Source organism: Tyto alba, unplaced genomic scaffold (genome assembly GCF_018691265.1).
Source record: "Tyto alba isolate M040663 unplaced genomic scaffold, T.alba_DEE_v4.0 Super-Scaffold_44, whole genome shotgun sequence".
NCBI classification, from domain to species: Eukaryota; Metazoa; Chordata; class Aves; order Strigiformes; family Tytonidae; genus Tyto; species Tyto alba.
Window position 1 is genome coordinate 4,356,822 of NW_024881320.1, and position 447,165 is coordinate 4,803,986.

At 49.6% G+C, this 447,165-nt stretch overlaps 2 protein-coding genes and 1 long non-coding RNA gene across 20 annotated transcripts; 1 reads left to right on the forward strand and 2 right to left on the reverse strand.

The window, feature by feature from the left end:
• Positions 1-40,079: 40,079 nt before the first annotated feature.
• On the reverse strand, positions 40,080-50,231 carry LOC116965363. Its single transcript, XR_004409311.1, has 3 exons — positions 50,027-50,231; positions 49,646-49,720; positions 40,080-40,145 (listed from the first exon to the last, which is right to left on the reverse strand). It is a non-coding gene; the product is annotated as an uncharacterized LOC116965363 (long non-coding RNA).
• Positions 50,232-115,765: 65,534 nt separating this feature from the next.
• LOC104355441 (refilin-A) lies at positions 115,766-135,350 on the forward strand. Its single transcript, XM_033008309.2, has 3 exons — positions 115,766-116,356; positions 127,554-127,663; positions 129,867-135,350. The coding sequence occupies exons 1-3, from the start codon at positions 116,147-116,149 to the stop codon at positions 130,198-130,200; spliced, it is 654 nt and encodes a 217-aa protein (XP_032864200.1). The 5' UTR covers positions 115,766-116,146; the 3' UTR covers positions 130,201-135,350.
• A 12,102-nt stretch (positions 135,351-147,452) lies between these two features.
• NCOR2 (nuclear receptor corepressor 2) lies at positions 147,453-403,651 on the reverse strand. 18 transcript variants are annotated; one of them, XM_042805509.1, is made up of 47 exons: positions 403,311-403,651; positions 327,534-327,742; positions 311,705-311,832; positions 301,648-301,828; positions 279,434-279,613; positions 272,929-273,042; positions 260,172-260,228; positions 254,521-254,573; positions 242,345-242,411; positions 236,866-237,038; positions 235,413-235,506; positions 232,812-232,990; positions 229,144-229,198; positions 226,864-226,962; positions 212,076-212,200; positions 211,034-211,206; positions 207,965-208,027; positions 198,494-198,636; positions 193,093-193,240; positions 190,029-190,587; positions 184,593-184,713; positions 183,371-183,608; positions 178,558-178,713; positions 177,836-177,975; positions 177,652-177,757; positions 176,861-176,965; positions 175,828-175,931; positions 173,241-173,391; positions 169,224-169,376; positions 168,755-168,841; positions 168,008-168,285; positions 166,834-167,197; positions 164,541-164,768; positions 164,158-164,403; positions 163,609-163,758; positions 163,052-163,186; positions 162,780-162,942; positions 161,796-162,229; positions 159,366-159,509; positions 159,043-159,191; positions 158,512-158,705; positions 156,608-156,757; positions 156,153-156,298; positions 154,875-154,928; positions 151,946-152,032; positions 149,932-150,111; positions 147,453-149,774 (listed from the first exon to the last, which is right to left on the reverse strand). In XM_042805509.1, the coding sequence occupies exons 2-47, from the start codon at positions 327,636-327,638 to the stop codon at positions 149,599-149,601; spliced, it is 7,335 nt and encodes a 2,444-aa protein (XP_042661443.1). In that variant the 5' UTR covers positions 327,639-327,742; positions 403,311-403,651; the 3' UTR covers positions 147,453-149,598. The 18 variants fall into 18 exon arrangements, with proteins under 18 accessions (XP_042661443.1, XP_042661440.1, XP_042661432.1 ...); XM_042805506.1 differs by having other exon boundaries at positions 151,805-152,032; positions 161,682-162,229; XM_042805498.1 differs by having other exon boundaries at positions 151,805-152,032; positions 161,682-162,229; positions 177,637-177,757.
• Between the last annotated feature and the right edge of the window lie 43,514 nt (positions 403,652-447,165).

The window sequence follows — 447,165 nt, forward strand, 5'->3', positions numbered from 1 at the left end:
GGATGCAATCATCTGCACAGATTGCCAGGACCTTGTTGCTAAGCAGAGTCCCAGGTTGGCCAGTCTGTCTCAGGACTGGCTGAAGAATTGCTCTGATCCCCTGCCACATAGCCCCGCATGCCCTCCGCAGGCTGGCCTGGCTGCATTGGAAATGTGCCACATTGCTTGCATAAAGCATCTCCAAAGTTTATATATAGAAATAACTCAAGTAGCTGCAAAGCCTGGGCAGACAGTGCAATGCCTGTGGAGGAAGGACGGCTCCCAGCAGCGCTGGCAGCAGCAGCAGCAGCAGCAGCAGCAGCAGCTTCCTGCCAGCTCTGGGCTCTTCTCCTTTCTGTGCTGCCTGGGGACAGAGAGAGGGTCGAGGTAAGAGGATGAGAGGAAATTGGTGTGTACTTGGTGGAGGGGCCATGCGTACTTCAAAAGGCCCATGCTAATTAGTTAACTGGAGATGAGAGCAGGTAGATATTAAGGAGAGGTTAGGGCAAGGGTGATCCTGTCCTGTGTCTGTCTCAGATGATCTGCCTCCTACCCTGTGCTTTCTGTGGTCTTGGGTTTGCTATTCAGGCTCTATAGGAGCAGGGAACGGAGATTTTCCAGGACATTAGAGGCAGTGCATCTTCCCACTCTTGCTGGCTCTTTGCTTTTAAGGTGCCAGCCTCTCTCCTTATTTTCTTTTGCTTGCATTGCTTTTCAGAGAGCACAGATTACAGGGACAGAAGAGCGCAGCAGGCTGCAGAGCTGGAAGCAGAAAAGTTTAATCACCTTCCTGTGTCACTGCACACAGATGTTGTTTCTCTTTGCTGTGCATCTGTAGTTATCAACATGCACAGCTGCCCAGGTTTTGTTTCCGGTAACGCACATCTAAATCCAGACACCCTCCGCCCTATAAAGCCAAAAGAGTTACTATTAATTAGATCAGTGTGTCTCAGATGAGAATCTGGGATTAGCTTCACATTCACCCCGTCGGGAAGGAGACTGTGCTGAAGTGGCTGTCACTTCTTGCAAGCAGGCAGCCTGCAGGTTGTTGCACAAGTCCTCTGCTCTTGACAACACTGTGCTGGGGCTAGCACAAGAGAAAGTTATTGTGCAGTGTCTTTCCCAGAGCTTGGCGCTGTGTGGGGAAAAACAGCCAGGATGAAATTCAACCAAAATGTTAAAATCTGAAGGGTGATGTGATCCCTCCCCGTTCCAAAAAGGAAGATTTTTAAAAATCGGAACCAAATGTATAAAAGTGTGTGTATATATGGAGAGACTTCTATAGTAATCCTTATTTAGTACCTTTGCTATCAGACACCATATTGGAGAAGCATCAGTTAAAATCCTGAAGGCCTAATTCTGCTCAGTGACACTGGCCAAGCCGGCATTCCTCCCACAGGGCTGTTCTTGAGTGCTGCCTTTGGACCCTTTGCTGCATCTTACCAACAGCCTCTAAGATAATTAGCAGTCATCAGATGAGATCTAATTTTTAACAAACTTCTCCCTGCATGGGAGAGGGAGTGGAAAGCTTAGTGGATGGCAGGAAAAGTCAGTGTCAGGGAGTGATGACAGGTCCTTTTATCGTTCTCTGAAAAACAGTGACATTACCAAGAATTTATTTACAGAAGCTGGGAGAAATAAGGGAGGTGCTGTCAGCTCCTTAAGGCAGAGACTGGTTTTAGTTATTGTTTTTCCTTTGTTTGCACAATATTTAGGCCAGCAGGGTTCCTGGTACAAGAGGAAGCCTCCTGCTGCAGAGCAAGTAACATCTGATGACAAGTGCTGAAACTGAGGCTCAGATGTCTACTGAGGAGCAGAACTGGAGAAAGCGGGTCAGGATCCAGGAGACGCCTCGTCCAGCCTGACATCCAGGGCTGGAGGAGCAGAAGGTGGGTGCAGGCTGCTGTGAGCTGCACATGCGTCTGTGTTTGGAGAGGGGCACAACACACAGATCCTTCTTGCAACTCTGCTGCAGTGTGGCTTGCGGCTAATGGAATGGTGCTGAGTAGAGTGTGGTCAGCTGTATCCCAAAGGTGACATGTTGGCCTCCACTGCCTCAGTGGTCATTTGCTTTATAGCAGGATGCTCAGGCACATCAGTGTTTGTTTTCAGTACAAGAGAGCATCATCTGCAAATTGAACTGCCAGGCCTGGAAGTGCATGCAGGCAGTTCCTTGCAGCAGCAGGCAGCCAGAAGGGTTTTGCATCCCTGATATCGTACATTGCTCAGAAAGCTCATTTAGTGCAAGCTGCCCTTATCTCATCCATTAAATGTGCAAGTGGATTGACCTACTCCCTGAACGTAAAACACTGCTACAATTGCTGTCTGGGAGAAGGCATCATCCCCTTACTCATCTCCCTTATCTCCACTTTACCAACCAGACTTAGAAAATCCATTATTTTTCAGCATTAATTCATGAGATGGCTCTTAGCCAGAATTCTGTGACTGTACAAACAAGGGCAAAAGCAGTTCCCACCTTTCAATTATATCATGGGCCTTTCCCAGGAACCTGGGGAGTAAGGGTTCCCATTTCAATCAGAAAGGGTGTGATTAAGGCCCAGAACAGCTTTCAAAAAGCTCTTGCAACTAGGCAGCTAAACTTAGACAATCAGTCTACAAAGGAAAAAGGACAAGTCGTGAATAGCCTAGAAATAAGAGGAGAAGAGCAAACATTTTTTCATAGGGCAAAAGAAGACCTGCGACATCTGCATTTTGTTTTTAAGGCTTTTATAAAAAAATAAAAATCTCATCTTAAGTATATAATCACTGACAGGTTTATATATGTATGCGCAGGCTCTGCCTACTGTATTCTATCAAAGATCATCAGGAAGAAGGCCAGTTACCTCAGTGTTCAGGGAGCAAAATACTCAGAGAACCTTGTCCGTTTTGTCAGACCTGCGAGATGTGCTGTAGCTATTACCAATTAGCTCTCGTCATATACATTTACACACAAGCCACGATTGCTTCCTTCCAGGTCAGTGATAAAACGGCTTTGGAGAAGCAGATTTGCAGTGAGAGATGTACCCTTGGGCCAAAGAATTGTTAAATTATCAGGATCAAGAAACTTACTGCAATGTGACTTGACAGTTGTACAGTACTAGGCTGAGGCTGTGTTTACTCTGGACTTTTTAAACCTGGCCTACATTGAATTTTTTTTTTTTCCTCTTAGTAATTTCCCATCATTGCTACCACATGGGTTCACTTCCATGGCAGACAGAGGAAAAGACAAGTCACCGCAGTTGTCAATAGCTGAAGCAGTACCATCTCAGCAAACTGATGCCTGCCTCCCCCAGCATTACAGGCAAACAGGCGGGCAATTCAAAATCCTGGCTGTACCTAAGAGAAAGTCAACCACATAAGAAAGTACTAGCCTAAATGATTGCAGAGGATCCAGAAAGTCCTCGACTAACCGCACTCTGTGCTTTATAATCCCGCTCAGGTGAGTCTGATCACTTTCCATGCAACTAGCCCTCTGCTGCCACAGTCCTCTGTTGCCTCCTAAAAATAAGCAGTGCCCGTGTGAAGAGTTTTAAGCCTTGTTGGATGTAGAATGGGAGAAATACGGGATTCCTTTTGCTGATGGGAGATTCAGGGCATGGAAATACTAAATAACCTGCCAGAGCACAGGCAGAAGCTGAGCTACATTGCCCAAGGCCCTGCCTCACATTTTGTAAGAGATGATACCTATTCCCACGGAACAGAAAATGCTTACTATTAGCTAGGGAATTACAGATGCCTATAATCTGGTTTGCAAAGAAAAGGGCTTTAAATGACCAGGAAACAGCACAAAGATCTGAGTTTGCTTTATGAACCTAAAACATATACTTGCCTGTAAGTGTAGCATTCCACCTCCATACCACTCAGCTGCTCCATGGTCTCTAGGTGAAGCAAAATGAAGGGATTTTATTTTATCTTCCCTGATGGTAACTGGTAATGGCCTGTGAATTGGTGTCATGTGTGGCTTTTTTTTTTGCAGGCTGTAAAACAATTAGGCCTGTTCCCCAGTTATAGTTTTGCTCCTTGCATCTGGGAGGGTTTTTGTGCTTGCTGCCGGGGAGCACTGTGTATCTGGGAGTTGTAAAGATGTCTGTGGTTTTATTGCTAGATTTTTACAAACCTCAGGTTTGTATTTTTATTATGATTGCCGCTGTGAAGACATTTTTAAAAATACTGTGTTTCTCTTTGAGATTATGTTTCACTCTGTTGATCTTTCTCTTGACATTTCATGGAGTTAGGGGATACTGGCAAAACATGCAGAGTAAGTACAGGAGATCCCCTTCACCCCAAATCCTATTTTTGCCAAGCTGGGGAGGCACAGGATGTTTTCATTTATTAAATTAACATAGGCTTGGGCTGGTGTGAAGCAGAGAGCAGGGCATGCTGTGCTGTTAACAGCCCAAGACAGTGCTATTTTCCCTCTCCTATCAGAGCTGCTGAATCTTTTCCCAGCCTTCCTTTTTGCTCATCCAAACCTTATATAAATTCCCTGTTCTTGGGCTCATGGACAAACTGCACAGGTGTTTAAGTGTCACTGTTTCAAACCTGTTTTCAGACTGACAGGATTATGTCTTAGATTAGTTAAGCAAATGATATGCAAAGATATCTCTCTGCTCTCTTACCTGAGGTAAATGGTAAAGTTGACATGTAGAGATGCGCTGGCATTTGGCTGCTGTAGAGCTGTAACACTTCTCTGTTGTTACTAGTCAGGGGAACTCTAAAACCTCATCATCTTGCCTTGAAGATACAGAATTGGTTTCCATTAGCTTGCTGAAAAGACCAAAAAAGGCACGTAGGAACCTGCAGACATAAAACTTGTGGTCAGTCTCGGCTCATATCTTTTTATTGTGTTCACTTTCAAAGGACTCCAAAGAACCTGGCAACTATTAAGGAGTTGGTGATAGAGCTGTAAATTACATGGCAGTGTCCTGAAAAGAGCAGATTGAGTATTTTGAAAGAAGAAAGTTAAAGTCAATTTACTGTATGAGCTGTTGCAAACACTCAGACCTTCTGATTGATAGGATGAGGATGGGAACAGCTTAGGACAGAATAATTTTAGATGTTGGGAGTTATCCTGTATTATTTATTATCAGAGATGGTTTGGTCCTGACACTGATAATGACAGTGCTGTAGTCACCGAGTCTCAGCCTTAAATAAAGTATTCATGGGTACCATTAAAATGCTGTTGCTCACATCCTCAGTGGATTTTGCAGGGATGAACTCTGAGATAACACTGAGATGAGAGGCTGCTTGACTAATTGACTGGAGCCTCTGGGGGGTTCAGGGTACTGGTTTTCCTTCTGGCCCAATCTGCTCTGTGACCTTTAGCAAGCCAGTTCCCTCCTCTCTGGCCAGGACTGTCTCTGGCTGTACCTGTCTGCAGCGTCTGGAACAACAGGACTGAGATGATGATGGAGGCTTCTTGGCAGCAAAGGGATGCCAGCAGCAGGTAAACACCAGCCTGAGTCATCGGGTTTGCATAAACACATAGCTTCTCCCTCAGATAGTCAGAAGACCACCTCTTCTCTGGGCCTTCCTGTGAAAATCCTGCTGACAGATGATCTGTCCCTAGTGCAGGTTCCTCTCTGGGCCTCCACACAGGCCTGGGGCATGAACAGAGCTAGGCTCCGGGGAACATTTCTGAATAAAACCAGAAGAGATATAAGGCTTTGTATTTTGTTTTGTGTTTTTTTCCATATGGGGTATGGTGGTTTGGCATCTGTCAAGCGAACAGATTAAGAACAGATGGGGAAAGATGTGAAACCCTATTGATCTCTGAGGGATTATTTCAGAAACACAGAGAACAAATGCACACTGGATTCTGGTCCCTGCTCTTACATCCTTTCTGCAGGCACTGCCCAAATGTGCTTTGTGCTGGTGAAGAGTTCCTCTGCTCCTGTGCCTTGGGCATCTCCAATCTCCTGCCTCTCTTGAGCAGCTGACCCCCTCCCAGCCTCCATCATCTCACACCTTATCTGGGCTGTACTGGGGACCCGCCTGGTGTTTCTCCCCTGCCAGCAATGGGCTGTGAGGGAAAAGGGCTGCACCCGCAGCCTGAAGGTACAGAGACTCTGACCCCCTTCCTTTGTCCACTCTGCGGGCAGCCAGCTTGTAGCTCCATTTCATGGTTGGTTTATCGTCCATCTTTAAAACAAAGTCAGGTCACAAACTCCACAGAACACATCCCTGCTCTGATGCTGTCCCTAGCCAGGGTACGACCACATGCATTTTTTGCTTGCAGCCAGCAGAGGACACTTGCTTTCTTTGCAAAGAGGTTGCCCTGCACTTGGATGCAACAAAGCAAAAGAGGAAAAGATTCAGGTCTTGGCCACACGTGGGCACTGGAATAGCAAGAGACGGGGCTGCTTTCTAGCCCCAGGGCTCTGGTGGTGCCTTTTTCCTTAGCCTTTCATGAGAAGTTTGAGATGTGCCTTGCAACACGCTGTAAACTGAGCAGGCTGGCTGTGCCGGGGTCCCTGGGACGTGTAAGCAGCTGTCCTCTCTGGGGTTTGTAACCCCCAGATGTGGTATTAACCAGGCTTTGCTTCCAAGCACATGACTCCATGGGTGGCAGGAGGACATGTGGGCTGACTTGGCATCGCGGGTGATGGTAGCAGCACAGATGTCAGTGCAAAATGCAAAACCTTGGCAAACATTAAGTTACTGAGCTTGAACTGAGCTCTCTGTTGCAAGGCTGTGCAAGCAAACGAGCTTCAGTCTGGATCAGATACTTAACTACAGACATGGTGCATTTGAGATTCAGATAGTGCTCGAGAGAGCGTATCGAAGCCAAGCCAGGACTAATCCCTGACCTCTGCAGCCCGTTTGGTTGCTCTGATGGCCTGGAAGAACATTAAAATTCCCCCAATCTTTGCCTGTGCGTTCCTGGGGGTGCTGAGCGATGCAGAACCAGCCAGGGTTGGAGCCCACAGCCCCACTGTTGCAAATACATAGGTTGCGAGCAGGTCTGTGGCAGCAGATGGCAGGGTGAGAGGCACCCTGGGCTATTGGGTGCCCAGTGCAGTTTAGCCCTCTTTGAGGGAGCCTCTCTGCCACACGCGGTCCACAGCCCTGTGCCAATCTTTATACTACAAGCCTTAAATGTGGGACAGCAAAATAAGGCCCTCATCCTGCAAATGGCTAAGCCTATAAACTGCCCCACTTCCTTTAGGGGCTGGACTTGCCTGTTCTGTTAAGCAAGGGCATGGACATTTGCAGGGCAAGATCTAATTTTGCTAGCTTTTGCACTGACCAGAGCATGTACTTGTAAATGTGCTGCTTCTGCTTTTCTTCTTCAGGCCAGCCCTGACAGTGTGTGCGGGGCATGCCTCTGGGCAGAAGGGCACTCGAAAAGGCTGGTTTTGTTTACACTAACATTTTTTAATCCTGGGTTACTTTTCCTTTAAGGGTTGCTACTGGCTTTCCCCATCTCATGTGGAACATCCACATGTTTTCCTTCCACATGTGATTTATGTGAAGGGAACCAATAAAAGGAGAAAGAATAAAAGTTAAACCTCTGTGGAGAGCCCAAGAAGTGTGCAGGTCACCTTTGAAAATGCTACACCCACTGTGCTATGTAAAATCATCACGGTTACATCTAACCAGTAAGAACTTACCTCTTTAAATCATCTTCTTTAGGGACTTGGGGACCCATACAGAGAAAATGGAGTCAGAATAGTTTAAAGCTATGTACACCATGTCTGTGCTTCAAGAAATAAATACATACCTCAGGTCCTGAATGATGAAGTGGGAGATACCCATGGTGCCTAGATGAGTCTGGGTTTTGGTCAGCTGTGCTATCCCTTCCCCTTCTGACTGTACTCTGTATTGGAGGGAAATATGGATTTTACTCCTGGCCCACAGAGGAAATCTTGGTCTTAAACAAACCATCGAGCACAATACCTGGAGCTGCAAAGGCAACACAAACAAGCGTGCAGAAAAACATACAGAAGTCGTGGAGAAAGTACTCCTGCCTTTCACCACAAATGGGCCTCAATATAGCTCTCCTGAGGAATACATGAAAAACGTGGAGCTTTCCGGGCATGGAAGCAGCACTTTGTAGGCTGTGTGGTGCTGGAGCTGAGCCTGAACATGGCCTGTGGACTCTGCACCTCACCTGGGGCTGCCTTGTCCACCCCAGTCCTTGCTAATGCAGGAATAACCAGAGCTACAAGCCACCAGGCTCCTTCACCACCCATTGATCCCAGGCTGCCTGTAACTGGGACCAGCTGTAGGAGAGGACCCAGGAGGTCTGACCTGGCTCTACAGTAAAAACTGTCTCCATCCCAGAATCAGCACAAGCCAAATCTCTGGCGCAACAGATTGAGGGATACATTCCCAGCACAGTGGAGCCAGTGCTTGTGGTAGCTGAAGTGCCCTGCTAATCAGCAGAAAGATGAGGTACAGCAGACATATAGGTAGACCTTGGGTCCATGACACAGGCCAGACCCTGCTCCGGCCATGAAAGTCCCATCTTAGTCTTTAAAGATTTGTTAGCTGGAATTAAGCAGCTTTCTGGTCCCTTTCTGGTCACATCAGCTAGATGTAACAATCCCTCCTAGCCCATTAACAAAAAGAACTGGAAAGCCTGAATTTGATGGCTGTCTAAACAATATGAAGAGGTGGTGATTTGGTGGTGATGTGTAAAAACAGGCAACAGATCAGCTGGCAACATGCACTGGACTGAAATTAAATTAAAGCAAAAAGCAGATGACTTTGAATGGGCTCCAAAGGTCACAGAGAAACAAGCAAAAACTGATAAAGTTCACAGGAAAACAGATCAAGCAGAAGGAGCACTGCATCTTCTTGGCACTGGGAGCTGTTGACATCTGACTTGCAACAAATATATTTCAGAGTTAAAAAAATAAATTTATCTGGAGGGAGTCTGGAGGTGTAAAAAAGAAAATTAACTGGTGCATATAAGCCTGCCTGTTATAGCACTGGGAGGAGTGTGGAGAAACCATGGTGCTGGGAAAGGCTGAGTTGCAGTGGAGCTTCCAATGCTGTGGGGCTGGTGACGCTGGAGGCAGGCTCCAATGGTGGCTGTCCCCTTTGGTGGGTGCAGTGGGTTACAGCTGCAGGACTGTAACCATGCCCCACCAGCACCATGCCCCACCAGCACTTCACGCTGTTCCAACTATTCATTAGTCACGGGAAAGGCCCTACCTCACACCATATAGCCTGCTCCAGAGGATAGCTATTGTGTAAGAGATTGATGCAGAAGAAACAGCTCCAGTGTTAGAACTCAGAGACCAATGGTCCCTTACATGGGGCAAGATATAACCACTAATAAGAAAGAAGCAAAAAAGAGCCTTTGCATTGAGGACACAAAATAGAGGTGCACCAAAGTCACTTGGAAAAATGCCCTCAGCCCAGTGCAAGGAACTCAGAAGCCATAAACAGCAGGGCAACCTACTCATGCTGGGGTGCCTAAGCAGAAGGAGCATGTAAGTGTAAATTGGTAATTTCCTAATGACGGGATCTGCTTAGCTATGTTAAGTTATGGTCCATGCAGTGTCATTGAAACACACAAGTTTTCATCTTTTGGCAGTTTGGTTGGTACAGCATTTAATTATCTCTGCAGCTTGCGGCTGGTGGCAAATGCTTTTCAGACACCTAACAGGGATAGAATGGACAGAAAAAGTGCAAGTATCCCCTTCTCTCTTGGCTTTTAGCAAGGGCAGAATCCAGCCCCCATAGCACCTCCTACGCATTTTCCTTAGTATTGCATTAGGAAGTAGCTGTTGTAGGCTTGGAGCAACCAAACCCAGAAAAATGGGAAACACATAAAGGAATGGTTTACACCAGTTCCTCCTAGTGCTGTGACATGAACAGTTCAAATCAGTGTATGGGTCACAAGCTCCCTTAGGGGTTTGAGCTCTTGTGGGCATCAAATCCCTGCAACCAGCAATCCTCAACCTGGACATCAGAAATACACCAACTCACGTGCCAAATGAAGAGCTTCTGATTGTCCCCAGCTAATGGCACTGGGCTGTGGGACCCATGGGAGAGACCTTCATGAAGATCGCTGCCCCATGCCTGTTAGAGATGACTTGCTTTTGTAATGCAAAAAAAAAAAAATCATCCAGCATCCTCCAAGCCCCTGCATGCCCCCTGCATGGGGTTGTGGGGGATACACAAGCTTCATGTGAGGGAGGGATTGTATCAGTGCTGTCTGGTTTGGGTGGAGGAGTGGGTGGCGGGTGATGCTACTTCCAATTCCTAGCAGGAATCTGGATGTGTCTGTGCTGGGAAATTGCAAAATAGTACATTGTGCTAATTAGTGTCAAACAGGAGGGCTTTGACTATACATCATCAGTATAATCTTTAGCAACCACTAGATGCCTTCCATCTATGAGTATCTCATAAAAAAAGCATTTATATTTATTACGTGGCAATGGAAATACATCTCAAGAGCAAACTTCCCAGTGCAACCATAATGCCGAGTTAGGATTAAATTGTCTAATGTGCACAGAATGAAACACCACTCCGTTCATTCATGCTCCGGGAGTGCTATTTTCACCACTGGCAGCTCCTGCTGCACTAACTAAAATACCTCTGATCCAGTCCAACAAGTTTTTTTCCAGGTTTGCTTCTCCACAGCAAAACCACAGACCGTGCTATATGGAAAGCTCTGAGCCTTGAAAAGTCTAGAGTTTCTGTAGGTTGCAGCGGTTGGATTTGATCCTAAAACAATGAAACCAAATGTGAAAAAGACACAGATGGCTGTCGCCTCTGTGCCATTTGGCGTGGTTTTTGGTTTCTAGCCAGTCAGCCCCATGCCACAGTTATGCAAATAAAGGCAGCAAAGTTTGATGCAGTGGTATACCCATCTCTAACAGACTGTGGCATGAGGGATAAAATAGCTGAGTGTTTTTGAAGAGGGCAAAAAGATCACCACACCATCTTGAAGGACAGAGGTTTTAAGGACACTGTGAAACACTGTTTTCACTTAATGACAAAGAGGTTTTGCTGTGGCTTTTGAGGCACCTGGATACCTGTGTGCTTGTGGGCATGTAGAAGCCTGAAGGGCTGACAAAGCCTGAAAGCCTTCCTCTGTGGTCCTTGGCCCAGAGGGAACTGGTTGCTTGTCAACTCCTTGGGATGCAGGCACTTTCGTGGAGTACAGCCCTGCGAGGTTAACAACTAACAGCAATGAGAGGCAGAAAAGGGAAGAGCCTGATGAGAAGAGGGATGAGAAGAAGCCATGGGAAAATAATTCAAATTGCCTTGACTAAGGGTGCATTGCCAAGGTCTACACCTTGAGTCCAGCGTGATGGAAGGGGATGTAAACAAAACTGCATCCTCTTACACCAGGGCTAGATTTAGCCCTGTGGTGAACTTCGAGAAGAAACAAATGGGTAAGACTGGGCTTCAGTCTTATGTTAAAAATGCTGTTCTCCAGTGAGACACCAGTAACAGAGCAGATTTTGATCTCTGATAATTAAACTCCTAATCAACCCTTTTTTAAAAATGGCCAATGGTTCACGTCGCAATCTCTTTTGAGGATGGGGAGGCTTAGAAATGTAATACAAATCTGTGGTTGAGTTAAATATCAGGCAGGTTTCAGACTATGTTTTACTAGAACCAGATGAATTTCTAAGCTCAAAATCCAGCATACAGAATGCTGATTAAGTTTGATCTGGTGACCATCTGTCCTTGTGTTTGTAGTATGAGTAGCTAAATGAAATTCTGGAAAAAAGGGTTATCTTAAATACACACAGGATAAAGCAAATTGAAGAAAGCCCCATTCACCATTGCTATGTGAATCTTCTCAGCAAGAGGGGAAGATTAGGTTTGTCTCTGAAGTAACCTGTTCCCAAGTTCACTTTTTTTGGCTCTTAGAAGCTGAAACATCAATCTGTAAGTTTTACTTTAATTGCATCTTGTGAATTTTCCTTTAACTGCACACTAAACCCAAGCAGAGAATATATTGAGTTTTAGTAGTGAGAAATGTTTCAATGTCAGGGGAAGTCAGTATCTTGGAAGGTGTAAATTGGTGCAGCTTGATACAATTTCCCATCCCTTCCAACTCAACTTGGGCCAGTAATCACCACAAATTGCAAACCCCCTTCATCTTTATATCTATCTATGTATCTATCCATCTGTTTTTTTTAGATAGAGAAAATGAAGACAATTAAATTATGAGTAATAGCTTGATAACCAACCAAAGGTCATCAAAGAGCAGAGGTGATGGCTGCCAGACTTTTTTCTAATCATAATGAAAATTTGCTAGAGGAAAGAACAGTATGAGAAGTGATGGCATAACCTAACGCCCTCCTTTGAAGAGAGCCAGATAAAGGGGCTGGGCCCCTTGGCAGACTGAATAGGGAAGAAGAGAAAGTATTAGGAAAGGCAGAAAAACAGCACTGTGGTGACCACAAATACAGAAACAGAGACAGTGCTTGTAAGGGTTGCTAACGGAAATGGTTTCTAACATGCAAAGGCACCAACTTCTGGTCCCCAAGCCCCATCTCATGCCACTGGCTTCTTTGTGTGAAGAACCACAGGGAGTGCAAAGCAAAACCAAATTCAGTCGGTGTCCTTTGCCAGTTTTCCCCAGCCGCCCGAGGGACTTTGCTCTTTGAAATGGAGGGTATCTGTTCTTTAAAAGGAGTTGTTCACATGTCATCAAGTCAGTCTGTGTACCAAAGGAAAGATGCTGAGGATGGCTGCAGGGCTTGGGCTGGGGTGCAGGACAGCTACACAGGAGGAGGCGGCTCAGCAATAGCCACAACAAAACCGACTGGCTGACATTTGGGGAGCGCCTTGGGTGTGGGAAGCTCTCTGCTACTAAGGGAGCTGCCTGTTCCAGGCTTTCCCGCTGCTTACCCTGAGCCTGACTGCTTGATCTCCTGGTAAAAGGGAAAAGTCTGCAACTGTGATGCTTTTCTAGGGGAAGAGAGAGTCACCAGAAGTCCCTTGGTGGGGCATGAAAGGAGTTTGGCATGAAGAGCCAACCAGATGTGTTTGAAACTCCATGTTTATTGGCTTGTCTGTCTTCAGTGACTCCCCGATTCCACAGGCACACACTCCTGCCTGCATTAATGCTCACATTAGGTGCTCATTTCCAATGGCTAGGAGGGAGGTCGTATAGACAGTACCTGTGCAAATGCATCTGGCTTTGATAAAATCCTGCCATTAGTGTTCAAAGTCTCCAACTGACACAAGGAAATCCAATCATTAGGCTTCTTTCTACCTCAAACAACCCTAGGAAAAGAGCACATTGTTTGGACATCACTGGGCTACATCTATGCTTTTTACGTGGCCTTCTTCTTTGCATTTTCTTTTTCTTTCTGAAGTTTAAAGAGACGCTTGTTTTTCTTGCTAATTCTTTCCTCCCGGGTGCTGATAGGGATCTCTGTAACATGAGGCCAGCTGGAAGAAATTCAAACTGCTTTCTAAATGCTGTTATGATAGAGTGTGGGGGATGTGTCTTTGAAGCTTCTGGGCTCAAGAGATGTCCCTGATTCAGGAGAAGCAAGAGGCAATTAAGCTCTTTTTCTGGAACAAGACTGGAGCCCTTACTTGTGAAAACACAAGCCGCTTGCTGGTGTCACCCCACACCAACCTCTAGGGAAAAGAAAACTTAGGTAGATGTTATTTAGCTGATATTTCTACACCCTGGGAGGACAAGGATCCTTGGGCAGAGACACTTCTTGGTAGAAGGGAGACTGCAGTCTGACTGATCTAAGCTAAAGAGTCTGGTTCAAGTAGAAGTGTGAAGGTGCCCTGATTTGTGCTTCACACCTCAAATTAAGTCCTCTTTTAAACCTGGAGAAGGAACAAGGGAGTCCTCTCTCTCTGCCTTCTTGCTTCAAAAAATGGCAAATATTTTACAGTCACTTGTTGAAAGCAGAATCTGCTGCTGGCAAATGTGTGAGGCAAGTCAAGGCAACAACTCTGTGGCAGGACACAGGAATTGAGAAGGTTTTCATGGGGGAGACATTTTTTAGTTCCTTTGCTTCTGTTTGTTTTCTTTTGCTGCACTGATCCTGCTGTACCTGAAGGAACAGCCCACGGAAACAGCCGTGGGATCAGCCTCCACGACACTGCTCGTGGTCAGTCAAACAGGGGCTGTCCCATGATTAACACAATTCCTGCGTGGGACAGAAAGGAGGTGATGGGCACCATGGTCTCCTACCTGGCATCTCTCCTATCCTGTCTGCTACTGCCCTGGTCCCTCTCTGATGGGTGCTTCTCAGTTGCCATCATTCAAAGTTGATTCAAAAGGGATTGTGGAAAGAGAACAGAGGCAAGTCCCACTCCCTGCTCACACAGGTAGTTCTCCTTACATTTGGTGAGCTGGTACATTTCAGACTCCCTGACTGGCTCAAAACCACACTTGTTTAAGGGGAAGTCAAAATCCTGCCCTCATGCCTATAAGGTTCAGGTGTTTAGGCACAAAGTAGGGGCTTGCACTGCCTAAATACAGCCCTGCCTGCTGGAAGATCTCTGATTGCTCCATCTCTTTCCGTGCCAGGGAAGGCTTATTTCTGACTCTCTCCTTCCCAGTCCTTTCTGCAGCCTGGGTTGAAGATCCCCATGGAATGGGGCTCCATCAGTCCTGTGCGAGATGGTTCCACAAGGCACATGTTCGTTATCAGCACCTTGGCAGAGATAAAGAAGGCAGACAAAGAGATAAGTCCTCCAGGGAAGAGATATTCAGCCTAATGTTTATGTTAGTGATTCAGTCCTAGTTCAACTCCAACGTGTAGGGGAAAAAAAAATAAAAAGAAAATAAAGGCTTTCCTCAGAGCCAGACTTTCAGAAAAGCCCTGTGGTTTATTGAGTGCTGGCCCCATTTGAAAATCTGGCTTCTGTCATGGCTACTGAGCTCTTACAGGCTTCTTTTTCAGAGGAGAAGAGACCTGATGGACTCTCTGACAAGCCCTCGTGAAAGACATTTGTAATGTGTGGGGCCTGGGGAGAAAAATGAAGAAACAGCCAACAGCCCCGAGGAACTGGAGAGGGAGAAGCTGCACATGGTCTCGAAGAATCCAGGTCTTTTGGGCTTCGCCTCCCTCCCCTGTCTTCCCTTTGTAGATATTTCCTGTGCAGACAGTTTCTATAGGCATTTCCTGGGAAGGCTTCACAGCCAAAGTTGCATTTTAAATTTTTTTTTTTTTTTTTAAACTGCACTTTGCAAAGTTAAAGGGTGTGTGTGTGTGTGGAGCACAGAAGTATAATATGGAGGCAACTTTATCTGCACAGACAAAGTGTAAGCAAGTTACCAGCCAACTCTAACAGACTCTACATCAAATCATACAATCTCTTAGAATATGCAGTGGCAAAAGCATCACGCTGCCTGACTGGAGCCAGCTCACTCAAGCTTTCCAGGGCTCTGCTCCCTCAGCTTCCTCATGTCCTGCTTTCCCCAGCGTGCGAAGTAAAACCCAGAGCAAAGAAAAGCAGGTGCCTCTGGCAAGCTCCTGGCCCTGGGTGCTGCTGCTCTCATTACCCTGTGCTTCCACGTCCATCCTCTCTCCATCCACCTCCTTACTCTTGCCTTTTCCATGATGCTAGGAGCATTTTGGAGCAGGAATGGTCTGTTTTACATGACTGTGTAGCAGTTTTTGTAAAGGGGCCCTGTTTCCTGGCTGAGGGCTCTGAGCACTCCTGTATCTACATCTGTGTTGGACATTACAATTCTCTGCCTTGAGACGAGATAGTGTGTGGCCATTTTCCCTCCTCTTAGGCTACGGGGAGACTAGGCAGCAGCCTCCAATGTGGATGTATTCACTTTGCTATGGGTGCACTGCCTGTGGAAAGCCCTGGGAAGGGCTCCCTTTGATGAATGATTTTAAGTAGATCTACAGTTCTGAAGAATGAGGAATCCCTGCTCCTGCCCCACGGGGTGGGGAGGCACTGGAACACCATCACCAGGAACATCTAATTGCTATAAATAATGGCAGCTGCCAGTAGAAAAATCAGACAAACAGGTTTGGTTCTGCCCTGTTTCTCCACAGAGAAACAGAAGTAGGGTGATTTTTGATAAATCTGGTGCCAAGGCAAGGCAGGCAGGTTTGTAAAAGAAAAAGACTCCTCTTGACCATCCAGTCTCCCATATGGATACTGGTTTACAAGGGTCAAGCACAGTGAAAGAGCTTCAGAGGATGTGAAGTCCATGAGGACCTCACATAAGAACTCATGCCAGGTTAGCCCAAAGGATGCAGTTGCGATCTGCCAGCGAATTATTTCATTATTTTAAAGAACTGACTCACCCAAGGATGATCCCACCCAGTTGTGGCACCTGTAATTGATACAAGGCACAGAACAGGGTGAATATCCCCAGATGAGATCCAGGGATGGCACTCGTGCTGCTCTCCCTGACTGAGCCTCTCGAGACAAGTAAAAACACAGAGCAGCAGCCCAGGTTGAGATGCCCATGGGTAAATCAGAGGGAGTGTCCAGGCAAGAACATTTGCAGATGAACATGTCCTAAGAACACCGAGGAACCACCGTGGACAGGAACCTCCCTGTCCCGAGCTATACTTAGCATCCATCTCCCCCGAAATCACAGCAGGCTGAGTGGTCCTCAGCCCCGTCCCAGAGCAAGCGAGTGCCCAGTGAGTCTCATTCCTCGTAACTCTGGCAAACCTCAGCAGCAGGGATGTGGAGCAGACTCCAGAGTTGCCACCCTCAAAACCCAAAGTACAGAATGTGTTTCAGAATAAAAGCAGTTCAAGTGGTGTCAGCTCTGCTTGTGTTTGTTTCTATGGAAAATTGTTACTTTAATGTGAGTCATGGGAGTAATTAAGGGATAAATAGCAGCACTGCAGTTCGTCAACACGCTGGTGCCATTGCAAAAGCAAAGGGAAGTGTATGCATTCCTACGGAGACACAAATCCAGCCAGGGTGCTGGCAAAATAACTGTTCCCATCCTTTGGGCTTTGGCAGTCTCCTCTGGTCTTAGTCAGGCTGGTGTTGATCTGGAATAGTCCTGCTGACGTGATTTACCAGCTAATCAGTGAGGTTGGTTCAATTTAAGTCAGGATGCAAAAGACAGAGGGCCCAGTGCAGGAACCCAACATCATAAAGTAGTGGAAGCTCAGATGGCTGTTGTTTGTTAAACTTGACAGTAAAGAAAAACATATTGCACCTTTGCTGGTTTTTCTTTTTTTCTTTTAGGATGTGCTGAACAAAAAGAAGACCTTGCAGATGTTCCCTGTAAAAGCACTGAGCTGAATGACAACTGTGACAGTATTGTTTTACCCCTGCATGATCACCAGGGCTGTGGTAGAGCAGGAAGAGACCACGCAGGAGTGGGGAGCTGAGCTGTGCTTGAGCAGGAGGTCTGCAGCCTGAGAGAGCTGAATCTGATGTGGAAGGCAAGAGCAAGAAGAGGAAGAAGGACTTACTCATTAGGGACCACTGATACTTCTGAGACAGGCTTTTATGCTTGAACCACTCTGCCAGGCCCTCACGTGATGTTTCTCTGAAGGCAAAGAAAACAACACAGTAAGGCAGGAAATGGAGCATTGAGATGAGAGGGGAACTAGACAGTGATGGCAGTTCTGTGTTGCTGCAAAACAGGCCATCATGGATGGAGTCTGGAGGTGGAATGGGCATTGGCACTTGCCAGGTGTAAGAGGGAGTCTCCATCCTGGCCATTTGGCTAAAACAGCAACTTTCCAGGCTTGCCCAAAGGCTGTAGCAAGTGGGTTCATGTGTTCCAAGTCAGACCTCCTGCCAATTAATCAACAGTTTGGAAAACATTTATTAGAACCCCCTTGGTGATTCTGCATACATCTCTGGCAAGAAGGAACACCATTTGGGCATGGCCATTTAACATGGCTCCAGACTGCTGGTGCTCAGCAGCCTGTACTGACCTGCAAGAGATGCCTGCAGCCTCCATTCCCTCTGCCCAGCAGACATGACACCACCAGTCCCTCAGGGCTGCTGGGAGGGCACTGGCAGCCGCTTTGGCGGGGGATCTGAGGAAAGACTTGAAGAGTAGTGCATGCCAGGAGTGCTCTGTATTTGCACCTGTCCATGTGGAAAGACTGTTTCTCAGCTGAAATCCATACTGTGGCCCCTTCCTTTATATTCCTTTCTCCTTAGTCTTTGCAGATGATTTCAAGCAATGCAGTTTTCCACTTTCTAATAAGCAATTTAAATGCTAACGGGCAGCTCCTCTGCTGAAGGCAACTGAAGCCAAGGGAGCTGTGACAGTTCATGCCAGCTGAAGTTTTGCCTTTAAGTAAATGTTTTAAACTTTCCACTAAGGAGACTAAAATAAGCCATAGCATGAAACATTAAGAGCAAAGAATGAACTCTGGAGACCAGAGGGATTTGGGAAATGAAATGAGATCCATCTTGCTGGCACATTTTTTCCCCTTGTCTATTTTTGGAATTCAAAAAATTCCCCCAGATTTGTCTTTTACAGACCAGCTTTTTGTTCAGCGACCAGCATTGAGTATCCTTCTGTTTCACACAGAGCAGGTGAGCTTTGGCAAGCCAACATGCAAAATACAGAGCTGGAAACTATTAATATCTTTTACTGCTGGAGTATGGCAGGGCTTGGCGCAGGTGTTATTTGTTTTCTTTAACAGGATTTTCAGCTATTCAGCTTGCAACCAAATACTAGACGAACAAGAAGATTTCCAGTTAGTGAGCAAGTTGTGATCAACCTGACTCTTCTCCAGAACACTGTGATGCCTGCCATGACCGAGCAGGTTTTACTTGGGAATTACAGCATGGGTTTGACCACGCAGCTGTGCTTGGTGTGTTTATCCAACTGAGCTGGAGGCAGCCTGGTTCTGCTCATTGGACTATAGACAGACTCAGGAAACTTGGGTTCTGATTCCTGGCTGTGGTATTAACTTTTGAGGGGACCTCAGCATGTCACTTAAAGCCCAATTCTCCAGTTGGCTTGCAATCTATATTTTCCACTGACTTTAAATGGAGCAGGGGACCTTTGTTGCCTATGAAAATTGAGCCTCCAAACACTTTGGTCTCCCCATATTTAAAACAAGGAGGAGAATATTTTGAGATCAAGGGATAAGAACACCTGGGAGCGCTAATACCTATGTACTGTGCCAAGATACTGGGAGATTAAGCAAATATTTTGAAGGGCTATAAGATCTCATGAGGCAGGTATGGGGGCTGTTTAGTATATCCAGGATATACTTTTCTCCCTCCTTCTATTTTTTTCCACAAATGGGAGAACTCAGGCAGAGAGAGGGACTAACACACATGCCCTTTTTTTTTTTTTTGGTTTCAGCCAAGCCGATTTGCTTTGTGAAAACTAAACCAAGAGCACCTGCACTACCCCTTACTGAGACTTAGTGGAGGGACTCTGAACTGAAGACAATGAGCATATCCAATGGTGCCCTAAGATTTGGCCTAAATATCACCAAAGAAGACATAGCTGAAAAAGTAAATAATTTTGGGAATGCTTTGTCTGGCTGCATAGGCTACAACTCCAAACAAGATGTCATGAAGTTGATAAGGGTTCAGAAGATATTTGCCCTGTAGTGGGAGACACCATCCACTCAGTTTGGGGTAGTACATTTTAAGGAAGTTAACAGACTAACTGGAGTGTATGTAAAGAGAATAAAATGAATGATAAAGAGGTTTTGAAAACATGACCTGTAAGGAAAGGTGGAAGGAAGTGAATTTGTTTAGTCTAGAAGAGAGAAGAATGAGGGGAACATGATAATGATTTTCCAATATTTGCAAAATGGATAGCAACTGTTCGTCAGAACCTTGGGAAGGGCAAGAAAAAATCAGCTTAGTTTATGGCAAGTAAGTTTTAGACAGGACTGTAGGAAAAGCCAAGTAAATAGAAAGCTCTGGGATGGGCTACCTAGGGAAATGTCCATCATGGGAAATTTTTTAAGAACAATCTGCATCAATTCAGATGCAAACTCAGGTACTTAAACAACAGTGTTTGCAGATGCAAAGATAGTAGACTGTGTTGAGTGTGGGCAGACAGTTGTTTACACAAAACTGTTTTGAATGTCACACAGGTATGACAGCACTGAATACTGGTTGATTCATTCCAAATTAAATAAATATAACTGGTGTGGGGGTAACAAACAGCATTTCTGTCTCCAAAATTGCTTTCAGACCTCATCTCTAAAGGATAATGCATTTCTTAAAAAGCACTAATGACAAAGGAAATGACAAGGAAGGTGACTATGATGCTGACCTCAACAGTAGAGTGCTACAGCACCTGGAAGGCATTCAAAGCTGGCAGATCACAGTATAAATAAAGTGTAAATAATCTAATACATTGTCTGACTCAGGTAATGCAGCCTTAAGAGGATGCACCTTCATCTCTGTCTATTCTTCCTCTCACCTTCTGTGCTTGAAGGGTAAAAATAGCAACTTTATTTATATTTTTACACTCTTAACCACTGGCTGAAGTCACTGTTATCACAGCCCTGTCTCCTTCCAGCATGGGAAACCGATCCTGCATGAAGGAGAAAGTTCAAGTGTGTCACCTCACGTCCCCATCCATTCCTCTGCAAGGCACAGCCTTCCCCCAGACTGAAAGAGGAAATGCTAGAATGGCAGAATTGCAGCATATAGATGGGTCATGGCCAGTGAATGTGTCTGCAGACATGCAGATAACGGAAGCTATTCACTTCAGAGCCCATGCAGAAATCTGCAGGCATCTCCTAACAAACACCCCAGTCCCAACTTCTCCTCTTACAACACCTGAGCTCTTACTAAATGCAAGACACCTTTGCCCAAAGAGCTGAGCCTTGAATCTTGCAAGTGCCGTTGGTGCAATTGTTTTGAAATGAGAAGAGGATTTGCTGGAAGTGCTGTTCTTTTTCTCTGATCCTGTCCAAAGGGAAGTTCCAGTCTCCTGATGGGAGGAAGGAGCAGCATATTGGCTGAGAGAAGACTGCAGGCTGCTGATAATATTTGGGTGAAAACCCACACCCAGTTACATTATTCCTCCCTCACTAGTCCTCCAAAATCTCATCCTCCAGGGTTGTTTTTTGAACAGCACCTGGAGAAATTCTGCTAGAGGATGGTAGCACAGGCCAAAGAATGAGTCAAAAACACCTACTCATTTTAAGGAATTAAGTAGTCCGAAAGCATTGGATGCTCTTAAGATAAGAGCTGGTTGTGTGGCACTGCTGCATAACAAACTTTTTGATACATCTAGATAAGAATGATAATATTTCCCATCTTGTAGACACAGCCTTGCTCTCTTCTTGAAGTAAGGTCATGGTCTGTGCAGAGCCAGCTTCTATGTGGGACCAGAGATCTATTCTATACCGACATGAATTAGGATATTCCCAGGATGGGATTCACAGTTGCATGATAGCAGTATGGGGCTGGGGGAATTTGATGCAAGCACCACCCTGCTTAATTCACTGGAGTTTGCCTGGCTGTTCTTGTCTGCTTGCTAGAAGGGCTCTCATGTCTGGGCCTCCCTGCAGAGATGCCCTGTGTTAGTTACTCTTCCATATTTAACTTTTTTTTTATTCTGCCTAGGAAACCTCCTGCGAGACAGAACTGAATGTCCTTGAAAGCACCAGTTATAACAAACAACCAGGGGCAGATCTCAGGCAAACGCTGCACGAGTCAGAGGTCACAGCTGGAAGTGGTTTTAGGGGAAATTCAAAATTACTGTCAAAAGCAGTTCTCTCTCATTTTAATTGTAATTGGTTAATCTCATTTTATTTGCCTTGTGGCTATGGCTGTGAAGCTTAGGAAACTCTTGGGGCCCCTGCTCTGCTCTCAGTTATCCTGGGAGCAATTCTGAAGACTACAGCAAAGTTGCTTTGGATTTATCCCTTGTTCCACCAAGACCAGAGGCCATTCCTTGGAGAAGCCCTCAGCAAGGGAGGGAATGAATGTGGCAGATGGCTGTTCCTTTTTCAGAAACAAAGACAGATAAATGGTGTTCACTGATTTAACCTTCCTTGTGGCCCCTCTGCTGAGTTGCCAATGGTCAGTGCAGGGAGTTAAGGGACAGGATGGTTTTGTGCATATTACTCCCTTCATCCTTTCTGGACCTGGAGGAGGAGAGGGATAGGCAGGGCTACAGCTAGTACAACAGTTCTGTGAAGGGGTGAATATGGTGCTGGGATGGCACCAGCTGAGGATATACTCCATTGTATTTGGGAAACAGGTCAGTGGGAGCAGCCTGCTCCTGTAAACATGTAACACACCATGCACAGAGCTACTGGCAGATTCTCCACTTGCAGGTTAAACCTACCTCTGCAGTATACCCGCAGCATGAGGGCAGTGTGTGTCCAGTGGTATCATCAAACCACAGAGTGCACAGTCAACAAACCACTCAGGATTAGCACATCAAGACACTGCTGCAAAACCGGGCGATGCGTTAACAAGCTGTGCTGTGCCTGGTAAAGAGTTTGGTGAAGACCTGATCGAACACGCCAAGCAGCTTGTCCATGGCCCCTGTCTCCCCAGCCTCTCCTCAGCACACGTGTGCAGTCACATGGAATTTGCTGCTTTGACTTGCAGGCAAGTCAAAAAGCTGTCGAACAGCGATCACATCTAACACCACTCATCATCACCATCAATTGTTCTCCAAATGAAACAGGCCACATCGCCAAGCAAAATGCTTGGGAAGATATTTTTCCACTGGACATGCATCCAAAATAAATACAGGAAAATCTACTTCTCCAAGCACTTCTCCTGATTGCTTTTCATTTGAATCATTAGTAAACCTGAGATACGCACACAATAGCACACGACTGATGAAAACCCACTTCAACATAGTGCCCCAGTTTTTTTTCAGAGATTAATCCTCTTTGTTACTCTCAGCCTACGAGAAAAACATCCCTCCAGCCTACCCAAAGCCAAAATGATGTGCACATCTTCACATATGCATCCCTTGCTAGCTGGATGCTTTTTGCAGCTGGTCATTTCAGTCTTGAAGAATGCTCTAATGGGAGCTTGCCATGGTTTGTATAATCCTGCATTTACTGTTAAGTCTCTGTCTGCCCTAACACGCCAGTTCTGATGAGACCCTGTTGCTGCAGCTTCAGGATTTTGCTTCAAGGTAACACCACGCTCCACCCTTGTGACTAAATCCCGTCCTGTACAGAAACCCGTTTGCTGCCTTGGTGTACAATAAGTAGAAGGAAATTATTCCCTCTCTGGGGGCTGGGAAATAGCTCCATATCTCCAAGGAGTGAGAATAATCCCACATCTCTGTGGATGACTACCTAGGCCTGTGAAGAGTTGAGATCTGCAACCAGGGCAGAGAAGTACAGGGAGAGTGAGAGCTCAGAACAACAGCCATGGCTTTCCCTCACTGGACAAGCCTGGGAGCTGCTTGTCCATCTCTTCAGTGTATTCTTCAGTGTGGCTGTAGGAAGGGTCTTCCAGGCTCACAGAGTAAGACGTGCTCTTCAAGGCCGGAGCTTAGTTTTGCCAAGATTTGAATCCAAACCACACATGGCCTGTTAGCTTCAGTGAGTCCCACCCAAATGGCCCAGGTTCACTCAAACCTCAACCCAAGACCCGGCCCAGGCTCTACAAACAAGAGCTTCTCTCTTTTTCTCTTTGCCCAAATCCTCTGCCTGCAGCGGATGTCCTGGAGAACCTGGCTTGCAGTTTGAGACCACAATGAAACTTACGAAACATTCACTCAACTCCAGTAACCCAGAGATGGCAAAGGCAAATTACAGGCCTCTAGTTCCGGGCTTTTGTGTGCTGGCATTGCTGTTGAATGTGCTAAACACTGTGGACAAGAAACGTTCTGGTTTGCAAGAAAGCAGGCTTCCAGCTGATTGCTTTTACTTGGTGGATTTTCTAATAAATCAGTACCCATCTCTTCACTTGTCCCCAGTTTCGGTGTGACAAGACAAATCACAAGAACTGGATGCACTGAGCTATGGTGCAAGCAGGTGGGACTCTAAGGATTTCACCAGGTTCCCTGCCAGACTGAGCATACCAGACACCAGGCTGGTTACTTAATCCTATGCAAAGTACTGGGCAGCCCAGGGCCCCTTCTGGAGGCAACTGCACTTAAATGGAAGCCTTCTCTTTCAGTCTACCCTGACCTGGGCATGCAGTAAAGCCTCGCTGCTTTTTGCAGTTAGGGTGGGAGTGTTTATGTGTGAAACATTTCAGAAGTTGAAGCTAGGATTGTACCACTGCTTAGAGAATCAGTATTTCCAGCATCTCCGGCCTTAATTCTTAATGTAATTCACTTTCTCTGGCCTTGGATTTCTTCCTTTGCAAGAACACTTGGCTTATTCCTAACAGTCCCTCTGTCTAGCTGTGAGAGCAGCTTATGGGTCAGGGTCACCCCCTCAGCTCTCTGCTATGCTCATCTCTGGGATGCTCTCTGCAAGTGGCTTGCAGCTGGTGGCCTGGCAGGCACGTGTGCTGCAGTGTCACGGCCCCGGCAGTGCCAGGGAGGTACCAAACCAGATCCCTGTGCCAAGGGGGCCGTGCTGTCCTGAGCTGCTCTGTATATGCTGGAAGTGCCTGGAGCACATGGGGCTCCATCCCCTGTGAATGCCGAGTCACAATTGCTGCCTGAAAAGAAAAGCCCTTCCTTCTGGCCATCTGGATGCCTGTCCTGATGAGCAGGCCCTCAGTAATGAGAAGCCTGGCAGAGCCCTGCTTCATGCAGAAAGTCTGGCTCAGGAGTGCACCAAGCCCGTGCCCCTGCTCACCCTGACCAGCAAAAGCTCTGGAAATCTCTGCCCTCACTTACTCCTCCTCTTTCTCTTCTCTCCCATGGTTATACAGTGTAAACTCTCCCCCTAGATGAAGGTCCACCTGTATGGGAGCCTCTGAGCCACCAGCATCATCCATCCCTGATTTTCCTTGACCACACCAGCAAGGTGGTGGTGCTCCCCAGAGCTACGGGTGACTACAGGCCTTCAGGGAAGACACTGTATCTGTCCCAGCTCTACCTGTCCTTCCTGCTCTGCTGGTACCAGCCTGCAGTACAAGCCGGTGCTCCCAGTCAGGCGATGCTGTGGCAGCCCCTTGGCCTGCCTGGCACTGCCTTGGATGAGTCATCCCCTGGTGGGAGGCCTTGGGGTCCATGGTACAATATGACAAGGACCTGGAGGAGAACTTTCAGAGAATGGCCACCCCTTGGCGAGCCTCTCAATCCCAAGACTTTCTTCTGTGCACATACCTGACATTTAGTAGCACAGCCTGAATTTTGGGCAAGGTTCCCCCCCGCCCTCTCTTCTTGCTCCACAGCTCACTGCTGACATTTTAAGAGCAGTGATCCTGATCTCACATGATAAGCTAAATCCAAACCTCCTGAGGCTGTAACCCAGAGAGCAAACAGCTCTGTCTTTCACCACTTGGAAACTGGGGCTCTGAAAGCAGCCTTCTGGGTGCACAAGAGCTGTGCTGAACTATGCAACAGCTACAGCACAACCAAGAGTCTTCCCATAACTAGCAGCCACCAGCCGGAATGAACACATTGTTCAGACTGCTGTCTCACAAGCAGGGCTTACAGTGATGGATTATGTTTCTGTAAAAAGCTGAGGGAGGAGGTAGGAACTGTGACAGTGACTGTGGTTGGTAGGAACCGGTCATAGCTGCAAAGCAGGAGATGGAGGGAGGAGGGGACTGGAGCTGCATTGTACTGCTTCGTTAGGGATGACACCCCTACAAACCAGAGCTTTGGAAGAAATGTGACTGTGTTTTCTCCCCCTTTCCACCCTCAACCCACTACAATTTTCACAGAAGAAAAATCCTATCTTTTGCCCAGCTTTATTGCTGGAGCACTAATCTTTTGGCTGTGGTGGCAGATTAAGTATCAGGCCCTGAGAAAGCTCTTCCAAGGCACAGTGAAGATTTTGTTTGTTGGGGTCTAACCCATGTGCAGCTCACAGCTGCCATGGTTGTGAAATTGTGCTTTTTCTTTTTTTTTTAAGCAGCCCATATGAAGCAAGGAAAGCAGGGCTGTTCCGAGAGACTATTCCTAATGGTCTGAAAATAAACCCAATATTTTTCTTGGCTTGTAGAGGAAAATGGTTACCTTGATTGAAACTTGGTTCTAACACACATTTCAGACGGTAATGAAGACTGCAGATATGAGACTTGTTTAGGCTCTGTTACACAAACCTTCACAGAGGATTTCTTTCCTTCTTTCTCTTCACTACCCAAAACTTTGCCTGGTATAGCTAAGGACCTCCAATAGCTTGTTGGGAAAAGGAGCTTTATCTCAGGTGCTAATGTTGTGAGCCACCTTTTATTCTTTGCCATACTGACAAAAGTTTAATGAAACAGAGCTGGCATTTCATCAAGGCCAGCACTGAAAATTAGGGACAGAGCTGCCATTAAAAATAACCAGATGCGTGTGCTTCTATCCCTGACACACCGGTCTTGAAATATCTCCCTCTCGGGCTGTACAGCTTCCAAGGAATAGCAGGAAATTGCAATTGTTACACTGGCCAGAGAATGGATTTAATTTGTACTGTTTTATCCTCCCCATTGGAAACTATCCTCTCTTTTCTTCCACGCCAGCTAAAAAGAAAAGAAAAAAAGAAAAAAACCCTACAAAACCAACACATTTCTCTATAAAGCCTTCCATGCAGTTGGATCACAGCCTACCCATAAAGCATGCATGCTTCCTCTATCAAAGGTATGGATTGCTTGCCTTCTGCAGGGTTTCTTGCAACACATCCACATAGGTCATTCTACATGCAAATTTACAGCAGTTTAATTGAAGTTAGTTTGAAAGCCACTGGTTGGTTAGTTCAACTGGTATACAAAGCTGATGCTAGGGGTGTAGATATATATTTGCTACAGAAAGGGCTGCTTCTTGGGATGAGAAAGAGCTGGTTAAGCTTTCTGGCCATGCTTTCTGGCCATGCCAGGGCAAAGTGAGATGATTACAGTTAAGCAGGCTGCAAGAGGAGAATTAAACTGACTTTTTGGATACAGAGGAGGAAAGAAGCTGCAGAACAAGTAACACGTCAAACTGCCCAGCAGTGATTGTCCAAGCAGAGGCTCAGGAGCTGGTTTAGATTAGTTCAGCAGGCATCAGTTTCTTACTAAGGCTATCACATTGCGTAAGTTAAGTGAAGGAGCTGGGGAAGTTATGAGCATGTACACAATGGTGATGTTGCTTCAGCTGAAGGGCAATTACTTGCTGAGCAACCATAATTCAATCGCATTTGGTCACATGTCTGTACAAGAGAGAGGTCTGCATTCATCTAAGTCACCTGTTTTCCTTAAGTAGGTACAACTTTGGGCTATGCAGGTGGATCCAGCCTTTGGAAAGACAGGTTGCTGGCCTGCATAGATGACAAAGAGCTGAAGCTTTATCAGGGCTGAGGAACAATAAGCAATTTTTTTTAAAGAGGAGTTTTGTACTCTTGTGACATCACAGTGGGAATATATTTGGCCCTGTTAATACTGGAAAGATGATTGGAGTGATTAAGTTACAGAGGCTTAATGAATTACTGCTCATCAGCTGAGCTGTGGTAGCTGACTGTGCCTGTTGGACACACAAAGTACAATGCATTAGCTCAAGGCTAATTTCAAGCCCAGTGAGGCATAATGTGGTTATCCAGAGCAGAAGCTGGCCTAAACCCATAGGCTAAAACCCCTTTGCCTTTAAAGAAGTACCTAGTTGTGTTAACTGGCTCTGGCAGGGTGGCTTTAACAGTTTATCTGGCTCCAGAACACAGTGATCCCCAAGCTCACATGAGGACTGAGGGTGGTTCCTAATTTAGAGACGTGCAGTCCTGTTCCAGCCAAGCTCTGAACCTGTTATCAACAGCACGGTCCCTAGATCTGCACCAGAAGCGGTTTATTACTGACTCAGGAGGGAAGAATCGTAAGAATGCATTGAATCGTTAACAGGACAAACCTGGGCGGTCTAAAGGAGGTCAGCGAGGAGGACAGCAGCTCTGCGATGAGGCCGTGGGAAAGCACTGGAGCTGCTCTTCTCCAGTGCTCCAACCCCGAGGTGATCTAACTGGAAGCAGATTAAAGAAGGCTGGTGAGCTGTGGTGAATTACTCCTGGTGGGAGCCGTTCCCCCTTTCAGCAGTGATTGTAGCCAAGAGCTGAAGTGACTCACAACAGCAGCATCGGCTGATGGTGTGAGACAGACAGAGGATGGCACAGACCTAATCAGTGCCTGTCATGGGGCCAGGCCACATCAGGTCCGATAGCACCCCCAGGGCAGGAGAACTGCAGGCAGCAGCATTCTTAATGAGGCTGCCACCGCCAATGCTGTCGGCTCATTACTTAAACAGTCTTTCTGGTTATCTCTCTCATGCCTCCTAAAGCTTTATATTCTCTTCCCTGGAGAAGAACAGGAGCTTTAAGAAAACCTGCCTCTCCGGCTGCCTTCAGCCTTACCCTGTCAATGCAGAGTGTTGAAAGAGGAAGGATGTGGAAGGGAGAGGGGAACAGAGAGCAGGAATGAGAAAGTGAAGCAAAGGAGGGAGCAGAACTTAGAGGGGAGAGAGCAATCTGGCAGGGGGGCAGGCTGCTGTGTTGGGATCTGCAGCACTGTCACTCAGAGCTGAAAATCAGGCGGTGATGCAGAAAGGAGTGAGAAGATGGGTGAGAATAGAGGAGAGCAGAAGTCCAGCAGAAGGGATGAGAAGGGAGATGGCTGTGGCTATGAGGCAATCAAGCCTGATTAAGCTGTGCCCAGAGCTCCCCTCCTCCTAGTGCCATGCACACAGGCTGTGGCTTACAGCTTAGAGGACCACCATGAGGAGATGCAAGCACAGATGGAGGCACTGGCTGCTATTTGTGTGATCTCTGCTGTGGGATCTCCTGGCTTGACACAGCCTGCAAAAATGCTCAGAAATCCTGGGCACCTTTATAATGGTCTGCACAAAATTTCCAGCAAGGAAAAAAGGCCCAGGAAAACCTGGTTGCAGGGTAGCTCCACACAAAGAACAGTTAATCCTGGGCTTTGCTACCTGTCATTACACTCCTCTGCAGCTGACCCCCACCGTGGAGCAGAGCCACTTTCCCCAGCAGCAGGACTGCGGTCGGCAGATCTGCGTTTGTGTTCAAGAGGACTCTTACCAAGACATCAGACAAGTGGGGAGCTCTGGGAGGTGGGGCAGAGAGTATGCAACTGTCAAACCCTTTTATAGCAGGTCCCACAGGAATTTGTTTTCCTCCTATTTTTAAGTTGAAAAGGATAGAGTTTCATGGCAGGAAATAGTTCTTCTCCTCCTCCCTCCCACCCACCTTTCTTTTTTCTACAGCACATTGGAAGAGCAGTCTGCTGTCTGCCTCAGGTTTCCAAGAATCAGGCAGTCAAATTGGAACCAAAGCGCTTGCAATCTTCAGCCAGGGAAGCAAAGGGAGAGAGACTGGAGAAGAGGTGCTTCTGTCTGCAAATGCTCAAACTTTAGGGTGTATGTATTGGTGAGATATAGCCTTCCTCATCCCTTTTGATGTGATTGGGGTCTCAAAAGAGATTTCTGTGAGGACCCTAGAGACAGGATACTCATATCCATGGAAGCTGCCCTGCCTTCTTCCCTAGCAGGGCAATGTCACAGAAAGATCTCAGGGAATGAGCACAATGACCTGCTCTCAAGAAATCTGTTCTGCGTTATATCACTTGCAGAGCTGGACACTGGCACCAGCACTCAAATACAGGCCTAACATTATGTTCCTGTTAGAAACAAACACATTCAATCAGAGCAATGCTCTTAAAATCTCCACATGCCCAGGCTGTGCTAACATCATGACACAGATTCCTGCACATCCATAAATCTGCTCCTTGTTGCAGATGGAAATGGACAGTCAGCAGCCATGCACTGGGGCTCTGGGGAAGGTGCACTTAAGCCATCAGACTTAAACCTGCAGTTCAATTCCCAGCCTATCACCTAGGATTTAGAGCAGGGGTCTGGCTAATGAACAGTCTGTTGGACACTTAGCTGCAGAACATTACCTTTTGACCCTCAGAATTCACAGCCCAGCGATTTCTCACTCCCTCCTTCCCTATTCTGCTGATACTGATCAGTTTGGTTTACCAGACACAAACCTGTCCTTCCTGCACTGGGCTTGAGGCAAGGCACAACTCATTTCTCCTGTTTCCCTTCCAGTGACAGTAGAGACAATGCCTCTTTTGTAGGTGCTTCTACATGCCTGGTGGAAAACCTATTGGAGACTAGTGCAGTTATATCAATAATCTCCTGTTTATTATTCCTCCTGGCATGGGATTTGCCATTACCCCTCTAGCAGAAGCAATGTTTTCCATTCATCTTTTTTTCAGCCAGGTGTTTGCTCATTTGCAGCAGGGGGCTTCAAAGAGACAAAGCTACAATTGATGAGAAACAGAAGGCCAGGCTGCTGCCAAAATGGGTTTTCCTCAGGGATGTTCATAGTCTTAGAAATGGTTATTACAATATCTTTCAACAGTGGTTCTACACACCTGTTAAAAAAGCCTTGCCTTTGCTTTCACTGGACCTGTCTTTCTGATGACCTTTTTTGGGCACCTGTTAGTCAAACACTTCTTAGGTTCACATCCTTCCAATGCAGCGAGTCTTGGGTAGATAGCTCCTTCCCACTCCACTGAGGCCAAAGGCACAGCAGGAGGGCTGTCACTGGAGTAGGACAACCCCTCAAATTTCATGGCCTGATACTGTGTTTCTGGCCTACAGAGTGACGCTAGTAGGGTTTCAAGTAGATTCAAGCATGGGGTTAAAGTGCAATAGCTCTTTCTTAGCAGCTCTGTGCACAAAGAGTTCCTTGTCTAGTAAGGGTTCCCAAAGGCAGAGACACCTACTTGGGAATGGCTTCACACAGATCAAAGCACATCTGTGCTCAGACACATCCATCAGCAGGTGATAGTGCTATTGAGCATATGGACTGAAGCAAGTGACTACTGATAAACCCACAACACAGGACTGCAGAGCAAAATCCAGACTCATCTGCAGAGATGTTTCAAGAAAATTTAAATAGATATTTGCTCTCATTATTTCTATTAGAAGAGCACAGAATAACTAAGTACATGCTTTTCCTAGGCATCACAGGTTTAAGGATTAAGTTAATTTATTGTAATCGACCTCAGATAACTTTCTGCACATCTGCATTATGCAATTAGAAAGACTGAATACCACAATTCAAATGATGAATTAATTTTGCTTGTGTCTGTGTCCTCTGTACATTGGCTTACCCTAGAAGGGTCCTACATTTCAGTCAGTGTAAGGAATCACACGCCTTTAGTTTCTAGGGGCTTTTATTATCCCCAGTCCCACTATATTCTGGCTCTGTGAGTTTGTAAGAATGGACCCAGAGTTAACATTTAATCAAAATATGAAAGGGCATATCAAATTAACCAAGTTCTTGGGTTTTTCTTTGGTGTATTGCTTCAGAAACACCCCTTCCTTTCATGTTACACACTGCCCTGGCAGATATGACCGTCTCCCTAGAGCTGGGTATGTTTCACGGACAAAAAACTTGAATGGGATTGAATCTTTCAGTTTTCATTAAGTCAAATCTCACAACGAGACTTGCAGCAGTAAAGTTGCCAATGTGGCCAGCCTTCTGCAAAATACTTTGGACTAGAAGACTTCTCGGGGCTGTCTGCTATTATTAGAGCCACCGTACTTCCCTTTCTCAGCTACAGGAGGGCAAATAGGATGCTCTGCTGTGAAGTTCATATGGTGGAAACTTGGAGTCCTGAAAACTGAGCAAGACACACAGGACAAACTAAGAAGATCGGATTTGAGTTTGCAAAACAAATCCAGCTGGTAGAGAGAAGATGTGGATTAGAGCAGACAAAGCGAGAGTACAGCTGAGGAACAGACCACAGCTATCTTGGAGGAAGAGAGAACTTTTCCAGCCCTCCCTTCCCAGAACTTTCACTGAAAAGCCTCACAGATTTTTGAACTAGAACTGCCTTCTTTCTCCTCCTCCACTCCCATGTGGACTGGCTGTCTGGGACATTATCTCAGCTTTGCTCAGGTCCCACTAGGTTCTCTCTGCCCACAGTTCCCAGGCTCTGGTAACAGATATCTCTGAGGCAGAAGATGAACCTACCACGTTGTGGTTGTTTCAGTTCCTTCCCTTTTGTCTGCCTTGAGAAGCCAGTAGGGACTCCGGGAAGCAGATCACCCAGCCTGGCTGGGGTCCTCATCAGGGAAAGACCAAAGTCATTGCTGTTCAGATGCTACATTCCTGGACTGTCATTAGTAGAACAACATTGCTGCCTTGATCACAGGGATTCATTCATGGCAAGATTCACATCCCATGAGCATGGTGACAGTTCTTTCCCCATTCCCTGTGCCCTCCAAAAATGCTGGGAAGGAGCTGCAGTCCAGCCATTTATATTTCACTTGGGTCACTATTTGCTCTGCCTTCCAAAGAAATGGGCACAGAACCTGGGCTGCCGGTACAGTGCAGCAAGCTAGGGGCTACCCACACTTCAGTGGGCCTGGAAAGCCATGCACTTCACCCTGGGAAGAAAGTGAAGAACTCTGCAAGTTAGAGAAGGGAAGGGAAATGCTGCTGCTGGCTAAATATCTTAACTCAGAAGTTATTACTTTGTAAATATAGCTCCTGCTCCTACTATATTTTTGCCCCTTGGCATCACAGAGGAATGATAAATATAGCTGCCGATTATGCCAAAATCTGGGGAAGGTGCTACAGCCTGCCTTAAAATGTGGGCTGGCACCCCTGACGTGCAGAACAAGCATGTGCTGTTCCTTTACACAGGACTTAACATTTCAAGCCTGTCTGGGAACAAATGCCCACAGACCATTTTATCATCAGGAGAGACTAGCAGGACCTCATCTACATGCCTACAGCCCCAGAATGTCTTTCCATGAACATTTCCAGCATGCAAACCGCAAAAGAACATTTTCATCCTTGGAACACCACCGCAGCAGGAGACTCTGTCCCAAGAAGGGACATCCAGGCTTGGCTCACAGCACTGTCCAACCCTGAGCACAGTTTGTTTTTCTTCTGGGTGCAGGAAGAGGTAAGCAGCAAGGGGCTAGATCCTCCAGTTCAACCTTCAGAGCATCTACACAGTTCAATGTTGCTTGAATCAAATGCTAGCCCTGCCAGGGGAATGGGGACCCCAAGAGATTTATACATTTGGAGCAATTCAGAAGTTTACCACTAGGCAGCTCATGGATAAGAACATACCTGTAAATACCATGGGCCAAAAACGGGCTTTTGTGTGCATGTATGTGTGCAGTAGGTTCATACTGATAATGCTGTCTGGATTTGCAACTGTCTAGACAATGGGAAAATTAGCATCATGAAACCGGATAGTTTTTTGAGATGCCCAGCCAAATATCTGGGAAATATTTTTGTAATGGTTCTCCTCAGAGGGAGATATGAGCCTGAGCCGTCCATTAGAGATGTAGCTCTTTTGTCTTGCATTCCGGTTAGGGATAGAGGGATTTTACTGAGCCCGCTGGGCCTCATCTGCCATGCTTTTCAGCCAGATGCCGAGTGCTACTGTGGAGGAAAATAAGCCCACAGCACAAGCATGGCAAATGAGCTTTCCGTAGGCTGGAGCTGCTGCTTTTCTGGCACAGAAAAGGAATTTCATCCTAAGAACTAGAGGCTAGGACTGCACGAACAGTGGTTTACCTCTGGAGACAAACAACTAGAGGCCAATGTCTCCCCAGCCTGTTTTACAGCCTACAGTGAAGTCCAAAGGATTTCTAGGCTGCAGGGTTTAACTACTGCTCTCTATGGGGTAAAAACTCAGAGAGAGCAAGCAGACTCATTCTGAGCCTCTTGCCTGGAGCCCCAGGAGCACAAGGCTTAGAGATGCACAGGAATCTTTCCTCCTCTCACCCAGGACAGGAAGATGCAGCAGCCAGGGTTGTGCTTATGGCTGAGGCTGGGAAGTGCTTTGTCTTCGTGGTCTCTGAGAAAGTCCCTCCTCAGAGCTGCCAGGCCAAGTTCTATCACAGTGGCACTTGCTCCCGCAACAACCCTAGAAGCACTGGCCCAGCTGAGCAGAGTTGCTGCCAGTGGGAAGACAGAGAGAGGCAGGACCTGCCTTCGCTCAGATGACAGGCAAATAAGGTTCCTGTAGCATCTCCATCCTGCAAGGAAATTGGAACATGCTCAGACTTCACTGGTCCTTGGGAGTCCCTACACAAAGGTAACAAGCCTGATGCAACCGAGCCCTTCTCAGAAAGGCACCAATGTCCACAAGGAGAAGGTGCCAGAATCAGACTCAGAGGTATGCTTCCCCTGACTGGGGTTTTGTTTCAGTTTTGCTGCCACCTTTTTTTTTTTTTTTTTTTACAAAAAACAACCAAACCCAACAACCTTCCCCCCAACAAACCTGCATGAACCAAGACATCAAAACCCACCCTTGTACTGCTGTTAGAGCTAATGACCAGCTACAAGGATTAAGTTGGGTCCAAATTCTAGTTTCGGCCCCAAAAAAGCTTTCTCTCTAGTTCTTCACCCCAGCAAACACAATGTTTGGAGGATGATGACATCAAAATACAAGATTGAAAGGAACAATATATAATTGATGGGAAAAAAAATAAAGCTCCAAAGCACATGCTCCATTAATGACTCAGGACAATACAACACCACCTTCTCTTGCTTCTCTGAAAAGCTTCAAAAAAGGCAGAGGACACCAGACAACAGGCATCTCATTTTTTTTAGAGTAATGATGTTATTCTCCCCTGGAAGAAAAGAGCTGTCAATTCATCTTAGGACAGCAGAGTTTAAGTAGCAGTTCAATATTATTGATGATTGTCAGCCAGGAAACCTTTGGTTTGGTTTAGCTTGTGGGAAGCTTTGAAAAACTGCTCTGAGCTTTCGGTGGATGTGTTAGAGAAATAAATATAATAATATTTGCAAGCCCTGCATAGATTCCAGAAAAATGTGGTCCTCAGACTGGGGGCTTCTCTCCATGAACAGCAGTGGAGGCTTTCTTTCACAGTGTCAAAAACAAACAAGGGTCTGGATGCAAAACACAGAAGGACTTTTAAGGGAGAAGTTGAAGTTGCCATGGGTCACTTTTACAGAGAACTTGCATTTTCTTCCATGAGGGACTGTGTGATGTTTCTGGATACTGTTCAGCAACAGTTGAAAGTGTCCTCTGGAACAAGACTGTTGTGGCATAGGGTTTTCAAAACAACAGACCTGGCTGATCCATGGAAGGAGATGTCCAGTGAGGGATAATTTGCTGTGGGAGGTGGTTCTGGTAACATAGCCAGAGACACTCTGATGCTAACAGGAAAGTGCCAGAAGAACTAGTGCTTGCTTGGTTATGGGCAGCCTGACTGGCTAGGGCTTGAAGCTGGTGCACTTTGGCAGAGCACTTGCAGGAGGAAACTGAAAAGCCCGAGCCGAGGATGGAGCTAGCAACCCATTCTGTGCTGAGAAGAGACCTGTGGCACGGGGACACCTCTGATTCACAGCTGAAACCTTCAAAACACAGCTCAGCATGCAGGAAACAACTGACACACATTGTGGTTTCAACCATGTCTCCATGCATACCCGATGGGTGTATGGTGAGAACCAGATGAGACACTGGGGATAGAAACAGGTCTCCCTCTCTGGCAGGGCACAGCTAAGGCATTCAAAACAGCTGGAAGAGGCAGGTCATGAGAAGCTTCTTTCACTGATCCCACCATGACTTCTGGCAGTCTGGAAGGTAGAAATCAATACCTGCTTAAGAGAGTTTATTACACTTATGCTGGCCTAGCTGAACTTGTTCTGCCTCTCAGAGATGGCAGAGGCATAGGATAGAGAACATTGGGTCCTTTGAACAGCTGTCATTAAAACTGTATTGCAGGTCACTCTTCTGAAGTCAGCAGAAAAAGACTGACTACAATGAAACGAGTCATCAAGGGGCTCAAAATGGGTGCACTGAGCTGGTCCATTTTAAGGACATTGTATTTGGTGTCTGTGCTTAAATGCCTCAAAATCAATAGACACTTTGGGGAAAAAGCTCTTAGCTCCTTGACTAGTCCTGATTTTTGATGGGGTGTCCCCAACAGACTGACACATGTGATGCAGAGCAGCACCGTAAGAAACACAACCTGGATGCAGAAGGTAGGCCAGAAGCAAAACAGGTAAATACAATCTAGTGCTGAACTGGTTTGCAATATTTGTGGTTGTCTCAGTGGTCTCAAAGTGCTATACTTTGCCAATATTGACCAAAGTGAAACATTTAATTTGTGTTTAGTTGACAGAAGAATTTAAAAAGTTGTTACAACAACAAAAAGTCCCAGGGAAAGGAGAGACAAAGATTAGCTCTGCATGCTTCGTATTTTAAACAGGAGGGCAATTTTGCTCTGGAGATGAGTCCAGAAGCAGTTCAGAGAAATAAAACCCTCTGTCCCACCATTTTATATTAGAGGAAGATAGTAATTAATACCCTTCAGATACTATTGAAAGAATTTCCTACCTATGACAAAAATAATGGTACCAGAAAATTAACATTTTGCTACTGCAGATTCTGTTGTTCTTTCACTTTTCTGAGCTATTTCCTTGCTCCCATCCATCACAACACTGACTTCTCTGACTTCCCCGCTCCCCCCTCCTCCAGTTTTTGTAGAACTAATCTTTTGAGTTTTGTGAAGTTGATCTTGGCTCATAGCACACACTCCACATCTGTTTTCCTAGGCCTTACCATTTGACTCAGAATGATTACATTTTAACTTCATCCCCCTACTGCTACTGTCAAGTTTAAAAACAAAACTAAACACTCCCACCACCACCAAGGCATACCTGATGTCTGGGAAGGCATATGTCCCCTCACCTCCTGGTACTGAATAGTGAAAGGTTACTGTAAGAATGTTGACTGCTTATTTATTATTCTTTAAGATGATATGTTGTGAACTGACAGCACAGGTTCAATACAATTATTCTGTATGAGTGGATTTTCAAAGCTCTCCTTTTGGTTCTTATCCAAGATCTTTTGCAAGCACATCGTTAAAGATAAGCACGCACACAGACCAGTGGGATGTGACATACTCTTAAACTGATCATATTGGTTTTGCTACCTTTTGAAATCAAGGCCTGAGAAACTTCCTGTCCCTGTTCTTGAGTAAACTGTCACACACTTCTAGGGCAGCCTGACTTTGGACTAAAGACCTCACTACTACACGTCCCAAAGTGACTAGTGACTCGGCAGAACAATCCCCAGACACTGCAAGAGACACCAAACTTTCAGGTGGAAGGTACTGAAAAGTTTGGTCTCAAGATTCAGGCTTTCCCAAGTTGAAACTTGTAAAACTATTAACACTCTTTGAAAACATAAGCTCTTAGTTTCTTAGCACCTTGCTGAATTTCAATTAGGATGACTTGAAGGGAAAAAGGGTGAGTTTAGCAAGAAACCATCTACATTATAGATAGGACACACTCAAGCAAGAGCACATCTATTGGGCATGTAGTCAGAAAAGCTCTGCTGGACCTCTGCAGATTCATGACCTTCAGTTAAATTTGGCTAGATATATCTGAGCTGGATATGCTTTCTACCATTCTGCATCTGGTAAGACAGTTAATAAATTCTTCCTTCAGCATCATTTTTCCTGTGGTATTTTGCTCATTCTAATTCTGCTACTAGGCAGAACTCAGAAATGCAGGAATGTGAAAGTTAGAGGGGAGGGTTTTATCCTGAGTGCAGAACACTAAATCTGGACTCCAGAACACATTTCCTTGGCTGTGGGATTCAAAGCCTAGACACCAACAGAAAAGAGGAAGGCCATGGGTTAAAGGCAATTCCATGCCAGGGTAACCGCCTTTCCCTGGCCCAACTCTGAGCACAGCAGAGTTCTGACCATCTCTGCTTGGTTAACCCAGGAGCAGTATGGCTACAGAGCTGAAATGGTGACACATATTAAAAAAGAAAATAAAAATAAAGGAAAAAAAGAAAAAAGAGGACATGAAGAGAAATTTTAAATGCTGCTAGTTGGTAATTACTCTGAAGAATGAACAATGAGGAAATAGCTTTTACAGGGACAAACCACTATGATTTGGAAAAAAGGTAAAGTTTTTAAACTTTTATACAGGGTAAGCTCTCTGGTTGCAATTAGGAAACGTTAGCTCAATCAGACATGGAGAGTGATTCCTTGCCAATGTCCAAGTCTTGTTTTGTCTCTGATAGTTCCACACCCTGGTTTTAAGAGACAGCTCATGTTTGATGTTAGTATGTCAATATATAAGGCTAAATGCTGTCCTTAGCATATTCTGACCCTTAAAAAAACCAAAACCAAAACAAACCAAAAAAAAAAAAAAAAAGAAAAAAGAGAAAAATAGAGCGGGGGGAATTATTGAAGATAATAACTCTTTGGTTTAGGCTGCACGCTTTAAGATGTGTGACTTCTGTCACCATACTTCACAGAGATGCACCTAGAATGCTACCCTGGAAACAAAGTTTGAAAGTTGGACTGACTAGGACCAAGGGTCCATCTTTCTTGCTTTTGTCCTTGCACTTTTCCTCTTGGCTGCTGGGCTTGCTCCGAGTACTCCAGTGCACTGCAAGGTGTAATGGTAGAGTAAGGAACTATATTAGTTCCTTATAGCTCCTCACTGTATAAGAAAGCCTGAGGTCAAGAACAAGCCATTCCTTAGAGTTAATCCTGCAAGGGGCTGTGTCAAAACAAGGAAAACTATCAGGCAGAACAGCTGCATTTGAACATCTCCCTCTAGATATGTTTTTGGCTGCAGCAAAGAAGAATTTGGAGAGATGGCTGCTGGACTGACATTTGGATGCATTTTAGTGCAGCATAACACATCAGGCCTCCTTGGAAGTAAGCTCTCCTCACTTCACTTGGTCCAGAGTTCCTTGTGTCTCCTTGCAGCAGGTGGCCCTTGAAGTCGTGAGAGCCCCAAGCCATACTGCTATCTGTATAGACTGTTCTGCTCCATCTTACTCATTCCCCTTGAACCTCTTAGTCACTGTTTCTTCCTGATCCCAAAATAAAGAACCTTGAGAAAGTAGGTGCATCTTGGAACAACTAAGAGATTCCGAAGCTCCAGACTTTGGAAAAATCAGGTGCAACGTGAGAGCAACACATTTACAGTGGTCACCTGAGTGTAGCACTACACAAAATACCAAAAGCAAGAGAGTTGAACATTGCTTTTTTAAACTACAGATGGGCTGCATTAACCACAAAGGAAACTCAAGAAGAGCTTGTGTCTGGAAGTAATAAAAAACATTTGCATAATATGCATGGTGCATGCAGCAATGCTAGCAGGAGGTACAGGATGAAGAGTCTAACAGGCTGGGGACTTCCTTTGTCAATGAGGATGCAAACCCAGAAACACTCTCCCAAAAGTGGCCTGGAAGTACTTCCTCAGAGAGGAATGCGAGTCAGTCTCCCAAGCACAGGTACCGTTTCACCTTTCAGAGTCAACCCAGTTTCCAGGTGACCCCTGCAATGCATGATAACCATTTTTGAGATACCAGAAGCAGATACACAGAGGAAATTCATATGATCCAAACAACTATGAAAAGTTTTACCTCATAAACATGTGCTGGAATTAGGGTACACAATTGTCCTAGGTGTTAGTACAACACCATAGCACAGAGCAATATCACACTGAAAGCTGCATAACTGCAGTGATAGAAATATGCTGGTGTAGGAAAACCAGTCCTGCTCTCTGCACTAGCACAGAGGTTGCCAGAACAGTTTCTCTCTACCACTGGACACCATCCCTCAGACCTGATGAGGTTGCACTGAGTCCCAACCATTCTCCACTGCAGGCACCACTGCTGATGACTACAGCCAAGAGAACTTAAACAAAGCCATCCCACAAATCATACTCATTTATCTTCTGTCTCACACTTATTTTTCTTCAGAGTGACACGACTAAGAATGGATACATCTGTGCAGTGACAGATAGGATCATCCAAAGCCACGTCCTCACACGCTGTTGCTACATCTAACATCAGGGTGCAAACCTTCTCCTTTGACATAAATAATGAGGGCCTGTGTTTTTTGAAGCAAGGGGAGTGTGGTCAAGATTCCTCCCTTGCTGACACACCACAGTGCTAAGCTGCTATGACAGGCACCAGAAGCAACAAATGTAAAGTCAAAAGCATTACAGTCTAATGAAGGGCTGGAGAAACCCAAACGGAGATGTCATAATAACATAGGCCAGAATTCATTACGCTTGTAACAAAAAAGAAACTATTGATATGCCAGTTTCCACCCATAAATAGCTATAGTTGAGGGTCTGAGTTTATAAAACTGTGAATGACTTACCATATGTTGCACTGGATGGTTTTGGTCGGAAGTCCACAAAGGATCAGTTAGACAGCAATTTCTCCTGTTGAGACAAAAACTAAGAGGTAAAAACTGCCTTGCCAAACCCAGAAGATAAGCACAAAGACACATTGTTTTAAATCACAGGGGAGCAGAGTATGCTGGAACACGTAAGGAACAAAGCAAATACAGACTCTTGGGCTGTTTAGACTACAGCCTGTCTGCCTTTTTCCAAGTTGGGTTGAATGAAAAAGCAATTTACAGTGAGTTCAGGATTATTGCAGACATGCCAGAGAGTCCCAGCTGCACAGCGAGTTGTTTAACCTGGGAAAGCCAGATCATTTACAGGTAAAGGTTCCAGGTGTTTACAAGGCAATGAGGAGATGTAGCTTGAACAGTGCAGTAGCGAGGAGTTGGCTCACAACAGCTAGCCCTTGTCCCCATTTCCCCCCCTGCCCCCATCTTGGCAAATGGGTCCCACTGAATTTTCTGCCTTTATCTGGGATAGGTCTATCCCTGAAGATGTGGTGGGGAAGGGCATGGTCAGCAGAAACCATCACAGGTTTTCTCTGGCCCTGTTTCTCTGCCAGGGATTTGCTTAGTTCCTGTTCCCCGAGCACCTCATTTACCACCAGAAATTTACCTTCTGCCTTCGCTTCTCTCCCCCTTTGCCTGCACAGACTGCAGGTTGTCTGGGGCATGGCTTATCTTTTGTCTTCTGCCCTTGCAGACAGGATTGCAACACTTACCCCATGGGTGCCAGTATCAGCCCGCACAGAAATAGGAGGAGACTCTCCCTTGTGGTAGTTATCCCCAATTTATCCCAGCAATAGATCACTCTGGGACATACTCTCAGTGTATTTGCCAAGTATGTTAAAACAAACATGAGGAAGCTCATTGAGGCAGGTCTCCCAGCTTCCCAGCTCTCAGACAGCTCTGCCTCACCAGCTCCTGAAGGTCTCAAGCCACTGGTTAAAAGGCAAGAGGGGAGCAAACAGCGTTCGCTTTGTGTGACATGGAGGGCTGAGAAAATTTGGAAGACAAATTATTCAAAATAAAAAGCAGTGCAAAAACAGATTAGGAAACTACTGTGCCGTGACTATTAATGAAGCGATAGAAAATATCAATCACTCCCCAGCCTCTGAAGCTTGCTGCGAGAGAAGAACTAGGAGATTTTATGTTCCAAGTACCAGGAAACCGCAGGGCCCTGGTGCCTAGTTCTCAAAAGAGCACTGTTTGAATCACAGGGAGAAAAGCAGAGGGCTGCAAAGAGAGCCAAAGGCAGAGTTTAAAAATAGCAGCTTTCAGTTTTGTTTCTTTCTTCGTCTTCTTAAGTACCTGGATATAGGATCATATCAGAGGGTGGATAAAGAGAGTAGACCAGGCCTGTGGAGAGAGAAGTCTTCCTGAATACAGCACTGCTGGTCAGAGGGTTGTGGGCTGTTCATTTTGCACTCCAGGCAGGCTCCCTGCCAAAGGAACTGGTCTCTCCTGATCCTACTGCCCCCCACAGCTCCAAAGAAGGGCACTGGGGGAGCAGGAACTGGGCAGCTTAACTACCCCATTAACACATAAAGAAGCCAGCACAAATGAGCAAAGACAAGGGCTGAACATGTGATGAGGCCTGAACCATCCCCTTCTGGACACACACAGGGGTAATTTACTGTAGCATTAAGGACACTTTTGAAACGCTGTGCAAGGAATGGAACTTACTGATATGTTTGTGCTAATAGTCTGGGTCTGTGTGCAAAGATAAATCACGTCTGGCTGCTGTACACTGCAAAATATGCTAAACCAAGAGAAAAGTTATCTGAGTTCTGATGCTGATCAAATTTCTCCAGCCCCTCAGACTCAGCACCACTTGAAAGACCACCAGGCCAGATTCACAGCATCTACAAAAGCAATCAAATGTAGAAGTTGGATGTTGGTACCTTAGACATGCAAAGGAAACAGAGCGTTATTTCCTGATACGGGCAGTAAAGCTTTAGGCCATGCTGTGGAGTGCCAGTGATGGTTTTAAGGCAGAAGTGGGGCAGAGTCTGTGGAAAGAAATGAGATTTTCTCATCCAAATAGATCAAAACCCAGATATGTCTTTAGGTAGCTGTTCTTAAAAGGAAAAGCTCCTTTCTTGCAGGAGGCAGGATGCTCCCTTGGGCCTTTGCTTTGTCTGTGGAAAGAGAAGAAAGGCACAGCTGATGCTCTGGATAAGGCTGGCTGCATCTGACTCCCCAGGGAAGTCTCATGTGTGTTATGACTCATTGCTCAGAGCATGTTCCCAAACCTAGAGAGGAATAATCCGTGTAATAAGGACAGCAAGTACAGGAAGCCACATAAAACACCTTTTCCTAATTAGCAAGCATACACACCAACCCTTTTCCCAGCCAGCTCAGGGACAAAACAGTCAACTTTTTCACTGTTATAAGCTATGATCCAAATGGAGGGCTGTGGGAAGAGAAGTACTGGCTCTGTTACTTGGTTAAAAGTACTACACACATCACTTAACCTGCTACGAATGCATTGTGAGATTGACTTGCTGCAATTTCAGTTTCTCTTGTCACTAGCAAGGGCTTCTGAGCTCTAGTGTAGAGAATGACCAACTAGCACACAAGTCACACAGCATTCACAAAAAATTAAATATGGTTTAAAAGCAAAAACCTAGTACTGATAACTATGCTGACCAAGTCCTAAAGGGACATTTTAACTTTACAAATATGCAGAAAAATCCTGAACATCTGGAATCTGAAGTATTTCCTTGTAAAGAAGTTTCCACTGGAATGTCATCTGTTCTTGCTGTTATTTGAGATAGGTAGCTAACACAACCAACTGGACTCCAGTGACCTGCGTGGCACAGAGCTTTTCATTCCTGTGGCTTATAAGATGGCCTAGGAACCCAGTAGTGCCATGGGCCAATGTAATTGCCTTGTCACATGCACAGACTGTTAAGCAGCAAACTTCAAAAAAGCTGCTTCTATGGAGTTAAAGAGCCCCACACATCCTAGAGATGCTCCAAGAGGGACCCAAAGTAATTTGCTCTTGCTGTCCTTCAAAAGGACCAAGCCAGAATGTACTAGGAGCAACCCTAGTGGTGCAGTGTCCTGCCCTTCAAGTAAACCTGAAAGCTGTATTATGTGAGAAAGCCTTTAAAGCACAACCTCAGTTCCATTTCATCCCAGTGCTTCCCTCCCTCCCGTTTAACCTAGCAGGTACAAAAAGTTCCTTCTGTCCAGCTGGCCTGGCATTTTCCCTTGCTCAGCTTTCAGTGGAGATTACTGTCACTGCTGACAAAAGCAGTGTTCAAATGCCTTATAATGCAACATAATGGTAGAAGAGCTCTCACCAAATTGCTACTCCGGGGATTTTCACATAGTTTCTGCACCTATAAAAGACATGAGCTGATTGGTACATGGCAAAACTGGCATCCCAATACAGGGAGGCAATTCAGAACATGATCTGGACTTCATACAATGTTCCCCTCTTTTAAATGTAAACATTGCATCAGATTGGAAAAACAGGTTGTTTTTTCTCTGAAAAGAATATATACCAAGCAGCATTAAAAAAAGCCAAGGCCAAGATGAATTAACCTGTCCAACTACAGTAAAGTTAGTATAAAGTTCAGGCAGCATGAAGCAGTGCATTTTTTCATTTGTGGCTGGGAAAACAACATTGCCATCAAGCTTCTTTTGGAGAACAGGAGAGAAGGGCTCAAAGCAACAGGCTGCTGCATGTTCATCTACTACTACCACCTCCTAACACACATCTCATGACTTTCTTGCACTTTTTAGCCCTCAGCAATTGTGAAGTACCAACAGATACACATACTCAAGCCTGAGAAGCTTTCTGTTTTTCAGCTGGAAGACTGAAAAAAGTTACACAAAGGCCAAAATGCAAAGGCATTTGGATGCTTCCTATGAAAAACCTTGTTTCCATTCTGCAGGAAGTGCTGATGCTTTGAAGACAATCAACCATACTCACTGAGAAGCAGCACAGGACATCTTCAAGTTTGTCTCTACCAGTGCTTTGACCTTGCCACAGTGACCAGCCAGAACTTGGTGAAAAGCTCTCGAAACTTGGTCAAATAGTGGCAACGTTCTACCATCTCGCATGCAAGGCAATACACGAACACACTGTACTTCTGGAACAATTCTGGCCCTGGCTGAATTTGGGGCTATAAATGCAGAGAGCAGTGGAGAGGGGCACATGAGAAGAGTAGAAGAAAGATGGCAGTAATGATGGATGCTATTTTTTCCAGACTCCAATGTAACTATTACAAGAAACAGACCATGCACAAGGAATGCTGCATCACGCTCACACTTCCCAGGTACACCTTGGATTGAAACCCTGATGGATTTTTGTACACCTTAGTGCTGGCTGCAGAGTAGGTTTTCTTGGAGTTTTAGAGACCAGTAACACAAAGCTACTTCTGAGAGAATGATGCTGTTAAGATGTACTGCAACACAGCAACAGAAAACAGAGTCTCTGGCACAACTAGAAACGTAAGTTTTCCAAGAACTATTTCACTTTATGGAAAAGATGCGGCTGTGAACATACATTTTGTTATGATTGCAAAAAGGAAAAAGCCAACACCATCTCCTAACACATCCAGTGCAAGCATCTGTGTAACCCAATAGTTTGTAAGCCCAGGGCAAGATGTTGTATGATCTCCTAAGGCAGAAAGGAAAAAGACCTTTCAAGGAAGCGGCACTTAAGTTTTGCAACTTCCCTGTCTATCTGAATTACAATCAAGGGCTAGACTGAAGTAGCCTTATATATTCTGATCAGGAATCCTCCATAAACAATCCTACTGGAGCTACCGATTTTCTTACGAGTTCAGGTTTGATCAGCCTCCTGCTGCCAAACTGCCAGCTTTCTAATATCTTCTGTGACAAATATGAGGCAATATGGAAGAACTACATATCTCAAATTTCCTTTCTCTGCATGAAGAACCTTACCTAGGACATTTAAAATACCCTTGTCAAAGACTAAAGCTCCAGTGGAGCCACGTTAAGAACAAATTTGCATCGAGGGCAAAGATATGGGTATCCAACAGAGAAAAGCAGTTCAGGTGTGTTTTGACACATGAGAGTTCACCCATCACAGCCTGGTCCCTGGATAACCAGTGGTAAAATCCTTTTCTGCCGTAGGCCCAGAGGTTTGGATCATTCTAATGCTGGCAGACACTTCACTTGGCTGTCTTGCCAGCTCCCAGGTTCATGCTTTCCTTCTTTGTTCATCAGATATCTGAAACAACAGTATCTCATCTGTTTTCAAGAAAAAAAATCCCCTTGAGAAGCCTTCTCTGTTCTCTTCCCACTTACACCTCCAGCTGTTTTTTGCCTTTGCATTACCAGTTCTGTGCAAATCCAGGTCAACTCTGAAAATAACTTCTTGGCATTTTTAAAAACGCTTCACACTCATTTTAGATGGAATTTTTAACCTTTCCAATTAAATGCTTCTGATTGGCCAGGGAGATCATACAAATCATCCTGTTTCTATCCCTGAATTGGATGAGAAATTATAGTATAATTTTGCCAGGTGATGTAAACTGTGTTTTCCACATATACATGCATTCAGATTAGTTCTCTGCTAACAGAAACTCACCAGCAGTAAAATTTGCTATAAAACTCCATCATCAGGTGCTTTGTGAGCCAAAACTCTGAAAGCTTATACAAGAGGATTGCCTATTTCCCAGGCCTACAGAACAAGACAAAACTACTGCAAGGAGCTCATTTCATTATCACTGCACTGAATGGGTTGGATCAAAATTAAGGCCCCAGCATCAGGCACTGTAAGGCAGTCCCTGTCCTCAGGAGTTTAAGATCTAAACCAGACAAAGCAGAGAATAACCCTGAATTGCCTTTTCTCACACTGGAATATTTTACATTAATAAAGCTGCAGGTTTTGGCATGCAGTAGCCAGCTCTGAACAATTTTCTCTGTATCCAGGCTGCTTAGAAGATACCAGGGTGAATTCATCCCATTGATTTTCATTTGGGAGGAATCCCAGGTCTCTGATTTAACTCCACTTTTCGATTACACATTATAACTGTGCCAAGCAAATATCCATCCAAGGCAACAGCATTTCCTCTAGCAGATCCTCTGGGAGTTTACATTAATGTTAGTGGAGTTCAAGCTCCTTCTGTCCTTGTTTCTCAAGAAACTCAGGACCATGGGGCCACCATAAGCTGAATGAGCCACAAAACTTTACATGCACTCAGGAACAAGCCTGAGTTACCACGGTTATGACATGACATCAGCATGGTCCACATCTGTACTCCTACCATGGTCTGGAGCACCGTGAGCCTACTCTGGGAACCCAAAGCAGTTGCTCATGTCTAATCTCTGCCTCAGTTTTAGTGGGGAATTTCCTCTCTGCACTTCAGGTGGAACATTAGTTTAAGCAAAGCTATTGCATCCTGATGACTGAAGAGGCAAATTAAGGGAAGGCATCCAGTAGCTGGAAATAAAGCTCCATTACATCATATTAAATATTAAACTCAGTGCAGTAAGCCAGACAATTGCATACTGAATAATGTTATTTATTCCATTTAGTGGAATATGGAGGACACTTAATCACCACAGTGTTTTAGATCGGAGCTGGCATCAACAGCTCAGCTCTAAGAGTATTTTATGGAAAACATAGAGGTGGATTGAGTAGCTGGAAGGGAAGACAGTGTGAATGTGTGAAATACAGATTTGGTAATAATAAAGTTATATGGCCTTAATTGTTCACTTGGATACTACTGCTCCAGCAATACTTTGTTTTAAGAAAGCAAGTCCACAAAGATAAGCTGGGGCTGGAGCTTGTGTAGGATCTGGAGGCACTGAACTTCTTTTCTTTTTGTAAAATATTTATTATTTTTAAAACAAAAAAAGTGTCTGCTCAACCCAAACAAGAAAATGTCATGGAGAATTCTGAAGCTTTTTTTTTTTTTTCCCGAAATGTAAATAAAATAATAAAAAGATCTGAAGAGGAAAAAAATGCTGATACAACTGTCTGAAAGCATTTTTTAAATTATTATTATTTTTTTTAAACCTAGAGTGGTGAACTATTTTTCCAGACTTCAACAGTGAAAATTAAAGACATTTTTGCAGGAAGTTTCAGCAGTAGGAACCCTACCTTTTGAAATACAGGGATTAAAATATTAAAGAGTTACAATAGGACACCCAATGTATCTCCCCTCTCATAATTCTTTCATTTTTCTACTTCATAAGTTTGGGCTCTCTGATTGCCATCTTTTATAGCCATATGAAGAAATGGCTCCCCAGGCATTGTGCAAGAATCAGCATTTTTCTCCATCACTCAGCAGGAACACCCTGTCACTACTTAGGTACATTTCTCAATCCTAATCACTTCCAATTGCTGTGGGTTCTAAAATTGAGTCTACTGGAGAAAGAAATAACTGATCTGCCATTTCCTGCAACTCTGATTTCTGTGCCTTTCACAGAGCAATTTCACTGACTTCACAGGAACCGATCTGGATTTACACCTGTGTAAAAATGAGGCAAGAAAACCTGACCCTTGGTGTGGAATATCAAGTTCATAAATGTGTTTTGTATCTCCAAGAATCTCCCCATCTACAAAAGGTGAACAGCTGTTGCTATAAATCAGACAGTCTTAACCAGCCATTAGAACTTCATCCAGATGATCCGTTAAAAATATACAAAGGCAACGTTTTGGAAATAAAAGTCTACTCTCATGTCCTCAGGGACACCTTCTGTTGGAGAAAAATCTCATAATTCAAAGCTAAAATTAGTTCACTTTAATGCTTTTTCAGGTGAGCCATGATACTCAAGAGTAACATCGCCTTGAAAGGCCTGTTAGATGACTTAAAGGATCCCAAACATCTGGCAGTTTGGTACTTACTACATTGGAGACATCTAGCGTCTTTTTCAACTTCTTTATGGGTGTAACTCTTCACTATTAGCTAGAATGGCTGTATCTGGTTCAGTTCCCATCAACCATTTTCTCTATTTGAGTAGGAAACACTTGCTAAAGTGTGGAAACAGCTGGCAGTGTTGGCTGTAGCTTGTATTAACAAAACACGCTCTTGTTTCTGACCACAGACTGCCCTTTAAGTTCCGATTGCAATTGCCAAGGCCTCTTCTTGGCTTTTCAGATGAGACCAAGTCACCCAAGATGTACAAGTTGGCTTTGCTAAGGGCTGGTTCTTAGAACATAATGCTCACTGTCAGGAGGAATAAAGCTTTGTGTAAGTAGAGGGGAGCAGGATGAGAAGCCCCATTTTATTAGCTGGGAAACTGAGACACAGGAAGATTGAATTATTGGTGTCCAGTCATTTCCCAGCAAGACAAAGAGATCCGCAAGTTCCTTTCCAATGGAAATGCCCCAATTAAGGCAGGCCAACATGCAAGTCGTAGCTACATACCACAGTGGAAGCTCAACCAGGACAGGGCTGCTGGCCTGAACCTCCTGCTGCTGGGGATGGTGATCATACAGATACCTGTGCTCCAGAGTCATTTTGGCGCCCAGCTTCCCTTGGACACGAGGAAGCCCATGTCATCTCCTGCTCATTAATAACTCCCAGCTCCTTGAGTACGTAGCACTCATCTTCTGCTCTCATTCATACCAAGAGCATAAAACTCAGCTCAAAGGGGCAAGAGGGTTATTTAGCCCTGCACTGACCACTGAATGATTACCTATTCCCAAAGTGGCAGTTTCCTCTACCTTTATCAAGGTCAGTTTTTAGTTCTGAAAGGTAAGGCCAAATAAGGTATCACTGTTCTGTTAGGCTTTGTCATTTGTCTTTCTAAGGCTACTGGACTGTCAGACATAACACAAGCATGGAAAAAACAGTGAAACACAGAGCTCTACCTTGAACCTGCAGACAGTCCCACAGAGCAACAAGCTCAGCTCCTTTCACTCAATCCTTATGTTCTTCTGAGACCATGAAAAGAAACTTTATGATATGATGGAAAGGATGAAGTATTAACTATCAAAAACTAGACTGAAGTAACCAAGAGCCGGGATTATTTTTTCTTTGATGTATGCTTATGTAAATTCAAATAAATATGTTTAAATGCAACCTTTCTTCAATTCCAGCAGACCTTATTAAATCTATTTAAGTGAGACAAGCTAGGCTCCATGTAACGCCAGGAACTCCCCTGACAGTTTGCCTTCCTACTTAACATGATACTCTACGATTACACATACCAGAGCCTTTCATTCAAGCATTTTAATTTACAAATACTTTCTACATTTTTTAACACCCCTGTGGGCAAGCATTAAGAGTCCACTTTATTCAAGAGTAATCAATCGAAGTGCAGAGAGGCAGCCTGTTTTGGTCCAGATCACGCGCTGAAATACTAGCAGTCTGGAAAACTCCTTCCTTGTCTCTCCTTGGTAGTCACTCAGAAACACAATTTCCATTAATAGCAGATACATTCTCTTAATGCTGGGCCAAATGCTCCGAGCAGAAATGCAGAGAGAAAACTCAGTAGCAAACAGGCCATAGAAAGCAAATAGAGATTAACCTTCACTGTTAATAGAGACTAACGGGCAACAATGAGAACACCCATCACTCTTTGTTTGCTAAATTCACTTACCAAGCAAGCACCGCTCTCTGTCATGCAAATCTGTCAGACATTTCCTCCATGTCTCTTCCCAAAGAAGAGTATATTCTAGGGGAGAAAAAAATCATTACTAAATGATATAATTGCAGTCTTACGTTTTTTCAGACAACACACAAACCTCACACTTGCATACAATCCTTCAGAAGGACCAGCAACCCATTGCTGAGGGTCATTTTTTAAATTGTTAGGTCTATTATTTCTGGAGTTTTAAATGCAGTTTAATAACATGATTTGCTCCTCTCACAGCACAGAGAGGGAATCTGGTTAAGTCCAGTCTTTAGGGCTGGTGGAGCTGAAAAAAGGCAGCCCCACCTAATTAGTACCAAGAAATACAGGTTTCAGTGGGACTCTTACCAGAGCCAGCCGTTGGGCATCTGCTCCTCTTCTGCTGGGCCTCCAGATAGTCTCTGTCACCCTCTAAACATTCAGAAGCACTCTGGCTATTAAACACAGGCCTTAAAAGCAATACCTAAGAAGAGACTCCCCTTCAAACCCAAGTTTTTAAACAAACAACACACAACCAAGTACCTTCCATGCAGGAACCCAGCTCCCACCGACACCTTTGCTTCACACCTGCAGGACATGAGCCCTCGGGGCGGGGGGAGCACAGCTGCTGCAGCAGGCAGGTAAAGCCTTGCTGGGATGCTGCCTGGGGGCTTCAGGTGACACAGGTTTGAAACCAAGGGTAAGCCAAAAGCTCTTTGTGGCAGAAACTGGAGACACCACCACACGTCCAAACCAAGTTGTATCTGTATTTCTTCATGTGCTCTTTGTAAGTGGAGTGTAATTATACACAATGAAGCCCCTGGCCTCCCTTGGTGTGGAGAGAATCTACAGCTTTGCACCAGAATTACCCAAGAGATTGTTCAAGAGGCCTCTCTGGAGAGGTCAAATTAGCTAAATGAGGCCCAGCTGTGCTGGTTTAGGGTCACAGAGCAGCAGCAGTTCCGAGGCAGTAGAAAAAAATCCACCTACCTTGTTTTTGCTCAGGTTTTATACTGAGACAGTGACCTGGCTGCAGCAAGGACAGAGGATAAAACTTAAGGTGTAGGTTGCATTTGTAGGAAGTGATCTAGGCTGCAGCAGTGAGAGCAACAGCCCCAGAGATGGCTCAGAGCAAACCTTGCACCAGCATTTATGTTTGCAGGCCGTTCCTGAAATGTTTTAGTGGGATAGACCTACCATCCTGCCATGTAATAAAGGGATTTGCGATAAAGCTAACAGATCCTGCTCTTAAGTAGTACCCAAGAATATGAAGTGACAATGAGGTGCCTAAGAAAAAAACTTTCCCACTGCCTGGGAAAAACCACTCCTAGGACAGTAACTTCACAGCTGTGATAGATACAGGCTTTGAAAGAAAACAGAGGCCTAAAAGACTCTGTATGATCTGAACAAGAAGAACAAAGACAACAAATAAAACTGAGGTATTTTTTAAAGGTCTCTGTCTTACCTTCAATTATCAGCTTAAAGAGAAATTGCTGGAATGGTTACGGCTAACCAGTTGCTCTGTGGGAATCTCATACACATGTGGCAAACACACAGAGCAGTAGACTGGCACTTGTAGCCTTTTGCCCACCCAGGGGATCATCCTGACAGGTCGGGTCCATCGTGCATTCCCACAAACTCTTCGGGTGCCACTCTCTGGCTGCCCTATCACTGCAAGAGGTGATTGGGACTTTTTTTTCACATGTCCCCACAGAGAATTTGTACAGTTGAACTGTGCCTAAAATGTTTCAGCAGAGAAACATGAGCCTGTGACCTCCCAAACCCCAGGGTTCCACAGGAGTTTTGCAGTTCATTTACATTGAGGCAGGATTTGCTGCCAGGTTTGAACCCCCAGTGCCTCCCACTGCCACACTCTTGGACACACAGCTTTCTCCTACCATTTCCCCCATTCTTTCCTGTGGGTTTGTGAGAACAAAGAAGCTCATGTTTGACAACTGCTCCATGCAGAATCATTAGGTGTGATTGTGGAGTGCCATGACAGAAACAATTTACCCAGTGGGTCAGTCCCGCTTTTCTGCAGAGGGCCCAGCCTGACAGCTTTCTCTGTTACTGACAGAGTCAAAGAGGCAAATGGTTGCTGCTTTTTAAGAGCTATGTTCTCACAAAACCACAGTTATGATGGACAGAGAACAAGCAACCTCAGTTTATGAAGAAATACACTGACCGCTCTTCCCCACCTCATGTCAATCCACTGCCTCCAGGGCAATTGCAACAGCACTGAAGGTGGATCCATCCACCTAGGGGAAAAAAGGCTTCCTTCAAATCCTCTTTTATTTACTCCAGTCAGCTGTGCTGAGTGTATCGATTCAGTCAGCTATTTCCTTAACCTTAAAACCAGATGTGCACCGTCACGGCCCATCTACAGGGACTGAATCCATGCCATTTAGAAAATGCAGAATAAAAATAAAAAATCCCAAGAAAGCTGAGATATGCTGATGTTTGGAGCTCTCAGAGTTTCCTAGGTAAATTGCTTTTCTTTTGAGTCCCATTTATTTTTGTTACCTCCAAAGAAATGCTGTTTTAGACACATTTCTTGGAAACAGTATTGAGATCTAATGGGTTGTTACTGATGTGAATTCTCAGGGGAGAGGCTGGAGAATAGAGGGAATGTAGTATTATCTTTACTTCTGGGCATCAGCAACTTCTGCAAGCAGTGTGGTGCAGTACATGTCATTCTTTGCTGAGGCAATTAACTACCTTGGTCCCTAATGAGAAGAACTGTTCAGCTTAAAAAAACTCTGCAGCCCTTTGGACTTAGGTTAGCTTCTGGGCATCTGGATAGATGTGTGAATTAGGGAGGCTATATTGCTCAATTTTCTTCTGTTCTCAGACCATGTTCTGTGGTTTTCCACTGTACTTCTTATGGACATTGCCACAGGAGGCAGGTCAGGGCACCAGTTCCTCTTTGCAAAGGGTCACCTAGGAAATGTCACCTGGTTTCATCTCAGCTTTGAGTATTGGCTACTAGATCTCCAGGTCACCTATTTCCGAAGTAAGCCTAAGGAGCAGAGGAAAGGATCTCCACAAAGGACTGTGATGAGTTCTCCATCTGCTGGGACTTTCCTCCACCACAAAGGATGCTGCAGGTGATGCAGATGGGGTCCACAGACCCACAGTCTAAACCTGCAGAACCTGCCTATGTGCTGCTCTTGCTGGGATGAAGACACAGGGTGAGCAAACATTTGCACTGTGGGAGACTATGCCCCATCTGAGCCTGCAGCTACAGAGAGGAGTCTTTGTACAGGAATGGGGTGAGATTTGCTGGCTGAAGGATGCTTTATACAACACGACTGTAACGTGCTACATGACAGATTGTAGACATTCCTGGGGCAGCTTTCCAGAATGAGAATAAACTTGGGATGTATGTATAAAACACCATAAAATATGGGCCCTGAGAGGCCTGGAGACTGCATGGCATTGCATTTATACACTTATAGCCTGAAGGGGTTTCTCTGAGCCCAGGTGTCCCCTTCAACTTCACATGTGCTGATCAATTCTTGCTCTGTACTGAAGAAATTATCTCATAATGTCATACCTCTCCAATGCACAAAGACTCATTTCCAATTGCCTTGTCCCTTGATTGCCACCACGAGATAATATAGCTGTGAAATAACACAAACATAATGAATAGGGAGGTAATGAGAACATGAGACTAGGCTCTGTTACTTAGGAAGGCTGGAGTAGGCCGCAGAGTCTCTGAGTTGGTCCATCCTGAGATCCCAATTGCAAGGGTAGAGTCACAAGTGATTCGCTTCATAGGGAGGTGTTATTTTATAAAATGAATGATTCAAATTCAGGAATTACTGAATGGCACTCAGGCAAGCCATATCCTAATGCCTGTATCTATCCAATGTACATATCAGCTCCATGTCCAGTCCCATGCTGTTTAACATTGCTTGGGAAAAAAAATAGAGGGGAAATAAGGCATCACAGACAACAAATACTCAAGAGAGACAAAGTGTAAACCCATCTCTAGCAGCTGAGTATTCTCAGTCTCTGGGGAAAGATCACTGCCATATAGATGTGGTTTCCTCTGCTGCAAGGTGATACTCTGGACCTCAAGAGTCAGTGGGGTTTTTTCTGTTGATACAATGATAATGCCTTCGTGCAATTGAGCACCACTAATTAAAACCAAAAGTAAGAGAATATTTTCCAAAGATGACTAGTGATTTTTCCTCCCTTAAGAGAGTTGTCTGACATCTGAAGACTGGAGCTCTGTGTGGGCACGGGCACACACATAAATTAGTCTAGAGGTAGCTTGTGCCCCTGTCATAACTGTCATAGTTGCAGAGAGAAATAAGTCAACAGGAACAACAAACTCTGGGAATACATACAGCCAAACATTGGGTTTAAAAGCAGAAAAACATCACATGTTGTGTTCTGCTCCTGACCTGTACTTTACACTGTACTATTTTGCATGTTGTTCTTTCTCTTTCCCAGAGCAGACAGAAACCAGATCTTAAAACATTCACAATGAATTTTCAAATCAATAACATGTGAGACTTTTTCTAAAAGGTAAGGTAAAGTTGTACAAATCAATGTCAGAGAGAATGCTTTGCCAATTCAATTATACTTGTTCCTCTCAAACTGAACAAAAAAAGAAAAAAGAAAAAAGATGTGGGCTTATTTCAAGACCAATAAATGTTCCTTGGACTAACATCCCAATTTTGTAAATATTCTTAGGGCTTCTTATGCCAGCTCCCATCAAGGGGTCATAATTAACTCTAAATAAGGTTACCTTGTTTCAGAATCAGTCTAATGTCAAGCAGTATTTCTGCCTGTGTCCACAATTTTGAAATAATGTTGTGTCCATTAGATGGCATGAAGGCGTCCCAGAAATGGGAACCATACGTCAAAATTTAAACACAAATAAGTGTGATTAGACACGGCAGCTGTCTAGAAAATGCTCAGTTATTTCACTGAGTTTGGGGCAAAATACGAATGATTGTACCTATTCCAGTAAGTGCAGAACCAGAAAGGCTCCCACATTACTCTCTGCTTCTTAAGGCAAGTTTCATTTTAAGATTGACCCCGAAGAAAAAGAAAACAGCAAGATAAAAGTATAAACAGCTGTGCTCCTGCTGGATTAGCTGGAGACTTCAAGGAGTTTGTGAATCACTCACTCAAAGACATGTAGTATACAGCACCCAGCCAAACTGCTGAATCCAGGCCACTGGGAGAAGGGCTGAATGGCACCGCAAAATCCTTGTACAGCTGTGGTATCACAAAGCTGCATGGCCCGTAAGATTTCCTCACTGGACATGATATCTCTCTCTCCCAGACTACCTGGTATGCACCAACCTCCATCACGCTGCACATGGAGTGAAAGGGGGTTTGGGGGGCAATAACAATCTTTTTGATCTGCATTTGTAGAGGATGGTTTTGAACTGTGATTCACATTGCTGGAAGCTGCTCCAATGCAGTAATGCAGACAGAAATCATAAGAGTTCCAGACTGATCTGGATTTGCATTTCTGGCCTTGGCATGGATATGTCACCTCTGTGCCTCCCAGCAGGGCTGATGCATGAGTCTTTCTGTGGTGTTGAGCCTGGAAATCCTTTAAGTGCAAAGGGGCAAGAGACCCAGACATAGCAGTAGATAACACTGACATACAGTAATGCACAATCTAATGTACAGTACATGCAGTTTAATTCCAGATGCTCCCTCTCTATCACAACCAAGACATGGGAACATCCCTGTATCCAGGTATAATGCTTGTCACTTCTCGGTCCTTGTCAATAAACTGTCAATAATCTTCCCATACCTGAAAGAAAATGACCAGGAAGCAAATACCAGCACCAGTGATTCAGATGAAAAGCCAAACTCTGAATGACCCTGTCTTCTCTCATGTGACAGAAATCTCTTATAAACATACACCAAATAGAAAATCAGTTACAGAAACACCCTGGAAATCTGTACTTGGTTATCTTGAAACTAAACTACGCCAGGAATTTGGGTAAGTTTTTGCTTAAAGACTATCATTATTGGCACTTGATCAGATACAGATAAGTTAGGTTTCCAGCTTGTAAAGAGAATAATGCAAAAGGAATTGGAATAGATTAATTTCACATGTTTCATTTCAGGACAGGTAGTTTTTTGAAGCACTAAAGAAACATTAGTATAAATTTGTCATAATAGCTCTGTAATTTATAAGAAAGCTTTAAAGCTTCCAGTTCATGAGTTTTTGCAATATTTAAAAGTTGGATGTCTTTTCAATATGGTATCAAGTAAGTAAGATTCAGAAGTTGTTGAGCATGCATTTATTACTGGTTCTACCAAATATGTGATTACATTTCTTGGTTTGTCCCTCAGCAGGAGAAGAATGGAGTTCACAGATGTATTTTGTGACTTTTTAAGACTCACATTTCTAATTATGTTTTCAATAAATGCTAGTGTAATACCAATCCCAAACACAACTGGGGCTTGTCTGTGCCTCTCCACAGAGTGCTTGCACTGAAGTGTTTACTGTCCCTAGAAACAAAAGGACTAAAGGCAGAAGTGCTCCTTGCATTTCACAAGGTGAAGTGTGACAGGCAAGTTCAATGCTTTATCCAATGTCCTGTGGGTACCTTTTGCAAAGGGTGGAATATAACCTTGGAAGCCCTTCAGCCTTGATCCACATCACTAAACATGTCATCTGTTGCACGAGAAAGATATAGATGGGTCTCCTTGGAGGAGGAGCGATTGTTCTCTGCAGATGTTCCTGACAGGACAGCAGCTATCCTATCTCTGTACGGTTCCATAGCTGTCTTGCAGGTAATGTATATACAGTATGAAGCTGCTAGTCATTTTCCTGATGTGGAAAAGGACAGCAGCTGTGAGCAAGAAGTAGAAATCAGGAAGTGGATAATTGCATATGACCATGAAAAACAGCAGTTGAACACAGTGGTTTCCAGAGGAGGGTACGAACAGCACAGGAGTGTATTTTGAAAGGATGTGGCTATTTGGAGTAATGTGATAGATTCTAAAGGAAAAACAGCTTTGCTTTTTGGAATAGATGTCAAAAACCAGCTCAGGCAGTAACAATTGTTACTGGCACAGCTATTCACTTAAGACTATGAATCTCTCCAGATCTTCAGCTCAGCTTAGACACCACAGAAAGAACATTAGGGCAAAGTTGAAGAATGAAACAACCTGCAAGGAAAGGTCAGATCTGTTAGGTGAGGGGCTTACCAAGATAAGAGATCGGGGAGAGGGTGGAGCAGAGGTGTACTACTGCTGTTGGTGTTTCATAGGGATGCATGCCAAATCTCCTAAAGTACAAGTGTATTGTAGAGGAGGTTGGGGGCATCCCTGCATGTCTACTGCCTGGGGAAAAAAGGTGAAAGATCCTGGAAAACAGAGTATGCTGCAGAAGAAAAATCCCAGCACCTAAGATGCTAGAACCAACCCATTTGTGATGGCTTCTTCCTGGAGGAATGACTTCAGGGAAATCTGTGGTTTTTTACAATTACTGATGCCTGGCAGACTGTGGGCAAATCAGCCTCCCTCCAGCACCTCATCTTCCCATGCTGAAACTACCACGTTAATACACTTCTCATTGGGATACTGAAGAAAGCTGATGTTGTTAGAAAACTTTGGAATTTGCAAAAGAACATTTCTAGGGAATGGAATTGTATCACCAGGATTTATGATGAAAACCTCAGTAGGCAGAGCACATTGCAGGACACAACCCTCAAAACATCCCCATTATTTTCTCCAAAGATCTCTTCTTATGCTGTAGAAGCAATAAAAATACTTTAAAAATACTGCATGGACAATAAATAAAGCCAGTCATCAAAGTACAGACCAACAGATCATCTGGAAACACTCCAAAAAAATATCACAGTGTTTTTAAGCTATTGTCTTTTCTATTAAAAAGGTATGATATCTGGTTCTTTACCTAAAACATTGCTAGACAAGAGGGAAAAGATATTAAAACCCCTCCAGACATTAAAGTATTAGAACACACTGCAGTTTTATTAGGGAAGAAGTGCGCAATGGGGAATGAATATCCTTGCAGTATCTTTTCACAAATTAACTGGCAGCCCTGAAAGCCATTTCCTTCCAAAAGCCTGGACTGATGTTACATCTGATCTCATGAAAACAGCCATAAAGTCTGACTTACCAAAATGACTCCACTGGCTTTAAGCCTCAAGGAATAACATAACCCTAAAAATAGTGTTAGAGTCTATAAAATCTAAACAAAGTTTGATGTAAATACAGTTTTGCAAGTAAAAACAAAAATATTGAGTTATCCATTAGGAAAACACATATACTAGACCAGCTTGGAAAAATCTGTTTGAACACCATGAACTTTGTGGATACCAGTATGGAAGGCAAGCTTTTTTAAGAATACAATCTCATTTTTTACTGATTGTCAGAAAACTGAAAAGATCCTTCCATAAGGTAACTGAAAAATCCTGTTGCGACTTGGCTGTGGATACTGGGATTGATTTGCTCTTGTGACTTGTTTTAACTGAGCTACTCCTGCACGGTGGTGATATTTCTCTCCTCAGATACGCCTGTGAGCTAGGCTGTGCTGCCATTTCTATGTTACAGATGGGGAACAAAGGCAGACAGGAGTAAAGGGCCAGATTTCTAACTGCACTTGTTTATGGAAATTAAAGGATTTGTTGAAACACAGCTCAAACATGCCTAGACAGGGCTTGATTTCCTTCCAGCCCACTCCAATGGGAGACTCCCAAATAGCATAAACTACTACACCTGAATGTTATGATGAAGGGTGAGAACCATCTGCTGCAGAATCTGATGGCTACTGTGATCCCAAATGGCTTTTCTGTGCTCATCCTCACTATGATTGTCTGGAGTCATCAGAAAACTGCATGGCATGGCTGCAATTTAGTCTGGACTTGAGACTGTGAATGATGCAGCTTGTAAAATGCAACAATAAGGACGCCATCGACATCTATTCCAGTCCATTCATATGTCAACAACCACACCACATGGGAAGGTGTCTTGAATGCCTAGAAAATGGTTTCTATGTAGCTTTGGGGAAGAATCTAGCTCTTCAGGTTAGTCCTGACTTAATATATTGATGACTTAATATATAAGATGACTTCATATATCAGTTTTGGGGAAGAATCTAGATTTCAGGTTAGTCCTCACTTAATATATCGATGACTTAATATATAAGATGACTTAATATATCAGGGACCTTCTCCCAAAGGAGCTCTGCATGAAGCTTGCTGAAACTTTTAGACATTCCCTTGATGACATTCTAAACTGCCTCTTTAAAAAAAAACCATCCCAAGACAGACCCAGTGTCACTCTCCTGGTGGTAACTGTGCTTAGAGCCCGTAAGAGAGATTGTCCAGAGGTGCAATTACTCACGGCAAATCTGGACTGTTTCTAAGTTGCACATTTCTCTCTTAATTTATGTTTGAACACAGACTTGGAATAAGTCCAAGACCTCCTTCAGTCATCCCATGCTGTAGTCTTAGATACAAACTTAAGAGGTGCAGAGCATCCACACGCTGGTTGTGTTCCTGCTCGGCAGATCCCTGAGTGAGACAGCAAGCTCCCAGCAGATGGGGGTTTGCGAGTGCAAATTCTGCCAAAAAAGTGACCAGCCTTTAAAAATACAGGCTTTCAAATATGATTAGAAGTCCAGGTAGTCTCTAAGCCAGAAGAGAATAATCTCTCTGTCTCTGTGAAGGCCCTTCCTTTCCAGCGGCTGTACTGGATGTTGTGGCCAACCCAGAATGAAAGATGCTTTGCATGACTTTCAGTATTTACTCTCACAGGAAGCACAGTATCCTGTCTGGATGTTGGTATGCTCACCACCTGACTCCAGAATGCTCCAAACAGCAAAGTTTTTTTACCCAACTGGAATGTGCTGCAGTTCAAATGCCGGGAATAAAACAAGCAAGAAGGGCCGCTCTATTAACTGAGAGGTCAGCGCACTATTTGCTTAAGGGTTAGCATTGAACTGGGCTCCTTCTGTTGCAGCTGGGCAGAGAGGCATGCCACTCTGTCTGCACCCTTAGTGACTAACACAATGAGGTCCTAGAGACTCCGTAGTACTGATGATCCTCCATGCTACAGCCTTCAGCCATTCGTGAAGGTGGCTGATACAGAAAGGAGTGTGGTCCAGATTGTGAAAAGGAGTTAAGATTTGCCTTACTCTGTAAGGAAACAGATGGTGAGCATGTCTCCAAAAATGGTCCTTCCAATCGACGTTTCTGTGATTCGGTGGTGTAACATTATCACTAACAAAAAGCGATTCCACCACCCTTGCATTTGGTACTGATGCATTTGGCAGTACACAGTGCCTGGGCCTGGGTCCACCATTCACTGTATGTTGTTAGACTGGAAAAGGTTCAGACAAGAGCCACGAGTTGAATTGAAAGGTTACAAAATAGCTTTCAAGCAGAAGCATCCAATACTGTAATTTATTCTTCTTGTTACGGAGCGATCTTGCGTTCTGTTGAAGCTGCAGTATGAGGAACAAAACTGACCATAGGCTTTTCATTCTGGCAGACAAAAGGTATAATGAAATTTGGTGGCTGGGGGTTGAAGTGAGAATTTAGAATAGCAGCAAAGTGAGAATTTCTAACAACTGAAACAATTTACTAAGGTAGCAATCAACTCTTTACTACTGGCAACCTCTGAAGCAAGACTGGACTCCTTTCTCAAACACATATTCAGTTCAAAAGACATTGATCTGGAATTGATTTTGATTACTATGGTCTGCATTATATGGAAGATCAGAACTGATGAACTCATGGGTTCCCTCTTTATGCTTCTAGAATACTATGAATCTTCCTAAAAATGTGGGAAACCTCTGACTTCCCTTTTTACAGATATTAATTGACTTTATGATGCATGTTATTAGCTCTGCCCAACTGACCTGAAACTTACTGCTTGATCACAAGTAATGCCTCCCAAAGAGGTGGCTCCTTGCTGAACCCATGCAATTTTTTCTTCATTAACTCAACTTGCATTTTTGGAGTTGAATAAACTTAGAGAAAGTTCACAAGGAACATGTGATCTGTAATTTCATACAATAGCTAGCTGTAAACCCTCTGTCTGTGTTGATTCAGAAACCAAGAAACCCCCAAGATACATTTCTTAAAAACCAATTAAAAATTCCTCCTAACAGCACACGAATGTACAATCTCAGGTTGCACATATCACAAAACCAACCCAGCATTTTACTTCCTAATAAGCATAGCAATGTAAACACAACTACAGACATTGTTTTCTAATTAGGAAACTGTACCATGGGATGTTTACAGACCCCTATGGAAATGTATGGACATTTGGTTGCCTAGCAAATGAAGGAAATGGAAAGCACTTCTCAGCTAGGACATTTATAATTAGGCTGGCAGAGGCAGAAATAAAAGCTCCAGGAGCAAATATAGGGAACAATCCTACCAATGACCCAGGAAAGGCCAAGACAGTGCTAAGGGGAGGTACATAGAGGTAGGCCTTACCAATTATTTGAATGCTAGCTTACCACAACTCTCTGTGTGTGAAGAGCTGAATTCGGACTGCCCGTAGGAAGGACTCAGTGGGAGTGCTCACACATGGAAGCTGCTGTGTGGCCTTGTCTCCATGGGACATGTTCTCAGGGTTTGATACTTGGCAGGGCCTAGGAACTTCTCTCCTTCAGGGCAGGATATTGCTGGGCAGACACTGCATTTATGAGAGACTAGAGTCCAGTCTGCTCCAGTGCGAGGCAGCAGCTCCTGTTTGTGCAAAAAATCAGCAAGAGAGGCTCATTTGACATGTGGGGGTAAGACCAAAGAGATATGCATGTGCCACAGCACCTACAAAATGTGTTTCTTGATGACTGAGTAGCAAAATGCTTTGGCCAGCTGGATTTACAAGGCTGCACCATTCGTGACTGTGGCCTGGGTATCTGAGCTGAGAACCTCCTGGGGTCTCAGGAGCAGCTGTGTCTAAGAACTAGTTCATACCAATCCTGCCTTTGCTGCAGCCATGAAAAGCAAGTTCCTACACTTTTGGCTTTTGTGTTTCAATAAATAAAAGAATCTAAACGGACAATTTAATTTTTACTGCCACTGGAGCTAGTTCCAAACTATAAACTTTCTAATTCTGATTTTGTTGGTGTCACAAGGAAACCATCCCCTTTTGCACACAGTAAGCAGTTCTGCTTCCAAATTCTCACACCTTCATGCTGATGTTGGCCTCATCCTCTTGGAAAGGCAAAATAATAAAGCCTGGTGCAAAGAAACAACATGTTGTCCTTTGGGTTAAATGGTCAAAAAGATGTGGGAACAGGTATCATGCACTTGCTTGTGAAAGAAACATTATTCTCAGGCATCATCCCCTATTGTGGTATTGGTTCCCACAGAACAAAAATTTTCTATCCCAAATACCACCCATAGTTACACCAGACAAAGCTACTGACAGACTGTGTTGTCTTCATACAACATTCCTTCTCCCTGGAAAAGCAAGAGGATACCTGCCTGTACAGCAAGAGTCAATCACACAGCACCACTGTAAGCATTTCCTGGCCTACTAGTTTCTCCTTCCATGCTCCTACAACTCAAGGGTTTCGACTCATAGTGCTTGGGTTTGGAAGGGGGAAGGAATGTAAGGTCGCTTTGATTTGTCTTAACCAAGTACCTGAATTCTGGATATAACATGCAGAGAATTTGTTTTTAATTTGAAATCTTGAATTTTGTGTATGGGCAAAAGCCAAGCATTTTCAGGTTGCTTTTTATGATGGGGTGGCAGGAAGATAGGTGTAATTAACTCCATAATAATCAACCAGCTCTTGTCTTGGCCAAACAATTTCTACAGCTAGTAAATGGTGTTTGCAGCACTTTTAATCCCTGTTTCAGAGATACTTCAGATCAGCAGTTTTCAACCCACCTGAAGTTTTTTTCCACTACAAACGCAAGGCTTTAAATTGGGAACTTTAATCTGCTGATACTATCTTTCTTACCCCGCATGGACCCTCAGCAGTAGTCCATCACCCTCTATGCTTCTACAGAGCACAGGGATACAGCCACTGCTCAGATAACTGGCTGTACTTGTGTCATTCAGCACGAGGATTTCTGCACAACTGGAAGTTTTGCCTGCCTTTAACATGCAGGAATACAAGGTGTGGTGGAGCGGGGGGAAGGGATGTTAGCAATGGCTCTAATCTGTAAAGATGGTTTCCAGCTGCATTTCACATATGATTTGGGGTTTGGATGAAGTTTTGACAGAATTTCTCCATGAATTATGCAAGAGGCTGCTGGAACGTTGCAAGGACACAGAGGCACAAAGAGACTTGTTCAGGCAGCCCTCAGACAACACACTGCCATCTGACACACGAATCAAATCAAACCTGACTCCAAAAGGCAGATAGTCTTACACTGGGGAGGGAAAGTGAGCAGTGGACCCCCAGTGCTGTGGGGTACCGAGCTGGGGACATGCAGGCTGCCTGCCGTGAGGTGCTGCAATTCAGCACTAGATGGTGCTGTATTTTAGAAATAACTTTGCCTCGTGGGTCCCTTTACATTGGATATGGGCTCAAAGATGTGGCAAACACACACAGATGCTTCTTTTAAGTAACGCTGCTCTCTCCAAGGAAAGTATGAATTTTCCTTTCTGTTTATAGCATAGGAGTTAATATGGATTATGACTTTGTAACTGGTGAGTTGCCAGTTAAACTCTCCAAGTGCTGCTGGTTTCCTTTGGGTGTGATGGGAACTTCAGGACCCTGTCAGAAGAGTGTCAGGAACAATGCCTTGTCTATGTTTACCCTTCTCTGACTTACAGTCTTCCTCCTGATTTCGGCTGGTGTCAGCCTCCAAAAGCCCAGCAGCAAAACTGTACTCCCTCAATAGAGGCTCAGAGCATCCAACATTGCCAGCAAAGCGCTCTGGCCTGCATGGGAACACTGTCACTCTGGGAAAGTGAGTGGCATTGGGCATGTGGCTGGTGCCAGGAAAGTCTTCAGTAGTGTTTTTAGAGCAGTATCCATCCTTGGATTGTCACACTGCCATAGGCTGCATAATGTGAGGTGGTGGGACCCCATACCTCCCTGCTGGAAGCAATATCACTTGCTGGGGGTAGGGCTGTTCAGAGGTGACAGGGGATGGAATATCACTAGCACCCAAGTGAAGGCAGAAACTTTTGAAATTAGTGTCCTAAAAAGTCAGGTGTGAAAGGAGATGGGCTGTCTCCAGGGTTTACTCCTACTGCTGTTTCTAATTGTGCTCGTGCTGGGTCTGTTTGGTGCATTTCTGAAGATGCTGGGCACAGATTCAAAGCTGGCCACTTACCCTCACTCTCAGCCACTCCAGCAGGCATAGCAGGTGCTCAGCAGTTGGCTGGATCCAGCCTAGCCTGAAATGGGCAGAGGCTTCTAGGAGCTCTCTCTGGGGTAGGAAGGGCTCAGAGACACCTGCTTATTCCAGTTGGCCATCCAAGGAAGCAGACGCCCTCTCTTCCCTCCTAACTCCAGAGCTTGCTTTTATTTCAGGCACAAGTGAGTTTGGTTTCCTGGCCACAAACATGGCAGTCCAAGCCAGGAAAGGGTAATTAATGTCAGAAAAGATCAGGGACGCAGCACAGCAGAGCTCACTTGGCAGGAACACAAAGGAGGGAGGGGGAGATGTCTTTTAGAGAGTCTGCAAGAGGCCAAACCAGCCAAATGAGCTCTACAGTGGGCTGGGTCAGGTTGCTTACCCAGTGTCTTCAAGGGGTCATTCAACTTTCTCTATAGGGCACAAGCAGTCCCGACATAGCTTTCTGGAAGGGAAGGATGGGGCAAACATGGGTTTGCCTCTTCTTATAGGGAGAGGGTGTGGATGAAAGGATGATGTAGTTCTAGAGAGGAAATATGAGCCTGTATGGAAGGCTGTGTAGGATGGAGGTTGGCATAACTAGTGTGTCTGCAGGGTTGCTCAATAGCTGAGTGAGAACAGGCCCATCTCTGGCTGTGTGCTGAGCAGCCTGTCCCATCATACAGAATGGCAGGGTTTAGCTTGGCAACAGAGGTGGCGTCTGGCTGCCAGAGCCTTGGAGGGGAATTGGGAGCCAAGGAAGCACCGTTCCAATAGGCTAAATGCATTCATGCTCAGGAGGCTGGCTTTGCTAAGAGTCGGCGCTTAAACGGAGAAGGAAGGTTTGTGGTCACATCTGCCTCATAGTCTGCACAAATTCACCATTTTCAGGGGGCCTAAAAGGATGGGGTCTCCCACCTCAGGTAGAACCCAGCTATCGGATGTGCTGTGCTCCACAGCCGAGGCAGGTTTGGTAGTTAAATGAAATTAAGCCAGTCCAGGATGTTCCTAGGAGCCCTCCAAGATGCATCCTAGTGCTGTGGGAATTCACACTCTCTAGCAGACTCCAGTGCTCTCAGCAAGAGTTGTCTCCTTTTGTTCCCAGGTCTCTGCGGTATCTCTAATATGACAAAGGATGCCAGTCTCAAGGGTTATGTATAAATTGAAGCAGGGATAAGCAGAAAGAAAGAGGAGACTGTCTGAAGCAGATAGCAGGGCAACAGGATATGTCATGTCATACCTGAGGATGCTATTTTGAGAGCTCAAGACAGGTTGAAGGAAGTAGAGGTATTCAGCTCACTGGGGAAAGGCATTGGAAGAGGCTGGCATCTCTCCCAGACTGGAGAGAGGTGTGCTGCAGACAGTCCAGGAAAACCAAAACATGCCTTCCCTTTTGTAAGGAAGAATAGCCAAACTGGGACTCAGCCTTGGCTCGGGGTCCACCTGCAAAGTATCTGCCACAGTGTGCTCTCACCACCATGGGTTGTGTGGGCAGGACACTGTCAGTCATACCTTATGGCAACAGGTCCAAGTTCTTAAAACCTCTCCCTATCCTGTTCACAACTAATCCTGACAGGTAATAGGAATCAGAGCCCTAAGGTCTCTGCCAGTCTTTGTCTTCCCCTTACTCATCTGTCAAACTGGTAAACCGAGGTACACTGTGCCACAGTTTCCCACTCCATCCCAGGCTCACACCATTCTGCCTCGTTCACCCAGCTCTCAGGATTTTGTCAGCTCCAGTTTTGTCTCCTTAGAGTTACTTTGTCTGTATAAGGCATAATATTTTCACATGGGATTCACTGAATTTCAGCACATTCTCTCCAGAAACGGCCTGACTGTCTTCTATCTCTAATTTTGATTTATTCTGTGGTAAGGAAAATAGATTCATAGAAATTCTCAATAGAAAATCTGTCATGGGGAGGCACTACAGGTCTCTCCCACTGAAGATTACCGTGGGGAAAAGATGTTTAAGTTTGCTACTACAAGCTTCAGTGCTGGAGGAAACAACTCCTGATGCTAAAATGCAATAGCCCACAACTGTGAGAGAGACTGACTGAGCATGGGTCTGCCACGCTGGAGTACCTCATGCCTTGCTTGATTATCCCCTTAGCAAGTCAAGCTAATACAGCGCACTGGCTGCCTGCAGAGTGACTTTTAGATCTCATAGCAGGTGAGCCTGATGGCCAGGGGATACTTCCAAGCAGAACAGAGAGGTAAAAATCCTGCTTCCAATTAATTGCATCACCAGGGAACTGGAGGGCAATTTGGATTAAACTATTAAGGCTTTTTCAATCAATTCCCAGGGGAAGATCTAGCAGGAGTGGAAGATTCAGCCAGAAATGGCAAATAGGGGAGCAAGAGAAACATGGGGAGGGTTATACTCCTGCCCTGAATAACATTTTGGTTTTACACTCATCTGGAGCCCATCACTGCCTGCAATGGGGGGATGCGGGGAGTCTGAGGCAGCTGACATGAAACCTGTTGCGTACAGATGAGAGGGTCATTGTAGAGTGATCTACTTCTTGCTGGGGCAGGGGCTTGTATGGCCCAGACTGACCTGCCTGGAGATCCCTCGGCAAAAGAAAGCAAGCAGTGCCCTGCTACCCTCACATACCCAGTTTGTGTGTGGCCCCGTTTCTGACTACTCATAAAGTAGCCTCTGTTTTAGAGGATCCAACCTCTCAGTCTCTCCGTGGCCAAAGCCAGGATTTTTTTGGGTTTGCGCCTGATTCTGTCTATGGGATCTGCCTTGCTGCTCCTTCTTGAATTAGAAAGTATGCACTACTGGCAGCTAGAAGCAGTCTCCTCTCCCCACATAATGCCAAAGACTCATTTATTCTCTTCAAGTTCAAATAAAGCTCTACTGTTTTGAAGTGTTAGAAAGGGCTGGTTTTTGTTCTATAACTACTGATTAGACGGGATTGCTTGAGCTGCCTCACAGCTCCAGGATATTAGGGCACCACTCAAGCTCCTCTGCACCATATGGCCAGACCATCTCGGAGGAAGCATCTCTCTCACTCCCACCTGTATGCCTACATAATCAGACCAAGTGATCCTCTGGACACCCTGTGCTAAATCAGCCAGAAATTGGGGGTGAGGTGAGTGCTTTTTCTCATTCCCAGCTTAAGTTCCCCTAGGTACAGCATACATACCTGGCTCTGGATGCGATACATCATCTTTTTCTGGCAGAAACATGGAGACCGGTGACTCAGAGGACAACTCTAGAAGTGTTTTCAGGCCTTAAAGCAGCCATCCTGTGCAGAGAAAACAAAGGCAGATGAACAGAGACCAAAAAAATGTATTTTATGAAACAAAGCTAATTTGTTAGTAGTATATAATTAAACAAGTGGCCCAGTCCAGACTATATCCAGACCTATGACTACAAGCAAGTAGAACAAATCTATCTGAGTTCAATTTACTAAAATAACATCCCCCCCAAAGTAGCTGGAAAGCCTCTGTATCTGCATTTTAGTTGTGTCATTTCCCTGCTTTTAAAAGGCAATGAATGCCAGACATCCCTGATTTTGCTTTCCAGCAAACAGGTATTTTGTCCAAACCATCCCTTTTAAATTAAGCACAATTTGCTGCAAATTTAATTTTGTCAAAGTGAGAAGGGGCACGGGAGAAGGGATAAGAAAACCCCAAGAACTGCCAGCATCTATCATGTGCAAAATGAGTCTGAAGGAAATGGGGGACATGCAGCTGTCATGGCAAACAGCAACAGATTGAGGCCATGGCATGAAGCAGCATGGAGCTCTAATGAGCAGGAAGAGCAAAGCCAGAGCCACAATTTTATCCTGTGTTGATATTCTACAAGAAAAATGATCACAGAGAACATTTATTGCCCCCCTAACAGGATCAAGCTTAATAACAAAGCTACACATGTTATTTACTACAATGTTTGCCTATTGCATAAGCAGAAGTGCCTGTTGCCCGGATCCTCGCTGCCTGCTGAGGTCCTTTCTCTCAGGGTGGCTGTGTACTAGGGAGGTCGGTCTGGAAGACCCCAGATCCATGTGCATGTGTGTGAGGAGGATACAGATGCTGGGGGACGGCACCCATACGCACAGTACACTGGGCACAAAATTACAGTATCTACAGACGTCTTAAACCCCAGTCCATCATGTTGCCACCTCCCTTTGCACACAGCCCCTGCACAGTTTATATGCCCTGTGAAACACAGGTCTGTAATTTGCATAAAGCAGCTTAACCCAAAGTGGTATGCCATGCCCAGCAGCCTCAGTTTTATATTGAAGCCACTGATTGTATGGCCTCTTGGACTCACCTAAGGATTAATGTCCTCAGGGCCTTTTGCATAGAAGCTGAATCCCATTCATGTAAACAGAAATCCTGGATAGAAGAATATATGCTTATAACGTAGTGAAAGAGAGGATACTGGGAAGAATGCAGAAAGATGTGAGATGCACAAAAAAATGGCAGAGGACAGGGAGTATCTGGGCTGGATAATAAGATTCCAGAACCGCAGGGAGTAGTAGTCAGAAGTTGTCAGCTCAGAAGAGACACACATAAAGGGCTAGTCACTGCTTCTATATTTAGAGGTTTTCTGCCCCGAGCACTTGAAGCAGCAGCACGTGCTCTTGTATTATGAGTTTCCCAGATGGCTCCACCCCAGCACAAGGACGCTCATGGGCGGCGGGCCCTCTTTAGCAGTCTTGCTGTAGAGAGCACTCTCAAATGGGCTGGTTGTTGCCTTCTTGCTCACACCTGTACCCTACGACACGTGGTCTGAACCACTTCAGCTTAGGCCCTGCTAGAACAAGTGTGCTGTGAGCCATTTCTCTCCCACCCTTCTTCCACGTTTATGAGCTTCTGTCAACTTTGGCCACCTCCCTGCTCCAAAGAGGAACAGCAGGGAAAAAGAAGATCCTAATATGTAATGTTTATAGACATATAGCTTCTGTTTTTATCATATCCATTAGAATATGCCTGGGGGTCCAGGTGGAGAAACTGGCCCTGACACAGCAAAAGCAGAAGTTCCAGAAAAATACCCAAAACATAGCACAATAGAGAAGAAAGACACATCTTTATCTTTCATGCACTGTTCTACAGTTACACGCTGTGGGTGCACAAGATTAATTGTCTGGGTATGTTTGCCACATGTGAAAGCATCCCAGGAGCAGTCAAACAGGAAGATGAAACTATTGTATTTTTATATTGGTATAATTTCCTCCCTTTCCTTTTCATCTCTGAAAGACATTAAAAACCTGCAAAGAAAGAGGGTGAAGGGTATCTGGGCAAACTGACAAAGGACACACATGGGCCAACTAACACATGAGGCCTCAGCAAACAGGAAAGTGAGAGACCCCAACAGATGCTGGCAGAAAGCAGGAATAAGAGGATGCCAAGGGACATGGCAGCCTCCTGAGGTGGCTTGGTGGGGAAGGCAATAGCTGATATTGCATCTACTCCTGAGGTAATACCAGCACATGCTCTCCTCTGGGGATGAGAAAGGAAGCAATGCTTGTGAGAAGCAGAATAGGAGAGTGTGGTTTGGAAAGATGAGGGGCTGAACTGTGCCCTCAGCACACAGCAGTGGACAACAGGCTTAGGGTTTTCTAGGAAATGTTGAACCCTTTCAGCACTGCTGAGATGCACAGAAAAGGGAGACAAAAACCAACCAAGTGTCTTACTCCACTCCATTGGCCCTGGCAGCAATCTCCACAGCCCTCCCTGCTCCTCCCTTGTGGCAAAAGCTCTCTGCTCCCTCTTACCTGGCTGGTGGCACTGGCTGAGCTGTGAGACTTGCAGTCTGTGGAGGGTTTGGGTCCAGATGCTGTCAGTGTACCAGGGTGCTGCAGGGTCCACCTCTAGCAGACAAGTCCACACTATGAAAATAAAGCCAAATTTCCCTGAGCCATTGATATGAGAAAAAAGCTGGAAGAAAGAGAATTCCTTCAGCTTAAAAACAAAGTGTCCAGGCAATTTCATCATGCTCTTTCAGGTCATGCTGCTGCCATGTGGCATCAGGGAACATGCCTTGCAACACTGCTGATGCAACGCAGAAGGAAACAGGAGGAAATGGATTTCTGATGTGCCAATTACCCACCAGAGGCTTGGAGCATCAAAGAGGCTGCCAGTGGCCATTTCACAGGGAGAAATGTTTGCATGGCCCTTGTATTCACTGAGGTCCTGAGCTTCTACTAAACCACACCGTTAATGTGTTTCCAGTGTTGGAGCTGCCAGGAAAAGGTGGATGGGTAATGCCACAGAAACCCAGCTAGCACTTGCCTGGCCATGTTATCAGTTGGCTCAGGTTTTGGTGTTAACTCTGTGCCTGAAGAAAGCTGTACACAATATAGTAGGGGTAACATCTGGCTGGGAGGTCTTTGGAACAAACTCATTTATCTCATCCTTCAATAGCCCTGTTGTACCATGAGGTCTAGCTGCTGTTGAGTTCAACAAGATAGATCCCCAGACCTGTCAGAGCCCTGAATTCAGTTCCTTTAATTCCAGTGTTCAAGCATGACTCTGGCATGCTGAGCCAGCTCAGGCATCATGTAATCCCCATCCAATAAACCCCACAGAATTTCAGAGTATACCTCCTGCTATCCCGTATGTATAGTGGTGACTTACATTTACAGATAAAACTGTTCTGTAGTGATGAAGTCTGTAAACCTTGTCGTACAGCACAGATCTACTGTTTCCCTTCTCTCAAACAATGGCTGGTAGAAATGCTTCAGTTCTCATCTCCTGTGACAGAGTTTATCAACTCACAGTGCACCTCAGCTTCCATAGAAAAAAAAAAAGATATTTCGGTCTCTGTAGCCACATCAGAACCTTCACCCACAGCATCCCTGTCCAGGCAGAAGATCCACAGGAAAAATACTGGCAACATGTGTTGCTGCTTGGTAGAAATAAAGTGGAACCACCCCCATTCCCAAGTTCAAAATGCAGAATCTCCCCACTGGCAGAGACTAAAGGGGCACAGTTGATTTTTCATGTAGAAGGAGTCCTCCTCCTCAACTTTCTTTCAGATCACCAGTACAAGGCAAAAGCAAATGAGACATGCTGGTTTCCTCCCCAAGAACTGAAAAACCAGGGAACAGGCATAACAGAACAAATCTGTTAAATACTACATTAAAGAGCGAGTTCTGCTCCTCACTGACCCGTGTGTAACTCTTCCAGCTAGCTGGGACACATGCATGAAAAGAAGGAAAGAATTTGGCATTTGGGCTTTGAAAAACATCTGAGAAACTCCACCCTACTAGCATTATCTTTTAAAAATCCATTGTGTTTTCCCTGGGGCAGTAAATTAGATTATCCTAATTTAACAGATAGAGGGATGGGAGCACTCAGAGCCCCAAGGTAGCCCCACTTCAGTGGTGGATCTGGAAGAGACCTGCATCCTCCACCATTCAGAAAAGTTTTCATTGCCAAACTATTTTGCTTCAGCCCAAGCTTGATGTCCCGAATGCTTTCTCTACTGTCCCTTTGCTCTTTTTACTTTCCAGCAAGCAGAACTGTGAGCGTACCAGCCACAGCATCTCCATTTCAAATGGTTTGGCTCTCCTTTCCACAACACTATTTCCTGACTTTTTCCAGTCTGCAACTTGCTGAGCAGAGGATTAAGATAAACTGAATCAGGCAGAAAAAAGGTTTTCTCCAGGCTGGCCTGCAAATACTACCTTTTCCCTCTAAGCTCAGGTACCCAGCAGCTCCCTGCTCCTGCCTTGTATTGGATACACAGAAACCTCCCTAAATTATGTGCATGTGCGCAAAGGGATTGTTTTGAAATCAAACCTTCTGAAGTGTGTCTTGAGCCCAGCTCAACTTTGGACACACTGTTGAAATTTGGATTTAATTAATACCACTTGAGTTTTGAAATGGTGCGATACATTTTTCAGAGGTTTTTTCCCCCCTATTTCCTGGATCAGAGCCTCAACCACATTCATGGAAACACTGAAGGGAAAAAAAATCCCTAGCAATAATTCACCAAGTGGGAACTGAAAACATTTGCTGAAGAAGAAGGAACCTCTTGGTCTTTGGATGCTGGGAATAATTCAACCTCTCCTCCCAATTCCCTGAGGCTCAAACGGCCCTTTTTCCGGCAGAGCTGTGGTTATTTGAGCAAGCTGCCCTGGGGACAAGTGCATGTTACTTGTAGGATTTGGGCTGGAAAGATCAAGCACATGGATTTGTAGGCAAGAAGGGTTTTGTGTTTTAATAACTGCCAACAGCCCCACAGAAGAGCCCAAGCTTGCAGGATGAAAAGTTCTCCTTGGCAGAATTCAAGTCAAATATCCTGGAAGCATGCAAGGAACTGCAGACATCCCTGTCAGGATCATCTCCTTCAACAGTACAACATCTTGCATGTAACAAATGTACCAATCCAGGATTCAACCTCCACTTTGCACTTCTTTCCCACACCACTGTTTTTGTGGAGATGTTTTCCAGTGTATCATGTGCTAATAAATAAAGTTAATACACTCAATAAGCAGTAAGCTGTCTGCCCTGTGTGGCATTTGCAGCTTGGCAAACAGTACTATGAAACATGGTATACTAGAGTACTGCTGCCTCCAGAGACACTGTAAGAGATTTCCAGGGCAGCGAGGTGCTTGACTTTTTGGGAAGAGGTGCCAAGATAAAATGCAAACAAGGGTGCTGCCATGGTGTCCCCCAAGCCTCCTACAGGTGCAGTGACTCTATAGGACCTACTTCGATTGCGATGAAAACCTCACGCTGGGACACTGGAGGGTTCTAGTGTTACCCTTCAACTTCTCTCTTCTCCTTAAAAAATGGTGTCAAGTTTCTGGAAATTAGTTTCTTCCTCTGCCTCCCAGAACAGAATCCCAGCTGCATCGCAGAGTCCTGGAAGAAGGCTGAAGAAGGCAGGAGGACAGGGAAATCATCGTACAAAATCGGTGTCATTCTGCACTTCTCTGCTCTCAGCAAGTTGAATCCTCTCAAAGCATCCAATGACCTATGACCATTGTGGATCAAGAGAAGTCTCTCTTCATTTAGCCCCAGCTGTAATATCCCATCTCTCTGTTGGGGCAATGGGGGTTCTCCTTATTCCCAGACAGAGCCCAGATACATTCTCTAGGGCTACAAGAGTAAGTGGTTCCACTTCCTGATGTCCAGCTATGCCAGTAACACACAATAACTATTGCCCAAATTCTCCCTGAGAAACACCAGAAACACTCAGAATCTGAACTTCCTGGACTATTCTCATGTTGTTGACCAAAAATCAAACCCCAACCCTATTTACAAACAGAGCAGGAGAGCTTGTATGTAGAAATGCGTCAGGAACTGGGTTTTGGTCAGCAATGAGCATGTTTGCAAATGGTCTGCAGGGTGAAAATGGGTGACCAAAACTAATCTGAACTAGGAGCTAGATTCTGAACACTAGCCTGACTACTAGGAAAGCAGATTTTGATTTAATAGCTCCCTTCTTGAAAAGCACTCAGAGCAGCAGAAAGTGTTAATGCCTGGTCATCACCCAGCCTCCATTATTTAAGCTGCTAGCAGGTAAAAGAGCTGCCAACCTGCATGGAAAAAAACATCCATTTCTCATCTGTCATGTTTTCTCAAATCCATTCCACATAAATCTAGAATACACGTGAGACAAAGTATATACCATTGGCCTCAATTCCTCTTCAAAAATATACAGCATGACCAAAGACAAACCACAATCCCACATCTAAGCGTATATTTCAGGACAGATGCACTATACAACTATGCTTTCCCTTACTGCTCAAAATAAATAATTTCACCAGTTTTGTACTCCTGTGTTTAGCAATAGCTAACTGGGTCTCACTCCAAGATTCTCAACACCTTTAATGACTGCTGACCCTAAAGCAAACCAGTAAATAAAGACTGGATTGGATCCAAATTTACCGGACTGCAGACCAATAGCGTTCAGTCTACAAACTATTGTGCCTGTAGATTTTAGTCCTTTAGCATTTGGTGATGCAGACAGGAGACAGCAGTGGAGTCTGACACCTCTCTTAAATGGCCACTGTCTCCCTCCAACCACTGCTCACCCAGGCATTGGGTAGTTGGGTAGTAGAGCTGTGGTCTTTCTTCCTCAGCAATTGAACCCAATAGTTTAAGATAAAGAACTGCCAGCTTTAATTTCTGTAAACTACAAGGGATGGGTAGAAAATTTAACAAAACATTCTGTCATCAGTAAATGCTTGTTTATCGACAGAGAAAATATCTAGGTAAAAGTTAGCACCTTGAAATGTAAGTGGAAGACAAACTACCTTCATTTTGATCAACTGGAAACAGAAATGATCCATTTTGGTTTGAAGTCAATTTAACTCAACAGTTAAAGTGGAAAAAAAAAATTAAAATGGAAAAAAGTTGAGGCTTTTACTTGAACTAAAATGCCTCTTTAACGTCTTGGCACGAACAATTAATTTCCCCAATCTCTTTACACTGTTTATTTCTAAATACCCAATGTCTGGTTTGCTCCGAGTGTGTGTGTGTGTGTAAAGTATTTGCCTGGCTTGTCTGCCCTAATGTCACAATCTTAGCACAGACTTCAGGAACTCCTGGCACAGGGAGAAAACATAGCAAGTAAACAAAGGGTAGGATAGAGAAGAGATTATGTTAGGAACTGCTTTTACAGCAGTATGGACTATGTTTCTCCTCCATAGCAATTTTGGGGAGTCTAAGTCACTTGCTGTGGTGGCGTCACCTGGCACATAGAGGCAGAAGGGGAACAGCATGGGGCATACAAATGAAGACTCAGTTTTGCTCCTTAGAGAAGACAGTGGTTTTGCATACACCCAGTTGGGTTTCTTCAGAAACTTCCTGTATTTCTGGGGAGAGTTTTGTAATTCAGCATAAAAGCTTACTTTCTGTGTGTGAGCCCTGTGGGACAAGACACTGACTTCTCACAAAGGGTTTGCCCAGCACACTCCCTAGCAGGGCAAGGCTTGTAATAGCTAACACTGTGTAGCCATGTGTGGCATCACGAGGCATGTTATTCCATCTTGGTCCTTCCAGCACCTTGACTGGAGAATCTATGCTAATTACCGGTAATCAATTCCAGACTTTGTTTACAAGCAACTAATCTTCAGCTTCATAGCAAAACCACTGCACTGAAGCTCAGCTAGAGAAAGATGCTGGTCATCTGCCATCAAAAAGGCAAGAGCTAGCTGGGCTGGGAACACCAAGCCTTTGTCTCCTTTCACATTTAAGAGAAAAGCAGTGTTCTTGCTGTTGGGCTGCTGCCAGAACTATTTCTATCAAGTGAACCTACCGCGGACAGCAGACCTGTGCAGTCAAGAATTTAACAAGACAAAGTGTCTCCCATGATATTTGGGCTACTAAAGACATACAGCCCAGCACAGTGGGTTTCCTCCAGCAGCTGAGCTGTCAGCCATGGATGCCCCTTGCTGTCTGTGCATGCAGGCTGGGAGCACAAAGGGCCATGCACGTTCTTGGACTTAAACCACAGAATGACCAAGCCAGCATGACAGCAGACACAAACAAGAATGTAATTAGAGGTGGATTATAAATCTGTGGCTAGGTACCTGGAAACACTTGCATTGTGAGAGAAAGCAACAGCCTTGCTGATGGCATTTGGGCTTAATTTAGGTCACGATTACAGACAGGGTGCTCTGAGCTGGCAGGGGTCAGATGGCAAATCAAAAACAGGCTCCTATTTGTCTTGACTCCTGCTGCTAACCTCACCTTTCCAGCCCTGCAGCCCAGACAGAAGCAAGTACTGTTCTCCCCTGGCCAGCTGGTGAGCAGCAAGTGTGGTGCAATTTATGCTTACTCTGCTTGCACTGTGTCTGTCCATGGAACAGAAGAAAAGACAACATAGTTGGCTTCTTTTGCTCTAAAGAGCATTTTAAAATCAAGAAAGCAGAAGACCTCTCCAAACCCATCAAGGGGAATATGCAGGTCAGTTGCTGCGTGGGGAATCTGAGTGAATACCCTTATGTTCAGAGAACCCAGAGACAGAGTTTTAAAAAGATCTCGGTGCAGCTCTGCACCTCCAGCTCACAGCCCAGAATGTTTCTTGTCAGACAGGATAACACTCAAGACCTTTACCGGCTCTCAGGCACATGGCAACAAGTAGGGACTAGCAGTGGAGCACTGTGAATTTAGAAACTCTCTGCCAGTCCCAGAACCACACCATGCCAGCTGTATCTACAACCCACAAGGGGCAGGCATGTGTGTCTGAGCAGTCTCCCAGCCTTGACAGAGAGGAAAGAGCCATGACTCACCCAAAATCGGAGAGCACATACCTAGCAGAGAGGGTGAGACTCCAGACCTCTACATCCCACTACTGGCTCCTGCTCTCTATCCAAAAGCATTTCAGGACCGTTCTTCATCCTTGCTTGCATAAAATTAGGAAGCCAGTGTCTGACCAATCCAGGAGGCAATCCTGTGAACAGAGTGTGGAAGAGACATTAACAGGAACATTAATAAATGAACTGACTTTTCAAAGGGCCGGATGGTGTTTGAAGTGTTAATGGCTGAAGGCTACTGTGTGATTTAAAAGCTAGCTGGTGTGGACACTGGCTAGCTTTGTTTGAGGTCGTTTGCATTTCAGGCCTGCCAGCTCTCATTCATCTCCAGAGAGGCATATTTAGCTGTCACTTGAACTGAACCCTGACTGACACTCCGTGCTGATTTTCTCAGGAGTTTGGTGGCTGGTCAGTCGGTCCTGGCAGGAAAGCAATACAAAAGTAGCTGCAAAGGTTGAGATCTGATCTAAAATTCCTCTGAGTCCCTGCAAAACATTCCTCTGGTATCAGTAGGCTTTGGATGGGGGCCATCACAAACAAGACGCGTGCTAGAGTGCATCACAGTTATTTCTATCCAGGAGAGCAAAACAGTTTTCTGAGGGAAAACTAGCAGCTGGAGAAGGAAGTGAGGGTCTGGTCACTGAGGTTTTAACCCTAGCAATAGCTTGTGCCCCAGTGAGTGCTTTCCTGGGGAACCCTGCCCACTCTGATGGCAGAAGGACCCTTAAAATAATTAGTTTTACTAGTAAAGCTTCACATAGACTTGTCCCAGCCCCTTTACTTGCTATCAAGCCACAGTGAAGCACTGCTACTCAGACCAAATACACACAATCATCTCGACTAGTCAGAGCTGCTCTGCCCCTGGCAGACATGACTTTGCTGCAGAGCCCTGTGGAGCCCATTTGATGTCTGCGAGTTCACAGTTCCCTAAATAAATCACTGGTTCCAGAGGGCACATCTGCTCTATATGTACTCACCAGCAGACAGGTGAATTTTGGTACTGTCTGAATAATCCAAAGACTTTTTTTTGCTTGCTTTTGGGGGTTTTCTTCCCATAGTTCCATTTTCTGTGCTTGCCCGAAAGATGTCAGGGCAGTGTGTGGCAGTGCAGAGCCTCTGAATGGGGTGGGGAAGAAAAAGACGACATTTGAAGTAAAGCACCAGGGAGAAAATAAGAGGAACAATCCACACTATGCTGTGGGGCGAGCCTCTGTGTGTGTGTGGTCATCCATTTGTTGTTTATTCTTTCACAAATTCAAAACAGCCCTGTTATCTTGCAGGTCAGCTGCCCCCACAAACAATTGTGTCTGTCCCTACCTCAAAGTATCCCTTCTTTCCATGTGGCTGTGTACTTTGCTGGAACCATGTTGGCCAAGGAAGGACAATGGTCCCAGCTTTGCTCTCTGAAGTTAAATCCTGGCTTCTTGGGCACACGTGGGGTTCTGCCAGTGTGCCTGGAGATTTTTAAGTGGATAGGGCAACGGGGCTCCAGTTTCTCCTCCCAGTTTTCAGATATCCTACCACCTGTAGCATTTTAGTCCTTAACACCAGACCATTCTGAATAGGGCTGTAAACTACAACAAGCAGCACATCAGAAAGCAGGTAGCCCAGGCTTTCCTCCAGCAAAACAAGGCAAAGAAAAGTTAATCAACTCTGATCGCTGAAGCTCAAGATAACTTCTCAAGAATAGGCAACTCAAAATACAAAAAGCTTCCATCAGAGCCCATACTTGCAACCCTTTGAAGACAAGCGACTTACTACAACTGAAGCTGTCCTGGGGCAGAGTGGGTCAAGCACAGCCATCTCGAAGCTCTTCCCCTCCCAGAGTATGGTGTCAGATGCTTAAGGAAGAGAAGATGACCTTGCTAGAGACATCTGTGTGTCCTTTCAGTAGTTAACAGTTGGGAATCAAAGCTCTTTGGGCACACATGCTGTTGGAGAGGATTTGTTTCTCAGTGCTATTCTCCACGGCTCCATTCCCCATGGCTCTATCCTCAGCCAACTTGAAAAAGATGCTTCCTAAACCCAGTTACACCACAACTCACGTGCCACAACCAATGATTTCTCTGTCAAGTGGTGCCTAATTACAGGCAGTCACTTATTTAGCGCACAAGCCTTCCAGTTTGGCAAGGTAGGAGGCACACCCTGCCTCAGTGCTTTCTATGCCCAAGAAATTTGGAGTGGCTGGGAGGGGTCACAGACAAGAGATTACACTCCAGTCACAAGGAGATTGTACAAATTGTCAGGCAGGAGCCCAGAACACAAACACATAATCCACCAAACATGGTCAATGGTGAGACCAACAGCATTTGTGAGCATACGCTTGAGTGTACTCTGGATTTCAAAGAAACCTGTTTTAATCTGGATGAGACCATGACAATGCTGAGGCTGCAATCCCATGTGCTATGCCAGATTAGATTTAAAATATCCCTCTTTTGTGCTATTTATTGCTGTCTCGGAAGATGTGGCAGAACAACTCCACAGGTAGGAACTTCACCTGGACAGTCCAATTTACACCTGCAGTTAGTTGACTTGAGGCTAACCAGGAACAGATTCCCCTCAGATCAGAATGGGTTAGGGAGCAACCATACAGGTCATACTGGTCAGGTCAGTAGGTGGGAGATAGCTGGGAATCTCCTCATTTCATTTAGCATGGATGACAACAGCCTGACTAGAGCCTTGGATCTTCTTAGAGAGAGAACCTTTATTTGTGAAAAATAGCCTCATGACAGTAAATACAAGATGGTTTTTGGAAGGATGACATACCTGGGAGAATGACCCCCTGATTAGTTATAAACAGAATATGACCATACACTCTTCCTGTCTGTAGCCACTCAGTCCCTGTGGCAGCAGATATGTTTTCAGGAAATGCAGCTTAAAGTATAATTTTAAGTTATTTAAAAGCTAACAAGTCTCAGGTTTTATCTGCCAGCAATTTTTGAATAACAAATTCAGGATAATCCTAAATTTTATTCACCCAATAATGATCAGTTTGCAGAACACTTACAAGCAATTACATTGGTTTGGGGTATTCAAGTCCCAGGTGTTTTGCTGTGGGCACGTAAAGGACATCAGTTAGGTTTCTGAGAACCTTTGTGCTGTGATGACTTTCAAACCCACTCTAAAATATACAGAAAAGTTATTATTTTAGCCAATCTAGAAACGCACTAAAAGTACACGAGTAATCCAGTTACAGGAAGGAACAGGGCACATGCCAAGCCTGTCAGGGGAACAGGAGGAAAGCAGAGATAAATGCAACTTATGTGCTTTAAAAATAAATCAATAAATACAATCCTTGTTTTACTGTTTTTCCTCCCAACCTGCTAAAATATGCAATTAGCTCATTTACAAATCAAGCACTGATGGCTTACAGGCAAATTGCTCCTTGTTTGCTTCCCTCCACTTCTGAAGGTTGAAGTTAATGGAAAAATTATGAAGAAGTTTCTATTTCGGTGTGTCTTCCAAAGTTATGTGAATTTCAGTAAAACCAAAATGTTTTCTGAGAAGTTTGCAATCCCCTCCAGCCCCTGTCAGCTCCCCACACCTTCCAAACAAATCTGTGAAAAAGGATATTCGTGGTAAAATTTCCATTTGGATAAAGAATGTTTCATTAAAGAACAGAATGAGACACTGAATAAAAAGTTCAGAGCAATTCTAGTTGAAACAATGGCTAGATATATCTTCACAAATCTCTTTTCTTCATATACTTTCTTATTATTTTTCTGCATTTTTTTAACAGAAAAAAGATATTCTGATAAAAAGGACTTGGAGGGTCCCAGTTTGAACCATACAGAGGTTTTACAGCTCCTGGGTGCTTAGCAGATTGGGTCTCAGTTTGTTTTAAATATGCACTATATTTATTCCAAATAAACTCCATAAATCAAGCTGTGTAATAGAAACCAGAAAAGTTTATGCAAAACAAATACAGAAAGTCATAAATACTGTGTTTAAGATGTCATTTTTGTGGCTGGTATATTTCTATGGTATGTTTTCACTGTTTGTGGGATAAATTTTTCAGAAACATTAAAATCTTTCCTCCCTCCATTCTCTATAGGTTTATCCCAAAGAAATAATGAGGCTAGATCTATAAACCAGCATTTATTAAATCCAAATGGGCACTTCATCTTACAGTAGCTTTCAATATAATCTATTTGATCTTTCAAAGTAGTTGGAAAATGATTTCAAGGGGAACTTTCACAGAACAAATTAACTTGAAAGAAGAGAACATTTTATACCCCAAAGAGGGAGGAAAGCAATTTCCTCAGTTTTTTGCTTTCTGGATTCCCCTTAGCCTGACTGCAGATACACATATTTGAAGAGGCACTCTCTATGGCTGCCATTGCATGATCTTAACAGCGATGCCAGAAGCTCATGGAAAGCAGGGTCACAGACTCAAGAGCCCATAAGGTTACAACCGTGACAAGTTCATCTTTAGTGAAACTCCAGATTGCAGAGGAGATGGGAAGGAGCAGACTCATGGAAACTAAAACTGTTTTGTTCAAGCTGAAATTAAAGATCTACCTCTTAAAAGTTACCCTTCTGTGTTTCTGAGGGACTTTTATTTCCTGACTGCTACAGCTCTTCAAACTGCTTGTTCAATAAGTAGATAAAAATAGCACCAGAGCCTAACCTAGTCAGCAGATCCAGGCACCCACCAATTTTAAGAATTCAAAGGTTAAGGTGTTAAAGGCACACGGTGAGAGGTTGAAGCCCTGGGGCAGATGGGGTGCCAGTTGTTGGGATGTTCCACCAAGTACCAAATCCATCAGTTGGGGAACATGATGTTCCCATTCTCTCTGCAACAGCCCACTGTTTCCCTTTGAATTCATTCAACTCCTGCATGCATTAAAAAGCCTTTCTGAGCAAGTTTCTCAAATAACCAGCAGGACATTAGGAATCTCCATCTACTCTGAAAGCTCTATATGAATCTTCTTCATCAGTCTAATTTATAAATGCTAACTTTCTGTCTCCATGCATGTGAAAGCTACAGGAACCAAGCAGAGAATGGAGTTGAGAAGCACTAGGTGTTTTGGGACATGGGGGTAAGAAAGAGCCAAAGGAAGAAAAGATGGAAGTTTTCTCTGAATGCCAGAGGATTCGGGAGGAACCTGGATGGAGCATTTCATCCAAGGCCTGGACTGCACCATTCCCTACAAGCACACTGAACTGAAGGTTTCCATCTCCAATGTCTGCTGTTCTACATTCCCTTGAAGGTTACCAAGTTTACTTAAAGAATGCTGGCTTCACCTTCCCAAGATGCATAAACTTCCAGGAGGAAACATTTAAGATTTTGAAAGGCTTTAGAAAAAGTGGATTTCCTTAATGTGTTCTTTCACAGACCAGATATTTTTGTTTCATCTTTTTGGTGAGGTTACAAATGGTATCTGCTTAAAGCTCTCCTGTAAGTTGTTTTCTTTTGTTGGGCTGAATTACTGTTAAAGGCATATAGTACTGGGAATTACAATGCACGAACTAAATCAGTGTCCACCAAGTTTTCTTCCATAGCTGTATGGTGTGGTAGGGGAGGGCTGAGGAACACCTTGCCCTTATTTTAGAGGTGAGGAACCTCACAATGTGAGGACACATACGTGATTTGGACAACATCAGAAAATAGCCAATGGCAGGTCCCAAAAGCCTCATTTTGGTACCCAAGCAATAAATACCTATTCCACTTTACTAGTGATAGTGGTTCCTTTGAGATCTCTGCCCTTTCAGTGCTTGATGAGGCTGTCTCTGCAGGCAAGCTGTTCTCTTCCCCGATGGAAGCTTTATACCCCACTTATCAATACAGAAACCCTTCTGGCAGATGCACATGCTGAAGACATTGCCAGCACCCAGGCACAATGTACGATCTGCCTAGAGCACGAACTTTATCACCTCTCACTGGACACTGACTTCCTCCAGCACCCAAAAACCTACCCTGAGCAACAATAACCAAACTCCAGACAGGGGCTACCCACTGGCTCAGGGCTGTGAGAAACCTTGGTTCACCTTTAACCACCTTTCTCAGCACAAGAAATCTTTGTCTGAGTTAAGAGCCATGGCCTGGCATTTCCCTCCGGGCCAGTTACAAAGCTTCCCTGTACTCTCTGTAACCTTCCAAGAGGGACAAAATAATTCGCTGTTCCATGTTTAACCCAGGCTGGTGGTTGTACCACATGCTGCTCAGTGAATGTTGTGTTCCACCCCAGAGATGGCTGGATTTCACTTGTGGGGGACAGAGACCATGGAAGGAAGCAATCCTTTTATGATGTGTTTCCTGAAGGGGTGTTGTGAAGCCTAACTCACAGTAGAGAGTCTCTTGGTCTCCTCTCACAATTAAAAAATAATTCCCCCCTTAATTGGAGATCTTTGACTAGCTTTTCCTGGGGGAAGCAGAAGGAGATAGCAGAGCTAACAAGAATATGAGAAGACCCATTCCAGGAGAGGGGACCCACTGAACAGGCTGCAAGCCACATTATTAAGTTATAAAACTAGATGGCTGGAGAAGGCATGGCTCTTCAGAACATCAGACATCCCTGCGCCAGTCAGGAGCTGCAGTCATGCTAGATCAGGTGCTCTGAGCATTTTCAAAAAGAGCTGTGTAGTGACAGGCTCCCAAAGCTTTTGCTACAGCCAACTTTTAGAAAGGCTGTTGACAAGGAAGAGAACTATAATAAATGGGTAACTCCCATGACAAGGCAGAAAACTATTTATAGCAACCTTGAACTCCAATGCTGGCTAAACCTACTGTGCTACTCTGCAGACAAAGAGAAGCAAAGACACCCCTCCTCTTCAGGTGGCTGGATAAATCAAGCAGAGCAGAAAGCATCCACAGGGAGCTTTACACTCCTGTATGTTGACCCAGGAAAGGGACAGTATAGCATCAAACCCAGTATAGCTTGGGGAACACCTCCCCTAAGAACATCTCTAAACGTTTGCCCTCTTCACTTGTTTTTCCTCATTGGAATGGAAAGAAAACCCATTTGGAGAGTCTTAGATGGATCAGAACTCCCTCAGAATGTCTGTATGTGGGGGCCAAGGTTTTGCAGAGAAGGCTGATGTTTTGAGATGGGAATGCAGAGGTAAGGGTATATGCAATACACTGGAGATACGGGGCCAAGGTAACTGGCCAGCAGGCTGGGTGTAGATGTGGAGCAGGCCTGCTGTGCTGTTCAGCGAGTTGCCATGGAAGCAGAATTGCCATATTACAGAGCACAGGCAAGATGTGTAGGAGCAGGGTCTCCCTCGTGTAGCCTTTGGCAAGCTGCTGGAGGGAGGAAGCATGCTCCTGCAGATGCAGAGGAGCTGTCAGGGGACAGAACACTCCTCCCAGTTCTGGCAGAGACGTTGTAGATGCTTTAGCCAAGTCACGTTTTAACAGCCCCATGCCTCAGTTTCCCCAGCTGTAAACTATTATAGGGATGTTTTGTGGCTGAATACAGCCCAATACCCACAAAGCGAGCAGAGCTCTTTGGACAGATAATCCCAAGGAGCATAAAGCATTTACTTGAGATTTTTTTCCTGTGCTTCTCTCTGATCTTTGATGCTGTCACCTAAATAATTTACAATGTGAAGAAGGAAAGAAAAGACCAGAAGCAATCACACCAAAGCATTCAGCCTCCTTCAGGCATGGCCCAGGAGCTTTGGGAAAGGAAAGAATGTGCTCCCACCCCACTCCCTCGTCAGACCTTCTGCATGATGACATGCAAGTGCTTGTTGATCAGTTTATGGATCTGGGGACTGACAGACTTTGAAGCTAGAGCTTGGCATCCCCAGTTATATGCTAGGACTTGAAAAGATCAAAGCTGCCAGCATTTTTTGAGGCCTCATGAATGAGCTGGGTTGGTAATGGGAGCTCAGAATTTGGGATTGGCTCCTAATCTCCCCAACAGCGTCATAAGCATGAGCATACATTCTGCAGGCAATCTGGTGGCCTTTCCTTGTCTGTTTAACATGCTGTGAGCTGCAGACGGAGGGCACGCTACAGCACTGTGACACATTGTGTTACTTATCTCTGTTTTCTAGCATGAAGGATATATTCTGCAAGCAATTCTAGTGCAGGATTTCCTATGCAAAATCCAGACCTTCAACAAAGAGGCACTAATGACAACAAAAATGTTAGTTCAGCTTTTAGATCCCAGCTGGAGCTTGCAGATGTGTCAGGCAGGGATAAATGCCCCCTGCTTTTTTCACTGGAGTGACTCTTGGATTTAGGGACTGCACTTTCTTCTTTTACAGGGTCAGATCCTGGACAAGGGCTGTTTGGTGTCCTAGTTCTTAAGTGAACAGATTTGGGCTGGTGGAGAGAAGGAAGAAGATACAGAGCAGCTCCCAGTTTGCAACTGCCTCTTGACAGGCTGAGGGTGACCCTCTTTCATGTGAGGCATCTGGGACACAGACATGAACTGCTTCCAGTCTGATGTGGCTGGAGGGGGCAGAGGGCAGAATCCGTGTGAGAAGTTTTACAACCTGTAGCCTGAGTGTCAATCTACCAGTCTATATGATCCATGTCTAGTGCACAGGTATAAATCAAACTCCTGAATATGAGTTTTCTTTGATTAACATGTCCAACAATTTCCTTGCATTCCTTGCAATGCTCTTTGAAATTGAACAAGCAAAGCTCTGTCCCAGCACCCCCATTAACTGCTGTACAAGCAAACTGCTTGGTGGAGAGAAGAGCAGCAGGAATGCAGGCTTGTCAAATAGCCTTTTGATAGACCAGACTTGTTCAGCTCAGAAATGTTAACTGAGTCTGAGTTCCAAAGATGAGCCCAGACTGCTCCAGCCTGCCCTTATCCTGAGGTCCCCTTTGGGAGGACTGCTCAATGTGACAGCAGATCAGACCCTGGCCCTTCAAGGTCCAGCCTTGCAGTTTTGTATACAGAGCCCCCAAGATCATACCATCATCCACCACCAGGAAGATACTCGTATGTCAAGAGCTTAATACTGCACCATTACAGTCCATGCTACCTTCATGACCAAGAGAGTCATGTGGCTTTTCTGGATTAACACATGTTAACCAACAGCCGTGAATTCTCAGACTCTCCAAGCACTGATAGAGCCTGTAGATGAACCAGGTGATATTCCCTGCATTGCAAGGGACCACCGAGACATTACCAAGAATGCCTTTGGAATTCACAGTACACCTCATGAGTATAGCTTATCAGTATCTGTCTTAACTAGGAAGCATTTATAGGCAGTAAAATTCACATCACATATCCTGTTACTGAGATATTGTTCTTGGCCCAGAGATTCAGTTCAAAGACACTCAAGTCTCATGCTTGAAATTCAAGACCACCTCTCTGTTTTCCCTCCACCCCATGGTGAGGGGATCAAATTCACCCTTTGCTGTGACTTACATTTTTTTGATTGGAAAACCATTAAAGACTGACATGCTGTTCACAGACATGTCACAGCTCTGAAATCAGTCTGGTCTTGTTGCAAAGAAGCCTAATACTTTACATTGCCTGACACAAGTCCAAAGTAGTCTGCTTGAGAAAGCTGATTATAGTAAGTCAGACAATATTAAAACCAGGAAGACTGTATTAGTTCAAATAAAAAAGCCTTCCGAGAGCACTCAAAGGTCACATTTAGTATGAAAGCAGAGCACATACCAGAATCAGAATCTGCTCTGTCAGTTACAGAGCTTAATACCTGGACACAGCAAATGGGAGAACGAGCCGCCTGTTTGAGAGGGCCCTCAGTTTGACCCCAATGATATGATTTGTGGATGAGTCTCCATCAGGTTGTTGTTACCCCACCATGCAACGTATCCAAAGGGGAACTCCAGTGCCTTCACAATTCCCCAGCTTCAGCCAAGTCTTCAATAGTAGTCAGACAAGGAATTGAGTTCCCACTGCATTTGCCTCATTTCTTCCCCATCTCAGCCCTCCTCTCACTTCTCCCTTTTACACAAAATACTCTGGTTTTACCACTCCAGAGTTCACATTTGCTTGGCCTTAAGCTTTCAGGGAAACACAAATTCCAGCAGCACCATCCCAGCCCATCTTGATAGCTTATTTTCTCTAAAACACCATTATCTTTAGATGGCTTTAAGGAACCCTTCAAAAGCTCTCTACAACTAGAACAGCATTAATGCTTACATTAAGAACCTTAACCTTCTCCATTTCACAATTTAGCCGCTTTGTGTACCTGTTCTTCTTCCTCATATTAAAAAACGAAATTACAAATTCTCTCAGTGAGAGTTCCCTCAGGAGCACAGTGACACACTCACCTAGAGCTCATTGTTGTTGCATCCCCAGATGTCTCAGGCCCATAGAAGCTGAGAGAAATTCCCACAGGTCCCAACGCACTCAGATCTAGACCCATCCCAGGTTTTGGCCAGCAAGTCTGCTGGTTTTTGAAATGGCATCAACTCCCACATTTTCACACTGCAGGCCCTCAGTTCAATGCCTGAAGCACCAATGGAAACACAGGTGCATACGTATATCTGGAGTTCACTCCGCCATGGACCTCCAGTGCTTCTCACTAGGGCACTGAGTGATAATTTTACACCTTTTAAGATTTCAGCAAGGTATCAATAATCGATAGTCACGTGCTCGTTTAGCACATACCCAGACATGGGGACACAAGAATTTACACTGATGTGCTACACAGCTCCTCTCCCTTTCTTCTTAGGGCTCCTTTAACTACACAGTTTGATTGGCAAAATCTTGAAGAATACCAGATTTTTTAGTCAGAATTGAAATCAGAACTGCTTTCATCAGGCACCATCAAATGAAAAGGTTATTCAGAAGTCTTGTGTGATTTAATAAATTATATATAATTTAACTGCTTGGGTTTCTTATTAGTGAACTTAATTGCTGTATTTTAGTTTACTTGCCATTTCTTAACTAAAAGCATTCTTGTTCTTTATGAGGCAGTCAGCAGGTGTACACATAACTATGTCAACATCTGATTACTACTTATTGCTCATTTAACTCGGCAAAAAATAAAAATTGGACCATGTCTCAAGAAAAATAAATAAAAGGAGAATGTTGTGGAGTTAGAGCAGAGAAGTTTTTTAAAAACCAAAACAGGAGAGGTTTTCTTGAATATTTTTTCCAAGTGCTGTTGTTATAGGTGTTTCCTGAGGAAGTGATGGACTTTTTCTCCCCCCCACCATGACTCGCACCCTCTGGTTCTTATTTTTTTTTTTTCCTTTAAGCACAGAGTCCAAGAGGTACAAGCAAACCAGCACAGTGGACAGTTATTTCACTTTGCTGCTTGAATAAACTGATAGGAAGAGAACCAGACTTTTTTTTTTTTTTTTTTTACTCCAATTCAATAAAGCAAAGCAGGCCATATAGGTAGTAGTGTGCTTAATTTTAGGCAGGTGCTTTGCTAAGCTATGGCCTCTACCAGCCACACAAAACCATCAGTGAAATTAAACACCAGCTAGTTATTTTAAGACTGTGCTTCATTGCAGTGCTCTTGCAACTAGAGGCCATCTGGCTGGGGATGGTTTTATGTTCCATGTTTTCACAGCTCCCTGCCCAGCAGGGTCAAGGCCTACTCCACAGTGAGGACACCTAGGACCTCTGCTCCTTTTTCACAGGAGCTGCTCCAGCAGCATGATCCCACCAGGGCACTGCCAAGGGCCTGGTTTCAGTCCTTCATTGCCATGAACAGCCAACACACCAGCCCTTTGGTGAGACCTCTGTGCATGAGGTGAAACGTGGGCCCTCAAGCTCCTACAACAGCCAGCAAATGTAAACTCTTTATAAATTGGCCACTGCCTATCGCCAGTAAAAGTCCTGAATCTTGCCTCCTCCACCCCAAGCTGGGGATCCCAACAACTTCACATCACCCTTAATAGGAGAAGGTGACACGTTCTGCACCTGACCCACAAATCCCCCAGTTCAATGTGGAGGGAACTGGATTCATACTGTTGCTTTAGCTCTTTTACAGAGAAGCAGCTTATAAAGGCAGAGCTTCAGGCATGTGGAAAGCTTTAGAGAAAGGCAGGTTCAGATCAGCAGTCAGCTCTAACCCATGTGTGCAGATATGTAGATTATCCTCTAAAATTAATACCTAGGATGGTGCTGGTAGAGATGTAAAAAAAGGAGGAGAGAAACCTTGTATAGCAGTGCTGATTCAGCTATTGGGGTTTAATCACTGAAAAAATAAGTTATTTGACCTCTCCTTGCATATATGGATTCAACTCTACAGTGCAGCACCTCCTCAGTGGAGCATGTCAGCTCAGAGACTCCACTGCATTTTACATGTTCAGCCAACAACAGCTTCTTTAGGAGTGCAGACTGATCCAGGGCACAAGCAAAACGCTCCCTTTAGGACTTTGTTGCTATGACATTCTCAGCAGTCATTGTAAATCTCTTGCTGTTTCCCCCTGCTTGTCCTCTTGCTCTTCAAAAAACAAGCGGGGCAAATTATCCCCCTGCCTTCACAAACACCTCTCCTAGCCATTTAAAGTGCAATATTTAGCAATGAGGAGTTGCTTCTCTGACCAACAAGTTTCCAAGCTGCTAAATGAGCATTGCTGCAGGAAGGCAATGTTTTTTCCCACTGGGTTAACACCCTTCCACTCAACTGTGCACAGAGGGGCTGAAGCCAAGTCTTGATTCTTGGATACCCTGAGTACTAAGAGCTCAGACAAAAGCTATTGCAAGGCCTGAACTTTGGTTTTCATGCACAGAAGATTCCAGTTAAGCTCAATGCAGAGTATGTCCAGGCTGGATCCTGCAGGATACAGGCCAGTGCCAGCTTTATGCATCCTTAGAGAGCAGCTGCCCATAGGAAAGTGCCAACAGTGCACAGAAGCACTAAGCTGTAAATCAGGGTAGAAAGCAAAACTCAGATCTTAATTGCTGTGCAGACACATAAGTGGCTAGCAAAATTGTCCTCTGGTTTTACATTGACACACCTGCTTTCAGTTCAGCATAGTGACTCTAGATTTGCAGCAGCACTGCTGGAAAAAAAAAAAAAAAAAATGAAGCCAGCAACCCCTGCCTCAGCTGAAGCTGCTAGTTAATCAGAACAGGGGCAGCACATTTTGGGCAACACGCTTCCATGGGCTTTTGCCATTGTTCCTTAGCCAGCATTGATCAGAGAACTGAAAAGGGTTGCCAAGTCCTCAAAAGATTTTAGTGTGAGCGATGCAGACCACATGTGGTGAATGGTAAACAGCTCTTGAGGATCAGAATAAAAAGGTTTTTATAGTCCGAGCAAACAAAAGTAAATGCCAGAATCTAAATGAAATAGAGCTTTCCAAAAGCCTGAGGCTACCAAGATTTCAGAGCTGAAAGTGTAGCCTTGTTTGTTTCTTAGAAAGTCCTAAAGAACGTCACATTATAAAGAGAGGTGACCCAGTCCTGTTCCCAGCAAAGCAGCTGTGTCCTTTGACTCTTCTCATTTCAAAGCATCCCGTCTGAGAAAAGTCAGTCCACATCAGATTGCTTGAGCCTCCTATTAAAGCTAAGTGTAGTTGATTACTTTGTAAGTGGGTAGCCAGCAGAGAGAGGAATATTGCCAATGAAGCAAATACCATTTATTACTGAACAGTTATATGGAATACAGCAATCCAGTCTAAGCCACACCACCAGAAAGACAGTCCTAACACAGAGAAAGCTTTGAAATACTTTGTTTTTCTCTTTCAAAGCCATGTATGCAAAAACAGAGCTGAGAGAAGGAGGGTTGTTACATTTGGGGACCACAAATCTGAAGACCAAGTAAAAGCACATGGGTTGGAAAGGACTCCAAGTTAGCCGCTATAAAAGGACTAGTGCTGCTGTGTCCATGCTGGGTATGTGGAATTGTTCTACAAAGATCCTTGGGCCAGCTTCAAGCAGCCTCAAAAGATCCCTTCATATCAGGGAGGCTTTGTGCAGAAGACTGCCTAGAATTTTAACCCAGTTGGGAACCAAGGGTTCCTGCAGGAATAAATCTGCAGGCAAAGGTCCCAGCTGGACCCAGGACACATTGCCTCTGTGAAGGCTGATGAATGCCTGCAGCTTTGAGGTTAGACAGATTTGGTTTGTTTAAAGTTTTGGCTGCTGCAGCATAAACCTACTACTGCTCATGCAGTCCTCCTAGGCTGTGCAGGGCTGCTTCCCCACTTCAGTACAACTGGTGTTGAGGCTGCCGGCAGCTGCTTCTCTGATTCCTCCAATTGCTTTTACTTTCTGCAGCTCTGCCGATGGCTCTACAGCACCACTGGCATGGAGGAGAATGAAACGCAGTCTTCTTGCCTCCTCTCAGCCCAAGTCCCTCCTCATCTGGCTCACTGCTTTCAGGCTTTCCCTATCTCAATTTTTTTCCCCAATACATTAACCAGCATTACCTCACTGATTTCAGTGATGCTGCTCCCAGTCTACCCCAGTATGAAAGCACATATCCAACCTGTGCAACAAGTCTCTACAGTCCTAGCAAAACAGGCCTCCAGCTGTAGCGTTGCTACCTTCATCTCTGGAGGAGCAAAGAAGTGACAATAAACTGGTGTAAAGGAGAACCAAAGGGCATCTGAATATCTCCACTTCTAGCTACCACAAGAGTCTGGTCAATAGCCAACATGTATGCCCTGAAGCCCTGGTTTCTGTTTTTCTTTAGATCATTCAGGAAATTCCCTGAGGAAGCACGTCTGGTCTCTACCAGAGAACTTGCTTTATGTGGGCAGAGACAACTCAAATCAGGTGCAGGACAGGGGCACAGAGCATGGAAGAATCCAATGTCACTAGAGAGGCTGGAAAAGACAAGATGCTTCTCACAAAGGGAGAGATTTTAGGTCCTCTATCAGGGCTGGGGAGATGCTTTGAGATTAGAGATGCTTTGACTCTTTGAAGCTCATCCCACCTTGTACAAACCACACTGGTACCATTTTGAGAATGCAAACAGAAGGCCCATCTCTGTCCCTGTCTCCCCAGATCCTTACCTAATATACAAACCAACTGTGGCAGAGTCTGCAAGTTCAGAAAGCTTGTAAAGCAGCACTAACCCTTTAGTTCTTTTATGGCCTTATGGGTGAACAGAAAAAGAAGTATGGTTCACCTTGGGCCTCTTTTTTCCAAAGAAATTCTTTCCAGCACCATTTTACAGGTTTGCACAGCCTTGCAATGAACAGAAACCCCATAGCAAAACAGGCATTTAAAAAACATGCTAAGCTACCGTGAAGTAAATTACTGACTTAACAGCCAGGCACCTACAGGTATAATTGGGTTTCATTTGAAGAACAAATTAAAGCAATGTGCATATAAGCCTCTGAGTCTGCAAGGGGCAGAAAAAGACAGAGTCTGGAAACTTTCCAAAATGCACAAGATTAAAGAAGCCCTGCCAAATAGCTCACAGGAGACAGCAATCACACCAAAGAAGAACCAGCTCCCAGGGAGAGCCAGACCCACACCTAGCTACATCTGCACACAGGCTTCCATCAGAAGGGCAGGATAAAGACTGCATTTGAACCATCAACTCCAAAGCAGGGGAGCAGATGGGTCAACTGGAACATCAATGGAGCCTGATGGGGTCACAAAAGGACAGGGCAGGGTGAGTGGTTAGATGGGCATAGCAATATCCATCTCAATGCTTCATACTCCACTGAAAGGTGAAGTTAAGTGCACTTTTCCTAAAGCCCAGAGGCAGCCATATGGACTTCCTACTTCCAGTATCAAGTCTAGCACTTCAGTATATCTTAGGGCTTTACTAGTACCTATATCTTCTGTCAAATCCCAGCTCATGTGCTACCGAAGGCTAAGGTGGGATAAGACCCCTGAAAAACTAAAAAGACACTCACCAAAAGTTTCTCCCAGAAAGGTACTCCACCACAGTGACAGCATGTCACAGGCCGTAGTTTCTTCAGATATACAGCACTTGCCATTGCAGGAGTGTTTGACTAGAGAAAGAGTCTCTCCAGGATGCCTCCACAAAGGGATGGGACCAGTTTCCTTACTGGCTCAGCCTCCTCTATCCACACCTTTTCTCCTGCTTGCCATCTTTTTGCTCCTGCCAAAGAGGAGAGCAAAGGATGAAAGCAACTGACCAGCTGAAAGGGAAAATAAATAACAGCCGCTGAGGGCTTCAAAGTTAAGCAAGGAAGTAATTAGTGGAACAGCTGAAAGAGGAAGGCATCAAGAAAAGGCAAAATGGTAAAAAAGTCAGATGAAAGAAGTAAGGAGAGATAATGAACAGTCTATTAGCAGCTTCAAGGCTGGTTTTGGATGTTATCCTCCAGTTATTTCTTCCCACCCTGTCCGTGGAGGAGTGGCTTTCCTTCAAAGCTGTTTAATTTCTGAACCCTGTGCTGCCATGGAAAGGGCTCAGATCTAACTTGCTTTTTCTCTTTTAACTGAGAAGGCCACTGAAAGTCTCAGCACTCGCCTTTTCCAGACAAAGCAGCTGTGCAACCCAGTCCTAGTTAGGCAGGCAGTGACTGCAAGGCAATGTTTTTCCTCTTAACAGCATTGTTCAGAGTCCTGCCCTGCAGAGTCAAAGGACTTGAATGACTGTGCTGAAGGAGGGCACAGTCAGACCTTTGGAGAAGGGGAACAACTTGACATGAAATCCTGCTAGAGCAGTGCAGAGGGGAGCCTTGGCTGGTGTCGATTCAGAATATGAGACTGTAATAATATTTGCCCACAGTTCAACCTCATATACTGCGTACAAAAGTCTCTGTTCGAATAAAGGAATGGCCAGGGAGACATGAACTGAGAAGGGCCAAGAAACTCAAAGCAAAGTCCCAATTCTCTTTGTCCGGAAATCTAACTGTTTTGGAAAGAAACAAAAACACACTGAAGGTAGACAAGGAAAGCGCAGGACAGATTTCTTGCTGAATTTTCTCAGTTTGCCTTGACATTATTTAAGAGTGAGAGAGCAAGAATATGTGTATTCCATAGAAGGGATTCAAAAATATGCAGGTTTTTTTTTTTTTTTTTTTTTGCTCACTCAGGGAACCAGTTTGTCTGTCAGAGCAGCCTTGGTTTCCTGGATAAATAAAATTGTAGTGTTTTTTCATAGCCTGCTGGATGGGAAGGAAAGAACTGGCAGTCAGACAATCGAGGCCTCACCATGCCCCAGTTTTGACCTAGAACAAGCCACTTGCTCGCATGGCTCAGGAACAGTCATGAGGGGACACATGCCACTGCTTTTGTAGTCACCCAAACCAGAATACCTTCAGTATCTCCCTGACCTACCTTTGCCACATAAGTTTTGAGGGTTACTATGCAGCACATTGAATGCCAGGGCCTTTAATGATACCTGATACTGGCACTCCAGAAAAAAAAAAAAAAAAAAAAAACAACATAAAAGCAGATTGTCAAGAGAATGGTAAGCCTGGTCCAAGGCCAGAAGGGTGTCAGGATATAATAAAGTATTTCTCCATCCCTCACCTAGACCATGTAACTTTCAGCACAGCATTCAGATACCTGGCTTGGCAGAAGTTGGTTTTGTAGCTGATGAGACAGACTGGTCCCTTGAGACACTTTTGAGCCTGTACACACCACTAAATATATCAGGCACTATGTTTGGTCATATGAATGCTGGTAAGCAAGCTTTCTGTGCAATAAACTGCAACAGTGCTGAGGCACTAATAGTTGGGATATTCCAGCTGACTCTGTTTTTCCAAACATGTTTGAGAAGGTCCAGGCAGGCTTACCTGCCCCAGACACTACCTCTTTCTCCTTGAGGTGTATTTAGCCAAATGGCAGGTGTTTTATATTTAGAAAAACATTCATTGAGTAGGAAAACATTTGTACAGGCAGGCTCACCTCAGAGGACTTATTTTCTTTCTCCCTCTTTTGTGGGAACATAGAGCCTTGCACCAGGCCCTGGAGCTACTCACTAGCTAACACTGTCTACATGTGAGACCACGTGGGGCGAGACCTGGGCTGTACAGCCCAGGTACGGATGGAGGACAGCTATACAGCCAGTGCCAGGGAGGCAGCGTGCTGGTGCACTTGGCATGGGTAGGCTGAGGCAGAAGGGTGAGATTGTGGATACCATGCCTAACAATCCAGATGGGACTTAGATATTGACACAAGAAGCAGCTCCATAATGTTGTAGCTGCTGGTATGGTTATTTTTTTTTATCTCTGAATGCTAAAAGATAGGTACTCATCCCTCTGGCCTCCTAATGGGCTAGGCAGGGCAGTTAGACAGGGCAGTTAAATCCAGGTCAAATTCAGCAGACTAACAAACTCGGCAGTGTATCACTAACAGTCCCATAAAGCACCAGCTCCGCCAGATTCCTCCAGACACCTGCTGCTCCATTCAGATAGCAGCAAGAAAGGGCCAGTTTTGAAACAGACAGAGCCTTAAGCTGATCTGGTCAGGAAGGCAAGTAAAGCCTGAGGGTGCTATGACCTAAAAGGCTGCAGTTATTCAAGATAGTTACCTTGCTAACAGGGCATCTTCTGTCTAAAGATCTATCATGGAGCATCCCAGGCCAGCGGCTCCCTCCATAACAGGGAACTGAACATCAAAGTGATAACAAAGCCAACAGTGCCATACCCTTGCCAACCAGCACCCTGCCCCACAATACCCGAGTGAAGACCTGGAGATGGCAGCCAACTTCAGCTGAATCCACATCATCAAGCAAGTCGATGCTGATGGGGCAGGTCTGAGGTCCAGCTGGGAAGGCAGGTCAGGGCCAGATACAATCCAGTCATCACCAAGCAAGTCCATAGTGATAAGGCACATCCAAGGTGAAGACAAGAAACAGGTCAAAGATCACATCAGCAAGGTCCATAGCCAGGCACTGGTAGAGCTTGTTGGAGGTACTAGCATACATTCCTATAACATGGCTCAAAGACAAAATAGGAGCTTGCATCTGAACTTAAATGGAGTCATGGGACCCACAGGCAGAGAGTGTGGGTGGGGGACCCAGGTGAGGCTGGTCAGGGCCATTAAGGCCTGTTGATGCACCAGGGCCAACCGACTGCCTGAAGCATGGCTGTGCTGGGTAGAAGCAGGGACAGCAGCTGTACAAGAGAAAAAATGCGTAAGGACAGATTTCAGTCCTCATGATTGCAGTTTATGCTATAAACTGAAGAGGATTTTCTTATGTGAGGAGCAGGCTGAAACTCAGTAACTTTTTTTGCCATAATATCTTAATAAAATGTAGTGCTAACAGCATCTTCTATTCCATCTGTCAGATACTGTGTTGTTCCCTAAAACCATAGATATAGATCTCAAATCTTTCTGAATCTCAGTCCTAGCTCTTAGTCACATCACTGTCCATGGGCACTTAAATTCCAGGCTAATCAACACTTGGAGAGACCTTGACTAATGAGAGTTCATTTACTTCCATTTAATGCCAGCTCCTGAGCAAAGCCTGGTTCCTACTGCCTGCAGCCTTTCCCTCTACTAGATGCTCATTTGGCAGTTACAAGGCGATTTGTTAGTGATAATCCAGAGACCTTCCATTCAACAGGCAATCTTTTCCATGGTTACCAGCCAATGTGTTAGAAAGCTCAATGGAAAAGTGTTTATCTTTCCTTCCAAGTTACAGACCACCCTGCAGGTGTAGCCTTTACTGACCCCGAAACCCAAGAGACAGCAGTGATAGAAAGATACCATGAACTTTCTCATCAAAGCATCATTTGCAAGTGAACTTGGATTTTGCTGTTCACTACCTGCACATACCACTACATATACAGAAAACACTGCAGTGTACCTTACTGCTGGGCACATGGATGAATTTCTGTGTCAGTGTCAGCAGGGGTTTAGACTAGATGATGATATAATGGTCTTTTCTGACCTTTTCTATGGATTGTTTAACAGACACTTCAGAAATTATGCATTTATGCAAAGAGAAGTGAACCTCTATCCAGATCAGTTTGATCTGGCAGTATGGGAATGTGCCTTTAAGAGTGGTCAGGGATTACTTTCTTACACAGCTACAGAAGTGCACGAGGATTTGCATTGTTTATGCAAGATAGCCAGGTGTTGTGATTAAGCCAGCTAATTACAGAGTGAAACAGATACTGTTTGAATACGCATGGGCTCAAAACAAGGCTTTCCCTTATGGAAGCATGTTATGGGCCTATCATACAGTTTTGCAGCTCTTTTCTTGGTAAGTCTTATTGGTGCCTGTCATTCCAGCAGATGTGCTTTTGTTCCATTATGCCATGCAACAGTTTATAACTTCTTGTATATGTCCCTGCAAATTACTGAGCAATTACATGCATCAGGTACAAAAACAAGCTTCATGTAACTTGTCCTTGCTTTGAAAAAGTGAATTATTTTTAAGGTTACTACCGAGTGTCCAGGATTGATTTATTGCTGCTGATGACAATGTTGCAAGTGAGATCTTAATTAATCTGTACTGACATTACTGTTTGGATCAAAAATCGCATTCTGGATCTACATGGGGCTGCGTCAGCAGTCAAAAGTAGTTAGCTCTGGTCTTGTTGTTCTTAGATGTGTGTTTACTGACTCGCTGGGCACTTCCTCATTCTGCTATAACACAGGAAGCGTAGAAGTCAAACGGTGCTACCACCTTGATCTCCAGCTTGTTTGAAGTGGCCCTGCTTGTGTGTCCCAGCACACCCTCTCGTATGAAGAGGAGGGCCAGGGAAAATTAGGATGCAGGTGCTCTATTGCATTTAGATAAGCCACCACAGATCTAAAGACTGACTCACCTAGTTTCAACTCTGGCAAGTTGTATCCATTCACTAACGAGAGAAAGTGAATTAATTCTGTTCATTGCTAAAGCGTGCTGCAAAGAGTAGTATGTCTTCTATTATACAACTGGAAAAAAAATGAGGCACAGAGAATTTCCAGTGACCCATCTGGTCCAGCCACCTGAGGGATCATGGTCTAGTGCTCTGCTACATCATGGTGCCTTTAATTTTATTTACACACTGCTCTCCTTTCTCATAAGACAAAATCTGGAACCTAAAATCCTCCCCTATGTTTGCTGGAGTTTGAACACTGGATGCAAGCCCTGTCACTGCAGACTGTTTCTAAATAGCCTACTCATTTGTCTTGTCTGTAGCTTTTTTCTTTTGATCTCCAGAGCTATTCACAGTTCAACTGCTTTCCAGAGATGACTTGTTACAGTTTGCTTTGGTTTGAACTGGGCTTTGAAACTAGTGACCAGTATGTACCACACTTCTGCACAAGATCTTGAGGAAACAGCAGGGTAATTTATGAGACAGGCTACTAGTCTTCAAAGGATAACATGTTTTCAGCAGAAGTCCTTTTTCTTCAAAGGAAAATTTGCCTTTGCCTTGTGAACTTGCATTTTTATATATATACATATAACAAATATTTATTTTACACCCACCATGTCTGTGTCTGTGTATAAAGGCCAAATTAAAGCAATTGCTCTAGAAGTGTTGGAAGAGATGTTGTATGAAGATGACTGCTCCCAACCCCTCTGAAATTTAAAGAGGGATTTTAACACGCTCTGTGGAAGCAACCAGCAAGGGCCTGCCTCCCACAGGCCAGTGTTTGAGCAGGAGCAGACAGCACGCCAGCACCTGACAGAGGAATGGAACCTGTGGGGATGACTCTGGCAGCAAGGAGTCTCCAGAGAAAACAAGCTCAAGCAGGTAATTAGAAAGGCAGGACTGTACTGCTGGCCTTCGAAAGTTGTGGCTCTACCCTGATGGCTGATGTTGGACAACTCATTTCATTGGCCCCTTTTGCAACTGGAGCTATCTGGAAAATACCAGAATGACCCTAATTCGCCCCCCACAAACCCTTCCAATGTTGTCCCCTGCTGTTAAACAGGGGGTTGAGGAATGGCCTTGGATACAGCCTCCAGGCTGATCTGTCTGCCTCCTTCCCATAGCAAGGCTTTCCAGGCAGCAAACTGCCTGCCTGAGCAGGCCAGAGGGTGCACAGGAGAGCCTGCTAACGTTGCATGGTCTGGGCTTGCTCGGGTATTGCAGTATGCTCAAGGGTAGCCTCCAGCTGTCCCACAGCTGTGCTTCTGGTTCACAGTCTTGATGGGCAACGAACCTGGTCTTGGAGGCAGCCAAGAGGTGTCTTATGAACAGTGGCTGATACTGTTCTGACCCAATGAACTCTAAACCCTGCCCCCACCAAATAAGAGGACACAACTCTCAGAGGATGGAGTAAATGGATGTGGCTGATGTGAGGCAAATGGTGCTTTCGCTACACCGGGTGATGATCAGGAATGCATCTGCCCTGACCTCGACATGCTAAAGGACACGAACAGCCTGGGAATGGCCTGGACGTGCATTGCAATGATCCCAGCCCCATATTTCCCTCCACATGTTCCCTGGAACAAGTCCCTCTTTTCCTAAGGAAAGCTGCATCCCTACACAAAGTGCCTTCTTCTGAGTGCTAGGACAATGAAAATGGATCACAGATCTTGCTGGAATTAGTCCTAAGATTGGGACTCAGCCATTCTGGAGCACAGATGGGGTCAGGTCAGGTTTTTCCCTACAAACAGGAGAAGCCATGTGGTTTTCGTATAATTTGGAACATTTTCCTACAGAATGAAGATTGATTAGATGCCTGGAGTTCCCCAGAAACAATGTTGATAGTGTTAGCAGCCTGCACACCACAAGAACCCATTCATAAAAAAAAAAAATCCTCATTTTAAATTTTTTTTTTTTTAACTTTATGTTCTTGGAAAAAGAAGCTTATTGGGTAACTATCAGAGTTCCTCTTTCATCACCTTGTCATAAATCCCACAGGCTCTGAATTCCTTTAACAATCTCTCAGTTAAATTGTGACCTGCCTATTCTAATAAATAAACCTTCCCCCCCCCGCCCCCCCCCCCCAAAGCTGGAAACAGCCAAGAAGTTGCTCCCTGTTGCCCTTGCTTTGAGTTCTGCTAATTGAGACATCAAAGCAGATGGAAAATCAAGGTTGTGCCTGTATAATCCCCAGGCATTAACCTCTCTCTCTAGACCATTTTCAAACAGGGCAATTAACTTTTGCCAACACAGATCCCCCTCTGAAGTGTCAGCTGTACGTTATATTCTTCTGTCACTATTTATGTGAGTGATGAAACAGCTGCTGTCTTTCACCCTGAGGTGGCTGTACCTTGGGGGCAGGCGATGTGTTCCTAGATGCAAATTCTGACAGTCAGGCAAACTGACATCCCAACCCAGTTCCAAACCAAAGCCATGCTGTCGCTATGAGTGAAACCCCCTCAGCCCCTTTGCACCCAGAGGCTTTTCCATCTTCATGAGAGCACTGACAGGTAAATCTGATACTGCAAGCTGTCAAAGACTCTCTAGAAGCAGGTTGGAGATGTTATTGCTATAAAGGGTAAATTAATGAAGAAACTGCTGAAAATTCATCAACCATGAGGGTGCACTTGAAAAACAACCCCTGGGCAGATAGGAAGCAGCATCTCCTTAACTACAGTAGATCAGTGCTTTGCTCCCTTACGGAGACCTGCAGGGTTAAACAATTGTGGGACTGCTTTATGCAAAGACACCAAGATAGCAGTCTAGGTCACCAACACAGCCCTCCAGGCTTTGTTACTTCTTCATATTAGCTGCTGGGATGCCAGGCCTCCACAGCTAATGTCCTCTGGGCTAGCTAAATCAGCTATGTAGCATGTAGCTAAACATGCTACGACCAGCATACTTGTCATCTACAGTGACAACATACCCTGAGGCATCCAGGCAAAAATGGTCACGACAGCAGCTGTTGTTGCTCTGACCAAAGTGAGACCGTTGTGTAGCTGATTACTGTTGGCTCAGAAAATGGGTGGGAAGAACTGCACCATAGGTTTAGCTGCCTTCCTCGCTTGGATCTGCAGTGGGGAGAAACAAGAGATCAAGTCCACAGGAGGTTTGGTTTAGGAGGTGGGAGAACTGTGCAGTATCATTAGGGAAAGAATATACAATATACAGAATGCCAGACTCAACAGGGAAACAATTACAAGGGTTTCCCTGCCCCAAAGGCAGAAAGAGATCTGCCATGGTGGAGAGGAGGAAGAAGGGACAAGGTCAATGATCTCCTTTCCTTTGTGCCGTCCGTTATGACTGGTGTGCTGTGGATTACATGCCAGGTAGCCATGGGAGCATCCCCTCCACATTATTCCCTCAATATGAATGATGCAGTTGCTCCCCAGACTTACCCAAATAATTTAAACATTGCAAAGAAATGCAGGAACATCTGCATGATGGCTGTTCTGTGCTCTGCATTTGCTCCATTCTAAACTGACCTAAATCAGAAAGCTCCACCATGGAGCAGTCTCTGATTCACGCTGAGACCCATGGATATAAATGTTTCACTTACATCCTGAGAGAAGCTAGTGCCAGGCCTCCCAGGGGCCACAAAAGGTCCGCAGAATTTTTGTAGCTGGTTGGACAGGGTAACATATGTGTACCCATGTTAGACAGAGCAAACAGGATGCATAAATTAATGTCGCCCTTGGGCAAGAACAGATCAGGTGGTGCTTGTTTTCTAATTTGCTGGCATAGTTGTTCTGCTGGTGAATAACCCTGGTGAAGCCCCCTGGCACATTTTCACTCATATTTACTTCAGGCCTCTGAACATTCAGGAGATAGACTGAAATGGGAACAGGCTTCAGTGAAAAGTTGGCCCCTAACACACACATTTAACTGCTCTATGCACTGAACACATGATTGTGCTTAGGACAATATGCTGCTTCCAAAAACGGTTTGCAGGTATCCTTGTAGAGGGGATGGTGGCAAACTGCCAGTGACAGACATGTCTCATAAGCCCCATTTCTCCACAGCTTCTTCCCCCCCCGTCAGATAGGACAGTCCCACTGAGGCAGATGCAAAATACAGCCTTAGAATAACTGCATGTAACCTGTCCCTGATTTAGAGGACCTGGGTTGAACACTGTAGGTTCAGGAAATACCAGTGGTAAAAGGCAGAGATCTGCAGCTTTCCATTTTGAGGTACCTGCAGGAGTTACTTCACATCCCTTGACAATGCAGAGTGGAGGTGTGACGTGCTGCCATCTCCGAGTGTGTCCGTGATGCCCTTCAGCAGTGGTAATTCACAGTAAGCCACAGGACAACTGAGCAGAAGTCCTGATTCAGCCAAGCACATTTGGCGTGTGCTTCAATTCTTCAGTGATAGGGTACAAGTGTGTGATGTTCCCTGCAATGCATGACAACATGAGCATCTGACACCCTGGCTCCTACTTTTAGAATGAACCTGTTTGTCTAGTGGATGATTAGAAGTGACCCTCGCTTCTGACAGGAGGAATCCCTCAAAAACATACACTGGCAGGACCCCATTTCTTCTCCTTCTCCACCCCAGGTGCTGTGGGGCTGGTTCACCTTCAACCTACATTGATCCCTCACCTACTGCTGAGACCCAGCAAAGTTTTCTGGGTGTCCAAGTCCTGGAGAAAGAGCCCAGCCATCATACTCCACTTGGGAGGCACAGACAAGCACCAGAGCTTCTCTCCAAAGCTTCCTGGCAGGCTCTAACTTGGAGGAGAGGGAGGGAAAGAAGAAATTTGAAAACACCCTTTCTCCTTTCAGAGAAGTGTGCTGGAAATAGGTCTGCCTGCCAGCTCTTGCGGTGAAGTTGCCAGGCAGTAGTACTGCTTTGCAGTCCAGGATCAACAAACTACACATTTGTATTCTCACCAGGGCCAGCATTATTACTGCCACAACTTAACACCCTTAAACAGAGACTGCTGCAACTGTGAGAGCTGTCTTGAGAACCAGGACAATCGCGGCAACCAGTTGATGATGGGCACACAGAAAAGAGTGGCTGCTATAAACCTCATGGATAAGGCAAACTCTTTCCTGTTGGGGATAGAAAATAAAATATCTGGTACTCGGATGGAAAAAGATGTGTAGGAAGGAAATGGAACAACCAGCTGAAGATGGAGCCCTTTGGGTGGACTGCCCAGTGGACCACAGCCAGCAACACTGCTCCAGCAGGATGCTGTCACTAGCACTGTGGGAATTAAGACTGGCATCCAGCACAGTCTGTTGGCATAAGCAAGTTCACTGCCACGTGACCCAGAACCTCTAACTTTCTCCGTCTCTCTTCATCACCTTGTCTGTCTTCCTCTGCCTTCATATCCTGACATGGTACAACCACCTAATCTTCACTGTATCCTCCCAGATCTCATATGCCAAGCACGCTTTCTCCATTGCAATTGCCTTTTTCAGAAGAGCAACCCCATAGAGACTTACTCACCCTGGGAAGGGTCCATAAAGCTAAAATCCCTGTAATTTTCTGCACACCCAGTTTACCAGTTGAGTCTAAGATGCACTAGACCATGAAAATCAGCATAAATTTGACTACTTCCACTACATCTAGAGTATTAAATATATATCGTGCAAATGAGAATTTTGTTAATTTTGAATATAAACAATGATGCAGAAAACGTGGCCACTCATACAACCTCAGCAAGAGCAAGTGACCAGTTACTTGTGTTCAACCAGTGATTCATCAGCCAGCTAGCAGTAACAGATACAATTAAACACTTGTGGCAGTAGAAATAAAATTGAGATGCTGGAAAAGCCTTGCTTTTTCTGCATATAGATCTGACTCAGGTCATTGCAGAGAGTTGGAGCAAGCTCCAGGTGAAAGGGTTTAGGCATGGTCATTACAGCATGAGATTCGCTGTCAGCATTTGCAGAGCAATCCCTTCACGGTGCATAGCAACAGGCAGGGTGAACGAGAGGATAATGATTCATTGTGACCAAGGGTTTTCTTCTCACTCTTGATTCCTGTGAACCTCTCAGAACATGGACAGGATACAAATAAGGAAAAGTGCAGATTTTGTGCTTTGACCAGTTCTTCTCCTCTTCTGGGACAGCACTTTTTGCTGGCCCCCGAAACTACTGTTGCAGACAAACTGCATCATGGATGGACCTCCCCATTGCTTAGGACTGAGGATGACAGTGTTACATATTACAGGAGCTAGTACTGCTGCAAAACTTCTTGAAGGGAAAACCAGATCATATCTTGAGATGACATCTTCCATCTGAACCTTCTGGGGTTGATGCATCATAGGGAAATTCTTCATCAAGAGCTCTTAACATTGAGCTTGTCGAATGCCATCTTCCCCTTTGTTTATTTCAACAAACAACTAAAGATACTCTGGCCATAAAGGTGGTCAAATCACCTCATCACTTTCTCTCTAACAAGCTCATACCTATGTACCATCATGGCTGCTGAAAAGCTGTGGATGGCTCCAAATCAGGATTTATTTTTAGGTTTCCAGACTGTGTATGCTCCTGCCAAAGGAGCCTGGTCCAAAGTTTATTCAAGTCCCCGATAAAAATGTCTAATGGCGTGAATGACCTTTGGATCAGCTCCAAAGACTGTGCACTGATATTAGCACTGGGGCTGGCTGGGGATTCCCTTTGGGAAGGCTGCCCAGTAAAGAGGCAGCTTGCACAAAATTGAAATTTTCAGGGAGAAAAACATCCTGATTTTGAACCCTCTTTCCTTTCAGAATAAAGAAATAAAAATACACTTTTTTTTTTTTTTTTTCCAATTAAGAAAAGTCAAGAAGCAGTATTTTCTTCAGGGCCAGTTGGAACAAAATCAGAAAACTGTGTTTTGGTTTAAATGTGTTCAATAAACCATTAAAACCTCATTTCCCTATAAGTACACTGCCTCACTGGGACTGTGGTTTAGATGTCTCATCTTTCCTGCAGGCTCTTTCCTAGAGGACTACATCTGCCGTGATGCAGAGTGGACTCTGAGGTCTGCGAGACATGATAGCAGCTACGCACTGTCCCATGAAAAATATGGGTATTAAGTTCCTGGATGAGAGCTGCCAGGAGGAAATACAATTCAAGGCTAATGTTCAGGGTAGAACAGAGTTAAAGCAAAGATTTTTGAGTTAATTGAACAAACTGAAGTGAAGCATGTCAATTTGGAGCATGCCAAAACATCTACTTTTGATCAAAAAATGTCAGAGTAAAACTCACTTCCCTCTGCAAACCAAGATGTTTTGAAATTTTATTCCATGAAAAATTTGGAAACATCAGTGTTTCTCCACAGCCAGAGAGAAACAAAAGTTTCAAGGGAGCAAACCTCCCTTTCACAGCACTGCAATTACTAAGAAAGCAAGAAAGGTGAGGAAGAAAGGAGAAGTGAGAAGCTTACTGCTCTGTAGCTGATAGGCCCTGCAGAAATGACCACCCTCTCTCAGCAGCTGTCTGCCTTGCATTTCCAGGATCCTTTCCCAGGATAACAGGCAATCCCCCAGGCTGGAGAGATTAAAGAATTGCCAGCTGATGAGAAATAGTATTGAGTAACCACTTCCCTTGATGCCCCAGCTCACCAGGGCAGGAACACATCTCTAAGGCTTTGCAGGATCTCTCAGATCTAATTTGACCTTCATTACACCATTGTCTTCCCTGGAGGTATTCACAGTTCAACTAAGGGAGGCCAGAATTCATTCCTGTCTCACATACTCGCCACCCGGTTGACAGGCAGTGTGAAAGTAAAGTGGCATGTGGAGCAAGCACTGGGAAAATCACCTTTTGATCTCATTGAAGGTGGTCCTCAAACCAGGTCATGCTTGAGAGAACTGGCAGGGAGAATGAGGAGAGGCTGGGCTGCAGCTGTCTGTGTTGGGGCGGTCTCCAGTTCAGAAGAGTATTTGCCTTTCTCTCGCTGCCAATTTTGGAGCCTTTATAAATACCACACTGAAATAAAATGGAATAAAATAAATGATCCTCTTCAGGCACCCCACACCCTTCCATCACCTTCCCCAAGAACATCTCAACATCCAAGGGCTGCAGGGAAGCATGAGGGAGGGAATTATTGTTAAAAATAACCAGTCTAGGGAGGAAAACAATTTATGCTGAGTCTGGAGCAAGGATGAGGCTCCATTTCCTTCTGAGAATCAAGTGAACAATGTCATCCCAGAGCCTGCTGTGCAGTCACCAGTGACTTCCACAGCACAGCCCGTAACCGGCAGCAGCACAGATGGAGTCAGGACACGGTGTGGGGGAGCAGCTAGCCCCTTCCCTGTCACTTAGTTCACAAGCATCCCATCCCATCTTACCCTCACCAGTAAGTCTGTCCATTGATGTGCAAGGTCCTGTTTTTCCATGGAGCACAGAACTTAATTTGATAGCTATATGGCAGGATGCCTTTGTTCTGTGAATGCTCCTGGGCCCCACCATGGATTGAGGGATATTCCTTGGGGATCTGATGCTCACAGACAGATATTACCTGCTGGGAATTGGTGAATAAGAGCTCTAGGCATTTAGCCACCTCTTCTGAAGAAGGTGCTTGATCAGAGATGAGACAGAAGGTAGATGCAGCACTAATTAGCTTGGAATCACATGTGTTCAAAACACAGCTTTTAGGAGAGAATAATATCGCTTACCTTCAAATTGGACCGTGTGATCTGTAAATGTCAACTCTGGAATATACACTACAGTGTGGTATTTACAGTGCCCTTTTATTATTGCTATTATTATTATTATTATTTTCCTTTTTTACCTGGGGACTGAATGTTTGGGGACTGTGGTAGGAGAGGTCTGTACATCTGGAAAGCGTCAGATTTAACGCCCAAAGTCATCAGCCCAGGTCAGCTAAAAGTACATGTTTGCTTCCAGCAGCAGCTGTGCAAACTCCTGTTGCCTCGGTTGTGCAGGGCTTATGTAAAGATTCCTCAAAGACAGTGCCCTCTTTGTGAGCCCATAGCTCTGCTGATCCCTGGCAATTCCAACCCCAGTTTCAAAAGAAATGGGCCTAAAATGGCACTCCCACCGCAAACAGATGTATTTCAGCCTCTGTCTAAGGCAGCATTCATTTCATCATGAAAAGGAAAACATCATAATTTAGGGTCACACGTCTCCTGCCTGTCAGTCAGGCACTGCCACCTATTTTTACAGCATCCCAGGGTGTTGTGGCAGTCTAGAGAACAAGTGACACACCTTTCCAAAAGCTGTTCAGAACGATACCACTCAGTGAGAAGCTCTGAGCTCCAAGCTGTGGTTTTGTCCCTGACTTTTTTTTTTTCTTTTTCTGCACAGGCTTGAAATAAAATATCTCTGTGTGTATTGCACATTTTTTTCTATTGTATATTGTTTTTCTTTACTTTCCATTGCTTTATGGACTTGCCCTGTCCACTGCAAAATCTGTATTGCAGGTTCAATGTTAGAACTTTTCTCATGGTGCCACAGCATGTGGGTGGACCAGATGTACCATGAGAACAAGCTCTCTCACACCAGCGGCCAACAGCTGAACAAAACTATACATATTGTAAGAGAAGCCAAATTTCACTCACTGACTTCAGTAGCTTTCAGTTGCTCTTGGTTTACATTGAGATTGAATCTGGCCAATTTATTAAACCTAATAAACAAAATTATAATTATAAAAAATCCAGTAAAACTACTGGGCATCTGAAGGAGGCACAGAGACTATACAGAAAACAATCCCAAGCATCCCTGCCTTGTAGCCAAATATTATATCTGCAGTGCAAAGAAAACACCTCCATATTTACAGTTTGGTGTGAGTTTTGATCATGTAATAGCTTTAGGGTTCAAACCACTGCTCATTAAATTCAACAAGAGTCTTTGCATTGACTTTAATGAGCTCTGAGTCAAGACGGGACATAGAGCATTTTACCAAGAATTCAAAGTGGAAAAAAACCAACTCTGGTAAAGCTCTTACCTTGGTCTGTCTGAAAGTTGAATGCCTGAAGGGACCATGCTCCTCTTGCTCTGCAGTTTTAGCCTCCATGGGTAAAAAGCCCTGCTGAGCCCCTCCTGACGGGGCCAGAGTTCCTCATGCTGAAAAGTCCACTAGCAGATTTCACTACAATAATTTTGTGACAGTTAACACTACATTGTAGAGAAAGTGGGCAAGAAAACACAAGGGAGCAAAATCCAGCTCATCAATCATCCTTTTCACTGACACTGTCTTTACATGGGTTGTTTTTACCGGAAACATATGCCTAATAATTGCCTATATTCCTTGTTTTTTCAACATCATTTATATGGCAAATGCCATTAGTTACTGTGCCATGGTGATTTAAAGCTGAAAACCTACTGTGACCTGAACCAAAAAATAGATTAACTTATCTGCTTTAACAAGGAGTTGCTTGAAGTCTTATAGGAAATACTGCATGAACTTACATTTCATATGGCCAGTAATTGCTTTTCCTGTTATTTTTCTATTAAAGAAATACAAAAGGAAATGGGAGCTGTGTGCATAATGGGGACTGGGTTGTAGTGCTTTAAATCTGCAGGTCATCAATTCAAGGCAATTTAGCTGATGACTCCAGTGGCCTCATCTCAGCTGTCAGGGGACAGGTGACCACACCTGGCTGTCCACTGATGTTCAGACCTTGATGGCAGGTCAGTAAATGCAGAGAGCTTTGACTGACCAGCCTAGCCCAAGCTTAAATGACATGCCTGGGAGTATTGTTTAAGACTGATCTGTTAAGCAGCTGGATACAGCACCATCAGACAATGATGGGAGGTACCTAGGTCAGTCCCTCTGAGCACCACATACAGAGAGGTCAGTCTCTCTCTGTCTTTGATTATTACAGAAATCAAAAAAGGCTGCGTAGATTCCTAGTGATACAGGGTTATTCTTGGATAGCCGTGGGGGAGTGCTTTGGGTGAGGGATCTGCTAAGAGCCTGCTGATAAGGATAAACAAAAAGGAAACTTTTCAGCAAAATGACCCCTAACAACGAATTTACTGAGTTCCAGCATCTATGGACTGATATCCTTCAAGAAGGCTCAATTCTCAGCTCCCATTCTTTCATTATGAGAGATGCTGAGATCACGAAGCAACTAGTTTTTAGTGGGATATTAACTTAGACATGGGAATCAAAGACTTTTAACTTGAAAGGGTCCATAGGACAGTGAGTTCTGACTTTTTTTTTTTTTTCCCCCATTTGTGGACTCTCAGCAGTGATGCAGCTCCTGTACAGTAAATTTAAGCTGGCTAAAATTGATTTTCTTGGTTTCCTTCCACATATGACAGGTTGACAGCTACTGCTCTTGGAAGAAGATGGCCTTCCAATCCTCAGGTCACCATATGGTGCACAAATAATTTCTTTAATGTCATACCTGATTTAGAGCTGTAGGAAATAGAGCTAAGAGACAGTAAAGCCATCTCCCTCATTGTCCATCACATGTTACTGTGTCATGCCCTGTTTTCAACATGCCACATCTCAACAGGCAATTTGAGAGCTGTGGTTGTCTTTCTAAGTTTTATAAATGTGGTAAATGGGGTGGATACCTGCAGAAGAAATGTGCCATTGACTGTTAGACATTAGAGGAGGCAATATGTGTCATAAATCAAAGAGGTACAACACTATCACAACAGGCTAGCCAAGAATATGAACTTTGAGAGTCCTTATGATGACACCTATTTGTTGAGCCAAGAATTTAATCTGTAAACTGCTCAGTGAGGTTTTATACCCTTCCTCTGGTCCTGCATTCTAAATGATCACTTAAAAAAAAAAAATCTGAAGAAAATGTTTAGCTTTTTTCTTGGGGAGAGTTATCCTCGCTGTTATCCACGATTCTTCCATTTTTTAAAAACTCCAGAAAACCTTAAACTGTGAAACACTTATTTTTTGGAAAGATTTTTTAATTCTTCAGAGTAGTTTTTGGTGTGATCCTGTTTGTCTTTAACCACGCTTAGAACAGAAGTGTCCTTCCCACTGTGATACTTTCCCTTGCTTGTCACAAAACTAATCAGGTTAGAAAAAAAGAAGTAGGAAACACAGTGTATGTCTAGAAATCAGGGAGAGTAAATGTACCAGCAGAGAGCCACCTTGTTTCCACTGTCAATGAAGAGTAACTGAAGGAAAGCATATTAGATATCATAGCAGATAGTATTCCTGCACGTGGTGTTTCTTCTGCTCCCATTGCATCTTCTTCAGGCTTTCATTCCTTCAACTCTGCTCCTTTGTAGGATTTCATCATCAGGCTTTATGAGTTATATTTTCTTATAGTAAGGGGTGATGCTTCCTTTGCATGGAAATTCTTCCATGAAGGAGGATTCGATTTTAATCTTTTTTTCTTCAGTCAAAAAAAAAAAAAAAGGCTCCTTCAGGCTCCACAACCTCAGGTAGCTTAACTGAGTTAACTAATCTGCTGTGTCTAACTCAATAAGGCAGTTCTAAACAAATGCAATTATTAGAAAGTGAGAACGCACCAGGCAGGGTTGTCACTAAATCCTCTACAGATCAGAAGTTACATCCCTCTAGTTTTCAAGCTCTTTGTGGTTCAAGTTACCTGTTACCACAGTGGCATCAGTGCTATGCACCCTTGGAAGCCTAACCACTAGACCTGCAGTGCTAAGCGAGCTGTAGCTGTCCACCAGTGATTCTGAACATGGTTAGATCTGAGCAAGTGAATTAATCTTTGAGCAGTAGTGACATTATTAGCTCTTCTACTCTGCCCTGTGGATGGAAATGGAGGCAGCTACAGTCAGACCTGACTCTGAGTAATTATTCAAATAGAACTTGTTAGTGTTAGCAGGAAACCATGCTATAAATGTTTGTTATTCCAGAGTTGCATTGAATAGGCAGAGTCCACTTCCAGTTGGGCTGTTTGGGGACAGCCATGAGCATGAGTCTGGAGCCTGTCTGGGACTCCCTTTTCTCAGTCTGAAGACACAACTACACAGAGACACTGTCTCTCCTTTCTTCCTAGTGTAGTGCTTAGTCCAAATGAACAAAGCAAGACAAGACACCATTTGGATCAGAGAGAGATCACCTACCCTCCAGGTGAGGTGTTAATCCAGCCCTGCATTCACTTTTTGGCAACAGACTTCACAATACCCTTACAGCCTTAAAAACCATGAGGTGCAAGTACAGATAATCTCTAAATGCTTTACTTGCACCATAAAACAAGGCACTGGTCTTATTCCTATTCTGCAGCTGGACCCAGAGACAAGGTGGACTTGCGCCAAGAGGGGTCTGGTTCTCTGGAACGTCCTGCCACTGCCTCCCAAACAGGCAGCCCACTTGGCCTCTGCTAGCACCGGGCAAAGCTTTAGTTCTTAGTTTTTGATGCCTTATTCAAATCCCGCCGCAGTCTCTCCACACGCCAGTTCAGTGTGAGAACAGGCCCATTGGGGTTGCAGAGCGTTCCCTGCAAGCAGGCAGAAGGGCCATGTAAAAATCAAATCCACATGACTGTATTTACAGGCAACCAAAGAGAGGGTTGCTTTTCCAAAAAAAACTTTTCCATGTAAAAGAATTCTTAATCTCCCCTTTGACTGTCATTGTTGAAATGATGGCTTCGCAGGCTTGAAATTTAAGACCCTATCGGCGTCTTTTCTGTTAGCTGTGATTTATGAATGGTTTCGCTGTTGATTATCCTCCAAGATTACAGCACAGCAGCCCTGACAGACAAGCAGAGAAAATTTCACAGGATAACGGGCAGGTCCTTCTCCCAGGCAGTAAAGCAAGGAGATGTGTTTTGACTCAAGTATGTAACAATATCAGCAAATGCTGACTGGACTCCACAGGTAATCGAATACTCTGCATGTAGTGCCCTACTCAAAGGCCAGCAGAGTCAGCAGAAATCTTTATGATGATTTCTCTGTGCTTCAGATCCTTTGCTCATTCTGTAATACAGCATTCAGTTATTTTGTTGCCTTGATTGTGGCACAAACTATACAAACTGCAGTCAAATATGAGAAGCAAAATTTGCATATAACCCTATGCATGTTCTTCAAAGATCATCCTTCTTTACTGCAGTTGCAAAGTCTATTGTCTTGTCTGGGAGATGCAGGCTTTATGTCAAGCCCAGGATATTCAAAGGAAATTTGCTTCCTTTGATTTATCTCCAAGAACAGGCACTCCTGACCCCAGAAAAGGAGATTTTGTGGCTTTCATTCCCATTTCCTGCTAGACAGTTTGTTCCGAGTCACTGCTAGAAGGGACTGTTTTTCTGGTGAGGGTAACAGGGCCAAGGCGGGTGCAGCCATGACTTGAGGGAGCTGCATAGCATTCCAGTTGTTTGCACAGTGGAGGACTGACACAGCACTAGCAGGAGACAGGAATAAGCTACTAGCCCTTGTAGTGACTTGGCAAAGCCACATCTGAGGATGCTGCAAGGAGACCAGGTATCTCCTGGGGGAAGCTCTCAGAAGCAACTACCTATGTTTGTTTCCTTCTGGGCTGTGGCGTTTGCTGGACCAGACAGCCAAGACACAGAGTCCAATTTCTGATGTAGAGGCTGCCTAAAAATAAATGACTAGACCTCTCAGGAGGTGATTTTATTTCTTGATAAATAGCCTCTGCTTTTCAGGAATAAAGGTTTCTTTGATTTGAACTCTGCCACGCTGCCCTGCAAAATGAATCATTGCTGGCATGTGGTTTCCAGGTCCAGCATTATGGATGTGCTTCCTGCTCTTTGTATTATCATCTGGACCTGTGCAGTGAGCAGTGGTTTGCCACCCTTGTGCTTTGGGTCATTTTGGACTGAGGTGAACAACTTCACAAGGTGCCAGGCAAGGGTGATCTGGGCCTCACATACCTGGGTCCTGCTCTGTGGTCATACTCCCCTCAATGATGCTGCTGCTTCAGTGCCTTTCAACACTATTGTCAGGAACACACTGCAGAGAGGAAAGGCTGCACCTCTTTGGAGGAAACCAAAGACCATAGTGACATGCAACCGTGGCCCAAGCCATTCGTACTGTCACTAGTTATGCTGTGGGTGTTCTGAAGGATCAGGTTCATCAGTGAACAAGAATGGACATTCCTAGCATTCTTCCCATTTTGCCACCCAGCCTGCTTCAGAAAAAGTCCTGATGTAGGTGTTTGTATCCTGTCTCTTTCTTCCCTCACTGTATTTGTCTTTCAAGCCTGGCAGCAGTGGAAAGAAACTTAACATGTGATGCTGACATTCTGCCACCATGTCTGTAGCACAGCAGATTCCTAAAGTCCTCAAATCTAGCTAGGAAAACAGGAGGCAGAGGACTCATCAAAGCATGGAGAGGTTTAAATCCCAATGGATTCAAGGAGGGATATTGGCTTTTATCCAGAAGCAGGGCTGCTCACACCAGGAAGGCTGTCTGAGTTCCTGTCCCCACGGCCCACGCAGTCCCTCTCCTGACTTCCCACCTGTGCTGCATCATTTTGTGCATTTTGATCTGATCATTGGTGATATATCTTACTAGTGGTATATTCATGGCTGGATGTTGTGGCATAGTCGCGCTGGATACAGGAGCCCAGCCAGAACCTGGACGTAGGGGAAGAGGGCAGAGAAAAGGTCAGAGTTGTAGAGAACTGCAAGGGGATCCCAGGAATACCACCAGTGAGAGAAGTGCCAGGTGTGAGTCCTATGGTACTTGTCAAGGCAGCCAGTAGCAGAAAGGAACAAACATCCAAGCATATGGACAAAGTCACAGCACTTAATGGAGGGATCTCTGAAGACCACTTAGCCCTCAGCAGATTTTGGTTTGTAAAGCCTTGTTTCACCTGGAAACCTCAGACACAACTGCATGGAGCTCAGTGAGCCAGGGTGCAGATCCCATCACATCCCTGATGCTCTGCTCGTTACCCGAGAAGAGCTGTCAGTGCCATGTGCAGTATCACCAGCCTGGCACAGAGCAGGTCTCTGCTCCTGAGCAGCACCAAGCCCCTGCAGCTCCCACCAAAGCACAGGGGTTTCATCACATGAATTTCTTTACCCATTTCAGGACTGGGCCTGGGGATTGCATTTTATAACAAAATAGACCAGTGAAAAAAAAAGTTGGAAAACCTCTGAGAAATGTGTGCTTCATAAAGCCCTCTTTAATCAATGTCAGAATTCCACCTCTGCCTGAGAGTGGATCTTAACAGATATGGTCCTGCTGGAATTTTCCCTAGTTTTCAGCTACTTGACTCCCCACTGCTTGTTTATTGTTGCTTTACACTCAAATTCCTAGCTTGGCAGGGTTATTCCTTCAGAGTTAGTGCTGCTATTGGAGACATTGTCCCACAGCCTATGCCTTCACACACTGCTGCCCTTGTACCACTGTGTTTGCACCTGTTTGACTACACTCAGCTGCTTCAGAAAACTTCCCTCCAGCCTTTTCCTTCCTCCCTGTCCCACCATACACACAAGAGCCCAGTTTCCCTATTCCCAAGCCAAGACACAGGAATGTACCAGTCCCTAGTGATTCCTTCCAGCAAATTAAGAATTGCTGAACTAAGGAGGGTTTCAGTAGATCAACATGGCCTGAACTGAAAATCTCACATTTGTTGTTTTCCTCCTTTAGTTGGGCACAGTGCAATATTTACGTCCTGTTTCAACTGGTCTAATTCTGCTACCCCATATATACATCTGTGCCTGCAGACTGTATCCTTCACTGAGTTTCCATTCAGGTAAATTTTCACTGGCCAAGAGCTTATGTTGTGGCTCCAGGAGGACTTCTGACCAAAGAACAAGTCATTTCTATCACAGTTGTCAGGACAGGAGCATTTCTTACCACGCTGTGCTTTCCACAAGAGCACTCCATCTTGGGTGAGCAACCGACTACTAATATTAAACAATAATAATAACAACAACAGCAACAATACCACCATAATATGTGGACATACATGCCCCGCAGAACAACAACAACAATAATAACAATACCACCACAATATTTGCACACACATGCCCTGCAGAACCCAGCAGTGGTTTTGCTAGTTAGTATTTCAACTGTTTAGAGCTCGGCAAACACTAAACCATGAACACCCACTTCTGTGCCAAACACATGTATTGTACTGAAAGATGTCTTTAAAGATATACGTTATTTAGCTCCAGGAAAAATTGGATTGTAGTTTCTCAAAACAAGAATCAGAAAAAACACTCTCCCCCAGCTGCTCCCCAAGGTAAAATATACCTCTCTAGGAGTAAAGGATAGCTTGCTCACTGCGGTCCAGTGTCTCTTGGCCCTGCTCCTTTTCTTTCCTTCGATTAAAGCAGCTCTGAAGACACTCCTTCCCCTTGCACATATGGTTTTGCCCATTCAGGAGTGGGGCAGGGGACCAGGGCTGCAGGGGAACTGCTGGACTGAATGCTTGAGTTCACAGTGTTAACTGGACAGAGAATCCTATTACGTGATAGGTAGCAAGCCAGGGCCTAATTTATGGAAATTTTGACCTTCAATCCCCTTTGACATTTTCAGATCAGCCACAGCCTGTGTGAGACATTAGAACCCCTACAGTAAGGGGCTCTAAATCAGCCTGTGAGGCTGCTGGAGCTGACGAGCGGGTCAGAGGTAAGAATTCACTGAGGTTCGTGTGTGGGCTGCTTGGTGCCTGTTTGACATTTATAAATCAGTGACATTCCTCTGCACAGCTCACTGCATACAGATCTCTTCAGTCACTCTGAGGAGGGCCCCTCATTTCAGTCAAGGGTGGATTTGGGCATCTTCGGCCTTTCCTTTTGACTTGAGCAAGAATGCATCTAAAGAAATCCAGCTTTATTAGCTGATGAGTTCAGCTACCACCATACAGTGTGACCTGCTCCCTCAGGAGGATGGAGCACGGGCTCTTTTAGGATCAACCCTACCTTCTTTGTGCTGTCTTCAGAGGACTTGTGCTATCTTCAGAGTTTGGGTGTGAAAGCCTTCATCACCAGGTGCAATACCAGACCCTTCACTTTTTCATCAACTGCCACAACAAACATGTTTGTCAGTTTTGTAGCACAAATAGCTGCAGTCCCATTTTGCTGGGTGCCAACAATTCGGACCAAGAGGAGGCAGCCAGCTGGATATCCAGTTTCACATGGACACTTACCTGCTGTGAATAAAACTCCACTGGGCTGAGCTGTATAAGTGGGCCTGCCCCAGATTTCTCAGAGTCTAGACTCTATGTAGAGAGAAAACATGATGAGAAAAACAAGGCTGTAGAGAGGGTAGCATTAACATCAGCCAGTTATTGTGCAATAAATATCCATATTGGATTTAGCAAGCCTGACCTGTTTAACCACTGTTTGCTTCTCCAAACCCTGAAGGTTGATGTGGACTCTCCTTTCCCCTCAGCACTGGCAATGCCTCTGCCACACACAGTTCCTCCCGGCTAGCGGCTGTGCTGGGATTTGGAATGTCCTCCCATTGCATGGTGGCCTCGAACACACCGTGGCCGGGATGGGGAGGTCATCTCCTCTGTGGTTGTGGACCAGCAGCTGTGGAGCCAAAGAGAGAGATTGTGTTTTGGGCTGCACTAAGCAGGGGGTGTAAGGATGGCCATGAGGGTATGGCTGGCACAGGGGCCATGACGGGCTTGTACACCCCAGTAACCAACACCACCACGGTCACCGGCTGCCTCGGGGAAGCCACCTGTAGCCACCTCAAAGCGAAGAGGGATAATGGCTCTTGAGCTTTTCCCTCATGCCCACACACCTTGACACTAAGGGGAAAAGCTGCTTTGGGGGGTGTGGGAGTGAAAGAGGGACGAAAATCATAACTGTGGGAAAAATCAGACAGACCTGAGGTAAAAATCAGGCAGAAGTGAGGGAAAACTCGGACAGAAGTGAGAGAAACCAGCGGAGGGAAGCCGCAGCAATGTGATGGCGGGTGGGGAGGCCCCTCTCCCGAGGGCCGGGGGGCACCGCCGTGTGCGGGGGTTGCCTCAGGTCTCCTCGGGGGGCGACGCCGGGGAGGGAGAGAGCGGGCGGGCGGCGCCGACCGCGCTCCCGGCCTGGGAAGTGCCTGAAAATGTGCGGCCGGGGCAGAGCTGGGGGGCCGGGGGAAGGGGGAGGGCGCTCCCCGGCTCCCCTCCCACCCTCTCCGGATAAATGGGCCGCCGGGAGGCGGCCGGGCGAGCGGATCGGCGGGAGCCTGCGGACGAGCCTGGCCCAGCCCAGCCCGTCGCCGTGCCCAGCGCTCCCTGCCGGCGGGGCCGCCGGGGGCTCAAGGGCCGCATCCCCCCGCGGGGCCGGGGCGGGAGGGATCGGGCCGTTGTTCCCTTCCCCGGGGGCCGCCTGACGGGCGGGCAGGGTGCGGGGGGCCGGGTGGCGGGAAGGCGGCCGGGGTAGCCCGGTCCGGCTGTTGCTGGCTCTCCGCCCCGCAGCAAGCTGAGCCCGGGCTCCGGCAGGCTGGTGGCGGCGATCGGGGCTCAGGGGGGGCCCTCCGGGCTCCCTTCCCTCCCTCCGCGGCGGGCAGCGCTGGAGGATTTTCTCCCGCTGCGGTCCCCTCGCTGCCCCCCAGACATGGTAGGTCACCTACAGCTGCAAGGGATGGACGAGAGCCTGAAGGAGAAGAGCCGGGAAGGCTTGCTGGACAGCCCGGACTCGGGGCTGCCCCCCAGTCCCAGCCCCCCTTTCTACTCCCTCTCGCCCGGTGAGGGCAGAGCTGGGGGCAGCGGTGGTGCGGACCCCCCAGCCCCGGGGCACCGGCGAGAGGCCAAGGACGGCAAAGTGGTAAGAGCCAAACCCTGAGCGCTGGGCTCTGTCCTCCCCGGGCCCCGGGGCGGGAGAAAGGCTGGCCGTGCCCTGGAGTTGGGGGGCAGCGAGGAAGGAGCCTGTGCCCACTGACTGGAGCACCCCAGCTGTGTCCCCCCCCTCAGTGCCCATCTGCCCGTGCTGGTGGACGAGGGCTCTCCTGGGCTGCTTGTGCCCCATCGTGGCTGCAGTCCGGTGTCAGCACCGTCACTGGTGTGCCCAGGCCGGGGGTTTTCTGATGCGCTCGCAGAAGTGTTGGCAGTTTGACTGGGTAGACTCTAATAACGGTGTGGGAGTGAAACCCAGGTCTGAAACAGGCTCCCCTTCCTACCTTAAGAGCAGAAAAGTGTAATTGCTTCTCAGTGACACTGTCCTGCCTGCTAGACACAGGTTGGGGCTGTATCCGTCTGGACCAAGGCAGGGGAGCCCGGCTCCCAGCCGTCCTTACGTGCTGGCATCCTACATTTATTTTGTCAGGAGCGTGGAGCCACGTTTGCTGGAGCCTCATCTGAAAGAAAGACAAAACTGTCCATTAACTTGGGGCAGGGTATGGATGTCTGTCCAGGGAGTTGGTATGGAGACACGGTCTGGGGAAGGTTGTGTGCTGCTGCCCTTTGCTGGAGTGGGGTTTTGTGGCATGAGTCTGCGTGAAAGGTTTGTGCGCTGCGTGGCCGAGCAGAGCAGGGTTAGTGGTTTGTAAGCTCAGACAGCTGGCAGTAACACTGTAGATTTTTGTTAGCCTGAAGCAGTGCCAGCGAAGCGGTTGACTGTGGAGTGGGATTTGGGTAGATTTATTATGACTATTATTCTGCTTTATTTTGTTTATTTCTATCCCTTAGCTATAAAAACTGTTTTTAAAACACAAAGTTCAGAGCATAAGCAATGGTGGTGGAGGTTTTTGAAGGATGATGAAAGTTCTTCCCCAGGGATCTTTCAGATTTTTTTTTAACATATATAAAAGACATTCGTAGGTGTATTCAACACCATTAATTGGCTTCTATATGGAATAAAAACTGCAGCACAAATCTTTCCATGGGAAAAATTTATCTACCTATGGATTAATGACAATTCAAAGATTTCTTCCTGGTAGAGACATTTTTCAATGACTTCGCACACCCTCATTTAATTTCTCAAGTTCTAAGGCTATTTTAGCATATTATTGAAAACTGCCTTTTACTCTTGAACATGCCAAAACCTTCCCCATGAACAATGACTCCTTCTCACCAGACTATGATGGGTAGGGTGTGAGGTGTTAATTATGAAAATCAAATCTCAAACCCGCTAACACTGCAGTTCCGAATATGGAGCCTTACCTGCAGATGCCTGGGCGTGTGTGCCATCTGGATGGGACTGTTTATGTACAAAGAGTTACCCACATGCCTCTGGTTTGGCAGGATCAGGCTGTTGCTATGTATTTGTAAAGTAAAATGTGGGAGGAAGATGAATGAAGGCTTGCTGGACCAGAAAACAGCTGGGGTGGAGGTGTCTGCAAAGCTCTGTAATGGGGATATGATAGCCTCCATTCCAGTAATATGACAGTTGGCCACTGCTCGTCCCAAGAAAGCCCCTAGATATTGAAGATGAAAGAGCATGAGAAAAACCTATTTCAGCTCTTGGGCTGTTAGGACTGAATTTTAGTGCTTGACTCCTACAGAGGAAAAGTTATTTCTGTGATCTGTGTAAGGCAGAATTAAGTTTTCCAGTAATTTTTAAAATTTTGATCATAAATGAACACTTTACACATTTCAGATGAACTTGCTCTGTAGATGTTTCCAAATCTTGTATCTCATTGCAACACCATGGGTAGCCCTGAGCTCTGGCTGCTAGAGTATGTGTTTCATACATAGTTACTATTTCCATGCTCTTAGTAGGTACAGAAGGTTGCAAAGATCCTAACACTGAAACCAATTTGACTGTATTATTTGGAGTGGTGCAGGACTGTGCTCTTTAACTCTGACTGTTTGGTACACTGCAACATAATGAAGTAAATAGGAACTTTCACTCTGTTTGACTACACACAGAATTTCACTTCTCATTTACACCCTGCAAATAGTGTACTTGCAGCTGTTATTAAGAAAGCAGGAAAAATACGGAGAGGATTGCTTCTTTCATACTTGAAAATTTCAGTGTCTAATTGGCTTCAATCTTGCCATTTAACAAGGACTTGCAGATCTATGAGCAATTACACAATCCATGAATGTGCTTCTGTTTAACTCTACTACTCTGCTGTTCATCAGAGCATGCAGAATTGGCAAATCAATAATTGCAGCTATTTGCACACCAAGGCATGCTTTTTTTATTCGCCTGTTATGTTAGTGTTTGTTTTGCTTATAAACGTGACAGAGCCAGGAATGCAGCCTGTGCTCTTTGTGTTATAATACTATAAAACCATATATAATTTCAGTCACTAATGGCCAAAATTCTAGTATGTACAGTTACAACAAATTGCTGTCAGGTGAAGAAAACAACATTCCAGATCTGTGGGAAGTATTTCATACTATTCCTTGTTACAGACCTATCAAAACCACCAGTCTGAATCCAGTTGCGTTCTTTTGCAATCAGCTATTTTGCTCCAACTTCACAAATATGTTGAAGAATTTTTCTGCTCTAGGACAGCTCTTATACAGACTAAAATGGGATTGCATGCCCTTATCGAAGACTCTCTTGTGTGTAAAATCTGTGTTCTCTCTGCTTTGTGTTACTAACTGTGACTGAAAAAGTAAACTCTCTACTCTTTAATAAGCACAACTTTGTTTCAAAGACAATGCACCATTTATTCACATTTAACCAGCCAATTTGGCCACAGCTTTGGGATCCAAGAAAATATGAAAGGCAATTTAGGGCCAGAGTCATAAATACCACAAGTTCAACACCATTTAGGGACTTTTTTTTTTTTTTTTTTTTTTTGCATTTTACTTGCAGTGCAGGAGAAATTGGCTTTTATTTGTTCACATAAAGTCCATGTAGGGAATTTGTCAATTGTTTTGTGCTTAAGTGCAAATATCCTAATGAAAATAGAAGATGACTTTTACCTAGTTCTGCCTTCTAAATCTTAAACATGATTAAATTGTTTAGGGTTACTGAATTCTCTAGGCTTTGCATGTAATGCTGGGACAAAAGGAACATAAATACAATGAAATAAATCTCTAATAATTTGCACAAAGAAGCTGTTGCTGGAAGGGTAGGGAGTTAAATGACATTGAAGTAGCCAGATCTGCTTAAAGTTTTCCCTGTTGTTGCCCTGAGATAAAATTTTAGGCTAGAAGAACTGCTTTTGGGCTGTGCTGAAATAAGTGCTTTACATTCAATAGAGTAACTCCTAATGGCTATCGGGGGAGAGCAGGGTCACATTCATCTGCAGAACTATCCATTGTGCCTTCTTGAAGCAGTAGACTTCTTGTCCCTTCCCAACACTGTTGCCACTGCAATGAGTTCCTTTTTATTTGAAAGATTTCAGTATTTGTGCATTTAACCTGCCTCACTGAGCACTGACTTCTGTAGGACTATATCCCAGTGGATCAGCTGTCAGTTGAATGCCCCCGTGTAGGGAATTTCTACTTACCTTCAGGAGCTGTGTTGGACAACAGTGCGGTGCCAGAATCAGTCTCGTGTGATAGGAGGAGATTCCAGCTTCATCTTGAGTGCAGAGGAGGAGGAGAGCTTGCCCCTTGGCACAGCCTGCGCAGGCACAGTCTCAACAACGGGGTCCAAGTCAGCATGTGTGTCAACCCTGTTGGATTTATGACTGATATTAAAAAAACACCCAAACCAAAACACCTCTTCCTGACATGCTGTATGTTGAAGAGCCCTTGGGCCACAGAGCCAGCATCTCATCCTACACTGAAAGTGCTCCAGGAAGGGGGTCTGTCTTGTGGGGGACTGGCTGGGGAACGTGGTCCTCAGAGGGTTTCCAGGCAATATGTAACTTCCAGAGCTGGCAACACCTATGGTGAAAGCATGTGTGAGAGAAAGGCCTAGCACCCCCAACCCAAGCCAGCTTGCAGCCCGCACATGAAGCAGGTGACATGACTCTTCAAGCCCACGGGGGTCCCAACAGATCTGGGGAGAGCCCCAGGCTTGTTTGGGGAGCAAGGCACAGCAGCAGGGCTTGCCACAAGGCTTGGAGTTTGCAGCCTGGCATTCTGACCTGCTCCCACGGGGTGGGATCCTGCAGGAATTTCCCCAGTGGGGCTTGGCGGTGGTTTTAGTTTCACACCTGCATCCCTTGCCTGGCAAAGGCTAACCCCACCTGGTTGTCCCCTGTTCCTCAGCCCCGTCCAGTTCTGAACACGCACCCACTCTTCCTCCTTGGTTCAACACCAGCAGCGAAGGAGAGGGAATGGCTCTGGGCCTCACCTCGTTTGCAAACTGTGACAAATGACACTTCTGGGCAGATCAGGGAAACAGTCATAGGGGTCTCATCATCTAATCTGAAAAATGTGGCTTTGTCTAGGGTGGTGTCTTCTAGCTGTTTAATTTCAATTGCATCCCTACGTAACACTATGGACAATAAGCAAAGCAGCACACATTTCCCACTTGAAATAGAAGAGGGAGATAGGCAGAAAGGATGTAATTCTTTGAAATAATAAAGCCCGGCTTTCTACCTGAGGTCTGCATTTACTGTTATCACCTCCAAATATAATCTCATCCGGCTCTAGTATAATTTACTCGTAATGTGCAATACATGAAGACATTGGGAAAATAAACGGTCTGTTAAACAAATACTGCTTATCAGCTAGAGTGGAGAATGTAGATGGGTGTCAAATAGCTCAGCCAGATCTTTCATTATAGCTGTAAATAACAGCTGAGTAAAGTGACATTTTCATGGACCTGACATGTTACCATAGTGGGAAATGTGGTGAGAGATTTGCTTATGCCCTAGCTCAGATGGGTACTGGGAATTTGGGAAGCTGTATCCCGTTTGTTGCCCTGAGGCTTGGAAAACTGTTTCCCCCTCACAGTCCCTAGAGACCTAATGTCACAACTTGGTGCCTTCCACAAAATGACCATAGCAAAAGGAGTCAGTTAGTTCTGGTCCTTCTTGCTCTCTGGGGAAAGGTTTTTGGGGGTTTATTTATTTCAAGTCGCATTAATTTCCTTTCCTTTTTCTTGCTTTGCTGCCTGGAATTTGGAAGCTAAAGAACAGTCAGCACATTTCAGGCCGGTTTCGTGGCACTGTTTTCCTCATCTTTGTTTTCTATTTGATAACTCTGCTTCCATTCTTGTAAGTTACTCCAAATGAAAAGTATCTTAACAGAGCCCACTGACTCTATATAATTATTAGGGGTAAAATAGCATTATTCTGCCCACTATATTATTTTTGCTGTTATTCAGAACTCTGTGATCTAACACCCCCAGCAACCAGTCGGTGAGATGACACTTGTGGCAGGTACAAAGCAATGACATGGAGCTGAAGGATGTGCGTCTGTCCTAAAGCAAGAGCCCCCCGTAATACTTATGCCACCATAAAGGAAGTGCTGTTGGTTAGCTGTAGATTGAATTCTGTTCAGCAACCAATTTTATCTGTGTTTATCTATGTGCTATTTGAAAAAGCAGAGTTTAGCTGCCCAGGCTGTTACATGCCTGAAAGGCATCAGAGTTAAGACAGAGGGAAAAATGCAGCCAAACAAGAAAGCACTTCAACTTTTTAATAACACTGTAACTCTTTGCTAGTTGAAACAAATTATGTACCGGAAAGGAAATAAAACAGATAGCATGTTTACTGCTTAATTTTCACCTTGGCTCTGTTTTGAGGGCATAATGTGTACGCGTGGGGCTCACTTTCTGATCTCTCCAATATCTTCCCTTTCACCTCCTCAACCTTTGTGAACTACCAGACTACTCCTCTCCCTGCATGAAGATTACAGGGTGGTGGCTTTTGCAGAGCTGCGTCTGCTAAGTAGCAGCACAGCTCCAATTACTGGGGACAGATTGATCAGGTCCCAGCCATAGCCTTCCAGCACAACCCCAGGGTTTGTTCTCTGGATAGACAGACCTCAGCTGTGGATCACTTGTGGACAGCCTGGTCTAAAGACATGGGGGTTTCTTGTCTTCACCATCAGTGACCCCCAGTAGTGTGCAACAAGATCTGCTCCTTGCCAACTCATTTGTAGGGCAGGGCAATAAAGAAACTTGTCTTACTTCTGAAGTATCTGGAGATCACTGAGTGATTGCTAGAAATGAGCCAAGGATCATAATTTTCTCAGGGGAGCTCAGCAATCCAGCATTCCTCTTCTTTCAGCCATTCCTATACAGAAGAAAAAATAATTGAGTCAGTATTTTTTTTTTTTTTTGACGGTCAGAACATATTTTTTTGTTTGTTTTTACCTTAAAACAGATTGTAAGGAGCTGGTGTCAAACTCTTGCCAAAAAGACAGCTTTTGACATGTGCCAAGCATATAACATTTCAGCTCCAAAGACAAATCTTTTGGAAAGCTCATATCCCCTGTTCCTTGCTTCCCAACTCCAGGTGAGATGAAGAACCAGACATTTCAGAACATCACTGGAAGTGAAACAAAATGTCACCTGAAGCACTGTTCAGTTGCTGCTATGTAAAATCTGTGCTTACTGTTTAGTGACCCTTTCACTCTGTGCAAGCAATTCACTTGCTTGTCTGGTGAACAGACTGCAGGGTCTTACAGATGATCTCTATTTTTAGATTGTGCTTTGTAAGTAATTTACATATTCCATGTGCAGACTTCCAGGTGACTTCAAGGTTTCTGACCTGCAGCAGCTCGTGGCACTACTTGTGGTAGATAAGTGTGAATTTGTAATGGTCTCTGATGGGTGGTACAAGTTGCTGGCTTTGGCTTGCCAATATCTGTGATTGTTCCAGATTTCTAAATTAATCAAGCCAAGCCTGCAGGTCTGAAGCTGATGCTTGTTTACAGCATACGAAATGCATTATGAAATGCCTTTTGTCACCCTTCCCTGCTCAAAGGTAAACTGTAATCCACAGTGGAAATAGTCTCATCACCACTCCATCCAGAATTAACCTGGAGAAGACTTAATCCTGCTCTTACCAAATTCCGTGCGTGGCAACTTTCTGCCTCTGATTGATTGCAGTCATGCCTGACAGACCCTCTGTTTCTCCATGCACACTGGTATTGTTTCTGCCGCGTGTTCTTGTTTCCTGTTCCCTGCTGTGAGACTTGTGATTTCAACAGACAGTGTTTGCCTCTGTGCTCACGCTCTGACTGAGCAGCACCCCAGGCACACAGCGGGCTGTGAAGCCTGTTCCTGTACAAATGCTGGGGGCCAGATGCCCCAGCAATGTTCCTGCTAAGCCACAGGAAGGACCTCGCCTCCTGCATCCTTGTCTCTAGGGATGTTTAGAGCACTCTTAGTGTCAGCATATGTTAGCAAGAAGTGTGAAGGTTTGGTTGCCTGGAAGCACTGAAATGGCTTCTTTAGAACTGCTTCTTTAAAACTGCACTTTACAGATGCCCTTTGTTGAACTGTTAAGAGATCTGAATTTCTCCTGTGTTAATCTAGCAAAGAAGCTCATGGTTACCATCCATGCAGGTTTGTTATTTGGCATTCTAGCAAGCTAGTCTGGATCTGAAAAGCAGCTTAATTCACAACTGTTCCATTTTACCTGATCTTCATTTGTCCCTGGCCAGTGGAAGAAGATACTCCCATAGGCTAAATGCACAGTGAGACAACATTGGGGTGCTTGTGCAGCTCAGATCAGTGCTTCCCAGCCCTTTTTCTGGTTATCTAAGTCTGCAGTCAGTTTTGGAAGCATGACCTGAAAACATCTGTTGTTTAGAAGCTGGGACAGAAGAGCTTTCCCAATTCTGTTCTGCCTCTCCACTTTTTGGGTGGTTACCAGTGTGAATCTGTCTGTGGTGGCTGTGACTTATTTTACCTGTTACGAGGGAACAGCAAGCCACCAACTTGCTGATTACACTCAAAGAGAACTATTGCCCCTCCCCAGCCAAGGTGATCATCTCAAAGGCTCCCCAAAGGCAGTGCATGGAAGAGATCAGCTTGTGCAGAGAACACCAGATGCACTTTCTTAGGCTGTCGGGTCACATGAAGGAGAGTGGAGCTGGGCATGGGCTTGGGTGGATGCCCTCTGGAAAAAATCTGGTGGTGCTGGATGAGGCAGTGGTAGTTCAAGGGCAGGGGCTTTCCCTTCAGAGCCTGTTGCAGACCTGCACCCTGGTCAGCAGCGTTATCTTCAGGATGAGATATAAAAGTCCGAACCACTTATAAGTCAGCATTATTTTGTGCTGAGAGTCATGGTTCATGGTAAAAAAAGGACATTAAAATCTTTTCCATACCTTTAGGTGTACTCTTCATGTTACAGGACAAGGCCCACCTTTCTGCCCTGAGCAAATTCGATGTTTCATCTGGGAAGTTGGAAGCACCTTTTCCTGAGCTGAGCTTTTCAAAGGGAGGATCAGAGGTGATAACTTTCTCACCTCATCTGCAAGCAGAGATCAGTTTGGGACCTTTTGGACAAGGCTTCTCCTTAAGTTGGCACAGTGTAAAAAGAGGTCAGGTTCTCAGCTGGAGTTTTGCCAATGTCAGGTCTGGCCACACGAGTATAAAGAGAAAGAGAACAGGCTCCTGAAGGAGGGACACGTATCCTTGACCTTCCTTCCTTCACCAGTTAAAGCAATCTGCATCTCTTTGCAGGTGAACCCCCAAAAGGCCAGCTTGCCTGCTGTTCATATGAATGCATATGCACATGATGTTTGACTTCTGCACCCAAATGAGCCTCTCCTCATGTACAAAATGTCTTCAGAAAGAGCTCTGGCCATGTGCAGACTGTTAAAAGCTGGAGATCTGCACCCTTATGAACTAAGGCTTGTCTGATCTAAACAATTCACATTTCAGAAGCAAAGAGCTTTATTTATGACCAGAAAGGCTGCCCTTGCCCTCCCTTGTTGATAGTGTTGAAAGCAATCCAGGAATGAACTTTGCCTTTTGGCCAGTGCTTGGTAGTGAGGGTGAACATATCTTTTTTCTCTTTTCTTTTTTTTCCTCCTCTCCATATCTATGCAAATCCTGCCCTTTTTTTGATAATGGAACAGAATACTCAGTCTAAAAGAGGGGTTGGCCATTTTACTTTACAGTTTAACACAGTAGTAAAGTGCAGGGATATTTCAATATGAAATGAGTAAACAGCTTTGTGGCTTTGGGACACAGAATTGAAGGGCTTGGCGAATTCAGATGAAGCAATGACATTTTTTGCCTTAGGCTAAGGCAGAAAGCTCAAGCCACTAGAGGAAACCAGACCTCAGCTGGTGGGAGCTGATGCTGTTGAGTGGACTCAACACAGCTTTGCCAGTTAACACCAACTTGAGGGATAACATGGTGAGCATCAGGGGACCTGCATGTTGTACAGAGTAGGGCAGAGGCTGCAATACTTCCTACCCAGTGCTGCCAATAGGAACCAGGTCACAGCCCCACTGTTCCCTTCTGTACCACCCAACCAGAAGATGCTGGGGAAGGTGGGAAGGAGTAGCATGGGAAGAGCAAGCCAATACAAGAGCTGGATCCTCAGCTACTGTCAGTGGATTCTTTGAGCCCTGAGATGATCTGACTGCCTTACACTGATGAAATATGGCTGTGATTCTAGCACATACAGCCTGTGCCTGGTGGAAAGTGGAAAAACTCCGTGAGCTTTTCAGCCATCTAGAGACCTTTCAACTCCGCACAGAGTCTGCCAGCCATCTCCTTTAAAGAGAACCTGTGTCCCTGTGTGTCATAAATTGCTGCTGACAAAAAAGTGGTGGCAGGGACAAAAACCTGTAGTGACATTTTTCCAGGAGGGCAGGATTAGGCTTAATTAGCTGCTGGGCATAGTCCAAACACCAGACACAGGATCCCTGTATGTGGGAACTGATGTTTAAGAGCCCTCCAGTATAGCGAAGCGGGATTACTCATTTTTGTGATGGGCAGAGGAGCCAAGGTTGGACTGTGACAATTTGTTAGAGTAAGTAACTTCAGGGTGTAATTAATCTTAAAAATCCAGTTTCTGGTGTCATGAATTAGAGCAGCTCCATTCATTAAAAAGTCCTGGCTTGAAACCATTTTCCTTCATTTCAGAGGCCACAAGGTGCCCCAGTGTCTCACCCCACATTCAGTTGTGCATGGTTAACTAGAACGTCCCTTGGATCATGACAGGCATTTTTGGCACAGAAACTTCAGCAAGTCTACCACTTCCCCCACTGGATTGTTTCAAGGGATACATTATTTTCAGCTTATATACATATATATAAATATATATATATATGCACATCTCACTTAAGTAGACCTACATCCTTCAAGTCAGCAGACTTAGGCCCTATCTCTGTGTTGCATCAGACTTGGAGCACTTCTCCATGCTGGTGTCCTTTGAGTCTTACAGAGACTTGTTAACTCATAACAGTGAAAGCAACATCAGGGCTAAAGAAACCCCCCAAACAATTGCAATTCCTGTAAGAAACAAGAAAGGAAGAAGGAAAGGAAGGGCTGAATTCCAACAAACAGATACTGCAGCATGCCAGAGATCTCAGCGGTCACTTACCTGGGCGATGTGCTGGGCAGAGGGAGGTGAGAGGGTATTGGTGAGTGGAGGGCAGCCTGCTGCGTTTCATCAGCCCTGGGAGCTGAAAGTCAGTCTGTAAATTCATACAACCAGAGGTGTATCAAAAAGTCAAGATCAGAAAGTGAAGGCATCATAAATGCAAGGCCTGTATGAGTCTTGTCTGTGTGAGGATGAGGGTTAGTAGTCCCATTCTCTGCCAGCCACCATAAGACTGTTTTTTGGCAACATGACAGTGGTCCTCCCCTTTGAGCTTTCTGCATGGAGAAGAGTACCCTCCTCAGTGTGATGAACTAGCCTGGAACCCTGCTACAAACCTGGAAAAGATGGGGACTGCGAGGGGGAGCTGAATGATGCTGAGAGCGCAAGCAAGGCGAGCCTAGCTTGCAAGAAACAAAGTTGATCCTGATGCTGCCGCAGTCACTTGTTCTCATTGCCAAAGAGTCTGTCATCTGCAGTGTCTCCCACGGGACTCTGAGGAGATGGAGTTCGGCAAGGTTGGAGGCACTGGTGTCTCCTGCCAGTGCTGAACGTGCTGCTGCTGCTGTCTGCTCAGCTTCCAGCCACAGCACATTATGAACCGCGCCAGCTTCACCTGTTGTGTCCCAACACTTGCTGTGCTCTTCTTCCCTGCAGATGCCCTACCTGCTCCTGAATCCGTCCATGCCAGAGATGAGGCCTCGAATGTACCCTGTGTTTTTTGGAGAAAGCATTGAGGTCAGCCCTGAGCCCATGCAGGAAATCAGGTACAGATGGGATTGGGTGGGTGGGCGAGGATTTCTGTCTTTTTCCTGGTGATTCTCCTGCAAAAAATTGAAATGTTTTTACAAATGGGAGTCGTGGTTATTTTGATGGGAAGGGAGGGACAGGTGGGAGAGTAATGCCTGAAGTAAAGACACTGGCAGCAGCAGGGGCGGAGGGGAGGAGGCAAGACCTGGAGGGACGTTGTAGGAGAAAGATTTCCTTCCGAGGCCACCTCAAATCCAAGGCTGTGAGAGAAAACCATTACCATCTGTAGGCTTGATGGCCTCCACTAAGTAACCTGATGGTCTTCATCCTGTTCCCTGCTGACTTGTGTCCTCACAAGAAGCAACACCCTTATAATTGGCTCCTGTTTTTGTTAGCCCTTGCAGCTGAGAAACCAACATTAGACCAGCCCACAGAGACGGAATGAGCTCCTCCTCATGAGGAGATGGCCCCTCAAGCCAGTGGTGGAGGTGTTCTGACCTCCTGTGGGTCTGGTGCTGCGGCCGATGGCTAAACGTTGGTTTCTGCTCTTCTTTCACTCTTTTGCTGGTATGGAATGTACTCTGCAAACAGCATGGAGCAGTTACACGCAGCTTGGGGCAGCGACGGTGGGAGAACTGTAAACCCAGTTCCCACCCCCCTCAACCTATGCAAACGTCTCTCTGGAAATGTACCCCAGTAAATCTCAGAGGAACTGCCAGCGGGCATGTTTTTACGGTGATTACATCGGAGTCTTGTTTTATGTGTGCTGAATGACTTGCTTACACCCTAGCTGTGCAAAATACATTACAGCAGCTCAGATTACATGCAGTGCACAATCAGTCAGCCCCCCTGCGGGTGGAGGTAATGACAAGCACACACCCAGCTTTTAATCTTTTTTACGTGGAGCTGCACATTCCTTGGCTGCTGATTGCTGGAGGAGCACTTGGGGAGTGGGGAAAACAAGTGAAAGTCCTGCTGCTCCCCATGACTGGGGATTCTAGGAAAAGTCCCTTACGTGGCCTGGTGTCCATACATCTCTTCTGGATGCCTGCAGAAAACGGGCAGGGCAGTGACATCCCATGTTTTGTGGGTTCTTCATCTCATGGCTGTTAACATGGCCACTTCCTTTGAGACAAATGGCTTGGATATTGGACAGCCATAGCCCACAGCATCTCTTTGCTTTACCTGCTATTTGACCATTGCTTGGATTTTTTCTGTAGGCCCTAACAAGCAACCTCACCCCTCATCCCCCAGCACCCTGATTTTAGCTAGCTTAGGCCTCTGTGCTCTGATGGCAAGGCAATATAAAGAAAAAAAATACAAACACACAGTCTTAACAGCTCAACAAGTGTCCATTGCACCATGCTTCTGCCATCTATGAAAACCTCACTTACAGCATTATTTTTCTGCCAAGCCAGGGCTTGCATGGACAATAGGGCCTGTGAAAGCAACACTAGTCATGCTGTGTTGAGAAGTAGGTTCTCCCTGACCCCAGTGTGACATCCCGTGTCCCTGGCCCACCACCAGCATCTATTCAGCCTGGTCACTGGGGCAGTGACACCTCCCGAGGCTCGCACTAGCAATAGGGAGTGTGGTGAGACCTACTGTGGAGTCAGTGATCAGAGGGGACCTTTGTTTTGCAGGGGTCCTCAGCATTTCAAGTTGATGCTGCATGGCTGTGATTGTTAAAAATGCTCAGGAAAAGGCTGGCTCAAGAATTTTCCTGGGATTTCAAGCTTTTCCTGCACAGTCCATGGATGAATGTCCATCCTCAGCCTCTGACCTACCTCAGTTGAGGGGTTTCACCACCTCTTGATGTTCTTTTCTAACTGGGTGTTTGCCTCCAGTGTAGCTCTCAGGACTGAGCTGAGGCCCCAGTAGGGCCCATGGAGGAAACCAGAACAAGCAGCGGATTGCTTGGAGCCTGTGCAACAAGGTCTCTTCTGCCCTGGCATGTCCAGGCAGGCTTGGTCCTCTGTGCAGCTGCACTGCAGAAATGCTGAGGTAGATTCACAGCAACATGGGGTTCCACCAAGATTCACTAGCAGGAAGGAGTCCTCTTGGCCCTCTGCTTTGGGTTGTAGGCTTGGCAGCTGCCCCTGTGTCTGTGCAGTGAGAGATCGTAAACATTGCCAGCTCCAGAGGTTTAGAGAAGAGTCCTCCCTATCTTCTCTCCTTTGCTACTGGGCTGTGCTCCTGACACCTTGCTTTCCTCTGTAGGTGCAATTCCGAGGTGAAGTATGACTCCGAGAAGCATTATCGGGATGACATCTTCTACGGCCCCATCCCCACCGTCACCACCTACAGCGAGACAGTCATTGCTGCTCCCAATTGCACCTGGCGGAACTACAAGTCCCAGCTGATCTTTGAGCCCCGCCAGAAGCCACTGAGGTTTCAGAGCACGACCATCATTTTTCCTAAGCATGCCAAGAACATTTACCGGACCACCCTCAACTACAGCTTGGGTTGTGCCAAGCGTTGGTTTGCTTCCAGCGTGCAGCTGGAACTCTGTGAGGAAACCAGCCCGTGCGTCATCTACAGTGAGACCCTCTGATCCGCCCTGTCGCTGGCAACCTTGTGACCTCAAGGAGGCTGTGGCCTTTGCTGGGTCTCTGGCTGGGCCTTCATTGATGGCGACTGAATATTAATGGCTGGAAAACACGTCGTCTTGGGTGAGGCTGAACTGGCTGGGAGGAGGCTTGCAGGGCACGGGATGGTTTTGATCAGTGAGAGGCTGGCTTGTATTTTGCAACGTTCCTGACATTCATGATCTGGATTTTATTTTTGTTTTTTTTCCAAGCATATCTATTTTTGACTTGTGTTTAGATGAAATCAAGATGACAAAGGACCCTATTACCCATAGCAGAGTGCTGCGTTGTGAGCTCTGTAGGTCTCGTCTAGCACGTAGGTGAGACTCGCTGTAACCTTCAGAGCTGTTTTGGTCTCTGTAAAGGGAAGACCAGCTGCAGAATCAGCGTCCAGCCTGACCAGCATATACCTAGCCAGGTCTCTTAGAGTTTAAGTGCAGAGGAGGCAGTTACTTGTATCAACACATCACAGCTTGCTCCAACAGCTCATCTGGGAGATAGCTGCAGTATTACACCACTGCAGTAACCTCAGGCCTCTCACTGGGAGGAGTGGGGACTGTGACCAAGAAAAAGAGGAAGAAAACAGGCGTATGGTGCTCTTGCTAGCAGCTAGATGTTTATGTACTGTAGCAGGGCACAGCACGACCAGGAGATGGGAGAAAGGCCTACCCTGACACACGGCCACCTCTTCTGTGAGCCCAGCCAGGAGTATGCAGGGGAGATTGAGGAAACTGAAGGGCTATTTTCTAAAAGTGTCCTTTCTTCCAGTGCCCTTTCTTCAAAAGTACTGTCAGACCAAGTGTGCCATGCTGTTCATTGTCTTGAACACCCAATTTACAGGGATCTTTACACCCTTGCAACCCTTTTGAGTTTCAGGGAATGGCTGTATTGCAGAGAGCAGTGTAGTACAGGAAGATGCTAGCTAGCTTCAAAGAAGCCAGTGCAGGGTTAACTCACGAGCAAGGTTCCTCACCCTCTCAGTAGTTTCCATACCTGTGGCATGGACAGCTTCACTGACTGTGGAGGAGCAGCCAAACTTTCTCAGTGTACAGCCTGAGGTATTGAAGAGCTCAAATTCATCCAGATTTCCTTAATCAGTAGCAGTTCAATGGATACTTTGCAAACAGCTGAGCTGTCTCTGCAAAAGGATCAAGAAACACTGAGGGAGCAGGAGTGACTACAGCCATCCTAAGGTAAACCACTCCCCACTCATGAATCATATCTCCCATTATCACTTCACTTTGGTAGCTCACTGAAAAGCTGCAAGAGCCTGGATTCACACAAACATATAACCTTTGAAAATGGCATGGAATTGTCTCCAAAAATCTTACCAAGAATTTTTGCATGCTGCTTAGAAGAGCCCAGACTTAGAAAATAACCACACAGCTCCAGAAATTAATTGCCAGTTTTCCCTCTTCTAAACTTTCCATTTTGTTCCTGACTTGCGAGTCTGATCGAGTTATTTCGGAACACAACTGAGCAGCCAAGTCAGAAAACCTATTAACAATGTCAACAAGACGTAGCTGATTGCCCAGAACAGCTGACGCACAAACCCAGAGAGATTAAAAAAAAATACATCTGAAAAACTTAAAAAAATAATAAAATTAAGTAGTGACTTATAAAGATACTTTTTCCATCAGTTTCAAAAGGCAATTGGTAAATGTGACCAGAACTGTGACCTTTATGAAACAGAGTTCTCTTGTTTAAAATGAAGAACCGTTTTTCCACCAGAGGTACATATAAGGTCTTTATATACAAACTTAAATCCTGACAGCTGAAGCATCATTAGTACTGAAAGATGTGTGCTATGGCAGTGGCGAACTCCATCTCTCTGTTTGGGAGTTAGGACTTGCTAGGTGGAAACCTCTCAAAGGATTTCCAAGACTTCCACCTACTGCTGAATTCTTTTCAGCAACACAGAAACAAGGATTGTACTTATTACTGGCCAAATTTTGCTGTCACTGACTGTCAGCATCAAAGCCTGGAAGAGCAACATCTGCTTCCAAAGGGATTATTATATGCCTGAAGCAACCCTTCTCCCCAGGGCTCCAGCACACGTGAGTGCTGTGGGGTTAGCGCAGGCAGCAGGGCAGTTGAAGCTGAGATGAATGTGGGCCCAGCGCAATGCAAGTTGGTGAAGCACTTACTTGCTAGCTCACCTCGAGGTCCCTCCCGTTTATCCAAGTGCTGGGGAGCGAGCCTTGTGAGCCGTGGAAATACTCATCTGCCTTCCTGGGTCCACTGTGGAGGCTCTGGAGGGCTCTTTCCGTGTACCCATGAGAGTCTGTAGCAAAGGGGGTGGGTTTCCAAGCTGAGCAACAGCGTAATCCGGGTTCAAAAGCAGGGCTGATACTCATGCCCAGGAGATCCCTGCATGGTGACAGATCAGATTGCAGACACCTCTACTGAGCAAGCATGGAGACAGGCTGACTCCAAGCCAAAGGGATGCCAGAGACCCCCTATTTTGACCATACATCAGGCTTTTCTCCTGTTAACAGCTGGATTATTCCCTTGCTGCAAGCACAAAGCTGCAGTTTTTGATCACACTGGTCTTTGAGCAGGTCAGGTTTTCCCTGGGAAATCATTTTATCATGGCCAGCTGCAGGCTTCTACCCACTTTGCCTGCTGTTAGTTCTGCTTCCTAAACGCTGGCTGCAACAGAAAATTAGAATTTGAAGAAAGCCAAAAAAACAGTGTGCAAATAGAAATCCAGTGAAGAGACCTGAACCACAGCCTGGTCTTTCACTATGCAAGGATGGAGGCTGCTAAGGCAAAGTCTCACAGGTGGATGTGACCCCCAGGAGGGTGCAATTGGGGGCTGTGTCTGTGGCACTGGAGGGTCCCCACATGTCCAGGCCAGGCCTCTTTGAAACTTCATGCTTTGTTTTCTCTGCAAATAGACTAGAAATGACCTATCATACTCCTACTCCTTTGAGCTTAAGCAGCTTTTCTGGTTTTGCCATTTTGCCATGTCAGGACAAAAAAAGACAGCAGCTTGGGTTTCTTGGCTGCTGAACATACTTTGAGCTGTGTAGCCATGGACAGGCCATGGTGGGCTGCCACCCTGGACCACATCCAAGCTGTGACATTGCCAAGTGCCTGAGCTCTGTAGAAATTTTGAAAATTACCTTCTTATCTGGTGTCTCCCATGGGCCCATCACAAGCTGCTTTTCTTCTCAGTGAACGCTGGCATTGGGAAGGGACTTTGTTTTTCCTGAGGACAAGAAAACCAGAGAGGGTCAGCTCTTCATCCTTGCCTGGGCACAGATCCCCCCCTGCCCACCCACCCCCCGTCCCTATTGCTCCTATCCCTGTGGCTGGGTTGGATGGTGGTAGAAGAGCCGAAGTTTGTCTTGCCCATGACTGAGAAAAGTGATGATTTTTTTTTTGTTTTGCTTAAACACCAGAAACTGAATTTTGTGTGTGTGTTGCCAATTAAGAATCACTCCGAGCAGCCAAAAAACACCTTACCTGTATTACTTTTGTACATCTAAAAGGAACAATTAGTCCCACTAAAAAGGTGGGTTTCTTTTAAATGGAGCATTATTAATCTCAACCAACAGATCTTTGTTCACGTATATTGTCTCAAAGATATAAATGATAAATTCAGGCCATGGAAATGCTGCTTGGAAAGGTGAGTTTCCTTGAGCAGTTGGGACCGTGGTTACACAACTTCTCCCCAGGATCCTAACATGCCTCTTGCCCACAGTTCTGTAAGCCTGGTGGGTAAAGTCAGACACTGCCTTTAGGAATTATTTTCTGTCAATAGTTATTTTTGAGATCAGAAACTTTGCCAGAAGGCATCTGTTTCTTTGGGGGTGAAGGTTGTTTTTTTCAATATGGAAAGTCACTGTCTGAAAGGTGTGGGGTTTGCCCTTCATCCCCATCATTCCTGTGTTCGTTTTGCCCCTGAATGCAACAGAACGTGCTTCTGTCTGGTCTGCCTGCATTGCTGTCATTGAATTTGGGGCCAAAAAGAAGGAACCCTGAATAATATTGAACTTTCAGAATCTGCGGAATACTTTGCACAAACTGCAGAGAACAACTTTGACCAAAACAGTTTACTGCTTCTTTTGTCTCTATTTTTTTTTTTTTTTCTTAGCCAGCTCTGCTTTTCTCAATGTGAAATACAGACAGATTCGCACCCTAGGTGCGTACTTTCTGGGAATGAGGAAATGAGGTTTGGGTGTTGATAGCAGTGTTTGAGTGAGCTGCTGGTCAGAGAAGTGAATGCTATTTACTATTTATGTTGAGTGTGTCTTAAAAATAAAGGGAAAGGTCACTAGAAGGTTAATGAGCAAAAGACTTTGTAGATCAAACTGAAGACTAAAGGCTGTGTGAATCTGATCTAGAGGTGAATGGTTCTGTGTGTGAACACTGTGTGCTAGGATATTTAGCCATTATAGTTTTAAGCTGCCTTTTTTTCCTGTAGGGAAGGGCATCCTTGCCTTCATTAGACCTGAAACAAAAATCAGATCCATCCTCTGTCACAGTCATTTAGTCCCACTGAAGTCTGTGAGCATCAGCATTCCCCAGGCTCGCTGGGGACTGTGTGTATCAAGCACACATGCACAGAGCTGTGCCTCTGTGGAGATGGGGGAACACTTCATAGGGAATGATGGATCTTGTTGTGGGATACTACAATTTCCACTGGCAGTTAAACTGTGCTCCCTGAGGATCACCCCATCACTCACAAATTGATCTGTTCTGAGCATCTCCACTAAAGCTCTCCTATAACCATTGTATTTGATAAGTCTTGGGAGGCACTAATACTTTTTCAGATACTGTGATGGCCATCAGAATGAGCAAAGTATCCTACCATGTGAATCGTGACCTGAAGATGGGGTTGAAAGGTGTTTGAAGGTTAGAGGGGGAAGAAGAGAACATATAACTGGTGGAAATGCATAAGGATGTGTCATATTTTTATTTTTGTAAGTCTGATTCTCTAAGTGCTTGTAAAGTACTTTACTGTTGTATATGTGGTGATGCCGTAGTTCACAATATCCTTTTATTTTTGTATATTCCCCCCTCCACAATAATCCCTTTCTGTTCAACTCATAGAGAGTAATTTAAGAAGACAAAATTTATATATCATAATAAAATGCTCAAACTGTCATGCTGATGTATCTGGAGTTTCTTTCCTCTTCCTTATCCATTTACTTGGTGCTTAATGCCCCTTTACTGTCCCATACTGAGGGAATGTTTCTGGTGTGTCCTTCCCTTGCCCGTGGATTTCAGCCCAGCTCCCCATGGTCGGGAGGCTGCGGTCTCAGCCAGCCAGTGCTGTGATGTGTAAAACCTGCTCTGTCACCCAGGCCCAGGGAAAGTTGAAATAGCAGAGGGCACAAAACTCATGGTTCCTGCAGAGGCAGTTCTACCTTTCAGGATTTCACTGGTTGACAGTTTTACCATTCCTTCACTCTAAATTTCCCTCTCACTGCTCAACCTTTTTCTACCCAGCTATGAAGCCCTGGTGTTCAATCTAGATAATTCCTCTCGTAGGTATTCCATGGCTTTCAAGGGCAGGAAGAACTGATATAATGCTTATTTCATGTCCAGGTATCCACATCCTAGTACAGTATTGGGACCCCTGCTACATCCTGGCTCTCCGATCATGAAGGCAGATGGGTTGCATCAGGGCTAAAACCCTGCCTAGCCATGAGGTGCACTTTAAAGCCATTGCTGTAAATGCCTCAGGCTTGCCAGCCAGCTATTAGTAGAGTGTTCAGCTGTCTTCCAAGACCTAAGATGTCTGCAGGGAGAATCTGACACTAATCCTTATGGAAAAATCATATTGGATTTATGGGGATGAAGTCAATAGGCTTGGATGAAAACAGCTGTTAAACTCTAAGGAATGGAAAGGAGAGCCCTGTTACGCAAGAGGCTTGCTTCAGGTGCACGGGAAGTACCCGTGTCCTCATCCCAAGCTTTTTGACATAGATCATGGCTGAACTACTCCTAGGATGAAGGATGGGAGGCACACTCATGCTCAAGCACCTGAGGAAACACAACGTGAAGTCAGGGGATGTACAGACTGGGCAAGTTCAATGGTTGAAACCCAAATACCAGATGAAGGACATGTGCATCCACTCCTGTTATTTAAATAAAACCATAAAATATGAATGCCGTCCAATGAAGATTCCTGAGGTGGCAGCTAAATCCTCAGCAGAAAAAGCAGTATTAGATGCAGGATATGTGTTTTGGCAAGTGCGCTCAGATGAGCTAACCCCTAAGCTAGTGGCTTTTACTGTGCCATTTGGATGTTGTAAATTTAAGCAGATGATGCTTGGTATTAGATTTGCTCCTGGGATATTTCAGAGAGTAATTGCACATATCTCTCAAGGATTACAAGGTGCTGAAGTTATAATGGATGGACTTTGAATTTAGACTAGATGCCTTTATGAACAGAAGGAAAGGTTTAGGCTGGTTTTACAGACAGCAAAAATGCTGTGTGTAAAATGCCAAAAGCCTTACCTAAAAGAAGTTGCTGATAATGGGCAGCTACAAATTAAATAATAATAAAACCCCACATGCTGGGATCCCCATTCCACTCAGCAAAGCAAAGCTGTAAGGGAACAACAGATGCCTTTACCAAATTTCATTCCACAACTATGTACAGTCAACAAACAACAGAGGGATTTACCAGAGAAAGAACCTTACCTGATACTGGCGCTGTAAAAACTTCCCCCTGCTGCCAAGCCATCAGATTGAAACTACCACGCGTGAGACCTTGGGCTTGATCTCTGCTCCTTATGCTCAGCAGATGGCAATGTCACAGCCTGGACCTGCAGAAGTGGCTTCGGAAGACCTAGGCAATGCCAAGCAGCAGGGAAGTTGTAGTGTCCTCAAAAATGTCACGAATCTGTGCCCATGTGAGGGAACTACCAGCAGCATGCCTGGACTGATGCGCATCATGGCCATCTGCAGGAACTGCATCTCCTCTGGCGCAGGACACTGAGCTGCCACTTCGCCCACCTCTGTGCAGAGCAGACATGGGTTGGGAGGCTGTCACAGCAGACATGCCTCAAGGTGCCTCTGTCTCCAGAGCAGCTGACCCTGTGTCTCCACAACCACCTCCTGGAGCGACCAACCCAGGATGACCGACCCCACCTGAGATGCTCTAGGTGCAGCTCTGCGACCTCCTCTTGCCCGGTGATGCAGGTTTGGTGCCCTCAGGAGGCACCTTGGCTTCAGCAGTTGAGACCCCAGGGTGGCTGCAGGGACCTGTGCATGCTTGGGCTGGTGGTGGGATGGTGGCTTCCCTGGCTGGCACTTCCAACTGCCCTCTGCAGTACCTGCTCAGCCATGCTAAGGAGTGTATCTAGGGCTGATTTTCAGCCCATTGCTTGGGGGGAGGGATTCCTACTGCAGACGTAGCTTTTGTGGTTACCCTGTGGCCTGGCAGGAACGTGGCTTGGCCATGTGGGTTTGCTGCCACGTTAACCATCCCCAGTTCTCCTACCTGTTTCTGAATCCCCTGGTCTGGTCACACAGGAGAGGAGAAAGGACCTGTCCCGGGGCTGCACAGCTTCTGCTGAAGCTTCGAGTCCCCTTCACCTGGTGATGTGACCGGCCACACTGGGAAATTAATGCAGGAATGGCTTGTTCACGAGTAGGATAAAGGGTCCTGGAATTGCTTTTTTGGGGCGTAAGAAGGGAGTTTTATGAGCCTTATTATCTGCTTCTAATAATGATATTGGATCTAAACAGTTCCACGCCTCAGAGTCCAAGACAGACGGGGAGTTCACATCAACGAAGATGCAACTGCTCATCCTGCCAAGCCTTTGATTCTCATCGTATCCTTCCTACCCTGCAAACAGGCGGATAGCACATTTCTAGCATAAAAATATCCTCCTCTTCAGCTAACCACCTCCAGATTCCCTTCCTGAGCCTGTTCTGAGCCCGCTGATTAGATATTTCTATATACATAAACATTCAAATCATCTCCCAGGGGCTCTTCCTGTCTCACAAGCAAATCCTGAGACCAGCGGCTATTTGAAGCTCCTTGAAATACAAATGGGGTCGAGGCTCCTTCCAAGCTGACTGCTGCAGTCAGGGCCCTCTATGTACCTCTCCAGAGCACCTGCCTTGGCACCCTGGCCATGCAGCCTCCCATCACGAGCTACCAAGACGCCCATCACCTCCTGCGTTGGAGAGCAAACTGCTCCAAACACCCCGTGTGTGGCTGCGGGTGATGTTGCCAAGGGGCTCCATGGACCAGGAAACCTGCATCAGCACCGGGCTGTGCCGTGGGGGTGCGTGGGGATATGCCCACTCGCAGTGGGAGGGTGCAAATACACGCCAAGTGCAAAGCAGTGGAGCAGTGAGCCACACACACACACGATGCAAACTGTATTCTCTTTGATGGAGTATTGTAGAAACATTACCTTCCCCTGGGGCTTTGCAGTGAAATAACCTGATTATTCATAAACCAGCTAGAACCATCACTCCCTCATTTATCATTTTCAACATAAGTAACAAGGGCAAGAGAGGAACATGCCAGCAATAAACTAGTTATAGATGTACTGTTGAAATCTGCCCATTTCCTTTAAATATGCCCCACTTACTGATAACAAACAGTGATCCAGGCGATTCCTAGTGAGTCCTCAGGTGTTGGATCACAAAGGACAAGCCAACACCCTGCGTTTTGCTAGTGAAAGTCCATTTGGTGCTTACGTGGGAGGCCAGCTAGGAAAACGCAAATATGTTAAAAAACCACATTTGTCTTGCTGACAAATGCCTCAGGAAATGAAAGCCTTTGTCTTCTTCTTTGACCACTTCCACTCGCAGATGGGTTTTTGCTGTGCTTCCGGCAGGGTGGTGTTTTTTTTTAGTGCCTGCACTTCCAGGGCACTCATTTTGGCTGCTGAAGAGCACGGCTCGGCCGCCCAACACAGGGGATGGGTTCAAGCACGGGCATCCCCAGTGCCTGTGACTGCTGGTGCACATCAGGTTATGGACCTACCAACCTGTTGTGGCCAAGTAGGGTGGCCTTGGAGGTGCAGAGCTGGAGTTTCAGCTTCAGGTCCAGCTTCTAGTGAGGCATTATGGGATGGCAGCATCTTAGAGCCTCCTTGGCTGGTTGAGCGCGGGCTTTTCCCTGGAATATAGATTGAACCAGAGGAGATAGCACCCAGAGCCACGCAGATCCCTAAGTAGGATCCAGGAGAGGAGTTGAGCATTCTTACAGCTCCAGCCTGAGCCTGTTATCAAAGTGAAGTGAAGGTGGAGTGGAGCAGGGAACAGCGGAGCAGGGCTTGAGGCTTGGGGTACCTTGCTAAGCACGGCACTGCTCTGCCTCCGGGTCTGCCCTTGAACTTTGCAGCTTGGGCCCTTTCCGAGTCCTCTGGGACCCGTAAACATTTTGGCAGCTCCAGCCCTCTGTGCGAGCCCCAGCTGTAGCTGAAGCGCACTCTTAACGAGCCACGTGTTTCAAAAGCCTCCAGGCTTGGCACCAGATTGCGGGGACCCGTTGGAACCCAGCTCCATTAGCCAGCCGTGCTGCGCTGTGCCGCGGCCCAGCAGAACCAGCTGCAAAGTGCCCAGCTCAGAACTTTCTGGAAAAGCTTTATTTGCAGAGGAGCAGCTGATCTGGGGGAAAGTCCTGTTGCCCTCCCCCACCCAGCCCCTCCCCTGCTGCTCACCCCTCCAAAGGTCTCTCCTCTATATGCACTCAGAAAGGGGGAATTAAAAAAAAAAAAAAAAAAAAAAATCACATATATTTTTAAACAATGCCTAATGGTGAAAAATAACATCTGGAGAGCAGCCTTGCCCCTTACACAGAGTCCTCCATCTCCACATCTCAATACAAAACCCAACAGGAAAATGGTCCAGAAGGGGCCCGTCAGCTCCGTGATGGGAATGACTCTCCCTGCAGGTGCCATCAGCCTGGGGACAGCAGCCACTCACCAGGGGACAGCAGGTACCCAAGAGCCCTGGAAAAGCAGGTGGTTGGCTGGCTAAAACCATATTCACTGTTGGGAGATTTCTGGAGAACGAAGGGAAGAGGTGACCCCTCGCCTGTGTCTGTGCCTCCCATGCTGGCCCATCTCCCCCGGACTCCAGGAAATAGGGGCGCAGGAGAAACTCTGCTTCCTTCGAGCCTGTTTCCAGAGAGGCTCTTCCAGCCAACATTAACACACTTTGCTTTACTTCCCAGCACGGCCCGGGGCAGAAAGCAACATCTGGACCTAATAAAAAGGCTGCCCTCCTCCACAAAGAGACCCAAGAGCAACCTTCTGCTGTTTGGTTTCCAACCTCTGCTGTTTGGTTTCTCCTCCACCAGTGGACGGAGCAGGCAGCTCCAGCTCAGGGGTGGTTGTTGGTCTGAAGGGGAGCAGGAGGCTCCGGCAGCCCACAGGGACTGGTAGCTTAAAAACGGGCCCAGTGGGGTGAAGATAGATGTGTTTCACTGGTAAGAGCCAGCAATGCTTGAACTGGTTATGACTTCTCATCAGGGTATAGAGTTGGGGTATAAGGATTTGTTCTTCCCTTGAACAGAATGGAGCTATTTTTTGGTTCCAAAAACATGCAAGCTGAAGATGGCTCTAAGCCAAGGCCCAGGATTAACATCCCCATGGGGAAAAGCTTTGCTTCAGTCCAACTGGAATGCAGATCCAGACCTGGCACCCATCTTCAGGCACGCACCGACCAGGCTCCTTGTGTCTGACCTCTGGCAGCTGCTTCACTTTCTGGAAGGGGCTCCGGACAAAACAGCAGTAGAAAATACTCCTGGATCTTGGGCAGACCTGGATCAGGATTGCATAAGTTAAAGTCTGGCCTTTTGCAAACAAACACCCAAGTCAGCGGAGTCCAAACCACTTCAGAGACCACATCTCATGGGAGCTGGTCCAGGGCCCACCACGCCACACTTGCTGATAGCTGCTCTGAGCAGAGTTTGAGGAACGTGTTGAATGAGGAAGGAATGTCTTTGAGAGCAATCTTCTGGACTGTGCCACTCTGCTTTTTGCTCTTCATGAAACTTTCTCTTCCCCCTATGCCAGGGGAGGCAGGAGAGGATCCCGCAGCAGCCCACGGAGGTGCCCCTCTCTTGCAGGCGCAGCGTTTCCTGAAAATACTGACCTGCAACGTGCGGAGCAATTGATTTTGGCTGGCTCGACCAGCGCTGCGTGCCCGTGAGTGAGACCTCAGACCAACCCCCCCGTCCCCCTGGCTTCTGCTTCCTCTGTGGGTTTCCTCAGCCTCTGCTTGGAAGCACTGGGGGCTGCGGTGACAATTAATAATGACAACTCAAAATACACAGCCGGACCTTGCAGCTAGCGTGACTGGTGTTTCCTATCCCCCAGCATTGCCTCAGCAAATACTGCAACAGAGTTTTCTCAGAGCTGAACATGCATCTAGTCATCAAAGAGATTGCAAATGGCTAATAAATATGAAAAGAAGTCGGGGGGCAGCAAAAATTTCTGGACTAAGATCAATCTTCACTGACAACTGCTGCTTTTTCTAAGAGAAAGTACCCTGCAGAGTTTAAAACAGCGTCTGACTTCAAAGCAGAGAGCTCTCCAGATGGACTTTACCACCGTTGCTAACACCCTGTGCTTCGTCAGGTTACATGCATTTACAGAGAGAGACGTTCGGATTATTCCCCAAGAAGGAAAACACACTGGCCTCTTCAAAAACACAGACTTGAAACGACGTGTGACCGATGTTCTCTCCACGATGTAGGTGGCAAAATTGATCTCCCGGCCGGCCCCCCGAGCGCCGCGGGCAGTTATTTCTGCCTGTTCTCCTTTTACAAGGGTCAGCAAGAGGAAAGCCTCACCTGTCAGTGGTTACACTGGGGTTGCTATGTCTGCAGCCGAGATAAATGTTGTCCCTCCTCGGGTGGGATCCGGACACCCGTCCCTGGCCCCCGGCACAGCATCACTGCCGTGGCAGCAGGAGCGAGCCCAGGAGGCCAGCAAGGCTGGGAGAGCAGGTGAAGCCTGATTTGCACTAAAGCACTGCTCTGGAGAGGAAGACCCAGAAAACATCATGTTTGCAGCACAAGGATTTTGCCTTTCAACCCAGCTGCTGCAGGTTTTCTGTCCAGGGCACCCAAAACACCCTCCCTGCTCTGCGTTTCACAGGGTTGATTTTGGACACGTTGGTCCCACCATGGGAAGGGACCTGCAGCCCCGCAGGGTCTGGCAGCATCCCACACGCTGGGGGCAGCCGAGACTTTCCCTGCCCCAAGCCCCACTGCATCCCTGTTAGGTGGTTCCTCCTCACAACCGCTGAGAAAACTGCAGCTCCAAGCTGGAGAACTGTGAGTCCAGGGATTTTATTTCAGGGCATTTCTGCAAAGCTGTTTTTTTGTTTTTTTTTGTTTTTTTTTTTTTTTGTTTGCTTGTTTGTGCACTGGCCCACCAGCTCCCCTGAGAGCACTTGCACTTCACTAAAGCTGACACCAATCTCAGCTTGCTCCAGACACAACCACTCCAAACTCCTGTTGGTGGCAAGTGATTTATTACCACTCTGCTGCCTGGAGTCCTGACAAATACTCATTTCGGTAATTACAGGAGGCCAAAAATGAGAGAATAAATAAACCTGACAATTAATTCAGCCGTTAATCCACACACACACAGTGACACTCATTCCCAAGTTTCTTATGGACCCCGCTCTTCCCAAATGGGCACGCAAGCCAGGAAGAGCTCAGCCAGCCAAAACATCCCTGCCCAACGCCCTTCAGTGTCCCAATGCTGATAAGAGCCAGGCATCCCATCAAAAGCTGCTCTATTTTCCTTCCAAGTTACTTGCCAGCCTAGAACGTCTCATCTCCTGCCAAGATCAGCTCTTTAGCCCTCTGCATCATTATCAGAGAGCATATATAATTTCACGGCAAATCACAAGAACTGATGAATGACTATTTGGATTGCAATTGTCAGGAGAGTATAAAATGCTTCCTGCTGTAAGTAGCCCAGGAACGGTTACTGGATCTCCTGGCCAAAGGCACGTCTGACCCGTTCAGCTGCTCAGCTGAAGAGCCCAGCTTTGCTGGGGGCTGGTGTGTAGCTGCCTTTCTGGGCAGGGCACAGGCCTGGGTGCTACCAGCACACGGCTTTTGCATTCTGGTGTGTTTTAGCACCTATTTTTTTTTTTTTTTTTTTATATCCTACCCTGCTTATCGCTGGGTACCACAGAGCCATCCCTCTTCCCTCCCTGTCACCCGCAGGGCACATGCAGCAAGGACAAACCTGGTCTTGTGCCCATTCCTCCTTGTTCTTATAACTCAGCCTAGACTAGCTAAAAAATCTTCCTCTCTAACTAAACACCAATTCATCACCAGGAGAAGGTTGCAATGCCCCTGAGCCTTCCCAGCCTCTCTCCAGGGTAAAAGCGTCTGGGACCATCTTTTATCATCCCTTTCTCCTTCAAAACCCCCTGCTTGCCACCCACTCAAAATATGAGTAAATCTGGACTTCTGGTGTTTTTTTTTTTTTATTGATGGTTTTTGAAGCCATCTGCTTTTGTCCCATTTCTCTTTCATCTTTTTATGTAAGAGCTTTTCAAGTAGACCTAAAGTTTTCCATCATTATATCGTAAGTGTTGGCCTTGCATTTAGAGTTTTCCCACCTTCTGTTTCTTCAGCATCAGTGTGAATTATTGACCAGAGCTACCGCTGTCAGCCCTCATCAGCAGTTAAACCCTGATGCGAGAGGCTGAACAGCTTGGCTTCTGTTTGTACTATTTATTAACTTATTCTAATTGCCTTCATAGAGGCAAAAGCCTTTCCAAGGATTTCAACAAAATCACTGGTCTCAGCAATATTTAGACTGATTTTTTAAGAGCTAGCCGGTGAATCACCATGGGACCTGGTTGCTGGAGGAGCGTGCAGAGACCGGAGGAGGTTTGGTTGGTGTGGGTACATACCTGGAGGGATTTCAGATGGTGTCTGGGTGATACCAAGGACCCGGGGTGATCCTTTACCAGCACGGAGACAGGAGCCTTTTGGACATCCCTTGGACAGACGAACAAGTCATGTAGCACTGGGGAGCCTTCCTCCAGGACTTGCAGCAGCTCGGCTCGGGGTGACCGCCTGAAACGCCGAGCTGGCAGAAGGTAGGGGTACGCCCTGGCAGAAATGCTCATTGCTGCTCTCAGGAAAACGTCTGGTGTGTAAAATCAATTTCTGAGCCCCAGGAAAGGCAGCAGAAGGCCCCCAAGTGGAAAACCAACTAACAGCCCTTCAATGGATTAAATGCCATAGTGTCATCCAAGTTGTCCTTACGCAGAGCCATACCACTCAGGTCGCTGTCCCCCCATTCATCACTGTCCCCCAGCCCCTGACCCCCATGGCACCAGCCCTGTAGGTGCAGACATGGGAGGGGAACTTGGGGACCAATGGCCCCAGACAAAGTCAACTGCACCCCATGGGACAGATGTCTCAGATAAAGCAATTTAGACCTGTGAACAGATACCAAGGCTTCTGTTTCAGTTCTTATTTGGGTGGTGGCTAATTAGCCTCCCCAATACTTTCCTACAAGTCTTATGAGGTATTACCTGTTGCCAGAATATATATATATATAAATGAAATCCAATTTAAATTCAATTTTTAAATTCAATCAGAGCTGAACAATGTTTTCCTTGGCTGCTGGTCCAAGGTGCCCTCCAGCATTACCCCTGTGCGATGCTGGCAGAGATGCAGGTAGTGCGTTTAGGGGCATTTAGCTGAGGGGTGCACGGTCCCACAGCTGTCCTTGGATGCCACTAGCATCCCTCGGTGAGCACAGTCAATAAAAACACTGTGCTTAAGCAGCTCTTGGCCATTGGTTGGTTAAAAAGCAGCGCAGGGGTGTGAGCCCTGCCTGCAGAGGGGGAAACTGAGACAAGGAAGGAGGCTGCACCTTGGCCAGAGCACCGACCCTCCGAGCTTTAGGGTGCGATGTCCCGATGCGCTTCAGCCAGCAAACCCATCCCGTGCCAAGGTGCCCCCAAGCAGCCCCGTCCCCATTGCCTGCGGTGCCACGGGGGGGTCACGGTGCAGCCAGTGGGCTCGCAGGCTTGGACCAGCCCGGCAACGATGCCGGGGACCGTATCGGCCACCCCTGATATAGGCGAGCCGCACGCCTCGGGCCACCGCTGCCACCCACCCTTTTCCCCTCTTTCTCAGCCCATTTTGCCAGAGACACCCCCCACCAGTGCCCCACCAGCTGGGGGGTCCCCAATCCGCCCCACGCTCCCCTCACCATCCCACTCCCGATTCAGCTGCCCAGCAAGCAGCCCGTCCTGCCTGGACTCACGCACACAAGCAGGCAAGAGCGCGCTGTATTTTGCTGCCAAATAAGCTTTTTTGTTTGGGTTGGTTTGTTTGGTTTTTTATTTGACCAGTAAGGCAGTGTTTGGACACTGCTACCCACACCGCTTGCTGGTGGGCACGCCGAGCAAAATAACAGTGAACAAACCCCTTCACCTTTATTAGAAGAACCCCACCGCTCTAGAGCAAGCTGCGGAAATATTTACACCTGGTGGTTTCTCTGTATAGCCCCGGCTATCATACAACTCACTTCAAAACAGCTATGCACAGGTTGTACAAAAGATAGATATTTCCCTCTGGTACAGTTCAAGCGATAAATTGTCCAATAGTTTTTTTGCCTATTTGTACAATTTACAAAGTTGGCGAACATTAACTTTTTTTTTTTTTTTTTAATAGTTTAATGTGACTTTCTCCTGGGTTGCACAACCACAGCCGGCAGCACAAAGAGGTGCCAGTAGGACCCTGCTGCAAGGTTTTGGGGTGCTCAGAGATGCCTCAGTCCTCAGCAGGATGGGGAGGAGCATCATGACCTGCAGGAGCAGCAGCTCCCCCTTTCCCCAAAACATGCTCCCCCCCCCCCCCCCCCGACGTGTGAGCAGGGGAACTGGGGGGGAGCCACCCTGCACCAGACCCTGGGCGCATCCCGCCCTGAGCAGCTGTGGGCCTCCCGCCCGGCACACTGCCAACTCACTGATTTCACCCAAATTAATCAATCTGCGGCAGGAGGATGCTCCCTGCTCCGGCAAAGGCGGCTCAGAGCTCCCCGAGGGGAGCTGCCGCTGCCCCGCGTGTCCCCCTGTGCCCTGTCCCTGCTGGGGTGCGCGGGGACCCCGGATGATGGAGACGCAGCAAGACAGAAAGTGCCCAGCCCCAGCTGTGCCGCGGCCAGCCGCGGGGCTGGGCTCTCTGCAGGGGTGGGGAGGGTTCCCCAGGAGTAGGATCCTGCCGGAGCAAAACCCACGCGTGTCCCTGCCACGGCCGCCCTCGCGCACCGCTGCGGGTCCCAGCCCAGGGCAGGCTGTCCTGGCGTGACGGGGACACGTGGCACAGCCAGGGCCCAAGCTCTCGCACAGAGCTGGACACATCAGAGATGTGTCCTGCTCCCCTCTCTCGAAATGATCCCAAAGGATCCCACTGAGCTGCTGGAGCCCCACAGCACCTGGGGGGTCACTGGCCTCTCCCCGGCACCTTCACATCCCCCCAGCCCCGCAGCAAACATCGCCCTGCCCAGAAAACGGTGGCTAACATCTGCCCGACCACCCACCCACCAGCACGGAGCCACAAACCCTGAAAGGACTAAAACAACTTCAACAAACACCTGAAACCTCTTTTGACACCCTCGCAGCACAGCCCTGGTGCACCAGCCGAGCTTCAGGGCTCCTGCCCAGCCCCAACCCCTTGCCCTGCACACACGAAAGACACGGCAGAAATGAGAGGAAAAGAGAAACAACAGCTACGGGGTTAGCACTGAAGGGTGGGATGAGCTCTTCATCCTCCATCTCTTCACCCTCCATCTCTTGACCTTCCATCCCTTTACCTCCATCTCTTTACCTGCCATCTCTTGACCTCCATCTCTTCACCCTCCACCCCACACCGTGGGTGAATGCTGCCCGGGGTTCCTGGGGGGCACAACCCAGCCCCGCTCGGGCCGGGGTGGCGAGAAGGCGGCTCAGCAGCTCCCGGCTGGAGTCCGTGGCTGTTCCCGATGTCTCGGCCACCCCCGGGGTGAGGAACCCAAACCAGCCCCGGCACGCTGCGGCTACCGCCGGGGAGCCAAGGCTCCGTGCGGCCGCCCCGGGGGGGCAGGAGCTCAGCTCAGCTCGGGCGCTTCTCTCGCCCCCCGTCGCCACATCCCAACCCACGCTGGGCCTCGGGTCTGCGGCGCCGGCCAGCAGCCGCCTTCCACCAGCAACCAGCACCTTCCCGGACTTGTGGAGACACCAAAGCAGCACACAGTATTGCTACTGTGCCAAGTGGGAACTTTATTCTTCGTTGTGGGGATTTTTTTTTGATAATTTTTCCGAATAGATTAAGGAGGTGGCTTTGAAGATGGGTTGGATTTGGATTATTATTTTTTTTTTTTTTTCTTCCCAGCAAATTCTGCAACAGTGTAATAGAGTTATGCCCAGACATCAGCTCTGTTGGTTTTTACATCTCAGAGCCATGGAGACACCAGCAGCAATAACCTGGGAACGGAAAGACTTCCACATCGCTTGTGCATTGTCTCTGATTTTTTTTCTTTTTAAAAAAAAAAAAAAAAAGCACAACAGAAAAGACACAAACATTGATGAACATTAAAAACCTGTACATTGTAAAAAAACAAACAAAAAAAAACCCAACCAAAAAAACCAAAACAAAACAAAAACAAACCCCAAACAAACAACAAACACCATCATTCTCTTCCTTTGAAATCAGAATCAACCTGGGAACGTCGCAGGGGGAAAAGAAAGATCCATCGGGAAGGTGACGGCGCCTCGGCCGCGGGGGCCGGCTGCCCACCCAGCAGCCGGAGAGGCAGAAAGTCTGTGCCGTGCTCTGGGTTCCTCTAGCGTATAGAATGAAAAGCATTTAATACATTTTATTTTTTTTTTTTTTTTGCCATTTTTTTTCCCCCCAGAGCGAGAAAGCAGAAGTGAATGAAAAAAAGTCTAATATTTTGTTCTTTAACCATGTAACTGCAGATATGAGCCAACATCATGGAATGAAAAAAATAATGTAAAGTAGAGCATTCATGTGTATCACAAAAATACAATAAAAACTTTTTTTTTCCTTTTTTCTTCTTTTTTTTTTTTTTTTTTTTTTTTTTAAAGTTTCCTGTGTACTCCCTGCCACGCCGGCCTCCTGCCCGCTCTGCCCCTGCACCCGGCCAGCTCGGAGGGCTCTGGAGAATCAACGTCTACAACCAGCAAATGATTTCTGCTGAGTCAGCAAAGGTGTGTGTAACGGGGGGCCCTGCAACCACGGCAAGATTTTGTTGGTTTGTTTGGTTTTTTTTTTTTTTTTTTTTTTTTTTTAAACTAAGTTCATACATTCTCCTGACTTACAGATAACTTTGATGGATCATTGTTACCTCCTTTTTTTTTTTTTTTTAAACCCTTCCATACAATGGACAAACGCATCAAAGCCTGCATGTAAGAACAGAACCTCTTTTACAGCATGTAATACTGTGTTTTGTTTAAGTCCTTCCTTGCGTAAAATATTGACATAATTCACTGAAGGTATCAAAAATATACCCTGTAGACCAATACAATTTACAATTGCCTTTTCTCACCATTCAGAAAACAATGCACTTAAAGCAACCGAGCCCCTACATGGGCAGCGCGCGAGCCAGCCCGGGGACAACCCTGCCCGCTCCGATTTAAGCCCGGGATCGCTTCCACCGAAGGGACCAGGATTTTTTATTTTTATTTTTTTTTTTTTTTTTTAAGAAATATCTCTTCACTCCCTCCCCTGCCCGCTCATCCCAGCCACGTTTGAGACCGCTGTGGGGCTGATACATCTTGTGACACAGGTATGACAGGCAACCTGCCCTCAGATCAGCTGGGGGGAACCAAACTGGGGCGTTCCATCCTATTTCACTTCTTAAATCTTTTTTTTTTTTTTTTTTTCTTCTTTAACCCGCTCAAGGTTTAGCATTTCTGTGGCACAGCCCCCTCACTCGACTTTGTGGGAGCGTGCCAGCAGAGCGTCCGAGCGCTCGCGGCCGCTCACAGTCCCTCTCGAGCGCAGGGGTCACCGCCCAGCAAGGCTGCCAAGATCGAAGATGGGTTCCTTGGGTTTTGTCTTGTTAAGGCTTTTTTCTTTTCTTTTTTTTTTTTTTTTATCAAACCGAAGAGGATGCAGAAATTTCCAGATGTTGAGAAAGGAAAAAAACAAAACAAAACAAAAATTAAAAAACAAAACAAAACAAAACAAAAAACCACATTCCCCCAAATTGGCTTGCTGGGAGGGAAAGGAGAAAAAAACAAGGAAAAAATAAAACAGCTCTGCTCCTGCATCTTCGCTCGTGAGAGCCGGGGGGGCCGGGGCGGTGGGCGCTCGCCCCGGGTGTCCCACTCGCTCCCCGGGCCCCGGGGTTTGGTCGCCGTCTCCTTGCCCCTGGCTCGCTTCATTCACTGTCCGAGAGGGTTTCGTACTGGGAGCAGAGCAGGGGCTTGGGCTCCTCGTCCCAGGCGTGGTGCTGGCTGCCGGGGGTCCCCTGCGGCAGGGGGGCGGCGGGGGCGGCCGTCACCACCCCGCTGGGGAGCCGCATGGTGAGCGGGTTGTAGGGGAACGGCGTCGAACCTGCGCGGGGAGGAGGGAGAAGCAAAGAGTCAACGGCGGGGTGTGGGCAGGGAGAAAGGGGGGGGGGGGGGGTTGGCTTCCCCCCCCCCCCCCCCCACAGCCCCCCACTGCGAGGGCGGCACCCCCGCTTTGGGGACACGTCCCCCCCGAGCCCTACCTGCGGACGACGGCCTGTCCTCCCAGACGCGGTTGGTGAGGGGCGTCCTCCGGTTGCAGTCCCCCTCCGAGTGCACCGAGGAGACGGAGGGCGGCCGCTCGCCCGAGGACAGACCCGGCGCCGGGGACTTGGCCTTGCGGCTGTTGGGTCTGGCAGCGATCTTTGGCTTCCCCCCTCCTCCTGCGAAGAAAAGCGCCCGCTCGTCACCCGGATCAGCGCCACGGGCTTCGGGGGCGGCTTGGGGAAGGGGTGCGGGTAACCCAGCGCTTCCCTTTTAGGAGCTTGCAAAAACAACTCATGGCAGGAGAAAAGCTTCACCCCCGGGGGGGTCGCTGGCAGCGGGGTGGGGAAGGGCGATGGGGATGGGGCGAGCTCTCTGCAGCGGGGTGGGCCGGCGGCCGCGGCGGCTCCAGGAGGTTTCCGTCCCCTCCTGCGCCGCGCTCCGCTTTTGGGGGGGGGGGGGGGGTTGATGCTATGAACCGTCCCGTGGAGCGGATCTGGGTCGGGAGCAGCTCCGTGGCTTTGGCCGGGCTGTTTCTTTGCGGGACCCGCTCCCGAGCCGGATCACGGCTCAGCCCACAAACATGGATCGTGGCACAGGAGCAACACGTGCTGCTGTGCTTGGCAGGGAACCCCCCGGGAGCTACGTGGGTGCTGGGGCCCCCGAGCACGTTCCCCATTCCCACAGTCTACGTGGCCAAGATGGTCTTTAATCTGTTCCTACAGCACGATCTCTGGTGACGTTCAGCCAGTTTTTAAAAGCTTTAAAGCCCAAACGGCCTCTGCCAGGTAGGTCAGCCCTACTAAACCAGGGGGGAGCTCCCAAAAGGGGAGGGATGGAGATGGGCTCTGCATCCCACCCTTTCTGCCTGGGCAGCCTCTGCCAGGCATGGGGAAGCACGGCTGGAAGAAGCTGCTGGTTTCATGCAGGAGCCAGAAAAGCTTTTCTGCAACAAGGTGAAGAGCGCCTGGTCCGAGCTGACCCAGGGGAAGGTGCCTGTGTGCCCCCAGGATCCCCCTCCTCAGCTTCGGGGCACCGGCTGCCGTGCTCTGAGCAGGGCGCTGGGGTCAAATACTCTCCCCCATCCATCCCTGGTCCCCCTCCTCCCTTCCCTAGCTGGGGATCTGCAGAACAATCCCCCCCCCGCTCTGCTCAAGCCTCCCCTGAAGCTGGGCAGACCCTGCCACGGCACCCAGCTGGCTTTGCAAGCCCCGCCGGGGCAGCTCCCCCCTGCCCTACTCTCTGGAGTCATCCCCCATCCACCACTTCAGCTCCCTTAAGCTCTCACTCTCGCTCTGGGCACCCCCAGGTCCCATCCAACCCTCTGTCCCAGGCCGGAGGCTGCCCTGACACCCCCCGAGCCTGGGGTGGGGAGGGAAAGGTCACCCTGCCCCATGTCCCCCCCGCACTGGCCCCTCTCAGCTCCTTCCCCTACTTGGGAGCAGCGATCCCACCCGGGGTTTACAGACAGTTTGGGGTGGCTATTTAAGTTTCTGGCTTTGGTGTTTTAAGTTTATGGTCTTTTGGTGTGGGTTTTTTTTTTCCCCCATAAACCTTTCCATTGTGTAAAGAAAAAAAAAAAACAAACAAAAAGGAAAAGAAGATATTAAAAACCAACAAACAGGGAAAGGAGCACAGTCAGTGGTTTAGAGAAAGCAACAGCACCTTCTGAGACTATTAAATTAACATCAAACAAGACCAGGATTAATCAGCGGATTCACAAAGCTCGAAGCTGGGGGAGGGAGGGGAGAAAAGAAAACTAAAATGAACAAAAATGGGGGCAGGGGAGGAATAAATCCACCCACAAAAGGGGAAATATAAAGGCTGAGAATTAATAACACAGAGAGAGCGAAGGTGGAGAGGGCTGCAGACCTGGCAAGGAGCGCACGTCCTCGTTTCGTCCATCAGCAGGAGTTATGGGCATAGCAGCGGGCAGGCTTGCACTGGCATTCAGAGAGTTAAAAGCATTGGCACTGAGAGGTGAGCGCTCTTCCCACTGCTCGTCATATTTACCCATTAGGGCTTTCCTAATTATTGCCTCCAACCCCATGTTGGTACTGGAATTCTCTTGGACCGACTGGCTCCTACAACTGATTAGCCCTGGGAGATACGGGAGAGGGAGGAGAGAGGGGACGGGAGATGGGGGGGAGCCAAATGAGAAGAAAGATGGGGGGGACGGGGAAAAGGGGAGAAAGGAGACAAGGGAGAAGGGAAGAAACAAACAGTCAGCACATTCTCGCAAAGCAACAAACTTTGTCATCTTGTTCTTTAAAGCGCTGCGATGCACCCGTCCTCCTCCTCCCCACTCCATCCCGCCCCAGGGCTTGGCAGGGGCTGGTGGTGGGATGGGATGGGACTTCCTCTGGGATCTGGGTTTCTGGGGCGCTGCAGGCAGGCAGGGTTCCCTGGGGTTCCCTGGGGCCAAGGGCTTGGAGGATGACGGTGGGGGGGGGGTAAGGGTGTGACTGCAAGAAGTGGGGGGAGCTGCGCTCCCAGCCCAGCCAGGCTCGGCATGGGGGCAGGAGTCACCTGGCCGTGGGGTCCATACGGATGCGCACACAGATCGGAAGGTGGTGTGCCAGGAATTTGGAGGCTGGGGCAGTTTCCCAGGGAGGAAAAGTGCGGGAAGGAAGATGGGGCACCCCACCAAAACGCTTGATTGGAAAGAGATCCCCGGATCTGGCCCTGGGGTGAGGAGTGGCAAATGCAGGCAGCCCCCGGCCGAGGGCAGGCAGGCTGCGGGGCTGCCTGCGCGGGGTTGGGCTACGCTGGGGAGAGGGGAGAGTCCTTTTGTCCCTCCTCGCGCTCTTTGCAAGCCCCCTGCCCACTGCCCCAGCCCCGCTCCCCTCCTCCCCGCGGGGCCGGGTGCCCGCTGCGGGCCAGGGCCCCCTCCCGGGCTGAGCCAGGGCGACGGGACAGGATGCAGAGGCGAAGTGGTGTGTCCGCGTGGTTGTGAGTCTCAAGCCATGCAGTTATGGTGCAGCACCGCACAGGGACCAGAGGGCACTAGGCTCAGCCACGCCACCGTCATTCCCAGTGTGGCGGTTACAGGGAACAAGCAAGGGCAAAATACAGAGACAAAAACAGCAGGCTGGCGAGGGAAGCCCCACTGGCAGCACTCCCCCCCCCCCCGTTATCCCCAGCTCACCCCATCCCCTGGGGTGTTCGTGCTGGCATCGCTGCCCCTCTGCTCAGAAAGGGACAGCTCCTGGGTCTGCTTGTCTTCCTCTGAACGGGCAGGGTCTCTCCCGGTCCCTTCCCTACGCTCTGCCTTTACACCTCCCTCCAGCACAGCAGGAGCAGCTTTAATCAGGGGATGCTCTCAGGAGGTTGGGCCTCACCCCCCCCCCCCCCTATTTTGTCTGCTGTGGACCTGCAGGTTCCACCTGGCTGCACCCTCTCATCCCAGCTGCCAGCATGAGCCGGATCCTTCTCCCAAACACATTTGCACCGGTGAGCAGTCTTACACCACTGACTACTGTGCTTGGCCCTCCTACCCCACAACCTTGCCTACAGCACCTCCTGCCCTTGGTTGTGGGAAAGCTGCCTTTCCTCCTACTTAAAACTAACAACCTGAAGGCATTCCTGCTGTAGGACAGAATTAATACTTAATCAATTAAGTAACCATTAATACTCCTCAATGGGGATTTGTTTAATTAATTTGAGAGCCCACCTGGGCATTGCTGCAGCAGGCGGCAACAGCTCCACAGCCTTCACGCCATCTTTCTCCCTCGGGCTGGTCTCTGCCCTACACTGGGGAAGCCCGTGTTGGCCACCAAACTCCATGGAGCCACTTTCCACCCTTCTTTGCCCAAATCCCTTCCTTAAGCTGTTCCCTTCCCCTCTTTTCCCAGCTGGGCTGAAAGCTGAGGGCCCAGCAGAGCTGCGGAGGGCGCAGTGCCCCCCGGGGAAGCTCCTAAACCACCATTTCAGCTCCTGTGTGGTGGTCCTCAGGCTCAGCACGGCAAGTATATCTCCATGGGTGTCTGGGGGACCATCCCCGAGCCCTTCCAGGCACCTTTTGTCCCTGAGAGCAGGGGGGCTCTTTGGGGGCCGGGGTGCAGTCCCAGGTGTTAGCCAGCGAACCCCCGGTTAGGCAGGCCGGCGGGTTAATGCTGGTTAGGGCTGGGGACTCGCTAAAGCCCACCGTGGCTGCCTGCGGCCGCGCTCAGATGCCACCACCACCAAAAAAACCCCTGCTCCTCCAGAACCAGGCGATCAGCCTGAACCCCGCCACGCGCCGCCGAGGCCCAAGCGGTCCTGCCCGCAAAGCCCTTCTCCGTGGCACCAGCGGCACCACCACAGCCAGACCAGCCACCACCTGAACGTTGCCTCCCAGCTCCTGAGAAACCGGAGTCAACCCCCACTTTAAGCACGCTGCCGGCACCCCTGTGCCCGAGCACGCCTCCATCTCCCCGCTAACACCTCCTCTCGGTGCTCAGCCGTCGCCAGGTTGCCCAGCGCTCTCCGTTCAAGGCACTGGGGTGCTGCTCTCACCCCAGTTTGCTTTTGCAACCGGCTCCTGCTGGTGCCCGGCCGGCGGTGGCACACAGCCTGCTTCCCACCCTCACGTTCCCTTTCGCCGCTGCCCTCCTACCCCTCCACAGGTGAGCACAAGGTCCCACCAAGAGCAGGGTGCTCTCTCCCCAGCGTGAGGTCCACCTTACTATGGTTTAACCCTCTGTTGGCATCAGATGACCAACCCTTGCTTGACTTTTAACCTCTCCTTGAATTCTGCCAGGCTTTCCGAGGAATTACACTGCACTGTATCCAACTCAACAGCAGGGAGTTACGGTGAGTCCCGAGGCTTCAGCCTCCCAGCCACTGTTACACTTGGTCTTATGGTAAAAGGAAAAATGCTTAAATCTACCGAGTCTCCTGCTCTCCACGGCTGTGAGCCCTGGAGGGAATGAGGTATGGTACAGGTATGTGGGAGAGTTACCTGCTCCTGTAATCGCCGGCATATTGAAAATCTCTGTCCCAGGCTGCCCAACATCTGGAGAAAAACAAAGAAGCTCTTCAGTAGGGAGAGCAGCATGTGAAGGTTGGGAGGGACCTGCTGTGCCAGCCACGACAAGATCCCGGTGTCCCTGTCAGGGCACTCAGCCTGACAGCAGCCCACCTCCCCCAGGCACGGGGGTGCTGGCGGGGACCAGGAATAATTGCCTCTGGGACATCCACAGCGGGCGCACCTCGCCAGCTGGGAAAGGGCAGAAAAGCGGAGCTCAGAGAGCCAGCGAGATGCCTTCGTGCTCACCTCCCTCCCTCCAGCCCTTCGGGTTTCAAGCTCCGTGAAGTCAAACCCTCTTCTCCTGCCTACGGGATTTCCAAAGGCTCAACCCCCCACACCCAGGGAGCAGGTCTGGGCAGCGGGGAGGGTGAGGAGGAGGAGGAGAAATGTTAAATCAATATTTTCCCTCTTAGCTGAGCTGTTTGACTTGGATATCGCTTTCCTTAGAATAACATAAATTCTCATGAAATAAGAGGCGTTTCCTATTTCTATATATTTTTTCTTGATAAGGGAAAGTGTGGAAGGTCACGGGGTTCAGCCACATGTCCCCAAAGGGGTACAACAATACTGTTGGCTCATGGTAACACCATCCAGAAGGCGAGACAGCTCGGTCCCTCTTATCTGATGCAGCTGTTGTAAGATGGATTCAAATTGAATTAGTACTGACTGTATAATGCTGGGCTAAATTAAATTATGATCCCATCTACTCTATTAGCGGTTAATGAATGAATGGGCTGAATTTCTAATATAAGCTAGCCTGGTTAGTTTTACAGAGCTATACCAATATTGATGTAGGGCTTAAAGTAACACTGGGGGGAGATGCATCTCAAGGAGGAAGGATTCAGCTTGGCTGGCCATTCATTAAAATATCAATTGCTCATCAAGCCTCCTCCATGCTCAGCTCATTATTCCCTTCCTATCGAGGTTATCTGGCGCGGGTGGGATTGACAGCCCCAGAGCAAGGAGACGCGGGGCTGGGAAGCCTCCCATCGCCTCCCCAGACGCACACAGCCACGGCTGGCACCAGCGCAGCTCATCCCAGGAAGCGTGGGGACCTTGCACTTCCCAACAGAGCACGGCACGACGCAGAGAGAGCTGGCTGGGAGCTCCCAGCCCTTAACACAGCAGCACCCATTCCCACATCTCCCTTGTGTTCCCAAGGCTTTTTTCCACCCGGTGCCCCACATTCGCCTCCCCACATGTCCTTACTGTACTCCGTTTCATTTTTATTGGTCGTGCTGAGCTTCTTGATGATCTCCTGTTTCTTGGACTTCACCATGGCAGAGTTGCTTTCAGTCAGCTTGCTGAAGAAAGCTGGAGGCTGAGTGTTGTTTCCTGGGGACTTGGACCCCATCCTGCAAAGCAAAAGACTGTCAGAAACCTCTGCAGTGTCCCATTCGCAAAGTCCTACCTAGAGAGACTCTTCCCTTAGTGTAACTTCTCAGAATCAACCCCCGTGCTCCTGAGATATTCAGGATCTCCAACCTTTCTCCCTTTTCCTACCATAAACGTACCACGTGGTGTCGAAAAGCCCCTACAAACGGACATCAACCTGGGATGTGACATTGTTTTTGGCTGCCAGAAAAGCAGCCTGGGCCAGGGCGAGCGTGGGGACGGGCGGAACATCCCCACGCCGTCTCCACCGTGCCCTCCCTTGGCGTTACCTCTGGTCTATCTGCTCGCCCTCGCGGTACAGGAGCGGGTATGTGGCGCTTTTGGCGTGCTCCGATTCTCCCACGCCGTCTGGTGGAGACACCGGCTCGATACAGTTGTCCGACCCGCTCCCGGCCGAGGCTTTGCTCTGCTCCGGGGACCTGGGGAGAGTGATGGGGAGATGCAATCGATTTATTGCAACATCCTCTGCCTCTGTGCAGCAGCTCGGGGCTCGGGGGGGGGGGAGAAGGACTAAAATAGCTTTCCTACAGCAGGGAAAAAAGCCAAACCTTCCACACCCCTGTGGACTTACGGCGCCTTTTAACGCAAGCTGGAGGAAGAGTGCAGTTTGGGCATTTTTCTGCACCGCAGGCGTGCAGAGCAGGACCGAGCTGAGACGTGGCCCAGATTTCCAGGCAGTGGGCCAGCCGGCAGCCGCCCCAGATACAGCTGCCCAGGAGGGATGGTGGGACCAGTCCTGGGACTTACTGGCTCAGCCCAAGCATCCCTGGCTGGCAGGGACACAGTCCCTGCGGAGGGCTGTGACGTTAACCCTTCGGGGACATGTCTTTTGCTTCTCCATCATATTTGTGGACACAGTGGAGAGCAGCACCCGGCACCTCCCATCCAGCTTGTGTGGGGCCACGCAGGGGCTCACTGGCTGGTGGGCAATGAGTCCGGCGCTGGGGTAGCCCGGGGGGGACTGACGCAGCCCCCCATGCCTGCCTGTGGCCAGTGCCTGGGAGACAGCCAGGCTCGAGTCTGTGAAGAATCCCTCACGGCAAGTTCTGGGAATTTATGGCTTTGTTCTTTCTGTGGTTTCTCTTCCCCCCACTCCCCTCCAGTTTTTTTTCATTGCTGGGTGGCCAGGGCTGAGCTCTCTCCCCTAATGTTATAAAGCCCAGGCAGAGCTGGGAAGAATAATCACATTTACTGACAAGGAACCATCAGTTTGGAGACACAACTCTTCCCTGGATGCATCTGGGTTTCTGTCAGTGTTTTCGTGGGAGGACAGAGCTTGTTCTCACACTTCCCATTTTTTAATTCCAAACAACAGCAATCAGACCTGCCTTGTGCTGGTATCAGCACAAGGATTTGAAAGTGACTTTAAAAGAAATACAAGGGGTGCCTGAAATGGATAGTTGCAGCTGACGTGTCTAGCAAGCTTCTGATTCACTGAGAAAGATGAAGATAAAATCACCTTTGAACCAATGGAAAACGTGTTGTTTTGGGTTTTTTGGACCCATCTGTGGTCTGAAAGGTCACTGTGTCATGACCTGCCAGGGACTGAGGACCCTGGCAGGACAAAATGCAACAGGCACAAACCAGATCACATGAAAATCCATCTCAACGAACGAAAACACTGTTTTACTGTGAGGGTGCTTGAACGCTGGTACAGGTTGGCCAGAGAAGTGTTGCAGTCTCCATCAGTGGAGACACTCAAAACCCAACTGGCCATGACCCAGGACAACCTGCTCCAGCTGATCCTGCTTGAGAGCAGGGCTATGGGCTGGATGATCTCAAGAGGTCCCTTCCCACCTAAACTATTCTGTGACACCAGCCAGATCGGGAAGGGGATCATGGAAGGACTCTAAGGGGGTCTGGAGAGCATCTCTAGGACAACAGGGATGGCAAGAGGCACTACCACAGGGGAAAAACGCTCAGATCAAAAAGCAGTTTTACACTCTGGGCTGTATAAGCAAGTAATTCACACAAGCACCAAGCTGGGGAGCATAAATCCAGCGATGTCAAATGCCAGCCTGCCCTATGCACCCCCTTAGCAGGGTGCTGAGGAGCCAAGGGCACCCGCCCAGCTCCTCACCCTGGGTAGCTCTTGTACGTCTGTACCCAGACTGGCTCAGCGGGTGGGCAGAAACCCACCCGTGCCAGCTTTGGTTGGACTTTCTGACCTCACCTTTTGCCTCCTTCATTCTGCGGGGAGATCCTGGAGGCTGCCACATGCTCCTGCTGCTGCAGATACGCGTCGCTGGGGGTTCGGCGCAGGTCCAGCACGGGGCACGTGGCCCCAGGGAAGGAGTACACCGGGGTCTGGATGTGGGAGTTGAGCTGCTGTGGGTGATGGCGTGTGTAGTCCTGTGTGATGACCTCCTAGAAGAGGAAACCCCTGAGTCAGAAAGAGAGTTGGTTTCTACTTCTTGCTTTGCTGGGCTCAACTAAGACAGGGCAAGCAGGAGGGAACTAGGCTGGTTTGTCCCTGTGGGGATGTAACTGCTGCCTCCTGCCTGGAGCAGTTCTCATGATGGGCTTGTTGGGGATGCAAACACCCAGGCTGAATACGCCTGATGCACCCTGCTCTCTCCAACCCCCAACCAGAGGTGCTGGGGTCTCCAGCATCGCTCCCAGCCCTTCCCCACCACACGTGTTGCGTATCAGCTCTTCCCTCCTCCCTGGAGCCCCATCAGGAAGGCGAGATGAGGTTAATTACACTGATGTGCTGGGCCAGCGTGACCACCCGTTGGTTCATGCCCTTGATGCTCTGGCTGGACTGCAGGGGCTGGCACTGGGGCTGGGAGCCGTCGGGCTGCCGGAGGTGCTGCAGGTGGGCTGCTTCGGGAGCTGAGGCCTTCAGCGAGCCTTGAGGGCAGGGCAAAAAGAAGAGAGCAGGCGTGAGATGATGTCTGTGTCCCCTCTTCCTTGAATGCCAGCCCGGCACAGCACTGGGCCACAGCAAGCAAGAGCTGGCTGACAAATCTCCCCTGTACCAATGAATCTCAAGTGCCGGCTGGCACTGCCAGCCCCTGCCCTCACCTTGCTGTTTCTGCCTCAGGTCATGCTCCCCGTGCCCCTTCTCTGCATCCTGCAGCAGCTTGGCCCCCTTCTCATGGGACAGGCTGGGCGAGCTCACGGGACTCACTGCTTCCATCCGCTCAGGGCTGTAGCCTCCGTGAAAGCCTGGGGAAACGGGAGAAGGGAGTTAAAACCAGGAGCTCGCCTGACTTTTCCCTAGTGCTGGGGCAACCACTGCTTGTGGGTAGTCACACGTTCGGCAAAGAGGGGAAAAAAGAGATGAGGGAAAGCCTGGCAGGTCACATTGCAGGGACCCCCAGAGCCACCTCTGATGTCCAGTTGGGGTGATGGCTGTAGTAGAGGTGATGTCTCATTTCTGCAGAGCTGGACACGCAGCAGCTTGTGGTGACAGCACAAGAGTCAGGAACCAAATTCAACCCCTGCGGCTTCACAACTTGTTCCCTCCCTTTTCCCCACCTACTGAAACAGAAAAATAAAAAAAACACTATGCCAGGAGAGAAAGCAATGCCCTGCAGGAGTGGAGGTGGCTGAACAAGAGGTCTCCAAGTGCTTTACAAAGAAAAGCCCTAAGCCCAGCATGGCCCAGAGCAGGAACTTGAAAATTGGGCACAAGGCCCTGCAGACTCCAGATGCTGCTCTGGAGAGAGCAGACTCACACACCGCAGGGGCAAAAAGGCTTCTTGACCTTCTCTGCCTCTTAAGGTCTTTGCATGAACTCGAGCTGCATCAAAGCAGGCAGAGCTGGAATGAGGGACCACCACCACCTTTCAACAGAGAGGGGAAACTGAGGCATGGATGGGTTGTGCTTCCGCAGGCCAGGGGCAGAGGACGGTGGAGTCCTGGAGGAGGCACACGCTGCCTCTTGCCAGCTAAGCACGTTTGGTAACACTCACGACTTTTGCCTCCACAGACCTTTACCCTACTAATGCTCAATTCCTAGAAACTGCAGGCAAATCTGGCAGGTGGCCCACAGCGCTGCTGGAGGGTCCCCGGTGCCCAGGCATGGACACTCTGACCTTGCATATACATGGGGCACGGGGAGGGGAGCACCCCCATAGAGAACCCCCCTGCACCAGGGCAGGGATGCAGCACCCCGTCACCCCACACATGCCAGCACTGAAGGGACCGCGCTTTGGCTCCACCCAAGATGAAGTATCCTGCTCTGGAAAGATTCCTAAGCAACAGTTAAGTCCTGAGGAACACCAGCTCCCTACTGTAAGCTCACGGCCATAGAAAAGCAGCTCCTCTGCTCAGCACGACAACACTCAGCTGGAGGAAACACTGGTGCCAGGGAAAAAGGCAGAGGAAAAGCTCAGCCAGGCAGCACACCACAGCCAGAGGCGCGTTCTTGGCCCCAGAGCACGCTGCTAGAAGGGACTGGGACCAGACATGACCAAGTGGTGGGATGGGTGGGTCGGGATGTGCAGGTGAGAGCAGCTCTCCTCCCCGGCCACGCTGCCGTGTCCTTTCCACCCTTGGGTTACCCTGGGGAAGGGGAGCTGGGCAGCAACTCCCAGTGCTGACGGCCAAGGCAGAGGCTTCAACTTAAAGATGGGTCCCATCAAATCCCCATGGGCTGCCTGTTGCTTCTGCTTGCTGGTGGGATGAATGCTCTGGGTGAAGGTTGGTCCAGTCAAGAATGCCCCAGACCTTGAATCCAGCCCCTTCCCTCTACTTCCTTCTGGAGAAACTTATCCCAGTGCTTTTGTGTCCTAACAAGATTGCTGTCAGGTGGTTCCTGTGATCTGCTCTGTCCATGTTGACCTCTTGTGCAGCATCCAGCACCGGGACCCCGAGTGAGGTCACCCTAAGTGAAGGGACCCCGTCCAAGCTGCATTATGCAGCAGCCCACGAAGCCCTCTGAGATCCAGCACGCACAGTGGTACAACCATGAGTGGGGAGGTACATGTCTGATGGCCAGCCGCCCTGTCCCGCTCACACTCCTGGTTCTCCGCTTCACTCGTTTGATTTATTACCCACAACTGTTCCTTACAGACTGCCTGGGAATTTCTAATGATGGGGAAATCAGAATTAGCAAATTGCTATTGTCTGTAAAAAGTAATACCAGGAACTGAACAACGTTTGCAAAACAGGACTTGGCAATGGAAAAAACTAAAAGAGGGTGGGAGAAGGGAAGATCCTTAAAACACACACAAGAAAGTCTGGAATAATGTAACAACCAAGAAGCAGCGGGATGAGCATACTCGGGGGGGCTGATGAAGCCAACAGCCAAAACGTGCAACTAAAAATAAGAAATATTGAAGTAAAATGGGTTTCAGGCCACAGCTTTCTCACCTCTCCCCTCCAATTTCTTACCATCACTAGTGGAGTTGTTACTTAGTGAGCCTCTTTCTCGCTGCCCCTTATCACAAGACATTTGGCGCATGACAATCACATCTATGAAGTTGGCCGCTGTTGTGGTGGTCTTACCGAGTGCTCGGAGCTCCTGTTCCTGCATTGAAAAGGGTTTACTTTGACTCTTTTCTCTACTGTGCTGCTCGGGGCCCGAGGCTGCATGCTGCTGGTCCAGAGGGTGATGGTGCTGCTGGCTTTTCCCCTGCCCTCTGCTATAGTGATGAGAAGAACCAGGTCCGGGGGCGGGTAAAGGTCTCGACTCCATGGCTTTAATGGGTGAAGGCGACTGTTCGAGGTTGGCCCCACTGGGCAGCTTTGAGGTGAAGACGCTGTTGTCAGTCTGGGGTCGTTCTGCCTTGGCTTCCCGTGCCCTCGAGGCCTCTTTCTGCAGGACGGCAGGGTCCATCGGGGCCACGTAGCTGTCCGCCGCGCTCATGGAGGAGCGCAGGGTGGAGGCCGAGGGGAAGGCGGCAGAGCGGATCGGTGACGTGGTAGTGGTGGAGGAGGATCTGGAAGGCAAACGAAGACAAGGTGAAGATGAGAAGCACGTGGAGAAAGGGGAGTGCTGTTGCCAGAGCCCCAGCGTTCCACTCTGGCCAAGATCCCTCCAGGCCTCCTGAGCGTGGGGTTGGCCTGTGCTGGAGCAGGTGAGGAGGGCTCAGATGGAGCCTCCGCCACAGTAACCTGCCACAGGGTATTGAGTGCACTGATTGGAGAGAATAAACCCCATGGGCAGGTCTCAGAGACCTTCCTAACTTCACTACCAGGCAACTTTCAGCAAGAGGAGTGATACCTGTATTTGGGCACAGGGATGCTCCTGCTTTCTTTCCTGGTAGTAGTAAACCCACCAGGAAAAGCAAAGGAATTGGGCACCAGAATCTGCTTCTCCCCATCACAACTTCCCTGTAAGCCCTGATCCTGCTCCTGCTGAGCCTGAAGGCCAAAATAACCCTCGCTCCGTCTCAGAGGTGCCCTGGGTGATGCTCATCAATTAACTGCCACGGCTGCCCCGGTGCAGGGGTCCGGGTAAGCAGCAGGAACCACGGCAGGGGTACGTACCGCAGGACGGAAGGGGTGGGGGTCTCCGAGGAGATGATCTTCATGCTCGTGTTGTGAAGCACGCTGGGGCGCTGCTGGATGGTCTCGTGGGTGCGGGGCGAGACGGGAGAGTGCTGGTGGCTGTGAGAGTGCGAGGATGAACGGCTGCTGGACTGCTCCGTACCTGGGGGAAAATACAAAGAAAGGCTTCTTTAGCTCTGTTTTATAGCCCCAACCCTATCTCCACCCAGCATGGGCCCCAAGATGTGGTGCCAGGCTCCTCCTCAGCCTACCTGGTCTCCAGATGGGTGCATGCTCCACCGTAGTGGATGCTAGGATGGATTTTTCACGCTCCCTCTCCCGTTCCCGCTCCCGTTCCCGCTCAGACACCGACGATCCTGACTGTTTGGTCATGTGCGTGGGGCCTCCTGAAACCCAACCGAAAGGCAGTGAGAGGGTTGCAGACAGAGCAATTTCCCCCAGGGAACACTGCCTGCTCTTCACATCGCTGTGTCTGCAGAGCAGATAGGGAACAGCTCCATCCAAGGTCACCTGGAGCAGGACAGATGGGGGTAACCAGGCAAATCACACAACGGCTGTCCTGGCACCGTCTCCAGAGTATGACCTTCCACAAAGCTGTCTGGCAGCAGCCACTTTGGGGAAGAAGAGGGAAAAGCAAGGAAGCCCTCAACAAGCAGGATCAGAGGAGCTGGTCTGAGGGAGCCAGCGGGCTGGTCCCTGAGTGAGAATGAATTTGTTAGGGGTGTTCTGCCCCCTGTCCATCCCCTGAATTGGTTAGGGGTGTCCTGCCCAACCGCTTTCCCATGGGAAAAGCAACCTGCAGCATTACCTGGGGAGAGCGGGGAGCTGCTGTGCCGGCTGCCGAAGGTCTGGGGGGGCCCGGGGATGTAGGTGATACGGTCCATGGTGGTGGCAGAGGTGCCGGGGGTAGGGGGCACAAGGACGGGCAAGTGTGGCACTTGGGACAGGTCGATGATGCCTGGAAAAAGAAGCGGAAGAACTGTCAGGATGACACTGGGCTGTTGCAGTTTGGCCATGCTGGAGCGGTGCTGGGGAGGGTTAACCCATCCCTGCTGCAGCACAGGAGGTGCCAGCACACACATGGCCCCCCGGCACTGGCAGGCAGGGGAAGGGACCCTTCTGTGGGTGAATACAGCATGTCCTGCTGCTGGAAATAACGGGGAGGAAAACGCTGAGATCTATCCCCACTGAATGAGGGGGCTGCAGGTAGCATCAGCCACACTGAGCAGCCAAATTCCCACACTGCTAGGTGACACCGTGCTGCTGGCTTGGCCCTGGGCCCCAGCGCTGGAGGTGGCAGTGCCAGCTTGACACCCAGATGTCCCCAAACCCCTGAATGGTGCCAGGCTGGGAGGACCTGCTGCATAGTTGAGGGCGAGGGAGGGCTCCCGGGGCGACAAGCCGCGCAGCATGTCCGCCCGCTGCGCCATGGCGGTGGCTGCGGCGTTGTGGTGCATCTGCTGGGACGTGATGTAGTCGTTGATGATGGTCTGTCGGTTCTCCATGGCGGCCGTGTCCGGGTAGCCCCGGATGAGGTACGGGGGGTAGAGGTGGGGGTACGTGGGGCTCGGAGCCAGATGCCTCGGCAGGTAGTAAGCAGCAGCTGGGAGAAAAGGGTGCAGACATGAAGTGGCTTTCCCCAGAGACCTCAGGCTTTCAGAGCATACAAGGGAAACATGACATGGGAAGCATAACAGGGAAAAACCAATCCCAAACAGATCGTGCCCCTGCTGAAGGTACCTGCTTCCAGTTGGATGCCCCTCGGGATGGCAGCGGGGTCGAAAGCCAGCGGGATGTGTCCTCGGTACAGGTCGACCCCGCTCACGCCGCGGAGCAGGTGCTCGTACGGGGAGATGGGGTGGTGGTGGTCAGCCACGGGGGCGTGCGGAGACTTGGAGTTGGTGAGCTCTCTCGATGTGGGGGTGATCTTTCTGTCCTGGGCCACCGGCTTCCCGGCAGTGATGCTCCCTGCAGAGCGCAGAAGGAAGTGAGTCAGAGACTGAGCGCCGCTGCCAAGCTGCGTCCCCAAGGGATGCCTGCAGCCAAGCGTGTCCCCCGGGGATGCTTGCAGCTACCCTGAACTCGAGGGACCTTTCCCTCCCCCCCGCGCTGCTGTGCCCTGTTATGCCACCAAGGCCAAGGCGGGCCAAATCCTTGTTGCACCCAGGAGGATAAGCCTGTCCCAAACCATCCCTTCACCCCAGCGCATCCACACCGGGTGGTCTGTGAGTTCCTCCTGGCCTGCACAAGTAGCTGGTGGTGGAGCCTTGTTGCCATGCTCCTCAGCACGAGGAAGTCACCGCTGCTGGGCAGAGCAAGGGACCCCAAAACTCCTGGCAATGGTGATGAAACACAGTTCAGAGCGTTTGAGCATCTGTCACCCTCTGGAGCCCCAAGCTCTTTTCCAGCACAGGGAGGGGAGGCTTGGATCATGTCAGTGACTTCTCTCTGCTCTCCCAACCTGAGCTGGGTATTGGTGGCACTTCTCGCCCAACCAGGGATGAGTGTCATCAGCTCCTGTGTCCGTAACAGCAGGCTGGGGACAGTGACTGACACGGAGCCACCCCAAGTAGCGTGACCAAATGCCACGCACCAGACTGTACACCAAACACTGCCCAGCCCTGGCTTGGGGAGCAAGGAAGAGCCTTCTCACCTGCAGGCAGAAGGATACAAGCCCCATCACTGATGACTTTAAAACAACCTGGGCTGCAACACGGGCCACGTGAAGTGCTGCTCCCGCTCTTTTCATGAGGCTTGGCATCTCAGCGCAACTGCTAATAAATCAAATCTACTGCTGGGGCAGAAGGAAAGCTCAGGCAACTCAGGGAAAAGTGACTTCCAACTCCAAGCCACGCCGCAGGGACTCCTCCTGCAGACCCTTTGCACCCCAAAACCTTGTGAACTCCAGGCATGCAGAAATCCCCCTTCCCACTGGAGTCTTGCAGGAATGTTGATTTTTTTGCCTTGGGATCCCTCCCCACTGCCCAGGTGCTGCCCTGCGCTGTGCTCACTGTATATGCCAATCTCAAAGAGCCGTCGACACCTGAAGGCTTCCCCCAGAATGACTGGCTTAACTGGGAAGACAGCAGAGGCTGTGGCAACGGGACACATCAGCCCTGGAGAGCTGGAGCTGGCCCAGCTGGCAGCGAGCGATGCGGGAGGCTTTTTGGAGGAGCTCTGCATTGCACAGCCCCATCTCCCACTCCTCGCCGGGGAGGTGTGTCCTGGCCTCGGTTTTCAGCAGACTGCGATGTCTTGTGCTGCACACCCCCAGATCACAAGACTTTTGGGTTAGGACAAGGATTTGCAGGCGGGAGATGCAAAAGGCCCTGAAGCAGTTACCTGTACCCAGCAGGCTTGGTGGGACAAGGTGTCTTAGGAATTGGCTTCAGCACTAATCCTGCCCACAAACATGCCATGAATCAAGAGGGTTTTTTGTGCTCTGGATCTGAGTGTGTCTCACCAGATCACTAAGCCCAGCCTAGACATACGACTGTCCCCGAGGAGCCCCAGGTCTGGCTCTGAAGGGATTAGATGTTCCTGGGGGTGAGGCACTTGAATGCCCAGGTGACAGACGAGGCATAAACACACGAGGAAGGCAAACACACACCAGATGGGTGAAAATTGTTAAGATCGCCCCAGCTGGTACACTAAGCACTGCTTACCTGCCCACCTGCAGAAACAGGGGTGCCCTGGGGCAATGCTAGGACAGGGAAGACACTTTCAAAACACCACTAGTTTCACCAGCCACAGTCCAATCTCCCTTTGGTTACCCCGGTGGGGTGCCCTTGCTGTAACCCTGTGAGCACCCCCAAGAAGGGAGCTGAGCCCCAGCCGTCCCTGGCAGTCTCCCCAGGGACATGAGTCAGCAGTGGCTGTGGGCAAGAGTGGGTGTGGGGTGCTGGGGAGGACAGGTTCCACGGGCACCTGCTGGGAACGGCTCGGGCAGGTGGGGTCAGCAGCCACCTCCTGCACACCTTACCCGCTTGGCTTGCTAGAAGTCTTAGTGTCAAATAAAAGGTTTGCCAAGTACCTTCATGCTGCCGTGGTGTGGACTCCCGTGTGGAGACCGGAGACCCTCTGTGTAAGTGGCTGCCAAACGCCGTGCTGTGCCCTGCCTGGTGGTCCTCGTAGGCGAGGGCACTTTGGTGGGGCTTGCCTGGCTCGGGTACAATCACAGGAGCCCCTCTGGCGATGGAGCCACCCGAGTTTGTCACCGGGCTTGGCCTGTTTTTCAGGCTCTCTTCGTAAGCTCTCTCCAGATTCCTCGGGTCTTGGATGACATCCAGTGAGTGCACAGAGTGAAAAGTCCTGCCGGGACTGCCAATGATGGACCTCACGTCATGCTTTTTGGTACTCGAGGAGGAAGAACCGCTGTCATACTTCAGTGGAGTACCCTGGGGACAGAAGGCAGAGGGGACATCAAAGGGGCATAGAGCAGAAGGGGATGCAGTGACTGCATCCCACCAAGTTTCAATGGAACTTGTGCTATCTTGTTCCGTGGGTCAGCCCACCAGTTTACTTGGTCAAACAGCAACAGCCATCGGCAAAGCAGAGATAAAAGCTCCACACGGTGCAGGGCAGGGTGGAGTGCCCATCTTGCATGTCTTGTTGTGCTCCAACAAGATGATGATGAGTCACTGCTGAAGGCTGGCTGTGCCCATCACGCCTCTCTCCTACACACACTGTGAAATGAGGTAGGACTACGAGGTGCCATGGGAACCCTCCAAATATTTGGAGCCCAACAGGAGACGGCATGCCACGTTTCATCCTAACTACTGGCCTTGCTGGGTTGACACTTGCCCACAAAGGGAGGAGACCAAGATTATGTGCACCCAGAGTCACAGCTGCTGAGGGCACCGAGATGACTCTGGCCTTGAACAAGAGCCAAATACGTCCCCTTCCATGTCCACATGTGGATGGAGCATCGCTTTCTTAATGTGTCAGGGGCTGCTGAGCTCCCTTCCCTGGGTTTTGTATGTATGTGCTGGGAAGGATCATAGAACCATTTCAGTTGGGAGGGACCCCTTCAAAGCACAGGGAAGGGCAATGTGTACCCAAGCAGAGCTTCAATTCTGACCAGTGGCTATATTTGCAACTCAAAGCCCTCTCTGCTCTCCTTTTACCTTGGGAATGGTCCCGGGGGTCTGTGCAAGGACAGCAGCCTGAACAGAACCCATCTTATCCACTGTTCGCCCCATACTCACCTGCGTGATGGAGCCTTCCTTCAGAGGTCTCGTCAGAGAGATGTCTGGTGTCCGCCTCAGCTCCTCCCGGGGAATCTCATGGATTGATCTTCCTGCTTCTTTCACCGTGGCCACCAGGCCTTCATGGGCTGGTTTCATTTTCAGAGGAGTAAGGCCCTCATGAGACCTGACCTTGTAGGCATCAGGTAAGTCCCTCGGTGGAGTGTTTTCCCTCTTGAGCTGTTTGGCTTCTCTTCTGAGGTAGTCCTCATGGGCCTCCACGTAGGACCGAGGTATTCCTGCAACCCCCAAGAAAGATGGATGGAGAGGGTGATTCCCCAGCCAGACACTGGACTCCCAGTCCCCGTGCAGATGCTCAGTTCCATGGGGTCTCCAGTTAATGCATGTAACTCAGGGACTGGTACCCAACTGAGCACACAGAGCAGCTGTATCACTAATGCAGCTGGGCCACCTCACATCTACCACCACTTTCTGGACCCATTTTGCACTAGTTTCAACCTGCCTTCATGCATGTCACTGAGAATTTTACCCCTGACTTTGGTGAGAGCATAGGCTGGTAGAAGCTGAGCAGGACTGAAAATCTCTCTGAGCACCTAGCCAAGGCTGCAGAGATCTGCAGCTGGACATTGATGTGTCCACCTTTGTTTCCTCCTGTTCTAGCCTGGCAACAGGAACAAGGGCCCATGTGCATGAGATACTTCCCCACGTTACCTCTGGCTGTGGCCATCTTCTGCTTGCAAGCTTTACCTTGTGTAATTGAGCCCCGCATGTGATGCTGCTCCTTTAGGTTATGGGGACTGTGTCGGTCTGGAGGGATCGCTCGACCCATGAGTCCTAGAACAGATCCAAGGGGGAAAGTTAGGTTGTTACACAGGAGTTCATTTACAATGAATACACAACAGTGTTATCAGAGACTCCTGGGACAACAAGCGAAAACATCAACAATTTCTAAATTACTTGATTTCTCTTCTCTTAAAAAGCGCTTCCTTTTTTTGTAGTCCTGAAACTGGTCTACCAGGACAGAAACCAAAGGCCACTCTGTGTCCCTTGCTTTCCCATGCTGGTCAGATATTGTCTGCTGGGATGTGCTGTGGGGTACCAGCTAACCACTGATGAAACATGGGCACGGGAAGGTGCATGATGTAGACAAGAGACAAGATGGGGTCTCTGCGGGTCACTACTAACAGCATGGGTGAAAGATTTCACCCAGACCCACCTTCAATGCTGGCAGATAAGGTATCACGGGCTGATAAGCCCCGGTTGATCCTCCCCTCCATCATATCGTAAGTCCGCTTGGTTCCTGTCGTCTCATGTGAAGCTCCTGAGCTCCTGCTGTCTTCTTTGGGACACTGAGAAGCAGCAACTCCACCTGGGGAAGGGAACACCGAGAAGCACCCTCAGGAGCACGGAAAGACAGCACTGACCAAGGGAGGGTGTTTACTGCTGTTTGCGACGCGTTGCTGGAAGGTCAGATCCCTTCCCAGCATCAGCCACCGCTCAGCAACGCCAGACACACTGCACGAGGTTGGCTTCCAAGAAATTCAGCTGGTGTTTTCTCCCCTCCCTGCCTGCTTCAGACTCAAGATCTGTGCCTCCCGCTCGGGTAGGAGCATCCGCCCTGTTGTGTCCCTCCCTCCCCAGTGGGGGCCATGGTGCAGGCAGCGGGACAGCCCGGAGCCAGCACGGCGCTGCTGTGAGCAGCTGCGATTCCACTGAACTTGGCCCTGTGGGTCTGGGATTTTTATTTTTTTTTTTTAGCCTGTTTGTTTTGATTTTTGCTAGACACCTACTGTTTGGGATCTTGGCCAGCTTTAACATTTGCCGAGACACTCCCTGGGTGAGAAAATCAGGGAAAAGCGGGGAGAGGCAAAGCTGAGAATGATTCGTTTGAAACAGCGGTGAGTGCGCACAAGAACTGGGAGAGACAGCGAAAAGTCCCACGCAGGACTGATGAAGCAAGCACTAGCGTGATGGGAGACCACCAACTACCTCCTCGCCTCAACCTGGAGCAGATTCTTCTGCAAACTAACAGTGGAAAACTGTCCTGAGCTACAGACAAGCACATCCCTGTCTGTGCCAGGCAGCATCACGCCCACCCTGGGCGATGGGCATCCATCATGTGCGGCGAGCTGTGAATTTAGCAGGCAGCTTCTGATCCAGCCGAATGCCTTGGTGTTTATATAACGAGCACCAAGCCGGGATGTTGGCTTGGAGAGATAAACGCCTCTGCCCATCATCTCTGGCCTGGCCGTCCCTGCCAAGGACTGCCAGTGCCCTGATCTTCCTCTTCATGGGAAGACAAGGTGGTTATACAATTAGTGAAAACACAGGAGAAGTTAAAAACATTAATTCCATCACGGACAATCGGGAACAAAAGTCTTCCTCGGCAAAACCAGTAATTAATAAAACAGGATTATTACAACTTCACACCCACTATTGGTTTTCGCAATCAGCACCCACTCAATCCAGAAAGTGTTTGGGGCTGCGTGTGGGGAAACAAGAGGGGGATCTGTCCCTGAGCCTTCACTTCAGATTCATTCGACAGGAGAAATCTGGGGGTGACATTCAGAATCAGCCCAGCACCTTGCAGCAGATGCAGGGAGATGTGTCTGCACCCTGTCATCAAGGCACATCTGTTGCCAACAGCCCTTCTGCAGAAGGGGACACGGTCCCGGGCACCCTTTGTAACGCTGGGAAGCAGGGGGAGGGCGTGAGGGAGAAGAGAGACTAAACAGAAAGAAAATCATTCCAAACCCACGTCCCTTGCCTTGCAGAAGCCATCAGCAATCATATGCAGAATGAGAATAACCAATCTAGCACAATTCAGCTCGCACATGCTACAGGATCTCGTCTCATTACAGCTCTTTTATTTTAAGCACCCTCATGACACTAAAGAATTTGCAATTTTTTTTCTGCTTGCCAAAATTCATAATCACCAACAATTTCAGTTTTCTTATTTAATTTTTTTTTTTTTAACTCTTCCACTCCAGGCTGCAAAGCCCCACCAGGCTGTACAGAGGGAAGGAGAGAGGCAGCAGGGCTGGCTAGCCTGCAGAAGCAGGCAAGATTACTCAGGATGTGATAAACGCTATCAAGCATATAAAAGGCTGCCGTGGAGAGGGAGGAATTCCTCATCCATGTCCGTGGGGAATAGGACAAGAGGCAGTGGGCTCAGGCTGCAACTGGGGAGATGGGCTGACACTGATGAGTGTGTGCGATGGGAAGAGTCTGGTCTGCACATCAACTCTGCTGCCTGGAGCGGGATCCCAGCAATGGGCATGGGCAGCCCTCACTGACGGGAGCCTTCCCCGTCTCTTCCCTGGTGGCACTGGTTTTCAGATCAACCTCATTCGACTCCAAGCCCGGGAAAAGGAGATTAAAATAGCTTCTTGCACAAACAAGTCCTGAAACGCTTCCTGCGTCCTCCCTGGTCCAAGCCCTGCCAACTGTCCCAAAGGGTGCCCAGATACAAGTCTCCCGTGGTGACATTTTTATCTGGGCTAGAGTTGACAGCAAATGCAGGCAGGCATGGGACAAGCTGGTTTCCACAGGGTGGGTGAGAGGCCCGGCGCAGATCCCTGTCCTGAAAGCTCCCTGCAGTCCCAGGGCACGCACAGAGGTGGCATCAGCTGAAGGATGCGAGTTGTCCCATGGCGTGACCTGAACCCTCTACCTCCAGGCCCAGATGAAACAACCAGCCTGCAACAGAACAAGCTGCCTGCACTTGTGAGCAAGAGGAAAGGGACTTGTGTTGGACACTCTCTGCCTGCAGGACTGACCCCGGGCTGCCAGGCAGGCTAAAAGGGATGCTCTGCCACGGGGATCGACGCAGCCACCCTGGGGAGGGAAGGAGAGGGTTCGGGCAGCACAGCAGCCGACCAGAGATACTTGATGAGGCGGGTGAGTGCGGCTGAGGGTGAGATCTGCTCCTTACTTATCTCCAAACACAACTGAGAACAGAGGTGACACATGAGGACAGCCGTCCCCGTGCACGGCAGAGCACACGCCAGTATTTTACTCCAAGAGGACGCGGGGCTGCGGTGTCTGTAAGTCAGCTCTTCCCGACCCCGGCTGCAGGCGAGGAGCATGGCTGCACGCCAGTGATGCCCGGCCCAACACATGGCACAAGGCAAGCATGGAGGAGCCTGCTTCCAGCTTCCCCGGAGAGGAACATCTGCTCATCTCTAACAGGAGCCACTGGGACTCGTGGAGCAGCTTTGATGGCCGGTGCCGCGATCGGACGAGCAGGCGCAGAGGAGGCAGGAGCAGCTGGTGACTGCCTGCTGATGCCACGAACGCAGCGAGGCACCGTCGGCATTTACCGAGGCAGCACGTTACCGTGCAGTGGGGGTGCAAGCTCCAACATGGCTTTTGGGTCTCTCCAGAGCCCCCTCGGGAGCAGCCCGGCTGCTCGCCCGGCGTTGCTTTGCCGTACTCTGTTGGCACTGCTCCCCAGCCAGGCAGGGTCAGCCCGGTTACCAAGTGACACCGTCTGTGCCGGGGGCACCTTCTCACCCCAGATGGGGCTCAGGGCAGGTTCCTCAGCACCTCTGGGTGATAGCAGCTGGCAACAGGCCAATGCACCCCCCCTAGACAGGCTGCCTGTGGGATGCAGGAAGGGTTTCACCCCCTCCGATACCTACAGATGCTGTAGCAAAGCTCAGGTGATGCTGAGGCACGGTGCTGCTGGGCCCAGGATTCCTGCAGGGCAGCCCCATGCTGGGAAAGCTGCATGCTGCCCAAGACACTGCAGGTGGGAATCTGATGTCCAAATAAACCTTTATGCCAAACTACCTGACTTGCCTCTATCTTCCAGGTTCCTGAGTGCCACCTCGGGCCCAAGAGCCTGGGGATGCTCTTGTGACGTTTTTGGACAGTCCTCTCCTGCACAGCGTGATAGGGATGAAGGCAATACCTTCCCATTCGGTCCTCTCCTCTCTCCTGCTCCCCAAAACCAACCAAAACCAGAGACCCTGTCCATGTCCACAGTCCCACTGTGCCCCTGCCTGCTGGCAAAGCCACCTCCAAGGCGAGATAACCACACGGGACAGAGGGAAACCCAGGCAGGCTGTAGGCAGGCAGGATGGGAAGGGAGAGAAATGACGCTGGAAGCAAAGACGCGAGGCTGGCCCGTTGCACTTCGTCAGCCTTTCCTCAAATAGCTCCCGACTCCCAGCCACGGCAGCACAAACCCCTGGTGCCTGCCCTAAAAAGGCAGAGGATTACGACTTACCCTCATAGGACAGCACGTGGCCTTTCTTCCCTTCGTAGATGACATGTCCTTTGGGCATGGCATCCTCTCTCGCCTTCTCTGCTCTGCTGGGGCTGTCTTCTCCGATTATCCTGGTAATGGTTCCTTTGTACAGCACTTCTGCCGGGGTGCCCTTGGAAAGCCACCAAGATCCATATTTAACAGTGTCACAAGCAATTAAGCAAGCGCGTGCACGGGGACAGGCTGTTCCCCGCAGGAGGCTGAGCGGAGGGAGAGCGCGCCCGGCCTCCGCTTCCTGGCGCAGCCAACAGCGGGGGACTTGCAGCTTAATTATTGATGAGGACGATAATGAGGAGCGGTAAAAAGGTACGTGATCTGTGTGAGGCTGCTGGGAAGAGGCAGGGGGCGAGGACAGTGTGGTCCTCCAAAACAGCAACTCCCGCCCTGTGTGTTTTGGAGTAAGCTACCTGGCTTGCTTCCACCCCACAGATTTAGGAGGACGGGGTGGTGCCTCCCTGGGGACACCCCAGTGACAGCAGGGACTGCTCGAGCGTTAAGGTTTTTTCCCTGCAGCCTGTTTCCCCAAGCCTGGTACAGGAGCCATGGAGATGTCCTGCCCACCTGGGGCACACCTGTGGGCAGCGAGTGTGACCTTGAGGGATCTGCCTGGGCGCAGGAGCTGGCGGCTGGCAGCACGCCTGGTGAGACACCAGGCGTCACCCAGACCGGTCCTGGAGCAGGTCGGGGAGCGAAAGCTGCCGGTTGGATCTCCAACAGAAACAGCATCAGGCTCTGTACACAAACTGGTGTGAACCGAAACCTCTCTTTCCCCAGAGGCACACACAGACACAGCTCACTGTCACCCGCCCTGCTCCGAATCCCCTTCAAAACACTCAGAGCTGGGTGCCCTTGAAGACGTTCCTGGTGATTAACACCCCTCTGCCATCACGGCCTGTCGGTGCCAACCGAGAACAGCCACCATGGGGTGATGGTCCCCCACCCCACCGCAGGGAGGGCACAGCACTGCTGTCAAAGCGAAGCTCTTGATTGACATCTGCCTGCTCTGCTCATTTAACCCCACCAACCCCCAGGACTGATGCTCGTGGGAAGTGATGCCCCAGCCAGCTTTGCCCCTGCTTCCACATTGTGCCAGGGCAAGCTATTTCCCCACCTCAGCATGGTGATGCCCCTAATCTGTACCAAGCCCTCTGAGCACCAGTGGTCCCCAAACCCCCACCACAGCTGCCAGGACATGCCAGCACGCAGGTTCAACGCTCTGATCGTTTGCCCTCGCTGTACACCCAGTAGTGGCTTTCCCAGCCGACCGTGCCAGCCCCAGGTAAGTCATCTTCCTTCCGCAGACGTGCTCAGAGGGGATTTGAAAGCAAGTGATGACAGATGGCTTCAGAGCAGAGAGCGTATATTCAAGATTTGCCTTCTGTGAACTGGATGACTAATCTGAGATCAAATATCAGCTCTGGTACCCGGAGATGCTGCCGGAACGAGGGGCTCCTTCCCCACAACAGGAGCAGAGGGATGCAGGCTGGTGAGCCAGCAGGAGAGGCAGGTAATGCCTTGGGTTTGGGCTTGGTACCTTATTCTCAAGCCAAAGAAAACAGTCTAGATGGATGTAAAATAATGTCTAGGCAAATTCGGCTCATCTGATCTCTGGCACGTGGTGCTCAAGACTTTTCATACCTACCCATTGCTGCCCGTAGCTGCTGCAGGAGCACGCGAGGGGATGGAGCCTGCATTTGCTCTGATGGGTTATTTACAGCCCCCGAGCACCCGCTCCTGGCAGCTGTTGGATGCAGGGCACCAGGCAAGTTAAGCCTTTGCTCTGGGCCAGGATTCAGGTTCAGGACTCCACGGCCAAAGGGAACAACGGTCATACTCCTTGAAGGAGGCAGGCAAAAATCTGAGCATGAGTGGCTTTAAATATTTGAATGATGGCCAGATATTTTTTTTTTTTTTTAATGCTCTCCGCTGTGTTACCAGATGAGCAATAACTCACACTGCAAAAAACTATCTCCCGCTTGCCAGCTGCTCTTCTGAAGATGGATGGTGGAGATTAAGGCCAAAGTATCTTCCTGCTCAAGAGAGCCTTTGGGCAGGACCCCCCCAGTGCAGCACGCTCAGCCCTGGCAGGAGACCTCGCTACCTTACGTGCACCTTGCAGCCTCCCCCTCTCCTCCGCCTGGCCTGGGCCCTCCGCCCATCTCCTCTTCCTCTCCACTCCAATTTCTTGCTCTGGCAAGATTATTTTCCCAGAGTCATTTAAAGCTGCGTTCGCCTCTGTTCCTCACAGCTATGAAAAGCAAAGAGGGGTTGAGATGTGCTGTAAAGCTCTGCATTGCTGCTGGTCGAGCTCTGCTCTCCTGCAGGCTCAGGTCATGGGACAGGGGTGGTGACAGCCCGAGTGGAGGCTGTTTGCAGAGGCTCTGGCTGCAGACCTCTCCGAGGAGATCCCTGGGGTGGGAGCATTGCAGATCCACACTGCTCAGCCCCGTGCCGCACACTCAGTGCGCCCCACAAATCCCCCAGTCCCCACATCCAGCACTGCAAGAGGCACCCAGGAACCAAAACCCGCCAGAGATGAGGAACTTACGTGTGTGATGGACCCTCGGTAGGTGATGGGCGACTCCGGAGGGGGTCTGGATGTGGGTGTTCCCTTGGTGATGCTCCCTCCCGAGGCAGAGCTGAGGGAAGTACCTGTAGGACAAAAAAACAGTGAGCTGGGGGCTGGATTTGCCCTTCAGCATAAAACCTGTGGGGCTGAGACTACTGACTAAGCACAGGATTTGACCCAATCTCTAGCAAGCTGAGGTACTGGAGAGGAAGCCCTCCAAGAGATGTCAGTGTTAAATCTGATGCTTTGCAGAGCCCTTCCCAACCTGCTCCCCTGCAAGCCTGGGGCTAGGAGATGGTAAAAAAATGGGTGTTTTGAAGCTGTAAGCTCCCTGCTGCCTTCATGGAGGGGCTGGGCAGATTTATGGGCCTGGGAGAAAGCACAGGCTGTCTCAGCCTCTCCTGATGCGATCAGAGCAGATCTCTGGTGAGATGAAGCTCGGGGTGGTTTGAGTTCATTTGCTTGTTATCTGTGCCGGGTTGGAGCCAGCCCACTGCACTCGTGCATCCGACTGCCTTAGTTGGGGGGTTTCACAAACCAGAATTTGCACTTAAAAGCAACACCTTTGCATTTATTTTCTTCTGCCTAGCTAATGGGGAAAGAAACATGGGAGGGCTAGATTGAAGTGAAATGTGGTCCCTGCCCAGCTGTAGCAACAACAGTGAAGAACCTGAAACCCAATTAATGGCATTTAAACAGGTCTTGCTTTTTCTTAACCAACAGATTTTGCGGTGCCCCTGGAACACAAAGCCTCTACCAGGATCAGTGCACAAGACCCTGATTTGGGGAGACAGCTAGAAACATTGAGACGTTGTATAGACCTAACTTCCACCCCGCTGGCAACGTCGGACAAAGGGGGCAAAAGAGACCCTTTTGGCTGGGCATGACCCCAGAAATCAAACCCCAAATCACCGAGCAGCCGCAGCCAGCGCGGCGTTTGCCAGGCTTGGCAGTGCCAGCATCCCTCCCCTCCCGCAGCCGGGCCCCGCACCTCCCACCCCCGGCTCCTCACCCCGCAGGATGGAGCCCTCCTGGGACGGCTGCAGAACCAGACTTTCTGGCTGGCTGGCCTGGCTTCTAGGAGAAAGTTGTTCCTGCTTTACTCCAGGAAAAGGCACTGGAAAACATTAACCACGTATCAGCGTAGGTGCAGGCCTTGGCTGCTCGAGGCTTTCATCTCTGCCAGCCCCGGGTTGGCACCTCCTCGGCGCCTTCACCGTCCCCACTGCTTCGGGATGGCCTTCACCAGGGCTGCAGCGGTCGGCAAGCAAAGCCAGATCCTTGTTCTCACCCTGGCGAAGGCACTGCCGGGTGCTGCCTGCACCAGGAGTGGAGCTGGCATTGAAAACCAAGTGCTGGTTTATAATGGGACCTGTGCACACCAGGAAATAAGGCCTAGATCCCCCTCCCCAGACTCAGTCCTGCTCTAACTCCTCCTGCTGTTAAGAAATGCTTCCAAAACTGCAGACTAAACACTTTCTTTGTTCACTTCAGGCTGTTTACTCTTTATCCTACCAGCCTGGGGAGAGGCAATATATTTCCTTCTTTCAATCACAGTATTAGCTAGAGGGTATTTACAGGCTGAGATGCCTCCCTGACTGAGCTGCTGCTTTCCTATACTGCAGAAATTCAGCTCCCTGTGTCTCTGCTCTCATGATGAACTAATATCTTTCATCCTCTTAGCAGGTCTGTCTGTGCTCCCTTGCTGTGTCCTGTGCCCCTCCTTTCCCCTACACTGCCAGCAAGCTCGCTCCCCGCTGCTCTCGGAGCACATGAGAAATCACTCACCTCCCAGTTTCTTACCCAGTTTCTTGGGATCCATGGTCAGCGGCAGGCCCATGGTGATGGAGCCGACGGGGACCTTGGCGTGCTCGGAGCTGTAGGGCGTGTGGAGCTGGATGGGCATGCCCTGCGGTGCGAGAGGAGAGGTCAGGGGCGGCTGCCGGTCCCTGCAAGGCGTCTCCACCGCTCATACCCAATACCCTACCTGGGAAATGGATCCGACGGGTCTCTCCAGCACGGAGGGGTGCTTGGTGGAGGAGATGAGGGGAGGAGGGTTGGAGATGCTCGCTAGCCTCTGCAGCCCCGAGCGAGAGCTCTCATGCAGGTTTAGCGGGATGGGATGTCCTGTGTGGAAAACACGAGCGTTAGGAAGTCCGAGGGGAGGCAGAGTGGCAGCGGCTATCGGAGAGAACCGGGGCAAGGGAAGGTGCAGGGGCTGGATGCGGTGAACTGGCCGTCTGTGAGCCTGCACTAGGATCCAAGTAACACAATTGTTTTGGAAGGGATTGGAAAATGACTGCCCCGTCCCCTCTTCAGCCCAAGGATGTTCTATACTCGACTCGTCTGCCCTCCAGCTGGAGAGGGACAGCACAGCGAGGGGTAAAACCTGCCCGACCTCACACTGAGGGCGGCGTAGGGAGCATCCACACTGTTCTGTGACAAACCATCTCCCTAAACCTGCCCTGGCCAGAGCTGGGAGATCTGCCTGGCCACCCTCAGACTGCTGCATTAGCAGTGAGGGAGCTCCACGCCAGGCCAAAGCAAGGTGTTAGCAGCTTTCTGCTGAGCTCTCTTCTCTCACCCCCTCCCAAAAGCTGCATTGACTTAAGAGTGTGACCTGTGACACTGGCTGCAACCACGGCCTCCGTGCTCCAGCCTGGCTCGGGATGGAGGGCACGTGCCACGCAGCCGGTGGCTTTTACTTGCCTGGTGGGTTATACTGAAACAAGTGCGGTTCCACCTGGGGAGAGGTTTTTATCACATCCCGGGAGTAGGACAGGACAGGGGGCCAGCACGAGGCGGCCGTCGGCTCCGCGCTCAGCTTCTGAGCCTCTGCGATGGATGAGAAATGCACGGACTTTTCTGCAAGGGAAACAGAAAGCAACCAGCTTGCTCAGCGGCCCCCACGGGCAGCGTGGGAAGTGGCTTCAGTTCAGTCCGACCTGGCCATGAGATGAGGGCTGAATTCCCCAACCAAACGAAAAAGCAAAAGCCTCAGTGTCACTGCCTGGATTTGACAGTGTTCATTTTACTCAGATGCTTAAAGCGCAGCCAGGAGGACAGATGTCCGTGTTGGTGACTCTGCTGGTGCTCACTGCCAGCCAGGACCTCCGCAGACATCCCACCCCACCCAGTCAGTGTGCAGCCGGTCACTGGGATGAGCACAATGTCCAGCTCCTCTCCAGGGCCTGGCCACGTGCAAACCACTCCCGGGCAGCTCCCGGCTGTGCCCACAGCTCCGCATCAGCCACCACGGCAGGGCTGGGGGAATTAATGATGATCCTGCCAAACCCTCCACTGAAGTTAAAGCCAAGAGGCACCGACACTGGCATCCCTCTGGCATGTGGGAGACACCCAGAAGGCACTGGCTTGCTGGTGATGACAGGGTCTGCGGTGTGCAGCTGGACATGGGGTGCCTGGGGAGCCCCAGGCCACGGCCAGGGACCACCACACACCAGCACTCTGGGAACAAGCTCATCCCCACACCACATCACGATGCGAAAGCTCAGCCGCTCTTAAAGGATGGCTGCTGGCCATGAACCATTTGTAGGCTGGGGGAAGTGGCCAGAAATAACGGCATCAGCTTCTCTGGCAGCAAGGGAATAATGTGCAGATGTTCTCCAAACACCTGGGACAACCACACTGTACGAGACTGTGAAAGGCAAATGAAGATCAAGACGGGCTCTGCGGGATGACCAGATGCCTCTGCGGGGAGTGAGGTGACTTGCTGGTCCTCTGCAAGGCACCTGGGCTGGGGGCAGGAAACTTCCTGCAATTATCTAGCTCAGGGTACACTGGATGCCAGGCTGGGTTCACCCTGGCTATGAAATGGCTGATTGGAGGCCAAGAAGTGCTTAATGATGGAGGAGCTGTGCTGTGGGTGCCCAAACCCTGCCATGCTCTGCAGGGTGCTGGGGAAAAGAGGGGCTTCATCTGCACCAGCTCCATCCCAAGTGCATCCTCACACTTTGCTGAGCAGACAGATGAGACAGCCTTTTCTGGATGGATTAGAGGCAGGTTTGGTAGGATTTACTTGTAATTGATAAACACCTGGTTTTGCACTGCCCTTCTTCCCCAGACCCACCTACATAACATCCACATTGACCAGGAATTAGCAACTGGTCAGTAAATAGCAATCACAAATTAACCCTGCCTTCAACCATCAATTTTTGATAAAAATAGATGCCTGAAATCCTGCTAAGCCTAATAACAGGGCAAGTAGATTATCAGAGGCCCAATTTAATGAGGCATTACTGCATTATCGCTATTAATGCTCAGTGTACTCAGAAGCTGGGGGATTATTCTTGTCCCCTTCAGTGAGAGAAGAAATCCATTATCGGCACACAGAGGTGTCTGGGCACTCACACCTCTGCAGCCCGGTGGGGCCGGGCCTCAGCTGCAGCCTCTTCTCTCCCCACGCTGGATCCTAGAGAGGATCCCGTTGTCCTGCCAGTGTGGGGGAAACCAGGCATATCCTCCAGACCAACAGTGAGTCCCTGGCACATCCACATTCCCCGATTTTCTCCCCTTCAGCTCAGCCCTGCTTGGCTCTGCTCATGCGGGGGCGAACGGCACTGGGATGTCCCAGCTGAAGGTGTTCTCCACCGCCAAGGCTCGGTCAGCCAAGGCTACATGCACCCTGGATGGCTCTTGGAGAGCCTCATCCTCCTCCCCTCCCCATGGGAGCCATCCCCTCCCCTATGTGCCTCTCCAGCCTGTGAAATGCAGCCAATTCCTAATTGCCCCTGCATTAGAGGGCGGCTATAACTCAGCCAGCTTTTGATAAAATAGCACTTACGCGGGGAAGAGAGAGTTCCTATTACCGTTTATCAAGCCCCTGGAATGGGAGTGAAGGAGTCAGAGTTTATATGATCCGTCATCCAAATTAATGGTCTTGGCTCCCCATCGCCTACAAAGGCCAAATGAAACACAACTAAATCAACACAAAACATACCGCTGGCTTTCAAACCGCCGAGCGATAACCAAAGATATGCCCGACGGCGACTCGGCAATGGAAAAAGGGATCTGTCTGCCTGTCGGTGAGATCCAGGCAGGGCTGCCTGCTTCTGCCTGGCCCCGCGATTAGCAGCTCGTCTTGGAAGGCAGGGGAGGGCAGCGCTCAGGAAGGTACGGCTCGGCTGGCCGCCCTCCAAACCGATACGGCCCCAGCCAGCGGCTGCGAGGCAGCCAACGCCTCGGCCAGGATGTGTGCAAGACTTGGCTTTGAAGCGGATCCAGAGCGGTGTGAAGGATGTTGATCTCTGGAGCGGTTGCAAGAGTTCAAGCTCTCTTATCGAGCAGGGGGAGGAACGGAAGTACCTGCTCCGGCGGAGCTGGCCCCGTGCGCGGAGGTGGCACGGGGCCGCTCTCCCGAAGGCTTCGCAGGCTGTGGTGGACTCTCTCGTTTTAACGTGAGGCCCATGTAGAGGCGGTGGGGCAGCACGATGGCTGCAGTCTGGACGCTTGCCACTTCACTGGGACGCCTCGGAGAGCGGGGAAGGGAAGGGACGTTCACAGATTTGCCAGGACTATTTGGCTATCTCCCCTCTAACCCCTGATCCACAGCTGGGATGTGCTCCAAGAGGCAGAGACAGCACTGAGCCGCCGCTTGAATCCATATCCATACTGAAATCAGGGCTTTGGAGGACTTGATTTCTCCTCTTCGGGTGACTCATCAGAAACCTGGTAGTTTTCAAATGGGAGATGCCTTCCCACCATGAACAGAGAAGACCAGGCTATGATTCCCTCAGGTCCCTGTGCAACCCAGACCCACACTGGTAGGCAGCACGCGTGCACAGCTACACAGGGCTTAGAGATCACACAGCAGGAGCCCAAGACCTGCCGAGATGTTTGCAGGGGTACAGGGAAGGGTAATTGGTTTCATTAACACAGAGGATTCAGAGCAAGACAGAGGTGTGAAAGGAGAGATTAAAGTGCTTCGTAGCATTAGTGCTTTGTAGATAACAAAGTCATAAAAAAATCCACCTGGCTATCAGACAAATCCACCTGGTTACCAGACCTTTGCATTTAATAATGGTGTCAACAGGTCACAGAATGGCATGGTTAATCTCCAACCCTGAGAGCCTGCCTTGTACCTAACACACACAAATCTGCCTCATCTCCTCATCCTCCTGCGGCCAGGAGGGAGCTGGAGCGGCAGCACTGGGACACGGGCGATGCAGAGGAAGCTGAGCTGTGCAAGACCAGATCCACACAGGATTACAGCGCAGAAGGAGATCAAACCTGATTAGCTGCTGCTGGGGGGGGAAGAGCTGGAGGGGAACTGCTCCACCTGGGCAGCAAACATGGGCACAGCTGGATGAGATCAGCTGGAAATGGGACTTCATGGCTGGCAACACCACGACTCGGGGGGAACTCCCTTTCTTTCAAGGTGAGAAGTCACCTTCCTTGCTTATATGCAAAACATTCTGGAGGTGTGATGCACACATGGCGCTATTTATTGTTTAAAGAAAATTTGGCTGAGCGTCTGCAACCAACTCTTCTTGCAAGCACATCGTTCTGTCCAGGGGGACATGACAGCTTGAGGAATAAATACCTGGGCCTGGACAGTGCAGGGCAAGCTACTAAGATCCTGGCTGCCAGAAGGTGAACTAGTTTAGTGATTTTCCAGCAAAGATCACAGCCTAGGTCCAGTGCAGATCTACCTCATCAGTGTAGTCTTACCCACCTACCATCTCCATGCATAAGCAGGGAATTTCTGCAGCTGCACCCATCCTCATGCGGGATCCAGCGCCGGGGAACATCACACCCACCCAGCCCGACTTTCCTGCTCCTCTGATCGCGCCACTGGTGACAGCATCTCATCTTCACACCCAACTGAACCGCAGGCTGGCTATGAGGGGCAGGAACACTAACTCTGAACTAGAACAGACTCTGACACTCAGATTAAAAACACATTTAGAGGATGGTCTCATCAGGACTTCCCGTCTCTCCTTAACCTTGATCCCCAGGTGCTCAAGCTAATAATGCTTCAGATGCTCTACGGTGGGAAACTCTGAATTGCTCATTAGGCAGCCAAACCACATCAGAGCTATTCCGGGGAGAAAGCACCGGGAATCTTTACAGGAACCTTTGGACTCCGAGTCACAGTATTAGCATTGATTTTAAATGAAATAATGGTCCCTGCTGAGCATTAAAAGCATTCTTTATAGAAAGCCAGCAAGGTAGAAAAGAGCCATTGTACCCGGAGCCCTGGCATGCCTCCAGGCCCCTTTGCTCTCAAGTGAATGGCAGAGACACTAATAAAGGCAATCTTCACCTCCTCAGTGCTCAACACTGGCCCGGTGTTTGCTGTAGGCTCAATGAGACATGATGTACCGTCTAATGAACATGGGAAACTAGCCATGCTTCTCTCGTCCTGCTTCAAGATGCTATTAAAGAGCTTTCAAGGGTTGAAGCAAGCTTTCACCTAAGAGGGGGAAAGCTGCCGGCTGCGTACAGCTGCACACACTGGGCATTTCTGTGAAGATAAACACGCTCCAACACATGCAACCCCTACCTTCCTTGTCACCAACAGCGGGGCTCCTGCTCTTTCCCCTGGGACTGCTGCTTGGCTGCTGCTGCTCCTTCTCAGCTTGCTGCTGCTGGGACTGCGATAGCTTGCTCGGGGGCATGTCCTCGCGGGCAGACTCGTGGGCTTTTGTGATCTGCTGCTGGTAGAGGGCCAAGGCATGGGGAGGCACCTGAGGCTTCACACTTCCACTCTGCAACAGCCCTTCTGAGAAACCTTCGGAAATCTGCAAAGCAATAAGAATTGGTGACACCTGTCATGTGCAGCTGACATCCACAACAGTCTTGGAGACATCAAGGTGCTACGAGAAGCACGGCCCCACGCTATCACTGCAAGACTTACTGGCCCAAACAGGGCTCCACAGCTCACCAGCCACAGGAGATTAAAAAAGGCCACAACAAAGAGTATCAGCTCTGTGCTGGTGACACTATAGGACAGCCTCAGACTTCCCATGTTTAAAACCTCTAATCTACAGTTCAGTGCTTGTAGCTTTTGCCAGAAGTTACATTACAGCAGCCGTATCTTAAGCTGTAACATGGGAAACTGGAAGAGCATCAGGAATGGTTCCTCCCTGCGTACTCAAAACCCCAAAGCAGGGATTTCCTCTCGGCCCACCCTGTGCTGCTGCTCCTCTGGTGTTGACCCTGGAGATATCAGGGCGCTTTTTGTCACAGCCCAAGCCACCGCACCAGAAGAAACCATCAATTTTGGAGAATACACGTTCTTTTGGCTCTGGGTAGCCAAAAAGGGGGACCAGAGCTTCTGGATGAGGTAGAGCATAAATATTTCTTATGTGGTATACCCTTCAAGAACATGAGATGAAGAGAAGCACAGGGCTGGGAAGGTGCACACTCGCTTTTTAAAGCAACGGGAGGCAGCAGTCATGTGGCAACAAGAAGCTTTTTCTGTCCAGACCTCCCACGACTTTCTGATAAAAGAGCTCAAGGGACATCCAAGCGTTGCTGGAGGAGCTGCTCCCACAGCTGGGAACATGCTCTGCACGGAGAGCCCCTCGCCTGCCGGGGGCTTGCACTGCCCAGGCACAGCTCTCTGCAGACCAGGAGCTCGGCCACCCGTGGCGATGAGCACATCCTTGCAACCCCTGACCCGTTGCCACACGCAGGGGATGCAGCCCGAATGGAAGAGCATGGACGAGGCACACGCGGCCATCGTGGTCCCAGTCCCGGCCCTCTCTGGTGGGGTTACTCACGATGGGAGGGATGGCAGCAGCACGCTGCTTCAGCTGTTTCAGGTCCAGCGGCTTCTGCGGCGAGGAGTTCAGCCTGGCATCGCTGGCGGTGTTGAGCAGGCTGGGCCGGGGGGACAGCAACCTGGACACAAAACACTCATGTCAATCCGGCAATGCCATGTTCAAGCTCCGCGTGCCATCGCTGCCCCCATGCCCTGAACCCCTCTGTTTTACACTGCCGAGTCTAGAGGACATCCTCTGCATCGGAGAGGAACGTGCTGGACCGCTGCTCGCTGCTGAGAATTGGGGCTCTTGAACACATCATGCACTTGGGCTTCCAGCCCTGCAAGCTGCTGCCCTGGCCCCAAACCTGTTTAGATGGCAACTACCGCTCCAAAGATCTCAGCATCCACCATGAGGACGCCTGTCCAACAGGAGGTTGCTCAACAGGAAAACCTGCCCCAAGCACAGGAGACCCACAGCTGCTGGGGAGGTGTCTCAACTTCAACCTTGGTGGGCTGCAGGTGTCCCAGGGCCATTTTGGTCTACGAGGGCAGGCACAGAGGAGAACACAACCTGGCCCAGCAGTGCCCAGCTAGCAACCGGGACAGCTTTGCCACAAGATGACGAGGCCAAGGGGAGCTGGAGAATGGGATGGGATTCAAATCCTGCTTTCCAAAGGCAACTCCTGCAGGGCTCCATGCTCAAATGAGACCAGCATCTGCGGCTCATCAGGCTCTCTAGCCCTCTTTCACTCATCCCCTACACTAATTCTCATAAATCTGCTGTTGTCCAGAATAAACCCGAGGGAGAACTGGAGCCTGGAGTTACAGAGCAGGGTGACCAGTTCGCACTGAATTTCGGCATCACGCCATTCTCCGGAACTCACACATGGTGCTCACCCAGAGCTTCGGATCAGCCTCATGTTCCTCTTCCTCATGCTTCTGCGTCTTTTATCAAGCTGCTAAAGCCTGGGCAAGCCACCACATGCACGTGGCTGGGGTGCTCGGATCACATGAAAGATGAGAGGCTGGGTTTGGATGGGATTTGGTGTTCAGCCCGGCGGCTGTGCAGCCCAGCACCCTTGCCACTTGCTCTTCCCCTTGGCTGTTTGAGCTGTCTGGTAGACACTCAGCTGGCTGTGCTGAGACCCTGTGCAAACAGTGCAAGGTGGGCATCTCCATGGTGCCACCAAAATGGGGTGGGGATGGAGGAGTGTGATGCCCATGGGTCAAACCCTCGGTGTGTCCAGCTCCTGAGCTTCTGTCGAGACCCGGGGGACCACATCTCTCCAGGCCATCTCTGCTTTCTCTCCCTCCTGACTCCAATTTGCTGAAGCCAGTTCATAGTTTTCAAGCTTTACAGCTTGATTTGTTTATTTTAGCTGTTATTTCACTGCTCTCTTCAGCCTATAAATTTCAAGGTCATTCCATGCTCACCCTTGGATGAATAAACAAGCGTGGCGGGGCCATGTGCGGGGAATAAACTCACCACGGTGCTGGGACTGCCCCAGCCCTGGCTCTGCGCAGTGCCCTGCGTCTGAGGGAAGGGGACCCACCTCCAGATTGGGCCCAGGGTGCTCTGGTTAGGCATCCAGGGGAGACCAGGCAAGGGGCAGCAAATCTGAGCTGCTCCCCAAATAACTGCAATGATGTCTGCCCATGGAGCCACAGGGGTGCTGTGAAGCCACGCCGTGGGGGTACACAGGCTTCCTGGCAGGGTGCAATGCCCCAAAATCTGCTGAGACGCATGGCTGGGTTCAAGGACACCCAGCACTTGCTCCTGAGACCTTCACGCCACGCTGAGCCGCTGCATTGCTCTTCTGGGGCTGCCGAGCTGGGGAGGGCCCGTGTTCACAGCATGCTCTGCAGCCCTGGCCCCACTCCCTCGGCACTCTGGGCTCTGATTTTGCCCAAAAGAAGCCAATCTCTTTTTAAATAGGGCCATTTTTTTTCTGGGCAAGCCTCATCTGGGAGGCAAGGCAGCCAGTGCAGGCTGCCAGCCGGCTCAGCTCCCGGTGCCAGCATAAAGCTCCTCTCCTGCCACTTCCCCCCCCCGACGCCAGCGCTGCCAGGCCGGTAACGTGTCACCCCCGGGCTGAGACAGGTCCTGGTGCTCACCAAGAGGTGACCGACCCAGCAGTGCTGGCCCAGCTCCATGTCACAGTCACCGCTCGTGGCACGGGGCAGATCTCGGCAGCCGGGGTTGTGCTCAGCACCGCTCTCCTCCCCTGCAGCGATTCCCGCGGGACACGTAGCTAAACAGCCTGAATTTCCAGAGACTGGCAAGCTTGATCTGCAAGCAAGGTCCTGGCAGCCCCCAGCAGAGCAACCGCCCCAGCAGCCACCTCGTGCACTCGTGGCATTTGCAGAGACGTATTTAAGCACCCTTTAAGCACGCTTAAGATCCTCAGGTTTCCTAAAGCCCTCCAAGATCCCGACTCTTAGGAAGCCAGAGTCAGTATTAAATTAATCAATATGCAAATTACATAATTTATTATGACCCTCCCAGCAGATCTTGTACCACACGCAGGGCTGTCTGTTGGGTGCTTCGCTCTGGAAGTCACTGCGTGAACAACCCTCAGCATCTCCTATCCACCTGCTGCCAGCCCAGGGCCTCCCAAACCCAATGACCAGTCCCTAAAACATGGGTGGTGGTGTTGGGAGGGATGGGGAAAGGGTGTGAGAGCAGGGAGGGGTCGGCACACACACGGCTGAGCCTTGGCTGTGTGGGAATGTCCCATTCCAGGCACAAAGCTTTGGGGGTGACCAGGACACCGTGTTTCCCCAACTCCTTCACCTTCTGCCACGGAGATGGGGACCAGTCTCATTGCCAGATGAGCCAACGCACTGACACGGGACGCAGCCAAACGCAATTCCTTGCCCACGCGGTGGTTGCGCACGGATGATGGCTACCAGACTTCCCCGACAGGCTCCCCCTCAAGCCAGGGCCACGGCACCGAGGCGGTGCTGGCCCGGCACGGCCCTGGCACCTACGGCCGAGCCAGCGACCGGGACGCGCAGCGCAGGGGTGGGTTTGGTGCGATGCTTACGGGCAGGCGTCTCCTCTCTGCGCTGCGGGTCTGCAGCGGGTGACTGTGCACGGCCTCCCTCACACGTCCCCATCCGGCGTGACCTCCCGCTGAACCGCAGTACTGGCAGCAGCCCCCTCGCAGCACACGCTGCATGGAACCACGGACAACCGGCTGCCTTCTTCAGCTTTGACGAGTTAAGGCTGCGCCTCCTTATCCCGGACTTGTCTTTGCTAGTGTGAACTGCAGGAGGACCCAAAAAAGGCTGCCCCTCCGCCTCACGCCGACCCCGCACCCCTTCCCTCTCAGCGCGGGGACACCCCAGCCACCCTCCGTCCCCTTCTGGGAGACGCCGCGGGCAGCTTGATGCTTTTACAAGCGCGGGGAAGAGCACCCACGCCCCGCCGGTGCTGGGTAGGCGGGCGAGCATCGGGTGATGCGGTGACGGGGCGGCTCACGCGGCATCTCGGCAGCCTCGTCCTGCTCATCGCGAGTCACGCTGCGGCAGCGGGGCTGCGGTAACCGCCTGCGAGCGAGCAGCCCTCGGCCGGTGGGAAACGCAAGGGAGCGAAACTACGCCGGGGAAGGGCACAGAGTCCCCGTCGGGAGCACGACGGTGCCGAAACCTCCGAGCTGGCTGTGGACCGACCCCGTGGGTGCTCCTGGGGCTCCCGGGCTGGGCAGCGCCAGGCGCCGGTGTCGGCTGCAGCTTTCCTGTGCCGGCAGGCTCTGCTATCGCCCACACTCCATCGCCACACCGGATAAGAGGAGTGGCCCGGGAGTTGCGGGACGCCTGTTTAATGTTTAATATTTAATATTCCTGGAAGCTGGTAACTGTTTGACAAGCGAGATAGGCGCTGACTCAGCGAGGAGCTGGGGATGAAAAAGTCGTTCCCAAGACGACTTGCTCCTTTGCTGCTGGGAAGTCAGCACAAGCCGTTGCTGTCCTGTTTTCGGTTGGGTTAATGTTAAATTTGAGGAGTGCAGCCCCACTGGCCTCACTCTTCCTTGATGGGAGGTTTTCTCCCGTCTGGGAAGGAGGAGAGGGTGGGGAGGGGTGGTGCTGGACTCTGTCCACTGCTGGAGAGGAGCACCGCAGCCAAGAGGCCTCAGCCCTGCCATGGGGCCGGGGCCAGCAGCATCTACACCACCCCTCGGCATTCTCAGCGCTGCTTCCAGCTGCTCGGCAGCGAGAGGGGCTGCTCCCCCGGGGCGGCTGGGCGGCACGGAGGATGCTCCTGCACGAGCAGCGCTCACCCACTGGCTCCTGCATCCATCACAGGGAAAGTGCGGAGGCCGTCAGGAGCGGTGGAGATGTGCGACAGCTCCCTACCGCCTCGTCCTGCTGCTTTGCTGGGTTTGTTTTTTTAAATAGCCCCATCCACAGCGCTGCGTGCAGTCCGCCTGACCTGGCAGCACCCAGCCCGCTGCCAAACTGGCCCCTGCAAGCCCACGGGAGGGATGTAGGATGCCAGCCTCCGGCTCCAGCCCAGTTCTGAGGCGGGGAGGGACTGTTGTCCCTACATGCAATGGCAGGGTGGACTCAGGATTCCCACTTGGCCCAGGAGCCAGTGTGGATGGACGCAGGAGCCGTTAGAAAAATCATCACTAGAAAGATGCACGTATTCATATATATTCTTTAAAAAAACCCAGGAAACCCTCTCCCCATTTGTGAGGTTCTTGGATGGGGAGGGCTCTGTGGGAAAAGCCAGGAGGGGAGCAGGACATTTCTCCAAGGAGGAGGCAAGTGTTGCCCCTCCGTGTCCCAAAAGCCATCCATGACGGGTCAGAAGCACCCTCAGCTGCCAGCCCCAGGGGTGGGTGCTCAGGACCACCGTGGTGAAGACCTGGTGGCATGGCCCCAGGGCAGATCGCACAGCCCACACCCTTCTCCCTTTGTGGCCAGGATGGATAATTCACCCCTGCAGATCCAAGCAGCATCTCTGCCAAGGGAGCAACTCGTCCCCTCTCCGCACTGGGAACATGTCCCTGACGTGACTCCTGCCAGCGCCGACTCAGACAGAAACCGTTCCCAACCCCGGATGCTGGCAAACCAGCCTGTGCCTCTGCACAGCTCCGCTGTCCCCGAGGGCAAGTCCCGCTCCATTGCGTCACCCAGATGAGCTGCCACCAGCAGACGCAGCAGCTCTGGACCCAAAACCTGCCCGCGACCGTTGCCCGGCAGCACCCCTACGTTGGGACATCGCACTGCCCGTTGCGTCACGGCCCCCTTTGCATGTGATGAGCAAAGGGTCACAGCCACATGGGGACACAGCCGGGCACGTCCCTGCGCCGGGGGGAGGGCCTGAGCCGTGACATTCCCAAGGAGGAGCTCATGAAAGCGCACGTGGGCACCGCGGCACGCAGCGGAGATACTCGCCTGGCCCGCAGGCCGTTCACGTGCCCACCTCTCTCCCCGCTCCTACCTGCTCTTGTCCACAGCATCCTGATCGTCCATCTCATCCGCGCTGCAGGTCGCGCTGGAGTCGCTGTCGGGGTTCACCCCGGGGCCTTTACTGCCTTTATGGCTTTCCTTCTTCTCGGCCTTGGGCGTCCCCTCCGTCCCCGCTGTCCCTCCACCGTTGACGCCGCTTTCTGCCTTCTTGTCATTCCCCTTGTCCTTCTCCTGGCTGTCCTCGCTCTCCTCCTTCTTCACCTCGCTCTTGCAGGGCTCTTCGTTCGCCTTCTCCTCCGGCTCCTCCGTTTTCACCACGTCCACCACCAGGTCCTCCTGCACCTTCTCCTCGCTGCTGGGCGGCTCGGGAGCTGCCTCCGGTGGCGGAGGGCTGGCGGCAGGAGCGGGGTTGGTGGGGGGCGTGGGGGGAGCGTCGGGGGGTGTTGGAGCCTCTTCCAACTTGACTGCCGGTTCTGCGGCAGAGTCACCTCCTGGCCCGGGTGGTGCCTTGGCCCCGTTTTCGCCTCCTTCTTTGGCTTCGGGCCTCGGCGAGGGAATGCTCTCGGTGTCGGAGCTGTTATTTACTGCAGCTGAGAAAAGAGAAGAAATAAAAATAAGGATCAGCCTGAGATTCTCGCTTCCCATATCGCTGCCTCCACCCCCTCCCTTGGGAGGAGAACGCCCTCATTCCTCCGAGGGGGAGATGATCCCGGGGCTGGGAGAGCTGAGCCGGGATCCCCGGATCCAGAGCCTACTAAGCAAAGGGATGCTCTGGGGGCCTCTCTGCTTGCCCAGCATGACTGTTGTTAACCCCCACCCAAACCCAAAACCACACGCCCAAAAGCCTGGAGAGACCGAGTGACTGGGAAGCTGGATTTTAAGGGAAAATCCTGGCTGCTGGCTGGATGTGCAGGACAGGACCAGCTCCCTCCTCACTCTCTCACCCATGGCTCTGGATCAGCTCTGCTCCCCTGGGACCAGGCACCTTGCTGGCACCCTGCTTGCTGACTTACGTCGCCCGTGTCCCTGGCTCTGCCACCCCGGGGCAGCTGAGGACCATCCCAAAACAACGTGCGTGTTTGTTGTTATTTAAGTTGCCAGTGGCAGAAGAAAGGAGGTCAGGGTCAGTTAAAGCAAAGTGCTGGCAGAGCTGTGGGACAGGTTAATTATTAGATGGAAAGGATCACTCTCAAATCTGCCACCAGTGGCTTGGAGTGAGCTGGAAGCACAAGTGTGGGTGCAAGGCTGTAGATGGAAGTGCTGCTGAGAGATTGTTTCTGCGGCTGGGGAGAAGATTGTTCCCTCCAAGCCTTTGCTGGACAAACATGGCCAGGAGCACCAGGAGCCTTCCATGGTCCCACCTCAGCACATCCCCACCAGGCAGGGCTCTCACGCTTGTGCCCAAAGGCTTCCCCATGTGCATCTCTTGACTTTCTCTCCGTAACAGCACAGACAGCTTTCCAGCGGCAGCGAGATGAGTGGCACAGAGGCGCTGTGCCCCAGGAGCTGTATGCCAGAGCACATCCATCCTTCCTTGGCAGGAAAACGCGCCATACTCACCAGGAATCTCAGCCTTCTCCAACCTTTACTCACTTGCAATCTAGGAATGAGGTGTCCCGTCACCCACCCAGGGATGAGGTTTACAGCACGTTTGGCCAAACTCTCCCCAGCTGCCACTCGATCCTACTCTGAATGCCACACCGAGACATCCAGCGGTGGCTCGTCCCAGGCTCAACCAAGCTTTAGGCTCCAGTGCCCTCCCTTCAGATGCTGAACCTGTGGTCTACACCATAACGCCCATGCCAAACCCTTCCCCCCGTCCCTGGCTGGCCACACAGCCCCCCCGACTCCAAGCTATTGCCTGAGCACCCCTAAATGCCACCCTGGACCCAGCGGCCACCTCGTGCATAACATCACCCTGGCACTTCTGTGCCCGTGGCATTTCATCCCACCCTGCTCACCCCTTTCTTCAGCTCCATAACCCACCCCAGCAGCAGAACAAGAGACGAGGCTTGGAGCGAGGCTTGGAGCGTAAGGCTCAGGAACATGTCAAGAGATCCGTCTCTAATCTCAAAAATGCATTGTTTCCTCTCAGGCACTCTTACAAAGAGCAATAACTACCTTTTACTTTACGCCTCTGAGTCACGTATCACCTCGCACAAAGATTTACCTGGAATCTGCCTCGTAATGAGTCACTTGCAATGATGATTTGAAAAGATTTCCCATTTCGAGTCCCATTAGCCTGGGTGCTAAGGCCAGGAACCAGCGTGGTGCCAGCAGTACTGGTTAAGTTATTAAATTACTTTGACAGAAGTCAAATGGGGCTATTGTTGGAAAATTATGCACATTTTCTCCAAACTCACTGCCTCGCTTTCTAAGCGATAAATAGCTGAAAATTGTCACTTTCAAGTTGTTTCCTTTCTTTGGTATGGCTGGGAGGGAGGAAAATGCTGCCTTAAAAGGGAAAGGAGGGGGAAAAAACCCGCCAAGATACATCAGCCTTGCCGGTGAGAGACCATGGCTTCCCTTGGCTTTGCTGGCAGTGCTGGCCTCCGGGAGCTCTGCTGCCTGGGGCAGCAGCAGCAGTGATGCCCTGGAGGGATGGTGATGGGCACACACAATCCCTGGTGGGTTTTCCCTCTTTGAGCCTGTGATAAGCTCCTTGGGAGCCCACGGTGGCGGCTATCTAACCCTGCTGAGCACGCAGGGCCCCTCCTTTGGAGGAAAATACCATGAAATGTGATTTACAGGAGCACACAAGCGTGCCAGTCCCTGCTAAGCTGGGTGCTCTTGGAGAGCACGCTGATGGAAATCAGAAACCAAAGGGCTCCCAAAAATAACCATCTGTCCAGACAGACACGGGAGGGAGGGCAGTGATCCAGGGCACTCCTTGCAAGCGTGGAATCCAGAGGCATCCAAAATGCCACCAGCGCCTCGTGCAGCGGGATGCTGTCACCTCGGTGTGGCTTTGGGGTGACAGATGTGACCACCCGCGAGCGCTGACATTTGCAGCCCCGGAGAGGCCGCACACGGTGCTGTGCGGCAAAGCCGGGAGGGCTGAGCACATCCCCCCCACCGCAGCCCCCCCGCCTCACCTTCCGCCTCCTCGGCCATCTCCTCCTCGTTGCCGCTCGTCCCCGACACCTCCATCTCCTCATCCTCAGCTGCGGGAGGGAAGGCGGCTTCTTCGTTTTGAACCGTGGCGCCTTTTTTCTTCTTCCTCTTGGCGTTCCTTTCTTTCTCCTGAGGAAGAAGCGGAGGATGGTGAGAAGGAAAGCCCACGGGGAGCTGCATGGGAGCAGAGAGCTCCGGTCCTGCCCACAGGGCCAGGAGGGTTGCTAACACAGCCACGGCCCCCCCAGCTGAACCCTCTGAATATCAGTCAGGGATGGCACGGATGGGCGGGCAAGGGACGTGCCCCAGCGCAGGGCTGGCCAGAGCCCCACGGCCCCACGTACGCGGCGTGCTCGTCCTGCGCATTTCCAGGCACTATCTCCGGCGACACAAACGCGGGCGGCCGCGGCCTGACGCTCATCTGCAGATAACGAAGCTGACGCCCCACATAAGGCCCAGCCAACATTTTCATGCACCAGCTTTCACGCCAATGGACTTTGACACCCGTGCCGGGGAGGCCGCTGCCGGTGGGGACGCTCCGTGAGGCACAGCATCCCAACGGCGAGCTGCCTGGTGCCCCGTCCCCGCTCGCCGGGGCACGTGCCTCAGCCACGAGGGCACGGACAGCTGCTCCCTCCTGCTGACCTAAAGGAAAAGTCTCGGCTTTGCTATTGTTTCCTGCTCTTGTTGCTTGAGTAAATATTACCAGTAGGAACAGGCCCATCATCTCCGGCTCTCCCTGCAAACCCCACACGAATGACGTGTGTAGGACGTTTATTTACATGGATGAAAAGATAAAGCCGTGGTGGAAACGTTAACTTTGCTGCTGGATCTCGGTGCTGGGAAGAGCTGGTCCTCCTCCTCCCCCCACCCCCAACTTTTCAATCCTTTAAAAAACTTCCAGATAAAACAAACAAATACAACTGCTTTTTGCTTGGAAACGCAGCTTGCTCAAAATCTATTTTTATCAAACTGGGCAGGAGAGAGGGGAAAAAAGGCACTTGAGAAAGGGCCGTGTGAAGGCACGGAGAGGCGGTGGGAGGAAGGCCGGGCTCCGCGGTGCCCTCGCCCCGTCGCGGCAGCGATGCTCCGGCTCTGCCAGCATTCGCGCCTCTGCCACGGCAGCGATTCAGCAACTGCGAGTTTCTGTCTGAAGCAGCACTTCCCCATCACGCTAATGCGGTGACAAAGCGCCGACGTTACTATGGCAAAGACTTCTCTGCCTCTTACTCACGGGTCCGTGACTCAGCCGCGGGCAGGAGCAGGCTCCTCGCTGGGGAATTAGCTGGGAACCAGCCTCTGCCTCAGCACCCTACTTGGCCAGAGCCCGGCGGCCGCCAGCAAAGCGGAGCCACGAGCTGCCCCGGGGCCACCGTGGGTCCCTCTCCTGGCAGATCCCACTGCTGCTATTTAGGGAAAATGATGTGAAACCCAGGCAGCAGATCCTGGCTACATCTAGAGATATGTTCAGGCCACCATCTTGCCTCTTTATAATGCCGGCAGCTCTGGCCCCCTCCAGCAGTCTTGCTCCCAGAACCCTGCCCAGGAAAGGGGTCCCTTTCTGCTCTGCCTCTGTAAACAGCCACAGGGCCCCCGTGGCTGACACAGGACTCTAACCAAGACTGCGGCAGACATGGGAAGGTCCCTGATGAGCCATGTGTGCGACCAGGCCTCTCCCATCGTCACAATGTACTCTTAATCCAAGCGATTACCAACGAGGCCACAGGAAGGTGCCAGGACTGTTTGCTATCTGCACTTTGGTGCTCACTTTGTGCTATACCAGCCCACGGGGTCTCTGCTCTCTACCTGCCACCAGTTATTTCTGCAGAAGTATCCAGGACTTGGTGCTACTCGAGCAGTCTGCCTTGCCAAGACCACTGAGGAGACGCTCTGTGCGAGGACAACGAACCCTGCATGAGGGGTCACTCCATGCCTGCTCCTCCACACTGTCCTCCCAGGCACCTGGTCCCCAGCCAGCTCCATCACGCTGACTCCCAGCCTGGCTCTTCCCCCATCTCCCCTCCTGCCATCTCAGGCACCAGGGCACTGCCTCCCACTGCTCAAGTTCACCTGCACCATCTGTCCTGGAAGAGGAGATAGAGATGCCACCAGCCCCTGGGCGAGACATCCCTCTGGCCTTCTACCTCACAGGCAGAGCAGCCATCCCAACAAATTTTGCCTCTCCTGGCGTGGCAGCAACAGCTAAACCAGCTTCCAAACACCGCTACCGACACGAAGCCATCATAACAGGTACCTCCCATCGGTGCCAGCCTGTCCTAAGAGCAGGATTAAGCAGTCCCAGACTGGCGTGACATAATGATGTGCATTTGAGACCACACCAGGACTGGGTCTAACCACAGAGAGACTCCTGTGCGCTGCTGCGGAAGCAGCCAGCAGCGATGGGAAGAGTTTCCCATTTCGAGACCAAAGCAAGGCAGACTTGTTCAGCCTCCAGAAGAAGAGACTACCAGGCTGTCCTCCTGAAGCAGCTTTGCTGTGCAAAGCCAGCACCATCCAAAAAAAGCAAGGAATTGTAGAAATGTTGCTCAGAGGGGCCCAAAGGACTGGTCCTCCAAGCAGGACTAGCATCAGACCACCCAGGGGATAACTCGCCCACCTTCGCTGCACAAGCGCAAACAAGCCCCAGCAGTCACTAGACCAAAATGACAATCACACCACAAAGAAGTCCTGGTAAAGACAGTGCCTACTCTCCAACTGCTAACAAAACGAGCAGCTCTGAGGCCACCATGTATCCCAATGCCCTGCTTTCCTTAAATGCTGAGATTAGAGAGCGCAGCATGCAGAAGGTCAAGGCTATGTGACGCTGATGCCTGGGATGCATCCGAGTTGCTCGGCTGCGAAACCTAGCCAAAACACACAGCAGGGCAGATAAAGCGAAGCCTCGAGGTGGCCTGGCCCTGCCCCAGCAGTAATGGGCCACCTGTCCCACGGTGCAGCCGGCTGGCAGGGACGCCCTGATCCATGGGGGTGCTTGCAGAGGGAGGAGGTTGAGGATCTGCAGCATCCAGCCCCATTGAGCCAGGACTGAAGTGGGGTTCCCCTCCCCAAACAGGCTGGAAAAGGGTCTCATGAGTGCTGAGCAGCTCAGGGGAGAGGGGAAATGGGGCTCCACGTGCTGACACAGCCCGTGCACAGCTCCCCGGGCTCTATGTGCTCTCTCCCTGGGGGGAAAACCCCTCCAGTAAAAGGATGAGTCTTCAAATGAAAACCCCAAACATGGCATGTGGAAGCCTAAGGACTGTGCGAGCCCTGGGGAGGTGGAAAAGGAGCATCACCACGCCAGACATCTTTGCCTGATGCAACCCAAACCCTTCTTCCTCATGCTGGATGCTCGCTGGATGCTCAGAGGGTGGGTTCCCCCATTCCCAGAGCTCCTCGGGCTCTCATCAGCCAGGGTTCAGCGCGCAAGGGGACAAGGGGCTGCCAAAACACCCGGTCCCAATCCCCCCCAGCATTGTCCCAGCATGGGGAATGGGGCCATCCTGCTCCGCACTGTGCTGTGCCACGCTTTGGGGACAGAGGGACCTTGCCAGTCTCTGCGTCCCATCCCACACTGGTCACTGCTGCCTGCCCATCCCCACAGCTCCTCTGAGTCGCCTGCACACTGCTGAAACTCAGTGTTACACCTACCTGGAAGAGGAGGCTACCATATTAGTGAGCCTCATTTTGGAAATGAATGAAATCTGCTAATTAAGTTTACTCTAATTAAGCAAGAGGAAGAAAAGCAGAGCCCCTGTGTTTCCCCACACACGATCAGCAGTAGCTGTTGGTGGTGAGGTGAGGGAATAATCTGGAGATGTCAGGGCAAAACTAGGCGATGCCACGCCGCCTCGCCACATGCTTCCTGCACAGAGGTCAGGGCTGGCTACTGGGTACAGGATGAGATTTGGAGGCTCAGTTTGCTTGGAAATATATTTAGGAGTCAGGAAGGAAGGTCTATGGCAATTTAATCTCAGTTGTTCTTTTATTTTCTTCAGCTTTCTGGCATCTGCTGTTGCCACAAAACAATAGAGCACAATAAATAACAGCTGAACATTCATTGTTCTTCTTCACAACCGAATCCCATAGCCTCCAATGCTCAAAAAATAAAATGATGATGCTGATATAAACTGCAAGTGAGAGTGAGCAATTAGACTAGAGGAGTCTAGTGGCTGCCTTGGAGGGATGGATGCAAGGAAAAATGTGGTTCTGCAGAAAAACACTTCCGTGATATAATTTCTGCAACATTAGGAAGCAGAGTAAATTAATACACACCGGCTCCACCTCCAGCTAAGCTGTATGATCTTATTTCAGATTCTCCCCAGTAATGAACAATGATATCTTTCTAATGTAACGTTTTATATTCAGAGGGCTTGATGCACATTTCATTCCAGTCTTATATCGGTTTTGGGGTCTTTTATATAGTTTGTTTGCTTTGTTTCTAAAAACAATTCAGTGAAACATGGGAACACAGAAGTGTCTCTGTGCATAGAGAATTAATAAAAAAGAATCGCCGATGTCTTCTCTTTCTCTCATTCCTATAGACTGACTAGGATATTAAATTCCTGCATGAGTCATTGAATGTTTTCCTGTCTTTCTTTTTACTCTTGCTGTAATAGCTTGCTTGGAGAGATTCCTGCATTGAACATTGTCCTTTGCATTTTCAAAGCACCCCTTGGGGGTTTAGCCATGTGAATTCTATTAGCCAGAAACTGGGAACCCCAGGATACTCTACAAATGAAATAATTACAATCCTTAGTTGCTCTTAGTAGTCCATCCTATCTCCAGAACACCAAACAAACCCCACCTCATTCACACCCTGCACCGCATGCCAGAAAAGACACAGCGTTAGCCCCTTCTGACGGGGAAACCGAGGCACGGAGAGATGTGCGCACCTGCTCGCAGCCCCAAAGACAACCGGCATCCGTGCCAGCACCAGCCTTTCCTCACGTTGTCCTAAACACCTGAATTTCTTTGGGGCAAATCGGCAGTTTACCAGGTAACCGTGGTACCTGCGGGGCCCAGTCGGGCTCGCCACTCGCCGGGCTGGAACAGCACAACCTTGCTGGAATTAAAGTATTTGTGCGGCCAGGACTGAGCTCGCGTCCCAGCCATCACACCGCAGCCCCACTCCTCCTTCTGCTCCTCATCTCCTTGTGTACCAGCCACGCTCCAGACGCCCAGGCATCTCCCACGCAGCAGCTCTCCCTCCTCCAGATCTCCTGGGGACAGACGGGTGGACGACCCTTTCTTGCCCCGCTTCCCGTTCCCCAGAGCTTTCACTCTGAGATGACAGAGACCCCCCCTTCGCTGCGGGAAGCATGCAAGCACTTGCTAGGAAGTATCTACAGTGCCTGGTGTGGGCTGAGACAGGGCTCTCACCATTTTCAGTTTGTGCTGCTGTAGGATCTCATCCAGGTTCTGCCTCTTCTTGTAGTTGAAGTAGAAGTTTTTGCACTGTGACACAGTCTTGGAGCCCACCATCCTGGCAATGGCTGACCAGTTCCGCCCATGCTCAAGGAGACCTGTGGTCAGAGGAGGGAGAAAAGCGAAGGGTTTAACATCAGATACGTTCACACAAGGGCAGCATTATCCACACTGCATGGGAAACACCCTCTGCGCAAGCCAGACTTCACAGGAACAATATGGTCACTAGCACCCGTCTGAATGGCTTCCTAGGCCAGGGGATGACCTACGAGAGCCTGTTTTTCTTTCCAAGGGGAAAAAAGGCTTTAATTTGACTGCCTCCGGAACAAAATACGTCCCATAGCCAGATCTCAGCCAGCCACCGGGCAGTCAGGAGGGTGAGTGGTGCTCCTTTCCCCTTTGGGACGGCTGCAGGACGTGTTGCCATGCCCAGGAGAACTTGGGACAGCAGCTTTCAGGCCCTACCATGAAGCAAAGGCTCTTCCATCCTCCTGTGCCCCAGTGATTTCAACTGGGGTGATGAGGCAGTTCAGGGGGCTGGGGCACAGCATCCTGTTATGGATGGGAAGGAAGAACGCGGGCAGGGAAGTGGCGGCACGCAGACGGGGAAGCCCAGGTGATGTCCCGGGCTGAGAAGAGGCGCGCTGTGCCGGGGGATTAGCGCTGAGCGCCGGCTCAGGAGCAAAAGCAGCTTCCCTGGTCAGGCATCACGCCAAGGGCTGGCAATCCTGGCTAGACAGTGCCACCCAAGCACGGGGCTCCTGCCAGCACCGCAGGCAACCCAGCAGGGTGGAGGAGGAAGAGGAGGGCAAAGGAGCGAGTGAGCACCTTGTGGTCTCTGCAGGGGTGTCTGGGCACCCCCTGGTCCTGCAGCTGGAGGAGGGAGTCACAGCTGCAGCCCAGGGATGGGTGCAGTGGCACCCTGGTCCCTCCATCCCAGGCTCCTGGAGGTGACATGGGCAAGGACCCCATCCAGGCTGTCTGGGAAATAAAGCCTCGCTGCCTGCAACCCTTCCCGGTGCAGTGGCTGGTCCCTCCTGGGGTGCCTGGTGGGGCCAGAGCTGCCACCAACCTGCAGGATGCTGTGGGATCAGCTGGGCCATGCTGGTCCAGCTGGCTCCTGGCTGTCCCCGTGATGCCAACAGCTCCCCTCGTCCTCCGCTGCACCTCATGTAGGGCGCAGGACAGAAAGACAATGAGCCCAGGTGCACAGTACACAAAAGGTGGCTTTAAGATGAAAACCAGCAGGGAATGACCCTACTAAGGGCATCTTCCTCTTTTGTTAGGGGTCATTCTGCCCAGAAGCCACCAACCACAGAGCCTGGGCTCTGTCATCCATCCCCAAACCCCTGCCTGGCTGCTCTGACACCACGGGGCTCAGGACCGCAGCGAGTCCCACGTCAGGGCTCCTGTGTGTGGCTCTGCTTGTGCCCAGGAGCCGCGGCAGCTACGCCCCAGCCCCGCTGCCAGCCCTCAGCCAAGCTGCTGCCATGTGTCACCTCCGAGCCCCAGCCCGGATCCAAGTGCCAGCCCAACCTCTGCTTCAGCCCAACAACAAACCATCCCGGGACAGACCGATCTCACAAGCGATCAAGGCCCCAGGGATGCACCTCCAGCCAGTATCCGTGTGCCCATGCAAGGGGAGGGCACAGCACGGGGGCTGTGGGTATGTCTGCATTGAATAGACGGCGCCACGTACCCCCCCCAGCAGAGATTATACCCCTCTCCCTGCTTCCCAGATCTTGAAGAAAACCAGCAGCAGCCAGCACAGTAGGAGTTAACAACCAGCCAGTGCCTGTATCCTGCCCCCATCCCAGCACCAGGGCTTATCAAATTGCATGTAAGAGGTAGGCATCACATGGCGCTGAGCACCACAAAAGGCCACGGCAAGCCAAGAAACAAGTTTGAGCTTTAACTCTGCAACTCCCAGCCTTGCCTCAGCCAAACCCACAACCTCTGTCACCCTGCTGGCAGGCTAGGACTTCTTTAAAATAATATTAAAAAAAAAAAAAAAAAAAGGACATCCGGCCACCAACCGCGAGAGATAACAAGCTGGGGTGAGAGTCCTCCCCCTGCAGTCGCTGAAGGCTGCAGGGGAAAACAGGACAGTCCCCTGTGTCACAACCCATCCCCTGTGTCACAACCCGTCGCTGCCTTCCAAAGCCAACAAGCGGCTCGGCCCCCTTTGCTCATCGCCACGCCGGCGGCCCCGCACCAAGCGTGTGACAGCCGGGGCTGAAGCCGTTACGCTGCGCCCCGGGCGAAGCCCCGACACGCAAACGCTGGCAGCGGCGTGCCGGGAGCTCCGGTGCTGCGGCGGGCGAGATGCCGTGCCGGGCGGCGGGGAGAAGCGGGACCTGGCCCGGCGGAGTCCAGGGCTTGGGGCGGGGTGACGGATGCCAGCGTGAGCGGTCCCCAGCACGGTGTGACCTCCGCCAGCCGCGGGCGGTGCCAGCTCCCGGCTGCCCCTTCCCCTGCCCACCGCAGGGCTGGGGGACGGGGACGCTGCCGGAGGAGCTTGCCGGTGACGGCGGCCGTGCCGGGCTCACGAGGAGGAAGCTGCCTGCAGCCCCTGCCTGCGGGACCCAGCAGGGAGCCCAGCTGCTCTTCTCTTTACATTAAAACCAGCAACACCTGCTTCCCCACGCTGTAATTATCTGCAGGCTCGGGGAGGGACCAGCCAACACACCCCTGGACGTACCAGGAAGCCCCTGGCTCGCCGGGCACCCCGACTCGATGCGCTCTGGCAGTGCAGCAGCCCCCAGCCCCTGCATCCCCCCCAGCCTCCGCCCTGCGCTCCCCGGCACCGCGGGGCCCTTCGTCCTGCAGCGCAACTGAAACTATGACTGAGTTATCCGATCTTAAGGAAGGCTTTGCTCCTTGGCTCGGGGCGGGGGCTCTGGACGCGGGGGTCTGCCCAAAGGCACACGGCTACGCGCAACCCTGCCGGTTAACCCCATCCTCCGGATCCCAAAGCCGGACTTACGTGCTCCGGGTCCGGCTCCGACGGGCAGGGAGCGCGCCCGGAGCGTGCAGCAGGCGAGCTGGGAAGGACGCGGGCGTCGGGGCACTTCTTCAAAGCCCCCCTGGGCACGGCAGCCTGCTGCGAAGCGCTGCGAGTGCTCCGCTCACACCCTCCCCACGCATTTTGCTTTCGCTCCCTCGCAGCAGCCGGAGACAGAGAAGAAAGCAAAGACGGTTCTTTAAATCCTGGGGGCGAGAGGATTTCAGAGCCATGGGCGGCCGAGAGCGGCGAGCAAGCAGACACTGAGGCTGGAAACCAGGTCACAGGCGGGAGACTCCTGACCCCAATGCCAGAAGTTGGTGGGAACACATGCTCCGGCCCCAGTGCTCTTCCCTCCGGCGGGGCTGGTGAGCGAACGGCGTCCTCCGCGCTCCTCCCGCTCGCTCGCCGGAGCTTTCCAGCCGGCTGCAGCCACGGTTGTTAAGGTGGATGGAAGCGCCTCCGGTATTTTCCCCCCTACCTCACCTCCTCGCTCAGCAGCTCGGAGGTACGGGGAGGCTGTGCAGTTTCAGGAGATGCCCGATGTTGCCAAGAAAAAATAATCGTGTTTTTTTTTTTTTTTTAAAAAAAAAAAAAAAAAAAAGGCAGGAGAAAGGCAAAGGGGAGGGAGCAGCCGACCGCGCGCCGCAGCTCCGCTCCTGCCAGCCCAGGGACAGGGAGCCGGTGCCGTCGGTATGTGGCGGAGCAGCAAGCGAGCTCTAATCTGTTCCTCTGGCTGACCCGGGGCTCGTTGCATCTGAATGTGACCTCTAGACAGAGCATTAATAACGAACGTGGCGCTGACCCAAGCTGACAAGGGGTGCGGCCGCTTGGCACCCGCTCCCGCCCTCCCTCTCTCACTTTCTGTCTCCCTCGCTCTCGTCTGAATGTCAGCGGCAGGGGGAGGGATCCAGGAAAACAAAGCTTGGCTAATAGTTTCCTCTGCTCTCAAGTGAATCAAAGGCGCTTTTCTTTGGGGATATGTGCGCCGGCGAGCCCAACGCCACACCAGTGGGATGCCGCGGCACCCCGGCACACCTCAGCTCTGCGGCCACTGCCCCGGCGGAGGAGGGATGGGAAGAGGTTTGGAATCGGTCTCACCATGGGCGGACCGGGGCCTCTGCTCCGGTACCGGCGAGTGAGGGCTGGAAGGAAAAGGAGCTTGGAGAGCATGGTAGTGCACACTCGGCGTCTCGGAGCACAGAGGAGAAACCCGGAGGGCTGTCAGCTCGCGTCCCCTCGGCTCTCTGCAGCGGTGGGTTTTGACCGGAGCCGTTGCAAGGCTCTCTGGTGCGGCCGCCCTGCTCCACCCAGGGCTCGGTGGGAGCAGAGGGAACCCGTAAAAAGGTCCCTTAACGCGGGCTTATGTGGATTGACAGATCAAGGTTACAGGGGAAAAACTAAGTGATCTCATTCCCCTACACTCAACGGTACCTGGGGCGATCCTCCAGCCCTTCTCGCACCCACACACCCTCTTGGGCGTGGGGATGGAGGCAGTTCTGGCTATGGCGCAGCCAAAATGTGCCGTAACCCCAATCCCGGAGAAAGCCCGGCACCGTGGAGTCAGCGACACTACCCAAGGCACCCCGCAAGCGTGGTCGGCATTGCTGAGCTGAATTAGCGCATCGCGGCGCTGCTTTCCCCCGCCGATCTCGGGGCGGTTTGCAGCGCGTGGGAGAGCCGAGGCACAAGGAAGGTGAGTAACTTCTCCAGGGCCGCGGAGGCAGTGGGAGGCAGAGCCGGGCGAGCGCCGGGCTCCTGACGCTGCGCCAAGGGATGCAGCAGGGACGGGGTGGGGGTAGGGAGTCGGGCCCCCCCGGCCAGCTCAGCTCTAGTGCCATCTCCCTGCTCCGCTAGCCCTGGCTGGGGACCCTCAGCTCCCAGCTCGCCCCTTTGGAGAAGCCGGTTGCTGGACCGTCGTATCAACCCGCTGCAAAAATATCCAGCCCTGTGTCCTGACCACGGACCTGCCCGGCTCTCCCTCTCCTACCACAACCCCACAACCCCCCTTCCGCACTGTCCCCCCATCCTTTGACCCTGGAGGGGGACAGGAAGGCCCCTGGGACACCAGCTCCCCGAGAGGTGCCATCCCCTCCGGTCCAGCCAGGGAAACTCGAGTCTCCAGCACAAGGCAGCGAGTCCACATGCAGCAGCCCCTCCCAGTGGACCCAGCTCTCTCCCTTCACCTGGTTCGGATATTATTCCTGCTCCCTTATTGTTGAAAAAATAACGCTCAAAATTAAAATGTAGGCTGTAAATTATAGTAATTACCCAGCAGTTTCCCCCTGACAGGCCTTTTGTGTTTCATTCACTGACACTCACTAAGCAAAGCCTCACAGTTTGCTCCTACACGCTGGAGAAACGTTCAGCCAGCAGTGGCAGAAAGCGCAGCTCCGGGGGCACGGCGGGCAGTGGCACCACCCCGGGGGGTCACACCTTGGCTGACGAGCAGCAAAGCCCCAGCCTGGGATGGCAAGGCTGGAATCACAGCCGACCACGGCCTCTTCCAGGGCCAGCGTGGCTGATTCACGCCTCGGACTCAGTTTTGCCCTCGTGGCATCCAATCCGCCCCATCCCGATAATTTCCACCGTGTCACTTCATGCGAATTTTGTGGCAGACGTGGCTTGCTCGGCGCGGGCAGCTACCGGTGCTCTGGCTGCGGCGGCGGGTGTGGGGACGGGCAGGCTGAGGTGTCCTCGCTCTGAGCTCCCCTTGCACCCAAACCTGGAGGGAGCGCACCCAGGCAGGGCACCCCGCCACATCCCACCCCAGGGCCAGCGAGGGACAACACGCAGCGACCGGCACAGGCTGCAAACCAGCCTCTCCAGCCCACGTTTGTTACCATCAGCAGGTTTTTACAGCAATAAATATCTTTGACCAAGATAGGGGAAGACTCCAGCGTGAGCACGGCGCAGACAAAGGGGGTAAGTTACGGAGCTGCTGGCTCCCCAGCATCACCCGCGCTGCAGCCAACAACTTTTAAGAGCAACAGCTGCCCTGCCAGGAAGAAGCAAGGGAGGAAAATGCCCCCACACACCTACCTCTCCCCACCCTTCAGCCAGCGGCTTGTCAGAAGTAACAGTGCAAACCCAAATTAGGGCTGCACACCAGCGTGGGCTCCAGAAGGGTCCCGTGCAGCGAGACGGCGCACTGACAGGCAGCTGCGTTCAAAAGGCAACAGGAGATGGCTGGCTTCTGCCGTGGGCTTTTGTGTCAGTGGGTTTGGCTGTCTGTTAATTTGAAGAAATCATTATTTTTTTAAAAGTTCTACTTTATTTTAGTTTTGTGAACAGAATGGCACTGGGGAAAAAAAAAAAAAAAAGGTTCAGGTCAATCCAAAACTCATCTTACTTTCTGAGTTGGTTGTTGGCAGAACTGAAAATCAGCCCTTGAAAGAATACCTTCTGTATCCAAGGCAATATTTCACATCTACCCAAAATTAACTATTCAAGAATCTTCATGGGTTATTTAACTCTCTGTCATCAGCTTTTTACATTCGTTCCCAACCCTTGTCTGCCTCATCACGCCAACTCCATCCTGTGGCCGCTCTGGCTCCTCGGCCTGGGAAAAGGCGCACAGAGCCCAAGGTTGGCTCTGCCCGAGAGCAAGGAGCAAAGAGCCGCGGCGAGGTGCGGGACGACCTCAGGTGAGCAAGAAACTGCTATTTCCACACCGCCTCTTTCCAAAGAACAAAAGCACTTGTTAAACACCAGGGGGGAAAACCCAGAGCCAGGTGAGAACAGATACCAGACTTTAAAGACTAACAAAGGTCATGCCGAAACCTCCCGGTTCATCAAGTTCAGCTCCAGCGCTATCGCGGCTGCTCTGCAATGCCGGGCGCTAGCGGCGAAATTCGGCAGAGGGGCTGGGAGAGGGGAATAAACCCATCTGGCTGCTCCAGGTCGGTGCTTGGCTGCTGCTTGCAAACTCCCTTCCAGCCTACCTTTAACTCCTGCCTGCATGGGCTCCCGCCAGTGGGTCCCCCAAAGGCAGGAGCTGCTAAACATTGCCTTTTAAGGAGCAGCCCCGTCCCGCTGAAAGCCTCCGCACCCTGCCCGGAGGCAAAGCCAGGCAGAGCAGCGGGTGCTGCCCGCTCCCTGGCTTGGGAAGGGAAAGGAAGGGAAGCGGGGAAATCCTGAAGCAACTCTGGTTAATCAAAACCTCTTGCTTTTAGGATCACAGCCGCGCTGCAAGGAGGCAGTATCAGGAAAACATGCTCCCCCGCCATTATACCAATCTGTGCATTTTGACAGACTAGTGAATCAAAGTTTATTGCGTAATGAAAGTGTCATTAAGCAAGAACTTTCCTCGCTAGGTTTTCGTTCCCCTAGTTAGCTTTAATAACACGGTACTCCCCTTTATTATCTCTCCTGGCAGACACAGTCCTGCCTTCTCCTGCTTGGAAGCTCTCTGCGCAGCTCTGCGACTCTGGAACAGAACAGACTTTGGCGTCTGGCTGTCCCAGGGCTGTTTTCTCCTACCTCCCCGAGCAGAAACGACACGAAGTTTCATGCCACGCACAGAAAAGCCGGGGGTGGACGGCAAGGCCAGGCTGATCTCCTGGCTGGCGGGTGCTGGGAGCAGAGGTCACCATCCCCATCTGCCCAAGCACCCCGGGGTGTTAGGGCTGACTTTCTGTAGGACTCACATCCTGCTTAACTCCCCCAACCAGCCGGCTGTGGGCTCAGACTGGTACCAGTACTGGGGAAGTGTGTGGCTGGCGGGGCTGAGACCTTACAGCGAGGAGGACGGTGCCCGTGTCTCTGAGCCCACCCCGAGCCGGGTGCCCACCGCCTGCTCCGCCCCTGCCCAGCCCCTGCCCAGCCGTGCCGGGCTCGGCCGCCGCCTCCGCCAGCCTCTGAGGTTACCTCCGGAGTTTCACAGTTGCTGAGAGTCGGAAACCCCCACCGTGTCTGTCCCTGGAAATGCCAAACAGAGCCAGTTTGAAGCATTAAAGCAGCTGCTTCCTGGCAAAGGGGAATTTGGCTTCTCTGTAGAAGTCTGGTGTTGCAATCTCAGTTTCTCAGGTTGTAATGGAGGGGAAAACGTCAGCAATTGGGCTTTACACCAGCAAATCTCCCTGCCTCGTCCTGGCCCCTGGGCTGGAACACAATGCTACGTGCTCCCATGCTTCATCCTTCCTCCACGCAGGCTTTGGCAGCTGGTTTCAAGACTCCTTAAGCGCACCTCCAGCATCCAGCATAAAACAGCAAGAGGCACTTTTTAACAACCAGATGCGATCTCCAAAACAAAGCAGAGCTCGGAAAAGATCCCTCCAACGACCCTCCCCTGCTCAGCACCTGCTTGCCCCATTACCTGGCCCCGGGCCAGTTTGCTTGATTAAAGTCTATCTATTAAGTTTTGCGTCTATAGAGAGCCCCGCTCAGCAACGCACAGGATTGGCACTGGGTTGTAAAGAGGGTTGGAACAGCTTAGAGGCGAGCGAGCCAAACACTTTGGGATATTCACAGGCAAAGTAATCCAAGTCCACAGCTCCCATCGGCACCTGGGCAGCCGGCGCTCCAGAACATGTAATCACCATCCCGGCAGCAGGTGCATTTTCCAAGCAGAGTCGAACCCGCTAACACGTCTGTTTGCGTTTGCCATCCCCAAACGGTACTCATTTCCATTTTAATTTCCCATTTACAATCCTCACCGGGCCAGGAGAGTCAGCAGCAATGCAAGCGGGATGCACGGGCTGGGGATGTGAGCTCGACAGCCCATCAACAGGACGTGACTTTGGCAGAAAATTAAAGCAGCGAAAGAGCTGGTGCAGGAGTGGCACGAGGAGGGGAAGTGGCAAGAAGGGCTGTGCTACACTCAGCACTTTTTAAAAATGGTCTCAGCAGAGGCTCTGAATCGGCTCCAGGATATAAACTCACACCACGTCGCCCGCAGCCCCGGCTCTTGTGAGCTCCCTGACACGTGGCTGCAGAGCACTGGGGTTCACCATCCTCTCCCTAAATCCCAGAGCTGTGAATGCAGGCAGGTGCTCTCGGCCTGTCTGGAACAGATCGTGCCGATAGCACGAACCTCCAGAGAGCAGGGTGAAGCTGCACCTCATGCTCCAGGCACCAGAAGCTGCAAAAAGCAAAAGGCAGAGTGCCTTCCCCTGCTCCTACGGCCAGCTCCTGCCTTGTGGGACATGTCTGGGCTCTGGCTGCAGCCCAGACATCCCTGGTGCTGGCACAGCTCCCGGGGCTGGAGGGGCTGAGCATGCCCCCCCTTGCCACTGCCTACCTCCCCTAAAACCCCAGCCAGGATTTGCTGGGAACAAACTAGCAGCGGGATGGGCAGAACCTGGCCCTAGAGCTCAGGGCCCACCACCCTACGCTGAACTCCAGCAGTGAGATGCCGTCCATCCTCGACTGCTGGGTTAACTCCAGCAGAGCTGGCAGGAGGAAGAAAACGAGCGGCTCACCTTTTTTAGCCGTCTCCATCTCCTCTTCGGTCCAGCGAGAGCTTTCATTCATCTCCAGAGAAGCTGAGGAAGGGGAAGGAAAGGAGAGCAGTCAGCTGCAAGTGGGACACAGCAAACCCGGCAAGCTTAGAGGAGATGCCCAAAAGCCCAAACCCCGTCCTGCGCCCTGTTCCCCAGAGGCAAGACAAAATGCCGTGCACTGCAAAAATGCTTCTGCAGGGAGGGCTGTGGCAGTGTGGGCTCTCAAGGCTTTTCCACACCACCGTAACCCGTGCCCAGCATCACCCCCGGGATGCTCCTCGGTGATGCAAAACCTCTACTTTGGGACTGGAAGCGAAGGCAGATGGCTTGAGGGTGGCAGCAGATTTCCTGCTGATTTGGTGCCACGCACTCTGGCCCGCCAACAACAGGTACCTAAGATGGAGCCGACGTTGGCTGTGTGCTTTGGAGGTGGCAGACACAGGGTGGGACCGTCACCCGCGGCGGAGACGGAGAAACAGCGTCACCTTGGCGGTGACTTTGGCCAACTGCATTCGTCAAGGGAGTTGGCCGGGCTTGGCTGCGGGCTCCCTCGGTGCCATCATCGGGCTCTCAGACATCTCAGAGCTACTTCCAGCAATGTCAGGGCTCACTTGGAGCAGCACCCATCACAGGGGGATGTGCTGCTCCAGCCAGGAGAGACAGAGAGGAGTGTCAGCACCTGATGCTCACCCTCTCCTCCACTCTGGCCACGGTACCAGGGACACCGGGGTCCTGCATAAAGCCTTCACTATGCAACAGTCCTACTGGCAGCCTGGCACTAGAGCAAACCCTACAATAACAAACCAGGGTGTGAGTCAGAGGCAAAAAACAACTCGCTAAGGAAACAGATTTCCGGCTCAGGCTGCCAAGGGGTTATTACTCTGAACAACAGGCAAAGCATTATTTCAACAGTGATGAGAGATGTTTTGACAGTGTCCTTTCAAAATGGAAAACAGGCTGATAGGTTCAGGATAAAGGATACGGGCGAGGAGAGAAGGAAGCATCTTCCAAGAGGCTCTACAAGAAGCTGAGACCCCGTGGGAGGACAACGCGGGCTCCGATGCCCACGGCATCGGGCAGGGGAATCTCCTTTGCAGCCAGCTGAGCACGACTGCAGGTGCCACCTCCTGGAAGTCAGCGCAGGTCACTGCCTCCCCCAGAAACGCCGTCCCCCCCCCCGGGATGCTGGCCAAGAGGGAGGGAAATCGATACCTCGCCACTTCCCCTGGCTACGGGCAGAGCCAGGGCCACCACGCTCCTTTACGTAAGAGCGAGTCTCCCTGACCACTGTGCAAGGCCCTTCACTCAGCTTGAGGATGACTGTTATTGTATGGTAAAGAAATGTCAAAGAAACGGCCCATTTGCTTTGATTAATGGTATTTACTGAGGTTGTGCAGTTATGAAACAGATGCCTATGGGGAGCTCCGGCACGCTGCAGTTAAACCACAATACGGTTTTGTGTTGTTTTTTAATGTTCAATTGGTATTTAAAATGCAATAACTTTCTTAGCCAACCTAAATTAAAGCACTATTGGAGAGACATAAAGTGAAACCAATTGCTCAGATATGTCACTGGAATCGATCCATTCCTTTTTCCCAATTTAACATGGGCTAAAGCCTTTTCTCTGTGTTCGCTGTGAAATTTATCAAGGACTCAGATGCTGGGATAAAAAAAAAAAAAATCCCACTTAAGTTACTGCCATTATCTGCTGCTTCTTTGCAGTACTGTTTAACAAGTTTGAGAGGGAGAGCAGGGCTCCGTTGTAGCAGGAACTATTTATATCGCTTATACGAAAACAGACTGCTTGCAATCAAGGCTTCAGCCAGTTGTCAGCAGAGGAACAGGGAGGCAAAACACCTCTGGGTGATTTAAAGCATGTGGAACAGCACAAGCAAGAAACTGCAGAGCAAGGAAACCGAGAGGAGTCACCCTGCTTTTTTTTTTACCCGCCCTAGGTAGCACAGTAATAATTTTGTACTTGATAGAGTAGAAAATAGAGGAAAAACCAGCCAAATTCCTTGAGGCATTGGCTTGTTTAAGGCAACACCCGAGCAGTTTCCCAGGGTGGCCAGTACTGATGCTGCGGGTGCGAGAGGCAGATGCGCCCGACGCGGGGCTGTGGACGCTGCCGTGAATTCCCGTCCAGCCCGAGACAGGTGAATCGGCATCGCGCGGCCCCGGCCGGCGCCGCGCCTGGGTGCCCTGTTACGGGCAGCACGCTTTGCCTCGGCCACCTCGCTCCGAAGCTGCTCCCAGCCTCTTCCCGCTGCAGCCTTGTGCAGGCAGGACGGGAAGGAAAATACTGACCACTGCGCCTGGCCGGCTCCCGAGGGGGGAGAGGAGCAAGGGTGCTGGAGACCAGCATGGGAAATGCTGCTTTTTGGGCAAAACAACCCTGATCTGGGGTGCACAGCCAAGACTGCAGCCAGGGTGGAAGGTCCCGAGCAGCTGTAAGCTGCTGCCTCCTTGCCACGTCCTTCAGCTGCAGCGATAAGGAAGGGACCAGCCTGATTCCCGGAGGCCAAGGGGGTCACAGACCCCGTGGGCTGCAGCTGCTTGGGCTCCAGGCAATTCTGAAAACAGCGAGGGCAGGAGAACTGGCAGAGATCCAGGCAAGCCCAGGAGGGCAGAGCAGGCTCCCGTGCAGAGGTCAAGGGTACTTGAAGCCCGAGCTGCCGCAGAGGGAAACACACCTCCGGGTGCAGGAGGGACACGAGCCCTTCACGAACCCAGCCAACATGCTGCTGAAAATGACAGCTTCCCTTTTTGTCTTTTGCAATACTTTCCCTCCGAGGCTGTAAAACAACACTAACACTCAGCCAGGGCAGCCCAGGCTCGCAAATACCTCCACTTTGTATCTGGGTGAACGGTGCTGGGGAATTTGTGGGCAGGAGAAACCTCACTGCTGCCCCTTGAAAACGAGGATTTCATGAAAGAAACCCCTCCTCTGTGAGCGGGGAGTGGCGCAGGGTGATGGCCCATCCCATCAGAGCAGACACCCCAAAGTCCTGCCAAGGCCCCCCCGGCCCCGTGCGCGCTGCTACCCACCCAGCTCCGCGCTCTGCTGCGGGGCGGCCGCCTCCTCGTTGTTGGCTTCGTTCGCCATGGAGCGGGTGATGCGGCCTTTGCGCCTGCCCTGGCTGTTGGCAGTTTTGCGACCTTTGGAGGTGACAGTTTCTTTCTCATCGTTGTCTTCTCCAGACGTGTCGTCGTTCTTGTCTCTGCAAAAAACAGGGAGGGAAATAAAAACATTGTTGGGTTGGTCTGATTTTTAGGTCAAGCAATTATTCCTCTGCACGTGTTTGGGGATGCTGGTTTTCTCTTTGTTGGCCTTTCGGGGGGGCAGGTCTGCATTTTTTTTTGCACACGCAGGCTCTTTTCCTGGCTGGGAGTGGGCTGGATTGGCAGTGGGGTGATTTGCAGCGGGGTTTTCTTTCTGCAGCTGGCTGCAGCTCCAGCACCAAGTGCACGCAGAGACCTGACGGAGACAGGTTTAATGCCAGACCATTCAAATTCATCCCTGCCTCCTCCTCATTTATCTTCCTGAAAGGGACCTGCTGGTAAATGTCTTCGCAGCCTAGATATAATGAAGCCAGATGTTCTTTTAAACCAAGTATTAAGCCCATTACAGATAGCTAACGGTCTGCGTGCCAACCTTTCCCCGCCACGGCTCTGATGCTCCCCGTTCGGTGTGAGGGAGGCAGAGCTGGCTGAAGCCCTTCATCTGGGAGTGCTCACGTTGACATCAATAACACTAAAGGTGAAGTGCCGTGCTTGGCTGCACCCGGATTGCTGCTCCAACCCCCAGAGGCTCTCACAACAACAAAACAAGCTGGCGGATCAGAGGGGCTTTGCGGGTCAATTGGGTTTATATATATAAAAAAAAGCACGTATCAGAGTTGCTTTCCCAGTTTGGCAGCAGCACGGGGGAGGAATGAAGAGGAGAGCAAGCTCTGCCCTTCCTTCCCCGTGGAGGAGGTGAAGTGGGTGCACATGGTCCTGCATGGGGCCAGGCAGCCCTGCATCATGCCGTACCCCACCGCCGCATCCCCGGCCTGATGCCCATCCAGGCAGGGAGGGTTGTCCTTACTTTGTCAGTTCTTCTTTGTCGTTTTCTGTTTCCTGCTTGTCTTCCTCCTTCTCTCCCTCCTTCTCCTTTTCTTTCTCTTTTTCATCTTTCTCTTCTTGGCTGCTCCGGGGCATTTGCTGCTGCTGCTGCAAAACAAGGGACGTAAAACAAAACAATCCCTCAGTGCTGAGGCGGATACATCGCAGCACCTGGGCCAACCTAAACAAATGCAGCCAAACAATGCTGGGGGGCGAGCGGCCAAGAGGAAAAAGTGCTGCAAGGCAGAGGGTACAGGCAGGGCGCTTACAGAGGCTGGGGAGCTGAAAGCTTTCCGGGGAGAGCAGAGGTGGTTTAGGATCAGGCACAGCAGCCGCGCTCCAGCTCCCGTTCCAGGCAGCGGGACGGCCCCGATAGCTCCCCCCGGGGTCAGGCCATGCTGCAGGCAGCAGGGGACCCAAGGCGGGGGGAAGGCAGGGAGGTGACAACCACCCCCCTGCTCCCTGCAGATGACGGCGTAGCAACATCGATTTGCAGCCCGTGGGATGCATTTTGCTGGAGCAGGAATGAGACGGGGGCACCAGACATGCCTCGAGGCTCCGCGAAACCAATGCTATGATCTTTTTTCCTAAGCATCCGTCATGGCCCTCGGGCAAAGTTTATGGGCCCCCGATCACTGAGAAGGGAAGATGCCCGGCTCCCTGCCCGCTCTGAACCGCCTGGCACCCAACCGCCCCAACCGCTGCTCGGACCGAAGGCGCCGGCGGTACCCGAGGGAGGGTCACAGCGATTATAATGGTTCTGGATTTTGTTTCAACAGCTGCAGGAAGGAGGATGCTGGGGAGGCCTGGTTCCCCTGACCTCCCTTCCCTCTGGCGACCGGCAAACGAGAGGCTTTTCATAGAGAAATAGAAATTAGAGACGGAAATGACTTATTAAACCATCCTGCTCCTGGCTAATGCAAAGCTGCTTGCTCCAGGAAACCCACCCGGGCTCGCCCGGCCCCTGCCCAAGCTGCAGGGCTTCCACCACCCCTCGGGAAAGGGTTCAGTGATGTAACGGAGGGAAATTGCCTTAAAGTGGATTTATCAGCATAAAGTATGATCCTAGGTGGCCTGACCTGGCTGGCATGCGGCCATCTAGCAAGCGTGGTTGAGTTGTCCCCGCATCCCTCAAGTCAGTGGGACTGGCCCGTCCCTGATCTGCAGCAACTGGGAAGCTGCCTCCAACACAGGTGTCCCCGCAGCAGCGGCGCTGGGTGCGAGCTAAACCCTCTGCCCCCGCGGGCTGGTGCTAAAATGGGAAGCGTGGAGCTGTCGAAACGGGCTTTGGAGCAGTTTAACAAGAAAGCTGCTGATTCTTTCAGGCCCCGGTTCAACACAGGCCCTTAAAACACAGGCACTGCTACCACTGAAACCCCGCAGACTTTCAGTTCCTCCTTGCGTGGGGGGAGGCAGCTGTGCCCCCAGGACCCCCGCTCGGCACTGCCATGCCAGCACACGTGCCCAACACACCCATAACACATCAGCTCACACCCCCCTCGCACCCCCAGGAACGGCTCTGTGGGACGCAAGGCTGGGAAGATCCAGGAAACAGCTGGGATGAATACTCGGTCGCTTAAGATTTTCCAAAGTCCATAAATCTCTAAGGCTTGGGGAACGGGCCGTCTCCTGCAGCAACTGGCCACAGAACAGCTCTGTGCCCAGAGTGCCAGGCAGCGTCCTCGCTGGCCCCCAAGCCCCGGGAGAAGGAGGGGGGCAGCCAGCAAGGCTGCTGGGACCAGGAGGCAGGTAAGCCCGTGCTGGTGACAGAAGAGCAAGGGGCATCTGTCATGCACGTTTCCCCAGCGCTGCCCTGAACTCTCTGACTCCCTGAGTCACACCGCGGTGAATCCTGAGCGTGGGTTCAGCCCCAGCAAATACCCACGAGGTGCAGGCTGTGACCTTCGAGGGCCGGGCAGGAAGCAGGGCAGGCTGCCAGCCCTGGTCATCACCACCCACCCGTGCTCCCTTCATGAAGTGTTTCGGGAAGGGAAGGGAGTCCAGTTGAGTTTTGCAGTATTTCTACCACCCCGTCGTGAATATTTTCTTTTGAGGGATGGGGAGATCCCAGCTCCCCGGGCTGCAAACCCAGTTCTCCTCCAGCCATAAACCAAATGAGTCCCTGCCCCAACATCAGGCTGCCGTGGGCTCCCAAGGGAAGCTTCAGCATCCCCTCATCTTATCTTCACGCTCATTTGAACCAGGGGGCTGTCACCCCAAGGAGCTAACGCAGCTCTTCCCCACAGGCTGGGATGGCGGCGATGCCAACGAGCTCCCTGTGCCAGCCTGCAAAAGCAGGGGTGGAAAGGCAGGGAGGGGTGCGAGCGGCCGCAGAGGCTCACGCTGAAACGCAGGTGCTGCCCTGGAAAAGTGTTTGCTGAACTCCGGCGTGACAAGGACGCGCAAACCCCGCTGGCCTGGCTTCAGTGGGCCACTGTGCAGCCCTCTCCTCCCCGAGGTTTCAAGCTCAGCTTAGTAAAGCATCAAATTAGGGCTTCTCCCACCACAGAGGAGCATCTTGATCCAACGATGCCCTCTAGTGATTGCCCTGCTCTGGTCACAGCCCAGTGCCCGATGCCAGGAGCGAGAGGGAGGTGGGTGCAGCACCCTGTGCACAGCAGGACGGGGCAGGATGGCTGTCACCTGCCAGCCCTCTCCTGCTGGGCTGAAAGACATAAATTGGGTAGCATCGTCACCATGAGGCCATGGGGGCGAAAAACTGTCCCCAGCTCCACCTGTGGCTGCGTTCATGTCTTCATCTGAAGGTGGTCCCTGGCCAAATGCTGCTTTGAACCCTGGCAAGCATGGGGCGATGGCCTATTTCCTGTGCTAAGGCTCAGCTGAACGGTGGGGCAGCCCCAAACACCCCGGGAAGCACCTCGGGGGATGGCCACGCTCACGAATGCCACCTTACATCCCACCCGGGGGTAGGTGCTGGGCTGGAGGCTGCGGGGCTGATCAAAGCACCCAGAGCCCTGGCTCCCAAACGAAACCATGTGAGAGCTCAGCTAGAAATGGCACGTGGAGAAAGGAGGTGGGACGCCCTCCTGGGCACCAGCCACGGCAGCCGCCCCAGCCCATCCACGCTCCGCGCTCTAGCCCAAACCTCAGCCCAGTAGACACTGGAGCTGGCGTGGCACAGCACTGGGAAGCCACGAGCCAGCCGGCCCCCCACTCCCGGCACACAGCTGCCCCCGCGGTGCACGGGGAGGCTATTCTTAGCACTGGACACAGACCAGCTCTGGATGATTCAAGGGACGGGACGCCATCCCAAAGCGTGACAGGCCAGGAAATGCTTCCCCAATTACCAGCCGATGTTTCCCTCTGATTCACGCTGCCCCGGTTAGAGGTGGACTGGCAGGTGGGTCTGCTCTTAGTGGACAAGCCAAAGGCCAGTGCCAAAATTGCTCTGCTCCCGCGCAAGCTTAAACCTCTCTCCACCTACTTCCCTGTCCCCTTGGGGATGAGGCACCCTACCTCCCAGAGGCAAAGCAGGTACGTGCTCCCCACCTTGCACAAGAAGGCGAAGGGACATGCCTGAGGCCGGGGAAGATGCCTGTGGCAGAGGGCAGGGCTGTCCCTCCTGTCCCTCCCTCCCAGGTCAGACGCTCTAACCGCCGGACCGCCCTTCCTCCTCAGCATCGCTGCTGCTTGTTTTTGCTGCCGACACATCCTGTTTATTTAAAAAGGCCACAAGACAAAAATCGCATGCGGGACGCGCGAGCGAGAGAGGCCGATCCTGCTCCGAGTCCACGGGGACGGGCAGCCTCCTTCCCCGCGCCCTCCCCATGCTCCGGCGTGAGCTGCTTCATAATTACAAACATCTGCTCACCTCTACCCTAATTTCCCACTGGCCCTGGAGCAGCTGGAGAGGAGCAGAGTGCTGCCAGCCCTCCCAGGATCGCCGCCTGTGCCGCCAGCCACCCCCTCACCAGGGCTCGCGGGCCAGCACGCGTGCTTGCCCCCGCGCCCGGCTCCCCTCCGGAGCGACACGGCTCACCCTGCCCAGCCAGCGCCATCGGGCCGGCACGTCACGGGGATTTCACATGCTCCGAGTGTGCTTTTGGAGGACGCTGGCTTCCAGGTAGGTCCCGGCCACCAAAACACTGGCTCTGCTGAGAACCAACCAACTCGCCGCACATCCCGGCAGCGGGTCTGACTGGGAGAAAGCCCCGGCAAGGAAGAGGTGCAGCTCCTCCCACTCTGTTTACTTCCTCCGCTGAGGCACTGCCTGCTTCTGGAAGCAGGACGAGAGGGCAGGAGGAGGTGGGGGAAGCAGCTCCCCACCTTCACCCTCCCCAGCCCCGCCGGAGACGCCTGCCGCCTTGGCACAGAGACGGTGAAACCAGCCAGAAACCTCTTCCCGACCAGCGGCGCGTCCCTTGCCTCCGAAGCACCCTTCTCGCATGCTCACCGCGAGCTCCGGACCCTCATCTCCCCCCAAATCACTCACCTCCCCGCTCCCCGGCTCCCGCGAGCGACCGGTCCCCGACAGCCCCATCGCCGGCTCCCGGCCCCTGCTCACCGCCCAGCCATCCGGGCGCGCTGTGCCTTACATTCTCCAGCTCTGAAGGCTTCCTGACGATTTGCATAGTTAAGCCGTAAACTAACCACAACATTCCTCTTATGATTTTGCAATCTGCTGGAATAACGTGGTCGCTCTAAGTCGATGAATCATCATCTATAAACCACAGCTCTCGTCACCGGGGCTCTCAGTGCTGGCTGCAGCCAGTGTGATTAATCCGCCAGGATGCCAAGCTTAACCTGCGGCGCAGGGCTATTTATTTTCCAAACTTGCAAACCTCCAGAATACGACTGCTCCTGCCTTCCCCAAGATGTGCTGGGCTGTGGCAGAGGACCAGAGACCACACCAGAGCCCTGTGCTGAAACCTCCCTCGCTGCCCACAGAGCATCCCAGCATTAACCGCTGGACCATGCACCTTGCAACTGAGGCACCCGCGCCCTCTCCCAGTCCTTTCTCACTCCCTGCTTCACAGCACCCCCAAAATATCCACCAAAACACTGCTGTTGCCAGCATGGCTTTGGTCCCCAGTCCTGGTCCTGCTAGGGCCAGGCACGGCCACCATTTCACAGCAACCCTCCCCATGATGTTTAGCTGAGCTTATCTCTGGGAGTCCCGTTCCTGCCCTGGGACCACCAGCTCCTGCCACCCCCGGCCATGCCGCTTGCTGGTGGATGTGCTGGCAGGGAACCAGCTTGGCTCACGGTGATGCCACCATCCCCGAGCCCAAGAGTCGGCTGGGGGTGACATCTCCTCTCTCTCACGGCAGGTTTTGAGGGTGGATTGGCTGCATGGGTGATGCCATTTGGCTGCCAGCAGGCACATCACCTCCCCTGCCGCCGTTACAGTGCCCTGGGCTCTTACAGAAGACAAACACGCCACAGAAACCACTGACTCCTGTCTTCTCCTTAAATCCAGAGGGAGCAATCCACAACCCTCTACGCCCTCGTGCAGAGGGAGTCCTGCGGGCCAGGCTGAGCTGCGAGGCAACTCATTCCGGTGCTGCTCAAGCCCATCCCCTGGCACTGCAGGCAGCGAGCTCCGGGGTTTTCGCTCAGCTGTGGCTTTGCAGCCCCTGCCCCAGGCTCGCCGCAGCAGCGCGGTGACGCGTGCCAACCCTCTCCCCACCACATCACAGCGCAGTCTGCCTCGACAGGGACTTTGGAAGGGAGCTGCGCCCCATCGGCACGAGCCCCGGCCCCTCCAGCAGCGCCCGCTCGGCCGTGCCGCCTCTCCTGCGCTCAGGGCGCTGGCTCCTCGCTTCTCCCGCGGGTGACTTCAGATCAATGGCATTTATGATGTTCTCCAGGGGCATTCGGCTGTGGAGCAGGCTCAGGCCGAGGTCATTGCACGCAATCAGGGAGTTACAAATTAAAACCAGCTCGAGATAAGCCGAAGACAAAAGGCCTACGCTACGCTGGCCGGGAATGCTTAGCATTTGCTTTGCTGCTTCTCCGGGAGCCCCAACACGCCTGCAACGGCCGTGTGTGTGCGTGGGTGCTTGCTGGCATCACCCCGAATTCCCCATGGGGTCCAGTGCTGGCACCCTGGGGCAGGATGCACTGTGCTCTTTGCAGCACAGCCGGAAGGGATTCGGCCCACAGCTCCCACCCCTCTCCCCAGCCGCGTGGGACACTGCGCAGAGTTTCTCTGCCGGGAGCAGGGCTGGCCCCACGCAGCCGTGGCTCAGGAGCATCCTCTCCCCTCCACCACCCACATCCACCTTTCTACTTGCTTTCAAACTCTCCCTTCGGCAGGTCACACCAACAGAAGTCAGGGCAGGGATCGCGCCACCGAGCACCCATCGTGCCAGCCTCCTCTTTCACCACCACGCTGCCCAGGCACCCAAGGTCTCCCCTGGAGCATCCTTCCCCGTTTGCCAATGCCACAGCACAGGTCGAGGCACCCGCTGCTGAGGTCTGACGCTGTATGGCCGCTGCAAACAGCGCTCCCTGCACACCCCTACCCATCCCTCAGCACCAGCCTGGATATGGACTGCAGGGAGGATGGCTTAGGAATACACATATGTATCATGTAGTGGACCCCCAGGGCTCAGAGCCTCTAATCCGATGGTCTGGAATGTCTCAGCCCTTGCTGCCACCCACCACCACACAGCCTGGCTTCTCACGACCACGCACAGCACCCTCCGCTCATGGGAGAAACCACAAAGCAAAACAAGCTGCTGCCAAAACAACAAGGAGAGGAAGAGGACTGTCTGCCGGCGACTCGGCTTTGATCACTCGTGTCCCGGGGCTGGGTTTGATGCTGTTGGCTGCGGAAGCAAGGCAAAAAAATCAAAAGGCCAGGCTTGGATTTGATAAGGGGAACGACAGTGAGCATGGGGCTTGCTTGGTTCAGCTCCGAACGCGACGGCCTGGAGCTGTGCTGCTCCTCTGTCAGTAAACAACAAACTCTGCAAGACAGCAATCATTACATGGCAGAGATGGAAAATGCCGGGGCTGTGCCTGGCATCCCAGGAGGCACTGAACAGGCCCCATGCACGCTCGCCAGCGCAATTCTCCGGCACCGCAGGCCACAAAACACGGCCGGTGCCAGCAGCGAAGCGCCAGCAGCCGCAGTTGGGCTGCCCTGCCGTGCTGCGGGAAAGCCCAGTGCCATCTCCCCAGTTGCTGGTCCGGGGGGCAAGCAGCAGGCTGGGGACGAGGAGAGGGGCTGGCTGGGGGAACTGCAGAGATGCTGGATCCTGCAGCATCACTCGTCAGACCGCAGCACGACTGCGGCCGGTGCCCGCACCCGAGCATGGGCTCGCACTGGGCGGCACTGGGGGCCTGCTGGGCACAAGAACCTTTCGGGCAGTGGCCCCAGCGGGCACGGACGCCTTCCCACTACTCGCTCCTCGACCTCAGTGAAGCACAAACATGATTTTTACAGGATCCTGCTCACTCGGATCCCTCCTTAAATACACCGAGGGCTTTTCCGTAAGAGGAAATGTTTCTTTTTTGGGTCGCTGCTGAGTTTTTTAAAAAGTGATTTGATTGCTCATGAAGGGAAAATGACCTGAGGGGAAGAGAGCGTAAAGTTTGGAAGCAGTGGAGATGAGCCCCTGCTCTGTCCCAGGCGGAAAACACGTGTTTTCTCTTCCCTGTGGTTTGCTGTACCCTGCTCCCTCCTGCTCGCAGCCCCTGGCTGCATGCCAACCCCCCTCTGAGCCCTGCCAACAGAGGAAGGTGCCGGGTCGGCAGCTCATGGGATGCAGAGCAGCATCCATGCACGCCGCAGGCTCACCGGGGGCAAAGCAAGCCCCATATACTTGCAGAAGCAGCTTTCTCCAGGATTTTCAGCTGTGCCTGCTTTAGAAAGCAACTCAGCAATGACGCGACCTATTTCCCATCTGTTCCCAGTCAAACTTGGATCGCAACAGATGAAACAACTCATCCCAAAATCCAACCACTTCTATCACTCCCTGTCCTGTCAGGAAGATGCTGCAGGTCCCCTGTTGGGATGGGTAATGCCCAGCCTGGATCCCAAAGCCCCGTCCTGAGGAGTACTCACGTGGGTGCAGGCGTGGTGGAGCGCTTGCCGGGAGGATGCATCAACCTGCTGCTGGAGAAACACGAGTCTAAACTCGGGGGCCAACCGGAATGGAGGGGGAGTTCACATCGCTTTGAAGTGCGTATTTTATTATCGCTAAAACACGATCAAGCTGCACAGAAGAGCCCAGCTGTGGTGGCCAAAGGGTCTGTCAGCACACGGTCCATCAGCAGCCCGTGCTGGTGCTACCCCAGAGGGAAGTGGCTACGTGTCCCTGCCTGCCGGTGGCCGTCCCCGCTCTGAGCCTGCAGGTCCCCCGGCCGTCCCTGTGCTGCCAGCAGCCGCGAGGCTGCGGTGGGACCCGGGCAGTGAGCAGACATCCTCCTGTGGCAACGCATCCTTCGATTCTTTTCCCAAATATGGCCACATCGTTCTCATTTAATCACCCCCAAAACTGCAGCTGGGATTTTTAGGAATGTGAGTTTCCATTGTGTTTGCCCGATTACGCTGCCTGGAGGGGTGGCAGGGCTGCAGGAAAGCTGCAACTCCATCGGAATGGGGGAACGGGCATGATGCACCTTACAAGGCATACCTGGGGGCCAGGGCTTGGGAGGGACGGGAGCCCAGATTGAAAGAGCAAGTGCCAGTGGAGGGTTACAGGATCAATAAGGGCTCAAACATTGCCATGTCTCACACCTCACCCATCTCCTCTCTGTTCAGGCATCAAAATGCTCAACCTCACCCATGACAGAGCAGTGGCAGCCCCTGGGTGACAGCCCTTTACCAACCCCGACTGCTTGCTCAGTGCCTGGCAATCAGCACCCCAAAGAGGGCAGGCGGATATTCCCGTTTCAAAGCACGGAGGCAAACATAGGCCCTGGCAGAGAGCATTTAGTGAAGCACAAGACAGGCTGCAAACCCCGAGCACTCACCCGTAATCCCCCCAGCACCGCTGTCAGGCTGCCCAGTGAGCCAAGAAGTGCCTGAGCTACACAGAGCTGTAGGAAAAACACTGGAGACAGGTGTTTTTCCCAGAATCAACCACTTTTCCTGATGGAAAATAGTTACTTTGCAACCTGTATGCTGCCAGATGCTGAGCAGGACCTGCTGCACCCTAACACACTCCACCACGACCCTCCGTGCCCACGGGAAGCCCACTGCTCTCCACGAGGATGGTTTTGGACCACTTTTGAGGATTCTGGGGGTTACCTGGTTTTGTCTGGATTTTTTTTTTTGGCTATGAGGAGCTGTAGATTTAAAGAGAGCTTGTGCTAAGCAGCGCACACATGAGCACCCAAGGGATAAATGCTCTGCAAGACGTTTCTCCCTATGAGGCCACACTCAAGTAGGATGAGGATCATGGGGTCTGCTCAAGTTTAACTTCTTCTCATGAGTCCTGTAGCCTCAGCCTGGCTGGGCAGGTTTCCCCAGCCACCAGCAGTGCTGTCACACTGCAGACCCGTCCACGAAATGAGCCAAATTCAATCCCTTTTGTGTTCCATTCGTGAGCTGACCCGGCCCAAGCTGCAAATGATGGCAGGACAGGGCAGAGCCAAGGGACAAGACAGCAGCCGGGGGACAAGACAGTGATTAGGGCCACCTCAGAGTAACATCCCAGCAGCAGATGAACCCGCACCCCAACGCTGACATCCCGGGCAACATTTCCAACCAGGCAAACTGCTCCATTACAAACCGCTCCTGCCCGCTTCCCAGATAATTTCAGTACTCTTTAAAATACAGTGCTCAAATCAGCACAGGCTTAAATGCCTGCAGAATAATTTATTGGTATTTGTGGCAGGAAAGTTTACTGGCCACATCCAGGGCTGTTTCTGGATGATGTGTTGCATTATTAAACTGGGATTTTATGACAAGTATCTGCCCGCGTCTGAAAGAGAAGCTGTCAAACCCTTTGTCACTAATGAGGAGCCACTCCCTGGATTGATGATAATTGAATGCTTCCCAGAAATAAAGATCATTCACCTCGCTAGCCATTGTGCTTAACGGAGCTGGGGCACACGCACAATGTGCGGTGTAAGAGGCAGTTTGCTGAGCTCCGGGACCTGATCCTCACGGAGGCAGGAGAGGTGATGGCAAGGCAAAGCTGGACCGTGGCGGGGGCCCTGCTCCTGCACCAGGAATGGGATGCACGGAGACCCGGAGCCGCGGGCTGGCAGCGCCCGTCTGGCAGCCCGAGCCCTGCCAGCCCCTGCCGGCTGGGACGGCGCTTCCGCGAAAAAAAAGTAAATGGGTTGTTTATGAAAATCCTGGCTGGGGCTGTTTATCCCTGTCGGTGAGGGGAATGGTTTGTGTTTGGGGAGGGCGGGACAGCCGGCGGGACGGATAATTCGATTTGGGTTTTGGCAGGGGGCAGGGAAGAGGGTGGGCCTGGGAAAGGCCGTCGGCCCTGGCAGGGGATCGCGCCGGCTGCCCGGGCAGGTCACGCCTCGGCCTCCGCCCCGCCGGCACGGCTCCCCCGCTGAGGAAGGGGGGGCCTGGGCGGCTCCGGTCCCCCCGGGGTGCCACGGAGCGAGTCCTCGAAAGCGTCAGCACTAACACACAGGGCCCTCTGGCCAGGGAATACGTGAGCGCCGTCTGACAGCAGCACCGAGGGGGACCGGCATGACGGCACGTCCCGAGGGCCGCGTCCGTCCGTCCTGGCCGCATGACTTCATCCACCTCTGAGTCATCCCCAGGGTGGGCAGGCGGCTCCGCCGGCCGCCCATCGCCAGCAAGAACGGCAGCGGCTTGGCCTGGCGGGACAGTCACCCACCTCCCCACCCCGGCACCGCGTGGGAGCCCCACGGCTTCTCCCCCCCCCGGGGAATTCACCCGCACCGCCGCCGGAAGCATAACCACGGCCACGCTGGCAACGCCACTCCAAAAATCAAAGCGAATCTATTCTGGAACCAAAACCCCGCACTCCGCACGGAATAATTATGTCGAAATAGAGTCACTTTTCTTCCAGCACGGTTTCAGCCCAACACTTGCGCTACCACAGCCCGGCTGAACAGCTTGCCCAAAGAGCGAAGCACATGGCGCTAATTGCCTAGTTTCAATTTTGGTGCCCCTCGCTACAGAATTAGGGGCGTTCGCAGAGAGATGCTCTTTGAAATACCCTGAAGAGCGACTGCGACAGCCCCCCAGGCAACACATCCGTGCAAGGGCCTTTCATTACAAGCTCATGCAAATTTATGCTTATTACTGTACATTGAATATTGGATCAAATCGTTTTACCATGACTCAAACTTTTTTCTTTTTTTCAATGAGAAATTACACACTTGGAAGTTATTCTTCTTCCCATTGATTCCCCCCTTTCAGGGTTAAATGGCATTTACCATACCCGTACACAGAGGATTATTTTAGAAAGGATCTTCATCTCAGGAGCCTGAATATTATGCATAATGATCCATCAGATGCGTGCGCCTTTCATTCATCGGCAGTGGGGAGGGCGGCGTGCCGGGAGCATGCGCCCTGCCTCCGAGCGGGCGGCTGCTCGGTTTTCTGACAAACTGGAAGCAGAATCATGTGAAGTCCCCGCTCTTGGCAGGAGATTTTTAGCAATAAGTAGCAGCTTTATGAGGAATATCCTTTGCCAGGGGACCATCAGCCAGAGAGCAGTGGGATTCTTATTTTTTAATGGACTTTTAATAAGTAGGCCACAATGATAATCTTGACACCAGAGCCAGCTTTATTTCTATGTGTAATTATCTCCACTTCATTCTCAAGCTCCCTGCAGCCTCCAAGAGCAAATAAGACCCCCAACCTCTCCGTGAGAAAAAGAGCAAGAAAACAGCGTAGGGCCACTTGAAACGCTATTTGTATCAGACCTCATCCGCTCCTCTTGTCCAATATAAAAGCTAACATCTTCTCTAAATCAATTGAATCTCACTTTTGGTGTTTAGCTGCTTGAACCCTTACCAGCAGGAAAATCCATGCTCGGAGCACAGGCAGTGCTGGGAATGTGGCGCCGTGTCTCCCGATGCTGCAGGAGGACCGTTCGCAGCCCTGTCTCCTCCCTGCACGCTGCCCGTCCCCGTGCTGTCCCACTCTCTGTCCTGTCCTTCAACCCGTCACCGTCTCCAGTGGCTGAGACTGGGCAGGTGAAGGCAGAGCCCCTGGCACTGGGACAGCCCAACGATGCCCCTCCCCGGTCACAGGATGAGGGACCTACACGGGGTTCAAAATAATCTGGGACCCCCTGGGAACAAGCAGGGAGGACGCACAGCCAAGGTGCTGGCTGAGCCTCTGGGATGGGTTATTCCCAAATGAGCACATCTTCTGCAGACACAGGCAGAATTTGACCTGCTTCTGAAGAGACTCACTAAGCAAAAATCCGATCAGGAGCATCCCTCCAGATCTCCCAGTATCTAACCCCCTCTGTGCTGCTCTGTGCAGCTGCATGCTGACCCAGACTGGCCTGGGAAAGCAGGTCCCACCAGCACCACTCTCAGAGGAGACCCTGGCTCCCCCAAAGTGGGGTTCTGGGGTGCAAGGCAGATGCTTCACCCCTCCCACCGGCTCCTGGCAGGACCTGTACAGAACATTCCTCCCTTTGGTACCTGAAAATCTCACCCTAAGCTGACTCCCTCCCCAGCACAGCCTCCCTCTCTGGCACGGACCCAGCCAGCCTCCGCTGCTCCCCTGCACAGCAGCGTGCCCCTCCCAAACCTGCACGCAGCCTCACATGAAAACAGATGCAAGCAACGTATGGAAATACCAGGGGCTATCACAGCACAAAATGTGCATCCCAGGATCCCCTACAATCTCTGGGGGAGAGCTGCTCCAGGCTGGATCGTATGCAGCAACTCTTGTTCTGCAGCTCTCTCCTACTGCTATTCGTGCAGCCAGCCTTTGGCTTTAAAGCTTGGCTTTCAACACCCTGCCTTCCACCTGAGCATTAAACAGTCTCGGGAAATATTCACTGCTTCACTTTCTCCCAGAATCACGGATCTGATTCTTCTTTCAAAATCAATAACGTTCAGGTTGAGCTCTGCTCCAGTGGAGGTGCAATCCGCTCCCTTCCGTGCCCAGGAGCCTCCCTGTTACTGATTTACAAATATTGCTGTCCCCTTCTTCCAAAAACAGTCCTGCCTTTTACTACGGTCGATGCAGCAAGTCCCTGTGTCCAACGGCTGGCACTGAACAAGGCTCCAAACGGCAGCACATGATCTCCACTGCCCAGGCTGGACCAGACTCATCAGTAAGGGAATGCATCCTGGGAAGTGTTGCAGCTCACAATGTTTTGGATACTTTTAAAAACCAAAATACAAATAGTACCTCCTGGGTGCAGGACCAGCAGGTCTGTGGCTGCAGGGGTAGGTAGACAGATGCAGAGCAGAGCGTTAGATTGCCTCTCTCCCTCCACACTTGTTACTTGTTCAACTGAGCACTGAAACCAGAATGAGCTGTGCTAAATCTCTCCACTGCTAACAAGAAACAAATGTGGCCTCATGTTCTAGTTGCTGTGATCTAACAAAACAGACCATGGTAAACACTATAAAAATGTACTGGAGGGAACCACCCTGTGTTTGCTGGGAGAAGGACTGGATAATCTAATAGGGCTTTATCCATCTCTAATGTCTCTGAAAAAAAGAAGGGAAAATTGGGCCCTGTCCATGACATTCGTCATGTGCTAGCTATTCTGATGTCTTAATGCTGCAGAAATCAAATTGGAGCGAGGCTACCTATCTGCCTCCCAATCAGGATCTAGACCCAAGTGCTGCTTTTTATGGCCATGCAGCGTGAAGAGCTGCTGATGTCAGTGGTGGCACAGGCCAGGCCAGTTTTTCCATCCCTATCCCCATGCTATCTGGAGAGATACTCCCTTTGTGGTCATCTCACTCTCCTCATGACGTGGATAATTGCTCACTTTACAGACCTGGAGATCCACCAGCGGGACCTTCCTCTGGCTGAAAGCATTTGCAGGAACAAGGTACCTGCCCAAGAGGTTAGCACTTATCTGGGTACCCGGGTACTGCGGTACCAGCAGCAACACTGCATGGTCATGTCTAGATTTGTATCTTGGCCATGGCAACGGCAAGGGCTGATTCAGTCACATACCCCCAGGCATCTCGTGGTGCCCTAGGTACCTGCCCAGCCCTTAACCAAAGGGTTAAGGGTGTCCTCTAGCTTCAGCACCAAATCTGCCAGCCCACACGGGGATCTCGGACACGCTCTGGCACTTCAGATGGATTTATATGCCTCTGCTCAGGCAGCAACTAGAAGTCACTCCCACCCAAGTCACTCTCCTCCCATACCTTTACCTTTGCCCGTAGGAAGAACCTCCGGCAAGCTCTGCAAGGCAGGAGCACCCCAACCCAGCCCCCAGGAGGCCCATTCCCCCACACCAGCTGCCATCTCCAGAGGGGAGAAACAGGCCGTGCTCGGTTCTCACACAGAGCCACAGGCTGCATGGGCAACCCTGTGCTACTCCTGACGCCTGGCCAGGTTTTCTGCATTCAATCCATCCCCTTTTTCAAGCATCCTGGGTTTGTTGTTTGCTTTTTTAAAGCTACCGTGACCTTGGCACGGAGATGGACAAACATCAACTGCCAGAAAACGGCACGTTCTGAAAAGCTACACAGAGCAAAACCACAGCCCCATTGCAGTCTGCAAGCAAGATCTCCATCTGGGAGGGGAGAAAAGCGGCATTTGGGGCGCTCAGAGAAAGTACTGCTGAAAAGCTGCAAGTGCAAAGCGCTGCAGCTCCTTGCTCAGGCTGAGGGACGATGTTTCCACGCGCTCCTCCAGCTCTTACCTGGCTCTTCCCGCGCCGCCGGTAATTCCGTCTCACAAGGTTCTTGTAATTCTCATTCTTCTTGGTCAGGTAGTAATACAGGACGCAGTCTGCCACTGTCTGCAACGACACGGGCGAGTCAGGGAGCAGCAGGTCCCATCCCCTCGCGCTGGCGGGGCGCAGACTCACAGGAGCAGCGTTCAGGCCCCGCCATCGCCAGGTCTCCTGCTGCTTCTGAAGATCCGCAGCCCAAACAGGCTTCCCGGCACCTCCCTCCCACAGCCCTTCGGTGGAGCTGGAAGAGGGGAGCAATGCATGCCGTCCTAGTAAAAAGGGACAGACAGGGGCTGTCCTGCAGGCATGCCGAGATGGAGATGGGGGTGCAGAGCAGAGAGCACCCCGCGTCGGAAGCAAAGCAAGGGGAAGGGCTGGCCCCAGATGACTGTGGCAACTAAAGGCAGAAGAAGGAGAGCCGCCTGTCACCCTCTGTTGTGGTTATGCGAGGAACAACCTGCCACACAACTGTCAGCTACTGTTATTTCTAGCCACTAAGCCCTCTGGCTTGAGCGCGCACGACCTTCTCGTGGGCAGACTGAGATCCCGGTGCTCAAGAGCTGCCATCCCAACTCCAACTCCAGCGCTTGGCTCTGCAAATGCCGGCCCAGATCGGACAAGTTTGGAAAACGAGGAGCCGTGGTCAGAACTATTCTGCTCCTTAACAGCACAGAGCATGCCATGCTGGAAAAAGTCCTTCGCTGAACTGGGTGAGCACCTGAACACCGGTCTTGGGGTACACCTTCATATCCAGGATGACAGCAGTTGCATGAACAGAAATAATCCCCACAGACCCACCACGCCTGCAAGTGCCCGGGAGCAGGGTGCTGCTGCATGCTCCCAGGGGGGCACGGGGGCTGCGCTCTCCCCATCCCCGTGCAAGGAGTGGAACCATTTGCAAAAACAGATTGCAAGTTTTAAAGTGTTAATTGGATCTCTTTCTAATCTAGCCCTGATTATACACACACACGCGAACACAAAAACTTACAGTCATCTGTTCCAAGGGCTAAGATCACTATTTTTTATAATGCAATTTAAAAATCTATTAATTCATTACATTGAGCCATACTTTGCGTCTCTCTCCAACAGGATAATGGATGTGTTCTGTATCATAATTACACCCTGATTTACAAACGAGTACAAATAAAATTAGAAGACATTTTACAGCTTGGAACACAGACTGGATTGTGAGCATCATCCAAGTCCCACCGCTTTCGGCTTTAACAAGTGGGAAAGGCTGAAAAGAGCTTGGGATCTTACAGTGACAACAGTAGCACGAGGTTGCTGCTGGCCTTTGCTTGTTTGCTGCTTTAGAAAGGAAAGTGAAGGTCTTATAAATTATTTCCCCAGCCTGAGTCATGCAGAATTAGAGAATAATTTAGGCTGGAAGGGACATCTGCAGGCCACCCTGCTGAAAGCAGAGGGGTTTCCCCGGAGCAAGTGGACACTGCATAGATGAAACACTGCATGAGATGGGCAGAGGATGCAACTAACTACAAGGTCCAGAGAAGAAGCAGCTCTCAAGTGTTTCTTGCTCAGGAGAGCACCTGGTCCATCGCTGTCCTTCCAGGCCAGGTATGTCTGGGATCTGCCCATACGGCCTCTCCCATAGGTGATACCTGGCTTGCTTAGAATAGTACCAGAGACTCGCTCTTCCTTCAGATCTCCTTTTCAAACCTCTCCTCCATCAGCCCAAGTAACAGCAAAAAGGAAAAGTCCAAAAAACACAACACAGAGCCTTGGGAAAGGTCAGGCCCTCCTGCTAGCCAACTATTCCTAAACAAGGGTGTGTGTGTGTGTGCCTACCTGACACCAACCCGAACTGCTGGACAAACCGGGACTCAGCCTTCCCTCAAGATCCCCTCCCTGAGCGAAAAGGGACCCCTCTGCTTTGTGTTGGGCAGCTGAATGCCCGCATCCCCCGTGCGACAGCCTGGCTGGTGCAAAATGCCTCCAGGAGATGCTGGAAAGCAGCTCCCCCAGGCAGATCACGGGGTGGGCTGCAACGCCTACGCGCCAGGCTGGATGCGTTCGCACATCTCGCGGCGCTGAGCTCCTTGTCTCTCTGCGGCTGAGTCAGTCCCTGGTCTCTGCAGGGAGCCAGGAGGTGCCTGGACCGTGCCCGGGGCTCTGAGCCACCAGCACCCACAGGTGCCCAGCACCCACTGGCTGCTCCAGCACCGAAGTGAGCTACGGGATGGAGAAAAGACGGTGCGAGGCAGGTTAAAGCCAGGCAGGGAGGCTTACCTTCCTGTCCAGAAAGGATGCGATCAGGCCAAAGTTCTTTGGATGCTGCATGAACCTGTGGGAGCGAGAGGGAGAGGATTAGGGAGGGTGCCAGCTCCGACCCCCCTCACTGCTGGGCTGCCTGGCCATGTGTGCCCAGAGCAGCGAGGCCAGCTCCCCAAGGGGCTTAGGAGTTTGAGAAAATCTTTGTCTACTGTTCAGCTTCCCAGAAAAACAGGAACTTTAAGTTTAGCCCAGTGGAGCCAGCTTGGTTGGGAATTTCGATGTGCAGATGTTCATCGCGGGGTGGGAGAGGACAGGGGGGCTGGCAGTGCCCAACAGCTGCCCATCACCCCGCTCCATCGCACGGCCACCCAAGCCCGCACCAACGGCAGGACGGGCACCAAGGACAGCTGCACACCAGGCCGAGGCCTCAGGATTTGACAAGGAAAAGGCGAGGAAATATCATCAATGGCTGAGCACAAGCACCCCGCAGCACAGCCGGGGGTGCCCCTGCCGCTGAGCAGGACCCCGGGCCCGGCTGGGCTTTTGGGAGCTGCTGCAAAGGACGGGAAAGGAAACCCAAACCCCGGGAGGAAGCATAGAGCTGCCACGTTACTGAATTGCTCAAGAGATCCCCAGTGGCACGGTGGCTCTGAGGAATGCTGCCTCCTGCCCAGGAAAAAGAGGAGCTGTCAGCAGGCTCGCCTGTGGCTCCGGCAGCCCAGGAGGGAGCATTGCCCACCGCGGGGAAACTGTCCCGGGCCACAAAGGCATCTCCTCCAACAAATCCCTTGGCCCAGCTGGTGGGGAAGCGCTGAAGGCCAGCAAGCCCTTGGCACGAGGTGCTCCTGCTGGCAGGAGGACAGTTACCCGGTGCAAAGCGCGGGGAGCCCGGTGAGCAGGGTCTCTTGTGCCAGGGCTGGAGCTCAGCGCTGGCCCCCACGGAGAGGCTGCCACCGGCACGGGCTCTGCCCCGGGGAGCGGAGTGGCCAGGGCCAGCCCCGTGCAGCTCTGCCAGCTCCCAGGAGCTGAGGGCTCTGTGGCCTGGGGAAATGGATCAGAGGCAAAAGGCGGGTGAGCTGCGGCGTGGGTGTAACACGGGCGGGAGGTGGTGAGTAGCTCAGGGCCTCCAGCCCTGCTGGTGATTCCCCCTGGGGCTGCTGGCTGAGCTCCCTCCTCCGGCCTTCGGTGCTCAGCCCCGCCGCCACGCTCACTGTCAGGGCACTGAGCTGAGCTCAGCGAGGGCCTGACCGACTCCAGCCACGGCGGCAGGACGTGGGTGCTGTCACCCACGCGCCGATGCCCTCCTTGATGCAGGACCCCCATCTGGTTTGGGTGGCGCTGCAAGAGCCCTGTCACTGTAACCCGCCACCAGGGCAAGGGGACCTCATCTCTGCTGCTGCCAGCACGAGGCTTTTGTGGGTGACAATGTGGGATGGGGGGAACATGGACAGCAATATGAGCGTGATGCTTGGGTGCTTAACGGGGTCCTCAATCTCCATCCCATGGGCAGCAACAGCCTTTCTACCATCAAGTGTCTTGAAGGGTAAAACTTAGCCCCCAGATATAACACAGATACCAGGGGAGATCCCCCAAGACACAATAATAAATAAGAAAAAAGAAACCAGAAATGCTAGGGGAAGGGGGGGGGAAAAAAAAAAAAAAAAAAAAAAAAAAAGAAAAATGAAAGAAAAGCAGCTAGGCTGCTCATACAGATTCGGATCACAGCATGGAGCTGGAGCTGGCTTGCCACGCAGTGCAAACCAAGGGCTGACCAAGGGATGTTTTCAAGTCCGTGTTATCAATGATGCTAATGCAGCGTTGGGGGCGAAGTAGATGACAATCCACTATTTTTCACAGGCCAAGCCATGTCCCCATGACGAGAGATGGATGCTGTGTTCTCACAGTGCCCACCACGACAGGGCCTCAATGCCTGAGCAGGATCAAGAGGTACCACAGCCACTCCTGCTCCTTCACTGGCAAACCCTGGCCCCACTGGGAGGGGCCAGGCTAGTGATGGGCTCTCAATGAAGAGACCTGAAATCCTGCCCAGAAGCAGATGAAATCAGACTCTTCCTCGTGGTTAAATTTTAATGGCTAAAATGACTTCAGAGCTGGAGCTTGTTGGCCTTGCAGTGCCTGGCTGTTTTCTCCGAGAGTCCCTGCCATCGGGGCTGAACAAAAGGTTGCACCAGGTTTTCACGGTCTCAGGAAGAGGCTGGCTCTGGGTCACGATCGTGGATGACACAACTGGTTCACCTTAAATACCCAGGACAGAAGCCACAGCACACAAGGGAGGTCATCTACCCACACACCAGGACTGGGCCAAGAGCTGGGGCAGGACTCCCCTGGGCCTCCTCTTACAGCTCCTAAGTACCAATCTCTTAAAATGAGCTTTGTGAGAGCCCTGAAATTCTTTCTGTATTTATGCCTTGAGCTCTGCATCACCCACGGTGATGACACAGAAACCACCGTGCATAGCAGGATGCAAGAGCTGGGTGTGGATTCTTCCAGCCCCATTAGCCAGGCACAGCCCCGCCATTAAAGACCAAGTAATTAGCCTTTGCGTCATTTGCGGGCAAGCCTTGATGTTTGCAGTGTCACATTTTAAGGCTAATTAGCAATGAGGATTCTCCTCTACCAAAGGCTTGGAGCCAGTTTGCTTGTTTTGTTCTTTTTCGGTCCGTCTTGGCAATTAGTTATTTCAGCTGCAAACAGGAGCCGTCACGAGCAGGGACAGGAGGAGGGATCCCGGACGCGGACAGGCTTCCAGCATGGCTGGCTGTGGGCCTGCTGGTAATCCACGGAGCCGTCCCACAATCGTCTGGAGGTCAGACTAAGGCGGTGCTGCCCCAAGGGACGAGGTGGACCTGGTGCACCCACATACCTCCATGTCTCTCACGTCCAGAGCAGCGAGCCCTGGCAGAGCTCATCCTGCTGGAAGCTGAACTCCAGCTCTGTTTTTACAGACACACACGGCACATTGGGGGGCACCAAGAATGCTCCAGTCCCCTGTGCAAACACACCTGGGTCCCCACTGGGCTATGAGAATCTGGACGTGAGACCGAGCTGGGACCCACAGTTCGCACGGTGGTACCCAGGGAAGGGATTAGCAATCCCCCAAATGATCGCAGTCGATAAAGCAAAGCTGTTCTCAAGAACTGCTTGCGAACAGGAGAAAGCACTGCGGCCAGAGTCTGCACGTCTCTGAGGCGGGAATGTGTCCATGGGAACAGCAGCTGGTGGCAAATCCTGCAGAGAGCAGGATGGAGCGCTGGGGGACGGGCACCGGCTGGATGCTGCAGTCTGAGGGGTTCTGCATGGGGGGGGTTGGATGTCGACAGCCCTGAGAATCCCTCTGGACACACGGTACCCGAAAGACAAGCATGTAAATCCAGAAATCTAAGTGTACGGAGCACTGAGCTTCACTGGTTTTATCCTTAAACTGGCTGATACAACAGGGGATGCAGAAGCAGAAAAACTTCTAGTTCTCACCCTGCCGCCAGCAGTGGCTGCCCACACCTCTGCACGCGGGCACGAACACACCAACCACAGAGAAAAGCCTGAGGTTTCTGTGCAGGTGCATCACCCCATGCCCAGGTCGATGGCGACGCAGTGACCACAGCACGGGTCCTGCCTACACTTCCCAAGGGCGACGCAAAGAGAGGTGTGTGGGCTGCACTCACTTTTCCCGGAAGGTCTCCTTCTCCTGTTCGCTCCACATGTTCATCACCTGCCGGTCCTTGTAGACCTTCATGGGGTCATCCATGAGGCCGTTCATGTTGATGAATTTAATGCGCTGCTGGTCAGCATCGTAGAGCATGGGCGGGATGACGGCGAGCTGGCGCATCTGCTTCTCCAGGTTCTTTGGGGAAAGCAGAGAGAACAGTTGGTCAGCACCACAGGCCCGCGGGGACCGCAGGGGACAGATGTTCGAGAGGAAAGGACAGGCGGAGGAACAGGAGAAATCAAAAGCAAGCACTAGACAGCTTTATTGCTGGAGTAATTGTAAATTAAACGCTGAAAGAGGCTATCGCTGTCAGCCAGGAAACAATTAATCTTTCATTTTGAAATAAAAGGCTTTAAGATACCATGCGGAAATGTCTGACTTAAGCAAAACAGCTCCTGACTGTGACAAGAGACAAGTCAAAGCGGCGGTGGCACAGGGAGTGCACGCCCCTTCCCAGCCATCAAACCCACAGGCACGTGGAGGTTCAGTCCCCCCCCCCCCAAGTCGCGAGGGAAGGAGGTCAGCTCTGCAAGGCTTTCTGAAAGGGTGGGCAGAGGGAGGCGTCGTGTTTCCCTTCCACAGAAAACCTAATATTGTTCCAGGAGGTTTCAAATGTCACCATAACGGGGCCGTCATTCCTTTCTTTCCTCTTACAGCAACACCCTGGGACATAATCTGATGTATTTACTCCATCCTGTTCCAAGTTCATCCAGAGTCCCAGCTGCACACCAGGACAGGACAGACTGGGCATATTGGTTTCCTTAAGTATTTGCAACGGAGTGGCCAATGGGATGTCTCACTTGTGCTGTCCCCTGCCCAAACGCCGGGACTGTCCCTTCAGCTGAGCTGCTGGTGCCTCCCCAGCACAGTCTGCCCTGTGGGGACGAAGGGATGCTCTGGCCACTCTTGTCTGCTAGCAGCACCGTCACCCTGAGCCCTCCCTGTCACCTGGGATGTCACTGGTCAGACATAAATCCCAACCTTGATCCAGGAAGACCAGGTCTCCAATGCTGTTATTTTAATTTACAGCTAGATGCTGGCTCCTGGGAGAACAGTAATGTCCAATCCTTCCAGTGAGTTGCTGACCCAGGCCTGCCCAGCACCCCTCTGCTTCTCTGCTGTGACTGATCAGACCCAACCTCCTCTTCCTAAAACACAGCCCTCTGCACAGACACAGACGTTTCAACTCATTTCATCACATTCCTTGCCCTCGCTTGGAAGCCTCCCATTTAGCAGCTGGCTGCTTCAGATGCCCTGGGGGTGTCAGCTCATCACTGGAGGTCAGGGACAGCTTGAAGCCAGAGCGTTCATCCTGAACAACCGCAGACTGCCCCCGCCGAAAGGAGAAAGCCCCCGTGCAGAGCTTGGTGGGCAGAGAGGCAGCTGCCCGGGCCTCTCCCTTCACCTGGCAGGCTCTCGGGGTGCCGAGCGCTGTGGATACACCTCGCTGGCGGGCAGCCAGCCCTCTCTCCTCTCCAGCAACGTGCCGGGGCGGAGAGCTGGCCCCTGCTGCCAGCAGCGCTCCCCGGCTCTCACCTCCCTGCTCCTTCCAACCCTGCGGAAGGGCTGGGAGCTCTCCTCTGAGACAAGTGAAGCGTTGCCTTGGGGCTCAGCAGAAGGCTATCGAGGTGGAGTTTAGCAGCACACTGTGCAGGAGGTCGGAGGTAATCGTCTAACGCTCCCCTTGGCCACCACCTCTGCAGAGCTGTGAAATTTCCCTCTGCTTCCGAGATCTGCCTCCTCCGGGTCGTCGCCTGAACTGGCTAACAGCAAACTGCCCGGGACACAGGGCAGGGAGCAAACCGCGGTGCACAGGCAGCAAACATCTCAGCTATTGCTGGGCAATGGCTGCTCTCCCCTCCCAAACGCGATCCATTCACTGCAGCTCGCCAGCGTGCCAAGAGAGTGGAACCCTTGTGAAACCAGATCCAAACGAAGCCAAGGTCATGGGGATGTTTCAAGATGAATGGAGCACTCCCAGAAGATGTGGGCCAACTGGCTCACGTACAAACCATTCATTCCATAGGATTCCCCTGTGTCAAGCTGCACAGCCCATTCAAAACAAAATGAAACAGAAAAACCCCTCCGCCCGGCAGCCAGGGCGCCGGCTCCCTTCCCTCCCCACCTCTGCTTCCAGTTTAAACCAACAGCCAGAAGGTGTTTGTGGGGTGCTACCCAGGATCAGCAGCATGCTGGTGTTTCGGGTCCCTAAGAGACAGTCAAAGGCTGACAAACCCTACCCACTGCCCACCAGCTCCTGGGGAGCTTTGCTCCGTGTTTCGCTCCTGCAGAACCCCTGCACAGCTCTGTTGCATCTCTCAGGTGGCTGGAAAGATGCTGCTGGGTATTAAACGAACACCCCACTTTGGATCCGGCCCAGAGAGCTTATTAAGCATCACGGCAGCCTCCCCATCCTCAGCGTGGCCTGAAATTAATGGGATTCGGTACCAGATTTCACCGTGGAACCCGGCATGGAACCTGGTGGTACCTTCCTGGCTTCCTCAGAGAACAGTGAAGTGAGGGGTGAAGAGAAGGAAAAAGGACAACCCAGTCTCACCTCTTGTTCTGAGAGCCCGTCGATGATTTCTGACACCTCGTGCTCGCTGCGTGCAGCCGACATGGAGAGCCCGCCGCTGCCCCTCTGTCCTACCCTGCTGGGAAAGGGCAGGGCAACACTCAGACACTGATGCTCCATCTTGTAAACCACATTCATGACAACTCACTAGCCCTGTTGTCCTCCTTTGTTGACCTCCATAACAGCCCTATCCCACCACCCCACCCAGGCCACCCCAGCCCACAGTGTGGGAACAGCACCCACTGCAGTTCCCCAGCACTTACTCCCACCTGGAGACCACTGTCCCCCGTGTCCACAGGGTTTAGGGCTCACAGCCTCAAACAACCTTCCTTACCTGTGCCAACAGCCACCTCCTGGATCACAACAGAAGGATACTTCATACCCAACCACACTCTCCCCTCATTATTTTCTCCTGTTTGCAGCACTGGCATAAAGGCATCACGGTTAGCACCGAGCCGTGAGCACCGCGCCACTGCATCTGGTTTGCAAATGCTGTAGGAACTTTTAAATCAAAACCATCCACTGACATCTTTCCCCCCCCCCCAGTAACACCCAACATAACAGCCATGCATCCCGAGGAATTAAAACTTCTCTTATTAAGCATGTAAAAGTTTAAAACATTTCTCAGTACCATTTCTCCCCTTCTCTTTAAGATAAAATAAAGCCACTGATTAGGAAGTTTGGACCCATCCAGCTGTTTGTGGGGCATCAAGATGGGATGCTGACACAAGGGTTTGGGTTCTGCACACATCAGGTGTCCCTGGGCAAGATCCCGGGGCTGAAATGGGAAGCATAGGATATTTTCATCAAGATAGGTGGAATTCATGAAATTGTGTCTCCTCTTGGCCAGAAACAATATGACCATAGTAGTGCTTCCAATGAGGGGGCAAAAAATGGACAGGGGATGAGACAGACAGGGGACATCCCTTTCAGTGAGACAGTTTGCTCCTTCCATAACATCTGTGCTCATTTCTATAACCTCTGCAGACCTTTCTTCTCCCCGCCCATGCTCTGATCAAAGCATGTGAATGTATTAAATCACCGGTGTGACCAAATCCATCTGCAAGTCTTGTACATCTCCATTTAGGCCCACCAGTAAGGCAGTAATTAGCACCATCCAGGCCAGGTTGGCCAGCACAAGGGAGCTGCCCCCTGCTCTGACGTGTCCAGCCGGGGAGATCAACAGCAGAAGGGAGATGGGCAACCACATTCCTGACATTCTTCCTTCTCTCTTGGCTCCGTGCTGAGCCACCCTGGGGAAAAAGCAGCAAAGCTGCTTCTCTGCTGGTTTCTGCCTTCGACTAGAAGGGGAGAAAAGGGACCAAGAGGCATCCCAGCCTGCTCCTCTCATGAACAAATCCCACCCCCATCCCCAAAGAAAAGAGAAAGGCTGTCTGATACCAGCTCAGCCCCTTCCTACCGCTTCTCCTCTAACCTCTGCATGCGCTCTTGCAGTTCCCGCTGCTTCCGGATCTCTGGGAATTGCTTCTCATAGTATTCCCGCACTTTGCTCTCTTTGGCACGGCGCCGGGGGTTATTTTCAATGCGCTCCACTTTTTTTTCCCAGGCCTCCATCAGCTGGTCATAGCGCTGGCAAAACTTCTGTTCCTGAAAGGGCAGAGGGAGAGAGGTTGCTCAGGAGACGTGCCTGGGAAGGGCAGCTCCTCCAGGCCTGTCCCTTGATGGCTGCTCAGGCTGAGCATGAGTCATGTTGCTTAAAGCAATATGGTTTATTAGGACATGGACACGCTCCAGGGTCTGGCACCAACCCAAGGGTAAATTCTCAAAACAGGCCATCAGGTACCCTCACGCTTTTCCCTTCCAGACCCAACATCTTTGCTGAAACCAAGGACTCTCGCCCAGTGTGGCTTTGCCCACCCACCACACCTTCTGCCCGAGCATCCTCCAGCACTTTGGGTGCTTGATTCAGCAACCAAAGCACCAGTGCTGGGGACAGAGCCCCTGCTCCGACACGGCTGGCCATGCACGGGGAGAGGACAAGGCGCCTGCCTGGGGCCACCAAGCAAGGAGGGATAGAAACACGGCCTTGGGAGGGGACACGGGAGGGCAGGAGAGCCAGTCCCCGCCGCACAGGGCTGGGTAATTTCAGAACCACCACCTTCCCTGACCAGAGCCACCAGCTCGCTGTGCTGGGGAGAGGCTGGCCGCCGCACAGCTTGCCGAGGTGCTCGCGGCCAGGCACCCCTTTCTTCCCACCACACACACCAGCCCCGGCGCTCACGGCTCAGCACCGGCAATGCCAGCGGGACTGGGGCCACAGGGCACCTCCGAAAACAAGAGCCGGGCACCCGGCCCCTGTCTGAGAACAAGTGTTGTGGTGGCCCTGCCATGCCGTGATGCCACCAGCTCCTCCACCATCCTGGAAAGTAAAAGCATTTTGCTGGCTGCTGCTCCTTTTTGGCCCAGGAGCAGGATGAGCACATCCCCACTGAGGGTAAACCCAGGCTCTGCTGAAACACGGTGCAGCAAGGGGTTTCCATGACTTGTCCCCCTGGGCGACACCCTCACTGCACACCCACCTGGCCACCCACACAGGTCCAGCACCATGCTCCTCCCTGGTATCGATGGGATCAGCCCAGTGACCATAACATTAAAATATCATTTGCAACACAAAGGAGCCTAACACCACCCCCCGAATCGCTCTACCCTCCCCTGGACACCCTCTTGCTGGAGGAAGATGCCCAGGGACAAGTGAGAAGATGCCCGGCCACAGTCCCGGATGGCTGCAGCAGTGACAGGAGTGATGGCACCCAGCCTCACGTGAAAGCAGCTGGGCGACCAGAAGGGGTTTGAAGGTTTCATTCTGAGTGAAGCAAAAGCCTTCTGTGCCCCAAATCAGGAAGCGAAAGCAGATGTCATTTTGCAAAATAATCAATAGCAAACCCCAGATCACCTCCCGCCCCCCATCCTGCTTTCCAGAACGGCTGGCTCGGCACCAGCACACTCAGCACTGCGCTCAGAGCTGCAGCAGAGACAGGGGGAATGCAGATTTCCAAGACTCGTCTCTTGCCATCACCACCCCATGACTGGAGGGATGTCCAAAGCTGTAGGATTTCCCAGATGCGCTCTGCTCTCGTCCTGCTCACTCTCAGCCACACAATAAAGGGGAGAGGTAAAAAACCCCCAAATTGGGTAACGCCCAATTGCAGGGCAGGAGGCAGCTGGGTTACCCCAAGCCAAGGGCGTCAGTCGTGCCGTGGACCCCGAGCGCCGGCAGCTCCGTGGCCCCGTCCCTGGTGCCAGGCACCCGCAGCAATCCACGGCCAGCGTCACACCGATCCCGGCACGTGAGTTTGGTCCAGCCATCCTGGACCTTGCAACAGCCCAAGCGCAGCAACACGTCCTGTGATCCCCGTGACCTTTTGGATGCACCTCAACAGCAGTGTGGGGTGGACAAAACCCCTCAAACCCCACAGCTGATGCAGTCTAACGCTCCCTCCCTGCAGAGAAACTAATTCCCATTTGCACAGCCAGAGCCAGAGACTTTCCTGCCCTGCACGGATGTACAGAAGATGCTTGGGTTTCAGCAGGAGCTAAAGGAAATGGCTGTGCAATGAAAGAGAGGGATGAGAACAAAAATAAAAATGCCCTAAAAGCCACCAATCTCATGCTGCGGGCAAGGAGCTATAGGTAATGCCAACAAACCGTGGCAGCTCGGAAAAATCACAGCTGCTGCATTTTTACCCCTCCTGAAGCGATGCTATCGGCCCCTTGAAAATGAGAGCTCCCACCCTGCCAGCAAATCTGCTACATCCTCCTGCTTTCAGAGCATCGCATTTGGGAAGAGGCTAAAAATACCCCGCAAAGTTTATCAAGCCTCAGCGCCGGGAGGCAGCCAGTGCCCTGTGCTGTGTGCCAGCCCGTGGCGCGGCCGGGGAGCAGCCCAGCATGAGGGCTCGGTCTGGTGAAAAGCTTTGAGGCTTTGAAAGGTTTTTCATTCCCCGTGGGAACGAACCAGCGCTGAGTCCCGCATCGCCACCGCCCCGGCAGAGCCGCCTGGCACGGCTGCCGGGCTGTTTCACAGCCAGCGGGGCGGCTCTTTTTCTTCCTTTTCCTCCACTCTTTGGGACAATTTGATGAAAGCTTTATCCAGAATTCCTCTTTTAAGGAAGTGGTATTTGCAGACGGAAAAGAAGCAACATCAACGTCACACCGCTGATTTCCCCAGCAGCTCACACACTGGCAGCAGGGCGGGCAGTACCAAAGCTCCCCGCTCACCCGACTCAGCCCTCCCAAGCACAGCTCTGTTATGGACCAGCCAAACACTTCTGACTTGCATCTGCTTTCTTGAAGCCCCTTCCCACCATGGAGCAAAGAGATTCTTCCTGCCACGCAAGCTTCAAACCCTGCCACAAGTGGGGCTGGTCTGCAGCATCCCTCTCTAACGCTTTTTGGTCCAGCTGGGATACATGCTCCCTGCAATCTTTTGCCATCCTTCAGAAGCCAAGATTACAGGCACCTGATAGCACTGCGCATTCCCCAGATCTTCACAGCTCCCTCACCAGGAGAAGCCCCCAGTCAGGCACTTCAGGAGCAGAAGCATCTATTCCTTCTTCAAGCATCCTCTGAGCAGCCTTAAGCAAGCATGTCCATTCCTGAGCAACTGCCTGTGCCAGCTTTTAGCATCGGTGCTTCCTCTGCTCCCCTTCCCAGCTGGGCGCACCAGCCCATCAGCCTCCCAATCACACAAGCAAGTGATGGCGAGCCAAATCGGACTTGACATGCGTATCTAAAAATGGATGAATAGTAACGCCGCCGTAGCAGCTGAAGGCAGTTTGTAGGCTGTGCCAAGCCCGAGCCCTCCCGCAGCCCACGCTCGCGCAGCTCCAGGGAACAGAGCAGCTCTTCGGAGAGGAGGGGAAGAGCGAAGGTGACAGGAGGAACCAGTCCAATTCTTATGCAAGCCCCACAGTTTTCTCTCCCTGGCTGATGGAGACAAATCTCTCACAGCCAGCACAGCTCCCTTTATCCTTCTCTCTGTGCAGCATCACCCCTCTGATGGCAATCAAACGTCTCCTGCTGTTCCGATGTTGGTGGAGGCAGGAGGAAGCCCCGCAGATCCTCTGGTGGGGCTCTCAGGGCTCTGACCCTGCTCCAGCCAGCCCTGGGCAGCGACCATACCCCAGAAAGTAAAAGAGCCAGAAAGAAACGCTGGCACGTAGATGGGCTTTGCTAAAAATAGGGTCTGCTACAAAATAGGCAGAAAAATAGCTAAGCGTACCCATTTTGCAAACAGAATCAGCAAATGTATTCACTTTGCAAATTCAGCAACCGTATGTTGCCTATTTTGTAGAATAGGCAAAATGCTTCCCTAAACTGAAAAATCCCCTTTCAAGGACACTGAATAAACCGGCTGGCAGAAATTCACCTATTTTGCATGACAGGCGACTTCACTGCAAGCCGTATTTTAGGAACCGCGCTCTTGCAGCCTAATTAAACCTTTTCCCCCAGCTCCTCGATATTCACAATAGAGCGACTCACTCTAGATTTTGTGCAGTAACCGGCCATTTCCATCAGAAAGCAGCTCCTGGGCACTTCCCTTCTGGTTCCAATAAAACCACAGGAAGCTTTGCAATCCCTGTTTTGAGGAAGGGAATATTGATCCGCTTCCCACAACTGCAGAAGTGCTCAGCTGCGGCAGGCGAGGTGCCCTGGGCAGCACTGGCTGCCACGCCGCGTCGTGTGGAAGGTATAAGCCCTGCAGCCCCTTGCTAGAAACCTGGAAGAGTTTTATCATGGAGAAGACTGAATAAACACGTATTCGGACACGAACGGGAGACACAATCATCCCTTTGGAGTGCAAGATCTGTGGCTTTTGGAAGATGGCTACAAAATGGGGAGAAAATAAGAAGATAACTTGATTGCTGGCTTAGAAATGCCTGTGTAAACAGCCTTACTGGAATTTGCTTTTAAAGGCAGAGCCTTCCAACCACTTCCCAGCGCTGATTATTTTGAATTTTTCCAACAATTCCTCCCAGCTGGAGCACTTCTGTCCAAAACCACCACCGAAGACACTGAGAAAACCTGCACCATTGGCAACTTAAGACACGAACGCCAGCACCAGAGCCTGCCCCAGAGCAGAGACACCAAGTCAGGAACTGGTATTTACATCTTCCACGTAAAATGTGAAGCCCTGCGTCATGAGCTGAATCACCCTTCATGGAAAGACACTGCAAAATCCACCTTCCCAGTGGGGGCTATTGGTTCCCCTTCTGTGCTGGTTTTGCCTCCCAGCTCCTGCTGGGGACTACAACAGGCAACCATCTGTGCCAAAAATGTATAAATTCTGTAAATCCCACCTGAACTTTCCCCTCTATTTACTAGGGACTTGCAACAAACACCTCTGAAGTCTCGTAATAAAGCCCACTTTCCTCCTTACCTAACCAAGAACCATTTCCTTGAAGGATATTGGAACAATCCTGCAGGCAAAGACGCCTAGAAATGAACTGGCGCAGAGCTTGATTTTTGTTTTAAGCCACAAATTCCTAGAACATCGCTCTGTGGTCAGCTGGAAAGTCAGACCAGTCTTCAGAACATTTATAGGAAGCAGAGTCAGCTTGTTTCACACCTCTCTTAAGGTTCAATTACTCACAAAATAGACATTTACGCTGTGAATAGGCTCTCTGAGATCAATGAAGGGCTCTGCTGTGATTAAGCGAACCTGATGTGTTTGCTCTGCAGGGGATCCTTGCAGAGGGAGGTGCTGCCTGCAGCAGGATGGGGGACCTCTCCTTTACATCCAAGTTATTTTTAGCATAGGAGATGCCACAGCAATGCAACAGGCAAAGTACTGAGCACCAGCATCTCTCTGCTGGAAAACATCCTTTTTTTTTCTCACATAATAAATTACGCTGCTTTATAAATATAAAGTACGGTATAGGGGAACGACTTACCCACTGTTTGCGAGCATGATTTCTCCTCTTAAAGTACAAAATTAACTTTTTCCGCATTGCCTGGTTTCTGTGGAGAAAAAAATAGATGAGATCCGATTAACAAAGCCGCTAAAATCCAAAATCTGGCTCTCCTCACTCCCAAAGGAGTTCGTAGCACAGTTTCCACCTTAACTCAGACTTGCATCAACTTCAGAGCAGCAAATGCAGTTATCTAGGGACTTCGTTCCAGCTTACTGAAAGACCAACAAACGCTCCAACACAAGGAACTTCAGCCACATCTATTGGTAAAACCAGGACTAAGGTTGAGAACTAAATTCATAAACTCTCAGTTCTGCAAACCTTTGCTGTGTGCTCAGCGCTGAACACGGGCAGACGTTCAGCTCTGCATTTACCAACAGGCCAGGCTGGTTTTTGATTACATCTTGACCTGCAAAAACCCGATGGGCCCCCATGATCTGGGGGGCTCGGGCCAAGCTCTGCATGGCAGGAGATGGCTCCCCCCAGCACCCTGAGCCACCCCGCTCCCCAAGGCCAGCAGCGAGGGAGCTGTCAGCGCACACACACGCTTGAAAGGGGTTATTCACCCCTGGGCTCCGACGGGCTGATAAGGAGGCAGGATTGCAGCAGGGCTTGCAGCACATATCTCCTAACCTCTTGCTTTTTTGGAGCCATGCCTAACAAAGCTGCAAACAAACCAGCCAGGAAAGTTCAGCCACTTGCAGAATTGGGACCTCAAGAGAGAAACTAGCCGCTGCAACCACAACTAACCCGGCATCTGCCCAGACACTACCCTGGTTTCTTCTTCTTTCTACTTTCTAAAGCCGGCATAAAATACTTGCTCAAAGAGAAGCAGCGCCAAAGCAGTAAGGAGCTGGAGAGGCTGCAAGAGCTCCCAGAGTCTGCACGAACCCAAGAGCTGAGCTCCTGCAGTTGTTCCTGTTACTAATATTCACAGCCATAAAATCTCCAGGTAAAAGGTAGAGACCAGGGGCAGAGGAGTTTCCTTAAGTCTTTTATCCCGATTAAAGGCAGAGCTGCAGTGTGTAATTACTGATCAGGAGCTTAACAGTCTCATGTAGGCATGTTCTGCAGGATTTAGCAGAATGAAGACACCCTCGCTGCTTCCTCATTCCCCTCCCCCTGTCTCATCCCCCTGGCTAGTGGGGAAGGAAAAAAACACCTTCCTCCCCCCAGAAATCTCTAAAGCTAATCAGCAGCAAAAGGCACTGGGGAGGATCAGAGGATCCAGCTCACTTAGAGGAAGGATTGGGGACAGTCCTGTCTTAGTCTGGGGATGGAGAGCATCCCAGAAAGTATCTAAAATTTTCACTTCTCAAGCTTCCTTCTCACTACATCACTAAAACCGTGTGTGGGCCCATACGGGGAGTGACAGCAGTCCCACAGCAAGCGCTGCCCTGGGGAGCCCAGGTCCCTCCAGCCCAGGCTGTACCTCTGCTCCAGCAGCGTGCCGGGGGACCCCAGCCTGCTGGGACACGGTGCAGGGCCTGGGGGCACCACTGGAATACTGTCACCCAATAATTAGCAAGTTTATTTACAATAGAAATTCCTTGGGTGTGGGGTTTTCAACCACCACTACCTCCAAGACCACATACGGCTGATAGAGGAAAGGCAGCAGAATTTGGGTCAGGGATCATTTCTTATCCAGCACCCCACAGGCACACTCAGCTTTGTGGCTTCTTTTTAGTTTACCAAGGAGGAAACACATCAGGCTTCGTTCTCAGTCCTAACAGTACCATTTGGATTTTGTAACCTTCTGTTTTCCTGTCTCAATTAGTAACTAGAGGTACAAGATACACGCGTAGTCCCTGAACACCACCTGAGCTGCACTACATCTTCATTCCCCTTGGCTTTGCCTTGAACACTCTGGTACAAAAATAGACCTTGGTTTCCAAGGCAGTGCTAGCAAGGGGCACTCGTAACTCCCCCTGTAAATGGAAAACACCAGTTACCAGCTGGGAACAGACTCCAGTATCCCCAGCTCGAGCCACTGGTGGGTAGAGACACACAGGCCCCACCAGCTCCCAATTCCGGGCCACATCAGCAGAAGGCACAGCCAAGCAACAGGGCTGAAGGCTCCTGCTGAGCAGACACTTGGATCCACAAAGGCTTTCTGAGAGAGGGCTTGAATATCAAGCCAGGTCCTTTGATTCTGTTTCAGAAATCAAAGTGGCATTGATCACTGGGGGGACACAAAAATCTAATCAACCCATGCATGGGAAAATTTCTGCCTTTGCTCCTTTTTGACAGCGTGTTTACAAAGCACCCGCCGTTGTTCTGGGCTGCACTGCAAAGACCAAAGGCCACCTCGTTAGGTACATTAATAAACATTGCTGCTGAAGGCTTCTCCCTGATGGATCACACACCACCACTGTCTTTTGTTTCTGTCTGTGCGGTGCATCCACTGAGGAGCTGCAGAGAGGATTGAAGGCAACTGGCTCAGCTAAGCCTCACCGCTCACCTGTGCAAACATCACTCACTTGCCTTTAAAAATGAGGGAAACCGAGGCACGGAGCTGCAGCGACATCTGCCTGTTTGTGCAGGGAGGGAGGCACGAGAAACGAGGAGTGGGGCCGTGCTGTGCCCAGCGCTCCAGAGCATCCACCTCCCGGACCCGCAGGCGAGGTCGGTCCGGCCGCGTCCAGCACCCGTTTGCCCGCCCCGCACACCGGGCGCTCCTCCCGTGCTCCCTTCCACACCCCTCAGCATCACACACGGCGAGCTTTCAGCACCGTGTGCTGCCGCAGCCGGCAGCAAATCCTTCTGCAGAGACCCCCCGGCACGGATTTCCTTCCAAGGCTTCAGCTCTGCACGAACAGGCTCCAACAGGAGGCTGTGCCCAAAAGACACATTCCCATTCTTTGTTTGTTTATCCCAATTCTGATGGAAACTCTAGTATCACCCCAGCAGATTCCCAGCGTTAACGATGATCATGTGTGCGACCGGCCCCAGCAAGGGGTCATGGATTGTCCCTTGGGGCCAGCACAGCTAAACCAACCCCTGCCCTCCACACCAGCCTGGGCGACATCCAGGAGCAATGCGGGACTTTGACACGCTGCTGCTAAATCTGCCACACGAGTTATCAGGAAACAGGAGAGTAAATGAAGAAAATTAGCAGCTCTTATGCAGCTGATGGGTTGCCTTGAGTTTTGCATCATGGCTGACCTTGAAAGTGCTAATACAGGCAAAGATTTAATGGCTCCGCAGCTGCAAAAATTAGGAATGCCTTGAAAGCTGATGTATGTTTACCACTGCCAAGGCTGAAGTAATCAAAGAATGAAAGGATTAAAAACAACAACAAAACCCCCTCATGCCCTAAATGTTTTTGCCACTCTTTTTTTTTTTTTTTTTTTTTGGCATAAGGTCAACCTTTCAAAGGTTAATACAATCCCAGTAAATATAAATAGGCTTCACAGTTTATCTTGCTACATGTACTGCTGTTACTTAGAAACCATTTGCAGAGAGGTTAATTCGGGCCACACGCCTCCGAAGCACACGCTGTGCTCCCTGGGCAAATCAAAGAGCCAAGCACAACTGCTGCAGCACAGGCGGGGAAGGTAAGGGCTGTCTGCTGGGAGCCTTGCACAGAAATAACCAGTGTGGAACAGCACATGGGAAAGGTCACTCTTGCAACACGCCAACCCTCCTTCATCATCCTCCTCGGCAGCCTGAATCCTTGCAGCTCCCTGCCTGAGGGTGGCTGGGGCACAAGGAAAGTGTCAGGGATGGAGACCTGAATGGCACAGCCGCCACAGGGTGAGGAAATCAGGCAGCTCACAGGCAGAAGGGCTGGAGGCTGCTTAGATAAAGCAACAGTGACTCTTGTGGACAGTTTTAAGTATTGCTGGGCTGGCACATCACACACCAGCCCGGGCTGGGAGGGCAGGCAAGTTCCCTGCCCCGTCCGCAGCAGTGCCCCACGCAGGGCAGGGGCAGGCTGCGATGGACCCAGCGAGGCACGGAGCCTGCCCAGCTTCTGGTGAGCTGGTGCCTGGGGGCTGCCAGATGGCACATCCCCATCCCTGCGGTCAACAATTCGTCTAATTATCGCTGGAGCCCACTTGCACTTCTGCCCTTCCCGTGGCCGTGGGCTCCACAGCTCCCTGGTGTACCTGGGGGGAAAGCCCTTCTTTCTGGTGGGCTCTCAGCCTCACGTAGCATCCCCCAGCACCGGCTGCAATAACACAGGCCATACACATTCCCCACTCGCCTACTTCAGCGCAGCCCCAGTCTAACACTTCCCTCTGAGGGCAGCTCTTCTCCAAGGTGAGGGTACCACGAACCGTTACCTTCTCCATGCCAAAAGCTATTTCAGCCCTTTGGTCACCAGAGGAGATTTTCCTGCACATTCTCTGTGCCTCTCCAGGGAGGGGGGAAACCAGTCAGTGCGGGTCACACAACCAACACAACCTTCTCCAGACAGACACTGACCTTGTGAACTTCTGCAGACTCCCAGGCATGGAGTTGCCTCCAGACAGTCCCCAAAATGGGGGCTCTTGGCCACACTCGGGGAGATGCACCCTCATGCTGGGAGCCCAGAGCTTCTGCCCCTCTCAACTGCTCTGCAAACTCCTCGAGGATTTCTGTCCCTGTTGCTGGTGAACTAACCCAGCGATCTCCTTCCATCAGCCCTGTGGGACGAAGGTAAGCCGAGCCTGCCACTGAAGCTGTGTGAAATTCAAGGTTTTTCCCACATCAGAGGCCCATTTGTTTCCAGTCCCGTGTGACAGAGGCTCTCAGGAGCAGCCTGGACGTGTGTAGCAAGAGCCCCAGTACCAGGCACCAGCCTGAAATGGGGCACAACCCAGGTGGGGAGCCTGGGGCAGCCCCACCAGTGCCCAGCACTTCCCCACAAGCATGGGCATGCAGAAGCAGGGAACAGAGATCAAATAAGACAAACCAAACTCAAAACTTGATGCTTGATTGTCACCTGCCACCAACACAGGAAGCAGGATTCAAATACAACCTATAATTTTCGGTGTGATTCCGCAAGAGCTTTTTGTTCTTGAATAACTCATCCTCATCTCACCGTCCCACTGACCTAACTGGTGAGCCCCACACCTGAGTGTGGTTCTCAGAGCCAGCCTCCAAACCACCGAGGGAAATATATCTTCCACTTCAAGCAAAACAAAAGGAGCCCTGTGGGAGCAGCCGCTTCCACCTTAACTGGCTTTGACGCAAGGTTGTTTTTGTTTTTTTGGCTTTCACAATGGAGCCAGTCAAGGAGAGAACCTGTAACTCTGACTTTTGAGTTACTTGGCTCAGGATGACATGAATGACTTGGCTACGATCCTTCCGGAGGCTGTGATCTTAAAAGGATGTGCACGCACGCATGCGCGTCGGTGCTGGTACGTACACACGTGTGGACACTGCCAAAGCCCTGGGATAAGACTCCCGAGGATACAAAGAGTCGATGCACTGCAGCACACCTGGCCGAGCCTGCCCGCAGAGACCTTCAGCTGGTGTAAGATGAGATGAAAGGAAGTTTGCTATTTGATCAAAACTAATCAGGAGTATTTAATTACACAGGAACGTCTTTCATCAAACAGCCAGTGCAAACAAAGTAGGGATCAAGCCTGGAAAGAGCGATGGGAAGGAGGCAGCGAGCAGCTGGCAAAGCCATTGTACAGCGAGATTGATCACGCAGGCGAGGGTCGGAAACGGAGCAGCCTCCTGGCAACTCCAGCCAAACAAAGTGCTGCCAGGGAGACTGGAGATCCGCAACCCAGGGGACCCGAGCAGCACAGCAAGAACACTCCAAGGTGAAGCCAGCCGAGAGGCAACGGAGAGCGAACAGAAACGGTTGTGTCTGCCCAGGTCTGCCCGCTCCTGCGCATCACTGCGGCCGGGATGCCAAGCTGCAGCTCAGGGCAGTCGCCGATTCCCTACTTCTGTAGCTGCAAGGCGCCCTGCAGACAGGGCAGGGAGCAGGTCATGCTGTTCGTGGGTCATCGCACTCATTCATTTCCTTGCCCTGAAACGGCCCAGCACACAGCTCCAGCTGGTAATACACCGTCACCTATTAACCCCAGAGCAGGGAACGCTCCTGGAAAGCCAGCTGTTCGGAGCAGTTTCCTTGTGATATTCAGAAACGCTTTCTGGGGAAGAAAAGCGAAGCAAATCTTCAGTTAATGTACCCCAGAGCCCTTGAGCATTGGGATGGACTAAACCCCCAGCACTGTTAGTGCCTCTGAGAAGAGTGGCAGAGGTTCATCACTCTGGATGTGCAGTCGGGCAGGCTGTGTTTGTGTCCAGAAACAACACCCAAGAGAAAGCAGCCATCCAGAGGTCTCCCAGCTTCTCAAATCACATCCTCTGCAGGTCCAGAATGTGTTCAGCTTCGGAGGTCCAAAGGCGTGTCTATACTTAATGACAAAGTTTGCGCTGTTAATCCACCTGGTGGTTCAGGTGCTGAGGCCAGTGAGATGCTTGTGCTCCAAGGAGGAGATGTCTTGGCAAACATGGGTGCCTTGTTATCAGAACCTGCCCTGGCCAGACCCCCAGCACAGCCTGTCCAGGTCCCCATGGTGCCATCTCCTCGTGAAGATGTTCCCACTGAGACACTCAAGTGACTCCCTTGGGCAGCAGTTATACCCACAACCAACAGTTCTTGACATCAGATGGGAAATTCATGCCCATCCCCTTTAGCACCTACAAGCTTAGGACCAAAATGAGACAAGTCCAAGTGCAGAAGCACTTCTGGCCATCAGTCAGGTACCAGCCCTAAGCCTTTGCCTTTCCTTGAAAGCCAGGCTGACATCACAAGCCCAAGTGTTGCAAGATAGTCCACCCAAAATCAGTACTTGGCTTTTCACTGGCAAGAGAAAGAAGCAGAAGGTTGCAGTGTGTGTCTCCATCATTTAGTAATTCATCACGAGATAGTACTTCTGCCCTAGTGCATGCCAATAGAGAATAAAAGAGATGAGAAACCTTGAATGGGATGAGCAGAGAGCTGCTAGGTGAATTTCTAATGAGGAAAATGTCTACAAGCACTAATAAAAAGACCTGAAAGAGAATGCATTAGTAATGACAGGGTTTGGAAGAGCATTTGTGTTACCTGTCAGGCTTCGACTATGAATTTAGAGGCAATCCAGTGCTACTAAAACCCCTAAACAGCCAGTAATGAAAAGATGACTTAAATTTTCCAAAGTGACAAGTGATTTGGAAAGCTGTAGTTGTTACATTTTCAGAAGAAAGCTGTTCTCCTCTTTTGGGAGAAAGAGGTGTGTGGGGGGAGCGGGGGGGGAACTCATTTCAAAAAGAAAGATATTCAGAAGCCCCTAAACCTCTCTGAAAATCCTGACTTCAGATTTTGATTGTGCAGAGGCAAATTTTCTCCCCCCAGAAAAGCTATCAGCTGCAGACAGCAACCCAGATGTGCAAATATTAACAATATATACAGCTTTGCTGCTGCTGGATCTGGACACACAAAAAACAAGAGTCACACCAAGCTCTTGACTCTGTTTTAACAGTACACTCAGACCCTGGTTGGTTCTCCAACACCTCTCCAAGCATCCCAAGGGGATGTAGCCTGGTTTTACCCCGACATTTCTGAATTTCAGTGGAAAAGCAAGGAGAAGCCCTTGAAGGGAAGGGTTTAAAGCAAACCCTGTGAACGGCACCTTGTACATACTTACCCTGGGCTTTTCAGTTTTCCTTTTGTGTGCTTTTGAGGCTCAGAAGCTCACATTCTGTTTTCAAACACAAATCCCACAGACCACGATTTCAAGATGACTGCCTTGGGGAAGGGGGGAGGAGAGTCCTACCGTGCTGTTTTTCACAGCTGACCGAGCAGGAATCTCCTGCCGTAGAGATGAAGGCCCCCTCAGAGAATATTTCTCCAGGTAGACAGCGGGTAATTGATCCTGCTCATGTGAACAACATCTTGTCATTTTTCAAACACTTAGAGGAAAGCAGGTTAATATCTTTGGTGCCAGGAGTCTGGAGAATATGCAAAATCACAGTAGGATGAGCAGCTCCCATCCTTGCACATCCAGCTGGCAAAACACTGAAATAAGAGGCCTAGACCAGATGCCCTGGTGCTTAACTGGTGCATGAGTCCTCTCCATTTGTTGCTGCATTTCAGCAAAATCTAAAAAAAAGGGGTCTTTGCCACCTCCTTGACCAATGCAGAAACGTTCAAGTGACCACCAGTTGTGTTCGGGGCTGCAACGCATCTTGAAGGAACCCGTCAGTCCACTGTAAAGCCAAAACATTCACACCTTGAAAAACAGCAAGGGCCAAACTAGCTGCAGAGGTAAAGCTCACCATCCCTATGAAAATGAGGGCACCAAATGTCTTGCTCCCTTCTTTCTTGATGACAGAGTGGCAGAGCCCTTCCCACCGACAAAGCAGGTATGTCAAACAGAAAGGACACGGTCCCATCAAAGGCAGGTCAAGTCTTTGGCACAAACCACTCAACGGTGCCTTCGATCACGCGGCAGCTGTAGCATACAAAATTAACCACGTGTGCTCGAAGCCTGCACTCGCAGGTGAACCAAAGGGACCCAAGCAGACGGGTAACAGAGCACAGCAAGGCAGCTAAATAGGACTTAAAAGCTTTTGAAGCTGCAAACACTGGAATGAACTGGGGCATGAAATTAATTTTAACTGTACTGAATAGGAGACAGGCCATAAAACTCCATGAAAATAAGAGACCGGTAGCATTTTAGTAAGAGTAGAAATTCTCCCCGTAACTCCCCAGCCAGCTCTATTAGCATAAGTGACTCATCCCAACTGAAAAGCAAAGCAAACAAGCAGGAAGAATTAAACTAGTGTTGCAAGGCGGAAAGTATCACTGTAGAGAAATCGAGGAATCCTGGCATTGTGATATTCAAATGCCTTCCCACTGATACTTGCAAACATTCAACTGAGAAAAAAACAATCCATTGCAAGAAATGTTTAAAAAAAAGGTATTTGCGAATAGTAACAGCCTGGCCATCCTCCTGTGCCCAGGTATGAGGCTCCAAATCAGCTTAATGTGGGAGCAGTTTCTATTTAGCACAACAGAGCCAGCATGCAGTGAGGTTTTGTGGACAGAATCACAACCTAGATGATCTTCCAGCAACCTGCCAAAAGTCTTTTTCATCATGGCTAAATCTGCGTAGGGTAAAGTTGTTTAGAAGAATCTACATCCAATTACACCTTGGCAAATTATAACCTGTGGTGTCCTGGCAGTTGTCCTTCTGGTGCTCTAATGCATCTGGCTGATGTCTCCCAACACCCTGAGGATTTACTCCACCTCCTACTGAAACAGCCACCTCCAGGCTACGGAGCAGAAGCTGCTCTATTAAGAACAAGGAAAGAACAAAAAATATCTTCAAATGCAGCCTGCAGAGAAGTTGTAAGTAGGATTTGAACATCCAAGCATGACTTGTTCAAAACAGAGAAGTTTAATACCCTTTCCTCTTGGTCAAAGGACCTTGAATTATTTGCTTGGAAGAATCACTGCAATCTTGATTTTGTATCTGCCACTCGAGCATTCAAATGTCCCCTAATGTGCAGCAGGGACACAAGAGATGGCAGAAGAGGACACACCGATTTCTCTGCATGTCCATCAACAAGTAGCAAAGTGCAATTTGGACCCCAGGACCCCCAAGACAGGCCCACGGTCAAAAGCAGCAAACATCTGGAGCCCAGATCACTGAAGAGCCTTTTGCTGACCTAGATCCGTAAATGCGCTTTGCTGGCATCAATAACCAGCTGAAGGCAGCTAATTGCGAGGTTTCTGGAAGGAGGAGACGGAGGCTTTTCATTAAAACATGTGGTTTCCTTCCCATGTTTTTGCAGCATTAATCACAGTGAACATTAACCCCAAGCCTGCCTGTTCCAACCTCTCCTTGGTCTATCACTGCCACCACTGCGGGCGCACGGGAGGGCTGCCCAGGGCTGGGATTACCCTGCGGATGCCTACAAAGGAAGGGATGAAGAGAAGCGCCTGCTCTCCCGGCACGGGAAGCTGGTTTGATGGGGCTTCACGTCTCATTACCAATTTCACTCCTGACCTGCACAGTCAGTTCCCTCTCGTTTGCACCCGTCTTTCAGGCAGCAACCAAGGACAGGAAATCATTTAAATCACAGGAAAACATGATCACAAACCCACAAACATTGGCAGGGGAATGCAGAGTGGGTGAAGTATCTGGATCTACTTTTAACTCATTCTTTCAAGGACAAAACTAGTGATCAGCTTGAAATTGCCACCTTCAACGCCTGGCTTGCGATGGCTGTGGAGCCCTTCGAGGGAAGAGGGAGACTGGGGGACCCCAAGAAACAGTGACTGCCACACGCCGCCAGTGCCAGGGGCGAGTTGTAACCAGCAACACCGTGAGCACGTCCTTGGGGCAGCACCTGATGCCATACAAGGTGGTTTATCAGCTGTCAAACTCCTGAACTAACAGCAAAACAGGCTTCCAAAAGCGGGGGGGCTGCAAGAGAACAGACCCTCTGCCAGGCATCATCGCCTCTCCCAGAATATTAGTCACCTACTTCATGAGTCCTGCGTTGAACCAGTGAACTGGAGGGGGTGGCTCTGGTTTTGTTTGCTTTTTTTTTTTTTTGCATCTTTGCAGCTAGAAAAGCACACCTGAGAGGTGTGGGCTGGGGGAGGCAGCCAGTGTCGAGGGCACATGTCTGCCCGCTGCTCAGAGCTGCCTTCTCAGGCAGCGTGTCCACCAAAGACAACGGCCAGAGAGCTGATATGACAGGAGACCCAGGCCAAAGCACACGTGCGTGAAAATCCTGCGGGGTCCTTGCCCAAGACTTGCCGCAACGCCTGCCAAGCTCAAACAGCCAGGGGTAAACGCATCACCAACACAAGGCACAAGGGAAACACCTGGAAGCAAAAAGCTACTGGGATTCCTCAGCTGCAGGAAAAGCAATCATTTCCCACTGACTGCTCCATCTGCTTGTCCTCCCCACCCAGCCCCAGGAGATGATGTTCCCCTGCCCCAGAGACACAGGGCACAGCAGCACCGCGGGTTTATTCTCAGCACCCAGGCCAACGCCGAGTACCCGAACACGACCCTTGCACTCAGGGTGCCAGTGCCCAGCGCCGGAAGCGAGGCTGCCTGGGGACCCGCTGAGCCCCGTGGGACCCCAAAGGCTCGGGGCGACTCTGGGGTTTGGATGTTTTACAGCGAGTGCACAGCCCGGATGACACAGGAAGCCTTGGGTGGAGCAGGAACTGAGCGGGGCCGGGCAGTGGGGTCACGTCACCAAACCCCTCTCCTCCCCACAGCCCTTGGGGACAGAGAGCACCTAAACACCACCAGCACCCACCACGCTCCCCCGCAGCAGAGCAGAACAGCAGAGGTACGTTAACTCTTTCTCTATGACCCCCCTGGCATTAATTAACATACCGCTGAAAAGCAAAAGATTATCAACTTTTGTTAATAGATTATTAAAGATGATTATCGCCAACTGACCGAGCCCGTACCAAAACAGACACGCTGCAGGCAGCTCAGTGCAATCATTGGTTCATTCAAGGCAGATAAAAGTTTCAGATCTGGTTTGACTATTTAAATTTCCAACAATAATCACAATTATCACTACTCTCATTATCTGTTATATTTCTTTTATGTTCAGGAAGTCACTGTGGTTATTAAATGCAGGTTGATGATTAAATCGTGTATTGAAGTGATAAGTCAAATTAGATGATTGCTAAGTCTCGGTGAGTATCTTTGAAATAACCAGTTGTTATCAGACATTCAAGAGGTGCTTCATGAAAATCTAATTGTAATTGCAACTTTTCATTTTACCTCATCTTCCCCGCATGCAAACACACACACATGCACGCTGGCAGCTGATTTTGTACTTCAATATGAAACACAGAAGGCGGCACCCAAGGTGAGTGCTCTCTGGGAAAACGCCAAGACACTGGCCAGGACCTGTGACCACCTCCCCCCCCGCCCCCCGAGAAAAATCAAACAGCACCTTCAGCATCCATCTGAAGCTACAGCTCCTAACTGCTGGGCTCCTGGAGCTGCTCCTAGAGCTGGTTTGTGCTTCAGGCACCCGGAGAAGCGAAACACCAGCTCTAAAAGGATGCTCGCAATTGTCTGGCAGCTTTAATCAGGATCTGGGAGCAAGCCAGCATCCCTCCCGCTCCAGCCTAATGCCCAACCTGACATTTAGAATAGCCTTTATTGCAACATACTTACATTTTAATGTTTTCATGGTATTGCCTGGTGTCTGAAGGCTGGTTGTATAATGGCTGAAATAAATAAGAAAAATGAAGACATAAATGGTACAGTCTGACATTTAGAAACTTAAACCCATCAGAAGCGCTGCCGCCTCCGTGCAGGTTCCCGTCTCCTCGAGCTGTGCCAGCCCCGGTGCCTGTCCCTGCGCCCCCCAGCCCGCCCCGTTGCCCCCAGTCCCGCTCCCTGGCCGTACTGGAGGGTGCTGGCTCCCGGTGCATTCCAGCTCAGCCCGTGGGAGGGCAGGCAGCGCTCGAGCGAGCTGGCTCAGAACAAGCAATTTGCGACGTAATCCACATAAACACGGCACGGCGGAGTACGTGGTTGTTATTCACTGATTGAAAAACGCAGTGCGCTTTGGAACATATGACACGGGGGAGGCGAGGGGAAAGGGGGGCTTGGGGAGCGGGAAGAGACAGTCTGTGTGCTGCAAATTGTTATGTCTACGCAGCGAAAGCCTGCCTGAGCTCTCCCAGGGAGCCAAGCGCAGGCAACTGCAGGCAGGACAAGTCTTCCTCCCCGTGGTTTCCAGCGAAGGCGGGGTGGGCTGGGCACGTTACCACCGTCCCCCAGCACCCATGAGTAGAACGATGTTCTTGTCCATCCCTCAGGAGGGACACTAGGACAAGTGTTTTGCCCAGGGTTGCCCTTTGGAGAGCTCAGTGACCGCGGGTATCTCCAGCACCAGATATGAGCACCCATCATGGAGCTGTTGTGCCCCCCACACCCTCAGCGGGGACGTGCTGGGACCCTCCACGAGGAATCAGGGGAGCTGGATCCATCCCTGGCCACCTTCAGCCGGTCACTGCCTTCGCTACCTCTCCCTTCCCAGTCGCAGGGTGATGTACCCTCAGGGAACCTGCCACAACACAGGGTCCCACCTCTGGGAGAGGTGCCACAGGGACCACACTGGATCCCACCCGTTGCGATTAACAGCTCAAGTGGTGCTCCAGGAGCTGACACCAGTTGTGTCCAGGTAAGCAGGCAGACAGGGTGCTCAGGTTCAATGCTTTTCTAATCATCAGCTAAGCTGGTGTGAACACATCCAAGACTGTGTGCTAGTCAAAAGCTTGCCATGGCCCAGCCATCATCAGCAACCGGGCGCTTAATGAGCGCAGCTCCTGTCCCACCACAGAAACATCACCCAAGTTTTCAAGCGGTTCATCCACAAACTTTCACCAAATCAGCTGTGAGTGATCTAAAATCTGTGGCCAAAGACAGGCAGGGGGACACATGATCTCTGGGTGCTGGTTGGAGGCAGCATCCTCGCCATGGCTACGTACAAACCAGCTGATCTTCCTGCTGTGGTCACACAGCTGAGGCTACACTCTGGGTATGCTCAACTTCATCTCAGATTTAACACAGGAAAAGAGTGAAACATCTGCTGAATGTCTGCTCAACCAGGTGAGCAGCACTGGACAGGACAGGACCTGCAAACACAGGTGGATCCCTTTCTCCTGCAGGTTGAAGAAGGTGTTATTCTCACCTCCTCCATGGCATCGCCCCATCGCTATCACAGGTGCTTGGCACAGAACCTCGTTTTTCACACAGCCAGCCTGTCTCTACTGTCCCATAAAAAGCAGATACTGCCTCACCTCTGAGACTGCCACATCAATCTGCACAGAGAGGAGACTGAGTGTAGCTCTCCCTACTCTCTGCAGCCCATCACTGCTGCCTCTTGGCACCAGAAGGTCATCAGCTTCTTTTTCCGGCTGCCCTTGGACACGTCCCTCTTCACTGGGAAAGCACATGCAATCCCCACGTGGAAGAGGCACTCTGAGCAGCCCAGGCAGACAGATGTGATGAGATGAACCGCCGCGTCCCAGGAGGGCTGCAGGGCTGCCCATCTGTGCGAGGGGACAGCGGGCTGCAAGTCTGCCACGGGACACCCGCGAGGAGATACCCGGCCACCCCGTGCTGGCAGCGCCAGGGCAGATGAGGGGGACAAGCAGGTCCCCCAAAAGGAGACAAGTTCTCAGTAACGTCCCTTCCCCAGGGGTATTTCTATCGCTCATCCTCTCAGATCTGTTGGTCCAGCTCCAGGCTGAGAGCTGGCTGTGCACTTCACGCTTGGAAAGCTCGGAAGAACACAGACATCCGTCTCATCACGTAGCTTGAGAGAGGCAGGTCTGCACCACAGAGAGAAGAAATCAAGCCGCAGCTCTGGAGCATCATGTCCACAGCCAAACCGGAAAGGTTTGACTGGAAGAACCACGGGGCAGCCTTGACCAGTGACTACTGCCTCTGGGGAGAGATCTGCAGGAACGGGAAATACTGATAAAAGTCCCTCTCTCCCATCCGTGCTCATAAAAATCAAAGCAAATAAGCCGGCATGTGGCAAGCCACAGACCTTCCTTCTGGGAGAAGGAAATGGAGTAAAAGTTTTGGTTTGCACCTGTGTCAGAAGACGCTCATGTGTACATGGACACCATGGATGCCCTGATGCCACTCAGCTCACCCAAGGCTGCTGATGCTTTTCCACTATTACTTAACTACGATATAAGCAGCCACTTAAATTCTTAGTTAGCAAACCTAAGTGTTAACAGACAAGCACTGGAACACATCACTTTAAAATAAATACCCAAACATTCAGAAATAAGAAACTCTGGGACCCAAACCCAAGATCCACATGACACCAGCATCTCAAAGAGTTTTCTCTGCACAAGAGCCTCAGCACTGTAACTCAGCCCATGCAGTGAAGCAAGCCCAGGAGACGAGTTCTACCTACCCTACAGAGAACACATCCTCACAGACTAAATAGTTAAAGAAACTATTCTCAACTGAGAAACAGCATCTTCCCTCGGAGCCATCCGCAACCTGCACAGAATCACAGCTTTCTCAATGAATAAGCAGAAGTAAAGCTGACAGGTCAGATGGGTAAGGTGACATGTTCAAAACATTCACCGTGTTTCTCCAGGCTAAGGGACACATAATGCATTTCTCCGGGGGATGACATTTAACGAAAACGTAATAGCAATGCAAAGCTATTACTGGAAAAACCTTGGATTTACTGAAAGCTCTTTAAAAATAAAACAGAATGAAAGGTCTCAATTGCTTTCTGGCCACTGCAGTGTTCAGACTACACATCTCAATGACATTTCTCCCTGGGGAAAACAAGGGGTCATTTTTAAAACGGTATCGCTACGTTGCAGGGATAAAATGAGCAGAGTCCTGATTTACTGAGTCACAACCTCCTCCTAACCTAGAGGCGAGCGCCAGCTTCCCGGGACCTGAACTGGATCCCTGCTTCCCGGGGATCCCTGGGCAGGGGGGCTGATTTCCATCGTGGGGACAGGGAGACGAGCCCCAGCCAAGTGCTCTGCATCAGCTGGGGCTGAGGTGAGGGCCAGGGAAGAGGTGCAGGGCCACTCAAAACCCCAGCAGACAGGTTGGAGAGGCACCAGCAAGGACTAACGGGTAAAGGGATTCGGGGACAATTCCATATGGTTAAAACCCCAGCATCACAAAAAGGAGGATCCTCCGAAGAGGATGCAACATGAATGACACCTCTAAGATCAAAAGTGACCTTGTAAGGTCAAAGCAGTGAGAAGCCAGGAACCAGCAACAAACACCTGCTGCTTCCTTGAGATGTACAACCCAAGGAAAACAGTTTCAGTGAAGAGCTTGTAAGCCCAAAAGCTCAGAGGGAGCTGTTTAAAAGACTACAGTCAGGAATTAGAGTTTCCTATCAGAGCTGGGCCATCTCCCAGCAGCTTCCAACTTGATGGGAAACCCGTGACACAGACCCAAAACTTCTGGGTAAATCCCTACTTATGCTATACCGGATCACTCCCAAAACCCCTCCTTCCAGCTAACACGACAGGCAGCGATGTGCTCAGGCAGTAATTCTTTGCTCAAATACAAACCCCATGGAGCAACCTGTTGCCAGCAGGACAGAAGGTAGAACTGTCGCCATCGTTGTGGCAAATACAATAACCAGAGCTCTCTGAACAACCAAAAGCAAGGCGTCAGCAGCCTGAGCGGAGCCGACAGCAATCCAAGACCTTGCATTTGGGTGACAGCCGCCGCCACTCCTCGCAGAGGTTTTGCACAGGATTAGCATCAGGCTGCTCAACCTCCCTGCAAGAGACTTCGGGGTTGTGGCAGCTCCAGGGCTGGTGCACATGGCGTGCAACACATCAGGCAGAGCATGCAAAGATGCTCTCCTTCCTGGAGCTGCTTCCTTTCCAACTCAGAAGAAGATCTGACTATTCATCTTGTCTCTCAGAGGCCGTTGGCAGGTCCTGGGTGCTGTTTTGCCTGACTCTGTGTGCCCAGAGCGAGACGCTTCCTATGGCCCAGCCCCCACACAGAGGAGACAGTCTGCAAAACGCACGCAGAGCCCAACCAGGGTTTTGCAGGGTTTTTTCAGCAGAGGTTTCCCCTGACCTCCGAGGAATAAGTCAGGGCGACAGAGGAAAGGTTTGCACTGGGCTCTGCTACAGCTCCCCTGTACCCACCAGCACCCAAAGGGCAAAGCAACAACAAACTAAGAAAAGGTAAAAAAGGAGAGAGAGAAAAAAAAAAAAAAAAAAAAGCAGGGGAAGGAAGGAAAGGAAATGCAGTATCTTTCGGTTAAGGAAGTACCAACCTCAGCACTGCCAATCTTTAGAGCAGAAAGAGAGCAAAGGGTTTGACCCTGGTGACTCAAAGGAAAAATAATAAGCGCTACCTCCGCAAACAAGGAAGTGGGCTTCAACACGTAGCAGTGAGCGCTAATTCCCTTGTGACCTCTCCCTTACACACCCAGGGAAGACGGCGATTAGTACCAACTCCACAAGGCAAGTCCAAATTACAGCTGCCGAGAACCATGAGCTGCCCACCCCCACCTCACAGGAATGGCTCCCTCCACTGCACCCCATGGCCAGTGCAAAGCAAGAAACGCTCTGTCAGACTACGACTGTCCCCGCTCCGATCCTTCCAGCAACATCGCTGCAGGTGCACCCTTTCCCAGCACCCTTCTCCAGGACTCAGCCTCTCAGGGGTTGTTTTCAGCCACCCCTCCAGCAATCAATCACTTGACTTGCAGCTGGATTTTGTTGGATGATGGGGCAGCCCAAAACTGACAATTTATTCAAAGTTGTTTTTCTCAACTTCCCTGTGAGACAATAATAGGATGTGTGTGAGTCCCCATACCTGCAGGCCATTGCAGCTGTGAGTGGGCCGTGCTTACAGAGCACCCTCCAGCACCGGTCTCCATTTTCAGCAGGGTGGGTCAGAGGAGAGCCCAGCACCCACCCCTCCCACGCAGCACCACGAGGCTGGCTGGCCAGGCAGCAGCCCCGTGGCTGCCATCAGCAGATGAAGCCATCAGCACCCCGAGCGGAGGCAGAGTGTGCTGGAGCCCCTTCCTCTGCTGCAGCTTGTGAGGAAGAAGCCTAAGGGTTAAGGCTCTCTGAAAAGGGCTCTGTGTGTGTGTGTCTGCCTGTGTTTCAGTACTCATCTCAGCCACTTCGCTTCCTGCCTTGGTGCTGTGCCAGCGAGAGGTCCAGGCCAGCAGCACGCTTCCTCCTGACAGCTTAGACACAGACACAGGGTGCCATGCTCGCCGCCCAGGGACCTCTCCAAACCTGGCCCGGCTCCCACTCCCCGCAGCAAGAGGTAACACTCACCAGCTCCACCTGGGGACCCAGTCCTTCTAGGATCCGGTGGGCAGCCTCTGCCTTCTTCTGCAGGGGAGAAAGGGGAGAGGGAGAAGAAAAGTTATTTCTGTCATCAATTAAAGTCCCAGCCCTCTGCTCCAGCTCTCCCTCTGTGCTCAAACCCCTTCCCAAACCTCCGCAGAGCTGCCAGAAATCCCACCCTTGACTGGAAGTGGGTGGAAAGGTTCAGCTCAGCCTCTGGACCTGCAGGAAAGCCCCACAGGCGAAGGGTTCCAGCACCTGAGTTATCACAACTTTAATGCATCCGAGCTCTGCCCGGGAAGCGACCCGAATCCCCTACCCCTGCAGGTGCCAGGTGGGGGGAGCACACCCATTACCTCTGCACGGCCGCCGTGCGAGGAGGAGGGTGGGAGAGCCGGCACGCACGCAGAGATGCCCTTTCTAGGATTCATCGCTTCACGAGCATGTGATTGTTAGATTTGAGCTGCCCTTGGCTCCTCATCTTGCTCTCGCTTCCCTCCCCGCCGCAGAGGAGCCCTTCTCTGCCCCCTCCCGTCCCTGGCCAAGATACCTAGTGCTTATTAGAGAAAAAAAAAAACCACCCAGGAACACATGTCAGGGGCTGTGCGGTGGTTACTAATTAAACAGGCCTGAAAAAAAAGACATGGGTTGGCTGTAGCAGAAGTCTAAATAAAAGATGACGTTTTCAGTAAACAGCACTTCCTTGCAAAGCCAGGCTTTTCAGTGGGGGTTACTGACAGTCCAATAAATCCATAACGCTGCATGCTGCCAATGAGCCACGGGGATGAGACAATAAAACCAAATACCTGGCAGTGAGGGGGGCAAGAAGATAGATTTTTGGAGGCGTTTGTTCAATAAAATAGGTAGTTTTAACTATTTTGGGGTGGGGAGAGAAAATCCACAGCTGCCTAAAATAGGGGTGAAGGATCAGTGGGCAGAGCTGAGCTTCCCCGGGATTTAAAAGGGAGGGGGGGAACCCATTTTTGGAGGACATTCAACATTTTAACCCAATAAGCACTAGAGCCCAGCTGGAGCTGCTGGTGAGAGCTGAGCCCCAGGGTTGGGGAGCTGGGGAGGGCTCTGGGCTCCCTGGCAGAGCCAGAGGGGCTTTGGCAAACCTTGGTTGAAGACACCCCCACTCCACTACTACCCCCCCACCCAGGCATGAAAGGGTTTTCAGTCCTGGGGTCTGGCTCTCGCTGCTCTCTAGCAGCAGGCACCTCACCTTCACGCCGAGTTTCCCAGGGTCTCAGCACGGGGGATGTCTCACCAAAAGCTGGCACAGCGTCCTGCCGGCTTTCCCCCACATCCACCCATCTGGGTGGGTTTCCAAAAGCCTCACCTATCCCTTCCCCTGCCGCCGGCCGGTCCCCAGAAGCGCTGATGCGGCTGGTAGGTGTGCAAGTTCCTTGCCGGGGCTTTGCACACCCACACAGTCTGATCTGCCAGCGTGCACTTTTGCAGAGTTGGCCCCGGGAGCAGCTGCATGAGTCACCCTGCCTGCAGCCGAGCTCAGCACCTCACCGAAACAGCCCCGGCCCGGCTGCAAAGCCCACGCCAGGTGCCTCACCGCAACACGGCGACCAGGACACATTTCTAACTCCTCTATTTACCACACGCTCAGGAGGACACAAAGCTTTTTTTTCCTTTTTTTTTTTTTTTTGCTATTTAGAAGTGACTTCAAGGATGCTTCACAGGAGATGGAACCACGAAGCGTGGCTGCTCTGGGACCGTCCCCACATGTACGCACGACGCGCGCAGCAGCCCCGCTCTCAATGCATCCCTGCCCCTTCATCCGCAGCGCTCCCGCTCAGCAGACCTTGGGGTTCACAGATGCCACGATCGCCGCCTGCACCTCACAGGCAAGGACACACACATGCAGAGAAGCAAAGCAGTTAGGGCTGCTGTGGCAGAGCCCAAAAGGCAGCTGGAGCTCGTCCCGGCGAGCTGCTCTGCCCCTCTGACCTCTCCCAAGTTCCTGCTCCATCCTAGGAGGACCGATGGGTGCAGAGGTATCCCCAGCACCCAGCTCACCCCGCAGCCCCCGGGGATGTGCAGCCAGGGCAGCCACCCAGCAGCTTGCTCCCGCATTGCCAGCGTGCTGTTCAGTGTACACCATGCTTCTGTCTGGTGCTAAACCGTCTGTGAGATGCCTGTAGGGACCACGGGGAAAGCACAGCCAAGCCAAGGATGGAGATGGGTTTTTGGAAAGCAAGTGCATCCCAGAATGGAGTCTGGGAGATGCTGGGAAAGAGCTGCACCAAAAGGAAGCGCCTGCCCTCGCTTGGGGCTCAGGCTCCAGGGAAAGCAGCCATGTGTTTACACACAGCAATTATATTTTCCACACTGCTCCCAACTCTTCTCCTGTACCAGACTGCTGCTGAAGTGAAGGTGCCACATGCTCCTCAGCGAGGACAGGGATTGTCACCATGAGATCTCATGTTCTCATTAGTATCCAGCAAATCATCCCACTAGCAGCTCAGGAGGCAACAGCTGTAGAAGACCACATGGCCAGCAAACCTTCACCGAAAACCAGCTTTATGTTAAAGTACCACATTAAGTGTCCTTCATGGTTACTTTGACGCGTAAGGGAAAGAAGGGACTGTCCCCACCTGACTCATGGGGGAAGCAAAGTGATCTTCAGCACCAGGACCTACCTTCAAACCACAGCACTCACAAAGCTTCAGATTGATGTAGCCTGAAGAATAGCAGACACTTACCTACCCTGCTCATAAAATACCACATCTTCTACAGAGTGCGTGCCTATTCCGCGCGAGATCCCTTCCCTGAAAGAGGATTACCCACCAGGTTCATGAAGACAGGGAGCCCCAGCTAATACAGCACCCAGCTCTGCCATCCTCAGGGATGCTCCAGCAGATAACAGGGAAACCAAACCCCAGCAGAGGCAGCCCAGGTGAGAAATTGAAGAGCTGCAGAGCCCAGCCTGACTCCCCCCAAAGCATTAGACAATTCCTCTGCTATGCACCTGACTCCATCAAAGGGAACAAGCCAAGTCTGCCCCTTGGAAATATTCATCACAGAGTGGAGAACTCCCAGTCAGAGCTTAATGTTTTGGTCTCCATGAGCTGTAAGATCTGCTGACCTTGGAGCACATCAGCACCATGGCATTTAGAAGTCTTAAACAATTAAAATCAGGAGACAAGATTTTCAGAGGAGGTGTGTGTCATTAAAACTGCTATAAAATATTCTGCATCTGCTGACAGGAGGGTGATTTGGCCAACCACCCTCCTGTCTGCCACTGCTTGCTGGTGAGCAGGAAGCATCAGCGCACCTGAATTTTTTGTGATGTATACTCAGGACAAAAACCAGCAAACCAATTAATTGCAGGCAGCATAATTGCAGGTAGAAGATTGCAGCCCCAGCTCGAGGCAGCCGGTCCCACCAAAGGCCTGTTCTCCTGGGCACCAGTGCTGGTGAAAGATGCCCTGGCAGCGGCGGGTGGCACTGCTAGGAACCGATGATACTGCAGGCCCGTGTGTACAATACGATTAACTTCGAGAAAAAGCTGAGTATGTTCAGCTGCGGCATTTGCCATGTTTAGACAACTTAATGAGACAACCCAGAGGCAAATCACCATAGGCAGAACATGTGGCGAATCAAGAAGAATGACATAATTTGTCTTGCATTAACCGACTGTAATATACACGTCTCTAGAACGAAGGATCAGGAGGGGAAGCTATTCTGAGCACGTCATATCTTTGTACGTACACAAAGAAATGCCTCTATCTTGAAAGCTGCCCAATTAACACTTGACACCACTGTAATTGCTGATGCTCCTTGCTGCATTTATCAGATCATAGCAGAACTGTAATGAGCTGTCTGAAAGGCCACACAGACTGAGGTGAGAGCTGGCAGCGGAATTGGAAAGGACATATTACACCCAGAAGAACGTTCCCACCACACTGGGTCTCGTCCTGAAGGACACATGGACACAGGGAGACATGCTCCTGCCGGTGGACCCCGCTAGCCAGAAGCCTGGCTGGAGAACTTAGGCAAACCTCAAACTGTTCAAGTGCAAGGGCAGCCCCCAACTCCTCCCCCCAGCTGCAGGATCTTTGCTGAAGGCCACCAGCAGCCCTGTTAAATCTTTTCCTTGCCAAGTCCTCCACCGAGGACTTAGTTCCAGTATTGATTTTGTTAGGAGTACATTTAGTGATTGACCCTGCAGAAGGAAACCAGAGGGTTCATCCTACATCTACTGAATAACCCCACCTGTGCCTGCAATCCCTGTTATTTAACAGAAATAAATGTATTAGGAAGCACTGGAGCAGCAGTGTTTGCAGCGGGACTGAAGCCCCAGGGCTGAATTTTACTCCCATTTACCATCAGAGTTGTGTTTCTCTGGCAGAGCCGCTCTGGGTTTCACACCAGCAGAGGCACGAGTGAACCGTGGGCACTTCCAAGGGCAGGGGCACCTCCTCTGGAGCACATTTAGGCACAACTCAGATGGCAAGGTGAAGCCCATCACATACTAGTCCTCCACACGCATTTTCAGAGGGATCAAGGTGTCTCAAGAAAGGCGGCTGAGCCACAAACACTGATCTGTGTCACTGCGGGGCCCACGGATACAGAAGGGGACCCGCAGACGTGGCAAGCGGCATCTGCCCCCAAAAAACCTCCCTCCCCACAAGCAGACAGACTGTGGCTGGGGAGGTCACGCTCTTACCCCATCTCACGCTCCTCCAACAGGCCTGGAGCTAAAGATATCTTTGTCAACAACAAAAACCTCCCTGCAGACTATGAAAGTCTCCATTCTTGCCTAAAAATCACTTGGCTTCCAAAGCAAACTCCAGCCCCTTGTTTCTCCTTTGAAGAAACTTAAAATAGGCGTGGGAGGGGGAAGCGGGCAGGAGAGCAACTTCCCGGCCATGTGAGCTCCCACGGGGATGACAAGCCGACCCCACGAGGCAGCGGAGCATCCGAAACCAGAGGAGGGAGAGTCTGGGATTTCGTGTGGGCTCTTCTTAAAGGCAAGTTTAAAAATGGAAGAGAAGGAAACACAAGAGTTATTTTGAGAAAGCGGATCTGAAATTAGGAGGCGGCATTTTCTTGGACTGACTCCAGCCATGGCTCCATGCAGCACAAAGCTGCTGCAGCTGAACCGTGCTCCCGGGGTTATTTATAGCAGCCCGTAGGCAGCAGCGCTGGGGAATGGAAGGGTTTCTATTTGGGACCAGGCGTGTCCTGGATGGAGATAAGCAAAGCCCTTTGAGAGGCAGGAGAGCTGCACGCAGGGCGGCGCTGGGAAAAATTCCTGTCCCGGCAGCACAGCATCGCTGGGGCAGGCGGAGCTGGAGGAGTGGCATGGCAAGGAAGCAGGCTGGAGTTGGACTTTGTTTAAAACAAAATTTGGGAGAAGTGTGGCTGAAATCAGCAGAAATCATGGAAACCCTCAGGCGAGACACCTTTCTACATGAAGCAGAAAAGCAAACAGTCTGGAGGGATTTAAAGGCCCTACCTCTGTCCCAGGATCTGCTGGGACCAAACCACAACCTGGCAGCATTGCTTTCACGGTGAAAGGTTTTCATTTCTATGACCAGGAGGACTAAATTTTTTCCCCTTTAAGCCTCAACATCATCTCTCCAAGAGCCAAACCACCCCAGCAATGTGCTGCCCTCCCTACAAAGCAGGTGGGATGAGCCCCGGCGCCACGGGAAGGGAGAGCAATGCTCTTCCCTCCTCGGCTCCCGCAGCTGGCAGGGACGGCCACCACCAGCGCTCCCAACCCAACTGCGGGAGCTCAAGGATGCGTGCCCTCCCCCAGGCTGTCCTTGACCCCAAATGTCCCCGAGGATCAGGGGACATCAGTCAGCCTTGGTGGTACGTGCCAGGCTCCTCTCACCCCGCACAGGGGCTGATGCTCTCCAGGGATGCCCTGCGCTTCGCTGGAGCCGTCTCCCCACGATGGAGCCCCAACCCCGAGGCTCTGGCCAGCAGATCCATGTAGCAGTGGTTACAAGTGACTACAAATAGTAATAAAACCGAGGAAACGGGTCACACTGGAACTGTGTGTTAATACCAGTGCCTGCCTATTGTGTGCAGAGCGTGACAAGCCAACTCATTCAGCTGCTCGCCCATCTCCAGCTTTGTCTAGTAAATGCCAGCCAGTTTCTGTGGTCAACTCGCCCGTACTCCACCCACAGCCAAGGGGGTGAAGCCCCCGTCATAGCTGGGTTTCCACTCACACAAAGACCTCGCATCACACTCTGTTGTCTGCAAGGGTACGGTGCTGTTCAAACACATTTTAATTTTAAAGCAAGGTGCTAACGAGGCTTTGCCATCGCAAACCATTGTTGAATGTTTCGCCATTGCAAAACTGTTGAAACTGTCACCATTGCACAGAAGGCTTTTAGAAATCAAAGTCTCAGCATTGGAGCAGTTACAGGAAAGCTCTGGTCACTCAGCCCAAGGAGCCGGAGCCGTGCCGCAGGGTCTGCGCTCCTCCCTCCAACACATTTGGGTTCTCTGCACTTCTTGTCCTTATTTCCAGGATGCAGGACATGGCATTATCCAGTCTGGGTTAGTCATGGACAAAGTTTCTAAGTCAATGCACCTACTGGGAACTCCAGATCCTGAAGCAGACATTAAAAATAGGCATCAGGACCATCAAAACCAACAATAACAAAATTTCCTTAAAATCCAAGAAAAAAAAATGAAAGTCTTGTCAATGACTCCAAGCTAAAATATTTCCATTTTGTCTTTTTGAAAATCTTGCTATCATGCAGAAGTGTTAATAGTATCCAGCCTGTGATCTTTCCGCTTTTCCTCCAGACTATCTGAAAGCCCATTGTGCATCACTGAGCCAAGATGAGGCAAACCTAGAATAAAAGTTACCACAGACAAAAGCAAAACAAACACAACCCTTTCAGCAGCCAAATAAAAAATGCCCCTACCCCAACTACATCAACTAGAATTTGGGAAAAAACCCTGCAGATTTAATGCTTGAAAGCAGTTTCACTGATAAGGTTTTATTTACTGCACCAGCTCCGTGCTGACGATGCAGGCCTGATTCTTCCCTTTCTAATGTAAATGAGGAGTTCATAGAAAATCAGAGTTATACAGACATAAAATCCCCGTGGGATCTGAGTCACACTCAGTGCCTTTGAGTAGTTAACGGCTAGATGATACTTTGCAATGCTAAAAGTGTTCATTTATTTATTTTCTTATTTATGGATGGGGCATTAATGCTTTATGAAGGTATTTGACGAGGGTAAACGGATAGCTGGGAACACGCTCTGCACAGACACGACAGCAGCAGGGGGTGGAAAAAGTTCAAAACAATCCTTTGAATTCCAATTTTACAGCATAATGCTGAATTTATAGATAGATAGCTGTGCCCTTTTGAAGGAACAAGCACCGAGACAGAAAACGAATTAAAATTTAATCTTATTGATTTCCACCAACTCAATCCCAAGAGCGAGACAGATGCTGCTGCCTGCTTCCACTGCCTGCATTGCATCAAACCCAGTTTTTCGGAGGGCTGACAGCAGAGCAGGGGTGGGCTGGCACGGCCACACGCCGTCAGCACCCACAGCGTGCAGGGGTGACGCGGGGGGACTCGCCCCAGGCCTCGCCACGCCGCGGTGGGTCACAGCACTGACACGGCGGTGGAGGGCGAAGTCACGCCGTGTCCCGACACGACCTCTCCCTCTCCGATAAACGAGCTCAGTGTTTTAGAGGAAAGCTGACATGTGCTTGTTTGCAGGGACAGGTCTGACACAAGGACGGAGGCTGCTTTTTATCTGCTGGTCTCTGAGCAGGAATCCTGCCCGGCTCTGATGTGCAGTGGGTCTGCAGAGAGCCTTCAACCACCTGGGTCTGGCTTGCAGAGAGCTGGAGACGGGGACATGCAGGCTCCACGTTGTCACAGCGGTCAGAGAGATGGCATGAGCACATCTGCATGCACGTGGGCATGGTAGCTGATGGGCACTTGGGGCACGCAGAGGACTTGGGAGGAGAATTCACCCAGCCTAGTCAAGGTGGGCTGCTGGCACGGCCAGGGCTGCCGCAGTGCAGCTTCCTCCAGGACACACTGACAAGGAGAGCTCAGCCAGCCCAGCGGCCCAGGAAAGGCACAGAGAGCAATTTGGAGCAATGGCAACGCCACCCTCCTCCCCGTGCTTAGCAAGGAACCTGAAAATTTCCATTTAAAGCACAAAAACATCTTCAAACCCAGGTGCGCTCAATCAATTTCAAGGGAAGACAGATGCAAGGAATCCCGTGAGCAGCCCAGTGGAATAAAGCCACAGCTAAAAATATACACAGATGATCTGCCCTGGTTATGGGGATTTGAGGTGGAAGAAAGAGAAATTCTCTTGATACAATAACATGTCCCAGAAGGGCGAATTAAAGCCTGCAAGGAGGCTGTGTCACACAGCTCCCACCTCAGAGGTGCCAGACCCAGCGGAGATCAACTTCCCCCCGCAGAGGAGACACTAAAGGTCGCTCACACAGTTTAATTTAGGAGATCCCCAATGCCTGCATCGCTGACAGTCTCCAGCAGCAACCAAGACACCCATCACAACCCAGTTTCCCCAGGTAGCTCTGTATCACCCTGCCAGCACCCAGCTCCTGGGGAGGGGTGATGGGGGGCTGGCAAACGCACCCCATCCCGCAGCCGAAATGGTCCTCTGAGCTCCCCACTGCATTTTCTGAACGATCTCGGCGATTTTAGCACCCATCGCTGTTTCCAAACATCATTCTGTCTCTGCAAGGACTAAAAGCACTTTTGAAAATAGGACTTCTGAAAATGTTACCCGCTGCTTATTCTCAGTTTAGTCTACGGATAGTACCAAAAACGTTAACTTCCATTCTCATACATCCTTTTAGAAGTGGTACAGTTTGCACTCACAGTTGAAATTTTGGCTTGGATACATGCATGTGTGTTTTGCCGTGTTAGACTGCAAACACTTCCCAAAAGTTACCTTTCCGGGTGGGACTTCACAGCTTATCTTTGGAGACAAGATAAAGTGGCTCCAGTCAGCACACACCCAGGGCAGGAGGCATCTAGATCTTTAATATCAACAGTCTCTCTATAATCCAAGTCTCATAAAGCCTTCCCAAGTGCAACCACAACCTCACAGCACAGGATTTCAGTGCAGACAAGAGCAGCTTCTTTCTACTCTTCCCCAGGAGAATCTGTACCGTCAACTTTTTTTTCTGGAAATCAATTACTTGTCCAGCAGAGTGTAGCAAGAGGGGACTACAGGTCATGTTTCCCACAATTATCCTCTCCAACGTCGAGGAACTTTTCAAACTGTATGCATTAAGTAGGTCACGAGAGGGAAAAGCACCATGATGGGTGTTTATCATCAGTGAACCTGAATTCTGAGAAATTCTGGTACAGGCCAACACCAACCTGCATCCCAACCCCTTATCCATACCCAGTGCAGCGGTGAGAAAAATATATAGACTTCCCTGATGAACCATAAGCTAAAATTAGAAACCATTCACCCCTGCAAAGCCACAGCTATCACCAAAAGGAAAGTAGGTCACAGAATGGCTGGCTAACTTGATTTTCCGGCGTTTCTAGCTGCTCTGTCCTCATGTAACCTCTTCTCTCCCATGGACCATTTTTGGCATCTCCTTTGTTCGGGGTATAACTGCACGCAGTGTGCACCTCCGGCACAGCCTGGCAGGAGCGGTGGGAATGGGCACGGTGGCACCCGCCTGCTCGGTGAAGCACAGACCCGTGGTTCATGAAAAATGAAACCAGAGCCAGGCGACAGCCCCTCCACGAAGCGCGCTGCCTCCCACCTGCTCTGGGATCAGCACAAGCGCTGGCTTTCTGCCCCTTCCATAACATTGTTGTTTAAAAATCATTTTGGACTTTGCCAGCTCTTCTGGGGTGCTTTGCTCTCTCGCCTCCTCCTGAGGCCTGAATAACCTCTTTTTATTTGCATTTCTTACCATGTGTTGCCCGCCTCAAGCAAGCCACAAGCTGAGCGATGCAAGTAAATCAGGCTTTTTCCTCCCTTTGTGCACAGGCTAGAACCCTGGCTCAGCCGTTACAGCCTCTTTCCCTGCGAGCAGACCTCAAGGCATCCGACTTCACTGCTTTTCCACAGCACGGAAGAGGCAAAAAGGCTTTAAATTTGGCTCAGTGACCTTCCCCACTCTAGATCAATATGTCTCTCTCTGGCTCATGGCCCTTTGCTCCTATCAACTCACCTTGCAATGAAGTGTTAAGTTGCAGCAAAGCTGCAGGTTAGCGCAAGCGTGCCTGGGGCGCTGCCCACGTCTGACAGACAGCTGGGTGCACCCAGAGGGTCTGCTGCCACCAAACCCACCCAAAGCAACCTGACATCTGGCCACCAGCCACTCTTTTCCACTCCTGATCCTAACTGATGCTCCCACATCCTTTCCACTTCCAGCTTTCCTCCTCCTGGCCTCAAGGGGAAGAGCAGTCATCACCAAAAGGCATCCCAAATGTGTCCAAGAGAGGCAAGGGGCTGAAAGCTGAGCCTGGGGATGCCCTTTAGAAGGACAGTTGCATCCTGAATCCCACCTTTGTTACTGGAGCCACGACAAAGGCAGTGCTGTTGGCAAGGCTCAGCACACCCTTCCCCTTGCAGCCTGCAGCTCAGCATCTCTGTGTGATGGTACTGGAAAGGGTCCTTTCATCATCCAGCCTTGGCCATTACAATCGGCCAGCAAGTCTCTGTCAACCCTCCATTATTCGTGAATAGATCGTATCTTCTTCAAAGGAGGAACTGCCCTCCAGCCTGCTATGGTTTCTACCAAGCAAAATGGGAAGGGTTGTTTGGTTTGAGTCTCCTACCCACAGGCAGGCTTGCTTACACGTTACTCACAAGGGGACTTTACAAGAACAGCGGAAGAATCATCATTTACCCATCACAGGGATCACACAGACACAAACATGGAGCCAGATTTGAAATTATGCAGACATTTGGTGTCAGACGTGACCTTCGGTGGCTGAGCACCCACCTGGAACGAGAGCACCCTGTCGCGAAGGTTAAGAGCAAAACACTCCCGGTAGCAGCCTGGCTTCAAGGAGCAGCCTAACTTAGAATAAAGTCGGGCATGCTGACAAACGGATGGCACCAGCTCTGAGCACAGTATGCGACAGCAAACCAGGTATTATGGCCATGCATATTCAAGAAAAAATACAGAACTCCACGCTTGCTCTCCGCACTCTTTGCCACCACCCATGGGACAGGGCAGCAACCCCAAGGGACTGCTCTGAGCTGTGGCAGAGGCTTCGAGAGCAGATCGTGTCTGCTGTGGAGGAGGCGATGGGGGCCTCAGGGAGATGAGAGGGAAAGGGTGACCCTGCTGCTGGCATGGGCAGGGACAAGAGGAGACAAAGCGGGACAAGGGTCTGGCAGGACACTCAGCCCTGACCCAGGTCCAGCTAACGGGGACTACTACGATGCAGGCTGCTGGGGATGCAATGGCTGAAGATCATCTTTTCTCCCTGCCTCAGCACCATCACCCAACTTCTTCCCCTCGTAATATGGTCCAGGTACATGAGTGTCCAAGGAGGATGGGGCTCAAGGGAACAGGAATAAAAATGTTTGAGATCTTTCCTTGACCCTAACCCCTTGCACAGGAGGCACAAGCCATCTAGCCCAAGACCCCCAGAGAGGACATTTGGTGGTGCCACGGGGACAATGGCTTTGAGGAACACTCGGCACCTGCCCCCAGCACCCCGTGTCTGTAAAGCTATCACCAGCCGGCGCCTGCTGAAGCGTCAAACACATCGACCTCAGTCTTCACCCACTTGCACAACAGACCATGCCAGCGTTCAGCTTCTTATTGCTCAGGGAGAGAAGCAGATGGAAAAAGGGAAACCAGGAAAATTGCACTGCCTGGGAGCGCAGGGTATGTGATTTTTTTTTTTTTTTTTTTTTTTTTTTTCTTTTTAGGAGTCAGGCACCTGGATTTCTGCAGCTCCTAGTGAAATCGCAGGCCTCGCAATTCAAAATAATTAGTGACTGGTAGTTTTCCTTTTATGCAAAATCATCCTTTTTATCCAACACCTAAATGAAAATGAATATGCTTGATTATCTACCAAGGGCTCAATTTCCTAGCATCGTTCCGAAGCGCACAGCAAAATTCGTGTCTCCTCAGGCTGCTATTACAGGCAACAGCAGAGTGCAACAAATGAGTGGTCAAGGCAGAGATCCAGAGCCAGGGATACCAGCCTGACCTTTGCTAATGCTATTTACAGCATTAAATACCCACAAATCCAGCCATGGCTGCATCCACGTCCTTTCTGCTCCAGCCTGAGGGGGCTCAGGGGCAGCCAGGTGAGCTCATAGCTGGCCTGCCAGGATTGGAGCATCACAGATGTCCCCCTCCATCCACGCAGGCCACCCCACCATGCTGAAGCCCATTCTTTGAGGCAGCTTTCAACCAGGTTCACTCCCAGGGGAGAGGATGAAACAAGCTAATTAACAGACAGGGCTCTGAAGCATCTTCTGAACGATTCAAATCTAAGGCTGATCGCAGGAAACCCCCCCCCAGGCAGGTTCTTCAGAAGACATTTGTGCTCAATCCACACAGCAGAGCGAGCTCCTCACAGCTCGGCCCTCTGTCGTCACTGTCCCCGTCGGGGCTCCATCTATCCACCTCCCACGGCCTCCACCCCAGGGGTCTCACCCAGGGGAATCCCCCACCTACCCCGCACCAACCTCCCCATCCCCGGCCAGGGTGACACGGCACGATCGCACATTTGTACTTTCATCGTTTCCAGACTCACCCTGTTCTCGTCGTAGATGATCTGCACCAAGCTGCGATGTTTGGACTCGATAGGAGGCGGGGAGATGGGTTTTTCAGGCTCTGGTGGTTTGGCTGCTTCTTCCTCCAACTGTTGCTGTGGAAAGGAGAGGGGGGAGGAGGAGGGTGAGTCACAGCGAGAAACGCAGCCGTCCCCGTCCACACGAGACTCTCTGTGGTGCTGCGACCGAGGCAAAAACCGCCATGGCAGAAGGCTTCCTGCGAGACATGGGCAGGCTCAGGCTGCGGAGGGATGGGGAGAGGGAGGAGAGCTGCGTAACGGCCCCTGCCACGCAAGCGCAGCGCTGTCCTGCCCCAGGCACCCGGCCCCGTGCTGGTGGGTTGGTGCTTTTTAGGCATGGAGGATGAGGACCTGCCTCGAAGAGCCTCCTGGAGAGGGCTCAAGGCTAGAAATAATGATTTTACTGGAAATCCTTAAAGGAAACTGCAGCTCCAGCCTGGCTCCCTGCCTCTGGAGCTGCCGTCACACTGCAGGGAGCGGTGGAGGAGCGAGGGGTGAGCAGCAAGGCTGCTCTCCACCTTCGGCTGTATCTTCTGATGCTGTGGTTGGAGGAGATGCCTCGGGATGACTGTTCGTGGTGAAATGACTTGTGCACCGGCCGCCCCTGCACCGTGCAGCCAGATGAGTCAGTAAGTACAGCAGAGCAGGCAGTAACACTGTGAATCCTGACATTTCTGGTCGGAGTCAGCCCGAAGGGACATGTGGCAGCCTTCCCGGCCAAGGTGAAAGGTGCAAAGTGCTCAAGAGGGCAAGCAACAGCTCCAGGACTCCCTGCAGAAGACAGCACGGTGCTCAGACATAGGCCATCAAGGTATCTTTTGGTGAACTTTCATAGAGAACCCAAGTGCTCCGGTTGCAAATGCCTGCAGCGTGAACATGCCACGCGGCTCCGGCTGTCCCAGTGGGCACAGGCAGAGCTGCTGAGGGCACCGGCACAGCATGAGCCACCTTCCAGCCATCAGCCATCGCCTGGGAAAGCAGCTTTGAGACTCATTTCTCTCCTCCCTTCGCACAGGATAAGCTGTCATGAGCAGAAAACACCAAGTAAGTCCAGGCTCCCACTAGAGAAAGCCCAGTAGGAGTGGACAGCCATCACCCAGATGTCCTGCCCTCAGAGACAACAGTGCCAAGAAGCTCGCTTTGCTGGCTCTCCTGAGTTCTTATTGTCTTCACTGCATTGCTGCAGCTCTACATTTCACGGTATCTAGGCTTTGAGGTGCAGCTGTTGAGTGCAAAAATACACGACACTGTCCCCTCCATCTCCATGTGTCTGCCTGTGCTGGGACACACACAACCCAAGGTGTGTGTCTCATCCCAAGCTTCACTCCCACTCACAAGAGAAACATCCAGGAGCCCAAGAGCTGCTCCACGAGCACATCCACCACATCCCCATCACACATGTAGTAAAATGCACGCAGCCCCAAAGCTGGCTCAAAATGCCAACTACCCCCTTGGGAGATGGAAAGCAGAGGGGAGCACATTCATGTACGCACCTTTAGAGATCATTAATCTTTTAACATCTTCCTACCCACCTGCAAGCCACTCAGGCCATGGTGAACAGTAATTATAAACTAGGGGATTTAAGAGAGTGCTTTTGAATATCACTGTGGTCAACAGATACGTCTGACATACGACCTGCACCTCTGGCTCTCTTGAGGGGTGCGAGGCAGGAGGAGACATCTGAACCCTTCCAGTAAGTTTAAGGAACTGCTCAGCCAAAAGAGGAAATAACAGATTCCTCTGGGCTCCTCCTGGGGCCACCAGCTCCCTGCGAGGAGGGAGAGCACACGCCACGTATGGCAGCTGTGGGGCAGCACAGGCATGAGAGATGGAGTGGTTGTCAAAAAATGCCTATGATTTTTCCACTGCTTGGCTCTGAATCTCCAAATCTTTGTATTTTTTCCCTGCAGCTAAAGCATCCCCTGTTGAAGCAAGGGGGAATTCGAGCGAGTCTCACAGTAGGAAGAAAATGCACCTGGGACTGACAGCAATCAGCTTGCACTAGAGGTGAGTGCACGTCTTCCCAGAGACAGCAGTGTCTGGTGGGCTGAGAAGGTGGGCACCTATTCCTCCTTCCTATCACCTCTGCTCCTGTTGACAACACCTTTGGCAACACGAGGGCAGTAGGATACAGTCCAAGAAAACACTTAAGCACCCTGATGGGTCTGCTGGCTTGGCTGAGAAAACTCACGCTCCTTAAATGAAATATGTTTCAATGGATGAATCAACGCCATGCTGTGGACTCCACTCATGCTCCATCTCCCCACAGGTGGACACCTCTTCCCATACAGGGAAGAGCAACAGCATAGAGAACACTAACATATAGCCAAAAAAACAAAGGCGCCGTTGCCAGTGAGGTGGCAGAGCACTGTCCTGGCTGGGGAGCAGGCTCTGGCAGGGGCAGGACAGCCTTGGCTCTGCTCTGCATGTTGGCATCAGCATGCCCACCCTGGGGTCATAACCTGGGGGCTACTCCAGCCACATGTGAAGACAGCCTGGAAACAACCAGCTCGGACCATCTGCACCCTGGAAGGGGATGAACCTTCCACAGCACCGCGCGGATCCATCCCTTCCTGCCCACAGAGCCGCACCGCTGCAGCACGCCGAGGGCTCCAACCACGCATCAGACAACCCCAAAGCTCCCTTCTCTTCTCAATCATGGCTGTTTCTCAGGTGGCCCAAATCATAGCGCTATGCAAAGGTGACAAGAGCTCTTCAGGAAGCCATGGCTGAAACCACAGGCTGCAAAGCTGTTCTCAGCAGCAGCCCCGGCACAGCAGCAGAGCTTCCACACACCTGCCCGCTCCTGCTCGGTGTCCTAAGGCACCACATCACACACCTTCGCTCCCATGTGATAAACTCCAAAGAGCCATCAAAAGGGATCGGCCAAATCCTCTACTACTCTTGGGGAAAATATTTGGATAAAAAAAAAAAGTCAGAAACTTGGCTACATTGTTCTGGAAATCCACAAAAATTCTGCAAAGTGGTCGGGTGTGTTGTAAGTGATTTCAGACAAGAGGATTTGATGGTGTATCAGGAAATGAAAGTTTGCCAGTAAGTGGAGACTCATTAAAAGCAGCTCGTTAAAAGAAGAATACAAATCTAATTATAGCTGAAATACAGTAGAGAATTAAACTCTACTCTCTGTGTTGTAACACTGTATGGTTATTAAAGGGCCAGATGCTGGAGGTAAGGACGTGGGCAGGGTCTGCAGGCAGCACACCTGATCTCACAGGTTCAGCCCATGACAGCTACCCCTGGGAGCTGTGGGAAATGGCAAAGCAAAATAGGTCAGGGTTCCCAGACATGGACGAAATGATTTCTTAAAGGTCTGCCACAAAAGCTAGGCTAGGACTGTGACCTTTACAGGGAGAGAAGCGGGATGAGAGATGAGTCTTGACAGCTCCACACTCTCTCTCTCCCCTCCCCAGTCCCAGCAGTGGCTGCTTGAAAGCCCCTTGCTCTCCCCAGCGAAAGGCAGTGCAGCAATGTTGAAGGGATGCGAGATGCCATCATTAGCCACAGCCCTGGCTCCTACAGCATCCACAGGCCAACGCATTTCCAAGTGAACGAGGTTCTCCCTCCCAGTAAGAGTCTCTTTGGCAGGACCACACGCTACGGAGGGGCCACCGGAGCCTGCAGCACTGGCAGGACGGTGGGTGACATTTCAGGAAGACCCCAAGCCCGCACATACCAGCCCCTGTGCTGAAGGGACCTGCCTGATGAAGCCAAGGTCATTACACACACATCCAGCTGCCACAGTGCCTTGTGTTATCAGCTATCACCTGGGTACCAGGATGCTTCACCTGCCCAGGGGAGAGGAGAAGGCTTGCAGCCCAGGGGATCTCCGAAAACCACTTTCAGAGCTCGGGGGAGAACAGAGGAAACTCAGCCAGGAGATAGATGGAAGGGGAAACCCTGGAGCTCTTCCACCCAGCCAGCTCCACCTCCATCACCAGGTGGGAGTGTTGTACTCCCGGAGAGCCCTTCGCCGAGCTCAGCGCCCAGGGAGGCTCAGGCACCACTGCGGAGAACAGCCCAGCAGTTTATTTCTCCTTCAGATCCCTGGTACCGCTGCCAGGAATAAATGCATAAGGATTATCCTTCCCTGTCAGGAAGAGGGGGAGAGAGGACTCAGCGAAAGATTTAAGCACATATGGTACATGAATGAGCGGGGGATGGCTGATGGAGGTGGCCTTCTGCCAGGGGTACGCAGGGTTTGGGGAAGGTTTCTCAGCTTGCTGAAGACATTTGCTTCTTGCAAAGCCCAGGCAGAGCCTTCCTTGCCATTTCTGGAAAAACCAAAAAAAGAGAGATGGTGGATTGGGGTCGGTTGGGGTTTTTCTTGCACAGCCTTTCCATATAAATGTATTTAATTACCCTGAGAAGGCCTCCCAAAGACAGAGGGGAAAAACATTAGGGTATTCCGGCTGCGTACAATTTCTCCCCTGCTCTGCTGCCTGTTCCTGCAGGAGAGGTATCTGTTTCAGGCTGATTGCTTTCCCTCGCTCATCTTTCTCCTGCGCTGACAGCTCAGATGCACAGATGGACAAAACCTTCCCAGAACATCTTAGAGAGGACACCTCCCACCCCCAAAAATGCTTCCTCCCAGATGTGCCAGCTCTGCCAGAGGACCGGCCTGGGGAAGGAACCTGCCAGTGGGGAAAGGAGGCCAGGCTGGGGGGGGGTGGGATTTGCTACCAAATGACTTTGCCACCATGTGCCCAAAAAAATAAACAGATTTAAAAAAAAGGAGGGGAGGGGATGCTTTTACTGCCAAAAGCCACTTTCACCTTCTTCCCCACTCAGCAGAGCATTTTTGTGGGGAGCAAGGATCATAAAATTCATTCAGAGGGAAGAAATAAAGCAACCAAGCAGCCAACAATAAAAAACCCATTTCCTTACGGAAGGACAGCTTGATTTTAATGGCAAGGAGCATATGCTGCTTCCGTCAGCTTCAACAGCAGCTTCTCAGCATCCCCCAAAAAAGTCAGGCAGTGGATCGGCAGAGTTGTCAGTCCCCCTGGATGCCATAAGAGGGGCCTTCACTGCCGTGCCAGGCACACATCCCATGCTGGAAGCCCTTCTCCAGACTGGGAAATGACCATGGTTTGCACCTCCTTCCTTAAATATGAGTTACAAACATGGACCGGCAGCCAGACTGCCAGGCGAGAGAGGACACCAATACTCCGAGCTTCCTAGGAGGGGGAGGGGAAGGGGTGGCTTCACCCAGCTCCCACCAAACCCAGCAAGAGGAACCTCTGTGGTTTCCATCACTCCAGATGTTCCTTTGGCCCCTGTGAGCTGGCACACAGGGCTGCTTCCCCAGCACAGCTGCTTCTGCCCACTCTTGACTCACTTTCCCTAAGCGCTTCGATACCTCTGCAGATAAAAAGCAACACAAAAATAAAGGTCCTTCACACTGAAAACAAAACCAAAACATCCTGCTTTGTCTTGCAGGAAAGAAAGGGACAGTATCTGGTATGGGAAAATATAGATCTGAGGGGGAGGAAGAGGTCAACTGCACGCTCAACCTCGAGGAACACTTGCCCCATTCAACAGCCCAAGCAGAGGTTTTGCTCCGTTCCCTAATTCCTGCTGAACACCCCTCGGGAGAGGTCATTCCCCTCAGGCAGTCTGGGATTAGCAGCCCTAGGAGTTTAAAAACTGGCCTCAAGCAAAGGAAATAAAACAACTGGTAAGAGAGAGAAGCGATTTGCTTTAGGAAGCGAAAGCCTTTAAGTCTGTGGGTTTTTTCACAGACATCCCCCAAGGTTTTGTCATATTAATCTCTTAATGGGTTTATGGTAATTGTATACATGGCAACATCAAGCAGGCGATCCTTCTGCTGAGGAATGCTCTTGTGCAGGGGTAAAGCACTAACCCAGAAGATCAGATTCAAGTCCCTGGCTCAGGCACAGCCCTCACTGGAGTTGGACCAGATGCTGCTCATGGATGCAGAGCTGCACAGCCCCAGAGAAGGGGACTGGATGGACAGAAAGGGCCATCAAGACATTTCAGCAGTGTTTTAAACAGCTCCGTACTACAACAGCGGCAGCAACAGCACTGGGGAGAAACAACTACTGGAAAGGAAAAAAAAGACCTTGTACTAATGCTCAGCTGTACAGACAACTCTAGCAACCCAGGCTGAGTTTTCAGCTCTGCCACTGCTTGCACGACTATGGGCAAGTCACAGAGGACAGATTTTTCTCCCTTTAAGGTACTCTGACATGCAAATGAGCCCACAAACTGGGCTTCCAAAGCTCCCTTGTCTTGCAACTACTACCTCCAGACTGCTGGCACAGCAGCAACCGCCTCATGTCATGACAGGGAGCATGGACACAGACCATCCTGGTGGCACTGGCACTGCCACTTCCCCTCTGTGGACATGCCTGGGCAATGACGGGGTGTAAGGCAGCACGCAGAGATGAGGACGTGTGCTCCCCTCCAGACCACAGCCTCTTACCTGCTTCTTCTTCAGCTTGGAGATCTGCTGCTCCACCATGGTGATCTCGCGGTCCACACGGTCCATGTTCTGAATGAGCTCCTCCTTCGACAGACGGGCCGGCAGCAGGTCCAGCTCGGCGTCGGGGTGAGCCGGGCTCACAGGCGACACGGGCTCCAGTTTGCCAGGCAGGCCACGATCCTGGGGAGCATAAAACAACCAGGTCAGCTCTTTTCTAGGAGGCTTTGGATCCTTCTTTCATCCTCCTACACCAGCTGCCACAGCTCCCTGGCCCATTCCCAGCCCTCTGAGGTACACGCACCCCTCCAGAAACCTGCTACACTAAGTACTACCAGCTGCCAGATCACATCACCGCAGTGCTCCGTATCCTCCAGCATCTCCAGAGAGCACCAGGTTAGTCCCCCAGGGACACGACAGCAGCTCTTCTTCCTGCCAAAGCCTCAGGGGCTCCCACCACCTTCAGTGCTACCCACATTCCTACAGGATCAATACACCCATCCATATTCAGGAGCTCCCAGCAGCACTGTCCCTTCACATCTCAGCAGTCACCTCAAGGCTACACCTTCTCCCCAAAAATAAGGCAGCCACAGAAATGTCCTCCTCCGACACAGCCACAGCCATGCTGGAGGGAAGAGTGGCGTTAACTGTGCTGAATGAGAAGGGCCTATGAGGGCAACCCCCAGGAAGAAAGAGGACTCCCATCTCCTTCATGGAGGTCCTCCTGCATCTCTTGTTCCATTCTGGGGGAGCTCCAAGTGTTGAATGTTAAATGCATGCATCCAGAAATGGGTAGAAAAGGGATAGGTGAAGTCAGCAGAGACAAAAATAGGCTGAACTGATGAAAATCAGCTTTTTGCAAATTCCAGGTAAAGAGGCTCTCAGCAAAACAGGACCCTTCAAGTCAGAGACAAGACGTATCGGCATAACCTCTGTGGCCATCACAGGGAGCAGCTCAAACGACCACAAGCTGGGGGCAGAGGGAAAACACATCAAAACATTCCGCTTCACCTCCAGCAATGCAACAGCTTTGCTGAGCCCAGCCAGCTGATATCCCAGGAGCATCCCCGAGCCACGCCACCCTTCACCTCTCCAGCTCCAAACGACGGAGCTCATCTCCTGCAAACACAAGTCGCATGCCTGGATGAGTCTGCCCATCACTGACGAACACATCTGGGATGAAGCAGCTGTTTAATAGCCACCAGCCACACAGATGGGGATCACAGCACACCAACAGCCACCCTGACCTGGGACACTCCTCTGGCAGCTACCCAACACCTTAATTAAAAGTTTATCTATTCATTTGCTTAGCGAGTGGATGGATTTCTTTTCCTGGAGGGGGCAGGAAGAGGAGCTGCGTGGCTTGTAACCATAAACCGCTGCTGAGCCAGGCAGCCAGCACACTGGAGCTGCTGGGGAGGGGGAAAGGCGAGCAAGTGAAGTTCACTCAACTTTGCTACCTTCATTACAGCAGCCCTGCGCCCGCGGACAAAGCCAACATTGTTCTGCACCAACTGGTGCTGAGCGTCCTCCCCTCCACACTGACTCACAGCCACCAGCCAGGGCCACCCATTGACCCTTTTCCCGTGGTGGTCCTTCTGTGGGGACAAGGGTGACACGATGGAGCTCGGTGGCACTGGGAGAGCGTGGGCCCCTCTGTGCTCCTCCACCTAGCAAGGCACGGGGACGATGGCCCTGGGTGGTTCACCGGCCGTGTTGCACCTCTCTCGAAACGTGGCAAGCGTGCAGATGCCACCTTGGCACCGCTCAGCATCTCAATCGCATCTGCTTATGGGGGAGCAGAACCACGCAGGGTGGCCTCCACCCTGCTGCTGGTGGGGATGAAGCACGGGGAGGTCCCTCCTGGGGAAGCTGCGCCCACAGTCCAGCACAGCCGCAGGGGACCTGGCTGCGAAGGCTGTCCCTGCCTGGTAGGGCTGTGCTGAGATGAATTCTGCCCTGTTCCGCTCCCTAAGGGATGAGCAACGTCATCCACAGCAAAGCTGGAACAAGGGGAGGCAAGGCAGGATGCTTCCCAACAATGTGGCCACATCCCAGGACACCAGCATCCTTCACTGGCACCTTCTTCCTCCTCTTCCCTGCTCAACCCTGTTCTAGCTGAAGGAGACATCAAAGCCAGCCAGGGAGGAACAACTGCTGGGTGCAGTCTGGAGGCATCAACACCCTTCCCACCGCTGCCATCATGGGACAGAAAGCAAAGGAGCAACCTGAAACCCCTTCCTCCCTGTCCTGCATGGGGCTCATCTAGCCCTAAGAGCACAAATGCACCAGAAAGCTAAGCTGGTTGTTTCCAACATCTGTTCAGAAGAGAAACTAGAAGAACATCAAAGGTTTCTGGAGAATCCCAAAGAACAAATCCTGTTTTGCTTCACTTCCCCAGCATTAGACACCAAAAAATGGTCAGTCTGCTGCAGCGGGAAGGCTTCGTGTTCTCCACAACTATTTTGGGGGGGGGCAAGCTGGTGGGTGTTGTTGGTTGGTTTGGCATTTTTTTTGTGGGTTTGGGTTTTTTTCAAGCCAAGAGGAGCGGGACAACCACAAGAAGCAACAGATAAATTATGTGTTCATAAAATCTCACTCAGATTAAGGCATGGGAAGGGGAAGTGGCAGTGGCTTGTAGGTGGGATAGTTATTCTAAAGGAAAGCAAGCTACCTGATAAAAACGCAGGAGACAGACTTCTCCCTGTGCATGTGAAACAAAAGATACTATTTCACATCTGCCAATATGCAAGACAGAGGGCATCTTTAAACTCCTACTTGGCACAAAACCATTTGGAAACCTGGTTTCTGACACATTTTTATCTTTTTACCTTTCAGAATCTGAAGTCAAATAGCAGCAAAGCTGAGTAAGGGGAACAGCTGCAAGTCACAGCACAAAAACCATCATCATCTGGTACTAGGTGATGATTATAGCAGTAGAGAGAGGCAGTGTCCCTGGACCCCAAATAATTGGTCACTGTTATTTCACAGGCTCCTCTCTAAATGAAGGAAATGACAAGCAGCAAGAGGAAGGAAAAAAACAAAACTGAAGGCAAAAAAAAATATCTTGTCCATGCAAAGGTGAAGTCCAAAAAGCAGAGCTCCCGGATTTACACAAGGCATGAAGAAGCCCTTCTTGTAAATCCCAAAAGAGGTCTGCAAAGACCAGAGTCCACCTGGAGCCTGGGGTGGACTCTAATGGATAGAGATATTTTAACTAGAGCTACGTTTCCTAGCACTCTCAAGAAGCTGCTCAAAATATATTCCTCCGTTTCAGATAGTATCATACCCAGGCTCTGAACAAGTGCAATGTGAAACGTGAAATTCTTCTTATTAACGTGAAGTCACAGACTTTGAAACCAGCATGAGTCGGGAGAGCTGGAATAAATCTGCTGGAGGGAAGAAAACAATTACTGCATTACTCAAGTTGATATTTTCTCAGTAATTATACTGTTTCCATGTGATTTGTTTTTATACACGGTTAACAGCTACTGTAGTTCCTGTTTATCCCTAGCCTTATTATTATGTGATTTATATGATAACAAGGGTGGGCGAGCAGGGGGCAGAGGCTGCATAAACCTTCCTGCAACAAGAAGAGATGCTGGCACTGAAGAAAACAATTATCACTGAGGAGTCTATCAGAGAACAAGGCCAGGCTTTGTGGGTGGGTTTCTTCTACACGCCTTTATTCCTGACATAGATAATATTAATGGAGCAAGGCTGCTACAGGCTAGTAGGCAAAGGCTTTAAAATAAATCGGAGAAAGAGGGGAAAGGAAAAGGACAAGCCAACTGCCTGTCGATGCCCTGAAGAGCAAGTAAGCCTCCGGGAAAATTCGATGTCCCTGCCTTCAAACATACCAGCAACCAGGCCCACAAAAGAAAAAGAACCCCAAACCCTGGTCCCAGGACATGGTGGAACCTGCACCAGACCTTCTCCTCCTCCTTCTTTTGCATTACCAACCCACCTCACAATGCTCCCAGGGAGCTCATAGGAGTTGGTGGGATGAAGAAGGGCGTCGGTGCCATGTGTCAGCCCAGCACCTATGGGTAGATGCAGCCCAGACTCCATGAAGGGTAATTTTTCTCGGCTGCTTCCCACTTTCAGGAGACAGCAAAGCAGTAGCACCACTCCATCTGCACCTAACTCTCACTGAAAAATGCGTTTTGACCTTTCTGATCCCTTGACCACACTGGCTGCCTCTTCAAAACTACACGGGTGGAGCTCCAAAGCCTCCACAGCCCCAGTCAGGGCCTGCACAGCACGGGCACGTACCAAGTGAACAGAGCCCCTGGCTTGGGACGACCCTCAGCATCTCTAGCACAGCACCGCGGTGTTTGCCCTACATAGCGTCTTCGGTAAGCCCCGGTCTCTCTCTGACTTTCTAAACCAGATCATTAGTGATGTTCCCCGAAGCCCAGGACAGAGATTCAGGGATGCCCAAGTCACCTCTCCCACAGTCTGTTCACTTTCTAATTATCAGCCAGCAGCAGTGTTTTCTGCTGGAGCACTGGGAGGGATTAAGAGGTGTTATCTCCAATTCCTTCCTACTCGCACATCTCACATCTGCACGGGCTGGTGAAGATTGCCAAAGCAGGCAGGATGGGCCAAGGGCTGCTCAAATTAACTTCCCCCTCAAAGAAAAAAACAAAACAAAACAAAACAAAACAAAACATGAACGAAGGGTGGGCTTGTGATGAGGGTGGCTTGCCTGTGAGGATGCCTACATCACCTGAGCCAGTGAAAATCGCCGAGATGACAGCTCGTCCTCCCCATCTAGGCACCCACAGCTGGGCAGCACCGCACAGCCCAGCCGACACAGAGCGCCGGGACTCTCCCACACACCCTGGGATGAAAACTGATTAGAAAAGCCAACATCTCACACCTCCATCACTCAGCTTTTAAGGTAGAAACACACACATAGAACTCTTAAATGGGCCAAATGCAGACCAAAGGAATTTTTTTTTTTTAAATTGGAAAAGTATCCAACACATTGTGGCATATCAGCAGCCCCAAGATGACAGCACTGATGGCGGGGAGGGGGGGGGAAAGTCAAAGGGGCTGAAAACTAATGTCTCCTTTCCCCAGGGAGACGCACAAGTACAAAGTCAGGGAGCCTGAGCAGCGAAAAGTACATCGAGTTATCGCAGCTCTTTTGTTCGTGACCATCTGCTGCGCTAATGGCTCTTTCAGCAGCCCAACCCTTCAAACGGGGTTTTAATTCTTAAATGCTGCCGGGCTCTCAGCCGGGCTGCGTCCCGGCGGTCGCTCGGAGGGCTGCCGAAGCGGGAGGCAGATGCGCAGGTTGGTGCGGGCAGTGTGACTGCAGCGAGCACTGACAGTGCTGTTCACCAGCCGTGAGCGCACGGGCACCCCCGTGCAAGGCTAGCCAGCGCGCCCGAGGGATGTCACGCGTGGGACCAAGGCATCACCCACCTCCTCCCTCTGTCCCCACACTCCACGGCACGTGGAGGCGCCCAAAACAGGGATCGCTTTCACTGGACGCAGCCCAGTACGTGCTCTCATGGGAAATTCATGAATCTGGAGACTAAGGAGCTGTCTGAAGACAAAGCTGATTTATTTAGTATTTTTTTAAATAAATCTGTGACTTTATGAGAAGGCCTACAAAATTCCTTTCCCCTGTAATCCAGCTGAATTCCACGCGGCCAGGGCAGAAAACATCCCAACAATTTCTAAGCTTGCACGAAAGTAGGTCAAAAAACTTCCCCAATGTTTCAACAGCTTGAAGCAATTTAATTGCAAAACCAGTACCAAATGCTGACCCTCCCTCCCCACCCCCACCAGATTTACGAGGGTGGTAAAACCTCGCCAGCGAGTGTTACAGTTAAATGCACTAACCAAAGCCTAGTATCTGGCCTTGCAAAACTTGCTTGTGCTCAGAAAAGCCATTCCACAGTGTTATACTAACAGATGCTGCCTCTGGACCTCAGGATCACAGGATATTACAGAAGCAGCAGCAAACAGAGCTTATGGACTCAGAGGCAGCCTAGAGTAATGGGTCAAATCCAGAAAACCTTACTGAGACAAACTCCCACCAAAGCCCAAGGCATTACACCGACAAATGGATGTTGTGCCTTTCATTACCTTCTTGCATTTCCCCATTAGTGGATAATAATTGCATTGAACACGTACGTTCCCTACTGACTTCGCAGGAGTGATGAATTCTCACCTACCCATCTACTCATTACAGAGAGGAGCTAATCGCTCCCTCTCATTAAGAATTGCCCAACATTGCCTATTCTGCATCACTGGATTTTCATTTGACCCTAAGTTTGTTATAACAACATTAACTGTCTGGATTGAAATTTTCCATGATGAATATTTGCTTCAGAAAAACAACTCTGCCACTTCCAAGAACAAGTTTACAGGAAAATATGCCTTTCTGCAACGTTCAGAAAGATTCTGGGAACCTTTTCTTTGAGCATCCTTGGCACAGCTGATACATCTGGCAAGACTGCTTTCTGACAGTGATTTGCCTTTTGATAACTCTGAAAAAGGGTCCAAGTCAAAAAAAAAAAAAAATAAAAATCATCTAATTTTGATGCTTGCCTAGGGGAATGACTTTGAACCAAGCAAGTGGAGTGGGGTCCTGGGGAGCTCGAGGCCTGGTATCGTACTCTGCACACACTCCTGCAAGGGAAAGGAAAGGGCTGAGCTGGAAGGGCCTTACTGGCATGTGGGGAGCGCTCTGGGCCAACAGCAACAAGTGCCCTAAAAGAGCCGTGAATAACTGCAGGAGTTGTGGTTTGGACAGCAGGTAGAGCCTGAGACCACCCACCACGTGATAAGGCTGAAGTAAAGCAGCCAGAGACCTGCTTGGCATGAGATGGAATTTGTCCCGGACACTGAATGGACGGCGTTCTGATGCTTTCAGCAAATAAGGGGGAAGACAAATAAACTGGATTACAAGGGAAAGGAATTTCACAGGCCTTCTCATAAAGTCACACATGTATTTTTTAAAAAATTAAATAAAAAAAATTAGCTTTGTCTTGAGCAAGTAAGGTTCCCAGGGCAGCAAGCTCGTCCAATCCTCCATCTGCAACTTTAATGTTCTTTTAATACTTTGGGCAGCCAGCAGCCACCCACCGCATCATTTCGTCCATGCTGACGTCGCCGCAAACGATGTGCTGCCGAGAGCGTCATCGTCCCCGCAGCACACCACCTCAGCCCTAAACCCCCATCTCCCCTTCGCAAACTCGTTTGTTCAAGCAAGCAGTGCCTGCCAGGCACGGCCTGCCCGCGGCAGGGACCCGGCTCACCCGACGGCTGGAGCCAGGAGGAAAACATCGGTGTCTCGACTGGAGGAGCGAAACCGCTTCTTTGAGGAGAGGTGCTGGCTTAAGGGGATGGAAAACAACCATGAAATTATGGCACTAGGGAGGTAAAGATGTGCAGGAAAAAGGCACCAGGCACGTAACCCATCAGCTTAAGAGCACAGCAAAATCCTGCACCAGGATATTCGAAACCACAACCCTAGTGACCACGACATCCCTCCGGTTTACAGAGCCCAAAAGAAGTGGGCTGCTCCGAGCTCACTGAAACGCTCGGGAGGCATACGAACAAAATACGAGGGAGGCGAGCGCTTGTTTGATGTCTCTTAAAAAGGGGCCAACTGTGAAAACCGCCTCTGATTACATTAAGCGTAAAGGCAGGGAGGTAAATTTTTAATTGCCCAATTTGGCACTCGGCCAGGGCTGCGGGGTTAGCACCTCCCGCCTTCACAGAGACAGATTTTAAAGGTAATGGGGGAGCTCGTTGCAGAGCCAGCCACCGCTCCTCCCAAGCAAAGCAGCCAGTTGCTGGGGCTCCAACCACTCTCGCCTTCCCTGGAACTGGCCAATTTCAGGCAGCTTTCACAGGAACCTCTGAATAATCGCCACGGACTTCCACGGAAACGTGGGATGTGGTGACGTGGCCTCATGCGACTGTTGCCCTCTCCTGTTTTTCATTTCTCCCTGTGCCTGCTGCTCAGAGAGTTTCTTTAGGGAGACCCCCAGGGAGGTAAGAGGGGTCCCCTGCCTGGGGGTGCAGGCAGAGCACAACACCCAAACCTCCCCCAGCAGCCTGGGAAGCACCCTGTCACCAAACCCAGCAAACCCCAGCAGAATGTAACACTCCATGACTTGGAAAGTTTTAATCTCCAACCATTTTATTTATTTTTTGCAACACCACCCATCCTCTTTCAACTGCCACACGCAGTAAAGGAAGGTCCCAGTTTTTCCAGCACACCAACCATGCAGGGACAAAGCATTAAGGTCCACATTAATCCCAACAGGCATATTCCCTCTGATTTGAGGATGCTGGAATAGTCTCTACGGAATCCCAGCTGTCCTCAAGAAGGTAGAAACGCTCAAGCCTTAGATGCCACATGACAAGCATGAAGGATTTGCCTTTTTTACAAAAGGCCTCTGCAGAAAAAAACCTCCTACTTTTATACTAGTACAATACTCAAGTGACCAGCACGAATGCCATCGCACAAATGCAACAGCGCCTGCATCAGCACACGTTAGTGCTGCAGAAGCTGCAGGCAGGCAACTGCGACCACTTCCATCTGTCCTCCACCAAGTATCGCATTCAAAAAAAATAATTTCAACCTAACTGGCCTAGCTACACCAGACAAAAGCAGGTGAGCAACAAGTCAACATGATTAAAGACACTACAGCGTCCTGTATTGCAAACACGGTGCCAGATCCTGAGCCAGGCTCAGCACCACCCACTGCTCTCCACGGGTGCTGGGACACGCAAGTCCCTGCCTGGGATAGCCGGGAAGAGCAGCGCAGTGCTCTGAGGCTTGGATGTGCCCAGTAAACCACCTCCTCCTCCGCTTGCAAGAGCCTTCGCCAGGCGATGGAAAGGGGGCTCTCAGGTTGGTGTCCTCCGGGAGGGCAGCAGGAGCCCCCTGCCCAGCCGAGCCCCCCAGCCGGGGAGCGGGTCCTGCCCTGCACCCCAGGACGCTCCAGCTCATTCACTGGGTGACTCCAGGTGCATCCTCCAGCACATGGACAAACACGGGGGAGGGAAAATCCACCACAGTAGCTTCTAAAAAACCTCACTTATTTAAAAATAAAAAATTGAGGGGAAATGAAAAGACAAAAGCCCTTCTCAGCCTGGTGTTATCAAGCAGAGGAAATGAGACTTCTAAAGCTCCCATTCAGAGGAGTGGGGGGGAGAGAAATCCCACTCCAGACGCACTTGAGCGAACAGCTTTTGAAATGGAAATGTTGCTCTTCAGAAACATTTAAATTTCCTTCTATTGCCAAGGAGGAGGAAGGAGGCAGGGGAGCGAGCAGGGACTCCTCAGCCATGCAAATCCAAAGAGGGGTCCATTCCAGGCAGCACCAGGGCAGCCTTGTCGGGGGGGATTTGTCAGGGAGTTAATCAGGACCAGCACACAGTATTAATATTGGCAAGTCGGCTTGAAGGGGCATCAGATTTAGAGGGGAGGGAAGGGAATGAAAGAAGACAGCTCTATTTAACCACCGCCACAAGGAAGATATACCTAAAGGCTGCTCACGCTCCCTCCCTCCGTTCTCCCTGAACAACCATCAACCAAATTATTTTTTCCCCAAATACTGGAGGTTGAGCTGGCTGCTAAGAAGGAGCTTGACTGATAGAGAAAGGAGATGCAAGCAAGACCTAAAATGGTTTGAGCAGTGGCTGAGGTGCGTTGTAGGACCAGCTCAAACCTCCTTTTACGTGCAAGAGCCACTGCACCAAGCCAGGATCACCAACAACTCCCCTGGGGACTCCCAGAACACGGGGCATGGGCTGGCGGGTCCCAGCACCAAACTCCTGCTCACTCCCAGCAGCTCCTTTTCCAACTTTGTCAGCTCAAAAACAGAAGTTACTGCTCCTACAGAAATCCACCAAGCTTCCCTTGCCAACTGCATGCCACCACTTCATTGCTCTAATGTCTTTAGGGCCACTTAATATGTGTAGGTTCATTCCAGCTGTGCTCTCGGATATATAAAGCAGAACATCAAATAACTCTCACCTGCAAAAACCAGAAATTCTAAGACTGCAAGAAAACCAGACTTAATGGCAACACTCCAAAGACTTCCCCTGCCCCCCCCAAAATCTAGTAAGATCCCAGAAGTTCAATTTTTATCAGTAAAGTCTCTTTATTTCTATCAGAACATCTCGGTATGAACGCACACATGTCTTGTGAGACTCAAACACGCACATGAGATCTGAACGGAGTGGTCTGCAGGCAGAGAGGGGTCACTGGTGAATCTGACCTGTGAACTTCCCTGGCTGAGATGAAAAAACCAAGGAGTTTTTTCATCAGGAATCCAAGCTGATCCGACTTCCATTTCGAGGTGGCTGCACTGGAAAACTTGTTCAAGTGTAAAACAAGGCTCACAGCTTCTTAGATAATTTTGAAAAAAATTTTAATCCATGCAAAAAACAGGCTTGGAGGCAAAAAAAAAAAAAAAAAAGCCTTTCCCTTAAAATAGCTTGTCTTGGCTTTTAAATGAAGCTTTTAGTGGCCTCATCTGTCCCTGACACACCTCTGACGCCTGTTTAACACCCCCTTCATTTTGGCATCTCCCCTTTAAGCGGGTGCTGGTCCTGCACGCTGCAAAGCGCCATCCCCAACTCGTGCAGGGGACACAGTGGGGACAATGCCTCCATCCACCGGCAGCCTGGCGGCCCCCCCAGACACACAAAACATACACACCAGCCACGATCCCAAGCACCCCACAAGCAGGGGTGCTACGCCAGCACCCCGGGACACAGGCAGGGATACGGGGCATGGCCCTGGCTGCTTGCAGGCATCTCTGTGCAGTGCAAGAGGTGGGTGTAGCTCCGAGCAAGGCACGCTGCCGTGCAGGATCTGTGCTGACAGGGGAGCACGGGTGGTGCAAAGCAACCGTCAGCTGCACCATCAATCAGAGCCCGCCGCCGGCTGCGTTCAATGGTTTATTGTTCTAATAATTGTGCAGACACGTGGAAGGGGGTGCCTCGACATTCCCCGCTTGTTTGAGTAGCCATTTCCTTTGCTGCTCTGCCTGCTCTTCCGTCAGGAGGCCGCATCCTGAGCCCCGGGGGCGGCAGCAGCGGGGCAGCAGTGCCGGCCATCCCCCTGCTATACCCACGGCCGGGGGGGCAGGAAGGTGGGAGGAAATAACATCCCTCAGCAGCAGGAAACGCAGGCGGGTGCTTGTCCAGACGCAAGCCATCAGCCCAGCCCTCTGCCTTGACAAGCCCAGGAAAACATGCAAAACAAACCTTCCACGAGAGTTTTGGATTTCTTTAGAGGTATTTTTGCCGTAATGGTTTTTGCACCCCATTGAGCAGGTAGAGAAGGTCTCGGGGTGTAGGAACCGTCACAGCATCTCAAGCGTGACAGTCCTTGCGCATCGCTCAGCTCCGCGATCGGAACAAGACTGACCAAGGAAAGACCAAATACCAACAAGAGAGCAGAATAAAACAGCTCCCGAAGGCTCAGGGCAGAAGCACTATTTCTCATTGCAAATGGCTATGGGAGTCACTCAAACTGTAAAACTCTGCCTAGGCTCTTCCTGCATAAAAGCATAAAGTACCCCTGCCTCTCCAGGCCAGGGTGTTACAGAAAAAAGCCCCGAACATCTCAGCTCCCATAGCAAGAATAAGCCCACAGTGAATTTGTTATTATCTGTTAGCAGAGCAGCAGCTTCCCACCAAGGCTGGAATTTCCATCTTGGTTTGGCAGGCACGGGGCTGTGAAATGATTACTGTGTTTACTTTTCCTTTGCTAACTATAAAATCCCATTCCACTGCCCTGCCAACAATGACTGAAGCTAATAAAATTCAGGCATTTGGAAGAAAGCAATAATAAACCTCCCTTTTGGGGCCTTTATGATGAAATTTCCCCACTCTGATCAGCGATTATGCTGTATTCATGAACACTACTGATGTCTCCAAGTGCACCCAGATTGACTCAAATCAATATTTAGCTTTGCTCGAGACTGTAAGCCTTTCTCTGTGTGGCTGCTGAAGGAAGGATCACTGAACTGCACAACTAGAAGCTTTTGGAAAAACAGCTTACAAGCATATGACGCAGCATATATATAGGTGTGTGTATATATATATAAAAGAAGTAGGCTTTTCAATTACTTAAAAACCTGTGAAAAAGTATCTACACATGCAACATTCATGGATGCATGAATTTACAAATCCCGCTCCAAATATATTGAAAGCCATTAATATAATGCACACTATATATTTACAGACACATACTTGCCTATTCTTTAGTAGCTTTTTAGTGTTTTAAAGACCATAACGTTCCTGTGTTTACATCTGCCACTCTGCCTGCTGCTGGTGCAGAAACACATTAGCTGCTGGGGGCAATCTGCTCTACGTCATATCTGTGATGGCTGGCACAAGATAAAATAACGCAGACCTGAAAAACAGCCTGAAATAAAAGGCTGCGCTTGGTTTGGTCACACAACCACGTGGGACAGCTTGATTTGCACTAGGAGACGGTTCTTTCTTAAGCAGCCATGGGAACGAGGGCATCCAAAGCAGAGATCAGAAGGCAGAAATGATCACTGCTGTTCCTCAGGGAGCAGCATGAGGAGGAGAGAAAGCAGTCGTGCCCCTTGTCAGGGCAGCGATCAGAGCGGGTCGTTCAAAGGGAAGCCTAGGAAGTGTTACTGAGCAGGCAGAGGAGATGATAAAGCGTAAAGGCAGAGCAGAAACCGACTGCTGGCGAGCGCTGGAGCAGGGTGCTGCGGGCTCTGCAGCCCGGAGGAATCCCTCGGGCTGCAGCAGAGGCACTGCTGCCCATCTCCTCCTCTGCTGCTCAGCACAGCCGGGACAGTGCTCTGCTCTTCCCCTGCGTCCCGCAGGAAAAGGGACCGGGTGCAGGATTAAAGGGGCTGCCAGTCCTTGGCCGGGATGAAGGCGAGCAGAATCTGGGCTGAACACTGCCACATGCAGAAGATGCTCAGTCAGAGCACTAAGATAACCAAAGAGTAACTAGATCTAGGTCAGGACTGCGAGGAGGTGGTTCAGGTCATTTCATCCTGTGCTGCTTCTCCCTCACTAATTTCTGCTTTCGATTGACCAAACCGGGAGTGGGACAGAGCACATCGCTCCCGCCCTGAGCCAGCTCTGCCACTGAATAAAAGCTCATTTCCAAGGGCAGAGGGAGCAGGCTCCACTGCGCTCTCACTCCTTATCCTCCTGGAAAAAGATGCCAAGAATTAGAATTACATTTTTCGAGAGCAGCAGAACAAGCCAAGGGCCTGTCAGCTTGTCCTAAAACAACCCCTCTCTGCTCGCCGAGCACACAGCCAGAATTCCTGACGCACACCAGTGTCCATCGCCCCTCAGACCCCCCATGCAGAGCATTTCATGGTGGAGGAAGCCAGAAAACCCTCTGAATGTTCTCTGTCTAAAACACAGCCAAAGAGGTTTTATGCTTAAAAAGCAGGTTTGGGCCCAAAAAGAAAGGTTTTCTGCAAGCGATAACTAGGCCCTTTGGCATTCAACAGCTCCTCTCTTGTTATCGATGCTAAGGGTGCTGTTAAGAAATGAGGCTGCACGAAGCACGGACGTGAAGTCACAGAGCTTTAGCAAGGGCTGTTGCCATGTTCAATATGTTATTACAACTCCATCACCACAGGCAGCAAGAGCAGCAGCTCGTCTCTGCCAAATCCATCTCTGAAATCACTCCCCCACTCCATCCCCTCCAGCAGCAGCAGGCAAACACCATCGATTGCTGTTGCATCTCCTCCACGGCTTTCCACCCAGCACTGGGAAGGAAGGCTTCAGCATGAAATACCCTCCTCCTCAAAACACAGCTCGCAAAATTAATCTGATCAGTGTCACAACTCACTGGCTTTCCTTGAGTGAGCCAGAGCTGTGGACGGGCTGCATTTCATACCCATGGAAAAGTACAGCACCGAAAATGTGCTCGGTGCTGTACATTCATGGAGAAGGCACCTGAGTTGCTCCCACCAAACCCGTCGCCCACCCCAGGAAGATACTTAGTGAGGAGGGGCGTGCAGGGATGATGAACAAGGAGGGAGGCCAAGTTCACTGTGCTTGTGAATTGGTAACAATCTCCTGCTGCTTTGTCATCTGCACTAACCTGCCAGATCACATGGAAGCGGGAAGAATCACATACCCCATCCCAGAGCGGCGCGCCTGGATTCAGCGGGAGCTGCAGCAATGCTCTGTGCCCAGCAGCCCCCACACCCTGATCCCAGAAGATAAGGGGAAAAAAGAAGCCCAGGTCAGGCTGAAACTGGAGGGGGGAGAAGAAAATAGCCAGGATATCGCTTTTAATACCACAACTGAATTCTTCCCTGGAAATTTATTCCAGGTAGGGGTTTCTTTTTTACCACAAATGTGCAAAAATGGATTGACCACGGGCAAAAAGCAGCGGCGGCCGGCACAGCCCTCCTCGCCCTGCGCCGTTCCCGTGCTTCGGAGCAATGCACAGGAGGCTGGTGCCAGTTCCTGCCACACCAACCCCATTTCCTAAAGTCCCACCCGACGACTGCTGAAGTGAAGTAGCAAGCTAGCTTTACTCATCTGTATTTCCAAGACATAATAGGGCACGGAAGACTCCTTGCTATTAATGAAAAAATAGATGCATATAACATCTACGAACACGTCAAAGACGGAGAAGAAAAATCTCCATGAATCCACACAGCACACCCTGCTCAGAACAGTGCCCTGTTGCAAACAGAAAAAGCTGGTAATATTTCTTCCAATTACAGGGGTGAAGCACACAAAGCCAAGGGACTTTCTTTCCCTCAAGCAGATCAGGTAAAAGATGTCGCACTGCACAAGCCTTGTAATATTGACTGAATGGAACAGAAAAGTCCAATTATGTAAATGATGAAGCAAGCTCCTGAGAAGCAGCCAGGCTTATCACGCTGCCCTCCTCCACCGCTACGGCTTGAAAGACAATTTAAAAGGTTGTTTTGGATGTCGATCACCACAAATGAGCCGAAGAAGTGCGAAACAACAACCTGCGCTTGAGGCACTGTCAGTTCACTGTCGGTTTTCCAGCTTACTGAGCCTCAGCCCTGCTCTCCGTGGCTCGGGGACTGCTGCAGGCTGGAGCAGCCGGGGCAGGGGAGAGCTGGGCTGCAGGCAGGTCAGGCAAGGTCAACCTCAGTTTTTACATTCTGCCTCCAGAGTGTTTATGCGGCTCATGAGGGCTTTCCCTGCCATGCCAGAGTCTCTCAGACCATAGCTCAGTTTTTCAGCCATAGGAACTTCAGCTGAAAAACAGAATAAAATCAGTTGTCTTCTATATCACGGTGGTGCTTCTCTTTATCCCCCTGCCCCAGGGCCGGCCAGAGGAGCCAAACATCTCACAAGGACTACGTAATATCTAACAGCGTCTGGTTTATAAATGAAACCAGCATGACTCCGTGCATGGGACAGCGCATCCCATTCCAGATACCACGCTCCTCTGGCTGGCTGTTCCCCTGGCTTCCCGTCCCGAGCTGGTGCATGGCATGAGCCAGTCCTGGCACAGGCGATGCGGCAAACTCTGAGGCATGGCACAAGAGCCAGACTGCTTGCACGAGGCAGACACATGCTCCCAAAGGTGTGTGTGAGCAGGGTTCAAAACGCTCATACTCATCCCCCTGTGAGTTGGAAATGGTCTTCAGAGCAGGGAGGAAAGCAGGAGAAGGGAGAAATCCAGCCAGAAGTGTTTGCGTTGTGACAACATGAACAATGCAAATATTTCAGCTTTTAAATATGCTTGGAATGACAGAGAATGCCAACATCTCCCTCATCTTCCCAGAAATAGCTTTGAATCATTGTTGCCCTAACGCAAAATCCCCCCTCCCCCCACTTCCCCACCCCAACGAATCGTTTTTGCAATCAGATTTTTATCAGGCACAAGTTGACAGTGTGAGCAACGGCACAGCAGATGGGTGGATGTTCAACATGTTGCAGGAGGATCCTCCTACAGCTGCTGAACTTGAAAACCCCACGACACTCACTCCTGATGGGCGTCCAGCCGCAGCACCAGCCTTGGCATCACGGGGAAAGCCCAGCCTGCTTCCTGACCAAGGAGGCTCTAAGGAGAGTTAATGAGAAATGCTGTTCTCCGCAGGAGGAGGGCAAATGCAGGAAAGACATAGGTATGTCTGTACCCACTAAAATGGTTTCATTTCATTGCTCAGACCTGAGGTTAGAGCCACTTCCACGGAAGTTCACTCCTCCAAAAAGCGGCTGGGAAGCCACACAGCACGTGCAGGCTTTGCATCGAGCACCCTGCAGTCCTTAGGGAAAGGATTATTCTTCTTGTCGTGGCAGGTCGTTTGAGGCACTCCACCTTTCACAGGGCTGATCAAGCCACGGACTGGCACTGAACTCTGCATCTCACTTGGGTTTTGGATAACCTGCAGCGCACCGCAGGGTGCTGGCAGCATCGGCGTGTCCCCTCTCCATCAGTGCTACTGTGGAAAGCCTCTGCCTGGGTGTCCCACTGGCAGCCATCCCCTCTCCACCAGAAGTGGGCACAGCCACAGCTGGCCAAGGAAACAGCTCCCTCTCCTCTGGCAGAGGTGCACAGCCAAGGACAGCCTTGCACTGCTGCTGGGTGCCCGCTTGCAGACATTCACCAAAACCCCCACTAATGAGCCCAGAGCTCCTTTTCCCCAAGTGAAAAACAACCTCCGGTGGGGAAGGGAGAGCCCAGCATGATCCACGCCGCAGACTCAGAGGCTACAGGAGGGCACGTGCCCGGGGACACCCGACGCTCACAGCTTCGTTTCATTCTCCAGCCCCTCTGCACTATTGTTCCGCAGCAATAAATCACGGGGAGGCGCTGGAATTCCGGGCTGGTTTCTACAAGAGGGAGCCCGGGGTGCAGGAACTGATATGCTGCCTCGCTTTTGCTTGCTGATTCCCTCGGCGGCTGCCATGCTCAGCGCCTTTCCGAGCGCTCCACTCCCACGCATCCCGTCAGAGCGCCGCGGCTCTCCCAGTTCAAAGCACTGCTGCGTTTCCACCCCCTCCACCCCCTTCCCCCAGCTCTGGATTACTCAATTAGAGATTATGCCTTTGCCAGTTACCTCCAAGCCAACTGGGGTCTCTGCCAAGGTCAACACAAGTTCCAGCCAGTTTCATTAATAACTGTGAGACCAACCCACTGGAAACTCTGAGAGGTTAATCCCAGCAACAGATCAATGTTCCCATAACAAAGCCATGGAACAGAAACGCCACTGGTGATTTACCAGCTGGACGGCCCAGATATCCGCACCGGGAGCTGCGGTGCTGCCTCTCTGAGCATCCACCCCTGTGCCGGGGCAAACCCTGATGCAGGAGTCCTCAACCTCCTGCCCCTCTCCCCAGCGTATTTGGGAAGGGACGGAGCAGGTACCAGGGGACGGCACTGCCAAGGCACCGGCCAGCGTGGCAAGGAGGAAGCAGGGCTCCTGAAAAGGTCTTTCAGTTGCCCTCGGTGCTCTGCCAGTCTGTGGCCAGGGCAGGAGCTCGTGAGCTAGCCAAGAGCCTTCCCATCCCACAGCCAGTTTTCCAGGAGTTTATTGTGAATTGGGCCCTGGAACGGGCAGCCAGTGTGAGATTTGGCATATGTACTGCTGGCTTCAATGCATCATTAAAAAGGCATTTTAAATGTGTTAATTCCTCCTTTTTCAATTAATTGCTTTTAAAACTACATTAACGTGCATCAAAGTGAAATACCCTTTGCCCTAATTTCTGCTTTGCCATACATATTTCCTGGCTTTGGTGCTGCTTTTTCCAAGGCTCCCCCCTTCCCTTTTCTTATTTCAGGTTTTAGACCATAGCACAACAAAAAGACTCACGCAGAAAGGGAAGGAATTAAAACCCTTCAACAATGTAAAGCAGAGTCCAAGTCCTAACAACACATGGCTTCTTAATAGCCTTTTCCATCAATAGTTCTTAATTATTTTACAAAAGAGGGAAGTGGCATTGTCCCTTATACAGATGGGAAAATCTGAGATACAGAAAGGGGAAGAGACTTACCCAGTGACCAGCGGCCTGCCAGGGCAGATGGCAGCAAGGTTCAGGTTTCCTAAGCCTCCACCCAGCCCCATACCCGGGGGACTACATGGCTCCCTGTGAGCATATTCCTGCTGGAGCAATAGGCTATGCGTAAGGGCAAGCAGCCAGCCCTTGCATGGGGACTAAATGCAGATCACTACTGACTCACATCCTATAGGAAGGAGCTGCAAACCACGTACGTGGTGGAAAAGCAGCCTCAGAAATGGGAAGAACAAGTGGAAGCATAAAGGGAGTAAGAGGTGGAAGGGGAGAGGCAGGACTAACCTCCAGCTCCGGAGAGGGGAGAGCAGACGTGCCACGCTCACCGTCCCTACGGGCTAGGATCGCACACAGCGCCAGCTGCGCACGTATGCAGAGACAAGGGATCGGGCAGATGCGTTACTGGCCTGCTCTGGAGCCGTCTGGTTTACTCCTATCTGCTGTTGCAGGATGGAGGTCCGTGACTTTCTCTATCGGAAAGAAAGCAGAAGCCACTGAGGGTCCTGGGAACCAGCTCCAGCATCTCTGCCAAGAGCACGCCCGGCAGATCTGCATCACGGCAGCTCTTCCAGCGAATCTCACATCCAGGCTTGCAGTGATTGAAGAAACAGTCCTGCTTTGGTTTTGCCTGGTTATTCTCAGCCAGCTCAAGGGAGCACCTTGGAGTCAGCGTCAGCCCACGCTGGCACAGAGGGCACACGGAGATTTCATTCCTCCCCCAGCAGACTGAGCTCACTGGAGCCCTCCTGGCCACCTCCAGCAGCAGGAGCCCAGGACTACAGCACTGCAGCAGTGTGACAGCAATCCCTCCTGCAGGCAAAAATATGCTGAAGCCGGGGAAAGCAAGCAAACAACCTTCTGCTACCCGGCTTTAAGAGAAACACCAATATTTGAGCATATGAGCAATGTGCGGTTCGTAAGGAAAGGTAATATCTTTTACTAGACCAACTGAGATTTAGCTGTAAAACTGCTGCTTTTGAAAGGCACGCTGCCCAAAAGCATGCCTGTTTTCTCCAGCCAGAACATGCTGATCTAACAGAAGACCTTACCTTCCCCTTAAAAATTAAGCCTTGCTTGGAGTGAGGCTGCACTGATCCTGAAAGAGGTAAAGGGGGACAGCTCACCCCACCTCTGGGAGAAGTGGATGAAGAATAAAAGACATAAGAGATCCACTTCTCTTCAGGATAAAACTCTGAAACCTGTTACCAGCATCTGCCACATCAGTTACTTAATCTGTGTTAAAAGCACAGATATGGCCCAAAACAAAGGCCTTGAAAATGTGCAGGAATGGTGTTAACTTCTCTCCCCTGGCCTGAAGGTTGGTAAATCTAAGGGTAACCAGTAATCATTAGGGACATGCAGAACTCACACTCCACCACAGACCTGATTCTGCATCTCAGCTCCAGCATTGCTCTGAAACCAGAGACCAACAGGTACCCACTGCCTGAGAGCGAGATCCATTGCTGCTGCATTACAGTTACATCCCTTGTGACAGCCAGGCTGGCACCCCAAGCGTATAAGCAAACCCCTGTCCTTTTTATGGAGGGGTTTGTGAAGCTCTTTACTGTGCAAAAAAATAGCTCAATCTGCAAAATCACCACGAAAAGCAGTCCTAGCGCTATTATGCAGATGACTAAATTGAGCTCCTCCCCACGCAGTGACTGCAACAGCGTGGAATGGGGTAAGGGGTAAGCGAACAACTCCTAGGATACTGCCTAAACAACCGCGAGCGTGTTTAATAATACCAGGCTCACGTGGTGCAGGAAAAGCAGGAAAGACGTGGTGCTGCCAGAAGTGAAGCACGGGCCGGTCTCCGCAGGGATGGAGCGGAGTGGGAATTAGGTGTCAGGACGGGCTGCGTCGCAGCGTGCTGGTTTAGGGGGTCACATCAGCCAGGGAGAGGAGCTGACAGCAGCCATGGAGCTCAGCACAGAGCCTCTCGGGAAGGTCTTGATTAGCTTTTCTAGATGGTGATTTACACCGTGAGAGCCCAGTGCCGAATTCAACTGTTGCTGGCTTAGCAGGGATGCAAAAAGTAATTTTACATGCGTAAATAGCCCAGATATGCACATGTCCTGAGCGTGTGGCCAAAGACCGGTCTCAGCTCTTCGTACTTCCCCTGGTCCAGCCCACTGGGAACAGCTCCCCTAACATACTGAGGCTCAGGGTGATCCACAGCTCAGCTGCAGGTGCTTTATTTACCACAACCTTAGTGTCCACAAGCAGTTTACAGTCTAGTCTGAGGATGACTGCTCAAGAATAAAGCCAAAAAACTGCTACTAATCCAATTTCCCAAGCTACAAAGGCAGATATACCTTCAGAATGGTGGTCCTACACCCAGATTTGCCTTCTGCTCCCAAGCACTTGCACAGCACTGAGATCATTCCAGTCTTGAAGTGACCTCCATCAAACCCATTCTGGATACAGCCCCCACTAGTTCTAAGCAACTAATCCCAGCTCCTCTTAGGCTCTCACCAGTCACGGACACCACATTTTTCTTCCTTCCAGACTCTTGAAGTTACAAATGGCTCCACTAAAAGCATAATCTTGTCTTGCTGAATTGTATCTCACAGCTTTCTCTCTCTCTCTCTTACATTAACAAATGTTTTAAGCCCCATAAAATGCATGTAATTCTTGGAAATGTGTCACAGATCAAGAAGCAAATGCAGCCCCTGAACTCACCAACTAATGCCTCAAGAGTGGCTTTGCCTACCAGAAACAAATAGCTGAGACAATACGTGGTTTTCCAGTGAGATGCAGAACGGAACTGCTGATGGAAATAATGAGCAGACAGAAAAGCTGTCCTGGTTTCCTCACGACTTTGGAGAGAGATATTTTTTGTTTCATGGCCAACAGTTTATTTTCCCCATCAGCCACCCAATTCAGCATCCCCTGAGTACACTCCATACTTCAGAGCCACCACAACACATCCCGGTGGCACGGAGAACAGACTCCTGGCTGGTCACAGCATCACCTTGGTAAGATGCATCTCAGAGGGAGCAGCAAAGACGGGACATAGAAGGGCCATAGCACCTCAGAGGCATCTTTTCCAAGGCAACACACTATCAAGAGCTAAAGGAGAGCAAGCTGACGTGTCTGGTGCGTTTCTCATGGTCCCTGAGTCGAAACATGGCTCCTAAAGAGCTGCTCCACCCCTTCCAGCATCAGCTCACCATTCCTAATCGGCAATCCCTGCAGCCCTCTCCTCCAGGAGATCCAGCCATGCCTCCCTTGACATCTGAAGTACCCCAAAGTTAAATGCCCTTCTCACTCAAGACAGGGCAGAGGGATCTCATGTAAGGCCCACCAGTACTGTACAGCTAAGCCATGCCTGAATATCCCAGCATTCCCAAGCAAGAGCTTTCTTCCCTGTACGTTACTTCAATCAGCTCTCACAGCGATACAGCAAACCATCCCCACCACCCTGGGTAAGGATGCGACCTCCTTTTCATTTCACCAAGAGCTCAGACATCTCTGAAGCCCAGCCTACAGTGGCATTAACCCTCAGCGCTCAGAGTGCTGGAGCTCGCATCGGCAGCACAAGCCAGCTGCCCCCAGCACGTTCACCCTGCAACTTTCCTGCCAAACAGGAATATGTCCAAGCTCAAGGTAAAAATCAAGCACAGTTTACCCCAAAAGAGCATGAAAATAAATCCAAATAGGCACACAAACAAGGGATTTCTCCTTGCAACATTTATTACAGGTGCAGAAGGGACAACTGCAAGTAAACAATTTGCTTTGTTAAATGAGACTAAGACAGGAGAGGTTTTCCTGGGGAAGGTTTTATTAAAGAACCACCAGCAATGGATTCAAACCCTTCAAAAACCAATATTAAATAAAGAGATGTGATAAATAAGAAAGGTCAAGTAAAAATCAAATCAGGGCATAATATCCAGAAAAGACCATCCCTAATTCAGCCAATAAGAGCTTTCGAATTGTTCTGGTGCATCTAACAGCCCAGTAAATGCAAGCCTGTGACTGTAACAGTTATGGGGAAAGCTAATATGCTTCTGTTTCACCAGAGTGCTCATCCCTTCTCAGCGAGTATCATCCAACACAACCAAGCACCGCCTGATCCGTCAGGAACCATCATCTACACTGATTTCGGTAGCAGCTCAACGCCTCAAAGGTAGCTCTGCACAACCCAAGGGGATCCCAAAACACAGACCCCCACACCCAGTTAGCATGTCAGACCACTGTCCCCTTACCTTTGAGAGATCCTCCGTCCCTCCCTGCTGGCTCTGGTTCAGGAGAGGCGAGTGCCTCATCAGGGGGTCCTGCAGCAGATCCAGGCGCGGCCTCTTGGTTTCAATGAACTCCAAGTCCGATGGCTTGGTCAGGTCAGAGAGATAGGAATGCGCCTCTGTTCTCAGGTGCAGCTCCTGAGATCTGGGGACAAAAAGACAGGAGCCTTTAGAAAGCAAACCACCTCTGCTCTCCCCTGCTGTATGGCTGCAAGCCACCTAAGGAGGACAGAGGGCTCAACTTCTGCCCGTTTCTCAGACGGATGCATGAAGGGAGGTCAGGTGGCCCTGGAAAAAAACATCAAACATCTCAGGTCTCTGCAGACCCAGGATGCACAGATCTGTAGCTCGGTGGCTGGGCACAGTGCAGCTCCTGGAGTGCTCGCTGCACCCAGGCAGAAGCAGGCATCATGCAAGGGAGCAGGACACAGGGTCCAGCATCACCGCCATCCTCCAAGACCAACAGGCCACCCTGCCATCCCCCTCCTCAGCACCGCCACCGTGTCACCTGGAAAGCCCCACTGCCATCTCCTGTCCCACCACACACAGTGGGTGGCTGTCCCTACACCAGGGCAAAGTGAAGAAGGCTGTACATTTATGCCTTCCCTGTCATGCCACGTGGATCGGGCTGGCCAAAAAAAGCCAAAGCTCAGAAAAGTCCCCAAATCTGGACCTTAAATCCCCTTGCAGCCCCTAAGATAAGGCAGAGGTCCCTCCTGTCATGTTTGGCTTATTTAGTCAAAGATACCTGCATATGCACTGTTCATATTTAGCATCTTCTATAGGAGTACCACAGATTATATGCTGGGGAAAAAATGCATACTCCTCCGTGGCTAGACAGTAGGGATTTATTTTTCCAGGATGGGGGAGTAAAAAACCCAGCCACATGTAGTTGCATGTCTCCAACACAGATCTGGCAAGCTGTAAAGGCACATTATCCAGTGATAGCAACAGCACCAACGAGTCACTTCGTGCTCAAATATCTTTCACCTGTTAAATATGATGCAGTTGGTAATACCTGGAAATTGGGCTTGGTTTTGCTTTTCTTAAACAAATGTAAAACTTTTTTTGTAGCTCTATTTTTCCTAGCAGGATTCTCTTGTGGGAATTGTAAAGGGATCCTACAAAAATACATTAAACCTTTTACTATGCCCAAGGATCAGCTTTGCTGCAGCAGCTCCAAGGGTGTGTTTTTAACACTTCAGGCAGAAGTGTCTCTTAAAAAAAATAAAAATCAAATGAAGCACAGGAGATTCAAAGCTTGGGAAAAAGCACGTTTTGGGTTGTTTTTGGTTTTGTTTTTTTTTTCTTTTCCCCTTAAACAAGATTGTTCAAGTTCTCCTGAGCTGCGTGGTGAAGTATCCTCCCCAGTTACCAAACACTGAGAAACTAAACAGCCTTTGAAGCTACTCGAAGGGGAGGAAGGGAGAGGATGAGTTTTGCCAAGAGCAAGCACAGAAGACAAGGGGTCTTGTGCATCATTTGGCCATCACCCACAAACTGCAACTGCTGATGTTAATTTTTACCTAGCTAATTAAATCTCTCAGAAAAGATGACACAAAGGGAAGGACCCAGAGTCCTCTGAAGCCAGCAACAGTCCTTCCAGCGGCTGTAACCGCTCTGGACTGCAGCCAGAGTGAGGAGGAACCCTGACAAAAGCCACCTTCTCTGGGGGCAGCACCTTGAGCAAAGCCCTCTGCTGCAGGGGAGGGCAGTGTGGCAAACTCCAGGGAAGCAAGACAAAGTTGAGGGGTTTTGGTTTGGTTTTTTTTTTGTTTGTTTCTTTGTTTTTTTTTTTTTTTTCCTTCTTTTTTTTTTTTTTTTTATATATTTAAACATCAACAGCAGGCACAAAGCATGTGCACTTCAAACTCTGCTGCTGTGGGTTTGGCACAGGTGGCCAGCGCTGGGATTTGGGCAGCAGCTTTGCTGCTGACACACAGAAACAGAATCTGGCTCGTCTTCCTCCTCCTCCTCCCCAGCAAAAAGGGGACGGGAGAGCGGGGAGGCTCTGGCACTGCCTTTGCCACTCCAATCTCCAACCTATGAGAGCACGAATGCACAGCTCGCACAGCAAACTTTTCAGAGCAGAACAGCTCTCAAATTTGGCATTGAAGCACAGCTCGCTTCACCTGCAAACACTTTCACACTGAATGATCCTCAACTTTTCTCAGCAAGCCCAGAAATATCTCCTGGCACCTCTCAAGTTTCCTGCTGGTTTGTCCCAACCCCTCGTGCAAACCCTGCCCGCCTGCAGCTGCACGCCGACATTTCGGGCTCTGCTGTAAAACCCAGGAACAATAAGCAACTGTTAAACTGGGCAGGTGCTAAAATATTCCAACACCCAAGGCTCTGCTGTACCAAGGCAATTAAAAATCAGATGTATTTATTTTCACTTCTTCCCTCTCTTTAAGGCTGTATTACCAAGAAGCTGCTAATTGACACGGGATGGCTCCGAGACCTCTGCAGTTGTCAGGAACTCAACACAACCACTACACTCAGAAAAAAAACATGTATTTTTAAGATAAGAGCAACACTCAGCTTTACAAAGGCAGTTACAGCGAGGCAGGGGCCACGCCAGGGAAAGCAGCTGCAATGTTATAGGGTGCTATTTTATTTCCATTTCCACATTCATTGGAACTGCTATTAACTTTATCCACTGGAATTTCCAGCCACTCCCGAGATCGCTTTGCCCAACACAACCCGCTCAACCCGTCCTGGCTGCAAATACAAATGCTCTTGCTTGAAGCCTTCACACCTTTCACTCTTTACATCCACACCTGCAGCAAGCTCTTTACAACAGACTTTTATACAGTGATGACGTTGCTGTCAGCATAAAAATAGCCCTGCCTGAAAATCCCTCCCGTTACACCAAGTTTGGGGTGTTGCTGCATTTTCCAAATAGTTCCCACCTAGCTGGTTTATTCCAGAAATTCCTACTTTGCTGAAGGGAAAGAGTGCTTTTAACTGCATGTGAGTTATGCATGATTAAATGAAACAAACCAAATGCCAGTGTTAATTATGAAGTTGGGCAGGTTAGTCTTCCCTTCGCCACAAGCACTAAACTACTTGAAAGAAGCGGAGTGGCATGAGATCTGCTGACGCACCAAGGCTGGGTGCCCAGGGTTTGCCCCAATGTCCAGCCATCAGCACACACTTCTGCTTCGGGCAGGTCCGAGTCCAGAAGACCAAGATAAACCAAGATTAGACCGTTGGCTTATTACTAATCCAACAGGCTAATCACCAGCTGCAGAGCCATGTTACTCATTCACTGGGACCACTTCCTCAGCAGACTCGCGTGGGGTGTTAGGAAGGTATAAGCAGATAAAATCCTACAGCAAGTGTGAGGCACCTGTGGCTCACTCCAGCACATGTGGGTAACTGAGACCTAGGAAAACATCTGCTACATTATACCCACACCAGAACCAGCTGAGCAAGAGATGGGCTGAAAAAAAGGGGGTGACTGCTAGCTGGGTATAGAGGAAGCTGAGAGCATCTCTCGCCTGGGATACAGCATCAAAGGAGACATCCTGAGCTGCCCTTGGGGCTTGTTAGAGCAGCCCTGATGAGTTCTAAATGGATTTTACCTTTGTCTTCTTTACTTTGGTGAAGCCATATCACAGGGAAATGGGCAAGTGCAAACTTTTCAGGAGGTCAAACAGGACTCTCCTGCCCCAGGAGCACACTGCCCAGCTCTTGAGAGCAGCACAACCCTGCCCTGCTCTTTGATTCTTCCCATTTCTCCATCACTGAGCAGCAGAAGGTGACAGTAGGAGGAATGACTGCTGTTCCGCAACATCAAACAAACCCAGCGTGACTTCATGAAGACGTGCCTCCTGCACCAAGGGCTCGAAACACCATCAGCAACTCTGAGATGGTTCCCACCAACTTCCCAGCAAGGGCACATTTTAAGTTTTGCTCCCATCAGCTAATATTGTTCCCTACATCATAGGGCCAAACAACATAACCAGGCTGGAAAACTGGCTCTCGCCGTCTCTTGGAACCAGAACCAAGACAAACGATCGCTTTGTTGCAGCTGTTTATTTCCTCTGGCTGAGATGGTTTGGTGGGAAATCATCTCCAAAAATAAGTTTTAAAAAAAGTCTCCAGCCCCTACAGGTACAGACAAACAATAAAATGCTTTTGAGAGCAAGCAATATAGAAAACCACTAGTGTCGAAGTGAATTATTTATAATCGACGCTAAGATTTGTCAGAGGCTTCAGCAACCTTTTTACTGCTAATGACAGCCAGAGTGGGAGACTGGGCAAATTGAGACCTGTTAAAGAGAGAGACTGGAGGATTCTGAGGAGCAAACTTGCTTCCAGGCAGCTACAAAAAACATGTACAGGGCCAGCTGATATATTCCCTCTGTCATATAGGTGGAGAGGGAGAAAAACCATCACAACTTATCAAGGCCATGGGAAGAACAGCCTGTCTGCGTGGGGAAGGTGGAGCTCCCACCACCTCAGCAATGTCTGCCAGCAGCAGGATTGAGTCTTCACAAGCCAAAGGTGTGGGACGGCCTCGAGCAGGATGCTCAGCTCACCACGTGGTCCAGCTCAAGGGCTCCCAGGTCCTCGCGAGGTCCGACTGAGCGCCTGTGACCAGGCGGCCCCCCGTGCATCCTCGTGATGCCCCGGCTGGGCATTCCCACGCGAGGGCAGGTAGCTGTGCCTCAGCCGCCCCACGCAAACCCCTCAGCCAACTTCTTCCAAGTCAACTGCAATTTAGATGAGAGCAGATGCTTTATTTAAAACTTGCATATTGAAGATCCCCATACACAGAGCCTGAATTATTCATGGACAGGACCAGAAGCTTCAATGCTATGCCACACAATGGCACTGCATCACTCAGGAGGAGAAGGAATATTTGGGTCTCTCCACACACTCCCCCACATGATTTCTCCAGGCATCCAAAACCTGGAGCCCCACAGGAAAGTCCTGTTGGCAGTCCTGGGTGGCTGGAGCACTCACTGAACTTCAGGGACAACCCACATTTCACCAGTCCTGCTGCGTACTTTGCAAGATCACCCTTCCTCCCCCAAAACAAATCTGGTTCAAGATGATGCACAGGAAAGTTGCTTCCTGAACTTTTACCGCTCCATCCCAGCCAAAGCAAAGCCCAGGTTTCCCCTCACACTTCCCTGCCAGGGCACACTGGCCCATTCCATGGACCCTAGTGTCTCCACATCTCTGCAGATCCTTGGTCACCACCCTCTGTGCCCACCCATGGACATGCCCTCAGCCCACACCAAAGCAGAGGGTATTTGCAAGACCAGGCTTGTCACATAGTGTCTACACATCAGCATCTGCCCTTGCCAGCCATTCTTTTCCCACGTTCGTTTATGGGGAAGAAAAATATGCAGCTCCCAGAATAACCATTTCAAGTGTGAAAAGACACAGAGATGTATGGTTGCAGGGATTTTAGCTGCACCACTGCTCACTCCTGAGAAAAGGGTCACCTTTAAAAATGGAAACTTAATTAAAGACCATAAATAAAATCAGATTGGTTGTGCTGTTAACTCGGGAGCAGTTGGTGCCATTTGGCCCAGCACAGATGAAGACCGAGAGCTGCACGTGATTTCCAGCGGCCTCTCACACCGCCCCAGCTTCCCACCGCTCCCTGGGCTCCTCAGCCAGCAGGATTAATCACATTCACTAAGCACAGTAATTAGGCCTGCTCTCATGTTATATTGCATATGGTTATCTGCAATGGCTGCAGAAACACAGCAGCTGCTTAACGTATCCTAAATGTCATACTTCAGATCAACACTGGGCAAACTCTTCCAACTCTTCGTGACTGCTAAGCAGGAAGGCTCCCGAAAAGGAGCATGGTCTCTTGAACCGGGAAAATAATCTCCTATGAAAATAGTGACTCATCTTATTCTGGATAAAAGCAAAATATACTGTGTTAACATGCATACCACTTACTTATAGCCACGCTTTCTGCCAGGGAAGCCATTATCCACCCCAGCATTCCTGTGTTAATACGAAATCTTGCTCTAAAATCCTAACACATATGAAAAGTCAGAAAAACCCAGTTCCTTGATTTTTCAGACCCCTCACCCCACTGGCACCTGTCATTTAACACTCAACCCAGATTTTCTCACTTCTTTTGTGGACCAAAATATATATAGAAGAGGCAAAAAAAAAACCCTAATCCTTGTCACCTTGCCAGGACATTCCTCTGCAAGTATTCATGGTACGACTTGTACCAACAGCAGATCCTGAAATACTTCTCTTCGCTCCGGCAGTCCAGTTGGCACAGTCAACCGAACAAGCTAAGGGGAAGTCTGTGGATCCTTCCAAGAAAAAGCCTGCTACCAAAAAAACCATCAAGGAAAGCAGCACATCCCTGCAAAGACAGACAGAGCCAACTTTCCCTATAGCAACAGATTCAGATTGGTTCAAGTTTTCCTTCCTTCTTGCAAGCCAGAATTGTTGCACGGGGAGTTCAAGTCTCTACCCATCCACCAAAGGGTGGTGAGGACTCTCAAGGGTGATGTAGTTGGAGAAGGGCAGTCTGGAACTCCCCAGCATCTCCTCCAGAACTGGGCTGCCTGGGGTGGGATGCAGGAGAAGCGGGAGGCACATCACCCCTAGGGGAGAAGAGCCCATGATGGTGTGACACTTCGGGAACTGGTTTGTCCCCATCCTGCCTGACCCACCAGGCTCAGCTGTGGGGACGTCCAGCTGCCTGAGCCTGACATTCAATGAGCTTCTTCCTCAGGGAGCCCCAAAACATGGGACCATCTCAGCACCCCATTCCCTCCAGCAAGTTACCACTCAACAGCTTTTTGCCACCAACACCTGAGTCACACTTAAAACACTGTGCCCATAGTGAAATACTTCGCCACTTGTTCCCTTTTCACTGGACCACTACTAACCACCGCCCTGGTGGCTAGAGCAAAACTGCAGCTAGGAGAGACAGAAAACCTGCAACGCTGTAGGAAGATTATCTAAAGCAAGCCCAAATGATTTCTGCAGGATTTAAAGTATCCATGGGGTCAAGTCTCAAATACCACGTGCAAAAACAGCCTGCAGAGGCTTTACAGATCTGCCCAAGGTGAAGACAAAGCCAAACTGGAGGTCAACCCCAAAAACCAAGCAGAGAATAAAGTGAATCCCTGCGATTTCCAGTAGAGGAGGGTGAACAGCAGCCGCCCATGGGGCAGGTGGTCTCAGAGGAACCAAGACGGAGTGGCCCGAGAGCTGAACCACGCTCTCTGGCTGCAGACACTGCTCTGGATCAGTGTGAGACACGGCAACGGCAGGGCAGGGATGTCCATCTGGGAACACGCACAGGGCTCGATCTCCAGCGCTGTCACATTCTGTCAGTCTGTCACATTCCACTTGCACCAGCCTGACAAATTAATTTCTTTAAGGAGGGGGGTGATCCTCGATGAGCATCAGCCACCACAGCCAACAGCAGACAGGCTGCTTCCTCTGAACACCCAAAGCAAGGGGGGGATTAGAAGGGCTGCCCTCCACCGACACGTGCTTCAGCGGGAGGATTGTCTCGCACCCACCAACACTGCATGCTGGGTGGGGTACCAGGCAGAAAACGAAGGTGAGGGTCTTCCTTTCAGACACAGCACACCGCTGTGCTTCCCTCTACTTACCCCTTGTGCCCGCATTGTGGATGTTACTCATTTGCCTCTGGTCTCTCCCTCCTCTGCAGCCCCTCACGCTGAGAGCCAGCTGCCTCTGCTCAAAACCATCAATCCCAGCCCAGGAACAAAGCCAAAGTGCTTACAGATGCGCCCAGCATGAACCTGCCAAGGGACTCAGCTGCAGAGATGGCTGCTTTCACCTCCCTCCCTTGTCCAGGCTTTGCTCTACACCAGGCAGAGCCAGAGCTGGTTTTTGGGGTGGGCAATGACCAACCCAACCTGCTCCAGAACGTCAGTCTTGGCCCTTGAGCACCCGAGGAACCCTCAGGTGAGCAACCAAGCACCCAAAAGTCTCCTTTTACAATATATCAGGTGCTATTTTAGAGCGGATCCTCACACCACAGAGATGAAAAAGCAAAGACCCCACAGCATAGATTTTTAAGTGTAGTACTTAAAGATGCAGAGAAACAGGCTTTGCAAACTGGACTAACACCTCCCCAACCCCAATGACACCCATTTTGAATGACTTCAATAATTACACAGGATTTGAAAAATTCTGCAGACCCCCCATCCTGCATCCCCAGATGCCCCCAAATTTTTTTTTGTAATGAGTCTATATCCCAGCATTCTAGCACATGATGCCAACTGAGCTGAACTTAAGTGGTATTTTTAGCTTTATTACCCAGTATAATTTTTGCAGAAGTTCAATTTTACAGATGTTACAGGAAAAAGGGATGAAATGTAAATTGGGTCTGCTGCAAAAAAATGATTCCTTTTATAGCGTGCCAAAACTTCACCATTCAGGTTGAAAGTGAAGTAACCACGATAAGTATTTGGATGTGTACCTAGACCTGACAACATCAATTAACATTTACCCACATTCATGTGATTGTCAACACAAAAATAAGCTTGGAGAGTTTGAGACATTTGTAGGCCAAAGCAAGATGCTTGGATGACCACACCAGATGAGGCCTGCGGTACAGCAGACACCAAGGCTTGCAGTTGGGGTTTTTTAGTTATGTGGAAGAACCAAGATACATTTTTTTAAATAGCATATTCAGACCTTGAAACCTTCATTTTACTGGAGAGCAGAACTGGTTCTCCATTTTGCAAACCGTAAGCAGTGTGAAAAACAAAACCAGGCAGGAGCACGTTGCTGTGTTCTCTTTACCCATCTCCCCCAAATTTAGATGAATCTGGCCCACTTCCAACTTAACCGTGTTACCCTGCGCTAAGAAATCAAAGCACTGAAAAATCAAAGCAAGCCAAGGCAGTGTAACACACTGCAATAAATTACTAGTCATCAGAAGGGACATCACCCTCTGTACAGGCAGGTGCCACAGGCACAATCCAGAAGGGCAGATGCAAATCTAACTTTGAAGGCTGCTTTTTACCTCCAGATTCTCATGGGCATGTTTCCACTGAGCACCAAACTGAGCCCATGCCACTAGAAAAAGAGTCCTGTCTGCATCTACACCCTTAAGCATCCAGCACCCCGAGGTCTTTCTCCTTTCCCCTAACAATTATGATTTTAGAGAACCAGGTTCATCTCTCACTCTGCATTGGTTTTATTCTTAGCCCAACTAAGGTGTAAGCATAAAAAAAAATGCTTTGCATAAATCTACTGTAACAAGAATCTTATTTCACTTCCAGGCCAGTATTTTCCAAAACCACTAAAGCATCAAATGCAGAAGAGAAACTGTGAGAGAGCAGCATTTTGAGACAAAACAGAGAGTGAGAGTGGTGGCCTTCAGAACAGATCAGCTCCTGTGGTTAAAGCATCTACAGCATTTCCAGTCACACAGCGCTTCCCTGAGCAGCACCCAAAAACACTGCCAGACTCCCACGGGAGGCTACAAAAGAAAAGGGGCCAAAGGGAGAGCCATGAGTGGAGCAGACACAAAAAAAGCAGCTCAGAGAAAGTTGCGAGGAGAACACAGAAAGAGAAACAAAAACAATGAAAGCGGGGAGGAAGAGCAGCAGAAGAGGAAGTGGAGATGCGCAGTGGAAGCGAGCTCTTCTCACTCCTCCCTTCAGCCTTGGGAGCCACAGACCAAGCCCGACCACACAGCTTTATTTTCCATATTGAAGAAAGCCAGCGCAACCAGTCACAGCGATGTGTAGCTTCACAGAAGTGAGAGGGGTGGGATTTTTTGGTTGTGTGGTGTTTTTAAGGTATCTTTAAAATGCACAACAGTCCAAAGGAAGAAACCAGCAGGCAAAAGGTGTCACTTGCGTTAGCACAACAAAACTGAACTGGCACAGAGAATGAGCACAGTCAGTACCAATACACAACATAACACTGCCCAGGCCTCGCACAACCCTCCTCCACACCACAGCGCCGTGCAAACCACTGGCTAAGGCAGTCGGGACATGCCCATGGCCGGGGGAAAGCGGGGAGCCGATACCTTTCATTGCCCGGCTGGAACTCGGAGAGCAGGGATGGCCGCCGCCGCTGCGGCTGCATGATAGACCCCGGCGGGAGGTGGGAAGCAAAATCCCTGGAATGATGCTGGTACTCCAACAGTGCCACGTCCTGCAGAAACAAACACAGAAGAGCTCGTTAGGCTGGTGGCAACTTTCAAGCAAGCATTGAACCATGACAACTCGGAAGAAACTATATAGATTCTCCTCCTTTGAAGCACTGGGTGCTGGACCACAAAGCTCAGTGCTTTTCCCCGCCCCACAGAAGGGTTCCCAGTAATTCCCAGTGCCACAACGCACTGGGATGGCAGCTCAGCCCCTGGCCCCATCTGCCTCCAGCCTTTCACTGGGGCCGCTTGCAGGCTGGCTCCTGGGATGGCATCCCAGTAAGCTCAACCCAGCCACTGAGCATGCACACAGGGATTTTTGGTATCCAAGCAGTCCTGATGACAACTTCAAATCCACAAGGAAGAGCAGGTAAGAAGGAAATTAAAAGTCACAGGATATGTTCATCTTCAATAATCCACGCAGCAGTATGGAGAAAGAAAAAAAGAAAGAAAGAAAGAAGAAAAATCACAAATGTTATCTTGAGAGTGTCCCTTTAAACACAGCTCCCCTGGGCTGAGCTCAAGGGGTTTGAAAGGACAGTTTGCTACTTATTATGTGTACGTCCCTTTTGTTCCTTGACCCTTGGAGAGTACAGTACAGTATGTTCCTGATTTTAATTAAATAAGAAGCCCTCCTGCTCTGTGCCACAGACTGATTCCAGCAACAGTATTTTAGCTGCTATATTCAACTGCTATTTTTTATTTGTGGATAGATACTTGACCAGAAGACTAATCATCTAATTAAGTAAGACCTTCAGCAATGGCATAGAAAGCCCTGTCACAGAATATCCCTGGTAACACTGACACATATTTACATTAGAACAACCGATCCCACCTGGGTGTCTATTTTGAACAGTTCTCAACTGGAACAAAAAAGCTCCAACTGCTTCAGACAAAAAAAAAAAATATCAGAGTCTAAAAAAAAAAAAAAACCACAATAAATAAAATACCACGTGCATGCAGTTGGGACTGTGGGTAGGGGACTCAGCCCTAACAGCTGCAACAGAAATTATTTGATCAGACATAGTGAAGACTGACATGCCCCAGCCCCAGAGAAGCTGGAGAAGTGCCCCAGCAAGGTGCGTGACAGGCAAGGAAAGTATTTGGGAGCTTAAATAGCAACAACCTGGACCTGGACACCCCCTCTCCCAAGCTGTAAGTGAAGAAAGCTGCCCAGCACTGGATTCCATGCCCTCCTCCAGACAGCTGCAGGCTAAAAGGGAATATCAAAACCCAATGCCTTTGGCCACCAGAGGGTAAAACAAGATATTTGCATAGTAGCTTTCTGTGAAGCCAGAAAGAAAAACAGAAATTGTAAGCACTCGGTCCAGGGAAGTCAAAAAACTCAGATTCCCTACCCCACATTCAGGCTCTCTCACACAAAAGCTGAAAAGGCCAAATATCAAACAGAGGAGGAAAGGGAATAGTGGTATCTGATAGCCACCACTTCTCCTTGTGCCCAGAAAGGTGCACCAGGTTTTGGAATTAGGTTCGTTTCCCCCCAGCATCAGGCAATAGTGTGGTGCTGCTCCTTTTCTTATCTTGGGAAACACAAGGAACCAGTGGCCTCTGCCAACCCCAAACTCCTGGTCTCCACCTCCAACCTGGCCATTTCAGACCTCAGCCTCTGGGCCAGGACAGGTTCTTGCCACATAAGGAGGAGGGCATTACTGGGACAGCATCTACTCATTCTCACAGGGATCTTCCACTCCTGCTGTAAATCCAGGCATTAAGGGAAGATGCTACCCTGTGATGCTGCTTCTCCTTCAGCTCTAGCGTCCATCCACGCAGAATGCCATGGGGGGCTGAAGGACAGAGTATGCCATCGGTCCAACCACGGATAGGACAAACAGACAGATGGAGTGAAGGAGACCATTAGCTCTTACAGTCCCAGCCAAAGCAGAATTGCTGCATACAATGAGCTTCCCGATGTTTGCACTCATCCTGGTTTTAAATAAATAAAAAAAAAAAGTGTGATGCAGCTCCTGACATCCACCTACAAAATAAACATATCATGTCTGGGAAGACACACCAATAGGCCCACAACCAGGACTGTCACCTTCTGTGGGTGTATAAACAGGAATTACTCGTCTGGGAGGCTTGAAGGCTGTGCCCTTGAGAAAAAAAAAAGGCTCTTGCATGTCCCGAGAACCATCTGTTTTTCCTTTTCCCCCTGCCCACACTCAGATGAGCTTTGCCTTTTCCTCCTTTAACCCATGTCAGAAAATTGCTGGTAGAGCTCAGAGCCTGCTGGCATGGCCTGAAGTGATGGGGATGCTCATTATGCCGGGCCATTAGCTCAGGGCCCGGATGGCAGACGTGCCTCTCCAGCTTCCCCACAAAGGTCAAGGCTGGTGAGCACCAGCTCCTGCTTCTCCAGACGTCACCCAACTCACTCTGACCTGCTCTGCTTTGCTCATATCAGCATTTGGTTTTACCAGAAGAAAACATAACCTAAAAATTAGCGAGGAGGATTAAAATTGACAAATTTCTTTGCCCTGTGATGAACTGTCAAAGGATCCACGGGAGACCTGGCAGGATATAGGTGGATTAATTGCTCAGAAAGTTAATACAGTAAATTGCACTGTGAGCTATGACTGTTTTTCAAACGCAAATGCCGGAAAGGTTTACGAGCTGCCTTCAGAAGAGACTTCAATTTTGTTTAGCAGTGTTTTAAAGATGTATGCTGGGAGGCACCTTGCTGCCAGCGCTGCTGCACCTTCTACACGTGGGCAGACAAGGGAGCAGCGTCCAGTGGGTGCCACCTGAATTCCCCACAGCCGAAGCACACAGCACAAATGTGATTTAGTCCTCATCCTGACCTAAAATTTCCAGTGCAGCCTTGGCACCTGCTCAAGGGTACCTGTAAGACACCTGAAATAAAACAGCTAAAAACCCCTGCAGCCAAGTTACACACTGCTCCTTCTCCTCTTCATTGATTTGCTGGTTTTCACTCAATTCTACTTCTAGCTCATCCTCTCCCTCTTCCTCTCTTTGCATCTCTTCCTACCCCCTGCAAACCCTCCTCCTACCCATCCAAACCTGTTGATCTTTCAGAGCACCTTCTCCAGGGCTCTCAATTCTCCCACTGTCTCTGGTTGTGACTTTGTTTCTTTTACACCAACCTTCCTGTTGTTCCTTATGGTTCCGGTGCTCCCACTCAGAGGTACTTTGTAGAAGTTTTGTAGAATTTCGTAAATTCAGTAAATGTCATGAAATAAAAATTAAAGAAGCAGAAAGACCATGGGTAGTCAGGTGCTCTGTCACATCAACAGATTTGAGGGAGGAGGAGGAAGGTTTGCAGAGGACAGGAAGAGATGCAAACGGAAGCTAAGTACCTTTTCCACTCCTGTTGATGGAAATTAAGCTTATTTACTCAGGCAAAGGAGGGGGAATGTTTCCAAAATAAAATCAAAGTGAAAGCAACCAAAATCACTTGGGAAGTCTCAATGCCAAGACCTTATTCTCCTGATGAAACAGCAGCTTCCCAAAATATAACTCCAGGTGAAAGGAACTGTGTCCCCCCTAACCATGCAGGCAGAGTATAAACAGGTCAGAGTTTCCTCTCTCTAGACTGCACCATCTAGAGCCGTAGACAGTTCGAGAACCGTCCCGGTGGTGCCGAGGCTGGGCTGGCAGGGTCAGGGTTACCCCCTCCTGTCCCACACACACCCCTCTGGCAGCAGCTCTCCACCGGCCATGACAGCAGTGGAGCACTGGCAGGAGGATCCCACCCTTCAGCACGGACATCTGTCCCCCCAGCATCCCCCCAGCACAACCGTGCTACACGCACCCTTGCTCTGGTGCCTGCTCCTGCGCCAACCCACACACCGGTGCCTCGCCAACCCACACTTGCCCAGGGGCAGCAGCAGACCCAGGAAAACCATGGAAGTCACCCAGCCAGGAGAGGAATGTTGGATCCCTGTCAGCAGGAACAGCTTGACATCCAAGTGCAGTGAAGAGGCTGGGTCATCTCTGTCTTCTGATCCCAGAAATGTATTGTTGTTTGTCCTTCACAAGCCACCTGGAACTACACCATGCTGGACAGCTAGTTCCGGGGAACTACAGGTCTGTCAGTCTGACCTTGGCGACGGGGAAGGTTATAGAGCCGATCATCATGAGTGCCATCACCCAGCATACACAGGACAACCAGTTGATCAGGCCCAGTCAGCATGGGTTTATGGAAGGCAGGTCCTGCTTCACTAACCTGATCTTCTATGACAAGGCGACCCACTTAGTGGATGAGGGAAAGGCTGTGCATGTTGTCTACTTAGACTTCAGCAAAGCCTCTGACACCATTTCCCACAGCATTCTCCTGGAGAAACTGGCTGCTCACGGCTTGGATGGGTGTGCTCTTCGCTGGGTAGAAAAATGCCTGGATGGCCAAGCCCAAAGGGTTGTGGCGAATGGAGTTAAATCCAGCTGGTGGCTGGTCACAAGTGGTATTCCTCAGCGCTCAGTATTGGGGCCAGTTCCCTTTAATACCTTTATCAATGATCTGGATGAGAGGATTGAGTGCACCCTCAGTAAGTTTGCAGATGTCCCCAAGTTGGGCAGGTGTGTTGACCTGCTTGAGGGCAGGAAGGCTCTACAGAGGGATCTGGACAGGCTGGATCGATGGGCTGAGCCCAACTGTATGAAGCTCAACAAGGCTCAGTGCTGGGTCCTGCACTTGGGTCACAACTCCATGCTCCACTACAGGCTTGGGGAAGAGTGGCTGGAAAGCTGCTTGGCAGAAAAGGACCTGGGGGTGTCGGTCGACAGCTGGCTGAATACAAGCCAGCGGTGTGCCCAGGTGGCCAAGGCCAGTAGCATCCTGGCTTGTAGCAGCAATAGTGTAGCCAGCAGGACTAGGGAAGTAATTGTCCCCCTGTACTCAGCACTGGTGAGGCTGCACCTTGAATTCTGTGTTCAGTTTTGGGGTCCTCACTACAAGAAAGACATTGAGGTGCTGGAGCGTGTCCAAAAAAGAGCAACAAAGCTGGTGAAGGGTCTGAAGACCACCACCTTTGAGGAGCAGCTGAGGGAACTGGGGTTGTTTAGCCTGGAGAAAGGAAGGGTCTGGGAAGACATTACTGCTCTCTACAACTACCTGAAAGGAGGTTGTATCAAGGTAGGGGTTGGTCTCTTCTCCCAAGTAACAAGCGATAGGACAAGAGGAAACGGCCTCAAGTTGCACCAGGGGAGGTTTGGATTGGATCTTCTGAAAGATTTCTTCACTGAAGGGGTTGTCAAGCACTGGAACAGGCTGCCCAAGGAAGTGGTTAAATCACCATCCCTGGAGGTATTTAAAAGACATGCAGATGTGGCACTTAGGGACACGGTTTAGTGGTGGACCTGGCAATGATAGGTTAACAGTTGGGCTCTATCTTTGAGGTCTTTTCCAACCTAAACAATTCTATGAATCTATAGCTGCCCTGGCCCAAACCATCAGCCTTGCATGCAAGAAACAGACACTTCAAAACCAACAAGCCACATCTTCAAAGCTTGGGGTAAAGCCAGCTAACTAAAATTAGAGAATCAACAAGGAAAATCTACATTATCCCATTTCAAACTATGCACCTGTGCTAGCTCCTGAGCATATCACCTGAATGAAATTAAATTGGGGATCAAGCTCTTCAGGGCTGAGGCACATAGCACTGCCCCAGCTCCAGGTGACCCACCAAGACGGCGCTGCATGCTGCCATAAGCAGAAGGGACACGTAGCAGCGACGTGGGGCTGTGCAGCTGCTGCTTCAGAGGCAGGTGATGGGAAGCACAAACAGCAGCTGGTACCATCACCAGAACTGCAGCTCCTCGTAGCACAAGATTTCAGGTGCTCACAGCACAGCATACACTGCAATTCAGCAGTCAACTGGAGCCACAGGTACTCTGGGGCAGACTTCAGCATCCCATGTGAACGCTGCAAACCCCTGGCCTTTACACAGGGGTCCAACTCCCTCTCCCTTTCACCAAACCCATTTCAGTCGAAGCCTCACATTGGTGATGCTGAAAACAACAGACCTCACGACCACTGCCTGCTGCGGCGAGTGGTGAGGAAGGGTCTTGTGGGGAAAACAACTGAAATGCAGCCACTTTCCACCTAAATACAGCCAGAAACCTGCCCTGATGAGAACTGGCTCTGGTGGGTCCTTCTGAGCAGCTCTCGGCCCCACACCACAAAACGGTGCTGGCTGGGCTGAGCCAGCACTAGAAGCATCGCTGAAGACAGACAGACACCGAGAGTGCCTACAGTGCCATAAATCACCCCAGCAGAGCACTGCAGCACAAGGCCAACATTTAGATAAATAAAATGCTAAAGAGCCAAAAAAACAGCCTCATTAAGATACACTTCTTCATGCAGCAGACTGAAGAGGTACTTGGGCCCAGCCAGAGGTGCCGAAAGCATCCTTTGCTGCCAGCAAGGAAGGCTGGACACGTCTGCACTGCCCCTGCCTGGGGTGCTGGGAGGGGGAGCCAGTGAAAGCACTCCCAGTTTCAAGGTCTTTTTGTGTTATTACTGGACTCGGAAGCGCCGAGAGCGCCGTCTCCCTCCCCTTCCTGGTAAATCGTCTGACCCTAAATAACCTGAGTCTATCATGCTCATTTAGATATGCTAATCAAACTGTCTGAAGCCAGAAGACTGAATCCAGTATTACAGAAAAGCCCTTGGCAACACAGAGACAGCTCCACTGAAGGAAAATAAAAAAGCTTCCCCCCTCCCTCCCCTTTTTAAAATTTTTTAAAACTTTCAGCCTGCTGCCTTACCTACCATAATGTCTGCAGCAAAATCTTCTGTCCTGTCCTGACCTCAGGATAACCCCCACACTAAACTAGTAACTGCGTGCAGCCGTGCAGCCTTTCTGCCTCTCTCGCTTTCTGTTTTGAACGCGTGCACTTGATGGTGTGCTTCGTTTCTCCTTCCCCTGCTTGCAGCTGCCCGGGTCCAGGTCGCCTGACCTCCAACAAGGAGGAAGAAAGGGAGGTTTGAAGTGATGCTGGAAGCACCCTCAGGCGCTGACCCGCAGCACATAGAGTCAAGCTACGCCACGGCCAACAGCAGCTCTGACCCTGCTCTCCCAGCTCCAGCACAGAGCACATCCATACAGACAAAGCATCTACCGACTGCTCCATCCAGATGGCATTCCCCATGGCTGCGAGAATTAGCCCCCGAGGAGAAGACCCCAGAGACACGAGGCCTGCAGAAAGGAAGCCTGGAGCTGGTCTTGCAACAGAAAGGCGAACCGCTCCTCCTCTCTTCCTCCCACCAGCAGAAAAACAAGTGCAAACGCCCAGTGCTTCTGGCTTCCTTGGAAAACAGCTCTAGAGCAAACCCATGGAGACCTAGAGCACAGCCAGACGAGCACCTGCAGCACAGCTCGAGCAGCCTGAAGCATTAGATCCGTCCCCCGTCGCTTACCGCGTCTTCAGCTGAGAAAGCAACCAGGAGCTCCCTGCCGAGTTTCGGTGCAAAGACAGCTTCGCTTAAAAACCACCAGCTCTTGTTTTGCAGTGACGCCGAGGAGGAGCCGTCCCGGGGTCAGTCACCACATCCGCCAGCTGAGCCGGCTCCCCGGCGGAGGGTGGCACCAGCACCCGCCGCTAATCACAGCGTCGGGCATGGGCAGCACCTCACCTGCGGAGCTCCCCGGGCACCCGAGCCCTCGCCCAGCTACGAGCTGCTGCTCCACGCTGTCCTCATCACCTTCCACAGGCAGGCAAACAGGCCAGGGCGCTGCACACGCTCATCAAGGAACAAATCCCAGCTCCTCGCCACCTCCACCAAGGATTAGGTTGTGGGCTGCTTGTTACGAGCTCACCCAGCGTTGTGTTGCAGCTAATTTTTATTTCTTAACAACGCGCTATTTCTGCTGAAGCACTCCCAAGCGTTTAGGCTAAACGAGGCCAATTAATAATGGCATGGTCAGAATAGTGAGTAAAAAACAACGTCAAAGCATCCCTATTTATTTCACTATTTATAAATTGTCCCTTACCTAATTTCAGAAGAGGATGCCTGGCCCATTCCTGCTGCTTTTGAGCAGCACACATGCTCTTCTGGGAACTCCTTTTAACCACAGGGGAATTGATGAGTGAGGACAGTGGGGCCAGTGCCCCTGCAAACCACGGACCTGGCATGTCCCACACTCCTCTCATCCTCCCAACATCATCTCACTGGCTCGGGGGGATCTAGGGACCTTGCTCCACACCTCACCTTCCTGCGTGTCCTGGTTTCCACTAGTATTTCCCGAGAGCAGAGGACAGGTGAGTGGCTATAGACAGCACTGACCGGAGCAGCAGCCACACCAGCCACATGCTCCATCACTCTCCCCCTCCTGCTTTTCTGCTGGTGTTTCCCCAAATCAGAGAACACCCTGCCCCTCTGATGCCCAGAGCTATTCCCTACACAACAAGGAGAGCCAGAGGGGGACGCACAAGTGAGACTGGCCCAACGTGGTGGCCCAGACTTGACTGCACAGCCTTGGACTTCAAAGCCACCCCGTCCTCCAGGGAAGCACATGGTGGTTGAGCTTCCCACACCCCCAGGAGCACGCCTCCAGCACCGAGTGGCATATCCCAACCTGAAACCTGTAAGGGCCTCTGACTGTCCAGCAATTAATTTGTGCAGTAACCTGCTGCTTGAGCCCCTTGGCTCAACCCTGGCTGCAACAGGAGGCTGGGCTAGCAATCGCTGCCACCTACAAGCCAGGCAGACCAGCTCTCCAGTCCAAGGTGGGGCGGCCAAAGCGGCACAGCCACCACTCCAGCAGCTTTGCCAGAGACAGGGGATGCCCCCCACTCCTCTTCTGCACACCCTGAACTTTGAAATAAGAAGTTGCTTTAAATCTTTTTCTGCCAGCAGCAAGCGTGACCTATTTTAGCAATAAAAGGAAAAGCTCTCTGGTGCCTGGATACCCCTTGGCACTGGCAGCACAGTGTTGCTCATCAGACCGAGAAATGCACTTTTTAGCCTTTGCCTGGAGAAAATAATTTTTCCCAAAGCTGAATCAAGTAAGAGGAAGGGGGAATGTCTGGGAGGAACTGGGGTGGTAGCAGAGCCATCACTGAACGAGGTCCAGACACAGCATAGGCTGCAAGGGGACCAGAGTGGCAGACAGCCCATCGCCCTCAGCCTCCCCAGCAAAGAGGAACCATCTGCTGCTACTGAAAATCTCCACTGAAGTGCAAAGGAGGTGGTTATTGATCAAAACAGGTTGTCCACAAGTGCACTGCTGTCTGCCCAACTTCCTCCCCAAAACCCTGGGAGCAGCTCACTGCAGATTTAAGGGAAAAAAAGAAAAACACAACATAAACCAAACAACTCCTCCACAATCAGCTCTACCATTGAAGATAAGGTCAGTAATAAAAACCTGACTGAATACATGCATTTTTATCTTGCCTACGGGGATGCAACATGTGCTGAAAAGACAAATGCCCTTATTGTTCCAACACAGTCTCATTGCCATCCATCTCTCAGAAGCTGCTGACTTGGCCTTTTGTTTTAGGAGGTGACCACACTGTGCGTGGCCCCTTCTTGGAAGGCATTGATTTCTGCTGCCATCCCTGCACTGAGGCCACGTCCGCTGCCAGCACCATTAGCGTCCGTACCAGCTGCACAGTAATGCATCCTTCCCAACACCCTCTCCCCCGCCTCTCCGGCAACCCTGGGCTGTCAGCAGCGTTAGCTGTCCTGTCTGAATATGCCATTCATGGAGAAAAAGTCACGTCTCGGTGGGGGCAGCTCTCAGCTGTTGTGGCTTCCCAGTCATCTGACCAGTGCCGGGTGCTGGAGCCAGCCGCCAGCCCTCTCCCTGGCAGCCAGAGGTGCCCACAGAGCACCAGCACATCCATTACAGTGCTGCTTTTGAGTCTCTCTCCATCACAAGACTTTTGTCCCAGTCACATCCAGGCGCCTTTGAGCTGGGAATGACCCGTCTGCCCTTCCTCCATTCCCCACGCCTGGTGCTCTGCTTCCTGAAACCACTTGTGGTCACGAACACCCATGCAGGGTGAGCAGCTCTCTTCACGTAATATATCCGAAACTTCCAGCTTAAAAGCACCAGGTCATTTTTCCCATCACCATGTCTCTTCCACAGCATAGCCCCTCCACCATCTCTCACCACACATCACCCATAACCTATCCGCAGGTCCATGCAGGACCTTTTCATCTTTCCACATCCCCCACTCAGCTCTCTCATACACTTCTTTACACCTCCACAACAAATCCTTCAGGTCAAAGAACCTGAACTGCTCAGTATTTTGAATAAATGTGACAGTGACAACCAGTAAAAATCCCCAGTCCTGCAGAAGACATCTCCAGGGGCTGGTGGGGCAATGCGGGGAGAGTCAGGCTAGGAGTGCAGGCAAAGGCTTTAAGTCTCCAAAAATGGCTTCAGTGGGTCTCCACCTTTGCCAAACCACATACGCAGCAAAAGTTCATTCTTCCCCTGAGGATTTACAATCTTGAGATCAACCAAAAACAAAGCATCAAATCATGTCCAAAAAGCAGATTAGGGAACAGCCATAAAAGTTTACAGTAGCTTGAAAATAACTGTTTTGGATAAACGCTGTATCTTAGGGAAAATGAACTTTAAATACAAACTCCTTCCTGGCAATGGGAGAAAGACCCCAGAGCAGGGAATCAGATGTCCTGTTCCTTTACCTCCATGCTCTCCCAGTCCCACAGCAGGAAGCCAATTTTCCCAAATCCACCGCTGAGCTGATCAGAGCTCATGCAAACTCTTCACTGGAAAGGTACTCACGAGAGATCGCGCCAAGTTCTCGTGACAGATCTGATCAAAGTCAGTATTTTCAAGGTATGTTTCTGATTTTCAAGTCATTCCTTAAAACATGAGCTGGAGCCCAGCATGCAGAATTCAGGATTCGAATCTCTGGCACAAACCGCCCCCGGCTCAGCTGCGCAGCTGGTAGCAGGAGGCTTTTCTTTGCACTCGGAGGTGGTTGGAGAAGGCTCTTCACAGCCTGGGGGATTTTAGCATTTGGCACCGTAAACTCTTCCGTTCTGCAAGTTCCTGGAGCACCGACACAAACTGGCATTTTGCTTCCAGCAGATAAAAGTGTGAATAACTACTCCAAGGAAAACCAACACAGCAGCAAAGGCGCCTTGCACTTGTAATGCAAAATACACTGCCTCTCTGCAGGCTTACCTGGCATCGCCTTGCCACGCTGATCATGTCACTGCAGAGTGGAGCTAGCTCCTGCCATCTCGGGAGCTTGCATCTCCTCACAGCACCTTCCATGGCAGGACGATGGGTTTAACTCACCCTGCTCAAACTGCTGGGAGGAGGAGTCTGGGCAGGGAAGGCACCTGATTTCCCCCCCCAGGCCACCATTTGGCTAGGACACCAAATCAACACACAAGTTTGCACCAACCTCTTGTGTCTCTGGTTCAGACAAGGAAGTTATTTATCACGGGCCAAAAAAAACTGAGCGATCGGCCGGGACGCTCCTGCACAAGTGCTGTTTTGCAAATGGAGAGTTTAATGAAGGAGCTACAGAGCTGCTTGGAGATAGGAGAGGTGGCACAGAAGAAAGCACGAAGGTCTCAAAGCTCAAGCAGAGGAGTTAAGGAGGGGTTAAGCTTACCTCCTCATCTCAGCTGAAGCAGTGTGCAGGGAATGGGGGCAAACAGCACGCAGGAGGCATGCCAAGGGCCTCTTGATTTGCAGGGAGGGAATACTGCTCACCAATGGGGATTCAAGTGACAACAGAGCACCTATTTCATATGCGTGTGCACACACCCCAATACTACCAATCCCCAAACCTGTTTAGTATCTCTAGTAGGTAAAACCACTAAAAGCACCCTAAAAGCAGAAGCTGTTTTGGCACAGAGGCTGCTTCACGAGGACACCTTGTGCGCATTGACCCCCGGCATCTCCTGCAGCTGATACCACCCTCCCAGAAAGCCCAACCTGCATCCGAACCCAAGCTGCATCATTCCCATGGTTCCAAAATGTCAGGGCACTAATGGGAGAAGGATAACTGGTAAGGAGGGCACAGCAAGAAACTGGGCCCACACAGGAGGAAGAGAAGGGAATCCTTCTGTCCCCAGGGAATATTCATCACAAATGAGGCTTTAAAAGGAAAGGGGGGACATGTGCTATGCAGGGAAATCGATCTGTTTACAGAAAATATCTGCAGGTTGCCTGAAAATGAATATCCTTCATGTGAAAGTTTCCTTTGAGAGAGCATGAACTTCGGACACACTAGAAGGTTAGGAGCGTAAGTAATGTGTTTTTTCACCTTTAGCTAAAGGTCACAGAGCATTCAAACAATTCCTCTGTTCCCAAGCTGAACATGACAGAACTCAACTAAGCACCCCAACATTACAGCTAATTAATATGGAAAACAAAAATGTTTCCCCTACAATTTGGCCAAGAACCACTCAGTGCTCTTAAGAAGAAACTGTTGATTATTGGTGATTTTAGTTTTTCCTAAAGAAAGTCAAACAAACCAGATCCTTTTCACCAAGCTTCCTTCTTTCCTTTAAAAAACCATGCACACTTGTCAAAGTTTTTTTTTTTTTTTTACAAGTAATTTTTTTTTACTGAGATGGAATTAAATCTGGGGTCATTATAAAATATCACACCATTTTCACATCCAGCCTCCCTGACAGCTGCTGGGACCAGACGTCTCTCAGTGAGGAGGAAGAGTACACCCTGATATGGTTGGGGACCAACCTACCCTGCAGAAGAGCTTGTTCGCTGCACATCACCCGTCAGAACTCAGTCTGGACCAGACCCACAGATTCACAGCCCTGCCCAAAACTGGCACCTAAGAGTGAAACCAGCCAACAAACATCCTCACTCAACCAGTACCAGATCTTCTCTGCCAGCTCCAAACTCAGCAATAACTCCTGGAATGTGCTGCTGGGAGATTGTGCCCGTATGTACAAAGCATATTTCTGTTTATACACTTGAAATGGATCTTCTTCCCCATTTTGTTGGATATTCCTTGGGTTTTATACGATGGGAGAATAAAAGTGCCCAAGCCTGTTTCCACTGCCTTCTGCCCCTTCACAACATCCCCTCTCACTTGCCTCATCTGTGAAATCAAACAGCTGCAATCCTTTAAATCACTTTTCATAAAGTGTTTTCAAGCCTAAAATAATGTCACGGCTCATTTCTGAGCTCAGTATTCCTGCCACGCCGCATTTCCCTGGGTGCGACTGTCACAGTTGGACTGTGATTATTTATTTATATTATAATAGCATTTGCAGCCCTGCTGTGCTCAGCCCTGCGCACGCACCCAGGAGGTGACCCTGGGCGTTTCTACCGACAGGATAAAGATCCCCAGGCTGAAAAATTCCCAGTTCTCGGGAAAGGATGTCATGGAATGCAGCAAACCAGAATCAAAATCTATTTAGATGCAAGACACACTAGTGTCGGGTTGGTTTTGGCCTCTCTTGCGTTCTTCCAAACAAGCTCTCACTGTGCAAACACACCCCATGACAAAACTGACCTGGCCAAGACATGCAAGCAAATACTGCTGACTTTTAATATTAAACAGCACAGCAACTTCAAAGCAATTGGGCTCTCCTCTCCCAAACAATCCCACCAGAGACCAGCTCCAGCCCCAGAGCCATGGCCAGGTTCCAGCTCACGGCACCACTGAGCAAGAGACACGTGTTTGCAAACAGCTGAGCGTGGCAGGGCAGATCATGCGGGGACACGCTTCAAGAAACGCTCTGCCTACCCTCCCAAGGAGAGGCAAGGTGCGTTTGGTTTGCGTGGGGCTGGCACATTTCTGTCGAGAGGAGCCTTTCGGCTTTCCATCCAAAAAAATCTCAGCTCAGACCTCTCCTGCATCCAGACACCTACGAGGTATCACATAACTTCAGAAGATTACATGCGGCTGTAAAAATAGCTTCTAGAAGCAAATGCCAGCAACTTCTTCCAACATTAATATGATAGAATAAAAACAGTATTCACTCTAGCCAGAGAGCAGGTCAGGTTGGAGAAAACCAGTGCTCCGTCTGACTTGCAAACTACTGCCCTGCTTGGTTCACTCTGCTGTTGCAAGAGTAAGGGGAAGCAACTGGGGTTTGCAGGAAACAAGTTCTCAACACCCCAAGGCTAGGAGCCTTTCGCACTCTTTCTAAAATCTGTCTCCACATTGGGTATTGAGGTTTCCTTGGTTTGTTTTTAAATCATGGTTTTGCAACAGCCGCAGATCTTGCTCACCTGGTCACATCCTTCTCCTGCTTGGGTTTCTGATAAAAAGAGAACTGGGATTTTCTTTGAGATAAACGCTCTTGTTACATCCCACCTCCCTGATAAACACGCTCCCACCGATGGAAGCAAAACTCCCATAAATCGAACCAGGTCAGCATGTCTCACAGCCTGGATGAAAAGCTTCTTTGTGCAGAAGCACGCAGGCCCCGGGTGATCTAGATGAGCCAGCTAACGCAGCCAAAAGCTCGTCCTGTGCCCTCCTTAATGTTTCTATTTCAAAGCCTTTCCAAACGCCAGCTCTGCTCCCTGTGCCATTCTGTTGAAGCCCAGCAAAGAGGGCAGATGAGGGAATTTCATCCCTTCATTGACATTTCATGCGTTTCCAGGCTTTCAAGTCAAACCTCAAAATCATCACAGCATGAATTTTACCATTCAATAGCCATCACTGTCAGAAACATAACCCCGAGACAAGGTCTCCTTGCTATCTTGTGTTACAAGCACCTTCCTGGCTGTATCCACCTTGCTGTAACCCACCAAGAAGCAGCTCCAAAGAGCAGCCTTGCAAGCATGTGCCACACTCCAGTACCTAATAAGATTCATGTAAGCAGCTTGAGCTGCCTAAAGCTGTTCCACTAAAGAGAGGTTTTTTTCCGTTAAGGGCTTAAACCTAAGACATTCAACCATCCAGGATGAGCAAGCACAGACGTGAGTGACATGGCACAGAAAGGAGAGGCTGGATCCAGGTGATCTAACCTGTGCAAGCTCCGGTGCATTCAACAAAACACAGCCAACAAAAAAAGCACCACCAGCTTATGCCTTGATACAAGAGGAGACAAGACTACAGGTCAAAAGTAAGAGGGGGAAAAAGAAGAGGATAAAATGGAAATCAATCAGCAGCTCAGTTTTCTTCTTGCTCCCCACAAGTGCCACCACCAGCTGGGAATGACACGTAGAAAGGGTCAGGTCTCTTGACTGAAGGGCAGACAGCAGGTTCGCCCCTGGCAGTCTGCCTGGAAATCAGGAGACCACTCTCCTAGGTGTGAGGAGCAAGAACTGGGCTCACTGGGAAGTGGCAAGCCCACGTGCAGGAGAGGATGCTCGTTCCCTCGTGATTTAGCACCAAGGAAAGGCCACACTGAAAAGGGCTGGAGGCCATGTGCTCCTGCTTCACATGGATGGTCAACCTTCCCCTCTCCCGCCTAAGCTGGTTGCTGCATCCAGCCAAAGGTGCTCTTACGAGGACGACAGGCTCGAGTGCTCAGAAATTACGAGCCAGATCCCAACAAACCCCATGGCAAGCGCTGGGAAGAGGCTGGAAAGGGAGAGAAAAGCTGAAAGCACCGTATAGAGAAACAAAAGAGGATCCCACGAGAGAGGAACGATGAAATCTTGTACCACAGGCACGGAAACTGTCTGATTTCTCTGTAACAGCCACATTTGAGACCAGCGTAGCTGAACCACTGTCCCAGCGATGGGGACACGCCACGTAGGTCCTACCCTGACAGCGGGTAGGGAAGGAAAGTCTCTTGCCTTACCGCATGTGGTCGAGCAATCTGAACCGGATAGGACATGGCGTGCGGGGGGTAACGTGGCTCGGCAGCGCGCCAGCTCTGCGTCACGGGCTGCGTAGATCCCGACATGTCGAAAGAGTAGGCACGGCTGCTGCTTCCAAATCACCGACAAAGGATTAGGAGAGCCGAGAGCTCCTCTTCATCATGTGTGTGCTTTCCACGTCGCGCAACAACTGGAAGGAAGCAGGAAAGCAGTAGGTTACAATTCAGTCAACCACAGTCTCATGAGACAACCGAACATCAAGCCTTCTGTGATCACCAAAACCTGACCGCCCTCGCAATTCTCCAACAGCCCCATTTTCCACTTGGCAAACATCACTGCCAAGTGTTTGCATGGATTACTCCTATCACAGGGAAGTCCAAATATAAGATTATCCCAAATCCATCCCACCTGATTGCCCTGGAAAGCCTTCTCCCAGCACCAGCAGGATCAGGCCTGCAAACTGCCAACAATTTATTTGGGCCCTGTTGACCTATGTCTCTAAATCTCCTGGAGAGAGGTAATTTTTGGGGGGTATGACTTAGTTCCGGAAAATATAAGCTGGAGTTTTGATGCTTCAACACGAGTTCCAAAGGCACAAGATCCCTCTGCCATCCACGCTCTCACACATCCACACACATTTTTTTCAGTACCCTCCTTTCCGAGCTGTGGCCATTTTTGCAGCCACCTGAGGTAAGCCCTGATCTATGCCAGGACGGACTGAGCTCCCCAGCAGCCATCTCCATCCACGGGGCTGCACTAAAACCCAGGACTACAGCATGTCATACACCTCCAGTGCCGCATCAGTATTACATCAGCCTTTCTGATCACGGCCAAGAGCCACAGAAGACACCATGGCTCAGGGGGTGTTTTTACCAACACCCCTGACACCCACACCTTCGCTGCTTTACCACTTGCAATTCCTTTCACAGCTGTAACAAAATGAGGAAAAACAACAAAGTGGGAGGACTCCCCTTGGCCCCAGGGGGAGATTTACAAGTTACTGATTTTTATAGACACTTCACATAGTTTGCTTGGTGAGGATTTTAAGTTTCCTGCTTTTTGTCTAGATTTCAACAAAAAAGCAACAAACGTCTAAATGCTGCCCTTCAGCACTGACAGTTTAAGGTGCATTAACTACTGTTCTCATATTAATGGTTAGTTATACAAAGCATAAATTCCCACTGCTGCCTGGGCTTGGGGGATGCTGCCAGGACTGATCCTGCGCAGGGAGAGTCCCAGCTCTCTGGGTCTCCATCCCCAGAACCCGCCCTCCCCCCCACGCAGCGTCGAGCACACTCGCACGCCTCCTCCCGAATGGAGGTACGCGTTACGTATACATTTGTGCAAAGTTTTTGGCAGTATCAAAACCTTTCATCAGCACACGGGGAGCAGCAGAGAAAGTTTCCAGCACCGTGAGCTCCCTGGTGGCATCTCCCCACGCTCTCGTGGTCTCTGCTGCAAGGGGAGCACAGCCAGCCTGAGCCAACGCAATTTCAACTGAAACAGCAGTTGACAGGTACAAAAACCAAAAAAGGGGAGGGAAAGGGGGGATAAAAAAAAAAAGAAGAGGAAGTTTTTCTTTTTTTTTTTTCCCCCCCTCTCCTATGAGACCACAGATCAGCCCCTGCTGATAAACCACTTGCTATCTGCTGCAGGCAGGCACAGGACTGCCTCACTGGTTTGCCGGCATCCACGCACTGCTTACCAGCCAGAAATAAAATCAAACCGAGGCAACGGTCCCCGGCAGGCTTGGCACGACAAGCAGGGCAACAAGAGCAGGAGGAAAGCAGCCTAAGGAGGCCCCTGTACAAAGAGGTCAAGTTTTACAAAGATGATATTTTTCAGCAAGTTCCCATTAAGGCCTAAGGATGACAGACACGCAGAGACATCTCCATGCTCCTGCCGAGGGTCAGCCCAGCCCCTTCAGCAAAAGGTATTTTGCCAAGTTACATATGGGAAAACACACAGCAAGGTTTGGCTCTCAGGGCAGGGAGAGGAGGGACAATCAGGCCCCCTCCTGCTTTCAGCTCATTCCCTGCACAGGAGCTGGAATTTCCCCCCTGCACCCCCTCTTCCCCACGGAGTCCTGGGGCACCTTACCTGATACCCCGGTCCCAGGAAGCACTGGTGGCCTGGGAACAGCCTGACCCTCATCCTAGACGAGGACAGCCTCCCCACGAAGGAGCTTGGTGTGCTCTGTGCAAGCCACCCCCAGGGCAGGAAAGCCCCTGCGCACGCGGGGGGAATTCAGAGGCACCCAGAAGGCAGCCAGCGCATATTTATACTTCTAGTATGACTACCCCACTTCCCCTCACGCTTCCGACTGGATGGGATTTTAGTTGCCGATTCCACCAAAAGCTGGGGGCCGTGCCGGGAGCACGCGGTTCAACATCTGCTCTGCTCACCCTCCGAGGACACACCACCACCCGCCCAGCTCTCCTGCAGCCCACATGTGCTTCTACAGGGACAAACCCTCCCTGCAGCTCCCAAAGACACGTGCACGATGCTCTCAAGGGCTCCAAAAGCTCTCTGGGATCTGCAGAAGTTTAAGGTACTTTCCTAATAACGGATTCAAACTTGGACATCTTGGCTTGCAGCCACCTGAGAGTTAATTGGCACATGTAAATATATGTATATATACACACATGTATATATACACACACTCCAAGGTGGGGGTGGGGCCAGAGCCCTTGGCAGCTTTCAGCAAGCCAACTGCTTCCCTGGAAGCTCAGCAGGTAGACCAGACCATGCTGTGGCATCTGTCTACAGTAAAAGAAATAGGATTATTTTTCTTTTTTTAAACTCTTCAGATCAGAAGTTCAGCTTTAAAACTCAGCACCAAGTGCAAAGCCACATGGTGTCAAGCTCTAAAACAGTTTGAAAGCTTTTCTGCTTCTATCTGTGCAAGCAGAAGAAGTAGTTAACTCTCTACTAGAGGGATACACACACGGGGTCAAACTACAGGGGCCAACAAGACTGTCCTGCACCAAGGCACGCTGCCTGCGAGCCGTGCTGTGCTGGTGGTGCGCACTCACCGCACGCTAGCGGAACCACAGATGTTTTTTGACTTATCAAGGGCAGCAAATTACCTCTGCCTCAATGAAAAGCCCTGGAAAGCCAAGAGTAAAAAAAAATCATGCACTTGCAAAGAAGCGACGCGCTGCCCATGCACTGCAAACAACCGAGCAGCAGGTCACCAGCAAGATCTCAGCACAAGTTGAAGGCCCTGAATGTTCTCCACTGCAGCTGGACTGTGGGCTGGAGACAACTAAGGTCACCAAAGCACAGGGGCAGCTCTACAGCTGCCATCGCCTTAGATCCCATTTTTATGCTCCGTATGTGAAGAAAGGGGCTGCTGCAGCATGCCCAGCCCAGCACTGCTCTGAGGAGCAGGAGGGTCCACGGCCAGCCAGCATCAGGACTGTGGGTGCTCCCACTGGGGAGCAAAGTGGGAGCAGAGCATCTTGCTGGGGAGGTGCGGGTGCTGCTTCAGGGCTGGGCGCAGCGGGGACCCGGCTTGGCCACCTATCCCCAGCAGAAGATATTGGGGTGTCTCCTCATCCGCAACCCTTTATCAATTATTTTTAAGAGAGAAACACAAACAATAGGAGCAGGTTAATAGACATAAAAGAGAAATAGTGCAGCCAGGCTCTTTAAATCTTAAAGATCGAACTGTTTGGTTCCTACTTTTCTCAACTGATTTTGATGAGGAACAGACATTGTCTCACAGGAAAAGTATTTTCCCCCCTGGTTGGAGTCTCCATCAGAGACTGTTTTATCCGCAGACCTGCATTAGCCATTACAGCACTAGGTACAAGATTTACAGTCTCTGATTAGGAACAGGAGAAAGCTGGAGGTTACCAGCAAACCCAGCACCAGGGCTACAACGTGAACCTGTGGAAGAGGCGAGAGCCCACTGAGACTCCTGTACCCATTTATTTCTACCTGTTTGGGAGACTCCCAGGATCCTGCTCCACTGCTAAAGCCTTCCAAAACTCCACCCTCCTCCCCCCTGCCAACTCCACGCAGCAAGCCGCCACCACCCTGCTCTTCTGTTTCTCCTCTTCATGTGCCATTTACTGTCTAAAATAATCTCCCCATCACCTGTCCTCCCTAATTTACACCCTGAAAGCAGTCTACAAGCCACTGCAAGTTGCTGCAGGCTCGCCTGCATACAGAGCAGCTCTGCCCGCGCGCCCGGCTGTCCGAGCGCCTGACAGTTCCCAGCAGCACACACCAGTTCAGGCACAGCCCCTGCTAATGGTTTGTACGGCATCGGGCCAAGCACACTCGTGTCCAGCCCAAAAGATGAGCACAGACAAGCTCATGACACCCTGCAGTCATCTACAGGTTCACAGTCAACACCACTTAGACACAGAGCTGTACAGTTCCATGCCAGTCCTTCAGGCCAGCTCCTGACCGCAGCAAAAGCATACACTGATACAGTCAGGACCATGCAAAAACCCTAGAGGTCTAAAGTAAGGCTTTGCAATTAAATTGAGTTGCAAAAAAAAATTATTAGCATTCAACACACTTGTTGATCTCCAAAGTTAGAGCCAAACCTCCCAACAGGCTCTGTGCTCCTCAGGGAAAGCAGGATTACCAGGTGAGGTCCCTCTCTTGCCCCTGACATGATAGAAATGTGGGTGAGTTGCCATAATTACCTGATGCCTTAGTTCATCTGTCTGAAAGGTGAGAACAAGACACTCCCAACTCACTGAAAATACCACTTCATCCACCTTCAGAAGAGTTTTAAAGAGCCCAATGAAAACACACTGCTCCAGTTCAAAATAAACTTTTTTTTTTTAAGCAAGGACACGCTGAAATAAGATTAACAGACTGTTTTGTTTCTCAAGTCCAGAGTAATGTTACTCAACTTGTGGTCTACAAACCATGAATGGTGTACAAAAGACGTTAGGAGGCAGCCCACAAAATGACTGCAAAAGACCTTATTAAAAGGCAACTACTAGTACCACCATACTATATAGACAGGGCAAATATGCAAAAATGCTGCTAGCACCACCAGAGCACATTTAATTCAAGAGTATTGACAACAAAGCTAATGTTTAATTACATTAAATTATGCAAGCTTTTGGAAAAAACAACCAAGTCATCTTTACTCAAATGCCAAACACATGACAATTTTCCTCCTCAACCAAGAAAGAAAAGGTATGCATCATCTTCCAGTCAACTCATGTATTCTGAAATAAAAGTTAAGGGGACCTTTGTTTATAACACTTAATTAATACTGAGCTGTAACATTCACCTCCAAGAGACCAACCAACCCACCATACTTAAAAAACCCCAGCACACACTTGTGTGCAGCACAGCAGAAAAGGATATTGGCTGTCGGCAGCCATCCCATGGCCTGTAAGGGCATTGGCATGCCATGCAGTGCTAGATCAAAACCAGACCTGAAAAGCAGTGAAGAGATTTACCCACACTTGCTTTAAAGGACTAGTGGAAGCAAAAATAATTAAGATGTGATGAAAATGAGTGGAGAGACATTCCTAAGGAATGTTACACCACAATGTAACAGTAATGGATTTGTCTAATCAATATGTGCATGAAATTTTCTTGGAAGACAGTTGACATTATACACAAATATTTGTATGTACTGTATCTATTAAGTCCTTTCAATAGGAAAGCAGGCCGTCTGCCATAAATTTAGGGCTCTATTCAGAATAACAAAGACAACCATGTCAGTGTCTGCAGCCTGGGAATCCACAGTAGCGTTCAATCACAGCAGGGTACAGAGGTTTTAAATTAAAATAGCAGCACAGGGTCAACAGGAAAGATCAGGCACATCCTGAGCTCTGCTGCATGGAAGAGAGGTTATTTCAACCCCAGGGGTCAAGGCTTGTACCTGCATGTGATCTTAAAGCATTTTTATTGCTTTGGAAGAATAAAAAAGCAGAGCTGGGCTGGCAGCACCCTGCACATCACGGCCAGACCCTGGGGTTCCACAGGTGTTCCTCAAACAGTGGTACCCAAAGCAGTCCTTGCCCTGTTCCCCAGCTCACCCCTTCACAGCAGCCCTCCTCCCTCTTCTCTTCTGGCCAGATGACTTCCCAGCCTGACTGGCAGGGTGGATGCACAAGTAATTACAGCAGCAGATCTGGGGCAAGAAAGGGCATTGCAGCACCATGACAGAGCTGCCCAGGGCACGATGTTACCCTTGTAAGAAGGTACAACCACTCCCTAAGGCCATGGAGGGGACGGCAGAGCTGAAGTCTCTAATCCTGGTTTGCTGCCTCTTTGCTGGAAACCTTTAGGCTGCATCAGCTCTCCCACCACAGCACGGCTCCACGCAGACCTGGTTCTGATCCCTGATGAAAAGTGACTTCTCTGCCCTCCTCCTATCACTGCCCAAAGCAGCACAACAGGATTTGCAACTTGTGTTTCTCCTTTTCAAACTTTCCAAGCTATTTTGGGCACGGGACCCATGTTTAGCTCTGCCCCGAGATAACCTTTGCCAGCATTTGTGTACAGATCTTGGCACCGCAGCTGCAAGGAGCAAGGTCAGAGGGTTGGATTTTGCCAGCCCCACTCCTGGTTGTGTTTCAAAAGGCAGGTTTACCAGACAGGCTGCTCTCGGCAGTGACACGACTGATGCTTCTGCAGAGGAAAGTGCATGCAAACTGTGAGATGCAACTCCTGCTGCTAACCCCGACCTGCAGTAGAATAATCTGGTTTCTTGGGAGCAGACATCTGCACCACCTGCCCCACCACGGACACCCCTTGTCGGATGAGCACTTGCAATGGGTCTCACACAGTTTACAAACCTCCCAGCCCTTGGCAAAGAGGCTGCAAGTGACCTTGTGACAGCTCCCAGAGGAGTACGTATGTGCTTAAGTGAACAAGACTGACCCATTTCTCTCTGCAGGAGTGCTGGGCTTGGACACCACTTCATTAAAATGCAAAAGCCACACACCAAGTACCAGGCTGGCCACAGCTCCAGCCTCAGGTCAGCAGCAGTGCAGCTGGTCTGAGCCTTTGCTTTTCAAATCCTGCCATAACATGCCGCTCCCTTTGGTTTCCCCACTCCCATTGTTGGATTTTGCCCTTCTAATTAAATTTAAAAAAACAAAACAAAACAAAAAACAACCTTAAGCATCTCCTGGTTTTTGCAGTTCAGACTGCAAAAGCACGCAGATGACCCGTGGATAGTTTGGACGGTGAGCTTGTCAGCAGGGAGGTGATAGCAGAGCTGCCCCCTTGCCAGGGCACCCACGGCCCCGCAAACCCACTCCCACGCTGCTCCACCGGGAAGCAGAGAGAGCCAGCACACACACGGCCACACGCAACCCACTGCTACCGACTGGCAGCTGCAGTCTCAATGCCCAAAAGGGACACTTCAAGTAATTAAAGGTACTGACTGGGAACAGCAAAAAAGAAACCCACACTAAAAAAAAAAAAAAAATAAAGGGGAGGTGGGGTTTGGATCCATGCACAGGCCATTCATGGAACAAATGAGTTATTTTAAGTCTAGGCTGGAAATAGAAAACAAATTAGACTATGCAAGGCCTTTGTTGAAGATGATCTACAAAGACAAATGGAAATGCCTGGAGAGGAAATCAAAAAAAAAAAAAAAAGCTAAACATGAAACCACCCAGGCCCTGGAACTGCAAAGGGAAGCAGGGCAGGGGACTAGACAAGGAAAGGAAGACAGTGATGGTCAAATCTAATGCCAGAGCACAGATTAGGCCACCAAAAAGGAGACAGGTAAGAAAATCAGTACAAGACAGCAAAAGTGAACCAAAGGAATTGACTAGTAAAATCCCAGTGATGGAAAAACTGCTGAAAATACCCCATTTTCTGATGGAAGCCCAGCCCAAAGCTCCAAATACAGAAACGCACAAGTTGAAACTAAAGAACAGATCTGCTGGGGCAAGATGTGCAAAGGCACAAACCAAACCCTCTTCCTGTTCTATCCAAACCCCTTGTCTGGCAGCCTGAAATGCTGCAACACTTGTCCCGTGCTGGCACACCCACCCTGAATCCAAGGCAATTTGGGGGCAAATGCAGACAGCCTGTTCCAGGGCAGAGCTGCTTCTCTCCCCCATCGCTCCCCAGGCCCCTTCCTGCACACGCTGTACAACATCTCTTTTATTTCAGCTGCCTCCTCCTCTTACATTAAACATAGGCTTAAGTATTCTAACTGTTATGCAGTACTAATCTCAGTTTAATAAACACACACAAGCAAATTTAAAATCAAGAAAAAAAAAAAAAAAACAAAACAAACCACAATTCCTTGCCAACATGCAATAATGATATAGTAACCATACGACTATTTCAGCCATGCTCCCAAGTACATTAAACAGCACATTAACAACCATCACTGTAACAACACACCGTCCCTACACCCATTCGCAGCTCCCAGGAGCTAACCTAAACACCAGACTATCCAGATAAACAAGGCTTTTAAAATGCAAGGGAGATTATACAAAGCACCTGCGAGATTTATTTATATATTTTGCACAGAGTATGTTTCTCATTTCATTTTCAAACCCTTCAGTTCATATTGCTAAAGAGACAGGTCCTCTGATGTCTTGGGCACGTTCATGAAAGCTAAGGGAGTCATCTCCTCGAGATCCTTTTGTTGAACAAATTACTCAGCTCAGGAGTGACATTTTCGATTATTTACATCCTGAATAAAGAAGGAAAATTCATTTTCTTGAGTTCCTAAGATAAGTTCTTTGAGGCGGATTGTACTGCTAAACATTTTCTCCTTTCGCACGTTCCCAATTTCAAAGACGACAAAACATCTTTGCCTCCTAAATTATTCCTTTTCTTTCATGATCTTCTAATGATTCAGAAGTCTAAACTTCACACAAGGATCTTTGAAGAGCACCAACTGCCAGCATAAAAGCTGAACTATTGTGACAAACTGCAGAATTTAATGCCTCCATAGGAAGACATACGCAAAAGAACAAAATACCCTAGGGAACCGAAACAAAGCCTGCAAATAAATTAAATGACCTGTAAACTAAGGTACTCAAAAATATATGAGATGCTATGCAGCTGTGCCATAAAATATCACTAAAAGAGAGTCATTTGGGAGCAGGGCTGTTTCAGACTAACCCATTTTACTCCAGGTTTGCATTGCAGTCGCTATACTTACCCAGCACATTGCTGCTCCTCAGATGCAGGATGGGAACTTAAGCAATGCTAACTCAATTGCTTGTGATCGTCTGTCAAATACCAGCTCTGAACCCTCCACTAGGCCTTTCTCCTAACATCCCTTGGGTAATTACTAGCAGATAGAGTCAATTTTCAGCCCAGGTTAATAACTGAATTCCAGCCATTTGTTCCTGCACATTGCTGCTGCTTTCATTTCTCCCCAGGAAAACTGATGAGAAGTTCAAGCTCACTGGTGGCCCAGCAAAAGGAGCTGCTCATTAGTTCATAGCAGATCAGCCAGAGAGACAGGTCTAAGCAGTAGGAGCCATTAATTGGGTATGTTCTGCTTTCCTTGTCTAGGTAATTAATAGCTTCTAGACAGAAAGTCAAAGCCTCTCTAGAGGCACCAAAAAAATTTTAACATTTGCATACAACATGTAGCACCTCACAGAACACGGGACAACTTGCAGCAAGGGAAGGAGGACAGGAGAACATCACCTCCATCTCCATCCCCTTCTCAAATAGCCCTGTACACAAAGCAACATTTCAGCAAGAGCTCTGGCACGCAGCAAGCACAATGCATACGGCATTGCCCCTTCTGAATCCACGAGAATCTTACCCTAAAAAAAGAGGGGGCTTGCACATCTCCAGCTCTCTCCAACTTCACTCAAAGGCAAATGGCACTTTGCAGGAGCCAGGCTTTGGGTTATGTTTCTACAGACAGGCTTACAAAGCAGATGGGGATTCCTGATGTGTTTAATAACTCAACCCACACAAGTGGGCAAACGGGATTTCAGCGCTTCCCTGCCAAACTCAGTCCTGCTGACAACACGTTGTCCAAAGCCATCAGTCAGTCCCCAGCAGATGATGAGTCCTGGCTTTCTGATCAGGACACTTCTACAACTGCAGCCTGGTCATACCCTTTATAATTTGCCTTTCCTGAGCTTGAAGCAATGTTTTCAGCCTGTCGTTTACAGGCTTTTGGGAGCCTGTGGACTAGTTTGAAAGAGTCACTGAAAGGTGTCTGGAATTCATGCTACACAGATGTGACACATCTCAAAGGGTCCACTCTTCCACTGGTAAGCAGTAAGCACCAGCAAGATGGGTCAGAAGTCTCCAGCCTCCCTACACTCTCGTACCAGAGGAAAGGGAGAGTTTTGCCTTGTTTCCCAGGAAAATGCCCAGTCCCTGGGCTATCAGTCCACCTGGTTTTGCAATTGCTATTTATTAACAATAATTATTACTACTTAAAAAAAAAAAAAAAAAAACACACACAACAAAAAACAAGCACCAAAACAAAACAAACCTCAGCTGCCAAAATCAAGCTATTCCTAAGATGACTCACTGGCCCAATTCACTGCTGCCACTCTGCAGGCACAAGCAGGTACCTCCTGTCACCCTGCTCCTACTTGCCCTGGGGCTGAGGTTTCAGGTGGTTCCTCACCCTCCAACCAAGTAGCAGAAACAAAGAAAAACCACAAGGGAAATGCCTGACAAAGCAACCCTCATGAGCTGGGAAGCACCTCTCCTGAGCAAACAGAAGGTCTAACACCGAGGCATTTCATTTAGACAAAACTGGTCTGGACAAAAGCACAGGGGAAGCTAGAAGAGGAAACAGCATAGTCATAGTCCCAAGGTCAAATACGTCTTCTGGGGAGCTACAGAAACAAATTACAGCATAATAATCTTTCCAGAGTCCATCTGGATGCTACTTAAGGCTGCTTCCCAGCACGTTCATGCATTGAGTTTATAACCTTGATGATGGTCTCAGATTTAAATTAAGATGAACCCTGGTTAGTCATAGCAAGGGAAGACATGGCATCTGAAATGGTCTCTGCTAAGGCAGTGAGTTTCCCTTGGTATCAAGTTGACACAGAACCGCTTACACAGGAGTAACCAGGAGGATTTCCATCACTTCTGCTTGGGCAGCTGAGCTGCTCATGGAACAACTGCAGCTAGCAGCCCTGGTATCTCAATGGGAGTAGCCAATGATGCTGGATTTCACTTAAAATAGCTGCGGTGCCCATGAGGACTCTATACCGAAGCAGAGACAGACACAGCCCTTCCTCCTGCCCCATGGGAGCCCTACAAACACCCTCAGACCCCACACAGGGAACACAAATCCGAACAAGCCACCTTCCCCTGCTCTTCACACCCCGCCCCAACCTCTACCACTGGGCACAGGTTGTCAACAGTGGTCCCATGCTGCAGGGAAGGTCTCCCAAACCGTCACACAAACATGACTCCACTCAGATGCCCTGACTTTGCAGACCCTCCTTCTGAAGGCAGCCAGAGCCCCCTGCTAAGCACAGACCCTGTCCTTGCAGAGAAACTTGCTGTAGGAAAGGTACTGGAAAATGCACTTCTCTCCAGGAGAAGTTGACACACAGAAGAGTTCGGGGGGGGAGGGGGAGGAATATATATATATATATATAGCCTAGTGCTTTTTAAGCAGCCAAGAGGCAGTAACAGCACTCCAGGTGTAAAGCAGTCACAGCAGGGTTTATTCCTCCATGCAGCTGGTTAGCATGTGCATGTTCCTGAGGTTTGGTTGGGATGGGGGATTCCTTATTTGTTCATATTTTGAGCTGCAATTCCAGAAGGGTTCACACCAGTGAGTACCGATTACAGCTCAGTAGGAACAAACATGCCACTGCAAACTGGAAACACTGCAAGTTTCTGTACTTTCCTTGAAAATCCTACAGTAGATTAAGGGGTGAAGGCGCTTTTGAACACATTAATGTGTCCACTGGAATTAATGTCCTTTCTGTGGACATTAATATAAAAGTACAATGTACTTTACAAACTTACAAGGAATGTTTAAACAAGGAAACCCTGAGAAAAGGGTAACTCATTTTTAAGTTGTAGAAGAGTTTTTATGGATGAACGTAACTGCCTCCACTCTCCCCCCCAAGGAAGTTCTGTTGCACACTTTACCCAGGAAATTTAGTCTGCTTTAATACAGAACACTTGACCACATTTCAACCGATGCAAGAACTGCCCGCCCTGCAAAAGGAGCAGTGTCATCCTCCCAACAGTTGGGAAATAGAGGGTTTCCTACGCAATCACTGCCAGACTCTCCCAGCACTTCCAGAGTCTCCCAGCAGCAGCTCCACACAGCTCATGGGTGCTGCCTTGCGGGACAGAGACGACCCCAGCAGAAAGTTGCTAACTTTGGCAGGCAGGATAGGGAGCTCCTAGTCCTCCCTCCCACAACTCTGGTTTAAGGGGTGTGGACTGGCTTAATTATGCCCCTCAAGGCAGGAAGAAGTCACTTCTCTTTAAATACTCAGACTTTTATTGAGTTATCATGTTTTAACAAGGTCAAGGCTTGAACAGTAAACTCTTACCCAAAAGGGAATTTGCTGCTTCCCCCCTCAGTTTATTTCTAAGCCTTGGGTTAGAGTTATAAATTTTCCAGACAAAGAAAAATCAAGGGGAAAAAAAAAAAAAAAAGTATTTAAGCAGTCAGGAAGGGTAAGCTTTCATTGTCATCACCCTATCACAGTGTCCCAGAGAAGCAGCTGGCACTCACACACAGCACCCACAGACGTCCCCTTGGAGGAGGGTGCTGCAGGCAGGGTGGCAGGGAACCAGAACAGTGGGGTGGCTTCACCTCCCATCACCTCCTGCCCAGTGCAAGGGTGAGCTCTGGGAACCCCCCCATACCTTAAATCCCTGAGGTCTCGCAGTGAAAAGAGCTGCGGAATAGCTGGCTGAGAAACAAACAATGGGGCACTGGCCACGGGAGCCAACCCCTTCTCCCCATGTCTCCTGTGGCATGGCTGGTTACCAGTTAGCAGGAAATCTCCAGGAAGAAACAAATAAATATTGCAAACACATGCTAAAGGTAAGCAAATGAATGCCAAATTGTTTGACAACATGGAAAGAGGAATAGAAATTGCAGCCTCCCCCTAAATCACCTCCCTTGCTCCCCCCTGCCTGAAAAAGGCTTCCAAGTTTTGTTTTTACATCAGCCACTAACAGGGCAGGATCATTCCCACATCCCATGAATCCTGACACGCTCTTTTACATTGTCAGCTTTGCCACAACATCACCAAGTCTTACAAGCTCAGACTCCTACAGAAAAGCACACCATCACCTCTTTGAACATATGCCATTCACCAAGGCAGATCGTTTAACCACGTGCAGCAGAAAGTCACTTGCTAGGCAGGAGCAGGGACAGATTAAAAGTTACCACAATAAACCAACAGCCCTCCCTTGCCAAACTTCACCTGCTTCCTACAGTTTGATGAGAAAGGCAGAGAGAGCATCAGGACATATGTCGCTCAACCTGCAGTTGAGTGGTTTTACTTGTTGTCCATTTGAGCATCTCTCAGCAGTAGATACTGAAGTGAGAAAAAGTGACATCAAATGGGGCATAAAGCAGTTTTAATTTCTCCATGCAGGAGTTTGTACTGGTTTGACTGGATTTGCTTTTAAATCAGGTCTGCTTAAACTGGAGCAGGTTTCCTGCTGAAATTCAGATATCCCATTACACAGCTCATCCCAGCAGCCAGCTCTCTACAGCTCAAGCAAATGGAAAGTTGAGCAGTTCATGGAAAAAATGCTTCTATACACAGACAAAGAAGGCAGATTAAAAAAAAAGTCCCCTATAATTTTATATGCAGAATTTACCTTTAGATTTTGGTATCTGGTTACAAAGGAGTAAAACCCAGGAAGCCAACAGACTTCTAAACAAAACGCAGGATACAGTGCTTGGCCTGCACCTCTTCTCTCTCAGGGCAGCCTTCCCCCTCTCCCCACCTCCACCCCAGCCTCTTCAACTAAATTCAAATTTGGCACCACGTGCCTCCAAGCAAACCATCCTCCTCTCTTTACAATTTTTAGTTCTCTCAGCACAGACCAGGCAGAGCCCCAGAAGAAAGTACAGAACCCCACCTGCTCTAGCAAGAAGCCAAGTCAGCGGGGATCGGTGTTAACAGACACTGGCATTACCAGGGCTCTGCTCTGTATCAGCAAAAAGCTCTGTCAAAGCTTCTCCCGAGGATAGCATCTGCAGACACCAGGTAGAAGCAAGAGCATCTCTTGCTGGTTCCCAGATCTGGGCTCTGCTCTCAGGCCAGCACAGGACAGACTCATTCCTCATCAAGAGAGGGGAGAGATCATTTAAGCAGGGTGCTCGATGCCGGTACCGGGTGATGACAGATTACACAGACCAGTAATGCCAAAGCAAACAGCGTCTGTCCCAGCACACAGGAGACCCGCACAGTGAACACACCACTGCCAGATCAGCCCTGCGCCTCGCTTCGAGGGAGCAGACTGTACTTCTGTGCCTTAAAAAGCACCAAGAATAATCTGTAACAAGGTACTTAAAACTTCAACACATGAAAGGCCTAAAATATAATTTCTGTCAACCTAATAGGTGTTACAGGTCCACAGTGTATTTTATTACCTAGATGCTAATAGAGCTACATCAGGTCACATTTTAGAAGTTACAAATAGTTTATAAAGGCTTAATCAATCATTAAATAGGTGTTTTAATAAATGGTTAAATCAATCATTATAAGCCATAACTCTCAGTAAGCTGTTGGACTTTATAATAATATGCAATATCTCCAGGTGAGGTTCTCATATCTACCTATAAGACATCATCATGTTACAGACCTGAAGAACAGAACACATCATCATTTCTTAACTATTCGTACATAGACTTCAATGTAAATATAGGCCATACATGGTCACATTTCATGTAGGTGATGTTAAAAATACAGATAAAACATTGCGAAGCACTAAAAAGTGGTCCTTTGGGATGGCACTAGAGAATATTTAATAAAGTCAAAAGCTGCAGGCTAATTTCCCCTGAGAGTTCCCATTTAGAGACTGTCGCAGTGAGAATCCATCACAGACAGCACTGATTCACCCACACCAGAGAGAAAAAACACCTCTTCCTTCCCCGCTGCCAACCACCAGGATATCACCTTCAGTAAATGAAGGAAGCATCTCTTCCAGAGAGCTGCCTACAGCCTAACACTTCCCAGCTGCTGCAAGCATGGCTGGTGAACCTCACTCACTTGCTCCACTGGCTGCAAACTGGAGCATTAGCAGCGGCTTCCAGGGGCTGCAAACATCCCACCATAGGTGAGCATTCGGAGCAGAGAGAGGTTATCTGTCTGCTCAGATGCTTGCTCAGCTTGGAGGAAGCTCCTGAGAGCCTGAGGCTTGGAGCGGTCAGGACTTCAGGAACTGCATGTTCCAGGTCTGACCCATGATGGGAAGCTGAGTTTGCTCCACTGACCCAAAAAGGAGCCGATGCTTGGGAGCAGCAATTCCCATCCTTGCTCTTTGGTTGCACATACGAGCAACCTGTGCTCTCTCCTCCAACTGGGGGGCTCTGAACGCAGACAGGCAAGGTGACAGAATGAGCCTCTCATCTTCAGATGGAGCTCATAACACTAAGATACTTAACACAGAATTTCTATGGGGATGAGGGTTAAAAAAAAAAAAAAGCTATCAAGCACACTCTCACCATCATCCCCAGCAAGGAGAGACCAGGTGTCTCACCTAAGCTCAACCTGGGGCTGCTACGTGTCTGGGAGGAATGGGAGGAGAAAGGGCCAACTGAGCAGAAAGGGAAATATCTCTTCAACTCCAACAAGACAACGTCCCTGCCAAGAAACCCTCTGCCAGGTCCTCATTTGCTTTACTGAGAGAAGTTAAAAACAATAAGCAGAGGCACACACAGCTGGAGCAGATGTTTTTAATTCTTCACGGCTCACAAGCAGCAGCTCTTCCCCTCCTGCTCCCCCATCTACCCTCCCTGCTGGCATGTGGCGGTGGGAGTGGGATGGAGCAGAGCCCTTCCCCAGTGCTAGAGCCATCCCTCCAAGCTCCCACCCCAGCCTCTCTCAAACTGCCCTGGGGTGGGTTGTGATCAAGCTCTTCCACTTGCTTCTCCTTGTCCTTCGTGCCAGGTAACCTTTGTAAATACTCCTTAGCCATCCCCAAAAGCAAGTCAGGCTGCAAGAGATGCAGGAAAGTCTGTTTAACATGTAGACTGATGTGTTAAAATAACCTACTTCCAGTGGCACCGCTGTTCTCTTCGGCCTCCAACCTAAAGGTTAGTTATCAGGAGGTATTCAGATTTCAAAGTAAAACCGCTGAACTTTAAACCATTTAAAAAGTCTGTATTGCACCCATGTGTGAGAAGGGGAGAAGGGAAAGACATCCTGTCCACTGGTTTCAAACAATGATTTCAGGTCACTGTCCCTTATGCAACAAGTGCTAATCAACTAGGATAAGATCATCCACTAATCAGGATTACAAAATCGTCTTCCCTCGACAGTGTGATCTTCCACTAATATTGTATCACAGAAAATAATATAGAAAATATTTCAAGAATTGCACTTTGAGTTACAGCAAAACATGAAATACACAAGCAAAAGGCAAAATCTTTCCTTTTAACTGCAAGGGTGACACAAACCACCAAGGGGGAGCACAGAAAACAAAACATCACAGCTCTGGTGTCAACAGCAGCATAGGAAAACCCAGGCAGTGCTGAGACGCCGCAAATCAAACCAGTGGGGCTCAGTTCGGAGGGAAGATGCGAAGCATCACCAGCTGACTCACCCCGAGAAGCCGGGATTTGATGTGCTCTGCCTCCAACGGTACTTCTCTGTAGCTAGAACTTATATCTGGGCAGCACCTTCCTGCCCAAGGATATGGATAAAATGGATACGGACACAGTCTAAGACATCCAACCCCTTCAGAGGATTAAGGGCAGTTTTTTCATTCCTGCTCCCAGCCCCAGGCACACGCTCCCTCTACTTGGCATTGAGCAGTGGCAGCTCCAGGAGCTAAACTGGCAGACAACTACCCTACAAAACTTTAAACCAACACGAAATTTGCAAATAAACATTTAGAGATCACAACTGAAATGCACAAGCCTCTATACCTAGACCCAAATCTAGTGATTCTGAGCGTGGATCAGAAGTATTTTCAAAATTGTGCCAGAAATTAAAACTTATATATGCAAGTAACACCATTTAGGGATGAAGACTTCCCAGGTTCCCATCACCATTTGCACAAGGACTTCTATCTCATCCCACTAATCTCTGCACCAGGCAACAGTAGACTACTCCATCAATGACGTCATGGGCAGATTTGATTACAGTGTTGCTTACATCATCACCCACGAGAGATTATGCAGCTTTCCAAATGGCACCAACAGCTTCTAAATAGCTTAGGTAGAGGAAGCCACGAAGAATTTATATTTAAGAAGTCTCACACTGTTAATTTAATGGAAGAACTTTTAACAGTATCTTTTGGAAACATCAGTACATGGACAAAGTATTTTCACATGCGGTTGCTAATGTTAGTGAGCCAGCACATGCTTCTGAGAATATTCCTGGAAAAGTCACACACACACACACACACAGCGAGCGAAGGACTCTGCAATAAGGCAGCCAAGACTGAGTCTTTGCATGAGTGTAACCAAGAACGTCACTGCTGGTTGCAGGGGAACGGGCGGCCCAAGATTTGCCAAGTACACTATAAGGAATGTATGCACTGAACCATCTCTCTCCAGGATGGGAAGAATACTTAGAAAAGCCTATTTCAATGACTCTCAGCAGAAGGTAACGAAGTTAATAACAGGAACTCAACTGAGAACCAAACACCCATTACAGAATCTGGCACCATGCGGCTGGAAACATGAGAAGGACAGTGTTTTGCTGTCCCCATGCCACACACCAGCGTTAGATCTGTCACGGGTAGCTGCTTCTTGCTCAGCCTTCCCTCCTCTGTGTGGACTATTTGCAGCAATAGCATTAGAGCAACCATCAAGCAGATGCTTAAAAAATGCAGAATGACGTTCAAATGACATCTATCCATAAATCAGCCCAAACCACAAACATCTGAAGAAGATTTTCACTTAATCCAATTTACTGTAATCTCTCTCTTTAGTTAAAATGACAGAAATGTCAAAATGGGACTTTACTCCTCTGTCAAAGCATCTCATGGTGAAAAGGAAAATAAGCAGGCTCTCACACGCAGCACCACTTATTAGGTTAGAAATGTCAAAACTGTACTTTGATTCTCACTGTTAGCAGTCTTATCCACATGATGTGCCCTTCTGTTTCACTTAATTTCCCCCAAAAGAGAGCACAAAGCATATGTCTGATGCCAAGCACCATCTAGGCAAAACCACAGGTTACCCATTTTTTGTTTGAGATGACGCTGCACTCACCTCTGTTCAAGGGCACACAGATCCTCCTAGGGTCTCTCTTATATCACATATAAGCAGTCTTATTTATCATCAAAGCTCTCAGGAAGACTGCGTTCTGCTGCTTTTTATAAAATAAAACAATGATCCAAGCCTTCTCAACAGACCAACCATAAATTGCTTTCCCCCCATCTCTCCACGTTAATTAACAAACAGGGTAACCGACTCTCCGCCTGGGAGTCAAGCACATGTGCATCCACATATATATTTCCATGTGCAAGTGTGTGTGTCTTTTTCCACAATGGTCACAAAAATTAAGCCATTAACCAAGAGTCCAGGAAAGTGAAAGAAAAATACCTACTGTCAGGAGCAGGGTCTTCATGCATTATTTAACGAGAACTCTGTTGGCAAAACTGGTGTTGTTTTTATATAAAAGCTAATAGAAATTGTACCTCCAGGTGTCAAAACACTGATGGTAATTCCTGCTGCCTCAGACATCTTGATGTTTCAATTTTAGCAGTATGAGGAGCCTGCAGGGAATCCAAGAGGGTAAAGTGCTTGTACTCAAAGAGAAGCAGAGAGAAGGAGAGCCTTTTTATTTCTTTATAAAGGGCTCAGGGGAACAGTTCTACTCACTGGAATTATCAGATCTGGTTCCCCTGCTCCTTCCCTTCCTTGAAAGAGGAAAGAGCAAGATAGGCTAACAAGGAGTGATTGTATCATGTCGACAGCAGAGGGAAAAAAAAAAAAAAAAAAATCAACGAGGCTGAGAAGCATAAAGACAAAGAAGTGAACAGAAGATATCATTGGGGAGCAGCAGCACAAGAGCAGCTGCAATTAATGGGATGCTTAAACGATTTCCACAGAACGGACAAGCTGCAATGGAACAGGAGTTTTGAAGTTGGGTTTTTTTTAAGTTTGTGCCTGAAAGCACAATGGCATGTTGGACACCTCCCCAAGTCCCCTGCCTTACTAACTTCCAACTGCACTTCTTCATTTCCACCCGTGGTGCTAGGGAAGATCAGAGCCTGTATCTACCTGCACAAGACCAAAGCCAATACAGGGAAGCTTTAGGCTGCTGACACTGCTGCACCTAGGGCCCTCAGGTACTCATTTATATACAGAACAGCTACCTGCTGGCTTTCAGCTTAAAAAAGGATTTTAGTTCCCCACATCAGCAAATGGAAGCATCTCCCAGACCCTCCTCCTGGATCTTTACTGTCCTTGCAGAGCACTGCAGATGCTGGCCAATTCGCCAGTCTTGGTGTTTATTCACTGCTCAGGTACCTCCAAGGTCACAGACAACATCTCAACTACCTCCTCCCATCCTCTTCCCAATTCTTAACCTTTTCATAGCTTTTTCCTAGGATCACATTGTATAAGGCACAGTGGAAGCAGCTGCCCACCTCTGAAAGCCACTGCTGACAGGTGAGGGATGGCTGCGTACAGCACCCCATAGCGCAAATACACAGGGGCAATGAACCTGTAAAAGCAAACCCAAATCTCTCTATCCAGTGCAGTGCTTGCTGCCAAGAGCTTTTCAAAAGTATTAAAATAAAGTGACTGTTGACTGTTGATCTCTTGCTTTCCCTCCCCACTATCTGCACACCACCTGCCACCCCACAACTCCTCTTTTTCTGATGCAGAAAAGATTTGATTTCTGAACTACATGACAAATCCACTGACAGTCTGCACCCCTTTGGGCCAACTCTGAGGATGGGATCATGCAGAACGGACTCAGCCCACTGCACCTCCCCAGAGCAGTGATGGGGCTGTGAGACAGTAAGAGCTAAAGATGCATAAAGCGTCCTCTTCCTAACCACCCCAAGAAGGTACAGCAAATTTTAGCAAAAATCAGAGCCACAGCAAAGGCACGGGGCAGTAATAAGCCCTGATAAAATTTAAATAAATTATTATAGCACCTATGAAATAGTTGTGGGGCAAAAACCTTAAAACCATAGACAGTCCAGGCCACCATCCTCAAGCACTGCAGCAGAGGCTGCAAGGCAGAGGGTAGATCCTCACAGCCCTCAAAATCTGCACTCCGGGGCTGCAGCTTCTAGGAAAGCCCCAAGGACCACCTCATGGTCCAGGCACTCCTGTTCCCATATTGCTTCAACCACAGAGGAAAGCAAAATCAGGATGGCAGGGGGGACAGGCAAGGAGAAGACAATAGCTCAGGAATCCACAAACAGATCAGCATTGCATTCAAGGGAAAAAAACCCAACTTCTCCAGGCAGTCACTCAGACAGGGACACAAAGGTCTTGGAGAGATCCTCCACTGGGTCATGAACTTTTCCAATCCTGTTGCAAAAACAGTGCTGAGGAAATTCCCAAGGAAAAGTAAATGGATGCAAGAGCGAGCTCAGCCAAGGAGTACCAGAACTGCTGTCGATCACATTTCACCTAAGCACATGCCCAGCCTTTCACTCACACGCTCCTTCCACCCGGCAGCCCACCGAGCAGCACCACCACTCCCCGGACCTGCACCCAAAGCATCCCAGGTCCTGCCTCACATCCAGAGCATCCCAGGGACCAGGGCACTCCTCTCCCACCCGGATCTGCATCCTGCAAGCTTTCCCCTAACAGCTGTACCAGGCCCCCTCCCCACTCACAAGTCCTACTCAGGCATCACTTCCAGCTCACTAATATTTCAGGGACTGACGGTCATTACTCCCAACTGCCCCAAGAGAGACATTTGTTGCCTTCTTGCTCCTCCAGCCATGTCTCCCAGTGCACGGTATAAACTTTAAGAGGCAATGACCTCATCCGAGCTGGGAAGAGGGAGGCAGGGGAATTGGCTATTTGCCACCTTCTCATATTTCACATAAAAAAAAAATAATTTATGAGAGAAAGCCCATTTTATCCATCTAAAAAAGAAAAAAAAAAATCCCAAAATCCCATTAGAAGCAGCAGGCCTGCCCTGGAGTGCATCACTTGTACAGCAGCTCCTGGAGCAGCACCTACCTGGGGTGGTACAGAATGGGACCCACAGCACCCTTCGAACCTCTGCTCCAGGGCATAGCCCCCCAGCACCCCTGCACACCCCACTGCTCCACCGACTACTCAGGAAACATGAGGCTATGGTACAAGCATCTCCTCTTGTCTTAGTTAAGGCTGACTCCCCATGTAAGCACAGGGAGTGACTTCCAACTCTAATTTGTAACTGCTCCAAAAGGGCAATTAAATAGGCAAACCATAGCTGGCAACTGGGATTTCAGTTCAGCTCTCTGGGATCAGGCCATCAGACAGGGCTCTGCAATGAGCAGTAACTGCAAGGCATGTCATTAATTTTGCCCAGACATGTATCGCACCCTATTTCTGAATACGCATATAGCATGTGTGCGGCACACTGTAGATGCAGGATACACGAATCCTGCATACTCACACATTTTATATACTCGTATTACTTATGTTATAGATTCACACATACATTACTCATAGCTCTTAAGAACAGAACATACAGTTCATCTTGGCACAAATCCCAGAGGAAGCAAAAAAAAAAAAACCAAAAAAAAAAACCCTTGCAGTAACAAATCTAACTCGCATTGAGTCCAACAGCAGCATCTGTGGTAGGAGTTAGAGCACTATTATGGATCATTAAATTATTGAATTATTTTGTATAACACACCCATGTGTCTGATAATGCCAGGCAGGCCTGCTGTTTCAAGGAACATTTCCTGACTCAAAGCATGCCACCACTTTCCTAAGTTTTTGCCCATAGCTGTGGAAAACTGTGGAAAAAGTAGTTTATTTCTTCAGTGTGCATTCAGCTACCTCTCACGTACTTCAGTTGCATGAAGGCACCCCTATATTTCAAGTTAGGGCCCAAGCACGTTCATATGGAACTGTAATTGTCCCTAAAAAGTGCAGTATCTCTGAAGTTAAGCATGCTAGCTAACACTGGACTCCACTCTCTAGAGCAGACTGGCACAGCAGTAGGGATATCTAGTCCGTACACACCATACACAATGGCAAAAAGTCAGATTACCATGGACTGAGAATGTGACACCCTAGGAGGACACTGTGCAATGAAGGAAAAGTGTAAAAAATAAATAAATAAATAAATAAAAAAAAAAAATCACAGCACATGGAAACTTCCGTACGCCTTTGTAACCTCCGCAGCAAGTTTGCAGTGTATCAAAGCATTCTTTCCCCTAGCTTCTCCAGACACAGGCTTCCTCCACTCTTAGAAGGTCTACACCCACTGTCAGCAAGATTTAAAAAGTCAGAGCCATAACATACTCATTTTCTGAAGGAGAAACGAGCACAATGAGGCGAGGCAGAGCTCTTCTCAGCTCAGGAGGCACCGACACTGCCCCGATCCTGCCCTCGTGTCCCACCCACAGCATCCCCCTCCTCATCAGCGCCTCTCCAGCAGCAGCAAAAGCGCGATCCCATCCGGGCAGGGGATTCCCACAGCACCAGAAACATCCTCCCCAGGCTACAGGACCACGACCCTCAAAACCAGCAAAACCACCCGACTCAAAGTTTTGCGAGCAGAGTTTACCAGCAGTAACTCCCTTTATGTGACAGCCAGCACAAAAACAGCAGCTGCAAACTCCCACTGGCTTGACCGAAGTCAAAACACCGCACACTGCTTTTCAGGCAAACCCAAATTACAGCATCATCTGCTAACTGTTCTCGGGATGAACAAACCCACATTAATTACAGGCTAAACTTTGCAATTCACCTCTCAAAAACATCAAACATCAGAAAAACTGCTTTGATCACATTGACAAATCCCTCTCCAGACACCTGAAAGATGCATGAGACCACGTTAAGCAAAAAAAAAAAAAAAAAACAAAAAAAAAAAACACAACAAAACAAAACCAAAACTTTTTCTCTCCTTTTTCCTTCTTGCTACCCCTCTCCCCCAAAAATACACGTTCCACACCAAGGAGGACTGGAGGGATAAAATCACCTCAGAGAGCAGCAGGGGCTCGCAAAACCTCACACTTCACCCCCGTCAGCAAACGGCTGGCCACCTCCGGGCAACCGCAAAAGTGTATTCTCAGCCTCCAGCACTAAACACTGTTTCTGTGTCGCCGGGCCAAGTCCCAGTTTTTCAAAGCAACTTCTTTCTGCTGTGGCCTAGTTTAGCTCTCCAGACAAAACGCCACCAAAACAAAAGCAGCCCAGCCAGCCCAGGAAAGGAAGGAGGGGGGTACTTACCTAGCAGCATCCCCACATCACCTCCACGACCTCCTGCATCTTTAGCAGCCACCCTCTCAACTTCAAAATAAATAAATAAAGAGAGGCCACACAGCCTTAAAACCAAGCTGGAAATGAAATGGAAAGCCTGTAATTATTTCTCAATGCTCCTGCCAGTCTCAGCCTATAAACACAGTGGATTACATAAGTCCACCCCTCCTGTTTTGAAGCCAAAAGTATGAGCTTTTCCTCCAGCTCTGGCAGCAAGTAATAATTCCTCGTCGGCATGGCAACGCTGGCTGGCTTCCAGCAGACAATGGGCAAGTTGAAATACTGCTACGGCCTTTTTATAGCTTAGCTCTGAAAAACCTCTAAAATATTAGCTATCTGATGGCTAACCCAACTCGACAACCTCTCCTCCTTTAACCATTTCCTTCCTGCACCGCCGCCCAGCGTCACCCAGATGTACAGGTGGTGCTGCAGGGGATGCTGCTCTTCCCAGGGACAGCACACAGGGACCATTTCCCATTTAATGGATTTGTTGACTTCTCACCAGCGCAGCATCTACAGTAACTGCCACAGACTCAGCACGATGTTTGTTTTTTTCTGTTTTTATTTCAGTCTGTTACTCAGCAGGTACGTTTGCTCTGCTGCATTTGCTCCAGCAAGCTGTGCACAAGGTTCTCCTCTCAGCTAGCCTAGCTTGAGAAAAAACAGACAGCAAAATAACATTTGTGCATGCAATTTTATCATTGCCCTCCCGTGCGAGCAGTGATGAGGCTTGTGGGGCTCCATCCATGATTTGCAGAGCTGTAGGGAAGCAAGACACTTTACAAATCCTCTCTCAGCAAGTTCTGGGAAAACTCATCTGTCCTTTCAGGACAGCATTGCAGGGACATCCTGCAGAACCAACTGCACTCAAGATGCCCTGTGCCCCTCTGGCAGTGTAGGGCAACCTGTCCATAAACGGTTCGGGCTTATTCTGCAGCTGAATGAGTTAAAAGCATTAACACACCCCAGTGTGACTGAGGGCCAGCAGGAAAACTCAGAGAAGACACTCAAGACATCATTCAAGTCAGTGGTATAGTGAAGACTGCTGAAGTTAAGGAGTCTCATAATTGAGTTTCAACTAAATCCTACCAAAATGAGCAGCTAAGCCAAACGTGCAGCAGCTCCCAAGATCATGTGAAGTTAATATTTACCCTTAATACACAGACAAAGCTGCCCAGAATGACCCTGCTATTTCCACACCTTGGCACAGACCCTGACCACCTGAAGTCCAGCAAGTCCATCACACCAGCCTCATTTACACCTCCAAGCAGGAGCTCAGCGAGTGCCACTGCCATGCGCTGGCTCACTGCAGCTCTGAGTAAAACTCACCCCGAGGGCTGGGAGATCCTCCACAATTTGCTGAATTTTGCAAGTTAGCAAATAAGCAAAGAAAACAATAGAAATTAAAGAGACAATTAAAAAATAGCAGAGCCAGGGCCACCACAAAAATACAGTTAGCTCCCTTCTCAACGCTCAAAATAGTGTTGCCAGCATTCACAATCCAGCTCCAAGTCTGGCAACAGCTCTGGGAAACCCGAAGGCTCCTGCTCTGCGTTGGTGGCTGGTGACTCTCCACGGCCAGCCCTCTGCACACTGGCATCTCGCTGCCCCCTGATCTCAAGACAAGGCTTGAATGCATAACCCATGGGAGTCTTCAACACTCAAAAACCAGAAGGCAAACAAAAAAAGAACATTTCTTTCTAAATCTCATTAAGTCAGAGAGCATGATTATGATTTTTTTAATGTGCAAAGGTGGTAACATTGCTTGGAGCTCTAGTTCAATTAATTATTTTATGGGGACAAACATACTAGGAGATGCTAAATGCAAACCATAAAGGTTCCTTGGTTCCGGTCAGGCTTGCAGCTGCTCAGCCTTTGAGGCTGCCCTTCCTAATGCCACAGAAGAGCCTAATTCTCACAGTAACTATCCGCAAAAGAGTCAAGCTACAGTCTTAGCACAAACCAAGACGCAGCAAATCCTGGCAGATGATGGTTCTTATAGCAAAGTGTCTCAGACAGCCAAAAGTAACAGTTGTTGCCGCCGATAATTAAATGCACGTTGTGCTACCACAGAGTTTTACACAGGGGAGAAAACCAGAACTGGCACAGAGCATCCACCTGAGTCCTGTGTGCTGAGAATGGGCTGAAGTTAGGAGATGTCACCTTAAATCTCTCAATGCTGTTTTTTTCAAAGGAGAACTCAGGGCCAAATGCCTGGAACACTTGAATTTTCTAGGGGAGAATAATAGTTTCTTTTTTATTTTTAATGGCCAAGTTTCTGGGTTCCACCCCAGTAAGAAGTGAACAAGCCAGAGAACTGAAACCTAGGAACTTGTGTAGGGCTGGGATCTGGCCCTGCCCTGCTGAACATTGCACAAACACAGCGGCATTTTCTACTCCGCTACTCCTGTGAAACCTCAGTGGGTCTTGGGGACACCTTCCTGAGCAGACCTCATTTCATCCCAGTCTCCTGTCCCATGCCTCACAACCTCCTTCACAACTTGATATTACCAAGATGACATCTAAGAACATGGCTACAAAATACCCTACATCCAATCTGAAAAGGAAAAAAAAAAAAAACAAAACACAACACTATTTGGGAAAAAAAAAGTTGATGTTTCCTCCTGGGTGTAATGCACCATGTGTACACACCTGCAAAGATGCGGCACCTTCAAAGCAGGCATCAGGAGCCACAGGAAAGAGAAAATAATAAAGTCAGAGCTAAAGCATCTAAAGAAACCTTGGTACCCTCACACAGACCAACCTCCCTTCTCCGGGCAAGGAACATCCCCATCATGACCCCAGACGTGAAGATGTGTGATCCAAAATGGGGAATAACAAGTTACAACTACAAAGCCCCGCTGAAACTTTTAAAAATGGCATCACACTACACATGCTCTTCCAGCTTAAACCCTTAATTAAAGAGACTATTCTTTACAGCACTGGAGCCACTCCAACTCCCATTGTTAAATTTAAAATAAAACCCTGCAACCCCACAGCATCTGTAAGACATTAAAACATTCAATACTGACTTTTTTATTCAGCTTTAAGACATCATTTAATAATTTTTCCTCTCAAACCCCAAATCTAAGGATTTAAAGAAAATAACCAACATCACCTCTTACAGGATGCTTTAAATTAGCCTTCTGCAATAATATCCTTGACCTTTAACAATTCAAAACCGATTAAATGTACACTTGATCATGTACAGCCTCTGGACAGACTGCAAGACCAGGATGCATTCAACGCTGAGTGCCAGGACGAAGCAGACTCTGTAGCATGGAAGCCAGCTCCAAATACAGTCCATTCATGCACAGGGACAAAACAAGAAAGAGGGCAGATTTGACCACAGAAAATCACCATAGGCACAGAAAAAATACATCAGAAAGCAAATTTTAGTCATTGCTAATACAGCTGGAACCACAAGCCAGAACCTTGTTGTTATAACCTCCCTTATTCCAAGGTAGGTCTTCACTTCTGCTCTCTCTGGAGAAAGGGCTGCTTGCAGCCACATACAGCTCCTCTGACACCATTCAGGTAGTTCCCATGGTGTAGAAAACACATGTTCAGCCATGGCAAGGGATCCAGACATAATAATTTTCCTGACAGGACCAGGAGAAAAATACAAGCTTAACACCAGCATCCACAAATTCAAGGGGAGCCTCCATTCACTGCATGGGGAGCAGGATTTCAGACCCAGTCTCTGGGAATATTACCCATTAGCAGCCCATGAACACATGCTGGCAGACCACGACAAACCTCCACACATTGCCATAAAGCCCATATAACTAATGACAATGCTGGTATTTCTCCCGTAGGCAGTTTCACAGCCACAGAAACATTGTGGGATGGCAAGTAGAAGAGGAAAAGACTCACAGATTACCAAATTAGAGTGCCCGTCATGAAGCAATGGATGTGTAAGGTCACCCCTGCAACAGAGGCATGCAAGAAGGTGACCTGGATGAAAGAGGAAGGTCCATAAGGTTTGTGGACACCCCCAATGAACACAAGCTCAAGCACATGACTGGATTCTGCTCTGCCCAAGGTGCACCTTGTCCCCACGAGAAGCCTACCCAGGGAGGGGTACCAGATCTGGGACCGGTTCCCGCCAGCAAGGAGCCAGCCTACACACCAGTCAACTGCACAGGCACCTTCATCTCTGTTTGGGTGATAACATCTTATCCAGGCCACGTTCACAGGCACTCCTGCCTGTTTGCTCACCAGCAACTCTGCTGCACCGAAAACATGAAAAGGGCAGTGAGGCTTGCAGAAAATCCCAGTAAGTTATCTCCAGCAGTTCCCACAGCTAATTAAAGCGTTCAGTCATGTATGCTTTAAAGTTCACAAAATTAAAAAAAAAAAAAAAAAAAAATCACAAAAACAAATACAAAAGCCTGACAATTAGTGGAAGCAGGTTTGTTTGATCAACTCTCTCCCACCTGCCAAGTAATTCTGTGGCCACAGTAGCAAAACTTTCAGGCAACTGAGTTCTGTGCACTGATCCCAGCATAGAGCTCCCAGTCTCCTACACCCACAGCTGCAAGGCCAGGGCTAACCCACCCTCTTGCTCCACAAGCCACAGCCTTCAAAGACACACCCAGCCCCAGGTAAAATTACACACTGGTGATACCTGCCTCTACTAGTGGAGCCTGCAGCAGAGAAAAACCTTCACATGGGCCAAGCCGCGTCACAGGCTCCAACATCAAAAAATGCCACTAACACAGACAAAACAAGGAAGCATGTGGCACGTACGTAGGAACCAAAGGATGCTGGGTGAAGAACACAAAGGGAGATTGCAGAAAAAGATGACTCATTCAAGGATCTGTGCAAAAACTGGCATTACCAGCCAGCACCCCTCCAACTGGATCAAGAAGTCCAGCAGCAGAGTGTATCCCATGGACTTAACAAGCCCACGTCAGCAAAGCAGAACTGAGGTTACACACACCCACGACTGGCACATGGTAAGTAGCTGTGAAAGGAGAAAATCTGCACTAGTAAGATGATAGCTTAAAAGGGGGAAAAAAGCAACCCAAAGAAGAGCGGGAGAAGTATTTCATCACATCTTTTAGAGAAACAAATTAGAATAAAAACAAAATCAAGATTCTGATGCCAAGCATGCTATACCAGTAAGAGTCTTCCTTAATTGCTTCAGTGAGTTCTGGACAACGTCCTTGGCAAAGGCACTGCCTAGGCTATTTTAAAAAATTCTAAAAGCATCAAAAACTAGTCCTCTGAAAGGCAAACCACTACGGTGCACAGAATCCTAAGCACCTTCCTAAGACTTGGGAGAGAGTTGCAGAAAACATAAGAGGCCACGTGGACAAACAGACCCTGCAAGCAAAGCAAGAACATGGTTAGGATATTCAATAGCTAAGCTACAAAACATATCAAATCCCAGAAAGACCAAAAATACCAGCTAGCTCAGGCTAGATGTGGAAACAGGAGGCGAGTGAGATCAGCAGAAATACAAATCACTCTTGTACAAGCCAAAAAGCTAGGTACAGATCTGAGGACAGGTGTCCAGCCACTGACTGGAAGAAGCGGTAGTCACAGTGATTCTGAAACAATGCTGAAATCCAGCAAAAGTTTCCAATCTGTTTTTTAATTCAGGAAAAGGTAAATCCATAGCCAACCAACCACCACACCAGTCCTCTTTCAGAGGATTTGACATTCCCTTATTTGCAATCTGAAACAGAATTATCCTGTCAAGAGGGAAGAAAAAAAAAAAAAAAGAAAAACAAACAAAAAAGTAAAACAAGAAGAGGGCTGTACCCTGGTCATGCAATTAAGATGCCTCCCAAACACACACCACTGTTTTCTGTTTATTTTCATCTGGAGCTTCCCCTCCACATCCACCTCCTCCCTCCTTCCACTTACAGACTGATACGCCATTTAAGATCTCTTATCTGCTGGCTCTGCCCACTGTATCCTCAGTGTTTAAAATAAGTAAGCTATGACAAACACTGGGTAAATCCAGTCACTATGAATACTGCAAAAGCAGAGCGGCTGAGGGGTACTGCAGACTAGTCATATGCTTCAATATTTTGTCCCCAAGAGCTCGGCCAATCCATTTAGCAATGGAGCAGGACTCTAATAATAGACACAAGGATACACAGGAGATAAATGTATACAAGACAAAAATAAACCCCAGCCTTGTTATAATTTTAATACAGGAGCTAAACTGGGAAATGATAAATGAAGACCATTTCCACAGTTGAGTCAAGAGGAAAATTTAACTCTCAACAGCCCAAGAGCAAACACATACATTCAAAACTGGATGGGGGACTTTCAGAAAGCTAAAGGGTTGGATAAGCATTACTTATTTAAATAAATTTTTCATTATTTAAATTACACCAAAAACCCAAATGCTTCACTATTTTCCAGGGCAACCAGAAGCATATTTTAAGCAACTGTGAATGTTCTCAGACATCAAGGGGTTGCAGTTGTGGGGCCAACATCCACCTCAAGAAGTTGCTTTCAGCTCCCTGAAAGCTGTGTAGCTTCACAGCAGCTCATTTTGATCTCAGTCACTGATCTCAAATTAAAGTTTTAATACACTCATGCACTGCTATAAACTCCTACATACATTTTTCCTTTATGAGTTTTAGCCTGTCTCCAGTCTACATGGTTAACCACGCTCCCCCACAGCCCCCGCCTTTGCTTTAGAAAATAACCTCTGGTGTTTAATGACATTAACTGTTTCCCCACGGAAGTTATCCGAGGGATAACCCTTACCTTCCCACAGGAATACCCAGAGGACCCTCAGATTTCATAACCTTAAGCCCTGCATCATCACAAGTTATACTTTTGCATACACAAATATCTTCTGCATGATCAAGCGAGGATGCAGACACAGGGGCTGTGGGCGAAAGGAGAGCTACGATCCTCTGACCTGACCTCTGACCAGATGTCTCCAGCCCAAGGTTTTACCCAGAAGCTCTCAGATGCTCCCCAAGCCTCCAGGCATGGGAACCACCATGTTCCTCAGCAATCTGCCACAGCATTCATCACCCTACCTGTCCACCCAGCCTGTCCTACGTGTGACCCTGTACACAACCAGGTGCTCCTCTAAAGGAGCTCCAACTTTGCACGTAACTGGCTTTGCAACTGGCCATGGTGGTGCCTCTCAAAGGGCAGCAGCTACCAGCAGCCAGGGTCCTGCCATGTACAGCATGAAGCAGAAGTAGTCACACCTTGGTTTCTGCAGGTCCCTTGACAAATTCTCTGCTCTCTAGTCATGGATCTAGGATCCTGGGACACCACCAGATCAGCTCCCTCACATCCCTGGACACCTGAAGGGGGACTCCAAGCAGCCTGGTATTTTTATCATCTGTTTCTTTCGAGCTCTGGCTTTAACTCAGCAGGCACAGCATCGTTATTCAAGAGTGGTGTGAAATGGGCCAGAGTAGATCTTTAACCACATTCAAGCACTTCCTCTGCTGAATGACTGCTTTACTCTCTCTCCTCCTCCCTTAGAAGCCAGTCCTCTCCATGGCTTCAAAGCTCATTAAAAAGTCTATCTGGGGGCTAACAACCACAGGAGCATCCTTCTTCAGGTGACTCTCGAATTGGAAGGAAGTCCACGCTGGCAGATCATTATTAAAAGGATGAAGGCATACAAAACTCAGAAACCCTGTCCCTATCACTAACTCAAGAACAGGTAAGACACTTCTAGATAGCACCTAGACTCAGTCTTCTTTCAGTGAAATAAGACTGGACCAGGCTAAATTTCATTGCATGTTTATCTCTGCTCAAACCATCCTACTAAAAAGGAGAAAACAGTCATGTTCCAGATGGGAGAGACTTTTTATAGCAAGCCATGGATATCTGGCACGCTTTGCTGAAGGTCTTTCATCATGCACACAAGGTACAATGCTATCTAGTAATCTGAGGAAACATCCACGGGTTTTTCAACCTCCTCTAGAAATTGAGATTCAACAGGAAACCACAAATATACCAGGCAATTAATTTTTCTTTACCAAATGTTTCCAGTCATGTCGCAATTTTAACAGTAAGCAAACTATCTGGGTTATTTCCAATTCTTGTGCAACAATGTTCCTCATTTTTCATTTTATTTTTTAAATAATCTGGCTGAGATTTTTTAAAAATAGTTTAAAACAAGTTAGGAAGTCAGTGTGAACACAGCATACTCTCCCCGCTAAATATTTACCCCCGCCCCGAGGTTTCCGTATCACATAGCAGAGGTTTTGTACAAACAACCGAGTAAAGACTTTTCCCAGCTAAAAATACAACTAACAGCCTAAGAAATAAGAGCAGAACAACATATCTACCGACACAGGCAACGCCAAGCTATCTGAACCACATAAATAAAAGTCTCATTCAAACATTCCCCCCCCCCCCTCCCAGCACCATTCCAGGAGAACAAAGAAACATTAAGTCTTACTTTCCTGGTGTATATTTGATCAGACCTTCTGTTAACACAATATGACAACAGCAATGAAGGGAAGAATATCACAGCTAAACAACCGTCTACCATTCCCCTTCCTTCTGCCGAGTCCTTGCTGACGCAAGGATGGAGCAGCTGCTGTCTGTTTTTAAACAGCTCCATATTTCATAAGAAGCTGCTGATTTCTGAAAGGACAGAAAACCCAGCCAATGGCTTACAAAATAAGAACCAAATGAAAGCAATTCAGGACACACTATTTAAACATCTTGTCCATTTGCTCAGCTTCCTTCCAACATACCGCCACAGCTGAAATTCTTAAGACGAGTTCATCCTCTGTCTCAGCCTATTCCATTATCACCACGAGCACAACTTTTAAGTATTCATTTAAAACAGAGCAGAGAACTGAAAAATCCATCCCATGTCTCCAGATAAGAAATCTTGAAATATGGGAGAAAACAAACCCATGTGTCCAGCTTGATACACTCACAGAAACTACTTCTGCACCAAATTAACATCACCCTCCTCTAGCTGTGTTTTCGGCTGCTGAGGGACCCTGTATCAACATTAAATGGCCATCTGGGATGGAAAGACTCTCCCCTGAAGCACCTAGCCATACATCTTGAACTTTAGAAAACTTACTAGCAAAAGATATATAGATATTGATATCCATTTGGTTTTAATCAGGGCTGTATCAGATATCTGGGAAGCCCCTTATCACTACTGAAATTCTACACTTAAGGTCTTCTTAAAAATCTATACCATAGGGTACAGGTCACTGCATATTACGACCTCAAAAGAAAGGAGCTTAAACCTTTTCTGTTCTGACTCTGCAGCTCTCACTTTGGCTGATAAAAGCAATGGGTTATACCAGGCAAGTCCCTCCTGAGGGGCTCCAGACTCCTGCTGTCTCCCTTCTAGTTAATAGCTGCTATGAGAATACTGCTTTTTTGGCTGTTTGTGTCATGTTGATTAGCTTAGATAAGGACTTGGGGAAAGAACAGGGAGAAGTGAACATGCAGGGGGAGGAGGATTTAAAAAGAAAAAGGGAAAAAAAAAAAAAAAAAGCTTTCATCTGCTCTAATAATTAGCAGGTCATGCTGAAAATGATCAGCATCTCTTTAAAGCGACTGTGCATGAAATGTGCAAAGCCCTGCTCAGGTCACTGCACCCATGCAAGTCACTTAGTTATGTCAGTCACTAAGACCCTGCGGTTTTCTAAACTCCTCTGGCTTCATAAGGGCCCGATGCTTCTATTTCCACATTTCCACTCCAGGAGATGGGGGAGTAAGCAAGGCTCACAAATCATGCCTCTCAGGCACAAGGGCAGTGGGCACGAAGGTGCCAAGACCAATCAAGGACTAATTTAAAGGTTTGCAAAGGACCTTCAGATTCTCTGACAAAGCAGCACAGGGAAACTTACTGCAAAACATTTGCTGTTCCTGGAGACCATCAAAGAAGAATCAGACTCTGCCCCAAATATGACAAAGGTCTTCCATAATTCATCACCGTAGCTGCGGTCTCAGGTGTGTCTCTGCAAGGCACTTATTGATTCATGCCGAACAGTCTCCCCGCCCAAAATGCACTGCCAGCTGTGGGCCCCCAAGAGCCTTGCCCCTGTATCAGATGAGCTTGAATACTACACTGAATATACACTGTCTGGGACTTAATACATAAGCCTTGGTGCAAAAATGAATGGACGGGAGAATGGGGGGGATTAACAAACCAGAAACAACACTCTGGTCATTTGGGCTCCCTCTCTTCCACACATCTACTCTTGCCTTCAGAAAAGCCAGCATTCATCTCCTAGAGGGGCAGGAACAGTTTCACTGGAGCACAGGTCCTTTAATAGACCTGTCCTCCTCAAAAGGAGGTGAAAAGATGGTTATGACAATGATAATTCTTCCTTTGATGTACTCACATCCTTCTATTAAGGACACATTACCTCAAAGGTCAGTAATTGCCAGCCAGAACAAGCTCTGCCTTGACGACCCATCTTCAAAATACACTAAGTGCCTGACTGTGCTGAGGACAGCAAGAGAGACTGCCCTCAACGTGCTGTCTGGAGAGAGGAGAATTTCCTTTGGCGGCTGTGATGGCTGTATCTTCTCAAGTGCCTTTGATTTTGAAGTGAGAGAAAGGCGCAGAAATTATTCTTCTGCCTCAGCTTAACGCTTATCCCTAAACTGACGCACACCTTCAAAGCACTGCTGTTTGAAAGAAGCCTGGAAAGATGGAGATTACTTTCAAATAAAGTGATGGGTTAAATTATTGTGTCCAGAGTTACCAGATGTGCCATCAAGTCCCAATGCTTTACAAAGGCAGGAGCAACTCCCCAGGCACACAAAGGGATGGGAAGGACAGGGGCCAGTCCCTAGGAGATCAGAGTGGCACAGGGACAGAGGAAAAAGCACCAGGGCTTGTCTTGGAGGGCAGGAGCAAAGCAGAAACCCTTTGTAGAAAGGGAAAAAAAACAAACATCATATAAGAGCAGCCTGAAATCACCCAAACTCCCTCCATACATTTCAGTAAAATAGAGAACAGCAACATTGCAATGGTCACAAGAGCATCAGCAAGGAGCCAAAGCAAGCTGAAGTGTAAAATGCATCATCCCTCTGTGGTACCAACATATTAATCTGAGACCCGGGAAACTTCCCTTGAAGAGGGCAGCATGGAGTACCTCAATGACAAACCTACAGCAATTATTAGAAAGGCATCATCCATACATAATTTTGAATTTTATTTAATTAGGCACCCTGCTAACTTCATTACTTATTTAACTGGACTGTTCATTCAATTTACGTTACTACTGTTTCAGATAACTGCTCTGGGCCCCACCTCAGTGGGAAACGCACTGGAAGATGCATTTGGGAATGCTGCAGCCCCAAGCCCATGCTTCCCTGACAATCAGCACCTCCCCTGGGATGGAGGCACTTACCATGTCTTGAGTTTTATGCCAACATTTTTCTACCTGCATGCAGAGCAGTCCAGAGGAGCTCGAGGAAGAAAAAAGGACCAAAACACAACTACCCAAAACCTCCCAGATTTATCATTGCTAATGCTTGTGCACACCAGTCAAAGCAGCAGCCTCCTACACAGTTGCCAGATACTTCTTTTTCACCCAAGAAATACCCCAAAACAATATTCAATGGGGTTTTGAGGATCTGTATCAGAGCACTTCACTCATCAACCAAGAATGTCCTTATAAAACCATTGTTTCCAGTGCATGACATATCTGATTAGGACAGAAATCAAAAAAGGTCTCATGAAAACAACTGCTCTTGCAACACTTTCGGGGCCAGGGAGGTCAGCAGCCTGAAGCTGAACCTTTCACACTAAATCAAACCCAGAAACAGAGAATCCAGCTCCCCAAAGCCTCACTGGCCAGCGCACACATCCTCCTTCCTACCACATCAGCCAGTCACATTCCTCCCAGTCTGCCAGCTCTGCCTGCCCTCTTCAGCTGCTCAGACACAGCAACATTTACCCAGTCAACTTCAGAGTCTCCTCAGGGGACTGAATCAGAAGTCTCAATTCCCTGCCTGATCAGAAGGGCTGCAGCACCATGGCTGAAAAAATGGAAAAGAGGAAAAAGCACCTCAGACAGATCCCTGAAGTAGCCTGCAGCAGGTAGGAAGATACTTCAGCCTTAAACAGCAAGGTCTGTCTCAGAAAATTCATATATATATATATATATATATATATGAAGAGAGAGACACCTGACTGACAGGAGTAAGAGCGTGAAGTGTTATAGACACTAGCCTGAAATTCAGTAATCCTCTGTTGTGCTTTGTTTTTAATCCCTTCAATTCAACATTTATTCTTTAAATCAAACTGCTCTGAGTATTTTGAGCATCCCTTTAAAAAACAGCAAGCTGGACAATGGCACAAAACCCAAACACCCCAGGACACCCTTCCATCCCTTGTGCAACAGCCCTGCTAGCGCAGAGGTGGTTCTCACCACCGTGTGCGCGAGGTGTTTGCACACCCTGGAACAAACGTCATCGCCTCGTGCAGTATCTTGGAGACAGTGTCATGACATCCCATTTTTCACACTCCAGATTAACTCCAGATCCCAAAATAATTTAAGCGCCCAGCAGTTCAATGTAATTTGCTCCAGCCAACACACAGGGATTGTCTGAAGTATCAGAAGTTTAGCTGTGAACAGACCATTCCCCACTTGGCACGTTGGAATCTGCTACGTTAATGGAAAAGATACAGATCCACTGGTAATGTCTTTTATTTTGGGGTTACCTGGTAATCAAAATGACTGAAATCACTGCCATAAAGATTAACAATTCTGTCATGAATCCAACATGTACTCAACAGCATTAATAGCCACAGTCACTACGAAGCCCTCAAGGAAAATCAGCTTCAGCAGAAGATATGAGTTTTCCAACTAGCTCTCATAAAAAGAAAACTGTGTCTAGCTCACAACCCCATGCTGATCATGTGTTCAAGATGCTCAAAATTAAACCTCACACCAAGGAAAAGAAAATCTAATTTTTGGTTTCATTAGCATGCAACCTCTCCCACGTGCAATATGAACCATTTGCCTGCTCCTTGTGAATAAAAGTTGCAAAGTGATTTGCACAGCGTTAGGGGAAACGTAAGTGCTCGTAGAGTTCCCGTCAATAGGGAAGGGGACTCAGTCTCACAGCAAAGCCATCACTGCTGTCCTGTCTTCATAGAGCACAGTGACAGGCTAATTTTTGCATCAGAAGAAGGTCCAGGCTTTGCTATCTGGTCAGGGGTGGGGCTGAAGTGCCAATACCACGATTATTCCATCCTTCACAAGGTAAAGGGATCACGTAGACTCCATAGAAATAGAGGATCTTGGCAATTCTCATTTCCTACAGTAAACAGTTCTCAGGGGCCTCTTCCAAACTCCTCCAGCAGGAAGAGGGGAACTTCTAACACCTAATCGCTGACATTTAAGAATGTGAAGCTCCAGCCATCAAGTTGACACCGCAGCAGGGATTGCAGCTAACAGGTATACAGTTGCATGCTCCCCAGAGTACAGATTTCAAGTTACAGTTTTAAAAAGAAGAGAGGAAACTAGCCTACAAAACCAATCAATTTCATCTGGGATGTATTTACCCACACATACTATGTGGCCACACCATAATGTAAACACGTGTGTGGATTATGCATTTCTCCTCCACCAGCAGTGTTTAAGGCATGCTCACATCTGGAACTCTGCATGTTTTAAATGCTACTTCTGCCTTCTCCTTGGTGCCAGAATGCCTTGAGGAAGCAGCACGTGCATGGGGGAGGAAAGGAGCAGGAGAACAGTCAGTAAGGTACAATTCAGATGTCAATGGGATGAACACAGTATACAACTTGAGAAGCAGACATCCACTGGTGTGCACTGTAGGTAGCAAATGAAGGAGATGCCAGTTTCTAAGGTCACACTAGGTGGAAGTTACTGTTCTCCTGTGGCTTACAATAAAAAGCAAATTCACATTACTCCTAAGTAAACCCAATGTTTGTTATTTCTGTTTCTTTGCTATGTGGAGCTCCAAAGCCAAGCAGCATTTCCTGGCCAGCTAATGTTATTCACTTACAGCTTACAAATCTAGGCTTGCCTCTGGATTTTTCTGTGTTTCAAGAGTTGCAGTGAATTTCACAGACGGCCTCTGAAACATGCAGCACTCCACAACACAAAGCACCAAAAACTGGCATATGAGTTCCCTCCAACGCTGCCATAGCTAGGCTGCTGATCAAGGTCCTTTTAAAGCAAGAACTTCATAATCCGTCTCTAGATGCTCAGGGAGACAGCATTAAAACACAAAGGCACACAGCTCTCATGCTAATGTCTCCATCTGCTCAGAAGCTGCTTTTATTTAAGGACAAAGTAAAACCAAGTGTGCTTCGCTGACCCTGTGCACATCCACTTGGGTGCCTCAATCCTTTTAGGCACCCCCAGAGATTTTCAAAGCGCCCTGAGGACATGCACATAAACAAACATTTAAAGGGAGATGCATGTCAAGAGGCCCATCAGCAGCTCTGTAGAGATGTTTGGCAAAAGAAGCTCAAGACAGAGGGCTATGTAAAATCCCTCTGCCTTCAATCATATCTGGGCTGACCTTCCCAACAGGCTGGGCTCACACAGCTTGCCCCTTGTCTTTGCTCCAGTTACCCCAGCAAAGACTGGAGTGACCCCGGCTAGCTTTTTGGCTCTTTGCTTTCAATGCCTAGACTTCAAAGAAACCTGACCAAAAGTCCAGTGAGGTTAATGGACAGGCATATGTTGACATCAGCGAGGTCCCTGGATCACCATAGTGTTTGCCTTATTCTTGGAATCAGCACTGCCTGGAAGCCAAGGAACAAAGTTAAGACTGACTGGAGGTTTGCTGTCTTGGTCTTTCCAAGAACCAGCTTGTCTTCTGCATGCACCCCTGGCAGGGCTCAGGCAAGAGGGGACTGATATTAGAAGGCTTTTTCAGTATCATCCATATTAGATTTCTCCACACCAAGCAACCGGCAAGCCCAGGCTTGGAGGTCAAACCCTGGAGGTAAGACAAAGTTGTGGGGAGACCTGCGTACCAAGTGTTGACAGATGTTGACATGCGTTTTCTCTTGTGTGCTGAAGTGTCAAAATTCCCAGTCTCTAAAACTTTTCAGACTTGGGTTCCTCAGAGGTTCAAGAGTTACTCCCAGCATCTGTCCACTGGTAACAGCAGACATGACCTTGTTTGAACGTAGCACATAACACTGGGACTGACAGAGTCCCAAATATTTGCCTCCTAAGGCCGGAGGTTCACAGAGCAGCTGAGTTATTTACTTTCAGAGTTTAATTCTATCCAAGGCAATTTTTGGGCTGTGCTCCAGAGACATGTACCTCTTGCACCAGCCTACACCCTGCCACAGACACTAGGAACCCAGTTATACACCATTCCCCCTAGAAGAAAAAAAATAGAAGTTATATCATTACTAAACCCAGGTCTTTGATAGAAACTCCCTGAAGATCCTCACATGACATAAGAGACAGAAGCTCTGAGAGACAAGTACTCATCCGCTCCCATGCCAGAACACCTGTTTATTTGGATGCCAAATATCAATGGCTCAAAAAAAAAAGTATGAGCCATCTTTCTCCCCCGCTTCTTTTGAAGATGATGGATGCATTTGGTTGAGAAGCTGAGCAGCAGCACACAAAAAGGCCTTTTTAACACCCCCATAGCCCACAAGCAAGACAGGCAAATCAGTCACTAACAAAGATCGTCCTCATTAGACCTGAAATATGAATGGATCATACAGAACAGCATTTTTGAGTATATGTGTATTAAAGCTACTTTTCTACAGCAACAAAAAAAACAAAACAAAACAAAAAAAAAAAAAAAAAAAAAAAAAAAAGAGCCTAAGGCAGTCCCAGGCAGGACAGGCAAGCTCAGTAAAAGTGTTCATGCTTAAAGGGAAAGAAATAGTGAACCACCCTCCTCCGTGGTAAATAAAACGTGCTTTCAGTGTGCAACTCAACATAGAGACTCTGCAGAGGCTGGAGACCCTCAGCATTGCATAATGTGCCCCTGGCTGTTGTCTGAAAACGGATGATGGTTTAGAGGGTGTTAGCACAGCTTAACAGAGTTGCTTCCAGGTGTAACGCTTCTATACACCCATTTTTGCAAAGCCTTTACACAAATCAAACAGCACAACTAGAACAGCCTGCAGTCTCAGATCAGGCTGTATGCATATCACCCACCAGCAACTTGCAGGCCAGCAATAGTCAAAAGTTTCAGGTACCTAGCAAGGTGGTGCGTTCTGAGAAGAGCAGCAATATGGGCCACTCCAGCAGTCTTAATCAGAGTTTTAAACAAGTCACAGCATCAGTAGGGGTCCATCACTGCCTCAAAACCAGAAGAACACGAGGAGGCAATCACTGAACACATACCAGTAACTATGACACTAATTCAAACACCAATAAAGACAAAAGGAGATTTGCATGGTCTTCAACCAGCCCTCAAGTCTACCTGTAAGAGCCCTGAAAGAACAGAGCATGGTTATTTCAGCAATAACTTCCCCACCTAAGGCCAATGGCTCCTAGAACAGAGCCTTAGGAACAGAACTATATGTTACCAAGCCACAAAACTCAACTTTATGGTGTACACAGCAAACCAACTGAGCAAGCTTTTACCTGCGGATGCTGCCAAGCTCTGCCCCACTCCAGTGCTGTACGAGCTTCACAGCGGTGACAGCATCCAGCAGCAAAGCCCATCACAGCCCAACCAGGAGAAGATCACCAAGGGGAAGAAGGGAGGGAGCTCTGGAGAAAATGTATGGCATTGTTGGGAAAACAGCAGGAATGTGGCACAAAGGTAACTGCTACAGCCTGGGGCTGCCAGATGAAAGCAGGATCAATACTCCACTATGTTGTTTAACCCGTTTACTGGGGGGGAGGGGGAGGAAGGTGGAGATAAATGAGTATTTGAGTTGCCAGAGGGTACACTTTCACCCCAATCTGAGTCAGCCAGAGCTGAGTTCCTGCTCAGCAACACCATCCCAGCCAAATGATTTCAGCCTTACAGTTCACTTAACCACAGAATACAGAGAGCCAGTAACCCAGCAGTCAATAATGGAATAAACTATAGGTCAGTGACCAGGGGAAAACACACCATTTAAATTTATTCCAATATTGACATGCACAGGAAACAGGCCTGTATTTTTATTTATTTATTTTAACCAGCCTATCTGCTCAGAAGCAACACTGAGCCAGCTGCTAAAATTACAAGGTTAGATTCTCACAGTCTGTGGGTAAACTGCATAATGCCAGCACACACTTACATCCATAAAAGCACAGCACTCACGAGCAGGGTTGAGCACGCACGTGATCAGCCACAACACGGCCAGCACACACTTGCATATCAGCACATCAGCGGCCGAGGGTTAGGGGGTACCTGAGCGCCCAGCACAGCTCTGCCAAGCTGCCTTTGAAAGCCTGGCCTGTAGCCAAAAGGGAGAGCACAAACTTGCTCAAAACACTCAGCGAGAAGCCCAGCCAGGCTCATTTATAGCTCCATTTCCTCTCAAGGCTGTTTTTCCTGGGGAAAATGCTGCAGTGACAATTTGCACCTTAAGATTAAAGATTGCTAAGGTGCTCTAGCAACTGAAAATACCCAGAAAAGCCCCTTTCCCCTCCCAAGTCCAAGGAGCATTTGTTCCCTTGAGCATGAGCAAAGTGAGGACAAGGTGACACCAGCCATCACACAGGCACCAAGCAGAGAACATTTCAGCTGAAGTTCACACAGTACCACAAAGAAACCCTATTTCCTCAGAATAAAACAAGACAACATGAATTTGGCAGGGCAGTTCAGACAAGCAGTAGGCACCAACCTCTCAGCTCCATCGAGTAAAGCAAAACCAGCTGCATCATGTGCACCAGAGTTTCCAGCCTTTAGGATTAACAGAAGTATTCGGTACGATCCGATGCTAACACCCCACCGCACAATTAAAGTTAGAATTTAACGCATTCAGACAGCAGGATCTCAATGCCAATTCATCCTACTTGCAGAGCTGGCTGCTGCAGTCTTCTGGCCAAGCTCCCCGTGCTGAACACCATCCAGAGCGCTGCTCACCCGTGCTGGCACCCGTCGCAGCCGTGGCTCCCGTGTGTTAGCCGACCTGCCCGGGCTGATGTGGGCAGCACCAGGAGCTGGGCACTCAAGCACTGTTTCTCAACCACAGCAAAGGGAATGCAAAGCAGAGATTGACGACTTTTCCAGGAGAGGACTGAGGAAATAAATGATGCCGTTCCCAAAATTCGTTTTTCCTCAAAAATACCTGCTTACCAGAGGGAAAAGCCTTCATGGCTGAATTTAGTGCTCAATAAAAAGACCAGATTAAGAGCCCTGGAGACCACTTGCACTGTTTCTCCTCTAGCAGAAGTGAAATAGAACAGCAAAGATCAGCCAGGCAGATCTCCTGCGTACCACTGCAGGGCAAGTGACCAACACGAAGGGCTGTGATGATGTTCAGCTCCCACCCCAGCATCTCTCTCGTCACTGCCAGCAACCCCACTGCAATTCCCACCAGCAGGAGAGACACCTGCCCGTTAACAACTGGACTTGTGCCACCAACTCACCGAACGTGTGCCACCCCGTGTGAGGAGACAGCTCTGGCCGCCTGCCGCCAGCCCGGACCCGAGCCTGGCAGCTCCCAGTCTTGAGAGGGAGGAGAAAGTACAGCCTTTATTCAGTGTCTGTCCCTGCCTCTCATTTGCTTGGAAAATAACCAGCAGGTAAACAACACCCAGCCAGCAATTTGCTTACCAACACAGAAAGAACTCTCTACTTTCAACTTTTTTCTTTACTTTTTTTTTTTTTTTTTTCCGTTTTTAATTTCACTGAGTAACAAAGCCTTAATCCAGGCTCAATAAAGCACTGCAGAGCCTGGCTCAGCTCACTTTGGCTACAAGCAAATCAATAGCTTTCTTATATCTCTCTGCTCTGCTTGGGAGGGAAAAGGGGCCACTTCTTTCCCAGCCAAGACATCTGCACAAGGCATCTATGTGCTGTGAGCCAGGACCCCTCACGGGGAGAGCTGAAAAGAGATGAAAGAGTGCTTTGGCACAGCAGAGCTGTCTCCTCTCACCCTCATCTCTGCTGGCACTGCCAGTGTGTTTCATGTGGGAAAGTTTTCAACCCCAGTTTGGCCTCCCAACCACCATCGGTTCTGCACTGGTTAGTTATTCACAGTGGGGTGGGGTGGAAGGAGGAGGGTAAAAGCCACTCAAAGCAGAGGTTCAGATACTGTACGTAGGACTGCACAGGCCTCCTTCTCTGCCCAGGCAGCTACTGACAGAGCTGCTTATTCTGTACACCCACAAGCCTAAAAAAATGAGGCTCAGAGGCACTGAGGAAGAAGCATACAGGAAAGGCAGCCCTGGATTCAGGAACACCTCAGTGCAAATCAACCAGTCCCTCTCTGCCTCCCTACCAGAAAAGGGTCTAGAAGTCAGTACAGAAATGACAAAGTACGACCCAACCTGATGCACCCAAACATTACAGTCCCAGAAACACTTCAAGCAGATCAGTGGACACAACCCAGCACACAACAGGGACGCCGCAGCGCCTCAGCCTCCGAGCTCCTCCGCGGGCAGAGCCACACCAGGAGCCAGGGCCAACCTGTCCCAGGTCACAGGAGGGCTGCGGCAGGGCAGGCACACGGGGTCACAGGCAGAGCCTTCCCCACAGCAGGGAGAGTAACCGCCGAGCCCCTGGTCCACAGCAAACTGCCGTGAGCATCACACACCTCCCCTGTGTCATGGGCGCCACGCGGCACAGCTCTGAAGAGACACAGGTGGGTATAAACCACAGACCTAACTGCTAACTGCCTCGCCAAAGAAAAGCCTCCAAGAGGCGGCCCGTGCACAGGTTAGCACTGGTTCACTTCCAGCCCTGGTGAACTGAAGCCTCCCTGAAGGTCATGAGTGGCTGCAGTTCTTTGGGAACAGTGACACATCCAAAAAAGCACCTGTGCAAACATGCCTGGGAAGCGTTGTTTTTTCCAAGGGTGAGCCTGGACCAACCTTTTGTCTCCAGCCCTGGGCCACCTCCCTGTCAGCCCAGGGAAAACCCAGCTCCACGCAGCATGCTCAGTCCTGCAGAACGGAGCTGACTCCAGTCCAGTCACCAGCTACCCCAGCAGTGTATCATAAAACCCACAACTTTAAAATAAAGAGTTCACACAAACCCATATTACAAACATCAACAGAGCTGTGTCAATTAGATTAGGCTCTGCCTGTTTATCCATCATGTTTACAGTAGATGTGAATGCTTTCTACAGAGCAGATGCTTTTCAAGTTTAATAATTCAACCGTTTAGAATTGAGCAGTGAAAGACCCTGCACACAAAGAAATAAATGCACGTACAACAGAAGGCTTTTTGTTGATTTTCAACTTTTTTTTTCCTTTAAATATAAACTACCAAGAATGCCAGAAATTTTTGCTTCTGAAGGAATGACAGAAAAAGAGGATGTCTAATAGATGGAAAGCATTTGGAGAAGGAAAAACAAAAACAAGAAGACCCTCAAACATATTCTTGTGGGACAACTTCTGAAAACCACATGAATAAGTAATACAGGCTTCCCTTGAAACAACAACAGCAAAAGCTTCAATGGACGACGTCATCAGGACTTGATCTCTGCTGCAGATCAAATGCCATGCAAGCAGGAAACAGCTGACACACAGCTCAGTCCAATTACATACAGTGCCCTTGACATAATGGGCCTCCTCCTCTTTACTGCAAGCAAACTCTCATCTTCAGCTCTGCTTTCTTCACTGGCAAGCAGCCTCTTTTGCCCCTTGAAGTAAAAAGGCAAAACTGGCATTTGTGCACTCTGCCATCCAGCCCAAAGAAACACAGAACCAGCAAGTCTCAGGGTGTCTAACCTACACTCTCTCTGCAAGGATTTTCAGCAGCACAAGCACGAGATGGAAAGCCACAAAACACCTGATGGCTAATCCTGGCTCTGATAACATCTTCCTGGAATATGTCACTTAAGGTCTCCAAACCTCAATTTCTCCATCTGTGAAAAAAAAAACCAACAGTGAACAGAACTTTGCCACTGCAAGAGCTAAACGGAAAACACCTGTAAGAAAGATTTTTCCAAGTGTGACATGCACTCTTTGCACTCACTGTTATCAGGGCTTGGACCATGAATTGTTCAGAGCATGAATTAATTGCATTATATGTTGAAAACAGTACAGCCTGTTGTTAGCGCTCAATGCACAGTATCTTCTACACATCACCTCAGTCATTTCTACCATAACTAGTTCTTTTACATTTACTCACACATAGCCACATAAGTTTGTCATTTACTGCATTATCACTACAGAGAAATTACTGTAGGGGACAAAATAATTACCTATGCAAAGCAGGCTAAGAATAGTCAGCAACATACTGTACCTCTGAAACACCAGACAAAGCCTCAAACAGAACTTCCCTCATGTGGAGGATTACAGGCTCTACCCACAAAGGACTCAAGTGTCTTGCCTTATCTTTATTCCATTTAAAAGGAAACAGACCTTCCTGAAAACGCGACAGAAACATGCCTTTACAGAACAAATGCAAACGGATTAATGCACTTATCAGCAGTAGGCTTGAGGGGAGGCAAAGACATATTCCTCCTGCTGCCTAGATATTCTAAGAGACTTTTAATTAAATTATAGAACACCATTAGCTAATGAAATATTTGGGCCCATCGTTATAGAAGCCTTCTCCTCCTGCTGCCTCACAGACCCCCACGGTCTATGAATCCACACAAGGATTTCAAAGGCAAGACATGGGGACTACAGAGGGATTTGCAAAAGAAAAACCTCACTGCTCTTCCTTCCTCTTAAAGCCAGCCATGCCTTAACCATCTTCGGTTCTGTGAAACAGAGCTACCCTTATGTAGGGGAACACTGAAAAGGAAACTTGACCATGTTGGCAGCCTCATTAGATTCCTTTTATACACAGACCTGAGCAGCACAACTGTCTGAGCCCAAAGGGCAAGGGCTCAGCCACACTTCTTTCCTGCTCCTGAGGATGCACTCAAGTACACACACCCCCCGCTCAGCCCTTGCAGGCAGCGTCTGACCCCCAAGGGAAGCAGAGACCCCCAGATCTCACTAGTCCATTAAGTGTCTGTGCAGGCAGAAGGTATCATAAATTGTTTGGTTTTAAATGCCTTGCACTGGCTGAGGGGTTTAATGAGTATATACCAAAACACTACCTTGTCAAGTTCTGGATCATTGGCATTAAATCCTGGGAGCAGCCAAGTAAGAAAGGGACCTGGAGACAGACAAATATGTCTCAGCATTTTTCCCCTGCCTCGCCCTCTCCGTTAACCAGTGCATGTTTGCTTTTGCTTCTAAACTTTGCTTCTTTGTGCAAATAGTCTGCTATGAAAGGTATTTGCTCAGTCCACAAGTTTCCTGCATTTTTTGTCCAGCCCTAAGGCCTGATAGTCAGGCATTTCCAGCTCAGAGACCCAGGCTATGAAAATGACTTCAGCCCAGCAGAAGTGATGCATCACTGGGCACGAGAAGCCGAGACACTTCTGCCCACTCTTACCTGGGAGTCAGAGCCGATGTCAGGGATGCTGCAGAGGACTCCAGGGTGTCAGAGCCAAGGGGGAGCCTGCTCTCTTCAACCAGGAACACAGACACCCAAAGCACCACATCTTTGAAGTCATGGTTTAAAAGCATCAAGCAGCTGAAAAGCCACGGCACAGCCTTCTCAAAGCTCTCCTGTCCGCCTACTTACTGCTAGAGACTCTGCCCCTGGTCATGCTTTGTAGGCAGGCCAGCTCTGAAACTCAGCCCATTTAAAGTCAGCTTTTATATAATCATCTTTACTCTACATGAGAGTTTTACACCACACCCGTCACCACGTTACCTGGATTTACGTGCTCAGCCTATGGAAACAGTCATTTTCCTTTTTCCCAAGGCCTCTGACACTCATGTCTTCCAAATATTTGCTGCACCTCTGCACCACACCGATCCTCAAAGAGGTCTAATGCATTGACCAGCTTTGACTTGGAGCAGCACCAAGCACAACAGGTCCTCAGCAGGCTCTGGATGCAACAATAATACAAGGAATGCTCCAGTTCAACAGAAACCCAGGGGACACAAACAGTTGAGCAGGATTTGGTGGATGGAGGTTATTAGTGCATTACAAATAGAACAGAAATTCAGGAAGCAGTTATCTCCAGAAAAGAAAGATTCATTTCCTTATGATGCTTGCAAATCACACTGCTAACTTCAGATCGGAAGAACTGGTGCTCAGTAGAATGAAATTAAGCATGTTGGATCACAGAGGACACCTGAGTGGATAATAGCAGAAAATTAATGGAAGCATATGTGCCTCAGGCAGAGGACTGGAAGACCAGCAAGAGAGCTGTGCTCAACTAAATTTCGTCATGATAAATGAAACCCATGGAACATACTGCAAACGCAGAAATACGGTGATTAGCTGTACACCGGAGGTTCAATGTCTTAAACACTAATTTGTTTTCTCCAAGAGTATCTCTCCCAGCCAACATAAGCACACTATAGTCTCCTTCAGAGACAAAAAGGGTACAGGGAAAAACAATCATGAACTTTTGGAACTCGTTGGCCTCACACAAGGATTTTATCCCTGGATCACCTCCAAAGCAAGCCCTTCAAAACAGCAAATTAAATGGGACTGCAGAGATGAAGCAACCTGCCGCTTAACTCCTGTGCTGATGATCAACAGTCTGGTACTTGGGCAGGCTGGTGACCCTCAGGCATCGCAGAGCTCACCTTTCCTCATCAAGCCGAAACACTGAGACAGATCTTCCCACCTCAGCACCATCTGATTTGGATTCATAATGGAAAGTACAAGGCATTAACACAGGACACTGACTTTAGTCACCGTTCAATTAACGTTGAAGGAAGCCCATGCCCTTGTACCACCTATCTGACTGTTCCCACCACCCCTGCCGTGCCACCTTCTCTCCTCCACCAGAGCATCAATTACTTTGCTTGCACATTTCCAGCAATCTGTTGTTTTCACCAATGCCAACTCCCTCCTTGAAAACCTGAATCTTGGAGTCTCCCTATGACTTGCCTTCACAAGAATGCTAATTAGGTCTTTACTACCCCCAGGCTTTCAGAAAGAAGAGAGGCATCTGCCATGTGCACTCCCACTCCAGATCAACAACAAGTGTGTTACTCGGTCAGTGACATGCAGAGGACAGCCAGCTTTGTAAGAAACCTGGGAAAAGAGTTACATCACCCACCACGTCTCACACTCCCAAACACCACAAGGAACATCCTTCCTCCCAGAGGAGATCGTGCACCTTGTGAGAGGCTGCAACACCTGGCTCACCGTGTGCTGGGTCCTTGCTCCAAGGGTGCTGGGTTTCCTCAGCATTTCTCTGAGGAACAGGCTGCTACCATACCCCTCTTCCCACACACAGGCTTTCCGACCTACATCGTAACCCTCCCAAGACATCCTGGTATTTTTAGCACAAGGTACACAGAGCGAAAGGCAATCTGTTTCCATCAGCTGGTCACACTGATTACGTCCACCCAGAACTGTTCTTCTTCAGCATAGCCCACACCCAGGGACACCCAGGTTTTCCAGCCGGAGAGCTTATATAAGAACAGCTGCCAAACCCCACTTGTTCATGTTGGCTCTTCTCTCCTTCCTAAAAATGGGACATTTTCCCAAGACCAGGAGGCCCCCCAGCTCTCACATACATATGAACAGCCACAGAACAACACAAGCAGGGGACTGCTGCAAGAGTGCAAGAGATTTGTCTTCTGCACAACTCTGAGATGACAGAAACGCCCTGCAAATGTCAAGCCCTGCAAGGTCCCACCTTCTGCCTCAATTACAAGAGAATACAGCACTCCCAGGCAGACTTAGGAAAGGTGTCATCATACTTGTACAGAGGAGCAAAACTACCCTTACACTGAAGGGTCTGTTGTCAACAGTCTTTGATGGAGGAACAGGTACCCAAACGCACTGACACAGATAACAAGGCAAGCCAGAACGAATTAGGAGAACACCACAGGTCTCCCAGCTTCCAAGGAGATAAGACAACTTGACGCTTCTTCTCAGATTCCCAATTCAGAAGATGGCTCACAGTCACCACTGCCCACCTCCAAAAGGATGGGAAGCTCTCCACAGCTAATCTGTATTGTACTTGGAAAGCAGAGAGCTGAAAGGTAAGGGAATATACTTCATAGTTAAGAACGTGGCACAAGTGGCTTTGGGGGAAGAATTTCAGGGCTTGAGAGATTCTTTAAATGCAGCATTTTACAAGCAGGATAAATCCTAGACCATGTGGCGACACAACTGAGCTGCATGCAGCTGCTGAGCCAGCTATCTCTTTCTAGGGGCAAGACTAGTTCCCTACACAAATGGTCCTTTAAATTTTTTAATGCCAACTGCATTAATAGGACTTTTATGGATTCCTACAGTGACGCACAAAGACATCCTCAATATTTCAGAGCTGCTCAGTAAGCCCACACACTAGCTGCCTTCACTAGATAGTTCAGACCCCATACTAAGAACAAAACTCTCTTCCAAGAAGCTTGTCTCACTGGGGATGTTCTGGTGTCTCCAAGAAGTCAGGGTTTCTGGTAAAGTTTGGTTAAGCCCAAATAGACCAGACTTTGCAGCTCCAGTTCCTAGAGGCTGCACCAGACGCTGCTCCACCACCGTCCTCCTCAGACCACTGCATAGGGTTTCTTTGTCCACACAGTGTGCCTCCAAACAGAGGCACAAAAGAAACTGAGATAAGCGTGTAATCAATAGGCCTCACCCTTGCTGCTCTCCTGCTGTCGCCGCTATTTTTCAAAGGGAACTTTTCCTTCCTCCCTCCCCTTCTGCATCATCTCCTCTGGCAGCTAAACCGACAGCTGCGACCATGCTAAGCCGGATCTGGCAGACTGCTCTGCGGAGCCGACCGTGTCATGCTTTGGGACAGCAGCTTGCCAGAGCTAGGACATCTCCAAAAGCTGCTTTTGCTGCTGCGACCAGGGCTTTTCCGCTGCAGCTGTAAAGCTGCCTTGAAGGCACTCTCCCACCCCGATGGACCTGATCCAGAAGCTTGACCGTAAAATACTGTCCCTGCCCTCTAAGCAGCAGCTCAAGCCCTCACGGGAAAGGCTGTAACCTCAGGAACACCACCATGTGTACTCCCCACAACTGTACAAACTCTTCTCCTCTGCCTTGAGAAGAGATACACAGCTTCAAGGAATGAAGGATAATCATTCCTGCTCCTCTCACAACAGCCAGGGCACCAAAAACACCCTGCAATGGATTTCCACAATTATCTCTAAGGAATGCCTCCGCCCTCATGTTGCAGTACAAGAGGTTTACAGCCTGGTTCTCTTAAAACTCGGTGATGCAGCCCAGTATGTCCATGAGCAGCCAGCACTCACGCTGTGGCATGTACTGCTGTTTCCAGCTGTGCTGCTTCTGCAGAGCAAGACAGGGGAGCCTGTGGTCTTTCCTGGACGCTTAGGAGGCTTGATACTCAAATAGCACCTGAGACAGGTCCACTACAGGGAAGCACAGAAGAACCAGACTTATGTGAAGGCTGAAGAATCCCAACTCTCCTGCTGAAATTGCTCAAAGGATGGACACAAAGAGCACAACAACAGAGATAAAAAGGTATATTCTCAAACACGCCAGTGTAGCTGTGAGCAACAGAGAACAATCTGTACTGTGTTTTCAGGAAATCCTCTCCCTTTTCTATATTCATACCGTTCCAAAAACTCCTACATGACATCCCCTCTAGATCAGTGCAAGCTATTACAGAACTGGGAAAATGCAGACAAAACCTTGAAGACACTCTCACAGCATATCCAATGAGGCTGATGGTTTCTCCATCTGACTTTAATCTCCCCCACTTGTTGACTTTAATCTCCCCCACTTGTCTTCAGCAGCTCCCAATAACACACAGACACCTCCCAGCACTTTTTCTACATGCAGTTCCCAGTGTCTTTCACTGCAATACCAAGCTCTCAGAACTGAAACTCAAATATTAGGGCATCGAAATGCATAAGATGCCAAAAGAAGCAGCCAACATCGGGCACAACCCTTCCATTTCTGTACCTGACAACCGCATCTGAAGTAGTTGTGCAGGGACAACCAACTGAGCCTGACCACATACATGGGGAAACCCCATGGCTGCAGCAGGACAGCCCCCCAACTCACCCCACAGACACACCTCCAGCTTGCTGCAGTCCCGCCAGCAATGAGCACAACCCATAGCTGCCAGGCTAGCGCGCAGAAACCTGGCGGAGCATGCAAGAAATGAAGAAAATCGATACTAGTTGGGTTGTTTGCAAATCTATTTCCCCCCTCACCTCGCCGAGGACAGCTCATTAGGTGCCTGGAGAGCTGCCCAAAACCAGATGGGCCCGAGCAAGTGATACTGCAGTCCTGTCGGAGCAATGCCTCACTGCCGAGACCCACAAACCAGATAACTTGCCCCGCCGCAGCCTGCTCTAGCCCTTCCACCAACCCCCTTCCCTGAGACAGCAGGTGAAAGTGGTGCACGCAAGAGATAAAAAGGGTAAATATAATTCAGCCCAACATGCACCTGTCCTCCACACAAAGCCTACTCCCGGAAGCCAGGCTGTGCCTCTCAGCGCACAAAGACGGGTCTAAATCTGTCTGTAATAGAGCTTTTCAGGCTGACTGAACAGTAATGTTCACAAGCTGCTCCCCTCGAGGGAATACTGTATCTTCCTCACTGCATTACCCCAATCAGAAAGATCAGTGAGCAGCTCAAAGGCAGCGGTGGAAGAGGCACCGCTGATGCGATTCCATTTGGAATCCATCAGAATATTTTATTCTTCCCTTTGAAAGCGACAGATTAGGTATTTCCACATCTCTTTGAAGTCTGGCAGAACAATTCACACCAGTGGACCAAACACCCCTTGCTCCTCATTCCTCTTGCTGCGCCAGGTACTGCAGATGGGAGAAAAGCCTCTTTGAAAGCCCCCCAGAGTCACTCGAGGCAAAGCTACCTCTGCAATCAAAGGCTAAACTTCCAGCCAACGGGTAGCGATTTCTCTTCATCACAGCAAGCTTTATTTCCATTCCAGCTTCTTTATTTTCAGAAAGTCTCCTGGAAAATTAAGTGTGGTGCACCTCTATTCCAAAAATCTTTCCTTGGCAAGTGCTGGGTTCCCCCTTTCTGGCAGACGCTGAAATAAAATGCAGCCTCCCTGTTTATTTCCTTCTTGCTGTGGATATGCACATCCTTGCTGAGCTCTGGAAGCAATTTGTTAGTTGGGAAAAATAAAGATTTCTAGCTCCTACATAAACAATGGCTGGTGACAAGAGGGGAAAGACAAGGGTTGGAGAATTTGTGTCTCAGCGCAGCAGATCAGACAAAAAGAACAAACCCAAAGAAAGAAATTGAAACAGCTGAGTATCAAATGAGTACTGGGGAGATTGGCTGAGGCACCTTTCCATGCCCAGGACCAGAACTCTTGCCAGCCAACTTCATCATGGACTTTGCTGTTCCATGGTACAGATACCTCTGAGCAAAAAGGTGCTCAGCACAGCCCGATATTGGAAAAGCAGAGTCCAGGCTGCCGTACCTGCCAAACATACCTCCTCTGGTCTCAAGGCTGAGTGCTAGGAGGCAGGATGGAGGAAAAAAAAAAAAAAAAAAAAAAAAAAAATCTTCCCTCATTTCATGCGCAAAAGGGGAAAATAAGCAACTCAGTGCTTCCTCCAGTCCAAAGCACAAATTGATAGGATCTAATCCAGAGGGCATTCCCCTGCAGATTATAACAGTCTCAAAGTAGGTCATGCTTGGGCTTGAGTTTCTCAGTAAGCCCAACTCTGACATTTCTGGAGCATGTGTAGGTACATGTGTATTTCTCCCCTTCCCTGTAGTAGCTTGCTGTGCAACACTCATAACCAGAAACCCGAATTAGTTCACAGAAGGGAATGAAGACCAAGGGCTGAATGTCTGTTTGAAACAGCAAGAGCCAGAGTTCTTCCAGCACAGTGACCCTCCTCTCAGCGCGCTGGCCGGAGCTGGCAGCTGTTAACAGCCAAGGGCATTCCTCCTGGCCAGGGTTTCCAGGGGATTAGGGCTGGAATACTGACCAGCCAACTCACTGCCTGCACGGGGGAGAAGCAAGCACGGATGTTAACAGGGCCAGCACCGCACTGGCCAGGAGCTCAGCTCACCAGGAGAGCAGGGGTGTTCAAACCACATCTGAAGCAACATGCATGGAGATTTTAGCATCCACACAAGGTCCCGTTCCTCCCTCACACGCTCCATTTCCGCACTGGCTTCAGCATACGGAGCTCATGTGGCCATGGCTGTCACTTGTCCCTGCTTTGGGGATAACACTGGGCAAGGCTGCTTCTCCAAGCTGTAGCTGGCTCCAGGCTCACCCTTCACCCAGCCAACCTGCTGCACATTTCAGGCTGGAACAAACAAGAAAAAAACGGGAGACCTTCACGAACCTGCATTTTGCACAACTACAATCAGAACTCCAGGTCCCTTTATTTCTTTACCTCAGCACCTCCTCACCTCTCCCCTTATCACCTGAACCCAGGAGCCACATACAAGGCATCACAATCCACGTTTGCAACCAGATCCCTACAAAGCAAGGGGTAAGCACAGCAATAGCTTTGATTTGTCAGGACACGAGAAGAGCACATCCCTATTCTCCCTTCAACTGCGACAGCTACAAAACAAAACACTCGGCCATACAGAATTGCTTTCACACCCATGCACTCAGAGCCCTTCCCGTAACTTCAATTTCAGATCCTCCCAGCTGTCACAGTGCTTGCCTCATCCTCCAAGGACTACAAATGCAGGCTTTCTTCAGGGTCCTGGACAGTTTATGTGCAGAGCGAGGAAGAGAATTGCATTTGCTGAGGCTATGAATGATTTATCATCGCACTGAATACAAGAGGAGCGGGGTCCCTGGGCTCGCTGCACGACCGGAATCTCACAGGCGGGCTGCATCTGCAGAGATGTTTGTGTGTGCTCTTCAAATCATCATTAACCATCAGGACCCTCAAGAGGAGCATTTATTTCCTTGGGAATGTAAGGGATATGGCTGCTGAGAAAACAGCTGGGCAGGATTTAGCCCCATTATATCCATCCGTCTTGTTCTACTCTCCCACCCCTCCACCTCCCAGTTTAATTGGGTACAAAAATAGAGATAATAATGAAAATTAAAAAAAAAAAAAAAAAAAAGAGAGGGGGAAGTGCAGTACATACCACAGGCCAACTGTGGGTCACAGCTCTGGTTGGTGGAAGCACACACAGCTGCACAGGGCAGGTTTTATATTTCCAAATACTTCCCCCCACCCCCGACTACCCTCATGCAGGTTTTAGGTACTCATCCCATTCTCCAGATCATGTGTGCAGGTCTGTAAGTGCAGGTGTTATAAATAAAAAAAGAATATGCCCACAATAGCATGCAGCTTTCAGCTAGGAAAACGGCATCAAGTATTCATAATGAAATGGTTTTGCATTTCCCAGCAGTTCTACGTTCTCTGGAGACAGACTGATTAAACAAATACACAAAGCAAGAGCCCTGCCTTGACTTCATCTACAAGAGTTTTGCCACAGACTGAAATGAGGCAGGAATGCCATCCCATGGACGTCCCCCAGCCAGCTACACAGACCATAACCTAATATTATGCCTCCTGTTAAGGGTGTGATACCAAGAGACAATCATATTTACTACAGCACATTGTGTCTAGGGATAAAGCAGGATGGAGTCAACCATCAATCACTCTGTTTCTCTTTCCTTGTAGGATTACACAGGCCAACCCCACTGCTAGGAAGTATTTATAAAGTATTATTTTAGTTCTAGATACTGCAAACTTTTTATAGTTACTATATTCCTGTATTTTCCGAGTACTATATTTCCACACACATAATCCTCAACTCAAACCCACTCAAAAAAAAGTACTGCTCCCTTGAAAAACAGTCCTCAGATTACCCACTACTCACCCTCTCTTTCCTTCCCAACAGCTATGCATCCCACCAGTTATCCATGCAAAGGCTCCCCATAACCAGGGAGAAGGAAACCTGACCACAGAAGAAAGAGGACCAGGCAGGGGATGAGCAGCCCTGGAGTAAACCTCCCCTTTTTACTACACCCCCTGCACTGCACTTGAATCATTTCCTCCTCCTTCCCCAGGCAATCTGTGGATTAGATGCCTGAAAGTACAGCAATTACGCTCTTCAATTACCCTAAAGACTCAGGAAGAATAAACTGTTTGCAATGGAGAGCCTTCTTGCCCACTCCCCGAAGCAAAGCCAAACCCTTCTTCCATCTACAGGTAACCTACCAAAATCTGTATGCTTTGCAGACCAAGACCATCACTAGGCAGTCAGCTTTCATTTCCTTGGAGCCTTCCAAATGCAGCATCGTGGATCATAGGCAGTTATCCTCCACTGCCTTTGGAGGCTTCGTTTCTTCTCTCCTGCTCCCCAACACACAGCCCACGCATCACAAAATGCAAGCAGGAATAGAGGGGAACAGTGAAACTTCTCTCCAAAACCATCTCTTCATTTCAGGCTTGTAGATGTGGTATAGCACCAGCCCGGAAAAGACATCCTCGCTCCCTGCAGCCCACCACACTTCCCAGGGCTCTTTGGAGAAACAGCACCAGACATCAGCTGACACTAGCAATTACATCCAAATAGCAGATACAAGGTCTGTTATCGATCTGTTCCTAGAGGGAAGGACAAGCTATCCAGTAAAAAGGGGTGTCACATTATTAAATTCTGAAAGGATAATAACCCAACACAGAGGGCACAGCTGTTACTGGTACACTTCAGGCTTCGTTTCTGAGCCTGACAGGGAGCAAAGATCATCAGCGCGCTTCAACGTTCAGAGACAGGCCTAGAAATTGCAGGAATAAATTAACATATCCATATCCAAATTATTGGGCTAAGGGGGTTGCAGTTGTGCTGGCAGAAACTGGCCTCATGCTGCTGCCAGTCACTCCCAGCAGTTGCTTTAACCTCTTGTTAGCTGGTACCACAGTACTACAGCAAAAAAGAAAAACACTTCAACCTCTCCAAGTTCAGCTCTGCAGCTGCGTCCCAGAGCAGGAGGTTTAACAGCCCAAAGACTTGCAACAGCCTGTGGAAAAGGCATAAGGGTGGACAATTCTCTCCTGCAGTAACCTGAGCCTGACATCCTGGTGAAGAACAGCCACAGACAGCTCTGTGCAAAACCCTGGATCAATCCTGCTGTAAAAAGAAAACATGGCTCAGGTAAGTGAACAAGCCACGGCCTCTCAACAGCAGCAGCTCAAAAGAATGGAGAGTTTAACCAAGCTGTGCTGGGAAAAAAAAAAAAATAACCAAGAAGAGTTATTGATTTTTATGAGCTTGAAGTCAAGAGAGCCATAAATTATTCACAAGGCAACAGAGATGGCAGATTTCTTGGACATTTCAACACCACACCACACAGAATTACGAGCTCAGATCATCTGGCCAGCCTGTCCTACAATCGAGCCTTTATAAACAGCAGTAGTGATCTCTGAAATGGGTGCCTGAACAGGCTATAGGCCACCACCCTGTTAACAGCTTTGCAAGGCATGCCAGGGTTACATGCAGAGCCAGAGAGAACCGCAACGGACAAATGGTTTCACAGCATACTTTTTCACCCCACTGCAGACAGCAGATCTCCATTAGGGTCTCCATGCAGGTCTGCGATAACAACATCACAAACATAACACCAAGAATTAGAAATTAAATGCACCTGCATCCCTACCCAAACAGACTTGGCTGAGGAATCCACGTCCCTCCAATCATCCTGAAAGGCAGTTAGAAATCAAGGTTAGAAGAGCCCTACAGATACCAGTTTTCATCTCAGATGTAAGTCCGGGCAGGGAACTTGAACTTAGAGCTCTGCAAGGTACTCCCAGCTTCATCACAAGCCTCAGGTGCAGCCTCTGGCAACTCATCTCTCCAGGCCCCTTTGTAAAATGGAAAGCAACAATTTTCCTGCCCTTGTGAGGGAAATGCATTGATGCACCCACATGCAAGAGCAGCAGAGGCCAGGCAGCACCTCAGATCATGAGCTCACCTGCACAGATCCACACACTGCAGTCAACCTCCAACACCAAATGAAAGTGGCCCCTTAGATTTGCAGCACTCAAAGCACATGGGGACTCCTGCCATTATCCCATCATGTGGGCAGAAAAAACATGGACCAAAGAAATGCCACTGAGCATGCCTGACTGGGCTGAGCCTTCCACTGGCTCCAGGAACACCAGCCTCTGGTCCTGGCTAAGAACTGGGGAGTCTCTGCTCGAACCCCTGCGCCAGGTGTGAATCCAGAGCACATCTGAGACCTCAGCACTGGAAAGGCTCTTGTTTAAAAAGCAGCGTATTGGAAACTTCACACCAAGATAAGTTTTTACGAAATCTAGCAGAAGATCAATATTTTCTTTTGTTAAGTAAATCTGGCCACTGTGAAAACACTGGAGCAGCAGCTTAGAAGACAGATTTTCTGTTTATCCACAGCACCAGAAGCAAGAACAAAGGCAGCTGCCCTTACCCACCACTCCGACACAAACCTTGTCCAGGATCTTGAGCCTTTAAATCACAGAAAGGAAAGCATAAATCTCCCTGTGCTTGTGCAGAAAGAGCTGGAGGTTTTAAGAAGTAATGTAGGGGAAATTAGACATTTCTCTTTACCCTTCCCAAATCCCAGGGACTCGGGTGCCTGACCAGTTGCCTGTAACAGCACCTAACCCCAACGCAGTGTTGCAGCACTAAAGACACCCCAAACCCTGCAGGTCTCTGCAGAGCCAAGCACAAACCCCACATATTCTGCAGCAAATACGGCAAGTGCCCGTTATCAGAGTCATGGGGGGCGGGGGGGGGGGGGAAGGTTTTCGTGCTGAGCCGTCTCACACTAATGGCCCCACAGCAGGATCTGGCAGGCAAAGGCAGCCCCCAGATTTAGCCAACACTGCTTGAGTTTCAGATGGTGCAGAACAGCACATTGATCCATTTATCGTCTGTAGGTTGCCATGGAGACCACAAGTCATTCCCCACCATCGCCAACCCCCCCCGTGGGCCCCCCCCACTGCTTTTCAATTGATAGCTGGGCACTGGGGAAGCATTTGCAGCACTGTGGAAATTAAATCCACACTAGAGGAGCGGGGTATTCAGAGCCGACACGGCCAAGGGACCTCAGCTTGAAGCAGTCTGTCCCGCTCTTCCCCACTGAGCAAGTCCAAGCAACGAGTCACTCCGAGCCTCTCAGGGAATAAGTATTACTGGAAATTAACAATAATAAAGTGGGATTTTAATGCCCCTCCATGGTTTCCCTTCTGAGAGTAAGTGCTCACAAGGTAGCAGGGAGGGAAGGCTTCCCGCTCTGAAAACACATGTGCCAAAACAGGCTTTGGATCATCCCAGAGTGTAACCCCACCAGGGCCAAGCACCAGGGAGCTCCCGCCGCCCATGAGCAGGGTTGCACCCAGGAGGACAGCAGTTTTCTGCTCTTCATATAGCAGATCTGCTAGGGAGGGAATCCCAGCTGATCCTTCACTGAAGGCAGCACAGCACCAAGCAAACACAACTGCACACTACAAGCAGCAAGATGAGAGTGGGTAGATCAAGCAGTTGAACCAACTCGGGCAACTGAACCTGAGCTCAGCCTCCAGTCAGCTGCTGCTGGGAAAGTCACTCCTTGGTCTACAGAAGACACGAGCCACCAACTCTGAGGGCAGCGGAGCAAGGCCAGACCTGAGCACATCCCATAATCCCACCCTTCAGATATACACTCCCCAATCTCTCTCCCAGGAAGCAGAGAAAATACCTGACCTTCCTTTGGGGCAAACATCCCAATGCGGTGCACCACACTGTCTCCTCACACCTACACAGTCAGGCTCTACCACCACAAAGTATTTCAGGCGCCGCTGTTTAGCACTGTCATTTACCAGAACAAGGTATTATCGCATTTCCTTTCTCCCACCCCATATGGGATGGAGAAACACCATCAAGACAACCTGAGGAAAATTTTCAAATCTTAGGGCTTAGGTTTTGGCTTTTAACTCCACACACAGCCATCCGAGCAAATCACCTGCTTAGACAGAAGAGCTGATCCCATGTAATTCCCTTGCATTTAAAGGAGGAGCTGCCATGCAGGTGCTGCACTCCTTAACGGCTGATTTCCCTCACATGTAAGTGCAAAAACTCGGTGCTGGCTTTACCCAAGGCTCCAAAAGCACCTCGTTCAGGAGGCCAAAGGAAATGACCTTTGTGCCATGCACAGAGGAAGAGCTGGTGTCAACAGCCCCCTCCAGCACAGTGGGCTGCTGCCAGAAGAGCCCAGCAGCCAGTACCAACCTCAGGCACTGGAGCATGAGGACACAGGGCAGGTGGCAGAGCACAGAAAGGCAGCTGCAGGCTGAGAGCCTTCAGGGAAACTCAAGAAGCATGGTGTAAATACTGTATGTGCCGGGAGCCAGAAAGCTCAGTGAGGGCTGTGTGTGGCATTTCCTGAAGGTTACCTCTAATAAGTGCTGTCAGCCTGCCAGGCTTCGAATGTCTGCTGAGTCCTTCTGTGGGAAGCACAGCGCTGCCTGGACCTCTGTGGCATTGTCACAGTCTGTGACAGTGAGAGCTTAAAAAATAAAATTCCTCCCACACAACACAGACAAGGCAAGTGTAAGACACCAGGGCAACCAAACCCACCGAAATCCAGCAGGGTAGAAAGGCTCCTCTCTTCTTCCCAGCTCCCGGTCACATTGCTGTTTGCTGAGCATCACGTATCTCCCTCTCCAAAGCACAGGACAGGGGCCTGTGCACCAGGGGAGGTGAGCAGGCCTGTCCTGCTCAGCAGCCCTGCTGCGCACACAGCTGCTCAGCCTGTCCCCACGCAGGCATATGCAGCACAGGGGGGGTCAGGAGAGACCACGGCTGTGCCACAATGTCCAAGCTGGTCTCCTCTGGCAGTGACAGTCAGGGTGTTTCACCACTTCCCTCACCCATGCAGAGGCACAGACCCTGTGTTCCCCCCTGTACCAGAGCCATCGGTCAGTGGAGCCAGAGTACAGCAGCAAATATTTGTCTGCATTTACTTACTAGCTGCCACCAAAGAGATTACCCCAGCCCTCCCCACTCATTTGCTTTTTCTGATTCACTGGGAACAGACTGAGCATCTTTGCCTATTCCCAGGCCTTTTCTGGTTCTCAGGGTCAAGTTTACTCACAACTTTTTGAGACTGTCACTGGTGAAGTGGGTCTGCTCTCTGCTGTTTTTCAAATGACCTGCCAAGCTCAGTATAATGCAGAAGCTTGCAACCAAGCTGTGATCCAGCGCCAGTCTCTCCAGTTCAGACCCCAAGCTTTCCAGCAAAAGCAGCAAATTCCCAGCCTCTCCTGCTAAGCCTCTGCAGCCCTCCCTCTCCACCCCTTTCTTTTTCTTTTCTTGGGGAACCGCTCCAAACACAGCACTGGAAATAAATGATTGCCAGCAGTACCAGGGCAGTACATGCCAGATAGCAGAAACACTGCAATTGTGAGCAGAGAAGAATTCAGAAGATCTGTCACTCCAGCGGGGGGGGGGGAAGCCATGTTCAAGGCCTCTTCAGTTACGTAAACTTCATTTCCATGTCTTTTATCACCGATAAGATAAGCCATTGCTCAAGTTCAAGTTCTGTATCAAGTAAACCATGATAATCCTCTTAGGAATTCCCCATGCCCCAGCTTGAACAGACCTGCAGAAAAGAGCTTAAGGGGTTGCCTTCAGCTTATTAAAAAAAAAAAAAAACCACACACAAGCACACAGCCACATACTTATTTATAACATAGGCAAATTTGGGGCTTGGTATAGAGTACTGAAGGCTTATACAGGTCTGCTTGAATAAAGGGATCTGCTTCTGCCCTAGTTCATAAATGCTACAAGCTACTATTTGGTCATGCACAGCTGAACACCAGCCCAAAGACAAGTGCCCTTCTGCATAGGATTTCTTGCAGCAATAAGGATCTGGAGGATCAGACCCCCAAAAGCAATTAAACTGATTCACAACCAGTCCCACACACTTTGTGCTGGATTACAGCAACAAGAATTTTCCAGGCAGCTGTATTTTTTTTTGTTTTATTACAGCACAAGATAATTTTACACCCTTCAATGCTCACAGCAGAATTACAGTGATTTCAAGCAATTATTACCCTGCTTCTGGTATAAGATTTAAAACTCACTAAGACCACCTCCTCCTGTACTGTACTGTCAGGACATCCAGATGTGAACCATCACCATCTATATTTGTTAAGACAGTGATGTGATTCAATCTAGCAACTGGATATATTTGCTAACCACTTAAATATGCACTCACACACACTGTGCTGTAACACAAAAGGCCATTTCATAAAATCCTGATTGCAAGACAGATGACAGCAATAAGCAGACCCACAAACTCTTGCCCTCCTCTCTGCTGCTTGTCATCAGGATGCAAATTACCTGGGCCAGCAATTTTATCACAGCATCTTCCAGAGAAGCGACTTAGCCTAAAGGCAACGAAGACCAACATTTGAAGCTTAATACTTTACTTCGCAGGGCTGTGTCTGGCCACCCCCTTGCAGTTCAGCAATGTGCAGCCAGACGCTGGAAGGGCACAGCCTCAAGCCCTTCTAAGTCTCCGGCAGACAGAAGATCAAGGCACAAGGCAGTAAGTAACATCAGAAATTGGTGCTTAAAATGTAAACTTTCTTCAGATCTATCTACTTCCTCAGGCAGCCCAAGGGGCTCTGACACCTACAACTGCTTCTTACTCATTTCCAGCTACCAAGACTTTCATCCCTCTGATAGCCTCACTCCTCACTCCATTAGGGTCTTTTTCACACGTCTGAGTATTTTATGACGCTCGAACTAAAAGACGCAGCATATCAAACAAAACACATCGCTCTCCTCCCCACCAGCAACTTCAAGATCCTTTAGCATTGACTGACAACCCACAATATTGTGGGAAAGGTTATTTTCAGATCAGCTGCTGGAAAAGCTCTTCCAATGTAGCAGCTGAATTCAAATCACACACCAATTAGCTCAGGGGGATTTGTATGTTTTTTCTTTCAGGAAACCTATTTGAAATCAAAACAAACAGAAAAAAAAAATGGTTTAAATCTCATTAGAAGATCTCAAACTGTGTCACAAACATGCCACATTTTCCCCTGAGGAAAACAGCAGCAAATCTAACTAGCTTTACCTCATCAGGAGGGGTTTTGTCCTTTAAACCCTCTTCCTGTGTTCACCCACCTCCCAAGGAAGAGCAAGACAGCACAGAGGTCCAGAGCAGCTACAGACCTGGTCAGTGCCACACGGCAAGCAAACCGCTGTGCCAAACTGCCTGGGTCCATCCTGTATCTTTCCCACAAGATGAGGTTTTCCACACTGTTCTCCTTAGATTTTTTTGCCTCTCACCTCAAGGCCACATGCAGATGACCGTTCTTTTTCTGAAGCCGGTGCCAATGAGGCCACTGCATTCGTTATCCAGCAGGATAATGACAGAGTGCAATTCAGTCAACAGCAAATCCTCCCCAGGGAGATGCCCTCTGACCTTCCCTGAGCTGGGGGATGAACATAGACAGCCAGATCTCAGACAGGCGGCAGAGCTGAGTGAATAATTCCTAATGAATCCTTTCATCTCTTCTTTTGTTTTGGGGAAGGAGGGGTGTGGGGTGTGTGTGTGTGTATGTGGAGGGAAATAGTTTGGAACTATCCACCAGCAGAAAATTATTTTCTAAAGCTACTCCAAATTACTGTCATCCAAACGACATTTTTTGTGGTTTCTGCTCAGTACACAGCGAGCATGAAACTCTCACAGCGCTCCGCAGAGATGCCCCTCGTGCAGGCAGCCGGTCTGGGAGGGGAGAATAGACCAGCCAAAGCCACAGCAGGGGCAGGGATGCTCCTGGAAACTTAGCTTAAAATCATTCTTCAGAAAGCAATTGAGAGTGAATCTATGATAGCTGTTCAAACCACATTTTTGCCAACAAAATTCAATTCCACTGACACATCAGCAAACACATGAAGGACAAGTTCATGAAATAAGGCCCACAGAAAGCCAGGACCTTACCTCTCTCCACATGCCTGTCAGCCCTCACTATCAATTTTATCCCATTTTCCAAGCCACAAGTTGCGAGGATCATGAGCATTTGATACAAGCAGATTGATTTTTTTTTTCCCAACAAAAAGAAACAATTGTCATTTCTCCTGTGTCAATCGAGCTGCAGAATTCAGTTCTGCAGCATCTCCTGAATGCTCAGTGTCACCCAGAAATATTACAGCAAATATGGGTAGAAAACCAGCTTATAACCGTGATACCTCAGAGCTGCTCACAAACTTTCAGTCACCCATGCAGCACCCAGGTCTGTGGGCACTAGTCTCCACCAGTATGACAGTACCAGTTTTAGCCACACAATTTTTATCCCCGTCTCTCAATCATGCCTGAAATCAGCCATGTCTGCAGCAGTCACTGGCATCCAGCTGCACCAGCATTTACAGGGATTTACCCTCAGCAAGCCCCACATCATCATCTATGGTTTATATTGGGATTATACGGAAGGACCACAGTCTTGGGATGTTCCCTACCCTATTCCCAGGCAAACGAACTGACGTGAACTTACACACTTACATAGAGCTCAGCTCATGTATTTATATAGATGCCAAATCCCAGGGATATCGATGACAATCTCTTCCCCAGTAAAACCTGATTACAGCACTGGACACTCTAAAGCCCCCCTGCTATCTCTCCCATGTCACCCAGGACATCACTGGGAGCAGACAGTGAACCCCTCCAGGTGCCCAGCACAGTGGGGGTTGCAATGCCAATGATTAAGCAGATCTTCAAAGGAAGAAAAACAAGAGTCCTAGTCAATGACTGACCAGCGTAATGGCTCAGGCTGCTCTCATGTGCTCCTCTCACAGCACATTTGTTTGCTGGGCTGCCCAAGAGGTTTCTAAGGGTCAAACACGAGGTCATCAACTGCATGGTGATTTCAGCTTTGCTGAAAAATATAAAAAGCTGGAATCGCAAGCAAGGAAGGTCCCAGTACTTACAATTAAAGCTAAAAAGACATGAAAATGCAAATATTTAAGTTCAAACATACCAGAGGCAGCATTAAAAAAAAAAAAAAAAAAAAAGATCTCATGATTTTTGAAGATCAGAGGTTAGCAATATTTAGTAATCCACCTAAAATTCTGACCGGCCCCAAGGACCAAGAGCGGCTGCAAAAGCAAATCCTTGCTTTCAGGCTATTTTGAGAAGCACTCATAAGGTTTATCCCAGAAACTGCTTTCTGCCTACTCAGATTTCTCAACTGAACCAATCACATGGTATTTAGATGGACTGCTGGAGACACTTGAGAACAGTGCTGCCTGCCACTATCTGCCTGACACAGGATGGTTTTTAATTGAGGCTGAACTCTTAAGTCCCTGCTGCAGTCTGCAGCTCCAATCACTGAAATAATAATTAAACCCAGGAGAAACAGTGCAAAGTAGCAATGCCTTTAACTAGTACATTAAGATGAGGAAACCCAAAGACATGCACAGACATCTCCAGGATGTGCTGTTTTCTTTCAGGCCTGAGGATCTGACCAGATTTTAAACAGCAAAAGTCAGGGTGGCAGAGATCCTGCAGTACAGTCAGAAACAGAAGAGATGCAGAGAAGTATTCACTTTCACCTCACCTGGTCCAAGGAGGAAATCAGAGCGAGTTTTTCCCACCCGAGTTTGGGACCTTTCTCCCATGGGAATCTGAGAAATCATAAAACAAGGGGGGAATGCAGAGCAAGAGAAGCACCCAAGACAGTCTGGTTCAGAGCCATCCATCCCAGCTCAGAGAGAGCAAGAATCTGCTAGAGAAACCACCCTGAAAAAGTCAGCGCTGGCTGCGGAGGCTGCTGGTGGATCAGACAACACAAGTTCTGCTCTGAAATCCGAGGGGAGAGACTCAGCCTGGAAACGACTCTCCATTAGGTTAATTAGTCAAGTTTGATGTATCGAAGTCAGTTACCATGGTCACAGGAACTGAAGAGTAATGCTTTACATAGATTTCCCTATGTGGGACTGGGAATGGGGGAGCTGCGTCCAGCTCCTCCAGTCCCCCCAGCAGGACAGGGAGGACTGACCCCACCACCCCGGGACACCCCCGGCTCTGCACAACCCACCCCCCCGCCCCAAGTCCAGGCTGGGCTGCTTACAAACACTTATCAAGAGAGCTCCGTGTCCGTAGATCATAAGGCTGCTAAAAATAGCACCAGAGAGCAACCAGGTTAATGACACATCAAGAAGATGCATTCACACACGGAAATAAACAGAATGCATGTGAGATTTGCCTTCCACCTGGTTTTTGTTTGCTTTTGAGCGGGAGAAGAAACAAAAAGATGCTCTGTTTTCTCTTCAAAATTCAAAACCCATCTGTCAAGGAAGTGACAGAAAGCTGTCCATCTCTCCAAACACCATGTCAAATACAGCTGAACCTTGTTTATCCCTAGTGCCTGGGAAGAGACCACTGTGTGGTACAGCATTTCCCCAAACAAGCAAATATTTTAGGTGTCATTGGCTACATTATGATCTACGTCACATCACTTACAACTCTACACTGCAGCACACATTCATCCATGCACTAGAGCACATGAGTAAAAACTACTGCCACTTCTAGAACAGCAGCAGATTTAGAAAAGAAGTGGGAGAGAAATAGCAATTTGCAATTCAGCAAAGCTCCTATAGAAGAGTGGTTTTAAACTCTCTTGGGAAAAGGACCCTCCTCTCTCTCTGTTCATCAGGTGTCTATCTAACTGAGCCATGACTGATGCTTGCAGAAGCTGCCACAGAGCACAGAGGATGGCATCTGACCAACTTTCCTCTTCATCAGCTCTCCCCTGGGGGTGCAGGGCTAAAGGCACAAAAACACGAACCACTTGAGTCTGCCAGGGAGCTCAAGCAAGGTTCAAGAACAAAGGTACTGTAGCTAACACAAAGCAGTAACGGGTACATGGAGGGTGATGTGAAAAGCCCAAACCCTGCCACAGAGGAGCACTCCCAGACACGTTTCTGAACCAGGCAGTGGATCTCCAGCCCACGGAAAAGGAACAAATACCATGGACCTTCCCAGATCACGGCAGGAAAGGACCTAACTTCTACCAATACTGCCTGAGCACAACTCCAGGCTGAAATCACTGCTGCTGCCAGAATGCAAATAAAACCCTACATGAGGGTCTGTATCACCTGTAGCCAAACTGGTTTGTCCCCTACTAAAGGGAGACACATCAGAGATAAGCACAGGTCTGTGCAGAGTAGGATTGAGAGAAAAATCTATTTAGAGGAGAATTTTACAGCCACTATTCCCTAATTTCAGGCTGTCTGTCCCTTGGCACCCTGTCCCTCTCTGCAGTACCCATACTACCCCCAAATAAGTGCCCACTCAACCAAAAGCACGATCACTTGGTGAAGACATTCATTCAACTACTGAGGTCAAAAATAACAGAAGGGAGAAACACTGGGATAGGAACATGGTGAGGGGCAGTGAGGTAGCAAACTCCTTTAGCCAGCACTACAACCAAAGCCCTCATATCCCAAAAATACAGCTTAAAAGAAGTCAGCTAGATGCTCTGAAAAAAAGCAGAATAAATCACCCTTGTTTGACAGACTGAAACCCATTAAGAGATAAAATTCAGCTCCACCTTTCTTAGCAGGTTAATGTTAAGCTGCTCCTTTTTTTTTTTTTTTCCTCCCCTTCTTCTGCAGGTGCCTTAATTGGTTGCTTAATACAGATTTCACTGTTATGCTTATCACAACACTCGGAGCTGGCCGTTTGACGGGAGCACAGAACACAGAGAAGACCCATTTGTCTCCATAACTAATTGTTCTGCCTCCTCAACATACACACTAAATTGACTTGGCAAGACTGCAAGGTGAAGCTGCTGTATTTATTTAGACGTTTCTTCTGCCACTTGAGTGGCTCCGTACAGCAGACTGTGAGGGGCCAAGAAAGCACAGGCACCTTTATTGAGTTTATGCAAAACTGGAATGAGTGAAGAAAGGATCAGGCCCCAGGTTAGCAGCATTCCTAGCCATGTCCTTTACAGTAGGTATTTTAGCCCCAGTTACCTAAGAATTAATTGGCAAAACACTGAAGAAGTTCATAAAGGCAAGTGTGAACACTCACTTATTTCTGGCTACAGCCTTCTTTACCCTAGGGATCAGCCTCCATAAAACAAAAATAAGTACGTGTAGACTGCCTGATCAAAACGCAGGGGAGTGTCTGAGTTAGCCAAACACGTCTAATGCCTCAAGCAGCAACCGGGTAACTCAAGGCTGAAGAGTCATGCACTGACACGTTCTTCCTGGAACTGCCCCACGCCTGCAGCCACGGGTCTGACTCTGCACCCGTCTTCCAGCTCAGCCAAAGGTTCAAGGTGTTTCCGCATAAAACGAGGAACTAGAGCAAGACAAACACAATAATACATTGTGTGGGGAATAAAGCCTCCTGCTGAGAAGAAATTCACACACATTCAAAAAGGAAAAAAAAAAAATAAGAAGCCACAGATGGAGCTTAAAGTTCTGGTCCCATTGAAATAGACACTAAAACTCACACTATCCTTGGGAGGGGAAGCAGGAGCAACCAGGGAGCTTGCCTGTGGTGCACGGCTCCACTGCTGGGCAAACCAAACTTCCCATTTCTCAGCTGTCACCTGCTGTGAGCAGAGGTTAAGGACATTCACTGAAGTGCTCTAGGTATCATGAGCACCAAAGTCAGTGGAGAAGATGCAAACCTTAGCTTTCCACAGCAAGAGAGTTAGAACAAAAGCACAACCCTTAAGGTATGCACAGGCATCTCTCTCTACTTTTGCTTCATAATGCTGGAGAAAACTCAAAATCCTGCAGTGTTTCTCAGTCCATCACCACACAGCCCTCAAGAACGCTGCTGGCAACTGACTGGGTTCTGGACCAAAATCGCAGCAGCTCTTTACATGCATCTCTAATCATGGCATCTTAAGACACACAGACATGAAAAATCAAAAAACAACAAAATTTTTTTAGCAGCTACCCTGTCAAGAGAGCAAAGCAAAGCCAAGACTAAAACCTACAAATGAAGAAAAAAAAAAATAGGAAGAAGAAAAAAGGGCTGGCTGACACCTCCTATACGTGCTGTCAGCAGGATCATTTGCTCCAAAAATAAAGATGCTCAACGCATCTAAGTGATGACATGACAACTGCTTCACGGTCCCAACACTGGAGTTGCATAAAAACCTCTGAACATCCATTGCCTCACAGCTCAGGAAAAAACAGGCACTTGTACTCACTCAGAGCAAGCAACAGACACTGTGTGCCGCTCCCCAGTAGGATTTTCAGCTCTTCACATCCACTCGGGCTGCAGAGAAGCCTTTGACCCCTCTACCCTTTGCCAGCATGCTCAGCATCTCCAGCCACAAGCCCGCAGCCAAGCTAGCTGCCCAGGTGCCTGTGCCTCATCATGCAAAAACACCTCAACAGCAGCTCAGGATCCCAAACAACTCTGCAGAGCAAGCACAGAAAGGCAGCGCTACCCACCCCATGCCCCTGCACGCAGCCAGCAGCATCCCACCTCCTGCATAGCCTGGATACGCCCAGGCTGCCTCAGCAGCACCTCGCAAGTAAGTGACTTTTTTATTTAATTTTTTATTTATTTAAGACTAGAAAGCCCTAAATAAGAATACTGAAGGCTTTTTCCACTGTCTGTTCAGAGATTTTTTTCCCAAAACACTGAACACACAGATTCCTATAACGCAGACTTTGCTGCACTTTATTTCTTTGACAGTTTTTAATCACCTCTGGTCTAGCATTTGGAAATTATTATTCACACACACATACAACAGGAACAAGGCTGCAGGGAAACATGAATTTCACTGGCCTGCCTGGTTTTGTCTGTGGACACCACCTCACATATTACCAAATCAAAACAAGCCGGCCAACTTCAGCGTGAGGGGGGAAATGAAAGGGCAGACTGGTGACCTAGAAATGAAGCTGAGACTCTGGCATGAGCTTGAAACTCTGCAGCAAAGGAGGAAAGAAAAAAAAAAAGTTGTAACTGCTTTCAAGATGGAGCTTGAAAAGTTTATTAATGGAATTGTATGACATGGTGCCTGCAGAAAAACAAGGGCTTGATCAAGAAAGTCTTTCCAACAGGAAAGAGTCATCCCCCTTGCCAAACAGAAGGAAGTTTTGTGCCAGAAGAGGGGACACTTATCTAAAGTCCTGATGCAGGAAAAACATCCCCAGGCAAATGACTGGAGAAACTTCCCCAGCACACAGTTTGGATGCCAAACACCACCGCTCTGTTACACACCCAAGATCTACATACCACATGATATCATGAATCGCATGACGGTAACGGCAAGGGCTTGACGAGTCAGTTGACAAAGCTTTAGGGCTTCAAGAGGTGGATCGGGAATGCTGCAGTCACACGTCTCAGTGCTGATCCAACACAAACTCACCCTGCCAGGTGTAATTGGTTCAAGGAGGGTGTTAACAAGTTACCTTTGTTGCAGCAAGTTTCAGGCTTGATCAGGTAACATCCACACCACCAGCATAAAACTGACACAGGATCTGCATCACCCTCCAGCAAGGTTGTCCGGAGAGGTCAGCACATGCCACCGTCCAGCCTGGACTGTGCATGTACCACTGGGTAAATCCAGTGTAAATCACTGAGGACTCACAGACTTTGCAAAACCAGCTCCTTGCACCATCAGGCCAAAGAAATCACGAGGCCTCAGCAGTAAACACTTATGCAGAGTTGCAAAGTGTTTCTGCTGTATGAGCCAGGTGCAGCCACCGATAAACTATGTGCTAACCAGTGTTTCTGCAGCACTGGGGGTTGCGTGTTCGAGTAGCTTTCAGAGGCCAATGACTGAGCTATTTACGAAGTGATCAAGTACCACACAGCTGAGACCTGGTCCTATAAAAATGTAGCTGTTGGAGTAATTTTATAAGGTTTTAAAATATTTTCAGAAGAAAGCCAACTTTCCATTGTTTGCCACAGCTTGTTAGAAGCCCACACATCCCGCAGCGTGGAGGAAAAGGCAGCCTCTACCCTCTCCAGCCAGCACTGCACAGCTGGAGGTACCGGCAGATTTTCAGAAAGCTTGACTTCTCCTGCCATCCTACTCACCCATCCAACTCTCCCACCGCATCCCACTGAAATCCAAGGCCAGGTTTCAGTCCTTCACTGTAGTGTGCTACAATAATCAGGCCCCAGCTCTTTACACAACCACCTAAACTTCCAGCCCTTGCAATTACACACTCCCTGAGGAGTACAAAACCTGCCCACCTGGAAGACAGCAAGTGCTCAAGGACTGATCACAGACAATTGTATGATCCACACCAGGAACGTTCCCAAATCCTGTCATCCTCCACCCACAGGCTGACACATTTCTTTCCTTCTGCCGTGTTCAATGTAGAGACACAGAAGAGCACAATACAAACCACTCTCTTGCCCTAACATGCACAGGACAAATCTTAACTGCGTTGCTTAGGAAGCTGGTGAGAAGCATTCAGGTACTAGCACAAAGGACCAGGCCGGAGCCTGCAGAAAATAGGGTTTAGAAGACGCAGAGGTCCCAAAAACTACACGATAGATGGCCCCACCACTGGAATATTTCTTCAGTTTACAGCCCATTCTCTGCACAGGCAGGGAGCACACCCAGACAGCAAGGGTTAACTTCCCACATACTTGGGCCAAAACTGCATTTCTGGGCACCGCCACTCTGTCCAGTATTACGCCAAAGAAACAATGCTAAAGATTACACCGAGTGGTATTATGTAAATAATTCTCTTCCACAATGAAAGGATAAACCTAGACTGCTTGGTTAGTTATTAACCCGGGAGCCAGCACCACAGAGAGGAAATCCTGCCGGCTCTCCCTCCCTTGACACATGCAGCACCAGGAGAGCAGCAGCCAGGGCTGCAGCTACCAGACACAATACCCGCACCATCCCCTGTCTCCCCGGGTGCTGGCACTCTCCCTCAGACCACTTCCCACAGGAGGAAACCATTAGGGCCCCGCCACATTGTCTCCTCCCAGGGCAGCCCTGCTCCTCCTGGCCTCACCACCACTGCTGAGGCTGGACTTGGCCCCCTTCCTCCTCCTCATTCTCCTCCTCCCACTACCAGTGTGGGACAAGGAGGGCTCCCTGCCCTTTGATGGGAACACGCTCCTCACCACATCCCTCCTCTTGAAGACCTTCCCTTCCCCTTGTAGGCAGAACCCACTGGAGCCTGCCTCTGACCGTATATCTCCTCCTGACCAGAATAACTTACTTGACCTTTCTGCCTCCACCTCCCCCTGCAACCTTGCTCCCGCCTTGGCCTCACATCTGAATGCTTTATGTTTGTCATACGATTTTAAATCCATCAGCAATTCATCCATCTGCCACCTCCTGGGTTTTTAACGCCGTGAAACCGTTCTGGGATACAGCCTTGCATAAAGCTCTCTGTGGAAAATGAAGCTGTATCTCATTCAGAAACCAAACCGGCTTTGAGATCATTTCTTTCCAAGGTGCTGGGCTGTTTCAGAGACTGGCTTCTTCCCTACAGCTAGCAGAAAAGCCATGATGCTATCTGGTCTAAAATAAACATTATGGGAGCGGCGATAAGGGGAAATATTTCAGCTGACTAAGAGTAATGTGGGTTCAAATCCAAGCGTAAGCTGATATTGCTTGTAATTTGTTCCTGAGCCAAAAACACAAACTGGGAGTGAAAGAATGGAAGGCATTAAACAACAAGCAGTGTACTCAGCGACTCTGGAAAACTTCAGCATTTTCATTTATGTTATTATTTTTTTAAATAACCTTCAGCTTCACGGATCATAAAGTTAATTTGGAGTTAACTTCCCTTCTCTGTAACTAGACAAAGCTACTATCCTTTACATTCGTTAATGTTTGTTCAGTGCTCCGCAGCTATAAAGTGCTTGAGAGCACTAACCATTATCAGCATCCTCCGTGCCACCCAGCAGGGACATAACCACGACGGCTGCTTTGCTCTCCCTCTTCACCCCACCATGCCCCAGCTCTCCTGCAGCCCCAGCACTGTGATAGATGGCCACAGCCATATAACTCAGCCTTTACCTCTTTTCCCCCAGCACCAGTCACCTCTCTGCTGCCAGCAGGGCTCCTTCTCTGGACACCTCCAAACCAAATTCGCGCCAGCGGCCAAGCACGCACCGTTAGCAGCAGGGTCCACAGCAATCAGCGACTCTTCTTGCCTGTCCAACCACAACCACGGGCCATCTCGCTGAGCTTCCCACCATGAAGAACTCAGGGGCAGCAGCACCGTGTGAGCACCGGCCTGCTCACCAGAAACATGCCCTCCTCGGGCACTCTCCTCGCCTTTAACAAGGGACAGCCCACACCCCAGTTGAGAGAGCCTCCAGTTGCCAAAGGCAGGTTGGCGGGAAGGGAGAACTGGTGGCCTTGAGAAGGGAAGTGATAAGTGGGGTGGGCAGCAGGACTAGGGGTGCAACCCTGATTTCTCAATTCCCAGTACAGTCCCGCTGCTGCCTCGTGCGCAGGTCAGGGTTCACTTCCCAAAAGTGCCAAATCACTCATTTCCTTCTGCTCTTCTGTCCTCCTCCCCTTCCTACCAGATCCCTCCCTCAGTCAGACCAGGCTTTTGCAGGCATTTTCGTGCCCTTTGTTCTGGAGCTCCAGCTCCCCTCTTCAGTCCTTTTTTAGGCAGTATCTCTGCTCTAGCCATGCTCATTAAGCGATACACATTTCCGTTTTCTGCTGGGATGCCAAGATCTATCCCTTCAACATTACAGGGCAAATCAGAGACCCTGACACCTGTGTGCCAGCACAAGTCCAGCCATAAACAGCAATTCTCCACCACTTTCCTATGTCAATACACAGAAAGGACCCTTCAAAGCATGTAAGAGCCTATGCCACAGCATCCTAGATGAGTATCCATGACCTCACGATGCCCAAATCCTTAAGTGGCTGCAAAAGCCTCTGTCACTAATCAGAGGTGACTGCGTGCTACTATACCTCATTTCTAGCTCCATTAGAGCTAACCCTGCCCTCCGCTGAATCTCTCAGCAAAGATCAAAGCAAGCCACAGTCCACACAAATGCAGCTGCACAAAGGTAACAGTCTTTTTAAGGACACATTACACTGGATTTCCATCCTCAAGCACCCCTGCATCTAGTCCCCAGTCTGTATTTGGGGGATCACTGCTCGCAGGCACAAAACCCAGGAAGGAACCAGCACTTAGCTACTGGGAGTATCAAGCCCTTGCAGTGAACGGGCAAATTGCTCCTGGGGAAAGAGATTCCTCTTCACCAGCACTCGCTCTGACACACTGAACTTCACGTAACCCCCCCAGCCTCAGTTTTCAGACATGTCTAGAGATCGGGTCAGAATGAGACATCAGGTCAGGGATGGGTAGTATTGCACCCCAAACACAGGCCGTCTCAAACCCACGCCCCTTTGCGACTGCTGAAATCAGCCACCCAAAACCCACTTCCAAAAGTTTAACCGATTTAATCCTCCTTTCCTACCTGCTCATCCAGAAATTGGAGAGATCGTAACTTTCCTCTTCCCCAAAGAGCCACGAAGATGACAATATCTCAAACATGCAAATTATAGTTGACTTCAAGCAGGTTTCTCCCATGATGATCTGACCACAAACAGGACTGTATTACAGCAGAGGCCATAAACAACCAGAACCAGCAGCAGGAAGAACACCAGGAGCCATTAAGGGGACAAATAATTTACAGCCATGTCACAAAAGATGAAGCTATCTCCTATGACCCAATTCCAGCCAGCGCAGCCTGGAGCTGCCGTGATGAGACAGGTAGCTCTCTTAACACACATAGCTATCGGCACAGCTGTATGCACGCCTTCATTGCCAATCATAACAAAACTGCCTTTACCAGACTGGATCTCCTAATTACAAGACATGAACACAGCCTGAACCAAACCCTCTTTGGATTTATCGCAGAATGGCTCCAGGGACTGGTACAACCTCCACTCAAGGCAACTTGGTTCAAATCCAACCACAGCCATTAGCAAGTGAAAGGTATTGCCAAGCAGCAGCTGTTCAGTGGCTTGCGTGAAACAAGTTTATGGTTTCAGTCCAGATCCCGTCGTGAAAAAATGCCAGTCACCTCCCTGGCGCTCAAAGGTGTGAAGCCAGAAGCATCCACCCACTTCTCCAGCGCTGGAGATGCCGGCGTGGGAGGCGTTCCCATACGGGCCCGGTAACAGCTCCGCAGAGCTGGCCCTGACCTCCGCAGGGTTTTCAGAACCAGGTATGTTCTGCAACTTGGCAGAAACACACAGCTAAATAACAGAAACCACCACCCACATGAAGCCAGAAGAACAAAGTACCAGTGTTTTCCCGCCCCAGACATGTGCGTGCCCCATCTCCTCTCTCACACCAAAAATAGCTTCTACTTTTTCCCTTTTGGCAACAACAAACTGAGGTTTGAGTGCATTTGTTTTCAATAAACTAAACACATTTTGCAAGAATCTCTCTCATCCTGAAACTTACTCAACTGATGTTATAAAATATTGTCACACACACAACTTCCCTCCCATGGTATCTTGGGACTCTGCCTCAAAACACTTTGCGAGCCTTGCTTACCATATTCCCCACCCAGGGCATGGCTTCTGCTCAGAGCTGGCAGACCCAGGCACATGGGAGCTTGAGCGAGGTCCCAAAGTCATCCACCAAGTCAGCAGTGAAACTCAGAGAATTCAGTATGACTTCACTAAAGCCATCCAGGAACGCAGGGCTTCACTAAAGCCCTCCAGTTTTGTCACCACTTTCAGAAGAGACGCAAATACTCACCCAGTTGTCACAACTCAGATTCCTTCCTTTTATGAATTAGTAGTAGCATCAAACCTTTATCTGTAAAGCACATGGCAAACTAAAACTTAACCTTGCTGATAAAAACCTCTACGCTAAATGGAAAAACTCTCAACCCCATGTGGCCAAGGAATACCAGCGGAACAGCATCACATCCACCAAAGCCAGATTAAAAACACTAGATTCAGCAAAACCCTGACATTTCCAGGCATTCAGAGCGCCAACCTTTGCTTCGTGCGAATAGTGAGGGAGAGGTCGCAGAAAGAGTTCAAACCATAAACGCGTTAGGAAATACCCACCACACAGATCACCTCCAGCAGCACTGTCCTCTCAGGCAAATTCTTTAGCTGACCCAAAACACAAAGTTCAGGGAGCAGACCCAGCCTCCAGCGCAGGCAGAAGCGCTTGCAGGCATGCCGGGCTGCACAGGCAGGGACATCCACAGGGTTCAAAGCGGTGAAGGAGAGATGGGTTTATAGGGTCAACAGCCCCTCGCCCCGAGCAGCGGGAGCCCCAGGAGGGCCGGAGCCCTGGAGGTTTTGCTGCTTCAGTGGCTTTGGCAGCAGCCCACATGGCAGGCAGCTGCCTGCACCCACTGCAGCCTGCTCTTTGTGCATTGTCAGGGCAAGGGAGCAGGAGGAAGGGCCGAAGGAGAAGAGAGAACAGGAAATTATAAGAATCGACAGAAAAAAAAAAAAAAGAGGCAATCACTCCAGAGACTGCAGCTGGGGTTTAGAGAAACGTACACTTGTTGCCTGCAGACACCGGCCCTGTTTACCCACCATAAATATTGACACACCAGCCGCTAAACGCCACATCGACAGATAAGTGAGCCCTGTCCCTCTAGCCGCCGCGGGCCGGGGCCAGGTCCCCGACACCCCAATGACACACGGCGGGGGCACCGGGGCGAGCCCGGCACCGAGCAACGCCTCGGATGCGGATGAATGTCCCCGGGCTGCCGTGTCAGCCTGGAACCACCGGCTTCAAATAGGTATGGGGGGCAGGAGCCGGAAAATACAGCAGAGTTGAGAAAAGGGGGCCGGGGGGGGACGACAACAAACAGAACAAAAAACAAAAAACAAAAAAAAAAAAGAGGGGGCTTGTAAAGAAAAGGCCCTTGGGGTGCCCCCCACCCCGCAGACAGAGTGTCCCCGCTAGTTTGCAAAGTGCGGGGCACCCCCCCGAGCACCCCCAAACCCCGCAGCTCCCTGGGCAGCGCTTTCCCTGGAGGGCAAAAAAAAGAAAACAAACAACCAAACAAACAAAAAAGCCACAAAAAAAAACCCAACCAACCAAAAAAAAAAAAAAAGTTTCTCCCCCCAGCGAGCAGCTCCCGCGGCACATTTTCATTTTTACGTAACGGCGGCCGCCTGCAGCCCTACCTGGCGCGGAGCGGCCCCCCCGCCCGGCCTACAGCGGGGGGGTCCCCGCGGCCCCGGGCCCGCTCCGGGCACCGCCACACCCGGGGCAGCCCCCCCCCCCCCCCGCCGCCATGCCCTCCACACGCCGCCTTACCTAATCCCGCCGGCAGCCGCCGCCCCCCATCGCCGCCGCTCCCTTCCTCGCCTCAGCGGCCGGCGGGGCAGCGCTCGGCGCGGGGACCCGGCCCCGCCATCTGCGCCGCGTATTATAAATCCAGAGCCATGGAGGGGGGGGAAAGGGGGAGGGGGCTGTCTCCCCCCGCCAAAGCTTCGCCGCTCCGTCGGTCGGTTCAACCGGCGGGGCCGGGCCGCCCCTCCGCCGCAGCGCCGGCCCAGCAGCGCCCTGCCCTGCCCTGCCCTGCCCTGCCTCGGCGCGGCGCGGCAGGAGGCGGCGGGTCCCTCAGGCCGCCCCACAGCCGCCCCGGCGGGCCGGGCGGGGCGGGGCGGGGCGGGGCCGCGCCGCCCGCGCGCCTTAAAGGGGCCGCACCCGCCCGAAGACGCTGGATGTCATTAATTTCATATATATATATGTACACACACACATATATTTTGGGGGGTGAAAATTAAGGACTCTCGCCCACGCCACGAACTGGCCCAGCAAAACCCACCTTTCCCGGTGCCATTTCAGGCCTTCAGAGAAAGGGTCTCGAGCGCCGCTTGGCTTCTTCAACGCAACCATGGGGAAAAGTTTCAGCCCCCCGGGAAGTTGGTGCCCGGGGATGTCCCGGAGGGCAGAAACCCCAGGTTTCCCCCAAAGGAAGGCCGGGGGCTCCAGGAGAATTCCACAGTGCGCGTTCCCGGCCCCGCGTTAGGGTCTGCACCGTGATCCCAGCCGCAGCAAAAACCTTCTGCGGGGGGTGATTTTTGCAGGAAAATCTGAGCAGTTTAACAAGCAACTGCCCGCTGAGACAGCCCAGGTCAATCCCACACCATTCCCATCTTCCAGTTTCACACCCCAGCTTCTGAGTTTTACTACTGTCCCACTTTTTCATCCCTTTTCATCCTCCCAGGGGAAACAGGGGAAGCCATCACCGTTTCTGCTCCACTGCTGGGTGCTCCCCGCCGCGGCAAATCCACCTCCTGTCCCTGCAGCAGGTGATGCACCACCCCAAAATCTGGAAAAGCATCCTGCAACCCTCCGCTTCTCCCTTCCCGCTCCAGCAGACAGCAGGCAATGCGGGAAAATGAGGGCATGCACAGATTTCCCTGCCACTCTACCTCCCCACAGATGATTTCTCTTTTCCTGCATCTCCACGAATTGCATTTTCCCAGGCAGTGGGATAATGGGGTGGGCAGCTCACGGCATTCCTTGCCCCAATACAGCTGTGTCACCACGGGGCACAGGGACTGTCCCAGACCCAGACTCAGTCTCCTTAAGTCACCCGACTGGATAGGTAACGTAACCAGAGGCGCACACCTCGATGCGAGCGTAAACGCGAACATAAACATTGGGAACACGAGTCAAATTGCCTCAAAGGAGCCCAACATGCCAGGAAAAGCAGGAAAAGCTGCAGTTCCGTGCCCACAGTGTCTAGCAACTTTGGGCAGAACCTTCCATGCAGTTCAAATCCTTATTTGTAAGCGTTTGTCTCGCAGGCTGAGCGTCTCGTGAAGCAAAGCAGCAGATCAAATCTTCTTCTCAAAGATGCGATTACCTTGGAAGATAAAGGACCGAATTTATCTGTGTTGTGTTGTAGGGTGTCTCTGCTCCAGCCATTTAGCATTTCTTGAGCTGCTGGGTTTTTTTTATATATCTGTGACGTTTCACTTAATGAATGGAAGGCAAGTCCTGTACTAGGGCAAAAAGACTCCAGACATTAATTTTACAGGAGCCAGGAGCCAGGGTTTTAGATTCCAGTGACCTTAGAACAACGCTATAATCAAATGTATTTAAAAAAACCCTTAGGGTTGAACATGCTTTCCAGCAACCCTGAATACCCTGCCAGAGCACAGATGGATTTTTTGCCCATGTTCCTACAGTCCAGAAGGCCACAGTCCCAAAGGGAATTGCTGGTCTGGTGTCACAGTGTGAGTATGTGCTTTTCACGGTGGCATTGCTCTTGTAACAGTGGGGATGATTTCCTTTTGTATTTCTATATTTTCTGGCAGTCTGGCCCTCTGTAACTAGCAGCTGCCAGATGCCAAGGGTGATTATAAAACCATTATACAAAACCACTGCACCCAGTAATCCCAGAATACCCCCCAAAATACCCCAAATTACCTAATAGTACCCAAAAATAATGGTTGCCCCAATGTTGTGGAGCTAAATGACTTCAAGTGTGGGTCAAGACCAAGGAGTGAACCCCTCCAACCCAGATCCTGTCTTCATCATCCTCATCTTAACAACCTCCTATCAAGGAGCGTGTGACTCTCCTTAACACAAGAGGCTGGATGCATATGTACGGTATTGCTGATCCCGGGAGAGCAAACCCCTTTCCTGTCTCAAAGCAAGGACAACGAGCTTGGCTTTAAAATAATGGCCTTGCAAACACCTTGCAGACAACAGTGGTGTCCTCTTTGCAACGGGGTTCTGGTTTTCAGAACCTTGAGGCTTCATGTTTTCAAGCTTTTTCCCTGCAATCATGGAAGCTGGAAGCTTCTTGTTCTGGTTAAATCACAGATGCGATGGTGGCAGCATCCCAAGGCTCTGGGAGTTGTGGCTTCACAAAAGCAAAGACTCTGGTGAGCCTGCCTTGAGCATCACGGAGCAGAGGGAGAGCTGGCACGGGTCGTCGTGCCGCAGCCGGACACGTACACATGCATTAAACACAGGAGACAGAGCTGGGCTGTCGCTGTAATCAAAGCATATCTGTGCTGCGAAGCTGCAGATAGCTTACACAGATTTTCCGTCTCACTTCGAAGCTGCCGTTGATAGCTATTCCATCAGATAAAATGGTAATGCAATGTGCCTCTGAAACGTGGCAGCATCAAAGACGGGGATTTCAGATCTCAGTGGAAAACTGGAGTGCTGCCTCGGATTCTTGTCTTGAGATGGTTTACACTAAACTTGCCCCATGCCCAGCACAAATGCAAGAAATTGGTGTATTTTCTCACTCCTCCAGGAAGAAGCAAGATGCAAAACCCTCACTTTGAGACCACGCTCCCATGCAAAGCTTCAGAGGAAAGTAATTACATTTAAAACAAGTTGCACCTTTAAACAAAGTCATCCTGTAATTGACTTTATCAGACCATCAACCCACAAGGACCAATGTGTGTGAAAACCATGATGGAGGTTTTACCCTCCACAACCACCTGTGACATGTGGTGCCAGCACAGGGGCAAGGGGGCTTGGAACCCCTGGGACTGCGGAGGGACCAGGGGGGATGTTCGGTGAGGGGTGGGGGTGACAGGAGGTTTGCACCCGTGCCCTGTGTGATGCAACGTGGCTCCCTCCAAAGCACCTTCCCACCACCCCAGTGACCTGCCTTTACTTGCTCTGGGCATGAGAGGCATTTGGTGGGACTCGGGTGGTATGAAAGGCTGGAGTTCACCTTGGGGAAGCAGAACCATTTTGGAAAAAACACCCTAAAATTAAGATTTCTGCCTGCCACCCTGGAGGAGGAGGAAAGAAAAAGCCTGGGAAGCTGGCTGGCAGGGCGGGAAGCTTGCACCAGCTCTGCATGGCCATGCTCCGTCTGCAGGAGATGACTGCTCCTGCCTTTTTCCATGCTTGCCTTCAAGCTGGCAGTGGTTTACGGAAAATAAGATGCGATGTAAATATCCCAAAGTAGGTGGCACTCAGCTACGTGCAGAGAGGGGAAAAACTGAAGTGATCTTGGATGGTGGCAGTAAATCAGGAAATGATCTAAGCAGCACCAGGGCTACCTTCGTCCCCAAGGCGTGAGGGTGATCCCACCCCTCTGCTTCAGCCCCGCCATGGGGAAGGGACCCCCATCCGCACCCTGGCATGCTGCAGTTGCAAAGGGGTTGTGCTTTCCTGGCGGGATCTGACTGTAGCCATGAGGTTTGGCCTCTCCTAATCCTCTGGCCGTTTTCTTGGCTCCCTTACCCCAAATAGCTGGGCCAAGTGGTCCTGAGCAGCTGCCCCGTTCCCCCTCGCCATGGTGGGTCTGGGTTGGGTTTGCAAGGCCCCCTCCAGGGCCCGACAGTGTGTAGTGCTCCATCTGGCCACGTCCAGCAGACCTGCACACTCACATCGGCTCTTTGCACATTGTGGTGCAGCCGTCTATGGGTTTTAACACGTCGCGGGGCAGACAGGACCACAAAAGGGTCACATCTCTCTTGAAGGGATCAGCTTTTAAACTCAGATAAATACAGATTGCTTTTAAATTCAACCTAAAAGCATATGGTGCGAGTGCAAATATTATTTTCTGCCCTGCAGCAGGGATGGGCAGAGGGGCTGTTTGCAAACCATCAGGGCTGGATGGACATGTGGTGCCTCCCTTTGTGCCTGCTGACCTGCTCCCGGCAGCAATGCCGCTTCCACAAGGACCTGCAGGTCCTTGGCACTGCTGGCTGTGAATACCAGGTGTAGAGGTAGCAGCTAGAGACAGCTACCGTGTTATTGCAATAAATAGCACAGAAATAATAATATTAGAATGGATGAAGTGAATGCATTCAACTCCAAAGCTGTTTGGAGAAGCAAATCACTTAAAAAGAAAAATAAATACTCAAAGCCACGCAATGGCTCTCTCTGGGGAAGAGCCTTGAAGCAGAAGCAATGTCCCATGCCAGCATCCCGGCAATGAGAGCATCGGGTGTAGGAGCACATCTTGCACCGTGCAGGGGGCAGCCAGCCGTGCTGAGGTACCCTGCCCCGACACGTCACCCTACGGCAGGCGTGTGTGTAATGCCGAGTGGTGACGGCAAAGTTTGTCCCCCAGCGAGACAGAAAAAGCAAACGTCCCACGCCAGGCAGTGGTGTGCTTTCCTTTGGTGCCGAATAAAGACGCCTTTGACGGGCGTCAGACAGAGAAATGGTTAAAACGAGCGGAAGATCAGAGCGGTGATTAATGCGCTTCGGTAGAAGCGTGGCGCGCTCTCTGCTTCCTACCCACAACAAAAGCGCCACGGCCCCACGGCCCCTCGCACACGCCGGCTCACCGTGCCTTGCCACGGCCCAACGGCCCGACCCCTCCGCTGCCGTCCCCAGGGAGTGAGGGCGTGCGGGGGGACACTCTCCCCGCCCGCCATGTGCACTGTGACCCCGGGGCTGAGCCTCCCCGAGGTGTGAGTTTGGAGCCGGGTGCTGAAGCCGTCCCCATCAAAGCCACCCCTGGGGACACCGACAGGCGGGACACAGGCTCCGCGACTGGTCCCACATGCATTTTGGCCTCCCGAATCCACACCTCTGGCAGATGGGTTGCTGCTTCCCATGGTGCTGGGGCAGCTCACAGAATAACTAACTAGTCTTTACTGCAGGAATAAATGGCCACAGCTTTATTAAATCAATATTAATTCATAATCTTCAGCAGACAATTGTAGTTATCTCACACACAAAACTACCCACCTCTTCAAATCTCTGATCTGACAGGGTTATAATTAGCTTATTACTGGCCATACATCTGCTAATAACTTTTCCCTCAGCCCTCTGAAGTGAATTAAGGAGTGCTAATAAACCATGGCTGTTAATCCATTTATATGTCTTACACTTTTGTCTAGGCACCAAATGTAAAGGTGCATAAAAAGGGGTTTTCTCCTTCCTTTCCTCCAAGATTATGATACCTGCCAGCCCCTGGCCACTTGATGTGGACAAGGGTGTCTGCTCGATGTCCTGGCAGATGCCATCCTCACCAGGAGTGGGATGCAACGGGAAACTTGGGAAAGCATTTTACAAGCTGAAAAAACTCAAATTATTTGAGAGCAGGTGTATTTTCCCCAATGCTTTCTGATTCTCAGCCCCGGTGCCTGGTGCAAGGCAGAGGGTGTTTTGGGAAGGTCCACAGGCAAGGTGGTGAACCCCAAAAGGAAGGAGGAAATAAGGGGCAGGCAGGCAGCAAATCTGGGCTTGCTTTCTGCAGCAGTCCCAGCACTGCTGGCTCTCACTCCTCCGCCACAGAGCATTGCCAGTGCCGGTCATTAACAATAATGAAAGTGAGATAAGACACAGTTGGGGGTGGAGGGAAACGTTGATCTAAAATGATAGCCAGTAATAAAGGACAGCGGAGAGGCACCGTGTGATGTGACGAGATAAAAGCAGATGGCTGGCTGCTGCTTCTAATTATAGGTCCCTGCTAACGAAGAGGGCTCTGATTAGACTGACATTGTCCTAGGACGTACATTTCTAGAAGGATCTGGCGGTAGGGCGCATGGGTGCTGTGATGGGGGTCCCCACTGTTTGCTGGGAACTGCCCCAAAACCTGTTTCTGCCCCATCTCTGCCCTGCCACCCACACCCACACCACCTAACGACATTTGCTCCCACCACGGGGACAGACAGGGTTGGGGGATTGTGGGGATGCTGGGCAAAAGTTGGTGGTGATATCCCCGTGTGTTCAAGCTGTGGTGGGTGGCAAAGCCCTGGGGTGCACCACCAGCCCAGGGAGGCTCCGAGGTCTGAGCCCCTGAAGATAAAAGGAAGCTCCTTTTGAGTAAGAAATGTGGTTGAGTCTCATGGGTGAATAATTTATGATGCTTACTGTAATAAGACAGAAAAAAACACATTCAGTTCTAGTTTCATCATATTTTTGGCTATGAGTAAAACAGTAGAAAATGATGAGGGCTTCCCACAGCAAAGCCAAATGCCTGAGACTGAAACTGGTAGCCAGGCCACTTCTAACCAGAGAGTTGATTTTTTGCATTTTTTTGGTCGTGTTGGCACTTTTCCTCCTTTATGGAAGAGATCTGAAGTGTATTTATAATGACAGCTCTGCTTCTTTCTCGGCTGAGCTCGGCCGGCGATGCGGGAGCCTTCCCCGACAGCAGCGAGGAGGAGACCCGGCCTCACCCAGCCTGCCGTGGTTTGGTGGCAGTGCCCCAGCACGCACCCACGCAGGGCGGCCCTTTTTCTGGGGGGCTGGGGTACCCCTTCTCCAGCGTTTCAGTCCACAGCATCACTCCGCACCTTCTCCCCTCTTCCCCATGGTGACCTTTGGGGACCTGCCATGGCCCCGGAGCAATAACTCCTGCAGAAGGGAATCACTTGCTGGCACATGATCCCAAAGCCTCCCCGTGCTTTCAGCCTCCAGCCCCACAGGGGTAGCAGGGTTTGGTTTTCTTCCCCAAAAATTTGAGCTCAAGTTGGAGCGAATTTGGAGCCCCTTCTCACTCCCTCCAGCACCGTCCTTGCAGAACAAGTGCTTCCCCAGTTTGGATGTGCCACTCTGTACATGAAATTGGAAATTTTGTTTGTGGAGGTTTTTGATTTTAAGACATTTGGTATTTTTTCAGACTGAGAAAAACATATCTCCCTCTTCTGTACCCACTTAAACTCCAGAGAGAGCTCTGCTTTGGGATGGAGAAGCATCTTTTAACAAAAGACAGGAGATGTGCATCTCAAGGAAGACCTAGAGAAGATGTGACAGAAATTTTGCAAGCCCTGCAGATGGGAGATGGACAGAGCAGCTGGCATGAAGCTGTCTGAAATTTGGCAAAATCTTGAAAATAAAAAAACAAAAAAAAACAAAACAAACTCATCACAACCAAACTGATGCTTGTAGTCAGTCTAAAAAAGTCCAAGTATCTTTCAGGCAATGACTTTTTCCGGGTGAAATCCACGGGAATGACCCATGTGGCCCTAAATTGATATTTTCAGTGTGGCTGGAAAGACGCAGAAGAGGCCCACGGAGCTGTGGGTGAGGTGACACAGGACGGGGATCAGGCACCCAAGTCCCCCGGGGGCTGCTGCTCCAGGCTAGGAGCGCTGTATTTGCTTGAATTTGATAAGCTTTTCAGAAGGGCTCCTGTATCTGTCAGGCACGCAGCTATAGGCATCTTCCCATGGACACGGAGCTGGGCAAGCGCCTGCAAATTCCCTGCACAATGACTGCAGCAATTTCAAGCCCTGCTTAGAGAGGAGAAGCAGTTGCCGGGGCACCCAACCTTTTGACATCTTAATGAGCAAAGAGTTCAAAAGGAATCTCACCAGGATTTTTTTTTTTCTTTTTTTTTTTTTTTCTCCTTTCTCAGAGAATTCAACTTTTCATCTCCCTCCTCCCAAGTACGAGACAGCCAAACAGGGGGATAACAAATGACCGTCTCGCTCCACCTGAGGAGTTCAAGCCGCAATCATCCAGCTCCTTGTAGCTCCAAATAGCTGGGAAGCGCCGGCCCGCTGGAGAGGAGACGTAATTAGGTGCAATTCAAGAACAGCTCATCAGCTATATTTAACAGACGAGCCGGTTCCTCAGCAAGCAAAACCCCGCGGAGGAACCAGGCTGTGGCAGAGCTGTGCTCCCCCAGCCCCGGCTCTCCGGCGCTGGACCAGGCAAGAGCCAGTTGTGTTACTGCCTGAAACACTGTTTATTTTGCAATTTTATTTTTTATTTTGCAATTTTATTTTGTAATGGTTGTTTATCCTGTAAACATCTCATCTGAGTAGGACCCTTTCATCCAGTTGGGGTTTTTTTAGCATTTAGAGTTTTCCCTTCACTAGGATTAAAGTTAGTTGGAGGGAGAAGAACACAATAACCTCTTTTATCCTAATCTTTCTGCCTGGAACAGATGGGATAGTCCTGCCTGAGTCCCGATGACGTGCCACGGAGGACACGGTAACAGAGGAGACACTGTGCCTTCTGCTGAGAGAGGGGAAAAGAGCATGTGTGTGCACTGGCACGGGAGCACCGAGTGGGATGGGAGCACCAACACCCAGTTCCCACCAGCTCCACTCCATCAGCGCACCAGCTGAGGTTTGGGAAGCACCCAGGAGAGCTGGCACGCTGCTGTGGGTTACGGTGACTCTGACTTGTTCTCAAACCATCATCTCTGCTTTCCGGCTCAGCCACTGCCGTGCTAGGAGCTGCTGCCTGCATGGAGGGAGCTCTCCCTCAGTATCCCTGCCAGATCCTGTCCCGAGTCCTCGTCCCAAACAACACCCAGAGATGAAGAACAGAGAAGTTCAGGAATCATCCCCAGCCTGTAGAGGAGCCATGGGCAATGCTGAATCCAGGTTTGCCTGTCTATGAAGACATCCTAAATACACAAACTCTATTAAGGTACCAGCTTAACTACAAAAATCATTGAAGCAACCACTGAAGTTCCCGGGAGGAACATGCATTTTTCTTATTAGTGAAAGTCATCAAGCGGATGGCAAATTTATGTGTCAAACTTTGGTGATGCCTTCCCAGCCATCACCCCGCAAAAGATGAGACCGATGATTCCTACTAAGCTGCTCAATGGCTGCAAGCAGCAAACCATGCTGGTGCTCTGCCCGGCAAACCAGCCCTGTTCCCTAAAGTGACCCCCACCCCCAAGTTAGGGACCCACTGACCAAAGAAGATACCAAAACTCCCAGGGCACAGTCCTCTGGCCCGTGGGGATGGGTGCTCATCTCCAACAAGGCTGGAGCCAAAGCAGGCAAGTCTATGGCAGTCAGGGCATGCTTCCCTCCGTGGGGAAGGATAAAAGAGCTATTATGGACGTGCAGGCTCTGTTCAGGCTCACGCTAGGCTCCTTGTGAGCAGAGGGTAAAGAGCTACTTATGCTGGAACATAAAAGCTGGGAGACAGCAGAGTGCTATAAATAGGGCATATAAACTTTCAACTGACAAGGCTCTGATTTTGTTATTGTAAAAAAAAAAAAAAAAAAAAAGCGGGAGAAAAAGTGCCTAGATGGAGCTGACAAAGAGGGAAATACATGCAGAATACAGGTTTGTTCCCAGTAACGCGCTTATTATAAGTCAGATGTAGTTAGAGCTATTACTTTAGCTTCAAATGAATGGAAGGAGAATAAATCTGCCTTTGTGCAAGGCTGCCTGCAAATAGCGTCTCCCTCTAGCAAACCTGCAATTGTGTTTGCATGAGACATTTGTTAGAATAAATGCAATTTAAAAAGAAAAACAGTTCACACCTACGGCAAGGGAAAGCTGGTGGTATGAATGGCAACTGGAGGAGGAGGAGGGTGAAACGAAACGGGCTTCATCAGCAACAGGGCAAAGCCTGTGGCACGGGAAGGGACTCCCCTGGGTTGGCTGGAAGGATGGAGATCCTGTGAACTGTTCATCCCTGTTCCCACACATCACATCTTTACACCAATCACCCCAAACCATTGAGCCAATTTCAACCATTTTCCCACTTTCTGTCCCAAAAGGATGATGTGATTAAACACTGGTTTTCTAGGGAAAGGATGAGGCACGCTGAAGGCGAGGAAGCATCTTCCCCCGGTGCAAGCAGTCACACCAGCACAGCCTTTGGGATCAAACCTGAGGTTTGTCCTGCAGCCGGGACACATGGGGATGGGCATCCTGGGAGGGTCCTGGTGCTTTGCAGCTGCACAGACACTAATGCTTTATCAGTAAGAAGCACATCCTTTATCTTCTTCCTTGTGAGCCGACTGAAAAAGAAAAGCACTTCCTTACAGGTTTTTGATTTGCATCCCATATTCCTAAATAACTTTCCCAAGGTATTGAAAGTGCTTGTGGGCTATTTTGGTTTTCCTATTTTAAACAAATAAAGTTTTTTCCTCCCAGAGCATGTCACCACCCTGTTCTGACCTCTACACTGTGTGGCCGCAGCAACTTCGGGGAGGGGACCCGCAGGGGTGGCACCTCCGGGGCTGCTTGTCACCTCATGATACCCACAGGCATGTCCATGTCCACGTCCCCCAGCAGTGCTCTCCCTTAGCTGCCATGACATGGATGGACTGTGACTTTCAACTGGCAAATGTAGCATCTTACTTGGGCAACAACCTAAATAAGAGGGGAGAAAACTCTCTGCAAGTCCCCTCCTGGCCTCTTCTGTCATTATTTTTAATATTATTCTAATTGAATATATAGGAGCAACTGTCTGGGAAAGTGACTTTACCTCTTGTTCCTTCATCAATTTTTAATAGGGCAGAAAGAGAACCAAAAGGGATTTTTTTTTAAAAAAAAAAAAAAAAAAAAAGCTTTAACGTCAAACTCTGGCTCTATTCATAATTAATTATACTTTCAGGGGGAGGGGAAAAAAAGAGGAAACATAATTACAAGCTTCTAGTGAGAACATTCATTATCATGCTAATGCAGAAATCAGTACTGCTGCGCCTCTGTGTGTGTGTGTGTGTTCGGTCTAATTACTCCGCAGTGATGTGTGTCATTCGCACATTTACCTCGGTGCTGCACGGGATTTTAAAGTAAAAGTTAAAAATGAGAAGATTAAGCGCAGCCTGGGTCGATGGGGATTGGTTCCGGCCAGTGCTGGAGGGATGCTGCACCCCCGGCAAGGCGAGGGGCTGGGGTTTACCTGGTGTTTCGCAACACTGGCTCTCCAAACACCCCAGCCAAGGTGCCTGTTAATGAGTAACATCCCGGCTTCGATATTTTGGGCTGATAAACCACTACAGGAGTGTTAGGAGGCGTTTCAAGGTGTGAAGAGCAGCATACACCAGGGGAGGGAGGAACAAGCCAGTCTGTGGGAGGAAAGAGCCCGCAGGGAGGTGCAAGTGGAGAAAAACAAGGCAATATTTCAGCTATTTAGTGCCTAACAAGTTCCTGAATTTGCCATGCCAAGATGATGCTCACCTTGCAAAGGAGATCCTGAGCATCCACTCTGGGAGAAGCATTTGGTCTGAGCCAGGCTGCAAAACTACCCTGGGCAGGGCAGCATGTCTGGTCCCAAATGCATGCCAGGGAGGAAAGACTGATTTTCTATGAAAGAAGAAGAAAAAAGCCCAATTTAACCCTAGAGCATTGATATTGTCAGCAATAGAGGGTTTTTTCCTTTCCTATTCCATTCCAGCAAGCACAACCGATGCCAGTGCCGAGGCTGGCAGTGTGCCCCAGCACAGGACCCGACTGCCCAGTTCCCCCCAGCAGCTGTGTGAAAAACCAACTGGGAACCTGGGAAAAACATCTTCCTCAACATCACAGACCCAAACTGAAGGGCCTGGTGGTGCCTGGTGGGGTCAGGCACGGGGCTGAGCCTGGGCACATCCTGCTCTTGTTGGACACTTGAAGCTCCAGCTGAAATCAGGGAGGAAAACCGCAGGCTTGGATCCATGGCTTGAAATCAGGTTCAGTCCCAGACATGTTTATAGACGTGAGTTATCTTAATTATATTAAACCTAAGTTAGGCATCTGCACAATCTGAGCATTTCTGTGGAATAATTAAACTGATATCCCATTATTTCTCGAGCTGCCAAGCAAATGTCCTACTTTTATGAGTCGGAGCACTGCATTTCCCCAGCGATAAATCCTCCGGCAGACTGCAGGAGCCACAGCCTGGAAGGCAGAGTGGAGCCAAGGGGGGACGGGGCAGTGGCAGGACACCCAGCCCTCCTGGATGTCTTAAAAGCCTTAGAGTAAAAGAGCTCGAAGGGTTGTACCACATTATTTTCCTGCCCGTAATTGCCTGACTGCAGCAGCCAGCTGGGGAGAGGGCGATGATGGGCAGCTGGGGAAACCTGGGGCCAGGAGCAGCCAGTGGTGCAAAAAGGGATTAAAGTGGGGAATAGGTGGGATCTGAGTGTCAGTTCGGTGCCATCTCCAATTCAATAATCCTCTCCTCAGAGGAGAAGGACAGAGATAATTAAAGCAAGATCACCATTGCCCTTGTTCACATGGGAAGAGCAGATCTTGTAGCAAACTGGAAGGAGACAAGACGAAGCCAGGGATTTACCATGTCCCTGCCTGTCCCCAGCCCCCTGCAAACACTTTGTTCCTGAAATATCCTCCTATGCAGGATGAAAAACATTCCTGGGCACTGCCAGGATCTGGGCTGACTGCTGGGCATCACAGGTCCCGAGTCACAATGACACTTCTGGAGACCTGCTGAAAAGGGCTGACAAAACTTCCTTGGAAAAACCCACTTCACAAGCATGGTGGCTCTCCCAGACTTCCTCCCATCCCAGGGACAGTGAGGGGGAATTACTGCCCTAAAAACCAGCGTGTTGCTCCGGCACCCACAAGCCTGTGTTCAAGCACCTCAGAGCATCCTCAGCAAAGGAGCATCCAACACCTTAAAAATTAACCAGTTTTTCTTGGTGTTAAAGCAGCTGCTGGCACAATGGGCTGAGCACATTAAATTTAAGTGGGAAAGGATTAAAAATACTTGGGGACTGTTTGCAGAAAAAGTCACTGTTACCCAGGCACAACAGAAGTTCCTCATCCAAAGATGCTCCACTAGCAGCACCAATACCCTGCTGTGGAGGGTGGAGGGTGGGAAGAAGGGAAAGTTAGTGCTTGGAGCCCTGAGGATAAGATCAGAGATATATTTTTTCCCAAAGGTGGGCTTTGTGCAACATCTGGGAGCCATTCCCTTTCATATGGGCTCAGGCAGCTGGGCAAGGGGCCCCTATGGCCTCACTCAAGCTCCAGCTGTGCCTAATCCCAATATTTAGGGTTCCCCGACTCACGCCAGCTCCAGACAAACAGACCACGCAGCATTTTCAGCCAGTGCCCGAGCTCAGGGCTATTTGGGAACCTGGAGCGTAATTGCTCTGCGGAGTCTGCCAGCTGCTTTAAAAATATCCACCCCCACCTCAGCATGCCAGCACTCCCATTTCTATCCAAAAATGTATTTGGGAGGCGGAGGCTAAGACTAGTACTGGGTGCTGTGGCCTTAAAAAGAGCTATTACAGGCACTGCAGGGAAAATAAAGGGTAAAAAGGACAATTTTACAGCACTGTGCAAGTGGTGGGGTGCTCGGTGTGTAGTGAGGCCAGTGCTTGCACACCCACCTCGTCCTGGGGATCGGGGTCGCAACAGCTCTGCAGCATCCTCAGCCTCCACTCTGCCTCCTTAGGACACTTTCCCAAGCCATAAAGCAGGTCTCAGGTTTTATGTGAGGGTCTAAAATGAGTGATCACACAAGGGAGAGAGAGACAAGCCTAACATGCCCCCCCTCCCCAAAAGCCCTTCCCCATCAGATAAAAGGGCCTCACTGTTCTTCAAACTGATGAAATTGGAGCCAAATCCTCTGAAAGAAAACAGATGACCTCTTGTTCTGGGAACAGCTACGGTCCCTCCCTTTAACTTGATCACGGACTGAACCCTGTCCAGATAAAAAGCAACAAGCCATGACACAAGCATCCATGTCCCAGCCTTGGGTGGGCAGGAGGGAGGTGTTTCCCACCTGGCCCCTAACAAAGCACCTCGTTAGGGCTAATGAGGCCAGGGTTCACACATCCACCGGTCCCAGGCTGCCTGCTTTCCCCAGGGTGTGTTTGCAAGGTCAATATTTGCTCTCTGCCAGCACAGGCTGATGTTTAAGCCCTGGCACAGCTGCGGGTGCCTGCAGGAGTCATGTTTTTATGCAGAAAGGTCATGCCCAGCATCTCTCCTCTCCACCAAAATGTTGCCTGCTGCGGAGTTTGGCGTTTCAACACCCATATTTCATGCAAAGCAGATGCAGCCCAGGCCACAGTTCAAGCTTTTTTTGTGGTTATAACCAACCGATGAGGGAATAAAACCGGATTGCGCATGTGCTTTCGAGAGATGTTTTACAAAGTATGAAAATAGCCCTAAATCTTTTCCCAAAAGTCTCTCTGATGGCGTTTGGGAACAGTCAGCCAGGGACTGCCTGGCTGTGCTGGGGAACCCGTACCCACAGAGCATCCCCATCCTCTGCCCTCAACGTGAAGGGAGCAGCTTTCCACTGAGAAAATTTTGCCAAACCTAAAAATGGTGTTGGGGATAACTCCCAAAACACCAGCTCGTGGTGGTTTTCAGCAGGACTGGTAGCTGCTGGTGCAAGGATGCTGTGCCCACACTGCACCTACCCTGCGGGCAGAGGCAGCACCCGTCCCGGCAGGTCCCTGCTGCAGCCCCCCCTGTGCCCAGGGCAGGGCTTTGGGAAAACGCCATAATTACAAGGGCATGGACATCCCAGTTTTGCAAACTCCTTTTTTTTTCTTGTTGCACTTTCTCCATCTGTATTGAATAGCAGAGCTATGAATATTCAAGAGAAAAATGTGTTAAAAATTGCTGACATTTTCAGGATTGGCTCGCCCTAGCCAGAGAACATCATTCGCAGTAATTATGAATAAAATCCACAGCCCTTCACAGATGACAACAAATCCAAATGGCCTTTTTACACAGTGAAAATATTAGCCTTAACACTTTTTTTTTTTTTTAAATATCTTCCAACCAGTTGCTGCTTTCACAAGCACCTCCAAGCAAGCTGATTTAAGAAAAATTTCTCCTGCCGCAGTTGCATTCGCTGCCTAGTACAGAAGATGAATAGCACTTTTTTTTTCCTCCCTCTCATTTGAGAGTTTTCTTGGTAGGGATGAAACCACGAAACAGAAGGCCGCCTAAATGAAATTATTAACCCAGAGAAACCACTAAAGGAACTTGATTAATTTGCCAAGTAACAGAGCCCGGTTTGTTCTTTTAGGCAACACATCTTAAAGTAATTGAATCACCCCTTGAAAAAAAAACAGTAGATGATTGAGCCCCGAGGTACACTCGTTCACTATCCTTAATAAATCTCTCTTTATGAAGGAGGTAGTATGCTTTTCTCATCAGAAACCTGTTAATTTTTTTCTCTTTTAAGTAATTGAATACAAAGTTCAAAATCTATCTGCAGCATCCTTCAAGAAAAAAAAAATCAAAGGTTTATCTCCTGTTTCATCTTAGCAAGTTAATTATACTCTCATAATTGAGTTAAACCAGCAGGTTATTAAAAATACCACAGGATCATTTTTATTTTTTTTAATGAAGTACCATGAGCACCAAGTCTTTGGCAGAACCAGGTATCCCAAGACCTGGGTTGTGCCCTGCATGCTGCAGGAGGTGCTTAGGATGGACCACTCCAACCTCATTTAATTTAAGAAAAGTGGCCAGGGTGGGGTTTTTCCTCCTTTTTCAGAAGTAGGAGAAAGGCCCCATCCCCAGGCATGTTACCACAGCCTCCCCCGGAGCTGCAGAGCCGCTCGGCACGTCCACAGCCTGACGACAGCTCGTTGAAGGCAACAGTGCATCTCCCCTCTGTCTTGGGACAAGCAGGTCTGGCTGTACAGGCTCCCACCATAGGATAGAATCATAGAATCATAGAATCATAGAATGGTTTGGGTTGGAAGGGACCACAAAGATCATCCAGTTCCACCCCCCTGCCCCCGGCAGGGCCCCCTTCCCCCAGCCCAGGGTGCTCCCAGCAGCCACAGCTGCTCTGGGCACCCTGGGCCAGCACCTCACCGCCCGCACAGGGAAGGATTTCTTCCTTATGTCTAATCTAAACCTGCACTCTGTCAGTTTAAAACTGTTACTCCTTGTCCTATCCCCACACCCCCTGATCCACAGTCCCTCCCCACCTTCCCTGTCCCCCCTTTAAGCCCTGGGAGGCCGCTCGAAGGTCTCCCCGGAGCCTTCTCTTCTCCAGGCTGAACCCCCCCATCTCTCTCAGCCTGGCCTCATAGGAGAAGTGTTCCATCCTTCTGATCATTTTTGTGGCCATAACTGAGATATCTTTCACTATTCTCCAAGAAACTTATGTTGAGTTTTTTCATGCCCTGGGATGGAGGAGGAGCGCCCAATGCTCCACCACAACATGCATGGTGCTTCCAACTCAAATATATTTTTAATCAGCACTTTGCCTCAAATTTTACCCATTCAAATAATTCCACTAATTCTAGGGAATTACAGAAATAATTGCTATTTTCCAATAGATACAGGCCTGCCTCTCGAGACAGAAAAAAAAAATAAGGCAAAAAAAAAAATCTATGAAGTACTGTTTAAGGAAAGTCAAAATAAGCTATTTCCATCTCCTCATTTGCAATTAACTTCAGAGCATAACACAGTGGGAGGTGGTTCATGGGAAAAAGTAGGACTCCATTGTAATCCTCTCTCCTTTTAAGTGGAAAGATCGGCGGAGATAGAGGTGCCCAGGCAGCTGCTGCTCCGTGCCAGGTTGCAGCCGCCCCGCTCTCTCCGTGCTGCCTGACACCAGGGAGAGCTGCCGGCCCCATGCTGCGTCCCTGGGGTGCTGCCCTGGCAGGGTGCTGGGATGGTGGCTGGGCTTTCCCTGATTGCCTGTGGTCACCACTTGCACTGTGGGACACTGTGGACCTGCTTGAGATGCTCCATCCCTGTCCCCATCCCCATCCTCGTCTCCATCTCCATCCCCATTCCCATCCCCATCCCCATCTGAATGCAGATCCCACACTGCAGCCCCCAGGAGACACCTTGCTGAAGCAGAGGGAGGAAAGCGATGAGAGGCTGATAACAGCCTGGAAGAACAACCATCTTCTCTGGGAAAAATAAGAACAGGTGCTTGTTGTGCTGGATCTGGCAGAGCGAGCGCATGGCGAGGTGGCAGCATGGAACTGGCCTTCCTCTCGCTGGGCCGGACACTGCCTAACAGAGGGCTGGTTGTTATTATCATCTCCTTTTTTTTGGTTTTGTTTTGTTGTTTGTTTTTTGTTTGTTTGTTTGGTTGGGTTTTTTTTGCCCCAAAATTAAGTCAGGATTATTCTGCAGCAATGTCCTTTCTTTCTTCGCCATCAATGTCAGTACCACCATGAATATAGGTGGCCCAGCAGCACATCCTTCCCTGGAGAGCTCTGGGTACCCTCTGTAGCAGAGTCCTAGCAGGACTTCTGCTCAGTGGGGCACTTCAATAACATTCTGCCTTGCATCAGCCATGCTTCACCTAAAAAAACCTCTCTGCTTATGGGCGTTCCATCCACGTTCCCAAAAAAAACATGCCAAAAAACGGTCTGGGAGCAAGAGGGACCTGAAAGAGCCGGTTCCCCTGCATTGTCTGGCAGGGCTGGGAGCTTTTCCCTACCCTCCATGCAAATGTTCCCTGGAGGAGGAGGCCCAGACCCAGCCATTCGCTGGGAACCCCCTGCCAGTCTTGCCTGGAGGCAGAGAATCCAGACTGCGAGGACGATGTCCATCATGTGCCTCGTCTGATTTTTGGGTTGTGGGATGGTTACAAACCACCAACTGAGCACAAGCAGCTCAGAGGCTGGTCCGCATTAGCAGAAAGCACCCAGCCGGCTCCTGAACCCCAGCCCCGCTGCAAGCAAGAGCAGAAACTTGCTGCCATTGCAGGATCCATCCTCAGATTCTCCGTCCAGCACCCAGTGACCTTGGCTGTAGATGAAGGTGCACTGTCCTCCAGCAAGCACTTCCTATCCTTTGCCCTACAAAATTAAAAGCAACGCTGACGTGGTGACCTGCTGATTTTGCATTAAATATTCACCTACATGATATTTCCTTTGAAGAATTTTCCTTTTAACTGTTCTATTTTCATCGCTGTCCTCATCTCTCCGTAACGCTCCATCTTCTGCTTAAGTGTCATCTTCAGATTTTGTACCTAATTAATATTTCTATGGCAACTGCATTTAATTCTGAAGTGGTAGCACTCGCTCTGCATGAGGACCAGAGCCTCCTCTCCACCTCACAGCTCTGTTCCCGTGGTGGACATTTATGCTGTCATGTTTGTTTTCAAAAGCCCTGGTCCTCTGGAGCAACTTCACCCTCTTGCACAGCCTTGGTGCCCCTGCCTTGCCCTCTCGATGCCAGCCTGGGCACAGCCAGCAGGTTGGTCCAGGCAAAGCCGAGCTCAAGATCATCCATCATCTTGCGATCCCTTATCACTGAGGACCTTTATTAGCTACAGCATGGGGTAAAGCACAAATATTTGGGAAACGCACTCGATAGGATTGAGATTTTGGGAGCGTAATACGGACACACATGGTACACCCAAGGGAGCGGTGGGCTCCCCAGGCAGCACAGCCAACATGCTGTGAAACAAGAAGTGGTTGGGAATGCAGGGGGTGGCAGAAGGGATTGATGTATTTGGAAACCCGGCCTCACGCCGTGTCCAACTCCAGATGATGACCAGAGCTGGGTGGAGAGGTTTTGCACCGACACCCCAAGCTATGAACCCAGTAGGATGGGGTGCAGACATCTCCCTGGCTCCCGCAGCCACCAGACACTCCCCAAAATGATGGGGAAGGCACCCACTCGTGTCCCTGTGTGGGTCTCCTCTCCATTCAGAAGGTAGAAGCAATCCATGAAGGTGACCAGCAGCAGTGGGATGGGGACATCCCTCCAACTCAACGCCACTGAGCACGACCCGGGACCCACCCGTGGGCTCTGTGCTGGCAGGAGGATAAAAATGGGCACTGAGTGGTTAAAATAAGCCTGGGTTATGGCCTGGAATGAGAAGTATTTGTGTGTGCTGGTTTCACTGACATGGCTGCCTTTTGGTCTGTGCTGAAACCTTGCAGGCATCTCTGGAATGACAGAAATGCTGAACGTCCTGTTAAAGGGGTTTTGCATCAGTCAGCACAGCCCGGCTTGTTTGTGCTGAGGAACCTGTCCAGGACCTGGCCCTGGGGGTTTGGCAGCCTGACAGATGGAAAGCTGGGCTATTGCATGTATAACACAAGAGTTCAGAGATTAAGCTGTATAAATCCACCTTCAAAATCATTTAGTTCTGAGCCAACACCCCTGCCACCACCGATTCCCTCCCGGGCACTGTGAAAACATCTCCTCTTCATGCGTGGGGATGAAACATGTACAGAGGCCCATCTATCACTGAGCTGCTCCTCCAGCAAAGATCTCAAGTGGAATGGCCAGAAGGATGCACGGAGATGTGGAGACAATAAGTGCACATCCCTGCTGGTGCATGAGCTCAGATTAAAAGAGGGTAGATTCAGACTGGTATAAAGAAGAAATGTCTTACGATGAGGGTGGTGAGCACAGGTTGCCCAGAGAGGTGGTAGATTCCCTCTCCCTGGAAACATTCTAGGCCAAGTTGGATGGAGCTCTGAGCAACCTGATCTAGTGGAAGGTGTCCCTGCTCATTGCAGGGAGTTTGGAACTAGATGACCTTTAAAGGTCCCTTCCAACACAAACCATCCTACAGTTCTGTGAAACACACACCCAATGAGCTTATTTTGCACCCTCTGGTGTCGCCTGCTGAAATGGTCACTGCAGTGGACCAGGGCTTTTGTTCAACAAGCAGAGCGAGCAGGAGTCTGGAGGGGATGTTGTCGCTCATGTTCTGCCTACACTGGGCAAGGCACATCATGGCTTGTCCCTTTGCTGTGTGCGGGCTGTTTTCCACAGCAGCTTGGGCCACCCCTGCAGTTGCACCATCCCTGGCAATGCATGTTTCCATGTTTCTCTTCTTCTCAAACCATCTCAAACACCCCCACAGGATACTCTGGGGGTTGCTGCGGTTTTAGCCCCACGTGTAAAGTTGTCATCCAGCTTTCTGATCCCAGACTCTGTTCCCTGCAGTGACCGACTGCATTCCTGCCTCCCCCCGGAGCCTCACAGGCAGCTGGGACGCCCACCCACCCGCTGCCCCCACCGTGCCACCGCTGCCCAGCAAAGTGCCACCAGCAGCACAAGTGCACCCACCGTAGGTTTGGTTTAACACACACCTCCCAGGCAGGCTCTCTCCACAATATCTACATTATTCCACATTCAAATGAGGGAACCACGGAAAAATGTAATTTTGGAAGCTGAGTAACTTAACTCCTTGCAGCTGTGCCTTGGGCTGGGCTCCAGCTGCTCGGCCGCCGTCAGGGCTCCTCTGCGCTCACATGAGCACTGGATTCCTCCCGAAACTCGCTTCCCAGGACAGACACTTACTGTGAATGAAATGTGGGACTTGGATTTCTTTCCTGAGCCATTTGGGCTGCCCTACTATCATGGCACAAACGTGTTTTTTTATTGAACTCACAACTGGAAGGCAACACTCCCGGCTGCTGCCCTTTCCCGAAGATGCTGTTACCCAAACAAGCAAAATAAGATGCAAACTCTAGAAAGGAACAGATTCCCCCTCCGCACTGGTTGAGCGTGTTTTTCCCGGCTCACCCAGCCCTGCATTGCCAGGCAGGGAGACGCCTTGCAAAGCCCATGCCAAGATGTTGGCTGTGGATCTGACCGCGCCCCTCCTGCAAAACAATCATTGCTATTGCAATAACACACCGACATCCTACCGTGAATCAGCCCCCTTCCCCCTCCCCATTGCAAAGTTCCGTGTGCTCCGGAGACAAGACACAGCCTGGGGCAGGGTGACAGATGAGAGACAGCACTTGGGGGGTGCAGGGTAGGGTCACCCCCACGAGACAAGCCTCTGTCTCGTCTCCCTGATGCCACAGTGATGATGCAGCCAGCGGCATGATTGCTGCGGTCCCTGAAACGCTAACTGCCCTTCTCATCAAATTACTTGGCTTGGCAGTGAAGGGCTGCTGCCCTGCCGCAGCCTCCCAGAGCGACGCACGCTCACCAGCTCTTTAGCTGGGGGAAGGTTATTAATGCTTTTCTCCTGCTGCCGGGCTCCGGGGCAGGCTGAGGGCAGCACACATCCCCCAGACACGGTGCCGTGGCCGAGTAGGTCCCGCGTCAGGAGCTGCCGCGCAGCCGGCACGCAGCAGGGAGCGTGCCGCAGCACCCTGTCCCCGTCGCCTCTCATTAACTTGAAGTAACTGTTCATACGGCTCAGTCAGTCAGGAGCTCACCGAGTCCATACACCCAATGTCATCCTTAAAATGCAAGCACCATCCTCCTCCTGGGGCTCTGCGTCAGGACATCTCTCCAGATGCATCGGGAAGGCAAGTGCAAACAGGCAGGTCATCACTGATGAGAAATGTTTTTATCTGGTCTATTTTCAAGCATGATCCATCCCTTCCGAGCTTCCCAGTGCATCCGTGCCCTGACGTCTCTGCTCCAGCTCACGTGTGGATGGATGACCGCAGCCACAGCTTCCCGATCCGACAGCCCAGAGCCGGCTCTGTGCCCCGGGGTTGGGTTTCCACCTCCCAGATACTCCCATGGGTTTATCAGGGCTGGGGACCTCAGTGACATCCAGCTCTGTGCTGGCACTGCCTGGTGGAGACAGCACCACAGGAAACACCCTTAATAACCTAGGCACCTCCAAAAATCAGTCTGACCCCTGTATATCTGTCTCACCAGCCAAAGGACTCCACACCATCCTGGTGAGCACCTGGAAAATCACAAGCAAGCTCGGAAAACCCAGCTCGTGCACCAAAACCTTCCTCTATGACTGTACTGGCTATGAAACACAGCACCAATAATAACAGGCACCGGCTTTCTTTTTAACCTGAGATCCTTAGGAGCGATCAGCAAATTTGAGAGGCCAATTAAGGAAAATCAGCACTTCATTAGTTTACTGAAATGCAGCCACTGCTGGAATAGAGACAGCAGAGCTCATCACAGTGCTAACCCTCAGCGAAATGCGAAGGAGAAAAATGCTCCAGCCACTGTGAACTACAGAGAGAAATCATGCCTTAATGAGATGCCGTGCCACGGGACTACGAGTGTCAGAGGAAGCCAGCGGTCGGGACACAGTGTCCCCAGGGCCCTGCCAGCTCCCAGGCTGCAGACCAGCACCGGGCGGGGGGCAGGGAGGGGAATACAAAAAGGCATAGCTTGTGAAATGGTGTAAAATGCTTCCCCACCACTTGTGCAGGCTGGCTCCTTTCCACTGGGTGAGCTCATTCTCCATCTCAACCGTTGTGCTGTGGCCCCAGCACTGGGAGCTGGCAGAGCCATGGTGCCACCAGCACAAGTTAACTCCGGTGCCCAGCTCTGGGTGTTGGGAAGTCCATCTTCCCTGGCAGATAAAAGGGAAAACCCTGAGGTTAAGACTTGGCAGCAAAGTGAAATACCTCTCCCTTCCCTGCATCCTTTCTCTGGGTTATGGTAATGCTTTGTTTTTAAGACAGCCTTGCAAAAACGGCATGAAAATTTAATCGCCCCAGCACAAAATCTAATAGCTGCTCTTCACACGCACTTCACCACAATTTATTCTTCTGCTAAAGGCTTCAAACTCACCACTTGCTTACAGCAGCTCAGCTGTCCTGAGGGAACAGCAGTGCCTGCACCACCCCAGCCATTCCCCTGGCTGTTCCAGGGGCTGCGGCTCTGGGATGTGCTGGTCCTCCACTCTGCGGAGAAATGGTGACTGAACCAAAAGCTTTTTACACCTCTGTCAATATTGCTGTGAGCACAGCGGGGGTCTGGGAGAGAATGCAGCATGTTCGTGGGCCTGGACTGCTCCAGGACAGTGGCACTTCCCGGGCAGGGGTCCCTGCAAGGCCCCACGCATCGCTCTCAGCCTGCCATCAGCTGCAAGGAAAAACTTCTCTGTGGAAACCAAAAGTGTGTGGTAAGATGCCCAGTGCTACAGGCAATGGGCTTTGGTTCTTTAACCTTCCCCTGGACTTGTGCTCAAGGAAAACCATGACATTTATCACGAGAATATCCTTCGGTTAAAATCAGAGCCCCTGATTCTGTTAACAATTTGGCAATGAATTAATGACATTTTCCAGTGGAAAAGAAATTGTGAAACTCTCCCGGGAGCTTCTGATTCGACCCAAACAATCTGTCAAGTCAAGCCGACTGCAGTCTGGCCGCTCGGCGTCTCACGCGGGCTCTGAGCTCATCACCAGCCTAATGAGCAATGAATAAGAAACCCAGAGGATGACGGCAGACGCCAAGGATGAGTCGGGGGGTCTTCGGCTCCATCAATACTCTTCAGTAAGAAGATGTAAGGAGGGTAGAGATGCATGTTTTCAGGAGCTCAGTGTGTCAGATGATGTGTTTCTTTAAAATATCAATATTAATATTCTTAAAAATATCAATAAACCCCACAGTAAGGGTGGAGGTGCTACAGTCCTTCAAAGCCTGGACCGCAGCACCTCCAAACTCAGCCCCACGTGCTGAGTCGCTCCACTTTAGCATGGACAACCCTGGCCACCGTCGACAATAATATCAAGAAAAGATGCTTAAAATGGCTAATAGCTGGGGCTAAAGAAGAGATCATCATTACCCAGGTTGCCTGCTCCTCGGAGAGAGCTGGGCAAACTTCCAGGGATGCAGTGGATCTCATTTCCCTGGGTGGCCAGGGGATGCTGTGTGCTCCCCCAAGCAGGACAGCTCTGTGGTGGCTCTGGGGTGAGGGGGTAAAGGCCTGACAATCCCCAAAGAATGACAACCCATGGGATCCCCACAAAGTGGGGAGACACCATGGGAGAGGCTTTCTGGACTCAGAAGAGGATTGTGGCTCATTATAATTCCTCAGCAGCATCTTGGTTGCGTTAGGATGAAGCAAGAGCTCAAGGGTGCTGTGAAGATGAATGCCCAGCCTATAAACAGGGAGATAAATGCTTATTCCTTGAGAAGATCTGCTATCATGGCAGTCCCCACATCCTGAGTCCTCTGATTTACAGTTAGAAAGTTTGCATTGACTGTGCTCAGAATCATTAAGCTACAAACCATACACTAATTATGGTGCCCTGGGCAAGAACGTTAATCCAAAGAGCATAAAATTATAATGACTTTCTTGGCGTAATTAGACCAAACAAGATAAACAGTCTAAATAGCAACTGCAGCTTCGGCACATTTACACTCCCAGGTCAAATCATTGTGTGGCTGCAGGACGGTGGTGGGGAGCAGTGGGAGAAAGGACATCCTGGGAGCAGGGGGCCCGTGGAGCATCGCAAACAGGTCCCACAGTGCCCATTCGAGCTTGCGCTGAGCCCAGCGTGGGGTTATCCATGGTAGTGGGGATGTCCCCATCTCTCACATCAAGCAGAGCTACCTCATGGTCCGGCATATCCCCAACCACCACGGGGACCAATCCCAAGCCACCGGTGGGGAGGATGCAGCCACCGCCACCACCACCACACTGCACATCCCTCCTGCCGAACCACTGCATGTCCGCAGAGACAGCACACCCCAGCATGTAAACCTGGACCAAAATCCCATCATATCAAGGCAGACGGGGCTTGCCCCTTCTGCCAAATTCAGGAGGAGCCTCTCAGATCCCCGTGCCTCTTACCAGCCCTGTGTGCCAAGGGGCCAGCAGCCAAGCCCCGGGTCCCAGGGAAGTGGCCTCAGGCAGGGTCAGAGGAGCTGTTTCCAAAAGCACAGCTTAAGCGTGATGCTCATTTTATCTGCCTCTTTATTTATTTACTGCTGACTGGGAAGTGCAATACAAAAGCTAATTATTTGATAAAAGCTTTGGGCAGGGTATTAATGAGCCAGACTTCTAAGCAGATTTCTAAACCTCTTTCCTGTCTCTGGCTGCAGAGCAGAGTTTACTGCGTTGGAGTGGATTGGGGAGGCAAAGGGCCCCCTCCAAAGCTGTGCTACAGCACAGGGTGGCAGAGCGTGGGGACAGGCACGCTGAGCCTCTGCTGCAGCAGCAAAGGGTTCTTATCCTGTTTTTTCACCCTCCTGGAAGAACGCTGGTTATTCCTACTGCCGGGGCCTGAAAGAAGAGGGTGGGAAGATGAGGGGCCGAGCCACAAATGTAATTACCTGCAAACAGCAGTGCCCTGCTGCAATGCAACAGGTCCTCTGAATACATAACTCACAAGGCCGTATGCATTTAGCAGAGACATATATATTTAGCAAGGCCATGTGTATTCAGCAGGAGTGAAGACAACCAGCGGGGAGCTGCGATGCTGAAGAGGTCCAGCCTATCGTGAGCATCACCCTGCACTGGGGCATCAGCAAACTCAGTGCACGGGGAGGGGGGAGGATGGGGGGCCCCGCACAGTGCACAGAGTGGCTCAGCCCCAAGGAAAGCGAGGAGGGGGGATGATGGCCAGCCTGGGAGCCTCAGCCCTCTCCGAGGGGCCACTGGAACCCAGCACCTGCTTTCAAACCAACAGAGACAGGAGAAGCATCAACATCTCCTTCCCAGAGCCCATTGGGAAGTTTAAAGCTGTTCACAGCCTCTCACCAAGACAAGTCTTTGGAGGCATCGCGTCCATGCTTCCTCAGAGCTGTTATTTCACCCAACTACCTGGAAAACAAAAGGAGCTGGCTCAGTGCTGACATCCCTCTGAGGTGCCTGAGCTGCCATCCTTGGGGATGAGCAGAAGCCCCCCTGCAGCTCAGAGCCTGCGGTGAGGGCAGGGTGCCCGTGGGGGGCTAGAGCCTCTTTGGCACCCCGAGTGACCTCCCCTGCGGCCGGGCCAGAGGGGCTTTCTTCTGCCTCCCTCCTCCCTCCCCTCTGCCTCCATCACCGACAGGCTTTATGGGCTCCAGCCGGAGCCATTCCCCTATAACCTGCTGTTAAATCCAGCCGTAAATCCCAGCTTCCAGCTCATTTCTGCCGCTCCAGGCGACACCCTTGAGATGAAATGTTGCTCATATTTGTGTCCACACTCCGCAAAAAAATTCAGACCAAAAACATGCGGCTGGAAGTCCCAAGAAAGAGATCCCACCCCTCCTCCCCAGGCTCTCCTTCAGATGCTTTCAGCCTACAGCTGGTGTCAAAACCCACCAACAAGCCTTAGGTCTATTTTTTGGGGGGGAAATTAAATAAATTCATCTCTTTTTTCTTGCCAGTTCATCTCCACGTTGGGCCTTGTAGCAAACCCACCTCCCATCCACTCACAGCAATGAAAGCACTCAAATGTTTTAAAACCAGCACACTAGCTGGTAAATTTTGTAATCACAATATAATGGAGACTATCGCCAGGCAGGTAAGAGATTAGGAATATAAACGACATCTATAAAGTGTATTTCAGACCAAATAATTTTAAATAAATGCAAATGGGAGATTTTGGGGGACAAATCTGCAGGTGATGGGGGTGCCCACGGGCAGGGCTTGGCCATTGGGGTTTCATGGGGGACGTTGGCCATCGCTCCTGGGCTGATGAAGGGGTTTGAACGGTTTCCCCCCTGGCAGTGCAACCAGTGAGCCAAAAATGACTCTTACATTGGAATTCTTATTGGTTGAATAATTTTAATTTCCCGTTAATTTGGAAAATTTTACTAAAATTTAGTGTGCCTTGAAACAGCAACAATTTCAAGCAAGGGGGAACAACTGCACCTATGTTGAACCACAGCAAACCTGCCAGAAAAGTACATCTTCTAGGTGTGGAAATGCAAACCCTTCACTTGTCCCAGCAATTAAATTACCATTAACACTAAATTCAATCCATGCAAATGTGCTCTCCCTCCCATCCGTGCTTATAAAGCTCCCCATAGGGACACCCACCCAATGACTTCCATAGGCCACCACTTCTCTCTTTTTAGTAAAACTTCAGGGGTTTTTTAGGATGTGACACATGAAAGAGTAGCAACAATGAAGGGGGTTAGCAACACAAAAAGCCAGTTCCAGATCCTGTGTGAACAGAATGAATTGATCTTAAAAAAAAAAAAAAAATCTAATCAAGAACTTTTCCTTTCTGCCTTTTTTTTTTTTTTTTTTTAAACAAGGACGGTATGTGATGTGTATAGTCTCAAAAGGAGATTTACTAGACACTGCTGTGACTAAGGCAAGATGTAATTAGAAGAGGGGAGGAACATTTATCATTTGCCAGAGCGAATTAGGTATTTCGACTTCTCAAAAGAATTGAACACAGAGGGTGAATTTTTTTCCAATTTCTCTCACATCTCCAATATTATTAAGTTCAGCTAGAAAACACTCGAGACAAATTGACTCATCTGAGCCCATCTCTTTATAATTGTTACACATTTTAAATTGGCTTAGTTAAATGAACATTTCGCATAGTGGTTGACAGGCTCTGTTGTCTGGATGCGATATTAAAAATACCAAAATCAACACGAGAGCTAGCGAAGAGCTTAGGGATATTGCTTTTCCGAGTGCTGTATATTGCTTTAGTTGAAATGTAGCATATCTGTACGACTTTAAAGGTGGTTTCAGACATAGATGAAGAGATATTATTTCTTTCCTATTAATAGTAAGACACTTTTTTCTCTTTTCTTTCTACTTAGCAAGAAGTTTATAAGCTCATGTTCTAAATGATTGGGCCATCAGCCATGGATATGTGTATAGAAATCATCCCTATAATGCATATTCACCATGCAAGCCTACGCAGAATGCAATGCCTTAACACATTTTTGCATTTGCAGTCGTTTGCATGGAATATTTTCATCTTCACTCACAGCAGCCAGGAACCTCAAGCTGCCTGATCCTGACTAGTTTTTAATGAATCCAGCAAGTGGAGGCTGGGGACAGCCAGCACTGGGCGCTCCGGGGCAGAGCTGGAGATGTTCAGCATCTCTCCAGAGCTCGGCAAATTCTTTCCTCCAGCTTGTTTCCCGGGTGTTGGTGTGCACGTGAGGTGTTTCATGGGTCACATCCAAAGGCTACTGAAAGATTCAGAGGGAAGGGAAGAATTTGGGTCTGTGCTTTGCCAGCATGATCTCAGACCACATTTTCAAGACTCAAGAGCTTTGTGAAAACCCAAACCCAGGCAAAATAATTGCTGATACAGAAACATTTGAGCAGCTCAGGCATGCATTAGATAAGGGATCTTGTTTCTTCTCACCCTCCCCTTGGCTTGCGTGCTTCCTTTCCACATTGTTTTATCATGAACAGAAAACAACCAGAGAGAGACAGAAGGGGAGAGCCTGCCAACTGTGTGATTTATGTTGACTTTAAAGCCAAAACCCTTGACAAACCACCCAAAGCTTTGGACAACTACGAGTGGGGGCTGCAGTAAAGCCAGGTACCAGTCTGCCCTCTCACTGTCCACTGGGCTGGCAGGCGATGAAGGGCATGAGGGCAGAAACACCACGCCTGTACTGGTTTTGTGCAAACACTAGCCAGAAATGCAGCAATGGTGATGTTGGGTCAGGTTCTCCCAACCTTGGGGTCCCTTCCTGCACCCACACCCACTTCTGCTTGAGCCCCTGAGCCGATCCACCCATCCCTGCCCTTGGGAAGGACACAGTGAACAGCTCGCTCCAAAAAAAAGAAGTGGATAAAGCACCCAGGACATGAGGCTGCAGCCTGATGTTGATAATAAATATCACTTGGCTGTTCAATGTCTTGCTATAAAATCCCCCAAAGATGAAGATGGAGACCACATGTCTACGGTGGGAAGGAGGCTTTGTAACTTCACAGCCCAGTTTGCTCTAGAGTTGCACAAATAACTCTGCACAATTTTTCACAGGACCGGGATGGAAATAAACGGGTTACCAGAGCCCAATGTGTATTTATTCATTCCTATCCCAGCAGCAAGATTTCTCCCTTATTTAAATAGCGTCTCCAAGGGCCTTACCCTTACTCATTTAATAAAGAAGCGTGTCAACACCAGTTCTGCGTCGCAAAATGAAGGGCACTCAGTGATTACCCCATGGGACAATTAAATAAAGAGAGAAGAAAACAAAGGATCAACTCTGCACAAGCAAAGACCTCTCATCGCATGTGGCACCGCGGGGCTGGGGGGAGCAGGATTTACCCTGTCTCCATGAGGCACATCAGGCGAGTGCTGCCCTGACCAGCTTCGAGGGCAGCAGAGCTGGATGGGGGAATTAAGGGCTTTAAACCCACAAAATAAAAGCTCGGGGCTAATCCTCCAGTTGGGATGGATGAGGGGCTCATGCAGCAGCACTTGGCTTCCTGGCACCGCTGCACTCGCAAGGGGTGTAAATCAGCAGCACTTCAAGGCTGAAATGGGAATTTGCTGATTTAGAGCAAACAGCAATAGAGCCGTGCAAACCATCTTGACTTTGTGTTGGGCTTAGCGACCCTCATCCTCGCACAGCCTGCTCGTAGCCCATCCACCTTTCCCCTTCCATGACCCTTTTTTCCCCCAGATTTCTTCAGACAGGATCAGGTAGTGGCAGCACCCCTGGGTTTAACACTGAGCTTTTTAATTTCTGTTTTTTTATGAAAACACTTACATGGGTTTTTTTGCACATCTCTGGAGAGCTAGTTGCCCAACAGAAAAGGACAATATTTACACTAGGAGGGTAGAGCTGTCCTGAGACAACATCACCACCAGGAAATATGGTGCTCATATCCCCTTTGCACAAGGGAAGAGGAGGGAATGACTCCTTTAAAGTGCCTCAAAATGAATTTAATTTAGAATGGATTTCACATTCGCGTTTGATGAATTAAAACCAGTGTGGTTTAACAACTATGTAATGGGTTATATATATGATCTGTTAAACAGGTGTTTGAGGTTTAGCAATTATCTAATAAGAGACTCATACATATTACAGTAGATAAACTTCAATAAATATGTTCTTAATCAACCAGAGAGCACTCAACATACAATTACCGTCCCTGCCACATCTTGTTGAAACGAGCAGCTGATTCAGTGCACAACGGGATTTTATGTGCTGCTTAAAAAACCCCACTGTCTCTTGTTTGTGCTGCAGGGTGGGGGGTGCTATTGGAGGGGAGGTCTTTGCTTTCCACCCAGGAGCTGGGGCAGCCCCGAGAGCTGGGTAGGAACCTTGGCAGTTGATTATCCCCAAAAGGGATATCCGTGATGGGGATCTGTGTGAGCCCCTGCCCTCCTCACCCCACCTCGCTACCCACGCGCGTTCATTCACTGAGAGAGATGGAAAGGGATGCAGGGTGGGGAGTTTCATCCCAACGGATGGGTTTGCATTAGGAGGCATCAGGAGTGGAGCAATAGGCTTAGTGTGCACCACAACACCTTGAGATTTTCCCGGTGGCTAGCCATCCTGGTGACCCATGCCGTGCTCCTGCCTCCCAGGACGCTCCGGGGAGGAATGCAGAAACCCAGCCCCATCACCGGGTTAACATCATGATGCTTTGACTAATTTGCCACGTTCCTAGCTCGGGTGTTAAATCTAATTAGCACGTTGATGCTGGCTTTCCCAGCCATAAAACAGCAGGGTGAATCCATATAAACCACCAGAGACAAAGGCATATGTCGCTTTGGTGGCTTCCCCCCATTCCTGCACCCTGGAAAGCCAGGTTTCACCCCACACCAGAGCACAAGCAGACAAAGGCACTGGTGTCTCGACCTCCCATTGCCTGAAAAATAAACACGGGCTGTTGTGTCAAATGGGAAAGTACCCAGAAAGCACCATGGGGTAAGCAGAACTCATTTTATTTTTTGCACGGTTCTCTTGCAAAAGTTCACCGTGGGTTTGAATTATTGCTGGGACAGAGCAAAATTCAACCCAAGGGGTTGCAAAATTTTTGCTTCTAATCACAAGGATTTTTGAACAAAGAGGCTTTTGAGCATCCTGATGGAGGAGCAGCACATGCTCCTGCATAGCTGCCCCAGGCCCTCTCTTTCCCAGCCCCTAAGCCGCAGAAAAAGCCACTAAAATATTGAACAATGGGACAACGCAAAGGGTCCCCTCTGAATATTGCAAACACCCACAGCAACATCAAGCTGACCTCCAAAATTGCATCCACCATCCCAAGTTCCTCCGGGACCTCTGCCAGGTCCTCTTCACCCTGCATTATAACCAGGTGAGTATCCCCTGTGCTGAATTAACATCCTTCCCTCTGCAGCACCAGTGGATTTACTCTCTGAAGCCCTTGCTGCTGAAATCAAGGAGGTTTGGGCAATGCACAGGCTGCGGGACACTCTCTTCCCCCGCATCCAAGGTGTGGGACCCCGGGGACACGATGCTGCCAGCAACAGGCACACCAATGTGGGAAAGGCGTTGATCTACGGGGCTGCAATCCCTCTTCCCAGGGAGTTTTTCTCTCTCTCTCCCCTTGACTGCACAAGATGAGCACATTTTTAAATATGGCATTAATGCTGTCTAATAGCCGGCTTGCTCTGGCTTGGAAATCTGAGTTGCTCTCATTGATTTCACAGCAGCTAAATGCACGGATACCAGGCATGCCCGGGGGACACGCAGCTCCTCCGGCACAACCTGCCCCAGCTTAATGATTTCTGCCAACGCGCTGCAGCTGTGGAACGCTCCCTCGCTGTGCACAAGTCAGTAGAGCTCTATATTCTTCTGGTGGTACTTTTTTTCCATCATTACCAGTGCAATTTTATTGATGGCTGTATTGCTGGCTATTTAATTATTCCCTTTTAATCCCTTCAAGCAGATGAGACATAAAAGCAAAGGCCATTAGTGACTCCAGAGCAATGTGCAGGGGCATTAGCTGGGAGGGCAGACCAAATCCCAGCCCAGATCATGCCGCCCACCTACCATCTTGGCACTGGACAACCACGTGGGAAGAGGCATGCCGGAGGGAGCAGCGCTTTAAATAGAGATGTCAAAGGGGGAAAAACAAGGAGGAAGGTGCCAAGGGTGCCCCAGTGCCCATTTCCACCTCTCCGGGTCACCCCAGCCCATGGTCAAGGGCACCCATTGCAAAAAGCAGCCAAGGACTGAGCATCCTCAGTGAGGTTTTTGCTGAGCCCATATTCACAGCACCCAAACCTTTACAGTTCTGCACAGAGACAGTCCCAAGAGGCTGTCACCCCCAACACCCCTTGGGGACACTCACTGTGGCCTCGTTGTGTTTCAAGTCAGGTGGAGGGAAAACAAAAGACATTTGCTTCTTTTTTTAGACACAAATGGAGAAGTTGTACAATTTCAGCTTATAAATAATTGAAGGGCTAATGTGATCTCAAACTGAGCACTTATTAAATGGAAACGTCCCTGTTGACAGATGAATTCCTGTAAATTTTCTTTGGTTGAGCTCAGATGCCCGTTTTCTGCTCTGAAGCAGATGAGGTCACCCTGGCTGGACAGCACACGCTGTGCCTGGCAGGGATTTGGGCCTATAGAAAGAAGAAAAAAGATAATAATGCTAATAGTAGTGCTAAAAGACTGAGATTTTAAAGGCTGTGGATGGTGTATGCAGGAGCTCAGCACTCATGTCTGCTTCCCCTCTTCTCCAAAGACCCAAAGAGGGTCCCCTGGGATGTCCCCAAGCAGCTGGGGATGTTTCTGGCAAAGCCCCCATGCATCACCCAGGGACCACGGTCCTGGAGACACAGGAGGGATGAAGGGAGGAAGGTTGGGACCCCTCAAGGATGGGCAGCACAGAGCTGTGGCCACCACTACGTGCCATCACCTCCCCCCGTGCTGCTGCTGTGTTTATGTTCTGCTTTCCTTCAATTATAATTAATAGCGGCTCATTATCAGGAGGGGACCGTTTATAAGATTCAATTAGAAGCCATTTATTTTAATGCTTTTGAACACAAAATGAGTTTGATCTCAGGAAACATTTCATTAGCATAATCTTCCCATAACAAGATCATCTTCTGAGCTTGACATATTTGCAAGCCGGTACCAGGAGGAGGAACCGTGTCCGAGTGGCTGTGGCCCTCAGATGCCAAAACTGGAGGTGGTGGGCTGGGCACTGCCTGCACCCTGCCAGATTTTTCCCACTGTTTGAGAATGGGCATCCCTGCCCAAGGGCTTGGCTGTTTTGTGGGAGTTCAGCAATCACCTTGCACTGTCTCCCCACCACCGGCACCAAACCGTGGCTCTCGGAGCTGGCTCACCCTGGCAGGCACCAGCGCGCTCCATCGTGCCGGAGCCACAAACCCAGTGCTGAGTCACCAACAACCCTTTGCCTTTTGTCTTGGTTTGGGCTGAAACAGAGTTAACAAAATAGAGTTGAACAAAAACAAACTCGGGGCTGATGGCAACACTCCCGCTGCCCTCCCTGGCTAGAAACCAGCCTGCTCCAACTCTTGTGCAGAGCAAGAAGCTCTCAGCAAAACCTGTGCCATGGCACAGCGAGGGAGTGAGATCATTTTATTTGACTGTTCAGCTTAGGAAATTTAGTCATGAAGCAGGAATGAAAACTTGTGTCTACTCCAAGTCAAAATACTCAATACAGCATGGCCACTTTTTTTTTTTTTTTCCCTGAGGATAATCATCTCTGATTTGTTGCCCATATGGAAGACGTATTGGTTTTCCATACACCGGATGAGTTATACATTTCATAAGCTAAGCTGTCCATATATTCAAAGTAATATGAAATCATTCACTTGCACTTAAGCTGTATAGTGCATCGCCATGTATTTTGGGTATAAAATTATGCCGTGAACATATTTTTAAATGCTTGGTCTTTATCAGAGCCTTGTCTGGAGCTATTGCCTTTCAGAGAATGATGCTCACAATGCTCTGCCACATCCACTTCAAAACAGATGGCTAAAACACCCAGACCTTCCCGGCAGGCACCAAGCCCAGGCAGCACCCGTCCCTGGCAGGGGCCAGTTCAGCTCCAGGGCACAGCAATATGGGGCTTCAGAGTGCAACAAAGCCATGGCTTGTTTGCTGGATGGAGAAGTAGCCCCCCTTCTCAAGTGTCCCCCCAACCCCTCTCTCCAGGCTGGCCTGACCCTGGGCTCAGATGTGCTTTCCTGTGCTTGGTCCTACCTCCTTGTTTAACCCAGGCGCAGGCAGGTTGCAAACGGGTGGGGATTTAGGTCCCCAAATCATTGCAAATGGAGAGAGGAAAGGATAAATAAGAAATATTATTATTAGAGCATTGGCATTAGGGAGTTGGTGTAAGCAGTGCCCGTGCTGCCAGCCCCTCTGCTGCCCCGTGCCCCTGCACATTGCCCGGCTCGAGCACGGGGCACAAAGCCAACTTCTTCCTTCCCAGCTTTGCATTTCCCGGTATCATGTTTTAAAGCCACCTAAAACACAGGGAAATAAATTCTCCTCCAAAGAAATCTCCTGCTAGTACAGGAGGCAGTTCTCAAATATTTTAAATGTATAGGCCATACGTTCTGGGAAACATAACATATACAGAGAAAAAAATATTGCTTCCCCATATGGGCTTGGAGAAGCTGCAGATTACGGCGCGCGGAGCCAGATGGCCGGTAACTCAATGCAGCTGAACAAAAATCTCCGGGCCAAATTCATCCCCACTGCAACCACACCAAGCCCGAAAGGCTTACGCCATGGTTTCACTTAGCTCCTCGCATTTGACTCCTGCAATATGTGAGTTATCTTCTTGTGGAAGTCATTTTATGACGGGTAGCTGGAATCTTGTTTCTGCAGTTGTTCCTCCCACTCTTGCACGGGTCTGTCCCTCCTCCCCAAGGGTGAGAGCAGATGGACCCCCCTGGCTCTCCCACTCCAGGGCTGGGAATGAGGCAATTTGGGGGAAATTAAATGTTCAGAAATGCCTTATTGCACCAAAGTGTTTCATATCCATGCTATAGGCTCTCCATCCTTCTCAAGGTGTTGGGTGTCCTTGGTTTGGGGCTGACCATGTCCATGCACCCACCTCAGCATCTGCCCCCCCAGCTCTGTGCTGCTGGACACCCCCACCAGCAGCCTGTGGTTTTTCTTCAGCGATTTAGCCAGAATAAATTAATAGAAAAATCTATTTTCACGCTCAATTTGCCACATAGCTCAGGTGGTGAATAATCCCCAAGCAGCCCCTGCAAACCCTCTCGATGTCCATGCCAAAACCAGCTGGCACCTGCCCGCTGGTGGCACAGGGCTGTGGTGGGACCTGGGCAGCACTGGCACAGCCAGGTCACCAAAACCTCCTTCCCTGAAAGGCCTGGGGGTGCCCAAACCCACGAGGGCCAGAGGGGCTCCCGTGGCCACGGCGGGCAACGGGCATCTCACACTGACCACACCTGCAGCGGGATTAAGCAACTGATTGCATGTAGGGATTGAAAATCAAGATAATTCATAAAAGGTGATTGAAATTCCCATTGATACCGCACCAGATTGGTTTTTTAGCTGTTACACCAATGAATAACTGGGTCAGGAAGGAGCAAATGGCAGAGCTGGAGCTCTCTGGGCAATGCCAACACCGCCGGGGCAGGCTGAGCCTCCTGCTGCCTCCGAGTCACCGGTTTTCCCCTGGGAAGCCGGAGCGCCCGGCGTGCCGCGTCCTGCCCAGCGGCTTGCCGTGACTCACCCAGCGAGTCTCCCCGTGGAGGCACCAGCCCTGCACCTCTCCCTTCGCTCTCCATGCGTTACCGGCGTTATGAATCATTAGTCTGAAATACGGACACCAGATGCATGCAAAGATGAGTCATTTGAAGGAGGTGAAAGGAAAACCAGACCAGCCACATATTAAAACTCCCTGTAACAATAAAAGGACCGTGTACGTAAATCAGTTTATTTTGACTACAGTGATAACGCTTTGCCGAGAACATGCTGACTTGCAGAGAAAACGCTGAGCTCAGACATGATCCGGCTCCCCAGCCAAGGGCAGTCCCCCAGAGGCCAGAAAACCTGGTGGCTTTGCTTAATATGGGGCTGAGATGGGATGCTGGGGGGCATGGACCCCATGTGGCCTTGGAGTGGGCACCCCGGCACACCGTGGTGCTGCTGGGATGGACTCTGCTGGTTTAAAATAGATACAGAACAGCTCCGTGTGCGTTTGGCACGTGCTAATGCAACCCAGACACTTGGACAATGCCTTCATCTTAACAAAATTGAGTTTAAATGTAGCTCAGGGGTGGAATGGGTCCCTCGGTGCAGTGCTGGGGTGCCCTAGTCCCATCCACGGGGTGCACGGGAGCCCAGGTGCTGCTGCAAAACCAGGTCCTTGGGCCTGGGGCCGCCCACCCAGCCAAACAGAAACAGCTCGTCGGTCGGTACCGCAGGTAGCTGCTGCTCAGGCCAAATCTGCCCACCGAAGGGAAGGCAGGAGCTGTGATCATGGGATCAAAGTCAATTTACTTTGTGACATGGATTTAGATTACTGCCCGGTTACGGTGTGATTTGATGGGATCAACATCACCCTGGAGGGGAGGGAGGGAAGAGAAAGGGAGATGCCGCAAGAGCCTGTCCATGCATTTAATGAAGAAAAGGCACAGCACCCCTCGCTAGCCTGGCCGAGGGATTTGATGGGATTTCTTGGAGAACAGTGCACATTTGCACCCTGGGGGGTGCTTGCAATCCTGGAGAAGAGGAGAGGGAAGAGCCCCTCGGTGCGCCATGCCCTGCTCGGTGCTTCGCCGGCACCGGGCCCTGGGGATCACGGCTGGAGAGATGGAGAGAGGGAGCCCTGGCCATGCCAGCACCGTGGCACTGCTGGCTTGTCCCAGTGTTCCCAGTCTGCCCCTAATCTCCAGGGTACCCACACCACTCCTCTCGGCACCTCAGAGGAGCTGCAGGCCAGTTTCTCCCCTGCCCTCCCCAGTACTGCTGAAGGAGCTTTTACACCAGGACCAGAGAAAGCAGAGGATGGGACAGAGACCGATTTGGGGCTCCAAAGCAATGTGGACCCTTGCTAAAAAATAATATCCTTCCTCCAGCTAACAAAATTGCTAAATCAGAGGCATCTGCTCCTCACAGACCGTATAGCCGAGGCAGGCGTGAGATGCAAGGCTGTGTTTGCACACTCGGCAAGGCAGTAAATAACAACGCACGGTCCTCCAGCCCTCACCCGCCTCCTGCAAGGAAAACGCCGGGGCGGAGAGCCATTGCCAGCCAGCGGATGCCAGGATTTCTGCATACCAAGTCTCTTACGTGGGTAAGACAGAAAGAAAGATGATTTCGAGCTGCAGACAGAGGTACAGAGAGCTCTCTGCAATCCCTCTGGCTTCACTTCAGCAAGGTCTATGTTTACCAAGCCAGCTCCCTCCCTGCCAAATGCAAACATGATCCTTAGGGGAATAACAGAGCAAAGAATTTGGATGAAGAAGCTTTTTTAAAAAAAAAAAAAAAGAAGACATCCAACAGATATTTAAGGGAACAACTGAAGAAGAGATTTCCAAAAATTCAGAAGCATAAGGGGTTGATCTTAGGGAAAAACCAGTTTGAGTGTTCCCAGGAGCTGCTGTTTCAGCCCTGTACTGGGATACCTCTGCATGCCCCAGCAGCCTCCAATGCCCAGTAAGGTTGGCTTTATTTCTGAGTATGCCCAGTGGTTACCCACTGACAGAAACCACAGAAACAACCTCAGGACATACACAGCAGCTTAAAAAAAAAAAAAAAACAACACAAAAAACAAACAAACAAACAAAAAAAAACCAACCAAACAAACAAAAAAAACAAAGCAACAAAAAAAAACCCAAACACACAAAAACGCACACAAGTCCTGCACTCTTCATCTGGGAGAAAGTCTGAGATCCTTCACTGCCCTGTCGTGCCCTCCAGGCTGAGCAAACCACGGTGAAACCCCGCACGCTTTCTGCGGGCAGACCACGGCGCAGCCTCCCAGCGAGCGCAGGCCCTCAGGGACTGTGGATAAGCCAGACTTAATTACCTATCTCTCTTTTTTCATTTTCTCTCCCTCTGGTCCTCTATTTCTAGACCACAGCCACTGCTCATCCTCTGCTGTGGTGGGATGCAGCGGTGTCCTCTCCGATGGCCCCACATATAGGATGCCCTGTCTGTTGAGCACATGGTGGGGGTTTGAAACATCGATGCTCACCCCCAAGACTCATTCTCTGTCCACCCAGCTCTCCGCTGGCTGACAGAGACGGATGGCCGCTAGCCTGCAAGGTCTGAGCAAACAGGAGAAGGATGAGGGGAAAGGAGCCTGCCCTCACTTTTATTTGCTCAGCAGCAGGGTCACGCCAAGGATTTGGTGCATTAACTCTGCAGGGATCCCAGCTCTGACACCCCGGTGCCATCCCTGGTCCCCTCACCACAGCACCCTCCTGTCACTTGTACACCCACCAAACAGACTTTAAAGACCATCGTTCACATGCATTTAAATAAATGATGCTGCTGCAATATTGATTTAGCTGCATGGTCCTCTGAATGCTACATTAGTGTCCTATTAGTGGAGGGAGAAAACCTCTCCTTCCCCCCAGCCAGGGTGGAGGAGCTGCAGAGCAGCCCAGCAGCCGTCGTGGCTGCTCCCCTTGGCAGGGCTGACAGCGGCACTCGGGAGGATTGAAAGGGAAGTTTGTTTTCAAGTCAGTTCAGTCCAGGTTTCTGGGTTTTCCAGATGGTTTGGCTGTCTGGGGATGCCTCTTGATACCTTTCACAGAACAAGCCCTCCTTGGAATATGGGAAATATGAACTAACATTAAAGTCCAAAGACAGATTGCAGGAATATTTTCTTCTATTCAAAGAGGAGACTAAAAATACAGATGTGTCAAGAAATCGAAGGGCAGCTTTTCCCCTTCACTGCTATGGTTGTGGGATTCTTTTTATAATCCAAATACTGATGTAAAATGAGCCTTTCCTAAAATGTCTAAAGTTAAGAGCCTATTTCTGAAGAGGAAATTGTTATTTCAGTGCAGGATAGTCCCACGTGTACAAGGAATGGGAGGCTGGAGGAAAACCAGGGGATTCCTGGGGAGGGCATCCCTGGATGAACCACAGCTGCCAAAGGGATGTGCAACATTACAGATGGACTAGATGATCGCTGTAGATCCTTTCCAACTGAACTATCCTATTCTATCCTATTCGTGCTGGCGATGGCCTCTGAAGTAGCAGGAGCATCTCCAGATGCCTGTGCTGTGCCTGGACAAGCATGGGACAGGCTCATTCCGGCCACAGCATGTTCAGCAGCTCCCACCAAGCAATTGAGGAAGCATTCAAGCCACTGCCCCATTTCATCTGTCACCTCTGGAGCCAAAAGCCCTCACAAGGACCTTATTTTGCACCGAGAGCCCTTAGAAGATCTCCATTTCCACTTGCTGTTTTGAGGAAAAGTTTCTGCAGCTCCAGCATCATCCCTGTGCAGAGGAGAAGGCACGCTCACTGCCTGCTTTAAACAAGAAAATCCATACATGGTAGAAAAGTTTTTAAAAGGCATAATCGTTTTGATCTCAGATAGAGCCAGCACGTGATGGAAAGAATTTCACAATTGGCAGGGTAGGAGAATCAATTTAAGGTGTTTACACAATGCAAAGCTCCCAGTGTATAATTATCATTTTATAGTCAATCAATTGTAACTCTGATCCAGGAGCACAGCACAGGAAAATTAGCATTCGGGAACACCTTTGATAAATTAGCGAGGATTATGGAGTCTGTGTTTGCAGAGATTTTGGTCTGGCACTAGGGGAGGATTTTAAAATGGCAAAGTTTTTGCCTCTGCAGCTGAATACACCAGGGGCTGAGGAATTTAAAGCTGTTTAGTTCTGGAAGAGAAGTAGGATTAAAGCTATGGAGAGGGCAGGGATCTATTCTGTATTTGATTAGGAGTTTTATGATGCAAAGAAGCTTTGGGGAACGCTTCAGTTCTCTGTGCATGGGATTATACACATCACTGTATTAATTATTAGTATTAGAATAACACCTAGAAACCCTCCTGTTCAAGTCACTGAATATTTCAGGTTTGATCCAAATCCTGCTGAACTGGCCCAGGATCTGAGCCCAACAATCTCCCTGGAGTCTGGATGAAGCCCCTGGAAGGGATGCCTGGACACAGTGAAGGTGCTCAGGAGCTTCTCAGGGACCCCAAACCAGGTGCAACAAGAAGCTGCTTTCTGAGGAACAGTCAGATAATGATGAATTTACCCCAAATCACCTGAGTGCAGCCACAAATGAAATCTTAGGCAGGGTTGATGAATATTTCCAAAAAAGTCTTGCCTCTTGCCATTTACCCTGCAAGTCTACAAACCCACCATCCTTTGCCCAACACACATCCCTGCAACGGGTCCATGTCCTCATCCCTGAGAGCTGGATGCAGCATTTCTCCCTACTGAGGTACTATTTTGCAGGGGACCCTTGCGACTGTGGGGACCAGTGCTGAGCCCAGGAGGGCTGGGGTGCGTTTCCCATGTAGGGTTTGTTTTATCTTGGGTACCCAGATCAGTTAAGAAGGCAGCAGTCAGCTCCTGGCAGCAATCTCATGACTTGCTCCAAGCCCTTTTGACAAGCCTTGGTCACAGCCAGGCTTACTTCAACCATGATACGGACTAGAAACTTGGCCCTTCAAAAAGCAAAAGCATCCTCAACAGCGATGAAAAGCCAAACCCTCAAAAGCTTTGGTGGGCCCAAAGTCAGTCAGCACTTGGTGTCAGGATAGGCAAGACAAACTCTTTACAGACTGACAGCCACTCCTGGGAAACTCCAGCACTGCCCACCTGCCTCACTGGGTCTCGGGACCTTGGGGCTGAAACTGCTCCCAGAAACAAGCAGAAAACTAATCCAGTAAAAAGATCCAGTGAAAATAAATGTCTTTCTGCCAGGTGAATGAATTACACATGCTCACAGACTCTGCACATCAAAAAGGAGCTTCCAAAAGCTGCTGAACTGGGAAGCTGTGGTTGGGGGTGGCTGCTGGCAGGAGTGGGGCTGGGTAATACCCTCCACACCAGCTCAACATCCACCTGCCCCTCTGAGCCTCTGAACCTTTTCCTTTGGGAAAAGGAGGAATTTGGAAACTCCCAGCCCCAGAGAAGCCAGGCAGCCACCAAGCTTTCCCTGCCTTGGCCCGTCCCATGACACTCCTTTCCTGATGTGCCTTTTAGCAGCACAATTAATAGACAAAAAGGGATGGAGGGAAATAAAAGGGCCCCAAGCAGCAGCTGGGTACAGGAACTTGTGACTGACACTCCCTCATCAGCCCCATCCTTGGGGAAGACACCACCAGGCTTTTTACTGCAGGGAGGGGAAGCTGTTCTGTATGCACAGCCCAGCCCTCGTCTGCACTGGCTTTATCATGGTAATACCAGGAGCCCAGTCTGGTGGCAATAATCTCCTCATTCTCTGCCATTTCCTCAAGGGGGTAAAGATCATGGAGCATTAACACAACGGATGTGCACTTTGAACCAGAAGCTGTTCCCTGGGCTATAAATCAGAGCCTGCCACTGCAGCACAATGGCCCTGAAATTAATTACCCCATCGCTCTGCCAAAGAGAAAGCGCCTTGTGCCGCTGCGGATGCACGCCCCGGCAGGCACGCAGACCCACGGGACATCCCTGGGGACGTGACGTGGGGTGCCCAGAGCCACCACCAGTGCCTGGCTACTCTCGCTTCCAGCCCAGGAGTTTCTTGGGTGCAAAACCCCTTTGAAAGCTCTGTGGCCACGTGGCTGTGCCTGGGAAGGTCTGTCCTGCTCCCTCCTCATTCCCACGATGCTGCCGAATCCCCAGGAGAGCAATAAAAATACCAAGTTGGGTCATGGAGCCCAGTCATTCATTCTGGGGTAAATCCCCATGATTTTGGTCTCTGTGCTGATGCAACGGGCTTGCCTACAGACCAGAGAAACCTGCTTTCTGTAGGCTTGAAGACAGGCTGCAGCATACAGCCTGGGCTTACGAGGAAGGCAGACTTCAAGAGCAAGCTGATAGCAAAAAAGGGCAGGGAAGGAAACTTTTTTCTTCATTAAATCCTGCAAAACACATTTCTAACCATTTTCACTTTGAAGTGTCATCTGCTCTTTTTTACACCTTTCGCATCCTTTCTGAGAGGCAGAAAGGAAGGGAACAGGGAAGAGGTAGCTCCTGGCACCAGTTCTCCCACGGCTCTTTTCTGGGTGACTCTCTGTTCCTGATAACAGGTCCCCAACAGAGATAGGCTTGTTGCTGAATGGGGTTTGTCACCCCAGTTTCCCCATCACACGTTCACCAGCAAGTCTCCCACCACCAAGAGATGATACCGCATCCCCACAAACACTTATTTTTCCCTCTAGCCTTTTTGGCTGAAGCTCTCTGCCAGCAGACACCCCTCGAGGGACACATCAACCTCCCGAACAGCCATCACTTGCCAAATTTCACGCCCGGGAAGACAAGGTGTTGCCGTGGGTGTGCCAGCATTGCCAGGCAGGAGCATCGCCCAGCAGAAATCAGCGGCAGGGCTAGCTGTGAAACGGGGTTACCCTTGGGCTGCTCTGGGAGATGCTTTCCCTCTGCACCTCCTGCTGTCGTACGATACTGCTATTTATGAGAAATACAAACCCGCTTTCCCTTCCCCACAGGCAAAAAGGTCATATCAAGTAAGCGGTGAGATTTCCAGCTTGAACAGACTGTTCGGGGGTTGTTTGCAGTAATTTTTTTAATTTTTAATTTTTTTTTTTTAACATCTCGAGAACTGGTGCAGCAGAGACTGTACGCAACATTTAGTCCTCGTCTTGCATGAAATGAAAGGAAGAAAAATGAAGTTGGTGCCCAGTCCGTTCAGAGCATCTCCTGCCTGCCTTCCAGATCCTCCTCCTACCCACTGCAAACTCTCACCTCTGCTCTTCCCATCTTGCCCTCGGTGCCGGGGCTGGCAGTGCTGTCCACCCATCTGCGTGTCCCAGCGGGATGACTGCTCCTCCGAAACACGCCGGCAGAAGCCACAGTGAGAAGCCGAAAGCATCACTGCTTTTGGGAGCTGGCACAGCAAAATTTATGTGGAAAAGAGACCTAAAAACATCAGTGCTAATGGAAGGGAGAGGTTGTATAGCACAAATGAAAATACGATCCAAGTGATGCACAGTAAAATGGCAGCATCCATCAGTTCTAAGATGTTTGCTTGCAAAGCAGAGGCTCTGGCTATTAGTTTCATGACCATTACAAAAGGGAAAGGGGAAATTATCAGCCTGGATTTCCTTCCATCTGTGCTGCACAACAAATCTCTCTACACAAAGAGGTGTAAAAGGACAAAGAAGGATGAAGCAGGTGACTAAAACATAAGCCAGGTCCATTTATTTAAGACATTCACATTTTAGGAAAGGAAACTAAATTTATCCCCAAATGAACAGCAGTTTTAGCTGCTGCTCCTCTCTCCATCCCCATTGCAGCCCAGCACTGACAGCTCAGTCAATAATACACCACATCCCTTTTTCACCCATCATGAAATCCAAATACAGGTTAGGTGACACCTCTTAGAAACCTCCAGTTAAGCTCTGTTGGTCCACAGCACGGATTTTCTTGGAAAATTAAGATAGGAAAAATGGAAAAGCCGGCATGCACAGCTCCAAATTCACCATGGTGAAACTTGCTGGGATGTCCCAGCACCGGGTCCTCCACGGAGATGCTGTTTCATGAGGACATTTTATTGGGAAGTTAAGAAGGATGGCCAAAATGTGGCCTTAGGACACGTCTCCCCATACCCCAGACCAGGGCAGCACTGAGAGGAAACCCCATTATCGACTACCTCCAACAGGACACCCATCCTAGCTTCATTTGCTCTTGACCAGGGCTGTATTCAACATCCAGGAGCTGACTGGAGAAACAAGTTTTTAATTGTGGGTTGTTCTTCAATTAAGAACTGCAATGCCCAGCTGAGAGGCAGCCAGCACTGCAATCACGCCTGCCCTGCCATGTACGTAACATGGACATTGATGTCTTTAACATGAAAATCATCAGCAACATGCAGGGGCT

Excerpts from the sequence above, each read along its gene's own strand:
- LOC104355441 (XM_033008309.2), top strand. The coding sequence starts at position 116,147 with ATGGTAGGTCACCTACAGCTGCAAGGGATGGACGAGAGCCTGAAGGAG. Across the intron at positions 116,357-127,553 it reads AGGCCAAGGACGGCAAAGTG|ATGCCCTACCTGCTCCTGAA; the intron begins GTAAGAGCCAAA and ends TCTTCCCTGCAG. Across the intron at positions 127,664-129,866 it reads GAGCCCATGCAGGAAATCAG|GTGCAATTCCGAGGTGAAGT; the intron begins GTACAGATGGGA and ends TTTCCTCTGTAG.
- NCOR2 (XM_042805491.1), bottom strand. The coding sequence starts at position 327,638 with ATGTCGGGATCTACGCAGCCCGTGACGCAGAGCTGGCGCGCTGCCGAG. Across the intron at positions 260,229-272,928 it reads TCATCTACGACGAGAACAGG|AAGAAGGCAGAGGCTGCCCA; the intron begins GTGAGTCTGGAA and ends TCTCCCCTGCAG. Across the intron at positions 162,943-163,051 it reads TGCACCCATCTGGAGACCAG|GTACGGAGCAGTCCAGCAGC; the intron begins GTAGGCTGAGGA and ends ATTTTCCCCCAG.